Raw genomic sequence first — 542,301 nt, forward strand, 5'->3', positions numbered from 1 at the left:
CCTTCCTTCCCCTGCCATGATCCCTCAAGAGCCACCGCTACCAGAAGGCTTGAGTAAATGCTCGGGGACCCTTCCTGTTCCTGCTGCCTCCTCAGTGCCTGGCTGGAGACATGGGTGGATGGAGCATCTCCTCCCCATTACGAAACAGCAGGCTGCTGCGACAGCTTGGCTTCTCAGCAGCTGGCCAGCGGGCAGCCCCAGCATGAAGGGGAGAGGGGCCAGGGGTGTTGTGCAATGTGTCCACACCACATCAGGCTGCAGGGCCAAGGCTCAAGGGCAAGAGCTGTAAACCAGTGGAGTGGCTGATGTAACAGGGAGCTGTACAGGGGCTGGTGCCACGGGGCACCCCATTCCATACCTCATGCCCTCTCCAAAATCAGCAGCCCCTTCCCACCTCTTTTAGGTTTCATGAGACTCAGCAGCTGATGGGGAGAGACCCAGGGAACCTCCTTGCTAAGCAAAAGCAGACTAGGGCTTGGCTGCAGAGGCCAGCTGGCCAGTGGCCACTGGTCAGTGTCTACGTTTGCTGGCCAGCCAGCACTGACAGCCCCTTGGCCAGCTATGGCAAACATGACAGAAAGCGATAGGAAACATGGATTCTCTCACCATAAACTTGGTAACTGTGGTCAACATGGTACCTCTCACCATCATCTGTAACTGTGTGCTGAAGCCTCATGTGTTGCTTGGGAGCTCTTTGTGCTCCCAGGCCCCAGTCCAGCTTCTCTAGTGTCACAGCAGACACAGCTTCACCAAAGGAAAGACTTGAGAAGTCCTGTCATGTGATGGGATTTCCCTTTTATTTCCATAGGTCTCAAACTCCTGTGTCTGTCCCAGGCAGTTAAGCAAAGAGCACTCCATGTGCCCCAGTATCAAAGGAAATTCTACTCTTGGCTAAGGCTCTTGACTGTGTTTCGGGGAACTGTGCTCCAGGGCAGAGGCCCCACTGCTTTTCCTGTCCAGAAATTAAGAGTTGCTTCAATATACTGGCTGCAGGCCTGAGGTGGGGTATTTATCTTGGCATGACTCCCTTTGGAGCTCATGTGCACCCATGGTCAAACACCCCAAGGAATGTGTACTCTGCCCACTGAAGATCATGGCACGTTCCCTTCCAGCCTAACATGCACAGCGAAGATGATGTGGGGCCAGATACAAAACCTAGCCTGGTAGTGTGTGCTGGAGAGAAAGACTGGGTATTGCAAAACTGGTTCTTTATATCAAAAATGCCCAACAAGAGAGACCTTGAAAATCCTTGCAAAAAAAGGGGAATTATGGGGGAGTGAATGAATGCAAACTAGTTACAACAAATGCTTTAAGGAAAGCTGCTACTTAGAGAGAAAAAGAGGAATGGGCTTCCAGCAAAGGAAGAGCTCGAAGGGCAGCACAACAAGAGAAATGACAGTAGAGAAACCAAATGGCAGGCAGACAGGAGCAACGAAGAAGTAAGTCCTTGGCCAGGCATACAACGTACTTGCTGAAAATGCTGCATCAGTGCTAAGGTGAGGCTGGATACCAAGTTAAAAAAATCTTTTCCCCAGAGACTGGGACCCAAGACAGGGTAAGTCCCTGCAGGAATAGAATGGTACCTTCCTGGTTTCTCAACATCTTTAATGTTCTTTTCAGGGAGTAGCTCAAAGAACTTGCCTTCCTGCAGTCTACAGAATTCATTCCCATCAGTGAGTTTCTGAAAAAATCATAATAGAAAGAAGGCTAGTTGTCTGCCCCAGGACTGCATAAAGCAGGGCAATAACTGTGTACCCATCCCTACTTGCACTGTGGAGCTATCTGGCTCGACCTCCCAGAAACTTTTCTTTGTTGTGCTTCAGCTGTTGCCGACAAACATGGTGGATTTCCACCCCTTCTGCCGTTTGAAAACCAGGAATACCTGGTTGTGCAGACACTATGTGCAAAAAAAAAAAAAAAAAAAAAAAATCTGTAAACAGTAGGAGCATAAAGACGCAGCTTGGACTAGAACCCAAATCCTCCTATACCCCATGTGCTCCTGCAGGAGAGAGAGTATGAAAAGGAATTTGGGCTGTTTCAGTGGATACACTGGTGGGATTGCAAATCCAGAGGGATGCTCAGCTCCTCTCAGGCAGGCTGAATCAGCCCAGCTGCATTGACAGCTTGCCTTGTTTATACCATACAGGTATCCAACTGGCTGCACTTGAACTTGCCCTAGATGCATAAGTCATAGTGAAGCAATGTATATTTTAACTTTGGTGCCCTACAAAGTCTGCAAACCTTATTTGGTGGGGCAGGTGTCCTGGGAACTTGTGTGTATCCAGGCTTGAGGACTCAGAGGGCTTATCTTTGCGCAAGAGACTGTGCTTTGTCTGAAAGCCACTTAGATGCTGATGAAGGCTGGGAAAGAAAAAGCCAGACTGAGGAGTGCATGTGATTCTTGATGATAAATATGATCCTAAACTCCTTTCAGGAGTTCATACCCTCTGAGCCTCTCTGAGTATCCAGGCTCTCTGCTGCAGCAGAGAATTGTCTATCTCTCCATGAAGCATTTTGTCTCATCCAAAGACTAGTGTCAATAAAAGATCGGATCTGTTGCTTTCTGGACCTGCCTATCATTGTGCATTCACTATAGAGAGAATCTGAAAATCAGCAGGAACAAGATGCCTGACTTCTAAACAGTATCCTGAGCCAGTGCCAAAGGCAATGTCAGTGGGAAAACCAAAAGCTTAGGGTACTGAGCAAGGAAGTCAGCTGAAGCTACTCCAGTCATCAGCCTTTGCATTTTTTGTTGTTTTTCCAAGTATAACCTGGCCTTTTTATTTAGAAGTTTTAATTTAATACTCAGGGGGTGGAAGTTACATTCAAGGATTTTAACCCAATTAACGAGAATCTTGAAGTTTCCTTCTTGCAGAAACTAACTGCTTGCAAAAATTACCCTTCTTTGGGGATCATTTACTTCTGAAGTTACATATTAAATGCTACTAAGTAGGTCACTTGAGATTCCAGATTTGGTGCATACAAATACCTCCAATGTCTGCAGGTACCTTGGCATTGCCTTGTCTCATGAGTGCTTGGGATCCTGCAAACACAACTCTCTCCCTGCCTGATTTTTACAAGATCCAGCTAATCTCATCTCCACCTCACAGGATTATGCACAGTGTCTTTGCACCACAGCAAGGACTTCTAAACTTGGATTGGATGAAACAGAATTTAGGAAATGTGCCTGCAGACAAGAGGCGCACCCAGAGCAGGAATAACTCTAACGGGATCTGGAAAGCAGGCTAGCTATTCATAGGGAAGCTGCCTCTGTCTCTGGTTGGGGAGGAGGAAGTCAGGCCATCAAACAGTACAGTAAGCAGTGTTCCAGTGCTGACAGCTGGGAATAGCTCATGTCCCAAGCCCACGGAGCCCGTGAGCATTTTTGTCTGTCTCTTTCAGCTCTCATTCTCCTCTAGTCTTTGTTTATCTCATATTACCGATCTGCCCAGCTTCCCTTCATCAGCAGCTACTGGGACCCTGCTGTAGCTGAAAACCAGGGTAAAGAAAGTGCAACCTCCTCCCAAAAGTAAGACAAACTGCTTGGTGCCCCTCAAATTTCCCTAAATGCTACTGATTTCTGAACAGAAGTTAAAGTGCTGGAAGGCAAGGCAAGATGGTGCAGACACAGCAGGTGGTGAAAGAGGTTTTTGGCTTTGTAAGTGGGAGACCAGCTTACAGTGATTTCACTCGAGTGGCACCAGCAAAACAAAGAAACAGAAATAGCCAGGGGCTGCAGGAAAATCACTAAGCTGAAATAAATACGGTTCTGAAAGTTGCCACAAGTAGGCTGGCAATTGAATTTGCTGACTTATCGACTCCTAATAAAGGAGAGACAAATCTAAAAGAGGTGAAAAGTGCATAGCAGCTAAACACCTTGTGTTTTGATATTTTTGTCACCTCCAGAACTGCAGTGATAACTCAGGTGTTTTTTCCAAAAGCCAAATGCCAAAATGGGCCATCTTTCCTAATTTTTCAAAAATACTTTGACCTCCACTGCATTAGTCCAGTTTCGTGCAGTACTATTCCATCAAAACTCATAATGCGGTGCTGAAAAACTGCAGACAGTACCAAATACTATGCACTAATTATTTCCATTCATCCAAGGATTACTTCAGAATACAAAGTTTTCTGTGATGTTCAGTCTCTTGGTGTGGAAACAACCTGGAAAAGTCCAAACACTATTTTCTGAGGCTGGTTGCTGTAACTTTCTGAGACTCACAGCATGCTTTAGATCTCCTCATCAGAGGAGATGTCTCAGAGACAGGAAGTTGCTGTTTTATCCTGGAGATGGGCTGTATATCTAAGATGGCTGCCCCACAGAGCAATGACCCACTACAAACCCTGCCAACGTTCTCAGCTCTCTTTGATTGCTTGGTCTTGAAACTACTCAAGCAAAATCTTCTGACTTTGCCTTCCTCAAGGTCTGGTTGGTTTCTCTCCCTCTGCTGGGTGGATCCTCCTTGGGAGTCATTACAATGCCTAATGCAGCTCAGGTTGTGGCTGATGTGAGCTGGATTTGAGCTGTTTGACAGCTTTTTAAAGCCCTCGGTCCCACAACTCTTAGAGTTGTGCTTGTGGTGGGGTTTGCTCAAGTAAGGAATTTCTTAGGGCCTCCAAGAGGTAGGCAGAGTTAGCTCAATCAAGTCAATTAGCCAAATAAGCTGTTTGATTAGCAGCTTAACCCAAGGTGCTTGTGACTTCCTTGGCAGCCAGGACTGATCCAGCCTGTGCAACAGCACAGCTGGGGCTTTGCACCATTCCTGTCCCGGGAGCCACGTGCGGCATGGAGCTACCCTGGCACCCAAACTGCCTCCAAGATTTTTAAAGCCTCTGCTTAAATGTGAGCTAAAGCAGCTATAAATAGCAACCAGTGCCCCCTGGTTAACCCAAGGGCTTTGATCGTGGAACTGGCTCAGTGTGTGAGTGATTGGCTGCTCACAGCCTGAGCTCTCACATCAACTGGGGGCCAAGTTCATCAGTGCTCCTGGTTTATTGCTGACTTGTAGTCTAGGTAATGGAGGGGTGGGAATATGTTTCTTTTGACACCTGCAAATATGAAAATACATATATATTATACAGCAATAAAAATGCTTGCACTCAATTACAACATACAATTCTTAATCAAAAATATAAAGCATAAATTTCAAATTAAGACTTAAATGCAAAGCAATCTGTAATTTCTAAAATTGAATAATATAATTACAATAAATGCATAATTACAATAAATGTCTTGATAAAGGGTTGGAAGCAGCTGCCTCAGGGCATGGAGGACACTTGACACCAACATTGCAAAGCAGGCAATGTCCCCATCTGGTATGGATGCTGCAGTGCATAGTCTGTCACAGGTTTCACCACTGCCTACCACAGTGCTGCTGGCCCCCAGCATTTCTTATCTGCATGAGCACACATCCTATTTATTGAGCGGACTTCCTTTGTTTTGCAGCTCACTCTCCCTTATGGGTGTGTTATTGCCTTGTGATTGGACATGGTGGCTATAATATGCACAGCACTCCAGGTTTAATTGCTTTGTCTGTGTCATTCTGAAGTTTGAGTCTCTTAAATCATTGTCAGGGCTGTGTTCCCTGCTGCCAGGGGCTGCCAAGGCTGTATGTGGAGCACTGTGTCCAGTCTGTGTCCTCAGTGTACGAGAAATGGTGACAGGCTTCAGCCCAGTGGCTGTCACCAGACTGGAGCATGTGGAGTGTAAGGAGACACTAAGGGAGATGGGCTTCTTCATCCCAGAGGAGACACAACCAACAGTGCCCCAGATGCATCTTCCACTGTCTGAGAGATAGACAGTGAATGCAGAGCCAAACCTTCTCAGAGGTGTCCAGTGAAAGGACAAGAGCCAACAGGCACTTCTGCAACACAGAGACCTCTGATGAAACAGGTGGCAACCACTGCTTCAGAACAATGGGATGGCAGTACATGGCCCAGAGAGGTGGTGGCACCTCCATCCTGGGGGACCAATCAAGTCTTGCATTGGCCCAAACATCCTGACCTGACTGTGAGAGTGTCCCTCACACAAGGAGTGAGGATGGGACAGACACCTCCAGAAAACCATTCCACACCTCTCAATCCATTATTGTATGATTATATTTTCCCATTTGAAACTGTTGCCCTCTGAAAGCATTGATGGCTACCGAGTCCTGTGGTGCAGATTATGGGAATTCACAGACCCATCTCCATGGATCAGTGCTGTCACAGGAACAGACAAAAATCCGCAGTGCTTAAAATTAAGAGCATGTGCTACAGTGAGCAAATACAGAATGATGAGAGGCAGACAAGACATGGAGAACTCATGTATCAGTGTAGTGTGGAATCCAGCAAGATATCCTAGTCTAAGGTAAACACACGCATTCTGCACTAATACAGAGCTATCTTATTCTGCATAAAGCAATTAAGCCTCTCTGCAGGGTGTGCACAAGTGAAGTGGCTCACAGACCTTTGGCCGCAGTGCACAACGTGACTCTTGCACCTCTGAAGATTCCTACCTGCCTTAGCTCCCACTGCAGACCAGATGGGTTCCTGCTGGCTGCCACTGTTCCCCACAACATGCTCAGCTGCCATCTGCACTGCTGTCTTAAGTAAGTTTGGCTGGTTTGTTTCACCACTCGCTCTGCTCTAAGACTTTGTTCATGAATGAAGATTATATCAGGGATCCTGTCAACCCATCAGCTGCTAGCAAGAGCCCATTCTTACTTTTTCCACTTGTGTAGGAGGTGAATGTAAAATGTGCCACTCCTGTCACAGGACCTTGTGGATACCAAGGACTGATGTGAGTTCAAAAAGGGACCAGATAAATTCATGGAATCAAAATGCCACTGTTGCCTAGAAAGACACTCCCACCTCTCCAGGAAATCCTTGATTTGCAAATCGACCTGGCTGGGAAAGTAATCGGAAGAGAAATCAGTACAGGCTTGCCCAGCATTTCTCTTCCTTGGGCATCTGCCATAGCTCTCTCCCAGATAAGGTGAGGGGAGAGATGGACAACACTTGAACTTAAGGTCTCACAAAAAAGCTTACTCAGTGTCACAGGTATGTTGGAATTTCTCCCTCGAAATCTTCACAGAAGGCAATATTCTATGGGGAGACAGTGACAGCTGCAGAGCGAAGAGCAAGACAGCCCAGCTCCTTCTCCCTACCTGAGGGCTCCCATGTAGAATCACAGAATTGTTTGGGTTGGAAAAGATCTTTAAGATCATCAAGTCCAACCCTTAAGCCATCACTGCTAAGTGCACCACCATAGCATGTCCCTAAGCACCACATCTACATGTGTCTTTTAATATCCTATAGATGTTACAGTCAGCAGGTGAAAGCCATTGTCTCTGATTTTGGTGGTCAGATGACCACAAACAAGACCATTTGGTGTTAAAAGTACCAAGACTGCCAGGGAATCAGTAAATTAGCAGCACCATTCTATGGTAAGTTTGGCCATAGACTTAACTGACAGTTTTTCATTGCCCCCTTAGGGTTTTCAAATAGCTTGAAATCAGCTGTGGAGACAAGTAGTGATGGCCACCCTGACCTGATGCTTCCCCACCTACATGCTTCAGTTGGAGAACCCAGGAAGCACTGGCAACTCCAACTGCCCTGTACTGGGAGAGCTGGGACTGGCAACAAGGGCGCTGGTGAGCGTCACTGGTGTAAAACTCAAAGATGCCTGCCCTGTGGCAGGTCAAGTGAGTCTCTGCTTGATAATACATACAGCCATGAGAAGTAACAGTGTGAGAGTCTGTGATTCCTGTGATCCTCTGAGCAAAAAACCAATTCATCATCCAAAAGCTGCTCTTTTGTCAACACTGGCACCCCAACTTCTGTGCAGCTGGCTCAGTGCCTAGACAGGGAAGGGCCCAGATGTGGGCTAGTGGCATTTGAGTTTGAGGGCTCACGTGTCTAGAAAAAGGCTGATAAGAGCCAGGAATGCAAGTGGTCCTGAAATAGTGATAAAGGCAGCTGGGGAATGCCTCATATGGATACATGGGCTGGGGCAGTGGGGCTTGGTATGCAAGGAGATGACACCTGCCCCACACACTCAGTGTCACGTTTCACTCCCGAGGAGACTCACATGGGGCGAGTGACATGTGCTGTGTCTCAAAGGCACTGTGGAGACTGCCCTTGGCCTGTCCTATGCAGAGCTGGAGCAGGAGGGGGTCATTCCTCCCACCAGTTTCCAGAGCTTGAGCTTGAGGCCTCCGTGGAACTCCATGGAACTTCAATGAATAGTGGCCCTGCCTGCCAAGCCATGCACACCAGAGCGCTTCAAATGGTGTGGCATGTGCCCCATGTGTCAAATGCAAAAATATTGCTGTCAGTGTCATCTACGAGGTCCCCAAGCTTGGCCACCATGGTAGGACCCCAGAAGGTGCACAGCCCTCCCAGGCCTCCCTCTGGGATGTCCCAAGACTGTGATGAGGCACAGCTCTCCCTGCTGCCCTTCCAAGTTCCCCAGCCTCAGGCTTTGTCTCCTTGGGTGAGTTTTGGAGATACAGACAGCCATAGCATTCTCATCATGAGTTGCTATTCTGTTGGCCTAGTTTGGGGAACATCACAGGGAGATGGGAAAAGGTGGTTTTCTTAAGTTTCCATGCCTCACAGTGGTGTTTCCATGTGTGTTCCGTGACTCTGCGGTGGTGTTTATAATTGTCCTGTCCACGGATGATCTCCTGGAGTTTGGGCTAAAGCGTCTGACCCAAAGCCAGGCCAGACATTGCCATCAGAGCAAAGTGTAAATTTAGGGGCAGATCAAAGTCGGGTTTCAGCTCCAAAGAGTGGAGCAATGCCTGGAGGCTCCCTCATGGTTTGCCTTTCCTATGCTGGATGGGTTTTGCTCTTGCCAGAGGTCGTGACCCAGTTTCTATTTCAATGACCAGGTCTGACAGTGACAGAAGATCAAGCAAAAGAAGCCCCTGAGCTTTCCTGAGCTCTTTTACTGGGTCGTATGGGATATCTTGATCCCTGGGCCCCAGCACAAGGTAAGGCAAACTCCCTTCTGGGGTAAGCTAGAGACTGCAAGAGATAGGCATGAGCTGGCATCGCAGAGTAGCGTGCTAGATAAGCCCAGCACCAAACAAAGTGGCAGCCAGCTACTGTGTGCCATGTGAGTATTGGGGACTATTATTTAACCTATACGTTAACCTCATCCTTACCTTGCTCTTCCTTTCATCTTGTTTAAAAGGATGTTGAAGCTTTCTCTAATTTTTTTTAGTTGTTTAATGCCTATCAGTCTCAGCCTGGACTCGGCTTGGAGGACAAAGCAAGCGAGTGCTCATGTTAAGCAATTGTAGCCAATAAAGATGTGTGCTCCATGGGCATTGTTGCCAAGTCCCCTGTGCTGCTGGCAGGTGCTCTTTGGGGTGCACAGGACTAATGTCTGATTAGTTCAGTCTTAGCTCCTGGCTTCAAACAAACATGGTGAGCAAATGCCTTCCAGAAGATGTCTCCAGCAAGCAGCACTGTGGCTTCTCTGTCATCCCTCAGGGGACTGCAAGATTTCCTTTTCCCTGGCTGTCTTGATTTCCTGGGAGGTTGCTGCTGATCCACCTCAGGCACAAGCAGCTGTACCTTAAGCAAGTGCCTCTGTATAGCCCTTTCTTCAGGGTCTCTGTCACCACAGAGTTTAGTCTAACCCAGACTTTTCCTCTAGACATGCCTGAAGGATGGCAGTGGAAACCTGTATTTCCGTTCTTGCAAACTCAACAGGAACGTGGGAGCCCCAGCTCTGCAGAGGCTGAAAGGCTAGCAAAGAGTCCATTGAGTACAATGCCTATTTCATATCCAGTGGAGATGCAATGTAAACATGCCAAAAATTCTCTGCCAGCAATCCGATCCACAAACTCAAATTTTTGGGAAACCAACTGCAGACAGTAGCCCAGCCTCCACTTCCTTTCTGCTCCTGGCCCGCTTTGCTTCCATTCTCTTTCCCCCATGTAGTGGTGTTCAAGAGCAAAGTGAAATGAGGGCTGAATGAAGCCGTAGAAAGCTTTGCTACCGGCACAGAAGTGCAGGAAACTGAGTGTGGCCAAAAACCGGAAATGGAGCATCAAGGAATTTCAGACTAATTCAGCCTAACTGTGCCCAGTGCTGAGCTGATGGGAGAAGTCCCTCTGCTTTGCCCAATGGCAGGATTGGGGTGGTGAAACAGGGGATCTGCAGAAGGATCTTGAAGCTCCCTGGTGGTAAATGGTACAGGACCCAGTGGGGCCTTTCCCTGCTTGTTTTGGAGCATCCCCTTCCCTCATTGCATGGGGAACAGGAAGTCTTTGCTGGCTGCTAATCACATGGAGATGGTGAGCTGCGAGCATGTGTGTGGCTGTGCTCTTTAGCAGACCAGGCACCGTGTGACTGGTATTTCTTTCCAGAATTTACTATTTTCTTGTATTCTATAATGTTCAATGATAATTTTCACTTGATTTTAAAGTATTGAATTGTTAGGCAGTGCACTAAACTTTCAATAAATGCCACTAACTCCAATATCCACAGAAATATCACATATTCAAAGGTTTTAATCCAATCTCTGCTGCACTGATGAGGTAAGTTATTTGCCAATGTTTTGAAGTCAAGCAAAGTGATTGGGAAGAGCCTCAACACCTTCCAAGTTTATACCTAGGCCTCAGATGGAAACAAGTACCAGATTTATGCTGAGCAGGGCTGCTGAAGCATGTAGTGAGCTCTGTACCTGTGCCTGTGCAGCCCTGGAGCATAAAGGGAGCACAGACCCCTGCCAGACCTTCAGCTGCAGCTGGAGTCCACCAGGCTCCCATGTCTCCTTCGGGTGGCTGGGGCCAGACTGCCCTGTGAAGAAGCTTTTCTCTGGCATGCTGCTGGGATGCGGCCAAGCCTTGGCAGGTGCTTGGTCGCCTCTCGGGATGAAATGTTTGTGCCCTGCCAGGCTGGTATGGCTCAGCAACATAACACCAAACCTTGGGTGTCTGCACTGAGATTGAGCATCTTACTTCATCCCTTCCTCCAGAGGTAGGCAGGTGCACTCATGGAAACATCTGGCAGCTGGTTTCATGGTAGTCCTACAAGGCCAAAGTCTCACTCCTGCTGTTTTACTTTTTGCTGCCAGGCTGGGACTGTTTTAATAAGCCACAGTTATTTACCATGGCCTCTGGAACTCCTGTGGTGCTGTGCTCTGCCCTGGAGGCTGCCTGGGCTTGGGGCTCCCACTGAGGCTGGGAGGTGCTGGCAGGCTCAGACAGACTGAGCTACTGAGTGTGTAACCCCAGGCTTAACTCTGAAAGACCAAAGAGCCTGGCAGGTTGTATGCTAGTGCAGCTAATGTGGGGGAGGTTTCACAGCCCTTGAGCTTTTCCCAATTACTTTCTGCCTCCTTTATTGCCTTTATCATCTCCCTAAAGGGCCTGGGACTGCCTTAATGGGAGATGGGGGCCCCAATGGTGGATGCAAGGTTAATATGTGCTTTTTCTTCATGAATAAGGCAATCTGTATCCCAGCATAGAATTACAGAGTCATAGAATATCCTGAGTCAGAAGGCAATGACAAGGATTATCCAGTCCATCTCCTGGCCCACCCACAGGACACCATGTGCCTGAGAGTGTTGTCCAAATGCTTCTTGAACTCTGTCAGGCTTGGTGCTGTGACTTCTTCCCTGGGGACCCTGTTCCAATGCCCAACCACCCTCTGGGTGAAGAACTTTTTCCTGATATCCAACCTAAACCTCCCCTGACACAACTTCATGCTGTTCCCTCAGGTCCTGCCACTGGTCACCACAGAGAAGAAATCAGTGCCACCTCCTCCTCTTCCTGTGTGAGGAAGTTGTAGACTGTGGTGAGGCATTAGATATGTGGACAGCTCACACATGCTGAAATTTTGGGCTGCCCTCCCTTTACCCTGATATCTCCATACCACACAGCCTGCTCAGGAGAGATTCTCCACCCAACCATGAGGGATTCAATGAAAATCATGCCCAGTATCTCCTGTATGACAGCATCCCATGTGCCATCCCCATCTCCCTCCCAACCAGCTCAGGCAGTGCTGTTTGCTCGTGGTAGTGTCATCTGCCCCTTGGTACTTCCCAGAAAGCCACAAGGCCACAGGGAACACATTTGGCTGGATCAGCACAGCTACACTCCTATGAAGGAAGAGCCCAGTAGTCATAGTCCCAAGGCTCACACATCTTTGTTTCCCAGGAAAACAAAATGTAGCTGGGCTATATATTTGTGCTAGATGCTGCAGTCTGTGGCTGCCCAGAGCTCTAGTTTGCAGTACATATATTGCTACACCCAGCTTCAGGGCTTTCCAAAGGGACTGGCAGCATTCACTCTCTGCAGGGAAGAGGCATGCTGAAGATCTCAAGCCTACTGTTCCCTGCAAAACCCTTCCTTTGCAATGGTAAGAGCACATCCCAAGGGTGCTAAGGGCAAGAGAAAAGCAAGTGATCACTGGAAAGTGGATCCAGCAACTCATTGCCTTGATGCTCCATGTCTTTGTTTAATAGCACTTGCAGAGATGAAGTGAGGTCCTCTCAGGAGGTTTCTTGCCTCTGCTGGGCTTGATCTTCCTGGAACCAGGATATTTTGGAGACCCCATGCTTGGGTCTTATGCTGGCTTAAGGCTGCCTGTTGACCTGTGGGTTTAAAAGGTTTTGAGAAAGGGATTCAAAGACTGGCTGGCCAGTATCAAACAACCCCTGCTTGCAGGAAAAGGGGTTGAACCAGAGTGAGCTGGGCAGAAAGAAAGAGGGTGCTACCCTGAAAGAAGGCAGTTAGTGCAGTGCTTTATGTCCCAGGATTTAGTGGCACAGTCCCTCCAAGGAACAACCAAATGTTCAATGCTGACACTCCTACATTGCTCTGAAAGGAAAATGCAGAGACAGACTGCTTCCAGAAAGGTGGGCTGTGCCCTGGAGGGTGGATGTCAGCACTTCCCCATGCATTTGGGAACCTCCTGGGAGACTGCCAGTCTCTGAGAAAAGCCTTGCACACGTTAAAAATCAGGACCTTGGTAGCTTGCAGGCATCCCACTTGAACAGACAGGCCAGATTACAGGAAATTTAAAAATCTTCCCTCAGGTTTTCCAGGGAGAGCTGGTGGGGCATCTAACCAAGTCACCGGAGACAAGGTTAAGTTACAGTGAGCAGTAGTGTAGGCAAAATCTTTTGCATTTATTAAAGTTGATGAAATTAAAATTCTGGCAGTTAAATGAAAGAAAGACTGCGTCTTGGAAATGAAAACCCTGCCCTGAGATGGGGGATTAGCCTCCAAAGCAGAAAGTCCATTTGAATACTTCTTATAAGAAAATTGAGGTAGTGTCAGAGTCATGGCTACAGGGCTCTCTCCTCCACTTGTTTTCCTGTCTCATCCCAGTAAGTTTGACACAGCAGTGGCAGAGTTGTCTGAGATACTAAGCTCTGGAGACTTTATGATCGTTTTAAATAATGTGGGCTGCTTCATTAGCTGAACCAACCTCTCTGCCAACAGACTTGCTATGTATGGCAAACACACTCCATTTTTGGCTTCATGTCATCAATGCAAAAAATTAAGTGGGCACAGTATGTCATAAAGGTAAGAAGATAATTCAAACCTCCTATCTCACCAGAACACAAAAGAAGTCCCTTATTTATTTAACATTACAGGAAAGAAACAATTTAATCTACCAGCCACAAAGATAACACTAATTTAACTTGGTTGCTGTGAGCACTAGGAACTTGATACAGCAAGCTCCTCTGTGAGAAGGCAATTGTTTCTATTTTTGTAGGAACTGGTATTCCTGAGATTAAGCAAGATGCTCTGGATGCAGCCCCAGCTCCCTGGGTGCCTGTTTTTGGGCAATACTTCAGCAGCAGTGTTTTTCATGGGCTAAAAGCCCAGTCAGTGTGAGGCTGTGTGTGGTGCAGTTTGATCTGGCAGAGAGCAAAGCTGCCATGAATCATGAAATAAAGCCAAAATGCCCATTCCACATGAGACTTTAGAAATCTTGTTCAAATGATTTAGGCAGTGTTATTCCAGGGAGGAATACAAACCCTGTCTATTTTTGTCTCTTTTCCCATCAAATTTCACAAAGTAGTCCTTCCCTTTGCTTGAGCATTGGGATTTCTCTGCTGGTACCAGGCTCAAGGCAAACAGACACTAACCAGTAAAGACTAATATGCAGCATATACCAAAGCCCATCACAAAATGTGGACCCTACACTAGCAAACAGTTGCACTTGCCTGACCTGGTACCCTTCTTGTTCCAACTGCCCACCTTTCTGGCATCTGCTAGGTTAGAGGAACAGCTGCTGGTGATTGACTTTGGAGGCAGGGACTGCATGGTGATGCCAAACTGCAAGGGGCTGACCCATCTTGCTGCTTTTCATCTCTTAATCCTATAGTCTGGAGGTCTAGCGGGAGAGGGGAAGGTGACAAAAGTCTCCGAGCAAAACTGTGCTTGGGAAGTGACCAGATGTGTACCAAGCCCAGCCAGTTTGATCACAACTGCTGGGTCTCCCAGGCTGATAACCTGAAGGTGATCTGTGGCCAGCCTGATTTAACATGACATTCCTGGAGCCCCACATTCATTCTTGTCTTCTATGCTCCTGTGGTCTGAGAAGCAGACAGCAAGGCACATTTCCCATGCAACTGATATAGTTTCCAGCACTGCCAATCAAGAAGGAATACATGAATGGGCTGTGAAGAACAAAAGTACACGTGCATCTATTTTAAAGCAGTTTGGGTCTGCAGCATTTGCCATTCTCTCCCCTGGTATGCACCATATCATGTGCTCCAGTAAGTGCAAGTGCTGATGTGGAAGAGCAGCATTGTGCAAGGCAAAGGGAGGGCTTTCATGTTCAGCACTAACCTGCTCTTGTCATCCTTCTCTGTGTCTGCCAGCTTGAGGCAACTTGGTTGTTTAGAACAACAGTGCCCCAAAGAGCTTTTGGAGAAGAGTTAGTCTGGAAATATGTGGCAACTCACTGTGTGGTAAAGGCAGAGATGCAAGGAGTACTCCTATACATGAAATCCTCCTACCTCTGGGATTTGCACTGGGCTTGGGCTCAGACCCAAGCTGATGGTGCATGGAGAGAAGCACCGCTTCTGGCTGAAGAGTGAGGGTTGGCCACACATGTACCAGCAGGATGTCAACAGGGAGCTGTACAAGTATGTGCCAGCTGCAGCAGGGATGCCCTGTTTCACAGGAACCTGGCTGCTAGCTGCAGCTCTCAGGATGTCAAGGCATGGATTAACCCCTACCCTGCCTGAGACAGGCCTTTGGAATGTCTAGGAAAGGACCAAAATGGAAGTGCTGCAGTTTATTTGCAGCCAGGGTATGCCCGTGTGTCAGATGCTCTGCACAACAATGGTCTCCTCAGTGCCAGAGAAGAGCACCAATGATTTTTAAAGGACTGGGATGGCTTCTACGCTGTGAACAGGGTAGGTATATTCAACCTTGAGAGGGCAGATGTGAGTGGGCAAGGAGGAGCTGTCTTTCACCCAGTTAAGATCTTGGGTGTCCTGTTAGAAGGAAGCAAGTGGAGCTGGTTTCTTTCCACAGTGCAGAGCAGAGAGGAGGAAGTCTCCACTGTGGGATATTGAGATTTGCAGGAGTTCAAAAAGAGAAAAAGCCATCAAGGGCTATTAGAGGGAGACACCATGTCTGGCTCAAGAAATGCTGATCACTGAAACCTGGGTGAGGTTTCAGAGAGAACTGCACATTTTCTCAGTTCTCTCTTCCTTAAGCATAATTTCTTCTTCGTTGTGGCTTTTTTTTTCCCCCTTAATTTTGTTCAAAGCTCCTCAGGGAACAAGAAAGGGGATAATATGTGGAGCACAGGCTGTCCCAGGGTTATAATGCTTTACTGCTCACTGGCAGTAAGTAAGATCAGCTGTGATAGCCTGAGAGGAGGGCACATTGGCCTGTTTTATAGCCTCCTTTGTCTCTCTGCAGCTCTCAGTACTGCTCAGTCATTAAAGAAGTGACACTGAAAGTCGTTGGCAGAGGATGAGGTTTGCTGTTGCTTCCTGCACGAATGGCTTCACCATGTGCTTCACATGACAGTGGGCTGCACTGTCACCCCAGGCCTGGAGCAATCAAAGTAGGTGAGGCTATAATGCAAACACAGAGAGCAGGAATCAGTGGCTCTGGGGCAACACGATGAGACAAGAGGGACATCCTGGCTCAGGACACTAACTGTGCTTCTGGGAGTGAGGAGCAAGTGCACCTAGATGCCAACCTACACCATGATGTTCATGGAAAGAACACGCATGGGGGGGTTAGATGAGAAGCCATGATGTATGATATGCCTGCTACCTGCTCCAGCTGAGTCTCATGTCAATGGCGGAGTGCAGGTGCAGCCTTCAGTATACAGAGAATGAGGAAAAATCTGCAGGCAGTTGGAAATCAGAAAGCCAAACCCCCTTCTAAATAAAACCACAGAAATCTGGTCAAAGGTGGGTGGGGAGTAACTGTTCTGGGGGCATGTTAAAGCCAGGCTAGTTTTCCAAGCAATGATGAATCAGATGTTTCCTTTTGAAGTTATATGTATCTAGAGAGAGATGACAAAGACAATTATTCTTGGTATGCCTTCCTAAGCAGCTAAAAACAGTGATGTAATACTAATGGGTATCTGTGATGACAAAGCAATGTTGGGTTGGCTGCTTCTGGAAGAGGAGGACCTTTTCTCATTATTTGAAGTTTTTACTCTGTTAGATAATGAGGCCAGCAAGGGGATACAGGGAGAAGGCATCTTTACCAGGGCTGTTCACTGTTGTGTTGAAGGGATGTCTGCAGAACCAGAGATGGGATATGGACAAGAAGGAGCTTGAAATTATTGAAAAGAGGATGGAAAACAGAACAGAAAGGAAGACCTTTTTTTTTCTGGGTTTTTTTTTTTTTCTTTCCCCTTGTGAAGCATTTTCCTTCCCACTCCCAGTGCGGAAGGATCAGAATCCCAGAGCCAGGTCAGAGCTGCCCAGGTGAGGAGACTTGCCCTGCACCATCCTGTCCTGGGCTAAATCTGGGCTTGGCCTTCTTGCAGCAACTGTATCACCTTTTCCCACCTCCCCAGCAAGGGTGCAGGGAAGCTTTGAGCAGGGTTTGCTGACAACCTGTGAGGCTGAAAGGGGGCATGTGCGGCGGGGTTGCTGTTAGGCTGAGCATGGGCTATGGCATCTGCAGGTGGCAGTCCTGATTTCCTTCTCCGTTTTCTCCAGGACTCATGGATAACTCACAGAGCCTGGGAGAGCAGAACAAGGCAGGACTTTTCTGCAGCCTTCTGCTGCTCCCCAGTGGCAGCGTGGAGAGGCACCACAGGCGGATCCTGAAGGGTGAAGCCCAGACGGGAGATGGTGAGGGAGGTCTGGCATCTCTAAGTGTAGGACCCAATTTCTTTCTCCACGTTCTCCAGATCTTACAGTTAACTCTCAGCGGGCTAGGGAACAGTAGGGTGACAAGGATGTGGAGACATAATCACAAGCCTAGAGTTTTCTGAAAAGAAGCAAACATTTTTGGAACCTTTCAGGGTAGTAGGTAGTACCTTATGGGTTTATTTCCCCAAATCAATGAAAGCCTAAAACTGGCTCAGTTTCCTTATCCTGGTAATTAACTTGCTTCTTAAAAAGATCTTCCTCTCCTGTTGTGTTCTGAAATAAAATGCGTGAAGGCAAACACATCAAGTTTCAAACCCACCCAGGGTGTTAAAAGCAGTGTAGCACTAAGGAAACAAGAAATTGTTTCCTTAGTGCAGTCATAAAATTAGTCCTCCAAATGCCCTGAATGATGTTCCTTTCAAACCCCTTTTAGTTAATGGAAAGAATACTGTGAAAAACAACACTGTTTCTTTAAGCGTCTTGCCAGCCTGCATCAGAGCAGGTGCTAATATTTCCCAGTTCTCCCCAGCAGTAACTTAGGAATGTAAACTTAAAGTTTTCAAGGCTGTTTGGCATTTGGGATGTGGGAATATTTACCAATCTGCAGGTCTCAGTGTTGGTGCTCCTCCTGCCTATGCTGAGGCCCTTGGATGCTGGAGGTGCCACTTGTGAGACCACTTTGTTGCTCATTAAAATACCCCCCAAGGCAGGAGCCCCTGTTTGCTTTGGGCAGGTGCTGGACACTGAGCTGGCCATGAGGGTGTAGGTTGGAGGGACATTTAAGCAAAAGAAAGACAATGCTGCTAAGAGAGCAAAGTAGAAAAATGGCAAATGAAAGATAGTATCTCCAGCCATTTCCTATCCCTCTGGCAGAACATCTGTCACCCACTTTGCAAGGCTGTCCCAGGTCAAGGTTGCTGGGATTACCTGGTATGTCAGGGAGTCTGAGCACCAGGGCACCACTGTGTAAATCTCGTGGAAGTGTTGCAATCAGTGTGGCTGATGCCTAGGGTTCTGACTGTGGGCCAGACTCTGAAATAGGAACTGTAGTTCTTGAGGGCACAGGATTGAAAAAGGGGTATTTGTTACCTGGAAAAATGTTCCATTTCTGAAACTGAAATTAAAATTACCTTTGTTAAAATAGTTTGGAATGCTCTCAATGTTTTAAATTTTTTTTTGTTTGTGTGTTTAATTTAAGCATTGGATGATTTCCTAGGAAGAAATAGGTATTTCATAAAATCCAGTTTTCCTGCTGGCATGAATTTTAGTCAACAGATTGCAGGCAGTTTAATTTTGGGCATAGTCAGGCCACACAGCACAGAGGCAAGCAAAGTTGTACTTTCTTTATATAAACAAGATGGCAAAAGCTTGATAACTGATGTGAGGCAGAGTGTCCCACAGATTTTTTTTTTTTTTTTTTAACAGCATGATGTCCTTATCTTTAGGAAAAGAGTGCTTAAAAGTTAGTGGAAAGGAACAAGAATAGTTTTACACTTCTTACACCAATAACAAGAAGATAATCTGATCAATCATATAGCAGAAAGGATACATGTAATTTTCTATGAACAATATAAAATCAATCACAGTATTTAATGTCAAACTGCCTTTGGATATTTGAAAAAAAGTTTTTGCTGTACTTGGAGTAGCTAAAGGTGTTATTTGTGCTGGATTTTTTAATAGCATTTTTCATGCTGCTGTTCAAGTGAGCACAGATTTGCTCCCTCTCATCTTGGTGCCAGTCTTTTCCTATCATCAAGCTCGCCTTAGATTTTGGAGGCAGAGAAGGGAGAATCCAAATTTCCCTGAGAAAAAGAGACTTCCCTACTGACAGAAGTGTAAAGAAAAACTAGAAATTATTTTTAAAAACTCTTCAAAAGTCTGGGGAAAAATACCCAAATACCTCATACAGAAGAAGTCACTGTATGTACGTATAATTAAGTAAAGTGGGCTATTGTCTATACATACATATACACGTATGTTCTTCTATCTATACACTTATATTTAAAATACTCTGACTTTAAATTATGCTTGTAAAAAAATCTCCTGCATTTTAAGAGGCTGGCCACACCAGATGTCCTCTTCCTCACTGCTGCCCCAGCTCCCCAAGCTAATGCTCTCCTGCTAATGCAGGTGCACTGGGCATTTCTACTGCACCCACTAACTTCTCGACCCTTTTTTGCAGTCCCTCTGCTGCAACTTGCCCTTTCCTAGCTGGTGTGAGGAGTTACTGCTTTGGTGATGTGGGTACCCTGTGGAGTGGCAGAGCTGGGGTATAGGGAAGATCCCCAGGGACCTACCACAAATCTCAGCAGGTGTATGGGAGGAAGGCATGAGAGCTTTCTGCATAGTCTTGGGGTTTCCTAGATACTGCTCTGTCCCTTTTACCCACTCCCCCCCTCCCCGCACCACTTTGCCTGGTGCTCCTGCCACAGGGATGTTCATCATGCATGGGATCTGCACACTTGTGTTTCCTGGGGAGTCCAGAGCTCCCCATCCAGAGCTACTGGGATGCTGCCCAGAGAGAGGGGACAGCTTTGGTGTGGGCACCACACCTTGGGAAAAATGTCATGTCACTGGCCTATGAATTATCCCCCTTGTGCCAGTGCTCTGGGGCTCCTGACCCAGAGCTGTGCAACATCCTGGTCTTTCCATCTGCCTGAGGGTGTCTCTGCCCTGAGCTTCCATCTGACTTGGCTGTGTCAGAGCCCTCCCCGTGCCAACCCAGTGGCTGGTAACATCTTTTCCTCAGCACGCAGGAGATCATCCTGTACCTTTCCCTTTCTGAGCAAGCAAAAAACAACATGTACGTGCCAGAACATCTCACGGACAGACAGTGGTGCCAGTAAGCGTGTAGTCACTATAGCAACTTTCTCTACTCGGCTCTTACGTAGGGAGGTATGATGGGGAGGCTGGAGAGGATGAGTGCGCAGCACCCACGGGCCTTGGATGTGCCTGGAGTACAGACCAGTCTTGGGGCTGAATAGACACTTATGCCACCACCGGCAGCTAGCCCGGAGACAAGCCAAAAGGGATGGAGGGGCAGCACACCGGCACCTTTCTCCGGGTGTGTAGCGAGAGGTGTGCAAACTCCTGTGTCCCGGGTCCATCTCCGCGGCCTGGGAGATTCCCCCGCTTTGCCTGGCTGGGAGGGGGTTTCTTTCTCAGGCAGTGGCAGGTGCCTTATCCTCTCGCCGGGCTGTTTTCCTCCCTCGGCCGCTGCTCTCGCTCGCCTTGTTGTGCTCCAGCGGCCCTTTCGCAGCGCTCAAGGTCGAAGCCGGCGAGCCGGGGGGTGCGCGCAGCCCCGTGTTTTCGGGGGTGCCCCCGCGTTCAAGGCTGCCGCTGCCTTCCCACGCCCGGCGCAGGTGCTGCGGGTCCGGTTCTCACGGCCTGCTCTCACAACAACCCCCGCCTGGCGGGACTAGGCGGGGCGGGGGCCAGGGGTCCCCCCGCGCCCCTCGGCTCTTGGCGGGCGGAGGGTCCCGAGAGCGCCCGGCCCGGGACCGCAGCTGCCCCGCCCGAAGCCCGCTACCCCGTGCCCCGGCCGGGGTCTCCCCGGGGCAGCGCGACGCAGCCCCCAGGCCGGCGGGGCGGGCGAGGGTCTCCGCGGGCGGCGGGCGGTACCCGCGGTGCCCAATGGCCGCCCGCGCCCGGACATAAAGGCGGTGGCCGCGGCTCTGCGCTCCCTCCGCCGGCCGGGCCCCCCGGAGCCGCCCCTCTCCGCCGCCGCCGCCATGGGCCGCCCTCCGCCGCCGCTCCGCCGGGTCCTCGTCTACCTCAGCATCCTTCTGCCGCCGCTGCTGCCGCTGGCCGGGAGCGCCGCTGGCGCCGGGACACGCCGCGCCCGTGAGCCAGGACCGAGGGGGGCGGGCTGGTGGTGGAGGGGGAAATCCCTGCCTCGTCCCCAGGGGCTGCGGTGGGCGCCCGCCGCATCAGGGCAGCTTGCTCATCTCCCCGCGATGGGCAGTGGAGGGTCCCCTGCCACCGAGGATGTCCCCAATATACTCATTCCCGGTGATGTGTCCCTACCCCCAGTGGCGTACTTGTGACCCTGACAGCATGGGGAGTCCTGCGCCCCGAGGGGCCCTGTACCTCTGCTTAGCGGGCTGGGGGTGGTCTCTGCCTTCCCTGAGCGGGGAGCAGTTTTCCCTCTAGCCCCAGAGGAGATGCAGGGGAGCCCTTGGTGGGACCGGTCCCTCCCCGCGCTGGGCTGAGCTGGGACCGCCAGGCGGGCAGCTGCAGCCGGGCTGTGCAGGTGGATTCCCGGTGCGGCTGCCCCGCCTGATCCCGGGCTCCGCTCCCTCTTGCCCGCAGCGGCCGCCAGCCCCACGTGTGCAGCCTCCCGCCAGGCCGCCTGCGCTGCCGGCTGCATCCCCGTTCCCTGGCTCTGCGACGGGGAGCAGCAGTGTCCTGACGGCACGGACGAGCAGTGCGGTGAGTGGGGGAACACTGACACCCATCCGCTGTTGTGGGGTGGCCTAGGGGACAGTGCTGCACAGGCATCAAGGGGCCCTGGTGCTCTGGGGAGTGGTGGCGCAGGACAGGCCAGAGGCACCTCGGTCTTTGCTGGCTCTGCCTGTGTGGCATCCTGCAAGGACATGTGTGCCCCAGAGATCCTTGGGAATATCTGTGGCAAGAGACCACGTCCTGGAACCTATGCTTCTTGGGCACTGCCAGCACCTGTCCTGTGCCAGGATGAAGTGGACCCTTGTGGTTCTGCAGTAGGTCTCAGTGACTGTGTGTTGCCCCTGCAGATGTTGCCTGTGGCGGGGACCCCCATGTCTGGCAGTGTGACGATGGCCGGTGTGTTTCTAGCAGCTGGCGTTGCGATGGTGCTGCTGACTGCCTGGATGGCTCTGATGAGCAGGACTGTGGTATGTACTGTCTGCTGGAGAGGCTGAGCGGGGGTGGCTGGGGGTGCAGGGCAGGTTGGTGAGTGCTGCGCTGTTTCCTCAGTGTGCGGGACAAAGAAGGTGCAGTGTCCTGGCACCCACCACTGCATCCCGCACTGGGAGCTGTGCGATCGGCACCAAGACTGTGAGGATGGCTGGGACGAGGAGGGGTGTCCCCAGCAGCCCTGTCTGCCTGGGCAGTGGCAGTGCAGGAACAGGGTGTGCATCATGGCCGAGTGGAAGTGCAATGGGATTGATGACTGTGGTGATTCCTCAGATGAAGATGTCTGTGGTAAGCAAGAGCACTGGATGCTCCTCCATAGGGTGAGACCTGTCCGGGCCACGTGTGAATTAGGGAGTACTTTGTTTTCCTGGCTCCTAGCTTCCCAGGAAGCTGTTGATGCTTTGCAGGGCCTCCCCATGAGTCTCGGACCCATGGTTATCCCCTGTGCCCAGGGTGTTGGTCTGCCCTGCTGACATGAGCTGTGTGTGCCACAGCCCCCTGTACGCCTGGCATGGTGCGGTGTGATGAGGGCAAGTGTATCCTGGAGTCCCTGATGTGCGATGATAAGGATGACTGCCTGGATGGCACTGACGAGCCCAGCACATGTGGTGAGTTAATGAGGCTGCTGACTGCTGCCCATGTGGGTGGGGCTGGGGTGGGGGGAAGGCACAGAGCTGTCCTGCCTCATGTCACCTTTGCTGTGTCCCCACAGGTCGGAGCTGCTTTGTACGCAATGGGGGCTGTGCAGAGACGTGTGCTGACACGCACTGGGGAGTGCAGTGCTCCTGTGGCACTGGCTGGGTGCTGCAGGCAGATGGGCAAAGCTGTGCTGGTAAGGAGAGGTCAGGGTGCATGTGCTTGGGTCACGTGTGGCCTTGGCCACTGAGAGCAGAGTCTCCACGGAGCCCATGCTTCTGTGGGAACACCTGCCTCTGCCCTGCTCCTGCACGTGTGTCACGCCTGGACCCGTAAACATTGCGTCTAGCTAATGCCCCAGCAGCAGCTGGTGCATTTTGAGGCTGAGGCCCACGTTTTGCTATATAGAGAGCCTGCCTGTAGTCCCAGAGGAGCAGTGGCAATGGTGTCTGGGGCATCTCCTGTGGTAGGCTGCTGACCTCACCTATCCCTGCAGATGTGGACGAGTGCTCCCTGGAGTACAGCCCCTGCAGCCAGCTGTGCAGCAACACCCCGGGCAGTTTCAGCTGTGCCTGTCTCCAGGGCTACACCCTGCGGCATGGCACCGCCTGTGAAGTGGCAGGTAGGGAGAGGAGGGGAGCCCAGGCTGGCTGAGGGGCCGGGCAGTGCCCCCAGCTGGGTGTGTCCCTGGTCAATGAGTCACTTTCCTCTCACCCTGGCAGACAATGCGACACAGATCCTGGTGGCCGTGGGGCAGGACCTGGCCCTTCTGGATGTACGGACCCAAGCCTACCGGCCCCTGCTCTCCACTGAGACGGAACCCCGTGCCCTGGTGTATGACCTGCTCCAAGAAACCTACTACTGGCTGACAGAGGATGGAGAGCTCCGTGTTCTCCACCCAGGGAAAGGCATACAGCCTCTCTATCCAGGTGAGGAGGACCAAGGGTGCTGGGTGCTGTAGCAGGACCGAGATGGATGCTGAGAGCCGGTCTGCCACCTCAGTATTGTTTTTCCTGTACAGAGGAAGGGACAACCTGGGTTTGCCTCACAGCCTGGAGCAGGTGTGCCTTAAAACTGCTTTGTCTCTACAGATGCCAGAGAGGTGAACAGCATCTCTGTGGACTGGTTCACAGGGCAGCTGTACTGGGCCAGCAGCCATCCTCCAGCCATCTGTGCAGGGCTGGGTGATGGCCAGGGTTACGTGACAGTGCTGGGGAAGGACATTGCACCAGAGCAGTTGACAGTACATCCGGCTGCTAGGTGAGCAGTGAATGAGCCAGGGTTGGCCCAGCCTCCTGGGATCACGATGCTGGTGCTGACCATGTCATGCCTGCTGTGGGGCTATGGCAGCACTAGTATTATGCTTTGAATAATGCCTGCCCCCAGGTCCCTGTACTGGGTCAACCGTGGACTGAGGGGCCGGACAGTCATTGCTGCAGCTGGCATGGATGGCTCAAACCGGCGGGAGCTCACAGTTGTATCCATGGAGGAGCCTGTGGGGCTGAGCCTGGACCATGTGGCTGGCAGGCTGTACTGGATCAGCGAGTACAAGGAGGTAGGGATGAGGAGCAGCAGGGCTCTTTCCCAGCGAGGGAGATGATGAGGTGGGAGTTGGGAGGGTGGCTCTGGTTCCCCTGTGTCCATGGCCAAAGGATGAGAAGGGGCAGGGAGCGGTGCCTCGGTCTGGCATACATCCCTGGGCTGGGAGGAGAAGCACCAGGGTGTGAGGATGCCACATGGCCACCGTGCCTTGCCTTGTCCCCAGTCCATCGAGACACTGCGGGTGGATGGCAGCGGGCGCCACTCCTTCCATGCTGCTTTGCGGAGCCACACGGAGCCACTGGGCCTGGCCGTGTTTGAGGGCCGGTTCTTCTGGACTGATGGCACAGAGCTGGTGTCAGCCACCTGGGCCTCTCCCCAGGAGCATGCAGTGCTGCTCCGTGCCTCTGTCTCAGCTTTCACTGTACTGCACACACTGCAGCAGCCTCCCCGTGAGTACCCTGCAGGTGCTGCACCACTGCAGAGCTGGCAGCACCCCCACTGCATCCCTGGGTGCTAGGGAAGGCTCGCTGGGTCCTGGAGCTCACCAGGTCCTGCCCAATGGTTTGCCTGGTCCTGTGATGAGGGGTTGCGGGGTTGGTACAGAGGGGACCTATAAAATTTTATGAAAGCTGCCATGGCCCATGACTTTGGGTAGACCTGAGCCTTCTTAACTCATATGATATTGCTACCCTGCTTCCAGCCCTTATCCAGCCTCAGGACAGTCTGTGGGTTTTGGGGATTTGGTGAAATACTGGGGTCATGACTGCCTGAGCTTTTAACATCTTCTTGCTTGCAGGGGACACTGCTGCATGTGCTCCAGGCCTGTGCAGTCACCTTTGCCTCCTGTCCCCTGTGCACCCTCGGGGCTACAAGTGTGCATGTCCAGAGGGTCTCTTCCTTCTGCCCTCAGGGAAGTGTGCAGGTGAGCAGAGCCTGGCTCTCTGGGGCAGTATATATCTGTGTAGAAGCTGGAGGAGGGCCTTAAGGGGCTGTGGCTTTGGTGGGATGAAGTTCCCAGCACACACCAGTGCTGTTATATTTCTGTGTTGGTTCATGCTGGTGACCCCATCCAGTGTCCCTGGGGCTGTGCTCACACACTGCCCTTATGCCCTGCAGAGCTGTCCATTGCGTATGCATCAGGAAAGGCCATCTCCCTGGTGCATGTGGGCCCTGGAGCACACACCAAACTGGTGCAGGAGTGGCAGGAGCCCCTCCACCTGCAAGATGTGGACTGGCAGAGGTCAGTGCTCTATGGGACAGATGACCGTGGGACACTGCTGCGTGTCGTGGGCCACCCTGGCAGGAGAGAGGTCATTGCGACTGGGCTGCCAGGTGAGACCCTATGGGGTGATAGAGGGCACACTCCACTTCCTGATGCTCCCTGAGGCCTGAGGATCTCCTGGGTGCAGAACACAGTGGTCTGATGGTGCCCACAGTGAGGCCATGTCAAGGCAGGGAGCAGCTGTGCCCCGGGTTTAGGGTCTAAGGGAGACCCAGGTAGACGCACAGGGTAATGGGACAGCCTTGTAACTGCTTGCCTGCCTGCTCTTGTCAAGTGTGCTCTGCCCGTGTGGACATCCGCTCGGGGGACCTGTACTGGCTGGCATGTAACCGGAGGGACATCGGGGTGATCCAGACATCTGACATGTCCCCGCGCATCCTGCACCGAGCTCGCAGCAGCATCCAGCACCTCTTCTTGGACTGGCGGCACGGTGCTCTGTACTGGCTGGCCCGGGGGCAGCCCCTGCAGCAGCTGAGCCTGGCAGGGGGTGCTCCGTGGGATGCCTGGAATGAGACGTGGCCTGGAGACCTGCCTGCAGCCATGGATAGCAGAGCCTTCAGTGTGCTCTGGAGCTCAGCTCTGGGTAAGCCCTGGTGGTACCTGGAGCAGGGAGAGGAGGTGGTGGATACAGGAGTGATCAGCCATGCCCTACATGCAGCGGGTCCCCGCCTGGGCAGTGGGATGCTCATGAGGCAGACTGTCCTGTGGCTGAGTCCCTGGCCTCAGCCATGAGGTCCCTGCCTTAGCTGTGGGTTGTAGGGCACAGGATAAGCCATGAGGGGAGTGGGCAGGCTCCAGATCCTACCATGCCTCTGCCTCACAGGCCTGCAGGCGCTGAGTCTGACCAAGGGGCAAGCAGTCACCCTGGCACCCGGCTGGTCCCATGGTCTTGTGGCTGCCTTTGAGCCCTACCTGGTGTCAGCAAATGGTACAGCTCTGCTGCTGTGGGACCGGAGGACACTGGCCCTTGTGCTGTCTGTGCCGGCAGCGGATGTGCAGGGAGTGGTGGCCTTCGTGGGCTCAGAGCTGCAGGCTGGTAAGAGTGGCCACGGCTTTTTGCCTGGTGCTGCTGCTGTACCTGATGGGGCTGGGTGACTCGTGCTGCTCTGAGCTGGGGCAGGGTGCCTGGCTACTGGTGGCCATGTGGGGTGCTCCAGGACATGCCTGGAGTGTGGGGAGGGCATAACCCCAAAAAGTCCCTAATCATCTGCCAGTGCCACCAAGCAAAGGGTCTGCTGTGCCATTCCCTTCACCTGTGACCACCACTATGAGGACAACCACAAGCACCCCTGCTGCTCAGCCTAGCACTTCCACCACGAGACCATCAGCAAGCAAGACCACCACTACTCCTGCACCAACCAGCAAGGCTTCCACATCACAAACCACCACCAGCCAGTCCACATCAAAGAAGACCACCCCTGCACCAACCACTGCTCAGACCACACTGACCACAATCACCACTGTGCAGCCAGCCACCACCAGCACCATCACCAGCACCACCACCACTCGGTCTTTCACAACTAAGATCACTGCCCCACGGCCAACCACTACCAACCCACGGCCAAACACTACCAACCCACGCCCAACCAGTTCTGCACGGGTAGTGACACCTGTGCCACACCTCTGGTCCAGCCCTGCACACCCCCTGACCCCAGTTATCCATGTGTCCTGTTCTCGCACACATGTGCTCTGCCGTGATGGCACTGGATGTGTGGCCCAGGAATACCTGTGTGATGGGGAGAAGGACTGTGCAGATGGCTCTGATGAGGATGAGTGCGCCCAGCTCTGCAACACCCCAGGTAGGAGCCATTCTTCTGTTCCCTGTGCAGCTGAGCCACCCTGTGCCAGGGCTTCTGGCTACATCCTGGTGGAGTTGGTGGGACAGGGTCCTGGTAAAGTCTGTGTGCTGGGCTCTAATGCTTGTAATGTGACATACTGGTTCCTTCTGATCTTGGCACTGGGTTCAAGGTGCTGTTGGAAAAGGACAGAGTTGGTCTCACTGCTCATAGTAACCCAGATGTGGCTGAGTTGAGACTACCACAATCACCTTGCCAAGGACCTAGGCTGCTGGAGGTGCACTGGCTAGGAGTGCATGGGGCCTTTCTAGGTGGCTGGAGGGCTAGCAAAGGGTCTGGGCACCTTGTCTGCCTTCTGCAGGCAGTGCAAAGATCCTTGTCTCCTCAGGGGCCTTCCACTGTGCGAGTGGAGCCATGTGCATCGGGGCAGGAGAGCGCTGCGATGGGGTGCCACAATGCCCCGATGGCTCGGATGAGACGGGCTGCTGGACCCCCACGCAGGAGTGTGCCCTGCGCTGTGACGCTGCCACTCGCTGCATCCCCAAGAGCTGGTTGTGTGATGGCCATGCTGACTGCCTGGACCACACCGATGAGCAGGGCTGTGGTGAGACCCCGGGGCTGGATGGGATGGGCTTCTGGGGTTGCCTGCCCCACAGGTGGATGCACCAGGTTTCCTTTGGGTCCAGGAGCAGGCGCTGCCCGGGGCAATCTGCTGAGAGGATGGGGACAGTGCCCCTGCTCAACCCTGGCCTTTTCCTGCAGTGCCAAAGGAATGCAGTCCTGCTGAGTTCCCCTGTAGGACTGGGCAGTGCGTGGCCCTGGCCCTGCACTGCGATGGTGACCATGACTGCCAGGACGGCTCGGATGAGGAGGGCTGCACCGTGCCCCGCCCGCTGCTCTGCCGTGATGGTGAGATTACGTGTTCCCACAGTGGGGAGTGCCTGCCCGAGGCCTGGCGCTGTGATGGCACTGACGACTGCGGGGATGGCACAGACGAGCAGGTGAGTGGAGCAGTGGGGACACAGCCTGTCCCCACTCGTGCCCAGGAGGGCTGGTAACCTTTTTCACCTTCTGCCTTGCAGGGCTGTCCTTGGGAGGAAGAGCTGTGTGGGGACCAGGGGTGGGGCTGCTCCAGTGGCCGTGAGTGCATCCCTGATGTCTGGCGCTGCGATGGAGAGACTGACTGCACAGATGGCAGTGACGAGGCTGGCTGTAAGCAACACCCTGATTTTATCCCCTGTGTGTCTCACCCAGGGGTGGCTGGTGGGTGCCCAGCACAGACTGAGATGGGTATGTGTCTGTGCTGAGGTGAAGGGCCACATATGCTGGCTGCCTATTCCCAGCATCTGTGGTGGCTCCAGGTCCTGAGTAGCTGTTATCCCTGTAGGGGCTAGTGGCCTTTGGATTAACATAACCTGAAGCCAGGCTACTGGCACAACTAAGGATGTGGCTGCAGTGAGCTCAGGGCAGCCTCTGGGAGCAGCTAAATTTGCCCCAGATGAGCAAAAGGAGCTGATGCATGAGGCTCAGGGCAGCCTTCCCCACATGTCCCTGCAGGCCAGCCTGCTCCCTGCCAGAGTCACGAGTACCCCTGTGGGCTGGGGGCCTGTCTGAATGCATCCCTGGTGTGCAACGGCCGGCAGGACTGCGCGGATGGCTCAGATGAGGGGGGGAACTGCTCTGTGCCCTGCCAGCGGTCCTGTGCTCATCTCTGCTACCCCTCGCCCCAGGGCCCTGTGAGTGCCAGCAACCCTGGGCCAGGGGCTTGCCATGCCATGATGCCCTGGTCCAGCTGCAGAAGGGAGCCTCGTGTTCCCAGGGTGGGCAGCTGATGGTCCCTTTCCCCACAGTGGTGCTGGTGTGGCCCAGGCTATCGACTTGCCGAAGATGGTCTGTCCTGCATGGACATAGACGAGTGCACAGAGTGGGGCGAGGGAACCTGCAGCCAGACGTGCCTCAATGCCCCAGGGTCCTACAGCTGTGGCTGTCTCCCCGGCTACCTGCTGGAGCCTGATGGCCATGTCTGTAAACTCACTGGTAAGTCCTGGCATGGCCAAGCAGTGCTGAGGATCCCTAAGGTACACCAGGGGCTGGTGGATACTTGTCCCCCTGTGCTTGCTACCCATGGGGAACCTTGTAGTCCTGTGAATGGCCCTGTGCCCCCTGCTATGTTGCCTCCCAGACCCCACTCAGCTGTGAGCTGCCGTTTGCCAGCCCATGGCTGGTCAGAAAATCCATCTGCACTGAGAACATCCTATGTGGTAGGGCTGAGTCCCAGCAAGCACCAGTGCCTGCGAGTGCTGTGTTCTTTGCCTGTATGTGCCCGGACCATGGGACCACTAGTGCTGAGCAGGGTCCATGTGGCTGTGTTGCCCCAGGACCAGAGCCCAAGTTGCTGGTGGCTGTGCAGTCTGAGGTGGTGTCCTATGGCCTGCGGAGTGGGCATGAGGAGGTGCTGCTGGCCACTGACAAGGATCGCGTTATCTTCTCCCTTGACTATGACTTGGTGGAGTGGAAAGTCTTCTGGATGGACCTGGCCACAGAGAGCATCCGCTGGCAGGACGTCAACTCGGGAAAGAAAGGCACACTGGTGAAAGGTGGGCTGTGACAACGTGAGGCTAGCAGGGCTGGCCTCTGTCACTGCAGTCTCCAGATTGCAGTGGGTTGCCAGGCTGTGATCCCTCATGTGGGGAAGTGCTAATGGTGGGAGCAAGGCTGGGAGAAGCCAGACCTCCTGGGATGCAGAAGACCTGGGCTGGGAGCATTGTGCTAAAGGGCCATGCAGCTGTCACCCCACACAGGTGCTGCCTCTTGGATGCATTTCAGGTGTAAGATCAGACTGTATAGCAGTGGACTGGCTTGGGAGGAACCTGTACTGGACAGATGGGGCAGCAGGACAGGTGCTGGCCACTTGTTTGGGAGCTGCCTGGCAAGGGATACCAGAGTACACTGTGGTGATGGATGGAGACCTGGACCAGCCCCACTCTCTAGTGCTCCAGCCTCTGGCAGGGTAAGTCTGGGGCAAGCAGACATGGGGACCTCCTTGCCATCCCTGCCCTGCCCCATTTTCCTCTATGGAGGCAGGTGAGAGGCTGGGGAAGAGGTAGGATGGCTTCACCTTGGTGCTGTCGGGACTGTGTGACATGAGGAGAAAGAGCCCAGACACCTGTCCTTGCCCTGCATGGACCCCTCGATACATCCTTGATGGGATGGGAAGCTCTGTGTTGCTTTTCTGGGCTGCCTTGGTGCTGGGACAATGCTGTGTTAGGTCCATAGGCCTGCACCTCTCTTCCCACTAGGCTGATGTACTGGTCAGAGGTGGGGAGCCACTCACGGCTGATGGAGGCCAGTATGGATGGGAGTCGGCGGCACGTGCTGCTGGCCCAGGGACTGGGCTGGCCTACAGCACTGGCCCTCGACCTCCCCACCCAGAGGATCTTCTGGCTGGATGAGAAGCTGGGCAGTGTTGGTTCGGCACATCTGGATGGCAGCAGTGTGAAGGTGTGGTGGGGCACTGGTGATGGGGCCCTGATGGGGACCAAGGTGGACACTGACAGCGTCTCTGACAGGTCCTGAAGCTAAGCTGGGTCCAGAGCCCCTTTGCAGCAGCTGTGTGTGAGGGGCAGCTCTACTGGTCGGAGAGGAAGACATGGTCTGTGCAGCAGGTGGACAAGGCCAGCGGCAAGAACAGGACTGTACTGCTCAAAAAGCAGGGACAGCCCCATGGCCTCCAGGTAGCTACATGAGGAGCCCCAAACCCCACTGTGCCAGCTCTGCTGGTCTCCCGCCCTGCATGGCCCTGTTGTCATGTGAGTGCAGAGGCACTGGGAGCTGTACCCCCATCCCAGTGGTCTTTGGGCAGCAGTCTCTGTGGCCAAGTGCGTCTGGTCCTCTTGGAGCATCTCTGCCTCACCATCCTGCCCTGAGCTGGGCTGTGTGTGGGCCTTGGGAGCATGGCATGGTGTCAGTCATGCTCAGCTCTGCTGGTGGGTGCTGATGGAACTGAGGCTGAGCCTACTGTCCCACAGGTGATGCACCCAGCCCTGCGCCCCACAGCCCCCAACCCGTGTGAGACGCGTGGCTGCTCCCACCTGTGCCTGCTGAGCGCCAGGCACACTGGGCAGTGCCGCTGCCCCGCCAGGCTGACGCTGGCTGCTGATGAGACCACCTGCCTGCCTGTCCGCGATTCAGCCTTTGCCCTCCTGGTGTCACCAGCAGCTGTGGCACAGGTACCATCCTCTGGAGCCAGCCCTGGGGGCTGCTGTTCTCGCTGCTGTCAGGGAAGAGGGGTCTCCATCCTAGTGCTGCCTCCTTCCTCCAGGTCTACCTGAAGGACCTGCCTGCAACAGCTGGATCCCAAGGGCTTCCCCCGCACCGGGCTCTGCCCTTGGCCAAGGTGAGCCACCTGACAGCTGTTGACTACGCAGTAAAAGACAAGAGTTTGTACTTTGCAGAGATGGGCGGCAATTCCATCGGACTGCTGCGCCTGAAGGACTGGGGACGGCTGTCCTGGAAGAAGGCAGTAGCTGTGGAGGGCACGGTGATATCCCTGGCCTTGGACTGGCTGAGTGGGAACCTTTACTGGATTGGGGGCCAGCCACCCAGCATCCACGTGACAGCTCCCAGGGGGCAGTGGGCCCTGGCACTACTCAGCGAGGGGCTGCAGGGTGCTGCCTGGCTGGCACTGTGCCCTCATGCTTCCACCATGTGCTTTGTCACAGCAGCTGGCAGCCATGGGCGCAGTGCTGTGGTGGAGTGTGCAGCCATGGATGGCACTGGCCGCAGAGCGGTCTGGAGGAAAGCCCGGTCTCCCACTGGCCTCACTTTTGGGGGTGCTGGCACCAGGCTGTACTGGGCAGACAACGGTGAGTGAGGGCTGAGTGGGGACACTGCTGAGGGTAGCAGTGGTGCAGGTGCTCAGTCTGCAAGGCACAGCCTGGCACCAGCCCTGAGGGGCAGCCCAGAGCCCTGTCTCCACACTGAAGCCTCTCCATCTGTGTCCTGCAGAGAGAGGTACCATCAGCAGCGTTGAGTTGGATGGATCCCGCTTCCGGGTGGTGCGAGAAGGGTTACACGGTCTCTCGCTCTTTGCCGTAGGAGAAGGCTTTCTGCTCTGGAGCACAACCTCAACCAATGGTACGTCCCTTTGCTGTGTTTTGCCCAGCTCCTCCTACTGCACTACGACATGGGTTCTACCAGTCCTTGTGGGGTGCAGGCTTACCCCTCTGTGGGGTGAAGGGCAAGCTAGGAGACCACCACCTCCATCTCAGGCGCCCTTGTGGGAGGAGGTGGAGCAGTGCTGACCCCGTGTGTCTTTAGGCTCCAGCAAGGTCTGGCACAGCCGTCTGGAGAAGGCTGAGAGCTGGTGGTTCCCAGTGGAGCAGGAGCTGGTAGCCATGAAGATTTACAGCCAGTTCTCTCAGGAAGGTGGGTCTGGGACTGCCCCAGCCCAGGGCATCTGTGGGGTTCAGCTGTGCCTTGTGCTGGCCATGCTAACCAGTGCTGTTTTGGCAGGCACCAATGGCTGTGCAAAGAGCAATGGGGGCTGTGCCCAGCTCTGCCTGCCCAACCCTGCAGGGCGGCAGTGCCGCTGCTCCCCCGGATACCACCTGGTGCATGGGGCAGCGTGTGCGCTGGCACCACCTTGCCCAGATCCACTCCAGGCCTGCCCTGATCTCCAGATCTGCATCTCCAGAGAGCAGCTCTGTGACGGGCACCCCGACTGTGCCGATGGCTCTGATGAGTCTGACTGTGAGTGCCTGCCCACAGCCAGGGTGTGCTGGGGTCCTGGCTGGGCACAGGGCAGCCTGCCCAGTCTCCCCCATTTTGGGAAGGGGGTCTTACCTGAGTCTCTGCTGATCTATGCCCATCCCTCCAGGTGCCTCCATGAAGGTGGGGACGCAGGCCCCTACAGTGGCACCATCAGGAATGTCCCATGCAGGAGAACAGAAACCAGTCTCATCCACATCTGCACCCCAGCCTCGGCAGCCCAGCCCCAGCCTGTCAGCAGCCCCTGGCCTCCAGGAGCATGGAGAGCCCTTCCTGGTACCCCCCAGCACGGAGGAGGTGCTGGGAGCTGTGCCTTGCAGCAGCAAGACATGCAACCTGCGTGGGGACTGTGCCATCGAGGCTGGCCGAGTGACGTGCCACTGCGCCCTGGGCTATCGTGGCGATTACTGCGAGGAGGCTGAGGTGCAGCCCCTCGCAGGACCCATTGCCCTGGGGGTAGCCGTGCTCCTGCTGCTCGCTGCTGCTGCTGTGGGGGCTCTGGCCTACATGCGGAGGCGGGACAGGCGGAGGAGGTGAGCTCTGGGGCTGGGCTGGGCCAGGCACAACTGGGAACAGGGAGGGACAGGGTCTCCTTGCCCGGGGGCAGTGTGAACTCCTGATGCACTCCTGGGCTACATGGAAAGCTCCCATCACCCCAGGAGTTCTGGCAGGACTTTGAGATCTGCTCATCTCTAGGAGATGGCCATGCCATTCTCACTGTACATTTTTCCCTGTCCAGGGCCTCAAGCACTGCTTCTACTCGGGTTCTGACCTTGTACCACCGTGAAAGTGACCCTGAGGAAGAGGATGAGGAGGAGGAGGAAGAGCTTCCCCCCAAGAGTGATACATTCGTGAATGAAGCTTATGAAGGGAAAGAGGTGAGTAGCATCTGGAGCAGGCCCTGCTAGGGATCTCTCTGTCACCCTGAGGTTGCCCCATGGTCCAGTGCTGGCATGGTTCCCACTACTGAGGCAAGATCTGCCCTCCTGCTGAAGGAGCGGGGCAAGACCTGAGGTGCCTAGAGTCTGACAGGGCTGTCCCACTCTGCCTGTGGCTAGACCCCCTGTGCTAAGTGTGGGGTGTGCTCAGGGAGGCTGGGTCAGACTCGCCCCTGATACACCCATCTGTGATCTCTGCAGGAGCTGCCAGCACTGCTGAGGAAGGGACCATCTCACATCAACACCGTATCTTCATAAAGGAATGTTGTGCAGCATCTCTTGTGCCATTGTGGTTTATGTGTGGGCCAGGGAGGGGAGGTTGGATTGCTCTTTCTACATGTCTAAGACCCAGGGAAAAGAGTCCAGACAAATAATGCTTGGGAGGTTTATCAGGAAGTCTCCAATCCCAACACACTCTTTGAGACTGTCCCTTGAGCCACTCTCCCTTGCAGCAAGGCTTATCTTGCTGACCAGGGTTCTTTGGGCTCGCCTGGCATAAGAATCTGGTCAAATAACTCTGCAAGGAAGCTGGCCTGGCACTGACCGTGTTATGCAGGGGGCTGAGCAGGATTTTATGGTGCAGTTCTGACCTCCTGAGTGTCCCTTACAAACCAGTGAGACCAGTTTTACCGCCTCACACCAAGCTAATTTTGAAAGGGGAAATACATGCTATTTTTTTTTCTCTGTGATCTTCCTCCCCCCTGCCCCACTCCACCCTGAAGTGGCTGTGCAGAAGGAAGGGAAGTCTTCCAGAGCTGATTTGACCATGGGGGGAAAAGTCCTTCAGGAAAGTGCTATAAAAGCTAGCTGTGCCCTTTTACAGACCTTTCCTCCCTGCTTCAGGCAAAGCACAGGGAAGTAGCGTGAGCCATGCCCACTGGCTCTCAGCCCAACTTGCCTGGCAGAAAGCCCATAACCATCCCACAGCACAAACCCATTGCTTTGCATTTATTTTACTGTTCGCACAGTCCTAAGCTGAGCAGAGACATGAGGGAGGTGCCCCCCTCCCCTATTGCCAATTCTGAAGGTTATACACTTCTAACTTGTATATTGCTTACATGTGAACACCGAAGCTGCTTCTGCCCAAGCTGCTGTGCATGGTACAGGAAGGTGAGGTAAAAGCTGCATGGAGGGGCTGGAGCCACCTCTGGTCCTCAATCCAACATGGCTTTGGCACAGTTGTAGATCCTAGAGCACAGCAGGCTTTTGAGGAAGTTGCAGATATTCAAATCAGGTCCTTGGTCTTGTTTTCAGTCTGCTCTGAGGTGCCCAGGAAAAGGGTATGGCTTGTAGGAGCAGGAGCCAGCACTACTCTTGATGCCAGGGAGCTGACAGCTGTCCCAGTGCTGGGACTACAAGTCAGAGTCACAAGGTGGGCTGCTCCTCCAGTGCTGTCCATCTCGCTCGTCCTCCAGCACGTCCCAGGGATTGCTGTAAGCTCTACTGGAGCATGGCCCAGCCTCCATCACAGGGCTGGGGGACAGTTTGGGGGGCAGTTTGGGTGCCCTGCGCTCCTTGCAGCAGTGGTGGAAGCTGAGGCTGAGGGCCAGCCCCCCCAGAATCTCCAAACAGCTTCCCAGGTAGCTCAGTACCAAGCTGTAGCCTATGCTCAGCGTGCTGCCAGATGCTGCAGGCAGTGCCCACAGCTCCTGGGTGTACCAGGAGCTGGGCACCAGGCTCATCAGCCCGGAGAGGAGCAGCAGCAGCCCTGCCACGCCAGCCACCATGGGCCGTGGCTGCGGCTGCCAGCAGCGAACGCCCAGGGCCGCCACCACCAAGCCCACCAGGGTGAGCACCAGCGAGGAGGGCATCAGCCCCTGGGCCACCCGCACGGGCACCTGCTCGAAGTAGCCCAGCTCGTCAGCCTGCCCGCAGAGGCGGTCATGGGTGCTCTGCCGCTCCCTGCATATGTCCCAGATGCCCTGCTCCCACACGACGTCCATGGGCTGGCTAGGTACGAGGCTCACCTGCCTCCAGCTGGGTGCCAGCGTGCCCGTGAGCGTCAGCAGGAGCCCGCAGGGACACAGCACCAGCCCCACGATCATCGCCGCCGGCGTCCGCATGCTGGGGGGAGGCTGAAGCGGGCTCCAGAGGGCTCCCGCTTGCCCGAGGTCCGCAGGGCTCGCTGCCAGGAGCGGTGTGTGGCACCGTGCGGGTCGGGCGGCGGTCCCGCGGCGCTCCCGGAGCCCCTCAGGCGGGCAGCCCGCGGAGCTGCCCCGGCCCTGCCCGGGCTGCGGGGAGGTGCGGGCAGGAGGCGGTGCCGGCAGGAGGAGCCCGGGCCGGGCAGGGCTGGCCGGCACCTGCCGCGGGACAGCGCCTTCCCGGGGCGCGGCAGCCCGCGGGGAGTGCAGCAGCTCTGTCCTCCGCTGTCCCCTCGAGGGTGGCGGGATGGGGGCCGTGCCCGGGCTGCTGGGGCGGCACAGGACCCTGTTACAGCTCCCTTCATTAACTACAGGCGAGCTAATTTTGCTATCAAGATAATTAATTAATTAATGACAGTAATTAAGATGGTAACTGGCCCAAGAGACCTCCCCATCGCCGTCCTTCAGGGCCGGCTCCCGAGCTTGGCCCTGCTCCTCCCCTCCCAGGCTGCCCTCAGAGGCACCCGCAGAGGCAGCAGCCTGGCTCTCGGCGGGAAAGTACTTGGGATGTCCATTGAGACAGGTATGAGAAATCACCACATTTGAGAACCCCGGTGTGGGATTTTGAGCCCCCAAAAGCACTTGTTTTGGGTCTCACCGGATTTCGCTGAATTTCTGCCAGTCACACTGAGCCCAGGAGAGGGCAGCATCCCCTGCGGATCAGTTTGGAATGAGCAAGGCCAGCTGAGCTGGAGGGATGGCTGCCTGTGTGCCCCACGGCATCTTTACACTGCTGGGTCCGTGGCCTTGGCCATCTGGAGGGCTGGGTGGGTCTGTGCTGGACCAGCTGCTCCCGGCTCCCTTCCCTGCTCCTCCATCCCGCAGCTATTCCCTGGAGCCCTTCAGCTCTGTGGGTGCCAGATCGTTTTGGGGATGGATTGTGAAGCTGTTGAACACTGGATCTTAGTACAGCTAGAATGCAGGGGTGAGTTGGACTCAGCCAAAGGCTCATGTCCCCAGCCACGTCTGCAGATCAGCCAGATGAGCATAGCTCCAGAACAGGAACACCTGGCTTTGTTGTACACAGCCAGCAGTTTGCTTAAACTTGGCACTCATCTGGGAAACTAAGCTAGGGGCTGCTGATTCCTTTCCTGTCCCATTAACTTTTGTAACTTTTACCCCACTCCAGCCACTGACTCTGTGCCAAGATGCTCACTTACTGCCCTTGGAGCTGTGGGTGCAACCAACACACCAAATCCTGCCGTCCTGATGTCTGCCTTCTGCTGTGGGATCCCCTGACGGGAACAGGTGCTGAAAGCCTGAAACTGTGTAGTCCTGACTCTCTCGTGAGGCTGTATCTGGACACCAAGTGGAGGTTGGTTGTGAGATGCAGTACTCCTAGGAGAGAGGGGGAAGAAGGAAAGGGCTGTTAGTACAGCTAACAGGGCACACTGGCATGGATGAGGGTCTATCAGTGCCATTTGCTTCCTCCCAGCTCAAGAGGCTTTTACTAAGGTGACAAATCACTGCTTGGTGGCAGTGCTATCAGGTATAGCAGTGGTCGCGCATGGACCAGCCAAGCCAAGCTGTGAGCAGGTGATAGCAAGCTCTGAGCACTGCATGGCCAGCCAGGGCTTTTCTTCCCATCCCACATGTGTGGGTGGGGCATGTGCAAACCTGATGGAAAGGGAGAAATTCTGCATTTTGTTGGATTTGCCCACATTTTCCCCAGGAAGGCTGAGAAACCTAGAGGTCAATTCCTGCCCTGGGCTTTGCAATGCCTGCCCTAGGATCCCTCTCCCTGCAGCACCTTCCTTCTTCTCTCATCTGTTCCTTCAGCAGTGCTGTGCCCCTCTTGCCCTTGTAGACTTGGATCTGGGAGGTGGCAACTCCTTGGATCTGCAGCTGCTGTAGAAGCTGGGTGCCAGGAGTATCACAATTATGCACTGGGGCACGTTTAAAAACCTGGGCCTTTCCAGTCTATTAATAATGCCCAGGAGGATGCATCTGCCCTTTGGGCTGGTGCCCAGGCTTCTGACTGTGGGACAACGATAAGCAGATTAGGTGATGTGGCCCTGATGCTAGATGACCTGCCCTGAGTAGGCTTTGGGAAGGAAATGGGATTAACAGAGCTGTTTCCCGTTGCCACAAAGTTATAGATTGTTCATTTCTTCCCTTTTACTTTCTAATGAGGTGGTATGAAAAGCAATTCAGAGCAGTGCCTGGCCCTTTCCAAGCTCTGGGGAAGCATTTAAAGCCATCTGGTCTCAGAGATAAAATGGTCTGGCTGAAAATGCCTTCCTTCCCACATTGCCCTAGCTACTGAGTGGGAAAAGCCACCTTACTTGGTGTTTCCTACTTTTCCAAGGCTGTGACTTATTTTTTCCTACATTGTCATAGTCATCTCTTTAAGAATGTGATGGAAACTTTATCCAGGTCTGGTCAAGTTGGCTTGCATTTTATTACTATTTTTTAACACCCCATTGTAAATTGGAGGAGCAGCAGAAGGCCTTGAGCTAATTGGAACTGGAAAAGATCCAGGGCAGAATAGTTAGAACTTGAGACTGATTCCAAGGAAGAATTTTTTTTTTTTAATCTATTACAAGCTATTTAATGTTCACTTGCTTCTTCCAGCCTCAGATACCCTGCATCACTGAAGGCTGGAAATGAATTTGGGGCACTATTCCTGTGTTCAGCCTTTTGCCTGCCTTTCTAGCTTTCTGCTTCCAGCCACTGGTGGTGATGGCACCCTAGACTGGACAAGTACTAATGTCTCTTATGTGACAGTGTGGGTTCAGCATGGATGGGACCAGTAGCTTTTGGGTTACACCATTATCACACCAACTGAGCAGAGTTTGCCTGATGCCAGCAATGGCCACAGAACACATGCACACAACAATCTCCACAGCTTCCTTTGTGATTCATAGTCTGATTAGACTCCCAGGCTCGGCTGAGTTTTCAAAATGTAGCTCTGGAGAGAAGAGGTTCCCTGCACAAAGGTAGCTCTGCCCTTACATTGTCGGCTGAGATCATGGCACTGAGACTTGGAGCAGGGGGGTCCCTTTCAAGGAGGTTAATCTGACTCCCTTCCCTTCACAGCTGTGGGAGCAGGATCCTCAGCAGCAGCAGGATCTCTCAGCATCCTGTTTGCCGTGTGGGGAACAGTTGGGGCCAGGGCTGTTTAACAGGAGCCTGCAGCTGGTAATTCCTGTTTACATCCCACTGACCCTGGGGCTTTGCCTGTGTTGCATATGGCAAGATCCCCCCATACCACCAGAGTGCCTGCATGTCCTGCAAGTTATATTGTCCCTGATCCCTCCTCAGGTTCAAAGTGGGCTTGGTCCATGCTGGACACCAAGCCACAAGGCTGCCACTTCTGTGGACATGGCAAATGGCAGCACATGTGCTATGCCTCCCTGGGATGCCCTATGACTGGCAGGTACCCAGCAGGCACAACACTTGACTCTGGCTGTGTATCATTCATCCTCTCTCTCACCCAATGAGAATTTGCTTTGCAGTGTGTGGCAGCTCCCTATGCCTTGCCTGATGTAGGAGATGGGAACTGGCAGGGAACAGCAGCTGTGCAGGCAGCACCTGCACTTATGGGGCTGCAATTTCCTCTGGTCTAGATGCTTATGTAGCCCCACTATCTATATGTGTTTGCCTTTCAGTTGAAACCCTAAATCCCTGCAGGCTGGGAGCAAAGCACAGTGGCTCAAACAGCCCATGCTGGGCTTTTTAGCATTAGACCTGGTTGTCAAAGCCTCTCCTGAGTCTCCATCCCAAAGGAAAACTTCTTTAGCCAGGTGTCCAGGTTGAAGGATTTTGTTCTGACCATTACATTTTGCTGCTTTTTCTTCTAGCATTTGGTGTGAGGCAATGTCTAAGAGTGCAGACTGAGGGTTCCCTTTGCTCTCAAACCACAGCCCAGGCAGCATGTGAGTGCAACTGGAACACGCTCTGCATTGTGCAAACAGCTGCAGTTGCAATGGGCTTCTCCCAGCCCAGCTCCCAGCTTCCTCCCTGGACACACTGCTGTCTTTGTGCCCTCTGGGAGGCCAAGGATGAGCCCCAGGCAGGACAGGGTCTGTGAATCCCCTGGCTGGCTGAACGTGGAAGAGATATCTCTGTGTCCTCCCCAGGGCACAGACAGCAGTGGTCAGCACTCAGCAGAGAGCTCCATGCCCCAGCTATCCAGCCTTTGTGGTGGTACTTCCACAAGCAGATTTATTAGCCTTCCACTTGCCCACTGACATGCCCCCCTCCAGGCTGACCATTGTGGTAGCAAGCAGCCCTGAGGATGCACTCTAGAGTGGTTATATCAGAGAGCAGGGATGTGCTGGGAATTGAAGAGCTTGCAAGCCCCCACACTGCAGGTCTCACTCCAGGGCTGTGACCCAGCAGTGGCTTAACATACCCAGGTCTGTGACCATTGGATTTTGGCTGTTCCCCCTGCTCAAAATTCAGCATGAGGGAACTGCAGTTTGGGGTCAGCATCATGTAATGCCTGCAGGGAACAGTAAATACATCAGTGAGCACTGAGGCTGCTCCTGCTCTCTTTCTGCAGCCCAGCTGTGAGTCTGAACATTATTCAGACTGGATCCTGGGAATGAGTTGTTGAAAGCCTTATTAGATGCCCCCCAGGTATTCACTCATCCATTAAACTCCCTCACTTTCTAAACTGCTGCACTAAGACTTGCCAGATTGCCCAGTGCTGCTTTCAGTTGAGAGAATGATGCAAAAATCATTTTTGCAGCTATGTCTATTTTTGTCTGACTCAATCCTGAAATGAATGAGAGTAGTTTGGACATGAAGCTCCTATACTGGGTTTTGGAGGTGAAACCCTTTTCAGACAGGAATAAGAGAGCAGTTAAAGTTGTGTCTGGCTGTGGAAACTGCATGTTTGTCCATCTCCTGGGCCACAGATCTTGCGAGCTAGAGGGCAATGCTAATGCTCATGGGTGCACAGCATGTTGCAACTGGCAAGGCAAAAGCAGTGCTCCATGATGGAGGTTCATCTCGTTATATTGTAAATGTGACTCATCTGCATGGACTTTGATCTCCCATTGGGCTGAAACGCCTGAAACCAAAGCACAGATGGCTGATGAATGGGCCTTTACGTATTTACTGGAAATTTGGTCAGCTTTGTGGGCCAAACCACTGGATGTATGGCCAAGGCCACAGGAGAAAAGACCTGCTTAAACCTCTCCCAGAGAGACAGCTGTGCCTTGCCTTGCGCCTGTTCTGGAGGCTGAGAAATTGTGAAACTTCTAGTCTATGGGAATTTTGTTCTAATTGTTTTGGGTGGAAAGATAGCTGCATCTTGCTCCCATGTTATTTCATTGAGTTACAGAATGTTTGGGGTTGGAAAAAACCTTAAAGATCATCTACTTTCAATCTCCCCCACCATGGGCAGGGATCTTTTACACTAGACCAGGCTGCCCAAAACCTCAACCAATCTAGCCTTCATCACTTTCAGGGATGAGGCAAGTTCAAAATTCACGAATTCTCTGGGCAAACTGCTCCAGTGACTCATCACCCTCACAGTATAGAATCACAGAATATCCTGAGTTGAAAGACAACCACAAGGATTATCCAGTCTGGCTGCTACCCCTGCACAGGACAACCCCAAGAATTGCACCATGTGTCTGAGAGCATTGTTCAAACACTTCTTGAACTCTGGCAGGCTTTGTGCTGTGACCCCTTACCTGTAAAGAATTTATTCCTAATATCTAATCTAAACCTACACTCTTTCAGTGTAAAGCGATTAACCCTTGTTCTACCACTACATTCTCCTCTAAAATGTTCCTCTCCAGCTCTCTTGTAGGCCCCTTTAGATATTGGAATCTGCTATAGGGTCTCTCCAGAGCCTTCTCTTCTCCAGGCTGAGCAACCCCAGCTCTCTCAACCTGTCTTTGTAAGAGAGATGTTCCTGCCCTCTGATCATCTTTGTGGCCCTCCTCCGGATTTCCTCCGACAGGTCCATGTCCCTCTCATGCTGGAGGTCCCAGAGCTGGATGCAGCATGCCAGGTGGGGTCTCACCAAAGACAAGTAGAGGCACAGAATCCCCTCCCTCACCCTGCTGCCCATGCTGCTTTGGTGCAGCCCAGGACAAGTTGGCTTTCTGCACCACAAGGGCATAATGACACGTCATGTTCAGCTTCTTGACCACCAAAACCCCCAAGTCTTTCTCCTCAGGGCTGCTCTCAATCTATTCTCTGCCCAGACTGTATTTGTGCTTGGGATTGCCCCAACCCAATTGCAGGGTCTTGCATTTAGCCTTGTTGAACATCTCAAGCCTGTCCAGATCCCTCTGGATGGAATCCCTGCCCTCCAGCATGTTGACCACACCACACCACACCACACCACACAGCTTGTTGTCATCAGTGAACTTGCTTAGAATGTAGCTGATCCCACTGTCCCTGTCACTGACAAAGATGTTAAACAGACCCAGTAGCAACCCTTGAACACCATTCATCACTGGTCTCCACCTGGACGTTGAACTGTTGACCACAGCTCTTTTAGTGCTACCATCCAGCCAATTCCTTTTCCACTGAATTGTCCATCTGCCAAATCTATGTCTCTCTAGTTTAGAGACAATCATGTCATGTAAGACAGTCAAATGCTTTGCACTTTGTCAAATGATTGACTTTGCATTTGTCAAATGATTGGCTGTCACCAATCACCTATTATTTTCCATGTGCCTTAGCACAGTTTCCAGGAAAATGTTTTATACCTGACTGGAATTGAATTTCATCTGGATGATATCAAATCCTGTCTTTGCTGGGTCTTTAAAGTCATCTGATAGATCTACTTTCTGGCATTCCTCTGGTCTTGTTTCCTTTAACATTATCCACAGTATTTCTAAGACAGTGTATTGTGACTTCTAACCCACAGTATGGAAGCATATTTTCCTACTGTTCCTTTCTGTAAATGTCTTTCTAGTCTGACTGTAAGCCATGAATAGCTCTGGTCACCAGGTCGAGGTGCTTTATTTGTTCCAATTTTACATCCATCTTTCATCTAGATGGTATTTCCCTTTCTGACAAGAAATCTGAATGGGATAACATGAAGTCCTTTAAAAAAGTCAAAATTATCACATCTACTGCTTACACTTTATCTACCAGAGATACAAATTTTGAGAGACAAAATTTAAATGGTATAAAATAGTTCTTAAGAAATTGCAGTTGTTCACTTCTCAGTCTCCATATTAGATTTTTGGTGCCTTTGAATTAATCCTTTGTGCAGGTTGATTTTCTAGGCACTGAATTATGGATCTATAACTTGACTTCAAGCCTCTTAAACAGGATGCTTTGCTCATTCTGTGCCATTTCCTTGGTTCCACTCCAGCAGTTCTTGGAGTGCGTGGCTTGGGAACAGGAGAGAGCTCCTCCTCTGATAATGAGTGTTGCTGTAGCTCATACTCCTTTCACCTGGCTGAAAGTTCGTGAACCTCTTCTTTCACAATCCTGGCTCGTTTCCTGACCCCTTTCTGTTCATCATTAAGGCTGAATGCCGGGGCAAGAGTTTGGTTGTAGGTGCCTAAGAGAGAGACTGTAGTTTCAGCTAGTTATCTTTTTATCTTGGTGGTTTGTGGAGGGTAATGGATCTCTTCAGTGAGATATTCACCTCTAGATTCAACTTTTATGTGGAAGCTAAATGCATAACAAGCAGCAGAGCCATCAGTTTCTTCCATGTACTTTCCTCAAATGAATGAGAGTGATGTTCTTACCCACCTCTTGGTCCTTCCTCTTCAACTTCCCAGTGTGTCTTCTCATGTCCATCACTAGCTTTCCAGCATGTAGGCTGTCTCTTCGCTTTAAGCCATCACTGGCAAGGCAAACACTGGGCACACAGTTAACTGGTTCAGTCTAAGGCCACCTGCAAATGTTTGAACTTTGCTAATTCTCAGACCTTTCCTCTGCTCTGCTTTTCTCCTCTCCCTCCTTTTTGTAAAAAGCAGGTTGCAAGGAATTACTACTGTAGCACTGGGATTTTAGGAAAAAATATGTCCTAAGAAGAGAGGCAGCCCTGGGACAGATCCTCAGTGCAGAGGTGGCTTGTGGCCCTTGTGGCTTGGTAGTATTGGTCAGACAAAGCTGCCTGGCTTGCACCAGCATTGGCAATAGTCTTGCCCCAGAGGCAGGTTGGACCAGAGAATGTGCAGGGCTCTTCCAGACAATGCTGCCATGGGTCTGCAAAAGAAAATATTCAGTACATACCAAAGCCGGGTTATTCTCCCACATCAGGAGCACATCTGCACTGCACTTGGACACAGCAGCTCTCTCTTTCTGCAAGGTGGCTCCATGTTACTCACACGTGCAATAGCAATGCAGTGCATGCAGGAGAGCTGACCTTGCATTCCTCCCTCAGGCCTGTCACTGCATTTGGAATAGCCTTACTGAAATGTCTGAACTTGCAAGCTTGTTGCTGAGCTTCCTGAGCACCAGAGTTTGGGATTTAATAGTAGGGCTGGGAATGCTTCCATCTTTTCCCATGGCCTGGAGTGCCTGGATGCCCTGGGAGCTGGTTCCTGTTCCATTGTTGTACTGTCTTTGCTACTGCAGCAGTAATTAGGATAAGGTGTAATTACAAATTTTGCTCTGGGACATATGCAAGGCTACTGAGCTGCATTGCAAAGTCCTCTGTGTTTTCTACTCCTTTTATTTCTGTGACAAATGCAGACCCACTGTTTTACAGTGGGAAGCTAGTGATGATGTAGGTATGAGCTGGCACTAAGTTCCATGCTCCCTTCTTCATCCTACAGACCTTTCATCTGTCCTCTCCAAAGTAACCTGTGGGTACTCAAGATGTCAAATACTCTTTGCAATTGTAGATGCAAACAAATTATTATGGTGGAGAAATCATGGCCAAAAAATCTGGAGATGTGTCATGGAGGTCAGCAGGAGATAAAAGAAAAAGTACTCCCACCTTTTGGAGAGGCCCAGGATCATCCAGGAAGCACCAGTGACACCTGGTGCAGAGGGCTCACTGGACATGTGTTTGGAGGGTGAGTAGAAGGTATCATATACAGATGGCTCAGCTTGGCTCTTCCAGCCTTTCAACCAATGCCTGCCTTTGGAGGATGGAGTAATGGGCTTTGCTTCCAAGGCACACCCCAAATCTGGCAGCAAAGAAGACCCATTTTTTTCCAGGAAGCTCACTGCATATTGGAAAATATGGCAGTTTACAGCTTGGTCCCATGAGCATGCTTTTGCTAACTACCTCCAGTACTCTTCCCTCGGCCCTCTGATTCACCCCGACCTACCTTGTTTTCACATGCCAGCAATGCCTCAGGAGCTGGGCAGTTATCAGAAGACAATGAATCACCTAAAACATCCGCTAACTCATTCTGTAGGAGCTCGTCTTACTCATAGCACAAATTCCAACTCTCAGCTGCTCTGAAAATTTTGTACCCACAACACATGCAGCCACTCCCGGTCACATTTTTGCCATCTCAGTGAGGGATACAGGCCCACATAGCTAGAAGACAAGGTCAGCAGCTGCAAACCTTACAGAGGGACCAAGGCTTTCCCTCCCACTCAGGGAGAGACTGGTACCCATCTCTGATGCTTGTTTTTAGAAATCCTTTTTTTTTTTTTTCAGTGGTAGAGGTTCCCTTTGGTTCCGAGTTTTTCTGCTATAACACCAGACAGAGAATTCCACTTGTTGGCGGGTGCCTCTAGCCCAATTATGTGCCAGCAGGCTTGTCTTAGCAGGGCTGACCTTTCAGAGAGATGTTCAACTTGATGTCAGCTACAGCTGCAAAGCCAAACAGGATCCAGTTCTGATCCTGCCTTTTTTTCTACCTTGGCTGGAGTGGCTCCTAGACTGCTCCATAAATCATTGTCCTGTGATAACATACCAAGGGGGACTGGGTTTGTCTGATGCTACTCTTGAGAAGTCAGATTTTATCTTAGTAAAAACAGCCCCTGGGAAGCGTGACAACATGGAAACACACTGTACATCTTCCCACCCCTTCACCGCTTTTTCCTGCACTGCTCCAAGAGCCAGTTTGTATCAAAACCAAGGTACTGTGTCTGTTGTGCATTAGAGCCTGGCACAGTGCCTTGGCACTTCAGCATTCCTGGCAATGACCGGACTAGTGTCCCCTGTCCCTGCCCCGTTTCAGTGCTGGTGGGACTCTCACCATGCTCTGCACAAGCCTTCTCCATAGGTAACACCCACCCTGGTACAGACAGTACTGCTGCTTGTAAACCAGACTTACCAGAATTATTCTGACTTGCAGGGCTTTGTTTCATCCCTGGATGAGGCACAACAGTACTATAAAATGGTTGTGTCCCAAGAAATAGGAAGATTTCATCATCCTGCGCTTGTGGCATTAATATTTAAGAGTCCTATGTGGATATCAAGGGGAAGATCTGTTCAGTATTGCTGTACCTTCTTGTATCTCTATGTTCCCTTGCACTGTATCCTTAGCCATCACACTCTCTGTGCCAGAAAGCCTGTGAGATGTTACAGACCTCAGGTCTCAAGTGGCTGTTTTGTAGGTGGACTACAGCATTCAACCAGTTCACTCTGTCACCTCATTTGGGATATTGTCCCTTCCCTTTGTGGCTGTCCAGCAGCATCAGCTGGCTCAGCAGAGTCCCGTGGCCCTCCTGTGAGTGGTTATTGCTTCACTCCATCACAGAGTGGCTAGGGTTGGAGGTCATCCAGTCCAACTGCTCTTGTCAAGCACGGCCACCTTAGAGTTGGCTTCCTGGGGCAGTGTCCAGTCAGCTTTGGAATACCTTCATGGATGGAGATTTCACAGCTTCTTTGGACAATTTTGTCAGTGCTCAGTCACCCTTACAGCAAAGCTACCTTCCAGATGGTCGGCCTGCCTTGTGTATGAGAGTTTAGATATTCATCCACATAGGCCTCCCGGCAATTTTACCTGGCTATACATTTGTTGGAATGGAGGTCTCTTGAATTTGGAATATTAACCAATTTTTTGCCAGCCATTTCCCTCATCTCCCCACCTCTTCTGCCTAGGGGCTTATCTCATGGGACTCGTGCAAGCAGATCTCGGAAGAGGCCAAAGTCTGCTCTCCTGAAGCTTGCTTATCACCCTCCTCCCTCCCTTGGGATCCTCAACTCCACCATCTCATGGTCACTGAAGCGAAGGCTGCTTTTGAACTCCACATCTGAGCCCCTCCTTTCTAAAGACTATGAGGTTCAGGACACCAACTGTCCTTGTTGGCTCCTTTGTCACTTGGAAGAGGAATCTGTGATAGATGCATTCTGGGAACTTCCTGGACTGTTCATGTCCTGGTGTGTTGTCCCTCCAGCATATATCAGGGTGGTTGAAGTCCCCCATGAGGACACCAGGAGCTTTGAACATGACACTGCCATGACACCACTCTGTAGGGGGCCTTACCCAGTTGTTCCTCCTGGCCAGGTGGTCCCTAGCAGACACCCACTGTGATAACATCACCTTTGCCTGTTCTTCCTGTAGTCTTAGTCCATAAGGTCTCAGCTGGCTCCTTATCCATCCCCAAGCAGAGCTCCATGCAATCCAGCTGCTCACATGCATGAAGAGCAACTCCCCCTTCTCATCTACCCATTCTGTCCTTCCTAAAAGCCTGTTCCCCTCTGTTGCCACACTCTAATCATGGGTGTTATCCTACCACAAGACTGCAGCCCTGCAGCTGCACACAGATCTCTGGTTCCCCACACTGCATGCTTTAGTGTACAGACATGTTAGACAGTTTCTGGAGAGGCTTTGGGGAATTTCTCCACCGTGGTGCCACAGTTCCTTGCTTAAGCACAATTCTTGATTTTGCTATCCCCTCTTGTCACACCACCCTTTGCTCAGCCACCCCTGTGCCACTCCCTCACTCCCTCCCTGCTGACTACTTTCTCCCTCCTTGGCATTCCTCGTTCAGACGGTGGCTTTGAGCACACAGAAGCTCTGACGTCTCCTTGCAGCCGTGCCCATGCTCATGGGTGTGTCAGTCGACACTCAGTGTGTCCATTAGCTAATTGAGCTAATTGAGTTTCGCTGTTTTCTTAAATTGCACTGAAGACAGTTTGCATTCCATTGTCTCTGTTCTCCTGTGAGATACTACTGACTGCAACCTTTTAGGAGCAGCAGACTTTCAGAAAGCAGATAGATTTCTGTCTTGCATCTTCCTGCAGCTGTGAGAGCACAAAATGGGCATAAGATTCACCCTCAGCCCAGGCACTTTGCTGATGTGTTTTTAGGGCTGGCCCAGTCCTGCTGAAGGCTAAGTGGTTGATGACTGCATTAATCTCACCTGCTGCAGGTGAGATGGTGCCTCTGTTCGCTCTCAGAGCAAACTCTGGTCAAAGGTTGATACACATGCCTTAGTCACTTCCCAGTTGACTTGGAGAGCTCTCATTTCGAAAATGTCCTAGGAGGCATGTCTGACAAACCTCTGGCAAATATAGTTTAGCTCTGAAATACATTGATTTTCCTGTAAATAAACCCCCTTTGGGGATTGTCCAGGCTATGTACAGACTAGGGTGGGATGCTTGCTACACTTGCTCCCTGACTGCCAGGCCAAGTTCTCCAGCTGCTCTTGTCTCAGTAACCACAAACACTCAGGGAGTGTCAGCACAGATGCTAGTTCTGCTAAGTGAAGAGGTTTCTGCATAAAAACCTGGTTCTGAGAAGGGGAACAATCTCTTTTGGAGTGAGAAGCGATCTTGAGTTTAATGCAAGGTTGATCCCTCTCCAGTGGTAGCTCCAGACTCCAAACGACTTTCCAAAATTGCACCACCTTCCTGTAAAAATGCAGCTGAGGCGGTTGTGTTCTTTTCACCCCCCTGCAGGTCTGTGGCACCTCTCAGGCTTGTTTCTGCAGGCAGTAGAGATCACCTGCCCTGAGCTACCCTAGGCATTCCCCTTGCAGCCATTGCATCAATGTCAAAAGATTCCTTTCTTTCAAATCATGAGGGCTGCTGTCCCTGTTCCTCCATAGCCTTCCTGCCCATGCACTTGCAGGCCATGTGAGTGCCTACAGCAGTGCTCCCCAGACCTTGAATTTGGCTCTCTCCCTTTTTCCTCCCTCACCTGAGTCAGGCCACTGTTTTGGAGACCAGGTCTTGGGCTTTGCTCCCTGCCAGCCCTTTGTGCTGACACTGCCCACTGTGACTATATCCATGCTAAGGAGAAGCACTGTTGCTGTGATTTGCTCGTAACTTTTCAAGGAAGACATTCCTGCCTTTCTTTACAGCGGCCAAGGAGGCAAATTACTTTGGTGCATCACCTACTTGCAGAGAAAAGCCAAACAATGCAGTACCCGAGGGTTTTTACCAACTCAAACCACTCTACCCTCTTCTCCCTGGCTTTGCCTTCCCTTTCCTGATGGCACAGAATATGAAAGGTTGCAGCCTGCACCTCACCAACTTCCTTCCAGCAGCCCTGGGTGACATGTACTACTGGGGCTAGTTTGTCAGGTAAATGGGAATGGATGGTTTGGGAAGGAGCTGTGAGAGCTTTTCAGTGCTGTTTGCAGGTCTGGAGATGCCCAGGGACACAAGGGGCACTGAAAAGCAGCAAAGCTGAGGGATGTTTGCTGGCTCATGGAAGTTTCCAAAGCCTCTCCTGGGAAGTACCCTCCTCTGCCTCTGCTATTGCCTCATGTTCACTCACCTCCTATCTCCCCCACTTTCTGGCACACTGTTTTTGTTTCCCTCTTGTTTACTGGCTGTAGAGAAGTTCTTGGCTATTATCAGCATCTCTTTCCATTTGGACTAATCCAAGTGTTTTGCCTTATTTTCATACTTTTCCTATCAACACATACCCAGGGGCATGGAGAAATCTCCCCTGCTTTCCAATCCTTTGAGTCACAGTTGGGGGCAGACCATCAGTCCCATGGCTGTTAGCATGCAATATAACCAATGGTCAGGGAAATTTCTGCCACAGCAGTCTGTGGAGATGGGGACATGGTCACAGCACTCAGAGGGTATCCCATAGGTACACACAGCTCTGGTCCTCCCAGGCCTTCCCACATGGTCCAGCTGGGCCAACCCCCAGCAGGGAGGGATGGTGAGAGCCTGCATGTTCTTCTGCTGGTGCTCGTCCTTTGAGGGAACTGTGTTAGGAGGCTTCCTCCCTTCTCTGAGTCATGTCAAAATCAGTCCCAAATATTCTCTTTGAAGCTCTTCACACAGCGCTGAAGCGATCTTGCCTTCAAAGCAGTTGCTGGAAACAGGCAGGCTGCTTAAAAGGCACTTGAGCACTCTCACATCATGTTCAGGCTGTATTAAAATTTTACCGTGCTGTTTCGCACCTCAGATGAATCACAGTCGCTCCTGAAAAGCATCGGGGGCTAGAGGGGGAGGGTGGGATGTGTACAAGGAAGGGGCTTTTGAAAGGGATTATTAAGGCACAGAGATGTTTGGTGTCTGAGAAAGGCCCTGAATGGCAGCTCTGTGCTTTTTTTCTCTGTGCTCATTATCAGTGAAGGGTGTAGCTGCTGAAGAGCTGAACAGAGAGAGGGGAGGACATGGCTGCTGCTCAGGCGGGGATGAGCGGGGGAGAGGACGTGGGAACAGAGGGAGGTGGGTGCTGGCTGTCTCCCTGAGAGGCAGTTTCAGGTTACGAGTTCAATGCCTGCCTCCCTTTGGGAGCCTGCAATACGGCAAGTCGTTTCTTGATGTGCAAACAATTAAAAAGAGGGTGTGTGAGTGTGGAAGATGGAGAAAGCAAACACCTCCTCTGGGATCTGGCTGTCTCTGCAGCTGCTCACCTAAGGCACCTCTTGCAGAGGGAATTTCACACAAGAAAAATGGCTGGGGGCATCAGGTTACTTATAGGATGCAGTTTGAAAGCGTAAGAGATCTGCCTTGAACCTCAGGGTATAAAGGGTATTCCTCACTCTTTTACACAGGCAGAGAGTGGGTCTCTTGGGTCATATCAGGGTTTACAGTTGTCCTTTGATGTTCCCCAAGGTTGCCCAGTAATACTGGAGGGAGGGCTGTGTGGGGAGGCAAGAGGGAAGGGTGTCTTTATTCCTGTCCCAGCAGCATCCTTGGGGACTGGGAGCACATTTCCTGCAATGACCACTTGCTCTAGGGGAGCAATCAGGACTACCTGAGGGCTTTGTTTTCTTCAGGTTTGTCATGGTCTCATGAGATGCCTGCTGGGTCCTTCAACCTTGTTTCCTGGAGCAAGAATCTTCCAGTCCCCAAGGCAAGGAAGTCCATGTCTTTGCCTCTTCCTCTTGAAAATTCCGATTCCCTGCATCATCCCAGCCTCGTTGCAAATAGGCTGCCCAAAGCCGCTTGCCCTCCTGCAGACTCACATAGCCAGGCGTTCTGGGCAGATGGAGAGGCCAGCAGAGGAGTCAGGCATTGGCTGGTGGGGCGGCAAATGCCTCCTTCCAGCACTCGGGAGGCTGAGGTGATGGCAAGGAGTGAGCAGCACACACGGGTGTTTGTTTCTGTCCCAGCCCTCTGGAGATTTCAGCACACAGGGCTGAAAGCACTTGATGTCTGAGTGTGTCAGGTGCCGGCATAGTGCCTTCACTGGGAAGATCCATCACATGGCAACTGGATCAAGGACAGGAGAAACCCTGGTGTTGCTCCTGACAGGGGAGGATGCTTTTCTATTTCTGCTCTATTTCTATTCACTCCAGAGACAGAAAGAAGAGGAGGCAACCTCTGTTATTTTTTTCAATGCTAAATTTCCATTCTTCTTTGCCTGCCTCAGGGAGCCAAGCACCAAACCAAGGGCTCTGTGTATCCTCTGGGAGTAAAATGCCCCCCAAAATAAGCCCTTATTTCTTTCTACTGAAGCTGAAATGTGCTGTCTCCCTTATCTAAAAGCAGGGTGGGGGAGAAGATGAACACAGGCCTGTTCACCCTGCTGCCACTCCCTCTGTCCTGGTTGATTTGCCACTGCCCCTCGTCGTACTGACGCCTGTCACTCTGCTGACAGCATGACAGACAAACACCAGTTTGCCTTGGCCAGAAAGCTTGCCTTGCAAAGAAAAAAAGCCAGCTCAGGGCTTTTCACTTGGAGAGAAAGAGAGTGAGAAGAATAGACTTGAAAGCAAATTCCCATTTTTTTTTGCTTCGGGTGAGAGCTTTTCCCACGCTCCATTGGAAGGAGTGCAAGGAGCAAATGTTTCCCAGTGCCTGTAAACACCAAACACTGCTGAGGAGCAAGGAAAAAAGCCAGTCTTATTGGAGAGAGGCAGAAATCAGTGGTGTGTGCTCCCACAGCGCCTTGTGCCTGTGTGTCTGCTCCTTCTGTGCCAATGGCTTTTCCAGACCTAGCCATGTTTTCTGGTTGTGGTGGGATTGTCAGATGCTGGAGTACTCTGACACAAGGACAAGGTGGTGTTTGCTGTCCCCCACATGGCTGCTCCACTGTGCTGGAGGCTTTTGCTTCCTCTGTGAGAGCCCCAGCTACTGAACCAGGAGAAGGCTGTTTGTTTCCCAAGTTGACACCTGGGGAGATGCTTGACCATTTTTGGTGTTTGCTTGGCATTGGTCAAGGACCATTATCTTGCTCTGCAAGCCTGGTTCACTCCATCTCCTGGGCCAATTGTTTTGCCTGGCTCAAGCCCTGTCCCCCACCACCCTTCTTTGTTCTGATTCCTGACTCCTGTCATTGGAGTCAAGAACTGACTGAAAACTGATCTGAAAAATCAATTAACATCTTGCCTTTTGCCAGTCATCAGCCCAGTCTTCGGAAGCAACCTTTTCTAGAGCACCAAGTGCTCTGGGACCTCCCCCCATACTTTCCAAGTCCATGTGCTTTCCACAGAAAGCCGGTGTTTAACATCCAGTCTCCAAGAGGGCTGTGTGAAACCCATCCATGCGTGGGAGAGCTTGCCCGTGCAACTCGCACCCTGGGAACCGGTTCACCAGCTCTGCAAGCAGAGGCCTGTCTGGTGAGAGAGTCTGTGTCTCGGCTCTTGAGGAGCCATGTGTCTTTAAAACACCCTGAGAGACGAGAGATTTGAGGGCAGCTTTTGGAAATGAGGAACCAGCTGGGGATGGGGATGCTCAGCAGGCATCCATGTGGATTTGGTTCAGCTTTTCAAGGAGACTCATGTCAGGGGAAGTTTGGAAGATGGTGCTCACTGAGATGTTAGAGTTGTGGGCCCTTCTTAATCCTAAGGTGTGCTTGGGGGTTCTGGGAAATCTGTCCTGATAAATGCCCCGGCAGCTTGGTGAGCCTGCTGCTTTTTCCAGCAGGTCAAGTAAAGAACATTTGTGAGAACAAAATCCTGCCCAGGGCTCCCAGTTTTAAACATAGCACTGGCATCCAATTGCTGGTGCATCTTGGCATCTTCTCATCGATGAGAAACTGTCTCCTTTGGCTCCCTCCCCTTGCCTTTGGTCTTGCACATAGAAAGCCGTGACTGTATCCTGCAAGCGCCCGTATCTGCTCCTGCGATCTCCCTTTGTTTGGCTGCCAGCTTTCTGCACCTGCGTGCATGCCTGCTCTCCCTCCCTGCTGCGGTTAGTCCTTCCCTCTCCCAGCCCATGGGCAGGAAAGTGGGTTTTAGCCGGGTCCAAGGGGTAAGGGAGTGTTTGGCAATGGCAAGCATTCCCTCACCAACATCAGCCCAGCCGTAGGTGGGATGGTGCACACAGGCAGCTTGATTATTTGTGAATGAAGCCTGAGTTGCTCTGTGATTAACCCTCTGGAGGGATCCTGCCCACATCTGTCCCAATGGGAGCTGGAATCTCCATGTTTCCTTTGCTAGTTGAGCCTGGATTGTATTAGCTAATCCCATCCCCAAATCCCCCAGCTGTCCAAAGCTTACTAAGAGCAACCACGAACGCTGGCTGGGAGTTTGTGCTTGTCTCCTGTTGGGACAGGGATTACTGTAACAAATAGTGTGTAGTTTTGGAGTGGGGTTTTTCTGCTTTTTTTTTGCGGGGGTGGTGGGGGCACTTGTTTTTCCTTGGCAATCTGTAGCTGACTGCCATAATCACTATCTCCCACTCCACCTAGAATAGGCATCCCAAGAAAAAAGACACTGTCATCAAGTGATGACAGGTGATGTAAAATCAGGATAGATAGAGTTAATCGCAGTTAGATGCTGTGTGCTCCCATGGGCCACCCTCTGCCATGGTGCCCACCCCCAGATTTGTTCCTTTCCTTTTCTTGCATCGAAAACTGGGACAGGCTACTTTGGAGACCATGCCCTGCCCTTTCCCAAGGGGGTGCTCCAGGTTACCACCAGATTCTACATCACATCACCAAGACCCTTCGAGTGATGGCGAGAAGCAGATGAGGGCCTTGACCAGCTTGGGCTCCAAGGATTCACCAGCTACACAAGGAAAGGAAACAAACTGGATGGACTGACTTGAGGGTATTCCCTGTCCAGGAGGAACCGCAGCAGACAGACCACCAGCCCAGACCTCCAGAGACTTTGCTTGAATGGAAGAAGGATGTGCTCTGCTACAGTTTCATCTTTTAAAGAGAAGCAGGGACTGAATCATTACAATCTTATCTATGCCATGCTCATTTGCTTGAGCTTTTGTAGCCTCTTCTCCCACCCAAACCACCTCAAGGGAGAGCAGGGACTGGAGCAGCTGTGGGAGCCCCTGGCCACAGCACACAAAGCCCACTTGTTATCGGCACTGTCATATGCCTCTCTGCCCCCTCCCCCCTCCCAGCTCCACCACAACCGCTGCATCCCAACAGCACAAGTCGAGCATCCATCAAAAGGGCTATTATCCCGTGATTTCTTAACAGTCACTGTTGCTCTTGGGCATGGAGAACCGAGCTCCCCCTTTGACACAGTGCCCCGAGCAAAAGCATAGCGGTGCCTGTCGCTGGTTGGCATACTGATATGCAGATTGTCACGGCAGCCAGGGCAGGATGAGGGGCTGCTGCCTGCATGTAGGGTTAGCAATGGAGGCCTTCATTCCAGTCCTACAAGGTAGACAGGTCCTACAGAGTTCATACTTTTGGCCTCCAGATGTTAGCAGTGAGGGTAACTCCCTTGGAGGGTGGTTAAGAGACCACATCCTTCATTCTTTATGGCTGATGTTTTTAATCTGCTCTTCCTGGACTGGAGGAGCAAAGGGGCACAGAAACAAAGCCACCAACTTCTGGAGTATGCAGAGGGCCTGTAGTGCATGGAGAGGCACTCAAGCAACTCATGACTGGCATCAGGTGCTAACATGCCCAGGAGCCTGCTGGAGGTTCCCCTTTGCTCTTTCACCCCACAGGCAGGAGCTGCTGGCACTGGTTGCCCCTGGCTCCATCACAGGTGCATTTCTCTTGCTGCGTATCAGCAGGCAAACTGGTGGCAGCACAGACAATGCCACCCCACTGCCACACACAAGATCTACCAGCTGTGGCACCATGGGCAACCCTGAAGTTCTGGCAGGGATAGCAGACATGCCAGAACATCAGGGACCTTGGCCAGGAGGAGATCTGTACATCACAAGTGGAAACTAAGATTTGCTCAACCACACAGTGTAGAGCATAACTGATAAAAGGTATCACAGTTTTCCCTGTTGCTGGGTATTTTTAAGTCTCTTGGAGTAAAAGCACAGTCGGCACCATCAGTCTTGGGAACTGGGCAACCCTCCTGGCCATGAGTGATGCTGAATCCATCTCTAGAGAACTTTGCTACTTTTGTCTGCCTACGGAGAAACTCACTGTGGGTTTTTACCTGTTTGTCTACCTGTTCCCAAGGGGTTACTCTCACAGATGACACTTTGAAAACAAGACTTGGTGACGGTATCACTTCTGCCAGTGAGGGATGGAACTTGAAGCTCCAGTCAGCCTAATGTTTCCCTTTGTGCTGTCAGGGTTGCTCTGAGCCATGTGCCTTGTTGCTGTGACAGTGTTCTGGAAAACAATACATTGGGAGACATATGGCTGGCTAGGATATGTAGTCATGTCTTAGCAGGCATTGTGTACTGCTTTCCACTTGAGAGGGCTTCTTTTCTGCAAGTTTTCTTGGACATGGAGAAAATACCAAAAGTGGACAATGATGAATACTGTACTGGAGAAACCACGGGACTTTACAGACACGTAAAATCCATCACGCTTGGTCTCAGACCTTACAGAGTAATTGTTTTATAAAAACTAGAGGTTGTTCAATTTTCTACTGAAATCTCTGGGCATTAACAGGCTGACTTCATTATAAAAAGAAACTTTAATTATCCTGTAATCCCAAGGCCTCTGGCATGGGAAGAGTTTTCCTACTTGGGGTAAACGTCTCAGGACAATACACTCAGTTCAGTGTTGTTCCACAGTGAACGTAGGATGAATTTTAAATCTGATTTTTCTTCTCAAAGCTGTCCCTAACTCTTCACTAAGAAGGCTTGCTGAGAAAATTATAGTGCTCTTATTGAAAAGAGTGGAGACTCTTTTTAAAGTTTCAGGTATGAAATTCAGATACTTGAATTTGAAGAAGTTTACCACCCTCCAAGATTAGCCAGCCATGCAGCCACAACCTCATCTGGGCTGGTTAGCTCTAGGTTCTTTCATTCAAACCTTCTAAAATAGGGAAAATGTTGGAAATTTGGGCCATTCATTTCCCCAGCTCATTTTTCCCTCCCACAGATGAGCTGATCTGTGCTAGGAGAGAAGTTTCTGTCATGATGAAGGCATTTGTGAAAGATAATTTACTTGTATGACTGGGTGCCCTGGTACTGTGATCCTGCATACAAAAAGACGAAGCAAATTGATTGTGAGTGGTTTGCTTGAAAGAAGAAGCGGGAGGTTGTTAAGCATGTGTCTTCATGGCAATATGGCAAATTAAGTGGAGGAGATCTGGGGTCTCTGGACTGCTTTAATAACTGATCAAAAAAGGAGAGAGAACATGAGCAGACAGCCACAACTGCAGAAGACCAGCCAGCCAGGATGTTTGCAAACTGTGCTACTGCCAAAATTCCCTGAAGGAGAAGAATTTACTGGGATGACTGGTTCCTGAGAGGGATTTTTTTTTCTATAAGTGCTGTGCATATCACCAGCTTCTGGGTTTTTAAAAAAAATTTTATTTGGGGCTTGGATTCTCCATTATGCAAGCCTATTTGCCTTTTTAATCCACTATTATGCATGAGACTAGGAATGCTTTGTTGCACTAAAGGAGCAGTGATTTAAGCAAGGAATGGAACTAAGGCTCTGACCAGGGCAGGTAGAGAACTGTTTTGGTTTTTCCTGGTTTCAAAGAATTTAGATGCTCAAAACTACACACCACAGAACAAGTACCAGGGTAAGTGAAGACCACTCCTTTTCCAGCCTGCCCTAAAGCATAGCTCAGATATTACAGTCAACAAAATCTCATCCTGTTCCCTTTTAATGAAGCCCAGCCTCTCACACGAGCAGAGGTTTGAGATTTTCCTGAGATGCTGTCTGCAGTTTTTGCACACGGGGGTCAAATCCTGATTTCTGTTGCAGCAATCCCTTCCACAGCATCCCCTCGAGATGAACTTCCCCATGTCCTTGCACGGCAGGCTCGACGAAGATGAGTGAACCTTTTGGCTCCTCGTGCCTTCCAGCGGGATCAGGAGCGTCCTCAAGGCTGGTGTCGGGCTGCGGGGTGGGTGCGTGCGTAAGACCCTAGGGGATCTGTGCGGGGCTGCTGGGTATGCGGGTGTCTGCATGCCCCGGGGCTGATCCCCGCCGGGATGTCCCTGAGACAGTGCCTGTCTGCTGGGGCGGGGGTGGCTCTGGGGATGCGGCTGCGAGCCGAGCGTGCCCCGCAGGGCGCGGGCAGAGCGCTTTGTGCGGAGCGGAGCGGAGCGGGCGGGGGGCGCCGCTCCCTCCCGGGCCGTGCCCACGCCGTGCCCGAGGGGCGGGACGGGGGCGGGACGGGGCGGGGCGGCCGCTGCCCCCCGGCCCACGCGGGGCCCCGCTCGCCACTCGCCCCGTGGCGGTGGCGGCCGTGGCGGGCGCAGCGCGGAGCCGAGCGGAGCCTGCCGCCGCCGCGGGAGCCTGGTGAGCGGGGAGCTGCCGCCGGGGAGGGCGCCGGGCCTCCGCCTCCCGGGACAAAGCCGGGCTGGGAGGGACCCCGGCGCCGCCGCTCGGGGCCGGGGCGGGGCTGCCCGGGGGCCGGGGCGGCGGGGCCGTGCCGCTGCCCACCGAGCATGCGGGCGGACGGCCGGGGCGGGGGTCTGAAGCCGGCCCGGAGAGCGCTCCGGTCCCGATCGGCACCGCCGCCCGCCCCGGCAGGCCCTGCCCGGTAAACTTTTCCCGGTCCTGGTGGGCGCCCGGCACCCCGGAGGGACCGTCTGGCGGCCAGAGCTACTTGGGCTGGGGGTTTGGGGCTTTTCTTTGCGGCGGAGCATCCTTGTGCCGCAGGCTGGAATGTCTATCCTAGGGAACAGGTAGCCGTTACATCGGCTCCTCGCCTGTGCCCTGGGACGCTCCGGGGCTCCGGGGATGCCTGACTCCCGGGTCTTGGCTTTTCTCTTGCCCACGGGCAGCCCCAGGTCCTGGCTGTCGGTCCCTTATTCCCCGCCGATCCCGGCCTGTTTCCCCGCGCGGCGCCGGTCGGGTGGTGCGGGTGGGTCCCGGTGAGCAGCCGGCGTGCGGACACCCGGAGCGGCCCGCCCGGGAGCTGGGCAGCGAGAAATGACGGCTGGACACAGGGAAACCCTGGTTTTTAAGAGACATTTAGCAGCGCCGAATATTCAACCAGAAGTGAAGAGTTTTTTTCTGGCTCCGGTGCCTGTTTCCTCCCTTTGATTTTTCTTTTTAATTTGCCGGCTCTCATCAGGACACTTGTTCAACTTTGGGTGATGCTGGACACTACGTGCTAAATCTGAAAGGAAAGAAGGGATAGAATATTTTTAAAGCTGTTTTCCCTGCAAATGCTGTTAATTTCGGTGAAGGTATTGGAATATGCCTGGGAGTGATTCACTGCCATTAGGTTAATTCAGAATCTATGAAGTCCGTGAACAAGCCTGTCTAAAATAGTGTCTTCCCTAAAAAGAGACATGCAGCAATCTGATTTGTGAATCCCACCGATATTCCCCTTTTTTCCTGCTTTTTCAATAATCGGATTTTAATTTATTAGCCTGCCAGAGAGAAGGAGTCTGCAGATGCCAGTGGTTTAGCCGGTCAAAGACACCCCTCCCGTAGGTGGCACTTGAACTCAGATGATGCTTGTGGGTCAGTGTCTCTCTTCAGCTTCACTTTGTCCCACCCAGGCTTTTATTAGTTGTCTTTCTTTATGCCACACAGTGTGGGTGGCTGTTGAAGAGGCTGGCCAGGGCATCTCTGAGCCCAGAGGCTAGAATTTTTACTGAAGTGGCAGCTGGTTTAGGGGTGCATGTAACTGCAAAAGTGTCCATAGCTCTGGTGGTGTTCTAGTATGCCTGTGTGGAGGAAGCACTGAAGGATTAGGCTGGTAAATTTTGCTCATGTGCCTCTAGGATTGAGGTGTAAAAGTGCCTGTTGACTTGGAGACCCTCAGGGAAGTGGCCGCAGTTTTTCTGGGGATCCACTGGCCTGGGGAGGATCACTTGAAGCTGGTTAGATGAGGAAGGACTCTATGGAGCCACGTGGGGAATTGTGTATCCTGACACCCATAGCAGCTGGCTGCGATTTTTCTCATCTAGTTGCATTCTCTGATCTTCTCTTTCCTAATCCACTGAGCTGTTGGGGAGTCCTCAGAAGTATCTCTGAAGTTGTTAATTCCAGGTATCTAGCTAGTGGATGAGTGCAATCAGACCTGGCCAGGAAAGATGGTGGGGGGGAGGGCACAGGAATGCAGGAATGTCTTGTTCCTGGGGCATTTCCCTCCTGGGGAAGGAAGATGGGAAGGAATCCTTGTCTGTAAGGAATCCAAGAGCAAAACGTTTCTCCCCTTGCAGACAATGAATCGTTTCAGCGAGCTGACACTGTTATTTGTGGCTCTTGGCAAACCAGATAAGAGCATTCTGCCAGACACTTGCTCAAATCAGTGCCAGCCCCAGCCTTTCTGATTGCCTTTCACTGGGTGGGAGAGAAGCCTTTGTGTACCACGGCAGTAATCACAGTGGTGCTTCTGGGTGAAGGAAGGTTGTTGCTGGTCCCCTTGGTTACACAGTCGCTGATTCTGGTCCTTGTGTCTCCAGGTCTTTTATTTTCCAGAGAGAGGATGCCACTTTGGAGAAGAAATATTTCCTGCCTGGCTCTGTTTGTGGGGCTGTGAACAGCTATTTCCAAGACCCCCTTTTTTTACCCTTGATCTAAACCTTGCATGAGGCTGGTTATACATGCTCATTAAGCAGGGAATTAAATCACATAGGAATGCTGCTCGCTTGATGTCTTCTCTATTACAGAGCTATGCTTAGAAGTTGAAGCTTTTCAAGTGATTGTGTAGGCTTTAGCTAAGCTGTGAAAAAAGCCTCGTAAACAATATGCCTTTGTGATGAAGGCAGAGTAAGTGTAATTATCACCTGTCCTATTAAAAATCTTCCCATCTGGGGGCATAATCAAACTAATCAGAGTGTTGTGCTTTTCCAGATGACTAGGTGATCCTTACGAGTGGCTCGGGAGCAAACGCAAAATGAGCAGTGGAGGGCAGTGCCGAAGATGCAGTGGGCTCTCAGTCTGACCCACGAGGATTTGAAGATGTCTGCGTGCAGTGACTTTGTGGAACACGTTTGGAAGCCTGGCTCCTGCAAAAACTGCTTCAACCTGAAGAGTTCCCATCGGCTGCAAACACCCCCAGACGTGGGAGCTTGTGGCGTGCTCCCGGATGGAGCTAGGGCCAAGCCTGAGAGCCTCGTGTTGGAAGACGAAGGTGTAAATACTTCCCCCTTCTCCAAGCCAACAATTGCTGTGAAGCCAACAATGATAAACTCGGATGTTTCTGACGCGTGGGCGGATGTGAATATGAACGCAGATCTGTCACAGGTAATGATTAATCCAGTCAAAGCATGACTTCCCGTTACTTACCTATCCTCGGAGTGCTAGGAGCACTGTTACAACCGTTTCCTTCCCTTTGTTTTTGCTTCTGGTCTTGACTCAGATTTTTAAGCCACGTATTGGCTTCTCAATGTATCTTTGGGTGAAGCTGAATGAGCTGTTGCTCACAAGCTGTGTACAGAGGAGCTTAAAAATATATTGTTTGTTTAGGAACTTCCAGTTTTTAAATGAGGATGGGAATTATTTTCCTGGGAGATTTTACTGAAAAGATGTCTCATCTGATTGCAGTCAGTGCTGACTGGATCCATGATCTTTGTGGTTGAGGAAGAAAGTGGCCTGCCTTCCTACTTTTTCCTACCCATCTTTGCCAGAGCAGTAACGCCCTCTGGGTGTAGCTCCTCGCCCTGACCAGTTGATACCAGCAGTGCCCCAGCAGAGTGTCGCACGGGCTGCTGCCTCTCTGCCAGTGGCATATGTGAGCTCCTATTTCCCCTTGCCACAGTGGAGCGTCAGGGCTCTCTGGCTCCCTCAGCCTCCCCTTGCTGTCCCTTTCTTCTCCTCTAAGCGGTGAAGGGCACACGAGTGCAAACTGCCATCGTTGGTGGCATTTGATCTGTGCATGCAGATTTGGCACGCCTGCTCCCCAATCCCGACTGAGCACGGCTAAGCTGCTATCGCAGGATAACCTGTGATAGTCTGTGACTGTGTTCCAGAGCCACACACTCTGAAGCAGTGTGAAATGAAATGAAAATAAGCAGAGAGAGGTGCAAATATTCCTTCGCTCTCTGAATCTTTAATTGCACAGTGATTCACAGACAGGATGACAGGTTGGACATGTTTCTGGCAGCAAACCCATAGGAAGAGAAAGGAGAATGTCTTATTCCAGTGCATTGCCATTGTTGCTAATGCAAGGATTACAAATGGTTCAGGAAATGTGACAAGTGTAGTTTTAGCAGGAAAGGCTTGTGGAAGTTAGTGGTGGGGTGAGCACAGCAAAATAGATTGTGAATTCCAGAGTACTGTTCTGCAGAGCTGGGCTTTTGTTTTTTGCAGTTTGTGGGTTTGTTTAAATTTCATTTGTCTTTCATTTTGCATATGCATGTTCTGACAGGGCATTTGTCTCCTTGACCCATGCAGGTCAGCTGGGGCGTGATTTCTGGCAAGCAACATCTCCTGAAATCAGGAGATGCACAGCGCATCTACCTGGACAATTTTGACAATGGTGGTGTAAGAAAGCCCTTTCTTCACAACCAGCCCAGCGACTGCTTGTCTTGCTGTCCTCCCAGCTACTCCATGGTGGGTCTGCGCAGCCTGGAGAGTCGAGTGGAGAGAAATGTCTCCATCCACAGCCTGGTACTTGTGGGTGAGGTGGGCAAGCAGGAGGACAGAGTTAAAGACAAGTTTGCCCTACCTCATCAGGTCCCCTGCCCTAATCCATCTGCCCTGGGGGACAGAAACACCTCTAAGTCCAGCAGAAACCCTTCTCCCCAAGCCAGAGAAGGAGCAGTGCTCCCTTCGGGGGGTGACTGTGGTCACCTCTCCTCCATCTTTGAAAGCGAAGGGGGTGAGTACTGTTCAATCACCAGCTGCCACAAAGAACACCCTGTCTCGTGGGAGCCGTCCTGCACTGAGGAAAAGGCTGCACAGGGCGAGAAGGAGAGTCACACTCCCAGTGGTTGGAGGCACCGGGATGCCCCCGACATTCCCAGGCCAAGTGGCAGGGCAGTCAAGTTCAGTGAAGAGGAGCGCAGAGCTGTGAACATGGCCGTCTGCGTCACAAAAGACCGGAGTGATCCTTTCCCCTATGCCCTGTGTTCAGACAGGAAAAAGCTGGCTCTCCACACTGAGCCTGCCACCCTCCCTGAGAGCTCAGGCAGCAGCAAGGCGGCTGCCCTGGCTTTGTCCCGGGGGGATGAGGACTTGGCTCTCCCTGGGGAGCCCTCTGTCACTGGAGGCCCCCGGAGTGAGGGTTCAAGCCCCCCTCAGCAGGCTCTGGTGGAGCCGCAGCGCCCTCACCTCACCGAGCCAGCCCGTGGTGATCCCATCTATGCTGAGAGCACCAAGAGGAGGAAAGCACAGCTGAAGGCTGTTGGCAGCCAGGCAAAAGCAGAGAAGCTAGCCCACGGCACTGCCAAGGAGAAAGCTGATGGGTTGTGGAGGGATGGTGGCTGGGCTTTGGGAGGTGAGAAGGAATACCAGGACTCCACAGGCCAGGTGGCGGCAAAGATAACTATAATGACAGCACACACTGAGGATGATCACAAGACAATATTCCTCAGCAGCCCTGACTCAGCGGTGGGAGTTCAGTGGCCGTGTGTCAGCCCCACTTCCCACCCTGATTTTGGGACTTCATCACCTGTTGTTGAGTCTGGACAGATTTTTCCAGCATCTGGGAGTGAAAACAGCCCAAGATTTCATCTGCCAGCTCCTGTCAAGACCTCACTTACTGAGAGTCCAGCCATTCCCCCAAAGATGTCAAAAAACAGCCAGCTGGGCAGTGAGGGGAGCCGTGTGCCCCCAGTGAGCTCCCATGTAGGAAGGTTTGGTGATGAGAACAGCCAGGAGGGAGCTGGTGCTCAGCCGCTGCTGAGGAGCAGTACTGATACAGGTGCCTTTGGGGTGTCTCCTTCTCCGTGCACTCACGTGAATGGGGTCTCTGTGGAGTCCAGCAGGGGCCTGGCAGGCTCGTCCTATGACAGGAGGCAAAAATACTGCAACCCAACGTGGACCAAGCAGTGCCGAATAGAGGAGGAGCAGGAGGAGGAGCAGGAGCTCTTAAACCACCCATGGACAGTAGGAGCTGAGAACGGAAGAGCTGGTGCTGATTTCGTGGATGACAGCCCGATACTGGAGAGCCGGACTGGAATGACCAAATCTTCTTCTTTCTCCTTTGATTTCCCTAAAGACAAGAGCAATGGTATGGAGTTTGCACCACCACCACCACCACCGCCGAAAAAGCAGTCCAGGTACAGCCCCGTGAGTGTGTGCATGGTGGTCTGTTAGCCCTTTGCAATTGGGATGCTTGCTGGAGGGGTTCTTTGACTAGGAGGTGCTTCCCATTGCTTTTTTCCCCTCCTTTTCTGTCCAAAGGTGGGCTTTCAGGGGCATGGGAGATGACTGCACAGCTGAAAAGCTATTTCTCTTTTTACTCTGAAGAGCTGTCTGATCTTTGCAAGATGTGGTTTGAATGTCATGTGCACTTGTAAAAGCCCTTCAGGGCTGCAAGATACAGCCTTAAGTCCCAATATTCAAGTGAGAACAAGGTCCATGCCTGGGATGGCTGGTGGTTCCCAAGTAAGCTTCATTCTGTCTTGGCTGTTCCTTAATGTTGAATAGGATAGAAAACCTGGAGTTGCAATCTCCTCTTGTAGGTGGAACTGGACAACTTTTCTTGGTGCTAATAACAAAGGCCTCCAAAATCAACATTTTCAGTTTGGCTCTAATGAATTTTTGCTTTTGAGGTGAACTCTTGAAGCTGCAGTTTCCCAGGGAGGGCTCCTTGCCTGCAAGCAGGTAATTGAAGCTTGCCTGACATGGGCTTGTTATGTGTAGGAGCCACTTGGCTTCAGGCAACCTTCTGCTCAGCACTCTCCTGGAAGTCAGGTTTGCAGGCAAGGCAACAACAGGCCCCAGAAAACAAAAGTGAGTGAGGGAGAGCTGTCCATCTGGGAAGGAAATAGCTCTGCTAAGCAATTAAAAAAAAAAAATCTCAGGCTTACAATACTTTGTGTGCATTCAGTATCTGCAGCTGTGTGTATCACCGAAAGAAAAGAAAAAAAGGAAAAAAGAATAAAACTAGGTCAGATGGGGGAAGAAAATTTGAATTCCTGTCCATGAATTAGGTTGTCTGAACATATGGGAGAAGGATAGTCTCACCTTTTGCAGGTGACCTGTATTTGCTTTATTGTGTGGCAATTTCGTTACCTGAAACTCTGCATTACACAAGAGATTTGACCCCAGCTTCTCCATTTAAAAGTCAAGACAAGAAGGGATGGGTATTTGGAGGAGAACTATGCCTTGGGGTCCATTATCAAGCTTATGTGTAGGAATCACTGACCTCCAGGTTGAGACTGTAAATTTTCAATGTGTTTTGGGATTGGCTAGCCCAGGGAACTAGTGTTTTAAACTGGCCAAGAGGTGAACAAATGAGGTTTCTCAAGGAAAGGGAAGAGATGAACAAGTGGCTTTTGTTTTCCTTGATGCTGGGCTTCCTTCTGTGATGCCCCATGCCTGCTGGAGTCAGAGGAAACGAAAGGTCCACAGGCAAATGAGCACACAGATGTTGTATTTGCCACAGGAGGTATTGCTGAAGCCCAGCAGCAGAGACAATGGGATATTGTCGAGCTGTGGTCATTTAGAAAACACCAAATTGCCTCCTGAAAGTCCTCTAGAACTTGATTCCTAGCTCTGCAGAGCAGACAGAGGTCACCGTGCAGGCCAGAGGGGTGGTACTCAAATTCAGCAGCATCTTCCACTTGCAGTGCTAGGAGCTCCTGTTCATGGGTGAGCAGCTCATGGAGGAGCAGCAGAGTCCTATGTTTGTGCTGGGGGAAAGGATACTTCCCTGGTAGCACTTGAAGTCCCCTTTCTGCCTTTATGAGTGCTGAGAGGAGGCAGGTGACTTGAAGCAGTTGCACTCCTTGTTGGGCTCATGCCCTGCTCTTGTCCTCCAAGTGGTGTTACGACACCTGAGGGGCATGCAGCATTTTCTGCTCCTTGGAGGAGCTGTTTCATGCTCCTGGTGGGACTGGGCTGTGCCAGTTCTAGCAGTTGCTTTTGAGTCATCCTTAAAGCATCTGTGTGCAAGAAAGCCTATGTGAAAGCAGGCAGGGAAACTGAGGTCAGGGAACGCATAGCATCCATGGCCAGGATCTCTGGCAGAGCTGTGAACACTGCCAGGTGGTTGAGGTAGGTGTTGGTTAGCCCTGTGGCTGTCAGGCAGGTTGTGCTTTAGGTATTTGTGTCCCAAGGGCCTCGATGGCTGTAGCTGAGCCGTGGGGCACCTTTCTCCAAAGAGTATAGTCCTGCCTCCAGCTAACCGAGCCCAGCGGCTGAGGAGCAGGAGGGAGTGATCTGATCAGATGCAGGTTTTGCAAGCCCTGTTTTGTTTGTTTGCTTGCTTTGAGGGTGCTTTTGTTTTTGTCTCAAGCAAAACTGTGGCTGCTCTGAGCGTGTCAATGCAGGAACCAGGGTGCTGGGAGGGATAGCTGCATGCACAGCTGGTAAAATCACCAGAGTGGCATTGTGCTACCCTGGGCAGTCACTGCAGCTTTGGGCTGTGGCCTGGTGCTGGAGGAACACTCCCTCTGTTCCTCCAGGGCTGCAGCCAAATACCTGAAGAAGCAGAGTCACAAAGATGACTCTGAGGCACACCCATACTCTCCTGGTGCCAGGTAGTGTGTGGATGTGTCCTAATGGAAGAACCAGTGATCCTTCTGTTAGGCTTACATAGTTCCTCACACAGACAGAGCGCCTCAGCCCAGGACGTTCCCTGGTGGCATAGCTGCAAAGGCTCCTTTGGTGGATGGAAGTGAAGCCAGTGTAGACCTGGCTGTGGCACAGGCTTGGGGCTGGGGGCTTAGCAGATCAGGGTTCATCTCAGCTGCAGGAAAGGCATGTAACCATCCTTTTTCCTTCTAGATCTCAAGCTGCAGCAAGGCATTTGATTTCATGGTGGAAAATGAAGTCTGTGTGCTTGACTTTCCTAATGAAATTGAATTGCCTATTTTAAAAGAAGACTTGCATGTGTGTTTGAACTAGTTATAAAGCAGAAAAAGTGAGTCTCTAGATTTTGTTTTGTTCATCTTGGCTTGAACAATTAAAAGGAAAAAAAATTTTACAGGATATATTCCTTCCAGACACTAAGGAAGCTCTGGTTTTGGAGTAAGCTGTCTCTTAGGATGGTGGAAGGAGCAATTTAAAAGTTGTCACAAAAAAAGAAAAATGATGAATTTGTGTCTGTTTGCTCCTACATAAAGCTTCTCTGGATCTCTTACAACTGTTTCTTCATACAGTCCTCTCTTTCTGCTTGTTTGAAAGATTACAGATATTTAATGTTTGCTTGGTCTGAAACAGAATGGCAAGTAAGTATAACTACAAGGAGAGGGAGGCTGGAAAGTGAAGATGGTGGCTGGTCTTCTTCCAAAAGCTGGGAAGGTAGTTGGCTGAGGAAGGAGCTCACCAGGGAAACTAGGATCCCCAGGACATGTATGTGCAATGATGATTTAAAGGCTCTTTGGTGTGGAATGCTCTAGTATAGCCTTCAGTTTCTTGGCACAAGGAATGAATCTCTGCTGAAATTTATGTCTCTCTTATGCAGAAGATCAGGCTTAAATGATCCTTGTGACTTCTAGCCTCCGAAACCTGGATGGCTAATTTATTTCATGTGCCTCTTAAAGAAAGAAAACAATTGATGCTGTTTTGCATCTTGAGCTGTTTTCATCCCAATTAGTGCCACCTTCAAAAGGCAGTGTCATAAAAAGCTCCTGAAATTTGCTGAGTGCGCTGGCTGGGGTAGCAAAGGTGCAGCTCAGCACTTCCCCACACCTGTCATTGCTGAGCACAGCCAGGGAGAAAGAGCCAGAGGAGTGCCAAGATTGCCTGTTCTGGTGCTGCTGCCACCTCTTGCTGCCAGAGGGAACAGAGCACAGGAGTGTTACAGAAAAACTGCAATGCTGGGAATTGGATCATCAGGAGAAGAGCCAGGTGTTGGGAACTGGATCACCAGGAAAAGAGCCAGGTTTGTACCTTGCTGGGGAGGTGGTGCTGGCTGGTGGGGCTGTGCTGTGTGTTCTTTGCCAGGAATCAGTCTGTGACGGAGCAGCACTGTACCTGAGGCAGAATATTCCTCTTTTCTTACCATTCCTGAGGCATCCTGTTTCTTCTTGGAGCTCAGTGTCAGGGTTTACCCCAGTGGAAGAAGCAGACTGGCATCATGGAGCTGCTGTGGCAACTACAAATGCAACTGGAAGTCACACAGGTCCCCATATTTTGACCCTCTTCTCTGTGACTATGAATGATAGCAGGTATTTGCTGTTTGGTCTAGGACAAGCAAGATTTATTATTATTAGAATAACGAATGGTAATAATAAGAGAGTCTGGATGCCTCCTATTAAAGTACACAATTAATTATTAAGTAAGAAAATAAAGCAAAGAAGGCAGGTTATGGCTTAAGCAGGAGCAAGAATTATGCTCCAGGACTGGGAGGGAATACACCTTTTGGATTCCTCCGGTGTTTTTTGTCTGAAACTAATCAGGAATTTTTCATGCTTCTACCAGTGAATAATTTTAAAGGGTTGTGATTTATCAGCCAATCTTTTAGGAGAGATTGTTTCTTTTAAAATTAAAGTTGTTCACTCATCTGTGTTTCCTGTCTTACCACTTGAAAAAGCACAGAGTTGGAAATTGAAATGAGATTTGTTACATTCTTCACCACTTTAGAGTACGCAGTGATTTAATTTTTGACCCACTTCTGAATTCTGTACCCTATCTGAATTTTTCTGTGCATCTCTAGACCCCAAATCCTTGTTTCAACTTAACCTGTACTGCATAAAACGCCTCTGGTACAGCAGGGAGTGGTGTACCCCTCTGAACAGAGCAAGGAGTTCTTCAAAATCCTTTCTTTCCCTTACCTCAGTTTTGGTTTCTCCACATTTGCCAGCTGATAGCAGAAGGAGAAGTACAAATCTAAGCTTCAAATGTTGTAAGCTCCTGTATGCTGGATTTTAATTTCCCTCTGCAGCCAGGGGAAGATGCTGGAAGAAACAGCAAGTGGCAAGGGAAGGAAGATATCATTATTCACGTTTCATGATAGACAAGCATATGGTACAACGGTGCTTCCTCTTGTGTAATAATTATGCCTAGCCATATGTTATATTTGATGCTGTAATGCAGTCTGGCTTTTCTCTCTACTGTGCATCAGTTCCATTATTTTATTCTGGGAGGGGATGTCTTGTTGACATTATCACAAACGTCTACTGGAGTGCAGTTTGCTGTGTGGTGATTTGCATGTGTTCTCTGTTCTCCTCTCCTTGTTCCTCTATCACATGGTTTATAACTCAGCATCTCAGTTACCTGTTCAGTCCTGTCATCTCTGCTGAGAAGGAAGTGTCCCCCTCCTGCTGGCACAGCGAGGCTGGGAGACCCCCACGATGGGACTGCAGAGTGACCAGGTCCCTGTGCAGGGCAGAGATGCCTTGCACATCCTGCAGTGCTGCCAACAGGCTGCCGGGGGGATGGCTGCTGGAAAGGAGCAAGCAGGAGCCTGGCAGCTTTTTTGTCTGAGTGGCCTCTTGCTTTCAGAACCTGCCCCTTACACTTGTGGAAAGTAACCAGATCTCCGTGTTAAATCTCAGACAGGAAATTCAAGCCGAAAGTATGTCCAAAGTCCAGGGATTGCTGGGGCACTATCCCAAGGCATGTGTGTCTGCTGCAGTTACGGGAGCCAAGCTTTGATGCCCATCTCCACTGCCTCTCTGAGAAGTGCAGGGCATGCAGTTGGCAATGCTGGAGTCCTGCAGCAGCATTAGGCAGGAGCCTGCTCTGTGAAGAAATGTGAAAGCAAGCACATGGCTACTGGTCAAACTGAGACATGGGAAAGATGAAGCACACCCTGGCCAGAGGTGCAATGTGAGACGTGGGAAATGAGCTGTCTCCCTTTTCTGTGTCAGAGACCTCCAAACTGTGGAGGTTTTTTACTTTGGTGTGCATTTTTACAAGACCAGTCTTTTCAATCTTGACTTGTTTTAGGCAGGACTGTGAAAATCATGTGGAAAGTCAGCTGCATGAAATTATTTATCATGGGAAATCTTGGAAATAGGAAACTGGAAGGGTTGCCTGAATATGCCAGGCTGCTGCATAGAGGATGTTGAGTAATTGAAGTGTATTTAAAGCTACCAGAATAATTGTAGAGCTGAAAATCTGTGAAATCCTGTGAATTTAGGTTATTAGATTGGGAGAGCTGGCTCTGGTGACCTGTTCTTTGTGCATAAGTGCATGATGAAGGTTCTGGTGCTGCTCTTGAAGTTGCTGGTTATGTTTTAGGTGCTTAGCAGGCATTTTTTAAGTTGATGTAAATTAACTGCCATTACATCTTTCTGAAGAGGAGTGTAGCCCACAGATGTTTACAAGTCAGTGGTGCAGGTCACAAACCAATATTTTCTTCACATTTAAGATGGGCTGATGCTCTTTATTTCCAACATCCTTTGGTGATTTCCAATATCTTTGGTAAAAAGGGCAAGATGGAGAACAGCCACGTGTGCCTTTGCACTCAGGTGTGGTGGAATGAACACTAGCAAAGCAGGGGAAGTTCGGGTTAGCTGTAAATCAGGGTCCCACAGGCTGTCACAGTGATGAGCTGTTCAGCTCCTGGGGTGGAATATTACTGAAATGGGAGAGTTTGACCCTAGCAAGGTTTCAGTAGTAGTTATTTGGTATAATGAGTGGTATTTTGATCTGTGCAGGCTGCAGCCTGGGCTCCAAGCCGCTCATAGGAAAAGAGGGAGATGTAAGGCAGAGGTATTTCCAGGAGGTATTAGCTGGCCCGGCTGTAACATCTGAAACAAGAGCAGGATGTCGTTTAAGCGGCAAACAATTTCTATTTCGGTGCGCCCATTCAGGAACTGCACTTTACATCAGTCACGGCGGTGCGGGGAGGAAATGGGGCTCTCTCTGCATCTGACTCCAGCGACACCGAGCGCAGCAAGGGCACAGCCAGCACGGCTCTGGCCGCCGCCGCGCTGCGCCCAGGTTGCTTGGAGGGATAGGTGTGGCTGCGCGCAGCGGACCTTGGACCGCGCCGAGCAAAGTCTCATCTCTCTCTGAGTGCGGGAATGGTAAGGCAGCTCCGTGAGTTTGTGTTTAGTGATGGGGAAAGAAACAGAAATGCACCGACTTTTCGGGAGGGCTGCCGGGAGGCATGTATTGGAAAACATCTCCTCTGTGCGAATCAAGACTGGATATCTTGCTAAATATTCTTTTCTCGTGGATTCAAATGCTTCTTTGATTCTTGCCAGGTCAGACAGTGCACCAACATGGGTGTGCACCCTTGTGTTTTTTTCACCTAAATTACTAAAAGTTAAACATCTGAGAAAGTTCTAGGATAAAGTTCTATATTTTTAGTAAAAAAAAAAATTAAGTGCAGTTGGTTGCTTCCAACAGCATTAGTCATAACAGACCTAAACCCTTCAATCTTTCTCTGTCTCTCTCTCTCATTTTTTAAACTGTAACTTGTGTGGTGTATTGTGAAGTTTTATAAATCATCCTCAAGAGGCTTGCCGTGAGAAATTCATCACTGATACAAGACCAGTGTCTCTGCTGAAGTATACCTGAACTGGTTTTTAGAGCCTTATTCTCATCAGCCCTTGAGTATTTTTAGACCAAGGCTGCTCAGGCAAATGAGGAAGTCTGGCAGAAGTTTCTTCCGGGCTTCTCATACACTCTGCTCTCCATGTGGTGGTGTGGACACGAGAGTAAGTGCTTTGTCTGGACTGGTAATGAAACATTTCTCAGTCTTCAAATAAAAATCTCTTGTAGTGTCTGCTGTGCTGGGGAGTTTTGGGCGAGGAGGGGTCCCGTGCATGTGACCAGGGTGCCACAAGAAAACGGTCGTGCATGTCTTTTGTTTGTCTTTCTCAGCAGCCATTCAGCCCTCTGAGTAAGAAACGCCGGATACCTTCCAGCAAGATAACTGGTGGAAGTTCTTTTACTTCTGTGCAACTCTGCCACTAACCTTTTTACATTCTTAATCAATGTGTTGAATTTTATCAGCAGATTGGCAGTTTTACTTAAAAAATGTGGACTGATAACCTTTGTTTCCTGGCTGACAGAGTCAGAACTGTACCAGTGCTAGGAGTATTTATGCTCTGCTGTGCTGCCTCATTCCAACAGTTTCTGTTGTTTTCCAAGGCAGAAAAAAATGAAGAAAATGCAGGGGAAATTCTTTATCTTAGCAAAAAGTCCGGCTTGCCTAAACTGGTCACTTAAACCTTGACCTGACAGGTTATAAGCCCAGTTATTGGTTGGTTTATTTTTTTTTTTTTTAATGAGGAAGCTGCATGGAAAACCGTAGGTCTTACATTAAAAACTGCGTTTTGAGTTTGACAGGCTCATGTTTCCTGCAGAGTTGCTTCTTCTTCTTTTGTAAGGTGTCAGTTGTTACTGTGATTCATGGCTGGAGATGATGGACTCTTCTGCTACTTGTGCCTCTGTCAGGAAGGAATGGGGTTCAGACACCCAGCCTCGACCTGCCTTCTGTAAAAGGAGAGGAGTGATGCTACTCCCTTCCCTTGAAAACTTTGTTGAAGGCAAACACTGGTGGCTCCCCACTTCCTAGTGGCAGTGGCCAAAATGGGATGCGGGGCAGGACCTCACATGTTCCAGGCAAAGGAGATGCAGACTGGGGCTGAATGCTCTTGGCTCACTGGCTTTCCCTCTCTGCTCAAGCACAGCTAGTTTGGTATGGGGAATGCAAGCCTATAACCTGCTCAGAGTCAGTAGGATGCAATTCCCCATGTGCTGGAGAAAGAAGAAAAGTGCACAGGAACGAGGTGTTCTGGTGTGATAAAAGGCTGTGCAATGTATATGGATAGGCAGAGAGCAAGCTAAGGCTGCTCTCAGCTTGAGTCTCCATGCAAAAGTGCTTGCAGATTATCCTTTTGCCATCTGTCTCCTGACTTCTCTTTCACTCTCTCTAGGCACGCTCTGAAAATGAACCCAAGTAACACTGAGTTGGAGAGGGTCAGCAACAGCTCTGCAGAGAGCCTCAGCCCACCCTTCAGGAGTGCCCACGTCAGCTTCACGGCTGGCTCCAGTGACAGCCTCAGCTCGGACACTCAGACTGGCAGCGATGGCAGTAAGTGACCACTGGGTATGGCAGAGGTAGCATGGTAGCTGGGACCCACTGCTGGGATAGCATCCTTGGAGCAGGAGTCATGAGTGTGCAATCCCCAGCTCCCCCAGTGACCCTTCATCTTTCCATTTCTGCCTCTTGATGCACTTTAGATGAATGTGGTGGAGTCAGACCAACACCATAGACTTTTTTCTCTTTCATTCAGCAAGTGCCAGTGTCATTCACTCTGTACATCTCCTTTGGTGTGGATAAAATTTCCATATAAAAACAATCCTGCTTGTGTTTCAGGCATTTCACAGTGTCACAAGTAGTCCTGCTAGAGAAAGTCCTCCATAGATTTGAGGAGTACCAGAGGGAGTTTTGTACTAGAGGTGATCTCTCCCTCTCATTGTGTTCCCAGTTATTTCTTGAAGGGGAAAAAATCTGCCTGCACTCGTTTAACTGAGATTAAAAAATACTTTCTATGAAGTCACTTTTTTTCATCAGTGCGTAACTTAGACATGCACTAACGTGTTCAGCAGCTCAGAAAGTATTTCCTTAGCAAGAGCAACCTTCATGTAGTGGAAGTTCTGCATTTCCAAGAGTAACAATCTGCAGCAATAAAATTAAGAGCCAGCGCTCTGGAAACTCCATTTTTCCACTGCTAACTCGGAGTCTGAGAGTGAAACCTTGCCAGGAAATTGTACAGGGGTAAGAAAAACTCACATATGTTGGATCCTTACTTGCTAGGCACAGAAGCAATTTGCTGTCAAAAATGATAGGGACAAGAGGATTTCTCTGCCTTCACTAACAGAAGCAACTGTTTAAACTCATCATGGGAAAGATGAGTTTAAATGAATACTAGAATGCAATTTTTCTTGCTAATGCAAGCAAGAAGCTGTGCAGTCAGTCACTGAGTGAGGTGAGCTCAAATTAATTGGTTATGCTGTCAGATGTTAAAATATGAAGTGGAGGGGAGCTTTTAAGCCCTTGACATGCAGAAGGACTCTATGCTGAAGGTGCAGAGCACTGTTAGGAGAATCGTGAAAGAGTTTAATTCATTACCTTCTGCTTGGGGCAGAGCCCAGCAGCACATAAAAAAAAGTTAAGAGCAGTTTGGCATTTGTGGGCTAGGCGTGTGGACCAGTTGCCAAACATTCCAGTGCTGACGTTTGTTTCCTAAGACTCTCTCAAGTAAATCTTGTCTCTTGAAACAGGGATTCAGCTGCATGTCCTGGCAGAGATGCCTCTGGTGAGGTACTCTTGGACTGCACGCTGAAGAATTTCTCTTGGCTCTGCCCTCTGTCAAAGCCCCTTGGATGGAGGTGGCAAGAGGTGCTATGCTGAATGATCCCTGCCTGTGGCTTTTGACAGGGGTTTAATGGAGAGAATCTTTCCTGTGGGCCCATTAGGGTATGATGCAGATGTCTGGGTTTTCATTAAAGCTTGGGGCATGAATCTCAACTGTTAAGCTAGATGTTTCTCAGCTGAAACTGGAGAGCAGTCACTTGCTGGGTGACATGCTGGGTGTACAATGCAGGCACACACCTGGGGCAAGGGGCTTACAGGAGTCAGCTCAGCACCCAAGCAGTGGGGCCAAAGAGACCTGTGCTGATTCGTGTTTCCTACAGAGCTGTTTATGAGCATATTGTGAGAAATAGGGTGGTGAAACAGCCTTGCACGGGAGACATACCTTCTGCAGAAGCCAAAATCAGTGCTGCTTGTTCCTGATGTGTCCCTCAGTGATGTTGCTGGGGTACATTTCAGGAGGTGCATACAGACAGCCTTGGCAGTGGAGGAGACAAATGAAAATTGACCAGTGCTACCAAAATCTGGTGAGGAGGGATAGGGTCAGATGGTGCCAGCATCCACTCTGGTAGCTGAGAACCAGGGACCCGCCCTTACCTCATGTAGTCTCAGGTGGTGGAGCAGCTAACAGGGATTGCTGCTCTGGCCCAGCTGGTGCAAAGCCAGGACCAGCTGGGAGCTCAGGGACCTGAGCCCCTGCACTTGGAGGTTGTACGTGATTGCTGGTGAGTCACTTGGGCTGTGACAGAGACAAGTGCCTGTTGTGGGCTGCGGGCTGACACGAAACTGCCCCAGGGCATTGCTCTGCAGCAGGCAGAAAGCCACTGTGAGGAAGTGCCTGCTGGCAGCTGAACCCTCAGCAGCAGCTTTGTGAGGAGGAAGGATCGTTTGCTACCACTCTGCAGCTTTGGAAAATGGATTTAAAGAAAGCGATAGATCCTGCTATCTGCTAAACTGTTTGCTATTTACTTGGAGCAAACCCCCCCTTTCACCTTTCAAGGTTTGCACTTGCATGGAAGTTGTTAGCAGAGTCCAGTTTGTCATTCATTTGTCATAGATAAATTCCCTTAAATTATTGTCTCTTTTTCCCCTCCACTCCTCACTTGTTCTGTCTCTATGACCTGAAATTACTGCATCATATTTCAATGTCAGATCACCTTTTTTTCCTTTTTTTAAATGTCCCACTTATTTCATGGCATTTAACTGTATTACCCATCTCCAGTCTAGCCTGGGTGGGAAAACAGCTTCTACAGCTGCCCAAAATGAGGCAGCCATCCCAACCCAATCCATGTGCAGTTGGCATGTGGAGCTGCTTGGGGTTTAGTGGTATGTAGTGGGGCCAGCCTGCCCTCTGAGCAAAGAAGTGTGGCAATAAACTGGAAGACAGACACTGGGGGGAAAGCCAGATTTTTCAGCAAGATGGAAATTGCCAGAATCCCAGGCCTGCTCAGCGACCCTTCCCCAGTGTGAAGCAGAAAGGTTCAATATACTTGGGCTCCTCTAGTACAGCCAGAGGGCTGGAGCTGTGTTCTGTGAGTCACTCTCTCCTTATCATCCCCTGCTGCTGAAGCACTGGGTGGCAGCTCCCAGGTGAAACAGGCTGTGTTTGAAAGATTGTCCTTGTATTGAGTGCTTCATTCCTACCTCCCTTTGGATGATATCACAGCTTAAATATTTACCCTCTGCTACCTTTTTACTACTGTATATGAAGTTCATAGGGGAGTGGTTTTGAGGGTGGGGAAGTGCATTTCTCTAGATGGCTGGTTGAAGCCTGCTTTACAAACCTGCTCTATTAAACTGGATTAAATCCCTAACCCTTCTAGTGAAACTTTGCAGCTGTGAATAGCTGAAGACTGTGTGTGAGGTACATATGTAAGTTGGCTTGCTGCTTTCTTCCCAGCCAGGGCCCTGGGGGTGGCAGGGATATGGAGAAGGACCTGCACTCTCAATCTGTGAGGGCCACTCATGGCGTCTTCCTGTGTGTTGCTGTCTCCTAGGACATTCCTCTGAGCCGAACAACTTGCCCACGCCAGCTGAGAGCCAAGTGTTTCCCCCTGTCCCTTTCCTTCCTGTCTCCACTGAGGATGGTCCCTCCTCTGCCCCCAGCTGTCCACCCCCTTTGCCCCAGAAGAAGACAGTGATCAGAACTGTGTCTTCTCCAGATGGCTTTTTTGGGGGACAGGCATCTTCGGGCAAAGCAGCCGGTGCTGCCAGCCCCAGACTGAATGTCAGCCACTCCGAGAGCAATGTCTGCCTCAAAGAGGAGCCTCCCTTCATCCATCCAGCCAGCCTGGGGAGCCGCCCTGGTGCCTTCTCCTCCTCCGAGTCCCTGGAGAAAAGCTCCAAAGCAAACAGCTACTGGGGCTCAAGCACTGGTAAGAGCACAGGGGCTTGCGGCCCCAGCAGAAACCTCCAGTCCCTGTCTTCCTCGCAGCTCAGTGTGTCCAGCCAGGTGTCATCAGCCTCCAGCCTCCACAACCTCCTGAGCAACATGGACAGCAAGGAGGGGGTGTACAGCAAGCTGGGGGCTCTGTACGCCGAGTCCTTGCGCCGCCTGGTTGCCAAGTGCGAGGACTGCTTCATGAGGGAGCAGAAGAACGAGATGCACTTCAGCGAGAACAACTGGTCGCTCTTCAAGCTGACGTGCAACAAGCCCTGCTGCGACTCGGGGGACGCGATCTACTACTGTGCCACGTGCTCCAAGGACCCTTCTACTACCTATGCTGTGAAGGTAAGTCCACACCAGGAGGTATCCAGGCTGAACTCCATCTTCTAGATGGAGATGTGTGCACTGCTGGCACACAATGTCTCCCACAATGTCTTGTTTTCTTAGCTTGTGCTTCTCAGAGGCGAAGTCTGGCAAGCAAAACCCCTTCCAAAATTGCCTCTTTTTCCCTACTGCTTGCAAAGGTTAATTTGGAGAAGGAGTTTTCATTGGAACAAATGCCAGTCAGATTTAGCTTATTGCTAAAGGGGTCTGAAACCCAACCATTTTCTCTCTCTGAAAACATCTTTGTGCAAATACTCTGTTGTAAACTCAGAGGCATTCGCCTCTGATGACATGAGCTGATGAAAGGCTGTTTAAAAGACAGCATTTTTCCTCTGCCTGCCTTTTAAGTGGAAGGTCTGACCCAGATACTATGTGAGTGCTTGTATGATCTTGAAACTACTGACAATAAGATATTGCAGATCCCAATTAAACAATGAGAGGCCGACCTAGACATGCTGTGTAAGGTCAGGTCTGAAATATTTTCCTGTAACTCCACAGAATACATGTTTTGAAATGGAAACTTGAGGTGCAATAGTTCAGTTCTTTGAAACCTGGATAAGTAAGCTTATTCAACTCATTCCATGGACATCCTGTGGATTTTGGGTTCTTGATCCATGTTACTACTTGAATAAAGAGATTTTAATTTCCATTCTGACTTGACACTAGGGACATCTTGCTGCTGCTTATTCTTCAGGTTGTTTTCAAAGCCTAATGTAATTCCCAAAAAAGCACTGTCAGAGATGCATTAAGGAAGGAAAAAAAAGGAAAAAAAAATCTGATGAATTGTTTCCACCATTTTGAACTCTAATTGTTGGTTTGGGATGTTTTAAAACACCCCTAAGGAATGTTCTAGTTGAGTGATAGCTTAAAAGCCAGTTCATATCCTAAAGGAAGCACAGTCAACCGAACAGAGGGGCTGTAAATAGCCAGAATGGAATTAGATGAGATCTTGCACCAATACCCTTAGTCCATCACTCAGAGCCGCAGCTTTTCATGTGTGTTATACCTAAATCCATCACAAGTTTCTTCCTGAAGCCTAAGAACTGTGTAGTGAACTGTTGTGCTTCTTTTCATTCTGCAGTTCCCTGTGGCACACCCATAACTTTGCTTTTGCCTGCCGTGTTAGGTGGGGTTCAGTAGCTCAGCTCTATGGCTGTGTGAATTCTTGCCAAGGCAGAAACAGCACATTTCAGCCTCCTGACGGGACTGCACTTGTGTCCCTGTGTGGGAAGTGGGCTTACTCTGTGCCCTTGGTACACTGCAGAGCATCTTAACAGTGCCAAATCCACTGCAACAAGGCCATGCTCTGTGGCAGCATAGTGATGTTCTGTGTTTGTCCACGTGCATGGATACAGTTCCTGTGTGCCACCATCCCTCTGGCAGCCAAAGCAGAGAATGAATAATTGGGAAACATTGAAATTGGCTGATCCCTAACTGCCCCTCCTGGCTTCTGGTACAGATTTTTTGACATGAAAGATATCACAGATCTATAATTAAAATTAGACTTGGAGAGCTCAAAATGGGCAGAGGATCTGACTTGAGCCAAGGAGCCTGTTGAGGAGCAGGAGCCAGAATCTGAGCTGTGCACAGACAGACAAGGCTATGTATAAAACAGTTTGAAGGAGCCAGGGTTACATGAAATGGCTTTAGCGGAATTAAGCCAAGATATTCTCCATGCCTTGGCTTCTTTCTCCACTTAGAGGTACGTGACTAAGCCAGTCCCAGGCTCCTACTTGGAGCTTTCTGTGTGGAGGGTGCCTCTGGTGCAGCCAAAGTTAAGAAGAATGGCTGGACGGGGAAGATTTCCATGTATTCGTTTGGCTGTAGTTGTTCTTCCAGAGACTCCTCTCTTGCCAGGAATTCCCCCCCTTTTCCTATGCCTTACATGTCTTTTCTTTGTGAGGAGGATCAAGCAGGTTTGTTAGCCAGAGGGCTGGAAGGTCTGCTCTGCATTTGGGGACCTCCTGCGTCATCCTGGGTCCCACTGCATTCATCTGCATTCTGCCTAGCTCTCCAAAGCTTGTCTTTCCACAAATCAGCCATGGCAGGGTATTTTTGTTTAGAAAAGAGAGGACAATAGGGATTCTAAAAGCCCCATCTCCAGTCTCATCTGAGCAAATTACCTGCAAATGCCTAGATTCAAACCCTTGCTAAAGGAATACAAAAGCAGCCCTCTTCTTAAGCTCCTCTCTATTCTTGTGTATATTTTAACTCGGAGGCAAAATTGATTTCTCATTCGATTTTGCACGCATGCTGTGACTGGCAGTGGCATGCTCCAGGGTTTGAAACCTTTCATGCTGAGTTTCAGCCTGTTGCTTATTCCTGTGGATGAGATATAAACACATCACTAAATAAAGGGGGAAAAAAGTATGATAGAAATGCCAGAAGGCCCTGTGAGCTAATGGATACTCCTATAATAAACCTGGGTTTGAGTCTCTAATGCAGTATAAAGCTAAAATACAGAAGAAAAAGAAGACAGAAGTCATGTGGGTTTAAGAGAATCCAGATTATAAAATGCTTTTTTTCTCTCTAGAGTTTGCTGCACTCTCACTTCTATCTAGGCCTGTTGTAAGCTCCCCTTTTCTCTTTGGTGGTTTTTTCCCCCTGTGCTGAGGAGAACAGTTTGTTGCTGGTTTCCTTTAGCCATTAATCAGGACTTTGAGACTAGTTGCTGACACAAGGAAGTGGAATGGTTGAGGATGATGTGAAAGTGGCTCCAGGGCTTAGGATCAGAGAAGGATTAGGTGAGAAGAAAGTGCTGGAGGCCTCTGTCCTCACTATTGCTTGCAGTCACCTCACGTCACATGAGGCCTCATCCAGGAGTGTCAACCATCTCCAGAGATGGAGACAGCATGTCTTCTGCTCCAAGCTTTGCCTTTCTCCCTGCAGAATGTCTCTTGGGTTGCAGGAGTTTATCTCAATGACATCTGTGAGGTAAAAGCTATGTTGCTTCTGTTGGCAATGAAACAAAATCTTGAGAAGTTACTCACAGTGGGACTACTGTGCTCCTTTCCTCTAGTTACTGGGCATTCCTGGTGAAGGAAGCGTGCCCAGAAATGCAACCCAGACATCTGGTTGCTAAGGTTGGGGTGTTGCAGGACAAAACCAATCCTCAAGCTAGGAGATAATTTAAAGTACTTAAGGGACCACTGCACATCCTGCTTCTACTGTTGTCTTCCAGAGCATCTGCAAATCGCAGCTTAGGATACCACCTCTCAACTTCTGGTCTCTGCCCTGTATCTGTCACTAGCTGATGAGACTTTTCTTTTGGTCTCTCCTCACAGATTTGTAAAACCCAGGAGTCCAAGGTAGCTGCTTCGTACTGCAGCCCTGCAGTGCCAGTGCACTTCAACATCCAGCAGGACTGTGGTCATTTTGTGGCCTCCGTCCCCTCCAGCATGCTGCTGGCCTCAGATGTGGGGAAGAGCATGCCTGGAGATGGCTTCCATCCCTCCCGCACTGCCAGTGAGCACGACTGTGTGGTGGTCATCACCCGCGAGGTGCCGAGCCAGACCACTGCTGACTTCGTGAGGGACTCAGTGATGCTGCACCAAGCCAAGCCAGAGCTGTATGAGCGTCGTGTTTGCTTCTTGCTCCTCCAGCTCTGCAATGGCCTGGAGCATCTCAAAGAGCACGGCATCATCCATCGTGACCTGTGCCTGGAGAACCTCCTCCTTGTTCCCTGCAAGCCCCCCATGAGCTGTGTGAAAGCCAAAGATGACAGACACTTGCCCCGCCTCATCATCAGCAATTTTTTGAAAGCTAAACAGAAGACTGGAACTGGAGACTCCAAGCTGAAGAAGAATCAGGCCCGGCTGGCTCCGGAGATTGTGTCGGCTTCTCAGTACAAGAAGTTTGATGAGTTTCAGACTGGTATTCTCATCTATGAACTGCTGCACCAGCCCAACCCCTTCGAGGAGAAGGTGCACCTCAGAGAGCAGGAGTACAGCCCTGAGGACCTCCCTGCTCTACCCAGCCTGTCCATCTACTCCCGGGGACTGCAGCAGCTGGCACACCTCCTGCTGGAAGCAGATCCCATCAAGCGTGTGCGCATCACCGAGGCCAAGCGCATGCTGCAGTGTCTGCTTTGGGGACCCCGCAAAGACCTCATGGAGCAGCCCCTCAGCCATGAGGAAAGCCTGCGCCACGTGCTGCAGAACTGGGTGGACATGAAGCGTGCCCTGCTCATGATGAAGTTTGCAGAGAGGGCCGTGGACACGGAGCGGAGCGTTGAATTGGAGGACTGGCTGTGCTGCCAGTACTTAGCATCTGCTGAGCCAGCTTCTCTCTCGCACACATTAAAACTGCTGCAGCTGCTCTGACCTTGGATGTGTCTCGGAGGCAGCTGAGGGCTCCTGGTTGCCTTGTGGCTAAAGGTACACTGCCCTTTTATATGTGAGAGGTTTGAATCTCAGCTGCAAATGCACATTCAGCTCCTGCCCCGCACTCCAGTCGGAGTGCACAAGGCATGTTTATTATCCTCAGCACTGTTAAACTGCGAGCAGGCAAAAATAGGGAACCTACCCCTATTTTGGGGGATTTTTGGTTTTTGGTATGGTAAATGTGGACTAATAAACTCCTGCCTGCGTGTGTGCATGTTTCTAATTAACTCAACATACTTGAGTTGATTTCTGCACCTATGGGACAGTCCTCCCATCCCCACCTCTCCCAAAACATCAGATCCTCTTTGCCTGGGAACACCACCACGCTCCAGGGTGGGCAGCAGGGTTGAATGGGTGGCTGCTTCTCCTTGGGAGCAAGGGCAGTTCATATAACGCTCCCTTCCAAGGGAGAACCAGGGGTTTTCAAATTCACATCTTTTGTGGGTTTTGGGATCCATTTTGCTTCTCACTTTCAAAACAAAAATTTCTGCTTGTTTCTGTGTATCAGTTCCATTTTTCTCTGTGGGCAGTTCAATATGAGCTGCCTGTTACCTTTGTTAGATACTAATACAGCCTGGCTTTTCTGTCTAGTGGTGCAGTTTTACAGGCTGTTGGATGTGAAAGGGTGAGAGAGAGCTTGGGGTGGGCCTGTTCATGAGGATGATGCTGCTCTGGGAATTACCCCTTGTAAAGCTAATGAAATGGAAAATCCCCAATTCACCTCCAAGGCCTTGGGTGGGGGGGGGAATCAGTACCAGGTTGCTTTGCTTTCCTCATCCCTCTGGCTCCCTCCCTTCGCCTGGTAATTCACCTGTCCCTTGTGAGTAACATTTATTTAACTCCTTTATTGAGAGATGAGCTGGCATGTGAAAGGCTGGGGCCGCTGTGGGCTGGCAGGTTCTTTTTGCTGCTGGTGTTTGAATTAGAAATGCATAGGGCTGGGTGTGCTGCAAACATGCTTCTCCAACAGATGGGATGGAGGAGCAGCACAATGAAAGATGGAGAAACTGGCCTGGCTCCCTTCAGCCCCTTTCCTTCCATCCAGACATAGGGCAGCCACTCAGACTGCGAGAGAGGCAATGCTGCTGAGAAAAAAAAAATTCCAAAGGTTGTGGGCTTCTTTTACTCTTCACCCCAACATAGGCAGAGATGAGCTGCCCTGCTCCTGACACCACTTCTGCAGCCCTTGGGGAAGGGGTAGGTTTGGGACATTTGGAGAGAGCCCAGCATCAGCTTATCTGGGACAGGATGTCACTAGCTGAGCTACCTACCTCCCAGCTCTAACAGGGAGAAAATCATGAGTGCCTTCCTCAAGCCTTGATTCACCTCCAGACACAGCCTGCTCTTTTGGGGAATTTTAGTTCCCCAGGTTTTTTTGACACTTCGTGTACTTTCTGTGAATCTTTTCCAGGCTTCTCACCTGGATTTTTCTTATTTTTATCTGTTTGGCTATGGTTGCTGCTGATGGGAGGGGATAGTTCCTTGGCTGGGCACCCATTTGCAATGAATTTCCCCTGATCCCCTTAGGGAGGAGGCTATGCACGTCCCTGCCTGCTGGAAGAATGTGGGATGGCTCCAACTGCGACCGCTGGGAATTTTTTATACACTGCCTTTCTTGCATCTGACTTTTGGGTCCCCTTCCCTCCAGTACAGGTAGCAGGAGCTTTCTGGCTTGGGAACCATTGTCCATCCCGTGGATCATCTTGGACACATCACTCTGGAAGGTCTGGCTCTAACTGCATGTAGTCTCACATGGGCCAGCAGAGTGATGAAAGAGCTGGAGAAGCTGTCCAAAGGAGCCCAGCATGTTTTTCTGAGATAAGATGAAGAGATGACTCAGTTTCTAAGCATGGATGTAGGGAAGGGGCTGGCGGCAGCTCTGCAGGAAAGCACTGAAGGAGACAGGCACTGACCATGACAGATCCAAGTTGTGATGGCAACAGGGAGATAATTTGCAAGGCAAGTGGCTTGTCAAAGCTTTAGCTGGATACTCAGTGGGACTCAAGAAGTACCCAAACATTCAACCACCCCATATAACACAAGGTTGAATCCATTTTGCATGCTAAATTTCAATTTAGTGACAAACACTGTTACAAGTATTAGCACAGGGCCTGTATGGTGTGGGATGTTAACCTAATCAAAAATCCCTTGAGTTTGGGCACTTTAGTCTGTTTCTGGTGTGGGTCCTGGCACCTTGCAGCAGCATTCCCAGCAGACCAGAGGTCAATAGTCTTTTTCAGCTATGTGTTTTTTAGATTGGTTGTGTGGCCTCTTGGTCTCACATAAATAGAAATTCTTAGCTCCAGGCTTTTCCGGTGCTTTCCCGAATGGTAGCTCATGCTGCTTCTCCAGCCTGAGCAGTTCTAGGTTTTGAGTCTTAGGGTCAATGCTTGAACTGGAGAAGTACACTGGGATTTCTGATGTGTAGCTGTTGTGGGGAAAGTGACACCTAAGCCTCAGCTGAGTGCCACAGCTGCATTTGAGAACTTTGCTGTCTTATGCCCCCCTTGCCTGTGCTGTCCCCACCATACCTTGGGCAGCAGCTCCCCTTTTCCTAGCAGGCATTGCCCCCATGCCCAGGAACCTCTGCAAGGATAGTGGAAGGGACAGATCATTCCCTGTGTGGCAGGGGACACAGCTGACTCTGAACCCTGGGGGCCCAGCGTGTCACCCACTCGGGGAAGGGGGATTGCAGGACATGTCTGATTGGGAGCACAGTTTGAGGTCCATATGCCATAGGGACAGAGCTGAGGAGCCATGACTGGGGGAGCACCACAGACCCCAGTATCTTGGTGGTGTCTGAGAGACACTGGACCCCCAGTATCACTGCTGGATGGGGAAAGGGATGTTTGCTTGTCTCGTGCTGCCCCCAGGCAGCCTGGCAGCTCCTTTCCCAATGGTCCAAGCCCACAAGAAAGGTGGATGTGCTGCATAGAAACTGGTGTTTTGCTGTATTTGTGCAGGGTGTATTTTAAGAGCAAGCAGTAGTACTGGAAAGAAGCTTTTTCCATGTCAATTTTGGCGTGCATGGCGTGCAGCAATAGCCTGGTTTCACAGGACTCATTCTGCCAAATCCATGGAGCTTGATATTTGACTTGGCTGAGTAAATATTTCTGAAGGCCTTTGCAGTGCCTGCTTAAGCAATTCTCTGCTATGGTTCTGTAAAATGCCCTTGCTTTTCAAGGAGTAGAAACAAATTTCCACAGTAGCACTGGAAATATTGACACACTGCTCATACCTCTCATTTTATACCATCAAAGGCTAGGCGGTGGAAGCTCGTGAGCCATAATGAAGCATGTGAGTCAGCATTATTTGTTTCATTTCCCTGTGCTAAACAAACAACAGCCAGTTCCTGGCAAAGGATTTAATTGTTTGACAATACAGTGGGCAAGCAGGGCAAAATGACCACTGTCTGAGCAAACTCTGGGCATAAAAGTCAAGCAGATATGACTCAGAAACAAGCTTTAGGCAAAATAGTGCTGTTCTCGAAACATGTTTAGTTGCATCTTATGATTTTCTTCAGAAAAAGAAAGCACATAAATGGGAAGGGAGACTATTAAATAGGGCTGAGGAGGTCTGAACTGAGCTCCTGTCTCAGACTTTCTCTGTGACCTTAGGAAAGCTGCTCAACTCTCATCTACAAAGCAGAGATGATAGTTCCTGTGTTTCAGAGCAGAATCAACCACAAACCTCACAACTTTATGTTTGACTGTGTTAGACAGGACATGAAAGTATCTAAATGAGGAAGAAATTAAGAAATAAATGCAGTGATTTAAAAGAAATAATATTGCAGAGATCCTTCCTTTATTTTCAGGCACCAGTCCCTCCCAGGCTTTTTGCTACTTGCTGCCCTTAAAAATTTGCTGACCACTGCCTCTAAGTGGCCCACTGCTGCTTGTGGCAAAAGCCACAACACCCTCTGGATGATCCTGATTCCTTTGTGGCTGAGTTTTTTCCCTTTAGCCTTCATGAAGAACAGACACAAACTTATTCTGAAGAAACAGAGTGGCTTCTTAGGAGAAAACACAGCAGAGGAGTGAACCAACAGTGCAATAACAGGATGGGAGGTGCTGAAGGGGTGGAGCTGCCCTGCCATCAAAGGGGAGATGCCAGGAGTCATCCAGACTTTCCAGCAGACTCAGGTAGCCCCAGCATGCTGGGCATCCCAGAAATGCCATTGCTGCTCTGGGACTGTGGCTCAGAGCTGTCTGCCCAGGATGGGTGCCACCTCTCCCATGCACTTCAGAGCCTGTAGTGCAGAGCTTGTGGGGCCAATCACAGTGCTGATATTTTTCTCTGTCACTGCCAGGATGATCTCAGCTACCAGAGAACAGGTGCAGAGGTAGAATTCTCCTCCAAGCCCAGAAGAACCAAGGTAGCAAGAAGCAGAGATCAAACCCTTGTATTTGCAGAGACCCCAGGTATTTGCTTTGTGTGGCCCTGGCCAGGGCTCAGTCCCTTGGGGGTCCCATGGGGGTCCAGAAATAGCTTCAACCCCAGAGTGTCAGAGGCATGTAGGAGAGGGGACTGGGGGGCATCTGACAGTTTATGGGGCAGACATGGGGGAATTTGGGGGTACCCAGGGGGGTTATGAGGCATGTGGGAGGTTGGGAAGCCCTGTGGGAGTTACAGACATCCAGGAAAGCAATGTGACACCCAAAGGTTCAGGATACTGGGGAGAGAGCTGGGTGCACATCCAGCAGATCAGGGTGCCCTTGGGCTGGGAGGGTGGTGGTGGTTATGGGGCATCCGTGGGAGTTGTGGAACACACAAGAAAGGGGAGAGGGCACAGGAGAGCTCAGAGACACCCTAAGAGGATATGGGACACCCAGGAGGCTGGGACAACCCAGGGATTTATAAGGCACATGGGGGCCAAGTCCCCCTTGGACAAGGTTGGGGTCACCCAAGGGGCTCAGGGGCACCCAGAGAGGCATAAGATCGCAGAGTCCCCCCGGAAGCTGATGCTGGAGCCCAGGCCTGTGACACCTCCTTTATTGCCAGCACTTAGGGAGCCCCCGAGGGGAGGGAGAATCCGCGCCCCCGTGCCAGGCCTCACTGCGGGGCAGTATAGGTGCCAGCCAGGTGCACGGGCAGCCCGTTCTGGCAGGCCACGAGCACGTGCTGCTGCAGCTGCCGGGCGCGGTAGGCGCAGGGCGGCCGCGTGTCCCCTCCGCGCACACGGCAGGTGGTCAGGCTCACGGCGCTCGGGGTGCTGTGGAACCCCTTGTCGTCGGGCGGCTGGGAGCAGGCGGCCACCAGCTCTGCGGCCGGGGCGTGCACGAAGGTGTTGGAGGGCTTGCAGGGCCTGCCCGGGGCCGTCACGCGCCGCCGCGCCAGCATGGTCTCGCAGTAGCGATGCGCCGCCAGCGTCGTTGTCCGCGGGTTGTCCACGTGCTGCCGCAGGAACTTGTCGTAGCGGGTCTCGCCCAGCGCCCCTGCCAGTGCTGCCAGCACCAGGGTGCTGCACAGCACCCAGCCTGCCATGGACACCTGGGGAACGTGGCGTTAGGGCCATCTGGGCTTCTGGGCCACCCACTGGGTGCTTGATTATTCTGCAGATTCCCCCTCCCAAACACCTGGGCCCCATACAAATCCCCTCCCAATGCATGGGGGCCAATCCCTGGACAACTGGGCCATCTGTGGATCTCGCGTGGATGGATGGGTCCCCTACAGTTGTGCACTCCCCAGAAACCTCAGTCCCCTCTGGAACACCCCCTACATGCTCCTCAGATCCCCAGCTCCCCTACAGATCCACCCCCATGCCCCGACATCCGGATGCCCTACACAGCCTCCCTTCCCCTCTGGATGTTTGGGTTCCTCACAGACCCCTCCCAGTGACATTCTGATCCCCTATGCACCCCTCACCCCCACCTGTGTGCGCGCCTCAGTTTCCCTTATGGCCTCGGTGTCTCCAGGATCCCTCCCACTCCTCTGCACCTCTTTTATACTGGCCCCAGCCGTGCCCAATGGGCAAGGATCCAGGAGGAGGGGCAGAGTAAAGGGCAAAGTCCTGTGGATATCTGGGGCGAGTCAGGTGTCCAGGAAGCCCCACTCACCCTCATGGTCCCCAAGGTCATTAGGTAGTCATTAATGAACCATGTGACTGTCTGTGTGTGTCCCCTTGGATGGCCCCTGCCCACTCTGGCCTTGGCCACCTGTCTCATGAAAGGCAGGATACCTGGGTCCTTTAGGGTGGCAGGGCAAAATACCTGGTTCCCTGGTGAGGGGAAGGATGTCACCATCACCTCTGGGGCAGCTGACAGATGTTCCTACAACTCTTGGAAGATATGGCACATCCACAGCTACTCTGCAGTGCTAAGGGACCTATGTGTTCCTTTTCCACGTGTCCTCTTGCAGGCAAATTCATAGCCCTGGGAAAAATGCCAGGATGCATTTTTCCTCACTGCTTCCTCATACACTCCCAGTTACTTTGATACATTGACACAGAGACAAGCAAAGAGCCAAAAGCCAGCCTGAGCCCATCAAATACTCCTTTCCCCTGACCATTGTAATGGACCCCCAAGGAAAGCATGTCCCCTCCAGAGGGAGAGGCATGCAGTCCCCAGGAGAAGCTGTCACAAACAGGTGCAAGTGGCACCTCTTCCAAGGCATCAGAGAGACTCTTATGGGAAGTGGCAAATAGAGAATGAGGTAGGCTTAGTCTGGGGCAGCACCTTTCCCAAAAGAGCTTAAGAGTTTCAAGATCGGCCACAGTGAAGGTGCAGAGGGTTCTACCCTGGGCTCTGGTGGCATTTGTACAGCCTGTGAAGAAATCCTCCTCAAAGGTGCACAGCCCCTAAGGTGGGAACAGCTCAGGCACCTGGCCAAAATCTTGCAGACATGGAAGGTCAGCACAGCCCCCTTGCTGACTCTCAGATGCTGACAATACCCTGCTCTGGCTGGGCATGCAAGGAAGATGGGGACTCTCATCATGACCCCTTGGACACACTCTGCTTTCCACTGTCCTGGTGTGGGTGGAAAAGGGATGGTGTCCACAGGAAGAGCAACAAGCCTGGGTGCTTGGCAAAGGGCTGTCTCTAGCTGGCATGCTGCAGGTACCTGTGCTGGATCCCATCCTGCCTGGCAGAGCCTCAGGCATATCCTTGCCAGAGGCTGCTGTGAGGTTTGATCGGTGAACCACAACCTGTGGTCACCTCTTGTCCCAGGGGAGTCCCAGCTGCCTGTCGCTGTCCTGGCCACCATTGCTCCATGTCCCATCCCTGCCCGTGCCAGTGGGGAGAGGAGCCATGGCCGAGGCATTTGGGGCAGCCCAGACCACTGACTCCTGGCTGCCCCTCAGTGCGCCACGGCCTGGGAAAGCTGCCGATTTGAGGAGCTCTCCAAACACAGTCTAGTTTGGAAAGGAGACATTGTTTATTCTGCGCGGGACGCGAGGGGGAGGTTTGACAAACCAAACACACCATGGAGTAAAAAGTTACATCTTTTCTACAGGAAAATGTACATGAGCCCGCCTATCTAATGCATATTTCCCGCCTATCGATGCATATTTATCTGTATGACGTACTCTTCACCCGATACTCGAAATACAAAGTCCTTTTCTTTATCAAGCAACTTCCATTGTGGAAGTTATCAGACGACATCAGTCACGTTTACAACAGGTGACAACATTCAGCCTGGGGACAGATAACTCAGCTTGAAGACATCAGAAAGGGCAGGAGGGTACAGTCCGGGTACAGTCGGCTCAGCCAACGCCGTCCCTGTGGCTCTTCCCGCCCGGACAGCGGCCCCGCTCGGGCATTGCCATTCCCAGCGCTGCGCTGTGCTCCGGCCGGGAGTCCCGGGACAGGCGCTCCGCAGGGACAGGAGCTCCGCAGGGATCGGGTGTCCCGGGCCGGGCGCTCCGTAGGGGGTGGGGGGGTGGGGTGGGTGTGGGGGGGTGGGGGGGTGGGGTGGGTGTGGGGGGGTGGGGGGGTGGGGTGGGTGTGGGGGGCGCAGGGACAGGAGCTCCGCAGGGATCGGGTGTCCCGGGCCGGGCGCTCCCAGGGACAGGAGCTCCGCAGGGATCGGGTGTCCCGGGCCGGGCGCTCCCAGGGATCGGGTTTCCCGGACAGGCGCTCCGCAGGGTGCAAGGAGCGGCTGCTCCAGGCGGGGGCGCTCACGGGCAGGGCGGGCTGTGCCGAGCTCCCCCCGTCCCCCCCGCGCCGTTGGTTCCGTCCCCCCGTGGTACATCCCGGCAGGCCGTCCCGCCCCCTCCCGGCCCGTTCTCGCAGGTCTCGCGCGAGCGCCGCTCTCGTATAATCTCGCGGGAGCGCGCGCGCCCCGGCCTTTCCGCGGCCCGGGCCGGACGATGGCGGTCGGGAAGAACAAGCGCCTCACCAAGGGCGGCAAGAAGGGCGCCAAGAAGAAAGTGTGAGGACCGCCGGGCACGGGCGGGCGGTGCCCGGGGACGCCGGGCGGGGCGCCGCGGCGGCGGGATGGCGGGGATGCGGGCGGATGGCGGCGGCGGCCCGGGCGGAGCGGCGCCGATGCTGTCATGGCGGCGGGCGTGGGGCTGGCGGCGGAGCGGCGCGGGCAGCGGGAGGCCAAGGGCTTGCTGCAGCCCGCTTCGGCCTGAGAAAGGCGTTAAAAAATATCTTCCACCTTTGATTTAAGGGTCGACCCTTTCTCCAAGAAGGACTGGTACGATGTCAAAGCGCCGGCGATGTTCAATATCCGGAACATCGGGAAGACGCTTGTCACCAGGACTCAAGGCACTAGTGAGTAGCTGGGGTTGGTGCGGTGGAGAGGCTTGTGCTTGCTCCACGTGCTAGTTCCGAGGGATTAAGGAACTTCTTGGATTAAAAACTGCTGACAAGTGGGTTTTGCTTGTACTGCGATGAACCTGGAAGTTGTTAAAGTTGCGTGATTTGATTGATTTTTTTGGGTTGACCGAGTTGTTTGAATAAATTAGCTTTGCTGCAGGGAAGTTCGTACGCTAGGTCCTTGTTGGTACAAGAATGCCAGACTGCGGAAGGAAGGGCCTGAAGTCTCCAGTGAGCTCCTCTTGTGGTAATCGGGTGAGATCTGGGAAAAGTTAAAGAGTTTGGAAGAAGTTCTGAGTGTCACAGGGGGAGATGTGGGACAGTGCCACAGGAGACTTTAGCCCTAATAGGATCGTAACGACCAGCACATGAAGACAGTGAAATTTCTGAAATTTAAAGCTTTTGGGTAAAGATGAGAGCCAGAATTGCTGACTTGAGGTGAACACTGAATGGTAAAGCTGGTTTTATTTGTGTGACACACCTGAGGAAGAGGAAGCCTAGGTTAGGAATACAGGGGTGTCTGGACAGGGGTAACACTTTTTGGAAGCTTAGCTGTGCAGAATGGCTAAAGAGTTTCATGATATGCTGCTGGTTGCACTCAAAGTTATTTGATGATTGTTACTTCAAACTGTAACATGTGAAACAAATAAAATGAGGGTTGCTGCAAAACGAAGTGTGAACCAGCCAGTGTTTAAATGGTTCCTCGTTAGGAGAGGAGCTGTGAAATGACTGTGTTTGCTGCTTCATCTCTGCTGAGTATTTGTGGCTTTTTGTTTCATTTTTTCATTATTGTTCAAAATTTCCAAATACTCTGTAACCGCTTTATTTATATACTTATATATACTTATATATACTTTTTTATTTTATACTTACTGTAGCAAATTGCTGCATGTGGTGGACTCTGCAGTATGGTGCAGTTTATGTCTCACACCTAATGTTATTATCTTAAAAAGATTTCTCCCAAAAGGAAGCTTTTCCAGTTTTACTGGCTTTGTGATCACCATTAGAAAACAGGATTCCAGAGGGAATCCAGTATCTGATTTGAAGAATGTGCTTCTAATGTTAATAGAAGGTGTTTTATTCTGTTTCATCCCACAGAAATCGCCTCTGATGGGCTGAAGGGCCGTGTGTTTGAAGTGAGCCTGGCTGATCTGCAGAACGATGAGGTTGCCTTCCGCAAGTTTAAACTGATAACTGAGGACGTTCAGGGCAAAAATTGTCTGACCAACTTCCATGGGATGGACCTCACACGGGACAAAATGTGCTCCATGGTCAAAAAATGGCAGGTGAGTAAGGAGCAAGGTCTGCACTGCTCCAGTGCCTTCAGGGAGGGAGGGAACCACTGGTGCCTGGCAGAGCTGTGTTTGAAGTGGCATCAGATGTCAGCGACTCAGGTGTGTGGAGTGGGGCAGCCTGTCTGCCATGTGGGTGGTAAATGTTCATTTCTTTCTCATTCAGACAATGATTGAAGCCCACGTGGATGTCAAAACTACGGATGGGTACCTGCTGCGCCTCTTCTGCGTGGGCTTCACCAAGAAGCGCAATAACCAAATCCGCAAGACCTCCTATGCCCAGCACCAGCAGGTCCGGCAGATCCGCAAGAAAATGATGGAAATCATGACCCGGGAGGTGCAGACCAACGACCTGAAGGAAGTTGTCAACAAGCTGTAAGCTTTGGCCACGTTCTCTTTTTCTCCCTACAGTTTAAATCATTGTTTGGGGGTTGGTTGTTGCTGAGTCCTTGGGAGTGCTGGTGCATCACGAGCTGTTTGTCAGAGACTAGGCAAGGAGCCTCTCGTGTGCAAAAGCCAAGTGCCATTTTCTGCAAATGGCTTCTCTTAGTCTCTGCATCCTGTCTGACTTGAATCTGCTGTCATGTTTGCATAAATGTGAAATCACTCTCCAGGGAACTTGTGGTTCACATTTCTACAAACTAAAGTTGTAATTCTAATCAGCTGGGGCTGTGAATGTTCTAAGATCTTCTGATAGAGTTTTCCAAAGTGTGGTGATTCCTTCCAAAAGTTTGCAGATTTGCTCTCAAAATGGGCACACTTACTCTGTGTTTCTTCTGGCATTGCAAGGGAAATGGCTTGGAATCTAAATGTATCTGATAAAAATTGTCAAAGTGCTGATGTAAACTTCCATAGAATATTTAGTATTCTTAAGGATTTTTTTAAGCCTAGTTGCTGCTGAAGAAGCAGGCAGTGTTTAACATGGTGGTGCTCTCTGATTTCTCAGGATCCCAGACAGCATTGGCAAGGACATCGAGAAGGCCTGTCAGTCCATTTACCCTCTGCACGATGTCTATGTGCGCAAGGTGAAGATGCTCAAGAAGCCCAAGTTTGAATGTAAGTTACTGCAGACATTTGGGGGGTGGGGAAGGGAGTTACTTTAAATGTGTTTGTGTTGGATGAAGATGTTACAGCAGCATCAGTGAGCTGAAGTAGTTGTAGTAGGGAAACAGTGTGTCCCACTGTGTGGCTTCTTGGATTGAGAGCCAAGTAGTGAGCATTCAGTTTGGAGCTTCTTGATCTTCACGTGGAACTGCTGCTCAATGTTTAAAAGCTTTGCTTTGGGAATGAATGATGACAAAATGTTTTGGTCCCAGATGATGTGGAATGATTATTTGTCCACTTACTGACATTCCCGTGTAATGCTGTTGTAGGTTCTTGAGTGCAGATCTTCATAGAAAAAAGAGTGGTTTGCAGTTTCATAACCTAGCCCTGTTTCACTGCTTGTTTCTGACTGTCAGTCACTGCAGCAGCATCTCTGTGCAGGAGCTGTCTGCAGTGGTCCTACTTACACAGAATGTTCTGATGGTTTAATTTGTGTATGATGGATGAGTAATTGAGTAATTTAACATGGTTTAAATAGGTCCATCTCTTATTATTTCTGTCATTGCTTCTTTTTAGTGGGCAAGCTGATGGAGCTGCATGGAGAAGGTGGTGGTGCTGGAAAGCCCTCTGGAGATGAGGCAGGCACTAAGGTAGAGCGAGCTGATGGATATGAGCCGCCCGTGCAAGAGTCTGTGTGAAACTAAAAATTGGTGGAAAATAAAAGGTTTTAATATACAGAACTAATGCTTGGTTGCCTGTGTTGCTACTGGACGATATTGATAATGGATGTGTGGATGAGTTTTCAATAAGGTAAACCTACAGCCTTGGTTTAAAAAAAAGAGTTATAAAGAAGTACTTGTGTATTTCTCCACTTTTGTCGTGGAGATGGGTGGATGAAAGCGGGTTGTCCTTTTTGTGGATTCTCTATGTTGGTTGTTCCCAGTAATTTTGGTTCTCACCAAAAAAACCCTTGTGTATGTATGCAGAGATTGTATTGGTGAGAGGTGCCTCAAAGAGGAGCAGTGCAGGGAAAGCAGGAAATGCACAGGGAAACCTGTGTGAGAAGTGGTGATACAGCAAGTCTTACGGATTTACCCAGATGACTTCAGAATTTTGTGTATTAAGTTCCTGGGTGGTAATTTCATACAACCTCTTCTGATATAGGTGTGGTCTATGGTGGTCAGAAGGTGTAAAGAAGTTAAAAGTTGTAATTATGATAATGGAAGCAGCATTGATTTTGAGCAGTGCAGAAATGCATAATGTGCTCAAGCAGTGGAGTTGGATTTTAACCTGTCAGAACTGAGGGGTGACTGTAATCACAGTTAAAAACCGTGAAATTTCAGGGGGGAAAAATGCTGTAAAAAGGAAATGGTCTATGTTCTGAAAACAAAGCACACTCTAAATTATTTGCTGAATAATTTTAAGACTCTGTTGTCCATTATCTAACAGTTGCATTTTTGCTTTGTGTTCAGTTTATGCTGGCTTAAAAATGGAAGAGTGTTTTTTTCTGGCTAAAATGAGCTTTCTGCACTATCAGTGTGTTTTGTTTAGAATAGGGGAACAAATCTAAACTTAGTTCTATTAAATTGTTGGTAGTGATTTAAAACCTGAGAGCAAAATGCAGAGGTCACTTGAGAGGTGGCTCTTGCAGTTGGCTTTTAGAGAGTTTAGGACAAGAAATTAGGGAAAATAGTGAAATGTTACTGTTCCGACAAAGCTACCAGGGAAAAGGAGAGGGGCCATTCTACCCATGAGGGCTGTACTGTTCCCTGTCAGGGATTTTCACACTCTCCTAGTTGATAATTCTGTTTTTGACCAAGCAATATGCAGAATGAGAAGAGTGCTTTTGAACTTACTTTAGAATGCTGCAGGTGATGTGATTTTGTGTTGTGATTCCAAGTTACAGTTTTTACATGTTCAGCTTTCTTCAGTTTGATTAGTGGAAGGAAGTGGAGTGAGTGCTTAACACTCAGAACCTTGAAATGGGAAAGGCATCCTGTTGCTTTTTCCATCTGTACTGCTGAGGCAGGTGTTACCTGCCTCCAAGAATCCCAGACAGCTGTATTTTTTAAGTTGTAAGTTTTATTTTTTACTTGAATGTCTGAGGACTGTATGTTGCAAAAAGCTTTAGTCCAGGAGGATTTGGGGAAAGAACAAGAACTTGGGTTTTTTTCAGGCTTCTAAATGTATTGTTTGGAACAGTGCATTGCCATGTAGAGGTTCTGGGTGAATGCAGACTTTGTAATGTGGTATCAGATGGAGGGGAAAAGCAGGAAGAAAAATACTGTGCATCCTTTGTATCTGCTCAACAAATACCAGCTGACAATTCAGGGTCTCTGAGAGCAGCAAGCAGCAGAGCACACCCCAAGTATGTGCAGAATTGCCCGTGAGCCCAGGATCAGCCCATGTCTTTGTCACAGTGAGAACTACAGCATGTGTGATACCTTGGGGTGACAGCTGGTTGCTGCAGGTAGAAGAGGCCATAGATTCTGCAGGTGGTGAGTGTGAAATGTGCCCAAGACCAAAGGCTTCAATAAACTGTTAAAGTAATCCAGGTACTCTGAGGAGTTTGGACTACTGGTAAAGGGATGCAGTATTTATTTGATTATTATTTGTATTTGCGGGTGAGGTGTTACTTTGCAGCTGGCTTAAATGTATAACCAGAGTGAGATCCATAAAGCTGTCAAGTGGAAAGCTCAATTAAAATGCTCTCATGACTTAATTATAAAAAATTTATTGGTTAAATACATTCTTAATTTACAGAGGTACCATAACAAACTTACTGGACTTAACAAAGGTTTATTTAGGACACTGTTAATTGTACACAGAACAAAGACATCTTCCTGAAGATATTTTTAGAGGATGGGTCAAACAAACTATTTTGGTGAGGCTTTTATTCTAATGCATGGGGATCTCAAGGTCACAGCTGAAATTTGCTACTATATTGCAGTTAAGATTTGCACTCCACCTCATTCTCGGCTTTTTGTACACCTCGGGAATTTTATGTGTGATCTGTATGCAGTCTCATGGTGATGTTGGGCGCTGTTTTAGGGAAATCCCCTCGTGCAAAAGCCGAGGTTCTCCTGTGTTTCAGCGTTAATACCGACGCCGTTTCAGCTGCCTGCAGCCATGCGAGCAGCCCTTAGATGGCACTCAGTGCTCTGAGTAAAAGGCCTTGCTGCTACTCCCGCCCTGCCCTACAGGGAGGAGGAGATTACATACAGCAGAGTGATCTTGTCTACGGACAGGCACTGACTTTAAACATTCAGTGAAATTACAAAAACAACTGATCAATACACAGTTATAAAATTGGGGAAGAGGAAATTGAAAAAAATATTAAAAAATCAGTTCTACTTTTGAGACTTGTATCAAAACCTTAGAAAACTGCCAGACAAACAGTAAGTAAACATCATACACTTCACCTCACCTACCACCACACTGGTGCAGTATGCCTTTGAAGTATCTGGCTATTCCTTGGATTTCTCTAGGAGATGACTGGTGTTCTGGAATAAATAAGAACATTTAGAATCTCCTAATGGGAAAACTTGGGAGAGTGGGCTGGGCTGTCTGTGGCTGTGGACTTCCATGTGATTCCACAGGAGTTCTGGGTAGGTTTGCTGGGGATGCTAAAACTGAGTAACAGCTGTACAACTTGTTGCATTTCCATCCTTCTAGAACAGAACATAATTCATAATTGTTTTTTATCATGTTAATCCCCTAATGGAAGTAGAAGTCCAGTTCTCAGTTCATTAAAATTTTGTGTGGTCTTCATCTCCCAGTTGTGTTAAATACACAACAGAAAACAAAGGGGGGGGGTGTGTCTGCAAGTTCTGTGGCCTAGCAGTGACTCCACTGAGTGAACAGTGGCAAGGCCCTCACGTCTGCACTGCAGGTTCCTCAGACTTCCCTCAGGTGAGCTCCAGTCTGCCACTGGGACTGGATGCCCATTCCTTGCTGGGGGGCAGTCCTGCAGTTCCATTTTGGCTGTCAGCCTGTTTCTGCCTGCTGTGATAGTACCCATAGCACAGTGCCACCCCCAGCCTGCTCAGGCCCCAGCTGAGGTGCACCCTGATCTTTCATAGCAGCAGGTACTTGTTGCTGTGGTGCTTAGAGCTCACACCAGGGAAATTGTTGGCAGAGACATGACTCAGTCAAAGCTATCTCAAGGTTGATCACCATGATTCTGGTTTCCAGTCTCCATCCACCACTCACCTGTTGGCCCTTCTGCAGCCTGAACTGCCAAACACATGAAGGAAAGTCTTGCTGAGGGTAACTCGATACCCAGTGACCTGCAGCTCTCTGCAGTAATGACTCATCAGCCTACTGGTTCCTTTTTGTGATCTACTGCAGAAGTGGTGGAATACTGTCAGCAGTGAAAAAGCCAACTGCAGCATAATTTCTTCTATTCCAGTCTGGTGGAATTAGCAGTTAATCAGGACACTATTTAACTATTTTGTCAGAAGCCAAGTGTTACAAAAAGTAATTGACTATTACAAGTTCCTGTAAGGTGAAGCTGCCTCAGTTGTGTCCATCTCAGTTTGTCAGTCAAGCTACAGTGCTGCTTTTTACCACGTGCTTTGGTTAGAGCTGCTTGGAGTAACCTCTTGCCAGGCGTGTTTTCCTTAAGGCCTCGCCAGACCATTTATAAGGATGCTCAGTATAGTTGGTATGTGGCAACAAATTGGAAACTAATCCCATGTCTGCTGAAAGCTAAAACCAAGGCTGTATAATATCCTTCATGTAAGGATAGGAATAGTGTTACTGAAGTATGTTCCAGTGCTTGAGTGACAAATAAAATGCAGACTGAGTGAACACTGGCTTTCCACTTCTATGAGGGGAGTGGAGGGGCAAATAGTTGGAATAGTGCAGCTACTCCATGGCTGAGATCTGAGAAAGCTCAATAAACACTGTCTGTCGCTAACTTCAGCTGGGAAAGAAGAGTATGGTGGTGCTTGGAAGAACAGTGGGCAGTAGAAAAAACTAAACCTTTACTTGGAAAGTATTTTGTGGAAAGGGAGGAAGGTCTAAGATGATTCATACCAATTTAAATAGAATTTGTTAAGAGGCAAAATACTTAGAAGTTTTACCTCTGTGATCTTGCTGTATGAGCAGCTTGAGCTAAGAATAGAAGGATACTACACAAGGATTTATTTCTCCGTTTTCCCTCTTACCAGTATTAGATTTGATACCTTTCTACTATGAAATACGAGTTATTTTTCTTATCCTCTAAGTCATAAAACAAGTGGATTCTACCGCTAATGTGGAACTCAAGCAGTAATGAAACCTGAATATCAAACTTCATCTACATACTGAGTGCTGTAATTATATATTAAAACAACTCTTTAAATTTGGATCTTAAGACGTTTTCAAAGAAGGCCAAAGCAGCTTATGTTATGCAGACTTTGTGCATGGTAAATGTAATACCAGAGAGTAAACATACTAGAATGCTATATAAGTTAAAATGGTGTTGCACCACAGTATTTCCCTAGTTGGAAACTGCTAAAAATCCTGCTTGTTTTGCTCTCTGAGCATCATGAAACATGACTACATACACTGTCACAAAAGACTCCAATTTTCTTATTTGACTTCAAGATACTACTATGACTGTCTAGAAAAAGTAGTGCAAAACATTGATAGTCAACACACGTTGATGTCTTTGCTGTGCCTTTAGGGTAGAAAACATTCTCTCCCACATGCAGGGAGTACAAAGGCAACACTTCATGGTGTTTTTAAAATGTGAACAAAGTTCTTGGGAAATATCCCAGACTTTCCTAGTATCTCTCCACTCATCCAGTCCTCGTCTACAGATTCCAGCTCTGTTATCATATCACCTGCCTGTAAGAGAAGGAGTAATGTGAGTCAGTACAGCTTACTGGGCAATGTCAATGCATGCATAGCTGATCTTATTTAGAAGCAATTAATATCAATCAAAGAGCAGAGAAGTAAGATGTGGCCAGAAGTAAGAACATGTTATTATCTTCTGTTGGTTACATCTCTTGGAGATTGCCAAAACCAGCTGAAGTTTCTCTTATGGTAAATACTTGTCTATGCTGAAAAATAATTTTCTCATATTGCTTTGGTTCTCCAGGTATGTTGAGAGCTGGCTCACCTTGCTTTACTGCTTATTAGTGTGTGTTTCGAGGGCTTGTTTTCTTAAAATACTGGAAATTTTTTTTTTTTAATTTAGTCCCAGTATTTTCTTGCACTTAAAAACTTTCCCCCAAAAAGGAAAAGCAATCCAAGAGCTCAGTGTGGCCATTTAAACTGCAGCTCCTGTGTTTGGTCCTTGTTCTTTTTACTGCCCCATGATGCACCCTTCATCTGAAATACTGGCCTTTCTTCCAGTACCTCTATTCCCCTTTTCTGCTTTGAAGCATCATCTATCCTGTCAGCATTGCAAGCTGCTAATGATGAAGTTGCTACTTTGCTACTTTTAGAAGAGAAGATACTGTGTGTTTCAGCTACTGTGAAAGTCTATTGTTTCTCAGAAATTTGCTTTTGAAAACATGGTTACCTAAATCACCACTTAGAATCTCAAGGGCACTCTGTTTCTTGTTTGTGCTTAATATGATCTGGGCATCCAGCATGTATTTAATTTTTCCCCTAGTTCCCATGGCAACTCTGTATTGTGTTGCCAGTTCAAGATTTTGCGGTACCAGGTTTCTCTTAGAGGCCTGGATGATGAACAACTGGCACACTGGCACTATTACTATTACCTCCTACTCAGTGCTGTCTTTCTAGTCCAAAAAAGAGGCTCCCTTGACCATATCAACTGATCAAGAAATGAATGTACTACAAAATGAGGTTTGTTTATCTTGTCACGCTTACTAGATCAGAGAAGTCAGGAATTCTGCAACTCCTGAGCTCTTTTCCGTGTCTTCAATGAAGGTTTTTGCTAATAGGCAACAAGAATGGTAAGGGCAAAAATGTTTTTTAGAGAGACCACTTATCAAATGTGTTAATATCTATGCATATTCTATGTGCTTCATTCTTCTTGTCTAAAGCCTGTTTTCCCAGTGGCTGAATCTTACTTCTTAGCACTCTTTAGGAGTATAAGACCTCTTGGAAATTGCTTTAAGAGAAGTACTTACTTTGAAAGAAAGCTCATCTTCATTTTCTCCATGAAAATCATAAAGAGCTTTGGCTTTTCCTTTCTTCCCTCCTCCAGGCTGTGACAGCTCTACCCTTGCTGCAGAACATGGACAAGAGATGTTACTTGCATTGGTGTGAAATAAATGTCTGTTTCTGGAGAGGTTTCCTGTCATTCTTATGTTTTCTCCCCATTATTGTGCTACAGGTTGTCCCAGTGTTATTGCTACTGCTGTAACAAATTCACTGTCCTACTGGAATAAAAAACTCTACTGCAACTAGTTCATTTTACAGTACTAAACACAGTCTCACAGTTCTGCTTCGAAGAGGACTAAATTTAAAGCTCACTTAACTTGAACTTTCCAGTGGTGACATGTATAAAATCTGACTTTTCTGCTTTCTGCTTGAAGATGAAGCAGCATCAGTATCCCCGAATTATTCCTAAGGGTGGCTCAATGGCCCTGTTTCTCCTGTGCCCAAACCACACTTAAAAACATCCCAGGGTCTGTGTGACCTCGCAGATTACTTACTGACTAGAACATTATACTGCCATTATTAGAGAAGTTGGTTCAAAAGTTAAGTTTAGCTTTAGAATATTAAAGACTGTGGTGGTGTGTGCCTTGTTAATGCAGTGGCATAGTGTTGTCCCACAACTCTGTGATGACTGGCACAACCCCAGCAATAATGACTTGCCATCCAGTAGGAGCACTGTACCTGAGCAGGTCTGAACAAAAACTGCTGGGAAAATCCCTTCCTTTCCATTCAGTCTTCCTCTATACCATTCCAAATCTACTTGTTCCAGTATTTGGATGTAGTCTCCCTTTTTGAAGGATAAATCATCTTTGGTTTCTGCTGTAAAATCATGAAGAGCTTCACACCACTCTACCGAGCGTCTGTTGTTCTATTCAAGTGAACAGAAGAGATGCATTAATTTTAGAAGCGTGAATGGAGCCCAAAAACTGATGCTGAAAGCCTGCTGAAAGCAGCTGTACAGCACATGGGTGTCCTGACACTCTCCCATACAATGGTGCTGCTGCAGATGTAGGCTAGAATGGCATTTCAGCAATTACCACCACAGAATTTCATCTACGCTCAGCCACATTCCTTTTTATCTCTGGTGGCAGGGCAAAGGATTAATAAATTCAAAATTAGATCACTGCAGCAACACTTAAAATAGAGCTAACATGAATTTCCTTCAGCACAAAGGATAAAAATTTACTAATGTTAATTTATCAGAAGCTCTGAATTCAATCAGCTTAGGCCAAGAGCCAGAACTGAGGCTGTGACTGTGCAGCATTGTGTGCTGCGGGAGTTGTGTCATGTTCTGCAGTTACTGTAACATTGTAATAGAGTCTCTAAATCTATACATAAATTCTGATCCCTCACCTATGAAGTTTTATTACCTGACGAAGGGAAGACGAAACCTCCACCTTACTCTTCAGTGCTGTTTCTGTACCTACATGAGTAAAGCACAACTTAGAACAGGAGCAGTGTCTATTCAGAATGTTACTAATGATAGAGATTTTAGATATTTGAAGTCATTATTAAGAATAGCTTCTTAAGAAGTTCTACTGTTAATTTTGATTTTTTTTTTGAATGGTCTTCCCTCTCTTTCTGTCTCCTTTCTGCATTCATTGTCCTTTTGGAATTTTCTCCTATATGCTGTCTATAAGCATTAAGTACAAAACCATGCTCTTGAAGATTTCTGTAAACATATTCATACCTGTTCCAGGCAGATCTTCAATCACTTCCACAAAGTTCAAGGGGAAAATTCCAGATGTGCCTCTGAGCTCTCCTTTGGCCCACTCTTCATTTACATACTCTTTCAGGATAATAGTTTCCCCTTCTGAAAAACTGAGCTCATCTTTCTGATCTCCAATGTATTCAAATCGGGCTACACATCTTGGACCTCTGCACAAACAAAAGAGAAAATTACTTTGCTTCTTTATTATTACTGTCCAATTAATACAAGACAGCATTGTGTGCCAAATATGGATTGATATTTTAATTAAAAGGATGAAAGAATGCACTAAAGATAGAACAGGTGGAAAATTTGGGTCCAGCCCTGATTCTCATCTCTGCTTTCTGAGGAGGATGAGTATACAGTCTGGAGAAGCAAGATGCAATTTCTGCATCCAAATTCCTGGCTGTTACAGTATTTTGCAAAAGACCCTATTTCCCTTCCAAGCAATAATAAAAACTCTTGTTTCTGGGTCCCCTGTCCAATTTCATATTTTTGCCTATATCCAAGCAAGTGTCCTGACACACTTTTGTAAAGAGTTTGATTGTTTTTTGAGCTAGCATCCCATTTAGATGCAATCAAACATGGGTGGGGGATGAGTGTTGTGTTATTTGTCCCAAATACATGAAGGTTTCACAGCAAGAAGCTAGTGTTTATCTACTTTAACATACTTTATTCTGTAAAATCCATCCCTATCAGATTATATATAGGGGAAACAGCTTGTCTATCAAAGAAAGAAACATCAATGCATCTGATAAATTTTATGTACTTTGGTCAATACTGAAAAACTACCTAATTATTTTCCCCCGACTTAAATAGATTTAATTATTAAAAAAACTAATAGATTAAATTTAAGAAATTACTCTAAGAAAATTTTTGTTTATCAGAAATGCCATGCTGGAAAAAAAACAGTAATAGGCTTTAATTCTTTCTATATTATCATAGCACAACCAAAGTAAGAAGTTTGATTTGCACCCCTGTCCCTCACTCAGTATCTTTGCAAAGATGTGTCTTTCAGGACAGAGCTAGAACTTTCTGTTTCTTTGTTAACTGCAGAAGCAGCTTATTAAAATAAAATTTTGTTTCTGACAAACAAAGCTTCATCTAAAGAACAACTGAATGATCCCACTGACACTAGTTGCTCCTGCCTCTGCCTGAATTTGCTTTAATTCCTGGAATGAATGAAAATCCAAAATCCAAAATCCAATAAACATCACTGAGAAATAAAGAGCAAGAAAAATTGTTTCTTGCCCACAAATATTAGTACAAGTTGTTTGAAAATCAGAAAAGAAAGTGCTGGAAATACATTTACCTAAATATGAGTCTTATTAAACATCATAAACATTAAGGGGTTTAAAACATGTATTTTAATATTTTATAATATATTTTGGAGAATAAATTCTTAACCCTATTAATGTCACTGCAGAGAGCCCCCACTTCAAAGTTAATCTTCCTTTTTAATTCTTTGTAAATCAACACGAGAATGAAAATAAGATTTATCTGACTCACTTAATACATTGTGATGAAGAGGGTGTTCTTTTCCTGTTGGCTTCTTCTGGAACATCAATCTAATAAGACAGTAAGGTAAGTTAAATCTTCCATTTCAAGCTCATGGCAACTAACCACAATAAACTTGAATATGGTTAAAATAATCTGTTTTTCAGATGTGTGACACACTGTAATTGGTGGCATGCTCTGATATATGATCACATTAATATAAATTCATGCCTGTTTTCTCATTTTTAATCTTATGCAAACAAGGAGCAATATTTAATGTTTTCTTTCTTTTATTAAGCTGCTTTATTGTTTCTACTTGTGGCATGACTGATGGACAGAGTATGGGACTGGATGCAACTACATGTTGTTGCATTTAGTTCCCAGTTCTCTCAGCTGGTAATTGCTCTCTATTTTTTACTAGCACAGCATACCACAGCAGACAAAACTACTGTTTACACTTATCCCTTCTGTGCTCTGGTAGCCAACTGCTCTCCAAGCAAAAACACGTCTCACAAATCTCACTTAAATCGGAGAAATACAACTTAGAAAATCAATGCACATATATCAAACAGACAACATTCAAGTCCTTTATCATAGGAGGATTTAAATTGTATTTTTGGTGTGACATGGAGGATGATCTGTGAGATGTACAGGACTACAAGCCTAGAGGCCCTTGTGAGGAGCTTTTGGTTACAGCTCACTATTATATCAGCCAGTTCCCATAAAATCTGCAAGAATGTTTCATTAGCTTATGTGAAGCACTGTAGGAAATCACAAAGCCTTTTAGGACAAATAATCTTTGCATTGCTCTGAAGGAGCTGGTGTCTGTGGTGCTCCGAAGGTTCTATGGGAAGCAGTAACTATTCATTATTGTTAGGTGTCCAGATCTAAGCTGCTACCCAGCCCAATATTGTAAAACACATTGTAGCATGTTATATAGAGACCTTGTATCAAGATGAAATTTGACATAAATTAACAGGAGAATTCACTCAAGTAAATTAGCCACATGTACTGCACTCTTTTTCCTCTTCTTAAAAAAATGAAAGTCTGAAACAAAATAAGGGTAACCATCTCGAAGGGTAACCATCTTTTACAACTAAAATAGAAATCTGAAATGCATCTTCCCTAGCTTTTATGAAGCTGTATCTGTATCAGTGCTGAATTTGACCCCAAATACTCACTCCACTGCTTTAACAAAAAATCTCTTCTTCATTAGCCATCAGCAGAAGCAAGAGCTTTTCAGTGGAATTGTTGGTCTGTGTAGAAGAAGCCAATCAATTTAGCTAACAAATCTTTCATGTGAAAGTGAAACAAGCATGGTTCCATTACTACTAACTATGAGTGTAGATTTTATTCTTCAGCACTCCTCAGATCTTAAAATTTTTCTCCAATGCCACCACTACAAATTAAACAGTTGCCCTACCCTCTCTGATGTTTACTAACTTCTTGGTATTGCCCATATAGCAGCAGTGCTCATCTCTGCCAGCTGTCAGTGTTGACGCAGACCCTTTCTGTCTTTAATGCCAAGCCATGCACCTTCCCAGCATGGCTTGGCATTAAAGACATAAAGACATCACTCTGGCACTCCTCCATGTCCATATGGCTGGTGTGGACAGCCCAACACCCTTTCCACTGTCCCAAAATGGACTTCAGTCTCAGACTCAGGCTTGCAATAGGTTTGACCCAGTGTTTGACTGCAGGCAACCGTATTGTATCCCTTTTAAATGAATTATCATTGGGCTCCAAAACAGCACCTGTCTCTTGCCTTCCACTTACTGTCAAGTGTCACATTCAGTAACAGGATTGCTTTAAGCTGCTCATTTGCAACAACACAATCTCCTTGCACTTTGCCAGCACAACCATTTGTGCAGCTACTCAGAAAGCCACTTAGGCAAATTGATCCTGTTGGAAAAAAACCAATATTCTAGGAAGAAAAAAAAACCAACATGTTTTTTTGGCCAAATTGCTACCCTGACCTAGTTCACTACATGGCTAAAAAAGTGGTAATTCCAGCAAAGCTCAAGGGACAAGAAAAGGGCAGAAGATGGGGAGCTGGGGAAAGGCACAAAAATCAACCACTTTTTACTGAGTCTTGATTCTTACATGCAGCTGCCAAAAAACAACCTGACTCAGTAGACCCTGAGAAACTACCCATGTTTCCAAAGAGAATCTGATAAGGGCAATGATTTTCTCACTTGGCTTTAAATTAACAGCAAATTATTCCCCATAACAGGCTGGTTGTGCCAAATCACGCACCTTTCTAATACCACACAAACAAGTTGATATGTCTTCTGTGCTGCCAGTGGGATAAGAGATTATGTAAATACAGAATGGAGTTAAACACACAGAAGCCTTAGTAAAATAGAACCAGAAAACAAATGCAATAGGATCTTATGTAGCAATGTATACAAAGCCTACATACAACTACTTTAACAAAGTTGGCGGGAAATATCCCTGTGCGATTCCCGCATTTTCCTCTGTACCACTCGGAATCAATTTTCTCCAAAAGACAAACAGTGTCTCCAGAATGAAGGTGCAAGTCATCAGCATGCTCTGTAAGACAACGTCATTCCAGTTAACAGTACTTGTCACACTCACTGATTTTCTCTAAGTAAAACCTTAATACAAATGCCACAGACAAAACTAGAATGAGTTTTTAAAAAGTCTGAATTTTACTTGATAAATCCGTCAGCTTTAACTGAAAGACTGGCCCATCTACAGCTAAACCCATTGATTTGAACAACTCTACATGCAGACCTTGCAGCCCAAGCTTCCACACCATTTTTAAGTGCTAATTTCTAAGAAAATTCCCATTTGAAAGTCTTGGAGTAAAATAAGCTTTCAGAATATTCACATTTACTTACCTGCAGGAAAATCATGCAGGACTACAGCATGAGGTCCACTTGTGTCAGAAACTTTCGGAGGCTGGTAGGATTCCTGGCAACAACATATAAATCCAAGTAGCTTATAAATTATAGAAGATACTAATAAGAGTCTCTGTTATGTACTCCTTAGGGAATTTTCTGACTTTAGACACAGAGTTGTCCTGGTATTGGAGAAGGAAATGGTTATTGGTCACACAGCTATGGGTCTGAATTCTGTATGCCTTTTGCCAGTGTAAACCAGAATACATTTCACCAAAATCTACTTTTGAGCCAGTGAATGGAAAGGGAAGGCATGCAACTTTTCCAAGCATAGACAAAGCTTCAGCTATCTCTGTGGGTCAGAAATCTGTAGCACTGATAGCAACACTCATTTCAAGGGCTCGGGACAAATTTTGCACTGGTCCTTGATCCTATGTGCCGCCAGTCACTCTTCCTTGCTCAAGGGAACACCCAACCCAACTCTCCCCAGCACACTCAGCAGGGACAGCACATCTGCCAAGTAACCAACATTCCAAGAGGAGGAAGGAAGCCACTATGCCTTTGCTTACGTCAAGGGGCAGGGGAGATAACAGTTTTGTTGTGGGATTTTCATAAAGGAAAATTATATTCAAAATATTGAGCCTTCTTCTCTTTCCCACCCACAAGGGATTTTCAGGCTGTACTGATTACATTTAAAGTAATTAATTGTGTACAAAAAAACCCCAAACCAACCAAAAAAGCCCAATAAAAAGATAATGCCAGAGTAATACCAGTTACAACAGATAACAACACATTGTACAGAAAGCTATTTCAGCTATGTAGGCTTCTGATAACAGTCAAAAAGGCTGCTCGTAGCTATAATTTGCACTAGCTATTTCATATTAATATAGATATGCCCTAAAACCAAGTCAGGATCTGCAGAAGCCGAGAGGAAAAGACTTTCAAGTCTGTATGTCAAAGCCAATTCACTCATGTATCATGTACAGCACTTCATAAAGTACTCGCTTATCTTTTGCTCAATTCTCAGATACTCAGCCAAGGGAGTGATTATTTTCCTATGAGATGGAGGAACTTTACCAGCTTCCTCTCCCTTCTGGCACTCCAAGTAATTACTCTTGCTCTGTTCCATAAGCAGAATGTCCCTGAGCTACGAGGCAAATCACTATGACTGGGTTTTGTTTTGGCAGTTGTTTTGATTACAGAAACACAAGGATTTAATAAATCACTATTACATTTCTCAGTGTAACCCTTGAAGACTAAAACCCTTCATACTTTACTGCAACAGGAGTTTTGCTCTTTGAATATTTAAGCCAGCAGAAAAAAAGCACCTTACAGGACAGTTCTCCAGTGTTTCTGGGAAGACAATCTTCCTTGGCAACTCCATGAGGCACAGGCAACTTGAACAGAAACCGAGGCAAATGGAAAAGTTTTTTTCACTTCTAGGGACCTCAAATTTTTACCGCAAGTGAAAATGGTCAGATGATGGGACTATTTAAACCACCTACTACAGGTAAGTGATTTAGGAGTCCAGTGGAAGAGGACAGGTTCCTTTGGAAGGCATCCAGAACAGACTGCTGGTGATATGATCTGCCCCTCTGAGAAACTCAGGTGGGTTCACTCGCTTGAAAGTGTCTTAGACACCTAACTGGTACCACACCATACAGTGCAAGATATTCAGAAAGACACTCTGATGCAGAAATATATTCATTTGTCATGGAGGGCACTAGAAAAACAACCTGGGAGGAAACTTTCATTGACAGTAACACTTGGGGGCAGGGAATTACTACTGATTTTCTACAGAAAAAAAATCTCATCTACAAAACTCTAAATGCAAAAGTGAAAGGTCAAGCAGAAGGCAATAGAAAGTTTCCACTTCATGCTGATGGAATGTTGATGCTGTTCATGCTATGGCTGTCTGGCTGCTTTTTTGGACAACAGCACTAGTTCAAGCAGTCACCAGCTCTTATCACTGACCAGTTTCAAGTTTCTGGGGAAAGACCTTCTTGTTTTTATCTGTAACATTGATCCATTTGCATTTAAAATGCTGTAATAACACATACAACACCAAAAGCATTTTTATAATGAAAAGGGATGGCACCAATAGGACGAAACTGTAAGATTAGCAATGTTACATTCCTCACTCTTTGCAAACTTGATTAAGTAAGGTCAACTACTTTATAAGTTGTAACACTCCCCCAGTTTTCTTAAGTAGTTTTATATGTACAGGTAAAACCAGTATAAAAATGCAATTATTAAGCATCATTTTACGGATAGATAATTCAGGAACTGGTGACTGTAACAAAACCCCAAACCCCAAAAGCTATGCATTAAAGATATGTATAATATAATTACATATATACACAAAAATACACCACATAGATCTATACTTTGCATGTATTTATTCCTTTCTCCAGTATTGCCTTGCAGGACTTATTACTATTTATCTACTAGCATTTTCTAAGGAAGATTATGCTGATAAATGCACTTTGAAAGCCACATCATACTAACCTACTTTAGTAGGTTTAACTACCTTTTTCACTACTATTTTAACCAGCACTGTTTCATAAAAACAATATTCTCAGATAGAATATCTCAACTCTCACCATGTATTTATTGTAGAGAGGATGACCTGGTTTAGGTCTAGGAGGTAATGCTGGATCTGGACTTTTAAAGACTGCACTTTTTGTTCTCTTGGGTCCCAACCTGAACTTGCTGGTTTTTTTATCAGAAGCGATGTCAGAACTAGATCGCGAAAGAACATCCTTCTGGGAGGAGGTCTTGGCTGCAGAGAGTTTTGGTGGAGGTGGCCTTCCAGGAACACTTTTAGGTGGGGGAGGTCGAGCAGGTATAATTTTTCCATCCACAGGCCTAAAAATTGTGCAAACCATCAAAAAATATGCATATTAATAATCCTGCCACCTGATCCTAGCTGTAGAGTGTGCAGTGATGAAACAAGGTTTGTGATGACCTGAGCTGTACAGTGTGTAGCATCTGAAGATTTCCAGGAATACATGAACTCTTCAGATACTAGGAGCAGATGATCAAGTCCTTAGACAGATCCTTTGATTATGTACTTCCAACTCTGCTCACCAACAGACTACCAGCTTTCTGGGGAGCCCACTAAATAAGCAGGATTTATTTCAGCAATCCACCACCAGAAAGGGCTGTGTTTGAAGCTGCTGCAGGATGAAGTTCTGCTATTGGAGAGCTTTTGTGAAAGCTGGTCTTCAGGAATCAGCCTAGCTTAATCCTTAGCATGTCACTTACCTGAAGTGACTCTGATGAAACTCATGACATATGACACCACTTTGCACATTGCCATCAATAGCAGAATTTACCATTTTTATGCAACAGATGTCTACTGCAGAAAGAAAACACTGATAAAAATACTCGAGTTCTCTGGCAATGCTGGAGGTATGACACTCATTAGTGGGCCAGCAGTTTAGAAACCAAAATCAGAGACTAGCAAGTGACAGTAGTAATGTTTAGTAGTAATTAATATTAGTAGTAATATTCCAAAAACACAGTATTGCTTGATTCTTAATGCGGTACCTTCAACCAGTTACTGCAAGTTTCTGCTACAGCTGTTTATCTTTTTTTCATTGAATACAAATTCAGCATAATCACTTACTCGTGTGCATTCCTCATGGGTCTGCAAAAATTATCAATCCCAACAAATGTGCATAAGTGGATCTTTGAAGTATCATTCCAACACATTTTGAGAGTGTCACCCACCACTTGAGAAGATACTAGTGCTCTACTAATGCTCCTGATAAGAGTTCTCTATTACTATTTGAGTACAGAATAATTTTTAAATTTCAAAAAAAATTTCCACTTCTGTTCAATATCCGTCTCCCCCTTTTCTTGGCCTCATCTTAAATGAAGCATTTTTAATATTGACAAAAGGGGAAATTCCAAGTTAGACTGCCTGAAATCTGTAAACGGATCAACCCACACTTTTTAAAGGCAACTCAAGTAAACAAGAAGACCATAACAAGCAATTCAGTGAATTATTACTGCTTACATAAAAAAAAATAAAAATTGAAAATCCATTTTATCAGATGAGTGAAAGGACAAAATACTTACTGCAGTCCCAGGGACCCTCATAAGAATCAGGAATGTTATGCTAAATTGAATGTGGGGAAGGAACAAGCCCATAAGGAGCAATAGTGAGGTATTTCCTTGTGGTACATTCACATTCTTTCCTGATAATTAATACTTATTGGTAGACTCAGTTCAATATCAGAAAGATTCTCTTGTCCTGACAAAACAGAGCAAACTCTTGTGTTTAAACTCACAGATCTAGAATGAAATGCTGAGATACCCACAGTGGGTTGGCTAGTTAGTGCCTGATCTCCCTCCCCTGTGTCTCTGGCATTGATGGACATGAATTTAACGCTGGACAAACAGCTTTTGCCCTTGCAGATGCTCCTTCTTTTTGGTTCACAAGAATAAAAACTCCCAAGGCTATCACTGATCCTGCAGCTGCATTTTTGGTTTGAAGTGTATAAACCTGTCAGTGCTTCTGGGAAGCTGTGGGCCCAGCATCTGCCTTTTTCAGGGTGGGAGCATCTGCCACCTCTACTCCTTCACCACTCAAACTCCATCACAAGTGCAAGTGCTGTGGGTGAAAAGGTTAAAGATTCAGAAAGGAATGACTGTCAGCAGCCACTGTACTTTAGCTGAAAAGTCAAACAGCTGTTCTCCTATAATCTCCCTGCTCATACCAATAATGTACAAACAAGTATTAAACAGCTACCAGCTTAGTCCTGCCTGTTTATTAGTGAGCATAGTGCCCAGCCAAGACTACTGAGCTATCAGTAGCTGGAGTCATAAGCTTCTACATCTGAGTATCAGAAGCTACTGGCTGGAGTCAATAGCTTCTACATTGAGACTAACTATGCTAATTAATTCACAAACACCACTTTCAAGTGATTCTGAAGAACCACACTCACCTTGGGGGTAGTAGAGGTTCTGGCTGAGGCACTCCACCCTGTTCTGAGTGATCCAACTCCTACAACCATTCAAAAGAAAAAAGACATTTCTTTAAGCCTAATGACAAAAAAGATCTTGTTTAAATGATACAATTCTTACATTCAATTATATCCTATGGACATGAAAAACAAGAGTTTCTGGAGACCTGGAAGTAAAGTAATAAGTATTATGGCACGATTCTCTGATTTTAAAGTGTAGTTGGACATGGAAGGAAATATGGAGGGTAAGTAATCTGATTTACTACTTGAAACACAGCTTAAATTGTGCATTATGTATGACCCAGTACCTCTTTTCCTACTACATGGCAGTAAGCACTTAAGAGCCAGTTTCAGGAGAATCCTACAAATGTACATTTACACTGCCCACAGGATTTCACATTATCAGTTTTGATTTGACTTTGACACATGGAACACTTTGAACAGGCTTAAAGCAGAAAACATGACATTAATGCAACTTGCACAGGACTGCATCTCTTGCGAGTAACATCAGCTCCCATTAAAGAAGACATGTAAATTTGTTTTCTAGAGATCTAACAGACAAATCCCAGTCAATCTTGCTTTGGCAGATTGAGGCATCACTCCTCCCAGCTGCCCATGCTGGCCCTGCTAGAGATTACCACCATACAGCAGTGAGGAGAGGAGGACATGTGCCATGTCTGAAGGGCCTGGACCACAGTAAAGGATTAACAAGTGACCATCTTTGCTGCCTCCTGCTGTTTGTTTTCATCCCAGAAAGTTCTGCCAGGTCTGCTGAAAAAGCACAGCTGCTTCTGGAACAGCGTGGCAAACCAGAGAGCTGAATCTGGGTTCAAAAGAACCCTTTCTGAACTAGTAGTTTTAAATAGGTCTGAACAGTCTTGTTTACTTAATTGGTGCTTGAATGTGCTTGAAATTCATAAAAAATTTCTGTGATTTCTCCCACCTAGAAAATACTTAGATACATTTTGTGACAAAATTTCACCCTTAATTGAGTCCCCAAATTGATTTTCTGATTAAATGACTCTATTAGAAAGAAGACAACCTGCCACTTTCATATGAGGATGTCATTCTCATATCAAAAATTTTCCTCTTCTGTGTGAAGAGGAAGAAATCTGTGCCAACTGCTGCTTATGGTCAACAAGTTTTGCTGTTGTTGTTTAATCACTTCTACTGACAAACAACACTAGTTTTAGAAGCACAATTCTTACCTTTCCAAAGACAGGATTTAAATGTTCCAGTGGATTCACTACAATCTTTTTTTCAGAAACATCCTCTGAAGCTTATACATCCTGTCACAATAACCTGGATGACATTGTAAAAGTTTTGGAGTTCCACTGCATAAAATGTCATTTAATGTCTCATTTCGTAAATTATTTTTTCAGGATTATCCAGGCAAGGTGGGACCTCTCTGAACACCCTTTTCAATCATGACCTTTAGAAACCCTTTATCTTTATTAGCAAAGGTAGATACAAAAGCATTTGTTGGCAGCATCCATCTAGTGAGGGCTTTTAATTTGATTTGACCTTTTTACTGCCTGTGGCTTTCACAAGATTCTCTGCCACTCTTGCCATCAGAAAATTCAGTATCTGGAAATTTTACTCTCATTTTCTAGTTTATTTTAATTCCCTTTTGAAAATCTGTGTCAAATGTCATATAGCTACAATGCCTACCATTACTAGGTATGTGTTTCGGAGCGAGGAGCAGAGCCTTACTTCCCAAAATAGGTGATTCTACTCAGTAGAAACAACTAGAAGGAAAGAGCTGAAAAAAAGCAAGCTTCATTCTTCCTCAGAAAAGTTTCCTCTGCCTGGAAATTAGCACAGACACTGAGAGGTATTATCTGCAGGAGGGTAAAAAAATGTGTTTCTAAAGCTCTTTGACAACATTTCACCATGTAAATCCCAATGGACTTTGAACCACTTTGCAACGCTTTTGAAACAACGCTTTTGAGTTGTAGAATTGAGTTGTAGAAACTCAAACTGAAACTCAGGTGTAGAAACTGAGTTGTAGAATACCCTGATTTCAGATGATAAATACAGAAAATTGAAGATAGATGTGATCAAAGCTTAGTAAAATCACCAGAGTGCTTTTCAAAACTGACAGCAGTCTAAATTACCTAATTAAATTAGAGAACAGAATTAAAATAAAAAAGCCTTAAACTTTTGACTAGTCATTTTCATCTTCTGGTCCTTCAAATAACTTCACAAATGCTTGAGGATCACAAGAGATGTTTTAACCAAAACAGACAAAGCTGTAATACAGGAAAACAGTTCTAACTTACCCCTTTTTTCACTAGATCACTACTCTTGGGTTTTCCCACTGTGATACTGGATGTGTTCCCAATAGGCTTTTCAGCAGGAAGTGGTGGAGGGCTATGTGGGATGTCATTTAAAGCTGTAAAAAACCCAAAAATTCCTAAATTAAAGTCTAATTAATACCTTCCTTACATGGCCCAACAATAGGTAAAGGAATGTGCCTTTGTTTGGGGCATTTTTTTGTGTGAATGCAATTTCCTTCCTCAAAGCCAGAGCAGCCAAAAGGAAGAACCACTTAAAAGAGAGTGAAGAGACACGAAGTGAACATTTTAACTCTGAGGCTGAATTCAGGAGTACTTCCCATCCTGCATGATGGATCTTCACTTTACTCTCAGGATACCAGCAAATTATTACAGAGTTTTAGGGTTTCAGCTGCAATACTTGGTGATATAATATTAGATGTGTAGAAGAGATTCTACCCCTGGGAATGTCAGATTCATTACTGGATACCCTGAAACACCATCACCACATTTCTAAACTGACTCACTTTTTTTTTCAGCTGTCAGCTCCTGGAATATCCTTCAAGCTGGAAAACAGCTGAGGGTTATTTCAAGTAACCCTGAAAGATCAGGAGACTTGGATGGAAGAATCTCCAGAAAGGTAAAGGCAAGAAAATAAATTATTGCCTGCTATAAAATTCAGGATGACAGAAAACAGAGATGGAAGTTCCCAGGTAGTCTTTAAGGAGCTAAGCAAGTTTAGGACATGGAAGCAGAAACAGTACAGATGAAACAGTGATGACGTCCTCACGCTCAGTAAAGAATAGAAAACCCTCCTAAATATATGACATTTGCTTTCAATGTCTTTGCCATTGAAACCTGGGAAACTTGGACAGGTTTTGCCAGCATGTTTACCAAACATTTTGTCTTTATGTATTTGAACCTTGTAATTTATTTTACAATCTGATCGTATATCAAGAAAATTCATTTCATAGAAAGAACTAGAGACACTTAAGTCCTTCTGACTTCCAGCTGAACTTGGAGTTACATAAAAATGTGTGTGCACAGCCTGGACATTTATAGACTTATGAGAAAAAAAAAGAGGAGAGATGCTATCCAAAACAAAACTTTCAGTTGCTCATTTCAAGAAAAGTACTCTCAACAAAGAAACAACACATAGAAAGGAGAAGTGTTGTTTATTTTTAATAACTCTGTTGCATTACTTTTATGTAAAACACTGCTGCAATTTTAAAAAATTGATCAGTTCAATTCTTAGGAGAAGGTCACAGTTACTCTGTTGGCAGTGACCAAGCACGGGGAAAATAAGTTAGGAAGTTCATGACTTTCCTAAGGTACTGAGATGGATGAAAAGTAAAAACAATACCTGGCAGTAATTGCAAAAGAAATCTTCTCTTATCACTTCTTACTGATATATAAAAAGCATGATATATTTATTTAACACTTCAAATCTTGCTATATACACAAATGACCTAATTTCCTCTCTCTTACTCTTTTTTAGGTCTAAATTAAAGGAATGAGAGGAATAAAACAAAAAAAATCCCCCACAACTAGAAGACAGGTGTTATTTTCAGTGATTTCTAGGTGCAATAACTGAAGTGGAAGTTGATTCCTTTCTAATTGCATCTCGACAAAAATGCTAATCTTAATCGAGAACTTCACTGGAGTTCAAATACTTAAGCATCCAGTTCTGTCCTCTTTTTGGTTGTGCTGGGTGGGCTGTTTTAGGAGGGTCTTTTTGTGTGTTTGGGGCTTTTTTAATTACTGCTCTTTTGTTTTGTTTGTTTATTGGGGGTTTTCTTTTTAGTTTTTGCTGGTTCCTGACAGAATTTATCTCCCTTCATAAACAAGATGGTGACAGACTCCCTGTATTGAGATTATGTGGCCCCTTTACAATGTAAATCCTACTATACCCATTTATATCTTGGCCCAGTTGTACTTCTCTCCTCTTTTAATAGGTTATATTTCTGCAGCAGCTCCTATTGGACAAAAGGCTACTCTGCTTTCTCAGAATCTGCTTCTGTTCCTCCACATCCCATTAATCTTCCAACCACTAATTCCTGTAAGGCAGGCAGTCCTTCACAACCTCCTGATGTTTGTAGCTAAGTAAAGGACTGTCAGTCCTTTGTGGAAAGTTCAATTACCACTAGAGAGCAGCAAGGGACCAGTTATCTACCAGTTCAAAAGAAAACCCATCTCAGAAAAAAAAAAAAAAAAGGAAAAGGAAAAAAAATCAGGTGGTTGGTTGGTTTTTTGTTTCATTTTATTTTTAATTGTAATAACAATTTCTTTTATAGAGAAGAATTATATCATGGTTTCTTTACAGTAGTTCATAAACATATTCCTCCAATTGAAAAAGCCTTTTATTTATAATCAAGTATTAACAGAAGGACTTTTCCTCACAGCTTTATCTTCAGTCTTCTCTGTATTTTTAATAATTTCCACTGCATTTCTCACATATGCAGGGCAAAAGAAAATTTAGTATTTTAGCACTGGGTTGGTGACAGGGGGAGATTGGAAATAATGAGTGAAACTCTTAGGAGAAATGCCACCTGGACATACCCTTACTCAAGTTGACTCTACACCTACTATGTGTGGCAAAACATGATTTTGAAACATGAGTTTTAAGAGCTATCTTGTGACATTTTTCCCTAAGCTCTGAGGATCAAAGGTAAGGCTAAAGAGAATTCTGCAAGTATGCACTCCAGCATACAAAGACTGACATAAAGACCTTGTGGCTCCCTGATAAATTCCCACTCTTAAGACATTGTCAGGGTCATTTGTAAAGCTGCAAAGGATTAGAGGTGGAAGGCTTTAGGAATATGGTAACTCTCAGAGAACTATAGTCATGACCTTGACATAAAATTGAACACATCAGGTTTTTGCATCCCAGTTCTCATATGTCTTTTTAAATTCCCTCAAACTGCTACCTAAACATTCTTGCCTAAATGGTCACAAATCCTTGATCTAGCAAGGATCAAGGGAACTTCTTGATTTAAACTGTGAAAACTTTCCTAAACATCCCAATCAAGCTGTATTTGAAGGAAATTTTAATGCACCATTGCTGTTTCTTTGACAAGGAAGCTTGGGAGCAGCACTAAAATAACCTCAGCTGAGGTCAGCACCACAGTCAATTTGGCCAAACATGCAGCTCCATTATATGGTTTAGCAGACCCTTTCTTCTGCTGCAAGGGTCTCCTCCAAGTCTTCCTTTCCAGCCTCTAGATCTGCCCCTTACCTATAGTTTCACCTCTGCTATGCATCAGCTCCATCAAGTTTGAAAGACATCGGACTCAAGGGAGGGAGCCTGATGAAGCAGCCGGGAGGCAGGGAGAGTAGAACATGATGCTCATCTACTTCTCCCTCCCTCCACAGCCCTTAGGTTGGCTACTCTGTCTTGTCAAACAGTACCACAGGATTCCTTTGGCAGTTAATATTAGCTAGTAAACAGCAAATCAGTTAGTAAATATTAAGGCCTAATTGAAATGGTTTTCTAACACATTTTTCAGACATTTGGGAGAAGAACTTACATTTCCCGGGTTTAGCTGGGATTCGAATCACAGTGGGTTTCCGAGCTAAAGCTGCTTGAGCCGTCTGTTCCTTGGCAGGTTCATTTTTGGTTAGGAACTTAAATGGATCTAAAAGTGGAGAAAAAACCCAACATCTTTAATACATATTTGTTGAACACAAACCCTACCAAGTATTGCTTTCATTATTAAGGATATTTGTATTTCACGCCCAACACAGTAATAAAACATAGATAGATCAGGCTGATGCAACTAGTGTACTCAGCTCTTTGTAAATAACATGTCTTTTTGTACATCTGCATTCATAGTTGACTTAACATAAACATGCTCCAGATACCTTCTGGGATTATACGAGCCACTGAACAAGAGGAACTGCATTGCTTGGTAATAGGGACCTGAAATCAGAATGGCTTTAGGGAAATGTTTACAAAGCAGTTGCTCTAATGCACTGACAGAGCTGTGAACACATTCACTAAAAAGTTTTAATCAGTACAATCTTGCCAAAGCTAAACAATCAGCACTGCAGCATATAAAATGCTGAACAGGAACATATAAAACATTTAAATATTACTGAATACAAAATGTCTTTACTGTAGAACAGCTAATTCCTTTGAAGATTCTGCATAATTTTTTTGGTTATAAACAACTGGTTCAGACCAAGGTCTGAGAGTTAGGTCTGAGAGCTCTGCCCCTGCCTGAATCACCCATTCCTCTACAAGCCTGCCCAATCATTCCACTGATAAGACAGGAGCAGTGCTTCCCATGCTTCATTACCTTAAACACTGGTCTCTTATTAATAGACACGGGAACATGGGCGCATGTAGAAGGCAGCTGTAAAAATACTTGTACATACATAAAAACCAAATTAATATGTTCTTTCTCAAGTACACCATGTCAAAGAGCAATACTTCTCTCTTGTTAACAACTGCTACTTCTTTCTCTGACATTATCAAATTCTGCAGTAAAATGGCAATGCTGAACAGTACCATAAAAATGTACAGTAGAAACTGGAGAAGGACTCTGGATGATAAATTCCCCATGACACATATTCATAGCCACAACAACTGAGTCTGATCTCCTCTGCTGGCCTTTTCAGATGTGTAGCTCAATGAGATGTTATTTATGGAGTGTCACAATCTAAGAGAGGAAGTACGCTGGGCATCTCTTTGAATTCTTCATGACTTTTATAAAAGCATACCCTTTCCCAAAACTACTGCCACACTTCCTGACAAAGCTGGAAAAATCTGTATTTGACAAAATTTTACCTTTAACACTTAGAAAAAACAGTTATGTCATATGAAGTCATGATTTCTTACGGATAATTTTGGACAACAGAATCAAATGCAGTTTAGCAACGCCTGGCAATTCACATAAGATTTAAGAAAATACAGAAATGCAATATTTATTTATGAACAACCTCATGGCCTCGTGCATGCACACGACTTGGTGGCCACAGCTCCCCCTTGCTGGATGCTTCTGCCATCAGGCCTCTCTGGCAGTGTCCCCAGCTCCTGCTGCCAGCGTGCAGCTGTCACAGCAGCAGGGACAACATGCCACAGGGACCGTGCATGTTCACCCTGCTCAGATGTCCACCTCCCACTAGCTCCTTGCTTACAGCTTTCTCCACAGGCAGATCCATAATGTATGGGTGTGCTGTGTGGATTTGTGCCATGGCCTCTCTCAAAGCCAAGACATCAACCTGCCTACAGGCTCCTCAGGAATCCTCCTGGATACCTTCAGATTACATTTTAATCAGGAATCAAGCAAATCAATTCCTTCTGTCAGGCTGCTTGCGCAAGAGCTGCAAGCGTACACTTCAGGTACAAAGGATCATGGCAGGTCAACAATTTGTCTACAGATAAAGGTATACAGGCTACAGTTAAAAATAAACCTTGTTACCATCTAGACAAAAGATGGCTCCATCACTTTGTGCCCAAAGATGCTGGTGCATCTGGAAATAGGGCAAAGGCAACCCACAATGCTTTAGAAACTAACATCTTGTTCAAGTTATGGATTAGCACATAAGGGTAGAAGGTTTAGCTCTCTTCAATGAAAACTGCATCACAGCAAGAGTTGTTGTAGAGGACTTGAAAACACAGACCACAAGTGGAGTGGAAGCATTCTGGAAGTACAGTCAAGAAACCAAAATCCCACCACTGGAGCAAGCCTGAAATTTTCTTTTACTCTTCTATACCTCCATCTAGCTACAATGCTAACAGTTGAATTGCATTAAAAACATGAAGATTTATCAAACCTTAACTTTTCAGCTGGTATTCAGAGTGACTTTAAGTGCAGCTGGAAAAAGCCCCAAACCTGAAACTGGGCTTTCTACTCTCTTTCAGTTATCTGGCAACTCTGCATCAGATTTGAGGAGTGACCCTGGTGAGGCAGCGAGGCCTCAAAGCTGCATTGGCCTGTTGGGAAGCTGGAGACACAGGATGAGCAGAGGAAAGGTGAGCAGGGCTAAGTCATGGGCTCCTTGACACAGCATGACCATAAGGAACACTCTGGCACACAGAGCACCTCTCAGGGTAAGGTTCTGCACAGGTGAAGGAAGTTCTGCATGAAAAACTAGAAAACAATTTTCCAAAGCCTCCATCTTATGAAAATATAGACATTGTGAGACCAAGTGGAAATGCCCTAAACAACACCCAAAACAACCACAGTTCTGTATTCTTGTAAATTTAAAGGAGGTTTAAAATTGTACAAAATTGCTGTTTGGCAGCTGTTAATCACTGCTATGCATAGAAACAGTTTTCTTGACCATTCTGCAGTTGGCAGAGGTCTCTACATCAGTACATCTGACAATTTTTAAGTCTGAGAAAAGTAATTTCTAAGGCTGAGAAAACCATTTGATGAACGTTAGTTTTCCACTCATTATCTTATGTTCAATTACACTGTTGTCACCTCATAATTAGTTTAAAACTCATTACCTTGTTTGTGTTATTCCATTCCCTAGTGCTGGGTTTGCAGCAGAAATTGGCTGCGAAAATGACTGTGCTGCTTTGTGCAATGGGACTGACAACATATCAAATTTTTATGTTGTTTAACAACAATTGGGCATCGTTTGAGCATAATTCATGGAGGTGTGAAAACAGAATTGTTAATATACTCATTTAAAGCTTCTCAGCTCAAGGAAATTAATCTGCAAGTAATTTTTCATAACATATCAACAGACTTCTATAGATTTTTTTTATTAAACTTTTACAATTATGCTGAAAGTCTGTGTCTTCTTTAGTCTCATTTTTCTAGAGCTTCTGTTTCAAAGGTTTATGTGATAACATGTATTAGTGTGCTTGTTTCCGGGAACGACAAATGAAAGCTGTACATTCAAATAAAGCACACATAATCTCTTTTAACAGTTTTGGAGAAAAAAACTCTTCCCCTTCCCCCCCTTCTCATATACCACCCTTGTTGAAAATTAAAAATTAGGAAGTTACAGAAGAAGTAGGTTTTGCCCACGCAAGATAGACAGATAGGTGTCTTCCTGAAATATTTATTGGTAGCCTTTAAGTGAGAGGCAGTAAGATGTTAAAAGATACCTCAGCAGAAATAAAGGGAATCTCCAAACAAATATTAAGTGGAAAGCTAGAAGCCCAGACTAGTACTATCTGTTGTGAAGATGCTCAGTCCTGCAAGTACTCAGTACCCATGAGAACAATGTAGTACAAAGGTGTGGATGCTGATATTACAACACTTGTCATTACAGAAGTATGCAAATCTGTCTACTTTCAAGGTTTGATTTAAAAGCCTAAATCAGCTGTTAAAGGCAAAACTCACACATTCTCTTCACACAGACCAGTATTGCTATAAGAGACATCCAAGAACAGAGAGTAGAAACAGACCTCCTCACCAAATGGTTTTGTTAAAATCTCGCCCTGTGAAAGCACTCTGGTGTTTATGGAAGCATAACCAGCCCATGTGTGGGGGACGATTCTCAACAACAGGCCCCTCCTGGTAATACAGCCAGAGATCCTATGGAAACCTGAAAGATAACACCCCAAAGAATGGGGTTCATGCTCAAAAAACACTGAGATGTCACAATCAAAAGTCTGATGTTCACTCAGACATTTTAAATCTCAACCTATTTACAACTATAAAGAGATGCATTAAACAGGTATCCTATCTAAATTCCAGCATCAGTGATTTTACCAATCTGCTTTCCACAGTATTTTTCATCAAGCAAATTGACAGTTCACTGTTTTCAGAAATGGATTTCTGACACAGAGACAATAATATGGACTACACCACCTTTCACAAAGTATGCAATTTGCAGCTCCGTCTGCATGGCACATCGTCGTGATCTGGTCATGACCCTATCTTTTAACAGACTGGAGAAGAAAAAAAAAAAGAGAGAGAGAGACAATGGGATGCAGGTTCTTTCAGCATCTGATCCGTGCATAACCTGAAATTAAGTTCAGGTGACACTTGGGCTTCCCAGTATTGTCTTAACACAAGGAGAGTAGACCAGCTAATTCAAGTAAAACGAATGCAATAGTATTTGGGAGGAGACTTAGTACTGCTTCAGACTTAAAGTTGGAGGGGAGGCAAGCAAATTTGCTTTGCAGAAAGAGCCTAGCCATCAGTGTGACAAAAATGCATAAAGACAAAGAATTATACAGAGCTTTGTATTCTCTGGAAACTATAGAAAAAATTTGCCACAACACGCCACAGAATATTTGGCTTAAGTGTACTTGCTGAAAATGCAAGCCATCCTTAACTGAGCAATGAAATCTCATCCACATTGTCAGAAAGCTGGAGAGCAGATAAAATCTACTACTAGAATAGCAAAGCTTCTTGGACGTCTTTAACACTTAATGGCAATAAAAGCATTAATGGGATGGAAAACTACACACATACTAATACACATAGAGAGATATAGATGGACCTTTTCTGAGCTTTCAGCACTTCTCTCTCAAAGTGTGGGAATGCCCACACTTAGTACCTGTGTGTATCTGAAAGTATAACCATTTGGCTCATAGTTTATCTGTACAAGTAAAGGTGATAGAAATTACACTGCCTTTGGCACAAAAATACTGTGCCTACCAGCACAGGCTATTATGTGAGAGTTTGGAGGCCACTCCTACATCACTGATCTATTTTGCTAGTTGAAGTTAGACTAGGATAGCTCAGACTACAAGAGCCTTCAGGAGGTCTCTAATCAAACGTCCTGCCCAGAACAGGTCAGCTGTGAGGGCATGTTGCTAGAAATTGGTTGTGTAACCTGGTCTGACTTCAAAAATTGGATGCCAGAAGGTATTTGGACATACAGTGGGTGACAAAGAAAATATACCACCGAACTACCCTGAAGATTAGGAAACACTGCCTTGTCCATTCTTGCCAGGTGAATGAATGGGTTTTTACTGCCAAGAGATTCAAGCGCTCCAAAACAGGCAAGCTGGAAATTTCCAAAGCAAGTAATGGAAAGCAGTCAGACATACAAAATCTTTTTCTTAATTGAAAACGTGAAGGATGAGGTAATTTATAATGTTGTTTAAAATATCTATCTACTCCCTCGCAAAAATCTCAAATGCTTTCAGCAAAGAAAAAAAATGGTTTTCTTATAAACATTTTCTTTTAAATAAGCATTTTTTTGTTCTTAGACATACTTTCTGAACAAATGATATGTGCATTTTAAGTATTGTAAAATAAACGGATTTAATTATCAGAGAAGACAGATCTTATTAAGAACATTATTACTTGTGTGTTACTTCAAAGCATCTATAGACCTGGCACACAAAACCAAATTCATTTACATTTGACAACCCGAAGAGCTACTCATCTATTACATAGCTATGATTTAAAAAACTTATTTGTTTCCTGAACCTAGATATAAGGCCCTCTCCTGTGCCAACTTTCAAGGTCCTTATAGGCTCTAATTTGTATCTACTAAGCAAGCATCATAGTGACTGAAAAGTTAATGGATGCTTGTTACAACTTTTGCTGGAGACTGCCAACCTTGCAGCACAACCAACAGGACATAGGACAGGCCCCAAACTCCAAAACTCCACAGCAGCATGTCTTCAGGTAAAACTGTTTTTACAGGGGTTTATGCCAAAGAGCAGACTCAAATAGATGAGACAGCTCATTATTTTCTGGGGCTGATAATTTGGTAGTAAGTCAAAAAGGAGACAGGTGTCTTGAAAATAAGCACAATAAAAGTAATCGGAAACACAGCTGAACCTTAAGAAAAGCTGCATTATTTTGAAGATATGTCTGGACTAATCCACCAGTTAGAAGTATTTCACTTTTTCTTTATTTTTTTTTCTTTTTTCTTTTCTTTTCCTTCCTGAGGAAGCAATTAAAATCAAGCAGCTGGGCAATATCCCCACAGTAGACAAATTTGGAGTTACTCAAGCAGCAGTTTTTCTGAATTGTCTCTAATGTAACACAATTGCCACCATTCATGCCACAAGAAGCAACACTACATATAAATGGATAGCAGCACTGGTATGGTTGGGTTTTTTTCTCAGCAGACAGGCAGAAATAAACCTTTGTAGTATGATAAAGTAGTCAGACAGACAGACAGATAAGACAAGAAATGTGGTACTTGTACTACTGTTCAACCTGAACATAATGAAGATATCAAAATGTGAGCTGTCTCCTGCTGGTAAGGTAAGGCACTCTCTGAACTACTTTTCAAAGCATCTGGTTTAAATTGAGTTCTGCTAAGTCAGGAACAGAGCAATCAGTGAATTATATGCTGTTTCAGAGAGAAGGAAGACAGAAGGAAGAAGAGCTTCCCACATGCCAAAAGGAATAAGAACATTGTAGCAAGATCACCTCCAGGTTTTAATTTAAATGTGTGCTGTATATGCACCATTACCTTATTTTCTTTGTCTAAAACATACATTCTCATAACATTTAGCAAGCAGGCACACTACATGCTTTGACATAGCAACTAATACAAGTTGCATGTAAAATCCTCTGAAGCGGTGAAATTTACACAGTTAAACCTGCACTAGGATTTAATATTCAAGTCTTTGTAAGAATGGATAAGTGAGAATTGAGGCCACCTAACAGATTACCAAAACTTTTAACCTTCAGGAACTGCACAAGCCCCTGTTATCTGCCGCAAAAGAAATGCAAAAGTATCCCAGATTATCCAAACTGCCACAACCATCATCAAAGTGTTAGAACCTCAAGGTGCAGAGTCCCAAACAGATGTCTTCATGTTCTAAATGACTGACCTGAACAGAAGTAGTTTCATTAGGATACAAATGACTTTGAACGTTAGCCTTTGAGTCCAAAATTATGGCACTTAAAACTGGCATCAGTTTTGGCTGATGACAATGCAGGTCTACAGATTTGTCATTCCTGACTTCTTCCGGGCACTTCCCATGGGCCAGCATCAGAGACATGGGTTGGATGCAAGATTCTGTCACAATTCACCTCTGAATTTTGCAGCTGTTGAGCTTCCAAAGCTCTCACAGACTTCAATTGTCTGAGTGGATACTGAAATCTTCAAAAGAAATCTCAGTATCCATAGTCTCTGTTTGCACTAGAATGATTCCCCCTCTTCATACAGGATGGACAAGGATAAAATCATGAATGTTTGGATAACAGTAAATTGACTCAACTAACAACTGTGCTGTTGAAAATGCTGCCAAACACTGGCAAAACTCATGGGATTGCTTGAGATAAACTCAAAAGAGAATCATTCAGCTAGTTTTAGTAGTTAAACTACCAGTTAAACACTGACATTTAAACTGGTGAAAGTATAAAGTGATTTGTTGCCAACACTGTTGATCTTAGCATATATACAGAATTCATATATCTTACACTACTGTGGAGATGGTAGAAATGGAGATGATTCCTCTGTTAGAGGAAGCTGATGTTTTACATCAGTCAACTAAATTGTTGTGGAGACACTGTTTTGCCTGTTTCACCTTTTCATTCAAATGCTCACTTCAACTTCTGCCTTCTGCACCCTCCTCATCACCCACTGAACATTTTCCCTTGTTCCTTTCCCAGCAGGAGTCAGCAGCAGCAGGGATTGATCCATCCAGTTCCATTTACATTGGCCTAACACACCTGCGCTGTATCAGACAAAATGAAGCTCTGGTAACCCTGCAATACGCAATGTAACACTGCTGTGGCAAACAAGATGCTGGTGCTTGGTTTTGAATGCCACTGCATAAAAGCCTTCTTCCCTTCCTAGGGTTGCCATAACAACAAGCAGAGCGCTGTCATTTTGCTAAGTAATGACAATGACAAATATGTAAGAAATGCAAAGGTCTGGGGAACTGGGAGCAAGATTAGAGCTTCTCTTCCTGCCTTCACAAAACATTTTACCATGGATTCATCTTGCAAATCCTAAACTGTTCCTATGGGAACATGAGAAATAGCTAGTGTTAGTGCTCTGTGTTGCCTCATTTTCAGAGAGCCAGTGTTGTTCTTGTGGATACTCTGTCAAGACATTGCACAGTATTAGTTATCCAGAGTACAGGATATGATCTTGAGCTCAAAAATGCCAGCAAAAATCTGGAATTAATCCTAATTTCACAGCGTAACAATGTGCTAATGCTGCCATACCTTTTTCTCTTTAGTAAGCAAGAAGTGATTGCAGCAAAGATGACATTTTATTGAATGAATAAAATCAATGACAGGAAGACTTAAGAAGACAGGAAACTATTATCTGAATCATTCCTCTGTTAACCATGAGAATGGAAGGCATTTTCCTCTTAATTAAATGAAGAGTAACACCTAACACCTAGGACACCAACCAGAAAGAGTAAGAATGACATTCTTATCACTTCATCACAAAAGCTGTTTTTCTCTGGTAATTTTCATTTGTGAACACTCAACCTCTGATTTAATGGAAGAATTAATATTATTTAATTTTTCCAGGTTGGGGGCAAGTCTGTCTTTTAGTATACATAGCCAAAACATGATTTTTATTTTTATGCATTTTCAAAATGTACATATTCTCTTTTCTTGCCTGCTACTTGTAACAGGTCCATTTTCCTTCTGTTACATCTATCAATCAAAACAAAATGACTGAAGCTACAAAAGTTTTACCCTAAATGGTTTTTCTTCTAAAACCATTCACATGTACAGTGTCTGTTTCATGACGCCAGTCTCCAGACGCAATGATCATGCCTCTGTTCCCACCTAGACACCACCAGTCATATAGTTCCTTGACATAAGTACAAAACACCCCTCCAGTCACCCTGTACTCCTGCCTCCTTTCAGGGTGGGTAACAATTTTACTGTGTTCCTGGAATCTGTCAGCCCAAGAAAAAATGGACTTGTATCCGTCCTTTGTGAGATAATCACCTCTCTTGCAGGATCTTTTGCTACCTTATTTTCACTGCTTTCATAAGCTCCCCTGAGAACTGTATGTCTGCATGTACCAATCTCAACAATTTAGGACTTTAAGGGAACTTTCTACATCTGCCTTGGGGCTTTTATGACAATATAGAGGAGAAACAATAATAAATTGAAACTTCATCTAACAATATAATTCACTAACTGTGAAGAAATTGCATTTGTTAACAATCGTTAATATTGATTTACTGCGACAACAACACAGCATCTGACACTTCTCTTTTCCAAAAGCTGAGATGATAAATGAGGTGTGGAGGGTTAACTCTGGCTGGATGTCAGGTGCCTCCCAAAGCTCCTCTATCACTCCACTCCTCCAGTCAACAGGGAGAGAAAATGTAATGAAATGCTCATGGGTTGAGATAAGAGCAGGGAGAGATGACTCACCCACTGCCATCATGGCAAAACAGACTTGACTTGGGGAAACATTACTTGACTTTATTACCAATCAAATCAGAGAAGGGTAATGAGAAATAAATCCGAAACTTAAAAACATCTACTCCCACCCCTCCCTTCTTTTCAGTCTCAACTTCACTTGCAATTTTCCCACCTCCTTCCTGAAGCAGCACAGGGGGATGAAAATGGGGGCTGTGGTCAGCTCATCACACGTTGTCTCTGCTGCTCCTTCCTCCTCAGGGGTAGGACTTCCCACACACTTACCCTACTTCAGCATGAGATCCCTCCCACTCTGTTGGACATGGGGAAGCTTCTGGCAGTTTCTCAGAAAAGCCACCCCTGTAGCCCCCCCAGTATCAAAACCTAGCCATGCAAACCCAATAAATGAGGTTAAAAAAAAAATCATAGCTCTGCTTTAAAACAGAACTGTCCCTGGATTGCAAAGGGCTGCTGATGTAAACCAGGACACACCTGAATATTACAAGGGCAAAACCTACTGCTATAAAATGTAATGACAACCCAACACCTGTGTCTTAAACTACCTAAAACAGCACTAAAAAAAATTGACCCCAAGTGCCTAATGGTATCAAACATGGTTTATGAAAGGAATGCAGCTGTAGTAATTGATCTGTCCTTATGAAATAATTATTTTCATTTATTAAAAAACCCCCAAAGCTGAGGTTGTGTAAGAACAATGCAGTCACATGACATGACAGAAATATAGGACAGAGCAAACGAGTAGGCACTAGTGAGATGGTCCAACTACCCCACTATGTTTGATAACGAGTGTCCCTAAATGACACAAACACTGTTTCTTCTTCAGATGACTAGGTTTCTACAGGTTTCCACAGAACTTCAGGCACCCAAATAAATTAGTCACCTTAGATGGTGAGAGAGAAGCTGTCCCAACTTCCTCAGAGAGAATACTGACACATTCTAGAGGTGACATGCAGCATATAACATCAAGTCTTTTATCATTATTTTAGTAATCACTTAATAAATCCAGCAGACAAGTTCTGAGATTTATATTTGAAACCTCCTGAGTGTCAAAATGCATGTAATTTCATAGTGATCTTGACATAATAGAAAACCAAAAGTTTGTTACACACATATAAACCCTGACAAGACAGGTAGACATAACTCACACAGGATACACCCGCAAAGAATAACCATAGTGACAATTAAAAAAAAATTTTCTTCTTACCTGCTGCTGCTTCAGAACTGATGCTATCTTTAACTACACAAGCTGAACTTAGGGGCAAAACATCATCATCAAAACTGATCAGATCTCCTTCCACATCTTGTTTATTTTGCAAAGCAGGTGCTGAGGAGCTGGCTGGAGGGGACAATTCCCCCAGAGACTTTAAAACTTTTTCTTGGGCAGGTACAGAAGGCCGTGGAGGAGCAGTAACTGGTTTTAGTGAGGCCAAAGAAAGGGCAGAATTTTCTGGGTAACACGACTTTTTAGGAACAAGAGGCCTTGGAGCAGGAACAGGAAATCTCCTTTGTCCATCGCTGTTTTCTGCAACTGATCCACTCCTTGCATCAAGAAAATCACTACTGCTACTTTTAACAAGGCCAGGTTTTGGCTTCTTTGGCAGCTCAGGTTTGGTTACAGCACCGCTCCCAACTAACTCAGGCTGAGGCTGCAATTCCTTGGAAGGTGTTGATTTGCTTTCGGTCCATGCATCCCAGTCTTCTGAAATTCTGCCTACCTCTGGCTTAGGAGCAACTACTGGCTTCTTTGTAGTAACAGATCTTGGGACAAATGAACGAGGAGCAATTTCTGGCTTTTTTGATAATCCTGAGGTATCATTAGTTCCTTGGGATTCAAAAACTTTGATCCTTGAAACAATACTATTTTGGCTCCTTTCTGTACTCATGCTGTCCATAACCAAGTGATTGTCTAATAAACTGTCATCTAGAAGAGGTGACTGCTGAATTGGAGCTTGCTGCTGTTTCGTAGTAGACTGGCTCACTTCTTCTCCATCATCTATCTTACTTTCAGTACTTTTGACCACAGGTCTGAGATTGCTTCTTGATCTTGGCTTTGGCACAGGACATATCACAGCATTGTGATTTTCTTGGCACCTCTGACCTTCAGGATTTTGAAAGACTATTAAAGGATTCTCATTTTCTGCAGGAGACTTACTCAGAAGAGATGCAGGAGGCCTAGGAGGTTTAAGAGGACTCTGCCCTGCTAAGAGAAAATAAAAGGTTTTACTTGTCTATTCCAGAACATTTAATTTGTGTTATTTTTTGACAGCAATGAACATGGTAAACATGATGGCTTTCATTGAGAACTACTGATGCTTGTAAAATGCAGTTCTGTTCCTAAAAAGATGAATGGAAAAATACATGAACTTTAGGAATATGATAAACATTGCAGAAATTCATGGTATGTACAAGCTGAGTTCAAAACTTCCTGTAAACTTGCAGCATTGAGGGACATACAAACAAAATCCAAACCAAAGAAAGGTATAGTAACTTCCCCAGCTTGGTTTGCACACTTTTCAGTCTGAATTTATGAATGCTGCTGTTTTGACAAGATACCTAAGCTTCTCTGGCCACAAAGTTCTGACTGTCATTATGGCTGAATTGAACAAAACTTTCAAGATTTAATTATAGTTTGAATGCAGTGGTAGCTTTTCAGAAGAAAGGATTTTTACAGAAATCTACAGCAGCAATAATTCACAGAAATTTAACTGTTATTCATATTAAATGCTGCACAGACCAATAATAAAGTACATCTTCAGGAGACAGAGTGAGGTTTTCATCAAGGAGAAATCTAAAACAGCCTCACCTCGACAGCCTGCAGATTCCCAGTGTGTAGGCACACTAGTTTTTACATTACTTCCAGGCAAATGGCTGATTAGTTCTTCTGGAAAGTCAGTTTGTGTTGCAGAAGTAGTGGTATGTCTAGGAGCAGCAGCATTATTGTTATTTGTTGTATTGACTTGCACTTGATTGATTTCTTTTATCACCTGCTCATACGATGGTGGAAGCTACAAAACAGAGAGATAAATATTAATGTACATCCAGATATGATATATTCTAAGAAAAAGTAGCATATAAATAAAAAAAAACTAAACTAACATATACAGAGGAAAAGAACACTGTCATAGTCTTCTATTCAATGTGATGAAAGTCTAAGTAAGCAAAAACTGTTCCTCTCTAACCTAATGTGCTTTTTTACCTTTGTAAATCAAACACACCTTGTAAATTCACACTCACCTCAGCTGGAAGATGCTCATTTCTCCTCCACTGAGCATGTGATGAAGCAGAAGGGAATCCTAATCCTTGAGGAGTGACAGGGCTTGCACCTGGAAACCAGGAGGATGGCCTGAGGGGTTCAGCAGCAACTATTGTAATTTCAGGACGCCTGGAAATGAAGGCAAAGGGGAGTAATTACCTAAAACATTTTAAAATAGTTCTTCTAAGTATAACAGTCCAAGGTTTTCCTGGAATGGGGAATCAAAATAGCTCAGGTCTTTTTGATTTAGCCAAAGGTGTCTTTCCATGATTTCAAACCAACTTACCTGACCTTTCTAACAAACACTTAGGCTTCGATTGAAAGCACCTAATTAAACGCCTCAGCCAAAAAGTAGGTTTATTGGCTTCAGTGCAATAATTTACATGCCTAAAGTACTTAAACACAAGTGTAACTCAATTAGATGGCAGAAGTCTTAGTGTTCACGGGATAATGAGAACTAATCATGTGTTTGCCCTTAGCCTGCTACAATCTGAAAACAGTAGCTAGTTAAAACTCTTTCTTGGCTGGATCTAAAAACTTGTGTATCCTCAGACCTCAAGGGTGGCTAAAGTGGGGCAGAACAAGCCTCACAAGGCTTTTGGGACAGCGCCTATTTGCTTCCTGCATCCAGTACAACAGGGTCTTCTGTGACAGTGAAGGAGGCATGGATAGCACCCCTGGCTTATCACTGTCCCAGCTGTTTCAGAGCAGCAGCTGCAGGGGTGGCCTGTGCTCCCAGACCATGGTCCCCAGAGCACCACTGATCCTTCCAGAATCTCACACAACATACACTTTGAAAAGGGACTTTTGTGAGTAGATAAAGCATCTGCTTACAGAAGGTTCTGTCTGCTGACAGAAATAAACCTGCAGAAGCACAACTTGAAATAAACCTGCAGAAGCACAACTTCTAGAACTATTTTAAAAACAATTTTAGTAAAGAGGGGTACAGTTCCTTCACATCTAAAATAATGGCAGACTCAGTTCACCAGCCATCCAGGTTGGTGACCTCCTTTCTCAATACCCTTTGAGAAACTGAAAGGAGGCTTTAAAGTGTGCTTATTTTCATTGTGAAGTGATCCTGTACATAGATGTCAGGAAAATAAAACAGTTCTGCAGAGGTTTGATGGTTGGTTGCATTCTCTTTTTGAGAACACATACAAAAGTTGATGAGAGAATCCCTCAAACTCTTAACCTACCCCGTACTTAAAAATCAAAGTATTTCTATTTTTTTCCAAGTCTACTTTAAACATACTAAGGATAGAGAGAAGGGGAATAAAGTAAACTAGAGGAGAAAGCCATAAAAAGTAATACTGTGACACAATCTAACAAGTTTTACAGTTACACCTAATTGCAATATAAGTAACAGCATCATACCTTCTATCCCTCTGTTGATCGCTGTGGCTAGAGGTCCGAGAAGCTATTTAAAGAAAAGAAACAAAAGTTTTGGAGAGGTTAAAATATACTGTCACAGCAATATGAGGATAATAGCAGAGCCCTTATCAATCCACTATCAATGAAATGGAGAACATAGAGCATCTGATCTTAAATCCCAGATTTTAAGACTGGCCAAATTTAAAAAAAATTATTTGTATTAAATATGATAAGTTTTTAAGATGTTCAGAGTACAATTTCATAATCATTTTAAGTCACTCTATGTCCAAGATACCACGAAGAGAGATGGTTCTGTCCCTGTCTTCTTCCTTCCTACACTTTCCTACATTCTGCATTGTGGGGACCCTAGAGTTGAAACTTCTTTTCCTTTCATTAAAATGATATGGGAACGAAACAAAAAAAAGTGTTAAATATATCTGGCTTTTCCTTTTGATGGATTATTTCTGAGATGTGCTCCTTAATCTTTTTTAATGTCTCTTTGTGTTTGTTTTATAGAAGGGAAAGTTACTAAGGCACAGAACCTAGTAAGATATTTCACCCTCCTTCATATAGCAAGAAAATATTAAATGTTCCCAATTAGATATTTGCTGAAGTTTGAATCACCTGCGGATTAAGGGCCAGGCCTCTTCATTTTTCTGGTTTTGCCATATTTACATTCAAATAATTTTTTTCAATGGCCACATTGTATTTTCATTTAGATTTCTTTTGAGAGAAAAACAAATTATCCAAGGGAAATTTTTTTTGCATAGCAAGTGCAATTTAGGAAGTGGTAGCATCTTATTGTGCAACATGACAGCATCATTAGCCAAAATCAGCAAAGCATACTTGATTGAAGGGTCGCAGAGTGTTGTGTCAGACATACCTCTTCGACAGGGCATTTTGGATCTGCACTAGTCATGAGTGCTAGAGGAAAAAAAGAAGGGGTTACAGAAGACAAAGAGGAGGTGAAGGAGAACAAACCAAGGCTTCAGAGTGCCAGAAGCCATGCTCAAACGGGTTAGTCATGCAAGGACAGTGCATGTGCCAGTGTTGTAAGGAGACAACTGTAATGTCTATTCACAATATAGTGCCTTAAAAATGGAAATTAAAGTACATTTTATTTCTAGTTGCATGCCAACTTTAACAGTGGCTGTTTAGATGCTTTCCTTGCAATAATTTAACCATGAAGAATATAATTAGACATGGAAATATCCACTGTATGGCTTAACAAGGAACCACTTGGAACAGAGAATGAGGAAAGGGATATCAAATCTCTTTGAGTGCTTTTTTTGGTTTAAAATTCTGTTATTTGGGTCTGCCTTTTCTCCGTTCCAAAAACAATGAGCTACACTGAGGACCTGATATAGGTGCAAAGACGCTGGGATCCCATAATTTATACTTTCATCTACCAAAGAGGTATGGGCAGGCAGGTTGATCCCGGTAAGAGGCACACTTCAAAATTTTGGGCATGATTTCACATCTGAATCAGTTCTGTAAAAATTGTCTGACAAAGTACATAAATACCTTGCCTTCACTTTTTTCTTCAGAGATCGTACCACAGCACTGATCTAACATACATGTTAGAGGAGAAAAACCCCAAACTGACCCAAACCAATCAAATTCAAGATTACTTCTGCAAAGACGATGGAAGAAAGTGTCCTTTTGGTAAATGTATTCAATACAACTGCTTGGGTTATAGCTGAATTCCAATGGTAAAGGCAGGAGATATAAAAGTTAATTAATGAGGAAGGTAAAACTGAATTGATAAACCTGTCATCTTACTTCACTACTTCTCCATTTCTAGATAAAATCTATGAGCTATTTCCTCCTGTGAGACTTTAAATGTGCTTCTATTTATCAAAGTTATTAAAACAAACAGGCAAAATCTAAAAAAGGCCTGAAAGACCTTTTCCTTTCTTAACATAGGCAAAAAAAAAATCCACTGAGGTACCTTCGTAATCCATCAAGCTCCAAAATTCAAGTAAAAGAATAAACTCTCCTGAAAACAACACATTTAAAATATTTATATAAAAATAACTTTACTAATCGATATAAATACAAATATGTCTCTTTAAAAGAGCTAACATACAAGCCATCACATATATTTTCAGAATGTACTCATTTTTCTGGAAAAAGAGTATCTCTCAGGCATTTATGGAATCAAGTTACTTCCATATGTATAAACACTTAATACAAACATTTTCTTTTTAATGACACTGAGAAAGGTCTTCCCTTCTTGCCAAGATCTCCTCTACTTTTGCTGTCACTTTTTTTACAACCACACCTTTAGAACATATTTTGTTTTGGAAGCTCTTAAGAGGATTTAAACACATAGTAGAAGCAGAGATCAGAACTACTGTATCTTTTGCTCTCAGGTATTCCACAAATGCTAGGGAAAAGAAAATATAAACTTTCTAAATAATCCCTGTCCCCAGATTTGCACAGCTTTAATTCCTTCACCACTTCAAAGAAATTAATTTAAATTAAAAAATGCATGAAAGAAGACATGAATTGTTAAAATATAGTATACACCTGACTTTAAAAAAAAAAAACCCACAAGAAAAAAGCCTGCAGCGATTTTTCTGGCCTTGTGGTCTTTCAATCCTTTAAGTCCATTCTTCATTCCCTTTGTGGATTGCCTTGAAAAAGCATACTATTATTTTTTCCCCCAGATTTCAAATTATGACAGTTTTAAGATTTAAAAAACCTTTCTTCCATCAGGGAAGTCAATGGAAATGTATTTCAGTGCTCGTTTATACACTGAAAACAGCTGGTTTCTCAACTTTGACAATATGAAAAGCTCGGGGTGAGAGTCACTGACATTTCCAGAAGCTTATGCTTAGGGGTATTTAAGTAAAATGTAAGCAAAGTAGCTTCAGAAGGGGTAGGAGAGGAAAATCTCAGCGTATAAAATCCCCACTTTTTCATCTTATAACTTTATTGGTCTTAGCGGGGGAAAAGGTCAAATCAGCTTATACCATTGTCGCTATTTATTTCTGTTAGTGTTAATGAGACACTTTATTTGCTAGTGTCAAAGGGGCACCTAAATGTGTTTAACCTAGTATAGCATAAAGGATTAATGGTAATATTGTAAATAGAGGCAGATCAGTGACTTATAGATTCCTCTTTTGTACATATTTCTTTGAAGAACTATTCAGTGGACTTTTTCCAATTATTTTTCAATGTGCAGAGGCAAAGGGTACTCTATTTGTGCTGCATACTTATGTTTCAATTCTTTTCCTTCACTGTTTCTTCTCTGGGTCCTACTTTTCAAGAGTACTCCATATGTCATTTGTATTTGAAATACATACAGATTACGGTGCAAGGGGCATTTTAAGCTATGGCGTCAAAATGCCTATATAAACAACCACCATTATACCACAAACACATAAACTTTGATGCTGCAGACAAGGTGGTTGCAACAGAAGTCTGACATGCAGATTTGAGCCTCTGGAAGAGAGCTGGGCTAGAAAGTACAGTGTTTCAGGCAACTTTTTAAGGCAATACGAAAACAACTGAAGCTAATTCAAGGATCTGCTCAGAGATAAGGTTCTGTTACGAGCACTGAGTGCTTCCACAATGTACACACTGCATAACAATATTCGCATGCTTCCATTAGCAAATCTGTACGAAATATTGAAAAGTTTTGTCACTGCAGAGTGTTTTAAAAGCAAGTTTAATTTTGCATTAAAGATTGGAAAGATATCCTCAAATAACCCAAACCTTTCTACAACAAGGAGATGAGCAAATATTTAAAAACACACCTTCTTTCAATGCTTTCTAACACCAGGCTAGGCATTTCTTCCATACCTATGAAATATGGAGACTATCAGACTGAGAATTTATTTGTTTCACTATATAGAGGCCTAGGAATAAAGGTTATTCATTACAGTATCTCAAGGAAAGCCACAAGGGTGGGAAAACACTCCCTCCCTTACCTACAGTAACGCCGTTTGAAGAACTGACAGAATAGTCCCATGAAAGAGGCCACCCTTGTGGTCTTTGCAATATCAAAGGTGTTACACGACTGCAGAGGTCCTTATTCAGGGAACACTAAAAGGATCAGATAATCCTCAAGCCAACACCAGAAAAAAGAGCCTTGATTTCACCCAACATCTGATTAGACTATTTCTGGAGATGTGGAGGTTCAAACTAATTGGAATTTTTCATGCATGTCTGAAGTAAGAGAGTTTTCTCCCAAACTGTTTCTTGGCACAAGGGGGAGGTCTTGCTCCTTTTCTAGTTCTGTTTCCAGGAACCTCAAGGAAACATTAGGTTGTCTGACATTAGAGCTGGGCTGATTTAATGCTTCAATGTGGCTAAAGAGATGGTGATGCCCCCCTTCTAAACATGGACTTTTGATTCCCCTTGAATGAACCTTAGCACTCATGTGACCTCACAGTGAGTTCAGAGTGTTAAAAAAGCAAACCTGTCTATACAGTTTTTATGTCACTTTTTCTCCCTGAACCTGCTCATCTTGGGCTCAGACCACCAGCAGTACAGGGGAGGAAACATGCCACTCCCAACATCAGTCTCTTTCCTGCCTCTGTTTCCTGGCTCCAGTGCTTCTTTGTGCCACTTCAGGGAGGGAACTGATAAAAAAATAACTTAGGGGGCTAACAGGGATTCCTCTTCCTACCCCCAGGGCAGTCATATATACCCTTTTCACAACTGATCTGTTAGGCTTCATGAAGGCTGGCATTGCTGCTGAATAATATCTTCATAACTACACCCTTAGAGCAAGCCTGTAGTTTTACTCAAATTTGACAATCATGATTTATGAAGGCACTTCACTCCTTCCTACACCTTTCCTTGGGCTGCATGTTCCTGCCTCTGCACCATTCCCTGCATTATGCCAGCCCAAATGTTTGTGCAGATGGGGAAGAGAATGAGGTCACGGAATTGATCTGGTTGGGAAAAAGTGGGAGCCAAAAGAACCTAGGAAGCCCCTAAGCAAAACAAACAAAATGAAAAACAAACAAAACCCACAGCCAAAAATGGCTGCAAAACTGCCAAATGGAAAGCCACAGCCTCAGAGTACATACAAGCTGTTACACATCCTTCATTCAGCCATGTATTTGCTTAGGACAGAATGAGACTAGAATAAGCCCACAGGTTATTCTAGCATTTTAGGATAAGAGACTAGCTTCTGTAGCCCTGCTTCCTAATAACACCCTGGTCTGGAAGAGTGGAGAAGCAAGTGAAAACATTGTTCCCCTTTGTCTCTCTGATGCAGCATTTGGCTTGCCTCTTTCTATTTTCTTTGGCATTCTTGTGCACATTGCTCTGCTGGCATAAATGGAAATAGTTTCACTGCTTTTACTGGGAGCTGGATTAAGTGGTGTGTCCAGGCCTCAGACCATCATTAAAGACCCTGGGGTAACTTTTTAAGAGTTAAGATTAAAAGATTATTCCTGAGCAGTTCTCATGTTCACATGGTTGCTTCCTTGAAGTTATGATGGGCTCACTTTTCTGAACCCTATGGAGCAGTCCAAACAACCGAAAATGACACCTTTCTATCTGAAGTTGTGGTCAGGGCAACAAAAGAAAATAAACCTTCTTTCTCTTTGGCCACAAGACACAGAGAGACATATCAAAACAAACAGATATACAGCATTGTCCACAGGTGGGTAAGTTGAAACCCTGTACATACCTATCATGTTTCTCGAAAATTTGATAATAAGAGCTCAGAGAATACCATATTCCTTCCAGATTAATGGCAAATTGAGTTGGGAATTATTTAGTGTCCATTTTAATTTAGATCCATTCTAACAGCACTGGGTATTGGCATACAAAAAACTATAGTTTCATATACAATGCCTTGCTATGCACATGAATATTATTTTCCTAGCTTATTATCTGAATAATTCACATAGCACTTATATTTCATCACAGTTATTCACATGTTAATATTAATAAATAAATAATAGGAACCACAGCTTCTTGACTAGATTTTTATGTGACTATGTCTCAAAACAAAGGATCACTTGCTACTACCTTTTCAAAAACATAGATATCAAATGCTTAATGATCTCTTAGATGATGCCTCAGTTTGGCAAGGTACTGGGGATAAGGCAGTCTGAATCGATTTTTGACCAGACCACAAAAGGCCCTCTGTGATCTGGTGCTCTCTGTTTTCCAGTTTACATCTATGGCAGCAACAGCATGAATAAATTGTTGCATTTTAACTACAGCATCCTGCAGACTTGCTCTGAATAAAGCTTTCATGATGCCTTTTCACTTCTTCCAATCTAATCCACACTAATGAGCCCCTGACTAATAGATCCAGGAGAAACAAATCAGTACTACATGCACTAATTTATTTTTCCCCATAGCAGGTTCCTGAGGGTTGTTTCATTAATATGAAATTGAACATGGACAGAAAGAAAATAAAACAGAAAAGTGGAAGAAAGTAACAGCATAAAACGCTTTGAAAGATGCATCTAAAGAAATTCTCTGCCTGGAAACATCATGAGCAGGAAAGGGGAAAAGGACTTTAATGTTGAAATCAGGGAAGAAGAGTTTGGACTTTCATTCAAGATTCATAAACAATCTTTTATTTTCCAGAATAAGCCCAGTACGTGAGTCTAATTCTGTTCCCAGTACACTGAATAAGCAGTTGCTGCAGATTTCTACTAAAATAAAACAATCTTCTGTTTGGTCGAACTAAAAATTGGGCATCTCTAACATAAGCTCATCAGAGATGGATCACATCTGTGCACAGATGCATTAGTGCATAAATAAGAAAGTGTTAGTAACTGGAAATAAGGAACAAAAAGATGGTCTAAAAAGAAAGAGAGAAAGAAATTACAGCCACTCAGCTTACTGCTTACTTACTTACAGCTACTTTGTTTTCACATACCAAGTGAAACAGTTACTAAAAATAAAGATATAGCAATCCCATAGTGCTCAAATAGGAAAAGTACACTTACATCTCTTGATTGCTGCTCTTATGGATGACAAGGGTCCTTGGCTTATTGAAGAAAAAAAAATTAAAACATGGTTAATGTCTCAAAGAGAAAACTATTAAGTAACATCACGCAAAAAAAACCCCATATATTGTAAAAGGTTTTCCAAGCCCATTTTTCCCCCTACGTTGTTATCTTACAGAAATTTGTCTAAAACTCCTGGAGTATATAACCATACCCAACCCCTTTTAATGAAAACCAGGTTACAGATTGGCTTCAAGACTCTGCAAAGATAGAAAGCCAATTATTAAATCCATTATTTCTCTCAATTCTGTCTTGAAGTTCACATTCTGTCTCATGAGGGCGTGCATATTCACAGATTATAAGCATTTAATAACTTAAAATTCTTGTAAATAAATAAAACTTACACAGTGAAGTAAAAACCTACAACCCTTTTGCTAAATATTTTTAAAAGTTACTTAATAACTTGTCTTCCCTTCCAGTTGAGATAGCATTTTTCAGTAATAACTTGGTGGGTGGGGTTAGGAAGACAACATGACCAAATACTTGTTGATACACAAGGACAAAAAATGTTTCCTTTTGCCAACTCATCTATTTTCTTAGTAATACTAAGGTTTCTGATGCCTCTCTTCTGAATGTCTTATTTAACAGATACAGCTGTCCCTACTATTTTTGCAGGTAAAAATCAAATCTAATTTGGGATTATCACTTTCAGAAATGTTGCAACTTGAAGAACATGGTATTAACAATCTTCTACTTTGTGCTAAACTACAGAGGAATTAAAAATCATAAACAAACAAAACAACTAACCAGTGTAGAAAAGTAGAGCTTTTTTCTCTTTTTTTCTCTTTCAAACACAAGACGTAAAGAATACTTATTGGTGAGAAGCCTCTGTAAGTGCTGAATAGACTTTTTAAAGGCTGAAAATAAATAGACTATGTCTGGTTCAAATAAATACAGTATCTTAACAACAACAAAGCAAAGGTATACTAATCAAGCCTCTTCCAGAAATCTTCCAGCACCAAACTTCATCAGCAGTAGAACAGCAGGAATGTTAGCACAGGGAGTGTATTAGCATTTTAACTCTGCTCTCGCTCTGCCGGCATGCAGCATACAAACTCTGTCAGGGCTCAGTTTAGCTCCACATGCCCATGATGGCTGCAATCAGCCCAGTGCGATGAAGAGTAAGGGGATTTGGAGGAGAGAAGAAAGAGACAGTCAAAAAGGATGTGGATGAAAAACGTCCTCCCTCTACAGTCATTCTGGAAACTAATTAAGACCAAAAATGAATGTTGCTCAGACTGAACTGTTTTCTGAAACAGTCTGGCTAGTCTAGGATAAACAAAGCCTATTTGTCTGGTTTCAGAAACAGTTCAAATGTGGCTTGGCCCCAGTCCACACTGCTAGCAAAGCTGCGTTAGAAAACATTTCTATCAGTCATATTTCACTGTGCATTTTTAGCAGAAAAGGGTTCTAGTTTTCCTTCAAAGAGTCCCATCATAAAATAGCCTTATCTTTAGGAAACAGTTTTAGTTGTGTGTTCCTCACAGATGTACCCCAGACTCTTTTTTTAGTTCCTCGTATCTCAAATGTCTTTTTTTTGGATGTTCATTTTTGAAGCCTTATTCTTCTGCTTTCATTTCTGTAAATAACTACAAACTTTTGGGTTTTAATCATATTTATTATCAGACAGGAAGGAGACTGAAGTCTGGTAACATGAATCTGAAATCTTCTGGTGCAGCAATAACTTTCTATATTCAGAATTCAGGATTTACTTAAGTGTTACAGGCAGAAATTGGGAAATCTACAAAGTATGCATATTCAAGTATCAGTGAGAACGAAAAGGAACAAGTTCTTTCTTCCACTGGCAAAAGCCCTTTGAACCATTGCGATTTGCCTCAGCATCTGATAAGTACTTTCAAATAAAAGCAAGTATTTTTGGCTAGAAATCACAGGAGTCATCACATAGACACAAATTCAAGATTTCAGTACAGCGTGAGGACCAAAAGGATATACAGAAAATATTATTAAAATCAAAATGCAAAGAACAAGGAAGTAAAACCTCTCATGAAACCAACCTAGTGAAGTTGAAGTATGGATAAATATATCAAGGGCAAGGCAGTTAAAATATGCAACTATCTGTGTAATTTAGAACCCAGGATAACATGGTTCTGTTAGAAAATTTATGAGCTCAAAGGCAAAACAAGCAGTTAGAAGACAGTTTTTCTTTTCCACTTTCCATTAACAGGTCACTCATCAACAACCTTTTGGCAAAGCACTACATTTCCTACCCCCAGGAGAGTTTGACTCACATCTAGCTTACAATTATTTAAGCCCTTTAAAAACATAGAAATAAGAGTGGATGCGTTATTATTTTCCCCATGAAGCCTTGTAAAGGAAATGCAAATTTCATAACTTTGTTATATACTAAATCCCAGTAATTTAAATAAGATGTTGTTCTTGGGGCAGCTGGTGATTTCACCCACACCTTATGCTGAGCCTACCTCTCCCCACTCCATAGGAAGCAATTTCTGGTCTCCTATTCTGTCTTGCAAAGAGAGAAGTGATAAGGTTACTAATAACCTTCTCTGCTCCACAGTTAATGACATGTTTTCTCTCAAGCCATCCAAATAATTAACATAACCAAATAAAATTTAATTCTCCTATTTGATGAGGTAGGAGCAGCAGCAATTACTGTACTGCATGGTCCTTGCCTCTTTCCCACCTCCTCCTCCTGTTCATAAGGCACAGCAACTAGAAGGCAGAGAAAATCCTCACAAATGCACATGCCAAGGAAAAATTAATCCATCCAACATGCGACTCCCCCCCACAGTTACATCAGAACACCCAAGGGAACAATGTGACAATAACTAGCTATGGGGATGGGGGATAGGAGCTCCTATGTTGCCCTGCAATGCATACAAGCAAAGTCCAAACTCATATTGCTGGAAGAAAATAGTGCAGACAGCAGGAAGTTTCAAAGCATTAAAGAATCTTATAAACATTAGCAACAACACCATAGTCACATCTAATATGGAATAAAAAAAGACACAAACTATTTATCAGCCACTCCCCCCCAGTTTAGCACACGGGAGTGGACAACCAGAGCAACTCCTCTGACATCTGCACATTTATCCTAGACCTCGCTCACTGTAATTTAAAGCACAAACTTTGTTTCATTTCCAGCTGAGGCAGAAGCTTTGTTGAGCTTCCCTGCCAGCCCCTCAAAACCCACTTGTGTCTGGTCCTCTTTGCACCCAGAAAAACCCACTCAATAAGTTCAGAGGGGATCTGTAAGCTGCTGTGCCTGCTTTGCTGAAAGCAGTTGGGTACTTCAAGTCAGCAGCAATATGAAAAGGGTCCCATGGGTCACCATTTCTGAAAGATAAAGAACCTGGAGTGGTGTGTTTGAAGTTGTTAAACACCTACTCACTCTTTCTGGCAGGCTCTACTCTGGGTTTCAAGGACAGGTTTTCTAAATATAAACACTTGAGGAAAATGCTTCAAAAGCATATTTCAGATCTGTGCATTACGGAAATAAAATTGTCACAAAGTAGACTAGGCAAAGAGCCGTAGACTGTTCAGTGAAATAAGTGCACTTACTGTGCATAAACCACAGTCTCTCCCTCATTAGGGGCTCTGCTTCAACACCTCCTTGACTGAGCACTGTCTCTCTTCAAACACAACTTCAGTGTAGCTACCAGGTTTCTCCAAGGGCTGCTCCTGCAGGGTGACACCTGACCCAACACAGCAACTGTGTGAGCATCATTCACCAACAGTGCCCACCGAGCAGAGGAGGGGAGGTGCTGTTTAAGTGGCATGAAGCTCAAATCACACAGCCATGTCCGAGCAAGCAGGCAGGGAGTTGTGTCTGCTCAGTGCAGGACAGCTACCTAAGGCAAGAGGCCTGAAGGCTCTGGGCTACCTTTTCACCCACCCATCTTTCAGTTGGTTCAGGAGCAGCAGAGCCCCCAGCCCAGTGGAGGGCACCTCACAGACACAATGCCACAAGCTGGCTGATGGTGAGGCAGCCTGGCTGCTGAGTGCAAACAGGCAGAGGATCTCCCACTGGAGAGAACAGGCAGGACTGGCTTGTGACTGTCCCTCTCCTGCCTGTGAGCCTACCCACAGCCACTAGGGAGGGTCTCCCCAGCCTATCTACACTTTTCTGCTCTACAAGTCGTGATACTGCTTGGAATACAAAACACATCCCAAGCTATTATCCTCTCTCAGCATCTCTTCTTCATCTGCTTCCATACCCTCCTATTGGCTTGCATGGGATTCTCAGCAGGAATTGAGCAGTCCTCCACATTGTCTGCTGCCTTTATCAGAACCAGAACCCTTAGTTAATTTATCTAAACTGTCATAACAATGAACATTCTACAGGAAAACTGATTGCACTTTTTCATACATCACTCTAGACATACATAAAAGCCTAAAGGGGGGAAAGAAAAAAGCCAACATAAACTAATGAAAAAGAATGACCACCTTGTTCTAAAAATTTATTATTATGAAGCATCTATTCCAAGGTCTCAAAATTTATCCTTTATGTCAAGTTATATGAAGCTTTTCATAAAGTATCAGTCCTTAGGTTCACACACCCACATAAAAGTTCAATGTATTTCTAATTGTGATGGCTACTGACCTGCCTTATACACACACAGAATAAAAAGAATTAAAATGTTGCTATTTTTATTTTTAATGTCTTGTGACTTCTTGGAATGTGAGCCAAGAATTTAAAAACAGCTCATGCTGAAATTACTGTGAGGCAAAACACTAGTTTAATAAAAGGCAATCATATATTCCTCTCAGTTACTTTAGAAATCATGCCATCTTTGTAGCAACCAGTGTACTACAGTGCAACATTCTAAAGACTTATTAGAACACATTATTCCAAGCACAAAATGTTTTAAATGTCACTTAAATCATTTCACCACAGACTGAGTCACAGAAAGATGTTAATAATTTTACAGCTAAATTAAGGGTGGTGCAAAAGATCAGATTTACCACCCCCTGCAGGGCAGAGGCAGACTTACTAGTTCTACCAAAAAGCTCCTAAAGCTAAAACAGAACACTCACAACCATCCCAAATTCATGCTGTGAGTGCAGTAGACAGAATTATATTAATCCTGTGGATTATGTGAATTTACATTGAAAATGCACCCACAGTGGTCAGCCTCTTCAATGCTTCCATTGCTGAGGAGCCCCAGTCCTTCAGATGGTAGTGTAAATGTGCTGACGTGACATGAGGAGTCCAGGTGCAGCTTCCCCATCCATGTCAGAGAAGCAGACACTGCACAGCCTGTGCTCCCGCCTTCTCCATGCTCACCATTTCCACCAGCTCTCTTCTCAGCATGGTCACAAGTCTGCTGGATCAGCCATGTGATTTTGTTAACAAAGAATCCCATCCCAAATATCCTGATTAGTTTTCAGCCAGACAGGCCAACTGCTCCAGCTGGCTGCAGAGCCACACAAGCATCAGGGTGGCACCAGAGAAGCAATGGGAGCGGACAGACGGGGAGGCCAGCAGCAGTCCTTGGGGTAAGCAGCTCAGCTTCCACTCACAAAAACAAACCTTAAGTCCATGACTCTGCTGCTAATCTGATAGTAAATCACCACATGCTGGCTACACCTCATGTCAGCTGTTTTTCTCATCCTTCAGTATCAGCTGATCCACTCTTTGGGATTTTTTTTTTCCTGTTAGTGCTGGTCATCCATATTGGCTCACTTAGGAGATCAGAGAAGCACCAGAAAAACTCAGTTGGCAGCAGCCTGTCCCCAGAGTCTTTCTATAAAATCAACACTTGCATGTTCTCTGCTAGATCATGGGGTACTGTCATGGTCCTGCAGTACAGGAGGCTAAAACATATCTAGTCACCTAAGAAACCCCATGCTCAATAGTATAGATCAGGCTATCTAGAAATTAAGACTTATGCTGGCACAACTTTACTTCTCTCTTGGGTCCAGCCCCAAAAGCAAGAAATCCTGAATCAGTAATTAAGTCCAGTGACAATTCAATCCTCATCAATATGCTGAGGATGTCTATTTCTGCATCACTTAATGAATGCCACAACCGCGACATCCCACTGTCTGGACAAGTGAGTAGTTAAGCAGCAGCTAAAATCCAGCTGCTCCGCTAATTAAAACAGCTCACGTTGATCAGCATAGGGAAATCCTTTCAGGAATTGCTCTCTAGCTGCTTCTTCAACCACTTATTACATATTCATGTGCTTGTCACTGTCATACTTTGGGATCCTATTTTAGCAACCAAACCTTCAATTTTAAGGCAGAACACAGGCAGGAAGTCAAAGCAAATCATGGCAACAGATGATAATATTTCACACTTCGATTATCACAGCAACCCACAAGTCATGAGGTTACAACAGCTTCCAGCATTAATAATGCCCAGGTTAGACCTTGAAGCTGAAACACCTCCCAGATTTTTTGTGAATCTGAGTCACTTGGTTTGTGTGCACCCTGAACTAACTCTTTCCTGATCCAGCGCTACAGACATTCTAGCTAGATTTCCTACAGCATTTTCTTTCAGTCAACAACCTGAGCTGAACTGCCCCTTGCCCCAAGATGACTGTATAAACACACTCATTCCAGAAAGGCAAATCCTTAGAGCATGATTCAAATAATTCTCAGTCGGCATTGTATATTGACTGATATCAGCTCCCAATAAAATGTATGCTACAAGAAGACTCTGGCCCACCTGTAACAGCTAAAAAGACTCCCCACTATGCCATCTATCAACATAACACACTCACTGTTGTGATAAGCCTGGTAGTATGTTTTGATTAAAACTAGTAAACAGTATTTATGATTAATGGCAATTTAACCTTGGTAGTAAATGATTCTAGGAACAGAAAACACCTATTATTTTAATAACAGCATAATAGCAATGTAGCACTGTAAATGTAAATGAAAGTATTACTGAATTGTCACAGTGATAGGGACAGGATATTTGTGCCCAGCCAGCAGTATATTCAGACACAAAAGAAAGAGTTAAGAAACAGAGGGGAGGAACCAGCCCTTTCAAATAGAACAATTTAGCTGTAAAGTGCAGCTTCTTCTGATGGAAATACTTTACCATTAAAGTCTACAGTTTCTGCATTTGCACATAGGGAAAGATGACTGTGCCCTACTTTTACAGTTACAGAGTACAAAACAAAGCTTATTTCTGAAGAATGGTTTTTTGATTCAACTATTTGCAGTTGCATTTCAGCCAGTAAATCAAAGCCTTCTCTAGCCACGGACAGGACATTCTGCTTGCTTCATACGTCTCTGTACATCAAATATAACCTGGTGGCTAAATGAGCTCCAGAACCTTTGTAATTGACATAACAGATGAATAAAACCCAGTTTAATCATGAAGGATGTGCAGGACAAAGGCATAAAGAAAACCAGTAAATCTGGATCCACAGGATTCAAGATGTCTTTACAGGGCTTTAACTATTATAAAGTATGAATATTAGATTTTCTTAAAATAGTTTCTATATTTCATAGAAAATATAGGTATAGTGGTAAGATTATCTTTAAAGTTTTGTAAAGGGAAAAAGTGGCATGTCAATGTTCTCATCTGACTAGAAACATTAATAATGACTACAACCAAATAGGTAACACTTCTTTTATAGCGGTGAGTATCTTAAATCCCTACTAAATCAGTTATCTGCAGATCAGCAAACAGAAAACAATAGGGGGTGAGTGGGGAAATCACCCAAAGAAATAAAAAGATGGGTATATTTTGGCTGGACTTTTGAAAACAGAGGCTGAGAAGCTTCAGAATAGAAACACAAAACAGCATTGCTCCAGAGGAGAACAAGCAGGAACAAAAGGGTGTTGACTGTGAGGGCGAGAACTCAGCAGGACCCAGAGGATACATATGCTGGAGGTGAGAAATTCAGTGGAGAAAGCTCAGCTGCTTGCAAGTATACAGACTTCAAAGACATCACAGCAGTAATCAGACCAAGGGAACAAGCTAGAGGCATTTCTTATTTTGCCTAGATCTGTTTGTTTCATGCGTAAAAATAATCTGTAAAATATATGCCCATTTGCTTCAATTATGGTGTATTCCTTTGAGAGGAAATTACAGTATAAGCAAGGCGTTCCTGGGGAATTTTGAGGCATCTAAGGCCTCCGACAGGTGAATTACTGAGTCTTACTTCCCAGGAACACCAACAAGTAGGTTTTACACTCAGCAGTTGAAATAGTATCTGGATCCTGCCTAGTCAAAGAGTAGCAGAACGATTCCAGCACTGTAATACATAAGACAGACATTTGGGATCTAAAATGTAAACTTCAACCTAACCCACAGAATTGGGATAACAATGAGTGTTCAGCAGTGGTTTGACCTCAGTGCCAAAAGATCAGTTGAGCATCTTTGAGAATTTCAAAGTACGACCATTGCCAATGCTGAATTCTCCGACAAGTCCCATGCCCTAGGATTTCTGTGCTCCTTCAGCCTAATTCAACTTCTTCACAGGCCAGCTGAGTCAAATAAATAGAATGAAATGTGCTGGAGTTTAACCTTTAGCTGAGTGAGGAAACAAAAGTAATTTCCTCATTGTTTTAATTATAGATGTGTGTTGAGAGCAAAGGAATTTGTTGTGAAGGGACAGCCTACAAGACAGAAATATTAATACCTATGCACCAAACATAGTGAAACTTTAACTCAGTGCTTAAAAATGAGAAACAAAAAACCCAGAACCCCTTTTACAATGTAAATGTGAACCAAAAGCCAAAAGATATGTTTAAGAATACTACAAGATCATCCATATAAAGAAACATACTGGCTTCGAACAGGCCATTTTTACTTATAAAGAAAATAAATCATTTAACAAGCAATAGAAACACTAATTTTCAACCCTCTTACATTAAAGTCTCACAAAAGTAAAACTGTCTTCATACATGATCACATCTTGTTGCAATGTACTGCTGACTCACCCAGTTACACCCTACAGTACGTGAGATCTATGAACTTGTAACAGTTGCCCTTACAGAGTGCACAGTGCACAGACATTGTCAAATAAAATCTCATAACCACACCCTTCACTGGACCTGTCTTTCCAGAAAGTGCCCTGCATGCAGCTCAGTCAGAGAAACAGCATGTTTTCCTGAACGCTTTTCCCTTGTCCTTCCCGAAATGCTTCCTTTTCTTCTCCACCACAGATATTGACAGAGCTTTTGGTTACAAAATACAGAAAATAATTCACTAGAAATTTGCACTACAAAACTACAAGCCACACATTCCCACATCTGTAGGTCTGCAATGTTTATCTCTGAGCTTAAACATGACCTTAAACTTCAGTCCTTTTATACATTCACAGTGATCCAGCAACTCTGAGATTAAGGTCAACCATTCCTAAAAGATATGCATCAAAGATTATTTTTCAAGTATTTTAATTCTGATTCTACAAAAATGTTGGTAAGGTATAGTATGTAGGTAAAGCTAACATCTTTGCCAGCCCAAGGCAGGGAAAAGCATTTGAATTTGCACATACCCTAATTATTTTCCAAGAGTGAAATAGAACCATTGACCAACAGAGCCAAAGAGATTTAAAAAATCACTCCCATGCCTACAAAACCTGCATCTATCCCACTGCAAAATCCTGATAGGCGGGAACAGCACTGAATTTGCTGTAAGAACAAAATACCTACTTCAATAACCGAGAGAAGGCCTTTAACCTCCGGGGACATTTCTCCAGCGATCTCATCTTTGAGCAAGTCACCATGCAAACATACTACAGGACAAAAGGAACTTCCTCCACCCTCAATCATATATCCTGTCTGTCTTACAACATCATGGACCTCAAATTATATGGCAAGTCAGTAAATACTGCAGTATCTAATGGATGATTACAACTTGGAAGAAATAATCACTATCATCACTTTTTGCCACTCAACTAAATTTAGCTTCAGAAACAAATACCTTGTAGAACAGACAGAACCGGACCTTGTTGGAGCAACACCCATAAGAAATAGCTTTCCAATAGATTTCACAGCCACAAAAATCAGTGTCCTTCACTCACCTGTAAGTATGCCCCAAACACATAGCTCTATCACAGGCTCCTCCATGCACTTCAATCAATGCGCCATATGTCATCAGGTAAATTAGCCAGTGGAAATTAAAAAGCCACAAAGTATCAGCTTACTCCAGTGACTGAAAAAATGGAAAAAACAGGGACCAGTGGGGTTGCCCTTCTCTTTTAACAACCACTTAATCTCTGACCTCTAACCCTTGATCCATAATCTTTACAAGGACAGGCATAGAAAATATTACTTTTTCTTCAATCTCCAGTGCAAGTAAAAAGCCCTGGATTCAGATAACATAAGCAGGTAACTTCGCTAGTCTCCACTCTCAGTGATGTCCTTAATTCCAATAGCTGTAAATCATTCCTGTCTTTTTTCTCATATCAGTCAACAACCTTTTCTCCCCTTGCTAACATGCCTCTGAACCTCCAAAAGTAATAGTGACCTTTTCCTTAAGGCTGTCTAATTAATTGACATGATCTATTTACAAGCAGAACAACAGCATTTTAACTTTCTCAAGAAGCAGCAAAGCTATAGGGAATGACAGCTCAGTCTCTTACACTACAGAATGTAGAAAGCGTTATATAAAACTAGCAGACACCTAGCTCAAAAGAGCCAAAGAGACTTTTTAATATGCAACATGAGGTTAAGCTTTGGCACTGCTTGCCACAACACACTGTAGGTGCTAAAAGTGTCTATGAATTCAAAGAAAACCCAATGAAAACCCACTGTTGGCTAATAAATACAAAGTATCACTTCTCCAGAGAGCATTGCCAGCAAGGCAAGGAAGGTCATCCTGCCCCTCTGCTCAGCCCTGCTGAGGCCACGTCTGGAGTGCTGCGTCCAGTTCTGGGCTCCTCAGTACAGGAGAGACATGGAGCTCCTGGAGCAGGTCCAAAGGAGGACCACCAAGATGATGAGGAGACTGGAGCATCTCTCTTACAATAACAGGCTGAGAGAGTTGGGCCTGCTCAGCCTCAAGAAAATTGAGCGGGGACTTCTTCAATGTCTATAATTGTCCAAAGGGAGGGTGACAAGAGGACGGAGCCAGGCATTGCTCAGTGGTGCCAAGCAATTTGGACACCAGGACAAGAGAGAAGGGGCAGAAACTGATGTACAGGAAGTTCCACCTGAACATGAGAAAGAACTTTTTTACTGTGCAGGTGACTAAGCACTGGCACAAATTGCCCTAAGAATTTGTGGAGTCTCCCTCACTAGAGATACTCAAGAACCATCTGGACACAATCCTGTGCAATGTGCTCTAGGATGGCCCTGCTTGAGCAGGGTCCTTCACCTGGGTCACAATCCCCAGGCATTGCTCCAGGCTGAGGGAAGAGTGGCTGGAAAACTGACTGGTGGAAAAGGGCCTGGGGATGCTGGTTGATAGTGTCTGAACATCAGCCAGTATATGCCCAGGTGGCCAAGAAGGCAAATGGAATCCTGGCTTGTATCAGAAACAGTGTGATCAGCAGGACAAGGGCAGTGACTGTTCCTCTGTACTCGGCACTGGTGATGCCAACCTCAAACCCTGAGTTCAGTTCTGGCCCCCTCACTACAAGAAGGACAGTGAGGTGCTGGAGAGTGCCCAGAGAAGGGCAATAAAACTGGTGAAGCATCTGGAACACAAGTCTTGAGACAAGCAGCTGAGGCAGCTGGGGGTGTTTAGCCTGGAGAAAAAGAGGCTCATGAGAGACCTTATTGCTCTCTACAACCACATCAATATAGATTGTATCAAGGTGGGGGGCTGTCTCTTCTACCAAGTAAGAAGCAATAGGACAAGAGGAAAGGGCTTTGAATTGCACCAGAGAACTGTGGTCATTTCAGATCTGTCCTTCATGGAAAAATATGCTGTTATTAACAGAAAACACTTCTAGTCAGTTCACACTGTAACAAGTTCATTTAATAGAACTCATTTCCTTGTCAACAGCCTTAGAAGGAAGAAGATAGAATAAACAGTAAAGCAAATAATCTTTTGTCCTATACACCAGTAAGGTGTGGTGAGAAAGCCTCTCCTGCACCTGTCATTAGTGTACTTGTCCCATGATACTGCTCTCTTTCTTCTTAGCTGTCCAACCTTCACCTGTCAGGAGCACTACATGCTTTATCTATTCATGGACCTATTATTTTAGAAGGGGCTGTGGAAACCAGGCAATAAAACAACACAATGGTCTTAAAAACAGTTACCCAAAGAAACTGTGCTTTTGGGAGAGGAAAGCAACCTCCTGACCTGACCCAATCATGAAATGTTATCAGGAATGTTTGAACTCATACTGTATTCATAGAATCATAAAATCACCAAGGTCGGAAAAAACCTTTAGGATCATCAAGTTCAACTGTCAACCCAGCACTACCACTGCAACCCCTGAACCACTGAATCATGAAACTGTATCACCCAGCACCAGATTCAGATGTCTCTTGACCACCTCCAGGGATGGTGACTCCATCACCTCCCTGGGCAACCTATTCCAATGCCCAACCACCATAACAGTGAAATTTTTTTTTCTAATATCTAATCTGAATCTCCCCTGTCTCAACTTAAGGCCATTTCCTCTACTCCTCTCATTTCTATAACCTCCATTCAGGTTCTAATACTTGACACCAGATACTGGTGTGTAGGTGGATGGGGAAGCAGAAGTCCAATGACATGAAATATAAGAATTACAATAGTCAAATCAAAGCTGCTTCTTTTTACTAGGCATTTATTCCAAGCAAAAGTATTACCTAATAAAAACGTGACATCACGACAGTACTTCTTTTGCTTCAACCAGATATTACGCTATAGATCAAAAGAGAGATTTAACAAAGTAATTAGCACCTGTGGTTGGAACACCCTGATTAGATTTGGGCCTTCTCTTTCATTAGAAGTCCACCTTTGCCTCAAGCCTCAGGAGATGGCAATGTCCACCATATTCAGATGACAACCCTCTTGTAACAAGGCTCCCAAAATTAAGATGCAGCTATGCATTTTATAAAGACCATACTTCTACAAATACTTTCCACATTTAGCGTGTATGGTCTAACTTCAGTCCTCTGTAGCAAGGGACCCTCCTGTGACATGAAGAGACCTGCTGGTGAGCCACCCTGGTTGTAGCCTCCTAGGGAACAGGCAACATGACTTCTTGTATCACTGAATCTTAGTTCTCTTCTTGAAGCTGAAGCAGCTGGAACAGATGAAAAAGCAGCTCATCCTTATCTACAATAGGGGCTAATACTAGCTCAGTTGAGCCTGTGATATTTCACAGATGGCCAAAACTAGGACAAATTCAGTATGTAAACATGGCTTAAATTCAAATGGTAATGCCTGCACTGAGTAAAATACCACTTTTGAAAAGAAAAATTTTGTAGCAAAATCAGAAATGCAATCTTTTACAAATGACAGGATCAGAGTCTAAAGTACAGCTGTGCAAACTGCACATTATACTGTACATTATACTGAAATACAGTAAAGAGGAAAAAACTATCAATGTGACAGGCCTCACCAGGAACCCTTTACCCCCTTCATGTAGTAAAAATGCAGCTGTAACCTGCTTTAAAAGCATACTTGATCAATCATTTCAATGTTCGACCTGCCAAATCAGACACTACTTAAGGTAACAGATTCCCTATACTAGAATAAAGAACAAAGCCACCAAAGAATAACTTACAGTGAAATTACAAAGTAGGTGAGCAGTACAGAAAAAGAGAGCAAAAAAAAAAGAATGAAATAACAAGCTCTTCTCTTCTGTGCACATCAGAGTAAGAAACGAACATAATATAACTGCAAACGGAGCTCTCCCACTCAAATTCCAGAGGCAAAGGAAAATGTAGATACTGAGCCTAGACAGAAACCTGCATAAATCCTTAGGGAAATAAACCAGAGCTCCAACACTCTTAAAATATCAACATGAAATTCTTTCACAGAGAACCTAACAATTACAACTTCTGTGTTAGAAGTTTACAACCTGCTGAGTCTGCCTCCTCAACCCTGACACATATCCTATAGGCTTCCCTTAGCAACTCCTCCTCTTTTTCTGTTTTCTTTGAGAATATTACGAATACCTTTGGAAAGAATTCTCTCCCAGCCCTCCTTCCCAGCTACCAGATGAATTTCATCTGCTGTTCATCACTGAGATGTCTTGGGGAGAAAAAAAAAAATTATAAAGAAGCAGAATTATAACCATGACTAATTTGGCTTTAAAAATGTGATGTGCTATTGTGTCCTTCCAGAAACCACCTTTTGTAGAATGAATGTCTGTCATGATTGTTCATGACCCAGATAATTCTCCTAAAGCACAAGGAGTGCGGCTGTGTGTCTGGATGGTCCTCAGGTCCTTTCTACAGGAGTCTGTTCTGAAAGATGATGGGATGGTAAAACTTGCTCATGTACACAAGATGCCCAAAGAAGCAGTGAAATTCTTTCAGTGGAGATGGAGTGTGAGTCTTTTTTTCTTTATTCTTTCAACAACCATCTCACTGGCAGTGTTATTTTCCATTATGAATTAGAATAAGCACTGGAGAGCAGCCTAGACAACGGAAGGAGTTGTTCAGGGCACCAGAGCAAAGCGTCCTTCAGAATTCCCTTTGCAGAAAACAGGAACAGAGCACTCTTTTATTAAAACAAATCCCTTTTCTCTGTTTAGGAGTAATGGATTGAGAAGGCTGGCTAGGATGCACCCTTCACAGTAACTCTTTACTGCTATCTGTGAGATGAACTGCCAAAAATCACCAACACAACAGTGATGAATTGGCAACATTAAAAACAAACACCCCCAGGAACAGGCTCTAGATACTCCTGTGATCCCTAACTGCCAGAAACTAAGCTGAACCAATCTGCCATTTATTCCTCTGCTCTACCTGTCATTCTTTTTTTCCTCATTTACAGATGAGTATAAACTGAGCAGGGTAAAAATTAACATTGCAAATTAAAAATTAGGCACAATGATTTATTGTGGCAAAGAAGCTACCAAAGAAACATGCTGCATAAAATTGCTCTAGCTTATTCTACTCCCAGAAGCAACAGCTCCGATGTAAAAGCACGTGCTGATGAGAAACATGATAAATAAAACAGAGACACATAAGTAGATTCCAATCTCAAGTTTCAGCAGTTTAAATCTATATTTAACCTCTGGGATTGCACTGAGTGAACAATTCTAAAATTTATCTCTCAGAATGAAAAAAAATGGAGTCACATGACCCTACTTTTTAGACAACAGCAAGAAATGTCACAACCCGGAGCCCCTGCTTCCAGTTCTGCCATTGACTGACTGTGCAACTTGCAAGAAATCACTCTGCCCCTCTGTGCTGAACCTGCTTCATCTGTGGAGACACAGCTATTTCTTTCCCTGGAGATCAGCCTTCTGATCCAACTAACCACATGAGCCCTGACAGCAGCTCAAAGGAGAGAATGAGATCTTTCCTTCTTGCAGCAACACAGACTTAGCTCAGATCAGGGCAATTGTGAAACTGCACCCCAAGGATTTGGGAAGGAGAATAGATACTTTTTAGAATTACACCAACTTCTGACCTACTGGGAGTGTACAAAATATTTTGTACACTTTTTTTTGTACATATTTTGTACATTTTGTACAAAATCCTGTACAAAATGTACAGGATATTTCTATTTTCCCAACCTAAAAGCATGCTTAGACCAAGAGTAACCTGTAACGTTCTACGATTCTATGAAACTATTAAATGACTGACTGTAATGGTTACAACATAGAAAATCCTGTTACTGTCTGTTTTCTCAAGACCTCAAAAGCATGTTGATTTGCAAAAACACCTCAGTTTAATTATAAAGTGGGGACAACTCCACTACATTCTCAGGCCAGTGCCTTAAGATTCCCTTCATGCTCTGTTAAAGGCTTAAGATCTTCATTAAAAGTGTGTCTTTTCAGGCTTCACAGATGATCTGGGAAAACATGTTCTTACGATATAGTCAGACTGCTACTGTAAAATTTATTAAACGCAATTTCACAAAATCAACATTACATAGCAGAGGAAGTGGAAATGCAGAGAAGCTTTCACTAGTGTACTATCACTACATTAAAAAAAACCAAACAAAACAACTAAAACCGAAGTCAGATACAAAATGCCATTCATAGAAATGATCGCTTGATTTACCAGAGCCTCACTAAAGGGATCAGCAGCCCCTTTGATCAGCCACTTCAAGTGCTTGTTTATAAAGGAACAAAAGAAGACTTGTGTCTATTTGTATTGTTCACTTGATGCATTTTAAATACAAAAAGCTCAGTTTAGTTCAATCAAATGAAAGCAACCAGCTGTAAAAGAACTTAAGCACATTACAATCAGCAGGCAGATTATACACCAGTAAAACCCAGGATCTGTTTCTAGAAATGAACTAATTATTTTCATCCCCCTCCTCATTTTTCACAGTAGACACTGATATTCTAAAAATCAGAATCTCTTACTTGACTTCAAGTGATTGGTACCCTACTAAATCTCTCAGTAAATTGTTGCAGTTGTTAGCTACCCTCATCCTCTTATCTCCAAGGTCAAGGCAACTACAATGAATTATATCAAATTACATGACTATGTTTCAGGATTTTTTGATCCATAATTCTTAACCAAAAGAAAAAAAAGAGCACAATAAAATGTATCCAGTTCCTTCTACAAACTTTGCTTATGTTCAGGAGTTAACTGTAAACATGTAGATACCTGAAATCTTCTATTCTATTACTATAATGTAATTTTCAGTTTGAAAACATTTAGAGGAATAACGATCTACTTCTTTTGACAAAATTGACCTGTGTTACACCAGTGCATGACCTGAAGCTATCACAGACAACAATACAAGAGTGACCTAACAGTAAAATCAAAAATTATAATTATAGACCATTCTTGCCAGTAGAGACATGTCTGAAATGTAACAATGGAAGGATGGCTGTTACATCATGAAATTAAATGTCTCTAAACATGGCAATAGGTATTACTGGGATTCAGTGAACATATGTTTTGATCTTACTAATGTGCTATATTTAACAAAAACATCAGTGCAGAGCAGTACATGAGAGAGATACCCACAGGCCCTGTTCTGCTACTCCTCACTTCATCTAAGCTCTCCTGAGTGTCAGATGGTTGCTAATTACCCAAAGAGGCAAAAGATAATGTAATAATGAACATTTTGTAAACACGACCTAATATCTGTTTCCCACCCTTTAAATCATTATCTATGTTCTTTGGTTCATCCACTCCCCTGCTTTCTTCCCCATGCCATGCTAGATCCCTGTATCACCACTAAGAATGTTCCCCCTTTCTGTAGCATTTCTCCCATATTAAACATTTGAAAGGCTAATAACAAAATCAGAATATTTGTCAGAGTTCTTGATACTGCTATCAAAATTCTTCTAAATGGCATTACCCTATAATAAAGTAACTGTATTAATGACCATTTATATACTGTTCTACCTAGAACAGGTTTTTTATATGCCTTTCACTGCAAATTAATTATGCCCAAGCTAAGTTTTAAAAAACTGTTCCTGTTTCATTGTGTATCAGCTCTTCATCACTAATACTGCAAAGACTCAAGCACAAGCTTGAAATACATCTAGAAATACACAGGCAGAAAAGTATGTAAGAACAGGAAGTTGGAAAGGGCAAGCTTTACACCCTTGAAATCACAAGAAATTGTTATGTGATCTTTTTATCATGATGATCATGTTCCAGACCAAAACCTAAACTTACAATGCATGAGGAAGAGTTGATGGTGTGTATTCGGGCCTTTTTTTGGTCTCTTCTTATCCCAGTGTTCCACATTTCTACTTAGACTTGACAGACTCCTGGGCAAGATCTCACCAGAGCTCTGTATGAAACAATAAACTACTTCTCTGACTCTCTCTTGGAAATATCTACATCTTCTATTTCATCTTAAGTTATCTGCCATTCTTCGGGTTCACTGCATATTCCTTCATCTTGTCAGCTGGTCTCCTCATGTCCACCTCCAATATTTCATAGTAATTCTAGTGCAGAAATTCTTGTTTCTAGACCTTGAGTTCAAGTACCAATATCTGCAGGGTCATTTTTGTTCCACTTGAGATCATGAGAGGGATAGTATCTAGTGTTTTTAAGATATGCATCCCACAACATGCAGTTTAAGGAAAAAGCAGCCAAGATGCCTCCAAACTATTGTATTTTCTTCTTCCCTTGTCATGAACTGCTCCCAGAAAGGACAGTGTCATAAGTGCTGTAGCTCATCAGAAAATGGCATAAACCTGTCCCCAGCGGAGTTCAAAAATCTCTGAAATGCTGCCCATGTTACAAGAGAAGTGTGCTTTGCACTTCAATTTTAGCCTTCATACTTCACTATTTAGTTTTCCCTCAGGTCTTACATCAAGGGGCTCTGGCCTTAATGCAGCTGCAGCTCTTTTCCTAGGCATGATATGGCCAGACTGAGGATAAGAATCTCACCCAGCAATTTGTCACCATAGAATTATTCTTCCAATTATAATGAGAGATGAACCACTGAGTGTAGCAATATCAATTAGCAGAGCACATCATTTAAGTAAGGCAGGCTGCTCCTGTTCCAGTCTAGAAACAGCAGTGAGACATGCACAAAACCACACTACTCTTTAAATGGTGCCTTTTCTTCCTCACAGCTCATGACGCAATGGCCAGTGAGATTGAGAAGGGGGTAGAAGATACACAGATGTGGTCAGAAAGCACATGCACTACTGACAGGAATGAAAGACTACTGAAAGCTACATTTTTCTCAATATTATGAGCCTACAATCTACATTATACTGTTAATTACGCTGCACTTTCCTCTTGAGAATTTGGAGTCTGTAGCCCAGACAACTTAGGGCAGTGTTTTGTTGTCAAAGCTGGTCCACATTTGACTTTACAATTCCATGGAAAAAAATCTGAAGTTTTACTTTGCTTTTGGTTCCAAATTCAAACTTCCAAAACACACTCCAGAGCAAAAAGGTACTGGTGAGAACAACCAGACAGAAGAAAGGGGAAGAGATTGAAGCTGTTTCACCCTTAAACTAAATGTGATAAAATTAGATTTCCTTTTGATAATGATTTGGATTTATTTGACATTACTATAATATGACATGATTTAAAGAAAGTTCTATCATGTAGACTGTAACTGCATCATTTTAAGAAAAAGAAGTTTTGTATTTTTAAGTATAAAAAGAAATCAGGACATGCAATGATTGAGCTTTTAAGTAGATAAAGTATTCAAAGACAAAGGCAATACTCCCCTGCAACTTAGACACACTGCTGGAATCAGCTACAGTGCTGTGGCAGATAAGGGAGGGAAAGGAAAAACATCCTCTCTTCCATCACATTCCACAATAGAATCAACACATCAAGTGTGCTGTAAGAAAATGCTACACTGTTCTTACAGCTATAAAAGCTACCCCACTGTACTGTAAAAATGTACCAGAAAGGAAAAAATGTAGACTGTAAAAATCAAATGAAAAGGTCAGGTCATGTCAAAAGACTGGATATCAGGGGCATTTTTTGGAAAGACTTTTCACAAAGGAATGGGAGAGCCAGTGTTTGCTGGTCTGCTCTATCACTTTAGCTCATTAAAATCCCATTATCTACCATGTGATATGGACAAAATCCTATTCCCCCGTGCAGAATTCAAAGAGAGAGAGTTTGAAAATGAGGCAATAAAGAGATTTTTAAAAAATCAATAGGCAAGAACTCCAGAATATTCAGAAGCTTAAGAGAAAATATGGCCTTGCAAATCAATAGCCTAGAAGTTCATGACAACTGATGGTAGAAATTCTAAATACACAAAATGTTGGGGTGAATGTGTGTGTGTTTTGTTTAATACACTTTCATTTGCTTCTTGTGAAACCTTATGTATGATGGGATCAGAGGTAATGGAACAAATAATAAAGTGTTACTGTTCTTGACTGAAACAAGAATTATTTTCCTTGCTACAGAAGCAAACTGTTCAAAGAAGCAAAAGTCACGAAGGGCTTCTTGTTTTCAACCACAGTTTTACCAAATGACCCTGTGCATAACACATAAACAAGCCTTTGGAGTTTAAGTGCACACAATTACACTGTAGCAAGTCCCATTAATTTCTTGAAAAAAAATTTTGCATATAAGGAATATAATACAATTATTTTTAACACAAAATTATTTTGGTATTACATTACTGTTACCATAACAGAGAAGTAGAAGAATGGCATCTTTATTTTTCTGGCCAATTTCCTAGTTCACCCCATAAAAGGAAAAAATAAGGGAAAAAAAAATAAAAAGAAGAGAAGAATAAATAGAGAAATACAGTTCTTACCCTGAAGAGCGGCAGTCTGGTTTATTTCTTTCTGAGCGATCTGTGAGAAAGGAGGCATAACATCAGCACACAAGTTGGATGTTCTTTAGCAATACTTGTACAGAAGTCTTAAGAGAACTATGAAACCATATGACTTGCAAAACCAAAAGCTGATTCTATTCTAAAACTGTTTTCCCACACTGGACTAGACTGCCTAAGACCAAGTAAAATTACTTCAAGTTTAATGTTTGTTACAATTCCTCCACTCAAAATACAGTGTATTTAATGTTTTGTATTAATGCTTTGGAAGCTTCTCCTCCCTTTAGCTGAAATGAATAGGGCTTTAGTTCAGAGTAAAAATAAGGGAGAGGGAAGAGGAAAAAAGAAAAACCACAGATTACTCAGCGCAAAAAAATCATTCCATGAATCATGGCTGGCAGAGTTCCCTGACAGGATGGGAGAAAAATCAGCAGTTGGTTGCAGCAACATCTGCAAATACACTGAATCCAGTGCAGCCCCACCATTAACTCTTCTGCTTCTGGGGGTTCCAGACACTGAATCTTTTTGTGTTTTTAGAATGGGTTTTACTTATCCTGTGAGTATTTCAAGTACCTTATTTGGAGTATGAGCATGACTCACAAAAATCTACACATAAAGCTCTAGAATGCAAAGAAAGCATAAAATGCTTCTCTCAAGAGTTACAATTATCATACAAGCATTACAAAATAACCAGTGCTATGATATTAGAATTCATGTATTATCATTTATACTTTAAGTCCAGAATATCTTTTACTGCATGACTTTTGAACTACCTGAAAAATTGAGACTGTTGTGCACTTACAATGCATATATTCTAAAATGAGAGGGGGCTTTAATCCTTTAATGCAGAAATATCCACTATATAAGCACAAGGTAATTCCTATGGCTACGTATAATCTCCCCTGACCATGGTAACTTTGCTTCTAATTTGATCTGTGTGTATTTTAAACAGAAAGCTATTTTTCGTGTGTTAATATACAGTTTACTGAAAAGCTTGTCCATACAGAAGAGTCTTCCTAAAAAAATTTTGACACTCACATATTGTATTTTCAACCTTAATGCTCTGCATTTGAAATAAAATTTGTTCTGTTGACGGCACACATTTGTTTGTGCAGTTTTATCTCCTGTATAAAAGAAATATCTTCTTCTCCAAGCTTTATGTGCTCATTTGATAGTGTTTTCATTAAAGTGGTGAAAAATTATCTCATGTGAACAGTGCTTAAAAGTATGTAATGTTTTTTCCATCCATAGGTGCTTCTACTGAGCTGTCATAGTCACACAGATATAATTTATTGTCTTCCTGACTCACAGTGATCTCCATTTCATCACACTGTGTGCAACTCTGGTAGCAGAAGGAGCATGGTATAGCTCTGGGATAGCTCAAACCAGAGCTGCAGCAACAGTTGTTCAAACACGCTCTCCTTCCATCCTTATCATGTAGCCTCCTTACCTGTGAGCACTGAAAAAAATGAGACCAGACTTCCTACTGAAATCTCCTTGCCATCTGTTTCATGTTACCAGTGTTCCCTGCTCTGTATGCAGCCACAATCTAACAGTATTCAGACAAAGCCTTCCCACTGCTAAAACCATCATGTGAATAAACCAGTGAGAACAGAGTCAAGAGCACATGTCAGCCCAGCATCTGGGAGCTCTCCCACATAGTCCATGTCCAGTCAGCAGATCCACCACAGCTGGCTCACAGCTGATTCAGGAAATCAATGCAATCCCCTTTTATTTTCATTCCTGTTTCAACATTTTAATATTACATTTAGTTCTGCACATTTTATTAACTGATAAACTTAGGGAGAGCACACCATCCACACTCATACTGGTCTTCTTGAAAAGAACAAATTGTAATCCTACAAGCAAAGAGCCAGCATTTAAAAATAGAACTAAACCCTGCACCTCTTTAAGTTTACTGTGAACTTAATCTTTTAAATTTGTTTTAGTATCAAGTGTAACAAGAGGACTCAAAGAACTCAGTCTTTCGGTTACGTGCTTGCAGTCAATTAGGTGGCGAAGTCACCCTCCCTGGAGGTGTTTAAGGAAAGACTGGACATGGCACTCGGTTGACAAGGTGGCGTTTGGTCATAGGTTGGACTCAGAAGTCTTTTCCAACCTAAATGATCTGTGATTCTCTACAGTTTGCAATTCTAAATGCTGTTTTGGCATTAGGTACATGACCAATTCAAGTAATAACACACCTCTACAAACAGTAGAATATGAAACCCTAGAAAAAATAGGAAGTTTTTTTAATACACACACACATGTTACATTTAAACACACATACACATGCAGATCTTATCTCTCCATTCTGTTGGCAAATTCTTGGTTTGAAAGAGCTGAGTCTCAAAAGTGCATGCCCACAACTGCTTCTCTTTTCTCTATACATGTTACCTCAAGAGCAGAGAGACTTCCTTGTAATCTTTTCTAACAGAAATAAGCAAAAAGACTGTATAGTTGCAAAGATCTGAAAATTAAATCCTGCACTACAGATTTTCTTCTATATCAAAGACATAAATTGCTATAAAACATTACAGGACATGATGTCTTTCTAGCAGAAAACCGTGTATCCTTCAACTTTAAACTCTGAAAGACAAAACCATGCATCAGATTAGAGCAAACATTGAATGTTGCTGGACTAGCACTTACAATGAACAAACAGGCCAGTCTGCACTATGGCATGGGAAATGCACAGGAAAGAATTCCACTTCCAGAGGCAGATACTACCTTCCAGACGTGAGACACCAGTATTGTCCTCCCTAACCTGCTTTGCTGAAAGTAATAAAATTCCTTACTGTGTACATAGCTGTGGTAAAATAGGCTAGGAATTTCCAAGCAGCTAAAACTCGCAAGCTACAGAACTGAATTGTATGATTCTAAGTTTAGTTTAGTTAATGAAGTTCTTTCTGCATGTCCTCCAATCATCCACAATTTGCATAGCCAGAGACCAGGATCTCTCAATCTGTAAAAATTGACCATGCTCCAACCTCCTGCAGACCATACTTTAGGATTTTCTCCACTTCATACTCACATCTACTATTTACAGAACCTTTGTTGCCCTCCTAAAATTACAGCCATGCAGGAGAAAGGTATTATTCTTGTTCAGCAGCAGGATATAGTGCAAGAAGCCAAGCAGCTAGCAAGTGGAGCAGATGAGGTGGAAGAAGTCAAAAACTCCTGTCCGAAGTTGAGAAGACTGCTGCCCAGTTCTAAGCACAGCAGAAGAATCAAGGAAAACATCAGAGCACAAAGATCTGACCTTCATACCACAGCTGTTTAGCAAATCTAGTGTTTATTTATAAAATCGTGCTCTGTGTATTTCAGCAGTAGCATGGACACCTTATGGCTTTTTTCAGCATTCAAAGGTTGAATGGCAGACAGAAATGCCATGTTCCAGTTGCTTTCAGAAAGGGTCGAGTTCCTTTAAATGGTGATTCTCTTACACTTCAAGCACGGGAAAATTAGCTTCTTTTGCCATTTGCTTTCAATACAATAGAACAGTTTTTCTTCTCAAGGAAAATACAAACATAATCATCAGGAGAAAAATAACTGAATCAACATCATTTCAGTTGCTCCAAAAACCCAGAATAGCTTAATTTTTTGCCAAAAAGACCACCAATGCAGAAAACAGTATCTTTTAAGGAAATCACTCTTTTCTCTGGAAGACAAGCAAAGAAAAGGAAAAAGGCAACTCACACTCAGTAGAGACATTTTTTTCCTCTGTTTATTTTGCAAGCTTCTTCAAAGCATCTTGTTGCTAAGAGTGACTTCAACTGAAAAGTTAGCTCTCACCAGAAAAAAATTCAAGCATAAACATAAAATGATGTTGAAAAATTAGTAGAAAGTTAACACTCATTCTGCTGCATCAAAATTGCAAAGCTACTGGGGAACCTCTAATACCATCACCTCCCACGGCTGGTAACTTCCCACTTTTAATCCCATTCCACAGCTTGATCTCTTATAAACTGCATTGTCTGAAGGGAGGAAACAAAAAAAAGGGCACATACCATTCCCATTTCTGGGAAATATTGTATCTTCCAGCTTAACTATGCCTGTTGAATTGACCAGTCAGCAAAAGAGGCGTGACACTGTAACTCTCTTCAGGGAGACACATGGTTAGAGCAACCAGCAGTCTCCTTCCCCAGTTTTTAGCCGCTGATGGACCAGCAGTGATTTCACAAGGAAAGAGAACATGACACACTACTGTAACAACAGCAAACCTCCAGATAAACCAAGCAACGGGAACCACAGGTTTTTACGCAGCGCTGGCAATACCAAAACACAGAGATAAGTTGTATTTTCAGGATAGGTAAATTATTGAAAGAGGATGTACAACTCGCGCTAATCTGAATGCATCAGTCTCCCATGAGCTTTGAGAGCTGCCAGACCTTAACAAACCCAGACACTAAGACAAATACAGCAGCTTTACAAGTAATTGTGCAGAAACGTGACAGTTCCTGCCACTGTTTTAGTCAATGCATCTAGACCCAGGTGATCACAGCTAAATGGTGCAAGAGCCCCTGTCAGCCAACTGCATCAAGAGCCCCAAACTTCTATTTCTAATTGCCAATGTAACTGGAGCCCTCACTCAAACTAAATGCACATTTTCTGGGAAAAAGATCTGCAACTGTGCAGGATCTTCAATGCTAGTTGCTTTATTTGCACTGAGACAAGCAATAACTGCCACTGATACTGCCACATTTTTGTCTCTGTTTGTTAAGACATAATGTGGCTCAAAGCAACTCTTCCTTCTTCACAGCACTTCCCTCAGGTAAGGAGTCAGAACAATGCAAATTGATTACACTGTGTAGAATCTACTATAAATTCTGGTCAATTTTGTTAGGAACGGCTACACAGCAAAACCCATAAAACTGAACATTAAGTATTTTAGTATTTTAACAGCAGAGCCCTTATCAGTTGTTTAAAAGACAGAAGGCTCAAGGAGAGATTAATAAGAAGCTTAGAAAAAACTTTTAAAATTTACTTTATGTATAGCTTTCCCTTTACTACAAAAGGCCACAAAAACAGGACATGCTCAGAGTTTTTAATTGTAAAGGCAGCCAGTCTTTATCCTTGCTTTAAATGCTACAGTACACTGTTGAATTCCAGAGCAGTACATTGCAGGGAGAAAACCAACATTGTAACACCCCCCCACACAATGAAATTATATCACTATAATACTAAACAGTAACTGAGTCTCTAAGCACAAAGCATTCCTGCAGTTTTTTATACTTGGAGTAATGCTTTTTTCTCCCACTCTTAAAATGACTGATAGATGGCTGGGGATGGAGCCCAAAACATAGCTGAGAACACACTGAACCTCTGCAGCTGAGTATTTAACTTTGAAACCTACTGACCACCATAAAGCATGCAATTATCCAAAGACTTGAAGTGATAGTATCTTTAACTCGCTAAAGAGATTAAAAATAAACTATAATCACCTTTAAAGCCTTTAGTGCACTTCTAAGTGCAAAACATGTTGAAAGAAAAAAGGATTTTACTGGACAGCAGAGGCCATAATTGCCAGTGCAACATTTGCTGTTGATTTGTTTTTGTGACTCTGAAGTTCCACCCCCTTATTCTTGCTCCTACATTTCTCCTGCATTGCCACAGCACAAGTGTGCATGCATCAGTGTGAACATATGGGCCAGCATAAGAGGGGGCTGATGCAGAAACAAAAGAGAAAGGAAACAGACTGTGTAAGTTCTCACCATTTTTCAAAAAGGTTCATGCTGTAAGAACCTAGACCAAACTCAGCACTGGGAACTGGGCTTGTTCTCAAGCCATAAGAGATAAACAAAGTATATAAGCAATCAAATACACCCACTATATACATATGTTACCACACCTGTGCCTTCCACCACAGTTATTTAAGAAGGTAATTCAGGATACTGCTGTTTCTAAAGATATTTTTTCAAGTTACCAACTCCTGAAAGTACAAATCCCTACGTCTTCATCAGAAACGTCCCAACTGACCTGGGCAATGCAATTCTTACATTATGTATTTCAGGTACAACCAGACACAGGTATCAGTACACCACCAGGATCACAACAGAAGCTACTCTAGATGAGTACTACTATTTAATTTTTTCAATACTTTCATAAGGAAAATATCAATTGATTCAACATTTTGATGAACAAAAGACATAACCACAAAATAGATCCCTCTCTAGGCATTTCAGAAATGTTAAATTTACATTTCTGAAAAATAATTCTCTGATGTTGCTAGCATTTCCATTAAAAGGAAATTATCTTTTAAGACCACTGTACTACCCTTTTCTTCCCAAATCAGCTTTAGCATGCCTGCAGAGCCTCTGCATATCCTTCAACTAGACCACAGAGCTCATTCAGTCTTCCCTACGTCAGCCTGTCACAGGGTGCTTATACGCAATCGCAATAAATGCAACAGTATGAATAAACTTGTCCTTCTGACACTGTATAAACACACCAACTTATAAACATTCATACACCATATGCAAGATCCAAATGTATTCAATTATTTTCCTCCTCAGGGGTTTGCCCTGCTTGAGAACCAGAATATCCAGCACCAAAAGAGCCTCCAGCTTTGAACACCTGTGTGTAGCTACACCTGTCACAACATGCCCCTTACTACACAACTTCAGGTCACTTTCCATGACAGGAGGCTTAAGATACACACAGAGAAATACCACTGTGGAGTGACTAAGGTAATGATAAAAGTAATTCTAAAAATAATGAAAAGAACCATTTTCTTCGAGTTTTCCACACGGCATTTAACTTGTTTGTTTTGGATATTTTCTTGTTGAACACCCATTTCCTAAACTCATGTATTTCTGGCCACTTTGAGGCTATTACAGGGGATATCACTTTGACCATTTAAACAATTTCCCTTGATCTACACAGTACAAAACTAGGTGCTGTAGAAAGACCCTTTGTTGTATACATTTCAGATAATCATTTGGCATTTTTGAGAAGCCGCATTCTATCTTACTAGTTTCAAAAGCTGGACTCTCCATGTACTATGCTGTATAGTAAGACCATTTATTCTTGGATGTAAAAAACTGCAAATTTCACCCTTTCCATCCCTCTTACCAAACTAAGAATTCTGTCTCACTGGACAGTTAAAAGTTTTCTGAATTTGCTAATCTGAAAGAGTATGTTTTTACTGTTGAGATGGTAAATCTCAGCAACAGAAGTCCCCAGTGTAATCTTAATGGATTAAGAACTTGTAAGCTAAGTCATATTCAATGTGGGCAAGACATGGATTCACAATAACATGCTGAATAGCAATTTAGAAGATATTCCCCCTTCTGTATATTAGGAAACTAATTTGGCTTTAAAACAAACAAGAAAATTTCTTTCCTGACTACTTCATCCTGTGAAGTGACTAACAGAATAAAGCTGACAATGCTTCCAATTTAGATATCAGACATGATAGTGAGTGCAAGCAAGTGCATGGGTCTGCACTGTGGGAGGAATTTGGAAACTGGTGAGATGAAATGCCAGAGAGAGAAAGAAAATAGTGTATGAAAATAAAGGATTGTAATACACTCAACCATAAAAAACCCCAGTATCTCTAAAAATAGAAGAAATGTACCAGGCAAATGAAAGTATTTATTTCTTTTAAGATACTACTGAAATACTCAATAGCATGTTCTTGGAATATTTTGTGGTCCTTTGTCACTATTTATGATAAAAGAATTCCCAAGCTGTTTACCCAGTTCACCTAATGAGAACAGTCTTAAATCTCCATTATTTTGTTACAAGTACTAATTTTCTAGGGAAGTGCATTTGAAATTAGCCTGTTAACAAAATATTTTCCCTCCAGTGACACTGGTAATTCCGTCCAACACAAAAATAAAAAAATCTGGGAAATGAATGTAAAAATTGCTTCTCACATGCACTGGATTCTTCTGAAGTGCTATAAAATGGATTATTCCCCAAAAGGTCTCTTGCACTTTATCATCAAACAAAGACTACAGGACCTAGACCCGCCATAAAAGGGATTTATATGAAGGTGCAAAAAATGGACTTGTTTAATGATACTGGCACATACGAATGAATTGTTGCACCCTGAGATAACACTCATCCATCAGCTTTGAGCACACACTTAAAAGTTGTGCAGCTCTACCAGTATTCCACAGAACAGGAAGCCCAGCACTTTGCTGTTATTGAAGCATGTAATTTTTAATGCATATTATTTAATACTGTAGTGATCAGCATCTAATTTTTAAAAAGATGTGAGTCCCCTGGCATTCTGAAGACATGTTACTGAGGCATACCATGAGTTTATCCACATCTAGTCCAAGGTAAGTCTTAAAAGTCTACCAAATCCCCTTTAAGGTAGCTCAGAGTCCTTCATTATTGGCCTAACATGTGCATACGTGTGCCCCTTGGTCCTGGTAGACCATCCTGATCAGTAGTCCCTATGTACAGCTGGATTCCTTGCACCATGACTTCACCTTGTGCAGAAGGCCCAAGTGTGCAGTCCAACTGACCCCTCTGTAGCCACGTCTCTTGTGTCCATGGGAAAATGAAGGTGTGCACTTATCTGACCAACACCAAATTAGGGTCTTACTACAACCTGAGATAGGAATTCGAAATGGAAACTCTGTTCCAACAGTGGGAGCACATTGGAAGTCCTGACTAATTGGTAAGAGTGCCAGAGGCAAGAGGATTACTGAGGAAGCCCACAGGTTCTCAGTGTCTGTGACAAGGACAGGAAGATGCTGTCGCTGGACACCATTGCTATTTCCTTCTTAAGCCAGGCCCACTTGCCTGACCAATGGGAAATATACTCTCCCAAGCTCCAAAACAGAAGATAACAGTATTTTATAAAGTGGGAAGACAGGAGACAGGGAACAAAACAGCAACTCACAGAACCACCTGCTGTGATGAAAGGGAGGTAGACAACCGTCCCTGGGGTTTTATAAAACCTCAGGGCTTTTTTACCACTTGGTAGAAGGTTCAATCATGCTCAGCAAAAGTATGGCCCACAACTAAGAGTTTGGTTATTATTTTTTATTTAAAAATTGAAAACATGGTTAAATTTACAAAACATATACAGATCATAAAAATACTGGAGTTCTCTGTGTACAAAATGAAAGCCAACAATTCTAAGAAATGCCATCTGAACAACCATTCAGACACATACACCTTTCATTCTTCTCATGTGGTCCTTCTATGTAGACAAAGCTGACTGCTATATTTATTTCTGGGAATATTACAGTATTTCATTAAGCTTCCTCACCTGTTTTTCCAAATGTTTGACAATTGTACTTCCTCCTCCTCCTAGCCCCTCAAAAATACAAAATAGAAAAAGCAGCTACTATAAAAGGAATTCTTTACCTGCTTCTACCCTTGACATGAACCTACTGCATCTTGTTGTCAGTCTTCTAAATGCAAATTTCATCCATTCAGTTGCTACTCATGGTAACACAAAGCAGTTCCGCACAGTTCAATGAGAGGCTTCAAAAATCATATGGCAACTTAAAATGATCAAGCAAAAGAATGGCAAAGCTATTAAGCATCCAGAAACCCTCAAAACAAAGACTCCTGTGCTTATGACAGATAAATACAGATTTTCTGGTCACTCTAGTAATGCTGGCAGAAACAGTTCCAGTTGTTTGGTACCTTGGAGGAAATAACTACCCTCCCATGTGCTCCTAGACCTCTTCCCAATGCTGTGCACTCACTAAAAAAGGCCTATAGATACTGTCAGAGCCATTTAACCTCTGCAAATACACTAATAAGTACCTCTGCATTACTATGGTGCCAAAATACCATAATGACATGCTTCAAATAGTTCTTGATAATGGATCCAGAAACATCAAGCTAGTGGACAGCAATTAGAGAAATGAAATGTGCCTGATGTCACGGCAGCTGCCACCATGCCTTTCCCAGAGATGGCATTGGGAATCTGCAGCAAGCTTTGCACACTGGCACAGAACAAACACAGGTTTTTCATAAAGTTAGGCCCATGAGCACTGAATACATGAGGTCTGCAGCATTATCCCATCTCATCCTTCAGTGATACTTGTTCCATGCTAGCAGTGATGCTCTTCCAAGCACAGACTTTACCTGCTAAACAATGGACATGGTAGTCTATTGCAGATGTCCATCCTCAGGAACTCCATTCTCGGGTGAACTTCATCATGCCAGTTTGGAGTTCACTGGGTGCTGTTTCAGATGTATTTGCAAAGATTGGTGAGCTTAAGACAAATGACAAAGTGCACAGCATTTGCCATCAGTTCAACTGTGGCACCTGACAATTCTGTTCTTCAAGTACTATACAGAAAGGGAGAGACTTCTTATAAAACTTCTACTTTGATTCCAAGTCCTACATTTCTATTAGTTTTGTACCTTAAATTCATGGTGCAGTTATAAAATTAATGCAGCACACCAATGGAGTAATTTATTATGAGAAAGTGATTGAGATGCTGAGGTTGTTTCCAGACATTCATGTCCCATCTCTCCAACAGGATGAACCAACAGTATTTTAATAACAAATAACAGCACAACACACTGTACACTCAAAAATTCTTGTAGATGATTTAGCACAGATGTGCCCAACCTGAACCAATTTTCATGTATAGATCTGTGATATTGAGCACTCAGGTTTTAATGCAAGAAGGAATTCATGATGAATACAAATTTACCACCTTGAGAAAAACAAATTATATTAATTTTAGCTTATCTCTTATAAATAGAATCTAAATGCTATAACTGAAGAAAAAAAGTCAAATGGTTTCTTTTATGCATACAGTATTTTGTCTAGAAATAGAATGGATCAGAAACCCTTTTGTAGGAAACACAGTGTTTGGAAATTTACCTAAATTTTTAAGGAAGTAAGTCACCACGATAAAGACCACATTAAAAACCAGAATATAGATAAGAAAGTTTTCACCATAGTTCAAGAACTGGTGAATGCTCTGCAGAAATACCAACCAGCATGTAAAAGGTAGTAACTGATTTTATACAATGAATGATCATATTCCTTACTACCATGTAAGACTTAAGACTAAAAGTCTAAGTGGATTCAAAAAAAAGAATTGAATTTGTGAAAGATAAATCCATTGGCAACAATTTAGCAGGGCCTTTCATATGCAGCCTCCCAGAAGTTGCTAAGAAATTGACTGCAGAGGGGAAGGAATCTCTCTTGGAAGTAAAAATTGAATCCTAGAAGGTGTTTATTGCATACTTTCCTGAAGGCATTTGTAGGCAATTTTAAGAAACAGACTACCTGAGAGGATGAGCCTTTTGTCTGACCCAGTATGGCCAGTTTATGTTCCTAAATGAAAATTATAAAATTCCTGGTTTTTTCAGTTTGCACACTGGGACACATGAGCTACTAGCAGAGCTCTGAAATGCTGACAGTGTGCCCACTATTAGTCACAGGAGTGACAATGTCAATCATATGAAATCTTCAGCATGTTCTGATCCAATCACATTTTTTTCAAAAGCCTGAACAAGCTGACTGAGGTAGCAACACACAAAATAAATACCATGACCTCTTTAAGAGCTTAGGGAAAAGAAAGGCAGCAGGAAAGGAAATGAACAGAAAAATTTGTTGCATTCAGCTTCTACTCCAGTGTGAAGTAAGGCATTTTCAGCCTTGCTGCCATCCAGCCCTTCAGGCTGGACCTAAATACAGCCATAGAAAGCAGGAAAGTAGGGATAGATTTCTATTGTAACACATACAAGAACTCCTAAACCAATTAGGTTCAACTTTGAAGCATCTTGTTTAGCATTCCATTAACTTTTGTCAGAAAACTCTAAATTCTCAAGTCAGAATGCCAAACTGATATTTTTACAATAACATATGAAATCCATACAAATCTGTACAGATTTAAAACATCAGCTGAAGCAGTTAGTGTAACAGCACTACATCAAATGGTCAATTAAAAAATATTGATATACTTAAGATCCCATGTCTGTCAAAATTCATACAATGTCAAGAGGAAAAACAGGAAGTTTTCTTGGTATGTGCCATCAACCACTAAATCTATGCTTTCCCACAAAACTCATTTTTGTCCTTCACTAAAGGGAAGGATGCTTGCCAAGCATAAACCACAGATCAACAGATGATATACTGTGTTCCCAAATCTGCTGCTGGAATGCTTCAGTACCTTTTGCGCATACTGTTTTTCAAGAGTAGAGTTAAAAATCTTGGCCAGCAATGAAAACAACACATCCACTACATTTTTTGTACAGTCTGAGAACCTGAATAAGCAAGGCAGGACTGTGCAATGAGAAGGCTGAAGGGGCCAGACTCCTTTACCCCAGAAAAGAGAAGGCAAAGAAGCTATTTAACCACAGCACACAGCTACTTGTAGAGTAGCGACATAGATCACAAATGCAAATTCTTCCTGGTGTTAGTGGACAACACTACAAGGGGCAATGGTCACAAATGTGGCTTGGGAGGTTCAGGTTGTATGTGAGCAAAAGGGTCTTCCGTTAGGAGTAAGTGCAGCACTGAAACATGTTACCTGCAGAGGCTGTAAATCCCTCTCTTTTGGGAGACTTTTCAAGACACAGCTGCACAAAGCCTTGGATGGATCCAGCCTTGGCAACAGGCCTGCTTCAAGAGCAAGGCCGGACTAGGTGACCCCAGAGCTCCCTTCCCCACAACACTTCCATGGCCACAAACACAAAGTCATCAAAGCAAAGAAACCAAACCATGATAAAGCATCGTATTTAACTATAGATAATAAGTATCAATAAAAGAAGTTAATGTCAAATTATTTAAGTGCTATCAAAATAAAATTTCATATGGCACATATTGCATGAGATGCTTATTGAGACAAAACACACAGAACTACATCAACTTTTAATGGAGAGCGTCAACACCACTACTCTGTTGTTTCCAGATTTTAAATCAAGCTGATGTACGGCTTCCAAATAGATAAATTATTTCATGTCTCCATAATTGCAGTTTAACATGCCTCAGTGACACTGCAGCTATAGAAAATGGGAAAAAAGGGAGAACTTCAGAGTACAAAATTTGAGAAACAGAATCACAGTGGAATGCTGAACTGATAGACTGCAAGGACACTGGGCAGAATGTCCAAGATAAGGCGAGCAGGAACAAGATTAGGAGGAATAAACAAAGCCAACTCATCAAACTAATGTGCTAAGTAGGTAAAAGGCAATTCTGGCAGGGAAAGACCACAACCACTGACTCACAGCCACCAGCTCAAGAAACCCACATACTCAAAAGAAGACTAAATATGTGGGCTGATTATCAGAAGCAGCAAGAGAGTAATTTAACCAACAGAAATAAAATACCAGTTAACAAGAGAACTATATAAATTATAGCAAATAAACATGAATGCCTTCACTTGTCAAAAGTGAAGTTTTGATAATTGGTATACTGGCTTAGTGAGTGTGCCACCTAGGAACCCTTTCTGTGCTGGACTAAATAAAACAAATACCTTGACTCTGTGGATTGGCTTCTTGCACACCAGGTGAAAGAATCTATTTCAGGACAACAAAGGCTGTACTCTCAAAAACAAATATTGACAAATTTATTTACAAACATTACAGTTTTTTCCACCTGTAAACAACCACCACTTTGGTAAAAGCTTTTTGCAATGAGGTTATGACTCATTTTACCCTTTGCTGTCTATCCCCATTCTTTATGCCACAACCCTGAGTTATCATTTGTTGCCCTGACAGGAAATGACTGCTTACAACACAGGTAACAGCAAGGTCTTTGGGCAATCATAGCTCTCTGGGCCATTAGCTCTCTGGCTACAAACTCACATCTCCTTAAGCAATTATATACTTCTGTGCCTTGCTTTGGCTCTAACCTAAATGAAGGTCCATTTAATCACTTAATAATGATACTTATTATTATTTGTCCTTCTACAGTTTCCTTGGCTAGGAAACCACCCTGTTGATAATCAGAAGTTATTAAATTATTTTCCTTAGACCAGCCTTCATTTTTAGAAGCATTTTTTCTTCAGAGGGCTCAAATTCTTTAGGGTTCAGTCTACACTCCTGGAGAGTAGGAGTGTAGCATGTTTTTTCTTGCCACTGACACTAACTTGAATTTCAAGGTATGTTGGAGAATTTCCATGTATAGGCTGTGTTATTTAACTTCCAGAAAAGCTTTAATTAGTATTCATATCTACCTCAAGCAAGCTACAGTCAAAGACTATGAAATATAGTAGAAATGTGTGCAGTAACTTCAGTGGGCTATGAAAAATGCCTAATCGTGTAATCGTCTTAATACTTAAAAGACACAACATACCAGCACCAGGCAGAGATTATTACAGGAGAATTACATTATTTGTGCTCTTTGGATTTTAAGTGCTTTACTGAAGCAGTTATTAAAACTGAAGTTCTTAAATCTGCATTGGGACTACCAAAACAAAACAGACTGAATCCCAGGGAAAAGAGTGAAGAGATGTTCAGTTGGCCATGAACTCCACTGCTTCTTTAATTTGTGAGCTAACTGATTAAACAAAGAAATAAATAAAATAGTAGCACCCACTCCCCTATCCTCAGTGCTCCTCTTAGTCCCATTTTTAAGGGTTTCTTTTGCACACATGGATGTTAGCACATCATAGGTAGACTTTGTGAATTTATTTAAGACAGGTGATCTGCTCCATGGGGACTTTTTTTTCTTCTTCTCTGAATAAAAGAGGATAAATTGGTCACACTTGGTATGGACAAGCAGAACAATTTCCAGATCAGCAATGAAGGATGCATGCATGCAGACAAAGAAGTTTCCAGCTGAACAATGCTGACTTCTCTTCTGCAAGATGCAGATCTTTCCACTTCTTAAATATAAGATTCAGTTAAGCAACTAAGTCTTTGTATTACCCTCTTCCTAATCATGCTTTCTCCCAGCTCCAGGGTCACTGGCACTCCTTGGGAAGGACTAAGCTTGAACTGCTCTTGTTATGATCCAGTGAACCCTAAAGGACATCATCACTGAAACAGCCTCAGACCCAAGAATTCAATGAAGAATTTCAGACCATCTTACTCTTTACTTCTTAAGGCCAAACACATAGTTTTGCATTAACATGGGAACAACTGCTGAGCACTGCCGTACAAAAGTCTTCATTTATCTGTAAAAAGTCCATGATGCCTGCAAATTAATGTTCACTGAACTTCATCAGACACACTACAGAAATGTACCCCCACAACCTCTCAGCATGTTGAGCAGTGAAATATTCAACCTTAATTTGTTATACTGGATACAGCTCATTGTTCTCAGCTTTGAAAACAAGTCAGTGCCAGTTTGATGTGGGAGTTGTGGGAGTACAAAGAATTGATCCAGCTCTGAGCTAGATCTTGTTTTGCCAAAAAGACCCCAAAGCACTCAGTCAGTCAACCAACGAAAAATAGATGATTTCACCCATAATCTAAAAACTGCTCACTAGAGTTGAAAAAGTTCCAGGAACAATCTGAACAACTATGGAGAAACAGAAATAGGGGAAGGGGAAAAAAAAACCCAACAAAACTCAACCCTGAGGCATTTCAATCAGCATAGTAAAACTCATGTGCAAAATTTACAGCCATTGTATGAGAACAAACCACAGACAAGCATTTGTGATAACTAAAACACAGTAATATTAAATTAAACCAAAGCCTTTCCTTCTACTATTGACCACCTGTATTTTTAACCATACATTAAAGTACAAATCACAATAGGTCTTCATTATCAACTCAAATAAATCTCATTATTGGCTTCCATATTTGGCAATTTCATTTTATTTTTAAATAAGGAAGTATCGGCCACATCCATCATGGGCTTTCTTTCTCAAGGAACGCTGGCCAGCATTCAAAGTGAAATAATGGAGATACTGAATATGTTAAAAATTTCTTGTGTGCTTTAGATAGTATTAGAATACTGTGGTACTCAGCCCTAATGTGACAGCAAAGACAGATATTCAACCAATGCAACTCATAACTAAAATTTACCATATTCACTTTAAACATTCACGCAAGTCCACTTACTTAAGTCAGTAGTCACAGAATAAAAAGGTAGTGAAAATAGGAAAGCACACCAGATTAAGGCCCAGAGTTAGACTGAAGAAAGCCTATAAGGCTATGGAGAAATAGCAGTTTAGTGAGGTTGTTGCTCTGGTTTGTTTGGAATTTTTTAATTTCCACTTTATTATTTATTATTTTAATGAACCTATGCCGCTGCTTTCATTGTTCTCAATTTATAAGAATGTATTGTAGTTCTCCTCCCTACAACCTAAAAACCCTATAGATATATTAAAAAAAAATTCAATCCATGTTTTCTCAAAGGGAAAATAATTTCTTTAGAAGAGTTTCAAATTGCTCTATTTAATATCATCTCACAGGTTTTCCAGAACATGCCAAATAAAAAACTTTATTGAATTCAGAGAACATAATGCCATGACATGGAATCATGACAGGCAGTGTGGTAGAAACAGACAGTGAGACAAGTCACCTGAGCTATCTACAGCTACTCCATGGACAAGGATGGATCTGCTTATCTCATTTCTCCAAGTTTCTCCGCTTCAACATCTGCTCTGGCAGTCTAGTGCTTAAGCAAGCATCTTCAGCTCATTGAAGCAGCAAAAAAGCCCCCAACTCACCCAACAAAAAAACCCAAACAAATCAACCCTCCAGTGAACCAAATAAAAAAATCCCCCATGAGTAGGTCTCTGACAGCTCTCAGACTGCAGTTTCACAGCAATCTAATCCAAACTAACTTCTGGCTAGCACAGCCTCTTACCTCCCTCCGGCTGCATGTTCCTACTCTTTCCCTTGTGCCAGCTTCAACATTCACCCAAACCTGTGCAAAACCATTTCAGTGAGCTGAATCAGAAGACTCCCACCCACTAAAGAGAACTAGAAAAATATCCCTCTGCTTGGACAATGCACCAGAACAGGTTGGTGCAGGTTCTAGCAACCACAAGGGCTCCAAGTGAGGCAGCCACCCAGTACATCAGCCCAGGCTACCACCAAACCACAACTTCGGTGACTTCACTCACCAACAAGTCAGACAAGCAGCAGAGCTGACACACAAGAGAGAGCAGAAGTGCACATCCACAAAGGAAATCACACCTCTAGAGCAAGCTGTTAGTTCAGTTTAGGTGGCTTCATCCTACAGTATCTGGTGCAGCACAGCTGTGAGTGGCTTCAAGGGAAAATACTACTTCTTCATTCCAGAGCCTCCTTGCACTCTGCTTCTCCAGCGAACCACTAATAAACTATATTTGACTGTTTAGTAAGTCAGAAGCATTTGTGAACTTTCACCTTTCAGCTCCCACTCTGCATACATGCCTTGCATGAGCAGTACAAAGGTGATCAACTGCCCTTATGCACTTCCATGCGTAAGCTGAACATACCAGAAATTTAAATCGCTTGCAATTGCAATTAGCTTAATACAATGAAATGCTTAAAGTGACAGTCTGCTAAAGTGCCACTACATTTCTTAAACCCTACAAAAAATATCTTGCAGGCTTATTTAACACCTATTTGTATTATCATTTTGCCAGTGTAACCGCACATTACATGCAAGAAAAAACCCACTCATTTTCAACAGGTTTGTAAATAAAAGTATGTAAATAAAGGTCAAGTAAGGGAAGAACAGCAAACTCATGTACCTTGAATGATATTCTTCATGGATGCCTTAAGACTACTCAGCTGGGAATCTTAGTGTTGTTTTCTACTGTAGAGACGTAGAGACATGCAAACAGATGGAAAGAAGGCGAGACAGCTAAAGCAGAATGGTATTCATTCACACATACTTTACACCAGTAAGGTAAACAAACAGTGCTGGGCCCATTTCAAAGGGTGACTGTCAGGAAAAAATACTAATAAAAATTGAAAAAAGGCCTTTTATTACCAGTTAACAGCATTGTGACAAAGACAAATTCTGGGAACAAGCTTTGTTCCACAAGAAGGTGGAAAAGGTTATATACATATATAAACTGTAGAACCAAATATATGTTTTCTGCTAATAAAAACCTCCAGAAGAAACACCTTTAGAAAACAGACATCATAACCAGCAGCCCGAAAATTTCGCTGTTGAGGAAACCATGCAGGAACCAACACTGGTTTTTTGCACTCTACCCCAGACAGGGCGAAACCTTGCACGCATGCCAAACCACAGTGGTTTCAATAGGATCCTGCTAATCCTGCACCTGCCCAGGTAGGCATTAACTGAACTTGGGCCACTGAAGGCCACAGGGTCTGCCTACTGCAAGTTTTCCTCTGGGATTCCTCATGCTGCTTTGTTTTTGTAATCTACAAAGGGACACTCAATTTCTTGTTGCTCAAATGGATGCAAACTCACATGAATAGCAGAAGATGCTATATTGTTACAATTGTATCATAATTATTAAAAATCAGAGTATTTGGAATTCAACTGTGTAGCATGGCCAAGATTTTACCTGGAAACAGACCTTAGGAAATTGATTCATTCTGGAAGGGATTTTACACTGACAGAAAAAGAAATGCTGCATTCACACCTCAGCGACCACAGGACAGTGGCATGCACGTTGCCCCTCAATTAATAATGATGTCTGAATTACATACTTTCAACAGCTGCCAGGGCCCACTCGGGTTCATAATATCAAATAAAAGCTTGTTATGATGTCCAGGTCTCTCTACAAAGACGTATCAATCTATTCACTCCCAAGCTCGATTCCTTCTCATAAGCACTGGCTCTTGCCTGTTTGCCAGGGCCCGCCTCCATAGAAATGGCTAAATATGGACAACTTTGCTATCTAGATGGTCCTCCACCTTGGAACTTTGAAGAAAAATGGGCATTTAATTTCCTTATACGGCACCCTATGTACCTGGATATGTCTGTAGTGGTCAGCACATGCCCATGTTAGCATCAGGGTGGCGAAACACTGGAACATGTTATCCAGAGAAGATGTGGATGCCCCATCCCTGGAGGTGCTCATGGCCAGGTTGGACAGGACTCTGATCAGCCTGGTCTAGTTGAAGGTGCCCTTGCCCACGGCAGGGGGATTGGAACCAGATGATGTTCAAGTCTCCTCCTAACTCAAGTCATGTATGCCTATGATCAGCTCGGACAGCAGCAGGCTCTGGGGACAGCCCGCGGGCACACGCCTGCGGCTCAGATGCACCTGAGCTGAACCGAGCCGCCCTAGGGCGAGGCCGCCGGGCCGGCACACCCCGGGGCGGCACCGCCAACGCCGCCCTGCCCCCGACAGGAATTCAGACACGGGGAGCAGGCCAGGGCCAGCCCAAAGGAAGCGACGCCACGGCCCGCCGCGCCCTCGCCGCTCACCTGCCGCCGAACTCAGCGCGACCCTCCGGTACCTCCTGCCGAACTCCCGCAGCTCCTCCTCGTCCTCCTCCAGCCTCCAGGCTTCGGCCATGGGCAGCGGAGGGGCGGCTGGCAGCATTCAAGAAGCGGGGGCTGCCATGGCCGGCGCCCTCTCCTCGGCGCGGCCGCCCGGCCCTCGCGGCCGCCGGGCCCGCCCTGCACCTGCGCCCTCTCCGCCGCGCTTCTCCCGCAGACCGCTCCGCGCTCCTGCTGCCGGGGCGAGGCGGGGGGAGAGGCGGCCTTTCCTGCCCATCCGCAGCTCTCCGGCGTCAGCAGGAAACCCGGCGGCTGCCTGGCACCGCCACAAAAGGGGGCGGAGGAGGCGGCGGCGGGGGGAGGTACCTGGCGGCCGCCGCTGGGCAGCAGCTCCGCCGGGCAGCAGCTCCGCGGCCGCGGGCACCGCGCCGGGATAGGCCGGCGAGCGAGGCCCAGGACGGCCCCGCCGGCGCCGAGCGAGCTGTGCGAACCCGCGCGGCCTCCTGCTAAAGGGAGAAGGGGCTTGCGGCGAGGGGCTGCGAGGTCTGCTTCGCCACATGACGAGGTCAAGGAGATGCCGAGAAGAGGATGGTGCCAGACTCTTTTCAGTGGTACCCAGCGGCAGAACAAGGAGCAATGGCCATAAACTAAACCACAAGAAGTTCTTTACGTTGAGGGTGGCTGAGCACTGGAACAGGCTGCTCGGGGGGGTCGTAGAGTCTCCCTCTCTGGAGACACTGACAACCCACCTGGACACGTTCCTGTGTCACCTGCTCTAGGTGACCCTGCCTTGGCAGGGGGGTTGGACTAGATGGCCTCCTAACAATTTTGTAATTCTGTGAGGTGAGAAGGGCAGTTACTGTGGGTGGCCAGAAAGTCGAGAGCCCCGGGAGCTGTGGGGATTGCGGCTGCAGCAGATTGTGGCCCCAATACTGGCCAAGAGCTGGGGGCAGGCAGGCTTTTTTGACTGGCAGCAGTTGTGGTTCACGGCTAGGACGATGTGTGTCTTGGCCTGAGTTCATTACTGTGGTTTGAACTACTTAAGAAGTAATCTTAGGGCCTACTTGAAACCACTGAAGTACACACACTGCTGAGGAGATATGAAAAATATCGCTCTGTTTCAAGTCAGACAGGTGTGTAGTTTTACCTCTAATTCTTTTTCCCTGGGCCTCAGTTTGCTGTTAGAAATTATATTGCTTCTTCACTTCATATGGTAACTTTACAACCAAATCTTAAATGTTTTTACATATTATTCCATTGTAGGTACTACTATAAAAGGATATAAGGAAGGTAAATTCAGCTTCAGAAGAAGTGAACAAGGGACATTAAATCAATAAAGTATATGACCACAAATTAGAGCAGGAAGATACAGCTAAACAGTGAGTAACCCTAATGTTGAGCAATATCTGTGCTGACACACTAAGCACCGTCTATGGTCACAATGAATAAAGCATATTGTACAGGTTGAAAAAAAATGTTATCACAAAATGTAAAAATATATAATGCATGAATACAAATGATTGTCTGTGCACTTCTTAGTGTTTTAGTTCTTGACTTTGCAATCATTGTTCCTTAACAGAGGCTTTTTTCTGCTGCAGCTCTTAGTGTTCAAGTGGTATAATAGTTATGCTTTGAAGGACATAAGGCTTTATACTGTAAAAAGATGTAAGGCCAGGAATAAAATTGGATGTGCAGCAGGACTGTATAACAGACAAATGAAACCTTCCACTACAGGTATGTATTCTCAAAAGTCTCATGCTTTGGATGACCTCTGCATGGGTAGATAGCTTGCATGGTAGTTCAAGGAAATCGCCTTACAAATTTCAGTGCAAGATCAACATGCCTTGTACATGATCTAGAGCAAATACAAAATTCATCAGCAGCATAGCACTGCTATCACAGGTGCATCTGTTGGTATGTGCGTGTGTGAGAGACAAAAGAGACGCTCCTATGTAAAACAAACTATGTGATGTTTGTATTCTGGTTCTCTACTGTGGAGCCAAAATGCAGCACCTGTATTCAGCTCCTAAACTCCACTAACCACAAAGAACTACAAGGACCATCCATTTTCCACTTCCTGAATATCTTCTTTTAAAACTATGTGTTTCACTGCTGTTTGGAGGAAAGGAAGCTTGGTATCATGTAAAATTACTAAGGAATGAAAACCCAGAAATATACTGTGGAACATGACACAAAGAGCCCTAAAAAGCTGGATTAAACTTCCTTTTGTTGCTGTTGATGAAATTGACACAAAGGCTTCCAAGCATACAAAATGGAAAAATACATTTGGACAGATTTTAGGCCTAAGAAAATCATGCTAACAGAGAAGCTCCAGCTATGACTAAGAAAACATTCATAAAAATAACATATAATACAATGTAGAGTGATTATGAGTATTTAATATTGATGATCATCAAGAGTCCCTTAGCAGTCACTGGGAAAGTCCAAACTAAAAATGAAAGTGCAATAACCAAATTATAGAGAGTGATGAAGTCCCTGAAACAACCATTTGGCCATGTATCAAGCTCTGCCAGCAGGAAATGCACATTGACTGAATTTAGGGCTAGAGGAGCCATTCAAGAAATGCTGGTAACTGTTTGAAGATGGATTTCACTAGAAAGGAAAAGATGAAACTAAGATACAATTCATATGTGGATACAACATTCAGGTAGCAATAACCAACATATTACTGTAAACAGTACTGGAAACAATTTCCAATCAGTACAACTGGAAACAAGAAAATTGCACAACATTTAAACAAAATTAAAATGCACAGCAGCATTCAATGAAATGCTTGAATCATATTTCTGAAATTTTTGCTGCTAAAAATATTCCAATCATGCTCAATCCCTCCAAAAGCATGTTGCTTACTAGTAGATAGAAATCTTCAGGGTAGTTATCAGTAGACATACCCACACTGCCCATTTAGCAGTAATAGAACCAAAGAATAGTTCAGGTTGGAAGGAGCCTTAAAAATCATCCAGTTCCAACCCAGCTGCCATGGGCAGGGACACCTTCCTTCCACTGGACCAGGTTATGCAGGGACCCATCCACCCGGGCCTTGAACACTTCCAGAGATGGAGCATTCACAACCTCTCTGGACAGCCTGTTACAGTGCCTCACAACCCTCTCATTAAAAAATTTCTTTCCAGTATCTAATCCAAACCCACCCTCTTTCATCTTAAAACCATTCCCCCTTGTCCTGTCATTGTCTGTCCATGTAAAAAGTCCTTCTCCCTCCTTTTCTTAAGCCTCAAAGTACTGGAAAGCCACAGTGAGGTCTCTCCAAAGCCTCCCGTTTTTCAGGCTGAACAACCCCAGCTCTCTCAGCCTGTCTTCATTGGAGAGGTGTTTCAGCCGTCGGGTCATCTTTGTGGCCCTCCTCTGGACAATCTCTAACAGATCCACATCTTTCTTGTGCTGAGGACCCCAGAGCCAAATGCAGCACTCCAGGTGAGGTCTCACCAGAGTGGGATAGTGGGGGAGAATCACCTTCCTTGACCTGTTGGCCATTTCTCTTTTGATGCATCTCAGGATATGGTCAGGTTTCTGGGCTGCAAGCACACATTGCTGAGACCTGTCAAGCTTCTTATCCACTAACACTGCAACGTCCTTCTCCCAAGGACTGGTCTTGATCCGTTCTCTGCCCATCCTATACTTGTGCTTGGGATTATCCCAGCCCAGGTGTGAGACCTCCCACTTGGCAAGGTTTGCACAGGCCCACCTCCCAAGGCTATCCAGGTCCCTCTGCATGACATCCCTGCCCTCCAGCCTGTTGACCACATCACAGAGGTTGGTGTCATTGGTAAATTCACTGGGTGCAGTCACTGCTGCTCTCCATGTCAGTGATGTTAAAGAACACCAGTCCCAGTACAGACCCATGAGGAACACCACAAGCATTCAAGCTTAGAAGTGGTTTTTAGGTTTTAAATGCCTCCATTTCTTGAAGGTAATTCTTTCCTAGTGAGTGCTTGCCAGACGCATTCATCCATAGTCTGTCTGTGAGCTTTGACTCACTTCTGGTTTATGTTGGTATTTTCAAGAGATAAACAGCTTTTAACAGTGTTTTTTTGCCAAATGCCACACGTCACTGGGTTGATACCTGATAAAGGGCGTAAATAATGGAGGTACCTAGGAAGGAGGTAGGCTTTAACAAGTCTGCAGGAGGTGGAGCTCTGAGAGAGAGCTCCTGAGCAGCAATAGCAGATCTATCTTAGCAGTTTTGGAACAGACCCTGACACAGCCCTTTATCTGGGTAAGCATTTTCTGTGGGGAGGAGAGAGCTGTGCTTTTGCGTCTTTAGACAAGCAACAAAACCAGCTGTTGAAATAATCAAAAGAGCCACAGTTGCTGGCAAGTCTAATAATAGCCTAGGCCAGACAGAGTAATTCGCGATCATTTGGCTCAGATCAGAACACACATGCACACAAAACGACTTCTGCTGCTTGGCTGATAGGCCCAAGGGAAGAAGGAAACAAAGACGAGGGGAGAATGAATTGGACCAAATAATTTGAAGAGCAGAAGGAATTAAAGCCATTTGGGAAATTCTCCTCAGAAAGTCAAGGAACCAAGCTCCTCTTTTGCTTTTCAGCAAATAAACTGATAGAAATTATAAAAATAAACAAAACGGGAAGAAAAAGTACATATAGATGCAAGATGCAAAAGTTGAATTAAAAAAAACTGAAAAAGAACGAAAGCACTTGCTGTAGTCAAAGGTAGTTGAGAGGAAAGCATCAGCATGTGGCATATGTTGCTCTAAGGCACTTCATGAAGTACAATGTATTTGTGTCTTACAAGCAGGATGAAGTAAAAATAATTGCATTCTTGTACTTCAGTGAGAATCTCTGCTGCATACATGTGCGTAGGAATAAAAGGCTTTTGTATATTTTCATAGCTACACTTCTCCAAGAAAAAGAGTTTTACTGTCTTAAAAAAGTCTGCAATTTGGTTATTAAAATCTGGACATTTCTCACTGAAATTTTACTTTATCATATGCATTTTTGCTGAAATGTACATACTTGTAATTTCACAATGGTAGAGGAAAAGAAGGGAATAACTGGGTAAATGGGTCTTTGTACTCTCTGCTGAATGCTTACAATTAGTTGCCTTGGCAGTTAATATTTTATAAGTATTTTGTTCTGATTTGCATCTTTGGAATTGCTACTTTGTTTGGCCCTGCAAAAAGACACTGTTTTTCAACAAAAAATGTCAGTTCTATAGAACTGCTTAATTGAAGTCGCCCGTGTAGCCTCAATGTCTATTTAGGCTCTGCAAAGCAGCTGAAGCCTGCAATGAATGTATCAGTGTTTGGCATAGATACAGGAGCCTCAGACCACAAAAGAATGCAGACAAAAGATTTTTAAAAAATGCAAAGGATGAAAAAGAGTATTTTCAAAGGGGAAAATGTAGCCTTTGGACATGACAACATTATTTTTGTTCTGTGTAAAAATAGCAAGGGTCTCATTCAATAGACAAATGACGTTAGCGATACAGCCAGTATAGGAAGCTGACATTGGTGAGGGCCAAGATCTGATAATTTGATTTCCATTTGTGTTCAGCTGATCCAATGAGTTTTAGTGTAGCTGGAGAATGACATATCAGGAGCCTGCAGGCTTCCTGAAATGTCTCCAGCTAAATGCAGGTTCTCCTTGCATTTTTACAACTACTTGTGGCTCCTAGCATACCAGCATGATGACAGTCTAAAGGTAAGTGGTTTTGTGATGAATGAAGATAATTAAAATAGAAGAGTATTGGTTTCCTTGAATAAGGACCTTATTGAAACCCTGGAAAATCACCTTGATGCAAAACTAGGAATTTTGGGACTGCTTTCAAAAAATGAGAAAGATTTCTGCATGAAAGCAGCAAATCCAATAATTTCAAAAGACCAAAAATTGGCAGCCTAGGGGGGAAAACCTATTCAGAGAGAGATTCTTACAGCCTTTAGTTTTGGCAAATTACAAAAATTACTTTTGGAAATAATTTTTGTTACTTTTGCTGTTTTTCAACTTTTGTGGGCTTAAAGCACCCTTTCCTTTCCTGTCCTGTTTTCTTCTAAAGTATTATTCTCCTTTATTTTGCTTACCATTTGTGGGGTAATAAATAAATTTGTTTTTACTGCCTTCATGGTTAGAGAGAATAAGAAAACAAGTACAAAAAAGTGAGAAAATATGGAAGGGAAAAGAGTTGGTTCAGAGGTAAATACTTCTTAGAATGAGAGGCTGTGAAAGCCAAATTGATTCATAGTTTGACTCCTGAAGTATGCTCATGTTTGCTCTATAACCACAGAGTTATCAGAGAACAAAGCTGATGTTGTGCTAAGTGAGCTGGTAGCGGCATGATGTAAGAAGTATTATCACACTGGACACACTTGAGTCTAATACCTAAGAATATACAATGCTAGCCCCAGGAGAGAGTCCAGCAGCTTTTCTGCTGCAGTTTGCACTTCAGTGCAAAGAGCTGACAAGGGAAAAACTTATGGAAGAGAGCAAACAGAGGCCTAAAAAAATTTCAAAAGGTGAAATGGGGTCATAAATTTGTCGATTGCAGTGAATTTAGGAGTTTCTCATAGTACTGAAATGGGCTAAAGGTAAGAGTAGCTCTGATTTTGTTTTCTTCTGTTCTTCTGTCATTAAATGCATCTAAGCTGCCTTTCACTAGAAATATATATGAAATAACAGGTAGAGAATCTTCACAGTTCAATACATAAATTTACAGTCTCTTGGTTTTGGTTGTTTTTCCTTATTTGAAGTTGTGTGTGGTTGGTTGGTTGGGTTGGGGTTTTTTTCCCCCTCACAGTACCACCTGTGAGCACTCAGGCATTCTGTCATCTTTTTCTTGTGCTGAACACTGTCAGAGTTCACACTTAACAGAAGTGTTCACAAAGCTTTATTAATACACAGCAACAGAATAATTTTGCAATTAAATATTTGTATGATAATTACTAAGTCAGTGCTCAGAAGTTTAGTATTAATGAGCTCGTAACAGTCTAGTTTCATTAATGTGTGTTTACTAATGGAAAAACACTTTTCTAATGTGGAAATTTAAAAAAAAATTCAAAATACACTATGGAATGGAGAATATTATGGTTTTCCAATTCTAAAATAAATTACTTTCATCTGTTCTAGGCATTATGTTTCAGTCATACATTCAAAACCACACAAGTTCTTCAAATAATTTTGTTTTTATTAGAAGTTGAGTGAAGAAACCGTTTGATGGTTTTGATTGAGTACTTGGATAAATTTTGGTGACACCTGTTTTCTTTAAGCCAGACAACCAAATATGATGCAAGATGTAACAGCGTTTATTTTTCAATTTCTTTGATAAGGAGGAAAGACCTGCACACCTCAGTAGCAATTAAGGGGAAAAGAAAAATAATCCTACGAGATAGCGTCACTCCTGTCTTTTTCAATTTTACACTACAACCCTTACTGTAATCACCAAATGTCAGTAGAAGAATAGATGATGACAAGCATCCTCATCATCAAGGTCTCCATAGTGGCTTCAAAGAGGCTTAAGACTTGACATCAACTAAAGGGTTTATGTGTTTCACACTCATGCTTGCAAGAATCTATTTTGCTAGGCTTTTAGGGGTCCTGCACTCCAGTTAAAAATACTTAGCTAAACAACTGTAGTTTTGGAGCTGACAACTCCCAAGGACATAGCTATACTATTTAGATAGATGAAAAACTGAGCTCCAGAGCTATTCCTTTTTCTGACTCCCAGAAACAGTTTCATGTTATTCATACATTGCTGCTATAAACCAATCTGGTGGTTTTGGTATCAATGACCTTTTGCTAAATTCTTCGGTGTTGAGTTTTATTAGCAGTATAGCAAGAAAGGAGACCTTATCCTATATTATTTTTACCTCCTTATTATTTTACATATACATATACACATTCACTGGGTTCAGTGTTTTTTCCACATTCACTAAGTATGATCATAGAATTTCATAATTCAAAATAAAAGAGCTCATGATTAAAAAAATACAAAGCTAAAGTTTATAATGTGATAGTGGAATAGTAATCAAATTTCCTTTTTTTGTTATGGAAGTGGATGGTGCCAGACTCTTCAAGGGTATGCAGTGTCAGGACAAGGAGCAATGGCCATAAACCAAATCACAAGAAGTTCCACCTCCACATGTGGAAGAACTTCTATATGTTGAGGGTGGCCGAGCACTGGAACAGGCTGCCCAGGTAGGTTGTGGAGTCTCCCTCCCTGGAGACACTGAAAACCCTCCTGGACATATTCCTGTGTCACCTGCTTTAGGTGAGCCTGCCTTAGCAGGGGTGTTGGACTGGATGATCTCCAGAGGTAACTTCCAACCCTTTTGTGATTCAGTGAAGTGAAATCCAAATATCTGCAAAGTGTCTGGAGCTCCCAGTGAGGTCTGGACTGATGAAGCAGCATTTTTGCAAGATGCTGTTGCCAAAATCTTGACAAGGATGGAAAATTTCTCACAGCAAAGTTGCACCTTGAATCAGAGCTTCATAGTAGGTGGCTTCTGGGCGAGATCTGTATACAACAGCTCTCAATTGAAAATTGAAGCAACCTGGATTTTACCTAAACCATCATTCTGAAACCTTTTAGACTTCCCTCACATCTTCTTTTCTGGGGCATTTTATGTCTCTCCTACTCTTTCCTCTCAATGTGCATATATTTAACTCCTCTAGCCTGCCCCAAACCTCTGTCTTCCTCAGGCTACAGCTAAAGAAAATGCACTCTTTCCTCACAGAAAAAGAGCTCATACAGTCCAAATCTTACAGCTGCTTGTTGCAATTTCATTAGCTTAAAGGAAATGCCACATTCTTCAAGGGGCTGCTGAGCAGAAAGCTTTAGGAGTGTGGAAAGCTTGAAAGGCAGAGAAAAGTACAGGTAGAATTTCCTAGGGTTTTGCACCATGGAATGAGGTGTTGGCTATTCCTGTCTCCAAAAAGGCCTCACTCCTATTTACATGGGTTTTTCTTGTTGCTAAGAACAGGAAGTGGTATCCAGGAATTAGGAGGGCAAAAAGAATTCCAGACACACTCACCTGTGCTTTCTACACTCTTTTTGGTTGTTCCCTTTGACTAACAAAATTATCTTTATTGATGAAATTCCTTAAATGCTTATCTCAGGATAACTTTATAAATTCAGGAACTGCTTCAAATAAAAAAAATTATGTCTACTGTGAACTCCCCTCCTCCCAAAGCTGTCTAAATGCCAGAAGTTGTTTAAAGGATCTCTGCAGTGTTCAGTTCCTGATCAGTAAGAGTTCAATGGTTTGGAAAATAAGGAAGAGAGTATCAGGAGTTTCTGGGATGCTTTTACAAAAGCCATGTGTTCAGCACTGTGCTGGAGCCAGGAACAACCTAGCAGACCTGAAGCAGCTTTCTCAAACACAACTCTATTCCACAAAACCTTCAGGATTCTAACACAGCCTCTGTATTCTGGAAGTCTATGATGTGGTCATGCCACAAATTTGTACCTGGACAAACAACTTCAGTCTCCCCTCAAGATGAGAGAAAACAAGTGAGATGTTCTGATTTAACTGAACATATAATTAGAACACAGTTTTTGATCTAGAATTCAGCTATGAAATCTACATAGACCACCCCCTTTTTTGCCCACTTTGGAGGTGTGCATATAAAGGAGGTAGGTTTGAGTTACTCTCTTGTCTGTATTTCATCTGTGTAGCAACACACAGAATTTTCTACTGTTGATAGCTCTGGCATACACAATTACTATTGGCAAAGCAATGATTTAAGACTGAGAAAGGAATGCAAAAATTTGCAAGAGGGTTATGTAAAATATGCAGACAAAACCTTGGTCCCATCTCACACCATCACAGTAAATACAACCTTCCAAGGGGATTAATACAGATTTATCATCCAGTCCCAGGACAAAACATAGGAAATGTTCAAAGCAAAAAGAAAAAATATACTGAGAACTTCTGGAGTGAACTGTGTCTTGTTTTACTCTGGTGCTTACACTGGCTGAATGTTGATATACTGCTGCAGCACTAGGGCTCATCCATCTTTGGATTAGCACTAAAGAAAGTGCTTTAGTTTGACTGTTGTAGTGAGCCTTGCACCTTTTCTTTTTTATTCACAGCTGGTTAGGTCTACAGGTCACGTTCCAGCTTCATTAATGAATGGTAGCAACTGAAGTCTAGTTATTAATTCTCCAGCTTGCAAGTTGTTGGCAACCAAAGCCAAATAATATTGACATAATGTTGGCTGAACCAGAGATTTCTGAATCTAGTAGGAACTTTATTTTTGTTTCTTGATGAAAAATATCTTTTTGGGAAAAAAAGTGACTGCGTAGTGCTAGACAGGTTCACATATGCTAACATTACACCTGGTATGTTAAAAACTGGAAGAATTATATGCCTGAATGTTTCTACTCTGATTGTTTTTTTGGAATTTGTTCAAGGCTTCTGAAAATTTACAGGCCTGATTACACTTCCTGTTTTCCCTGGGAAGAATTTTTTTGTGAGTGCAAAGGTTCTTGTTAGCTTAAAATACAAAAATATCTTGCATTTGCAAGATGTAATCTCCATGTTAGATACTCTGAAATACTTCAACATTGTTAGTCTTCTACCAGCAGAAGTATCTTATTCATGCTGCATCATTACCAGGTCAAGACTTCCAGGGGACAACTATGAATTTCCATATTTTCCTAATGTATGGCAAAATGTATATTTGAAGAGGATGTGAGAGATGGAAAATCATCACTGTTAAGATATCTCTACTGTGCTCACAATCACCATACCCTGGCATGTTAATTAAATTAACTGAAGCCTAATTCGATTAATACACATTTTTATCCTTCTAATTACAATAGCATGACTTCTATTTGTGTTGTACATGTTCATCTGTTTGTGTACACATGATCATTCCTGTTTCTGTCAGTAACAAAAACATAATTTATAGAAATAAGCTAAGATTGACTTTTGTCCCTAGTAATGCAATTAAAGCCCAGAACTAAATGAAGTAAAACATTATGTTGCATGACAGGACAGCATCTGTTGTCTCCTGTAATTACTTCTAAAATGTAAAGGGAATTTTGTATGCCATTTTTCCAGTCTCTTCATTATCTCATGAATGTTATTCATATGTCTTTCCTTTTTTTTATCCTAAAATTTGACCTTTCTTTTTCAAAAGTCTGCCAAATTAGCATTGTGGCTTACCTTTCAATTCTTGGAAAATCCACTGAAATTAATCTCTGGCTATTCATGGGTACAACATGTTGCTTTTCTTGCTGTGACTGTACTCTGAACTGTTGAGTTGAAGGAATATTGAAATGTCAGCATGCTTCTTGCCTATAAATAAAGAACAGGCACATAGAATGAGTGGTGTCAAGAAGGGAATGACAAATCATGTTCACATATAACCCTATATTTCTTGTGTATAGCCCCCCTACAGCTCTATCCAACATTGACATATAATTTCTGCAGTGTAATCCAAATCGCATTCAAAGGATGGACAATTTTTATTACTATTCATCTTTGTCAGGATCCCTTGAACAGCAAATGTAACTGAACTCTGCAAGAGGCAATCTTTTTCTGTGCAAAGTGATATCAGTATACAAACAGTGAGCCAAGAAGAAATAGGAAAAACAGACGTTTACAGCACTCCTAAGAAAAAAAACCCAAACAGATTCCATTGAACAAAGTAAAAACCTTTAGAAATTATGCTCATTGGACTTAATTTTTGATTTGTCTAATGTCTTGTTTCCAGGGTCCTGTCAAATTAAACCTATTATACTGAAAATATTCATTAAAAGGCCTCCCAGTTGTCATAGTTCCTCTGTCTTCACTCAGCCTGGCTAATACACACATGCTACTTGAAAGCTTATTTCAAGCAGGTAATTCTGAGGCTACCAGAAATATCACTTTTATTAAAGGCTAGTGAGAAATCAGGAGAAATGGTAGAGTCTGAAATAAGGATTCAGGAGAAATGATAGAATCAGAAACCATCTAGAGGAACTGTCTTGTATAATCAGTGAAGGACTGTGACATGATCACAATGAGGTAAAGCAATTTCAGGGAACAATGAGTTGGAAGTGAGACAGAAAGGAAGGGGTGGCAGAAAAGTGAGGATCATAACCGACTGCTATACATTTTAGTTTATTTCTGGCTCCTAAAAGCCCCAAGCATCCCGTAATCATTCACATGTTAATCCAGGAAATAAAAATAATGGAGACACACTGGGATGTTACTTCACAGAAATTCTGGCCTTACATTTGATGTCATAGTTCTTCTGTTTGTGCTGTCAACTATATATTTGATTAATTCCTTACTTTTCTCCTGGTTACATTACTCTTTTTGTTGGTGACAATAAAAAGTTCTATTTATATACTTGTTCTTTCTGTAATAAATATTCTTGCACATTTATGATGAGCCCCATATGGTCCACGATAACCCAGACCCTGATCACAAGAAGTTTTGAGAAGGTTCCACCACAGCCTCCCATGTCCTGTCTTCTCCATTTCTCATGTTACTCTAGGGAGCAAATTCAGTGAGGAGCAGGCGCAGTGACAACAGAGATGTATCAACACAGTGCATCCAGGTGAGTGAGCCTCATTGAAATGCCTTAGGACATTGCAGTAGTATTGAAGTAATTCTTCTGCACTTTAAATGTTTTCTGCTGTGCTCTACTCACTTTATGCCCATTAAGATGGTTGGAGTGTTCTCCAGTGGGAGGACTCCTTACTTGGTGGTGGTATAAGGAATATAAAGGCTGTTTATCCAAAGGCCTCTTGCAGAACGTGGCAAATGAGCTGTCAGAGCCAGAATCTCAGCACGAGTCAGAAGCCAGTTCAGACTGCTGAGCAACCCAGAATCCAAGGAGTACAAAGACAGTTTAAAGCCAGTCTTGCTTATCCTCCCCTAAGGCTGTGAATTCAGTTTTCTTTCTTCTACATATGTAGTGTAAAATTTATCCTGTAGCCCGCCTGCATTGTTTACTTAATTTGACAGGCTCTTTTTACATCAGGATAGGGTTTTCTCACTTAAAAACCAATAAAAATAGGAGTGTTTTCCCCGTGTTGTAAACAGGACCCTGGCACAGGTGTGTCTATTTTAGTCTCTGTCAGCAGATGAGGACACACACTCAGAAGAGTTGCAATCAGTCTTTCTGCAAACTTCAGCTGGTTTTGGATCAGGCATATAAATCCTCGCATTATCCACAAAACATTTATAATGTTGAAGTAATTCAGTGGGAGAACTACATATTTTCCAGATCTGCAGATTGGTTTGATGTCATCACATTTGTGGGCAATAGTTCCATTCCATTTCAGTCCTTTACCTCTCTTCTAGCAAACAACAGGGCTGCCAATTTCTGACAGCAGTGGGAAATTCTGAGATATGAATATTCATCCATTGGGATGGGAAATGAGAATAATAAAGGGTGATGTTTCAAAAAACTGTATTTTAAAGGAAAAGACCACCTGCATAATTTTGTGGCAATTTGTTAAATGTAAGACTGAAGAGAAATCAAGCCAGTTCCTTGAAACTGGTACTGTGAAAGTGGCTAGATTTTTGAGCCTTATATTTAATATACTGCTCACAGAATTTATCACATCCAATTCTTTTATGACAGTCAGTATAACTTCATGTTTGTGTGTGATTGAAAGCTATATCAAAATGTGTTCCTGAAGTGTTGTGTTGTATTGAGCCATTTTTCTCTTTATACCTCAATAAATTTACTACTGTGTGTACAGTGTCCCCAAACATCTTTTATTAATAACAGTATTGGAGATTCACCACTGCCTGAAGGTCGTGCTGGATTCCATGTATATTCAGGATAAGATTTTTGCAGTCAAGCCAACAGGAAAAGAAATGGCAACCTGATAGACATAACATGAAAAGAAATAGTACAAACAGTATAGATAATTAAACAAAGCAGGAGAATCAAGACAGAAGTTTGTTTCAGTACAAAACTTGATCTGAGGTGATGAAGGGCAGAGCACTGGACAGCTCAAGGGGACACTGCCTTCAGTATTGCTTAGGGTTGGGTTCTTAATTGGATTGGACCATGACTTCCACTGTTTTACAAGGGTGGTAGCAGGTGTCCAGCATGCTCATTTTAATCTGCCCATCCACACTAAAACAAAGTATTAGTGAGGAGGAAGTGCTGTAAGGAGCTATGTCTAGTAAAATAAAGTGAGCTAGAGAAGTCAAGCTGAAGAATTTATTAGTGTGATTATACTAACCACAACGAGCTTCCAACTCATATATATTGGACAGTTTAGATGCACTGTTCCTACACTGAATAGCTTATTGTCCAAACAAATATGTAAAAAAGACCAACAAAACCCAAAGCAACAACACCAAACAAACAAACATGACAAAAAAGCAAGAGGAAGGAAATATAATGCATGAGGAAACTGAAATACAGAAAAGTGAAACAGCATTACACCAGGGATGGGAGAAGCAGGTAATTAACTCAACCTCTCTAGGGCTCTAACTTTGCTAGTTCAATGATGCTACCCAGTGTCTTTAAAGGCAAAGGTCAGGAAAAATGGGAAAACTATTTTTGGGGTCCTGTAGATACTTTCTGGTTTGGCACAACAGCATTCTGGATACAACTAAATCACATGATGATGATAAGATAAATACACTGAATCTGTTTGACTAACTTCTAGTGAACAGAGCAAGAGAAAAGAAATATAAGGTAAAAGCAGTTATTTATAGTTTCATGTCTTGACAATAAGGTTAATTTGGTTTTATAGGCCTTTTCTCCTTTTGATTAATTTAGATGCACAACAAAGAAAAGACCCCTTTCTAAGACATTTTTACATTTTCAAAATATTGAGGGCATGCTATTTTGTTTTTAAAGAAATATCAATAATGGCCACCTATGGTCTCAGAAGCAGGGCCAAACCAGACAGGTGAAGAGTATGCAATTAAATATATGTCTGTTATATGATTCCATTGTAAAACCAAAGAAACAGTGGCATTTTGAGAATTGCCATGGCTCATGGCTCATATTTGAAACTCAGCAAAATAAATAATCTTCTGTACAGTCCTGTTGGCAGCCCTTTTGCAGCTGTATCTGGAATACAGTGCACTGGCATTTCCAACCATTTAGGAATAATGCAGGAGAAAAATTTTGGTAAATGGTGACAAAGTTTTCCAAAAGTTTCAGGGGAAAAAAACCAACGCCTGTACAATATGGACATTTTTAGGAGCTCCACATGCAGGAATTAGTTCAGTTTATTACAGCAGCTCAAAACCAGTGTTGACTGTTACACCACCTGGTTTGGTTTGCAGTTCAATTCACCTTCATAAATCAATTGTTAAATTAATTCTGGCAAATGACAGCTAGCATGACTTTTGCTAGCTCTACGTCTGCACACATATTTTGATGTGCATCTACCCAACAGAGTGCCACCCAACAGAAAATGTGTTGGTATTTTTTCACTGTCTACTGCTCTAATTCTCACTCTTTAGCCTTGCTGGTAGATTTGAGTGTTTCAGCTGCATGTGTTAGGTGTCAAAGACTGCAGCACTGCAGCACTTGCTAGATTTGTATGTGGCACTGATGGCAGCTGGGGACCTTCGTGCTTCTGCTGCAACAAATAAACTACAGAGAGAGATCTTGTGTTGCCTGCATCGTGCTTCAGGCAAACTTACTTTATTTTGCATTCCAGCCTCCAGCTATTTGGTCAGCATCCCTGTTCTTTGAAAATGCTTTAATTTTCATTCAATATTGTCACCTGAAACTTCAGCATATGGTTCTAAGTCACATCACTGATGTTGCTCTTACTTGCACTGACTGCTATAGAAATACTTTGGAAAATGACACAATCATATATCTCCTTCTATACTGGTTTATTTCCTATACCCAATCTGTTTCTTGTCCACCTTCTTTCTGAGCTCCTAATTTATATTGTTTTATGATCTCCCCTTCTTTCTTAATCTCCTGTTTATAGTAAAATTTTCTTGTAATATTCCTAAGTGGAGGGGGTATAACTGTGGCATTGAGAGCCTCTTAATATATATAACAGTTTGGATTATTAGGACATAGGCACTATTACCTTCTTGGCAGAGCTAATTAGCACTTTTAGCAGCTGGCTCTGTTGAGAAACCAAAGTTGCCTTATGGCTAAGCATCCTTGAAAATACTATCTAAGAAGATTTGTCCCTTCTTATAATATTAACCTACATTAACAAAATACATTAAAATGCTAAAGAGAGTGTCTGGAACAATGTTACTAACATGGCCAAAGGTCAGCACCTGTTTTAGCTTAAATCAATTAAAACTGTGCTATGGATTTTATTTTAGTAAGAGCAAGCTGTTTAATTTTTAACAATCCTTCTTCATCTCTGCCCTCAAGCAAATCTAGGAATGCATACAGGAGAATATTCAAAGCAAAACACATATGAAAAATTCTGAGCTTGTTTTCCACCTACTGGGCTTCTCTGGCCAATAAGATCTCTTTTATTCACTCGAATGAATTTGCTTTGGACTCAATTTTTCAGATAAGTTTCAAATAATAGGTATTATTTATACAGAAAATACTATCATTTTGAAGCCCTTAAATATTTTAGGTAGTAACTGATGGTCACTGACAAGTCATAACAACATAGTGTGTTCTTTAGAAGTTAACATCTACAAGGAATTAGATCTCCATCAGCCTTGAAGTTTTCCTCTTAACTTGAATTGCTAAAATTGCTTAATTGACTTGCTAAAAATGAAGGCAGGAACACATTTCAAGTTCACTTTTGTTCCACTTTCTGAATGGAAACATGCAAAATTGCCCAAGGATGAGGAATAATAGTACACACATATAGAGTGCCACTCCTACACTCTTGAACATGACTTTTGGTTCTGAAAGGTCTTGACACTGTAGGACTCAAGCAAAAGTCTGTATAGGCAGACAAATCTACAACTTGCTCACAGTACTCCAAGAAGGCAGATCTGCTACATTTCAATCCTCTCCATTTTCAGGTGCAGATATGAAACCAGTGACTTATATAATAACTTACTAGGGAGCATATTCTGATCTTGCAGTAGTGAAAACATCCTTAATAAAAGTTTAATGCTCCTTTAACCCATTAATAAACCACTGTGTATGGCTACATATAAATATCAACTCTTAAAATACTTTATTGACTTCCACAATGTAGTTATCACACAGATTCAAAATCATCAAAACTTTATACTTATGAAGAATACCATGGATCAGTCTAAGTGTTTACTTGATTTCTTGGTTAGAGTATTTTGAAAGCATTATCCTTTTGCTTTCGTTGAAAATCATATTCAAATTAGCATTATTTTAGACAGCCAGGACAAGCAGGGTCTCTGTTACGGTACTACAGGATGCACTTTATTAATGATCAAAAAATGTCTCTGTAATGTATTTAAGATATCAGTCTGGTAGGTACCTACACATTATGTGGTAGATTTTTCCTTTGTCCTCTTTTGAGGTATTCATACTCTCACTGTAGGACATGAAGCCTAGATGTTCTCTCACTTATTCTTAGAAATTCCTCCAGTATAGCTTACTCCTTTGGAACTGAAGCTGTAGTAATTGTGCACGGCCATAGAGCGGCAGCCTAGTAACAAAAAAAAAGATGCACTTGATGTTACAAGACGTGGGTGTTTCCTAATGGTTTAACATTTCAGACGGGTTTATAAACACTAGAGGGGAAAATGCAGGAGGCATGACTAGTCCATGATGGGGGGGAGCGGGGGGGGATGGATCTGGCCTTGATAAAAGCTCAATACTAAGGGGAGGAAGGGGAAAGAGGTTGAAAATTGAATAGCAAACGGGGTCAGATTAGGTGCCTGTATAAGCAAAGATGATCAAAGAGTAAGAAACGAAGTACTTGATTTATGTCTTAAAAATCAAATGCTTTTTCTTCCCTTTGATACAGGCAGCTAAGTGCTTCCATCATCTACGGAAACTAGTGGACATTAATGCAACATTAATGCAAGCTAAGTTTTAGTTAAGCTGTTTCACAGACTTTTCATTGATAAAAATACAGCTCAAAAAGCCTCTGAATATTCACCCAGCATTGCAAATCTAAAATGTCAAAGAACAGTATTTCATTGTTCTGTTGTTTGCCATAGAGTTTTATGCGTGAAATAAGAACAATTAGATCTCTCTGCATTAAGCTTTATTTTTATGTGGAATTAAGTGGGTTTAGCAATTTCAACACTTTAAACAGAATGTAAAAAATCACTGAGGCTGAGCTTTCTTTGCATTTATGTAAATGAAAATTAGGATTAACTCCATTAATGCTGGTGGAGTTTCAACAGCATGAAATCAGTGTGAGAAAAGAATTAGCCACAGCAACTTTTAAAGAAGTTAGTTCCCAGTGCTACTAAATTATACAGCTCATTATCCTTAAAACCAAAATTATTTTATAGTAACCATTTACAATTTTACTTCAAATGGCTGCAATTATCAAATTTAGTTATTACACAATAAATATCTTCATGCTGCAATTCCTGATATTTGTATCTGTGATGTCCACATATTACTTATATCCTTTGGAAACCAGAAGTAACACAAAATTGAGAAAAGTGGAGAAATAAATGCCAACTGATTAGTGATCAAGTATGGACTGCAGTATACTTTAAAGTGAACAACTTTCACTGCAGCAAGCTGGAAAATTACCTATCAGGCTGAGATATAATTTGAAAACTGAAGGAGTACCCTCACACAAAGTTGAGAAAGCCTTTGCTGGCAAACTCATGTTCCTTCAAATTACCACATATCCCTTTTACCCTCACATATCCATCTGACTTACTTGGCTGACATTCAGTGATTAAATTTCAGAGAACTGGTAAATACAATACTTCCCAGAACTGTAACAGTTACTTGCAATAAATTGATGCTTCTAAAGAATAAAAAAGATAGTGGGAACCGCCAACCTTCTCAATATCCTCCTGGATATCAAAGCAAATTCAACATCTTCTTTTCTTTGACTTCTACATCACTACCACCTAGCCTATTGATACTTCCAGGTTTTCAATGTGAAAAAAGATGGAAGTCAAGTACTCAATAATGGCTCACAAAGTGAGGCACAGATGGGTCTGTCCAGCCTGACATCCCATCTTCTGCAATAGCAAATAGTACATACTTCCAGGAAAAGGATTAAAATAGCTTGAGTAACCTCTCCAACAGCAAGTTGTTCAGAAGCTTTCTGAGCCAAGGAAGTGTCAGAAGTACTTTTTTCTGTATCAATTATAATCAGTGAGACTTGTCCTCCATTTTATTTACTCCCCTTTGATCCTGAGACCTCTTCCTATGCTTCACTTGTTATTCCTCACACTACTACTACCTCCTACTTACTTTTAAACCTGCAACCAGATCTCTTCATCAGCAGCACTCTAGTGCTTATGTTATGAGAATAATGGTGCCATGGACTCTACTGACTGAGATGAAGGGAATAAACACCAAAAGGCCTCAGGAAGCTATCTAGGATCAATGGTACAAAATCCAACTAGCTGTCACTTACTAGCAGGGCCTTCAGATAGAGTTGGATACTAGGATCAATACTGTTTAACATGTTTAATAAAGACACAGATGATGGGATGGATTGTATGTATGTTTGTGAGTGATCCCAAACTGGAGAGCATGGCTAGAGAAGCAGGGCTGCTATTCAGAAGTACCTCTGTATCCTGGATAAATGGGCTGACTGGGACCTCATAAAGTTTAACTAGGACAAATGCAAATTCCTGTGTCAGGGATGGAATAACTTCATGCAATAGGACAGGCTAGAAGCCAGGTGGGTAAAAAGCAGCTCTGCATAAAAGGATTGGGAGATACTGTTGTAATTTGTTTGAAATTGAGTTGAATGTGAGCTGGCAGCATGCCCTTATCTTTTATTGGAGATGCAGAGCAATAGGGCAAGAGAAAATGGGCATAAGTCAGAAAAAAAATTCCCACTAGGAATCAGAAACAACTTTGTTACCATGAGGGGAGTCCAGTACTGGAACAACAGCCTGGAGAAGTTGTGGAATCTCCATCCTTAGAAACTTCTGAAGCTGGGCTGGAAAAAGCCTGAGCAACCTTATTTATTTGGTCCTGCTCTGAGCAGGGTCTCAACCAAGGTGGCCTCCAGACATCTCTTCCAACATGAATGATTCTGTGTTTCTATGAGTCTCTGGTTGCTACAATTGAACCAGAAGAAGGTGAGGAATGAGGTGGGGAGCACAAGAAGGATGTGGACCTGTTGGAGGGAGTCCAGAGGAGTGCCATGATGATGATTAGAGGGCTGGAGCACTACTTGTATGAAGAAAGGCTGAGAGAGAGTTTGGGTTCTTTGACCTGGAGAAGAGAATGTTCCAGGGAGACCTTACAGCAGCCTTCCATTACCTAAAGAAGGCTGCAAGAAAGCTGGAGAGGAAGTTTTTGTAAGGGCATGCAGGTATAGGACAAGGGGAAATGGCTTTAAGCTGAGAGAAGGTAGATTTAGATTAGATTAGATTAGATTAGATTAGATAGATTAGATATTAGGAAGAAATTTTTTACAGCGAGAGTGGTGAGGCACAGGAACAGGCTGCCCAGAGCAGCTGTGGCTGCCCCATCCTGGGAAGTGTTCAAGACTATTGGATGGAGCTTTGAGCAACCTGGTCTAGTGGAAGGTGTGTTTGCCCATGGTAGAGGGGTTGGAACTTGATTTTTAAGGGACCTTCCAACACAAACCATTCTACGGTTCTATGAGTACCAGAACAGAGCAATTTCTATCAGAAGAAAGCCGCTTGTGAGCTCCAGCTAGGAACAGATTAACTACCATAAATTATTTTCTGAAGTGCTTAGGACTCACTAGTTTCAAACAAATCTGGTTTTGCCATTTGAAACAACCATGCACTATACAACTATAGCCCTTCAGCAGCACAATCATCTTCAGAAGAAGTCTATAAACTTCAGTTCTGTTTTCATGCCAATTTTAGTATTTATTATTAGCATCTATTCCTGGATAGAGTTGTAAACATAATAAGCAACTTCCACTTGACTTTCCAGATTCCAGTAAAAAAGTGAAACATTCTAGTTCATTCTGCCACTTTTTCCTGCAGCTATATAGAACTTTCCCAGGTTATTTTCTTGAAATTGGTGTGTTACATGTGTCCAGCTGATGAACAATTTATTTTGCATCTTTTTTAAAACTGTACCAGAGCTTTGATTAATTTATCATGTAAGAATATCAGCATAGGAATCAGCAGAGGAATACCTATTTTGTCAGCTCTCTCAGGTTTATTGAGATATTCATGGAGTTGGAATCCTGGGGCATTTTTAGGTCGTTTTGTCTTGCTTTCTGCGCATTACAACTATCCAGTGTGTTTATTGCTTAGTTTATCAAAACAAGTCAAAGAGGTCCCTTGACTACAGCAAGTATGCTCTTTTGTGTGTTTTTCAGTTCTGCTCACACCCATGTGCACACAAAGAATGACATGTGCAGTCATAAATATACACACACACATTTATACTACTCATACACATATATGGAGTAAGGTATCCTGGATCCAATAAAAATGAACTAAAAGAAAAAATGTACAGGCTTGGGTTCTCAACTATGCCACAGATTTTCCTTTTAATAAGATACAGACTGAGACTGTGCTACCTCTCTGAATATAACAGGATTTCTACTCATATGAATAATGCAGAAGAGATGCTAGAGGACTTCAAACTTTAACACTAGTTAGTGTCATCATCTGGCAGGTGAGCTATTTCCCACAAGTCACACAATTCTACATATTTATTCCTACTGATTTCACTAATCTCTGCTCTGGAAAGCCAATCTCCTCTACTAGCCCGTCTCCTCCCATCTGATGCAGATAACTCCAGCAATAAGCCTCTAGTGACTGGAACAGATGTTGCTGTTTATTTAATTTATTTATTTTACTAATACACAGCTGCCAGGGCCAACAAATAAAGAACATTGAATTCCATCAGGATTGCGATTTCCAGTGACTACATCTTAAAGGACAGAGTCCCTAAAATTGATATTTTTTTAAAAACACGGGTGTCAAGCTTGAATTTAAACAAATAATTATTATGATTAAGAATCTCAAGATCCTAGTATCTGGAAGCTTACATTCTGTAAATATATGAACTTTTGCTTATGCAAACTGATTTCTCAGAGACAAGTCTATACAACTCATGCTGTACCTTTAGGACTATTTGCTGTATATTTGAACAGTCCGAGTTCAAAATTAATAACATTTTAATATATAATCCAAATTATTTAGGATAGTAACTATGCATTGTTTTCTTTTCATTTGTATTGGTAAGTGGCAACCATATGCAAGTTTTCCTTAATGCAAGTAAAATACAACAGAATCTCATTTTGGGGAGAGAAATATAAGGGAAAATAGCAAAATGAAGAAAACCCACAAATCAACAGAAATACCCAAAAATGGCAGCTGAAAGACAAATTCCCTTGGATTATAATTCTGACTATTTCTGGTTCTCTATTTTCCCTTCAGCAAAACTGTGAATGGCCAGATTTCCAACAGTGGTGGCAGTGCCTAACTTTCAGATGCTGGAGTGAGATTCACAGCTGAGTTCCAGGTCCTTCATGGAGCGCCTGGGGAGAAACAAGCCCCCTACACAGGCCATCCATCCACTGCCACTGAGCAGGGAGCTGCTCGGGGCCAGCTAAAGGGCTGGGGAATGCAGAACAGTGTTACTGCAATTCTGTACTCCCTGGAGATTAGGGTACGAATTAGGGCTGTAAATGAAGATTTTTTTTATTTAGAGAGCAGCCAGAGTCTAGAAACTGCTCTTAGAAAGAACAGAAGGGAGCTTTTTCAGAACATATCTGCTGAGGAGCTGCTGTTGGCTCTAGATATAGTACGTTAATAGAGCCTTTGCCAGCAATATAAAAGATCAGGACTTAATTTTAACTCGGCCAAAGAAATTAAAACTCACCTTCCCTTCCTTGCACCAATATTTCTTACCCATCAATTTATATGAAGTGGGAAATTAGGGAGTCTTTTGGAGCTGGAGTACTCGGCTGAAAAGGGCACAAACCTGGAAAGAGCAAGCGAGAGGAGGATGATTGTACCAGCTGGCAGCTAGGAACTCACTCTCAAACGGTGAGAAAGAGACTTGGATCTTGGTCTTTGAATTTTATCCAATGATTTTAAAATGCAAAGGGTTATCAGCACTTCTCACCTGCTAGATGCTTTTGAAAAAATCCCAACAGAATTTTATTTCAAATAATTTAGGCACTTACCAATGCAGATAGTTGACCCCAAATTTCCAACCATTGACCATTGACCTCTAACTCAGTAAATTTATGAGAATTTTAGTAAAACTTCCTACTGAATACCTTGCAGAACAATGAGGGACCTTAAAATATGAGGCTTTACATCTATTATTTGACTGGTAATCATACCGGAGGTTTTGTCTATCTACAGCTGTCTATTCTGAGAGTTTGAAGTGTTTAATCTCACACAAAGATAAGTGCTCAGCTTTTCTCTTAAACTATATATTTGGTATAAATCAAATTATTGGCAAAAAGTTAAAAACAGTTTTTCAAAATATTAAGTAAAGCCTTCTATCAATTAAATACATCATACTTAAGACTCTTAACAGTGATGCGCAAACTCTGAAGAGAAGTTAAGCTACAATGCAAAACATTAAAACCACTCCGTTTCCAGGAAATAAACTTTTATTTTCTGTACATCCTGTGCAAGAAATGCAAAGCAAAGCTTTAGCCTGGCAAGCCTTACTCCTCTCCCTTATTTTCTCTGTAGAAAATAACAGCTACTGGCTATGCAAAGTATCCAAAAATGGTGAAGAATCACTTTATTGCAGACCAAAGCAAGGAACAAAAAAGTCCTTGCAGAGAAACAAAACATTGCTAACAATTACTCTCTGATTTTTAGATTTTTTTTTGCCTAGCAGCTGAATGGTTCATCTCCTGTCTAGTATTGGCCTATTCACTGAGAAAATCAGCATTCATATACTCACACAAGAACACTACTTAATAATATTTCATTATATTTCAAGTAATATCAGAGAGACATGCCAGCTTATGTGAACTTACATTGCCTATTTGTCTCTGCATCTTCCCAGGCATGCAGCTGGACACTCATTGTGTTCCGAGAGCAGAGGGCTTGTACAGTATGACATTTTATTTGTTCTTCCCTCAGTTTCCAGCAGAGGTAAATTTAAATTAGCTCAGAAAAAAAATCCCAAAGAACAAAAACAAATGAAAAAATTCCAGTAGGTCTGATTTCACACCTGGTGGATAGGCTTTGCATAACAGACTGTGGGATTTTCCCGTATGATGGGTAACCTATTCCCCATTGTCAGTAGCCCAGTGATTAGAGTCTACCAAGAAGGTGATCTATCAGGAGGACAAAGCAGACAAAGCAGAAGAGAGCAGAGAGAGGTGTGACTTCGGAAGGGCAATATAATGGTGAAAACTAAGGGTGATGTTATGGAAACAGAGAATACTGAGTAGGTATTAATATGCAAGTGCTTCCCTACGGAATTTCCATAGATTGCATTGTAATCAGCTAGGAAGAGGCCTTGTATTTGACCCAGTGTGCAGCACTGCTATTGTGGTCTATTAAAATTTTCCCTACTGGTAAACTGTCAACATTCTTTTTTGCTTACAAATCTGAGACAATTAAATTATTAAATTCAGGTTTTCAGAGATGACTTTGAGGGCATAGCAATAGAAAACATGGATTTTTTCACTATTGACTCTAATATGACATAGATGGTTATAGAATGTCGCTGTTGAGCAGCTAGCAGAGTAATGAATGCATCAGTTCTCAGTGGCAAGAAGGAATGACCTTTATTGTTTTGATTTCATCACATATATAGAGTTCTCAAAAGTCACCCAGATTGGTCGGTCAGAAGCCTTCCCCCAGGCCTGATTGGCCAGGCCTGCACTGCCCAAGTTCTGGGACACTGTTCCAATAACATCCAAACTTTATCTTTATTTACAAAACACAAGAAAACTTCTCATGGGAAAAACCTGTGCTAGCCACAATAGAAGAGTAGTTTTGGCTCTATTTGCTCAAATACCATGTTTGCTATAATCACAGTTTTTACAACCAGAAGAGCAGAGTAATGCTGATAACCTAATTTTCACTAAGAAATGTGTTATGTAGTTCTTGGCCAAATCTCCCACTGGACCTTGGAGTACAACTTGTAATTAGAAAAGGAGGACTTGGCCTTTATATGTCTACTGCTACTCAGCCTCTAGGGATATATTTTTGTTAAATATCCTCCAGATGTATTCTTAAGGTAAGGGATTTGCTATGGTCCAAACATAAATCTTCTCTGGAAAGATGGTTTTGCAAATCTTAAGAAAAATCAATGAGACAGAAAAATTTTCTATCCTGCAAAACTAGCAGCCAGTGGAGAAGGAAGGAGGTCTTGTTTAAGCCAGAAGGAAGGATTTTTTCCTAAGTTGTCAGTTGCTTTTCTCCTCCCCAAAGACACAGCTTGAAGGATTTACAACACAAGTCCAGGGTTCAGCTCTGTGTCTTTAAAGCACAAAGAGAAAAGGCGAGCACTTCAAGAGTTCACAGGCGAGTTCTCAGATAATGCAGTGGCAATATGGTATCATGTGCTTTGAGCACATAATCTCAAACTGTGACCACATAATAAAAAAAAAACCCACCCAAAAACCAGCCCTCACAAGCAATAGAACAGAGTACAATTGTTTCTAGATGCCTATCTGTTAAAGCCATTTTTTGAATCATGCTTTCAGCTTCATGTATTCTCTATGCTAATTTATGGTGCCCCAGTTCATTCTTGCCCTCACACTGCTCCCTCTCTTCTGCCAGAGTAAGGATTTATGGTGGCAGGTGAAGCAGATCAAAAAACTGATCCATGTTAAAGTTAAGCACAAAAAAGGGGGGGTTAATTTTAATCTGGATTGTAGAACTGATCTCATTTATTAAACAGCTGCATAGATCAGGGAAGATGGAAATGTAGGGAGGAACAGAAAGGGTGGAGGAAGGCAAGATTACTTCTTTTGATAGCAATGCTGACCTGTGACATTTTACTGTGCATGAGAAATTACAGACTGTGAGTGGACTGACTTTTGGAGCACAGTGAATTAACTTATTCTCAAAATTACTGTCAGGCCCTTACAATGTATCATAGATAACCAAATCTGGTTTTAAAGAGGAAAAATAATTTTATTAAAGGGGCAGTGAACTTATTTTGGTTTGTCTCATAAATCACTAAGTTATAATAGTCATAGGTAAGTCCTTACAACTAAATCCTGTTATATAACTTTTTAAACATTTTTTTTAATTTAAAGAGTTGTCTTGAAACATGTAAATCAAGACATACAAATTAAGATAGATTACAAAATATTTTAAGTTTTTTCTGTTCATCAAAGTACCAACAGTTAAAGATAATGTAGTAATTTCCAAACTATATATATTTGTATTAGTTACCAGTCTAGCCAAATATCTAGATTCTATCCATGTAAATGTAACATTTACCTTTGCCCTTCAAATGATTTTAGAATGGTACTACATTGGAAACTGTGTGTTGCTGCAAAATATCCTCCAAACAATATATCAAAAAATGCTTGGGGACATCTTTGAACATTAAGGCATGAATGTGGCTTATACCACGCAGATGAAATATGATTTAGGTAGAAGTAACCAATGATTTTTCATAGGCATTTAGAGTGCTTTTCTTTCCTTGTATGAAGGTTTTAAGGCATGTACAGAGAAAACTCTGAAGTACCTTTCTGAAGGTTTAAAGCAAACTTTCTCTTTTGCTGTTGCTCAGAGAAGATAAGGAAGAATGGCTGTAGCAAAGCATATAACAAGACTTGGAAAATGCCTGTATTTCTCTTAGTTCTTAAACAGAAGATACTTATCTTCTAACAGCTTTCGTAGAAATCAGACCTCTTGCTAAGAAGCAAACATAGTATAGGTTTGTTTTACTGAGTGGGTATCTATATCACATCTAAGAAAAATCTGTGTTAAATGGGGCAGTTCAGGGGTCACTTAGTTTACAGTGAGCATTCTGGTTTGTTGACAGTAACTTGGGTTTCTTTAAGTGAAACTATTTCTATCTTATGGATTTTCTCTTTGTAGTACACCTGTGACTAGTAATTGGAGAATGTAATTCAATTCTTTGCATAAAGCATGTTTCTTTACGGATAAATGGATAAAATACATAACATGAGAAAATGGCATAATCTACAGTAAGAGAGGTCTTCTGAAAGCTGGCTGGTTTACCTATGGAGATACACTTGGTCATTTTTATCTGCAACAGTAAATATCTTTCTGATGCTACAGGCACCCCCCTGGGTCACAGAGAGCAGAAACTTTCTGGAATTTCATTAGAAAGCCTGAGTTTTCTGTGGAGTAACACTGGTGGCCAAAAGTATGAGTATACATGTTGTTGTGCTTTCCAACTAATGTAAATACAAAGCTAGTTGTAATTTCACAAGAGGTGAAGTTGTGACTTCACTGGAGGTACTGCACAATCGTATCAATGACACAACGTTCAAGACCAGCAAGTGCTGGTCATGAAATCTCATGTTACCTTTACTATTTGCAATTATGCTGTCAGTCAGTTGTGCTTGGGTTCAAGTGTTATGCCTCTAACTCTTACACCTGGGTGAAACATTTCTCAGTAGCTAAGAATGCCTTCAGAACAAGACGGTGAGTAGGAGGATTAGTGTGAGCTTGTGATAAGCCATCTTTACACTTCCATCTCTTCTAACTCTGTGTGATAGAACAGCTTATCAAATGATTAAGAGATAGGGATGTAAAAGGACAGCTATCTTGGATTCAACCTAATTAGCACAGCAAAAATAATTATGGAGTGCTTTTAAAATGCTTAGAGCAGCAATAGAAAGAAGCGAAATATTCTATTGGCATCCATAACAGGCACTGCTTCAGAGGCTCACTCCTTAATGATCTGCTTATGATGAGAGGTTTCACACAAAGGGCATCTTTCATCTGTGTGCTGATGGTTCCTGTGCTTCTGAGACCAAACAATTTAAACAGAAGTATACTCTCAGTTTCTCCTAAAGTCCTGTAGAAAATTTAACTGAATTCCCAAGCTGGCTTCTATTCTGCCATCCTAGACAGCAGCTGAATGCCATCCATCTCTGCACCCAGGCTCAATAGCAACACTTGGAAGCCACTTCCTGAATTCATGTAAAGAAATACCAGATCTAAAGCTGGAAAACACCTCTCCAAAGAGAGACATACTTGCTCAGACATCTAGGCAATAGATTCTGGATTCAGGCTGTGAGGGGGATGATGTTAGTAGCTCTGCTGAGCACTGAGCACCTCTGCCATAGCATTTGCAATAAAGAATTATATGGCCTTAATATGTCATCTTGCAGTTCCAAAACCAATAAACAACAGTATGTGAGGGAGGAATTATAGTCTCTGGAAATGGCAGCACTCCCTGCTCCTTAAAGTTTAGATTTAGTTTCAATGTGTGCCAAGATATAGTACAAGAACCAATGATTCTTCCAGTCTTCCCAAGTGGAGGAGAGGAGAAACCTCAGTTATGTTAGATCAGTTTGTATTTCTTTGTGGATTTTTGGATGATGGTTTTATCTCAGGTTAGGAAATCTTAACTCTGGCATACCTAGGCGTGAGTTAGTTTGTGTGAGTCTAGTTAGTAAGAAATCTCAGTAAATTATCCTTTAATTACATAGAGCTTTGGAAAGAATGCTTCCTGATCTGGTAGACAATACCACTTGGTAGATTGCACTATACATTTCTTTAAATAAGCTGTTACCCTAATAGGCCACCATCTATTCCTATTTTGAGTCTTTAGTAAAACCATACTCAGAACCCTAACAATCTAATTAATTTTTCTGAAGCAATTAAAAAAAAAAAAAAAGGAAGAAAACATAGTGGCGTATTGAGCTATGCTTAACCATTCACCACAGCAGTCTATCACAGTTACACTGAGGTATTTAAAAACAAGAACTATATAGTGTCACACAATCACAGAAAGTTTTGGGTTGGAAGAGACCTTAAAGATTATCCAGTTCCAACCCCTTGTCATGGGTAGAAATGTCACCTGCCAGAGCAGGCTGATCAAAGCCACATCCAACCTGGCCTTGAATGCTTCCAGGGATGGAGCATCCAGAGCTTCTCAGAACAACCTCTTGTAGTGCCTTATCACCCTCTGAATATGGAATTTCTCCTAACATCTAATCTAAAGATCTCTTCTTTTAGTTTAAAACCATTACTGCTTGTCCTATGACTATCTGCCCATGAAAAAAGATACCTCTCCCTATTTTTTATGAGCCTCCTTCAAGTGTCACAGAATTGTTAGGATTGGAAGGGGCCTCTGGAGATCCTCTACTCCAACCTGCTTGCAAAGGCAGGGTCACCTCCAGCAGATGACACAGGAACTCCTCCCGATGGGTTTTGGAAGTCTCCAGAGACAGAAACTCCATGACCTCTGTTCCAGTGCTCTGCTACCCTCAACATAAAAGAAGTTCGTCCTCATTCTGAGGTGAAACTTCTTGTTTTAGTTTATGGCCATTGCTCCTTGTCCCATTGCTGTGCACCCAAGAGTCTGGGACCACCCCCTTGGAACCCACCTTTGACATATGTGTATGCATAATGAGGTTCCCTCCCAGTCTTCTCTTCTATGGACTAAACCGGCCCAGCTCCTGCAGTCTCTCCTCATGAGAGATGCTCTCAAGTACTAGAAGGCTAAAATAAGGTCTCCCCAGAACCTTTTCTTCTCCAGGCTGAACAACCTCTACTCTCTCAGCCTCTCTTCAGAGGAAAGGTGCTCCAGACCACTGATCACCTTGCAGCTTGTATCATTTGGGAACTACCTTTAATTTTCATTTGTAAGATCGGGACAGATTTAACATGGTACTTTTGGTTTGCGTGTTTTCCACGCAGGGCGGCACAGATAGTAAGAAGCTTTCTTAGTTGCAGGGCCGTCGTTTCTGAGCTCCAGGTCCATCCCCACTCGGTCTCTCAGCGGGCGCGCTCCCGGCAGGGGCCGCCTGGGGCCGGGCCTGCCCGGCAGGTCGCCACTCCTCCCCGCCGCTCTGACTCACGGCCCGGCGCCGCTTACACTAACTCGGCGGCCGGTGCGGAGCTGGGGCAGCCCGCTGTGAGGGAGCGGGGGGGGCATACGGGGCAAGATGCCCGCCCGGAGGAGTCGGAGCCTTCGGGGCGGGCGGGCGTGAGGGCGCTCCCGTCCGAGGGATTAGCCCGCTGTCCCGTCGCGTACGGCGATTTACCTGGGTGGCCACCTCCCTCCCTCCTTCCCTCCCTCCTTCTTCCTTCCTTCCCGGAGCCGGTGGTTTCGGCGGAGAGGGAGTGGAGCCCACCTGGCCCCTCCCCGGAGAAACTTTCCGCCGCCGCCCGCGCCAGGTAGGGGCTGGTTCCCCGGGGCGGGAGCCGTGAGGGGGCGGCGGCGGCCGGGCCGGGCCCCGGACCGAGTTTCGGGGTGTCGCGCTGCCGCTCGGCCTGTCGGCGGGCGGGGCGGGCTTGAGGCCGGTGTCCCCCCGGCCGAGCAGCTGCCGTCTGCCGCAGGGCCGCAGCGGGCTGAGGGCAGTATATAGGTCAGTGGAAGTAATGCCCGCCTAATCCCCTTTATCTTTTTGGCTCGGCTTTTCCGCTTCTGGTTTGTAGGACGACCCTTGGGCAGCGTTGGTCGCAAACTTCTCGGAGAGAGAGGAGCCAGGTTTCGCTCGGCTGTGTGAGCGGGCGAGTGAGAGCCGAGGTGAGAGCATGGGATACGCGCTTTTCTTTTCAGCAAGGCTTTTTCTCACCAGTGTGACGCCTTACAGAGTGCCAGGTATTCATTCCTGCTTAGGGCTGTCACCCGCGTGACCCTGTGCATGGGTGCGCAGTTTGGGTTCGGACTTCTGTTTTAGCAGGTTAATAACATCGATTATTTCTTTGTCGTTGCGTCACTCACCGAATCACCGAAGGTTATTTTGGTATTTGCTTTGGGTGCCAAAGGCAAGTAGAGGTCTCTGCCACTTCGGGGCCCTGGTAACTGGAGAAGGCAGTGTGCCGTGACAAAGCGATTGGCTGTGTTGCTTTCTCTGATCTTTGAAGAACTATTAGCAAGGTCATGTGAACCTTTCTGTCGCCCAAGGGTGTTGGTAGCAACTCGGCGCGACTGAATCGCTCCATGTGGACAAATACATAGGTGCTGGCAGATGCCCACAGTCTGCTGGGACGCTGTGCAGAGTGCCAGCCTGCCAGTATAGGAGTTTGCCAGGCTGGGGCGTGTGGTTTCTTGTAACTGAGAAGTGCTAAAGCACACTGGATAGTTTTTGGAAGGTTTTATTTCAGTCTGATTTTTCTCTTCCCTGGGCAGTTTGATTTGGTTTCTGAATAGCATTAACATACCTCATACGATGATGATTAGAAGAAAAAATGCATAAAAGTGGTTGTGTTACTTTACATGCCACCTTATTACTTCTGACTGAACTGAATGCTGCTTCAGAATCTGCTAGTGTCCTCTCTGCATAAGTATTTTCTGTTGATGTGTGAAACTGATGCTATGCAAGAGTTTATGGTTGCATTTTCCTTCTATGCAACAGTGTTTTTATTCTTATGCAGTAAGAAGGATATAGGGCCTCATCATCACAGTTGGGAAGCATGAAGTTTTAATTTTGTTTTCATGTTCAGAGAAAAGAGAGTGATAGTAAACTGTCCATTCAAAGAGATCTCATACACCAGTAAGGTAGTAGTGTTAGGTTCATGCAGTATAGACCTGTTTCTGGCCTGTGCTAGAAGTAAACCTTTTAGAAAAAATGTGAATTGAAAGGGTCTGTAATACCTGAAGGGATGTCAAATTAGGGCTTGCACATCATTTGTGGTTCTTTACTTCTGCTGGACTGTGTGTGTACAAGAGTCCACCTGATTGGAAACTAATCTAAGAATTAGAACCTAATGCTGTAAGTAGTTTCTTCCTCTCTGGCTCTGCTTTAATGAACATGGAAGGTCAAAGGGAGAAGGGAAAGACAGAAAAAAGTACAATCTACGTGGTAAAATATAAATAATTCTAGTGGGCAAGATTTTACGAGTGAGATATTGATGTGAGGATGGCACTTGTGAAACTCGTGGAACATCCAGATGCCTTTTTCTCTTATCTGTCTCAGTCAAGGCAAATGTTTTCAATTGACTTTTGCTAACAGCTGTTCCAGTCTGTTTATTGACCCGTGGTGATTGACGGTATGTGCTTTGAAAAAGAAGTGAATCCTATTAGAATGATGATAAAAGTGTGTGGACAAAGTCCATGGAAAAAACTTAGCTTTATGTACATACTTTTCTTTTTTTTTTCTTTAAACTTTACTGTGTATAAACTGTGATGGTGCTGGTAAAAGTTGGATTGTCCTCTGTAAGGGTTTTGGCTTTGGGTTTTTTTATTTTTATTTTATTTTTGGGTTTTTATTCCCCTAAATGGGATTCAAACCTTCGTAGAATCTGAAGCCAAGAGAACCAAAGTTGGAGAAACTGCTGCTAATGTGGTTTTATTTGATCCTGGCATGAAACTGAGTTTTAGAAATCTATATGTATGTTTTCTCTTCAAAAAGATTATAATGATGCATTGATGCCTGTCAAGCTTAAGCCTTCAGATTTACAAACTCTCAGTACCATCTGAAGCATCAGTTTCTCTGTTAACTGTACATTGAAGGATTATCAAGATTGCTTTGATATACATCATTTTAAGACTTCTTTTAAAAAACAATTTATTCACAAGTGCTGCTGTTCCTCCTTTGCAGATCTTTATTTATTACATACAAATGCTGCTTTTTGATGCCTGCAGAAGGTTTCATTGCAAAGTATCTCCAAATTTTAATTAGTCTGATGGGAATCTTGTTTAGTTCTATAATGTTTGAGTAGCATACTTGACTTTTTAAAAACGCAATTCTCCATATCCTGAACTAATATTACTGTGAGCAGTAGTTTCCCTCAAACATGAGACATGCTCTCTGACTCTCTCTCTTTCTCCTATGGCATATGTAGTTGGTACCACTCACCAACTACCATGTAGTTGGTAAATTTGTGGTGTTGGTTATGTGCTGCTGAGAACAAGGCTTTTTTAACCTCTTGTTCCAGGCATAATTTTTGGTAACAATTTTATAACTATGTATTGGTTTACAGACCTTAAACTCTAAGACTCTTCTACTCAAACATGGTGATTGGCATTGTTACTTTACTTATGGTCTCTTCTCAGCCTAATGGGATAGGTCAGTTTTGTACTAAATAACTGCAACCCCAACAAGATAGTCATACACTCTATCCCCATAAGAATAAGCCCCAGGAAAGAGGGCATCAAGGAAGGCTGTTGGCAAAATAGTGTGTTTTGTGACTTGCTTTTGGGTGTGTTTCGGGTGGTGGACAACCCAACAGCAGATGCCTATACTTTTGGAATGTTATGGTTGCACTTTTAATGCTCTGATAGTATTGAGTAAAGACAGACAACCTTGGGGTGCTTCCAGAAGAGGCTACGAAGGTCTGCACTGGTCAAATGTTTGGGCCTGAGTGACCTGGAAATTCTGAAATTTTTTTTCAGACCTTTTTGCAATACAGCATACTGGCCAATTAAAGACTTGTAAGTAGATTCTGGTACGGCTGTTCTGTAAGAATGTCTGTATTTTTAAAAACTCATGCAAACAGCTTGCAAGAAACAATGCCTTTTCCTCATCTGATTAATTTATTTGAAAAGTAGACCAAGGACTTTACTATATCATGAGCAGCAGGTCAGTTAGACCTGGGTTGAGTTGGTGAGGCCATACCTCAAGTCCTGGGTCCAGTCCTGGACTCCTCACTACAAGTAGGAGATTGGGGTTCTGGAGCATGTCCAGAGAAGGACAGTGAAGCTGTAGAAGGGTCTAGAGGGTAAGTCCAATGAGGAGTGGCTGAGGGGTCTGGGGATGTTTAGCCTGGAGAAAAGGAGGCTCAGGGGAGACCTTATCACTCTCTACAGCTGCCCAAAAGGAGGGGGTAACCAGGTGGGTGTTGGTCTCTTCTCCCAGGCAACCAGTGACAGAGGAAATGGCCTCAAGCTGTGCCAGGGGAGGTTCAGGTTGGACATCAGGAAGAATTGTTTCACTGAAAGGGTGGTTAAGCATTGGCAGGGGTTGTTCTGGGAAGTGGTGGAGTCACTATCCCTGGGAGTGTTCAAGAAATGACTGGATGTGGCACTTGGTGCTATGGTTTAGTTGGCATGGTGGTGTTCAGTCACAGGCTGCACTCAGTGATCTTGAAGGTCTTTTCCAACCTTAATGATTCTGTGATTCTAATGAACTGAAAGAAGAATTTTGAATACACTTGTGAATCTGTGCAGCAGTAAGTGGTTCTGGCTTAGTATTGCTCCATTGTAATACATGTATACACACAGCAGTACATTTTGAAGTGCCAGTTTAACACTGAGGTGGATGCAGCTTAGCACTTAACAGTGGAGGTGCTGTGATGATAACAAAGTGTTCATCAGCTGAAATTAGGGTTATGAACACTGTGGAGCTTTCGGAATGCATCTTCCCTTACTTTCTGTTGTAGGCATTGATCATAAACCTTCATATTATTACAGGTAGGTATCTTTCAGTCAGGGTCTCACTGATGGTGTGATAAGAATGCTTTCCATGTTAAACCATATGGCCAAAAAATTCTTGTCAAAGGTGATCCTGAAGGGCCTGTCCAGGTGAGGCAATTCCGTGTGGAATTGAAACAGAGCAGGTAAGATAAGAGCTAATGAGTGTGGTGATACAGGCTCAAGGCATGTGAAGACATAATCTAAGAATGTGTTACCTCGGATATCTAGTGGGATTAGCTTTAATTAACAGAGGGAAGTTTGGAAACATGACACAAGCATAGCTATCTACATGCAGGGGGCCCAAGATGTGCTTGAGGCTTTACTCAGTTTATCTTTGAACTAAATATGGCATCTTTTCCTAGCATTTGGAAAATTTGCCTAAAATTTATTATGTTTCAAATTGTGGTGGCTTCCCATTATTGGGAAATCAATGACTTCTTTATCTTTTTTTTTTTTTCTTAAAAAACGAGAGTAAAATTTGGAAATTTTGATGCAATACTGAATTACCTTATATGTACAGCCATATTAGGCCATGGCACTTAATTCTGGTCTGATCGTAATGAGCACAGCACAGGACATACATAGCATAGCTAGATTAGTGCTGAAAGTATTAGGCAAGTTCTTATAATGCAGTTTTTGCCATTTAGTTGTAGAAGCACGGTCAAATGTCATCATCTCTCCTTGTTCCTCTACTGTGGTCTCCATATGTAGTCTACATATGACAAACAGTTTGTTTATTTAAACATTTGCACCCCTTAGAAGGACTTGTCCATTCTTTGGTTTCTTTAGAAGACAGCAAAGCTGTGTGGTAATATAAACATATGCTAGATTCTTTGCATAAATCATTGTCACTGAAAGACAGTTGTGCCCATTTTCCTTCTAATTCTAGCTCATTTTTGCAAGCTGCCTAAATTGTATATTGGTGAAGGGTAAGATTTCTTTCTGTGAAAATTTTTATATAAAAAGACCTAAGGTAGTGACTATTCTAGCAATAGCGGAGTTTGCCTGGGGAACTGATCAAATGATGCCCTTGAACAAGCTCACAATTGGAAGGATTTCCTAATACACATGAAAAAAATAAAGCCTTTAAGGTATTGGCAGTCCTTATATTCCAGTAAACCTTTGGATTGTAACTTAAATTTAGCTGTTGGTTAACAGTTAAACTGCTGGAGAAGCAATCCCACTTGCATTCACAAAATCTGTAAAACATCAGATACCCCTGAGCAGGAGGGAAGAGAACATGATACTTTTGGGTTAGTTTTATTAACAATTAACAGTTAATATAATTGTAATAACTCAATTATTTTCAGATGTTTAGGTTTTTTACACACGAGTCAAACTGAGGTTAAAAAGTTGCTGTTGTACAGCCAAGTCTAAAACTAGCATGGGTTTTTATTGAATTGTGTTGACTCATTTTGCTGTGGCAGTTGCCTGCCCTAACGCAGCAAACCTGAGAGGGAGAGATAACTTGGCTTTCTGCTTCATCACTGCATTGGCATTACATTAAGAGTAGTGCTTCTGTAAGCACGTGTACCTTAAACCTATAATGGAAGAAGGGAGACTGAGTAGGGAGGTGTGTCTTTCCTGATTAGAAGTTGAAGGTGAAACATCAGTAAGTTGTTACACTGGACCCATGGCCCTTGATAAACAGAACTGTGCTGTTTCCTCCTTGCATGTTTGTGGCATTTTTACACTTCACTTGTGCCATAAATATGTTTTAGTTCAGTGTTATAAATTCTTGTAAGAAAACCTGTGGAGGACAAAAGTTTGTCTCCCCTTTTGAGGAACTCATTGATTTCCAGTGCGGGACTTTGCAAGAAGTGCATGCTCCCAACCACAGCACGATGGGGATTTGTTTTGGAAGTGAGCGTTCTGTTCCTCTCTGTGAGTGGAATTAGATTTGTGCTGGGTTCTCTGTCGTGTGTGTCTGACTGAGGTACAGTGACAACAGATGCTAAGCAGCCAAAAATTTTACTGCAACCCATTAAGATCTTCAGAAAAATGTGTGTTGCTCTTTCTTTTTTGGCTCTGATGTTCTCAAATCACCCAAATGTCCTTGGAATGCTTTTTTATGGATTGGGAGTATCAGTCATATTGAGACTGAGTGTCAAGGAAGTATGGATTTAACTACTGTGTTACTTTGACATAGGTTTTTTTTGGTGGTTCCCCCCCCCCCTTTTTCTTTTTTTCCTTTTAATTGGCCATTTTGCCATTCAGTACAGGGAAGCATAGAACACGTAAGAGCACACAGTCAGCAGTAAGTGTAACAGGATAATTTCTTTTCTGAATTGCTGACTTGCATTAAGATTAATTATGCTTGCCTGCTTGGAGTGGTTTCAGGTAAACAATTAGAAAGATCTTTATCAGCTTCTTGAAACATATTCATAGGATGAGAAGCATGTGAAGTGAGAGTACATTTTGAATGGAGGAAAAACATGGAAGGCAGAAACCGATTTGCCTTCACAATGATTCTGTTCTTAATATTTTGGTCTCAGTAGTGTGAACAACACTGGGGGATATTTCCATAAACTGGCTGCCAGATAACACAGAGGTTTTTATGGCTGTCAGTGGTTACATCTGCTTTCAACATATTTTGCTGGCATGATTTTTACAGTGGTGATATTTAACCAGCAACAGCCCAGTGGTTATGGATTCCTGACTTGCTAGTGTTGATAAAGCAGAACACACAGTAGTATTGAGATGATTTTACAAAATTTCCTTTGGGTAGATGGTGTTTTGTTTTGCTTGGATGCCAGTGGAATCCTTGAACTTAGAGAACTTTTTTCTTCTCACAAGAACCTTTATTGTTAAAAAAATAAACATTCAGAGAGCAGCAACTAAGGCAGTTTAGCAAAGACTGCATTTATAATGCATGCTTATTTGCAAGTTGTATCTTTTGCTAGTAGTGTTTTTAGCAATTTACATGTTAGTGAAATGAGTAAATCAGAAACATTAACCCAACATTAAGGATTTAGGGATGAAGGTCAAAGGAAGTGATAATGCTCTTTGTTAGATCAGCTGCTGTATCTGAGGGAGTAGACACAGTTTGGGCACACAGCCCTTGGTTCTCCTGGTATTCAAATCAGCTCAGTTAAATCAACTGAATTATTTGACTTTTGGTGTCTGTAGAAGTTGTCTGAACACTTTCCCAGGTATTAATGTTTCTTTTAGTCTTTGCTTGTAAGGAAAAAAATTGTTAGCAGACTTTATGGCTTGTACTTGCGTGAACTTTTCCCATTAGCCTTCAGTTAAATTCAACAACATTTGAATTATTTTGTGTGCAGATACATCGTCAAAAGTTAAATGAATTAAAGATGAATGACATGTTACCTAATTTTTCCTCTTGACAATTTAAAATTCTAACATGATAGCAATGCCTCCCATTTCACGGGTGTTGTATTAGTTTAGGAAGCGATAAACTATGCATGGCTTAAATTCAGCACTTGCTGTGCATTGCATCATTACCATAGCAAGTACATGTGTCATGATTCAATAGGTGAAATGTTACTGTTTGATTTTAAAGTAGCAGCAAGTGAGGCAGATAAAATTTTGTTGTATTGGCAGCAAGGTGTATTCTGTTACTAGTGTACATTTGTTTTACAAACATTTAAAGTAGTTAAATTAAACAGTTCAGATTTAAGAGAGGCATCAAGTCAACAGCAGCATTTCAGGAGCACTTGACATTGGGCTCAGTGTCAGGAGACAGTGTGATCTAAGCAGTTATAATGTCAAAGTACATTCAAATACTCTGAGATAAAAATGTTATTTATTCAGGAACAGGAATATTGGATTCTGTGGGATGTGCTAATGGCAGAAATTGAAGCTATTCTTCCACAGAGGAAAATATGAAAAGTAGTGAGAGGCTGGCTTGGCTACTAGTGAGCTCTTCAACATCAAACACAAGGAGGGAAAGTTATTTGATGCTGGATTGCCAAGGACAAGTGTAAAAATATAGCACAGGCACATATAATTAAAGTGCAACATTCGGAATGACTAACTCAGAAAGAATAATGAGAAATTACTATAGAATATAAAGTTAGTAAAAAGAAAGAGGAGGTTTCCTCTTGTTTGACAAGTGGAGCTGTGGACAGATAGTGCAAAGCAGGCTGGGGCCTTTTTTTTGTGTGTTTGTTCACCTCAGCTCTAATAAAGGATACAGGGACTTGGAGGTGAACATGATGTCCAAGGCAAGTGCTAAAACTCTAAGCTGGTGTGAGGAAAGAGTGAGTTTTAGAGCAGTTAGGTAAGTTTAAGTTGGAAGTGTTTAAAAAAACACTGTTGAAAGGGTAAGAGCTGGCTGATGTAATCCTTGAGCTGCTGCAGTTACTTAACTCATGGAGGGTATGTGTAATACTGTGCCACTGAGGAGAGGGATTGTAGTGTCTGTCTGTACAGGTGTCAGGGCCAAGGGGCAAGTAGAAATGAGCAATTGTAGACTCAGTTGTTTTTCTTTATTTGTTCCAGTATTTTTCTTGGAAATTAAACCCTCTCAAAGCAGTCGAAAATGACAAAGAAATAAGCAGTAGCCCGTATGATTTTATTTTTAAGATTAAACCATGTTAGACTAATAGAATTTTTTTCTCCAAAGTGCTAACAGAAGAGTAGCAGTAGGTCTCTGATAGCTTGACTCTATGGTAGAAACTGTCAAAACGTCATTCTTATTAAAGAATGTATGGAGGAATTGACTGAGGGCAAGTGCTAAACTGCTTGAAAACCATCATTTTCCCTAGGAATGGACTCATTGAGATAGAGGTCTTGTTTAGGGGTGAGAGGTTTTACATATATATATTTGAAAGATTTATGTATTTTAGTAGATGACAGGAATAACAGGAGTCAACATTGCTATAGAATTGTAAAATTAGAGAATGTCCTACCAAGATACTGTCACAAAATGGTTGAATTCTGCTCTCAGAAGAGGTTTTGGATTTTTTTAAATAGAGCTGGTTCTTAGGTTGGGACTGAAGCTTGTATTGCAAAACCCTGTAGCATAGTTCCTTATTTGAAACACAGCAAGGCGTCTTTAAAGTAATTTCTGCCTCCTGATTGATGGGAGCAATTGGAGAAGACCAGAAGGACCAAATGCTTCTCCCTGAGGTTTGCTTCAGTTAACCTTGAAGACCTTTCTGGTTCTTATTGTGGGATCCTGTGTCTGTATCACATATGTGTAAATAGAATTATGTTCTGCAAGTTAAATGAAGAATCTTTCCAGCCAATATTGATGCAGTGTCATGTTTTGAAGATGGAATTAATTAAAAAATAATCAGGAAAAAAGAAGGTAATACGAAGCCGTTGGAGGGAGTCTGGAGAAGAGCAGTAAGAATACCTGGATGTCTGGAGGAATGAGTGAATGAGCTGGGAGCTGTTATTTTAACTTCAAAGATGTGAAAAAGGTGGTGAAGAAATGAGAAAATGAGGGTTTGTCTAAGTGTATGAGATAAATGTGTTTTTCACAATGATCTGTTTTCTTTCCTTGCTTGGTACGACCTTGTTGCATTGGAATATATTATCAGAAAAAGTTGTGCATGATTTTAAGCACAGGTGATGAAAGCAGCTGTGAGTTGTGACAGCAATATGATGTGTGTTACCATGGCACAGGGGGAAGGACTAGATGACTTTGAGGTGGTTTTTTTTATCCTTTGAGTGCAAAAAGGAGATGGTTACTGTAGTGCAGCATGATATGTAAAATCCAGGGAGAGCACAGTATTGAGAATTCATTTTCTTGGTGCCTCTACTCTTTTATTTGAACTGACAAGGATGAACTAGAAGATATCAAAACGTTATGCCTCTTTCTCTGTTTTTTCTTTTCTCTTTTCATCCGCATGGAGTAGATGAGGGAGACTTGTAACTTCACAGTGCTGTGGCTGTTGAAAAGTAGCTAGAACACCCTATTAGAGATAACAGCATGAAAAAATGACTGTGGGCATGCCTGTACCCACACTGGCTCTGCAGGAGCAAATCCTAGAACAAGGAGTGCTAGGAAATGTGGCGTGAAGATGCCTGGATTAGCTTTGAAAACAATTTTGTCTTATTTGTGCGGCGTTGCATCCAAGCCAGTGGGGTTTTATTGCTTCCAGACCTGTGCTAGTCTGCTCTCTGCCACGCAGACTTAATCAGCTTGTGTTAGTGAAAATTTGGAAAACTCTTTAACGTAATCCACTGTATGTTGTAAACAGCCCTCTATTGTGCTGCCCTTGTAGCCTGTGTTTATTTGAGTACACTAATTCTTTTTTAATTAATTGTCCAGTAACAGCCCAAAACAGAAAGGGCTCTTCACTGCATGAAATTTCTTGTCCGAATGATAGCGATAACAACAGTGACATTGAACAAAGGTTTTAATTTCTGTTGCATGTTATTGGGCAAAACTGTGAATAGCAGAAGGAAAACAAAGATTTGAAGAAGTCCTGCAGTGTCAACTGATCTTGAAAGCAAAAGCAAATATGTATGTTTTTGTGTAAAATTAGCAGTTAAGGAGACTTTGGTTCGTTACTCACAGAGGGGAATTTCCCAGGAGGTGTCACCTCTATGGTGTGCTTGTTCTCTTAATTCATGCATGCATGAAGCCAGGACATACTTCCCTCTTAATATTTTAAAGTCCATCTGCTGTTCATAATGGCATCTGTTGCTACTGGGAGTGTTTGTATTGATTCATATATCAATGAATATAACCATATATCTGTGGACTATGGTTTCTAGGATTATTTTCTTGGGCTTTCACATGAAGGGAAAAGATAAGGAAAGTAATTTGAATTTCCCAATCCACAAAGCTATGCATCTTTCATAATATCTAGCCTGGGTAGTGGTGTAGGTTGAAGTGTATGGGATGTGATACAGTCTCTAAGGACAACTTTCATCTCAAATAAAATGCAGTATAATCCTGAGCTCAAAATTAATTGTGTTTAAGAAAAAAAAAGGAGGGGGTTGGTGAGAGAGAGAGAGAGAACATACAAATCCCTAAAAAGGGTTTTGCCATTCTGAGAATGTCCTGGTAACCTGCCTGTTAAAATAAAGTTTGACAGTCTGCTCTGCTGTGGGCTGAAGAAATACTGAAAACTGCTGTCTGTTATGATTTGATGATCTTAAGATACAAAGTAGAGCATCTTAATTCGTGAAGGATACTACCAAGAATTGATTATGTTCTAAAGCTTTTAATATACATGCCTTACTACACCCATTTTAGGGCAGAATTTCAGGCTATCCAAGCAATGTGAGGTAAGATACATATTTTTTCTTGTATTCCTATTCATATGAATCATATGATTCATATGAATAGTATGATTGAGAAAATGTATAAAATTCACGTAAATAATATGAGACAGAAATATTAGATAAAATATAAAATTTTTATATCTGATTCAAAGTTCTTGAGCAGCTCTTCTACCATTTCACATTTTCCTCACCTGTCTCTGTTTTCAGAGATGAGCAGGCAGAACATTTTTGTATTTTCTCTCTCTCCTTCTGTTCCCCCTCCTTACCATCCAGGACACAGAATGCACACGTGTATTATTTTTTACCTGGTGCATGCTGTTGCCTGCTTTTTAAAAGCTGTGTATTTGATGCAAAAGCAAAATATTTGCTCTTCCAAGAATGTTACATAAGGCAAGATTGTGCTTCATGGTAATGATCTGTCAGTGCCTAGAAAGAGATCACAGTGTCAGTGTTCTCTGGAGATAAGGATGTATTATTTTCTATCTGGCAGTACTGAACTGGTGATACTGTGTGATTAATATGACTCTCCTGGGCCACAGCTACAGGAAGCTCTCTGTTCAATTATCACTATGCTTCTTTAATTTAATTACAGCTTTTAAAAATAATATTTAAAAAGATGATTCAAAATTGTAACTTCCTAGATTATTCAAATTTTTGTTCTTTCATATACTAGACTGAGTCTTTTGTCATCTAGACATATACTTTCATATACTAGACTCATCTTTTGTCGTCTGACCTAAGGGGTGTCTGCAAGGGTTTGGTTTTATGTGGGTTTTTTGGTTTTTTTCCAAATTATTTGGGAAGCTAAAGGCACTGAGGTTCTGGATATTTTCCATAGCTTGGTGCTAAGGTTTCAGATTCAGATTTTTTCACATATGTATAGTGGGTTGAACCTTGGCTGGGTGCTAGGTACTCACTGAGCTGCTCTATCCCTCCCCTTCCCAATGGGATGTGGGGAGGAGAATAAGATGGAAAACAACCAGCGGGTGAGATAAGTCAGTTTTATTGCAGTGAAGGAAAGAAATAAGCAAGAGTCTGTGCATGCATAAGCTAAGGAAAAAAGTCAGTCTCTACTTCCAATCAGCATGTGATGGTTGGACATCTCTGGAAAGCAGGGCTTCAGCACACATAATGGCTCCCCCGGGAGGCAGACACTGAAGAGTCATGAATGCCCCCCATTCCTCCTCTCTCCCTTAGCTTTATATATCTGAGCTGACACCATATGGTATGGAACATCCCTTTGGTTGATTTGGGTCAGCTGGCCTGGTTGTGTCCCCTCCCAGGACCTTGCCCACTCCCATCCCTTTGATGTGGGAAGGAATGTCAGAGGGACAGGGCTGCTCAGCAGTAGCCAAAACACTGCTCTGTTATCAGCACCCTTCCAGCTGCAAAGCACAGCACTGGGAGGGCTGTGAGCTTTACCTCAGTCAGACCCAATACAATATATTTGATCAGGGAATCGTTCCACGTTCTGAATGCCTTCTCTCTAAAATCTGCACATTAACTGCATATCATAGAGAAATCTCCTGTAGACTACAAAAGAACTTTTGTAGCCTACAAAAGAACAGACCTTTGTGATTTTCTTTACTGCCTTGGTGGTAGTAACAAAGATTCATTGACTCAGTTTTGCAGGAGTTTGAAGCCAAAATACTGAATAGGTTTGGACAATATGGTGCCAGTGTGTAATATTTTATTGAGCAGATATTTGAAAACATACACTAGCCATATAAGAAATGGAATTGTCCCTCATTTGACTGTTCTTCATTGGCTCTGGTTTCAGTCTCTTGTACCAATTTTCAAATTTCAAGGCTTGTGGTTCTAGATAGAAGATGATCTTTAGATGGAATCTAACATGCTGGAATCTTTAAAACAAATATGCTGAGAGTTCTTTCCCTCCTCTCATGCCCCCTTAACTCTGTTCACTTGAGGGCCCTCCATAGATGCTATTGCATACTCCTTTCCCACATACGCTGAAAAGAATGATTTCTAGACATGCTGTGGGTTACCTTTAGCGCTGGACTTTAGTTTTGATTCTGGGTAGGATCAATTTCTCTTTTAATTTTTTTTTCCCACTCCTTTTTTCTGTTCCCTGTGATGGATTATTTCATGTGTAGTAAAAGGAAATTAAAATGCCAGGTTAATCAACTGGCAAACATCAAACATGAGGATGTAATTTAGACTACACCTATTTTATGTGTATGACAATAGTTTTTTAAGCTATCAGAAGATAATTCAAGGGAGAAAATAATTGTTTAAGATAAAGGACAGTCTGGTCAAGAACATAATTATAGGCTCCACTTGAAAATTTACCCAGATAAATGATACAGCTAAACAAAATTAGAAAGACTGTATTTAACAAATTAAACTTGGAACCTTATTTTTATGACCAGATGCAATGGATGTATGAAGCAGACAGAAGAGAAGTTAGTATTAATCACAAATTATGGAGCAATCTCCTTCCTTTAGAGCCCTCACTCATAATTATTTTGAGTAATAAGAAAATATATTTAAAATAGCATGGTTTAGTGGGCTAGAATTTTGTGAACAGTATTTTACTACAGGAAACATTTTAGAGGTGATCTGGAAGATAGAGAGGTTTTGACTCTATTATAGTTTCATTTGGAAATTGGCTACATTTTGGGACTGCTTCTTGTTTTAATAGAGGGAGAAAATGATGCTATGAAATTTCTAGTTACTTCTGTGGAGGAGCCTAAAATTCAGGAGCGTGAAATGGCAAGGGATCTCTGGGTTCATCTCATCTAGCATGTACTGAAACCATGTGATGTTTGCAATCTAAAAACTTACAGTGTTGTCCATAAGCCCTTAATTTTTGTAGTTTTGTTCATGTTACCTTGATGGGAAAGCTGTTTAAGAACCTGTTTTAAATTACGAGTTTAAAAATTACACTTACGTAAAATATGATTTTCTCCCTTGATGTATATACTTTTTTAACTTTTGCGAGATTCCTTTCAGCATACTGAAAACTTTCAGAGTTTTACCTCCCTGCTTATAAGACAAAAAAAAAGACAGCCTCCTTATTTTGAATTAATTTGTGTAGTCTGGAGGAATTTCTGTCAGACAGGTTAGCAGGATGTCTGTAAAATCAATTTTGAATGCTAAGCACTGTGTAAATGAATAGACACCCTTTTCATACTTGCATTTTTCTGTATGTGTGCAGCCTTGTTACATGTCAAATATAAATTTAATTTAAATTACTTTAGTGTTGACAGAAAGGTGTGGGTTTCTCCTTCTCCTTTGCATGTATTTAGCTTGTTGAACAAGATGCTGTTATGATGCATTTCTTGTCTGAAAAGTAAGTTTTGTAATCAGCTTTTTGGCAGTGTAGCCAACTTTAGTATTCAGTGTAATACCACTTTTTTCTGCTTCTGCATTTTATTTTATTCCCCTGCAGTGGTTGCTTTTTAGCCAGAACAGTTTCCTAATTGCCCCAGACTTTTTCAGTGTGTTACACATGAGTGTTGTTGAGGTGCAGCATGGATGCAAATGTTTTTGAGTTGCAGCAGTGAACAGAAGGCAGCAAAGAAGTCAAATATGGATTGCTTCTGCAGTGATGTGAACTTTTAGCTGATGATGCCCTTGGTGTTTTCAAGGGCTTCTCACTCAGGTATTGATGAAAGACCTGGAAGCTCTGACCTTGTCAGTGTGGACGTGTCTCGTGCTGTGAAATACTCTATTACTGCTTCTTCTGTGTATTTGAGATTTAATCATCTTGTTCTCTTTAAGATGGAGGTTTTTTCCTTCTCAGTTTTTAAACTGCCAGATTTCTGTTAATAGAGAATGATAATTTTTACTTTTCTACTTTCTCTGCCTTTCCTTGTCTGCAGTGGAAAGCTGAATGCTGCTGAAAGGTGAAGAAGCTTTAGACCTAGATTTTTGACGAGATGGAAGAGGTGCCAGAGCCAATTTTTCCTTGCTGACCTGTTGACATGCTTTAATTGCAGGTAAGATAAGTGTGTGTGAGTTTGTGTGTAATAGGTAGTTCAGAACAGAAGTGTGTTTGCTGAGTCATGAGCTTTCTATTTGGAGAGCTGGGTGTCACAATCGGTTTTTGCAGTCTGGACACCCATCCTATGAAAAGTGAGCTTGAGACTTCACTCTTACTTCAAATGCCTGATAGAGTCTCCAGTAGCACTCAGCTGCATTTAGGCACCATGGGCTCTGGAGCATCCTGTCAGTGTTTCTTGTATTAACTCTGTTTGTGTTCACACCTGTACAGTATAACTATTGTGTAATATTTCTGTGGCAACCACAAAATTGCTTATATGTGAAATGAATATAGAGCAATTATCAAAGGTGCTTTAGCTGTCTTTTAGTGCCCTGTGACTTCTGGAGAACAATAAATATATTGTGACCTATATACCCTGTAAGTCAGAGGTAGGTTACCAGTGGCACGTTGATGAGAACCCAACACCTATACACCAGGATTTTCTTGACTTGGCAAGACTCTTTTTTTTTTTTTTGCTTGTTTCACAATATCTCCACAATATTTGGCTTGTGGGAAATGAAATAATTGAAATGCTTGTCCTCTGAAGAATGTATGTTTTCTTTTTTCTCCTCACTCTAACAGGGGCAATGTAGGATACAAAAAGACTTGAAGGAGGAAACATATCTGAACTTAAAAATGGAGCACAGAAATGTTAGAATACCTTTTACAATAAAAATTGAATAAGGGGTAGAAGTTGTAGACTTTGGCTTGTCATTGGATCATCTTATTTTATCTTACTCTGCGAGTAACACTAGTCAACTGACAGATGAAAATCCACATAAGTTTCCCCCGACCTGATCTACAAGCATGAATATGATTTGGTTCTTGATGCAACATTGTACATGTGTTTTGTTTTATTAGATAAGCTGTTTTACAACACGAAAAGGGCTGAACACTTATGAGTCACCTCCCCAAGAGATGCTTATTCTCAGTTTGCAAAAGGGGCTGATGAAAGAGCATGAAAGAGGGGTGTGGTTTTCATAGCCTGAATGTTTCATACAAGAGTTGGCATCATTTGGGGAGGAGATGTGGGTGTTAATTGCAAGATTGTTATAAGGAAGTTGTGTACAGAAGAGAAGCCCAAGCTAGCTAGGGAGGGAGCCTGATGTGGGGGTGTGACATGAGACTGGGATTAGTGCAGACAAGCCTGGAATCATAGGAAATCTGACAGTGTGTTTGGTTTCCTGAGTTGTGTTCCTTGTATCAGGTAGAGCATTTATACCAATCAAACAGCATTAGAAAAGGAAAGAAATATGAAATGATACTTCATAATAACTACTAGTCCCTGTTTTTTATATACTCAGGTTTTCTTTCAAATTGATTAGAAAAAATACAAATAGCTGGTAGATTATAATGAAATATTAACTATCTGGCAAGCTCTTGTGCCTTGTTAGTTGTTTTTAAACCAACAAACACTTGCTTTGTGGAAAGGAACACCATCTTTCAGCAGCCTTTCATGTAGCATGTGTCTGGTCTTATCCTCCCCTGTAATGATACATGCTCATTGTTCCACCTCTTTTTTGATGCAGTTTGTGTCAATTCTTGATCTTGATGGGACACTGTTTTGTCAAGTTGGAAGCCAAGGATATTATTCTTCTCATCCTAGTCTGCATTGCTATGTAAGGATTAGGGAGGTGTCTGATTTCCCTGTAATAGCTTGTATAAGTTCCTGAAGTATCATATAGAAGTATCTTTAGGAAACGGGGCTGTAGATAGGCTGATGCTTGACAGTTAAGTATTCACTATGTTATTGTTTCCACTCTCTGAATGAATTAATTGGCAGCCTTGACAGTGTTGCAAAACTTTTTTATTAAATGCAGATTGTTGGAATGTTTCTGAATATCAAACCTTGTTTGAATGCTCCACTAGCAGGGTGTTTGTCTGGAAGAACTACATATTCCCAAGAGTAATGGCACCATAACCAGCATTTATTGAGTGTCAGATTTTACTTGTACTGACCTACAGCTAATCCGCGATTCTGTGGCTGCATGGAAGCAGCTTTGGTTGCCAAAGTGACTATTTATTAATCAGTTGCTCTAGGCAAGAGTTCTTCAGATGGTTTGTAGCATTAGAACTTAATATCTTGCACAATAAAGACAAGTCTGTTTCTTTCTCCAGAGAAAAAACAAAAGAATGACAGTTGTTGATTTAAACTAGAGTCTAGTCTTACTCTATAACTTTATTTATAGCAGTGTAAAGCTTCCAGCTGGCTGTTTCTCCTTTCCCTGATTTAAAATCTAGTTATGCTAATGGAAAGGCAATTCAGTTGCTGATGGCAGGAAGTGACATGAACCAACAAAACAATGTGAAGTGTTTCTCTAGTTCTCATTTCTTCCTATTCTATGTTTGTGTTAACTCCTCAATTTTATGAGTATGTTTGAATTCCTGTTGGTTTAGCTAACAGCAGTAATGAAAAAAGCGCTAATTTCTTAACATAAAAGCTTTAGTATCTAGTCTAAGATTGTTAAGTATCTGTGATTATCAACTCTAGTCCCAACTGGTATTAAATCCTTATTGTTTTTTATTGGAAAAGATTAATGCATTGGGGGCAAAAACATTCACATGTATTTTTGCTTTCCATTAAATTTTTCTAAATAAGACTTTAATAGATTCAGGTTGGAATTTCAGAATGACAAAATACACCAAGTGAAAAAATTCTGTTAGTTTATATGCATATCTTAGGATCATGCTTCCTTTCAGCTGTATTCTTCCTGAGTTGTGGTGTGGGAGTTTTTTGTTTGTGTTTTTTTTCAGTTAGCTTTTTCCCCTGGTGTCAGTTTTTAGAGTTTTGAGTTTGTTCTGATTAAAATAAAAATGTAAAAATTGTGAGGACTCAGACTTGTGGGGAGGAAAATGTCTTTTTCATTCAGCAGTGAGTTGGATATTGGGAGCAAGCCGGTAAAAACTTGGTTACTGACAGTTACCTGAAATGAATATTATAGAGGAATACCCCATTTTACTGAAATAGGTAATTTTTAAACTGCCTTGAGTTTCACAAAATGTTAATATTAATAGAAAATAGCTATTACATGATTTTACCCTTTCATAAGGGCTAGTTGTAGGCTACTTCACATGGTCTTCTTGAGGAATCAGTGATGTTCTATAAATAATTTAAGTGGTTCTGATTTCTAATCTTTCATCACTATACACCAGCATACAAATTTTGCTCTCCTTGTGATGCTGAAGGAGAGGTCTGTAAAGGACACATCCATCTGGCAGTTCATAAAATATAAAGATGTATGCATTGCTTTCATAATATATAAGATGTTTTTTCTTCCTCAGCTCAAGATAAACAAGGAAAAAACTTGTTGTATGTATCACACAATGTGACCTATTCATTGTAAACTTTCAGGGTTTGTCATAAAGAATGTTTTGTCCAACCACCTTGATTTACTTGTCATTGCTTGTGTCTTGAGTTTAATTAGGTAAGTGCATATTTTGCCCTGAAGAGCTAAGCACAGTGCAAGGAAGTTAGCAGTATGTAATGGTAGGCACAGCCACTGACATGAGGAAATACAAAAGTGCAACTGGTTTTCTGGTCATAGTGACAACTGTTTCTCTTAACGTTGGAAGAGAAATAAACATGGAAATAAACATGGTAAGTACATATTGTTCCAAAATTGGCTACACATTAGAACTAAATCTATGTCAATTGTCCTTGGTAGCAGCCCTGTAAAGCCTAAGGGAATTTGTAACCATTCTGAATAAAGAAGATTCGGTTTATGTGATGTTAGAAATTTGGAGATTTCATGATAGACTTAAGGAAACCACAAAAAGCAAACCAGGAAAACAGTGATTATATTTTTCATAATAAATCTGATAATTGTCAACATAGTGGTTTTATGTTTATTTTGGAGGAAAAGCCTACCATTGTGATGACAGCTAACTTAGAAGGAAAAAGTCAGGTTAACACAAAATAAGATTGTAGAACAAAATCTTGAAGGATCAGGTTCTCAGTTGGCATGTGTTTTCCTGTGCATCATCGTTCTTTAGATCCCAATGTTTTTTAAAAACAAAGAGGGTTTTCAAGTAAAGCTAGTCTGGATTAGTTAAATTGTTTTAAAGTATGCATTATTATTTCAAAATATAAACTTGGAATAAATGAAAGAAGAAGAAGATATCCTATTAATATGTAGGCCTGCAAGAATGAATTGTATTGGAGGGCCAAATGTTCATTAGATTTTGATTTTGGTTTTGCAGTGCTAGAGTTCATTGAGTTGAACAGAAACATATCACAGAAACCTCTCTGTAGCTGTCAGACAAGCTTCTTGTTCATCAGACAAGCAATAGAGATGTTCAATGTATTTGTTGTATATAGAGCACTGGGGATCACTGCGGGTTTTGAAGTTGAGCTGTCCTCACAGTAGGAGTTGATGGCAGAGCAGGGGGCAGGAGAATATCTGCATAGTCCAAGCATATGGCAGTGTCCCTGGCCATGTGCAGTCCATGGTCTTATTTAGTAGCCTTTCCATGGTATAAATTCAGTGGGTTTTGTCTTTTTCTTTCAAAATCTATTGTCTTTTTCTTTAAAAATTATCAGTGCTTTTGGTAACTCCTATGAGCTGTAACAATGAGTTCCATAATTTGTCACAAATTAGCACTTGTGCAGGAACAGAGGGTGGAAGAAGAGTTATCCAGAGGGAGAATGAGAGATCCAAGTTCTGGGTGTCTAAATTGTGTATTAGATACTAATTTTAATTTTTTTTAAGGACTCTCTCTCTCCGTATTGTATGTTTCAGAGCTACGAAGGTATATTGTCATTCAACTTTCTGGATTCATGGGAATTGAAATGATATATTGAAACTTTGACCAAAATTGGTGTTCTTCTAGATAAAATTCCTTTAGCTCATTGACTTGATTGGCACTACTCTGGGATTTACTTTACCAATATTTTGTTTCAATGAAGAGCTATTAGTATTAGTCAGTTTAAACACTGTATCAATTAAAATCTGAGTGCTTTCTGAAGCAGTTTGGGATCCTTCAGATATAAAAAGGGATACTAGAAACTAACTTGGTCTGAGTACCACTTAATATTGATTTTCGTCAGCAGCATTTTTTTTCAATTTGTAGCAGTTGTTCACACTTAATGATTACCCAGTTATACTGAGAAGACATGTAAAAATATAATTAAAACCCCCCCTACCCCACAACTCTTTCAGGATGTTGATATTTAATCAGTTTTGCTGATTGTTTTTAAGTTCTAATGAGCTTTGCTTGAGTTGAGAGTTTGTTCTCTCTGTGTGTTGAAATTACATTGCTGATCTGTAAAATGTTGTGGATTCTCAAGTGACCTATGCAAAATACACTTTCTGCACAGCAGCAGCAGAATATGACTGTTGTAGGATGTGCTGGAGAGAGGGACCTTCATTTCAGTCTCATAATTATTCAGGTACACCCTTGAGCAACCAGTTCCAGCTGAAAAAATAAATCTTTTGAAGAGGGTCTGGTGATGAAGTTTTTACAGTGAATTCACTAACTTTAACATTTAAGTTGCAGTACAGTCATTAAAGATCTAATTACTTATCTTCTAGTTTAAAAAACAGACTCGTAAAACACTGTGACAATAATCTCATTCTATGGGTGATTCTAATGAGTAAGTAGGCTACAATATGATGCCAGGCAGAAAGTGTGTGGACTAATAGTTCACTGCTCTGGAAATGTCATAGTGTCTTCAGTGAATGTAAGAGAACATTAAAAAGCTGGAGCCTCATCAAGTTGTGAAGGATTATAAATTATGATAACAGATGAGGGGGACTTGATAACCAAAGAAATCTTTCAGTTCCAAGTCCTAATGAAGGTCATGACACAGGGAAAATCTTTCAAAAGCCAAAGTAATTGAAGTATTTCTCTTCTGAAAACCACTTAGAAACTTTAGCATAACTTTTTGCTATTTATGAATGGCAAGACACAAACTTTATTTTGCTGAGATTAAGGAAGTAATGGTAGGCATCATCTCAGGAACAAGTCAGAAGAGTATTATGCCTCAGAGGAACAACTTACTTTCCTGCTCCTCTCCTTATTTTAAGGCTGTAATGTTATCAGTCTGTTTTCCTTTTCAAAACTGTGTCAACTGTACACCAAAGTGCATTGTAAGGGGGGAACTAGTCTATTTACTGGTGCCATAGAGGATGCCTTTTAGAATTGGTTCCCTCCATGCCAAGGATCTCTGAGGCTGGGATAGAATAAATGAGAAGTTGCTATCTCCATGATTATTTTCCTTTATGGCCAAGTAGGGAGAGACACAGACCTACTTTTAGCTGCTGGCGTGGGAGATGCGAGAAGATCTGCTGGCCTCCAAGGGTCGTGTTTAGCTTGGAGTTGGCAAAATGCAGAGTTGAAGGTTTAATTTTGGAGAAATAAAACAGGAAAGCAATCTTTGAGAAACCGTAATTCTTCCAATTCCAGAGAAAAGTGTATGAAAATTTACTTTTGGAAAACCAGGAATTTTTTAAAATTTATTTGCAAAAAGAGATTAAACTCTGGGAATGTTTTCTGTAGTGATCATGTTCAGTTTCTCTAATGAATTTTAGTCCAGTAATGCAAGTGTTTCATATAATGTTTCTTTGCATCTCTTTTAGGTGTTTGTGTCCCTTACCAGAGGTACAGTGGATGCTAGGCCAGACAATGCTGCTCTTGCATTAAGTCAGTTCAGAATTAGATGAGACCTGGAATCTGGTGTTTCTGGTGACATTTTGAGCATGTTTGCTGCTAGTAAGTTTGAATTATTCTAACATTATTGTAGAGGAACTAACATAGCATTAATTACTGTCTCTAAATCTTCAGAATCTGGCTTGATGACTCTAAATATGCAGTTATGGTAATAAAAATCAGGGAATAATTTTAGGACCAGTAGAGCTGATGGAGTCTCTGTCCAAGGTGGAAGCTGCACAGCCTCCCCAGCCTCTGTTCCCAGTTTGCAGTGGCACGAGCTTACTCCCTTCTGTTTTGCTCTTACTGGAGCTGTTGCTGAACTGATTTGCTTGTGAACTGAGCAGGAAGTACAGCCTAAGTGTGCTAGGGATGTTGGAGTCGGGATAGGACCTCGTTCTCATGGGAGCAATGAACTGTTCTGCTGCTTCACCACATCTTTTGGAGCAAGACTTTTAGTAAAAAACCTGTCAGGGATTCTCTAGATAACTGTTTAATCCTAGAAGGATACAACTGAAACTAAGATGAATTACTAATCTCTGAGTATTAAAATTCATAGCCTAGAAAGCTTTGTTGCCTCTTAAAGTTTAAGACCATGCAACTGAGTTCTGTTTTCCTTTCATTGGTGTAAGTCTACCTTCATTTCACTGAAAGTCAGCCTAGCATGCAGCTGGAAAGAAAAATTCGGTCTGTTTAATGAGATGTACTTGAAGAAATCCAGTGAGACAAAGAAAGATGAATGAACATGTGGGAAGCAACTACAGTCAAAGTGAATAATATGCTGCATTTTGAGAAATACAAACAAGTAGGAGGGTAGGAATAAACTGCTTGCACACGGTAAGCCAATTGCCTAGAGCTGGGTATCCAACAATAGTTGATTTGGGAGATGAAGTTATTGTCCCATTGCATTGCTTTCTTAAAAGAAATGAGGAAAAACTGGTCTGGCACTTTCGAAAGGCGAGGCACCATCTGAATCAGTATCATGAATGACCCTGTTCTGAACTTGTGGCTTTTTCTGAAACTGGGGGGAGTGTGGAGATGGGAACAAAACAAAAAAAACCCTCAACCAAACAGTAAAAAAAACCACCTCAAACAAACGAAAAGCAAAACCAAACAAAAACCAACAAACCTGGAGCAGAGTTACTTACTCTCTTTTATGAAGGCTTTGGTTTTTTCTATTATGGAATTTTTTTTTTAGTGTTTGTATGTTTATCTGATGAATATGTAGTCCAGAAAAACATCTGAACTGGTGTAGGACAGTGTATCTTACATCTGTGTCTTCTAAAATGCAAAGTGGGTAGGTCATGTAGGTGCAGTTTTTAAAAGTGTGTGTTCTTCTTTTTGTATTGCCTGGCATTTTACTACTAATAAGACAATGTGCTCTGTCAGCATGTTTCATTTACCATGTCACAGTTGGCTTCCACAGAAGTTCTTAAGTCTTCTGAAACAATATGGGCTTTGAATCTAATTGAGACAAGCCTGGTGCTGGGTACTTCTGGAGGATGTAGATCCCATTCCCCTTCTCCTGTCAATTTATAAAATTTGTGTTGGGTGATATTTTTTTACATCTCTCTTTTTGAATCTCAATGGTATATTGTCTTAGTTGAGCCTCTTAATGTGCTGTAGTAGCATACAAAAGCAGTAAGCATCTCATGTTGTAGAATAATTGTCTTTAAATTATCTATAGGGGAGTTGGCACAACTGATACGTGCAAGTGGGATTCCCACTTACCTATGTCAGGAGTGAGCTGATGCCACAAAATTCCCTCCCCTCAGCATGCTCACAGCCTGAGCAATGAGTGCAGAGAAAGAGTGTTACTTGTGCAAGTGACCAGGTGACAGCCTTTGTGCCTTCAAATTGCTGCCCAGGTGGAGTAGCCCAGTCTGTGATCTTCCAGCTATCTCGTTTTTAAAGGAGATCAGTGTGTGTGCATTTTCCATCTCCTAGACTGCTTAAGCAAGCATCAGTTAGAGGCCTAAGCATTAAGAAGTTTTTAAAGACCTCTTTTGTGTGACTCAGGAGAGAAGTGGTCAGGTAAATGCACACCTGTGGTGGTTAAGTATTTTACTTGCCACAAGTTGACTGCGTCCTTTCCTGACCCTGACTCCTGGACAGTTATTAGCATGAGGGTGTTCACAGAAAAGGAATCTGTCCCTGGGGATGTGCTGGTTTTGTCTGTGGAATATAGGTAATTATTTTCTTGCTCATACACTTATGTTCATACTCAAAGTGTCTTTAAGCTGCGTGTACTCCTAAGTGTACTCCTATTTTTCATCTATAACCGTTCTGTTTCTATTCATCTATCTCCATTCTATTTCCATTCACTTATCACCATTTATCTTTGTGATGCATAGCATGGATAGATGACAAAAAGATTGAAAGTGTATCTTGGGTTTATAGAAAGAAGAAATTATTTTTTCATTTTGATAAAAATACCACTGACTTACTATGCTTATACTAGTATCTCTGTATATTTCAATTTTTATTTTAGTTTCTTGCTTATTAGTTTTGGTAAGAATCACTCACAGCTCATCCCATCTGTATCTGGTATTCGAGGACTCATGCACTTTTCATTAGACTGCATACATGATTTTGACTTGTGGATGATAGAAAATGAAAGGTGAAATGAAATGGCTACAGAGTTTTTAGAACTGAATAATTCCCCAACCAAGTTATGCAGTTACTTCAAGTGAAAAATTAACAACCTACTGTGCTTGGCATTTTAATAATGCATAGTAAGCTGGTCCCATGTCTGAAGGTTTTGTTTGTTTATTTGCTAGCTATTCTGTGAGGGAATTGTTGGGGTTTTTTTAATGTTTCGGCCCATGAGGGATCAAGGACACTTATGGCATAAAATTTATTTAATGTATATGTTATTGTTCAATTTTTTTTTTAATAGAAAGATGTCTGCACCTCAAACTGTAGTTGTTATATTCAAGGTGTAGATATCAAGGTGTAAGATATGCTTTAGGTATGGCACTTGTTGGGTTTGAAGATGGATTTAAAAATACCTGCTCAGTCCATCTGCCTCTGTATTAAATATGCAGCAGCTGACAGCAATTTGTGTTGGCTTGGATGTGTATTGCTGTGTATGTGCAGAGATGTGGTAGGGGTTTTAACACTGCTGTGCACTACAGAAGAGGCTGATTAGTATTTTGACCAATTTAAATCCTATAAATCTATCTTTTGGTTTCCATCTTAATTTTTCTTTGCTTCTTCCCACCACTTTTTGCCTGGGGAAAAAAAGGTTGCTTTTGTTTCTTCATTAATCCTGTTTGCTGAGTCTGGGTGGGAAGTTTGTGTCAGAGGACATGGCAATGATACTTCTTTATTGTGGAGGAAGGAGGGAAGGGGAAAAGGGCATTGTTCATTGCACTAAGGAATTGTTTGAGTTGTTGTGGTATGCAAATTGGGAAAAGACTGTATTCCTTTTAAAGTCCTGAGCTTGAGGCAGTAACACTAAGCTTTGCTCTACCTCTTCAGTCTCCCTGCTATGTATAAAAGCAGTTGCCAGGATGAGAGAGACCACTGTCTAAGCTAAAGCTGACAAAGGTTTCCTTTCCCATCCTGGCTGAGGAGAGGAGAATGTGAAAATAGTTATTTTGGATTTCTGGTAAAAATAAAAGCAGGTCTCAGTCCCCAGCTATAGCAAGAGAGTCTTTGCTGTGGTTGTTTCCTGTGGATTTTGATGAGTCATTTGAACACATAGGATGTTCTTGCAAGTTGTATTTACCCAGATACTGCAACACCTTGAAAACAAACAAAACCTTGGTATCAGCTCTTAACTCTGATTCGTATGATGTTATTTGGTTCTTTGACAAAGCGTACTGCAGATCTAGGATTTTTGTACTGTGCTGGTTTAGGCTCAGGTAGAGTTAGTTTTCTTCACAGTGATGAGTATGAGCCTGTGTTTTGGATTTGTGCAGAACACTGATGATAGTAGAGATGTTTTTGTTATTGCTGAGCAGGACTTACACAGAGCCAAGGCCTTTTCTGCTTTTTGTACTGCCACGTTGGTGAGGAGGCATAATCTAGCGACGTGCAGAAATGTCGACTTGGTTTGTGAATGGTACCACATCTGATACATGAAGGACTCCTGTGGAGCTGAGTGGTTTGTGTAGCTGCTACTTGAATTGTTCTGTACAAAACAGTTTGGATTCAGTGGTAGTGATGCTGAGCCAAACATAATGAAATTCAGCCACTCTTTCTGTGGACTGTTGTTGCTTTTTGGGTTCATCTACTCACTGTTGGCTTGAAAACAAAACACAGGGTTTGTGTTTAGAATTAATTGTGGTTTATGTAGCAGGACTGACTTTCCTAGTGCTCTTAGTTATAAGCTTGAAAGATGCAAGTTGTGAGAGAAAATTCAACCTTAGTGGATTTAAAGGTTAGTGTTTGGATACCTCTGTTAATTGCTTAGCATTTATCTAGAATTGTCAAGGCTTATCTCGGGCACTTTAGCTAGATTGCTCAATTGTCATAGAATCATTTCAAGTATTAGTGCACCTTTTAAATTACTCCAACAACCAAGCAAATATTCCCCCTGGCTCCATTATAAATGTGCTTTAAGGTGTTGAGTGCTTGAAGGTGACTTCTTATTTCCAGCTTGCACTTCATCAGCAAGGTGATTTGTAACATGTAAATGTAATTGATTGCTCTGTCTGGAATCTGGAGGCTTTGCATAATTCTGTTCCTTACTGCTAATTAGTCCGCTAGTCAGTTGCTTCTCATATTATCCTTTATATTCTGACAGTCCTAAGAGCAATATTCATCTTTCACAGAGATTTCTCTAAAACCAGCAGACATTCTGTTAAACTCACAATCTCAAGTGTGATACTGAGTGAAGACTCCAAACAGAAGTTCACAACCTAAATACTTTTGGGAGATGACCTGACCTCTGTAAGCAGTAAGCATTTTGGTTTTTGGTTCTTCACCACACGTGTGCTCTCCAGCACCAATATTTGAAGTGCCCTCACTGGTCTGGCAATTGGGTTCCATGAGGCTGCTTTCTAAAACTGCTTTCAAATGAAGGTGCTATTCTCTGTACTTTTCTGACATTCTGTGGAGGATTAAGTCAGTTATTGAACAATTCTTAATTAAAATAACTTGCTTAAGAAAAGCAGTCTCTTGTTATTTAAGCAGTATTCTCTCTGGAGAGCAGCATGTTCCAAACACTTCATTATTTTGAAAAGTCTGTCTCTGAAGATCAAATTCTACATGAGTCTCTGTTACGGTAATCTATTGGTTTGAGATTGGATTTGATTATTGCTAGTGCCATGAAAATATCTTTAGGTAGGACTTTGTGGCATTTCAGTGCAAATGAATAATAAGAGAAGGGTGTATGCCAGACTTATTTTCTTAAAAATGTAGTAGAAGAAATTATTTAAAGCTTTTGTGTTGCGTTGACATACTGTAAATTGAGCCTACGAAGAACTAAAAAATCTGAGAGAATAGGAATTGGTTAGAGCTGGGCTGGGTTCATTTTGTGCCTGGATCTTTGTGCTATGCTTCTTGGGTGGTTTCTTTGTTATTTTGTATTCAAAGAGAAATGTGAAAAAACATTATTTGTGTCCAAAAAAACCAAAAAAGAGGCTATACCTGATAAAAATTAGGAGGAAATCCATCTGGTTGCAAGAGCTGACCTGAGCTGTCCCTTTGTTTTCTCCATCTGTCATTGATTCTGCCATTTCGTGTGATGAGGGGAAAATATCCACAGTGCAGGAAGTGCTTGAGGTTTCCAAAAGCTTTAACTCAGGATGAGGATAGTGGCTTAAACAAACCACTCAGATCCCTGACATCATCTGCTGCTTGGAGGAAGTGGCAGATCATCATCCAAAGTATTGCCCCTCTTTTCTGTCAACTGTTGAAGAACAACCATGTTCTGAGGGTGTGTCATAGTTATTTCTATTTTCTGTGCACTAGCTCTTACAACCCCACAATATAGAATAATATTTAGGCAATATAAAATGCGAATAAAACAAGTTTTATGACTATCCCAAAAATGTAGTTTTTTGGAAGTAACTCACATCTCAGTTTGTTCTGGTCACGGTGGGTCAGCCTTTTGTCCCATAAGTAAGATTGCTGTTTGTGCTGCTTTGCACAGGGATGCAGATGTGACCATGTTTTTCAGGTGAAGATTTTCAAGGTGTGTTGTTCTGCTGCAGGCTGGAGCCTTCCTCTCTACCTCTCTACTTTTTTTTTCTCAATATTGATGCTGTTGTTTTTTTCCTAGCAATAAATACAGCTGTCTAACATTCAGTTTTTCAGCACATACTCTGCTCTTAATGAATGTGATCATTTACACAGTGTCACTGTAGTATTCGCATGCTAAATAATTTAGTGAGCTGTGGCAGGTAGATAGCTCTGTGGTGTCTATGTTACTATGGCAATACATTTGCTTAATGTAAATATTAGTCATTCTGACCATATGAATCTCAGCTTCTGACATTATTAGCTGTGTGTGGGAAGTGGGAGTCTGTGTATCTGAAAGAAAGGTTGTTCTGGCAATATTAATAGTTTAAAGATTACTTTCTTTTTCATAATTCCGTCTGCTTTGTGACTGATCTACATAATCTATTGGTTGTAATGAACAGAGCAGAATATTTCTCTTATTTCTTTATCATGGTTGTAATGCATCTCTTTTATAAAGAAATACATAACTGTATTCTGATTCTCTAAAAATTCAGCTGACTGAAATGATAGGAAATAGGATCTTGAGGTCCATCAACTTTGCTCTGGGTCACAGAGTCAAGGCAGTTTAGAACCACAAGAAATAAAATCAAACTTGGAAGTTCCATTAATTGAAAAGGAAGTGAAGCGTGAGAGACTTTTCAATCCCCTTTATGGGCACCAGCAGGTATTGAATTACTGAAGAAACACCTAATTTACCAGAAAATTAATGGATAAATAATATGTTAATGAAGTTTGTTTCTTAAATGTTCATTTAGATATTTTTTTAGTCCATTTTTATGAACCATTTCCAGGGAAAATGAACAAACTTCTGCAAAATCTTCTCTTTAATGCCAACTTATTCCTGATTGTACAAACTATTCTTTGTTATGATCTGCCAGCACCTTTGAGGCAACAAATAGAAGTGGAAAAAGAATTCGATCGCAGTTGATAGTCTGTGTAGAAGTTCACTCACTTCAAACCATGAGTACTGAATGTACACTGGTAGTATTTGTAACATTTTATGTACTTTTTGAAACCTTGGTGTGTTAAACTGCTAAGCTTAAGATCAACTTTGAAAAGCAAGAGTTGTCTGGAGTGTGCTGCCCTCTCCCTGTCTTTGGAATTGTTCCCATCCTTCCTGCCTTTGTGCATCTGTAATGCAGAAAAAGAAAGCATGGTAAGCAGTGAACGATGTCTTTAATTATTTGTAGGGTAGATTATACTGGAGGTTTGTCTGTGCAGCAGTCTGACATCAGTGCTCAGCATCTATCTGTGTTTGGCCCATTATCTGGGCCAAAAAAAGAAAATAATTAAAAAACAGTAGCCAAGGAAAGACTTCTGATTTCTTTGAATTTCACAGAGGAGATTTTGCTGGACTTGTATAAGTGTTCTTTACTTTTTCTGTCTCTGAGATGATAAAACTTGCTGTCAGTGCTTGCACATGAGACAAAGATCCTTACTGGACAAGAATACAAACTAGAGTTGTTAGTGCCTTTCCATGGCACTGATGCTCACAAATGCTAGTCTGGAACTCAAGTTAACCTAGGAAAATTAATTATTTACCACATATTTTTTCCTGGCAAGCCTGCCTGTGGGAATACTGTGTTGTTGGCTGTCTCCTCTTTAGAAATATAGTATGCTTTAGGTGTGTCTGTTGATTGTAGATGCATTCAGAATACCTACCAGGTATTAGCATAGTTAAAATAGTAATTGGAGGAGCTTCTCTGATTATGCTCTAGTAAACAAACCATACTCATGAAATGGCTGGGGAAAAGCCACATCCAGCACAATGTATTGGATGAAAAAGACTGCAGAGGCACTTTCTACTCTGTGGGAAGAACCTGTGTAGAGAGAGTTGCTCCTGTGGAATCAGGCTGGCAGGATTTTCCCTTAGGGAAAGAGACTTGATGGTTCTGCTTTCCCAAAGTCACAAATACCTATATTTTAAGACAGATTTCTGGGAAGGATACTTTCAGCACTTAACAAACACTCTTTTCCAGGTTTGGCTTCAGGACCTGATGTGTGCCATAAAGACTCATGTGAAGAGCATGGCAGAGCAGGAGGGAGGGGACAAGGGTGTTTGTTCCCTTGATATAACTCGTACTAAAGGGGTCTGGTGGAGGCTCAGCTGGCATGGTGAGCTTGTGACACTAGAATCTACCACTAAAGTAGACTACTCTTGGGGTTTTTTTTTTTTTTTTTTTTTGTTTGTTTTTTTCCCAGCTGCAGCACAGGCTTGGGGATGTCAGGGAGTACTCATGGCTTCCTACAAGCAGAGATGCCGTGGAATGCTATGCAGTAAGCCATATACCAGATCCTTTCTTTCTGACCTCCACTGCATTTTTTTGCTCCTACTGCTGAAATATGGCATACCTATATTTTAAAGCTGGGCTGAGGAAAGTGGAATGGATTATGTTACAAGCTGAATGTGTAAATCGGGTGATAAATTGAAAGGAACAAAAGTGTGTTCAAAAAAGCAGTTCCATTTAATGTTTCACACTTGATTTGCTCAGCTAGTTTCTTTCACTGTCACAGTGCAAGTGCCTTTTCACTTTTCCTCACAGAAGAAAAAAAATCTAATTGTTCTGCAAAGCCTTTTTTACGTGTGTAATGAATGTCTGCTTTCGAGTATTACCATACAAATAAAAAGTGGTTTTTATCTCTAGTGTTTTTATGCTTTTGGTTGTCCTTCTTTATATTCTACTTTGAAAAGGTAATGATACCTTTGTTGTGCAGTCCTGTACCTGACTCTCCTAGAGAGCTGGCACCGCTCTTGTGTTGGAATGGGGAGATCCCAGAGGAGCTAAGTATCTCAAGCTCATGCTGACTGTAAATTCTTTTTGGACTGGTTCATGTGAGTCCTCACACTGGGTACTGTTGATCCATGGATAGCTGGCACTTAATTACGCCATCTCACCATCTTTTCTTTGTGTATCTGTCACAGGACAGATACATTATGGAGATTAAAATGGAAAGAATATTATGGCCCTTATGTTATCCTTAAAAATGATTGTTTTCCATGTTGTCTAGTGCTTACCTAGATGTGGCATAAAAATAAATAGGCTAGTGTAAGGTCTAAAGTGCATTTCCAGTATCCTTTTCAGTAAATGGTGGTATTTTCATAGTTATAATTGTAGTTTTGACAGAAGATGGTGAAAAAGGTGAGAAAAAAATTACAGATATGGTTTCCAGGGTTTTGTTGTTAATTTTATTAGTATCTCAGTGCTTTCTTTTTCTGTTAGGGATTAGAAAGTATATGCCAGGTGTAATTTAATATATGGTAGATACAAAAATATTTGTCATGTAATCTTCACTGTTACTGCAGTAAGACAGACACTGTTGAAATCATAGAAACGAGTTATGTTTATCTGTCCATTGCATTGTTAGAAGATCATGGCTTTGGGTTGTCAGAAGGATCAGGAAGAAGGCACAGAAGATTCGTGCTTTCTCACAACATGAGTTCAACAGGTGTTTATTTCCAGGTGCAGAACAATTAACTTCAGAGCTACAGTAATGCTAAAGGATGTGATTCTAACATCCTGCTTGGTTATTACAGTTTAATGCCACTCAGCATTATAATTAGCTTTACTAGACATTAATAAGTGGGTTTAATATTCAAACCATGGTGTTGGAGTTAAGCATGCCAATGAACCTTATCAGTGGAGCAAAATGTAAATTTTAACTCATTTATCTCATTAGTCTTTAATAAGGCTGTGCTTCCCAAATCATGGCTGAATCATCTGCTGATTATACCCTCTGATCTGCTAAGCAAAATAGCAATCTAATAATAGCCATACATTGCATGAAATTCTCCCACTGGTGTTCTGAAACACTTCATGTATTTTTTTTTTATTTAGGGAGCCTTGATTGTGTCTTATCTCTTCTGCACAATGCCAAAATATACAAATGAAGGTAAGATGACAATTCTTTGCTCGTAGGCCCTGGTTTTAGAAGTATTTTGCCAAATAGGAGTTTGTGATGGGGGCTGTAAGTCTTAAGTGTGTAGCATGTAAGTTGAAGAGTGTGGTGCATAGGGATTCTGAGAGTTTTTGGAACAGGTAAACAGCCAGACTGTCAACTGAATGTTGACTTTCTGCTTTAATAATAATCAGAGCTCTCCAAAAGTCTGTGGCTCTTGTATTAAGGGAGATACTGAGCTGAGTGGTTTGCCTCAGGCCCATGTAAAAGGGAAGAGAATTGGAAGAGCAAGTTAAATCTCATGGCTTTAGCTCTTGTATCCAGGCAGTTACTGCTGCTGGTCATGATGATGATCTTTGTGTGTTCTGCATGCTATTCAGAGCAAGTAAGAAGAAATTGAACAGATTTGAAGTAATTCTTCTGGCAAGTCCTGTTTTGATGCTTTTCCCCAGCAAGTTGCTTATACAGTCTTGTCTGAGTCTGAAGAAATGTGTTCAGTTCTTCTAGAAACTTTCAAGCTTTGAAGGTTTCCAAATAAATGTTGGTAAAATTCACTGACTGGGAGTCAACAGGATTGATTCTGGTGTCTGAGGCAACAAAACTCAATCATTCCTCTTGTAAGTTGATTTGGTTCGGGTTTGCTTCCATGTGGTCTTTTGTTTTGAAAAATTTATACTAGCCTTCTCAGGTTGAATTTTTTAATGTTTGCATCTCTTTCTAGAGCAACGTTAAAGCAGTATTTCAGATACATATGGTCTGCATGAGAGAATCTGTTCAAATGGTTGCTAGTGGTGTAAGGTGAATCTCTTTTCTTGCCATACCATGTTAATATACTAATATTTAACCCCCTTTGTAGTGTGCTGAGGGATGTGAGATAGGACAGCTGCCAGCACTGTATTTTAATAGCAACAGCTTCTGCCCTCATAGGTGCACAGGGCCTATTGACTGCTTTTGTGTGTCGGTGGACTATGCTCATTGTCATCCTTCATGGTACTGTGTTGTATTTTCTGCATTGATCTTATTGGTGGTCAAGTTGGTAGGTTGGTGACATTGTCACAGAGAAAACTCAGTTTGTTCCCTATTTAGAGAAAACCACAGATTTGGCTCCCAGTCTTACTCAGTTAGAGGATGGAGAGGCATTGCCACAACCCCGTCTGGAGAGGCACTGCCACAATTCCCATGCATGGAATCCAGCAGTTTTGAATTTTCACATGTTGGCAACTTTGGGGACTGATTCTTTTCAGTTAGGCTGATTGTTGTGGTATCCATAACTGCAGCTGTATGTGCCTTTGCTAGTGGTACTACTGAGGAGAGGTGTTCATACGATTGTAGAATAGCTTGGGTTGGAAGAAATCTATAAGATTATCCAGTTTCAGTCCTGCCTCCATGGGCAGGAATAACTTTCACTGGACAAGGTTGCTCAGGGCCCCATCTAACTAGGCATTGAATATTTCCAGGGATTGCGCATCCACAGCTTCTCTGGGCAGCCTGTTCCACTGTCTTACCATCCTCTGAGGAAAGAAAGTTTTCCTGTTGCCTAATCTAAACCTCTCCTCTTGTAGTTTAAAAACATTCCCCCATGTCCTATCACTGTCTGCCCATGTCAAAAATTGCTCTCCCTCCTTTTTGTAAGCCCCCTTGGAAGGCTGCAGCGAGGTCCTCCTGGAGCCTTCTCCATGCTGAGCAACCCCAGCTCTCTCAGCCTGTCTTCATAGGAGAGGTGTTCCAGCCTTCAGGTCATCTTTGTGGCCCTCCTCTGGGCCTGCCCTAACAGGTCCATGTCTTGTGTTGAGGACTGCCAACCTGGATGCAGTGTCCCAGGTGAAGTCTCACCAGGGCAGGGTTTTCTTCTATCCTTCATTGTTGACTATGTCATTAGTTATATGTATTTGGTTTTTTTGTTTGGACTTACTAATAACACCATTTATTTTCAGCTAGCTTTTTCAGCACAGATGCTTGGTTGTATGCAAATGCTTCATAAAGTCACTGAAGAGCCTCCTGAGACATTCTGGGGCTCTCAGGACTGAGGGTAATGTCCCTCAGAGCAAAAGTCTGCTTGAGAACAGCAGGGATGTCTGAACTGCCTAACAGAGGGACAATGTATTCTGAAACAGCAGTTTCTTTATTATTGCAGTGGCTGTGCATGAATTACTGTGCAAGTACAATGTTATCTGTGGGGCAAGATGAAGATAAAACAGAGAATGGAGATGGCAGTGTATGTGGGGACAGTAGAAATGCTGTACATTTTGTTTCAGTACAGGGATAGCTGGTGAATGATGTAACAGTTTTGCATATTCTAAAGTACTTTCATAACTGATGCATCAAAACAAAAAATTGGTTTGACATATGCTTTCTACAATTCAGAGGTTGGAAAAATAATCATAAATTTGTAATTTGATGTCAAGAATCATGTCCTCAGGAATAAAGTTGGAGGTCTTCCAAACGTGCTGTGGTTACAGCTGACAGCTGTTCAAGGCCTGTGCATAGACAGACTTTCTCATGCCTCTTTGAACTGCTTCTGTCTTCAGCTTGTGCTTCTTGTGCATAGCTCTCTGAGGAGTGGTGTGTCAGGTCTGACTGTGGGATACTGTAGCTTCTGCAGCTCTGACAGCCTTACAGGGAAGGACAGAAGTGGAGGTGAAAAGCAGCAGGGTTCCCAAAGACATACACAGACACTCCTCACTTTCTGATCTGTGCTGGCAGGAGTGAGCAACCAGTTGATGGGTGGATCCTGTGCTTTCCCACGCCTGTGGAAGCCACCTTAGGTGTTACAAAATTAGATGGGAGAGGCTGTGGTTTGACTTTTGGTTATCTGTGCCAAGAAGCATTCCTGCTGGGGCTGACATCCAACTCTCTTATTTATTAAGCTTTCAGTATTGGTCATTCCAAGTGTTAAAAAGTTTAAATAGTAATTAAATTTTATTTTTGCTTGAATCTGATGTTTGCTCCAGCTTTTAGTAGATATATTGTGAAGCTCTGTGTTTTTCAAAGCACTCTCTTTATAAGATGAATAGTCTTCATTTGCAATTTGTTAGGTAATTTGACTTTTACTCTCCAGGGTGTGACAGTTGCTAGTTTATCTGCATTCCTTCCTAGACTAGAAAGACACCTGTATTTCTGTTCATGTTTTCTCAAAGGTTCAAAGGCAAGACTGAAAAAAAATTATACAGAATTGTTATCAAAGTGTCAGATTGCCTCGATTTTTTTTCCTTTTAATTGTTCCTCTGATTGTTTATCAGTTTATTTTGTTCTTTTTGCATGCTGGCAACATTTCTAAGACAGGTGTTGTATAGACTACATATGTTTCTTATTTTGCCAATGCGTTCATAAGTTTCATTATCCAGGGAGAGACATTCACAGGAATGGGAGATGCCTGTGATATTCAGTAATGATATTCAGTTTCCAGTTGCAAAAGACTAGGTGGTGTAAGAGTGTAAAATATTTTCAGAGTAGAGTAGCCTTACGTTATGAGATCAGCGATGAAGAATTAATTTTTATTCTGCTTAATGGACAACTTAACACTGTTTACATGGCACAAATAATTTCATTCCTAGGAAAGCTGGAGAAGCTTCAAGGGAAAAACATCTACCACCTGTTTAAAGTGCAATGTAACTAAATAGAAATGGAAATGTAAATAACATGTAGGTTTTTCTTTGATCTGGCTTATTATGCACTAAACATCATAAAAGTGCCAACACTCCATTTTGGATTTTCTTGTTTACTACTATCTGTATTAAAAGCAAAAAATTTAACCTACGTATAGAAAGCCATAGTCTGCCAAAGTCCACTCAACATGCAAATCTGTACTGTAAAAAAACATTAAAAAAATATTTTTAATTAAGAGTGTCACTGCAGATGGAGAGGTTGTTTTTTCATGGAACTGTGCTCACAGATGTTATTTTACTGAGGATCTTGACTTTGTTATAGGAATTAATATAACATGAATCTTCAGCTTCTTCTTGTCTGCTCTGAGTTGGAATAGAAAGGGAGAGGGAGAGCAGTGTTTCTGTGCAGTTTCCTATGAGACAAATACCTGGAGTTTTTTGCATTGGGACTGGGAAGCTGAAGGGGTAGGACAGGATTTTGTAAGGAGTGTTTATTTTGCCTTCCCCCCCCTTTATTCCTCCTGTCCTTTGTTCTTCAGTGTACGGTGAGCTATAATGATTTGTGTGCCTCATCTTAGACACTAATGTTTATTAAGTGGTTTTGCCAAAATTTGACAATTGAAAATCATAAAAAGAATTTTGCAAATGCTTTTCTCTTTGTCAAACTTGAACTTCTGGAGCTTTCTCCGAAAATTTGAAATGTCTGATGCAAACAATATTGGTTCACAGTGTTCTGTTGTTTCCATTCTTTTTTAATTCTTTCAAAGAAGGCAAGAAAGCCGACAAAAATACATTTACATTTAAAAGTACCAATCCACCAAATATAACATTTTGCCACAAGGCCCTACCTAATATCAGGCAATAGATGTACATAGGGTGAGATAAGAAAATAACTTTCAGATTTTAGTAGCTTATAAAGTTGACTAGGTTAGAGGAGTAATTTGTGATGGGCTTCTGTCATTCTACAGTGCAGAAGTTGTCCTGAAGCTCTGTAACAATATGCTTTTGCTCATTCCCTTTGTTCATTAGTTCATCGTGTCACTAACATGCTATCATTTCAGAGTATAGGAAATAATGTTGACTTTGTGGATAAGTAGCTTGGGGTGGTAATTCTCTCCAAAATGAGTAGTTTCAGTAACTGTGTACAGAAGATAAATGACATTCAAGTTATCTAGTCAGTTATTATGGTCCATGTACTATAATGAACATATTGAGAGGTATAAAAGGGTTTTACTGTGTGATAGCTACTTAAATTTAGATCGACTTATAAACTCATCTTTTCCAGGAAAAAGGGAATTTTGTATTGTGAATGAAGTTTTGGGAGGAGAAATAAATATGCTTGTAGATGAAGTATTATGTTAACAACTATGCAATAATTGTTCTATACATAACTATTTCTATTTTATGGAATACTGTGTCCTTTTCTGGTGCTTTTAGTTTGAAAGAGAAAGGTAAAGAGAAGTATCATGTGCATGTGAACAAGAGAGCAATTCCATCTGCAGAGTGGAAGTTCTTTTCTCAGTGAAAACTTGGCAACAATCCTTTTGGGAAGCTTGTTTGGTTTGTTTGTTTGTTTATTGATCAAATAATTAGGATAGTCTTAATGGTGTTTTACTGCTGATTCTTGTGTTTGAACTATATTTAGAACCTGCAGAATCAACTTGGAGTTTGGAAATTAAAAAAAAGTTTATGGCTTCTTTGTGGTGAAACATGGAATGTTTAGAATATATGTGTATTTGCATTTTATTGTGATTAGTGCCAAAAGCAAACACATCTTCTTTAATGTCACTTTGTAGGCTTGAGAACATTATTCTTGGACTTGTTATGCTTATTATAATGAGTAATTTGACATGTTGTACAAATCACTTGAAAAATTGTCTTACATATTATAGCTGTAGGTATAAAATATATAGCTTAATCTTGTTTTCCGTAATCTACATATGATAATTACAGGTATATTGATAACATTTTTCTAGACCATCTTTCTCTTGGGAAGGTAGTATTTCCTGTTCTGTATGCTAGTGTTCTGAAAATAGTTTTAAATCTTCAGAATATAGAGTCTTCTACTGCTTTGCTGGTCTCATTCATCTTCCTGTCAGAAAGGCTATCTAGAAGGGCAACTTAATAATTTCCTATGAATTTGTTTTATACTTTTAGCTACAAAAAATGTTTTACCTTTTTAAAAAAAAAATCTAAACTAGAAAAAATGTTTCATCATTTCAGCATCACAACTTCAGGAAGCATGTGGTTTTTCTAAATTAAGAGCATGTTTGGGCCAGGTTTGTATGTCACACAGGTGTCAGAATTTTCTTAGAAAGCACAATTGATGCTGCAGAGTGCATGGTTCATTTTGATTTCTTTTTTCCATTAGCATAATCAGAACATAAAGTAGGTTTTGTCAAATGTCTGCTTTCTGATATGTTGCTCCCTCCCACTCCTGGATAGTGTTGAGTTTTGAAATAAACTCTGTCCAGATTCTCAGTAAAGATGAGGACTTTGGCAACAACTTTTTTTTTTAAACAATAATACTTTTTTTAGCAATGATACTTTAAAATAACTGTTTTTTAACAATAATTCAATTATGACAAAAAATTACTAGTCTAGACATAGTGGCTGATTTGTAATTCACCTAAAAATGAAGTAATGGAAGGTAGCTTTCACTCAATGACATGTGCTATGCCCTTTGGGGTTGTTTTGTCTCTCTTTGAAACTTGGCTCAAAAACACACTCACAGTAGAAAGTTTTAAGCTGAGGTATGTTTTTCTTGTAATGTCTGTCTCACTCAGTACAACACCAAACGCTTTGGTCTGTGGGCCTTGGCATTTTTATGACTTGATTTTCAATGGAAGCAGTCTTTCCTGGGGTCATCAATTTTGGTGGGAATGTGGGAATGAACCAGCAAAGTTAAATCCTTTGAACTGATTTCAGTTCGATGATATCTGCATTTTTTAGTATGTAGTTAAAAAGTAACTTTTCTGAACTGCTAGTTTTATGGAGTTTTTTAAAGTTTAGTTTTAATACCCCTTTTGCAGCAGCTGTCTGCTAGTAGCAGACTAGACACCTCAGTCGTACTGTGCCAGAATGCTACTGGAAATAGAGTAGTATCTATCTTAGATTTTAAGAACCCTAGCTGCTATTTTTATCATTATGTTTTTAACCAATGTGATCTGTGTTTTGAACCTAATTGTTACTGAACTAATTGTTACTGAATTGTTGCTTTTTTGTAGTAGGCCAAATGTGAAGAGATCAAATACAACAGAGAAATAGGTTTATTATGTTCCTTATCTCACTCTTAAAAGGATCAAGTCATACTATTAGAATAACAACCATGTTTTTTCTCTCTCTAGCTTCAGAATTATGACCTAGGGATATGAATATGTAGTTCATTCCTCCTGGGACTTAGCAAGTGTAGCTTCAATGATTGTATGCTCTCAAGTTCCAGTGAAATTGCCTATATGCATGTGGTAGATGAACATAGCCTGTGGTGTAACAGGTAAATCGGGCCTTTCCTGAGCAGGTCAAGGTCTCTGTCAAGTATTCTGTGTTGTTTAATTACTGTTTTCTTGAGCAATCAGTGCCATTTCTCAACTTTCATAATGTGACTTTTGATGAACTGTCTTCGCTGGTTAGCTGTTTACCTTCCTGGATACACTGTGTGTAACTTTAGCCTAAGCCATCAATGCATTTTGGACCACAGTACCTAACTGGCATCTCTGCTCTTTCATTTTGGCTGACACATGCAGTAGGAGTCTCTGAGGGCTTGGGATGTGGCTTAGCCTGTGTCCCAGTGCATAGGCTGCCAGCAGGAAATAATCCCTTTGCTTGGCCTTGTAGCAAGCCCATTTATGCCAGCGTAGCACTGCTGGTCTGGGGCTGTCAGCTGGGCTTCAGGGTGTCACTGCTGCTTGCTTGCTGTGGGGGAATTGCCTGTTCATGGTCTGGAGAACCGTGTCGCTATTTAATGCTGTGACCTGGACCTCCTGATGTATAATGCTGTAGGATTATACAGATTGCATGAAGAGCTTAGTGGTAGCTCAGTTGAGCTAACGTGAATCTACAATAAATATGTGAGTAGTGTAGCTCCCGAGACATTTGATAAAAGATGAATTGTGGTTTCTAACTGAAGCAGGCTGACTCTAGATGGGATGGGAAGATTTTTGTCTCATTATAAAACATACTGTGCGTAGTTTCTCTCATGAGATAGATCGTTAGGCAGTCTCTGTGGGGACAAGGCACAAGACACTCTTACTTTCATGTTAGCAGGTTGGATTAAATTGTGCTTGATGAGAACAGATTGATACTTTGATTAACTACATTGCTTTACAATTTGTGGTGACTTGTTCTCTGTTAGGCTTTTAAGCAGATAGCTTTATCAGTGTAAAACATACCTTTTCCCACCTACACATAGAAGGCACAGCATCTTTGCATGTACTGGGTGGAAAAGCTGGACTGAAGAAAGCTGCCTCAGCATGAAATGCTTGCTTGACGTAGACAAAGGACAGGACAAATTGGGACTGCAGCACTGAAACATGAAAGAACAAATGAAGACGCAATATAGTTGTTCACATAGTTTAAATGCTTCCTCTAGTAATCTGCTGCAGCTTTCTTGCTAGTTGAGCTTCTGAAAGGTGAGTAGGACTTGATGAAAATGAGGATTCATTGGTGCAGTGATTTTTAACCACGGATAGTTTCTCAGTTGCCTACAATGGACCTACAGCTCTCCAGTAAACAACCTGTAATCCTTGGGCACTCTTGTAATTGTATAGGATCATTAAGAGTGGGAATATGACTGTTCTTCATAGGCTTTGCTTTTGCAGCAAAACTTTGCCACGAGCACTATGAATCCTTTTCTTTGAAAGGATTGATGTCTTCCTTTGAAACACTATTGTTAATAAGATTTAAACCCTCTCCCTGATCATAGTCTCTAAAGAAAATCAGACAAATTTGTGCAGAAGGCGTTCTTTTCAATCAAAAGTAAACAAATCCTGAACAAGGTCCCTTTTAAGTTGAAACTAAGTTGAGGCATGCTAAAATTTGCCACTCATTTTTCTCCTACCTTTCCTCATCCACTTATCAGAGACTGCAGAAATGTGATTGAATAGCTATGAGCGAGACCATATAATATCCCTCTGCTTCTTTGAAGTGGTCTAATTTCAAGGCCCTTTATGCTACACTGATCCATGAAAAAGTTTTGATATATGCTGTGTCTTTCACTACCATCAAGGTTTCTCTGTTGCCTCTTGTGTACTTGGACTGACAGGGTGGAAAGCTTTGGCCTGTAGAGAGCAAAAGTGTGCAGTATCTGGTAGCAGAGGTACACTTGTGTTTGCAAATTGTTGAGTATGGCATATTAGTGTCTCAACAGAAGACAACCTTGGTAATTAAATTGCATAGCCTTGCAGCATATTTTATGCCTTCTTTACTGTATTAGGCTGTGTATCTTTTGTCTTTTTTTATACATTGCCTGGGAAACCCCAATCCTGCAAACTTCTGTGCTGGGTTGTTTTGGTCTTTTTTTTTGTCTTTTTGTTTGTTTTTTGTTTGTTTGGGGTGTTGGTTGGTTGGTTGGTTGGTTTTTTGTTTTTTTTTTAATTCAAAACTGAAACTTTTGAGAAGAGACTCTCCATTGGGAGAAGACTTCACAAGGTATTCTCTGCTAGCCTGTTCTTTCAGTGTACTTTGCAGTAAAATAAGTACTTTTTTAGATTGGGGTGTTCAGCCCTGTAATCAGCTGTGTGAAGAGTTGATGGCTTCCAGGCTTCTGAAGGAAAATGGAATGCAGGTATCCTCACATCAGTCCAGTATCTGGGTCTCAATCTCATCTAAAGCTACCCAGTTTAGTTGTGGACTGCTGCTTTTCTTCAACTGGAAATAGGCCAAGTTGTACTAAAGCTTTCTGAAATAGCTCTAGAAGGCATATATAAGTGGGCTTGACCTTGTGATAGGGTTAAACAACTGATAGATAAGATATGAAAGATTTACCTGCTAAGGAGGTTCTGTTACTGTGTGGCAGAGTCAAAGTATTAAACCGAGCAGTGGCTTTTGGAAGTACAATTTTGAATGAACAGCATGAGAGGTATATTCACACTTGTCAGGGCTATCAAATGGTGGAGTAATAACTTGATCAGGATGTCGCAGAGACAAAAGGCTACATTATTGTAAAATTTTAATCATTAACTGATTAAAATAAATGGTTACTTTGTTCTTAGTGGTCCCTGAGTTCACCTCTACTTTTTCCAGCATTAATTGGTGTTTTATAAATTAATTTACTTCCTCACCTTTGGTCTCATTGTGGTCAGGTTATTTGTCTTGTTTAAGTGGAGTGAGATTTAATTCACAGGGAATTATGTGATGTCACAGTTAGTGTTGCATATTTGGTCTTGCAATAGATTCAAGAAAACCTACTAATCAGTAACAAAATCTACTTAAAATGAATGTAGTCTGTCTGCTGCTGCTATACCTAGAGCATGCTAACTGTTAGATTGAAATGTATCTTACAAGATAGTCTCTGTTCCAATTCAATTTTTTAAACAGGGGTGCTGTTTTTAGGATCTACTCTGTGACCACTTAAGTTGTCAAAAGCTTTTTGAAACACTATTACAGAGTTTGAAGTCTTTGAAGCCTACACAATCTATTAGTGTTTTGTATTACTCAGGAAATCCCAGTATCCCAAGACGCTTTTGAAACTGGAAATATTTGCTTCCTTAAGGGAATTGATTTGAACTTAGAAATATTATTGCACATTCCAGTCTGCAATACTGTCTTGTTACTTTTAGATTAGAGATGATAAAAAAGCCGTAATATTGGCAACTGTGAGGGTAATGTCTGTGTTCTTCAACTGCTCTCAGATTTCTGATCCAATAGCTGGGATAGAGGCAAGTGAACTAAGCCCTTATCAGCAATGTTTGCTGTGGGCAAGTTGTTTTCTAATAATTTAAATTTTCTTTTTTTTTTCTTCATTTGATGAAGATGTCTGGTGAAGTAGGAGCAAACATTCAGAGTGAAACATTAGAGATGTTATTGCTTGTCACCACAGGACAAATTATCTTTTTGGTCATTATTTTTTATTAAAGAGGTAAGTGGCTTTAACATTGAGGTTGTATGTATGTGCAGTATACTGCACGGTGCAGGTTTTAGTTATAGAACATAAATGCTGGAGATGAATTTGCTATTTTACAGTTTGTTGGTCACATATTCCCGAAGATCTTTACCAAACAATGGGGCAGTGTTTGTGTCTGTAATAACAAATACAGTCAATGGACCAGGCAGGATGCATGAAATATCAGCTTGAGGGGACCTTCCTGAAAGGTTTCTGTAGTTGGTAGCTTAGACATTTTTAGAGTTGGCATCACTAAAAGCCCTTGCTGTTCTGATCTAACTGTGATGAAGATGCAATTTGAATAAAAATGCTTGCTGTTTTTGGTAACTTGTGTATCTGAGAATTCCATGTGTTATTTGAGTGTGCCCAAACTGGGACTTGGAAGTAGCAAGAAGCTATTCAGTATCTTGGATAAACAGGACCTTAGGAGCTGTTATGGTGGAGATGAGGGAGCTTGTCTTGAAGGCTTCTTTCACTGGGCTGTATCTGTTCTTTATATGTTGTGGCTGGACTTAAAATATCCTTGTGTAGGAAAAGATGTCCATTCTCCCAGTGTAGGCTGTAAGAGTCATCTGCCTAGGCAGTAAGCTGTTAACAGGGGCAGGACTTGAGTACTCAGTGCCACAGTGATGGTTATTAATTCTTATACAAACATCAATAACTAAACAGCACTGTTGTGGACAGCGAGTTTTCCTGCTGGTCACACAAATGTAACAGTAGCTCTGCCACTGAACCTCTTGGCATCTTGGTGTATTTTGAATGGGTGGTGAAATAGGTACTATTTCTGTTCACTTGAGGTATTTTCATAGCTGCAGAGAAGCAGGCAGTGTTTCAGGAATCTGAAGCACCAGTATGGAAATTCTATCCCAAAAAAGACTGTTTAGAGAACTAAAATATAGGGTGCTTATTTAAAGGAGGGTCTGTCTGATGGTGAGGGAAAGAGTCCTGTCTTGATGTTTGTGGAGTAGCTTCTGAAGCTGGTATAGGAAAGGTGCATGAAGAAAAAAAAGAAAAAAGATGAAGACAGAAAATTGCAAAGGCTAAGGAGGACAGAGAATTAAAACAGACTAGAGAAGGGAGGTTAATGGGTTAATACATTTGGGTTGCCTGTGTGTGGTAACATCCTAGAGCTTTGCATGCATCTGGAGAGTCTTACATCATTGATTTTTATCAGAATTTGTGAAGAAAGCCTTAGTCTTCCTTATTATTGTTTATTATCTTAAATATTGGAGACTTACCTGAAATTTCTGATTCTTTGCTGCTAACAGAATTTGTCATGTGATAGGTAGATGTGTAATACCAGTTTTTTAAATTTAAATTCTTAAACAAAATGCAAAGGCTACATTGAAACAACCTCTAAGTTGTCAAGTCAAGGAACTCATAAATTCTAGAATGGACCTAGCCTCTGCTTTGTTAATTAAGTTCTCTTCCTGCACCTTCTGATACCATCTTTAATTACATGAGCATATTAGTTTTTCCAAAGCTGTTTGCTTCATGCACAGGACGGATCTGCTGAAGGGGTGAATTAGGGCTGTAAAGTGAAGGACACTTTTGCCTGGAGAAGTCTGCTGGACTTCTACCAACATGGAAGGATTTCTGTTTGAGGGAGAATGCTGGCAAAGAGGAAACTGGCAGGAAGTGGGCAAGTGATCTGAGGTATATGTCAGTTAAATATTCCTTGCATTATTAGCTATGGTGTTAGGCAAAGCACTTAGAGTAGGCTTTTTCTAAATGGTGTGTAAGCATGCATTGTGTTTTCTCAATGTTTCTTGGTAGAAATGTAGAGCTCTGAGCTGCAAGCACATTGCCAGAAGTTGTGCATTTAAGGTGTAGTGGTACGTGCTTAAGTCAGTAATGATAAAAGCACCCAGATCCTGGGTCTCTCAAGTTGTGTTCTCAAATCTACTTGCTACTTTGATCTCTGATTATTTTGGTGTGTGGGTTGTGGGTGTTTTTTGGGGGGTGTTTTGGGTTTTTTTTTTGTTTGTTTGTTTTGGTTTTTTTGTGTGTGGATTTTTTTGGTTTGTTTCTTTTTTTGTTTTTTGGGTTTTTTTGGTTGGTTTTTTCCCCCCTTCTGTGCAGGAGCATCAGTAATGTAGGAATTGTACAGGTCAGTTTTACAGGATGGTTTAAGAAGTAGCAGTGTACTGGCAGTTGCTTCAAGTAAATGAGCACATGAAACAAGCTGTTGGGAAGGAGAATCCTTGGAAGTGTAAGGCCTGTATAAGCATGGAAGAGATAGGTGGGAAGTGTGAGTGAGGCAGGGAAACTAGGAGTGTAGACTTTGATTATATTTTGTAAGTGATTTCTTCTATTTCCAGAATTTATGCTGGTTATGCTGGCTTCTCCACAAATGCAATATGTTATCTGAAAAAAGGATGGGCTAGATTGTGTTAATTGTATTGTGTGAGAATGCTTAGCAAAGGCATTGGAAATGCATTGTAAATGTGGAAAGAAGCAGTGTTAGGATGGAGGGGGGAGGCTGATCATGCAATTGAATTTTGAAGGTATGAATATATGTGTGTATATATATACACAGGGGAGTGCATAACCATTTTTTGCTCTTTGCTTGCCTCAGAAATCTTAAAAGTTGTACCCTTTATATTTTTGGGCTCTTTGAAAATGGCAAAAGTTGCTGCTACTTTTGAAACAGGCTGGATGTTTTCCTGCACTAGCAGTTCCAAGAATATAAACAGAACACGCATAGAGGGAGCAGAGATGTCCACTACAGAGAAAAGATTTTTATCTTTTAAGATATGCACAGAGAAATCCCTTCTATACTGGCAAAGAATTGCTATATGGGATTTGGCAGCTTACGGTACAAAAAAATTCTGTTTGTTGTTGGGCTCTTCTGGTTGGGCTTTTTTTGCTATGGTCCTAAACTGAAATAAGTTGAATGCCTAGTTGGTTTGCAAAAAGGAAAACAAAAATGTAAAATTTATGAAAAGGGGGGCGCAGGGGGCTATGCGACTTAGATATTGGTGCGTGAGGCAATAATATGTCCTCTTAAGCCTCTCAAATATCTGCAAGATATCAATCTTTGTTTCATTTTAACTTTCCCCTGCAGGTGAGCAACTACTTTGATACTCAGATATCTAGGATATTAAATAATGGATGAAAGGAATGTTTTGATGTTTGATCCTATTCTCATAGCCCTTTAATATGACATCTCAATTTATTTGGCTTTGGCTACATGAAGGTTTTATCTTTTATGTTGTTTGGTTTTGTTTACTTTGGTATTGATACAGATGCACCCTTCTATGTGAATATGATTCTCTACAGATGTTTTCAACTGTTTATGATATGGTTTCTGGCAGAACACTACTAAATATTTGTAATTATATCTATTATTGGAAAACACTTAAAAAAAGAGAGAAATAACCTGTACTTTTTTTTACCTGTTCAGTCTGCGCAACAAGTACTAAGGAGCTCTAAAGAGACATGGTCAGATGGCAAAAATGTCATAATGAGAAGCTAAAAATGCAATGATATGCATAAAATATTTACTGCATAAGCTTCTGTTGTGCTTGTTTATTTCAGTAGCACCTTATTTCAGTCATTGGTCTCAAAAGTTTGAGCATTATAAGCTATTATCATAGGCAAAAGCCTGAGAAGATGGTTGCATATAACATACTTTAAAAAGGTCCATTCCCAGCCTGAATTAAAAGAAGAAAAGTTTGTGTTCTCTTTAACTATGGTCTTTTCTTTATACACTATAATTGATGTGCACTGGTATATGTATGTTTCTTTTCGGTTTTTCTTTTTAACAGATTTCTGTGGGTACCAAAGCTCAGGACACAGTATCAATCTCATCATGATGCTTGAACATCTGTAGCTCACTCGAGGATTTAAATAAGAAGTTCAGCATGGCCTAGTTGGCTTGACCTTTGGAAATTTTATAATGTCCTCTGGAACAAGTATCAGCAGAAATAGGCAGGCTCCCAGCCTGCAGGGTGTTGACCCAGAAACATGCATGATAGTGTTTAGAACACACTGGGCACAGGTAATGTTAATTAGTTTTATTGATTGAAGTAAACTGCATTAATACAAATTTGCTTCATTCTTTCTTTTGGGATAATCCTGAATTGCTCAGGAGCAAATGTCTTTCATGCAGAATGTAGTAGATGATGCTGAACTGTTTTTAATGCAAAGGTAATTTACCTTTCAAGGCATGGTTAGCCTTTACTAATCACTCCTTGAACTCTGGATTTGCATCTAAATAAGAAGTGGTAGGACATGGCAATATCTTGTTGAAGGCCTAGATCTTCTTACTGACATTTCTATTGATTTGTTGTGACTTGTATGCTGTTGCAAACTTCTGTGCATCCTTTCCTTGTGCTGGGTAAGTCTTGCCTATCTTTTTTAAAGTAAATTAGATGCACATTGCAAAGCTATATGCACTCTTGTTTATTATGGATAGATGAAGATGATACAATTCAGCATATTCTAAAAATTGTTTGCATGTCATCAGGATTGTAATTGCTTTTAGGCAAAGATATTTTGCTGTGAGCACCATAGTATAAGATCTTATTTGCTGCAGTAATTTGCTGCAGTAACCTAGCAATTTAGATAGAATAAATTTCTGTGCTGCTGTTTTTGTTGTTCTTCGGCTATCCCAAGAAACCAGACAAACGGTGGTGTTTCTGAGGTGTTTCCAGAGTCAGAGGAGCCATTGTTCAAGAGTCACCTTTTCTCACCTAACCTAGTGATGCTGTTGTGTTAGGGGAGCCATTGTTCCTTTATGGTTTTGTGGCAATTATCCTCCACAAAAGGGCTAAAGACAATGGTTTTTTTTGCAGACAGCGAACTTTATTGTGTGCATGCACAAGAGAATGTAATTCAGGGTTACAAGTGCTGGGATGACTGTTACTGCTGTATTGAAAGTTGCAAGAGCATGTGGGCATCAGTGGCCATTTGGTATCATATAAAAGATGTCAAGGAAAGAGCAGCACTGTGGGCTGCTACTACTCTTACTACTGCAAATAATCCTGTGATATTGATATTCCTGAGCACAGTTACTCTGGCGGGAGAGCAGGACCTTTGATTTCAGTCCTCTGTGACAAAGAAATTTGTTTCAAACATCATTGATACTTAGTTTCTGAACACTAAGGAAACCTAGTTTATCCCTATTTCAAGACCCCCTGGTTTTCAGGCATAAGGGTAAATGGCAAATTTATGTGCTTGTTAAAAAAAAGTGAACAAAAGCATGATATTTTTGCCTTGTATATGCCAAATACGAAACTTTTAGGGTTTGTCTGTCAAGCTTTTTAAGTTTGAAAACATAAAATTACTTAATGCTTTTTGTGTTAAATGATTTTGATTAAATTTTTCGTTGTAGTGGTAAGTGCATGCTTTTTATAATGCATTCAAGTGCATTAAAACTGAGCTGCCTTTTTTTCTCCTTAGGTTCTGAAAATCTTGGAGAAGCATGATCCTTTGAAAAACACTCAGGCAAAGTATGGGACAATCTCACCTGATGAGGCCAGCACTGTCCAGAATTATGTGGAGCACATGCTTTTCTTATTAATTGAGGAGCAAGCAAAGGATGCCTCAATGGGGCCTATTCTGGAGTTTGTGGTCTCAGAAAACATCATGGAGAAGCTTTTCCTTTGGAGCCTACGGCGAGAGTTCACCGATGAGACAAAAATTGAGCAACTGAAAATGTATGAAATGCTTGTAACCCAGTCTCATCAGCCTTTGCTGCATCACAAGCCCATTTTGAAGCCTTTGATGATGTTGCTGAGTTCCTGCTCAGGAACAACCACTCCAACAGTGGAAACAGAGTTGGTTGTCCTCTTGAACCAGCTCTGCTCTATAATAGCCAAAGATCCCTCCATTTTAGAACTGTTTTTCCACACTAGTGAGGACCAAGGAGCTGCCAATTTCCTCATATTTTCCCTGCTGATCCCCTTCATCCATCGAGAAGGAACAGTAGGCCAACAGGCCCGGGATGCGCTGCTTTTCATAATGTCTCTGTCTGCAGAAAACAACCTTGTCGCAAACCACATAGCAGAAAACACCTATTTTTGCCCAGTAAGTTGTTCTTACTTTGCATGTTCTTCAGTGCTAAACGAACTGTCTTCCCTGCATTCTTTCATCCTTTTCTGTAATTTTTGATAAAGAAGTGTAGTAACACATTTGTTCCTGCTAACAGCTATTTCACAAATGGTTATGCTGTTTAAACCATCCCTAATGCCAAACACAGTCTTCCTTCTTGTGTCCATACCAGTGTCTTGTGCTTTTGGGCCAGCACAAGTGTTTTTGCAGTCACACAGTGAATTGTATCAGGAAACTGATGGAAGTTATAGCAGAACTGAGTGGGAGATCTGTCCTGTCTCACTGTGAGGCCCTGTTGAGATTCTGGGGCTGAAGGGAGTGAGAAATGGGAATGAGGTGTCCTGAGGTGGTTGTTTCTGGTGGCAGCACAAGCTTAACTTGGCTGTGCTTCCCACACTGACATTAGTTCAACAGTTCAAAAACAAGTGTGAGAATAGTGAGAGTGGTATAGAAATGTAATAATTTTTGCAAGATAAAAGGGAGATTTGCTTGTCACAAAATTGGATGTTTCTGTGGCTATCTCAGGCTAACAACCATCTTGCTATGTTGTTCTCTGTTACAAAACTTGGTAGCACTGTTGCATTTTTACACCTGGCAAATTGATCTTACTACATAAATAGAAAACCTTTACTTACCTTGCTGTTAACTGATTTAACTAACAAAGCTGTCCCACTGCAGTTTTAAAGGTAAAGCAGACTGGAATAACAACACCTGCTTCTTCATGCCTTATCGTAGTCTAAGATCTGCAAGGGTTTTGTTCAAACTCAAATATCATGCTGTACAAAAGTTGCTCTTGTGAGTCACTTTTTGGATGGATCTTTTATATTCTGCATGGCTGGCATTTTAATTTAATCAATGCCAGAAAAATGAAGTGGAGGAGAGTCTTACATAGCTACCAAAGCAGCGAGCTGTAGAAGAGAGAGCGCTAGAATCCCTGCCACTGCTCGACAGCTGCTGCAGCCTTAGGTTTGCATTTATTCTGAGATTGCTTTGAGCAGTGGGGCAGGGCCACATTTGCAGGCTAGGTGAGACATACAAATTCCACAACAAAACTTCTTTTGTCAGTTGTAAACATTACATCAATTTGAGATTCCAGCTGACCTTGTTTAATAGATACTGCCAAAGAATACGGTATTGATTCTCAAACTGTCCCCAAGACAGATACCATTATTGGATCCATGCTGCAACTTCCATAATTACATTTTCCAATTAATTAAAAAAAAAAAAAAGAACCAACCTTATTACACTGAAGATAAAAGCCAGCTTCCAACAGCAGGGAGCCATGATTGACAATCATTCCAATTAGGAAGGCTTCTTGTCAAAATGTGCTAAAATCAGACTATTCTGAACAGTAATGAGGTTGGCCTAAGTCTATAATAAGACTTTAATGTAATGCCATAGATTTAGCTTACTAGCACAGTACCTTTTTTGAATTTGAGTTGTGATGAGCTGAAAAACAGATTTTTTTCTGATGGAGGATTCTGTAGGGGTCAGTGACATTGCTGTATATCACTGAAATCAGTGCAAATGTTGCCTCAGGTACTGTGCAAAACGGTTGATGCAGTCCTGTGTTGATAGGGGAGTCATTTGGGTGGCACTGTGTTGATGTTGTCTCTGTTTCTGGGAATGGGTAAGCATGTAAGGTTTTCTTTACTATGCCTTATTGCATAGTATAGGCATCCCCTGGGATAGGGTCTGGCCATAAATCTCCACTACCTCATGTTCCCAGATCAGGGTTAGATCTGTGCCAAAGTGAACCTGAAAGTTTTCTTCATACTGGTTTTTTTGCCATAACTTCTGTTAACAGCTTTTTAAAAACTGGCTTGTCTGTAGATCCACAGTATTCAAAACTGTAGGTGAAAAAACTATAAGGAAGGAAGGAGACAGGTTGCAGTGGGATACTTCACTAACAAATGTTTTTAACACGGATTTTGTGGACAAGCTATTGGGTGAAGTTTTCTGATTTTACGCCAAATAATTTTTAGTAAGTTTTGACCTGAAAGTTTTCTGAATCTGATTGAAGATACTATGTGTTCAGCATTATAATGAGAAAAAAATGTTTCTAAAGAATTTTGAGCAGGATAACATCTCGCAGTCCCTCATAAAACTTTGCATTTGTAAATACCTCGCAGCTTAGGAAAGCAACTCTAAAAGCAGGAGGAGGGATGGCTCTGCAGTGCCCTTGAAAAGTTGAGGCTGCAGAGAGATTGAAAGACTATGGATGTAGGAGGAGAGGGAATAAAAAAGGAAGTAATTTTCTAGATGACAATTGATTATGCATTAACAACACATTATAATCACATAATGTACCTGGGATTACAAATCATATAGTCAGTGTCTTCTGTGAGTCGAGAGGAAGTAAATAAATCAGGGAAACTGGTATGTAGAGAGACTCATGATTTGATGGTGAGAAAGAAACTGCTGGAGATACTTGTAAAAGTAGATGAGCGTGTGGGGCTGATGTGACAAATGTTGGAAGAAGCTTAAAAGGACACTGCTTTGCGTAAAACAAAAAATACAACCAGTCTTGCTTTTTCAGGATTTGAACACATTCATTTCCTTCCCTTCCAAAATTTTTTTCATTGATATTTCATTATTGATTAAAACTGTTTTGTTGGTAATTTCAAATGGTAACCCTATTTATACCATTTACTTCTGTGACTATTTAAAGATATTTTTTATCTAAAGAGGTGAAATTGCTTCCAGTGGCTACTGTCTCAGTGCTTAAGAAACATAATTTCATAGAGCCATTTGTGTTGTTCTTCATAGCAAAAATAAGAGCTTCCTAAACTTTCCAGATTTTAGCAGCTACATCTGTCACTTCTTACTTCAGTAAGTCTGACAAACTAAAGAATTGAAGACATTGACTGACTGTGAGTTCACTGCTCTTTTTAGTGGAGAGTAGTGTGTTTTGTTCAAGGTCAGCTTTGTGTGCTTAAGTGCTGATACCCATATGAAGGAAAAACGTGGATGTGACACAGCTTTGAGAATCAGTTTGCATACTGAGAGGGTGTGTTTGTGTTTATGAATAGAAATTAAATTTTAAGCAGACAATGGAAAATCAAGTTTGCATTAATGAAAAGCTCACAAGACAAACGAATCTCAAATTCTCTCATTGTCTGAAGCCCTTGGTTTGTGAGAGTGTTTGTGTGGGTTATGTATAGGTAGTTCTATAAGAGCTTTTTTCTGAGCCCTTCTACTGTGAGAAAGAAAAAGCCCAAAAGAGATTCTATTTAGAGAAGAATGGGACTGGACAAATAAAGCTTTGCTCAATAGCTTTAGCTTCTTAGTTTTCTAACATACGTCTAGCTTTTCCCTATATCTGTCTGGGTATATAAAACTGTATATATGTCACTGCACTAAAAGCACTGAATTTACACAGTATTCTCCCCTCCTCTTTAATGTTTGTCTTACTTACCTATGCCAGAATAAACCCATCTTCAAAATTATATGAATTAGGAATAGGAAGTATTCAGAAAGACTGCCTTGGTCTGACTGTATGGATTAACAGTTGGAATTGCTTGTGTTTGTGTATGATCAAAACCTAAACTGCTTCTGTGAACCCTTGGTCTTTGACCTGAACATTGTCAATTGTTTGTTTTCCAGTGTTTTCTAGTAGATAAGAGCTGTGGTTCACCTGAACTCTTATAATTTGACAGTCTAGACCTGCAGATGCCAAGTAGCCATCTGTAAGAGGAAATATTCTTAGAAGAGTCTGTTGAATGAAAACTAAAAAGATTTCCATCTGGCCAAATTGTTCCCATTAAAATGAGAGTCATCTCAAAGAATTACCGTGAAGTTGAATGAAATCATGTCAGAAGGATAAGAATCCTAAGTAATATTTGGAAAATTTCCATATTCAAATAACTTTAATGATTAAAAACTGCATCTGAAAATATCGTACTCTGGATACGTACGGATTCAGCAAAATTTAAAAACCTTTTTGGAAATACATTTTTAAGTTGTAACTGAAAATGTTCTCTTGTGCTTCAGTGATACATTATACATAAATCACCTGTATGCCTTAATATTACTGGAAACATTGTTTAAACAGTAACTTTTTTCAGATTTTGTTTATTTTCGCCTTCCAAATAAGTAAGAAAGGAAAAGGCAAAATTATGAACAATGTAAATAGTTCCTTTAAAGTGGATTCAGCTGAATTTAAGTGCCTGGAAATCAAAGTCAATGTGTATCTATGGTCTAAGTGGATCTGAACTTCATTTTTGTTGACAGGGCACTTTCCCCCTCCATTTCTGATGTGTCATGTTTCCAAAAGAAATTACTTCATATAGCCATTTGTGAGGAGTAACATTTGAATCACCAATAAAAGACAAGCTGTAGATATATAGCACTGATGCCTGTTTCTAAAAGGGACTGAAAGAAAATGCAACATAATTTTAGAAAAATTTAAAAAGAAATTATAACTTTGGATTTAAAAAAAACCAACACCAACAAACAGACAAGACAGCCTGATTTTCTCTGTTACTTTCTTCCAAATACCAGGTCTTGAAAGAAATGTATTATAAGGGAGGCTCTTTAAAATATTTATGTCTTTCTGCCACAGGACTTTTTTGAAAGGAAATTAATTTAATCTTAACACTCTCTTATGTTACTAAAACTAGGAGGAGAAACCATTTGTGGTATTGCCAGTCAAGCAGAAGGACAGTTGCTAAGTTAACTTATTTCTTCTTCTGTTTCTGAAATACAGGTGCTAGCAACAGGACTAAGTGGCCTCTATTCATCTTTGCCTACGAAGCTGGAAGAAAAAGGAGAAGAATGGCACTGTCTGATGAAAGATGACTGGCTTTTGTCACCAGCCCTTGTACAATTCATGAATTCCCTTGAATTTTGCAATGCTGTGATACAGGTAACTGAACTGAGTTAGCCTGTTCTTTAGAAGTTCTGTCTCCTGCAGAAGTTTGTAAGTTACAGAGTATATTTACTTTTATTAATGGCATGAACTATTAAAGTTAGACTAAACCAAGCTGCTTATAAAATGAATGCCTAGTGCTGTCTGTCCTGGTTATAAGGATGGACTAATATGTTTGTGGTTTTCAGGTGCCAAATGTTTCAAATGAAAATTTGATATTACCTTATATAATCAGAAGGATTGTCTTTTAAAAGAAAAAACAAATATTTTTTGCATTTTAATACCACCGTTGATCCTAGAAGGAAATTGAATGCCTTTACATGTGGAAGAATGTAGGGTTTATATCTGTATTTGTTTAAGCTCTCATAATGGTGTACAAAAGAAAATAGTGCAAATAGTCTGTTTTCCTGTTGGTAAGTATAACATAAAGAAAGCATTCTAAACAGAATTATTTTGGTCTCCTCCTAGAAATATAAATTCAGTTTAGGTTGGCCTGTTTTGAATCTATTCTGTTCTTCCACTTTTTTTTTTCCGGTGCTTTACTCCCTTACTGATTTTTTTTCCCATTTAAATGTAAAATGAAATTTTTGTCTTTAGATATTGTTTTTAAAGTTTGAATACCCTACAGAACCCAAGTCCAATATTTCATTAGAGCATGATATAAATTCTAGAGAAGCTGTGGATTTGTGTTATTTGAGGGAATGTGCTAGATAGGATTGAAAATTTAGTCACATTTACTCTCAAATAAATGATATGTTTCAATGCAATATGTGCAAAGTACAGTAAAAGGAACTGATTGACTATTAAAGCATTGAACAAGCAAAAATAATAGTAGCTGTCATTATTCTAATGCACTATACAAGATTTTTAGCATGCATGTTTAAACATGAAAAGGAGACAATATTAATTTTGGTGTCTAACCAGAGTTATCCTACAGATCAACATTTGCAGGAGATCATAATTGCTACCTTTATTTTGAAAAATTGATATAAAGGGCACTGCAAAAAAATTAAAGAATGAATTCTTTTGAAATCACCGTTCAAATAGACACAAAATGGTTAAGGATTTCAGCTGACATGCTGAAAGAGCAGTATCTGACTGCTGCCTGATGTAGAGTCTTCAGCTGAAGTGAAAGCTCCATTACTGTAGGAATTTTTGCTCTGTGCATGGAATGGTCTGTGTTGACCCAAAAACTTTGGCCAGAGATTAAAACAGTTCAGCTGAGAGAGCTTGCCATTTACTACTTTTCCCCTGTACCACAGCATAGAAGGGACCACCCTTTTTCTTCCTCTTACCAAATTAACGATCACAAATTAAAGGAAGTCTGGTAAGAATTGCAAGTGGGAGAATCTGTTTGAGGCCTTATGTAGGCAGTTACACTCCAGTCTCTGTGGACTTCAAACAGAATATATTGGCTTTGAAAGCTTCTGAATGGAATTTTATTTTGCTTTTATATACATGAATTGATGTGTTTTCATTTCAAAGACAAAATAAGTGCCTCATTACAGAAGTAATTTTTTGGCTTCTAATAACAGCTTGGGGTTTTTTTAAAGCTCTTAACCATCCCATTAAGTGAATAATGCAGGTTTTGTTGTAATTTCTGTTTGTTTTACAGTGGCTGGGAAAAGGGCATGTGAACAGTATATTCTTACCCAATAGCTAGAGAGTGCTTTGGTTTACCTACTCAAACTATAGAAAAACAGCTGTTCTGCTTTCCCTTATTGTAGGAGAACAAGTTAACAATAGCGAATCCACCTTCAAGCGACCCTGACAAGGTTGCAGGGGCTAAATTTAGAATCTCAGATCTTGCTTAGATACATGGCTATACACACTTTTCTGTCCATCCATTCATCTTTGTCAGCATGCAGGAAGATTGAAAAGCCCTCTCTCTAAGTTTGGCAGACTTGCTGTAATTAAACATGGTGTGTGTGTTTCTTTGTCGAAGGAACAATTGTTAAGAACCTGAATCATATCAAATGCTGGTGAGAAGGACAAATGAATATGTCTTATTAAATGGGAAAGGGTTTTGATAGTGAATAATAACATTCTGTGCTGCCCTGTCTTGTTTTAAATCTCACTGGAACTGTTCTGTGTCTTTCTCTCCCCCACTTCTTCAGGTGGCACATCCCTTGATACGTAACCAGCTTGTGAATTACATTTACAATGGATTTTTGGTGCCAGTTTTGGCTCCTGCGCTCCATAAGGTCAGTGACGTATGCAAGCATGGCACAAAATAATAACAGGCAAAAGTTTTATGGAAGAGCTCTGTGTAAAGATACTACCAAGTGTAGTGTCAGTTGTGACTTCCATGCAATTCAGTAAGTTTCTAGACTAACTTTCCACCTTTTCATTCCATATACTTTCTTAAGCAACCTATAGGTATTTCTGAAAAGGTTTAAAATTCTAAGTATAATGAAGAACCAAAATATTTGTGCTGTTCTAGACTTAGATCTTATCAAAAAAGTAGGGACATTTCAGACACTTCATCATGGCAGACATGTTTCCATGAACATTTTTTTTTCTAAAGGAAGATGACCACAAGGAGAATGTTTTTAGTCAAGGAATATTATGCTAGTCTTAGCAAAGTTGCCATTGTTTTGTAGTTCCTTATCATATTTGGTAGAGCTGTTTTCCTAAAGCAGAGTTTGGTATCAGTTTTCTAATGTATTAGTGTGCCATTTGTGTTACTTTGAATAAAAAAATTCCATTTTTCTTTGAATTTTAGGGTTTATCCTTTGCAAAATGTGTCACCAGTGTTAGAGTATTATTTATTTACTATTTTTTTGTTAGGCTGCAAGAAGCTGCATTTCCAGCTGTTGCAGAATGTGTCAGTTACCGCAGTTCCCTATCCCTGAAGGTGTTCAAACCCAGGTTGGATGGGACTCTAAGCAGCCTGGTGTAGTGGAAGGTGTCCCTGCTGTTGGCAGGGGAGTTGGAACTAGATGATCTTCAAGGTCCCTTCCAACCCAGGTCATTCTATGGTTCTGTGATTCTAAGAATTAACAGTGTTCATTGCCCTGTGAAAGAACACCTCTTTTGAGGAGAAAACATAAGAACATGAGAGTAAAAATCCACAAAGTACTTCCAGAAGAGAACTAATACATTACTTTTGTAAAGTCTCCTAATTTTCACTAAGTCTACCAAGCAGAAAACATTGCAGCTGTTCCATTTTTTGAGATGACAGTGAAACACTGTACCCGACTTTCTTGTCCACAACTTGTTTCAGTAGCACACACAATTCTTCATGGTAAATAGTCACCAAGAAAGTTGTAACTAATGTAGAGTCTTTCTCAATGATTTGGCAGACCTCAAACACTTGGGAATTGGGTGAGGGTTGAAATAAAGTTTGGCTGTGATCCAGATAAAGGCTGTAGTCTGCCACGAGGTAGTTCACCTCCTTACCTGGCAGTAAATTTTTCTATTTCTGTATCTGGACTTAATCCCTTACCAAGACTTGTAATTAGAAGTGAAAAGCCTAACCAGTTTTAGGTCAAGGTTATGGATAACAAGGGTGATATCAGAATGGATTTTAATCTTAGTGAGTACTATTTTATCTCTGAAGTATTCAAGACTAATCTCAGATTGTTTTGAATACTACCATGCCTCTGAAAGCCATTCTAATCGGTCAGCAAATCTGCTAACCCCCTATTGGGTTGATTACTTCCCTGTTGATGTTACTTAAATAATTTAAAGATTGCTTTCTGATAAGTTCTTTCCTTTGATGAAAATTCTGTTTATATACTCTGAAATTGGGTGAAATAATATTTCTCTTGAAAATGGGGACGTTGGCTGCTACCATAGGTGACTTTCAAAGCCTAGATCTTTCTCAAACCCTGACATTCTGTTTGGTGGCTTGTTCTTCCAGTAATAAACCTTTCCTTGATTACCATTAAAATTGACTTCTTCCTCTTTAAAAATTAACTTCTTGCGTATAAACTTCAAATGCTTTTAATGGAGAAGATGGATTGCACCATCTAGTGGATCTGATACAAGGCTCTCACATCTGTGAGACCAAAACTCCATAGCAAAAGGAATCAAGTAAGTCAAGGCACATTTGACCTCTTCAGTCTTTCTGTCCTGTGCCCCATGTTAATTTAACAGAAAATAAATATTTTGCCCTCTTGCTTTTGGGACAGATGTCTGTGCACTACGATAATTATGCTGCAACAGCTTTTTCCTACATTAAAATGATTGCCATTGAAAACATTATGCTCAGTTGAGGAGTGGGCTTTGAAAATTGTGTCTTCCACTTGGGGACTTAATGTTGTAATTAACCTTGAGGTTAATAAAAATTGGAAAGAGCCAAAATGAGAGGCCAAATGTATCATGACAGTTTTTAAAACAGAAGTTCTTTCATTTAACACAATGCTAAATAGATCTTGTGGTTTTTTTCTTTTAAACTCACTGAAGTTGCTTTGGTGTCATAAAGTCTACTTGTGGTTGAAGATTTTAGTTTTAATTCAGTCATTCAGTTTGGATTGTTCTGATTCATTTTGGCTTGAGTTCAAATACAGTGTGTAATGGAGCATGGTATAAATACCTGATTAGGAAGACACATCTGTGAAAGGTTAAAGAGTGGTAAGAAGAGATGATGGTAATTACTGGTACATGTTCCTAAGGTGTTCTTATAAATCTTATTTCTAGAATTTAACTGGTATGGAACAACTGTTTCTGTTAATTCTTGGTGATAGGAAGGGAAACAAGGGAAGGAAGGAAAGAAGGAAGTCAGCCTAGACCTTGTGTGGCACACAGGTCTTAACATCCCACATCCAATGTGGCACTCATGGTTCAGTCCTGATGTAAAAATTGGAAGGGAGATGAGCTTCTGGCTCTGCTCTTGAATGTCTTGGGTAGGCAAATTACTACCAACCTGATCTTTCTTACTATATTCTAGTTTTTCTTCGAGAGGTATGATCTGAGGAAAAAAATTGCTCTGCAGCAAGACACAGACTCACAATAATTGTTTTTGCAAAGACGGTTCCAGTCAAGAATGGGATTAGACTAGGTATCTCCTGAGGTTCCTTCCAACCCTAACTGTTCTGTGATTGAATACTGTGATATTTTTAATGTATTTTGCCACCAGATCCCCATCCCCATTCAGCAGTGAGCATGCATTTTTCATAATCTTTCTTCTGCTATTGAAGCTATTCTTCAGCCCCAGCTGGGCTTTGGCTTTCCTTATCCTTTCCCTGCATACTCAGACACTTTTTCCGTATTCCTCTTGGGCCACCTTTCCATGCTCCCATCTCTTCATGTTTCAGATTTGTTAGAAGCTCCTAATTCATCCACACAGGCCTCTTGTTTCTTTTCCTTGTTTTCCTTCTCTTCTGCCAACTTAAAATATCTGACTATCAAATAAGACTTTTCATAAAAGTAGCATAAAAAATTCAGTAAGTAGAATTTAATTAAAAGAAGTTCAGAGTTTCAGTATGTGGTCCAAAACTTTGAGATATACTTATGTGTGATCTTGAAATGTTTGTAACATTTATGAAATTGTGTAGAAAGCTCTGTGTTTTTAAAATTTTTGCAGATTGTCTCCCTTTAGATACTTACTATGTACACAGTTGACTGTGTGAATGAAACGGTACGAGACTGTTGAGGATGGAGATGTGTTTCCATTAAAAAGTCAGGGGGTGGGGAGACCAATATATTTTTCTTGGTGTGATTTTTCGGGTTTTATCTTGAGAAGCTAGTATGGAGTTGAAAGGAAGAGTTCTCTAGTTCAGGTTTTTTTCCAGTTAAGGAAGTTTCAAATTGATTGGGCAAGCTAGCAAGCTTGAAATAACCTGTTTTTCACAGGGAGCTCTGTGAAGGTTATTTATGTCGCAGATTAACTGTGATGTGCTTAAATAACCCAAACATTCTCGAGCTTATGACTCCCTAACTTCATTTCTCAAAGATAAGTATCCTAAATATAGCATGTTCTTGTAGCCTAATTTATACCTTGTCTGTACTAGTCTTGTCACTTTGTGTGGGTTATCCCACCTACACATGTAATGAGCGATTGACAAGTATATTCCTATTTCCAAAGCTGCACATTGCTGAATGGGTAGTCAGTGCCCAGATTTGTATTATATAGCTGGGGATATGCATTAACTGGCTGTGCTGGAGAGCCCTGCCTTGTCCTTTGGTTGTCTGGATGTTACTGCACTTTTTACAGAAGAGTTACCTCCCTTACTTCTGACACATGAGTTGCTTGAGACATCAAAAAAAGTGATTCAATGAAATTTTTTGAGGGGGTGCAGGGGAAGGCATGTCTTTGTGCAAGATCAGAAATTCATTTGAAAACAGAGGGAATAAAATGGTTCGCCTGTAAAGATACAGAGCTAAAGAAAATGTTAATTTGGTGGTTTTTTTCCATTACTTAAATTTTTGCCCAAACCGTCTTTCTGGTGTAAATGTCTGGAATTTAGAAAAATTGAGATTATCTGACAGAAACTGTTCTTAAATTAAGACTGGTAACTTTTGATGGCATGTCAGTTACAACTTAAAATTATGCAGCTCTGCATGTTCTTCCCTATATTTTTAATTCTTAGGAAAAAGATACTTGTGAGAATGTATAATTCTGTTCAGAGAATGGTACAGAGCCATGCCATTAAATTCTGTGACATATTTCACTGGCTATTTCCTGCTGCACTTTCAAAACTAACGTCTTTGAGCTCTATCAATAAAATACGAGGTCTTCTGGGGCCAGATTATACAAGGGTCTAAGTAATCGAATAAGACTAATTTTCTCCTCAGTTGAAACCTAATTGAAATCCCAGAGTGAATCCAGAATAACCCTACTGAAGTAATTTTTACTGGTTCTGCTAGAGGCTGTATTGCCTTATTTTTGTCTTTACTTATTTGTTAGTAGACTCTCTTTATTTACCTTATTCTTTTAGGTAGTTACAGCACTTCTGTAGAAATATAAGTGAAATCCTTTTCAGAAGGTCTTGAATATGTATATATTTTGCAGTCAAAAGCACATGCTAGATAATTAGGAGCCGCACTATGGTATTTATAAATATTATGTTTTCTTTGATACAATTCAGATTGGTTATGTACATCCTTCCACTGTAAATGCATGCAATTTCATTTTAGTTTGGCATTCAGAGAATTTGGTTGACAAAGACAGCTATTCAGAACATCTTGAATGTTTATGTAATTTGTGGTACTTCAATTTATTGAAGAAAGCACTAAAATTTGACAAATTATATGATAAAAGCAAAATTTTAATGTCAGCATTTACTGCTCTACTACATGGCTTTTAATTAGTAACTATGTTATAATTATTTTTCTACTTGGAAGGCTTGTTTTAATCTGAATAGGCTTGGTTTAGTCTGAATAATGCAAAATCGTACCAGCTTTTTAGTGTAAAAAATCGCTGTTGGCCAAGTAAACAGAATTGCTCTGCAGAGGTGCTGGCATGGTCCTTTCAAATAAGCTCTGTCAAATGGACCTCAAGTCTACTGCACACTAACCCATCCAAACAAAAGTCTCTGACATGGTGTGCTACTGTGATAATTCAATAATACTTGCTTGATGATTACACAGTTCAGCTAGGGAGAAATGACCTGTAAATTATACTGTACAGATTAGAATGAGCATCTTTATAAATATCCTACTAGACTGTCAGTTCCCATTTAGGAATAATACCATCCTTCATCTTACTGAAAAGCATTTGGACAGCTGCTTAAAAACATGTAAACCAAGTGTCACTGGAAAACTTATAATAGTCTTGTGCTTTGCAGGAGCCCATTAATAGCTACAAAACTTAATTTTACCAGCAATGATGTGGATATAAGTAAAGATGCCTCTCACTTCTTACACCAAACGTGCAGTTCAATTGAATTTTAGCCTGGTATAACCTAAGCAGTTTATAAGCGTAAGCTGAAGGAAGGTGAAGCAGTTTGGGTTTTCTGGTTCCCCCAACATCCTCTGTCCCTGATCCTGCTTGTCGCTCTCCCTTTTGCCAGGACAGCTGTTCATGCTTGAAACTGATTGAGGTTAAAACTCACCTTTACTTCTGTATAGCTCTAATCTGAATCAATTTCCTGATCCAATTCATCGTGCAGCGAAGTGAAGCACGAACCCTTCTGCCTGTAGAAGCAGGGGACAAGAAGTTGAAAATTATTAGAAGAGACTGGAAATGGTTGGATTTTTTTTTATCAGTGAGGTGAACTTTTTCAGGTTAAAACTGCTTGTGGGTGGATCTAGAGGATAAGTTCAAATAAGATAATTTGTGGTCTTTTCATGGGCAATATGAAGTACTTGTAAGAAGGGATATGTGATGGAAAGGAGGAATCACATAGGCATATTCCTGTAAGTGGGCATGAAGCTGTAAATTAGAAAATATATTGTGTGGTTCCCAAGGGAAGATGGCCAGTAGTAAAGAATTAGCAATTGGTCTAAAACAGGGAGGGTAATATATTAAACTGAACTCGCAAAGACAGTAATTTCTAGCTCCTTGCTATTACTTGGCACAGTAACTTGTAAAAGCTGGATCTCTTTACAGTGTTCTGCCTCACCATCTAATCAGTCATCACAGGAGGCGAGAAAAGATTTGCTAAAAATTATTACATAATTATGGAAGGGTATTACATGGCTAAAAGTGGCTTTCTCTTTTCAAAAATCTCCAGTCGAGTATCTGTCTGGCTATGAAGACTCTCAGCCAGTCCTTTTTGTTGCAGTTTACATCTCAAAAATTATCTGTAACAGCTGATTTTTATAGAATAACATGTGGGTGAGGTTTTTTTAATCATATTTTTAGATAGACACTTCATATGTATATAAAAAAAAATCCAGCAACTTTTAATTGTTACAATTGTGGATAATCAAAATAAAAATTGTGGAGTAGTGGTCTGATTAATGCAATGGACATGATTTTTTATTAGTATTTTTTTAATACTATTATTTTAAGAACAGAAATATCCTTTAGCAGAAAGTATCTAGTACAGGGGATGCTACTGGTTGGTTTCTGTTTTTGCTGTTGAGGAAGTGGTGGATTTTAATACTGCTGAAATACCTTTATCAAAAACATGGCCTGAAATTTAATTGCTTAACAAAAGGCTTTTCTAGAAAGCTACCATGTTTTGATTTTATTAGGCTCCCTTTGTTATACTATTTTTCATGACATTTGAATTATCAAAGGTGAAGAATTTTCAAATTTAGTATCAGATTTGTGTAAGTTTTGACTTGCTTTATATCATCTTTTCAAAGATGTTCAGTTCTGAGGGCTAGTAGCTAAAAGCTTACTTGGACAAATGATACTTAATCATTGTTTACAATAACAGTTTTTGTAAAGCTGCCTCAGGATTTGACTGTAGTGGACATACTTGACATGGGTAGTACCTGTTTGGAGTTCTCTGGGAACATTTGTTCTTTTGTTGTTTATCTGAGTACTGATTTGAATTTATTAGAAATTATTTCCCTCTTCCCCCAAATCTGCCTCATGAGACATTTGTTTAAGAAGAGACAGCCAGCAGGTAGTCTGAATGAAGCTTAATAGCATGGCTTTGGTATCGTAGAAAACAGAGATCTTCAATAATAACTGCACAAATTGAGCCAGTCTCACTTTCAACACTCCATGTTTTATGTATGATGCAGTCTGTAGAGAAGGTGTGCAAAGTTAAAAGGATTTTTGCTGGGGCTGGGTTTAGCCTCGTCTAACTGATTTCTCCAACGTCCTTCTCTAGTTAATTGCAAAAAGAGTCTGTTCTCCAGAGGCTCAATCAGAGCAGACTAATGTATCCCGTAGAGTAAAGGGAAAATTAGCCTCGTGGAGTTAAAATTGGCTTTCTTGAATACTTCTCTAGGTGCGTTGAATCTTCAGAAGCTACATTCTCACCGTCAGATATGCTAAAAGGGAGAAGCAAACCCAGAATGCAAGGTGGCAAAATAACATAAAATTGGAAAAGCACAGACATCTGCTTGCCAGGTTAATCGATCTTTTTCCTAAGCTGCTTGCATTTAAGTGCCCCAACGCAATATTTTTGTTTCATTTGCTCTGGCAAGGAAGCAGAAGGTTGATCTCCTTGCTGGTTTGTAGGGACAAGTTGTACACAAAGGCACACTGAGAGAGCACTGGAACTTCTGGAACGTGAGAGCGTTAAATTTGCTCATGCAACTTCAGCTTGCCTGCTTTGAGTGTTGCACAGTGAGCTGCAAAATAGACCTTAGCTTCATTTATTGAGGAAATTTGAAGGAGTGTTGTGGATAAGGCAGTGTGTTCTCACTGAAAATTGAAGAAGATTCTGACAAATCCATTTAAATCTTGACAAAACTTAGTCATCTTCTCTCTCTCTTGGAAAATGGTTAATCAGATTCACCAACTTTTTTCCCAAGAAGAAATAAAAATTAAGTGTAGTGTGGTACCCTGCACAAAACCCCTCATTTCAAAAAATTAAGATTTAACAAGATTACAAGTAACTCCTGTGTGAACTATTAGAGCTTCATTAATCATTGGTTGTTTCTTATAGCTCTGCTTAGTGGTATCAGTGAAGTGTTGGCTATTAAACATGATTTCATTTCATTACTAGTGCCCAAGCTGTTACGAGCACTGAACATGCTCTCAGAATGTAGCATTTCTTTTCTAGTCTCCAGCTGGCTTTCTTCTTCTTCTGCTCTTTGTTTCATTCATGTTAGGCACTTTAAAAAGCATGTGGGTTTCTCTTGCTGATAGAAATGTAGGATGAGTTGTCCAAAGAGTATGGGTTTTAGAAAAAGGTCGCTGCCCTTGTGAATCTGCTGGCTTTTCTTGCTTTCACGTACAGCTTCAGTATTTGATACATATACATTCTGTCAGCAAATGTTGGTGAAACTTGTAGCCAAGAATGTGCTTCTTTTTCCCCGTAAAGGATGAAGAAGTGACGTGGAGATATAATGATGTATTACTTCTGTCTGGCCTTTCCTTGGCAGACAGTTTAAACTTGTCTATGAAGTGTATGGTGTCATAATGATGTCACATGATGGATTCCTTAGGCTTTGCTTTTTACCACTCACTGCTATAAAAAAAAGGGGGGAGGGAACCCAACAAAAAAAGGTGAGAAAAGCCATTTCTTAGGACGACACTAGCTTCCATCAGAAAGCCATTTGTTTCTATAGCACAAGTCCCCAAAACTATTGTAAGAAAAAAAAAGTTTCTGATTGGAGCTGAACTGCTTCTGTTTCCTGATGAAAAATTCAACTGTTGCTACTTCACAGGTGTTTTGTTTCTAATGCCAGAATGAACTAGTATCTCACTGTATTAATAATGAATATTAGAATAAAGCTTCAGACTGAGAGTGATTCGCTGACCTTAGCTTTAGAGGTTCTCTCTCCATAAGGTCTGCAGGCTGCGAGCCCCATTCCTATGTTCTGTGTAACCAGCCAGAAGCAGCCTGTGATCTTAAATGCTTTAAAGAGAATGTTTGCATCATGACATTACTGTGTACATGGCTAACATGCAGCATAATGGAACAGGGATTTTAATATTTACAGCATGTTACGTAAATGTTGCCCTTCTGACTATTTTCTAAATCCTCTTAGGTCTTAAGTGACAGCTTTGATTTTTTTCTTTTTTTAATAAAATCAGTCTTTTCATTTATCCAGCTAAGTTTGGTAAACAAAAGATGTTTAATACTTCCTTTCATATAGACAGATTCTTGTATTTAAGGGTTTATCTTTGTGCACTTAAGCTTATTAGGTTTCTGGGTAACTATTTAAAAAACGCTGAGTTTGCAAGAGCAGTACGTGGTGCAGAGGTGGGTTTTGGAATTTTCTGTGCTTTGCCAGTGTATACTGTGAATAGATAATCTCCAAGGGATTACAGTAAGCAGAGCAGCGTGGGTTATGGTATGCAAATGTCACATGGATCGTGAATTCTATTTTGATCTACTAATAGTCAGTAGTGAAAATTTTGGGTTGGGTTTTATGTGTGAATATATTTGTATGTATACTCCTTTTAAACATTGAGTAAAATGTCGAATAGTGCTGTGGCAAAATAAAAAGGAAAGTTATGACAAAATTCTGGAGATCTATGGGGATTTTCTCTTTAAAGCTTCATGACCATGACTTTGTACTGTACGTTGATTGTGCTCTGACGTTTATTTTTAATTAAGTGGTAGATGCAGGCATTCACAACATCTAAAAATGCTTCTGAGGGATAACAGAAGTGTGGTGCAAAGGGGATGCAAATGGGCAGGAAGGCGGTGTGGATCTTTCTAGCATGATTTGCTTCTTTGATTTTCAGTATGTGTGAGATCTGGGGTGTCAGTTTAAGGGAGGATGTTTTTTCCTGGGAATGCAAGACAGGTAAGACATGGGCTCAAAATGCCAGCGAGGCAAATGTGAGAGTGGCAGTGTCATGGATGGGGAGCTTTGTTGGATATACAATCACAGAGGATGGATGGATATTTTGTGTGTTATTGTGGAATATTTATGTTTGCATTTACATTACTTTTGCATACAGGTGACTGTGGAGGAAGTGATGACTACTACTGCATACCTGGATCTCTTCCTGCGCAGCGTTTCAGAGCCAGCCCTCCTCAAGATTTTCCTTCGTTTTATTTTGCTGCACCGACATGAGAATGTGCATATCCTGGATACACTTACCAGCAGAATCAACACACCATTCCGGGTAAGACAATACTCAGCACGGATGTAGGTTCAATATTTAAACAGGAGATTTCATATATTACAGTTGGGTACTTGTTTAGCTGGGAATTTTGTCCCCTCCACTCAATGGTGATTTCTCCACCATCTCAGTTGTTTTGTGTCTGTGTGTGTGTGTGTGTTATGACACTTAGCAACCACTATACAAAGCTGATTTACCTGTGAGGTTGTTTCACACATGTGGAAGTGGGATAGAAGTAGATGAGGGCTCTGGAAGTCTGAATTCTGTTAGAAGATAGAAGGTAAATTTGGAAGCATTTTTATTCTGAACAGTGCTGGATTAGCGCTGTCATAGATAAGTCTCCCTGGGACTTATAAATATGCTCGTGGTGAGGAGAATTTTTGATTTTTGGATTTTTGCCAAGCAACAAGCATTTTCAAATAGTCCATCTGGGGAAACAATGGGAGCCCTCCAAGGATGTCTCCAAATGGATCCCAGTTGTTAACTGTGACCTCACTGATGTATTTCTCAGGAGTCTAGTCTGTATTACTGTAGCATGTTTACCTGACTATAATGTTGCCTGCTTTATTTGATAAAAAGAATGTGCTTTCTTGCTCAAGTGATGAGGCTGCTGCTTCCTTCTGTTTGCCTTCACTTCCCTGTGCAGTAGGGTTTGTCTCAGATTTGTCAGATTTGTCAGATTTGTGCTGAGCCTCTTCTCAGCCTAGGCACAGTGCACCACAGTGGCTGGAGAGCTGCCTGCCAGAGAGAATAGTTAGCTTTGCCAGCAGTTGGGTCTTCTGGATGAGAAAATGAGCACTTGTTGCACTGGACTACCCTTCTGAGCCTTGCTTGACTGGCAGCCTTGGCTGACTCTTGGGTGATGCACAGCTTCATGGATGAAATTAAGAAGAATACTATTTTAGTGCAAGTGAATGCTTAGAATGTGCAATAATGTTTTAGAGAAGCCAGAACACCAGCATGTGCATTAAATTTGTGTATTAGGGACAGTAGCTTCATCTGAAAATTGTTTTGAAATATAAGTGCATGCAAATATCAATATATACTGCTGTTAGTGCATCTCTAAGGTGGATTAACTCTGAAAACTGAAACAGTTCTGTCAACAAAATGCAAATGCTGTTGTCTCTGCTAATCATTAATTACTGTTCCATAGGCGAACGAGGTGGGAATTGTAAAGAATTCTGCAGCCCTGAGCAACTCAGGATCTCAGCCAAAATGGTTCTGTGATGCTAAAGGAGTTTTCTGCAGTATAGCTCAGCCAAGTGCAAACATAGCACAAAAGCTGTGTACATTACTATTGATGAAAATACTGATTAATAATTCACAGAACCAAACTTATTTACAGACAGGTGCCCGAAAGGACTTGTAGAAATACTATCCTCTTCTTCTCTTGAGTGTATTTAAAATCTTGTCTTTTTACACAATACAAAAATAAACTTAGATTTATTTATTCAGAAGATTCCAGATTTGCAAATGGTTGCAAACACTAATGATTACTATTTTCCTGTAAACTGAAATTTCTTGAATACAGGATAATTTGAGGCAGCAGGAGGTGTTTTTGAACTTTCATGGCATGAAGAAAAGTTATACTTGACTCCCTGCAAATTTCACAGAGAAAAGGAGATTTCCTGTTTTTCTCCTCTGTCCCTCCCCCGGTTAAAACATACCTTTCATGCAAGAGTCTGACTTCTTCCAAAGGCTTGTTGGGAAGCTCTTCAACCAGTCAGCTTCTTGAAAAGCAGAACACTAACCATTCCCTATACCTTAAACAACAGGAACCTGAGGTGATTTATGACCTTTTTTTTGGAAAAGACCTTTAGTTGCTTCAAATTCTGTGTCAGAGGTAAAAACTAAAACACTCTATTGGAAGTTACAGGGTTCAGTTCATGCTAAGTCAGCTTAAAATAATAATAAATTTGAATAATATTTAAGACTGCTTTCTTTAATAGCTTATTTGAAGGAAAAGTCTGTATTGTATTTTGTTAAAATGTAACATATTACATGTGTAGCTCTAAACAACTTAAAAAAAATCAACTCACAGGGTGCTGATGAAATGAAATACCATTCTAAGAGTGTCTTATAAAGCATGATGTTCTGGCAGAGTCATTTTGTAATGTTGTACGCAGGGAAGATTGGAAAGATGCAATTTCCAGATCAAAGTCTGACAACGTTTATCATTTTCCAGCTCTGTGTGGTCTCCTTGGCATTGTTCAGAACGCTCATTGGCTTGCATTGTGAAGATGTGATGTTACAGCTAGTTCTAAGGTAAAGCCCAAACTCCTTTTCCCATTCTTCATCCTAACTGTGGGACATATGATCTCTGTCTGTGGATGCAGAGCTGGATGGGAGTTCTCCAAGAGAGCAGAAATTCAAGCAACTACAGAGATAAGAATATTTATGATCCTGACAAAAGTCTACCAGACCTGACGAAATGTGATTTACATCCTGAGATCTCCAGAGCAAGAGATTTTTCTTGTGATTTATTTCTGTAAAAGTGAGAGAAGCTAAGAATATATTTATCAACTCTGAACTCCTTATTCCCTGCTTCTAAATGCATAATTCTTCTCTCCTGCATGTTTTCTCTAGTGTATTATGCACTGTGATACAGACCTATGTACTTGCTTGCAGCTCCCACCCTTCTTGTTGTTTTCCGCCTCTTTGATTCCTCTCTCAATGAGAATACTTCAGGTTCCTGAACAATTGTAGGTAGATTGTGTGATGTACTAAATGCAGTGATTATTTTTGTTTTTAACTTGTGAATCTATACATTGCTTCAAAATACTTACAAATTTTTGTGTTTATTAGATGAGAACTGGTTATTTATTTGAAAATATTGGTGTAACTGACTTGGGCTTTTAGCATTGTAGATCACATGAGTGTTCCAGATACTGTCTGTCTTTCCACACACAGGCATTAAGGTGAAATTCCCTATAGATCTGTCAGTTGTGCCTGGAAATACTGCTAGGACCACTGTGAATACAAGTATGTCACCACTCTAGCATTAGAGTGCTGTGGTTGATCTTTTTGTTTCTTTAGGGAATCCTTTAGAATTTATTTGCATTTTAAATGGGAAATTGTTGGTCTAGTTAACACTGAGGCTCTTACAAAAGCACTTTTAAAAAGTAAAACAAAAGTGCTCTACAGAAGTTCAACATGAGACTGTGCTTTCTCTATTCCTTAGCTTCCTCAAGTATTTTCCCTCCTCTGCCTAAGAGCTCAGTCTTGATCTACTGTGGTAAAACACTTGGATGACCCTTCTCTCCTTTGTATCTGGTTGCTTGCCTGGCAAATTGCCTCTCTGGATTTCCCAGGGAAACAAATAAATTGAGGATTCTGAGACAGAACTCATTCATAGTCAGACCAAACCATCCTGCTGGCCTTTGACATCTGCTCGTCCCATACTCCTTCCATACTTTATTACAACAGGTTTGCTCCCACCTGCAAAGGATTCCCTGTTCAGATGCAACTGGCCTTCTATCTCTGCTCGACAGCTCCTCATCAAACCAAGCGTCACAATATGAAGAGTCATGGTTTCATGCTCTTGAGAGGTTTAGAAAATGGATCACTCTAAATGTTATTATTACTGGTTCCTTTCATTTGAGAAGGCAGGAAGGTGGGAAGGGAACTCTGTATGTGGTTGCTTTCTCTAACATGAAAGGATGAAAACTAATGCTGGGCACTGCTATTTCAGGTATCTGATCCCCTGCAACCACATGATGCTGAGCCAGCGCCGTGCTGTGAAAGAGAGAGACTGTTACTCTGTATCTGCTGCAAAACTGCTGGCCCTGACGCCGCTCTGCTGCTCCACTGGAATCACTTTGACACTTGAAAGCCAAGGAAAAGATTATATTCTATGGACAAAACCAGCACAAACTAAAGGTAGCTGGTGCTCAGGGGAAGACCAAGTCATTGATTGAGCTTGATCTGGTAGTACCTTATGGGAGGTCCTGGAAAAAAATGGGAGGGCAAGGAAGCCTGGACTAGAAAGTTTAATTCCTTCCATATGTCCAGGTCTATTTTAACAGCTATCCAGGTTGAATATGTATTCATGAAAATGGTGTACAGATACATGGCAGCAACTCTGGGCACTTCAAAGCAGTTGCTGCTTTAAAGTTTAAATGCAGGCTGCTCTCTTAGAAATCTTGAGTTACAGCTCTGTCTTTGCAATAGGAAAAAGTCGTGTGTTTATGAGTTGTTGTGTTGAACCAATTAGGCTTTGGTCTCCCTGCCTTATTGGATGGTTAAAGCCTCTACCTGCAATGTCTTAGTGGGTGCCTTGCTGGAGAAAATTTGATATACCACTCATTATATGAGTCTTTACTTCCAGATCCTGGTAGATGCTCTTCTGAATCTGCTTGCATTGTGGAATATGGAAGGGCTGTGGACATCAGCTACTTGCAGTACCTGGGGGAAGCTCAAGAAGCCATCATCCAGTGCTTGAAAGATTGTAAGGTTTGGTCTGCCTTGTATGATGGAGTAAATCCTGACCCAGACACCTTTATCCAGACACTTGCAGAGGAGAACAGTACAGATGTAGAGCACCCCATGTTTCGCCTCCAGCAAAGGACACCTAGCACATGTAGCTCTGCTCAAGCAACTCCATTCAGTGAGAAGATGCAGCTGGAGCTAGAATGGGATGATAGCTATGACACAGGAATTTCTCCTGGTTCTAATGTGAGCTCACCACAACCATATGATGATCTGGGAAGCACAGAAATGCAGCCACCTGCAGAGCCACCAAAACACATTCAAGAAATGAAAAAAAATGCTCTTATGCTCATCAAAGGCTCTTACATAGAGGAGTCAGACTTTCAGGATGATGTTATGGTTTACAGGTTATGTGCCCAGAAGGATACTCAGGATGATGACTGCTCCAAGGAGAAAGCTTTAAATGTAGCCAGAGAACACAAGGTCCAGAGCCAGACAGTAGTCAACGGGTCTCTTGCAAAGACTCAGCTGGAAATGGACTTGGATGAGCACACTAAGACAAATTCAAGCTCAACTAAAGGTGTAATGAGAGAACAAATAAACCAGAAAATGACTGAGATTGATCCACAGCCAGACTTAGAGTTGAAGATTTCTTCTCAGGAGGCAGATTGTAACTTAAGTGTAAAACTGCTGAGCACAGATGGTGAGGATTTCATTGCACAGTATGACAGAATTATTAAGGAACTGGATCCAAACAGTGCAAGCTTGGAAGAGCAGAAGTTGGATGCTCCTGACCCTGTCTCTCCAGCAGAGGAGGAGGAAGACTTTGAGAATTTCTCAGCAGATACCCCTTCTGCAGAGAGCATATCATCTCCCTTTGGACCAAAGGAGGACATCTCTCCCAAGCACTCTTCCAGGAGCCAGAGTGCTCCATTTACAGGTGGAGTGTCCTGTTAATTACATACATAAAAAATATAGGAAGGCATGCTGACTAAAGGCAGCCAAATGAGATCACACTGTGTGGCACACAACACAAGCATAGAGCAAAGAAGAGTCCTAGCACTAAACAGCGTATAGCCCAAATAGCTGAAACCACTCCAAAGAGAGTGAGAGATCCAATGTGAAAATACAGGAGAGTCATAAGTGTGGTGAAAACAAATGGTAGTTTTTTCAGGGTTTTTTTTCTGACTGCTTTTTCTTTGTAATTGTTTAAAACATTGAGCAGCGGTCATGTTGTTTGTATGTGAGAGCTCTGTCACTCCAGAGGAAGCTTTTGCAGTTGAAAGGTGTTTGGAATAGCTGTTCTAATGTACAGAGCCTAGGTAAATAATTTACTTTCATCTCTGATGGGATGGATGCGACATCGTGGTGCCATTTTTCCTCTCTCTGCTATTCCACATCGTAGCACGAGGTGTCAGCACTGGTGCCGTGTCTGTGCGTGCCTGTCTCCATGCTCTGCCCTGGCTTCCTGTTCTCCAGTGTCAGGCCTGCCCTCGCTGTTGGCATGCTGTTCTGTCTAGTGCCAGGCAGCAATTTAAGATTGGTCTCTGCTGGCTATCCAAGCTATTCAGGAATGACATTACTACTGGAGATCAGAGTGGGCTTTTGATCTGTATTTGTACAGCTCCTTGCACTGCAGGCTCTGGCCTTTAATTAGGTCTCCTAGATACTGGAGTAATGCAAATAATAAAAAATAATCATGTACTAGGTTTTCTCACTCAAAACAAAGCCTCTATAAGATGGCTTCTCATTCATTTGGAGGGGGAAAACATGTGTTCATTGACAAGCAGCCCTTTCTGGTCAGCTGTGGCCAGAATGCCTGGCACTGTTTCTTAATTGAAAGATCCAGTCTGGTTTTCAATTAATTTGCTATTTTTGCTGTGGTGGCAATTTCCTTGTATCAGAAGCTAATTGCATGCAAATCTGTTTCCCATTATCTGCTGTCAAATGTAGCTCAAAAATGTTGTCTTTGTCTCTCATTCTTCATCTAGTCCCTCCCTCCATTTGTTCTTTTTCAAAAACCCACCCCTCACCCAAACCCACAAAAACCCCAAAACTAAGGAAAATGAAGATAAAAAGCTAAGCACAATAAGCCTAGATGTGTGGTACCCCTCTGCAATATGTTTTACTCTTAGACTCCTTACCTTGCTTTAATGGAGATCTTAGTGGTTACATGTAAGGAGGTGTACTCATAACAACACCTTGGAAATGCTAAAATTGGAGGCCTTTCAAAGATACTAACCTGGTCTAGTGGAAGGTGTTTCTGGCTAGGGCAGGGAGCTTGGAACTAGATGGTCTTTAAGATCCCTTCCAACCCAAACCATTCTGTGATTCTATATCTAATTTGGAATGCTGTATTGTGTTTGTAGATGTGTTTGATAAAGTTTTACTGCTTTTACTGTTTTGGGATGGCGATATGGGATGAGGCCTCTCTCTGCAGAATCAAATAACCTGACAGAAGTTTCCCACAGCCAGTAAGTGTCAGCAGTGCAAAGATGTTCTCTTCAGGCCTATGGATCTGTGAAGAAAATATTTTCTCAGTGTCTTACATCCACTGTAAAAGTGTTAAACACTATCATCCCTATTTTCAGCTCTGATGTTCAGGAACAGGAGTTTATAATTTGCTCCCTCCCTCTCCATGTATCAGTGCTTGACTTCATGGCCATGAAAGGAGTAATTTTTTGGTTTCTCATCTAATTACCCCATTTCGTACAAGGCTTCTAAACTCTGCTTACATCCTCTGATTCTCATTTCAATAAGTTTTTGGGGGTAAAAGTCATACTATCACTGAGAAATTTTTTTATGTATTTGGTAACCTCTTGCAATGGCAAGCAGCAGTTGTTACAAGTACAGCTTTACCTACTCAGCTTTGAAGTGTGTTACCTAGAGAAGAGAAACAGTGACACATCTCAACTCCTTCTCCTGCCATCCCTTTTGATACAGCAGGGCTCCCCTCAGGAGCTCTGTGAAAATGTCACCTTGAATGCCATAGGTTATGTTGAGACAGAAGAAACTGTGTCTCAACAAAAGGGTTTCAGGCTGCTCCACTGGGCTCTGATGGCTGTCAGGTGGTTGAAAGGCAGCAGCCACATAAAACCTTGTCAACAGTGGCTCTCCCACCTTTCCTCTTACAAGTGGAGCTGTGCCAGCATTAGCATTGAGACATGAGTCTGGAAGGAGTGCTTGCTTTGTACTTACAGTTGCTGTAAAGCATGACAGATTCCAGCCTTAAGTGGAGCTCTGTTAAGTGGAATGGCAACAGGGGCACTCCTCATTTGATCCTTCCTGTTGCACTGGCCCAGAACTGCCTTAGCCTGTGCCGCAGTTTCCAGCAGCACATTGAACTGGGCTGCAGTGTGCCCAGCCAGCTTGGATGGGAGCCATGTGCAAACTGAGGGGAGCTGGAATGGGCTTGGATTATGGCCACCTGCTTGACCCTAGAAATGCCCATGGCATGCATCTTCTGCCAGGTTGGAGGGTGGGATATTCAAACTTAGCACTGTTAATCATCCAGGGATTCTTCTGTATGGTTTTCCTAGCTCTTATGCAACTAGAATAGTGTGGTGGGACTGTGGGTGGACAAGGGACATTTTTAAGGCTTGACTTGTGGTTAGGTCACTCATAGAGGCTGCCTCAAGCATCTCCCCAGCTGTGTGGTCTAACAGTATAATATTTAGTTGAAGTCATTCTCAGCCTTGCAAAGGTTTCTTAGGCTTGAGCACTAAGGGTTCATGTACTTCATAGTAAATGCTTCTGTATTTCAGTGGTTGTCCTTCAGCATGAATACACAAACTAAAGCTATTATTTATTGGTGACATTTATATAATAACGCCTATGTCTACCAGCAATTATGTTTATAAATCTATTTTATTGTCTTCCCTGCTTTGTGTGACTGTTTGCCGTACTGAAAATGCCTTTTCTTGTGATGGGGACTATCACAGCTTGATTTTTATGTTTAGAATAGCATTTTCATATTTTCTTTAGAACACCAGTTTTTTTATAAGACAAGAAAGCTATCCATAATTTACTTTGCTCAGTCCTTACATAGAAATCAGGCACAGGAAGAGTAAAAAATAACAGATTCTACTTGCATTAGAGCTAGTAGTACCATTCCAATTTATTCAAGAGGAATAGAGTAGTAGCATGTAATGTCCTAGACTAAATCCTTATTGGCACATGCAAAGTAGAATAGTCACACAAGTTAAATATGCCATTAATAAACTAATTGTCTAGGTAGCAAATGTGCTGCCAACCACAAAGCTTTTAACACCTCTGTTAAGTCTGCTTTGTCTGTTCTGCTACAGTTTGGGTTTTCTCCCTGCTGTCTTTAATTAGTGTGTGAGAGGTCTAATTTGGTTGGTTATCATGGTCAAAATTCCCTTTAAATGCCTTTTTCTGAAAATCTTACAGTTTTTCTTCTGTGAAAACAAAAGCACTGGTTCCTTCTTATTTTCTTGCAGGACCATTCATCAGCGTAGTGTTGTCAAAGCTGGAGAACATGCTGGAGAATTCCTTGCATGTGAATTTGCTGCTTATTGGGATTATTACTCAGCTGGCAAGTTATCCACAGCCTCTTCTTCGCTCCTTTCTGCTCAACACCAACATGGTGTTTCAGCCCAGCGTGCGATCTCTCTATCAGGTATTTAGCACAGGTGTTGGCCATGCCTACTGGAGCAGTGTCTTTGGTGTCTCCTTAAACCTTACATTAGCTCCTTTCAGTTTCACATGTACCTTCCCTACCTGTCTGAGAGCTTCTTATTTAATTTCCATGTTTTAATTACATTTGTGCAAAGAACTGGAAGCTCTATAAAACCATAGCTTTTGTCAGAACTCTATTTTAATGCATGTTCAGAAAGCCAGAGTATTCAGTCTGTGGCTACACTGGGAGCAAAGGAGGAAGAAGTAATTGTTACTGTTTTATTTTGCAGGTGCTGGCATCTGTGAAAAATAAGATTGAACATTTTGCTTCCATTGAAAAAGACTTTCCAGGTCTTCTCCTGGAGGCTCAGCAGTACTTGCTTTTTCGTGTGGACATGTCTGATGCTGCGGAAGAATTGCTCACCAAAGGTAAATGTTAACCATGCCCAGAGGAGGGGTGGGTGGAATGACTTACTAGTTACCTCTCTCCTTTTCTCCAGATGATTAACAGAAGGTATGGTGTGGTGTGAATATCATTAATCAGATGTGTCCTCCTGACTTTAAACTAATGATGCTCAGTAGACCACACTGTATGGGTCTACTTGGATATACTTCACTTTTTAGAAGCTTTTATTTGTTATATAAAATGTCTGTTTAAAGAAGTAACAAAATCAGTTCTTGGCTTGCTGTCAGTAAACAAACTCACTTTCAAAGCGTGAGATGAGGTGGCATATGTGCATGATTTCATTTTATTTTTAACTTGACCTTCAGCTAGTCATTGGTTCTTTTTTGATAAATGTTAGAGAGGACAGAAGTCCAGGATGAATTGGTTTCTGCAACAATTGAATAAGGCTTGGTATCGTGGTTTGGACTACCACTGAAGGAGATAAGACATGGAAAGTTTTCTGAGTAATATCTTTCTTGTACGACAAACAAAGCAAAACAAACAGAAAAAACCAAAAGGTGTGTGTCTAAGAGCAGTGGTGAGTTATACAGGTATCATCCCACCAAGACAGCTCTGGAGGGGACTCTGTAACATCTGCTGCTTCTCAAGCACAGTGCACACTGCACCTGTCTTTCCAGTTACCAGTATTTACTTATACCACCGTGGGGCAAGCTAGTGAAAAATAAACAAAATGAAGAGTCTTAGCTGCTAAGAACCTTCCAAACACAGCCAGGCAATGGGTAGAGTTGAAGCTCTGCCCTGAGGACATGCTTGTTCTCAGCTTGCTGCTGAGCAGGCAGTGTTGGATGCAGGCTTCCCTTAAAAGCCACCTTCCCACTGGACGGGAATGTGTCAAATTTGGTGAGTCATTAAGAACTGACTCTGCAAGAGGGTTCAAGAGAGGTTGCATTTACAGGAATGTGCTTACTCATCATTGGGAGTCAATAACCACCCACTCTGCCCACACTTCTGTGAAGATACCTTTCTTGGATTTCCAGAGATTTGGAAGTCAGGATTCTTCATGTGCCATTTTATTGCTCTTTTCATTTTTCAATAATAATCTTCCTAGTTTCTAGTCAGCATAATCTGTGTTTCTAAGGTTTGCAGTACTTCTAGTCTGTAAAATTATGATCTTGCTAAGGCTGCTTCTTGAAGAATTGATCTGTGGGAGGTGCCTGCTTTAAAATAGCTGTGTACTGCAAATGTCAGTAGTGTTCTAAGCTCTGCATTCTGGTGTCATAGATTAGAAAGCCTTACAATTAGATGGTATTGTAGCTAGCATGTGGGAGATGAGATTAGGAGGCAACATTGAGAGTCCCTTTTTTTCTCAGGTGCTGGCAATAAGAAATTTTACATAATGCATTCCTGATGGCATTTATCTATACTTCCTGTTTGACGTCAGTTTTCTTCTGTAGGCTTCTGAATTTGCCAGGTTGACTCATGCTGGTCATTGTTTAGGAATTTGAAACAGGGCTGCTTAGTCACCCTGTTAATACACTTTCTCTTGTATAGCAGCAACTCCTGCAAAGAAGGCTTCTCATGACAAATAAGTGGAGAGTAAATAAATGTCTGGATAACTGCAGACTTGCTTCCCTACAGGACTGGTTATGCAAGTCATCAAACTGTAATCCTGTGGGAGAGTTGGCTCAGTAACCCATCAACCAATAGTTCATTATATTGATTAAGAAGTGCAAGGTAGAAACTGCTGCAATAATGGTAAATGAAAAAAACCCAAAACCAAACAACAAATTAGGAACTCCCCTAGGACTTCTTTGCATTAGCTTGAATACCACCTCTGACTGTCATACAAATTGGTTGCTCTCTGAGGGATTTTTCCCCTGAACAGAAGTGGTGAATTACCCCAGTGTTCTCTGCAGGTCTCAGCATAGCTAGCCTCCTACAGAATTCACATATGAAAGGCCGAAGCCAAAGTTAGTGGGGAACACAAATGTAAAACTAAAACATTCTAGAGCATTTTCCTTCTCTTTGCAGGGCTGGTCTCTGAAGGTGTTTGAGCAGAAATGGTACAATTTGTTCTTTTTTGCCTGCAGTAGCATGTGGTTTTCTTGCACAGCAGCTTGGGCTCTGGTTACACACGAAAAGCGGTCACGATGTAGATCCCATATGAAAGCTGCCTCTCTTTCAGTGTGTTGGTAACAATCTCCAGAGTATTCAGTTGCTCAGTTTTCAGTTGTATAGCTCAGATTGCATCCTGACCCTAGAAAGTAGTGAGCAATCCTGATCAAAGAAAAAACCAAACCAAATCTCTAGTTCTTAGATTAGCATTCTGTGCTTTTCTGGTGTTTTGGAGTTTTTTTCCCAAACAAGCACTTAAATCTAAACTAAAATTATTTTTAGAAATGTATTGGTTTTGATGTTTTTAAAAGGAAAAGTAAAAACAAAAACAAAGCTTTGACAGTATACTAGCATTCTGGTAATATTGCCTAAACTATTTAAAAAACTTAAAATATTCATTATGAAACGTTTTGACAGTAGAAAATCTGAAAAAAAGTCTTCAGGGGAAGCTTAAAACTTTATCTTTTCATTGTAATCTATAATTTAAGTTGTTTTTCCTCCCACAGTCAGATTTTCCCACAGAATTGAAATTCCTGTACTCTGTCTCTAGTAGATAGAAATGTGTAGAATAACAACATGAATGATTGATGAGTCTGGAGTTGGAAAGGTGTTTTAAACTCGAGAAAAGTACGAGTCTGTTAAATGATTAAGATAAGATTTTTTTTTCAAGTGTTTGGAAGAGTAGAGTAATTCCACTGTGCCTTGGGTGAAGTACAGGCAAGGAACAAAAGTGCAGAGTTGTTGAACAGAGGGATTGCTGTGCAGCATCGAGTGAGGCCTTCATCTACAGCTCCCCCTGTTTGCTGCTTGGAGAGGTTTCAGAGCAAGGCTGGCATCGCTTGAGACTGTTACTTTACCATAAACTGTGTGTGCTCTAAGGGAGACTCCTGAGCACAGCAATGCAGTGTTGGGCTTGTCAGCAGTATGTGAGTTAACAACAGTCCTTTTATTTTTTTTTTTTAATTATTTACTTATACTTCTCAGGAGAACTTGTGAGTTAGGATTTTATCTGTCTCTGCTGTTGGCCTCAATGACACCTTGTAGCAGTGAGTTCTGTCTTGTAGCAGTGAGTTCCACAGGTTAATTTTTCTTTGTAGAGTATTTATTTCCATCAGCATTAAATTTTGTCACCGTTTTAGTTTCACTAAATTAATTGTCATCTAATTAAAGGGCAGTTCTGCTTCAGGTTGAAACAAGGAGCCATTGATTGAAATTTAAGTGCTGCTGTCACTGTAATTCCATGCATTCTGATACTTGAGCTCTGATCCTCTGAACTCTGGCAGCAGAGATCACACAGCAGAGCACACATCGGTTTTTACTTGCTCTGTTTTTAATGCTGCTTTACGGGGAGGTAAGTGTAGTTAGTGGGGCCTGTAGCTGCAGAAAAATACAATTTTTAAATGTTTTTTCCCCTTAGTTTCTAGCTTGCTTCAAACTCATGTGGTATTGTGATAGCTTGGCCTCAAACCCATTGACATGGTGATTCACAGGGAGAGGATTGAGAAAGAGAAGTAAAATCAAAACAACAGTTTGATCTGGGGGAGGGATGGAGCACAGTATTTTTGAAATTGAGATAACCATGCTGGCTCTAGATGAGTAGATATTTGCTGTTTCAGAAGGTAAATCCATATTATGCTTTCCCTTGACTCTTCTTCTGCCCACATATTTCTCTCATCAGAGCTGGAACTGAATAATATATAACCTGGGGAAAGATAGGTAATAATAAATGCAATAGAACCAGGCCACATAGAACTTTAAAATGTTGGATTAGTGGAGTATCCCCCTGCATGATCTGGGTACTACAAATTAGAGCTCTGAACACAATCCTTGTAAACTCGGTTTGGACACTGTACAAATACTCTGTGTGCTTAATATACAGAGTCTTTTCTCTTTCCTCTCCCTCTCCTCCTGTCTTTAGGTAATGTCCAGCACAGCAGCAACACAGGGAAAGGAAGAAATCTCTCTGAAGCCTACCCGGCTGTCCTGCAGCCTTTCCTGGGACAGAAAGGAAAGAAAGGCCTGGCTCATCCCAGCCTTCCTGCGCACGTGAGGAACGCCGTTCTAGCAGCTGCTCTTTTCCCAGAGTTCCTGAAGGAGCTGGCAGCTCTAGCCCAGGAACATTCCATTTTATGTTACAAAGTACTGGGGGATTTTGAAGATTATTATTAGTGGGTTTTTTAAATGTGTTTTTAAAAAGCTTTTGGAGTTTAAACAGATTTTTAATGCAAAGCTGCTTTCAAAAGAAGGTTGTACTTCAATATTTCCTGAAATACTTGATTTGGAGGGGGAAGAAGGAGACAAAATATTATTCCAGTTAGGCCTTAAGATTTCCTTCTGTGCTACATAACTTATTTGACATTTCTGATACTGCACTTACTGCAGCTTCCTTCTTCATCCCTTCCTCTTTACACAGCCACCCTTCTTTAGTGTCACTAATTCCTGTTGAATTTCTGCAATAGACACTTGTAGGCTGGCTAAGAGACACAAGTACATTAGCTTTTTCTGTTCCAGAAATACTCGTCTGATAATTTGTTAGGAGACAAGTTTGTTTGAAGAAACATTGCCCCATGGGGAAGGTTCACAGTATAAATACCTGCAAAATCTGCACAAAACCCCTTTATGTGAAGGGCTGTGCTTCTTGGTGTCATTGTCCTCTTTGCCTCTTCCCTTGCTTCACCCTGAAGCCAGGTTCTTACCAATCCACATCTGAAACCCCCTTTTTAGCTACTGGCTCAGGTTTTCTGAATTCAAGTGATCTTATGTGTAGTAAACCCATGAGGAGCTGAAAGCAGGTGCTGGACCCTACACATACCATATTGCCTTATGTTGCAGACAGATCTGCAGTTCTCAGCTGTTGGGCTTTGAAGTCCAATGAACTGTGTAAGTGGATGTGGATTGCAGACTGCCTGGAATTCTCCTTGTGGTTTCTCAGCATTCCTTGATAACTCCTGCATTGCTACCTAAGCCCACAAGCATGCCTTATTTAGTAAGATTTGCACAAAGTACAAAACAAAATGTTTCTATGCAAGCTGTTATTGGTGTCTAGTTTATTTGTGTGCTTATTTTAATAAGCTAAAAAAGATACTCAGTATCTTTCTGTAGTCTTAAATGGACAGCAGGCTGTTTTTGTCTTTTTTTTGTCTTGTTTTTTATTAAATGAAAAAGGTTTGCTTGCTCCTGAAAGGTGTTCTGTTTTATTGTTAATTTTCTTTGGTCAAGGGGAAGTTAAATACTGTTTGTTTACTTTTAATTTAGGTGTTGACTTTTCCTAATATTGCACTTTTGGGATGGTGAGGGGAGGACTGGACTGTTCACCAGCTGCAGAAAAGGAAGGAGTAATGGGGAAAGCTGTCTGCTGGTGACTAACTGCTTGAGAAAATTCTCTTCTGTGAGTAATGGGCTTCATTAGAAGAACCCAAACATGATGAATTGGTGCATCACCACTGAATTTTGTCTTATCTTAGCCGCATAATTGTGCTTCCAGTGTGTTGTAGTTGGCACATAAAGAGGGGCTTAGCTCAAGAAAGCCTTAAACCCTTTTGCCCGGGATACAAAGTAACAGTGGCTCCAATAAAATGTGAAGAAACAGAAATCAGAAATAACACTTGCTTACGTTAGTTCTCCTGCTCATTGTAATTCCATAATGTGGAATTCCAGTTAATCATATCCTGGTTTTGAAACACACTTTCTCAGAGATTGCAAGGAAAAAAAACACTTTAAAAACAAAAAGCAGACACTGCAGAAGAGTCTAATTAATTGCAGGTCTAATTCCTCTGGAATTTGCAGTACAGTTTAAGCTCCTAAGTCTCCTAAGATAGTTCTGAAAAGTTCTGTCTTTAATGTACAAGCTATAGATTAAAGTGTCTGCATTTGTGTCAGCCTGTTGCAGGCTATTCCTAGGGAAAAAAAATCCCAAAGTCTACCTCTAACAAATCACCTCCAGAACTTCTCTGGGTTCATCTTTACGTGTTTGCTGCACAGTCTTCACTTCCATGATGGCTGGGGGTGATGTTGCTTCCTAGCTGCCCTCTCTGTGGTTTGCTTTCATTTGTAAATGAGTTAGTTTTTTAGGTGCCATTGCATCACCGTTCTGTAAATCACCTAGTGACCTCCACATGGCGCTCTTTCACCTCAAAAGCTTTTGTGGGAGCTGAAGCCAAAGCTGTGGGTTTTTTCTTAAGTCTTAGTTATCCAGGTTGAAGAGAGCTCTTTCTTTTTCAGTTCCCTGCACCCCTGCATTGTTGTTGTAAATGGGTAATGAGATTGATTGGTTTTGGTTTTTTTTTTGACTTGTCCTGGGGTGCTGTGGGTCCTTTCCCCACTCCCCCATTCCTGCTCCCACTGGTACCAGCACTGCTGCCCTGAGGGGGTTCAGTGTGTGTGTCAGAGGTGTTCTAGCATTGTGGATGTAGGGGCAGTGCTTGCTCTCACCTCTTGGAGCAACCAGAGGTTGCTTCTCACCTCTTCTGCAAGAACTGCATGTGAGCAAAAGGAAAGCGTGATCAGCTGCCTTTATTGGTTCACTGACAAGTGCTAAAATGCAGAAGCAATCTAATCCTTTTTTGAAGGACTTTTTAAAAAGGAATTGTAAAGAATTATTTTGTTTTTTTTTTTTTTTTTAAGAACTCTGCAGACCAGTGCTCAAGGCAGTAAGGTACTACCTGAACACTCCCTTCCTTTGTTTGTATTTTAAACTAAGAATCCTTATTTGCTGGGTATAAGGGATTTCTTTTGAGATTGTTAATTTTAACTGGTGTTTTCAACAAATGTACAAAATCACTGCAGTTTCATCCCAGAAGGTTTATTAAGCTACATGGGGATTTTAAAATGTGGGCTGCTCAAAAAAGTATCTGAAAATTTGAGGAAGGAGAGGATTTTCCTCATAAGTTGTAGTAGAGCTTATGTTCTACATCCAGTAGGATAAAGTCAGCCTTTGAAATCTGGAGTTTTGTGGAAGGATCCTTGCTGAAAGGTCAGAGCTGTGTTTGTGCACAGTGTCCCCTCAAAAATGGGAAATGTCTGTTAGCTCCCCAAAAGGAAGAGGTAGATGAGTGCAGTGACCCTGGCTTAGGATGGGAAAATGGAGATTGTGTGTATATCTCTGCATTGCTTGGTTTCTGAGTGGGATCAGACTTGCAGCTGTGTCTCAGTTGTGATAGCAGCATAATGTCTGGCAGCCAGCACAAAAACTATTGGTGGGAATTGCCTCTTCCTGCCTTCAAAATGCAGAACCTGTGATTTAGCTTGAAAATGCTGATCTTTTGAGATGAATCACATCTGTGTGCATAAGTTCTTCAGCCAAATGCTTGCTTATTAAGCTACTTCCCTCCAGTTAGATAATGTGTTATCCTGTCTCTCACCAATGATACATCCTTTCCCCAAAAACCCCTGTGCCTGTGGTCCAAGCTGTGGTCCAGCCTGTAGGCCCCTGGAGGACAACAGCCTTATGCTGCTCTTTCCAAGAACAAGGAAGTGCTCTGTGATGTGGTTTTCCCCACACTCAGGTGGGTGTGTGACTGGAGCAGCCCCTCTTTGGTGCATTGGCTCAGCATCAGTCTCAAATGAAGTGTCTTGGCAGATCTATTCCAAAGACTGCAGGTGGTGGCTCAGTGATACCAAAGTGAATTTCCAGTCTCCTGCTAAATGTTTCAAGCCATGAATGCCACATTTTGAATGATGTAGCCTTGGAGTATGTTTTTAAGCTGTTCTGCCATAGCAAGGGATCTTTCCAGCAATTTCAACCTGGTTTTTTTGTGTGTGTGTTTTTGGTTTGGTATGGGTTTTGTTTATTTTGTTTTTGTAACCTACCTATAAAGTAAGCACTTTGTCTTCAAACACTTGTAGTTGTTCTCTTTTACCTTCAGCCATTTTTGGATCCTCTCTGGGTTAGTCTCAGTAAACATATACATGGTTTGCATTACTTGGACCAAAGCATTCAGCAATTTCATTCATGCTTGTGCTGATCTTTGGACATGTACAGTCAGGTGCAATTCATGTACTGTGTTGCTGGATGTCCTTACTGCATTTATTATTGTATTCTAGGCATTTTTCTTAAATTTGATCTTTTCTCTGTGTGCCCTAAGGAATATTATGATATTTCAAATGAAATCAAGTCGTTGGTGTTGCAGTTCTGGGTCTGAAAATGCATTGTCTTTTGTTGTCCTGGTAACTTCTGTTCTTGGTTTGGAAGAACAGAAATGAGAACTTCTGTTTTCAACTGTATTCTGCAGAGATGGAAAAATTCCAGTATCAAGCATGGGCTGTCCCTCCCATCAGCATGCCTAGATACATCCTTCCCATCATGCAGTTCATAAATTACTTGTTTCCTATTTCTTTGGGGTTTCTCACTTTTTACAAGGTCTGAATTCAGTGATGTCATGCTGTGGTACCCACCTGGAACATTGCCGTTTCAGGTGTGATTTGATATTTTTAGTAAGATTGGTAAATTTCTTAGAAAGGGAGAAAACAAAGGGTGATTGGGGTGGAGCTCGGACAGCAGCAGGGGCCATGCTTTGGAATGGGAGCAGCCTGTATAGACAGTAAGCCTGAGCAGCCTTCCTGCCACCAGTGCCATTCTACTTGCTCTTTGGCCCATGCACAAAGCCCAAGTGGTCTGTTCAGTCCTTCAGAGAAAAACATTTGCAAACAAACTTGCAGCATCCTGCAGAGTCCAAGGGTTTAAGTTCAAGAGGTTAAGTTCTATTTACCAAGAGAAGTTCACCATCCAGCACAGTGTGTACACATTCACTACCCTTTTGTGCACTCTGCTTAAGCCTCTCAGAAGGTTTTGTGCTTCAGGAAGGTTTTTGTAGCTCCCCTAAGATGCTCTAAAATCTCAAGGTTGTAAATAAAAGGATGGGGAGCAGTGTGATTTGTTGCAGTTAAATTATGTCATTGTATCATTTGAATTTGTAACCACAGCTCCTGTTTGAGGATAGCTTGATTTAATAAGCAATTTAACGGTGCTGTATTTACTGAAATTGCTATGTCATGCCTGCAGTTCTTATGACAGCTCCCATTACATTTGTAACATTTAAATTGCATCTGTGTTTATGAGTAGACTACTGGGATTTTCCTCTTTCTTTTCTTTTAACTCAGATAGCTCTGGCACTGTACAGTAATGATGCTGCTGTGTCCAGATCTGATTCAGATAATTACAGTATGTTCTTCCTTGTGCTTTTTGAGCATTATCAGGAGGAATGGAGGGTACATGGCACTTGGGCTGCTTACATTAATGAGAAAACCAAAGGTAAAATGCCACAGATTAGCAGGGGGCACTTCCCTCTGTGTGAAGTGCAGAACTTACGTTTGTGCTGCTCTGATTTACCAGGGACCAGAAAAAAAAGCTCAGACTTGAAAAATGAATATGACCGTGTCCTACAGTACCTGTCCAAGTGGATAGCAATGCTGTGTGATGTTTTGGGACAGAACTGTGCAAAGGAAGGCAAAAATTGCTCCTTGTGAAGCTGGTGTCAGACTTGCATAAATAGGTGCTTGGGTAGGATGATGGTGATGCCAGCTGCTGACCACAGACAGCCACACAATGCAACACTCCTTCTTTGACTTTGTTAGCAGTCAAAGCCCTGCTCTGACTAAATGCACTTTATTTTTTAGTGGCCCCCAGCTTTTCTAAACATGTTGTGGCCCAGCATCAATATACTTCATTTGTTACATGCTCAGTTGGAAGCCTCTTATTTATGAAAAGGAGCATTACTTGGACTCTCAAGTATGTAGGTGCTTAAAGTGGTGTTTTGTTGCTGACTGTGCAAATCTTCTTTTTGTTCATTGATTATAATGGCTCTTGTGTGGCAGCTGGATTAAATTAAGACTGAAGTCTCTGGGCTAAAAGCCCTGGTGGAACTTTTGTGCAAAGGCTGCATTTCTCAACTTTGGCACTTCAGCAGACTGCCCGCATACAATTACGTGGTGTGGACTAAATACCTGCAAACTTAGGTCTCTGATGAAGCCAATTCCACAGCAGCTGTGTTTTATTGCAGTCTACTTTAAAAATAGCCAGCTTGGATTTAGACCAAAAAATAACATGGATGAGTCAAATCCAAGACAACTAAACTGTGTCCAGCTCAGTGCTGCTGTGTCAGTTTGGCCAGAGCTCAGACGAAATGCCAGCTCGTCCTCAAAGGAGAGGGAGTGGCTCTGGGTCTCAGTATCCCTTGCTGCAATTTGAGCCAACAACTTGTGTCTCTTGGTGTCCAAGCACAGCTTGGTGTTTAGAAACACTAATCAGTGTCTTTTGTAAACCTCCAGGGTCAAAACACTGGTTTCTGAGCTTCAGTGTGAAAACACCCAGCAGCCTCAAAGACCAGCCTGAAAATGTGGCTGCTTGAGCAGCTAAAATACTGGTGGTTGTGCCGGCTTACGGGGTTAGATAATTACAGCTGTGCCCGATGCAACTGCATGTTGGGAGAACTTTTGCATTGTGCTTGCACAAAATGGCTGTGCATGGAGGGAGCATTCCCTACAGTGAAACTGTTGGCTCTTGTGAGGATCATGGTAGTACAGCTCTGCAGATCCAAGTACTGGACTCAGATGGAGGCCTTTCTCCAATGGCTGCAATGACAGTGAATGTTGCATGGATTACTTTGCTGCCTGCCTATGTGCTGGGATAACATGGGGTCTGGCACAGCTGTCACCAGGCTTTTTCTCAGGCACAGGCAGCAGGCAAGATGGGAATTGTTCACAGGGTCATGAATTGGACCCCCCCCACAAAAATAAAGGGGAGGAACCAAAGGTCAGGGTTTCTCACCATTTATACCTGCAGCTGGTCAGCAAATGCTGTGGACAGTTGTGAAATTCTGTATGGCTTACAGGAGATCTTAAGGGTCTGAGACTGGGATGGTCCTAGAGGGAAGGCTCAGTTCTCACTGGGACCATGCACAGTTGCATTGCTTACTAAGCCTTCCTTTTGCAGCTTTGTTCCCTCATGGTGGCACCTGAGCATTTCTGTGGTTTTCTGTATTGCAGGTGAAATTCAGGCTGTACAGCCCAATGTGGGATGTGTGCTGGAGTACAGAGAGGAGGAGGAGTATTCCTGGTGGTTTTGTGTCCCTGCTGCAGTCATCCCTAGTTACTGACGTGGCTTGGCCCAAGGGTGCTTCAAGATGGGGTCTAAATTTGCCATCACAATGGGCAGAAAAAGGTGCAACAAATTACAGGTCATGACAACTTAGAATTTTGTATTTTATTGCATTCCTCACACTGTTTAGCAGTAGAAATCTATGTATTACCTGCACGTTTGCGCCTTCTGAGGGGACAGGGGACAACTTGCACTTGAAGCCAACCCAGTGCAGGGAAGCTTCTGAGCATTTGAGTCGATACATGTAGACCTCCTGTCTGCTGTAACTTGGTTTTATGTGGACACTGCCCGATTCAGAACCCAGTGAACTTTGGAGTATTTGTAAACAGCATTGCAAGGAAGATGCCAATGAGGGCAAACCGACCTGCACCATCCTTCTATTCCATCTTCTCCCTCACACAGTTTGAGAAAAGAGCTGGCTGAAAACCCAACTTGTTTTACTTTATGTGTGAAAAAACAAATGCTCTCTGTGTTGAGCATGCACACAAGGCCATAAATCCCTGTGAAGGTGCTGCTGAGGTCAGTGGTTGTGAAAGTGTAGGTAGAGGGTGCTCAGAAGAGAAACGAGAGCATCCCAGAACACTGACGCCACACTGCAAAGTGGGGTGGAAAGAGGATACACTGAAATTGCAGCTCAATGCTCTGCTGTAAATTTTTTGGTTAAGGTTCCTATCGTATGCTTCTATTTTTAACACAGTTAAAATTAAACTCTGCAGCCGAGGCTGAGTGCTAGAAATTCTTTCTTCGCTACTTACAGCATTGCCAGCATCTTTCTAGACAACTTTCTTCTCCTCTTCTGCAGCTTCAGATACAAGATACTTCAGCTATATGGGGTAGTAAGTATCAGCTCTCCACCCTCAGGTCTGACCTCCTAAAAGACTTCCAGCAATGAGTAGATGAGATGGTCATGAAGAGTGTCTGGTGTCAGCTTTTAATTTGTGAGCATTTTCCTTGGTCCTCTGTTCGTGGATGGTTACTGCTGAAAATCTGCATGAAACTGTCCTTAATTCACCCTGCCTGATGCTGTTGCACAGATGGCATCTGCAATCATTAGATCAGAGAGCACTGGAGTAGCTAAATGAGACTTGCAAGTTGGGGTCAAAACCTCACTCTTCATTCCAGAGTTCCAGCCTTGATACCACACTTGGAACAGCCTCCTGGTCTCCAGATTGTTCTACATCCAACACTTCAAGGTCAGGCTCTGCCTTCAATCCTGCAGACCCACCTGTCCTGTGGGGTTGTTTTATTTGTCTTTACAATAGCAGACACTAAATTCCTTGAGGCTGCTGCTTCTGCCTTTTTATGTGCTAATCAACTACTACTAAGCAGATATAAACCAAAGCTGATTGTTTTGCTCAGTACAGCATTCACTTGTTGAGTATTTAGAATTTGCCTTGAGCTCCATTTAGGGGAATGGGAAGGTGGTTGTATTTAGGCTGCTGTGTCAGGCTCTTGGCAGGCAAAAAGATCCTATGTTTTGGTTGTATTAGTTCAGTCAAAAGGGTGTGAGGTGACTGATGAGCCCTTTAATGCAGGCTGGGATACTGGGAGCAATGTGAGCTGGCCCTACTGAACCTTCCCATCGCTAGGTCTGAGCACTGCCAGCCACCACTGCTTTGAAGTTGGTGGCTGATATCTCCACAAATGTTAAAAAGCTTCATTATCTTGATCTCATTTGACTCAAACCCATTTTTTTCCTGTCAAAAAGAAATTTACATTTTGTGTGTGTCTGCAAAAGCGTTCTTTAAAAATTTCAGAAGTAACTGTTTCATAATACAGTGCAAAATTTATAGACTATGGCTGCTCTTTCCCTTCCCTGGAAGGGAAGAATATTATAATTATCCCTTTTTAATCTTGTTATCCATTGTGTCTGACAGGTGGAGGTGAAAATAGATTGAGACTTACAGTAAATCACAGAATGGTTTGGGTTGGAAGGGACTGTAATCTACTTCCAACCCTCCCCCACTGTGGTCAGGGACACCTTCCACTAGACCAGGTTGCCCAAAGCTCCATCCAACCTGGCCTTTGAACACTTCTAGTGATGAGGCCTCACTGTACAGCTTTTTTTTATGGGTAACCTGTTCCAGAGCTTCACAGTAGAGACTCTTTTCCTAACACCCAATCTAAACCTGCCCTCTCTCATCTTAAAGCTATTCCTCCTCATCCTGTCACTACATGCCTGTGTCCTTCTCCAGCTCTCTTATTGGCCCCCTTTAGGTACTGGAAGGTTCTATATGGTCTCTCCAGAGCCTTCTCTTCTCCAGGCTGAACGGCCCCAGCTGTCTCAGCCTGTCCTCATAGGTGAGGTGTTCAGCCTTCCCCTCATCTTCATGGCCTCCTCTGGTCTCATTCCAACAGCTCCCTGTCCTTCCTGTGATGGGAGCAGAGTTGGATGCAGCACTGCAGGTGGGAGCCTCACAAAAGGGGAGCAGAGGGGCAGCTCCCTGGCCCTGCTGCCCATGCTGCTTTGGATGCAGCCCAGGACAAGTTGGCTTTCTGGGGTGCGAGCGCACATTGCCAGGTCACTTCAAGTTTGTCATCCACCAGCCCCCCCAAGTCCCACTTCTTTCCCCAGCCTCACTTTTCAAGCCTGTACAGATCCCTCTGGAAGGTATCCCTATCCTCTAGTGTGTCAACCACACCACACAGCTTGGTGTCATCAGAGAACTTGCTGATAAAGGAACACTCAACCCCGCTGTCCGTGTCACCAACAAAGATGTTACACTGGGCCAGTCCCACGGATGACCCCTGAGGACACCACTCATCAATGGCCTCCACTTGGACACCAAGATACTGACTGCAGCTCTTGGAGTGCAACCAGCCAGCCAATTCCTTATCCCTTGAGTTGTCCACCCATCAAATCCACGTCTCTCCAGTTTAGAAACATGGATTGCCATGCAGGACAGTGTCAGGTGCTTTGCACAGGCCCAGGTGCATGATGTGCTGACACAGACTCTACTCAGAGGGAACCTGGCTCATGATTTTTAACAGGTTTTGTACCATATTAGCAAAGTATAATTCCGTATTAAAAGAGTGGCTAAGAAGTAGCCAGTAGATAGAATTATCAGCAGTAGCCTTACTACATTAGTTGAGATCCTTCCTTCTTTTAAATCAGCCTAATGATTACTCTTCCAAATACATTGTTTTGATTTCTCTTTTTTAGAAGGCACCCACTGCAGCAGTGGGGAACTCAGCACAGCAGCATCCAGCTGAGCCACAACAAGCACTAACTTTGGAAGACCACCTTTGGGAAACAGCTGTGTTTTTATAAACTGAGGAAGGATCTCCAAACTAAGATTCAGTATTTCATGCAGAAACCATCATGCCTTCTTGTTTCTTGCTGCCATGGCAAGAATTGAACAGAATTCCAGTATTTAGTTTGTTGTATAATCTAAACCTTTATTGACTGAACAATTACCTGAAAACTCACACCACTCTAAGTAAAAATGGTACTTCTTGCTCATCAAGTGAAAAGTGATAGTAGAAATCTTAGTGTGAAGGTCAGATTACATGAAAATCCTGTGAGTGGTGTGATTTGGGGAGCTTTTGGAGGTTTAGGCTTTTAATTTGGTTGATCAGTTTTTGAAGGGTCAGAGTTTTTGATGCAACCATGTTACTGTGAGCTGTATGATGATGTTTGAATTGTAAAGGTATTTTTTTGTGAATAATGGGTATATATTTTATTCATTAAATGCATTGAAAACCAAGGGGTTTTTTCCTTCTAATTAAAGAGTTGGCACTTGAACCTCATCCAGTTTGCACAGCAATGTCCTCCTCAAGACATAACATCAGCTCTGCCCCTCAGGAGGATGAACTGCCATCAGCCCACTCTGAACTAGTGCTGCAAGCACCACATTTGCCAAAGGTGACTGAAGTCCCAGGGCCACACCTGCTGCACTCCTGTGACAATGTCTGCCCTGCAGGCACATCCTAAAGAACAATTCTGAAGAAGTAGCTATGAGGCCTGAGGTAAATGTGATCTTTAAAAAGTATGCCTTAGCAGTCTCCAGGAGGGATTTAAGAACGTCACACTTCTGGTGCTAAATGGGATTTCTCTCTCTACTACATGTAAATTTGACAGGCTCCTTCTAGTTGCATTTCCTGTTAATGGCTTGATCAGCTAAAGTTGGTTGGGATGGAGAATTTTATTCCAGGTCCCTGCATTTCAAAGAGTACCGAAAAGCAGAAGATATTAAAATACCAAAATAAAAACCACCAGCATTAAAACACCGCTTAGGATTAAGTAGTGGAACAGGGCTGGACCCCAGCTGAATGCAGCTCAGTTTTGGTAAGCCAACTTCATGTTCCATTCCTTCCCCCAAGCAGTGCAGTTCCAGGTGACAGCAGAAAACCATGTGCCACAGAAGCAGGAGCCCTGGGCATTGGGCATTTGTAACACAGGGCCAAGCTCTTGACTGCAGAGAAAAAACACCAAACTGGAGCAAGTGATCCCTTTACTGAGCTGTATTATCAGAAAAGGACACCACTTTCTCAGGAACACTGGGGCTGTTCTGTGCAGGGCCAGGAGCTGAACTCCAACAATCCTTGTGGGTCTCTTCCACCTCCAGCTATTCTATGATTCTACTTGTTCTGCTGTAGATTGTGCAGGGCTGGCAGAAGCACACCTGCTGTTCTGAACCTCTGAGGCCAAAAAGGGATGTGACCCTCAGAAGGGCTCAGGCACTCCTCAGAACTGAGAGCAGGCAAAGCAGGTATGTGGGTGCATAACTGGGAGGAGAACAAACAATCTGACACAGCAAAAAGCAGGCACTTCTATCTGTGGCACTACCCTCAGGCACACACTTAAGCAGCTCATGACTTCATCCTTTCCCCATCCCTCTGAAACCAGGAACAAGGACAGCAGCAAACTCTTTTTCCTTTCTGTTAAGCATCGAGGCACACGTGGTTTCCTCAATTATTGCTGGGTGTTTTAATCATTGTTACTGCTGTGCTCACACTAATTGACAGTGAGTTACAGTGTGCACCCCCAGACTGAGTATTTCAGATTGTGGATTTCCCTTCTCACAAACAGGCAGCCAGAAAAGCTGAGTCTGTACTCACTTTATTAGAAAACTAATCCATGCAGCTTCAGATCTCTGCATACTCACAGACACCTCTGGGAACTTGTTTCCCAGGGCTGTGTGGAAATCACATTTCCAAGTGCCACATCAAAGCGAGGGAGATTCAAATGGCAGTATCCTGCCTTTCTCTGGCCCATCTGCCTTTGGCTGAGACATCCAAGGAAGGCTGGGACTCCAAGCTACTTGAAGTATAGCCAACAACTGATGCTGCACGAGGAGACACAAAAGTTCATTTGCAGACAGAACGAAGCACGTGTTTCTGTGGTTGCTTGTGTGCTTTTTCTCTTGTAGCTACTCTGAGAGCTTCTTCTCTAATAATTGCTTCACCAGAACAGGATTGGACCGTCCTTGTGTTTTCCTTTGTACCAGACCAATTAACTTATTTAGAACTTTTCGATGTCCTGCCTTTATGGCCATAACCTTTAAAGAGAAAAAAAAATGCAACAGACACCATTGTTACAGGAAAACTGAACATCTTCACTCATTCCCAGCCAAGGTATCAATATTTTTGTCCTTTGGTCTATTGTGGAAGAAGACTGCATTTTGGGCTAAGGTGTTATTTATAAAAACTGCCTTCAGCCTTGCAATAAGCTCCTGCTCTGCTCCCATGAGAGAACAGCCAAGTCTCTAAAGCAGCAGGGCCTTACAACTAATAGAAAGAGCTCCTTTTGTTGAGAGAGTCAGAAAACACTTTTGGATTTTAACAGTGTCTGCAACTTGGACAGCAACTTCCTGGAAAAGAGACAGAGAAATGAGATGGACTTTCCTTGCTAATAGGTTCTACCATTTTATTGAATATAACATTCCATTATAACAAGTAATTTGCATTGAATCAAAATCTATTTGATAGTTTTGGTGAGGTCCTTTAAGCACAGACATAGGTGTTTTTTATATCTTTTAAGCACACAATCCTTTGCAACATGATGGTTAACTGGTCAAATATGACCTCCTATCAGACAGCCTTTGATGCACAATCACCTGCTTCATCACAAGGGCCATATTTAAAAGCTGAGAGGATCAGAAATTTCACCTCTGGGCTTTCTTAAAGGAGATGCTACTGCTGAAAGACAAGCACCTGGCCTTTCTACTGTTTGTGTGGCAGGCAAGGCATTCTCTACATTGTCAGAGTTACTGGGCAGAACATAATAGCTGCAAAGAAACAGGATGGCATATCTGCAGACATTAAGGGAGGGGCTGCAAACACAGGAACCACACACTGTGCCAATACCAAACTCAGATGCAAATATTGCTTCTCATTACAGTATCTGAATTATTGTCAGTCTAAAGTCTTCTCTGTTATGTTGCACTGTGGAAAGGGTTCATTACTCTGGATCTGCTAGAAATTACCTATGTGGGGCAGAGTGCAGTACAGTCCTGATCCTGCACTGTCATAAAGGGCTCAGTATTGGTTTGAGCAGCTGTTTAGAAGCTATTTCATGCTGAAAAAAGTTACTCTCAAAACACATTGAAATAGGAGTGTGGTTATGGACCTTCAGCTCCTGCATTTCCCAGTCAGTTCTAACATTGTCTCCCTTCACGCCTCTGCTTTCACACCAGCCTGGAAATACAGCAGCACTTTTATCAGGCTCTGCAAATGAGTCAAGTCGGATGGAGGTCATGCTGACCTACTGCAAGCTCATTTTCTTTATCAAAAGCTCTTGCAGAGCTGTTAGCATCCCCCAAAGAAATCTGGAGTGGGTGGTATTGTTCTCAAAAGATGTTAATGTTTTTTTCCAAATGGCAAATGTAGCTAGACATTGTTTATATTAGAAGCAAGCTATTCACTTCTGCTTTTACATTTTTGCTCCAGAGAACATATAAGCACTTGTTTTCATTTTGCTTTTTATATAGCAGATTATACAGACTCTGTCAAGATCCCTTCCCACTCCTCCCCTTCATGATCAACAAGGGTTTTTTCCCTTTTTTTCCAGCTCAGACCTTGTTAGACTGATGAACCACACTGGCTGCTGTGTGTCTTTCCAAGGAGATGGGGAAGAGCCAATCAACCCCCGTGGGGGAGCATTTGTGTTGCTGCCACAGCCCAGCAGAACAGCAGAGTGGGCAGGAGCTCTGGAGCCACCGCTGGCTGCTGCCACAGGGCTCTGGCTCCTCCCCACCCCACAGCCACTGTCAGGCAGGAGAGGCAGCCAGGCTCCTCTCTTTGGCAGTAGACATGGCAAAAAGTCAGATGCAAGTAAAATTTTTGCCTTGCCAGCTCTGACAGAGTTTCTAATTCCATAACTAATATATGCCTTGCTGGCAGATAACTTCAATCTCCAGTTTCAGAAGAGTTTAACAGTGTTGCCCCAATGTCACTACAGATGACATAAAAGTCCAAGTTATGTGGCTGGGTGGTGGGGTCAGGTTAATGGCAGTACAGCTGGAGAGGGACAGGGTCCTGCAGTTTTGCTTTCCTGCATTAAAGTTTTATGGGCTCTCAGAATGACTTAGCACATTAGCCAGACTGGTAATTTCTTCTGCTGATCATTTTGTGTAAGCTTCAATTTAAAAAAAACCTCACTTAGTAAAGTAAGAAAGGAGAAGAAAAGCCTGATAAGAGCAGCTTTACTGCTCTGGCTCTAGAGCTCAAATGCCATCAAAAGGGAAAAAAAGAGAGGCCATTTTAACCCCCTTTCAGTGCTACAAACTGCCACAGTGCAGAAGGTTCCTGGCACCATCATAATCACCTCATTTTCTTGTCCATCAATCACTGCCTGGCAGATCTGTTCAAGCTCTTTTTGATCCTGTAACAGTTCAAGTTTCTGTTCTTTAACAATTTCGAGAGGCGTCTTCCCTTCTCCCTTCCACAATTCTGCAAGCACCTGAAAATCACAATAAAAGCAGCAAAAGTCAGTGGCTTGACTTGCCAACAATGTTTACATGCAGTATTTAGCTTATGGATCCAAAGAAGCCCTATTTTTGCTAAGAGCAGATTGTTTAAATGTGAACAGGCCTAAGATTTAATCATGTGCCTCTCTGGAAGAACCCTGGTACCTCCCTCCTTTCCTGCACCCTGTACTGAGACAAACACTGTCACTTCCAGAGTACAGGTTCATGGTACACAGCTGGTGCTGTGCAGCCTCCTGCAGCCTGGACTCTGCCTGCTCCCCCCAGTGCCAGGGCTCCTCCAGGGAGGTTTGCCAAGCACAACCCCCTGTTCCTCATGCACAGAGCTGCTGCTCCCTGGCTAGGAGAGGGGCAACCACAGCAGGGATGGAAAGGCTACATGGCTGCTTCTCCAGCAGTACTCCTGCTCTTCCCACATCATTCACAGAACTGCCTGGGAGCAGCACAGAAATACATCTCCATGAGCAATGGCTGTGCCTGGGAACTGACGATTAGCTGACTACTGTACCAAGCCCAATCCCAGGTAACTCATCGCATTACCAGTCCTTGCCAGCAGGCTGTAATGAGGATATGTATGACAAAGCAGAAGAAAAATGGTGCCAAGAAGAATGAATGCAGCAGCTCCAGCCCACCTATGCATCATCTCCAAGTACTGGACTGCTGGGCAAACCCAGGCCTGTGGAATAATCACTTGTTAATGCCAGTGTTTTCCTACACTGCAGCAGGGCTATTGCCCTGGAATACACTTGAGAGGAGAGAACATTTATAAAAAACCAATTTCCTTGGGCAGTCATTTTCTGCATTCCCTTTGCTTTTACTTCAGGTCTGTGGGAGGAGAGCATGAAAACCCTTATTAAAACAGCTCGTTGTGCTCCATCCTGAGTGGAAGATACAATTGTATGTTTGGGCCATTGCTGTGTCCCAATATGGAAATGAATGTCATGTCAAAATTTCAGCATTAAATATTCCTTGTAGGATGAAAAAGAGGCCAGGATGGGGAGATGAGGAGGGGCATTCAAACTTCATGTTAAATAATTTGCAGGGGAGCAAGAGAACTCAGGTGAAATGAAACACATGGTATCTTAACTACCCCAGCAATTTTCTTCATCTTGACAAGTTTTCTGATACAAAAGACCTTTGGTTAAAAAGTTCTGTATCTGCAACAAGTATTTAAGAACCATGCATTGATACAATTGCTTCGAGAGGATATTTGTTTGCCAGCAGCACCCCAAAGCTTTTTATGGGATCTTATCACTTTTCTGGAGACCTTGTGAGAGGGTAATGACACAGCTGTATTGTAGCAGCTACATCTTAAGTTTTCCTTGTGAGAGGGCCAAAGGCAGATCACAATATTGAAGTTACTGATAAGCAGCCAGAGTTACAGTAGCTATAAGTAAAGTTTTCAGATCTTTATACTGAATAAATCAGTGCTGTATATGATGTCTTCTACAATATCTTCCTTCTAGTGTGATTTTTAAAAATCATCATGCCAGTGTTACCTAAAATACCCATAGAAATAAATATATCCAACTGAGATTCAGCCTGTCTGCAGCTGCTTGCCATTTTTTTGGGGGGGAGGGGGGTGGTTGCTTTTGTTGTTGTTGCACTCCACTGCTACCCCAGGCAGCCCTTCTGCTCCTTTCCCGAGGGATGAAGCAGGAAGGTTTCTGTCCTGGAGGCCTCCCAAGGCACCTGTACTATATGTCACCCCTCAGAATCAGCCCTGTCCTTGCTGCATAGCACAGCCTCTGGCAAAACACCCTGGGGAGTCTAAAGTGCTGCACAAATCAGGGTGGACAATAAATAAGGCCTTTCACTCTCCTGGAAAAGGCAGATGGGACTTTTAGGACTGGTGTGTATTCAAGCAGGATGCCATGGACTGCAGGAGGGGGAAATCTGCAACAAACAAAATCTACACAGCCAACCATTGCAGAGTTACCCAGCAGCAACTCGTGCATCAGGCTGACTTAGATCAGGGGCAGGACAGCTTGACAGTCAGAGATCCAGCTCTGATTCCCTGTTATGCCTGTGCCAAGTATTTCCTGGCACTGAGGAAAGCTTGCCCATTAGAAACCTTGAAGGCACCAGATTTTCCCTGTGACAGCTGCATCATGTGTACTTTTCCATTTGGAAACAAGCATCTCCACTTAGTTAGTAGAGCAACAATGTTATCAAGGCCCTTGCTTGTTTACAGGTATGTAGGAAAGCAGAAAGAGATGTGGCCAAGACCTGTCAAAGATGCACTTTTAAAAAAATGTGTTTCTGCACTTGGCAAGGAATACAAATCTAAAGAAAGCAGTTTAAAAATGATTTCAACTCATTTACACAAACTGCCTGCACCAGCACAGGAGGATCAAATTATGAAGTCTCCAGAGCCAAAACGTGAATCTCAGGCCTCATTTCCATTACTGAATCTCAGTAGCTTCTACAATTGATTCTTGCCTCAGTGTGATTAGATTTTAATATTGTTCCATGGTCTCCATCTATGCAGGCATAGCAACATTGGTCAAGATGAATTAATCAGGACTTACACGTCTGGCTGCCATGGGCATCATATCAAACATTTTGCAACTGGTGACCGTGCCAGCTGACTGCTGTGCCTAAGAATGCTCCAACTGGAAACCCTATCTGCAGTGATTTGCTGCCAAGGGTGGGAGGAAAGCAGCAGGCAGCACCACTCCAGCAAGTCCTGCAGGCACCTTTCCTTTCCAGTGACGGAAGCCTCCATGTCTGGCAGGTGTCCCTCAGCCTCTCAGAGAAGTGAGGGGCAGGCTAGGTCCAGCCCTCCAGATGGTGTAGTTGTAATTTTCGAAGCAGATCGTTCTGTTTAGATTTGTGTACTGTACTCATTTTCCTGCTAGCTGCTTTAAAGTCGGGCTGCCAAGCGGGTCTGTTGAAGTTACTCCCATGTGGGTGAGCTATGCAACTGCAGAAGCCAGCAAAGCCCGGGCTCTGCTCTGCTCCATGGCCTGCTGGGCATGGATCCCCCATGAATAATGACAAGGGTGTCCACACAGAGTTGCTCCAGCATGGCTCTCAGCAGCAGGGGCAAGTTCCCACTTCCCTGGCCCAGGAACCAGCCTCCTCCCACAACGCTGTAAGTCCATAAGCCACAGAAGGTCCCTTATGCCAGATGTGGATCTGCTGCCAGCTTGGCAACTGAGGAGCAAGGCCCCCTGGCAGGCACATCCCCATGGGACTGGTTTCAGCCCTGTCAGCAGCACGGACACCTCCCACTGTGGGTTCCAAAGTGGTGCCTCTGGGCTGGGCCATTGCAGCATGTGTCCATCCGAGGCAGGACACACTCACCCCACAGCCCTGCACGCCAGCAGAGCTGGAAGCTGCTCCCTGCTTTGCACAGGCACGCCAGCCTGAACTGCTTCAGAGACCTCTGGAGTGGGATGCTATGTTTGATGGCAAGTTGGGCATGAGCTCTGTAATTACCTACATGGTAATTATGTGAGCACACGGTGCCCTTTGCTTGGCACTGCATCCCACCACACGAAGCTGTGTGTGTGCAGCCGGCGCTCACAGCTTTTATCTGCCTGTTTTACTGCCTTAGACAGCAGAGCCTGAACACAGAAGCTCTTAAAAAATTTAAGTGGTTAACAGCTTCCTGCAGTGAGCACGTATGTGTACACATGTCTGTGTGCTCACCCCATCGAACCCTTCATCCCTTCCCATTGGATCTGTGTCTGCCACTGCAGATCATGCTCCCCGCCCCGAGTGCTGCCATTCATCTGCTGGTGTGTATATATAGCCCTTTCTGCCCTCGGGCCATGCAACGTCTCTGCCTACTGCTGAGAATTGTTATAAACATTTGTTACTCTTCTGACATCCAGGCAACCTAAATACTTTTCTAAATGTGGCAAGCTTTCTGCAGTTTGATAGCATCATCACTCGGTGATGGCAAACAGCACGGCCATTTCTGGGTCCAATTTCAGAATGCTGAGGACAACATGCAGATTACAAGGAGTTGGTAATTAAACAACAAATGCATTTCTGAAATCCTTGACATTTCACAACCAGTCAGAAGTGTCTGGCACACAAATATATCACAAAGCAGAAAACCTCATAGAAGAGCATTAGTACCCTCTCCCTACCTCCACAAGGAAGAGACTTGACTGGAGTTCTGAAGCTTCCCTTTCAAAGCAGATACCAAACTGATGGGTGTGCCACAACCCCGCAGGCACAGAACTGCTCTGCATTCCAGTGCTTTTCCTATTAATACTTTATCTCCTTTTTGAAGCTTTTACTTTCCAATGCAAAATTTCCAAACACACATGCCTGCAGCCAGGCACTTAAATCCCTATTTATGATGCCTGTCTTATGCAGTTGGCTATCCACAGAAACAGACCAACTTAATTAAGAACCACAAGAATCTCGAAAAAAGAAAACAAACCAGAAAGTAAATTCACAGTTCATTAACAGTTTCACTGATAAACACTGAAACAATCACCTAATGCACTTATCTAGAATATAATAATTAATTTGAAAAGACAAACCATTCCATATAAATGAGCTTGCAACAACTTAAGGTGAATGACTGGTTATTCCTCATCACAAAAACCCCTCTAAATTTTGTCTACAGACACAGCAGTACCATTCCCATCATAACCAGTTCACAATTTTAGATATAAATCATCAAGAGCTGATTTTTCAGACTGTCCTAAGCAAGATCATATTTAAAACAATACCAGCTTTACTTGAGAGCTTCATGATAGCACTTGCCCAAAGAAGCAAGGATAAAAGGCCAGACCTCTCTCACTTTTGACTCAGGTACACCAAATCAGACCTCTTTTTGTGACTACACTTGGATGAATTCTATCCTTTCCCACGAGCTAATGCTTGGGAACGCACACCTTACTGTCCCTCAGTATCCAGTAACTGATACTCTCATCTTAACCACAAGCTGTGGATTAGCTCCCACTGACCTTTCATGCAGGTCTGACTGGAATTGTGAAATTGAGATCTACTGTCTGCTCTGCTCAGAAGCAGGATTTGAGTTCAGTTCACATTGTTTAAGTCTACTGTTTAGCTTCTGCCCCCTTCTAACACTGAATATGGAGATACATCTCTAAGATTATATACACACATAAGACATTTGCATCTATGTACACAGTATAGATACAGAATTTATCCTTTATCAACACTCTAAATAAAGCAACCATTGTACTGGTACACAATGATGGCAAAATTGCTACACCACTGAAGTAAGCAGACACAGATTCAGAGTACAGCAAAATCAAAAAGGTACTTACCTGCTTTGCTGCTGTAGAAGAAATTTCCTTTTTTTCCAGAAGGTTCAAAAGGTCAGCCAGGAGAAAAGAACTGACTGGGCTAGGGAAAAAGAGGGCAGAAGTTACCTCAGCAAATAAGGCAATGTATTTATGCTACTTCTGCTTGCCTAAAGATCACACTATTTAGTATGACAAGCTATTTTTCCTCATCTTTGGTACTAATGGCCTGACTCTGCCTTTCCATCATCATACTCTAAAGACTGATTGCTACTCTTTAACTACCTGATCCTCTTCTCTGCCACGTATTTGTCTCACTCCATTCTCCAGGACAGAGCCAAGGCCTGTGCAGGACTGCCTGTTGTAACAAACTTCACAGGTAGCAACTAAAGCAGAGCGAGCAACAGAATGACACAGTACCATCCATGAGAAAAGGATCACTTTGTCTCACCACTGTAGCAATGAAGAAGACTGACCTTTCCTTTACTGTAAGGGAATATTGTTTCAAGTAACTGAGCAGGTGATTTAGAATCCAGCCGATCACCTTCGTTGGCTTCATTTGGGTCTGTTGTACCACACTTTCAAAGAATTCTGCTAATCCGTCTTCATTCTGTTTAAGAGAAATTAAATTTATCAAAGGGATACTGGAGTGCAAACATGATTACAGAATCACAGAATCGTTAGGGTTGGAAGGGACCTCTGGAGATCATCCAGTCCCACCCCTCTGCCAAGGCAGCGTCACCTGGAGCAGGTGACAAAGGTTACAGGTTACAATTAATGATACAATTACACCCAGTAGATAAATGCTCAGTCCTCAAGTAAACTTTGGTTGTGAATTCACTCTAAAGTCACAAGACTTTGAAGTAATTTTATTAATATAACAGCAAGCAATCTTATGCCTAGAACAGAAACATACAGCTGATCTGTCAGCCTGCCTGTTTCAGTGGAACTTCCAACAAGTGAGCTATCATTTTTCTCTTAATGCCTCCCTAAAATCAGCATTTGGAGAGAAGCTTTCTCATCTTTGCACTTGTTTTAAGTATGTATAATGCTAGAAAATACAATGCTGCCATGTCACAGGCCGTCATGCTACCTTTTACCAAGAAGAGACTTTTTCTGAAACTGTCTACAGATACTTCACTCTTGATCTTGCAATCAATTCTGTTTATTTTGGATTGAAAGAATAAGTTTAGCTTGCATTTACCCTTCAATGATACAGAAAGGTCATCTGTAAGAGGCAGGGTTTTATTTTTCCAGTTTTTTCAGAGAAGCTATGGTAAGCTTTCATACAGCACACTAAATGCTCAGAAGATATGACAGTAAGGGATTCAATTTATAGCCTAAGTGAAATCTGAGATTGTTTTTAGAAGAACAGATACTGCACAGTCTGTTGAATGCTGTGGTGTTTGTCATCAAGGCATTCATGAACCTTTAAATGCAGCACAGAACTCATGAGGTTTACTGAAGGCTGAAGAGGTATGAAGTGGCAGCTCCTACCTTTTCAAGGAGGAATCCAAATCCAGCATGCCACTGGACTTCTGCTGTATGTGGCATAAACACAGAGGAGAACAAGCCACCTCTCTCAGAATTCAGGAGGTAACAGTTTAGAGATAGACAAGGAGCTATTCTAAGTATACACTCATCACAGCAAAACCATTTCCCAAGCACATACTGACAGCAGTATGAACAGTTATGAGCAAAGAGTGCAGGGTAGCCAAGAAACAAAGCCTGAGCTCTCCATTCACATCCCATCAAAGCAGTCTCCTTTGCCCTTGTTTTTAAAGGCCATTTACTGCCATAGCAATACAGAATTTTACACTTTCCTCCTCCAAATTTTGACAATACAAACTTCCAAAAGCTCTGGATACCACATTTTTTATTGGTAATGATGTATAGCTTTTGAGAAGACTACTGATCTCTGTTCTGTGAAACAGAACAAAATGTCCTTCGATTGATGTCTGATGTGCTGTAACACTGGTGTGACAAAAATCAGACCCATCCCCTTCACCTTGAGACCATGACCAAAGACACCAAGTACTCAGCCTAGAAAACCTCTGAGGTTTTTTGTGAACCAAGCTAAACCTTGTAACTCCCACTAGTTATCCATCTAACACACACAGACATAATTCTCTTCTTCTCTAGCCTTCTTACTAATTTAACTAGCAGTTACTCTAATCAAATTATGCAAAACTAGGCCAAATAGACTGAAGGAACAAATTTGGCTTAAAAACTACAGTAAAGGAATGACATGATTACCAAAGTAGAGTAAACTTGATTGAAAACGCTGTGTGTCTTAAGCAGAATTCCTAGAATGATGCATTGCCAAGTACTGTACTCTTTCTAATTCACCTCAGGATTCAATAGCACAAACAAGCACTCATTATTTAAACAGTGGGTTCCTTTACACAGAAATAACCATCCAACCTAGGTAGGAAAAAGTGAGCATTCCTGAATGCTGGTTTCTTCACACATGCTGCAGAAGGTTTTACAGACACTCCAGGCAGACTAGGTCTAGCTACAACATTATGCACAGGCAAACAATGTCTGCAGATGCCACATGTCTGAATGCAGCCACACTGCTCAGACACAGCATGTCCAGCACTTCCACCACGTATAGCCTACAGAGTGTATCCCCAGCAGTGAGCACATCCAGATTTCTGGATACTTACAGCCTGGCTGGAGTTGCAGTTCTGATCCTGCTGCCAGACCTTTAAAATATCAAGGACAAACATACGCAGCCTTTGCATTTTAATCAGATGATTTCCAGGCAGCAAGTGCAGAACAGCCCAGGAAAACTCAGGGAGACAGACTTACATACGCTACCAAGTCTCTGAACCCCATACTCACTACTTGTGCACACATAACCAGACACATTCCCCAAAATTCCCTTGCAATTCATTTTGGGTTTTTTAAAGTGACTGTCATTTTCTGTAGCCAAAGAGAAGGAAAACCCAGTAATGCTAGACTTAAATGAGTAAGGCAGAATGTCAAAACATCAGAATGACTGACAGAAATGAAACATTTTCCTTATTTTCTTGTCATATTCAAAAAAATGTAGGCATAACTTGATTAGCTTCAATTTCTAGATACTGCTCTACTTGACTTTAATTTGGTTTACATTTTGGTAAACTTTCTTCCTGCCAAATTCACTCCAACTACCAACAGACTCACAGACTTGTCCCTTGCGGCAGATCTGAGCTGAAAACCACAGCATGCTCCAACATGCTGGATTACAGGAATGCTGACTGCCTGTTCTCTCTTCATTCTGAATACTCTGTTCTGAACTTCACAGAAAGAAAACCAGAAACCTGGAGTAGCAGCACCATGTTTGTGATCCAGGCCACTCAGTGCTCCCATTACACACCAAATATGCTGTAATTTGTTCATGCGAGTCTCACTGGCATGAAACCAGATATACCAATATTTCACTCAGATGCAAATTTCTTTCTTAATCCTGGTTTAAAATGATTATTTCATAGCACTGAGATGTAAAAAACCCTAGTGGTGGGGTGATTTCAACAAGTTTAAAACAATACTTTGTTTTACAGAATACCATGGGTACAATCTTTGGGGACATTGGGACTGCAATGCAAACTTATTCTTTTAAAGACCAGTAATGTTTCCCAAAGAACTAAAGAAGAAAACTACTTCAATGTTCACAAATAAAATGTCATTTGCTGCTTTGTTATTCCCATTTTCACCATCACGGTTCCTACAATAACCAACTGTGAGAAAACAACTGCTGCAAAAATGTACAAGATTGTCAGGGGAAAAAAACCCCAGAACATCTAAGAGACAAGCAGAGCAGTCAAAGAAAGTTCAAACGTTTTCCTAAAGCTTCTTATAAAATGATTTCAGTTCTAAAAATAAGCATAAGTTCACCTGCACACCAACATGTATGAGAATGGCATGGCATAAAACAAAATGGTCAAACCAACTTCTGTAACAAACCACTTTTGATAGTTTGAAGGAAGCACCAGCGTGATTGTTCCACCAAGGCAATCAGCCCAAGTGGAACAGCCACTTTTATCTGAGTAAGCAGAGGAACAGTAGATGCACAGGAAGACTTGAAATTCACAAGAGAAAGCAAGTGATCAGACCATTTTTTTTCTCAGGCTGTACTGTGACAATTGATGTATTTTCTGGTTGGGTTGGACCTCCCTGGACCTCAGTATGCATTTTGAAAACAAAGCATCATATTAATACATTAATGTCTATGCCAATGTATCTTGTTTTTTTACTCAACAGATAACAAGATGAAAATACCATAACTGGCAAAGTTGTCAGAGATCCTTCTTGACTGATATATTTGCCAGCTTACCAGTTTACAGAGCAAAGTAGAAATTCCATGCAGAAATTGAGTACCCAAATACCATGGAGTCTATGTGGCTCGAAGAATTATACCCTTATGAATAAGAATAGTTCTGTGTGAAGAAAAATCAGAAACATCATTTATTTTTGCAATTTATATAAAACTGCCACAGTTGGGAGCCGTTTACACTTCAGGCATTTCAGATACGAAGATATTAATAGGGCACTCCTTCCATTTCAGAACATGCTGTGATTAGGCAGAGGAGGAATCTCAGTTTCTCAACACCACAGTACGTACAGACAGCTACTGTGTAAGAGAACAAAGCTCTGGAAGCAAGCTCAGAAGCTAACCTGCATGCTGGAGTACCTATGTTTTATTGTAACTTTGGCACAAAATGCTTTCTCTAACAAGTTGGTGCAGAACAGACTTTGCATTTTAGAGCCATCCCTCTACCACTGCCATTTATTTAATGAGCACTCCTGGGCGCTCTAACCTGAAAGAATGCTCATTAGACGAGTGCATCTGGCCCTATCAGCAATCTTGTGCAACTTCTGATGCAAGCTGAACACGGCGACAGACACGGCGCTTCCCCATGAATTAAGGTTAACTGGTCTCCCAGTGAACAGGCAAGCAACTTTTATGGGGAGTGTGCAGCCTGACATTCTAAAGCACAATAAAAGGAGACCCACAATGGAGAACGTGCTCACTTCATGCATTCAAATGGCTGCATTAGCTTATTACAAGCTGAATCCCAAATTTCAGCTTGGAGCTCATTAATTGTCTTACACATTGCAAAACGGAAGAGAAGAGAAAAGGGGGAAAGCAAAAGGTAATAAGGAATTTCAGAGAACAGCAGAAAGAAAGGGCAGCTGATGAGGCAAATATATAGGGCTAGTTGGCAGGGATGACAGAAGCCACCCATACCAGCAGCTTGATATGCACAAAAGGTGGGCTGATGCCAAGTGAAAGGAGTGGGTGCCCTGGGTGTGGCTGCCATGGAGTTTATGTTCTAAAGAGGGAGCTGTGTTTTGGATTTGTGACCACAGCAACACTAACAACACACAGGTGTTTTGGCCACTGCTGAGCAGTACATCCTTCTTCCACTCCATCCCCCACAGCAAACAGGCTGAGGATGGGCACAAAGTTTGGCAGGGACACAGTCTAACAGCTAACACAAAGTGGTTATATTCTGTGCCCTGCTCAACAAGGAAAACTGAGGGAAGGGGATTTTGGGGGATGTAGTCCATGTCATTGGTTGCAGACTGCCAGCACATCAGTCTACTTGTGGGAGTGGTGAGTGATTGTATTTGCATCATTTTTAGGTGTTTCCCTACGCCACTCCTTCCACTTGAGTATCCTTCTCTCAAACTACAAGTCTTACTTTTGCTTTTCCTAATCTCTTCCCTGTACTACTGGCATGGAAAATGAGCAAGCAGTTGTGGTGGTTAGCAGCTGGCAGGGTCAACACACCACAGAGAGGAAGAAGGAGAAAGAAAAAAAGGATGCAGGACCTACCTACCCTTTCTACTCCTATGTTCATTGTAATATGTGGGAAATATGTTAATGAGGAAAAATGTATGCATGAACAGGAATACTGGCTGCAAAATCACATTTTGCAGCTTACACAGTGAAACAGAAAGGTAAGAACTGCTGACACCTCTCAATAATACGACTGCAGTCTTGTGACGTTGATGAGACTTATGACTCACCTGCCCACTAAACAGTCTGCAACTCACTAAAATGGCACAGCACCACAAAAGCAGTTTTCCAACAGCTTTCTTAGAACACAGAATTATTTTCTTCCCGTAGAATCAGCCTCTGTACATGGGTATTACATTACAGACAAACGAAGAAGGGGTATGAGGTAGCTATGTGCACTGCTCTCCCTTCATTTCATGGAGGAAAGGAACTCCTCCAGAGGACAATTTAAAGTACTTATGGTTCTGCTCTGAATCTCACTCAGAAAAAGTCCTTTTCCTTCTGTCTCTGCTAATCTCAGTGGTAACCAAAGCAAGATATTCTCCTAGCTTAGCTGGGTATGTGAAATGTCTAATCTAGGGTGAGCATACTAACTCTCTCCCCAGAGTTACCACTGACAAAGAGAGATGACAGTTTGCATTTAAGAAGCTCAAAGTCCTCTAGAATAATTTTGGGAGTTACGAGATTTTGCTGTCACTTCCTTATTTATAACTGTATTTGCCACATCACTTCCCTTCTCATCCCCTCTTCTGAGCCGATCCCTGGTAGGCTGCACTGTGATGTCTAAGTTGATACTGTACTGTGTAACAACTGGTAATTTCCCTAAGAATAAATCTAGGGGGGTTTCCAAGAATCTGGAAAGTAGGTCAATGAGCAGATGAAGCTAAAAGACTCAGACTTTGGATTTTGATTCATGTGCAGTAGATCCAGTCAACGTGCCCAGCCTTGCAGCAGACCCAAAGCTGAAGAGCAGGCACTTGCAGACAGGCCTGTATCCAGAAGCTGTACATTCACTGCAGTCAGTCATGGCTGCACCAATGTGCAGACAGACAAGATCAATATTAAGTAACAGTTATTTGACTGCGCTTTGCGTGAGAAACACTTCTCGGCGCACTGTGTCTGGTTCATTTTCTCCACCACTTGATGTGTATGGCTCCATGGTAAAAAGTATGCACTGGAGACACTTCCAAATAAAAATATTCATAAGGACTGACAGCTGGTTAATATGACATTTGTAAATCTTTTCAAGAACTGTGCAACTTTGAAGTTTCTAAGCTTATTTTAGTACTTGATCAATAGACCTACCAATAAGGCGAAGCTGTGTTCAGGAAGAATCCCATACTGTTCAACAAGCTTTTCTCTCTTCACACTGGGGAGGTCAGGAAGTCTCTCATGAATCCAATCAATATTTATCACTTGCTGATGGTTCATATTAGCTGGCAAAGATTTTGTATCGTACAGAATCAGTGGGGGAAGGTTTGGCTCTGGCATGAACCTAGTAAAAACGAAAAACTCCTTTGCAATTATTTTCACTCAGAAGACAAACAAGAAGGAGTAATATTTATATCACAAGTTTATTCTTCCCTGAAAGCTGTATCACCCTGTCAACTAAGCAAAATATTAAAAATTAATGACTTGGTATATCACTGATAGGTAGAAAGAGATCAGGCCCCAAACTGTTGCAAAGCCCCAGTTTTTTTTCTTCAGGTATTTTCCACCAACTGTCAGAGAGTTCATAACATAAAAGGGATAATTCAAACACTTCTGCACCAAAAATAATAATAAAAAGGCCCAGTAGCACCAGTAATAAAAGATACGGAAACAGCCCACTCTTTTTGGCATCAAGCATGAATTGCAGACCTGGACAAAAATGGGAGTGGACTGGCAGGGAAGAACTCAGATTGTCAGGCAACTGCCAGGAGTGATCTGGGCAGGCTGCAACCTTTTCCAGACAAACTTCAAAAATCTTGATGAAATCTCATGCTGTGCTAAAAGCAAAGTTACTGTGCTCAGCAGGATGCCATCACAGAACAAAAGACTCCCTTAAAGAGAAGGCCAATTTAAACTACTCAAATAACCGTGATTGAAGCAGAAACTTCACTCTTACATGATCAAATGAGGGGTTCAAACCCACCAGAATAAAGGGCATTGAGATATCATAACTTCTATTTAAAATCTGCCTAAACATAGATTTGAAGTTTAATGTATAATGTGCAGCACTAAGTTACAAAAAACCCTGAAAAACATAGTTCACAGTTTAATACAGTTCATAATTTTAGTACTAGTAATAATCTTTATTGTCTTTATTTGAAATATCTTAGACTTATTAGTTTTGTCTAGCTTTGAATGAATTTTCTTTTGCATTTACTCAAATCCATCCTTTTAGATAAGCCTCGTGCCTGCCCCTGCCATAAGAAGGAATTCACAAAATGGTCACTGCTGCATTTCTACAAAAATATAATCTAAAAAGCAGATTTAAATTCGAAGTCTGTGGGATGTTTTCAAAATTGCTGCTCTGCTGTAGCAAGATCAGTGGTAGAATATATGCAGATCTAAGAAGAATACAGAGCTGACAAAGCTAAGAGGCTCTGAAAGTTCTCCTGCAGAACTACTATTCTCCTGCTGGGAAGTGAACTCTGGGAGTAACAAGAAGACATCTCTGGGATGCAAAACTAGGGAACTACTAGGAGGATCAGCACTAAGATGGCCCTAAGCTGCTGTGCTGCTGCCTTGCAGTTCTGCCTCAGAATTTGTTCCAACAGGATTTGTGCCTTGTCCCCTCAGCTCTACAGCTAAATCCTTCTTGGGTGACTTTATGGTTCAGTGACTGTCATCTCACACCTATGGAAAGCAAAGTACTTAGCAAGGTAACACTTTCATTAGGTCTACAAAGAACTTCAAGGTAGAAACCTGCTCATGAATGCTGACACCTTTCAATAGCAGTGAGGATTTTCACAGTGTTTGTGATCTGTGATCACAAGCTAAGCATGGAGAGGCAGGGCCTGCTATCTGAAAACCATTTTCCCTCAGTATTTACTTAAAGCAGGAGCAATGCTGAACTCAGGATATCCTGATGTTTTATGTCAGGCATTCTCAAGAATACATTTAAACTGGCCACACAGTAAACCTTCAACTTTCCTACTCTGAGCTCAAGTACTCCCAACCTAGCCTTTGGGAAAGGTATAGGTGTTTCACCAGAAAGCATACACAATTCCAGATCTGAACTGCTCAGACTAGCACTGGTTTTGATAAGTCTTTGCCCCTTCCAGAGGAAGGTAAACTTCCAATACATACTCACTGTACTGACCAACTTTACATCCTTATTCCATTGACCACACTTCAGAAATTTAATCAATTCTCAGTTTGTAAAATGTTAAGTTTTTGAAAAAAAATACCGATAGTCCTGTTTTCCTTCTTTGTCTCTCATTGGTACTGTGCACCTAAAATAAAAATAAAACAAGATGTGGTAAGAGGTACACCACAGAATTAGTTTTCTGGCAAAAGCACAAACCAAAACCTCTGCCTCATGAAGATTACGAGAGCCTCTTAAAACCATTTCAGAGAATAAGTGCATGTAAGAGGGCAGTCATTTTCACACAGACACTGCTTGATGCAGCACACAATCTGTTGTGAAAGTCTCCACTTTAAATTACTTCCTGTGAGGAGACTATACTTGTGAACATTAGCTTTAGAAGACACAAGTTGAGCAATACTATATTACATCTCCTGTACATGTGGTATATGTGGGCACTCTAAAGCAGCTGTTCCTATGCTCCTCCAAAATAAAAACTCACCCAAGCTTGGAATCAAAGGCTCTTGTTTCATTCAAAATTGTCCCTCCATTTTCAAGTTCTTCAATTTGCCTCTGTATTTCATAGTCTGACAGTAATAAAAGAAAAAAGAGTAAGCTTGTTAGACTACGCTATTAGCTTTAGTGCACTCCACTATTTCATTTTTCACTGCTACACAATAATGGAGGAGTTTGTTGTTTTAGCCTTAATGAAATCAACAGCAGTAGTTATAGGCAGAATTATCAGTCACTGTCTGTCTCTCCAGCACTATTTCTTTTGTTGTGTGTTTTCCTTACCTTCTTTCATTTCCATTAAATGGAAACCATATTCTCCCAGGCACTGCAGCCAAGCCATACATTCCTGGTGACCTTGCATTCATCCAGTTCAGTTTTCGTTTGGAGATGTAACTGGCAGCTTTTTTTGCTCATACCCAAGCTGCATTTGAACTTCACACACATCACATACCCTATTCAGTGGAAAGCAATCATCTCCATTGGAGTACACAAAACCACTGCTACCATATTTCAGTACTACACAGGCTAGGCACTGAACCACCTGCTTCATTCTTCTTGCAGGCAGAGGTTTTACTGCAAAAAACCTGCAGACCAACATGCCTGGTCTTCCCAGATTATCCCACACTAAGACTTACTCTGTCAGGGAGCAGCAAGAGTGGGGCTGCTCCATAAAGAGGGATAAGCCAGGACTGAAGGGTGACCAGAGCCCAGGCCATGCCCTCAGAGTCTGATGCAGTTCCACCAGCCTGAACAGCATGAGCAGGGGCAAGTGCTACTAACAGAGTCCTCTGACAGTGTCAGTCAAGGTGAGCAGATGAGCTGAGTCCAGGGTCCATTCAGGGAGCTCAGTGAGAAGCAGAACGAGCTAAGGACTGGGAACAGGGCTACAGAACAGATCCAAGGTCCTTCAGGGGACAGAACTGAAAACTGGCACACCTGTGACACAGCCACTCAGGCAAAGTCTGAAGGCCCTGCCTGAGCCTAAATGGGACTCCTGTACCCACAGGGAAGGCACATGGAAGAGACACCCAGGTGGAGCTTGTCAGGGCTCTTAAGGCATATTACTGCACTCAGCAGACTGACATATTTCATCTCAGACCACACAAAATATCTACAATGCTCTTGTAATGAAGCAATCACCGTTTACCTACTGCTTTTGCCAGAAATCGTATGCTATTGATGTTCTTCACTTCAGTCCTCACTCCATAAGGCTCTCCAGGGCGATGCACAGAAACATTGGCATCCACTCGCAGCTGACCCTCTGTAAAAGGAAATTTTAGTAACAGAACACTCTGCCCTGTACACTACAGTTAAAAACCTTGGCATGCATTAATAAACTAACATTATGTGCAGAGCATTAAGAGCAGACTTCTCTGTGCTCAGAAAGGAGTAACAACCACTTCATCATAGCTTTCTGTTTGTGATTCCATCTCAAGGCACTACCTTGAATCATTCAAAATAGTTTTAAATCATTGCTCATAATTCCTCTCAGAAAACTGCATGGTGCAGTGCAGCACAGATCCTCTAAGCCATACAATGAAAAGAGCTTCTGATTCACAGCTCTTAAATAAAGGGCAGAATTAGACAAGAAAAGTGGTGGATTGTGAGCTTCCATTCCTGTCAAAGCAGCACAAAAAAACCTTTTGGAATTACAATTTGATGGATATATCCTACCCCAGCATAGAACACAAGAACTTAAGGTTATGCTGAACAGATTTACTAAGGTGTTCTTGGAAATTTACAGCTCAAGGACAAAATGTGAGAAGCAGTGGAATTTTTTGTGATTTTCTTCCTCTCCCTCAGGAAATTGCAATCTTCTCCCCAGAAATGTCCCTGGCTGCCAAAAACTGTACAAAGTTTTATATAAAAGCATCCTGCACTCTCAGTCCAAAATGGACCAAGGTCCTTAAAAATTTTTAATGACTCAACCACAAGGAAATTGTGATTGTATCTTTGTAAGTATTGTCCCTCTAAAGACATCTCTTCCAAGAAGAAATGGCTTTCCACAGTTATCAACTGCTGGAAATATGCAAACAGAAGAGGTTGTAGTATATTCTGGAATGTTAAGAAACATTATTTTTCCCATATTATACAGTGAATATCTGTAGCCTATCCCTGTGGGGTTTTTTGTTTTTTTTAATTCACTTTTTTATTTCAAATACAGATATAAAGAAACAAATCCTACTAACTGGATACAATAGCATTATAAATGAGAGTGCAAAATGGCTCGGAGTTAAAACTGTGAAGATGCTACAGCTTCAGAACCCATTCTGGTCAAGAGATTTAAATTGACCATTGAGGCCTTGGTACAATTTGTAAAAGCAGGCTGGATGACAGCACACTAATTTGCTCTGTCTTCACAGAGTCTTGCCAGACATGCAAATGAGACAAAGATGCTGGAATGACCCAACATCTCTTTCAAGAGAAGTGTTTTGCATGTGCTGCCTTTTTGGGGTAAAAATTGCACTTGTTCCAAAAGAGGAATAGTCTTGTCCTACCCTTGCTTCATTTGAGATGTGACCTGTTTCTACTTGGATGTAGGTGTCAATGTGACCAGACAATGAACTTAATCAGGCATAAACAAAAGGAGACCCAGACTGCAAATGTTCTTAAAAAAAACCAACTCTTTTCTTTAAGTTCAGCTTACTTTTTCTTCACTTTACAATGAAATCATCTTTTCATCTGTTTGTTGGTGATGAAATAACACCAGCTAAAACTGGGCACTTGTCTTCACTGTACATGCAAAAGCCCAAAAACCTTCACTTAGAAAGAAAAAAAAATCCCCAATACTTTTATAGCTAACTATCCTGGAAGAAAAGTATTTCCAATACCGGGATTGTCCTATAAAGTCAGAAATCTCCCTGTGATAAAGGACATCATAATTCAATTCCAATGGCAATCTTAGGGCCAAATTCAGCAGTGAAAAATGATTGTATATATGTACACCCACGAAGGTCCTTGAAGAAGCATCCAAACTGGCTGCTTAATACTGACAACTGGGCCTTATTTGACATGTGGGACACTTGTGTGAGAAAAGATTCAGAGAAATAGATCATGTCTAGCTGTTATTATTTCCCGCCACATTAAATTAAATGTGCATCAGTAGCCAATGCTTATTGGATCCCATTTATTGTGTGATGCATGAACCACTCTGACTCAGTTTTCCAGGACACATCCACTTGGATAATGGACTGAATTTGCTGCCAGACGGTGAGGCCAACTGTCAGAGGCAAAAATATTGCTTACACTGTGAACATTAATAAGTAGCTGCTAATTGTGGGTATGTGTGGAGGGGATGAATGCCTGAAATCACTTTTAAATTCTTAAGCAGGTGTCTACTATATGCTACCTGTAACTGTGGGCTGGTTGTAAATTTTGGTAACATTAGGATTGAAGAAAAGTGGCATGACCTGAATTTTCCAATTAATGAGACAGAATCACCAGTTAGGAGGCTGAATGCAGGCTATGCTTCTGCACATCACCTATTGTGAAAACTGGGACCTTAAAATTACAGAAAGAAGAGCTGGTGCCAGAAGCAAGGTTTCCTCCACAAAGAAGTGGTCTCAGAAAGATAGGTAACCTTGGCTAAAATTACCCCTACCACCCATTTCTGTTCATGCTGCTGTTTACTCCTCATCCACAACACCAGCACAAATTTACTGCCTACATGAATTTTATGACTAGCTGAGACCTGACACTTAAAAGATGATCCATGCTCCCACTGCTTTGTCCTTTTGTCCCTTCTATACTCTACTACTAATCCTTACTACAGGTCTTCTGTGCTGCAATGCTGTGGCAAGCCAAGATGGAGAGAGACAGGAGGAAGCACCACAAGAACCCTGGGCACATTTCTTCCTGTCTGGCTCTACCCTGTAAAATTACTGAGGGAGGAAATATAACATCTAACACAGCCAAGCTCTGCAGACATAGGCAGGCCTGTAAGAGACTTGAAGCACAGCAGACATTAGGACAGACTCTGAGGATTGTAAAAACAACAGCCAGAAAAGGCTGTGCATTATAAGAAACTGCAGAGCAAAATAACCAGAAGCTGCAAAGCTCCTGCAAATGCAGAGAATTACTGGTGACCAGGGAACATGCCTTTCTCCCTTCAGTACCTGCCATGACTGCCTGGCTGCTCCCAAGTGTTTGCAGAATGAGCTGAAGCTCTCTGACTGCGGCAGCTGCTTCTTCCCCACAGCACATGTCAGGCTCCATGACAACCTCCATGAGACCAACTCCTATCAGGGAAAGAGACAGGAGATTTTCAACAATAGCTTTTGATCTTGGCATATTAGAGTGCAACTGGCTAAACACATGACAGAACTTGGGCTTTTTCCTTTTCTATTTTAAATAATAAAAATACAAAACCACCCATGTATTATTTAGCAACTGTCATGATGGGCCTATCTGCAGATTTCTATAAAAACTTTTCCTCCTATTTCTTTAAAGCAATAGACAATCTGCAGACAACCCTCCACCCTTTGATGACATGCAGATCAGAAGGACCCACTCCTCTTCTGCCTTTCTCTGGAAGAACTCTTATTTAAAGCCAGTTGGGTTCCAGATGCAAATTTATTTATCTTAAACTCATCTTCGAACAGGCAGAACTGTAAACAGATACAGTCTAGTTTTTCGCTTCAGGACCTTGCTTTCAAGGAATCTAAATAGCCACAGCTCTTGGCTTCAATGGACACCAGAGCATTTTGTCCCAGTTAGGCTAGACCAACCAGGTTGCTGCCCAAGTTGTGTGCTCATTTGGATCACTCAACTTACAATTTCCAAGTTAAAAGAGAAAAATCTACATATTTTCAAAGCTAATAATTAAAAGAAATATCTGACTCATGCACCAACAAATTCCAACAGCTGCTCTTGATTCACTAGGTCTGTTATAATTTACCTTTTTTAACAACACATACAGTGCAAGAGCTTAAATAGCTGAGTGGCTCTATGACACAGTTTTGAGCAAACGGGAGCCAAGAGATTTTTAACTCGCTACTGCCAATTGCCATCAACCAACAGCAAATAGGAAAGGTCTACTGGTCGTTAAAAAAATCAAGTATTCATCTGTTTCAAGTGTAACAGTCATTTTTATGAATTATTTTTTCAAGGAGAGAGACATAAAGCTGTTATTATTTTTTGCCTGTTTCCTGTCACCAATTTACCTTTAAAGACTCATCTTACCCTGAAAGGAGGAGAAGAATTGGAAAATAATCCAAGCCTACCAGCTCTATTCAAGTCCACGAGAGTCTGGCTCCTTGTGTCATCATGGAGACTTTTTCCACTGTCTTGCTCCAACTGAATTTGTTTAATCCTCACAGTTTTGGTCACCATCTGGCTCATCTTGCTGTCTATGCAGAGATTGTATGACAGACTTCCATTCACTGCAATAGGAACTCTTTGCTGAGTGATTTGATATCCAGCCTGTCAACAAAATTAGCTTTATACTCAAATGAAACATTCACTTTTCAGAAAGCAGAACAAGTGCAAATATAATTGACTAAGAACAAAACTGAAAATGCAACATCTTTCATAGTGACCTATATAAGAGGAGAGAATACATGCACGTGTAAATTCAGAAGTTATTTTGGTTAGATGGAAAGAAAGCAAGCTAGAAGATGAGTCTAGAATTCAACATAACTGTAGGAAGTTGGAAGTCTGGAAAAAATAAGAGGACTCCTCAATACAGACAAGTGTATGATACCATACTAATGCTGAAATAATCAATAATCAACTGCACAATCTCTTGCCAAGGATGACAAATTTCTCCAATACTGCCCTAGGGCAGGAAATGGACTGGAAGAGGTTCTTCCACCCCTGTGGTTCCATGATCATGTTACATCTTATTGGAAGCCAGCCCCAAGCTGGGGCTATCACTCATTCTCCCAACAGGCTGAATATCCCTGTCTGTTCCAAACTGTACTGATTAAAAGAGAGGAGAGGAAAGGGCTGGAGGTCTGGAAATCAAGAAAATGAGAAAACTCAATTTCATTAACATATAATTTAAAAGACACTGCAACGCCACCTAAGGCACACAGCTGATAAATGCCACCTCATGCCTGGGACTCCACTCAAAGGGGAAACTGCTGGCCAAAAAAGTGGCTGCTAGTAACAAAGTATTGGAGTAACTGCAATGATGTAAAAATACAGAAGTGAATCAGTGACAGCTGAGATGGAGTCCCCTTTGATTCCTCCTGCCTCGCCTGCCTATGGCACTAGTGGGGAAAATTAAAAAAAAGTCTGCCAGACACAAATGATTTGGGAGGAGTATTTGCATATTTTGCAGGGTCAATGAGCTTACTCTAAAATGGAGAGATGGTGAATTCCAGGGCATTGGAATGGAGAACAACGGTCTGGCCTGTCAACACCCCAATTTATATATGCAGTGAAGTGCATGACCTTCTAGACATAATCATTATAAGAAAAATAAAATAACTGACTCTCTGCAGCCTATGCTAATCACATGGCTCTTCTCATCTCCTAAAACTTCTCATTAAAGTGATTTTTTTAAAGCCTGAAATATTGAGTGACAATAAATAATATGAATCCCATTTCCCACCCAAAGCCCCATTTTCAGGAGTAACAATAATCCCATTGTCAAATGACCCTAAGAGCTGGATTTATCTGTTCTATTCAGCTCATTAGCCTAAACTCTGCATCTTATTACAGGGTTCCTGACTAGGCTGTTCACTATGAAATGCAGGTCGGGCAGTTTATTGTCAGTGCTTAAACTGCAGAAGTCAGTCAGTAAAAAGCCAGAGTTACATGTTTCAAGCTAATAAAATGTCAGCATCTCCCTGACCAAATTTCCATGCTTATGTGACCACAGGATCCTGCAACTCTGTGGGTCTGCAGAGTCCCACACTTTCTTCCACCTCAGCTGTTCTCTTGGGCACACAGATGTGGATTCTTTCCCATGACAACGTTCATCCATATAGCTGCTATGCAACAGACTGATAACAGCAGACATCACAAGAATATGGGAGTGATTTCAGTTTAATAGAGCAAGCACTAAAGGTAATTTGCAAATAAGTCTATGATGTTTTTCATGTTTCTTTATGATGTGTAAAGGAATTTCGAAAGTCATGTTTATTTCCTGCTATTTCACCTTTTTCTCCTTCAGATCTTGAAATGGGTTTTAAGATAGTTCTACAAGTTTAAAAAAAAGTATTGACAATTCAAACTGCTAAGTTTGCTTTTCACATTCCCAGCAGGTCACCAGAGAGCTCCCAATAAAAGGGCCTCTTAATGGCTTACAAATATTTGCAAAGTTATCCCCAGAAACCAAATCAGAATTATAGCAACTTCACAGAAGAGCCACAAGTTCCCAACCTAGAAGAAAATAAAACAGAAATCTCTTCTGAGATCCAGATCTCCAGTGGACAACTATAATATAATTCTCTTTATGAGGTGGGAAGCGATTGTATTTGAAAATGTTTTGTGTAACTTCAAAATATTTTCAATGCCTGAACAAGAGTGGGAAAGAAAGTAATTTGCTTAACAATAGAGCACTTATACACATTTATTTGGGATCTGAGAGGTCTCCCACTCTGCTTCTGGATGTCTGAGATTCCTCACCCATAGAAAGGATAAGCTAACATGCCTGAACTTTCTCAAATAAAATAAATCCACATATTTTTATTTAAATGTCACCATATCTTCACTCCAAAACCAGAGAAATTATAAACAGTTTCCTCCCTTTGACAGATTACTGTCAAACTGAACATTCAGTACACATAAGCTGACACAAAAATAAGTTAAAAATTAGGAAGGTTTAAGTTCATTAAAAAGTAAAAGAGGCTCAAACACTGCAGCATTCTGTTGCAAGGACAGAAGTCAGGCTCTTAAATTGTTTCAATATTTCTACATCCATACCAAGTGCAGCAAAAAGCATTTGACTTCCAGCGGCATCTTCTATCCAATATGAAATCTACCAACAAACTACATTACAAAGACTCAATTTCTCAGTTGTTTTGATTTTTTCATTTATTGGAACAATCACTGAGAAATTTCTGAAGGGAAATTAAATATTTTGAGGTCCCTAAGCACACACAAAAAAGACACTGCTGTGTTTATTCCACCGGAACCTGTGTTTGTTATACATTCATTTTAAATGAAGGACTATTATCAGACTGCTTTTACCCCAACAGACAATTAGTACTAAACACCAGGAATGGACAACTTAAGGGACAAAGCAGCTCCAGCTCCCAATTCAATTACATTAAGCTACTGGAATTGTGCAGCTAAGCAAGGAGTCAGCAATCAGAGCAATCACATTCAATCAGTGAGCACCAGAGTACAGCTGCCTATTTCATCAGGGCGCAGTGCAGCATCCTGTTGGGGTGAGCAGAGCACTGACTGAAAACACAAAAAGCATCTCTTCACTCCTCCCCCACTGCCATCCGTACTCCAGACTTGTCCTTCCTACAGCCCAAGAGGGACCAGCTATACTGCATACTTACAGGCAGATCTGCATAGAAGTAGTGTTTTCTGTCAAACAAGGACTTCTTGTTTATGCTGCAGTTGAGTGCCAGGCCTGTCATCACTGCTGCTTCTACACATCTCCTGTTGAGAACCTAAGGAAACATGACACATGGTTTTGCTCAGATACTCAGTATGTTACAAATGTGTCTCCCACACACTGCCTTATAAGGAGCATATATTCAATTTCACTTGCCTTCAGTCACCATTAGATCTCTTTCTTTGTGTGGGTAGTTCTTATTCATCATTAAAGTTGTGGTAGCTATAAATCTGCAAAGCTTTAAGATGAGAAAACAAGCTATTCAGTCATTTTGTCATACCACATATGGAGGTGTGCACTGTTCTGGCTTGCTACTCTTGCAAACATTCAGTGCTTTTGAATCTTTGACGGTACAGGAGACAAATCACAGCACATGATAACTGACTTGTAACCAGCTGTCAGCTCATACTGGGAATGTGAAACACAGGGGATTTGCATTAGGGACTGCAGTGCTGTTACAGTAGAATACTTCAGAACACCTGTAACCACAGAACCACAGTGAATTGAGGAGTATCTACACATACCATAGATTTTAATGCTTTGCTTAACCAGGATGAAATTATGCACACTTACATCTTTGCTAAAACAGAACCCAAAAGACAGCAGTTGATCCCATGGCTAGAAGTACACGTTTCCAGTACCCAAAGAAACCCACGGTTAAAGTTTTTGCAGAATGCCATGTGATCTGAGCGCCCAGCAAGGCCTTCACGAAGAAATAAAGGAGTTAAATGCAGCTTTCCATCATGGACCCATCACTCTCAACTCTACCCCCTTGCATCTCCTCAGCAGGGTTAGGGTCCAGAAGAGAAAGAAAATTTCACTCCAAAAAGTACTGTCAAATGATGATTTCTTTTCAGATGTGCTCTCATTAATTTAACAGTTCGTTTAACTAACATCAAATGGATGAAACTAAAAAGGAAAAAAGACTGAATTTGTCTTAGTAAGTTCTGACATGCTCCCACTTACAGCATTTTGAAACAGGAACAGAACTTTATCCATCTTGTTCCGCACTGTATAGCTGCCAAGAAGTCTATTTCCAGCAGGACCATTAAAGGAGCACATTATGTAAAAGAATGTACATGACTTCATCTGCATTGACCAGAACATAAAGGGCTTAAATAATGTTTTCTTCCATGTTTTTCACAGTATTTATTTTTTATATTCTCCAGCCTGACTTCTGAAAACATATTAAGCAGCTGTACATTTCCCATCATCCCACATCTTCTGCCAGAAAACGAATCTCTTTGTTTTACTCATTTAGTTTTTAAAAATCAAAATAGTGAGAGAGGATATGGGCAACTCTTCATGTAACAGAAACTTAAAAATTGCTTATACAGAAAAGAAATTAAATATTTAAGACATTTAACTAGGGAACTTTCAGATCTTTAGTGTAGCTATATATGGCTAACTAGAACACATCATCTGTTCAGGCATATTTTACTTATTAAAAAATTTAAAAGATACATAAAGCAAATTCTAGACAAGAAAAAAGGCAGAACAATCTCCCTTTGAAATACCAATCCACAGCAAAATGAACACAATTAGTCCTGACTCCAATCTAAAGAAAATTGGTAACTACAAAATATTAATTTATTTTAGTAGCATAGCTGCAGTTCATTATACAGTAGATGCTCCTGTTTTCAATAATTAAATGCTTCCAGACAGTACAGACACTTTTATTTTTACTGTTTAAGGAATTCTGTAAAAGTGCTAGTCAAACTGTTCAATGTTTAAAATATCATCATATTTCTAAATACACAGGCAAATTTCCTCCTACTAAAGCCTTATGGCACAGTCCTGTTCAGCTTTACAAATTAGTGAGAACCATGCCAGTCAGTCCTTTAAAAACTGGCCACCAGAAACCCATTAAGCCTCCATAAGGACTGGTAGGCTCAAAACACCACTGCTCCAAAGCAGTGAACCAGTATCTAGCTACAATTCCTGATGGTGCAGGGGTTGTGACTGACTGCAATCAGTGAACAAGAGAAAACACAACTCCTGAGTCCCAAGAGCTTCACAGCACTTCATTGCTCTTCAATTTTTACTTCAAACAGGGTAGAGTGTGTCTTACTCACTGTCCTAAGGGATAACACTGTTTTGAGGTGAAAGAAATAATCCCCATGTACGTAGTACTTAGTACATAGTACCAGGGAGAATCTTTTGCACTACTGCTGATGAACCATTTTGGAGACTCTGGGGAAAAACTGGCATAAAAACATGAAGTATTGATTATTTTTTATGTTGTATTACTAAGCATTTAGATTACTCTGATGTGTATGTGTGCCCAGTGTAGTGGATCATAGTAGCCAAATCATTGTATATGCACCACTGCTTATTCAACTTCCCATGTTACTCCTTCCCTGATCTCAGCGGTGAGCGCAGGCCTTGCAGAGCAGATCTGTCCCTCTATGGCATACTGAGATGGCTACCATGTCAATCTGCTTCTTCTGCCCTGTGTGTCTTTAAAAAAAACAACCCAAAACCAACCAGATGGCCTCCTTCTTCAAAAATCAGAATTTATCTAATACTGCTTCATTTCTGAAGCGACTACTACTACCTACTTCCATGACCAAGGCTGTAAGCATAAAGCAGAACTGTTTAAGCAAACTGCTACCTTTCCTTCAAATAAGCTTTTCAAATAATCTGCTGTGATAAACATCAATTCAGTATGTGAAACTTCCCATACTAATGACCTAGAGTAAGTCCTCGAGCTTGTTTATGCAGTAAGCTGTTATTAAGTTGACAGCTCTGACTAGCACCAAAGATTTAAATTACTGGCTTGAACTGACAAGCTGCCTGTCTGGTATGTTAGCAAAGTGCTGGCCTTGAAAGCAAGCAGTGTAGTTCCTGCAATAGCTATGGACAAAACACAATAGTCTAGAAAGACTTCTTCAATATTTCTGGTCTTCTAAATTGGAAGCATCCTTCCTAGCATTTAAAGAAAATCCTAGAGAGCTATTACAAAAGGAAATGTAAATTGCTTGTGTTGGAAACTTACAAAAAACCTTAACAATGGCATCACAACAGCAGCACCACTTCCCTTGTAGCTATGGTCTCCTGCTACAGCACCATGGTAACTGAGCACTAAAGGAATGAAAGAACAGCCCAACCAAGATCTCTCTCTTTCTGGTACTTGTTTATTCTTTACATCTAGTCCACAAGTAGAAAGATTCCTTTAAAAAATTTATCTTTATTTGCAAGTTCAGTTTAGTCAAGACCTTGGTTTTAAATACAAGATTATCCAACAGCCATACAAAACTATACACAATACCTTCAATGGCACAAATTCCCACCAAAAGCAAAAGCTTTTGCACCACCAAAAGAAATGTTCTAACAGCTTTGTCTTTAACAACAGGTTCACTCCTTATATTAATATATTAAAGAAAGTTGGCACCCTTTTAAGTAAGGATATGTTTCTATATTTAGTAAATTACCATGTTTATATTTTAAAGAGGGTAGGTATGCAGCTTCTTGTTTTGCTAATGAGTATTATGCAGGATAATTGGGGGGGAAAAGGAAGAAACATCCAGATAACTCTCCTGGAAAAAGTTTATTTTCGCTACCTTTTACAAAAACCCAGAAATCTTTGCAGTGTTTGCACCCAGGAAGCCTATCCTCCAGAAGAAAATATTCCTTGTACTAAAAACTGTGAAATCAAAATAATTCCCCAAAATTTTTTTAAGTTTTTAATTCTAGGTCACACATTTTAATAAAGTAGGTTTAATTGCCTATCACCTTCAGTCCTACTTACAATCATGAAAAAATCAGCATTAATCAAATTAACTACAGGACTGTTTATCTAAGAAACATTCCATTTTAGCTCCTTTTCTTTCAAAGTAACATCTCAAAGAAGGAAGTAGTACAATGTACTCAGTCAGCTCTCTGTAGACCAGACACTAATCTTTAGAAACCTCAACAAATATATCTAATCACATTTTCAAGTACTCCTATTTCATATCACTCTGATTTTTATTTGCTTCTTCTAATGGATATACTCAGTCTTACTATTCTAGCTGTGTTAAAAGTACCAAATTGCTGCAATATATGGTTCTTTGAAGTGCAATCGTAAGTTAAACTTCAAAATAAAATACCCTTAATATGTACTTAGTCCCAGTGTAATTGTGGCTGTTCAGCCTGACACTGTAGATGAGTACTTACTGCTCTGCAGCATTCTGCCATGGCATCCTCCCACACACAGAGAAGGACCAACCATAGCTCTGCATGTACAGAGTGTACATACAGTAAATCAAGAGCTGACCATTTCCCAAATAAGCCATTTATTGCAACAGATTACAATCTGACTCCATCCCTTGAAGCACACAGTAAAAATTTAAAAAACAAGACAACCTAAGTCCTGTCATTTGTTAGGTGCTCAAAGAACCCACATTCCAAAACTTGAGGTCTCCAATTTTGGGGAAAAATTTAAATCTTCAGTTTACTGTCCTCTGCACTTAGTCCAGCATCTACTTCACTGCATGTTTGCTGCCCCAGTGTGAGCATTATGTTCTTATCCCTAAGGAAAGGGGCAAGACAGAAGGGGAAGGAGCACCAGACCTTTTAAACTGAGATCTTGGATTAATAGAAAAGAGATTCCAGCTTAAGAGAACAAAATGGCTACTCGGAAGCTGAAACACCAAAGGAAGATGGCGACGAGGAGCATTAAACATATTTAATGTATTTTGTAACTTTCCTTTTCCACTGTCTGGTACCAAAGCTATACACTGCTATACAGAATATATTATTGCTAACCTTGTCTAGTGGCAAAGCTGGTTTGTGGCGATGCAGCACACATTGATTCCAGCCATATCTTAAAACCAGGCAGTTCTGACATTAAGAAGTACCCAGCTCCTAAACACACTACTTCAGGTGTACTTGAAAGAATAAGAGGGCACACTTTCTCAAAGCTGAACAGCTAGCCTGAAAGCTTGTATCACAAGGCTTAGGATGGAGGAAGCATCTCCCAGTGTCAGTGATGACCAGAAAAATGCAGCAGCAGTAGGGAGAAATGCTGACCCCTGGGAATAAGAAAAACTGGAAGGTAACACCAGATAAAAATAAAATTTTAATAATGACAGATTTAAGGGTTTCTCAGCCCAACAGGAGCTGCTAAAAGAAACACAGGAGGAAAAATCCATTCAAATCACTGTGTGGGCAAAGTGCTCAATGGTCTCAATAGAATAAATCTGTTTTCTGGGGTGATAGGGAAGCAGCCAATCCAGAGATCTTCATTTCTCTGATCCCATCAGGGGCATCTAAAACCAAATAAAGGTCTACTCTACAGAAACAGTTCCAAGCAGGAGAACTCCCAGGGAAGACAGGACAATGCAATGGTAATACAGTGGTTCATGATATCCATAATCCAATGCTGTGCTTATGTGGTGTTCACATAAAGAAGTCCAGTACCACTCTAACATCCATGCTCTCCCTGTTGACATCAGTCTTCTGCATCTGCCATGTGGAGTTTTTTGACCTGTCATAAAGATGCTCCCTCTCTTATGCCACCTGAAATTTAAATCACTGCTAATGGTATCTGATCCAGACCAAGTTAAATACAGTAAGATCCAGTGAAAGTGTTTCACTGCTGCTGGATGTAGGGGACTGAGCAATGGCTAAAACTTAAGTTACAGACTGTGATCAAATCCAAAGGCAACAAGAGATTTGAGGTGAATCTTCTCAGACTTTTCTTCCTACACAGAGTCCCAGAAAAAAAAAGGCTTTTAAACATGAGTATCATCTGCCTTCTTCAACATAACATCAGTTGTTTAATTTCTTAAATAGAGACAATTCAGAGTACTTAGGATAAAATAGTTCGTAAACCAACCCCTGCCCTGTTTATCCTTGCAGATGGTCCTTTGCTTGTAGGTTTAGTGAGAGCCAGCTTTGTGGTTTTCTGAGTCATTGCAAATTCTGACCTTTGATACCCATTTACTGTCATCTTCTATTATTTCTAAGTCTTGGCTATCTGCCCTCTGCTCCTTCTTGCAATCTCCATGTGTCCTGAGAGCCCACACTAAACACACACTAAAATCTCAGCCCTTTCCTCCGACTCCCTCATTCCTTTTTTCTTCATTTGCTGTCTACCAAAACATGCTTATTTGTTCCTCAGCCATTTTTCCCTGCAGTCTGACTCAGATCTCTTAAGGGAGCACAATATACAAACTGGGAGTAAACCAGAAGTGGTCTTTTACACATAGATGAAAGATTATACTAATTCATGAAAACAACAGGTGATAAAATGCAACAAGTCTTCCAAAGAGCTATTAAGAAATTATTTGAGAGAAATTACACAATAGCAAACTGAAAATATTTGCTTTTAACGAAGTTTTTCTGGAACACCAGAACCAACAGAGACTAATTTCCTTTAAATAATATCCCTAGTTTGTTTTACCTAAGCAGTGACCCCAAAACTCTCTCCTCCATGACTCCCCCATCTTCTCATTTCATCAAACATCCCAGAAAGAGTATAAAGGGTCACAAGTATCTGAAGGGCAGCAGCCCAAATAAAGCTGAAATCAGTGGGGAGAGTAACTCAATATTTTCTTCTTCATATGCTTGCTAGTATATTCTTAAAAACTCTCTACAAGCCTAAAATTTTTTGGAGGAAAATTTGGCTGAACTTGGCAGCAAAATTGTAAAACTAGCATTTTTGTATAGAAAACAAAATGGTCATTGTGGCAAAAACTACATATGTAGCTAATAACCATCACTTGCAGAAGTTTACATAATCCTCTCAAAATCAAACACAGTCATATTTAAGGTGACAAGGTGACTGATAATCAGAGAGAACACAACGAAATTATTTTACCCCGGGAACCAATTACAGCCTAATTTCACTAAGATAAGTTTCAAACAAAATACATAAACCTGACAGTTATGCAACACTACACACCAGACAGCTAACCATGAAGAGAACGAAGACCCAGTCTACAATTACCTGTCATTACTGTCGGAAAATGCTTCCCTAAACACCTTTTCACGAAAAACGCTTCAAGGAAACAACTGTTAAGAAGAAGAATGAAGTAGCAAGATGTCCATTTGCAAAATTAAAATGCTCAGAAATTGGTAGAACCATGAAACATTCACTTAAGAGAGCACTGCTTACATACACATATATACAACATAACACCTTGGATTTTCTCAAATGGAGTCACCTGAAACCAGATTGTCTACATACTGCGAGAATACTACATCAAATCAAACACTTAAGGATGCCAGAGCACCTACAGTGACTGATAACAGATGTAATAGAAATATGCAACAATAAATCCCCTCTCAGGTCCAACTTAAAGAAATTCCAAGCCAACTGAGAAAAGCTACTGCAAAAAGCTAGTGTGTGTTTCAGCAGCAATTTCCAATGGAATTCAGAAAGGGGGGACACTGATGTCATGTAGTGGTTGTTCTGTCCAAAAGTGTCAAAGATGGCACAATAACTGCAGTAACAGGACTTTATCAAAGAAAGGAAACAAGATACTACCAACTCTTGCTCCCCCAATAAGTAGAAAAATACCTGTATAAAGCAAAAGGTAAAGCAATTAAAAATAAACAACACAAAAGGAGGTAAGAGAAAGTACATAGATAACATCATTGATGCATTGAAGGATCTACTGAAATAGGTGATAACAAGATGTTTTATCAACTCAATGCCATTCTAACTGGCAAGTTTGCATCAGCCAGAGGGACCTGTTAAGGATGAACAGTAAAGCCAACAAGAAGAACAGAGAGAGCTCAACAGTTCCTGAGGTGCTAAGAAGACAGCCCTACCTGAATTGTTAGCCTTGACAAGAAGATTAAAACACCCAGAATGAGTATCAGAAATACCCACAAATACATGAGACACAGCAAAGTGAGAGAAAATGTTACAAGGGACTCCTTCAAAGCTTGAGAGAGCAGCAACAAATGTCACCAAATACTTCAATATACAAGAGCAGAGACGTCTCCAGAAAAATCAGCCTAAGTTATGATATAAAGTTGACCTAAGCAACTGCAGTAATGGAGGAAGTATAACATTTCTCAGACCCCCATGAAGGAGTTTAGTTCCACAGGTAATCCCAGGGCTGTGAATGATGCTTTGAAATGCAAAGAAATAGAACGAGAAACAACCTGCACCATAACCCAGTCCTGAAAGTCACCTGAAGCCAGCATCACTCATCTTTCAAAGACCTCTTCTGACCAGTACAACAGCTTTGAACTGATTAATAGTGTTGGTAGGCTTTAATCCACCATGAACTCAGACATTTAAGGGTCTGTGAACCACAAAGGCATCCTCAGGGAGCAATGGTTTAAAAGCCTATTTCTCTCCTCTAGTCTCTTTCTAAATTATGTGGGATTTTCTTTATAGAAGCTTTCTGGACTACAAGCCCAGCAAGCTGGGACTGTGTGGGCAAGAAAAGACTCTTAACCACTGACCATAAAATGCATGTTGCAAACCCAAGTACTATCAGGAAAAAAAGGACTGCAACAGAAAGGTATCATCAATTTCTAAAAAAAAAAAAAAAAAAAATCTCCTCTTTTCTAAGTACAATTACCACAGTTTTACTGAAAAAAGTAATGAGGAATTTCAGTGAACCTAGAGATAAGTTTAAAACAAACATGAACTCACTTTTTCTGTCAGGCACTGCCACTAATTTATTTTTAGAGGAGAGTTCATGGATACAAAAACCTAGCCATCATATGGTTTCAAAGAAAAGAAGAAAATTTATGTAATGGAAGCTAAAAAAACATCCATACAATGATCAGAAGATCGTTCAGTTCCCCATGAAAAGTACACGCAATTAAAACTGTAGTTATCAAAAGTCAAGCTAAGAAGTAGGCTTTTTTTCAAAACAAAGTAGTATAAGAAGGGAGTAAATTCACATGCATGCCACCAGGAATGTCAAAACAAAACTGAAATCACAAGTTGGTAAAACAGCTGTTGCAATCACCAGATTTAACAGACACAGGATATATATTAAAAAAAATCTAGTTTGAAGCTGTTAAGTAGAAATTCTGGTCTCAAATGCTGTTTTCTGCTCCAGTATGAATAGTTAATAGACACATGCACCAGAATCTCACACAAACCCCTCAGAGCCTTTGAAAGCAAATGCATCAGATAAATCCTGTATATTATGATGAACTGTAGATGTTATTTAAGTCTGATAATCCGTCACCCAAAACATCTGGAAAAACACTGGGTACCTGCCACTGCCAAGAACAGATGGAAACACCCTCTATAATCCCGAACTGGGTATTAGCCCTGTCACATGCCTGGGTAGCCACTTCAGGAGCAGAGCACTGCAAGGGGTGGAGGGCAACAGCCTGATACACGTGCTCTCAGCGACTGTGCAGGGCTGCACCAGCATCTGTCAGCTTTGGACAAGCCCGAGCTTGGAGCTGAGGTTGCCAGAGGTGCAATGCCAGAAGGAACAAGGGCTAATAGCTGCTCTAGCTCTGCTCTCTTCCATGGAAAGGAGTGGTCTGGTTGCCTGACTGTCATTATATGAGTGAGAGAAGACACAGCAGGGCTAAAACATGTCCCTCTATACTGTTTACAAAGAGAAAATGAAGAAATTATATATTCAGATAAAATCACACATCTCATATGACATTCTACAGGATTGTTCAACATAGATCTTACTCTGTTTCTTCTGAGGTCAGAAGGTATTTACCTTTTCTTTATTGGAAAAAGAGCTTGATCATTACCAAGTGTTTCTGAAAACTCTGTTGTAAAAAAAAGATAAAACAGATGCTGTTCACACAAAGAGGAGAATGAAATTCAAATGCATGAGAAGATATCAAGAAATTCAAAATATTTAAGACTGTAGGGCTAATATTCATTCAAATCTTATTAATTTAAACCTTGGTTATGTAAATCCTAGATTATTTCTTTATATACTTGCCTACAAAGGATTGCCTACAATAGGATCATGGCTTCACTTCAGTCATTCAGGAGACAAATGTAAAATACGTGACAAAGACAGCACTGACAAAAAGGTTTCAGCCTTTAGCTGCTAGATCTACTATCTTATTTCTGCGGCTGAGCTATAATTAACTTTTAGTCAGCCACCTCCATCATGAAAATAGATAATCATGGATTCTTTTTCTGTGAGCCCAGTTTTACCTTTAAAAACCTTTATAAAGCCTCTCAGAATTTTCAGAGGCTAAATCAGATTGGGAGGGCAACCACCTTTATGGACCCTCAGAAGAATTTTAGTCCAGTTTGCAGGTCTAATGCACTATTTGCTACCATGTATAGAATAATACTTCCTTTATAATAGGTCTTCTGAAGATACCACGCCAAGATCATTACCATTGGCAAGGTAAAAACCACAGGCTTTTGCAAATTTCATGAGATGAAATGTAGTCTAGGTAGTCAGATGCAGTCCCAAAGAAAGGAGAGCATTGTAGTTATTTGAGTAAGACGCTATCACTTCTAATGGTGAGTCACTTCATCACCACAGGGCACAAAAAGTGTGCTGAGTAGCATGGGATGTGCCATCCAGTCCTGCTAATTCCAAACCTCCTTTTTTAGTCATAGATTTGATACATCAGTCAGCCTCAGCTGGCCAGTCTTAGTGCTTGGCAAGATTATGGAGCAGATGAAAACTATGCTCAGGCACATGGAAAATAATTAGGTGATTACTGACAGCCAATGTAACTTCACTAAGGGCAAATCACGCCTGACAAATTTTGTGGCCTTCTACGAAAGGGTTACAAAGCTGGTGGATAAGAAGAGCAACTGACACATCTACTCAGATTTGTGCAAAGCATGTGACTGTCCCACATGACATCATTGTCTCTAGAGAGACAAGGATTTGACAGATGGTCAACCCAGTGGAAAAGGAATTGGCTGAATGGTGGCACTAAAAGAGGTGCAGTCAACAAACAGTTTGATGTCCAAGTGGAGACTAGTGACAAGAGGTGTTCAGGGGTCCTATTGGGACTGGAGCTGTTAAGTATCTTTGTCAGTGACGGGGACAGTGGGATCAGGTGCATTCTCAGCAAGTTTGCTGATGACAACAAGCGGTGTGATTGGTGTGGTGTGGTGTGGTGTGGTGTGGTGTGGTGTGGTGTGGTGTGGTGTGGTGTGGTGTGAACATGCTGGAGGGCAGGGATGCCATCCAGAGGGATCTGGACAGGCTTGAGAGGTGGGCCTGTGCAAATCTCATGAAGTTCAACAAGGTCAAGTGCAAAGTCCTGCACCTGGATCGAGGCAATCCCTAGCACCAATACAGGCTGGGCAGAGCACGGATTGAGAGCAGCCCCAGGGAGAAGGCTTTGGGGATGCTGGTTAAGGAGATGCTCAGCATGAGCCAGAAAAGTGAACTTGTAGTCTGGAATGCCAACCATGTCCTGGGCTACATCCACAGCAGTGTGGGCAGCAGGCTGAGTGAGGTGCTTCTGCCTCTCTGCTCCACTCTTGTGAGTTCCCACCTGGAGTGCTGCATCCAGCTGTGGAACCCCCAACATAAGAGGGACATGGACATATTGGAGAGGGTCTGAGGAGAGCCATGAAGATGACCAGAGGGCTGGAACATCTCTCCTATGAAGACAGGTTGAGAGAGTTGGGGTTGTTCAGCATTGAGAAACTCCAGAGAAACCTTACAGTACTTAGTACCTAAAGAGGGCCAACAAGACAGCCAGAGAGACATTTTACAAGGGCCTGTAATGATAAGACATGGTTTTAAATTGACACAGGGCAGGTTTAGATCAGATGCTACAAAGAAATTTTTTACTCTGAGGGTCTTGAGGCACAGACTGCCCAGAGAAGCTGTGGCTGCCCCATCCCTGGAAGTGTTCAAAGCCAGGCTGGATGAAGCATCCAGGAGCTTTGAGCAACCTGGTCTAGTGGGAGGTGTCCCTGCCCATGGCAGAGGGGCTGGAACCAGATGATCTTTAAGGTCCCTTGCACTCAAATCATTCCATGATTCTATGATTCTGTCATAATTTTTTCCCCTCTCATGCCAAATAGGAGGGCACCTGCATAGCTCTTCTCGCCTGCAGCTGTCTCTCAGAGGTACTTTATGAGAACAACACAGTGAAATGGCCATGCCACTTACTCTGTGATGATCCTCCCAAGGCCTACTTGCAGCAGAAGCATAAAATAAGCTGTATTAACCTTACAGGAAGCAAATATAAAGAGGATAGATGGAGGAGGGCTAAACACATTCTTCTAGTTTCACCTCTCCTGTGCAGAGCACAGCAAATGCTCACACCAACACTTACTGGTGACCCAGAAATGCACAGCAACCTGAAAAGCTCCCTTTAGCACCATCATTTCTGGTCCCATTGTGAAGCAGCAAATACTAGCACAGCTCCCTATCACAACCATCTCGTTGTAAATTTAAATCCCTGTGACACTGAAAAGTGTCCTTATAGTTCTCAATTCAAAACAGCAGTCATTATCTTCCAGAGATAATGGAACTACTGTATAAAAACTTTTCAGCTATTATTTTCATTTCTCAACAAAATAGAGTCCAAAGGAAAGGCCAAATATTTCCCTTCTAAGTAGTCTTATTAGGCAATAACCTAACATTTGTTAGAATGGCTTTTGTTGGTTTGGTTTTATTCTACAAATACTTTGAATTTTCAAAAATTACCTTCCATCTTTCAAAATTTACCAAAATCCAATTCTGCCTCACATACTACTGCTGTGTACAAATTTACATGTAGGAAACCACCCCCACTGATTTCAGAAAAAATGCTGTTCTCTCACATTAATTCCTGTGCAGCAATTACAATGGGAAAATAAAGGTACAACTACTGACTGGATTTTGCATCACATTCTTTCATGCAGGAACATGCACTTTGTAACATTCACTTTCAACTCTATTTTCACCAGTAGTACAGTAAAAAAATCTTTCTTCTCTTTGTATACATAAAAGCAGCTGGTAGAATCTAACATAGCATCACTACTTTTAAATTAACCTAATCATTCTGGATTTTTTCTTCTCAGGTGCAGTTATATTCTTTATCAAAGCCCACACGGGGTCCTCGCAAAAAGGTCACACCAAGCCTCATTTTAAAGCCTCATTAAGAGAGAAAAAAAATACACACACACTACACCTTTGATAAATAGTAATGTACAGAAAAATTAATCTCTTCATAAATACTCATTTTTGTTCTCTCAAGAACAGCTTTTCTACTTGACTGAAGATAAGCATTAGACAATTTAAGAGAATTTCTGTGCATTAACAGAAGGTTAAGTAGAAGGTCTAAAACCAGAAGCTTGAACTCTTTTGGATTTTGTGACTACCCAACCTAGCCCTGCCCCCAAATGAAGGGAACTAATTTTATGTCTTTAAATCTACACAGATTCTTCTAAAACCAAATGATTGCATAAGATTTCCATTATCTCCACCAAGTTTCTAGAATTTCCATATAGTTAGATCTGAAACTCTGCTCTGAATTGCTACTGCAAGAGTGAAGTCCCAATTTTATCAGCATCTAAACTTCACTTCCTTAGTTTTCAACATCCTTGCAAATACCAAATGAATATATCAAATAATTTCTCTTTTTAAGCATCATGACATATATCTAGATCCTAGAAATTCAGCTACAAGTTAACTCTCAGTTTTAGAAGATTTTTGAGGCTGTTTTATGGTGATGAAAAGCTTCAACTAGATTTTAAAATACACTTCTGTTACCAGAATTCAAACCTGCACTTTAATGAATATACTCATTAAATAATTAGACCCCATTATAGTCTTTGCACACTTGTTGCATGTGGTAATGCTAAGTCTATTCAATATTTGTTTTCACCGTAATAGTAACAGCTTATGTTATACTTTTTAAACTTTTATTTTTATATTAAACTTTTTAGATTCTCAGATAATTATACAGCAGTACTCTCATAGTCATCACAGTCATAATTAAGCTGTGAATTCAAACACTTACTAAGTTTTCATTAATAAACCTTATTGCTAAGTGCTAGCTAGTTATTCTGACCTATTAATCCACAATGTCTCACAGATTACTTTTTTTTTAATAATTGCTTGGAATTATTTTTGCTCTGGAAAGAGGAATGGTTGACACTTTCCTAAATTGGAGACTTTCTACTCAGGAAGCAAAATAACAGCAAAGTAACTCCACAGTGAGACGCTCCAAATGGCAAATGACAGCTACATAAACAAACATATGGCAAAATAACATCAAATGGCCACTCAAAATCTAAGACGTTCTTCTCTCACTGGGCTTTAAGCATCTCTCATATTTAGGGAATTTCCTGTGTGGCATACTAACCAAACACACCCACTCTGCCCTCAAAGAAATACTGTGATCCATTCACTATGATGAAGAGACACTCCCATTTTTCTTTCCTTTGCAGGGGATATAAAGTATCTGAGGCAATAACTAGGGAATGAGGAAATTGAAAAGTAACAGTACTAGGCATCTCATGTTATGAAACAAGCAGAAATCAGGAAAGTAAAGAAAAGTAGTCACATATAAAACTGCAGTCAAATCCTGGGAAGAATAAAATATTAGAAACATACGCAAAGTTGCCCGACATTAATCCTGATATAAATGAAACTGCAGCTTAACTTACGGGTAAAGTTCCTGGTAAAGAGGCATCAAAGAAAGATACCAAAGAGTTGGGAGGTGCTGCAAACTGGACTTGGGAACCAGAGAAAAGTTTTGAGTTGGAACTGATCTGTGCATGAATTTCCAGACCCACAACTGGTACCCATGGAGCAAGGCTGAAAAGGAAACAGAAGGGAGAAACAATTTAAATATAGAGGATTTTAAATACCATGAACACCTAGAAACAGAAGAATTAAGAACTCTTAATTTATTAACAAAAATCAAATTGTAATTGTAAAAACATTGTACATAAAGTTGCAACTACATCTACACTGTAATGGAAAAACTTGTGCTGTGATACAGAACTAAGAGAACTAAGGCTACGGGGACTATATGGCAATGTTCATTATATGCAGAAAAGAATAAAATAAAAAATGTAATGGTTTGAAACTTTTAACTTTTCCTTACATGAGAAATCTCAGAGAAATTAATGAGGCACACTTGCATGCTGGATGAACCCTAATTTGGTGCCTCGTGAAAATCCCCAAATCATCATAAATATGAATTACTTCTCAGGTAGTTTGATAAATCTCCAACAGACAGGTGGCATAATAAATTATGTATTCTTTGTCAGACAGTCACTTGCATGCTGGGAAAGGTGGCTCTCCAGAGCAGCATTAGTAGCACATTAGCATAAACATTAGTAATCTGGTAATAGAGAAATCATCATTTCAGCTAGAGAGCTACTGTTCTCTGAATGTATTCTACAGAATAAAGCTTCTCCATATCATCTAAAAAGTAATTGTAATTCTCACATCCATAACCTTTATATGGACAAGAGAAAAAGGTCACCTTTACAATATGAATTGCTTGACAGATTCTGTAAGTAATTATCTGGCCTTGTACAAATGAAGTGGCACAAATAATATTTCAGTGATGAAATCACATTTCTATGGCAGAATACTTCAACAGTATGAGTACCCAGATAGCTAGAGGAGATAAGCAAGCTACGGGAAAACATCAAACAAATATATCAAGTACAGTGTTCCTTTCAAAGCTGAACATTCTTCATTGCCAAGATTTTAGTTCTTCATCTGCCCTACAACAGCTGAGGACATCCCTACAAACACCAAATAGTGATGGAGATGCCATTTATATTGATGCTTTTAGGAAGAAGAATAGTATTATAGATGATTAAGGTTCAGATGTTTAAAGGAGCTAATACATTTTCTTTTACTGAAACACAGTATTATTCTTTGGTATTTTCAACTAATCACACAGATGCCTCAGGGTTTAAGAAATAATGTGGGCTTTCTTTTACATTTTGGAGGCAAATTTATTCCAGTGTTTCCTGTATTTTTCAGAAATGCCGTTCTGTTATATCATGGCATAACAAATTACACCAGGCTTTGCTTAATCAGTGTGTTGGCTTGCACTCAGAAAATAAGGTACGAGCACCAGTCAGTCCTTCAATCCTTCTAACAACACTGATGAGGCACCTGCAGCTTCTTGCCATGTTTGTTCAAGGATTATGTTTATCTGTGTCTCTAAAGAACCAGCAGCACACTTCTGCCGGTGTCTGCACAACTTTCTGGAGATGATCAGCTGTGCAGAGAGAAACCTCGGGCTCACCAGAGAACATAACTTGGTCAGGCCGTGACTTTCAGTTGCAGCAGAAATAAAATGCTCTGTTTCAGGCACGCTGCCCAAATCTCACAACACTCCACCGGAAGAGAAAGCCCCTTTTGGGCTAGAATAATCCTTAAAAACACGCTCATGAGAGCGGGTGCAGCCCTGGCTGTTCACTCGGCACACGGGAACGCTCACGCTCCCGAGCCGCGGCTCTCATCGCAGCCCAGCGTGTCACAGGGTCACGGCCGCCCTGCCGCGGCAACTGCCGTGTGCGCCCTGGGGAGCCTGCGAGAGAAACGCGTGCTGAGCAGGCGCTGCCAGCTGCCAGCAAGCTGTGCGTGCCTCACACCGCTCAGAAGCCGCAATTCACTCGGGCCCGCTGCTGACACCGCCGCTCCGGTGCCCAAGCCCGGCGCCCCAGACCCGGCCCCGGCTGGCGGCTCCGCCCCGAGGGCGGGATGCCGCACGGCAGAACCAGCTACCCCGGCCCTTCTCCCCGCGCCGTCCCGGCACCCTACCCGCTCTTCCCCGCCGGCACCGCCCCGCCTCTCGCGTTACAGGCGACAGCCCTCTGCCCGCGGGGGGAAGGACCGGGCCCGGGCCCCACCGCGCCGCGCTGCCGCGCCCGGCGCCAGAGCCCGCCGCACCCCCGCGCCGCCATGGCCGCCACGGCCGCCATTGCCCGCTAGGGCTGGCAGGCTCCCGCAGCGCCCCCTGGGAAATGCAGTCCGGGATGCTGCGCGGCGCGGGCTGTGCGCCGAACTACAACTCCCGTCAGGCCGCGGGCTGTGGCGGGCTCAAGGTCCGCAGGTTCTCTGCGTAGCCCGAGAACGCTGGAAAGCGGCACAGGGATTACTTCTTTGCTGTTGTTTAAAACGCCTTCGGTGGCTCAGGTCCTCAAAGCGGGTAGTGTGTGGCTTTCTTCTGGGCTCACGCTGATACAAACCCAGCTGCTGTTCTACAGGCGGCCGTTTGCAAGCTTTGGGCATCAGATGCTACTGTAGCATGTGTTTGAGATCTTGGAGCTTAACTTCTCGTGTGGAGAGCAGCGAGGTTCAGTCCAGCAGGGCCGAGGGGTGTTATGTGCTGATAAAGAGCCCTGTCAGGGCATATCCAAGCACCTTTAGTATTTACACAGCCACATTGCCTAGACAGTAGAATTAACGTCCTTCCATCCCGAGCCACAGGCCTGAGGAGCTGAATGGGAGCGAACATGGGCTGTTGGTTATGTCCTCTTTGCACCATGTCAGCGAGTGCCGACAGCAGCTGATCAGTCCCAAACACACCAGTGACACTGGTTTCTTCCAGCAGAGGACAGTGGTGCACACAAGCACTTGACAGTATCTTGCAACCTTTCTGACCTCTGGTCTTCCCAAGCTCAGATATGAGATTCTGAATGGTGCTGAATCATGCAGAACATAATTTACCAAGCAAGAAAATGAATTATAATCAATATTTCTCAGCATTAATTTTCTGATGTGTTTACACTTTAAGTAAATGTAATAAATTAATTGGAAGTGCTTTATAAGAGGAACCAGTTGAGAGATTCCTTCAGGAGACACTGATCTATAGTTACTTGTATGATATATCTTGTTTCAATTAGTTTGTCATGTTCCTTTTCTTGGGAAATATTCTTCCCTTGTACAAGAACTAGTGACCAAGAAAAAATTCTTTTCCAATAGAGAAGAACTGACCACAGGTCATCTTGTACATGTTGTGGAGATGGAAAGAACATAGAAGTGACATTTTTCCTTCTCTTCTATTGGAAACTTCTTCACATATGAGGTAAACTAATATAAAATCTATTAAGTAGTGTTTCAGCCAATGAAATATTTAAGAAATTTTGATGATTCTGATTTGAGGAAAACCCCATTGTCATTTGGACTTTGCAGGGGCTTGTGGAATGCATTGTGATGAAAAATGCATTTCAGACTGAAGCTTTAGTGTACAGTGATTAATTCTGCAACAAATTTATTCTCTTTACAATTGTCCTCCATGAACTCTGGATTTAGTTATTATTTGATGTGATGTAGGGATTGGCAGGTCATTTCAACCAAACTATGAGGACAGGTTCTGAATATAGCTCTGAAGTGTTTCTACTGGTGTAAAAATGGTAAGTTTCAGATTATTTGACTTTCTTTTAAGCCTGTTATCCTGATGTAATAGAAGATTTCATAAATAGTCACTAAGAAGTTAAAACCTAATGAATATTAAAATCATGTTACCTAAAGCCTTACTCTGCCTTCATTGCACAGATTTTTGGCCTTTGTGCATATTATTTAGAAGGGAGTAGACAACACAAAAGGATTGAAATCCATCGCAAACAATTCCTCTGGAACTTTTAGCTGTATTAGGTATTCTCTTACATAGAGAGGAAGACTGGGAAATGCCATTGTTTGTGATTTAAATGGTCTCAATGTTATTTTAATTCCTTTCTCGGAAAAAAATCCCATTAGAAGAACCTTTGCAGCCTTTTGCCAGTAACCAAGTAGGTAATAAATGAAAGCTCACGCATGCATATACAGCAAGCTGGTCAATCACAGGGAATAATTGCCTTTCACAGCAGCTTACTTTGAGGTAGGAAAGGCTATATGTTTGTTCCTTATATCCCTGGGCAGCAGCTTCTGCTTTGCAGTGTGTTTATAGATCATGCTGTGGCTTGGAATAGGAAAACAGCACTGCATAAAGATTTGTGCTATGATAGTTCAGTACTGTGTAGACTCATATCTTAGAGAGGGTAGACCCAGGGGACGGTTTGCTCTGAGTCTCTTGTTACTGTAGGAATTTAACCAATGTCTGAGAGGAAACTGGAATTTTGTAGAGAACAAAAACCCAACAGTATCTCATTTAAGCCATAAACAAGCTGTCTGCCCCATTTATTTTAAAGAAGATCCCTCAGAACTTTAGTTTCTAGGGTCTGAGCTCTAAATTCTCTTTTCTTGCAAGTCATGCTTAGCACGCATACTTAGTCCTTTTGTGGACTGTGAGATCTCCTTTTGGTATAGCAAGGAATGGGATATTCAGACTGGGGTGTTTGTTAGATACTTCACAGGCTGCCTGCAGTGTCTAATTTCAGCATGTGAAATAAGGAACAGAGAGGCACCTCTTTTAGATTTTGAAACAGAGTTTGTGACTTTTGGAAGAGTAAATCACATTTTGATCACAATTTGATTGTCTATCAGAAAATTAGACATTGGCCTACAGGGAATAGTAATGAAGCAAACTGATAAGTTTGGAAGCAAACTATTGTAAAGGATGTTTCCAAACTTTTAGGCCCCTAGGATCACCTGTATACCTTGAAAGCCTTTTTTGTTTTTTTCTCTACTGGTGAAAAAAGAGAAACATTTTCTTCTTTTCCTGCAGCTTTGAACTAATAGTGGCAATGATTTTTGGTCTGGAGTATGGATTCAACTTGCCTGTCTACCAGGAATGGGACATGGCAAACACAAGAAAGTGTACTTGATCTTGCAGATTAGAAAAGGTTATTTCTATTGACCACAGAAAAGAGTATTTAGGGAGCTAATAGAGCTGCCTTGTATAGTCTGGTGACCATGTGTGCATGCAGTTTTAGATTAGGTAATATGAACAGCCTCATGATTTCAGGCATCTTGTATCAAAGTGTATTAATGTACAAAATGATGACAAAATGTCATCAATTTCCTAATTGGCACATAGTGCTATTTTATTTTACTTACCAAAATTGTTATAACTCATGAGTTGAAAATAAGGGCCAGACTTGGCTAGGGAAATAAAAACCACAAAAATATGTGTGCACAAGCAATTTCTATAAACAGTAATGAAAATGTGTAAGTTACATATAGGTCCTGATGCTACTGTAGAAGGTGGGTTCACTATTCCTCTGAGGCTGTGTTGTTGAAGAGAAGCAGTAATTTGGGTTCAGCCCTGAGGAACCTGTGTATTACCACCATTCTGTACTGGTTTTCACCAGGTGTGTCTCATCTGGGAGCACTGCAATGAGTATTGAGTACACCTGTGATTTGAATCAGGGGCTGGCAATCTTGAAAACTCTCCCTTAAGGGCACAGTACATTCCTTTGTCTCAGGACCCTGAGCTGGAAGTAAAGTAGTTACTGGGCTTGTTGTAGCTGAGGTGCATTAAAACCCATTTGGCAGAGGCAGTGTTTGAGGAAGTCCAGTGTCACTAACCTTGTCTGAGGGTGAGTACTACCCTAATCTTATTGTTTAATAAATTAAACTCTTATTTTTTTCACTGTAAAGTTCTACTGTTACAGGCATAAGTGGATTTCCTAGCATATCACTGCTGTCTTGGTATTGCATCTTGATTAAGTTGTTGGAAAAGTCACATGGTGAGCCTATGCTGCCTTTGGTATGATTCCTAGTTGCCTAGGGATTCATTTCTTTTAGTAGGAAATCAGTATGATTTACCTCCAGGGTGATCACTCCATTTGATTTGGACTTGCTATAATACACAATGTTTTTTAAATGTTTGAGTTGTAATTCAGGAACCATGTCAGGTTTATATTTAGATGTAGCTCAGTCTATAAGGAATATGTTATAGTGGTTTTCATTCACAGTATATTTTTCAAGCAATGGAAGCTGCATTTGGGAACAGCAGAGATCAGGCTAAAGCACCTATATTACAGTTGAATAAATTTATTGTATGAATCTTATGTGTGTACCGTCTATGATGATTATGCAGAAGTGATTGATACTAGTAAATTTTTGATCAGCTGAAATACTACTTTTTCTCTAATTGTATTGGCATCTGTAAGAAAGCCTTTAAAATGTCTTTCCAGCCTTGGTTTTTCACTTTAGTCCATGTAGAACAAGGAAGAATAGAGGAAAAAACATGTAGAAGCAAGACTAATTTATTCCTGTGTCTTATTACATTTGCATTGCATTTTTGTTTTTGCTGCTGCTTATAATTTTCAGCTGAAATTTTCAAAGAGTGGCATTATGTCTGAGGCCTTTTATTTCCTGAATTAAGAGGCATAACTCTTGTTGCAGGCTGTCTGTGACTTTATATATGAAAACTCATGGATCTAACATTTCAGCAGCATATAGTTTCACATAACTGATACTCAAACAAGAATTTTCATATGCTCATTTGTAAGATTCCAGCTGACAGCCCAACCTAGGAAAAAACAGACACAAAGATTTATGCTAAATTTGTTAAAGAAAAATTTTAGCTGAACAGTCAAATTGGGAATACGAATCAAACTGTTTTCCCTACGAGATGGTGTTAAGAATCAACAAAGCCTTCAATTATTATTGACTTCTCTGTCGTGAATAAAGTAAAGGAATAGTTTGAAAGAGTTGTCAAGCAACATAATGCAGGGAGTAAGCTAGTTATAATAATGTCATCAGTTTAGTCTAAAATAATTTTTTTAATCAAAGCAAGTCTAAAGATAGTCTGATGTGTTAAATCCTGTCAAGGTGCTGCTTATAAAAGAGGGATTTCTTTAAAACATGAGATTACTAGTATGTTGAAGCCAATTTGAAGAGGTTATATTTTTAAAATTTTTATTCCAGAGACTTGGCATGGTGCTTCTAAGGGCTGCCTTTATTGTTCCAAGTGCTAAAGATTGTTTTTAATTGTCTAAAGCAATAAGGATGCAAACTAAAACTGCTGTCCATATGGAACTTTGTAATTTATTGCTTCACTGAAAGCACAGCAGAAATGTAAATGAAGGAAAATACTGCAGGTGAGTGTTCAAAAGCTTTGAGTAAAGTTGCAGATCCTGAAGTGAGACAGCCCTAATTTTTCCCTATGCAGCAACACAGACTTTTGTTTTACTTGTTTAGGATTGATTTAGGAGTTAGCTAGTCATTTTCCAAACTTCTTGTATATTCCTTGCCTTCAAGTGTATATACCTATACATTGTGTTATGTATAACCCAGATGGGCTTGAAGAGCACATGTTGAAACATTTGTCTGCTGGATATAATGTTTTTGCTCTGGAACATAATTTTTTCTTTTTTACATACATAGTTGCACTGCTGTCTTCATCTTCCCACAGTGCCTGTGGCATTTGGAGCAAAATCTGGTTTATGTTCTGATTTTTACTAATAAGTGACAAGAATATTTATGATGCATGTTTGGCTTCCCCCCCCTCCCCCCCCCCCATACTGTATTTATGTCATCCCTATGTGCTTGGTAACTTTTCTTCTAATGAAATAAAACATGCAAACATTGCTTCTTCCTACGAATGAAAAAAGAATGGCAGTGCCCTTGAAATCAAACATCCATCTCTCAATTTGATGCTGGTTTGGATGTTTTTGTTGGGTGGGGGTTTTATTTTTTTTTCTTTCCTGTGAACTTAGACTCATTGCTTTTGCATCCAGATTATGATTTCTTCATGGACCTGGTAAAGATAATGTGTTAGTCGCAAGCATTAACTGAGAGCTTGTTAGTGGAGGCAGGGTGTGATAAGTTGGAGAAATGGAAGCCTTTGGGTACAAACCAGGCCAGAACACACAGAAGCAGTACAAACATATTTCCTGTTTTGTTGTTTGTGTCCCAATCTAGTGTCCCAATGGAAAGTATTGCCAACAAATTTCAATTCAGTGTTTCCTCTTGTGTCATTTAGTCTGTCCTTGGGCTTTCTGTGGTGCCATCAGTTCATGCTGACTGGTGTGAACTGTTACCCACCAGTAACCACAGCTGATGTGAAATAGGCTGCTAACTAACCAGAGGCTTTTTATTTCATTATGAACTTCACCTGGGAGTTTTACCTTTTGTTGAACTCGAGCCCAGTTATCCCTTGCTCATGGGACAACTTGGCCCATTGAAGGCTCTTGGAATGGTGTTTTGTACATATTATATCACAGAGTTTGTTTTTCCGACTTATTCTTTGAAAAAGGTATGAATAATTGTGCAGTCTTGTGGACAACAGACATTTTAAAGTCATATGCCAGTATATAAAATACATTGATAATAGAATGCCTTTTTAAATATTGTAAAAGTAAGGAAAATAATGCTGGTGTTTGATTTTGTTCTTCAGAGTTTTCTTTTGTAGGGAGAAGCTAGGGTTTGGGGTCTTTTGGTTTTTTGTGAAGTTTGTCATGTTGTTGGTTTTTGTTGTTGTTGGTTTTAGTTTGTTTTTTTAGTTTTTTGGGTTTTTTTTTTCAATTACCTCAGACTGGATAAGATTAGATTCTTCCATGGTGGAAGTGAAATTTTCTCTATAGAAACTTTTAATAACTGGCCCATCAGTAACTACTCTGGGAGTGAAGTGCTTCAGTAAATGATTACATCATCTCAGATTAGATGAAATTCTTCCATTATGGAAGTGAAATTCTCTCTGTGGAAATTTTTATTAACCAATCAGTCAGTAACTGCTTTGGGACTGAGGTTCTTCAGCTTCAGTAGCTGATTAGTAAGTTGCAGTGTGAAGCCAGAATGTAAGAGGTGTTGTGTGCTTTGCACATATTGGGGCAATGGCTCATTAAGTTTTAATGCATTGGGTAATCTTTGAAGTTTGTATTTCCTCCTTGCATTGTCCAGGATAGCAGCATGTGCAGGGAGTTCACAGCACCTCAGAATACTTATATTGTGTCAAAGGGCTGCTTCTACAGGCCTTGTTCAAACAAAACTCCAGGGGTCAAGTGAGAGTTTGGGTTTGACTCGCCAAACCATTGCTAAAGCAAACCCAAAGGAGGTAGCATGTGTTGGATAACTCCAATAACAACTTTGCCTAAGGGACTTTAGAGACCAACCTTTCCAGCTTTGCCAAATGTCCTTCTCTTTCCTCCCTAGATATTAGCATTTATAGTATGGTAGGACAGCTTTCTCTCTAGAAGTATTTTGTTTCTCCTGATGTTCACTATAGTGGCCTTAAGTAGTGGTAATGGCATAAGAATACATTGCTAGCTTTTGTTTTATCAATGTTTTCGATCTCTCTTCTGTCTTTTTCTGCTGCTGTGTAGATTAAGACAATGCATAAGTGATGGTATAGGAAGCCTTTTTCATCAGGGTAGTATCTGTGTGAGGAAAGGGATACTCTGCCAAGTCACTAGACAATTCTTTTGTTTTTGCTGCATGACCAGAAGAACATTTCTGCTAGGCCAGGCCTGCAGTTGCAACTGTGTATCCAAAGCTTAGGTGATGTACCTGGCCACAATGGCACACTTTGGATTACTGCTTCCTGTGTTATTGAGATGGAAATTCAATGGCACATTATTTTGAATAGATATGCAGCTGCCTTATGCATGGATGAAAGAAATATATCTGTGTATCAACACATTCTATTTTTCAAATTATGATCTCTTATCTCATGGTGCTAGATAGGAACTGTCTAGTTCAGGAAGCATTTTATTACTTCTATATGAGTTATGCAAGCTTGCTGTTTCTTTTAGGTCCTGAGAGGGAGAGATTTTTGCTTCCTCTTGGAGTCTTCTTTCTCAAAGCATGTCTGGTTTTGTGGGGTTTTTTTCCTTACAATCTTTTGGAAAATGGATGCTTGCTTGTGTGCCTTGTGATTATGTTTACTTGGTCTTTCACAACTCCAGCTGTTTAATTTTAAATCCATTTTTATTGTTACACACAGAAAACAAACATATACCTTTAACCTGGATGATTTTACTCTAACACAAGCAGAAGAAAGAATGAGAATTTTCATAAAAAACATAGTCAGTGTATCTGCTAACCTCTTCCGAACTGAACAAAAATGAATTTGTTGTCTCTTTTTGCCAGAATGCTTGAAAGGTTTGCAAATGCATGATAGTAGCTTAGTAAATGATCAGCATATTGTGAATGTATCTTTTAAAGGCCAAGGAATAGCATAAATACTCTTTCAAATTGTGGTTGATATAAAACATTTCCAGTTGGATCATGTATAGAGTAATTACTTTTGACAAGTTAATTTTGCAAGTGTCCAATTAAGCTATTCATTCATAGCTTATCTCTTCATAGTGTGGCTGTATTCACTTAGCTGTTCAGGCTTGAATTTCTATTATGCATTTAAATATGGATGCAAATTCATGGGGTGTGAATTCATTGAAAGGGCAGTTCCTAGTGTTGAGAGTTTGTACCCCCCCAATTCACATCACAAGACTGACTTTAAATCAGAGGGATGTGAGGCTGTATTTTTTCTCTTTTTTTTTCCTTTTCTTTAAGTAGTTGTAAATGTTACTTGGCTTCTATTTTTTTTCAAAACTGTTAAGATTCATATTCTCAGTTTTTCTTTAAGCTTGCTGTAATTCACAATATAAAGTCAAATTTAGGAGTGTGATTTCTCATGAATCTACCAGACTCCCAAAGCTGTGACTTTAAAATGAAATACCAAATATCAAAATGTAACTTATAATTACAAGATACTGAACTACTAACTCTTACAAATGCTATAAAGTAAGCATGATGAGAGTATAGAGAATTCAGTCTTTGAGATCCCAGGATGGCAGTAGGTATTTTGAGTTGATCATGGAAGATGTTGATTTACTGTTCTTGATAGAGGTGGAAATAGACCAAGTCAGGAACATACTGTTACTGTTCAAAGGCTTCAAGGGCATCTGTAACCTGCTTCAGTCGGTCAGGTGTTTGGATTTTAGGAATGAACTAATTAAGTGCATTAAAGATGGACTTGGGCCTCTGGAAGCTTTTAAAAAAAAAACTTAAAAAATTAATATCCTGTGCTTATCCTCTGAGTGAACAGAGCAGGGTTAGGGAACTGCCACATGATTAATCAAGCCAGTGTTTGTATCAAACTGTAAACTCACGGGACAGCATTTACTAGGCCATGGGCAGGTAATTTTCATGATCTGCCCTGGTATTAGTGAGGCAAATTCAATAAGATGTATAATAGTGTTTCTTCTCTGCTGTCCATCCTGTTTTTCACTTGCACAGAAATGTGCCTTTTAGTAATGGGACTGGGTTGGAACAGAGCTGAACCTTTATAGTTCTTTGCTGCTCCACAAAAGTTTGTAGGTTGCTATTCTAAATCCATCTGAGGGGAGAGAGAGAGAGAAGCATGATCATAATAGAAATGACAAAACCTGGAATAATTGCACTGGACTTCCAGCTTCTTGCATCTATTCTCACAAGTCCCCAGGCTGAGTGCATTGATTTAGCGATACACCCACACACATCCCCACAAATTCCCTTGGCTTAAAGTCACATGGATACTCACACACAGACTTGAGTCCCTCCATGACTCTTTCAAGTTAATACTCCAGTACTTCTGAGTTCTTTCAATTCCTTTGTCTGTATTGACACTTAAGCTGTAAACAGATCTTGCCAGTGGGTTTCGCACAAGGATCTAGATATCAGGCTGTATTCTCCCACACATATTTGGATTAATTATTGATCTGTTCTACACATCTCACCTGTTTGGACATGAGAAAAGTCTAGCTTGCCTTTGCAATAGCTGAAAGCCACTAACATGAGGTAGAGGGCAAGCCAACCTAGGCTGGAAAAGTATGTGTTGGGATAGATAATTGAAACCTTTTAATATTATTTGGATTTTTAGGATTGAAAGGTGAGGCCAGCAGATTTCAATCACCAAGCTTCATTACTGCCACCCAACAATGCAGTCTGTAAACAGCAGCAATTCTTTTTCCCAGACTCTGTGTAGCTTCATTTTCTCAGAAGCTCTGCCCTCTGGAGAAGACCCTCCACTGTAACTTACCAAGTGGTTCAGGATGCCAAGAAATGCTGTTTTCTCTAAGACTTCTGAGTATGTCTGATTAACACACTACTATTTAAGTACTTTGACTTATGTTTCCTAATCAAGACTTGTCTAATACTATTTATCTACCTACTCATTCAAGAAGAAAAAGACCTTTAGTATTTGTCCATTGATTTGTTTCTCAGAGATTAATTTGGTAAGAGATAGTTGAAATTCACTTTATATATAGGCTTTCATATCCCACTGTGTAATTATCTAGAGGATAATACTAATATAAATCTTCCACCCAGATTTTATGGCAATGTTTCTACCTTTTTTTTTTAGTGCAGTTACACTAGGTCCCAGGTTCAGGCTCATGTTGTTTCCTCTTGCATCATTGCCTGCATGTAAGAAAATAACTGCAAAAAGCAAGGTACACCTGTGTTTGCCTCTCTTTTGGTGCAGATAATGTGATAACTACTGACCAATAATACAAACACATACTAGTTTTAGAGTAATTTTTCTTAGCTGAGGCAAGAAGGCTTCCCTAAGCTCCATTGCAAGGATAGCAAAGCATCAAGCAAACAGAACTCCAGTGGCCTTAATTTCGGAGGCAGTAGGTTAACAATGCAAAAGAAATATACTGGGGGCCTAAAGAGGGGTCTTCAGAAGAGCAATAAATCTATGAGGATTTTATAGTTAGGAAAGCCTGTTCAGATATTGCAGTTGTAAGCAGATTGTCAGAAAGTTGGTGTGAGAAAGCTGAAGAGGTGGTATGGTTTTGCCTGAAGAAAAAAAGCATTATTGTTGTTCCTTTGAGTGTTGATAATCCTGGACTTCAGAGAAACTGGTTAAGTACTATTGTATTAAAATGTAATTTAAAACCAAACTGATGCTGCTTCTAAACAGTTCTGTGTGCTAGTGAAGTGTGAATGTGGCTGAATGTTTTCTTCCCATAATCAGTGGCAGTAAACAGAACTGTGGTGTGGTTGAAGCTAGGTAAATGTAGTCAAAGTTGGTATTCATTCCAGAACGTTTGCTCCTTGGGTAGAGGATTTTTTGAATGGACTGCATCTGCTCTGCTGCTTGGAAGTAAACATTGGTGAATGCAGTGCCTGATGTCCTATGGCTTGGGCTGCATCCTGCTTGGACTGACTTGCCTCAGCAATTGCTACTGGTGTAGTACAGTAATTGAATTATACAGTGTATTGCATGTTGCATATTTGGTTTTGATGTCAAGATTCAAAGGTGTTTTAACCTTCAGTTTCACAGTTTGTCCATACTTCATCATTAGTAAAGTTAGAACTCTCACTGTACTTCCTATCTCATGTCACTGCACTAGCACTAGTATTTAATTATCTTCATTTAATTGTTATGTATTTGTTAGCATATGCAAACACCCAGGTCTGGGTTCATTTTCCATGTAATAAGTAGTAAAATTATTTAAATACAGAAAAACTACCACTCTGGGGACTTAAAGTAAGGGGGGGAAGTCTAATTTACATATTGAGTCAGGTCAGGGTTAGCCAAACAGTGACTGACAACCCATTCTAGGTTGGAATGGGTTGGAGAGAAGATATAGTCAGCAGAGGAAATGTGGTTTATTGAAATGTGTGTACGTATACATACATACATATATATATATATATGTATATGGGCCTTTAAGGAAATTCCTGATGAGAAGGGAAGTGAGTGCCCTGTCTGTTCTTCCCTTTTTCGGCAAGAGAGAAATAAATAGCCTCTTACAGTATGACCCAATCTGCATATAGTCACCAAATGAGCCTCTACTAGGTAATACAAGTGTTGTCACCTCTGCTGTCAGCTCCTGGGGCAGGTAGCTTTTGCTATATCAGCTGTATTCTCCACCTGTGTGCCAGGCGTGAGCATCACCTTTCCTGCAGCAGGGAACATGTCTGTGCTTTGCTGTATTGGCACCAGCCATGACAGGGTGGGTTTGTGCTAATGTGCTGGAGGGCTGGCTGAGATACAGTCGTGGTTTTGCTGTCCTGTCTAAGATCCCAGTTGTGCTGCTTCTACATTTTCTCCAGCAGTAGAATTAAGCTCTTCACTTATTCTATGCCTCACACTCATCCTTTAAATAGGTGAGACTGAGGTGTAAATTACTACTCTTTATGAATATGTTATTTGACCCTGTCCTTTACAAAAGTAGTTGGAGTTTTGTATGCTGATAATAGTATTGGACCAGAATTGTTCCTCATTCTGTAATTTATCTCAAGAATGGAGGAAAAAATATTTTTGGATCAAACCTTCAGTCTTTTCTATCCTGGATAATTCCTTGACTACACAAAGAGTCCCATAAGATTTGACACTCATAGAGACTTTTTAATGAAGTGGACACGTATCTTGAAACATCAAACAAAACTGGGCTTAAAATGTAGCAAGATTTTAACATAAAATAAGCATAAATAGCAGTCCAGCTATAATAGTAATTCACTTGCTGGGTTTGTTGTGTGTAGTTGTCTGAAACTCTGTAATGTTCATCCTACTAGTGTCTGTAGGAATCCTATTGTTTTTCAGTTCTTACTGAAAGATAGATAACATACTGGAAGTAAGAGGTTAATCAGTGCAGTGGCGCAACAGCTATTTTTATAGAGATCCCCAGAGACTTCTTGCTTGTGTGCAACGCTTCAAATAATTATTATTTATTACCAAAGTATTGGCACCATCTGCCCCCATACTTACTAGTGCTACTGTGCTATCTATTGATACAGCTTTTCCTTAACTCCTGCTACTCTGCTACCTCCTCCTTCCACGAATAAATGCTAGAGCTGGTAAATCATGTGTAAGAGATGAACAAATTCTTAAACATTTTGAGAAGGGAGTCAGTTTATCTGTTTGATATAGCAATTTATTTGACAAATGAGCCCAGAAAAGGATAAGGCATTCAAATATTGCTGTGTTCTTGCTTTGTTACTTTTGCAATTTCTTTTTCTTAAAGTCCTTTATTTCAGTCCCTAAGTACAATTAGTAAGTGCATGTAAGTGTCAGGTGCCAGATGCTGTGCATGTCTTTCTGGAATTTACATAGCTTTTCAAATTTTTTGAAAGAGAAATAAAGCACGTTATACTGTATAAGTTGACAAGTCTGATGTATTGCTTCTCAGCCCCAGTAATGCATAGGTTTGTTTTAGCAAGAATATTCTCAGGCCTTTACTAGCCCTCAAGTAATATCATAGTGAGTTGTACTTCCTAAGTTATTACTTCATTCTTTATATTACTTTTTTCCCTAACAAATTCAGATACTTTCTGTAGGTTTGTTTTTTTTTTTTTAAATCCAATAGACTTTATTTCAGCTACAACTAGGCATTATTTTTTAGTCTCAAACCCAGCAGTTCTCCTTGCTACAGCTTTCAGTGAACAAATGAACACTGGTACTACCCTAGGCCAAAAAGTGGAGATGGGCTAAAATGCGTAAGAGATACATTCTGCAAAATGCTTTGAATAGGAAAAAGAGTATTCAGAAAATCAGGAGTTGCTCTTGAGCCACAAGTCATCTGTGTCTGGGGCTGTGCTCTGATGGTGCTCCTGAGAGATGTTTGTCTAACCTGTTCTCAAGGGCCACCGGCAGTAGGTATTTCTTACTGTTTTCAGTCCTTCCTATCTTCACTAATGCAAAATTTTGTTTACCACAATTTCTGTCCCCCACCATAAAGATGACTTGTTGTCCTGTCCATAGTGGATAGGCAGAACACATGAATCCTTTCCTCTTTGCAGCAGTCCTTTATAATCCAGTAAGACTCTCACTAGTACATTTCCTTTGATCTCCTAAAGTTAAATAGTCCTGCATCTGTCTTGCTTCATATCTGATATTTTTTAGGTTCCTGATCTCTGTTCTTCTCTGAACTCTCTCCATGTGGCCTTGGTTTTTCTTGAAATGTCATACCTTGATGGAAATTCTAGCTCAACTGGTGCTGAATATAGAGACTTCACTTATATTTCAGCATATATTTATGCCTATAAATGGAACATCTACTTTTTTTTTGTATGGTACTAAAACAAAGAAACTACTATTAAATTAGTGTTTACAATCAAATATAATCACCAGATTCTTCCAACAGAAGTGATACGTAGCAAGATGTTCTCCACTGTGTGCTTTGATTATTCCTGTGTGCAATTAATTATTCCTGCCTAAGTGTATAAACCTGTGGTATAAATACTTTCCAACTGCTGTTAGAAGTAGTGCATGTTTTCTGAATGGACTAATTGTTCAGCTTGAGAGAAGGCAGGTTCTATTAATTTCAATGTAAGAGAAATATTTGCAATATAGATATAATTTTAATGGTGGCAATTGAAAAAATATTAGATGGCAAGTCAGCTTCTCTGGGGCATTTTCCTGGTATTTAAGTCAAATGCACTTTTCAGTAGTGCATTAAGATTTCTTTTTTGAGTAGTGTGTTTTTTCTTTCTTTTTCCCTCCATACTCTGAAACAGTTGAAAGAGGAAAAAGAGGATTTTGTTTTGAAAATCTCTGTAAGTTTACAATGATCTCACAGGCAGTGGTGGTGACTGCAAAATTTCCTGGAGCAATCACAACATGGTTTGTCCTGTCAGGTCCAAAACTGTCTGTTAGAGTTTCAGAAGCAAATAGAATTTTAGAGATGTGATGACCTTTTCAACTCATTTTTTCTGCCATTTCATTTTCAGAATGTTCCCTTATAGGATTGAAATAGAAGTGTAGATTTGAGTGTTAGAAAATGCATGGATTTAAAGAGCTGGTTTTAGAGAGAATAAATTGTTTTATGGAAAACAAGAGAGGGATGAAAATGATTAGGAAAGATAATTGTAATGAACCCAAGTTTTTGTAGCCCACCTGGCTGGGGCACTTAAACTGCATATGATAAATAGATTGTAAGGCCTCCTGTCCCCAGATTGCTTGAGAAACCATTACAGTGCAACCTCAATTGACTAGATGGAAAGAATATTACCTCTTTTCAGATCATAGCATATATAGATTTTGTTCAGAGGCTTGATTTTAAAAAGAGCAGCAGCAAGTTTTTGAATGCTCTAAGCAGGGAATTAAAAAAAAATACATAACACCACAAGTAAACAGCAAAACTAGAGAGAAAAGACTGAAGTGGTCCCAGTTGTCACAGGAGTCTAGGAACTGTCCAAAACTTAAAGTACTTTCTCCTTTCTCAGTAACTTGGGTGATTTCATCAGCATACTTTATCACTAAAAAGATGTTATTTTGAGCCTTCCATAGGGACCAAGATGTCTGACATCTTGGCTTGCACTGTCCAGCTGATCCTCAGATCTGAGGAGGTGATGCATGTTCAAGAGACAATGATGTGGGTTATTAATCTTTCACTACTGTGATTGTGATCCTATGGATTTTGTGAAAAAGAACTATAGCTGTTGTTAAATTTGGTGACTGATTTGCATATATTATTGCATAATTGCTATGATAAAGATTGAGGTGAGATGCAACAAATTGCCCTAGTAATGATTTTTAAAGCACCATCTGTGGCCTGATACTTCTGGCTCTCCAAAAATGGTATTGCTGAGAAATCTGTTGTGTGGCATACAGGTGGCTCATTCTGTGCTTGCCTGCCATCAGCAGTAGCCTGTGTTGGTGGGAGATACCTCCACAATGAAAGACAATGGTATTTATCATATTTTTGGAGCAGAAGCACTCCCCACGGGCTATAACACAGTGTTTTGTTTTGGTTGTCAATTTCCCCCAAGACCAAGTCTCCTGAAAAGGATGAACAATAAGCCAAATGCTCATTATTTGGCTCCATGTATTTTAGCACAACACAGCATCTGATATAATTGATTCAATTCCACAAAGTAGCATATGATGATGTTGTTATTTTAGGTGCACTGTACAGGGAAAACAGCAGGAAGAAAAACACTCTAGTGTCATGTCCTTATCTAGTGACCTTCAAAGCTGACTGATCTGTGTTACTGAATCATAACTTTAAAAAAAATTAAACAAAAGAACACCCCCTCCACTAAAAACCCCCAAACAAACCCCAAACCCTCAATCCTTTAGGAGTAAATCTTGAATCCCCTGAATACATTCGTGAAACTTGATGTCAAGTAATCCATATTTAATTTGTATACCTTTCCCCTCTCAGCTCCTTCTGCTAGATTTTGCTTCTTTATTGAGCCCAAATCAGCATAAATAGTATTGCCTACTCTGTGCCTGTTTTACAAACAGAACCTTATAGGGTGCTAGCAGAGCAGAGGGGGAAATAAGTTTTATTCCAGGGAAGTTGGAAGAGTTGTTAGATTTGACCAGTTATCTTTAAAGGGCATGGTTTAGAATGAGTTTTGCAGTCAGTAGTTGTCCTTGCTGTAGTGGTAAGAAGTAAATGTTTTGCTGTCAGCTAAACCTTCCAGTACCTTAAATTATCACATGCCCTGACAGGAAGCCTATCACTGGGAAGACAGAGATAGCCACATGGGGAAAGCAAACTAAAAATGTTAATTTTACTGCACTGCTGTGCAGTGGCAGGACTTGTCAGTCAAGCTGGCATCCTGTTGTATGTACTTCAGTGCACTGTTTTACATGCAGAGTAAAATGGTCAGAGTAGAACTTGCAGTTAGTGTGTGTTACAGTGTGGCACATGACTCTGTTACCCCTGATAATCCCAGATCTCACTATTTTTCAGTTTTGGCATTTGCTGTGGCTTTCAGTTAGAAGAACAATGCCTGCTGCTATTGATGTCTCACTTATCACTGCTGGGCACTAACAAATCTGTAGTATTAGTTATAACAGTATTTCTATCATATGTTATTCAGGTGGAATTTTATAGCAATTAACAGAAGATGAGTATTGATATGAGCTTTGAAAAAATTTCTTCCAGTTTGGATGGGGTTTCTTATTCACAAGGAAAGCATTTAAAAGCCAATAAATTAAAAAATCTCGTGTAGTATTTTCCCAGAGCCTATCACTGACCAATTGAAAACCACTTTTAAGATGCTTCATTAAGACTAGTTAGAGTTCATGTTGTGTAGTGCTGGTCAGTTAGAACTTGCTTACTGAAGAACTAGGCTCTCTCCCATTCCCCCAGTAAATTCTGACACCTATAAAAAGAAGGATTTTAGTGGAAGGCATTTGTTCACCTCCATAATTTGAACCCCATTGCAACACCTTTCATTCAGCCACAAAAGCTAGCCCTGTATCACTTTTATTTTGAAAATATTTTGGATTTCACTGCTTTCTGCCCTCAAGTTACACTTTAACTTGTTTATGCTGAAGCTTGAATCAGTAGTTTCTGAAATTAGTATGCTGTTAAAAAGGATGGATGAGATTGAAGTCTATAACAAAATCTGGTGGAAAAGATTAAGGATTTGCAAAAGCAGGGTGAAATGTCTTGCAGACATCTTTATTGCTGATAACCTTAGTTCATTGCAGAATAGAAACTATAGAAAATAGCATTAAATCCTACAAAGATAAGCGGTAAGTGCTGGAGATTCTGTATTGTATCATAATTTGTCTTTAATCTTAAAAAGTGGTTTATCTTATTTCAAGTGTTTTTGCATTGCTTCACTTCATGTCTTTTGCTATGGGCTTGAGTCAAAACCCTTGAAAGTCAATGAGAAGATAATATTTCACCTTGACATCAGTCGGCTTTGTATCCAATGCTATGACTCATGAAGCTCTGAGGAGTTCTTATACTTCACTGGTAATACTGTGACCATTGAAGTAGCCAGGAATTTAAACAGATTTTAAAAAATAAAACTCTTCTCAGCTTGCACACAATAAAAAAATCTAAATTGTTTTTTAAGTGTTTTGCATTTCTTTATAAAGATGTTCTTTGTGTATGATTTGTACCATTGTGGATAATAGAAATGTACTATAGAGCAGCACTTCAGTACCTGCCTGTATTATTTTATGTGAAGATCAAATCCTTAGCTTGCTTGCCCATGCTTGTTTTTGGTTTTGGCTTTTTTTAGCTCTCTGTAAGTCAAGCAAAATAAAAAATGGTTGAAGGAGAAAGAGAAGGCTTTTTCCTGTGCCTGAGAGTGTTCTGACATCCAACACGTTCATGAGGAAAGAAAGAAATTATTTTATTGAAGGAAAGGCACTCACTATCAGATCAAGCTTCAGGACACTAACAAGCTGGTTTTACATGCAAAGTGAATGAAAGAAGACCAGCCTGTGGCAACGTTCCCACTAACTTTAAGAATTTGTTGTTCTTTTTTTCCACAGTGGGGAAGAAGCAGGTATTACTTTCCTGGATTGCTGTTTTGTTTGTTCATGTTTTCTCTTGCACTATCATTGGTGAAGAATGCTGGTGAGATACGTGACACCAGTCTACTATCTGGTGTTTTGGGTTTTTTGGTGGTTTGGTGTTTTATTGTTGGGGTGGTTTGGTTTTTTTTGGTTGGTTGATTTGTCTTTTTTTGCCACTTAGGTAATTTCATGTTCAGTAGACAGTCTAGTAGATGGGATCTCAGGCTTCTCTTCTTGAGTCAGTCCTTTTACTTCCAGGTTAGTACTTCAAGCTCCTATCAGCTGTGATTTAAGCACTAGTATAATCTTGTTCTTCAGTAGCTGATTTGAAATATGTTAAGTGATTGCAGTGATGGATACAGTGGGTCACTGACCAGTACTGCAGCTGGCATGTCAGGTAGACCTGAAGAGAATGGAAAGTGAAAGCTCCTCTACTTTCTTACCTCTGCTGGAGAGCTGATGTGATGCCTTCATACAGTATTTTGTATGCACTCTAAATCTCCACATCAATTCACCTTTCAATCTATGGCCATCAAGTTCAGTATAAATTACACCAAAAATACTACTTTTTGGAATGCAAAAGGTTTATGCTCTGTAAGGTTTTTAATGTTGGGATCTTCTGTGTGCTTGCATCTATTTCAGTAGAAACCCACAAAGCTTGAGGAACACAGAAATCCCCACACAGTACAATCCAGCACTGTGATTATGTCTATTGCATGCAGTGTGTGCCTGTCCAGACACACTGAACACCCTGCATGTCTCTACAGTCCTGGCTGTTCCCCTAAGCCACTGAATAATGCTTGTACCAAGCTTTTCCTTGGTTCTTTGAAGAAAAAATTAAGTTTACCTTGCTTGCTCGAGAGAAAGTGGTGTTTCAGTCTTATGAAGGAATTTTCCCATGTGGTGTAATGGTTTAATTTTACCAGCTCTTCAGAAATAAGCAGAAGAGGTTCTTTGGACAGGCAGATATTAGGAAGAGTTTACAATACTGATCACAGAGCTATCTCTAAACTGTATCACACCAGCTGCCTAGAGGAACAATGTTTCTTGTTTTGAATACTCTAGTAGTTTGAGGGAAACCATTGAATTTTCTTTGTTCCTTTGGCATAAAAAGGAACTTGTTGTTCTAACAGTTGCTTTGTTTAACTAGGAGGAGAGTTGAACTGGAGAGATGCTGAAGTGTCTGCCTGTGTTAGGATTTCATGACAGTATTATGTAAGCAGTTATATCTCTCCTGAGCTGTCAGTAGCTCAGAATCTTCTACTTTGATTAGACCCGTGACTAAAAAAATTACCATAATCCACTGACAGGCATGAAGAAAGCCATAATAAGGCTGATAAAAATGTGTCAGTTAAGAGGCTATTATATTTTACTGCCTTACTATGTAAGACTGAAAAACCATTCAAACTTACTATTGATATAACTAAAGCCTTTTAAAAATCTGCTGTCTGCCCTAGTCTTAATAATACTTATTATGCCTGTGGGAGAAAGAATTAAAATATGTACCTGTTTACATGAGGGTTTAGATGTTGACAGTTTGACTGCAGGCATAGTGTGTAGCTACAAATAGAGGGCCTTGGGTTTTCCTTCTTTAAGTGGGAAACTTACAGATCTGGGCTGGAAGGGAAACACAGAAAAAAGACTGTGGCTTTGAAATGTTATGCAATGACAGCTCAGACATGGAAATCCCTTTTTGTGGTAACTTCACAGGATATTATGTATGTAGAAAGGGTGACATGCTCCCTTTTTTCAATCTCTACTTCTTGTTTCTGTCATCCCCTGCACAAAAGAAACTTCAGGGTAAGTCAGTACAGGTTTTGGAGGCCTTATGCAGATTCAAATTTTCCTGTAATGTATTTCTTTTTTAGAAAGGTATTTCAGTTGGAGGTGTTTGGCCTGTTGGATCTAACAGTCAGGTAGAAGCTCCATGTTGACAGAAAGGTTGGTGGCATTAGTGTCTGCTGTTTGGGTAAAAGGTGGTTGACCAGGTAATGTGTTGATTCTCTAGCATAAATTTAGCCACTGTAGGACACAAATTTGTAATGTGCTTTTCCTCGTGTCCATTTGGACTCTCCAAAGGTGCAGATGGTGGTCAAGACAGTTTGTTACTTCATCTGCTAGTGTCAAGGAGAATTTTATTCCATTGGCATTGGATTTCTTCTAACAATCCTTAGCCTCTTCATCAAACTACAGAAGCCCAGCCCCCTGAATTGATTCTTATGAAACATGTTCTCTAGGTCATGACCATTTTGGTGATCTCCTCTGGGTGTTCTCAAATTCTCCATATCTACCTGGAGCTTGGCACAGATTCCTAATTCTTTGCCAACACCATGTCGAGGAGCAATTTCTTCTTGTTTTGCTGGTCAGGCTTCTGATACATTCGAGTGTTGAGTTTGCCTTGGTCATTACGAGTGAGCATTTGTAGCTCATTTGTAGGTGTCTGCTGTGTCTCACAGATTCTTTTCAGCTGGGCTAAAACTTATGTATCTGCTTCCCAGCATGGGTTTACTGTGCCCCGGGTGCAAAACTTTGCACTATTCTGTATGCTCACTCTTGTCGCTGTTGAGCAGCTAGCAGAGTAATGAATGCATCGGTTCTCAGTGGCAAGAAGGAATGACCTTTATTGTTTTGATTTCATCACATTTATAGAGTTCTCAAAAATCACCCAGATTGGTCAGTCAGAAGCCTTCCCCCAGGCCTGGTTGGCCAGGCCTGCACTGCCCAAGTTCTAGGACACTGTTCCAAAAACATCCAAACTTTATCTTTATTTACAAAACACAAGAAAACTTCTCATGGGAAAAACTGTGCTAGCCACACACTCTTATTGCTCAGATGTCATTAAGCAATAAAGACCTCGGGATCAATCACTGGCAAACATCTCTCACTTTTGACTGCCAACCATTGATAAGTTGGTGCCCAGCAGTCCAGCCTATTTTCAGCCTACCTAGGAGTCTGTTCTTCCAGCCCATACTTGTTCAGCTTCCAAAAGCTTTACTAAACTCTAGAGAGAATATTTTCACCACTCTATCCAAGCCGTTAGTCTGTTGGTTGGCTGAGTGTGGCTTAAGCTTAATAATTCAATGTTGATTTTCCTGTTTGCCTTCTTGGGGGATGTGTGTGTTTGGCGATGTATTCATGGAAGAGGTGCTTCATGATTTCTAGGACTTTAGGGGAGATTGTTCTTTGAATTCTACTCCTTAATTTTTTTAAGGATCAGCATAGCACACTTAAAAAAAAAAAAAAAGAATTTGTCAGTGGCCTGATCACAATAAATTTTTGTAAATTATAATAATGGTGTTATCAGATTGGCTGGCTCAGCTGCCTCAGGGCTTCAGGTTCTGTCTGACTGCATGGACTTGAAAAAATACTGCTTCTCTAAGTAATCATAACCTATTAAGGAGATACCATGTCTTCAGCAGCTCTTGCATTGTCCATGGCTACATTCTAAAAGATTTGTGATGCAAAACCCAAAAAATTGCCTGTGATTCTAAAATATGGTCAATTTAGATTAGATGAAAGGAAGCTTTTTTTTCAATGAGGGTGGTAAAACACTGATATAAGTTGCCCAGAGAGGTAATAGATGCCCCATGTCCTTTCATGCAAAGCCATACTGTGGTCCTATAAAGCTTGTATAAGACATGTAGGATGTAGGAAAGTGGCAAGTGACTCTTGAGACTTTTTCCTTTTTTAAAGAAAAATTTTTTTTCTTTTACTAATCTGTTTAGAAAATGGTTTCAATATTGACAAGCGGGTTGCATTATCTGTGGTCTGATTTAAGTTTTTTTGCTTTCCCTGTGTGGTTTACTAGATTTCTTTTGTCAGTCCAGAGGTAGCACTCAGCTGAGATTCTACTTCCTCTCTGGTTTTTAATGCATGCACAGTAATGGTGAGACTCACACCAAGAATTAATAAGGATTGACAACTCATATTTCCTTTAAGTGTATTGTCATGGCTCTTATGTAGAATGCACTGAATTCTTTTCTTGTGCTTCCTGAATCTTCATTTTGTTCTCCTCTCAAAACTATCATAATTCATATCCATAACCGCCAAAAGCTTCCCTCTTATTATTCATCTGTCTTTTAGAATCTTATGTTTTGAAGATCTGTTTTCAGAATAGAAATGCACACACTTTACTTCTGTGTCTTGTCAGCATCCAGGTTCTACAACTTCCATGATGAAACTAAAATCTTGTCCTGTCTGATCCTGGCTTGGGCCTATATGTGCACATCTTGAAGCTTGATATAGCTGAAACAGAATCCTTAGCCTTCCCAGCCATCCTCACTGCTCTCTCTTGTATACCTTGATTATACCAACATTTCTCCCAGCCTTGGCAATGCAGGTTTGATCCACTTCTGTCAGTGATAATTGCTGGTGTAAAGAAAATTTCCTTAGCTCTCGGTTTGACCTCTGTCACTTCTTTTCTTGACTTCATCAGCTAGCTCCACCTAACCTGTCACATTAAATGTAGGGTGTTTGTCTTTTGTTTTCAAGGCTCTTTGTTCTCTCCTACATATCTCATCTCCTGCATTATTACAACGTTTATTTCTGCCTTCACTTGCTAATCTCCATAAACCATTTAAGTTTTTAACTTTTTTTTTTAATGCTATCATTCTGTGATTTCATAAACAGGTGCAGAGCTGCCTGCAAACTCTCCTTCTCCAAAGCCTTTCTAAAAAGTTTCTTTATTTGTGGTGCCTACAAGAGTTACCTACCATGTAAGCAACTGGTTTGTGCCAAGACCGCTGCTATTGCACTGTTTCCTTTTGCCATCTGCTGTCTTCTATTCAACGTGTGGTAGTGGAATTATATTTCTGTCTTCATCTTTGTTCATACAGTGTTTAAGAGAAAGGCCTCAGTTGCACACGCACCATGGTAAATAGCTATAAGGGACGGTATTTATGATTATGGCTTTCTTTTCTATCCATAAGCTGCCTCTTTGTATACTGTGTTTGCAAACCTCCCAGAGAACACAGTCTATGGAAGAGAAGTTCACTTGACTGTTTTTTCTCTCTTAATATTCCAGCAGTAAATTCATGGCTGTAGCAGAGAAGCATCATGTGCACAGCTTGGGCTCCATGGTCTCATTAGGAATTTTGCTACAACACTGTCTTCAAACAGGTCAGATTGCTGGAAAAGCTTGGAGATTACTTTTGAAATGACACTCACTGGAAGAAATACAATTTACTTGTACCTATTGCATTTTGGGCTGTGTCTTTTATTTGTAAGGCAGCACTTTAAGATCTCTATTTCTGTATGACCCCAAATGAGAAACAGCTAATGATTTTGGCTGCTGTGTGTCAGTCAGCATTATCCCAGTTTGCAGCCTGTAAAAGAGTGTGCAAGGGTGTGGCAGATGTGCCACATTACGAGATGGAGCATTTCCAGAAAGCATATTCCTTAGTCATTGTCTTCTCATGCTCTTCTGAAAGCTCAGAATGTTAGATATGTGTCCATCAGATGATTTGGTTTCATATCTAACCATGAAGGGAGTGTAGACCTACTCTGTAGAGCCATATTGGAAGCATAGAAAATTTGAGGCAGTTCTCATTTCCTCCATATGCTGTTCTTTAAAGGGGGCACTTATGAATACATGATAGATTTTCAGCAAGCCTGTGATAATGTGAGTTTTGTACCAGATAGGTGTTACTCTTTTGTCTAGATAGATCGCTGGTGGAAGAAGCTGATGCTTGATATGCTTTAATATTTTCCCATTCCTCTTATGTATGCTGCTTTAGATTCTGAATCCTCTGAAGCACTGATAGAATCTCTGGAAATTATCCCCTGGACAATGGGTGCAATTGCAATTCAAATGAAATAATGGAAATAAGAAGAAGACTTGATATATTCTGACTGTATGTAATGCAGCAGACAATAGCTTGATATGTTTGTTACATTTGGATCTTTGTGCAAATTAAAGATTTCATTTTTTCTGTAGTGGGCTGCATTTTGCTTTAGCTGTGTTGGGAATTTTGCATGTATCAAAACCTAATGTGAACAAATTATAATGTTTTTATTGTAGTGCAATTTGCAATTCTCTTTATTTTTTTCTCCATGGTCTTTTCCATTGTTCCTCTGAATGAGGGTGTTTTTCTCTTTATCACTGATTAATTTTGGATCCAAGCATAAAAATAATTTCTTTCTCTTCCTTTTTAAATGAAAACTCCTGAACTTACCTGGGTCTTTTGTATGCGGTCTGTATCCTTCAGTGGACATTATTCATGTATTGAAATGAAAATAAAATTCAAAACTGAATTCTGTTTTGGCTGGAATGCACAATGGCATTATTACATTCTAGTTTTCATACTTACTAACTTGTGATTTTTAGAGGCTGTGACAAGCTGCATATTAGCTGCAAGAAATTTATACTGCCATTATCATAACTTTTCTCTGCTTTAAGCTACTACTTTATTCTTCAGATTTTTTCTTGCACCATATGTGCTTCTGGAACAGCTTTTCTTTGTCCTTCTCTCTATCACAGTGACAAAAAGCTCCCCACATCTTAACATTCTTGACTCTGCCATTAACTAGATCTTGGAAAAACGGTGCAAATATCTTAAACTGTCCCTAGCCCCACCAAAATCACAAGTCTAAACTTATTAAAGTCTTGTGTTTTAACTGAACTATGTCATTTGAGACAGATGGAGGGAAAGAAGAGATCCTACAAGCAAAAAACAACCAAAGGGAAAAATATTACTGTCAGCGTACAGATTATGTTTTGTTTTTTTGAGGTATTCATAAATCACTGCCCAGGAGGAGCATATATGTTGGCTACAGAGCATGGGTATATTTTTCAGAACAGGATGGGAAATATGAACCCTTTCTGTGCCATCATATGACCTGTGGGCTACCAGCTGGGCTTAGCAATCCCTGTGTGTGTTCTGCCACTGTTTGCACATCGTTTCTTGTTAAGTCCCATAAGTTTCCCGCCTGTTCATTTCTTTGATAGATTCCTTGAGCCAGCCCTTTAGATTCTTCCAGCTGCCCAATGGCATGCTTGCCACAGCAGATGCTCTGGCTTCGTTCTTTAACACATACTTCACATGCTTCTGTCTTTTGCTTTGGAGATTAAAGTTATCAAACACCCTACTAAGCTTCAACATTTATTGACAGTTAATTCAGTTTGATTGAATATCTATGATGAATGTTTGCAGTCTAGTCTGTAGATAATGCCCAAATTAGGAACAGCTATGAATTTAGCTGTCTGTTTCTGACTTCATTACAATATTTCCTCTGGTCATTTTCAGTGAGTGGCTTCCACTGTATGTTCACAGGGATAACTGATCTTTTGTATTCCTTTGTCTCCTACTTTCTGAGAGAAACAGTAGGACACAACAGTTTCTGGTGTTGGTTCCATGGCATTACTTGAGGAGAGTAACATGAGCTACATGAGGGAAGGGGTGTTGGTGGTGGTAGATTTGACTCTTTTTACTTACGATTTTACTTTTTTTCCCCTTATTTATTTTTGAGATATTAAGAGGTAGGTATGGTACTAACCTGGGGCATTGAGTGTGATAAATAAGCTTCTGGAATGTGTTTATGCTGCATTAAATCAGCTGCCTTCGTGGTGGTCTGCCTGTCAGTGTGCTGTTGCTTTGCCATTGCTTGTGGCTTCCCGGGCAGTTTCAAGCATACAAATCAAAACTCGCTGGCATGTTTTAGTCTTGGAGCTGTGTCTGTAGTGCCCTTCTAGAATGGCTACTTCAGTGTCTGACAGACAGTGCATGGTACTGCAAATGGGAATGACATTCCATGCATGTGTGGTAGCAGCTGGAGCATGCCACAGCTTTACAGAGGTAAGGCAGCCTGGCATGCACCCGGAGGGAAAAGTTTCAAATTCAAGTGCATTTTGGGGTCATTAACTTGTCCCTGGAAGCACTATAGTTAGGAGGGCTATTTAATTAACACTAATTGCTCATTGCTCGTTGTGTGGCTCATGAAGGATTTGCTGAAAAGCACTTCCTAAGATACACACAGCTCTGAGGGAAGCACATCTTTTCTCATGTACTCAAGCTTAATTTCTGTGCACTTTTCCATACATGAGGAGGTGGTATCGATATTATTTTTATTTGCATAATATTTATGGAATGTTTGAGGTATTTTAAGTACATGGTGTGGCAGAATAAAGAAGAGGCATGGGCAGAAGTCAGGTCTAGCATGCATTGTGTGTTAGTGTTATGGGTTTATTTATTTATTAATTTTAAATGGCAGGAGAGTAGAATGTCCTTTGCAGAGAGGCTGAGCAGTTTTATCAATCTCTTATCTCTCTCTTTCTTCACCCTCCCTTCTCCTTTGTTCAGGTGCTCCTTTCAGCTCATTTTTGTATGTGTGGTTTTATTTCCTGACAGAGACTGCATTTTTTTCCCTTCTTACAGCTTGTTGGCTACAAAGAGGAAGAGCTGACAGGTTTGAAATAAAAGTAATGATAGGTAATGGTTCATATAACTCTGCCAGTGCAATCAGAGAAAAGCACTCAAAGCGCTTTCATATGATAGTGCCAGCACAAAATAAAGTTAGCAGGTTAAGATGAAAAAGGAAATTAATGGTCTAAGGGAAGAACTTTGCCATTTTATTACAAAAACTAATGATATTTTGGGGTTAGAAATGTGGGGTTTAATATTTATTGAGATCTTAATCCCACCTCTCTGCTTTTTTATAGGCTTTCTGCTGTTTTTCTATTTTGTTTCCTGTTCTGTAACTTCTAACTTTTGACTTGAGTCCTGCTTCAGTTCTGTGGACCTCTGAATATGTCTGATGGCACAAACAGGGTTAATTTTTTTAATTACATATTTTTGCCTTTTAGTGTGAAAAAATAATAAACAAAAGGCAGTAGTTGTGACAAAATAAAGGTTTTGTTCATATATCCATGCCATCTTTTACAGTGAAAATGGGCCATGACTGCCTGTATTTGTCTGCATAAGTTTCATTGTCCTGAAGTGTCAGTGATCATATGTAATAACATCCTTGAAGTGTAGCAGAGCCTATTTGTCAGCGTTCCACAAATCTTTCTTTTTAACTTCGCCTTTTGTCTTCATATTTGTATTATATCCATTTTTAGGAGGACCAGTTTGTACCAGAACTGACAACCCTGCAATGCTTTTACGTAGCTGCATCCCAGATCTGATTACTTTCTGTTTCTATCATGGTCTGTCTTTTTAGGACAGCACAGTGCTTATAACCAAGGTTGTGTTCTTATGTGAATTATTTTTGTGCTGTTGCGATTCATGACACTTACAACTAGAGCAGCTGGTTGTAAATTTTCCAGGTTTTATCAAAAATTAAATTTACAACCTTTTAAATGAAATTGGTATTGAGAAAAGGGGCCTTTGCTTTAGAACGCAATTGGGGAACTCAGTCTGGAACAACTGATAATATGGTCGTTAGGACTGTGTTTAGAGTCTGGCTGCCTAGTTTATATGAGGACCCTGCCATTTGGTGTCATACACAAACACACTCCTAAGTTATTTCTTCATCAGGATATTGAATATTAATCAGGTAGGTTAGTGTTTCTCATTTCATCTTGGCTTGTTTTTGTTCGTGGTTTCACACTTCAAAAGGTCTTAGTTATTTCCTAGTGCACTTGATCTTCAAAGAACTTTACTGACTTTGGATGTAATACCATGTGATGCCAAATATGTCCTGTTAGGTGTTGAATGCTTCTGCTTATACTTGCACTTTTGCACTAGTTTGTTCTCTTACCTAATTAAATAATTTCCTGACTGGATCACTTGATTGTAAAAAATGGTTCATGTGCATTATACCTTGTAGTTTCTAAGAAATTCCTTTTACCAAGTCCTTTTAACTTTTTTTTTTTTAATTAGCTAATATATTGATGTCTTGGTTTAACCTGGGAAGAAATTAATTTCTTCTTGGTAGCTGAAGCAGTGCTGTGTTTTGGATTCAGTATGAGAATAATGGTCATGAAAAGCTGATGTTTGGTTGTTGCTGAGTAGTGCTTATCCTAAGACAAGGACTTTTCAGTTTCCCATGCTGTGCTAATGAGGAAATGGAGGGGTAGCATGGCTAGGACATCTGACCCAAATTTGCCAAAGGGGTATTCCATACTGTTAAATGTCATGCCTATAATCCAGGAGGAGTTGGCTGACAGGGTCCAATTGCTGCTGGGGATGAACTGGGCATCGGTCAGCAGGTGGTGAAATTGTATCGTACACCGCTTGTGGGGTTTTTTCCCTTCAGTTTTTGGGGTATGGGATATTTAGTTTTGGGGTTTTTTTGTTGGTTTTTTTTTCATTACTATTATTATTATTCATAGAACAGTTTGGGTTTGAAGTGACCTGTAAACATCACCTAGTCCAATGCCCCTGAAATGACCAGGGACATTTTCAACAATATCAGGTTATTTAGAACTCTATCCAACTTAACCTTGGATGTTTAGAGGAATGGGGCATCCAGCACCTCTCTCATGTTCCAATGTTTTACCACCCTCATTGTAAAAAAATTCCTCATATCTGATTAAATTGATTGATCTATATCATAATTGCGAGGGCCACATATCTATATTGTATCTGATCAATTCAGTTTTAGAATCATAAAATTGTTAAGATTGGAAGAAACCTCTCAGATCACCAAGTCCAATTCTTGACCTAACAGTCACTAGCATCTTGACCACTAAACAAGGTCCCCAAGTGCCACATCTGTGCATTTTCTGAACACTTCTGGGGATGGTGTTTCCACCACTTCCCTGGGCAGCCTGTTCCAATGCCTGACCACCCTCCACAGAAGAAATTTTTCCCAATCTAGACTCCCCCTGGTGGAACTTGAGGCCGTCTTCTCTTGCCCTGTTTCTTGTCACCTGGAAGAGCCTGACCCCCATTTTGCTACAACATCCTTTCACGTAGTTGTAAAGAGCAATAAGGTCCCTGCTTAAGCCTTCTTTTCTCTAGGCTAAAGCACCCCCAGATCCTTCAGCTGCTCCTCATGTGATTTACTCTCTTGACCAGCTTCCTTGCCTTTCTTTGGACATGCTCCAGCACCATTACCCCTCCTGCCAGGGCAGGGGGGATGTGGAGTGAGTAAGCATCTGCATGGTACTTAGCTCCTGGGTGGGGCTAAACCACTACCGTTGTCATAGCCTCTTTCTCTGGTTTAATACCACCCCCCCCCAAAATGATGATTTTTCTTACATGATTATTCCTCTTAGCACATATTCCCAGACCAATTATTTTACGTTTTTCTACACTCAACTGCATTTGCCATCTGCTGCCCTTATTACCAAAATGGTCCAAATCCTCTGAAATCTGATTGTATTACTCTTCATTATTCAATCTAACTCTAATTTTAGTATTATTTGAAAATCTAGAGATATTACCGTGATTGCTGTTCTGTAAACCGGTGACTTACATGATGATTTGACTAATATTAGTAAGTATATATAACACTTCCCTTCTAAGTTTTCAGGCTAACCTTTGCCTTCAAATAGATTCCATTTGGTCACTATGTATTTGATCTTCAAAGAGCTGTACAGATGTGATTCTGCAAGGCACTAGCACATATTGCGAGGTGCTGAATGTCTTCCACTTATATTGATACTCTCTAGATTATATGAGGCTTGTAAATTGATTCAGTTTCACAGTGCTTAGTTAGGTGAGTAGATATTCCCCTGTCGGGGACACTGAGGCAGAAAGATGTGGCATATCACAGGATGTGGTAGAAAGTAGTAGAAAAAACAAAGATCTCAAATCTAGGGCTTGATTTACCAGTCAATATCATCTGTCATATCATTAACCATAAAATCTTGTAACAGTGCTTTCCCTCTGACTTCTCAATATTCATAGAAAAGACACATGCCAGCTATCTGTTTAAGGAATATAAATGTCAAGTAGGTTAACTTTCATATTGATGGATGTGTAATTTTATCTAGGGTTCATTATTGATTTGAGAATTAATTTTGTGATGGACCTAACTGCAGTTGGCAGTTTTGCAAGTTAAATTAACTGAAGATACCTCACAAGTTGGAATCATAGAGTTATAGAATATCCTTAGTTGGAAGGGACCCACAAGGATCATGCCGAGTATATTGCAATTTTTTGTGTAATGACACTGTCAAGTTGAACAACAGAAAAGTTAGCTGTTCTTACCAGTGGTTAGGTTCAAATGATGGCTTTTGCAGGCTGTAAGCAGGATAGCCAAACAAGTCCCATCTTCCTCACGTAAACAGAAAGCAGTAGAAGTGCCTGGCATCCCTGTGAACACAGCATCTTAGCCATGTTGAGTTCCTTATGATTAGCAATTTGTATGCAAAATGGTTTTTGGCTTCTGTGTGGATTGGCAGCCAAAGGAGGTATTTCCAGTCCCAAATTCAAGGAGCTCACACTCCACAGTTCCACTGCATACTGAAATACAAGGGAATACTTGTCTGTGGGAGAACTAGGGATCATGGCTCATAGTCTGGATGTGCACCTCCTCTTAAAAGCTGTGTAGTATTTGATGCCCCTTCACATTTGTCTTGCTCTATAGAAGAGCAATTTCTGCTTTCTAGAGAGACCTGTAGGCACATAACTGCAGATTTATGGGACAAAGAATGAAAACAGCCTAGGTTGGTCTTTACAGGTGACTTTCTGTTCTTTAAGAGCTAAAATGGCTTAATTAAAGAAATACTTCAACTTCATTTGAAACTTGAGCATATTCAAATATGTCAATTTTAAAAAATAATGGAAGTTTGCAGAGTGAAGCACTCAACAATTTTTTTCCTCGTCATTTTCTAAAATTCAATAATGTGATATACATCAGCAAATAAGAAATGAAAAAGAGGTCGTGACGAAGAGAATTTACATTGTGTTTTCCTCATCCCTGGATATGAGTCATCAAGAAGACAAATGGCCCTTATTAGATTGAAATTTAATTTAAGGTTCTTCTGAATGAACATTTTTGTCACGTTTTATCTATTGATATATAGATAGTAGATTGAAGAACCCTTGAAATGATTTTTGTTTTTTAAAGCAATTTTGCATATAGTTAGTTGTTACAGGGCATTAAGTTGTCTTTCATTGTTTTGGGTTGTGTTCTTTTTCTAAATCTTTTCTGCTGCATGGAATAAAAATAAAGGAAAGAAGACATTAAACATGCGTAGGAGTTTGTTTTCAGAACCATTTCCCCATAAATAATAATGTTCCTGTTAAATGGTGTTTAAGAATGCTGGCTCTGATGCATTGTAGGTTTTGTTGCAATCTTAAATTTCATTTAACTGCTTGAGTATAAACCTCTACTCAACCAAATTAGCCTTATTACAGTCATTAGGAAAAAAAAATAATTATGTGCTGTAACAGTGGTGTGATGGGCAGTTTCAGGTGCTATAGGATGTTACATGCTTGAATATCTAGTGGACTAAAGAAATAAGACTTAGTTTACAAGATGCTCAGTGGCTGCCTCTGTGTGATGCAGAGGTGATGTTTTTATTGTTTCCCAGTGGGAACTGGAAACAGGAGTAATTCCCTCCCCTTTTGAAATGTACATATTTCCTTGTCTTTCAACCATAACCCTTTAAAATGTAGTTATGTCCTGTATGTATATGAAGTCCTGGCTCTAGGCAAATTGAAGCTGGCATTTTAGAAAGGGAACAAGGCATTATAAACTCCTGACACTTTGCTGCCCATAGCTATTTTAGCTGAGGTCATCAAGCCAGTCAAGCAGCAAGTGTACATCCCAATTGAGGCTAACAGTCAAACAAACTCAGCAAATAGATGAAGCTGCTGATAAGAGACACCACTGAAGGAAATAATCGCTCTCCTCAAGGCTCTGCCACAATTTCATTAAGGAAGTAAACACTGTTCTTCATTCTTTTTTATTTTCTTTAAGCATTGCTTTTACAAAGAATTTGTCCATTTCACCATTTCTTTAACAGCACTGCTGAGAGTATTTGGATTTATTCAGTGGATATTGTACCTGTAATTTTACTTTAGCAAAGGTCAAAGAATGAAATGGGCATGGCATGATTCTCTCTGAGCTTAAAGGAAAGGTCTTGATCTTTTACACAGGAATTTGTTTAATAAAGAAGTATGTTTGTCTGGATGACATGCTCGTTCCTCTCAGAAAAGAAATCAAGTACCATTTGACTGTACAGGTAGAGGGACTATGAGGGAAAAAAACCCACAGGTTTCTAGCTCTTCCAAGTCAACAAATTTCTACCTACTAGTTTGCAATAAATACAAACCTAATTGCTTCTTTCCCATCCTGATTCTATGGGTCTCTTTTTTCCCCACAAGGCACTACAATGTTCAGTTCCATTGCATGGAATGCAGAGCTGTGTCTGCATGACTTGACTTTCTAAAAATTTCTTTCTGAAAGAGCACAGTTTTTTGTCAGGACTCCTTGAACTGTGTGTGGTTACCTCATGTGCTCTCACAAGGTGGGATTGATATCCAGATACAGTATTGCCTGATCTTAGGAGTATTTTTTGTGAGGACTGATGCAAGTTTTATTATAGGAGATGAGGTTTCAGTTGTGGTGAGGAGAAATGTTTCAATTTGTCTGCCTGTCTCATTTGCATGGCAGAAATAGAGCCAATGGTCAAAGTTGCTATTGGGAAAAGATGTCTCTTAACAATGTAGCAATGTTTCCTCAGGTGCAGGGAGGGGCAGGTATCTGAGCAGTCAGTTTTCTGTCTTTGTTAATCTCACATTGGAAGCAACAGTCTGGTTGTGTTGCTGCCCTGTGCTTCACATGCTCAAGGAAACCTGAGTATCATGATCTAGAAGGGGAGAAAAATTCTGTAGTGTCTTCCCACCCTGCTCTTCCAGTATTGAAAGAACAGCAAAGACTCAGTGAAGGTTTCTCAACAATGATTGAAGAAACTAACTTGCTACAGGCTCTGAGTGTTAATAGTAGTCATCCCTTCTAGGGTTGAAAAAGAGGCAAGACAGGGATCTTCAGTAATCAGTGTCAGTAAATCAGAGGAGATAGACAATTGAAGTCTCCAAGACTGCAATCGCTAAGCTTGTTTCAGAAGTCACATGTGGTATGCTAAAGGGTGAGGATCTCGAGCAGGACCTTAGGAAGTGGTGGGGTGGAGGGAGGGGCAGTGCTGGGAGGAAGGCAGCAGATCAAGCTTCAGAACAGATAAAAGTGATCTAATGGATTTAAGTAAAAGTCACCTAAACCATTCCCACACAATGCCAGCTCAGAACAAGCAATTGCAACACAGAAGGAATATCTGTGTCAGTTGAGAGATTGCTGAAATTGTTGGCTGAATGTGCAGCAGCCAGAAGAACCAGCAAAATGGGGTCATTATAATAAGACAGAGGGCAGGATCTTGGCACTCTATGAAGCTCTGGTATTTTGCACAGCAGGCAGGGAACTACTACCAGCTCCTTTCAGCATGTTCCAGAAGCAGACAATTTCAGCAGATTTGGAAGAGATTAGATTAAATAACATACAAAAGGTCTATAAATGGATACCAAAGGATTAGGCAGGGATGTATCTTTTAGCCTCTCTTATGCAACCCTTTCTGATGTTGAAGGTATATTAGAAGAATGAGTTGCAGGTATTGTGAGGCTTTCTTGTGTTTTCTAGGTATCATTCCCTGATGTCACTCTCAGGGACAGGGTCATGGGTTAAATAGACAACTGAACAGATGTTCCACTGGGAGATGAAAAGGGCGAGTAACAGGATGCTGGGAAGCACAAATGTCATGATGGGCACAGTGGTAGGGCATGAGAGTACTGTTTTGTTAGTTTGGAGGATGGAAGTGGTGAAGGAAGAGGTAGGCCAAGGATGTGAATGTGTGCAGCTGTTAGCAAATTTACCATCCTCAATAAGATGTGAACAGTGCTGATTGTCCCTCTGACACAATGGGTCCAATAAGATCCAAAATGAGAGAAAGAATAAAGATGCAATGTAATTAATCTCTGAGCTAATATACAATTTTTGATACATGGCCATGATAATACTTTGATTTCTCTAGAAATGAAAAAAATTAATTTTTAAAGTTACATTGCTTCTGTTAAGATATTAGGACTCATAAATTATTCAGTCAGTTACTATAGCTTAAAATGTACTTTTCATAAGTGTTAGTAAGTGACAGTTGCTGTGCCATCTGATTGATGCAAAGGTGAGGAAATAGATTAGAGGCTTAAGCTTCTGTATAAGTGATATAAAAGCTACCATAACTGAAGAGTTGTGAGAAACCTAAATGCTACTAAGTGAAGAAAAAAAACAAAAACAAAATGGTAGTTTAATGAGCTTGATACAGCTGACTTTTCCATTATCTGGTCAACTGGAGGTGTGAGGGAAATGTTGCAGCATTCAGAAAACAGGTCCATGAAGCAGAAGATCAGGTTGTTCAGAAACATGATGTAATAAACAAATAGTCTCTTATCTGGGTCCCAGGCAGGCCTAATGAACATCCTAACAGCATTTGCCTGTGCTAAAGCACACCTGCAGTGGTACAACTCCAAGGTCAGCAACGTTCAGTACCACAGCACTTGGAAAGACTCACAGGTACCTGTCAATAATAGGATGGTCAGTCCCCTACATTCACAGGCACAACATTGGCTGGCTTGGTGTTTAAGCTGATATGTGTGCTAACACCACAAAATGAAACTTTCTCCAGTTTTGAACTCCTGGCTTCTCCAAAGTTAGCTAATGTTATTGGCTCTCAGATTGATGCTGGGATGTGCTTTTGAGGCTTACAGGAGCTCTCTCTGGACTTTATGACTAAGGGATAGGACACACGTTCATATGTCATGCAGCCTTGCCAAATGCATCTTGCAGTTCCACTCAGGTTCTGAGGTTGTAATTTTCTTTTCCTGCCTCTGTTTACTAACTTTATTTTCACAGTCCCCCTTTAATTTAGATCAAGTTTTCTTTGATCTTGTATGTTCCTTGCACTGTTGCAACTTGTGTAGGCAACTATGGGCCATTGCTTCTCTTGGAGGCTGGAGAGAAAGAAGCAAAAACACCAGAACATTCTATATTTTCTGTGGGACAAAGCTATTCTCAGTTCTTGTGGAAATGGTGTGAGCAGCTCCCCAGCCAGCACTGACTTGTCTGGACAGACAGAAAGGAGAACATCTTTAATAATTTTATCAGTTCTACCTTGCCCTGCTAACAGCTCTGACTGATTTCTCTGCTTCCAGACAAAAAGGAACTGTCAGAATGAGAGGTTTTTCAATACACAGTGTTTTTCACTAGGGCTTTAAACTCAAAAGAGCCTGCAGTGGATTAGTCCTCTTATGAGTCATACCAGAGCTCTATGTGGTCAACATAATATTTACTAGATGTTTCAGTCTCAGTTCTCTGCTTATCATCAGCACTGGGGGTTGTTCTGAGGTCTTGGACCAGATTCCCAATACATGTTGGAGAATTTTGAACTTTGCTGTCATAGTTTTGAGGCTACCTGGATCAGGGTCTATAAGATCTAGGATATGGTTGAGCTTTGGATGTGTCTTCAGTATCAAATGTAGTATGCCATGAGATGACTTGATAGTAGAAGTATTTTATTTTATTTTATTTATGTTATTCTTTTCCAACAGATTTTAAACTCCTATGTGTTGTAGCAACCAAGGACTGCCAATCAATGTTTGTTATTATTCTAACCACTAGTATTGTTGAGTCAAGATTTCGTTGAATTTAAGTGGTGCAGTGGCTGAAGTCCTAAAACTCTGTCTTTCACTTCTGCTAATACTTCTGTACAAGAAGATTTGTTTGGTTTATACTCAGTGGGATATTTAAAAAATGAATTGCTGAGATATTCTGTAAGTAAAACTACAGACTTAGACTGTACAGGAAGAAGAGACTATTCTCTGCTTGGGAATTGTTATATGGATTTTAATCATTGCAGAAGTATATGACATGCTGATAAATGTAAGGGGATTCTATTTTAAAATATATTAGCTAAAAATGTTTTCATGCTATCAGACAGTATTTTTGAGCTGTATTTTGAGGAAGCCTTAAAGAATTAAATGTTATCTCCCCTTTATCTAGATTCTCATGGTATGGAGATTGCATGCACTTCTCCTGTACAGTGTGGGGTCCATACTCTCCTTTTAGAGTAGTGGAGGGAACAGTGAAAAGCTCCTGCAAATACAGACAGCTAAACCTGCTAAAAGTAGAAGATTGTGTACAAGGGATCTTTTAATTTCTTGGCCTTCTTAAACTGCTAATAGTAGATTCTGTAGGTGTATGAGTACTGACAGCCACATATAAACAGTGCTGCAGAATTTCACTACCCCTGCTGCAAATTTTAGGCCTGTGCTGTAATTTCAGAGATTCTGTTTTTGTATATCCAATTATAGATCTTATTTTGGTGTTGAAATTTCAGCAGGTGGCTATAGTAAGCACATATCTAGCTAATTATTATATATGGAATCATAAACCCAAGTGACAGAGACAAAGCTTGGTTGTAAATTTACTGTGATTTAGTCTGTTTTCTTATTAAAAAGAAAAACCATACAAAACCTTATAGATTTGGACCTCTCTGAACAAAGGTTAAAATTATATGCAAACAATCTGTGCTCCACACATAGACAAACATTGAAGGTATGTAAGAAATGATAAACAAGTTAATTGTGTTGTAACTGCACATAATCTCATGAACTGTTCTCCACTGAAGTCATAATTAACTGACTGAATGCACAGAGCTGCCCAGTAGTGTTTCCTAGCAGCACTTATCATTAAGGACTTGGCATTAGGTGAGAATGGGTTACATAGAGCCAGTTAGAAATTGTAATTTTCATCAAACAGTACAATACTTTTGTCTGTTCTGATTAAGAACCACACTCATTTTCAAGCTTAAGATACGGTGACAAGTGTCAAAGCAATTTTTTCATTTAACAGCATATTGAAGTATCATTGTTACCCGGTACAAACAGGAAAATCATAATCCTAATGCAGCAAATGACAATTATATCCATTCTTTATGTCCATAACCTGAGATTTTTGGACAGTAAATTTGAAAGCTATGCAAATTGAATAGCTGAATGATCTTTTTTCTGCCTCTAATACCACTCCTATTAGAAGGGAAAATTATCTCCAGTTTTGTGTTGCATATTATTTTAGCTAACTAGTCAAGGGAAATAAATGGTAAGAAATAATATTGAATTTTCCAATGCCACATGCTAATTCAGAGACAGAACAAAGGCATTTAAACATTTTTCTAAGTAGTTCAAAGGTAATCTCTCTAGTGATCATGTAAAATTTAGACTTCAGCATGAGTATGCTTATGAAATGCCTTCAGATATCAGCCCACATTACAATCTGCTATTTTGTTTTGAATGAATGTGTCGTGACTAGAAGTTTAAGTGGTAACTACAGATAAGATTGAATTCAGTGCTTTAATGATATCCCTTTTCAAGTAAGCTGCTGGAAATATTTTCATTTAATTTGCTTAAGTCCATTGAGAATATGATTTTATTTTGCTTTACATAAAATTAACAAACTTGTGATGTGCAAAAGCCAGTGCCAAAATCTTAATTAAAACAGGCTTTTTTTTCAGTCTTAAGCATGTTGTCTGGAAAAGAAGCATCCCGTCTGAAATAATTTTATCTTTGATCTTTAAATACTAAGACAAATTCAGTTGGAGTATTTTGCATGTGTTTCAGTTGTGTAGAGTATTTGGGTTTCTTACTACTCTTCTAATATGTTGTACCATAACACCATTAATTTAGAAGAGTGCCCTTGCTGGGTTTTGTCCCAGAACATTCATTTTTATTTTCCCTAGTGGGATGAAACCAGGTTTCATTTGTTCTCAAAAATTTTAGTAAATCTGATATGGAATACTGTATTTGTCTTGCTACTACTAAGATCAGTTCAGCTTCAGTATTTTAACCTTTATGAAATGCATGTCTAGCTTCTGGTCTGTAGGAGTGCAAAAGTCTTCTGAGTGGTATTGGCATGGTTTCACCATGCAGAAATGGTATGTGTGGGAGGACAGGAACTGAAAGTTAGAATCCAAAGAGATCAAAAGAAGGATATACATATCTTTTTGTCAAATCTGGAATAGCATCTTTTTGATCCTGTACAGGACAGGAGGAAAGCAGTGAATTGAGATGGGGGGAGGCTGGCGCAGCATTTCTTCTGATCCTTTCTCTGCCATCCTCTGAGATAGATGTAAAGTACAAATGGGCTTAGGTTTGCCCTGTGCATTGTCAGAGCTGGCCACACATCAGCTTAGTTTGGTTTTAAATTAAAGTGTCCTGTCTCTCAAGTAGTTTTTGTGGAAGAGTTTACATAGATCTATATGGGGTTTTTTAACCATGAACAGAGCTACCTATACATGCTGCAGCTGCGAAGGGAAGCTGAAGCTGAGACACAAATCTTGTAGTTTTTGTTCTTAATGTAGACTTTTTTAATAGGATTTTTGTGTGTGATTTTCAGATAAAATCCTTTGAAGAAAACTGTCTTAAATCTAGGGGCTACATTGCTCCAGGCCCATGTAGCAGTGGTATTTCCCAAATGTTATTTAATTTGATACTTCATATGGTACTCCTAAGTATTTTTGAAATGAGGAATAAGGAGGCACTGATTTGCAGTCCTCACTAGGACAGTTTCTTTGGACTGTTGCCTCCAAATAATCCGAGTAGCAGTTGACACATGAACCTAGTTGGCAAGGATGCCGGTGTAGCTATTTCTTGACTGCAATGCTAAGACAGTGAAAGCATTTCCTTATTGGCAGCTTTTTATTATTTGCCCTAGAGTCACATTCAAGTAGTTTTCAAAAAACATGGGAAGTAAATCAATGAAGTTTGAAAATAGCAGATTATTTCATAAATGGATAGAATTTTATTGTATCTAATTAATATATTTAATTGCTTTGAATATTTTATATTATTACAGAAGTTTTCTGTTGGGAAAGGCAATGAAAAAATCTCAAAACCCCCAAACAAACCCACCTCAAAAAAATCTCACCTCAAATCCCTAAGTATTTTCCAAATTAAATTTAATCTGAAGATCACTAGCAGATAAAAATTTCACTCAACTCTATTGCAGTCAGATCAGAACAGTTCTAGAGACTGGACACAATTTTCTGAGTTATTCAAGAGTATGTTCCAGATATGGTTTTATAATATGAAGATGTATTGTGGCTGAATATAATCCTCCATCTGTCCTTTCATTTTTCTGCCTTTTTATACATTTTTTCAAATGTTCAAGGTATTAGACCCTGAATGCTGATCATTGCCTGGTGGTAAACTGCAGAGCCTTTGTTTGTGACCCTGTATGAGGAGTCTGAATTTGAAATAGCAAAGCCCAGACCTTCGGTGTAGGTAGAGCATCACAGGTACTGTTTGCATGCCCGTGCACATCTATTGCTGAATGAACAGCTATGTTAGATCTTTGAGGAAGTGTGTGGCCTCAGCAACAAAAAATCCTCAGGGAAAAAGGCAGCTTGAGTTAATCTGCTAGTGATTTGGGGATGAAATTGACCCTTCTTGGGATATGCCCTTGTGGCATATCATAAAAAGCTTAGATGTTCTTAAATTCATGCCTGTTAGAGCTTTACTGAGCAAGTGGGTTGATCAGTCTTTATAATTTTGGACCCTGCTTTGCTGAGTTGGCTACCTATCTTCTTGCTTCCAAAGCAAGTTTGGTGAGGTGTCCCAGTTTATTAAAGTGATTACAACTTCCATGTGCTATTTTTGTAGGGACCTGATGTTATGGGAGTCCCCATTCTCTACCTGTCTGCCCGCTGGGAAAGAGAAGTCATTCATTCAAACAACTTAAGAAAACCACTGTTTTTCAGAACAACCATTCTTTGATTCTTTTTCTTCTCTGAAATTTCCCAAACTTCTGTTGTACTACAATAGGAACCCTTGAGCAAGCAAAAAAGCTTGAATTTTTCTCTGCCTATCCTTACTGTGTAAAAAACAGGTCTGTCCCTCAGATCCTCATTTTCTTCCCTGAGTTTTTTTTCTGGATAGGTGACCTCTGGAAAAGGAAGTACGTTGATGAAGTTTTGCCCATGAAAGTCCCGTGAGAGTATAAGACCCCTTGAAATTGCCTTTTGCCACACTTAAAAAAGTAAGATGAGTGTGTGGAAACTGTATTAAAAGCCCATGTGGGACAAAATGCAAGGTGGGGGGAAGCATGACTTCATACCAGGAAAGTTGGGGAAGTGATAATGTTGGTGTTGCCTGACTGGAGACAATGGCTGTGGATACAAAAATTTATTGATGAACGCAGAAATTATATGGGTTTGGCATAAGCATGGTACTGCTGAACTGGGACAAAGACATGTATTATATTAGGCCAGAGAGGCTGCAGTTAAGATTTTGGGGAAAAAACTGTGAGGGAACATATACTCTTTGTAGAAATACATGTGCTGTCATCTCCATTGAGATTCATGTCAGGATGGCTGCAGCTGGGGTCAAAAATTGCATTACTCAGGTCATAACTGTGAGGGCTCCAGTACCATATTTGGTACATATGGTGTGTATGAGGAGGGGTCATTAAAAATAACTTCAGACAAACCACAAATAGAAGATATTACTAAAGGCCTTTTATTTTGTAGCAGTCTAGTAATTTTGAGGGACTCTAACTTATAATAAAACCAGTCTCTCCCTTTTGAGCTGTCCACTGCTAAGGTAGAAAAACCTCCTAAACTATGTGCTGTGAAGTCAGTATTAAGATGAGTGTTTTCCTCTTTGCTGCAGCCTGAGATGCTCTCACTCAGCACAGCATAGAAAGCAGTAGCTGCCAATGCTGGGATTGTGGAAATGGTGAGAAAGGCTTTGCATCACAGACTGGACGTGCCATGTGGGTGTGTTTTGTGGATTCTCTGGCACATTGCTCATTGAATCTCAAGAGCAGAATGTCATATTGATAACTAACACTAAAGAAAAAATTATCTTTTCTGAAGGTAGATTAAAATCAGTAGCTTTACACCACTGTGATTCTCTTCTATCTGACAGACGCTTTTGTACAGAAACAGTCTTTGATCCATGTAGGCCTTATATATAATGTATATACTTCTATTTCTAGCTGTACTATCTTCCAGGAATATTTCTTCAAGAACTGGTTTGTACGACACTGATTTTTGGCTTTAAATTTTTGAATATTCCTGATTTAAATTGTTGAACTACAATTCATTTTATATAAACTACAGTATCTTTGCTAACTGATACTCAATTGTGTATTCAAGTTTCTCAAGAATATCTTGTTTGCTGCAGGGAAATTAAACTCTGTCTTTCTATCAAGTACATGCAATCAAATATCTGACTGAGTTGACATTTTAGCCTGCTTGTACAGCATGTTCTCTGCTGTGACTGTAGGTGAGACATTTTCTGCTCGGGTAGGATATCTTTGTGTTAAGCTACATACATGGGGTCAGGAGTAAAAGCAGCACTTGTCTTGCAAAATACACTATTGAGCTGTATTGATTTCTCATTTAGCAGTATTGGGTGTTCACCCTGGAAGTCCAGCTACGTTTCTAGTTGCTCATGAGATGGCTGATTGGTGTTATGTTATCTAATGAGTGTATATAGACACTAAGGGCTTATGCATCTTTTATGTGCTCTGAGCAAGCCAGAAAAGACATCTATATGAAATAATAAACTGTCCAGCAAGTAAATAATGGAGGATTTTAGACCATTTCATTAAGTTATTTTTCAATTTTTGGAAGGCAGAAATAAACAATGGATTAGTAGTTTGATTCTTTGTGTTTTAAACCAGCTGTGTACTTTGAGATTCTGCAGTGTAAGATGAAACAGCAGAAAGATACGATTTGGAAACCTGATAAATCACGTTAAGTATACATGGCTAGAACCTTCAGGTCCACTTGATTTGGTCTCTGATTCAGGTTTTGGAATTATATGACCACCCAGGAGTTTCAGATATCTGCTGAAGATTTTCTGTCTTTTCACATAACCTTTCCAAATATTTCTCAAAGGCGATGTTGGCACACTTTCTTAGGGACACTTATTGCTAGCTGCCCTGGCTGTAGGGCTGGGTCTGTAGGCCAGCACCCTTGCTTGTCTCCGTTTCCCTTGATGTAGGTATCAATGATAGGTGTGCAGTGACTACCTTTAAGTGAGGTCAGACAGCTAGTGATGAGTTCAAGCTAGACAAAGTGTTTTTTGAAAACTAAACCAACAATTACTGGTTTGGATTATAGAAGGTCAAAGTGGTTTGTTCTGAGTGCCCAAATAAAGTGCTTTCAGAAATGGAGTGATGGAACACTCATATTTCTTACTGAAATCCATGAAGAATTTTTTTCATTCCATCTTCTGTTCTTTTGCTCACATAGTTCCTTTGATCCTTGCTGCAGACAGTGTTCCTGACTTTGAAAGCTGATGTCCAGTTGTGTATGTGCATGTGTGGGAAGAGGGGAGTGTTTCATTCACTGCCAAGGTATGCTTTTATGAGTGGGAGAGTTTCATTCTGTTCCTAAGGACGGGTTGCATATCACATCAAACAGGACACGCACATTTTCATATATTAATTTTAATATAGGAATTTTGACTCAGTCATTTCTCTTAGAAATGATACCAAAACAAGTAGGAAAACTGAGGCATGTGCTATAATTATAACAGCATTGTCAAATGTTTTTACATTCTTTCTTCATGAAGCATGCCCAGGACGATGTTGACAAGGAATATCAGCAGTCTAGCCTGCCATTGCAGTATTAGTCATTTAATGGCTATAAAAGTAAATACTTCAGTGGTATTCTTCTCCAGATTGGACATATTATCCATTAACATATTATCTATTAATACAGATTTGTGTTAATATCAGGGAATTTATAATTTCTAGGTCATACTATGCATCTCAGGAATGGGCTTGGACTTGAACCTATGTTAAAATGAAAAAGATTTTCCATTTATTTAATGAGAGCTTTGTTGCCTTTTATTAAAGGAGAGCTGTGCTTAAGAATGCTTCATGTGTAAGTGCTGTATTGTAAAACCTTCATCTTCAAGCAATCCAGAGAGAAGGTAAACTACTGAAGCAGAGACAGTGATTAAGGGGGACCTGAAGAGGTTATTTGCAGGGACAGGGAAGGGAAGGAGACAACAGGCATTCAGAGTCAGAGGTGTTTTTAAGACAGAGATTCTTGGGGCAAACTTGCATGTAAATAACACTGCTATTTCAGAAGGTTTATGTTTGTTTTATGGAGATTTGAAACACTGTATTTACAACTTCTTTGCACTTTGTATTGATAGACCTTCACATAATCTCACTGGCATCAGTGCATCCTCTTTATGTAGAGAAAATGGGGTAGAGTGCAAACAAGGGAATTTAAATTTTACTTTGAAATGACAGTTGCTGTTTATGACAGCAATGATTTTTACATGGAATTAAGTACAGCTAAGTCAAGGACTATATGCAACAAACTGCATACCTCTACAGCTTGTTTTATCATGCTATACAGTTCAATAGGAAAACTCTTCTATTGTTTTCATGGTACTTTGAATCCCTTGTATGAAAGTTTGTACATTATAGCTGCCCAAGGCATGATGACAGCACTGGCAGTAGATTATAGAGATAATTGCACAATGAAGCTTCATATGAGCACAGTGCCAATGTAGAACAGAGTTGGTCTTGTAAAATGGGGCCTTTATAGGTTGCTGCAATGGAAATAAAGTGACAAGAGTGAACATTCAAGCCTATCACTTATAAAGCAAATAAACTGCAGAAAGAAAACTAGTATCTTGAAGAAAAGAAGGATTTATAGGATATTATGGAGAATTTTAGACAGTCAGAATTGCTGTCATATAATAAGTCCAGCAGTCAAACCATTCCCAAGCATTAGTTGTTTTGATTTCATTTCACACAATCAAAGTGAATTTTGCTAGCCACTAATGGTGGGGCTTCAATAGCTGGACAGATGACTCTTTGTCCTGCCAAATGTGTTTTCATCTATGCTATCACCATCTGCTGCTCTAAATCGGAGAGGCATTGTTAGTGTCTTTTGCCAGATGTGGTTTAAATTTCTTGCTTACTCTGTGGTAATAAATGTGCTTTTATATGCAACCAAGGGTGTGTCAGACTTGGTTTGTATAGGTGAGATAAGGTTTGCAATGCAGCCACTGCTGAAATGGAGCTGAAAAAGGTGACAACTTGACTTAATGTATACCATATACTCATAATGGAGTTATGCCTGCCTGTCAGTATCATAAAATGTTTGCAAAAAGTTAAGCATTAATGGAGAAAATTTTTCAAATAATTGAATGGAGCTTACTGCACTTCAAAATTTAATTTTCAATTTTTTTATTGTTTAATGCGTGGAATACCCTTAAGCTAATACATATATTTCAAAGTAAAAAAAGTAAATATCACTTTATTGATAACAACTTGTAAAAAATTAAATGAAGTCTGTGTTTTTTGGTGTTATTAGATGGAGTAATTTTCAGATTGAAGAGCTCTTAGGTGTGATTGGCAGTGCATTCAATCTCTAGAACAAATTGCTCTCTTCCTGGGTTGTTATTTTTTTTCTTTCTTTCCTTTTTTCCCCTTTCATTCCACCTCTGAATTTCATATTGATACAGATTGGTATTGGTTTTGCTCATTTTCACCAGTGTGACTTGGGGTACTTGCTGAAAGCCCTAAAATGAAGAAGTAAAAGTTTTGGCCACTTAGGAATGTTATTTTAGCTATTTTTTTATGATTATATGCTCATTATGGTACACATCCAGCCTGTAGTCTCGCTCTTCAGTTCCCCATGAGGACTTCAGTGTGCTCTAGGTTGAACCAGCAGGCAGGCACAGGTTGTGGTCACAGTGGCAGTGCTCTTCCCTTTTCACCTTCTCTTAAGCACAGCCGTCAGGTGACAGGTCAGCCAACATCTCATCTCTAGGTGAAACAATGCAATTCCTCTTCGACTAAATGGAGAGCAGCCCTCCAGTTTGGCCTTTTGTACTAATGAAAATGGCCCACACTTCTACTCCCTTCTTTGGCAGCCAGAGACTGGTAGCTAATTAGAGTGACTGAAACTTTTCCAAAGCAAGTATGACTTTTTAACTTGAGGGTATACAGACTGTTACTATTTAACCCCTATTTCTGATTGTTATTAAAATATTTTAACTTCCTTTGCCTTGATCTTTCTTTTAATCCTTGGCAGTATGGGGGCAGGAGAAACCCAAATGGCTTTTCAGTCATTCCCCTTCCTTTTTCTTAGGATGTGTTTTCAATGCCTAAATTTTTTCAAGACAGTAGTGTAACTCTACCCGGCTCAGAGGAAAACATCTTCTCAACTATTGGCCTAGCTCTTGTCATCTGCCTCCTGTACATATTTCTCCTTCAAATAAATGCTGTGTTTCTGGTTTTGTTTTTTTTTTTTAATGATTATTTGTTCCACATTGTTCTAGACTAGTAACTTAATAAGGAAGTAAAACTGAAACACATAGCATGCTGTATACCTAAAATACAGGTAATACATCAGTCTTCACTTTAGTGGGTAGGGCTTTCTGTCATTGCAGGAGTCTGTTAAAATAGTAACATTTGGCAAAAGAAGAGAAAATGTGACTGTACAGCCTAAGCTCAGAATGGACACAAGTTTTGTCTTATCTACAGCAGAGCCCACAATAAATGTGATCGTTAATTAACACATTGGTTTATTTACGTATTTAATTTGTCACCTCCTTGTTCCTTTTCTAAGAAGAAAAAAAGTCTGTTCCCATAAATTCTAAACAAGTAATGTCCAGGCAAACAAAACCTATTCATAACTGCTGCTTATAAATCACACTCCACATAGTCTTTTCTTGGCATCTCTGAAATCATGGGTGTTTTTCAATTACGCTGATGGTGAAGGTAATTATGCAATAAACCAATTTCTATTTCATCTCTGTTCCATTGATCATGAGCGTAAATTATAAAATTGCTTGCTTTGGTGTATGCTGTCTGAATCCCAGCCACCCCTATATATGTTAGTTTGTGGTAGTCTTTCCTGGATGGTCTTCATCCTAGCTAGTCTAAATTGTTTATTTTAGGTACAACTAGACATGGTTTACGTAGCAGGTTTTGTGTCATGTATACACTTAACTAGTATTTCTCATCAGGAGACATTTAGTTTCAGTTTACAAATAAATATCTGACCCTTCAGGATGAAGATGGAATGTCTTATGCAAGGTGCTGAATGTCTTAAATCTTTAATTAAATGTACAGGAATAGGCTTTGATAATCCAATAAAAGCTTTCTGCAGATTTAATTTTCTTTGTACTAATAGATTTATTTCGGTTAAAGAGGAGTTTGGCCCATAGAGAACTACTATCCATGTTACAATTCTTAGTAACTTTTTTCTGTAATTCAGAGAAAAGTAATTTCTAAAATTGAAGAAATAGAATCATGGCAAACTGGAAGTGTGGCTTCAAATGCTGTTTGTTGAACTAATATGTCTTCCCATGCAATAATTACAACAGACAACAAAAAGAAGCACATAAACCCAAAAAGAACAGATTGTAGGTGTTTTGGTTCTTTTTAATACAAGCAATTATTAAAAACCCACTGTTTTGCATTAGTCAGTGCAGTGTTAATGACAGAGCATGCTTTTTCTGGGACTGTTTGATTGTCATCATTGGGATTTAGCAGGCAGAGCACTACACAATAAAGATACAGTGCTACTGATTTAAGAGATAGTAGTAGAGACCTGTCCCAGCATATCATACTAAATTTTCTGAGATGATTTATCATACAAAAAGAAGTTTATAATCTTGAAATGTACAAAAATTACTTTGTTTTGAATAGAGCTATGAGAAACATGTCCATTAAGTGGCTCAGAAAAAAAGAGGTTTATAGCCTGGGAGGAAAAAATAATCTGTAGGAAAATTAGTTTTCCATGGTATTGAAAAGCTAATAGCATATTGGAATATGCAGTCAAGTTATATATACAGAAACCCAGCATTTTTCAGCAGGTGAAGCATCAGACTTGAGGAGGTTACAGCTGTATGTGGGAAAAATGTAACAGTGTTCAGTCTTGGCAGTTACAACACGTACTACTTTCTCTAGCAAAAACCAAAAAGTGGTAGGTTTGAGAGTTTAGGATTTTGGAAATGGAGTATGGATATCTTTATCATTCTGCTTCTCAATTAAATTCTGTCTTAGTAGTGGCCTTTAAACTCCAGGTATTTTCGGTTCACAAAAGCTCGGTTAGATGTAAAAAAAAAAAAAAATTAGGGATATTCAGATTGTAGCAGTGAATCCTTTAGAATAGTGTGGCAGGGCAAGCAAAACTGTCTTCAACTGAAGCCTGTCAGCACATCCACAAGTGTTCTGTGTTTTATAATTTATAATTTTTTGTGGGGTTTTTTTTTTTGTTAGTTTTCAGCAGCAGTGGCATTTGAAAGGTTTATGTTCTGGCTGGTAAAGGAATTATTATGTCTGATGTCAAAACAGGGGAATAATGGTGTTGTGCAAAGTCTATTGCTTAGGCAATTGATGGGACCTAGCATAACCAAGAGCTGTAGTGATGGAGTTGGAAAGTATTTTGGAGACTGCCCAATCCTTTAACCATGTATTTCACTGCTGGGCATTGAAGGTAAATGTAGTTTTGAATTCTAGCCAGCTCATTTCTCCTCATGTGAGAGACTTATTCTGCTGTCTTTGCAAGGTGTGTGTTCATTCTTCTCACTATTCATAAGACATATGGAAGGGCTTAATGTGATTTAAAAAGAAATAGGATTAGCCAAACTGTGAAAACTTAAAGGATTTGAACAGCACTGGAAAAGGGCACTTTCAACAATGGAAAATACTCTTAGTTTAACTGTCTGTAGCCACAAGTATACTTGAAGAGCTCAGAGTACAAAGCATCCTGACTTTGTACAATACTGTTCTGCCTTTTAGCCCCTTTTCACACTTGATCAGTTAGAGAAGGCATTCCAATTTGTGACCTGGAGTTACTTCTTTACCATGTCATTCTGAGATTCAGGAGAGATCTTTTAGCATGTGACTGACAGAATTCTTGGGTGAATTTTGTCTATCATGGCTTTTCTTGACATAGAGAGTGAAGGAGGGGAGAGATGCTCTTTTTGCTGACACTCCTTGGGGAATATGCTGGATATTAATATCTTTAAGAATTCTCACATGCAACAGAAAAAGGGGGTCCTCATGTATATTTTGAAACATTAACTCCTTTTGTGGTGCTGAAAGTCATCCTGTTTTGCTTGTGATGTAATATTCACTTTTTGGCTCTAATAAATACATAGGAGTTGTACAGCACTGACATTGTGAATACTAAAGCTATAAATATTGGATAAGAAATGATGTTTTATGGACTACACCATATACATTAGTATACATTATATATTAGTATATACATATGCTAATACAGATATACATTAGTATATCCCCTGTGCTTACCAACATTACTAGTGATGGAGAAGCTTAAGGCTGAATACTCAGATTCAGTTATTTTACAGATGTCCTTCTTAACTCTATCCATTGGTTTGTGTATAAAATCAAAGAACTATATAAAATGGTTTGGGCTGGAAGGGACCTTAAAGATCATCTAGTTGAAACTGCCCTTACTATTGGCAGGGAGCCTTCCACTAGACTGAGTTGCTCAAAGCCCAACCCAACCTGGCCTTGAACACTTCCAAGGATGGGGCATCCACAACTTCTCTGGACAACCTCATCCAGTGCCTCACCATCCTCACAGTGAAGAATTTTTTCCCAATATTTAATCTAGACTTACCCTATTTCAGTTTAAAGCTGCTCCTCTTGTTCTAGTCCTAAGTCCCTCTGTCTTTCTCTGTCCTTCTTTAGGTACTGGAAGGCTGCTATAAGGTCTCCCTGGAACTTTCTCTTGTCCAGGCTGAACAACCCCAGTGTGTCTTCAGTGGAGAGGTGCTCCAGCCCTCTGATCATCTTCATGGCCCTCCTCTGGACTTGCTCCAACAGGTCCATGGAGCTAGCCAGCTTGCCACTTCCAAGCAGAGTTTATCCTCACAGACACCAGAGTAAGTTTAGCAGTAAATTTTGGTTTTTATAGCATGGGAATATATGTGCCTCAGATATTGCAGGCAGAGAGGATTCTTTTAGCTTCAAGACTAAAAGGCTCAGGCTCAGAAACAGATGACAAACGTGCTCATAAACTCCATTGGTTAAGGCAATATATTGTGGAGGGAGCACGGAGTTCTTATGTGGAGGATCAGATCCCAAGAATTAACCTTGTCTTCTTTGCCCATTGGAGAATGACAAATATCAGCCTCAGCATCCTCTGAACAGTAATGTCATTTGTGCTGACAAATTATTGGTCTGTAGGGAAAACTTCTGAGGATCGTTGTCTTTATTTCAGCTAACCTTGTGTTTGCATTGTGATGAAGTGCTCGGATACTCCAAGCACACCCGACATGTAGTTTATTTTTCCAAATATTCTAGTTCACTATTTTTAGAGCATTCATTTCTGTCCTGTCTGTATTTATATACATATATACGCTACTGTAAAAAAAGTTCTGCATCGAGAGCCTTTGTCACTATGTAGTTTTCAACCAAGTCAGTGAGACACTAGTCTTCTAGATTTGATTTTGTGAGCTGCTTATACTTTTTCTGTTGCTAAAAGGCTTAGCAATACAATATGAGGAATTGTTCAGGATTGCCTTTTAATGCCTGCCTTGTCAGAGAAAGTGGGGGGAAGAGCTTCTCTCTATTGCACATACACAGGAAAAAGTCCTGAGAAGGAAAACGCATCATGAAATTCAGACAGTGTTGTAGTCTTGAGGATTGGTTTTAGTTTCTGAGAAAAGCAAGAAATTATTCCCTGAGGACAAGAAACACAAGCACATTTGATAAAGCAGAATTAGCTACGTTTCTTAACTAAAGAGTAGTAGGGGCAGGATGGAAATTTCTCCTTTCCTTCTCTCTGTCCTATTGCTTTGACCTCACAATATGTGTAGTGGTCAGAGTACCATAGTTATAGCTTGTGCAGAAAATTAGCTTGGGGTACTAATTTGAGAAGAAGTTTCACATATTCCAGACTGAAAAAAGCCACAGAAGTTAGGTAGTTTCTAATAAATAGATAAAAAGACAAAATCTGACCTAAGCTTAAGCATAGATACGTAAGGAACAATTTAAAAGGATGTTTATAAGCAACGATCTTTCATAAAATATTCTTAAACAAAATTGAACACTTCAGTTCCTATTGATAGTAATGGCAATTGCTTTTGCCACAATGGGATGTGGATCTGGCCTATTACCAATTTTTATAATAAAATCTAAGACAAAGGAAGAAGTGCCTAAGATGCTGTGCAATAATAAGTCGTGTTCACTCCCCTTTATTTGCTTTTAGCTTCATAAAACTCTTGCAGAGATATCATGTACTAGTATATAATCCTCAAGATGTATATAAAAATTCTGTACATACAGTAAGGAAAGTGTGTTAATATATTCTTGAGGTACAAAGAATGCTAATGATGTTCATCTCTCCTTTTCCATTTGTGAGTGCTTGAAGGCAAGTCAATTGAAAAGAACAAGAGTTTATCTGGGTTCAAAACAAGCAAATAAAAATGTTGGAAATTTAATTAATCCCTTGCCAATTTGTCTGAAAAATACCTAAACCTGGTTACCTCTGACTCCAGAATTTTGAGAGATCATTCTACTGCTGATGCAATTGAATTTAAGCAATTGTATTTTCAATGACAATGTTTTTAAGTGTGTATAATTGGTAGAATTAGAAAACATAAACAGTAATGGGTAAAAAACGGGAACAAGGATGCACTTTATTAATGCAGTGATTCAGAAATTTGTAGAACAGCCTCTTTTGAATGCTGACATTAATTTCAGATGTTCCTCAATATAGTTCCTCGCCAAGAATTTTGCTCCCAACACAGTCTATGCAAAGGTAACAGCTGAGCGTTTATGTGGAGTTCAGTGTTGTAAAATATGTACAAATGCAGTGATTTAAAAGGAGCATTGAAATAATTATGCTCCGAGGGCACAGTACTCTTGGCACTGGAAGAAATGCTAACAAAGATTAGAGGAAGAAGAAAGTGCCTCATACTTGATAGATCATTGTTATGTTTTTGTCACTGCCAAAGTTCTGGTCTCAGGTGGGAGAACACCTGCAACCACTGTTTGGTTTATAACTTTTATTTATATTGGTCATACAAGAATTAGGTTGTATGTGAGTCCTTCTTTCCTCCTTATCCTTAATTCTGTGCAGAATGAAAGGAATTGTAGCTGAAGGGTCATCATCTTGGGAAATATGCTCTCAACAAATGAGTATACCTATAAACCTCAAATAAAAGGAAGAAAAGATATAAGGAAGATATTCTTCACTGTCAGAAGGACATTGGCATAGGTTGCCCAGAGAAGTTGTCCCATCCCTCAAAATGTTCAAGGGCAGGTTGGATGGGGCTTTGATGATGACCTAGTAGGTGGCATCCCTGCCTGTGGCAGGGGTTTGGAAATGGATGATCTTTAAGGTCCTTTCCAACCCAAACCTTTGTGTGATTCTCTGAAGTCTTCAGCTGTGTAATGGCTGAAATGGGGCAGTGCTGTAGGACTTCCATGATAGTTCCACACAGCTCTCCCACCCTGATTGTGTAGGGCTTCAGTGAGGTACATTTTTGAATACTGACACATAAGTTGATTGTGACTTTATCTGTCAGGTTGAGCAGATGTTTGATTTCAAAGCACGGGAAGATAAGATAGGAGAGAGTTATACTTTTAAAATCAAAAGGCCAGAACTATCATCTTAATACAAAGATAAATTTATTAGATTATGTAAAGTTTAAAATTCCTTGTATGACTGTTGTTTGGTTTTGGTTGTTTGTTTTGGGTTTGCTTTCTTAAAAAAAATTATTTTATTTTGGTGGTCCTAAAGTTTAGCCTTAATTATACCAGTGAAGATTTAGAGAAACTCTACTGGAGTTAATATTGTTCTGAATCTACACACCTATAACTGAGGTCAGAAGATGTGGTTACATTATTCTTGTCATTTTACTTGCCTCATGTGTATACCATGTGTTGTCCAAAAGCAAAAGAAAAAAAAAGAAAAGAAACAAACATAAAACATCCTCAAACCAAAACTCCCCAAAAAAGCCAAAAAAACCCCACATCAACCTTCTGTAAAAGACTCCAACCCATCCAAACCTGTATATACCAAAAAACCCCTACTGGAAATCTAAATACTGTGGCATTTGGATCAAAGAGAGCAAACTGCAAACCAATAAGTAATAAGATATAGAGGTGCTGTCTGTTTTAATCTAAGAAACAGCATGATGATATTCACATTCCAGTGTCTGTAGCCAAGTTAAGGAGCACAGCAATTCACTTCCATTATCAGGACAGTACAGACATGTTCTCACACTGGAACTTTGGCCTACATGAGGCAGGTCTGAGGAACTAGTCCTGCTGAACTGTCATTGAGAGAGATTTTAGCAGTAATATGTAATTTTATAAATCAAGAAAAGATAAAATTAATATTTACAAATCTCAAGGGTGGACGCTATCCAATCAAGAGTTCTACGAGATGTCTCAGTCATGAAATTACTGAGTAAAGAGGTGGAATCTGTTACATAAAGAGGCCTGAGAATATGGAAATGAAAATTTAATCAAAATTTTGAGGGTCTGTAGCAAAAAAACTCCCAGAAGGTCTGACTTCTTTTCTGGTCATATTAGTAGAAAATAAATTAATTTATTTTTTTTAAATAAGGATGGCTTAAAGATGCTTATAAAAGGGATTTGTTTTATACCATGCATACCTTGAAGAATACCTCGCTGATCAACTAGATTTTTTTCCCCCCAAGAGTTTTGAATTTGTCAATGAGCGTGAATGTGTGTGCTCTGCTTAGTGCAGTATGCTGAGATTCTTCAAAGGTCTTCTGAAAAGAGCCCTCGTAAACAACTCTTGAAGAAATTAAGCTTGATGAAGTAAGTGGAAAGGTCTTCCTGCGGATGAATAGTTACTTAAAGGCAGAAAATGAAGTTGAGGTAAAAATAGTCAGTTTTCACAGTGGAGAGAGGTAACTGAGAAGCTTCCTTCTAGCATTTTGAGTCTGAGGGTTTGCTATTTAACGTGTTTATGAATGAGCTGGAAGTAAGATGAAGTAAAAGTGTGCTTAATTACCCTTAACTCTGAAAAACATGCAGTAGAACTGGAGTAGATGAAGAGGTATATGGAATAGCTTTTACATGAACAGAGATTAAAGCTGTTCTTGCTAGGAAAGTCAGCCTTGGAGAATATGACATAGACCTGTAAAACTGTAAAAAGAAGATAAATAGTTGCCAGGGAAAGATAACTCATTATTTTCCATAACACATAAATTAGAAAATGTTTAATTTGAACACTGAAGACAAAAAAAAGGAAGTGGTTTTATTTGCTTTTTTTTTTGTTTTTTTTTACACTATGACTATTTGCATTTGTATTTTTAGATTTCATCAACTGTCAGAGGATTTTCTAACATTCAATAAGGCTATAGAATGAGTGGAAAAAAAAGGTTGCGAGAATTTTAGGAAGGACTGTCTGTTGAGTGCTATTAAACTTGATGATCTGGAGAAAATAAACTACTCAGAGAAGTCCCCTGACTAATTCCTATTTATAACAAATGTTCCATGGGAGCTGTTCTTATTCCCTGCTTCTCTTCCTTTCATACTTTGCTTCTGTGTGTCTTTCTCCCTCCAAGTTCAGAGTCTCAGCACTGCTGCAGTTGTCAAGTTGGAAGTTGTCAAGTTACCTCAGCTTTCTACTGTTTGGAACTACTACACAGTGTAAAAAGGCTTTTAAAAATTAAGTTTATGTAAGCAGTTGTTACTGTCATTATTGCTATATAATACCGTTGATACTTTCTGTCATGTAGTACTTAGGTAGTCCCTGCCTGTTACATCAATGCCAGACTCCACAGAAAGGAACTAACAAAACTCTAGATGACAGTAGTATTGCTTTCTACACATTGATGCCAATACTGTTGACTTTTCCAGACCCTGAAACATGTAACATTTTTGAGAAGGATTAAAATGGCAGCGTGAAGTACCACAGGTTAAACTCATATTGGCTGAGTCCTTTATCTTTTTTTCCCTATGTGTTTTAGATACAAGCTTAAAGACCTGAACAAAAATACTAGACTTTGAGTAAAGCCCACATGCCTATGGACTCAAACATTTTAGGGTTGAATCTAGCCTTAGTAGGAGAAGAAAATGGGAGCTACTGCATTGAACAAAATGTTTATTTGGGGTAGAGCAATTAGGAAAACTAATTTCCTTTCCTTTTGCCTTAGAGTAATCTCAATGCTAGAAAACAATATGAAGGATTACTCTTCTTAACCACCAGTGATCTATAAGAATACATTCCACTGTGCCAGTCTTTACACAGTGCAAGATATTCTCTCCTGCTCTGTGTTTTGCACATTGGCCCATAAAGGAGGTGGTGCTGGGATTGCATCTCAGAGGTGTTTGCTAAAAACAAACAAAGACTTCCAAAACATTAAGCCGTGTTGAAATTTAATCTATATCTGGTCTGGCTCAGGGACTGTAAGAGAAACGGTGTGGCAACCCAGGCTCTTTTTTTTTGCCCTTGTAGGGGTGTTATGAGCTCTTATCAAGTAAGAAAGGTTGCAAGAAGAGGAGCTTCACAAAATTTTATTTTCATGGTAAAAACTTGTGACTAGAAATCTTACAGAATGCTTGTATGTCCAAGGCTTGAGATGATTGAATACTAATCAGGATGGATAAATACTAATCTGGAAGTTAGTTTTGTTAGATTCAGATTATGTTCTGATGCATGGTAATGAACACCAGAGCAGTGCTGGGAGTCTATTCATGAGGTTCAACAAATGAAACTTGCTTGTTATATTTTATTTTCCTTGCCCAGGAAAAAGGTGAGGGCAGTCTTTCATATTGGAAAACTGCCATTTAGTTGGCCACAAAAACATTTAATCTAAAAAAAACCCCAAAAACAAAATAAACAAACAAAAGCTCAACCCACAAAAAAACATCCCCTCCAAATCAAAATCCACACAAGCACTAGCCGTAAAAAACTCCTCCCTATGTATCTTTACAAAAGTGTAATGCTCCCTAGGCTACTCATGACATTTTTGCAATCATGCCTGTAGTTTCTGGACGTGAACTTAGCTACTGCATGTGAAGAAAATATGCAGCTATGGCTTTTTCACAATAGATGCTTGGTGCTGTAATATATCCTTAGAAAGCTACTGGAATTTATGGCATGAGCTGGGCTAGTGGTAGTTCAAATGCCAAACTGTGACTATCAGGTCAGAGGCATCTTAAACACATAACCACCAGGCTGTCCCAACAGCTCTCCTGCTTCCAGAATAGTCCCCATTTCAGAATAAGTCACACTTGCAAAAATTCCCTAATGTAGAAGAGTAAACGGGATAGATGAATACTATGGAAAACATTCATTCCCTTGGTACGAAGGATACAAATGGAAGGGAAATATTGGATGTAGTTTGCTTGGTTTTTCTCCCCTCAAATATTCTGTGTTTTATTTCTGAAATAGAAATGTAAACTCAGTTTTGTGTGCCATTAGAATTAAGGATTATAAAGTTGGGGATTATCGTATGTCGCTAGTTGCAAAAATATTTGAAATTAAATCCTATGTTTTTGCTTTTCTATAGTCTCTCATTTTTCTAGGTAAATGGAAGTAAAACCAGTAAAACCTTAGTTCAGTCAAGGCTGAATAGAGAAAGGGAACAGGTTGCAGTGCACATAAGTATTAGCTTCTTATTAAATCACTTGATTTTGAGAGTGGAATCACTGTTTAAAACAAGGAATACTGTGTTCTTACTTTAACAGGATTCATCAGTTTGAAAATGATTACTGTAGTCTGAAACATCCCTAATGAATTGAAACTTAAACCTGTCATATCTTTTTTTTTTTTTTAAATATATTACTAAGTTGGCATTATATTTGCGTTAAAACATCTGTCACCTTGTGTATGAATGCTTTTCCCTAATGGTCAGCTTGTCACAGTTAATTAGTCTTTAGACATATGAACAGTCATAAAGCAATGTGACTTTGAAAATTATGTTTCTAAACACCCATAACTTTGAACCCTAAACAGACAGTGTACTCAGTAGATATTTGTGCTCCAAAGCAGACTGTAACCTACCTTCAATTCACAAGGGCTAAGGGAGCATGCAGTTTTCTGTGTGAAACACTTCTTGCATCTACTTTTAAATTTGCTTCATGCATGTGTTCAGTTTTGATTTCTTCACAGTTTTTTAATAATGATATAGAATTGCACAACTGATTTTCTGTATTTTTGAAATTAGTTCCTCAGTTTTACATGTCTTATTTGCCATCAGAAAGCCCTGACTGTGCTCTGAAAACAAAAAGTGCATTATATGAACATGAGGTTGTCCTCTCAATCACTGACCCTCTGTAACAATTTTGAATTGCCATGAATTTACTGTAGCATTTGTTTTGATTAATTGCAAAGGTATGACAATTAAAAAAATTCGAGCATGTATCCAGACTTGAGAGAAACCTGACACTGGGTTTTTCATTTAGACTTCTCTCTCATTGTTAACTTTGTGGTGTTCCACACAATTATTGGCATGATGCTAAAAATATACCTGGGATTCGTCTTGGAAGAATGCAAATGAGCACTAAGTTGTGCTGGACCAGTAATCTACGTTTGCTTTAAGCTGAAAAAAAGCGGAATCAATTTTGGAAGCCTGCAGGATTTTCCTATTGGATTGGGCTCCATGCTATTAGAGAAACTGGGAAAAAGAAAATGAAACAAATAGAATAAGTCCATTCATAAGAAACTGTAGCAGATGCTGTATCAGGTAACTTAGTTGCATGATGTTTTTGCAAGAGGCTTTTTCTACCAAAGGGAATTCGTCATGTTCTACACTCTATTCTTCTTCTTTTGGATAAGGTGATTTCCATTTCACAAGAATTAATGCTTTAGCATATAGAAACTAGTTTTTATTAAAACCCTCATTATGGTTTTCTGAAGAAGAGGTAATTGCAGGAAGATCAGAAGCTAGTGGTTAATGTATGTCTCTAATGAATTCTATTTGTTTTCCAAAAACACAGCAACATAGGTCTTAAATTATAACATGATTCTTCTTTTTTCAGTATTATAGTCTTAGTAGACTTTAAAAAATATTAATAGGGATGGAAGAATTATGCAAGGGAGGCGGCACAAATAGCTGATGTAAGAAGCTGACAAAATGGGCTATGGGTACATAGGAAGTATTTTCCTTTTTTAAGAGTATTCTAAATTCCAGTAGACAGTGATTGATCTTCCCTTAAGTTTGGAAAGAATGAGGAGCTAGTGCCTTTCATGTCCCCTACCCTCACTTCACAACCTAGTAGTTAGCTGAGTTTGAGTTTGGGATTCTGTATGGGCACCTGACAAAAAGTAGGGGTTACAGATACCATTTATTACATGCTGGTAAATACTTAGAAAAAGCAAGATACTCTTTAACATCTTCCCCTGGAGGTGAAGGGAAGACTATGATTCCAAAGTTAGTCACAAACTTCAGAAGTTACTAGGAGAATAAGTGAAATGTGTATGTATGCCACTGGGAGATGGACATTGGAAGTGGTATGGAATCAAAGTGCCTCCATGGTGACAGACCTTTGTCTAGCAGGTTTTGCAATAGGAGGACTTGGGACAGTTGTGGCATGAAGGGCTAACCTTTGAAAGGACCTCCTGTGAAAGACCAAACCTTAAAAAAATCTAGAGAAAAATCAGTTTGGGAAGATATTTAGAGGAAAAGGAGTTAATCAGAGACAATGTCTTTTAAATATATCAGGGGTGTTTTCCCAACACCATAACACTGTGTGGAGATGCAGTTTCTCAGCACCTGTCTACCATTCTACAATATTTTCATGTTTTAGAGTAATTAATTTCTTTAAATCAAACTTCTAGACTGCAGCCTGATGACTGTATGAGAGATGCATGATAAAATTACAGAACATGCCTAACTAGTTTTAGCAAATTCTGAGCTCTCTTACAGCTCCATATACATACCCCCTAAAAAGCAATAACACTAAATGTGTTGTACATGAAAACAGTTTGCTAAATGCTGTGGTAACAGAGTAAACAAACATTAGCAAAATGGAGTCCTGCTCTGATAAATATACAGTACATTACATTTTGAAAGTGAGACTCTCGGGACCAGATTCTCCTCATTTGACTTAGACCAGCTCAGCCTCGTTAACTGACATGAATTTACACAAATTCTGTAAAAATATGAATCTAAACTTATTGATTTCTTTCCTCCTTAGGGATGATTTTCAAACCATGTTTTTTTATGCCATATAGTGTTTTGAGATTATGGTGCAGAATTCAAGCTTGGCCTTGAGAAAAGCCAAGAATCTGAAATTTGCCCAGACTAGATTTTGTCCAGTCAGGGAAGCTCTACTGCAACAACATGATGAATCAGGAAAAGGTAGCTGCCTAGTAAATAGCTAGGAGAGCCTCAGGTGTCTTCTGAATGCTAATTTTGCATGATACATAAATGCAGATTTTCCTGTAGGCAGTGAAGGTCCTTCTCTGAAATCGGGGTTGAGGATAAGCATTCTAAGTTGTTCTAACTCTGCAGAGGTAAGATATAATAAATACTCATATAATCAATGTTAGATGTAGCCATAGATTATCCTGTAGCTTGTCCAAAATCACAAAAATATTCTTTGTATGTTGTGGTTTGCTGTGAGCTGTCAACCACAGAATACCTGACAAGGCTCTTTACACACAACATCATGGCAGGGAATAGAACTAGTATGTGAATGCATCTCTAGTCATCCAGTACCATTCAAGTTTGCATTTGTATTTAATGGAGGTTTATGCATTGAGAAAATATATCTTAAAAATATTCAGATTGGGAGGCACCTCTGAAGGTCAAATGGACAAACCTCCTGGTCAGTCTAGAGCCAATGCAAAGGCCAGACCAGGTTGGTAATGGGCTTTGTTCAGTAAAGTGTTGAGTATTTCCAAGAAGGGAGGCTCCTCATGTTCTTGTGCAAACATGATCTAGGGCTTAACTACTTTCCGTGAATGTGCCTTCTTGCTGCTTGTCTCTGTGCTGACATTAACTGATCTCTGGCTTCAGAGGTTTTTAAGTCTTCTCTTACAGCAATGTACTGTGAGATTCAGTAAGGAATTGCAAGACTCAAATTTTGGTGGTGGGGGGTTGTTTTTAGTTGACATGCAGAGATTGAGGGAAAAGCTAGTTATTTGGCAGAAATTTTAAACTAGATAAATCAGAGATGTCTTCAGGAAAAATATCCTTGTTCTGAATCATCTTAAACTTTAGAAAACTGAGGAAAAATCTAAAAAATTTTGCTCAAATGTACTTCTGCAGGAAGTGAGGGAGGGGTGAAGTATATCTTCTATGGTATATGCTATTTTAGCTTGTGGGCGTTTAAACACTTTTGTGCTGCAAATACCTTGTGCAATATATAGTGTACTGCAATATATTGTGAGATTTTAAAGGAAGGTGACATAGAGCTAAGAAAAAAAAATAACTGCAGTCCTCGTGTTCTCGTGTTTTTGTCTTTGCATCTCCTTTAGCAGAAACAGACCCACGAGTTAATCAGCTGCTGATCTGAACAGCAGGAAAGGATAAATCCATATAGAAGTTACAATCTCTGTTGCTAAAATGATGTTTACCTGTCATAATGTAGGCTATGGACATAACTCAATATCCTGAATATTTCTCACCAAGAAAAGTGGAGACATGCTGGTATTGCACCATTTTATTTTTTTTCTCAGGGATTTTGTGGCTGCCAGGTTGGTCTTGCAGTGTATTTTGGAGGCTCTTCTTTATTTCCTTAAGTGACCACAGTTTCCTGAGCACATTCTGCAGTTTACTCTTGCTTTTGATTATGGAAATTCCTTTGCGATATTTAAATGATTATGTGCTCTGACCTGTTCTGTTTTGGAGAGCTGTGTATACTACTGACTGGCACCATGCTTTCTTGCAGTAGCTAACAGTTGCTTTTTGTGTAAGTAAACCTTCCTTATATTGGCTGCAGTTCAGCACAAATCCAGATTCTGACAGAATTTTCCATGCTTGCTATTGAAGAACATCATTATCTCCTGTGAAGAAGTAAAAGAACTTCACCAGTTGTCTTTGGCATAAACATGCTTATGTTTATACATAGGTACATAGAGGCCTTATGCCCTTTCCTTCAGAAAGATAAAGAAATGTGCTCCCTGAAAGTGATCTCCTGAAGTCTATGTGAATCTGAGGAAATGACATGAAAGAGGATAATGTAGAAGAAGTACTACATTGGCTACAGCTCTTCTTCTGCCCTTCTCTCTAGCTGTCCAGACAGTATATCTGGACATAGACAACATACATTGTGGTATTTTTAATAGGTTCAAATAATTCAGTATTTCAGAGATTTCACTAGAGGAAATTCCCCCAAATGCAGCATTTGAGTATAGCACAAGTTGCTGATACTGCTTCTAGATTCCTGTTATGAATTCTCTGGCATTTATGAATAATTTATAGCTTTTTTTAGAATCACGTATTTCACTTTATTCAAACAAAAAACCAAAACCTAACAGACCTCCCCCCCTCCCCAAATAAAAGAACACAACAACAACAAAAAAAAAAATCAACAAACCCCAGCAACACCCAACTCCCACCCCCAAAAACCAAATCCAACAGCTTAGGTTTTAACAAAACATAGATCCTCTCAGATCTGGGTTAAAAAATTTTGACAGCCCAGACTGGGATTCAAGGTTACTGTAAAATCTGAAACTGTGCAAGTTTTGACAAGGTTTGATATTTTGAAAAGAACATTCTGAGCACTTCTGAAGATGCAAACACTTCGTATATTTGACATAAAAGACTGTATAAGCTGTATTTTCCAAGTCTCAACTGTGTGTTGAGAGCTTAATGAGAATTTTTGCTTTTGTTGCTGTTGTTTGCTAGAAGCAAATCGATTTTCCTTATTAGCTGAACATTACTGATACTCTTACTAAAGCAAAACAAACAAAAACCCACTAGGTGAAAATTCAGGAGGGTAACTGTTGGGACCAGTATGCTCTATCTGTCTTCATCCTAATTGTATGTGGAGGGAATTTTCCCTGTATGTCACCTGAAAGAGCTCTCTTTGTCTGCAGTCTTCTCCTCGTATCTGTGGGGAAATAAGAATATTGTTAATATAGTGGAAGCCATAGAACATGTAGATGTTCTGTGTAGTGGAAGTGATTTCTGGATTCCGCATGTGACCAAAAACTAAGCTTGGATTGTTTGGCAGTTGTGGCTGTAACCTTAGCCCTTGGCTAACAGTGCTGGATCAAGAGCTTCAACCTTGAGTGTCGCCCTAGCCTCGTGGAGGGTATAGCAATGGAAGATTGTCTATGGAAAATATTTTCAGTTTTCCAGTTTGGTTCTTCTGTATAAACTAGTTTGACTACTTTGGGTAATTTTTTTACTAGTCCATTCATGTTTCACTGTCAGGATCTTTCTGACTGATACCATTACAAGAAGGAAGTTATTCTGAGGAAGAATTAAGGTGGGTAGTACCCTCTGAAATTGAAAGGGAATACATTTTGACCACAAAAGTCATACAAATTAGCTGAAGGACTCTGGGTGCCATCATAATACTTCCAAGGCATGTTTTGACTAGGTAGCAAATTTGTTTGTTATTCTTCCAAACTCTGAAGGCATTAAAAATTCCCTGTAGTAAGCCCTAAGGGAAGTTTGCCTTGGAGTATATTTCTCCCCTGTAACACTTCCATGATGCAAATTATAGATACATGATTGCGATATCCAATTGTGACAGCATTTCTATGTTTTATCTTTAATGAAGCTACATGATAGTTATTTGGCAACATTAAGGCTCATTTAAAACACTGTATTGATGATTAAGTGGCAAATACCACTATATCATTGGGAAATCTGTCAGCAATAGTTACTTGTTTCCATGCCTTCAGCAGATTCATCAAAGGGATAACAAACAGATACTTTTTTGAATTTTAATGAAAAAACTGTAGTACAGACATGAAGCTTTAAAATTCAAAGGTCTATAAATAATGAATTTTTTCAGCAATGGTTACTGTTTCCTTATCTTTGGGAAAAATAACAGCTATATGTTGTACTTTGTTGCTAACAGCATACTTTAATATTTATGAACTGCCACTTTTCTATAGACAGAGAAATTTGGTAGTTGTCACTATAATGGTTTGTTATTTATATGTGTCTAAATTTTACAGAAGCAGAATACTATTAGTATATTAAATTTGCACTAACCAGAAACATCCTCTTTTACTGTTACATTCACCATAGTAACTTGAGAGCTATGGAAGTGCTGTCTTATGGTCTGTCACCAGAAAGGAGCCCGCAAGCCTTGGCTCAAGAGAGGTCACTGGCACTGTGTGTGTGTGTGCAGGACCTCAGCCTGCAGGCAGGAAGCAAATTAAAGAAGCAAGGCTTTCTGTTCAGTATAATTTCATATCTTGGGATGAATGGCATCATTGTGGCAATAAGTAGATTATCTGATTAGGAGATGGATTTTACTGCAGTTGTATAGCCCCATTTTCTAAGAGGAGTTAATGTCATTTGAGTTTTATGTATACTGCTGGTGTTTTGAGAGGCCTCTGAACATGTTACAAAAAGACTGTGATTCACTTCCTCTCGAGCTCAGTTTGGACACTGCAACCATGTTACATACAATCACTTGTGATTTTCTAAATTACTTTAAAACCTTTTAAATCTAAGAGTGTCCCAGGCATCTGCACTTATTTTGAAATATCAGTTCGCCTCTGCATCTTAGGATTTATTTGATTCACAAAAATGACATCCCAGAGGTGTAATGTGAACCTTTAATATTTATTGAGAGAATGTTTTAGCTGTCTCAAGGTGTTTTTGTTTTATTTTGTTGAACTACCAAAGGAATTGTAGAAGTTTATCATTGTGTGACTGTGGTAGCTGTGTACATGCCCTTTGTGAAACTTGATTGAGTCATTATAAATATATATGCTCTCTACGTGAAATGTTACAACACTTAAGCAGTGTCTGGATTTTTTTAATAATTTTTGCCTCTGGATAAAGAGCTAAATCATTGACTGTGTTCTTTTTGTAGATGAACAGAGATGTATTGTCACTTCTTATGTACAGAATGTTGGCATATACTGTCTGCTTTATTACTAAATAGCTTTCTTCTCTTCCTCTCCATCTTTCTAAATGGAGCTCCTCTGCTGCCACTTAGAAGGGTGTTTTTACAACATATGGATTGTTTGAATAAGAGCATCTGAGTTATGTTCTGCAGGGTCTGATTTTTAGACATCTGGCATAGGAAACAGAATTCAGAATTTAGAAGGAGGTGATAAAGTCACCTAAAAAAGGTGGAGAAATCAGGGAGGAGGACAGTACTTCTGAAAGGTGATGTAAAGAAACTTACATCCAGTTTAAGGAGCAATCCAGAGCAAATAGAAACCACTGTGGTGCCTTCTGTCTGTATTCCCACTTTATCTTAATCTCTGCTCTCCTCTAGAGTAAAGCTGCCTCAGCAGCTCCAAGGAAGGTGGTTTGCCATCTATTTTTCTACAAAATAGAATATTCTTTTATGAAAAGTTTTATGCCAGTTAGTTTTGTTTTATTTCAAAGAGTTTAGAAAAAGTAGCTTTTTTTTTTTGTTTTAAGATAGGAATTGGAAATGCATGGATTGTATTTTTGGTGGGGGTTTTGTGGGTTTTTTGTGGGTTTTTTTGTTTGTTTGTTTGTTTGATGTTTTGTTGGGGTTTTTTGTTTGTTTGGATGGTTTTTTAAAATTTCAATTGGATTATTATATCTTTAGGTACCTAAAAAGCTGTATAGTTCTGGCACAGAGTGCCACATTAAAACAAACAAAAACTCAAACAAAAGCTTGGAAAACCAACAACCCCTCCTCCAGGCATTTCTGAACATTATGCTATTGGCTTAATTAAGGTAAATTAGAGCACACAAGGTCTGAAAGTTTAATATTAACAAGAATTCATTTAAAGCTTTTCATTTTTGCTGTATTTACTTGTTTGATATGAATGTATTTACCTTAAAAATCTGTGAAGAACAGTCCACATCATGAAAACAATTTTATTCTCTTTGAGAATGAATCAAATGTCCATCTACTTCTATTTATTTCCACTGTTGCACTACTTTTTTCTGTTCTGTAAATTAGTTTACAGTAGAGTACATGTTAAAATATGAATAATTTGAATTATGATGCACATAGCCTGCTCCAATGTACTTGGTATTCTATAATTCGTGCCAAATTTAATTTCCGTGCCTATGTTCATAAAGACACTGTCACTGCAGATTTTGCAGAGCAGTGTTTTTAAAGCTAGGCTCCCATGTGTGTTCAGTGATTCCTCCTGTGAGTACTACTCAAGATGAGAGGTGAAAAGAAAACAAGGAGCAGGACAGATTGAAAAAACCCCAACCCCAAAACAATCAAAAACGGAGGAAAAAGAAATTTAAACAAATACAGAACCGCTCCATAATAATTATATTTGAGATACTAATTCAGATCATCACTAGCTGAGCAAGTGAAGATTGCATCTGTCTGAAGCAGAACCTTGCTACTTGATTTTGGCACAGTGCTGCCCTTTATTTATGTACAAATTCCTACTTGGATGCGAGTACCTCATCTACAGTTCTCACTATATTCAGTCTGAAACCGTCATTCAGTGGCTCTGCGGAAATTTTGAACAAGGTTCATTGGGTCAAATGCAAAGACAATTGTTGTTCAGATGCCCTAGTTTCTTGCAATATATGGTAATGCCTATCACAGGTTTCCAAAAATGAAGCCTTGCTGAATGACAATATTCAGTGTGCTTCAAGGGCACGGTTCCTATGAGAGATGCTAAACTAGGGGAAATATCTGAAGTGAGAGGCAATGGCAGATGTTTTGGTAACAATAGTGGTAAACACTACAATCAGTTTAAATGGAATTAATTAAAGGAATTAAATTTTCTCCTCCTCTAGTATGGAATAATCAGCACTTTGCTGTGCTGAGGAGCACTGCTGGTTATGACTTTGATAGAGACTGGTTAACTGGGTGGTTCTTCATCATTTTGTTAAGCAGCAGTGGCTATAATGCCTTCAAATGAAGGAGACCTTCCTCCACAGGAATGAAGAATTGTCCACATGTAGTTATATGGAGATGTCCTGGTTTCTGGGCTTGAGTCTGTATAAAGAAATTAGATTTGGCTGAAATTACACTCCATATTATTCAGCAGAGTAAAGGTGGTAAAGTAAGGTATTTCAGAGAAAAGGTCTGGATACTGATGGGTTTTTATTTTTTTTCTTCACTTAAAGATGTGTGTTGAAGAGTTGGAATCCTAAATCTGAGGTGGACATTTTGATGTCTTGTCAGGATTGGAAATTTTTATGCTTCCACTCTCCTCAGTGGACCACAGCTACAGCTCTTAAGAGGCAGTTAATCCTAGAATTCCCACAAGCATCCCCTATGAGATCTATCTTTTAAAAAAGACTGAAACAAAACCCTGTTCCCTGTTTGTTTTGATAGTTTTCTCTTTGAAAAAGTGTCAGTTACAACCTATTTCACTTTTCCCTAATCACATTTTCTGACAGCAAAGTGTTCAGCTGAGTAACTTCTAATCAGTCTAATTGTCATCTGTTAAAGCATCCCAGGCTAAAATGAAGGGTCCCCAAATTGCAGTCTCTAGGGACATTTGTGTAGTGTTTATCTTCTAGTGCAATCCAAGTGTTCAGTAAAAATTAAAGTTGATGGACTTTATATTTGTTTGTCTTTGATCAACTCTTGTCTTTATGATCAGCTTTTACTTACCCATATTCATGGAGCTGGGTTCATAATTTCTTAAACACCTTCCAAGTTTGAATTTGAGTTTGAATCAGGTTGCAAACGTAAGGAGGCAGGCAGAAGTGTAAATTATTTCATCCAGGGTTCTTTTTGTGGCTTTTTGCCTGGGTTTTTTTGTTTTAATAGCAAAAAATTAACATTTCAGATTAGCAATATGCTTGTTAATGTCAGCCTACTACTAATCAGCCATTACAGACACTTTAATTCAAATATTACAGAAGATCAGAGCAAAGAAAAAGCAAAAGTTATCATAGGCATGAAGAGCAGGTACTGAACTTCATGGATCTTGAAGGGAATGACTTCAGACTTCCAAAAAATTCTGGTTTGTGGTAGCAGCAAGGGCCTCTGTATCAATGCTTTTTAAAGCTGTATGGGGACATACTGCACCATCAGCTTTGTCAGAGGCCCTTAACGATCCTTGATCTTTATTTGCCAGAGGCTCTTAATCATCCTTGATCTTTATTTGACAGATAAACGGCTCATACCTTGGTTCTTAATGCTTTGTTTCAAGCTTGGACAGAAGAGAGGAAAGTACAGCATGCTCTCTACTTTGCCTAACATACATATAGAATACTTTGATCTGGTAAAAATATATTGTGTCAAACAAATCTCTGTGAGGACCTTAATACAGAGAGCTGACATGACTCTAAGCATTGTCCTAAATTTCTCCAATAAAAAAGGTCTCTGTAACAGCACCGACTAATGCTGTCAGCTGGGCTGAGCTCAGCCTCCCTGCAGTGGCAGCACTCAACCTTTGGAAAATGGTTCTTCTCTATTTATTTCTGCATCTGCAGGATGTCTGAATTTTGCTTAGATCTAATTAGCTGACTTTTATGCCATTTACATGAAGCAAGTGGTTAAGATTACTGATTGTCTTATCTCAGCTTGGGTGCTGGGATGGAACATCTTCCATCTCATCTTCTTTTCCAGGCAGGTTCTTAAAGTGCCTTTCCATGTTTAAGGTTCTGACAGGAGAGCTGTAGCTGGCACACATCTTGACACTCATTCATTTGTGCATACCTCTAACCTGTTCTTCTGTGTGCAGGTGTCTGGCTGCTGTTTAAAGGGCATATAATCACTACATTTTCATTGCCATAATTAGGTCTTTTAAAATATGGAAATTCCTTTCAACTCATCATGAGGAGTCTGGCAGTGTCTTGCTGAGAAGGCTGGAGCTGGCTAGGAGGCTCCCACAATGAACAATGACTTCTCTGAGTTTACTGGTGCTGTAACTGTTGCAGGTTGTTACTGTCCTTTGTGTAATGCAACAGTGTTTAAATATTAGTCACAGAAACAATGCTGTCTAGCTTGTGGTTTGTCTTCTGCCTGCTGTTGTTTCTTTTTCTTTTTTTCTTTCCTTATTGTGTCTTACTTGATCTCTTTTTGTAAGGCCCGGCTCTATCTGAAAGCTGCTGATGATGAGAGATTATTTTTCTACTTCAGAACACAGTGGGGGAAAGGGACTCTCTGTGTGTGTAGAAAACATATAGCTAAATGACTGCAGGGCTTCAAAAATGCCAAAACTTAAGATCTCCTCTTTGGAAGAATTGAGCTTAGTCATGGCTGACATTCTTCAGTAAAGTATCTATTAGCACTAGTAAAAAGGCTGCAGTATTTGCCTTGTGTGGGAGAGAGTTTTATTCCTGTAGGTTAGGGCCTAGGAATAAATTCTAAAGGTTCTAAAATGGAGGTTTAAGAACCATTTTTGACCAAAAGTTAGGTATTGCGCTAATGCAAAGTGCTGTTGTTGATTTAGAAGAGGAGATGCCCTTCTAAAGGGTACTGTTAAGAAAACTTTTCATTTTATATGAAATATCATCTGTTTCTGTAAAGCTGGTTTTTTGAAAAATTTGGTTGAATAAGCTTTCTTTCTCAATTGTAGTATAGTGGTAGAGAAGAGGTATTGTGTTTTAGGATTTGGTGTAGTTTTAATGTTACCTTAAGGAGTCATAAAATGTGAACTTCTGCTGACGTAGCGATGTAGGTAGAGCATGAAATGCCTGGATTTTTGTGTTTTGCACAGTGGTGAGAGAGAGAGGCTGCTTTTCTGAATGCACAGGAGTCAGCGAAAGATTGTGAGTACAGAGGTGCTGATTGACTATCCCAACTCCTCCCTTAGGATTTGATTGGGACTTTTCACCTGCCTCCTTTGACGCTGTTGAGTAATTGTCCTTTTCATGTTAAGTTTTTCTCTGTTGCCATCTCCTTTCTCTGAGCAATGCTACCATTAGTTCTGTTCAGAAGAGACAGACCTCTTTTTCTCTGAGAAAGAAGCCACAAAACCTCTGGATTTGAAGACCAAGGTTTTCCTTTTTCCATAAATGTTCCTGCAGATGATATCTAGCAACTGAAACAAGAAGGGCCAAGGATCCATGTAGTAGTGTGTTCAAACTGTAGGTAGCAGCTGTACATAGGTGAGAATGGTCACAGTTCTGCTGAGATTTATGACAAGAGCTGAGCTGCACAAAGCCTGGGTGAGTCTGGGAACTTTACCCACACATTTGGAAAGAGATTTCTGGATGTGCTTGCACAAACTGAATTAAACTTTTTTTTTTCCCTTTTTAAATTTTTTTTTTCCCCCTACTATTATGACACATTGATCAGACAAGAAAACAATTTTTCCAGCGAGAAGTTTTTTAAGAGATTCTTGTACATGCTCTCAGTATTTCCTGATGCAAACTCAATGGTAAGGCCTTCAGTTCCTCTTGTGGTAAGTCAGAACAGAATTCATCTGTGGCTTTTGGAACAAGCTTATATAAACTGAAAACTGCTATTTATGGCCTTTCCATCTGATATTCTCCACAATATGGCAGAAAATATAAAAGTATTTAAGAACTTTCAGGGTTTTATTCTGCTGTGCCAATTTTTTTTTTTTCTGTCAGTATTCAGTTTTACACACTGGTTAAGTTATAAGAGATATAGGACTAGGTTATATATGTGTTTCTTGGTCTTTGCTGAGAAGATGCTTAGCCTCTTGTTTGATTATGTAACATCTGGATTTTTAAAAAGTTGTTAAATGTAATGGTACTAAAAGGAATTCCTAAATGAGTTGAGGAATTCCTAAATTCCTCAACCTTATGCTTGAGGTGAACCTTAACTCACTAGGGGAAAAAAGACAGGTTTCCAAGAACTGGTTTTTCCTCTGAAGTCTCTTCACCTTTTGCCTGTGAAACCATAAGTGTCAAACCTTTGAAATTCAGGTCTTAAAGATTCTTAGATGTGATATAAATAGGAAGGCCTGAAAAGCCTTTGATTAGCAGAGAAAACAGATTTCAGTTGAAGTTCAGGTGTATATCTTGAACATGAGTTTACTGGGGTTTGTTATTTGGTATAGCTGTACTAATACAAAGCCATTGGTAAGACCTATACTGCTGCAAACCTTTAGGGTTTTGCAGGAAGATCATCTGTTTGTCTAAGTTATGGTTATTGCAGCCTTACAGTGGACTAAATTCAACTAATTTAATACAGAGTTGCAAATTCACTACTGCTGAGTTCTTGCTAATTCACACCCAAAAAGGCTTAAAGAATGGAGAGGTAATTGCAGACTAAGTAGTTCAAACTAGTGCAAAACTCTTTATCCTGTACAATTAGGTCTCAAATCTCTTGAGGATAATTAGTTTTTAAAGGATTTGGTTGTTGTTTGGTTTGTTTTTGTTTTTTTTCCCGAGGGGGTTGAGGATTTGGGTTTTTAGTGTTTTTGTTAGAGAAGGGTGTTTGTTCGGGGTTTTTTAGGGCAACACTTGATTCTTGGTTTCTCAGACCTTAAAAGTTGACATTAACTAGCACTGATCTTGAAGAACATGAGCCTCTTTTCTGTGCATAAACAAATATTTGTGGGGCTATGGAATGGATGATATCTGGGAGTTGCTGGGGATTTAAAAACCTAAAAAATATCCTAAGTTGTTTACATTACTTTAGGACAGCTCCCATATCCTGCTCCCTGAATGTGTGTGCCAGAAGAGAGGCAGCTGTGCACAAAAGGCTGTGCATGGTCCTTCTGCTGATAGTGTTGACTTAGGCTCATGTAAGCTTTAAAGTGCCTAAAGTGTGCATTGAACTGGAAATTACCTTCCTGGAAAAAAAATGGAAGAATTATAGTCATCTAAAATCAGAAGGGTCTAGAATCCCTGAAGATCAAATCATTCAGTCTAAAGGTTTTTTCCAGCCAAGAAAGCTGAAAAGGTCATGGGGAAGAGCAAGTTGAGATTTAAAAGCCTGCTTTTTGTGAATCTGAGATGTTTAAAATGTTATAGGTGCATTTAGATGTAGATCTTGGGTTTTTCTGAGTTCTTATCCTAGTGGAAAATGTTTCCTTTTGAGAGGGATTCAGTGTCAATATTTTGAGACAGGTGCTGTTGTCTGTGACAGGTTGGCTGCTATGTATGTAATTGGTAATCCATTTCCTCTCCATCATCATAAGCAAGTATCTTTTTATGGAATTTAATAAATAATATTCTTTAAAAGCTTATAAGAAAAGCTTTCCAAAACTTCCTGTATCACAAAACTTACACATTTTCTGCAGAAGGTTTCATGCACTGAGAATTATGACTACTGTATGTAGAGTGCTTAATTTTTTATTTTTTCTAAGCACTAAATTTGCTAAAAATCCAGTTTGAAATTGTCTAAGGTGGTGAATTTGGCCTAGATTTGTCAATTTTTACAAATATTGACTGTAACAGAGGAAAAGATGAGGTGTTTCTATGCTGATGTTAGGTAGACTGCTCCAAGAATTCCCTCACTGATACAGAGGAAAATACATGTGTTTCCTTGAGTCTGCAAGTAAATCAGAGGCAGGCATGCTGGAAGCAGTGGTTTTATATGCCTGTGCAAACTGTGGTGATCAAGCACATGACTTCAAGACAGGTACTGTGGTCAATTATGATTGGATGACTTTGCTCTCTTAGTCATCTTTCCCCTCTTCCACTTGCAAGTTCTCTCTCTACAACTTTTGTCTCCTTCAAAGTAAATATCTACTCTTTTCCCATTGGTCCTGATTGTCCTGGGTTTTACACCTTTGGTATTTCAGATATCATTCCCCAGGTAATTTCTGCAGGGTTAACAATTCCATTATGCTGGTACCCCTGTTCAGTTGTTATATCATGTTTATATCTGCCATTTCTCATGACTTTATCATGTTAGTGTATCCTCAGGGTTACCTTAGCTCGCATATTACTTTCTCTTTGATATGAGGGCACTGTGCATTGTCATGTTCTTAACTTTTTGGTACAGCTGTACATTCAGGGTGGACTATTTATTTGCATGCCTCAACAGTTTCAGTGGCTAATCTTTAGAGAAAGTGCCCAATGGCAATGCTGTCTTTTGTGAGTGTAGTGGATAAAACATGCAGCAAGATAACAGGCTTGGTGTTTTAATCTGTCTAGAGGGAGTTTGTATCTCTTAATGCATTTTCTAGAGCATTATCTCGATGCGGTAAGGTATTTAGAGTCAGTGGAGTCACATTGTTTTTCTTCTCAGACACAAGTGCTTAGTGTGATCCAGATGGAATCTAGAAGAATGAAATATGTAGATATGTACTTGGCATGGTTTTCCACGTTGGTTGTGAAAAAGAAAATCCGTTACAAGTGCAATCCTAGGTGTCACTTGCCAACAGCAATCTTCTGCTACAAAAGAGGGAATTCCAGGGGGCCAGATACCAGGACTTACAAAAAATACAAAGCAGTTGGAATGTGTCTAATAATTTGGATCCAAAGTGTTTGGCGGTTTTGTAGTAATTTAGTAATTTGTATCTACATATCATGAGAACTGAAAATGGAGAAAACAAAAAGAATTGAATCACATAGCGTGCGTTTCAGAACAGTGCAGAAGTGGCAAAAAACTGTGCGAAGAAACACGCGAAGATGAACATGCGTTTATCTTGATCTTGAATGATAGAAGAAAAGGTGTCGACAAAGCACAAGTCAATCTCTCTGTGTTTAGTTCTGGCTTATTACATGTGTTTGAAGATAATCAGTTCCAGCATAGATAGAAGGTGAATTTAGACTCTCTCATTAAATTTAAATTATTTTATTCATAGAAGCATATCTTTAATATAGAAATAGGGAAAAGGGAATGTCCATCTCAAAATGCCTATGGCTTAAGAATTACCTATGTAAGAGCAGATACACTGGATATTATTCACCTATCCCACTATTATAGGTATCCACAATCAGTGTTAAGGGAAGGAGGCTGTTCCAGAGAGCGGATGAGTGCTTTCTCAGATGTTTGGGATTACTCCCTAAACATTTAATGAGCATTTTAACTAGCCATGGTCCCTGGAAGATAAATAGTTCCCAGAAGGCTTATTTCTCTTTTTGGGTCTTTTCACTTCAAAGTGTCCTTGTTACAGTTAGTAAATGGCTCCTGATCAGGACAGCAAAACTGAATACACATTTCTTTTGTGGGTTAATAATTGCACATTTATTTAAATCTATATCTTTTAAGTTTCAATTTATTTTGGTGGGGTCATTTTGTTTAGTTGGTTTTGGTTCTTTGAGGTTTTTTTTTAGTCCTTTTTGGGGAGTTTGGAGTAAAATGAAAATAATACACCCACATAGATCCAACCATTAAGTAACTCAAGAGTTTGGAACTGCAGTAAAGAGAAGTGAAGTTTAGAATACATTGTAAAATTAAGTTAGTACTTTCCTATTTAGCAATAACGATGATCGATCAGTCATGTCTTGTCCTGCCATCTGTGCCAAAGAAATTCTGGCAAAATTCTAGGAACAGTAAGCTTCCAGATCTGCTCTCAGCTTTGAAGTAAAGCAATTTAAGTCTCCAGCATAGGTGCTTTCACATTGGTCACATTAAGGAACAGTGGAAATAAGAAACCATTAATACATAAGAAGAAGGGTACTGCTGTGGGGGCTTCCTTGAGAGCTGAAAAGCAAGAGAATATTTTGACCACTGTTCTTCACCAGGCTGGCAGTACTGAAACACTTGGTACCTCTGAATTCACTGTATATACTTGAAGGATAATTAATTCCTTGGAAATATATTTTGTTCTGAAATCTTTTGGCATTAATATAAGAATATTCTACTGATAAACAAAAAAGTGTGTGAATTACTGTTATTCCCATCTGGAGGCATTGCTGCTAGACTATTTTCTAAGGGTAGTAAAATAAGTTTTTTAAAGAAAAAGAAGACCCAAACAAAATAGATGATTTCTGATAATCCTTAGAAAGTTCTTCAACAGTTGGTGTAATTCCTGGGAGGAAACCTCAGAGGTAAACTTAGCAATGCATCTCTTTGCAGGTGTAGGGTACAGAGCACAGTGGCAGGTTTTTTGGCTTTCAAATATTCCTCAGACATTAATTTCATGGGAAATGGGCTCACACTGCCATGCCCCACGATGCAGTTGCAGATATGTTACATGCCTGCTTCCTATTAAATTGGATAAGAATTGTGTCTGCTGTTGGTACCTTGAGTCTTACATCAGTTCCACTGATCTTGGAGAAAACAAAATATAAAATCAACAATGGTAACCAATTAAAATAGTAATTTCAATTCATTAAAATTATGATAAACCCCCAACAACCAAAAAACAAACATACATACAAAACTCAAGCAAAAAACAGCAAACAAAAGACCCCAAAAATCTCTAAGACCAAAGAAACCCCAATCCCAAACTTTCCCCAAGGCATACCTAAGCTAATTGATTACTGTAGTGTAATTACTTGGTGTATTGGAAGGTTTGGTGTGTTATATACTGTCCCACTGTAGGCTTAGACTGTAACTTAGTTGGAATATGGGTAAGATATTTATAGGTAAATTATCATCTTACTGCAATTAATTTGTAAAGAGGTCTTCATGTCCTTACAACTCAACACAGTTGAGTTCTGCTATAAGATGTTGTTCTTGTTGCAATGGATGTGCTACAGGTGTGAAAGTGATGGTTAGTGGTGTTGTCTGTGCTTTCAGCCACAACAGAACTTTAGAGAATTGTCTTGCTAAGCTTTCTCACTGGGTTGTTTTTTTTTTTTTTAAACCTCCATATCTTGTCAAACCAGGTTATTGCGGAAGTGCATTTTGGAGGCTGCGGCAACTTGAACTGTTCAAAAGTCCCAACTGCTGTCATTAGAGGCAGGAGGGAATTCTTTGCTTTCTGCCTTCTTCCTTTTATCTCTCTTCTAAATCATAAAGATTTGAGTCCAATAAAGAAAGTGAGTGACTCGTGGCTATCTCCCTTTTCTAAGCCTCTTAAAGAAGAGAGATGTGTGGAAAGAAAAAGCTATGTGATACTCTTACAGAATTTTGTACAGCTGAAATAGTAATTCCCTGAAAAATAACACTTTACTTTCTTTATAGAACCAACTTAGAGAATCATTTTCCAGATTGTTCCTGAAAGCTGTTGCCTTCAAGACCTTCAGGGCTATCCACTTCCCTATCTACTGTATTTAATTTGGTTTTTGAGGCACCTGTTGTCTGGTGCTGCGGGCCTGCCTTGTCACTCATTCGTTTCTACACAAGCACCTTTCTGCTTTCTTTGAGTGTTTCTTATGATTAGATGATACTTCATATAATTATCCACAAAGCTACCTGGTAATCAGATTTCAAATCCTGTCTTAAGTTCTATGTCAGGATTCCTGTAAAAGAAAGAGGTAACATCTTCTCACAGAACTAAGAGCACTGCTTATTAAACTGGTGTCCTACTGATCTGTTAATTCCAGAATCATCTGCTTCTTGTTTTATAGATTGTAATCCTTAAAGATGAAAGCTTTTTGCAATATGTAGCATATTTGGTTCTTTGTTTATTAACAGAGTTTTATAGCAGTATGAGAGTACAACTGACTAAAAAGAGTCCAAATTTCTGCAGTGTTCCTTGCTTTGTCTTGTATGCTAAATGCACAAGTCCTTTGGAAGCTTCAGTGTATCATGATTTCAAACTCCTCCCATGCAAAGTGACAAGCCACATAGCTAGTTATTTAAGAAAGGGGCTTGGTTCATCATAGGTCTTTCAGTCTGATGCTTTTGTGAAGACCAAAGCAATTTATTACATCATCTGCTATAGCTAAGGCCTGAATTGAATAGATGTTGCATTCATAGTTACTTGTGGGCAACTGTATGACTGCTGTGTCTTTACATGTCTGACTAATTCTCATTTTCTTGCCATTTCTGATTGGGATGCATATATTGCAAATTCCTTATATTGATGAATTCTGACATGTATAAATGAATTCAGCCCTGCCTTTAGAAATTATGATTCCAAATATGACTTTGTTAGTTTTCCAAATAAGTATATGTTATATTCACAGCTAAGGCTTGGTTTCTTCTGTGTAAGACTTTGTTTTAGAATTAAGTAACTGTGTGTGCAATTATAGAATATAGAAAATTTAAATCTCATGAAAGTGCTGTTTTGCTGACGGTGTGTGTTCTGGATTGGCTTGACACACAGGGTGAAGTATGCACCCAGTTTGCATTTCTCTGTTGTTGGCCTCAATATTAATACCCACACAGCATGTGTGAAATACTTCTGAAAGATCACAGACCACAGCTGATCCATAATAAAAGCACATGAAGCAGAAAAATGCCATAGAAATTTTCTCTTCTTCCACTGCCAAGGCTAATTCTTTATTTCACTGTGTTTATGAAGGAAAATTGATGCAAACCTGTCTGAAGTGTCTCAGAACATGCTTTTTCCTCTTGCTACAGTGTGTAAGTTTCAGCAAAACACATAATGTATTTGTGTACAACTTAGTGAGAATTTGAAGAGTAACATATCTGGCAAGTGATAGAAGAGCAAGAATCTTTGATTTCAACTACATTAATTTTCTCAGGGTTGCTGAGCAATTACCCAAGTGTGAGTGTTCTGTTGTTGTATCAAGTTTCTAGTAAATTAATGTGATCACTTTCCTCAGAATTTGGCCAAACTTTGGCCATGGAGATACATTAGTTTCTTGTGTCAAAGTTGTAGACTTGGCATAGTTAAGTCCAGAGTAATGTATGGCCAACTTGATAAAGACTGTCTTTTAAACCTCTCTGTATTAGAAACAGCCATGGGAAAATTCCTGAGGACAGGAATACCAGATAACTGAAATACCATGACCTGTAATTTTGTCTTTGGGCTGTAGTAAACAGGATATATGATACATTTCTGTGTTATAGTATCCTTAGCTATTTAGCCAAAACATCCACCAGAGCAGCATTCAATGTTTGGATAATATTTCATCAGGTTACAGATGGATAGGACAGCTAAATATATGGTAAAGTGGAAGATCAGTTATAACAGATTAATTCAATTTCCATGTTACCAAATATCTTTGTAAATTAATAATGTCTGTGTTTATCTGTCACCATAAAAATGTTACTGACCCCTAGAAAAAGCTACTATCTCAAAAGTTACTATTAAAAAAATAATTGGTAAACAATTTTCTTTTGTAGATTTAAACTAAGAAAAGGAAATCTCTCTGCTTTTCCTTTTAGACCATGTCACCTGAAATAGGAGGTCTCCATATTTTTTTGCTAATTAAAGTTATTAACAGCTTTAGAAACTGTTACTTGGTATGGTCAAATAATTACTAGGATACCAATGAAATAATTATTACAATACTGGAATGTTGTGGTCTGGCATATGTTAGGTGCTGATTGACATGGTCATATGTGTGTGCAGATACCATTCCCTACAGACAGTAAATTCTTCAGGTGCAGAGTTCAATAAATGATAGGGTAACTGAGTCTCAGCAGTATTTAAGAGAGTGTGTAGAAGTTAATGTAAAATTTGCATGGCTGTTCACTAGTACTTTTCTGGGGTGTGTTCAGTGTCCTCTCTCCTGATGATCAGCTGAATATTGCTGAAGCTCACCAGGGTTCCTACTGAATGCAGACAGCTTTCCATGTGACAGCTGGCCCCTGCTTAAAGTACCTTATTATTGCAATTAACATGCTTTAAGCATGACTTTTGAATCCTAAGCTAAATGTGTAGGTCTGCCAGTAAGCAAAGACATTGAGTATATTTTGAGATATAATGCACCTAGAAACCCCTGAAAGTATAGTCAGAATGGGGTCTTGTTTTCTGTACCAGCAAAGATAATTTTGTGACATGAGCCATTTGCTCGGACTGACACTGCAGAGGCAGCAGAGTCTGTGCCTCGTGTATGATGCTGGAGTTGCTTCTTGAGAAGTGGAATATAAGATGTGTGTGATATGTGTGCAGTGGAGTCTGTGCTCAGCAACTGCAACCCTCGGGTTGCAACTCTTCATTCTCATTAGGCCTCTTCAGTATATCCTGCTCTTTCCTATTACTAGAGTTTTATCTTATCCACAGCCTTCAGGGAACAGAGGGAAGGAATAGATTTCGTGTATGTGTGAGTAAGAAAGGGACCTTTCATTTCCCTACACTTTAACACCTGTAAGTGGTAAATGCTCCAGGGTGGGAGAATACCATGAAAACCACACTTTCTGCTCAGGAGAGGAGATCACTTATCAGATCTAATATATTTGTTTGCATCCTTCTAATATTCTAGGTCTCAGATGTAAAACAGAATGCTATGCCACAGAATAGTGGGTGAACCTCAAAGATTTTTCTTAGCATAAGACTAAGGTCTCTTCTCTGTAAGTCTCTTTTTTTTTTTTTTTTTTTTTGTTTGTTAGAGTGCTTCCCAGAGATGGCTACATGTAGCATTTAAAATGTAAAAAGAATTCCTGATGTCATCCCTCTTGAGACCAGTTTGATGCAACTCAAAACATATAACTACATAAATTCCAATAAAGCAACAGTAAAACTGTCAAAGGTGCTTCATCCTCTTGAAAAGGACATGGGAGGTGGTAGTAACCTTGGACTTGGGGTTTTATGAATTTTGGTTTTGCGTGAGGATTGTTTTCATTTGGTGTGTTTTGTGTGTGTGTGTCTTGCTTTCCTTCTGACATTAAAATGGAAAAATATTCGGTAAATTTGGGACTGGCAAACTTGGAATATCTCATTCTGGAATATTCATGTAAGGGTTTCTTTCATATAATACAGCTGGCAGAGCTGCTTTCAAAAAAACCAAGGGCCTTCAATGTCTTCCATTGTGTGTCAACAAACAGTAATGAACTCTGTACTAGCAAAATAGGCTAACAAAATTTGCATAGTTAAAGTTAATGCCTGGTGACATAAAAATTATATCTCTCAATCTTATTCCATGCAGGAAGGATACAGTTGGCATTAAGTCATATGATATTGTTTGGCCATCTCTCTATATTTCTTTTTGATCTTCCCCTCCATCCCTCTTGTAGCAGTACATGCCAGGGAAACATTGCTGGTCCATTGGATTAGTTTGGCTTAAAAGCAACATAACTGAGAGCAGAAGACATATTTTTTTATGTAACAGCCAAACCTCACATGTTTTGTTTTCTTTGCACTTGCCATTGCAGCAGAAACTCTAAAATATATTCCTTTTTTTGGTTTTTTTTTTTAATATGAATTCCTTACTTAAAAGAGTTTTGTACCTCAGAGTAGGTCTTAGTCCTGTTGCTCACTTTGTAGGCTTTGGCTTCTTTGACCAGAACAGAAATGAGCCTCAAGATTTTTACAGAAATAAATTCCCATCAAATGTGAATTTTAAAAACTGATTCCCAATGAGATGGAATTCATGGTGCTATCCAAATAACTATTCCCACCAAAGAGTAAGCTCTGAATTCTGCCATGTGAAACAATACATTTGCAGTACAGTTGAACTGAAAAATATTGCATATATTCCTCAATACTTTGGAATGCATATAGTCAAGGTTAAGCTCTATGGCCAATATTTGTTTTTTTGGTGTGAATTACAAATTCTGGAATCATCATCATCATCATCCTGTTTTCCGTGTTTTCACTCTTGGTTCAGGGACAGGTTGGCCTTAGCCAGCTGCCCACCCAAGTGCTCTCTGTCCCCATTCTCAGCAGCAGGATGGAAATACTCGTGGTTTTGAGATAAAGACAGAGCACTTTGCTATGTATGTACAAGCAGTATGCCACCAGTTGCTGTCTTCATCTCAAGTTTAAAGGTGGACTCATGCTACTGCTAAAGCAGATCTGTCATGGTGAGTACTCATACTAAGTCTCGATATGCAAATCAGATGCTGAAGTTAGGTTCATTATACAGAGAATGGGCTTTTAAGGGGAATGCAGAAGTTAAATGTCCATTATCCATCATACAAAAATACTTGCTAGAAAAGTCCTTTTTTCATTTTGTCTAGCAGATGGCAAGGATGAGTTAATGTAGAAGGTTACTGCTGCTAGTGAGATTGCAGTTAGACATAATGTTCTTACCGAATTCAGAACACCTTAGTAACATTCAGTCCTGTCTGTTCAGCTTCCATGACTGAACAGGTAGATGTTCTATAGTGTTTTTCAGTCAAAATTATTTGAAATAGAAAAACTAATTTAAAGTGTATCGAAACTAGCCTAGATAATTCCAGAACAGCCTTGTTGGCAGGTGACTGAAGGTGCAACTGTTCAATTAACACATCTTGGTAGATAGTGTTAAGCATTCAGTTATTAGTAATTTCTGGTAATAGATTAGAGGCAGATGGACTTCTGTGATGGGAGACAGTGCTCCAGACTATTGGCTCGGTCAGCAATAACAGCAGTAAAACTAGGAGCTATTTTAATTTTGATTTATCAATACAAAGAAACAAATTAGTCATAATGGGTGTTAGTACACTGTAGCTGATGAAAAACTTTCAGTTGAAGACTGTATGTTGTCTGCAGTCAGGCATGGAATCCCACTTTACCAATGTCATTCCTGCTGTGAAACTCTGAGCTCGTCTCTAATTGTCAAAACAGAAAGGGAAAATGAGAAGGAATGAGGAGTATTTTGGGGGCATTTTGGTGTCTTAGCAGTACACTGCAGCTGTCATAATTGAGCTATAAAAGAAAGAGAAATAGCTGTAACAAACAGATTTTGGAAAGTAAATGAGCTGCATGACCTTAGCAGATCACAGCCACAGAAGACAGTCTATGCTGATGGTCAGTTGTCCTTGTTCCTTTCTCGTGCTGGTGACATGCCCATTCTTCCACCTTCCACTAGTTTTTTCTCATTTTTTTCCTCCTCTCATTCTCATCATAATGTTTTTCCTCAATACTTCTTTTTCATAAATACAGCTGTTGACTACCAATAAGTCAGTGTAGTATAATCTCATAATTGTTTATTTTACTCTGTATTTCCTTCCCTTCTATTGTACTGACATGCATAAAGCTTTTGCGAGGATTCAGGTAAATATTATATGGAACAAGCAGGCTCTTTTCCTTAGAATATATTCTGAGGCCTGTGAAAGGAAATAAAGTTAACCTGTGTGTCTATGTATTCTCCACAGATTGTTTCTCAATGACTTTTATGATATAGCTTTTTCAAGATATGGAAGTTTGCCATCCAGCTTCTGACAATTGTCTGTACAGCTTCTGTTTTCACAGATATGCAGGGAGTTGTATCACAGTATCCTGTCTATGGATGTTCAGGAGTATGGGAAAGTGGGTTGCAGTTCCAAGTATTCTTATTCACTGCATCAGCGAAGAAGTACAGTTCCTAAAAGAAACATTTGTCTGGATGTTGATACCCCCCACACCAGTTGGTTTCACTGTTGCAAAAAAACCTTAGTAGTGATAACTTGAGTAATACTGCAGCATTAGGCTCAAACTAAGGCTCTCTTTCATGGATTCGTGGAGCTGGTAGAATCACTTGTACTGATGTTGTCATCAGTGTGCCATGGTAATGTAGTAGAATTGTCAATTTGCTTGAGCAATATTACAATTAATGCACTGTAAAGTGTTGGTTACTCATCTCTCTTCTTAACTCCAGTGGCACAACTGGTTGTCCCTTCAGTAATTATGTCCATGAAACTACCAGACCTGCTTTTTAAAGCACCATCAAACCTTAGGAATGATGGTGGGGAAGAGATTTCTAAGCAAATAAATCAGTTGTAGAGAGTGATAAGGTCTCTCCTGAGCCTCCTTTTCTCCAGGCTAAACACCCCAGCTCTCTCAGCCACTCCTCATGTGATTTACTCTCTAGACCCTTCACCAGCTCTGTTGCTCTTCTCTTATCCTTGGTAAGGTTTTTGATTCTGTTTCCTCTAACTTGATTGTAGAAAAGTAGACAAAGTACAGGTTAGATAAATGGCAGTGAGGTGGAAAGCAGGTTGAGCAGAGGATTGCTATCAGCAACACAAAGTACCCTAGGACATATATGGGGGTCCTGGAGTACATCTGCTGTGAGGAGAGCCTGAGAAAGCCAGGACTGTTTAGCCTGGGGAGCAGAGGGCTTGGGGGCATCTCATAAACCTATATAAAGATCTTTACGGGAGGGAATACAGATGAGGGAGTCAATCTTCTCAGTGGCACCCAGTGACACAACAAGTGACAATGGGCACGAGAAAACATCTTTCATTATACATGTGGTCCAGCATTGGAATAGGCTGTCTGGAGGGACTGTGGGGTCTCTGGCCTTGTTGATATTCAGAACTTGGCTGGGCACCTCACTGAGCAACCTGCTGTAGGTAACCCTGCTTGAGCAGTGGGTTGGACTAGATGCTCTCAAGAACTCCTGTCCAACCTAAATGATTCTGTGAACACAAATAGAAGCAAAAATTAGGCTGAGCTTTGGGAGAGAATCATTGGATTTAAATGATGTAGAGATTCACGATAGAATAGGTCAGAATATATCTCTGAATAACGAGCTTAGTGTCTCTTTCACTCTGTATACAGTTAATTTAGTGTAAGTCTTATTTCTTTTATCCTTCATCCCTTATGTCTTTGCTGCATTCTGATTTTTTGTGCCAGGAGGGAAAAATCCTAGTATGAAAAAACAGTGCTAGAACTGAACTCCTGCAGTTAAAGAAGGGAAAAAATAGTGAATGGGGGAAGGGAAAGAATGTCTGGCACAGCTGCTCCCAAGAGCTTTTGCTCACCTTGAGCAGAGCTAATAAATATGACAGGAGCATTAAAGGATTATTCATCTTTTGGTTTTAATGTAAGGTTAAATGTATCTAAATGCAAATGTTTTTATCCAAAGACTTTTATGTTTCAGGATAATTCACTGAACTGTGAATTAAAGAAGGTTTTAAGACTCTGGATCTTAGGCAAAATTCAGAAAATCTTCTAATATCTGTTACAAAGTTTTTCATCTGTACGTCTTGAATTGTTTTGTCATGGGATGATTTTTTTTTTTTTTTTTTAATGGGGGTAGATGGAAGCAGACAGAAATTCAAAGAACGTGTCCATATTCCCAGGGTGCATGAAAGTAGAGCCAAAACCAGAAAACTGATTTCTGTGCTCCAGTGTGGCTCATTCTATTTGATGAAAAGGTTTTCCTTTCCTCTTTACATGCTTTGTTCTGAAGTAAACATGAATTGTCTCTGCCTTCACATGCTATGCTCTTAGGGCTAGTGTTTCTCCTAGGATTCAGCCTCTCAAATGTAAAGGACAATTTGTTTCTGTGCTTTTGGGGTTGAGGACCAAGCACCCTCTTGCTAATACAATTCAGGGATTAATGTTCCTAGCTTTTCTGTAGTAGAAAGAAAGAAAAAAGTTGTGTCAGCCTGTCAGTGCTGTAGCTGGAATGATGACAAATATTTAATCTCTTTGCAGTTTTGAAATCTATCTCGCTTATTTAGGGGGTTAAATGAGCCTTTAGTAAATTGTTGTATTTATAATTTGATTAGTTTTTAATATTTTAAGGTCTTTAATATAAAAGGAAGAAAAATTCAAAATAAGTCAATCAGAATAATAATTAAAAATACATTTAGAAAATGTTGTTCAAACAGTTGAGCTTTTATGATTTTTTAAGGTGCTTTTTCCCCCCTAAGCCATTTGATGAAATTAAATTGAAAAATGCTGCGGTGTTGCTAAATATCGCCTGCAGTGTACAATTTCATATAGTTCTGCTTAACTTACTGGCAAGATTTTTGGAGGACTGGGTACTTCAGAGAAGATAAATTCTGCTTCTTTGCCTGTTTTTGCATATGTTTTTTACTTCTGTGGAGTGAATGTGACAACAAGCACTTTCAGTTTATGTGTGAAGATGGAAAGAATTAGTGGCTTATTTTTTAATTTTTTAATTCCCTTTTGCCCTTTGGAGCAGGACATGCTTGGCTTCTCCCTTGTTCCTTCAGTGGTCTACTTCTTTCTACAACCTGCCTTTTTATCTGAAGAACAGGAATGTTGATGCTAGTTGTCAAGGTTTGACCCTGACTAAATGCCAGGCACCTTGACTCTTTCTTGCTACAAAAAAAAACTGTAAAAATACACACTAATCTCATGAGTTAAATGAGATAGGACACTGGTTGGTAGGAGGATGCACTGAAAAGAAAAAGGGCAAGGAGGCTTCACTTAAAGTTGCAAAAAGGTGATTTAAGTACCTAACAGAGTTGGAGGATAAATGCAAGGCAAAAAAACCCTTTCCATACAGTTTTTGTTCACTCCCCCCCTCCCTCTTACGAACCTATAGTATTCACTCCCTTTCCTCCTTTATAATCAACAGGCTCGGGTAGGGGGCAGGGTGTGGGGTCTTTTCTCAGTCCACAGAGCAGATTCTTAAATCTATTCATCACCACAATTCTTCTACTACAAATACTCTTTATCTCTACTTATTTTTCTCTTTCTCTTCAGACAGTTTTTCTGCTCTCACCCCCCACCCTCTTAAGAAGCAGTCTCTGTGCTCACCCCCCTTCCCTCTTCCCAAACCAGCAACACAGACAGGGGGCAGGGTAGGGGTTCTCTGGTCAGTCCAATCAGGAAAAGAGGTTCTCTACTTAGCCAGGGGTCCTTCCCACGAGAGACAGTCTTCTGGGAACTTTTTTTGCATGGGTCCAATCTCACGAGCAACATCCCACCTGAATTCTGCTGCAACCTGAGTCTTTTTGTCTATAGGGTGCTGTGCAGACTCACCCAAGCTGAGGCCAGGCTGCTTCCATGCCAGGAGCAAGGAAAAGGCCTTTCTCTCCCTTGGAAGGCCTTTGCAGTTTTAACTCTTAGATGAGACTCCTACTGGTTCAGTCTTTTCCAGGCATCCACCTGCTCCACTGGAGTGGGCTGTGGGTAGATTTCTGCACTCCTGTGGACTCCATGGGCTGCAGGGGGAACCTCCTGCTCCCCTCATGGCCTTCACCACGGCTAGCAGAGGGTTTTCAGCTCCGGCACTTGAAACACCTCCTCCCCCACCTTCTTCACTGACCTTCGTGTCTCCATGTTGTTCTCCATCACATATTTTCAATTCCACCTCCTTCTCTTCCAACTACAAAGAAGTGAAAGAAGTGTGTGCCTGCTTTGTTTTGATTTCTTCTTAAATATGTTTTCACAAAGATGTAACCAGTACCTCCAATTGGCCCAAACTTGGCCGGTAGCATGTCCATCACCTTCAGAGCCATCAGAAATTGGCTCTGCTGGACTTGATGTAAAAACTTCCAGAACTTTCACTCAAGACGCACAGGAGCCATCTTTGTGCCACTCCCCACCCCTCAGACACCTCCCTAGGCCTACTAGAACAGCTTCTGAGGGGTCCAAATTTCTCCTAGATGTCAAAAATACTGATGTTTTGGGCCAATAAAAACCACCACATTAGTCTATGGAAGTTATATACTACAAATATAGTTTCTCTGGAGAGGAGGATGTCAGTAGAAGTAGAATTTTTAATTTTTTTTTTCTGCCAGGTGAAGAAACTTGCAGGGATTATGAATCTGATGTTCAGGGCAGGCTGGCAGGTTTCCCCTTTTGCTCTGCAGATTGTGTAAGTGTCCTGTTCCTCTTGCAGAGGACAGGAACAGTACTGGTTTACTACTTCAAGTATCTGTGTGTGATTTATCACAAGAAACATGCCACATGGTGTTCAGGATGGGTTTTGATGTCCTAGGCCAAACAAAAGAGGTGGCATCCATGCAGGGGTTAAACATGCCATTGTATACTCTAGGTATTCATCCAAAATCTTATCCTAGCACTCATTCAGAACTGGAAGACTGGCAACAGATATGATAATCCAGCTTAATATCAGACTGCTGCCTTTGTGAAAATACCCCAAAGCATAGAAGTTTTATGCCCTTTTCTGCTCCACTCTTGCTCACTCTGTCTCTGGTGCAGTTTTGTGCATGTTCCTATGACAGGTTGTGATCCCTGCTTTTGCTTTCACCTTGGCTGTATGTTCCCAGATTTTTTTTCTTTAATTGATACATCTCTGACTATAAGTGGTTGAACATCCTTATCTGTCCTTAGAACTAACCTTCCTGCAAACAAACACACATATGCACCACCCCTCCCTGGCATATTTCAGCTCAGATCCTGAAAGGCTTACCAAAAGGAAGGGGTAAAGTGGAGGCTACAACAAGAAGGTGAGTCTGGAGGAGATGGAAGGAAATATCTTTTTCCTTTGCCTTCTGGAAAAAATCCCATTTTATGCAGCATAATTATGTAGAACTAAAGCCGAAGATCCCAGTTCTTTACCAGGGAAAGCTACACTGTGGAAGAGTGGTAACATATTGCTATTGTAGTTTAAGATTGAGGTGTGCAATGCCTGAATCTGGGACTCACATGTCATTATCTAATATAGAGTTGGGGAATCTAGAACTTCCTGTGTTGGATATGTATGAACCCTGTCTTTCCAGCTGACTGAAAGTTGAAATGATGGTCAAAGAATTGTCTTGCACGTTAGAGAGAACAACTCAAGTTTGAGCATGGGAAGAGGGAGAAAAAATGTTTCCAGCTGGCTTTTACCGTTCTAGATCGATCAGATAATAATACTAAAACTGCTACCTGAAATTCTTATTTCTTCTCTTTTTCTGTCCCGTATTTCCACGCTGCTGGCATTGAATTATTATTCGGAACCTTAATATTCATTAGTCTTCATGTGCAAAGATAGTAAATCAAAATTTGTGGGATAATGTTTTGTCTCATCATTTGTATTTTTAAGGCTCATGCTGACAGGATATAGGTATGGGATTAGAAAAGTGAAAAAGCAAACACAGCATGTGTATGTTCAAGAGGAAACATATGTTATGCATTATATCACATTGTCTTGGAACATGTCCAAATTCTCCCATTATTTTAAGTAGAATGAAATTACCAACTAGCCCTTCCAAAATTGTGGAGGAAGAAATTTGCATAAACCCCTCAAAACTACTTATGTATCTTTGTTGGTTGGTTTTTTTTTTCCATTTCAGCTAGCTGAAGTGTTAGAACCTATTTTTTCTCTCTAACAATTTGTGAGAAGTAGTTGAAAAGCAAAAAATTGGTGGATTTTTTTTAATGGAGTTTTCAGCTGGTGTTACTATTTACTCAGTGATTGTCTTCCCACTGATAGCCTACTGGCAACATTTTCTTTCCCTGGCTGCCTTTCCAAGTCAGGTATCTTTCCTTGATGCAACTTTTGGTCTACCTGATGCCTCAAACTAGCTCCTAAATGTACTATCCATGTTTTCTAAAGTACATGGAACTTGACCTAGAATAGTAATACTGAAATTGTATTTTATATGTGTTAGGAACCGTAAAGTGAAATGTGTTACGGTCTAATGAGAAAACTTACAAAAGTCTGTGTTGACAACTTTAATATAAAACCTGTGGTCTTATATCCTTACAGTTAATGTTCTATCTGTTTTTGTTACCAATTCAAGGTGATAGGTCTTTGGACATAGGAGAAATGAGATTCCTAAAGAAGTAGCATGTCACTGCAGCACAATAAAAATCTAATAGTAAAGAGTTTAATGAGTATGAGTATTGAGACAACATGATGTACCCCATCAGCTCATACATTACAAAAATCCCAAGATTAAAACCTTCCAGATGGCATGAGAAGTGTTTTCATAGCATGGCTATATGTTTAAGAAAACATATAGTTCATTTAACTACAGTATTGAATTACTGACACTCTAAAGTAATACTAGAAATCATGCCATGAAGGCAGAAAATAAAAAATAAAAAGGATGTCACATGGACCAAAGACAACTGTTTATTATTGATCATCAAAGAGCTATGAACAGGTTCTTCATGTGGAAGCTAAGCAAAGAGAGACAGAGAGGGAGTAGTTACGTAAGAGTATTTAACAGCACTTTTGGTTTCCAGAGATAAAATTAGAAGTGCCAGACTGTTCAAAATTTGCCTCTGCTTGTCAACTTTCTATGAGGACCACATTTCAGAGGGTCATTTTAATCAAAATGAAAGACACATCCTATTAGGACAGCTTTGCTGACAGATTATTAAGATGAATTACCAGCATACATTTGTCCCAGATGCCTTGTTGATGTCAGTTAGTAGGAGGCACTGGGAGGACTTGCAGTATATGCTTTGCTCTTTAAAAGCAATTTACAATCAAAGTTAGCAATTCTAACTAAGTGAGAAGAGCTTAATCCTAGAGCTGTCACTAGACATTATTTTCAGATTCCTGACACATCTACATTAAAACAGTTTATATGTAATAGTTAATAGGGTCTAGAATATTTCTTTATGTAAAACAATCAACAGTTTTTATTAGAACAACCACATTTTCTCTGGGTGGAGGAGGCAGTGACATAATGAAATAGAACTTCTAAGTTGGGTCCATTTATAAGGCTTTATAATATCAATCTAAATAGTTCTGAGTGATTATTTTTATCCTGGACAACAGCTGGTGAACCTTTGGTCTGCCTACATGATGTGTAGGCTTCAATGGTTAGTGGCTGTGCCTACTGTCTTGCTCCCTCTCACCTCCAAATTTAAATTTATGATGACATTTCTTTTTTCTCCGAAGGCAGTGAATATTACATTGTAATTAACTGTGGAAGGTGGGATATTTGACAGGTATTTAATGACAAGTTGCCACTTCCAAATATGATCAGTATGCTGCTATGCTTGAGAAAATATCTCATTGCATCTCTATTTAGAAACAAGGGGAAAAAAAGCTGTTGAATCTGCCTTATGAGAGTTTCAGGTGTTTTACGTGTTTTGTTTTCCCCAAACACCGACCTTCAGGCTTATTCACTAGAATAACTATGAGTCAGTATTACAAACTCCTACATTAGGGGAACACTTCTGACTGGTATGTATGTGTCTCTAAATAATACAAAACAAGAGCAGATATTTAATTCAGAACACACCAATTCTCTTCCATTTTAAAACTGGCCATGTGAAACTTCTTCTCTTAGAGAACTCGGGAAAGTGAAAGGTCTGTACAATCCAAACAGAGTTGCTAAAAGTACATCTGATGATAAGAAAGTAAGTGATTTTAAAAAAACCCCAAAAATGAAACAAATGTGTTTCTAGGAGGATGTGAAGGAAAGAGATTCCGAGTAGGAGACATTAATACAATACCATCATCTGTATCCTACATTTTCCATGTCTTTTTGCAGTGGTATTCCTATGTTTGCTTGTTAACTTGTTGGAAATACTGCTGCATCCCATAGTATTAACACTCTTTCCCTTCAAAGCAGGTCATGAAGGTAGGCTGTAAGAGTACAGCTCCCAAGGAAACTGTGGTGCTGCTTGGGCTGGAATGCGGATCTTAGGTTCTCACCATGTTTCTTATTAGTTCTGCAGAGGTCTGTCTGCAGATCAGAAACCAAGGGATGCATTTTACTGGTAGGACCCTCCCTTGGAGCATTCTGCTTGCATCTTTTATCCTTTTGCAATAAAGTTGCAGTACGTGTCTTTCTGATTTCTCTTCTAAATAAGAAAAGTGGTCTGTCAGGAACTGCTCAGTTGTCTCTGATAACTCCAACCCTATGCTAATCATAACTCTGGCACAGTGTTTCTCCATCTGTGTGGAAGAAAAGAACATGGGAGGAGGGGGTGGCGGTGGTGGTGAGGATACGCTAATGCTACAACATTCACCGTAAGCAAGATTTTGTTGGCATACCATAACACATTGTTATTGTGATTAATTATTCCCCTCAATGTGCTTAGTGTATCCTGATGCAAGAAATAAAATTAATCACAGGCAGTGTTTATCCTGCCTTTCCCTACCTGAGAATTCTCAGCTTTGTTGTGGCTGTGCTGTCTCTAGCTTCACTAGATTTGTAGAATATTTATTTCTACTGGGGGCAAACCTCTGTCTTCTCTAGAGATGTTCTGGGGATCATGCTTCTTCATACAGAACCTTTTAGCTTCTGTTTCGTTGCCTGTTTCCTTCACAGTGGAAGCTCTAATTTTTGTTGCTGCATTGATGATCATCTTTGGAGAAACATAAGTCTAATAGCACATAGTAGAAAGAAACAAAAAGGGTAATAAATTCTGCTATATTGTCTTATTTCACGGCAAACAAAACTTGACTCTTTGATGCCTTCTTCACTGAGGCTCAAGACAGGAGTTTTCTAAAGTTACAGTGAAATAAAGTGTACTTTGGACAAAGGAAATTGTGGAGAAAGCAATCAGTGTGGTAGGAGAGTGATCTTATACTGCATTTGTGATGGAATGGAACAGAGAGACCAAACATTCGATGATGTGAAAGGCTATGTATGAAGTGCTATTACTGTCATGATGATGACTGAATACATGTTGAAATTACCTTTACAGGAATAGCAACAAATGATCTCTGTATCTTCCCCTCCTACTCATCCAAAGCTCTCAAGGCTGCATTCCTAATCAACGAAAAGCAGGCATCCCACACCCGTGCCAAGAGGAATAACCTGAGCATGCAAGCTCTGCTTCGGATTAAATGTTAAAGTCATGTACCCTATATTGTCAGGTTACAAGAATTGAAAAGATAATGATAAATTCAGTTATAATTCTCTATATCTGCCCTCATGTCCTGTTACTCAAATTCCAGTGCTACAAACCAAATTCTCATTAAGTGCTAATGATTATAATCATACAACTCTTTATAGCATATCATTGTCAATAATTACATACACACATTCTTAAGTGGGAAACTTTCTTTATTAAAAATACATTTCCTTTTAGGGGCTTCAGTCACTTGAATGTGGAGTGAAAGTAAATTAGGCTGTAGCAGGCGTTGCAGCTATAGTTACTACTTCTTCCATTATTGCAAGTTATTATAAGCTTGTATGATTGAAACTGCTATAGATAAGCATGCAATAATATTTTCACTGTCACCATGATCACTGACTGAGATAAGAACTTGATGTTCTATTTTTGTTCTGGATAGAGAAAAACAAGGAGGGGTAAATGGGGGGGGAAAGGGCTTCAAGTCTTGCAATGATATGCAAGGAAAAAAAATTTCCAAGCCTAAAGGAGGCCCACACATACGTCAATGATGACACGCAGCTCTCCAAGGATTTAGTGTTAAAGGGATGTCTGCTAATTTTATTTGCAAGAGAGAAGAGAAAGCATGTACATTCAAGATACTTGTTGTATCATTTTTAAATCAAGGCCATCTTTTTCTCGGTGGTAAACGTGAAATGTTTTTAAAGGCCAGACTTAGCATAAAATCTATTGGTTGCTATGGAGACCACTTACCACACAGGACTGCACTCTGTGTTCGACTCTGTGATTTTCTCTATTCAAAGGTTCGGCATTGTCAAAAAAACAAATTAGTTTTTCAGTTGTTTATTACAAAGTTCATTATGAGAAAGGTAATAAATAATACGGTATTTTATTCATGTGTGGATAGGTGCCATGTGTGAATTAGCCAGGGCACTATTTCTTAAATTTGCCATTTAAAAATAATTATAGCAAAATTTGCTATTGTTAGGAAATAAAACAGATTTTGATCATTCTGTGTAAATGAACGTGAAGCAAAGCAGGTAGTTGGAAGTCTGATCCCAACAAAATTACATGGTAATAAGGCTTTTCACACCTACACAGCACTTAGTAACAAAGCACTAAAAGAGAAAGAAAGATTAAGCCCTGTTAGAGTAAAACTTTATACCTGAGGTGCATTACTTCTCTCTTTATGAAAGGAAAGGTGGGTTCAGGACCCCGTGCTCACTGAATTATTCATGCTGTCTTTTGCATCTCAGAACTTTAGGGTTGAAGCTAGTAGAGGTTGTTATTAGCAGAAGCACAAATCTAACTGGGTACAGCAGTTCAGTGAAAACCTGTTCAGCTGTGTCTCCTGAAGTGTTTGTCTAATTAAAGCAAATGCTTTCTGCCAAACTGCCCAGCACACCCACCCCAAAAGAACACATTCAGAGAGGATGTACAAAATGTTTCGTTTGGAATATATTTGAAACTGAGGCTAGTTGGCACCTGGGTTCTTGGGGAGAGAGACAATTCATAGAAGTATCATGGGAAGCATTTTGTATTACCTAAAGATATTTCAAAGACAAATTGATGTCAGCAAGTTCTTTCTCACTTCGTTTTTAAAATAACATTTAGATCTAATGTCTGGTTACTTGAGGAATGCATGAGTGTGTTACTTTCAGCCTTTGGGATTTGCTCCTGTCACCTCCTTGGTGCATTTTGTACCTAAGTGAGCCAAACTCAGAGCTGCTGGAAGAGGTGCAGCTTCACTGACTTCAGAGAAATGCTGGTGCTGCTTTTGGTGTGGGGTCTCACTCGCATTGGCAGGCCAGTGGTAGGACTCTCACACAGCACAGTAACAGGTCTCAATTCAGCTGGAGGTTCCTCTGTGGATTTTTTGTGTTAAACTCTTTATTTGGCTTCTATGTAATGGGTAGAGTTTTGTGCAGCTTAGGCTGCATTTAGTGATTTTGTAGGACCACAAGATAAATGAGAGGGTATCTGAGACATGGTGGTTTATGATGGTAATTTTTAAAAATTCTGAGTTGGTAGGTAATGCAGTAAAGATTGACTAATTGCAAATCTAATTTTTTACCAAGTGTTCGTGTGCATGTAAGTTATTTAGAAGATTTCACTTTCCTAGTCAAATCACTCTTCTACTAAATACCAACTGCATGGTGTCAAGTCCTGATAATTAACATGTTGCAAACATGCTATTAAGACAAATCAGATTGAAACTCAAAAGAAAAACGAAAGCATAATTTAATTCCAGCCATTGTCAGTCTCCTCAAGAATTTTTATGCAGTTGGCCTCCTCCTGTGCAGCTCTGTTTTAGCATAGCGTGTACTGTTTTGCACTGCATGCAAAGTAACTAAGAAAGAAATGAGTCTTTAAAAAGGAATGCTCCAGTTCAAACAAGCCAGTGGGGGCTACTTAGGCAAAACTAACTGGTGACACTGTGTTTATAGTAATAGACAAGGGAATCTGACTCACAAATGGTGCAGAAAAAAACATGTTTAATAAGCCTCTACTAAAAGTGTCCTATTATTATTTGTAATAGAAAACTTCTCCCCTTTAGAATAAGCTTTTCATTTTTCTTTGTAGTCAGGTTTGTGTCTGAGCTCTCCTGCTTAACATCTTGTCCATGTTTTCCCTTTGGTTGACTCAGGCTCCTTCAGAAAAACCCAGTAGGGACCTGATTTTCCTTGTGTGTTCTGCCAGAGTTCATTAGGGTACTACAGACTGTTAATAGAGCAGAATTTTTTGCCTACCACATAGAATGGAATAATATTGTCTTTAATCAAAAGTAAATGTACCAGGAAGCTATCCCTATCTGAATCAGCTCTCCTCCTCTACTTCTAAAGCAAGATGACAAGGGGCAGAGTACTAGACAAGACATTGTTTCTAGAAGTATGTTTTCAAGTGAATGAGGCATTCCTCAAAGGCACCGGATGTACAACATGAAAGAAACAATCCCAACACTCAAAAAGAGACCATTCAAGATTCCCATACAAAATTACTAACCTAAAAACATTACCTATATCAGATATAAAGCAGAAGATTTTTTTCATGTTTTTTGAATGGTATCAGAACTTTTACAGGAATATTCACAAATAGGATTCTGCTTCTTGTCACATTTTACAGTTCTCAGTCTCTCTGCTTAAACTGGTAGCTTACTGAAAAGTGAGCTTGGTTTAATATCACTGACTGCACTCTAGATTCTGCAGAGCATCTATGTTGTTGACAAAATAGTGACTGACATCTTAGAGAGAGGCAAGGTTGATATTTTCAGTCCTCATCAAAATGAGAATCAGTGCACAGTTCAATTTGGAAGTTTCATTTAGGTTATTCTGTGTTTAGGCTTGTTCATACTGAAGTTCAGCATTTTTCCTTAAGAGAGATTTAGCAAGAATTTCATGGCTTGCCATCATGTTTATAGTGCATTCTATTTATAATGAATCGTCTCTTCTTCTGACAAAGTATTAATGAAATCTCTGGTACCATTTTTAGGCTGGAACTTACCTGTTTCTAGTAGTTATTTGTTAGTTCTAGTGCAGAACTAAGTCGTATGATTTGTATTGGATTCTATTTCCAACAGACATCAAGAGCAATGTAACTCTTTATGTTATGCAATGGCTTTATTCAAGAAGATGTGGTGGTTTTTCATTTAAAAGCTGGACTGTCCCAGATCACAGTCCTCATTTTAAAGTTCAGTAATTTGAGTGAGTTGAAATCAGGGGAGATGCTGTGTGCATGAGCTACAGGTATATCTAGAAAACAGCTATCAAATGATGACCTAAAATGCAGTGATAAAGAATGAGTATGCCAGGTTTTTTCTGTTATTATGGGCTTTAATACTTTTATATATAAAAAAATAGTAACGATAGAGAGGAAAAGGTTGAGAAATGGGAGCTGGAAATTTAATGATGGGGAAAATTCCTTGAGGATTTATTTGAAGGACAAATAATATACGAACCCAAATAGTTGAATTGTCTAGCCCAGGTTCAAAATGGCAAATTACAGAAACTATTCTTTAGTCCTTTACCAACTACTGAGTAATCAACTTATTTGATCCAATTGTTGTCTTCTAGTTTTTCTAATTGTTTGATAGTTAAAAAGTAAACTGGTCTATCAGGATAAACTAGGTAATTTTCTGAGTCTGTAAGACCATAACACTTACTAAACTATTTGTTTAATAATTTTGCAATGTAGCCTCATGTGGCTAGCACAGGCCTTTCCCATGAGAATTCTTTTTGTGCTTTATAAATAAAGATAAAGTTTGGATGTTATTAAAAACAGTGTCCCAAGATCTGGACGGTGCAGGCCTGGCCAATCAGGCCTAGGGGGAGGTTTCTGACTGACCAATCTGGGTGACCTTTGAAAACTCTATATATATAGTGAAATCAAAACAATAAAGGTCTTTCCTTCTTGCCACTGAGAACTGGGTTCTTTACTCTGCTAGCAGCTCAACAGCGACAGCCTCGGACAGTTACTTTATTAACAGTGGATAACATTCTTCTATGAGAAGCCTTCCTTTATCTACTCATTGGGGTTGGTTAGTAAAGCAGAATAAACTGTAGTGTGTTTCTGTACTCAGCCTTGCATCTTTGTGCTGCCATGCGAACATTTTAGTTACATGAGATTTTCAACTAAAACTCCATGCAGGCACATTTGTTTGACCCAATACTAGGCAAACGAAGCATTGGCATTGCTTGTGTGGTGCATCATCCTCCTAGAACAGATGAATCAAAGAAAATGTGCACATAACAAAAATGTCCTAAGCTACTGCAGGGAAACTTACATTCTTTCCTGCTTGGCGTGGGTTTTTCTTAGGAGGGATTCTGTTTCCCTTTCTCAGGCCTTTGTACTATCCTTTGTCTATCAGATTTGGAAGAACAGTGTTTTTAGTCAGATTCTTAAGGACTATGAAGACTCTGGGTTTTAGAATACAAATCTACATTGCAACTTTATAACTAAAAACCAGGAAATCTTGGCCTGTTTTTCTTCTGTGTATAATGGTTATTAACATCCTTACCTTTTGGACCTTTCTGTCTGTAAAATCTCAGAGTAGTGTTAATTTTGCTGACTACACATGTGTTGTATGGAAAATACTGAATGACTGAGGAACCTGAGTTGTGTGGGACTTCAACAAAAGATGTTAGTGGTGGAGTAGTGGTAAACATAAATGTGGTTTATGTGGAGTAGTGGTAAACATAAACATAAACAAAATTTACAAGAAAAGGATAAGAGTGATGTTAGAAAGGAAAGACATTGAAATAACCAGTTATTTCTGTGAGACGTCTGCAAGATTTTTAATATTTTGGGTTGGACTTTGAATCTGAATTTATATCCAGACTGACCTTGGGAACTGTAATTCAGCTATCAAATATCACTGGCATTTAGCCTTAGTTTGGGGAGTAGATAGGAAAAGAGCCAAAGCTGCAGTGAGAGAGGATGAAAATGGAACTGAGCAAAGCAGACAAAGTGGCCAATCCTAATTTATTAAAAACACAAACCCAGCTGTATGTACTTGTGATGCTTCCAGCAAGGTTCACTGTTTTCTATTCGATTACAATTTTGCTGCCTTTTTCACTCCATCCATTGGGATTTTCTGGGGGGATTGTTTCCCCAGACTACAGCACAGTAGTGAGTTCTGGGATACAGAAGCCCCTGAGAGTGCAACGTAAGTAAAAATTGGATAACTTCCCTTTTTGGAAACCAAGTGGGATTTTGTCTTGTCCAGATTAAAAGTGGGAAATTGTTTTCTCTGCTTTTACTGCTATATACACTTCTCATCCACAATACTTTAAGGTTAAATGTACATATTTATAAAAAGCTACCTTTCATCCCAGACCTCCTGGGCAAGGAAATCTTTTGAAATGCTTTAGGTATCATGTTGCATAAGCAAAAAAGTTTCCCTCTGTCCAGTGGCCTCTATTCCTGTGGAACAAAGTGCTAATGTAATATATTGAATATCCAAATCAAAACAGAAGTAATTTTTAATTGTTCTGAAGAGCAATGGATTAATGAGGTAGGGATCCATGTTTTGTGTTTTCCCAGGTTCAAGATGCAATGATTTCTAGATAGCTACAATTCACTTAATACAGGAAAAAAACCCAAACAATTTATTTGAGAAGGAAAACAGTAGTCAAACTTTATCAAGTTCACTGAAAAGGGGCAGGGCAAATTTGCTCAATTCTGTGAGCTATAATAATTGAAATTGATTTGCTTCACATCAAGAATGATTGCTAATCATTGATTTGAATTCATACAGTCTCTGCCCTCACAATGCCAAAAAAATGAAGATGGGTTTAGTTAAATTTACTTGTACCACAAGGGGCATGGAAAGTACAGAAAAAGAAGTATTGAATGTATATTAAAATATTTACATTAAAAATTTACATAAATCTGCATTTAAACCATGACTACTTGAGAAAGAGACAATGTTGGACTGGCCAGTGTTCAGATGCATCATTCTGAACTTTGTGCACCAGACCCTCTAAGGCAGAGGGGGTGTGCATACTGTTCTGATCTGAGAATACTGTACAGTACAAGCATATTTTCTGTCTATTTAAGGTAGACAAGTTCTTCTCATTTGTATGTCTTGGATTCCTTTTTCTGTCAAATGACAGTACTTATTTTAGTTGTTATCAGATTTCTAAGTAGCTCACAGATATGAATATTTTTTCCCTAACTGAGAAATGTGTAGGTTTATAGGCTCTGTTTTGTGTCATGACACATTTAAAAATAATTTGAATTTTCTAATGAATATGAAAATTAAAAGATGGATTATTTCAGGAAGATATATCACTATTGTTGACCACATCTATTAAGTTCTTTATGCCAATGTGTTTACAAATTTAATACTGCGTGACCTTGAACCTTGCAGGCTGAAGAGTACTGCTCTTTGCAGTAGAGGAGACCTGACTCTCGCAAGCACTGTTTGGCACCAAAGTAAATGGGATCTAATTGGTTGAAATACCTGTAAGGGAATAAAAATAACTTTTATTTTCCTCCGTGGCTGACAAGACAGACATTGGACTACAGAGGTTCTCCCTTCCCTTCCTCTGTAGTCCTTTTGTTTTGGGGCAGTTCTCTGTCCACTGAAGAAAGTGCTACTTTCCAGAAATCACAACACACTGAATAATTCCTCAGTTGAGGCACAGCCTGCTGATTTGTAATGCTGTCTGTTCATACTTATTTCAAATGACTGTTAAATCAGAGCCCTGAACACCCACATCTCTGCAGTGTTCCTTCAGCAGTGTTTAACAAATTGGTTCCCCAGAATTTGCTGTTCCCTTCACTCAAGATCTGCTGCTCCAGTGAGCACAAAATCAGTCCTGTGCCACTGCAATGGTGACGTTCACCTCCACGAGGTCTGTTTATAACTGAGTATTGTAGTATCCGCAGCTCATATCACAATTAGTCACCTCTCTTTGTAAAAGTTGATATCATCTTTTTCTAGAACCGGGCAAGGCGCTGCATATGAACCTGCACGTGTCCATGGTATTGCACTTCTCTCCATTTAAAAACAAATTTGATGGTGGAGGAATATTTCCTCCCAATGGTATCATTGCTCTCTTAGAAACTGTATCTAAACTACCATGCCAAAAATCCTCAATAATTATACAAAGGAAGCCTAGCTGTACTTACTGTACCTTCCTGTAATGCGTATGCCTAAAAGAACTGGGCGATGGTGATGATGATTTAATTGTGTCAGAAGATGTAATGATACAACTAGACCTTAAAATAGCAGCAAATCTAGCTCTAGAAGGAGATTGTAACAGTAACTGTAATCAGAGTACTGCTATATAAAAATGCATATTTGAGCGCTGAGAAGTTTGCACTAATTTCTGTGTGTGTAAGTACAGATACAACTTGTAGCCCATAGTAATTTTGTTTACTGCCCAGAGCATACGTCTGGATGTAGATTCCAAAATCTTTCACGGAATAACCACTCTATCTTAAAGCTCATGGGTCTGGGGAAGGGGAAAGCAGGCTCAATATTGTGACAAGAAAAATTTAGCTTCTGCAAAAAATGCCAGATTCTACTAGGTAGTGTAATTAATGAAAAGATTTAGAAAAAAGAGCCTATGGAACTCTTTAAAGCACAAAAAAGAGACATTTATCTGCATTATGTCTCTTTCTGCAGTTCACATTTTCAGCTGCTTCCATGTCAATAGCAGCTTATGATTCTGTTAGCTTTACACATAGAGAAGTCATATCTAGATGATAGATGTCACTTGTGGATTTTTCTTTGTTGTTTTTTTCCCATGCTCTCAGTCTGCAGTGTATTAGCAGGTTATTCTCCTGTGACAGTGCGAGATGCCTGGTAAATGTAACAAAGGCAGTTGGTAAATAGGTATATATTCAATTTACAAACAGTTCTGAGTAGTTTAGTATTCTTATGGCTTCTGCTTATGGCATAAAATTGAGGTGAACAAGTAGATGGCATGAACTCTGAAAGAAAAGAATTGTCTGACTTTAATGGCTAAGGCACAGTGGGATACATAAGACTGGTAACTCCAAGAGTAGCAGATCATACTCTCCTGTCATGGGATGGTGTGAATTCAAGAAATGGTGTTTTAAAGGGAGGTGTTTGGTATTTTATGCTTCAATGAGTTGGTGTTTCACATGGATACCTGAACTAAGGAGATAAACTTCATAAACATTTGATACAGATGGACTTTCTTCTGTTCACCTTTCCACATAATGCCCTTCTGCCAGAGTGTTTTTTGGACAGAGAAACCTGAAATTAAATTATGCCATAGTACATACTTGCTGTGTCAGTCATGTTTCAGTCAGTAATGTGAATTCAGACAGATAACTTGTGAAAGATTAGATGAAGACAAGTTTGTGTACTGTAGGTGTTGCACCAAGCGACATGGTGGAGTTCACCTCATCTGGGCCTGCTTGCCCTCTTGGGATGATAGAATTATGGAGTCTTCAGTTGCTGGTAATCACAGCAAAGAGAATGTTTGTAGACTAAGGACATGAAGGGAGAGTGTGCTGGTTTGTAAAATGCTTGGAAAATACCTCCAAACTTTTAAATCTCTAGTTCTGATTGCATATTCTTGTTCAGTGTGATTTTTAACAGTCCCTGCTTTCATATGTTTCAGCACAACTGTGAGAATAGTCTAGTTGCAGGAACTTCTACAAAGGATTAAACAAAAATAAAAATCTTCACTGTGTCTTGGGGACTTGTTTCAAAGTACAAATCCCTTTTTGACCTTTTATGGGCATGTCTGTTATGTTCCTTGTCTGAATTCTGGTTTCTTGAACTTCTTCCTGTAAGTATTAATTTGTGCTGTTTTCTACTGAATCAACTTCTCATGGAGTGAGCTGACCAACTTAAAGAAGGCCTTTGTATGTCATTTTTGTATCGTCTTTATGTACACAACCTGTACAGAACACAGCTGGGCAACTATTGTGAACTTTGACAGCATGTACTGGAGCCTCTCTTCAGTTTTGATGCTGTTTCTCAGGATCTAGCTTCTTGCAGCAATGATTGGCTTTATTGCCGATTCATAAGGAATTAATAGTCTTTTTTGTGTGCTGACTTGAAATTGTAACTGTAACACAGACCACACACAGTTTCCTGTAAGAAAAATTAATAAGATATCTGTCTTTGTTTCCCGGCACTATTAAAAAAATAATAAATCAGTGTAACTCTCTGTAAAGTTATAAGATCCATTAAAGACAGCAGCTTTTTTTGAAATAGCAAAAGTGCATCTCCATTAGTTCTGCTGTATGTTGTTCTCAGGTATGACTTTGTTTTCCATCTTGGAGGAGTCCTAAACTTAGACATGTTTGTTATGGTTTGTTAGTATTTGAGGTGTTTATATTCATACTGCAGAACTCAAAACCAAATGTGAATTAACTGTAAATTTTGACATTGTCTTAAATTTAGAGCAACATACAGACTCTGAGGAAAAAGGTGTATTAATCCTCTTAAAAGTGGTTGAAGCTCAGATGACTTCCTTTTTAACTTGTTTAGGCATGGAGAATGATAAAATCTTAAAAAACTCTGGAGTTCTGGAATCAGTTCAACCAGAGTGTCAATACATACAATAGAAACTGGTTTATTTATGTATTGAACTTTCCCAGGGCTCTTTTCAACATGTGTCATAGGAGAAGAACTGGACTGTCACCTAATGTGCATGGATGCAGAATCTCAGAATCATAGAGTATGCTGAGTTGGAAGGGACCCACAAGGATCATGGAGTCCCACTCCTGGCCCTGCACAGGACACCCCTAGAATCACACGATGTGCCTGAGGGCATTGTCCAAATTCTTCTTGAACTCTGTCAGGCTTGGCGTTTGCTTTTTGAATGATAATCTTTAGTTTCTAATGTACCCACTGCAGATTTGCAGACTTACCAGATTTGCAGGTAAGTTTATGGATTTACTTTAGTTTCCATGCTGAATTAGATTGAATCTTCCTGGATTGTAGCCAAAAGACACCTGAAAACACTTTTACTATCTGAACTACTTAGTCCCTCTGTTGTTGTGACAGTTTGTCTCCTATGGTATCCAGATTTTTTCACTTGTGATGATAAAGAGCTTCAGCTCCAGCTCAGTTTCCAGCTGGTTCCTCTTGTCAGGATCATAACATAGGCAATGCACTTAACCCAGTTATTCATCTATTACATTTGAAATGACAGCAATGCTTCAAGCCTCAATTAGGCTGCTATGTTGTATTGTTTCTGCTAATCAGGCTGGTTCCTAGCAGGCTGTCTTGGGCCAGCCTCACCATGAGTTTTACCTTTTATATTAAATCTAGCACGTGGTGTGATGTCCAGGGCAGCTCATTATAACTGGACTTTATTGGGTTTAAGATGCCTCTGTCTTGATGGTTAGAGAGAAATGTGACCAGGGAGAAGCATGTGGATTTTGGTAGCAATCCCCATAGTTAAATAAGGCAGACGGCAGCTGCTGGTCTAGGGTTTTGTGAGAGGGCTGATGCATTTTTTCAGCATCTGCTATCGAGGCTGGCTTAATCATTGGACCAGGTCATGTGTTTGAAATGGTAAACTGGAGCTTCCAGTAACTTGATCCATGTAAACTATAAAGTTCATGCCTGGGTTTTGTTGTGAAACTTGCCCCTTCATTGTCTGGCTTTCTTCTTGGATATTGCTAACTGGAAAAATTGCTTCTGTCAGTTTACCTTGGCATTTATGAGATGCAGGGCCTTGGTGAAATGGGAGAAGCTATTTATTATTGTACTGAGTCTGATATTCTGCTAAGTTCTTCTTGAACAGACTAATTGTACTTACGTTCATTTTCTCAAAGGGAATGAGAATTGTATGTGGGATTAGAGGGTTTCAGGGAAATTTTCTAAAGCCAGCCATTGTCAATTGAGACTGTAGAGGGAGAAGCTCTGCATGTTCATGTAAAATGTTATACTGTTGAAGTAACTGGGGCTTGTTTAATCTCCTGGCCTCGTCAGTGTAAATGTTGTAGTATTTCATGTGTTGTGATTGCTGGCATTTGACAAGAACTTGGATCTTTTTTTGGCTATGAGCAAGAAGGAAAAGCTAAGGACTTGCTAATTCATCTTTACTCTTCTAAAATTTCTACTGGACAGTCCTAGAAGATTGATACTCTAAAAAGGTTTCCTTTTCTTCATTCTATCTGAGACCTTATCTCTGGTATCAACAAGTTTAGAATCTTGTCCCTGGTTCTGGCTTCTGGCCTGTTATGACTGAAGAGGTTTTTTTCCTCTTGTGTTTATAAGCATTTGCAGGATTATTGTCAAATGGGATCAGGGGAAAATATTGCATTGGGAGGGACCTCTGGAAGTTTCTAGTCATGGGACCACTCTGCAAATAATTATACTAAACACAGAAGCCTGAGAAGGATGTGTGGAGACGTCTTATGATAACAAGAAAGGTTAAAAGGCAAAATAAAATAACCCCTGTGTGTATACATGCACATCTGCATGTGTAATCATCTAAACTCCTCCTCTAATAAGTGAGCAATTTTGATGATCAAACAGGTTTTCCCTTACCCACATCTTTGCTACTTGCACAGCCTTGGTTATAATTAGTTCCTTATGCAAATGGCACATGAAGCCTCAGGGGGAGGAGGTCTTGAAAAGGGAAGGAGGTTCCTGGAGAAAATATCAAGAGATAAAGAGAGGTGTCCAGATTCTTGGACATAACTGATATTGGCACTGCTGACAGATCTTACAGACCTCCTCTGTTGTGTAGATCCATTTGTTTATGCTTATGCCTGTGTCTGTCACACATACACCTCTCATTCAGAGCAAAAATGTTCACAGGTTCCCCTGTCAAAATCCCCCATCTTTGCTCACCCTCTTAAAGGCAAACAAGCCAACCCAATGCAGATTGGCAGGGAGCCCTGAAAGTCTCTGCTCAGCTGCCTGCTCAAAGCAGGGCTACCTTGAAAGCTCAATCAAGTGGCACAGGACCTTTCCCCATGAAGTCTTGAGGGTCTCCAGAGATGGATTTTCTGCAGCCTCTGTTCCAACAGCCTGACTCAGGATTTATCCACCCTCTTTGGGAAACTCTTTTTTCCCAATTCCCAGACAACTCTGCCCTTGTTCCAACTTGTTGGCTCCTGTCCTTTTCCTCTACACACCTCTGAGAAGAGTCTATGGCTCCTGGCAGGTATTTGAAAGGAAAAATTCTATCCCCTCAGCCTGCTCTTTCCTATGCTGCACCAGCTTTGTAGTCCTGCTCTGGATTTACTCCAGGCTGTCAAGGTACTAACCTTGTTCCAGGAGGTCCCAAATCTGGACACATGTTATTCCAGATGAAGCCTCACAAGCTACTGAGCAGAGGGCCACAGTCTTGTCCCTGTACTTGGCAGCCACACTCATGCTCAGGATGTGATTGGCCTTCAGCATGGCAAGCATACACTCCTGACTCGTGTTCTCCTTCTCACCTGCTGGGCCCCTGTCCTGAGCCCCAGCCTGTGCCTTGAGCTTTCTGGGCATCCTGGCAGGTCACCCCTCCAGCTGGCAGAGACCTTCTGAGTGACAGGGAGGGACCAGTGCCAGGAGTCCCTCTAAAGGGATTTCTAGCAGCCATCAGCTCCCTCCAAGCTGGTGTCACCTGAGAAGCTCCGGAGGGCAGGTCCTTTTGTCCTGTTGATCAGCTTGTTGCTACAGATGTTAAGCAATGGCAGCCCCAGCAGTGACTCATGAGGAATGGAACTTCTATTGGGCAGACAGTTGGACTTTGGACTCTTGGCCAATAGCCTTTGAGCCCGATGGGCCAGACAGCTTTTCAGACACCCTGGGCACTTCCTTGGTTCTCACCAGCAAAGATAATGGCTGTCATCATCAGAATTCCTGGCAGTGTTTCCTCTAAGATCTTTAGCAGGTACCATCTTTTCCTCTTTAGTGCTTTGATTTAGTATTATGTTCACAGGGGATTTTTGGGAAGTGCTTTCTAATACACTGTATTCTGCTTAGACCAGAATCCTGATTATGGATTCACCTTGCCAGTGAGATGATTATGATCAGTTGTTGTCCTTTACTTTGCATTTCCAATAGTAGATGAAATAAAATAATAATGTTTATTTAGGAAACTCAACACAATTGTAAAGCTTGCAGAGATGACTAAACAGAGAAGAAATGAAAATTATACCTCTATTTGACTCACATTAGCACACCAATTTCCTTTTGTAGCACAGAGCTATTTATGAGAGCCACTTGGACATACTGTTTCTTAATCATAATCAAGGAGCTGTTTTTACAATTCTGCTAAGTTATGTTCCCTAGTTTTGGAAAACCATATGTCGTTTAGGCATGGCCAGATATAGCTATTACTTGTCTAAAGGTAAACAGGATCAATTTACTGTTATACTAGCTCGAGGCTAAACCCTGACCAGAGGTGAGGTGTAATGGATGAAGTGTAATACCTTGCACTGTTATAATACCTTCCACTGTGTCCCTGACCTCAGGTCCACTCATGAATGGGTGCAGGTCTCTAAGCACGAGTTCATTTTATGAGAACCTGCTTGAGCAGGATCCAGTTGTTTCTGAGGAGCAGCTACTGCTGTTTACTTTGGATAACACCTCACTCCATTCTGACTCTGCTGTCTCCTGTGTGGGAAGAGCTGCCTGGGCCAGTGCCCATGGACCTTTCATGGGACCTTTACTTTTCCTGTGCAGATTCTGGGATGTCCCCTGCCTCAGTAGTCCTGTTGGTGTTTTGCAGTTTGAGAGGCTTTCAATAATGTGTTTGCTCAGTGACATCTCCCAGTACAGTCCATTGGGAGTATACATCATTTTGTATAAAGCATTTCAGCTGAGGAAAATTGCTTAATCTCTAGAACTGTTACAGACTTCTGCTTGTTGCTGTTTGTTTGTTTGTTTGTCGGTTTTGTTGGTTGTTTTTTAGGGTTTTTTTGGTTACTGTTGTTGGTTGTTTGACCTGTTTTAACAAGACAATCTGCAGGGAGAATCTTGCTTGATGGCTAATTATTTGTTTGCTAATAATCTTTTACTTTTCTTTCATCTGTTAATTCCCTCCTGGTTAAAATTTCAAAGCCTTATCTACTAGGATCTTCTAGAAACCCCACTATCTCTTAATTACAGTTTATCTTCAAATCCCTACAAAACAGCTGTAATCAAACTTCAATTGAATGTCCTGGTGTTTTGGGGCTTTTTTTGAGTGAAGGTAAATGTATTGATAATTATTCCTAGATCTACTTATGATTTGAAAAGTTAGCTTCCAAACTTATGTGAAATTTACCCTTGCAGTTAACTGCAGAGACAAAATAACTTCCTGTAATTTAACTAAGATATAATTTAAGGTCTTTTGAGGTCAGTGTAATAATTTCACTTGGACTCTTTTTAGAGTCATCAATAAAGTAATTTATTTCTGGTAAACTTGATGTTTTATTGGGAGTGGAACCTTTCATACTGGTGTGACTTTGCTAACATTATAGTGTTCTCTCTCTGTTTTTTCCTCATTTACATCTTTATTAAATAGCATATGCATTTATTTAATTGCACTTCATGAAATCCAGTAGTTGCATATAATGCATGATCATCACTTGTAGGCAGAGCCTTTCTCTAGGGAAGTCTACAGATGCTTTCAAAGGAACCAAATCAAAACTGGGGCTTTTTTTGTGTGCTAGGTTAGTTTAGGTTGATGTTGCTGTCTCAAGCTGTCATACCCAGACACACACTCCTGTTGTGGAAAGCTTTCTTGCTACCAAACAGTTTCTTGCTGTATATGGACTTCATTTTCTGCAAACAATCACTGTCTCATCATTCCTATACGGATCTGTAAAGAGTCAAGAGTAATGCCTCTCTTTCAGGAGCTTAAGGATTAATACAGGCAATTCTATCAGAAATTGCTCTTTATTAAAGAGTGGTGTGGCTAAGTCCAAGAAAATCAGAGAAAAACAGCTTTCTTTCATAGGAAATGCTAGTTTCATATAAATGTGATTTGGTTCTATAATTTTTATTTCTGTTCTGGAATAAACCTTTCTGGAAATAAACCACAAGAAAGGTCCCTTCAAGCAAGGTTTTGTTACTACTTAGCAGTTTTTAAAAAAGGTTTATATAGGCTTTTATACCTTATTCATCACCATAGTTTCTCTGGATATTTTCCAGAGGATGCCAAGTGATGTGCAGAATATCTGACATATGTGGTTTGTTATCGTTCTGATTGTCTTCCCAGAAGGAAAACTGTAAGTGCAGTAGTGTGTTTACTTTTGAAGGACTTTGGGGATAGGAGATAGTTTGTCTAACCTTTGACTGAAATTCCTGCTACCCTTCTGACCCTTCTGCAATTCTCCCTGAACTACTGGGCAGTTGGTGGCTGCTACATTTTGCTGTTAATTCTAGCAACAGGCAGAAGGCAATAACATTTCAACATTTATTCATGTTCCTTTAAGGAGCCTTAAATGACAACTGACTTCTCTGTTAACAGAGGAGCCATGAAGGAAACAGTGAGATTACAAAAGTCCAACTTTCTGATATTAAATAATTCACCTTAAGGTACTTATAGTATATGAACTCCTAGTTTCTACTACGTTAACAATCACATTGTATGACTGATGCAAGACCTGACATGTTCCCATTGTATGTGGAGAGAATAAGGGGAGGAAAACCATGGCTCAGGTGAGCCACTGGCAGGACAAATTCCACCTGCAGACATTTTTCACTTGCACTGCTCACACTTTTTGGTAGCAAAGACAGTTTAACTTACTAGTATTGAGCCTGTGCATTCTAAACATTTTCTTGCTATTTTAAGATTAAATCACTGTTTTCAGTAATGGTGTGTCTAGATGCAGGGAACTGTATCTTTTAGCATGATTAATACTCAGTAGAATAGTAATACCTGTTCTGGAATGGCAATGGCATTTCTTGATGGTGGTAATCATCTCTCTCTTCCTTCCCACAAAAAACTGTCACCAATAGCATAGACTCCACCTTTTAGAAAAGTAGGAACAAAAGTAAGACCCAGACAGAGCAAAGGTTAGCAAGCAATTTCTTATTCTCTTTTTAGATTTTCTTTGGTGTTCATGTACATACTAGCTTTAAAACCTGTTAATATTCTTACACAGAGCTTGGATCCTTTTGTCTTTCTCAGTTTTACTTTTTTTTTAGTCAAAGCCTCTGGTATTCATTACTCTATGCTTTGATGCAGAGCCAGGCTTTGGAGTCCAAGAAGGCCATTTTGCAAACTATTAAACTAAGAATTAATCTAGTTTTTGTAAAACCACATGCATTTCCCCACTTTTCATTTTGTTTCCATAATTAGCCTTGCAAATGGAGCATTGGGACTGTAATTGCTGAGATTTCTTCCTCCGCACCTATTCCAAAGGTTGAAGATGAATCATTGTCTTCCCTGGAGTATCCTGGGGCTTGGCAAGCCTAGTGATTCAAAATGAAACCTTCATAGACATTGCCAGTATTTTTTAAGCCCTGCTATCTGACACAGCTCTGGGTTGTTTTTAAGAAGGTTGAGCTGCTTATCTGGTTTCTGAATTGTGACACCTGACCATGAGTTAAGGCCTGACTAGAAGTACTGATCATGGGGTGGAGTCTGGTAGTGAAAAGGGGAGGAAGAGAGAAGATGAGTCTGATGAACAGGAAGAGATTGCACTTTCTGTAGGTGGAGATGCTGAGAGATCCTGCTTGGGAATCACGGATTAGAGAGCACAGAGGAGACATGGAGTTCTAAAGTCAGGGGAAAGAAGGCATTTATGGAGAGTAAGGGGGTGGACATAGGATGGCAGTATTAGTCAGAAAAGGGAAGAAGAAATAGTTTGCACAATAAGGAGGAAGAAAATAGAAGTGACGGTCTCAGGTGTAGGTAGCATGTGGAAATAAGTTAAATGCCAAATCTGCCTTCCAATTATTAATTCATTAGAGAAAGAGAGTTGTGATTAATTCCTGCTATAAGCACGAAAGTGTTTTCGTAATTGCAGCAGTGTATACATGGATCTGGGTTTACTTTGTTGGTGGGTTTTTTTGTTTAATCTCATTAATATTCTAAGAAGGTCATTCTGGTGATGTGCTTCTGTATGAAACTCCCTTCAGTCTTTACAGGTGTCTCCTGTCTTGAGATTCTCAGGAAGGACCTGAGGGACTGAGTAGACAATCTATTATTTAAAGGAAACATTTACTATGTTTTCCTTTTCAAAGAACAAGAGAGTGGTTTTGGTCCCAACGCATCCTCACCGGATTTATTTCACACACATGCTATTGTGAAAGGTCCTAATTTATTCACCTCATGATTGAATTTTATGTCCTTTCTATGAAAGTAATTCTGCAAGTGATGCAGTCCACTGGATTAAGGGATTGAGAGTGCTGAATAGGATTTGTTACAACATACTGTCTGAAAGGAAGAATTTCTTGATTTAAAGCTGATAATCAGATAAGCTCCAACAAAATAGTCTGAGGTGCCTCTTTTTAGTACTGTATACTTATCACTTACCTGGCTGTGTGCATATAGAGCTCTTCTCAAAACAGGCACTTTTTTCTTTAAGGGTTTCATCTGACACTGATTTGTACCAAGAAGTACCCTACTGACAATTGATATCATACAGAAGGTTGACAGACTGGGTTTTAAATTAAGATGAGAACAAGAAGGGATCGCAGAAAATAAAGAAATATTAAAAAAAAAAAAGGCAAGAACTAGAAGTTAAGATCACACAGTCATTTGGGATTTCAGTCACCTTGAGTTACAAAATGTTCTTTTATTCATACTGTTTTAATTGGAGTGTTAAACAGTTTAACAAGAACAGTTCATGCATAAGTCTTTTTAAAGAAATTGATTTTGAAAGGACATATAATGAGAGAGCTTGTAGTGAGAATGCAAAAAAAACTTTATGAATATGGGACTATGGGAAGCATTGTGAGACCTGTAAGTTACCATCACACTGTCTAGGTGGTGGATTTTCCTTTTTTTTTTCTTTTAACCTTCTTGCATTATGTATCCTATTTGGACATCACCTTTCAGCTTTCTATGTGCAATTTGAGACTTTGGTTCCTGGATCCAACTGTGCTGGTTTCCCACCATCAAAATATGTTTTCAGATCAGTTAATTAATTTCTGGTATTTGTATCCTAATGGATATGAGTATGCAACTTGTGTATATTACTGTCACTTAGCATTGAAAGGATGTCACACATCAGTCCCGAGGCTAGGAATTCTTCTATATGCCAGGAGTTGTGGGAATCACTGCTCATTTTTTCACTGTGCTATATGCCAGCAATACTAACTTAATTCATCTGGGTAGGTTTTTTTTTAACAGGAATGTTTCTTGCATGTCAATACAATTTACAAATTAAAATCCCTATTTCAAACAAATGGAAATAAATCTTGTGCATATTATATCCACTTTTTATTACTTTATCCTTCCTTTCTGGATTCTGATTCCATGTTTATGAATTCCAGGTCTTCCTAATGCTTCCATAGACAGATCTCTACCTGAAAAGCTTTGTTCTCTGTCCGTCTCTTGTATTTTCACAGTTGTCATACTTGGATCATTGCTTGCTTCCTGTTTGCCTAATTATTTGAGGTTCTGAAGTATTTCTGATTGTTTATCTCAGGGGAGCTGATGCCAACCCATGATACAGTGTCACTGCAGAAGAGTTTTTTCAAAGGGAAGGTCTTGTGTTTCCCTTGGTGAATGAGCTCTGATTTCTGTAGCCAAGGGAGTTCTGCAGTTGAAGACTACATTGAGTGTCCTACCCCTTAACCAATTAGCTCTACCTTATGTTTACGTGTTTCCAGCCACCTGTGGATCTAAATGCATAAGCTGTCTCACCTAAAAGCACTCAAACAAAGCAACTCTACAAAAGTTTGTCTGAGCAAACCAGAGAACTCTGTTCAGAACATGGTTAGACACAGGCAAATTAATCCCTGGTGTAATTTGACTGACTCAGCTAGAGTTGCAACAGAGGTTAATTTAAGTATATTTTGCTTCTTTAAAAAAGCAATATGAGGAGACAAAAGTGCCCACAACGAGCTTCAAACAGTTAGGTTCAAAAATTGGCCAAAATCTACACAACTAAAGTAGCAGCGAGATGAGGGAATGGGAGCATTAGGTAAGAATATTAACGGCACATTTTCTTTGCACTGGGATCATTTTACAAGTGTGACCTTAAAAAATCTGTCTCTTATTAACATTTGTATAATTTTCCTTCCTTCTGGCCAAAACACAGGATCTTTGAGCATTTGTAATTTTACGCTACCATGTACAGTTAACATTTAAAAATACCTAGTTGTTTAGTGCTGACTAGTGTGTATTCTCAGCTACCATGCTTTTAGCAAGAACAAGATATGCAAGTTCAAAACATACAGAACATTTTACAAGAGCATGGATTAATGGACATGATTTCACAGAGGCCTTTTTTGTTTCCTTAGATGCTCTACTATACCAATCTTAAAATAAGACTGTAAGCTTCTACTACCCTGAGTGGTCAATGTAGCAGGTTTTTTTCTTAAGATGCTGACCCTGACACTGGGGAAGAAATGAACTTAAATAATGCAAGACCCTGCTGTTAAAACAGCTTTTTCTTTTTCCTTGTATAAGTTTCATCAAATGTGATACATATTCTTGTGCTGGATAAATTGGTGGAGGACTTGAGTTGTGAAACAGTGTTACAAATTGTCCGACTTACACCAGTAAACATTTTCATTCCACACACGAAAGTAAGCATGATTTCTATGATCTGTTTAGGGTATTCCAGGCTCACACAGGCACTAAAAGATGGTGGTCTTCTGCTCCCCTACCTGTCCTGGTAATAGCACCTAGGGTCAGGGAGCTCATCTCATCAAAAGCTAATGGATTTATTATTGTTTGGGGTTAGATTTGTTTTCCCCCCTTCAAAGCTGTTGTTTTGTTCAGTTCAGTTTTTGAATCTAGATGATGGCATGCCCAAATAAATGTACTGTTGCCAGTGATAAGGAGGCAGTGGGATCATGCAGGAGGGAAAGTGAAAACTCATCTTTTCAGCAGCCGGATTACTATGGTTAATTTTTCACCTCTTTTGATGCTGTACATTAAATTATACCAAAACAGATATTCTACATGGCTGGCTAGTGCAACATATAAAGGCAGGAGTACCATTATTTTAATATTTGTCACAAATTTTACTGCACACAGATCAGATCTTAGCTGACATTTCATTAATTTGTACCGCTGTTATATATCTTGCATGTATGTATTGTATAGTTGAAAAAAATCTATTTACTTTACATATTTCAAGACATTAAAATCAATACACCATATTCTGTGCTAAAATGACTATAAGAAGTGGCACTGATACTTTTTGTTCTGTCTACAAGTACATAACCAATTTTTAGAAACTTGGGGGTTTTTTTTACAGAGAATAATATTTGGTGTGTAGGGAGCTGTAATGACAGTTTCATCAGGAGACTTGGTAATCTCAGGCTTATTTAGCCACCAAAGCCCTAGGAAAGCATTAATTTTGTCTAACTTTCAGTAGTCCATTTTGTTGTTTCCCTGCACCTTTGTAAATGGATTTGAGACATGTTTCAAGTTCCGAGACATTGGATAAAAATTTGCTAGTACATGATAAAAAATATAATGATTCTGGACAAAATCCTTCAAACTATTGAAAAAACAAGATTTGAAGACACTTGAGACTGGCCTTCTGAATAACAGAATTCTTAAGTTTGGAAAGATCTCTAAGATCATCAAGTCCAACCATTAACCTGGCACCACTGTGTTCACCAACAAACTGTGTCCCCAAGTGCCACATCCACATGCCCCTTGTAACAGTTGCAGGGATGGTGCAATTTCCCTAGGCATCCTGTTTCAAAGTCTGACCCCCCTTTCAGTGAAGAAATTTCTTCCTAATGTCCAACATAAACGTCCCCTGGTGCAGATTGAGGTCATTTCCTCTCATCCTGTCCCTCGTAACCTGAGAGAAGAGGCTGACCCTGACCTGGCTCCAAGCTCCTTCTAGGTGGTTGTAGAGAGCAATGAGGTCACTCCTGAGCCTCCTCTTCTCCAGGCTAAACACCCCCAGATCCCTCAGCCAGTCCTCACAGGACTTGAACTCCAGACTCTTCACTAGCTCCACTTCCCATCTCTGGACACATTCCAGCACCTCAGTGTTCTCTTTAAAATGAGGTGCCCAGACCTGGACAGAGGATTTCAGGTGCAGCCTCAGCCGTGCTGAGTAAAGAGGGACAATCATTTCTCCAGTCCTTCCAGCCACACTATTCCTGATACTAACCAAGATGCTTGGGGTTATTGTGACCCAAGGGCAGGACCTAGCACTTTGCCTTATTGAACCTCATACAACTGGCCTTGGGTTCAGTTCAGATTCATTTGCAGAGCCTTCCTACCCTCCTGCGAATCAACACTTCCAGCCAGTACTGTGAAGGCAAATGTTTTAAATTACTCTTGATCATCTTATGGAAATATAAGTGTATAACCAGAAGAGAACATCTCTGACACTAGAAATTTGTTGTGGGTCCCTGTTTATCTGACTTTGTTTGTTTTCCCTTGCAAAAGAGAGGTTATCTTCCTGGATCAAAGGTTATCTTCCTTGAAAGGAATCTGAATAAGTGGAATTTTTGAGGATTTATGTGTTATTAGCCCTGTGTACCAGGGGACATGGGGTTCTTGATGTTCTTCTGTGGGTCTGGAGGGACTTCTCCTGCCCTTTTCCCAGGGAGGCACAATGTTGTTGCAGTGGGTGCCTGTCTTGAGGCTTGTTTGCCTTCTGTTGTTCCCTGAGTCGACTAGAATGATTTCAACTACAGAGGAGCTGAAATCAGGGTATATGGCTGTTCCTCAAGACACCAAATTATTGCTTGGTTGGTGTGTTTTTGTTTAGGCTGTCATTGTCTTATGTAGGCTCAGCAGGAAATTTGCTCTGAGAATGGTACGGCTGTTTATTGTTTGATTTTTGTGGATTTTTTGTTTGGTTTTTTTAGCTGTTTGGTTTGGTTTTTGCAGTGTTCTGTAATATAAGTCATGAACTTTTTCAGATTTACTCAAAGTGTTATCTAAATAATCCAGTGCCATTTCATGCACCTTAGTATCTTCTACTCTGTTCCTTTCACACATTAAATTTCTGTGGGGATTTTTTTGTGTGTGTGAAATACATGATTTATGGTGTTGTGTGGAACAGATGTTGTGAATAAGATATCTCTAGTACTCTTGCCCATGATCGTGGGAATCTAGTCTCAGTGAGCTAAGGGATCATTTCCACCCTTATGGGAGATTTGGCTGGCTAAAATTTACCTGATATTAAGCTCTACCACCTCTCCTCAGACTTGTACAAGAAAGAAAGAAAGAAAGATGAGCTCTTCTGCATGGGGTATGGAGATAAAAAGGTAGTTCCTTCACCTGCCCTCCTCCCCATCGTTTGTTAGTCCCTCCAATAGGAGTACTGTGTTTCTGGAATCTATGTGGGAGCAAAGGGTAGTAATTTAGAGGCAAATATAGGATCACGCTTAACCTGCTTCACGTCTTTGATTTGTATGTGCAGAGAATACTTGCAGAAATGAGTACAAAGTGATGCTGTATGAATTGTTGAGGGGGTCTCCTTCACAGCCATAAGAATTGGAGGTTGTGGGGGAGCCTTGGCCTGAGCTCCCTTCTGGGCTGGGAGTTACCTTGGCATCCTTCATGACATTTTGAGGAAGGCACAAGGAATGCAAGCTACATAAGGACTTTCCAAACAGCTTCCAGCAGTTTTAACTGTGATAGGGGATAATCAGTGGCTGTTAAAGTCTGAATGCAAAAAAAAACAAACCCAAAAAACCTCTGGCTGAGATTTGACATCATCTTTCTGAATGGGGGATAAACAGAGAAATACTAGCTTTGATCTTATAAAAATGTGGAGACTAGGGGCTGGTTGTTAACTGAAGGCATTCAAACTGTATAATTCCCCAAATATTGCGTAGCAGACACTTGTCACTTGATAAAAGTGGTAAATAATCCTATTATGCACTATAGTTAAATTTATAAAGGCTGAGTTATAGACCTAATTCAAACCTGTTTATTCAGAAAAGCAGAAACTGTATTTTGAAATGAAGTTTGCATAAACCGGAATCTGAATCCATAGAAACAGATACTGCATCTTGCAGTGAGCAAAGCTTCTGTTGAATCATACTGCATCATGTACTGAACATAATGCATTGGATAAGGAGGTGTGTATTCAGTGGTCACCACTCAGCTTGTAGCCCCACTAGGGGCTTCCAAGAGTAGGTGAACTTTGAGATGCTTGTCTTTTTTTTGATACAAACTACAGCAAGAATATTAGAATGAATTATGGCACAAAATACATTGAAGTTTGGAAAATATTCTAGTCACTTTTAAAATGTCTAAGCCATCCTTGCTCTGTAAACTGTTTTCCAGTGATTGATGGCAGGTGGTGTGGGGCTTTTAGCTGATGGAGTCCTTAAATAGAACACCAGACAACTTCAGATACACCTGACGCTGGAAGGCAGAGCTTATCAGCAGCTCTGTCTTCTTTTCTAAGAAAAGGGCATAAGTAGTATAGTACAGGAAGTATAGATATTTGGAAGTTTCCTTTTTTCACCTGTGTAACAATCAGATCTGAACAAACTTTGAACACAAATGGGAATCCAGTCCTAATTGGTTTAGCAGAGGCAAATGATAGTCAAAAATTTTGTGTATAGTTAAAAATGTCCTGATAATCAAAGGCATGGACTGCATACAGTATTAATATACTCACTTCATCAGTACGCAAAATTACTTCTGATTTAGGAATTTAAATATGAAATTAAACCACTTTTGTTTTGCTAGAATTTATTTTGGGCTATTCTTAGTGCCTTTTTGATCAGTCACACTTTTCTTTTTTCTTTCTCCCATTAAGTTTGCATGCTTTGGAGCTTTTTTAATTATTATTTTTTTAATTTGGATGGACCTTCCTGTCTTGTGGCTTTTTACTCTCTTGGTATGGTAACGTAGCTCTGTTCTTTTGTCTCAGTTGTCACCCACTGTCTGCCTTCACAGCCACCATCATCCGTCATCTCTCTCTGCTGTCTTGGTTCTTTGCCAAACCACAAGCAACAGTTTTGATGCAATGTGTACTAAAATGGCAACGATGGGCAAAAGATCACCTGTTTTTATATCCAGAACAAATAGCAGGCACTGAAAGTTCTCCACAGTACTTGAGATCAGCACTTAGCTGAAGAAATACTATGTGCGAAATGCTGTGCACTTCTTCTGTGATATAAACTTTAAGAAACCAAATCTGTATTAGTTTCTCTCTTAATGCCCCTTCTATTTAGTTTTAGGTTGAACTCAAGTGTTTGGCCCTGCACTTAAATAAAATTAAGTGGATTCATAAGAAATGCCATGAATAGTATCATGATGACAATGGTATTCCAGTTGAAGAATGGAACTGGTAAGTGTTGAAGTGGAAATCGTGTTTGTGGGAGATGGATGAAGTCCTCTGACGTGTGATCAGAGTATTTATAAACCTCTGTGTTGAAACCTGCATCTCTGTCTGCCTTTTTTGTGTTAAAAGACACAGATATCAGCAACAGCAGCAATGCACTTACTCCTTAGCCTTGTCCATGCCAATCCAGTATGTCACCATGATCAGTTCTTTTTAAACATTATAGCTATCCAAGGAGGGTCATTCTATTAATAAGCACATTTCCACTTGGGTTAGATTTTGAGTAAAAACTACTGTGAAGTCTTCTGCTGTGCTTTATAAAGGTGAACAGGTTTCAGTGGTGGAAAAACCCCTAAGGTAGAGCCAATTTCTGCATTGTTGTAGCAGAACAGAGCAGTTATTCCTGGGGAGGATACTTTTTGTCTGCTTTCTGCAGTTGGTTGAGCAGAGGTCAGATTTGTTGGAAGCTGCTTAATTGTACAGGCAGCGCTGCTCAGACCATGGAGCACAGCTTCATGCTGTTCTCTCAGCTGTCTGCTCCTTCTGCAATGATTGGCTCTGCTTCTTTTCAACTGTGAACATCTCACTACAGGCCTTCCTTGATCGTACTGCCTTATGGCTCGAGACCAATGTGTGGGCACTAATCACCATCTGGAGGGAGAATGAGATTCAGGGCCAGCTGAACTTGGCTGTAAGTAGCATTTGAAATGGGGCATGGGAGGCTCTACACCAGGCCACTGTTCTTCTATACTGAAAAGCTTCATTCTACCGCTGTTCCCTGGCAGGCACTGGCTCTGCAAGTACCTATAGGATCTGTGGGAGCTGCAGCTACTGGGGCAGGAGCAGATTGATCAGCCATTCCAAGCAGGGCAGCCCTTCCTGCTTCAGCCAGTTTCTGAGGGTGCTGGAAGCAAACTGGTGTGGAGTAGGAGCAGCCCCTGCACAGAGGAGCACGATACTTTAAGTTAGCAGGAAGCTTTTGTCTCAGTCGGGGGTCTGGTGGGCTATATTTTGTCTCTGCAAGAGACAGCACCCCTGCCGAGTTTGGGATTGTGTCCCCATCTAAAATACTCATCTCTGCAGACTACAGGTTTCAGGGAACATGGTAATGCATGTCTGGGTATCTCAGCGCCTTTGAGTGGAATGGGTAATTTCCCTATTGCTGTTAGTTGGGATGAGGGCTAGTATCACATTCTTGTGATTTTTTTTTTTTTTTTTAATCTTACTTTGGATGCTTCCATAACTTAGAAAGGAAAATAAAGTTGTATCAAGTATCATACCACTATTTTCCATTTGTTAAAGACATACTTCCACATTAGAAATAACTTAGTGCCCCATGGCTTGTCTTACAATTTGCCTGTTTTCCTTTGCTTATCTGGGTCCAAGAGTATTTGCAGGGGAGAGGCAGGAAAGGAATGCAATTACTAAGCTCCTTATGGCCCAAATCACTGGCTGGCAGCATCCTCCAGCTGCTAAGATGGATGTTTTATGTACGTGGAAGTAGAGGTAGATTGTTTTCTGTGTGAGATCTATGGTTTTATTAGAAAATGCGTGAGTCTCATTATGTGAAGTTCTATGCATTTCTGAACAGAAGCATTTGAGTTATGTTCTAACAATCCATCATATATCCTGTTTGTTCTGATTTCAGTTAAGTTGTGATAATCTAATATGATGTTTTTCTGAGTACCAGAGTTAAAATATGGCACCATGCATATTCTTCATTCAGTATAGAGATGTACCTGAAAAGTCATTTGTTTGCAAGAGTTAAGAATTCCTATACCCTTGATAAATCTGTCCTGAACAGCAGTGAATAAGCTGCAGAAATTGTGAATTAATTCTGATATGTTTTATCAGAAGTATGGACAAGCCTTCCTCCCTTTTGCTTTCTTTCTTTCATTTTCTCTCTCTCTCTCAAAGAAATTTTTCTACAAGGTGCTTCGTTATTGCTGTCTACATTTTCTTCCAAGATCTAAGATGTAGTGCTACCTCAGAAACAGAATTAAATCACTTGGATGAAAAGCAAAGGTACCTCATATCATCTCTGATGAAATCCCAAAGTAACTTAGTCTGGGTACACCAAAACATGCCTCTGTGCTTTCCTACAGTGGATTTCCTAATTTTTGTTGGTTAAGTAGAACGTTTGATCCTTTACAGATAGTACTGCTGGCAAAATCTGTGATTCTGTTTTCTGTAGAAAGATCTGTAATCTAATATTTTTAATTTTGTGAAAGATGCACTACTCAAGCTGCAATTAGCATAAATTTAGTCTGCCCCAATGTCCCTGAATATGTGCAGTCCCAGGATTACACTGATTGAGCACAACTCCTGCAATTGCTCCTTGCACATACCATGCATCATACCAAGTGTGAAAGAAAGACTAAAAAGTACATAAGGAAGCAATAAATTAGAGTATATTCCCCCTAAAACCTGAGACATTTGAAAAATGCTGGAGAGTTCTTAATTTTAGCATCCTTTACTACTAGTAAATGGTTGTGAAATCTACTTTTAAGGTCTGTCTTCCAAACACACTTACTACTTGGTCTCCTGAGAAATAATGGCCTGCTACCTCTGTGGCATCATTAATTCAAGCAGCAGAAGCTTGTACTAAACTATGTCTGGAGCTCTCACTATTAAGTATTGTTCTGCATAATGAAATTTATATTAATAGCCCAGGTACTTTTACTGTGATTTCATACATTAAAACAATGCTAATGTTGTAAAACTTGGGAAGTCAAAAGTTAAGAAATACTGCAGTCCATATTCTCTGCAATCTTAAATTGATATTTATGTGCATAAACACCATAATGCACTATTTTATTACATGCTTCTTTCCTCCAAAAGGCTCCAGCCTCATTAAATACATAGAATAAAAATTGTATCATTCATTGTTGCAGAAATTAGGTGTGTGGTGAAAGAATGAAGGGTCTGTTAGGAGAATGATGTCATGGATAAAGCAAATAAATGCTGCTCTTATAACTTGTAGTCTTTTTCTGCATCTGCCACAAAATAATTTGGGGAAGTTTCTTAAATTTTTATGAGTTGTCACTTATTATAAGTATTATTTTCTACAAACCTAACTCAGTGCCATAAAAGTGCTGAGCTCTCACAACCACAGCTGATGTCTAGTGGAGTTTTGCTGTGGAATACAAAGTACTTTAAAAGGCTGTATAAGCAGATAAATAAAAGTTTGTGTTATCAATTTAGGCTGTGAATTCTTGTGGTTTTCACTTCTGCTATACCTTGGTTCCCTTGTCTGAAGAATGGGGACAGTAACAAGTAGCTGAGGTGTTTCTACAGTATTCTCCCCTAAACAAGGAGGAGAAAATTAACAACTCTAGTCAGCATAGGAGAGACTGTTGTGTGATTAATAAGGCCAGCAGTGAAAATTAGGTTAAATGTAACAAGCAGGTTATAGCAACTCAGTCCCTGAGCTCTGTCTATCCTGAGTGCGAATGAGACAGGAGTCCAATTGAAAAATTCTATGCATATAATTGATAATATCAAAAGTTCTGTGTAGAGTGGAATTGAATTAAGGCTTCTGTTACTGCCTGTTACTTCTGAACCCTTGACTCTTCATCTTGATGACCTTTTCCACCTTGTATTTTTTTTTCGTGTAATGAAAACTTAGTATGTATAAAATATGAGAATGTATGAGTAGGTATGCATCTGGATATAAATTATCCTCAATTTTTATGAACACATCTTATGTGTAAAGAATATGCAGTGTAGACATGTAGATTGCCTTTCTACCAAAGGAAGTCCCCATTTGTTAGTGTTAATAACCAGCTTGCATCCATTCTGAATGAGCAGCTGCAGAGAATCAGGATATTGGAGATGATGCTTCCCTCTGGGTTGCTACAATAAACTCTTGTTTTGGTGCTTTGATTTAAAGCTCTGAAAATCTCCGAAGGAATGTGTCAGGACACTGAAGGATTCTTTTCCATTTGCAGTACAATGGAGAAAATATTCTTAGGCTCTCCAGAGAGATAAATATGAGATTGCAATATATTAATTGTATTTAAAATGAAAGTGTGTTGAAAGTGCTCTATTGAATATTAAGTGGATCCTATTATAATGTACCTCAGATCAGAGTATAGGATTTTCCCTTAATACTTTGCAAGCTACTGCTTATCTTAACCACAGAAGACATTCTATACTAAGGCTTATTTTGGCTATAGATTCAAGGGTCCTGAGTCTGATATGGCCTGTAGGATGACTGAGCTGCAGTAGTACTTGCTGAATGATTCATTGAGCAGTGTTCACATCATCTTCAAAGAAAAAGACTTTTTCTTTCTGCTCGGTGAACAGAAGGATCTGCTGTGAATATGGGTATTGACAAGAGGCTAACAGAATCAAACGAGTTATATGTAAAGGAAAAACACATCAATCATGCTCATGTAGGAGGCAATAAGTAATATTACTGTAACACTTTTCCAAATGAAAATGGTTTACATTAATATATACCTCATATCCAGCTTGAGCTCAAGGTATATTTTTAATTCACAGATAGTATAGAATCTGTATATGTAAGCAGCAAAAACATATACAGCCAAGTCAGGAACACAGGAAACCAGGAATGGACTCTGCAAATTTGTGTATCATGTAGCAATCAAATGAAGCACATTTCAAATAATTAAGTACACACTATTTCAGTAAAGCATTATGATGCATGGCATCCTATGAAGGGTTTGAATCCAAAGCTTCAGGGTGAGATTTACAACCTTTGTTATTTTGTGTTGATGCAGTTGCTATCAGATTGCAACTAGTATTGCTTTTGCTGACAGTAGCAGCAATAAATCATTACTCTATGTGAAGAGCCATAATGGAGAGCTGCAGAGCACCACAGCAGGGACACCTGTTCTGCAGGTAGTGTAGAGAAGCTTCTGCTTTTGTGAACTGGAAATCAAGCAACTGAGATTTGAACCTGTTATGTTATCATCAGTGGAGGGGGAGATGTACAGTGTAAATGGACTGTAGAAAAACCTAAATTCCTTAATTAGAGCTTCAATTGGGCCAAATTTGGGCATATTTTAATGGGACCAGAAAATACACATATTCTTTTCATGATTGCTAAAAGTTAAGGTCCTCTTCTGCCTACATTTTCAGAAAAACAAAGCCACTGACATATGAATGAGGCTGCAGGCTTGAACATCTCCAGAGCAGATTCATTAGGCCAGGTGCTCTTGCCTGCCATATAGAACAGAGCTGATGTCATTACATCAATTACAAATTCTCTTAACCAGTGTCAGTTTTCCAGTAATGTTTGTGTTGAATTTGATTCATCTCCATAGTAGTTCTTTTTCTTCTACTGAGTGGAGATGGGAAAGCTGCAACTTATGTGACCCCCAGCACTACCACCAGCACTGAGCTGTAAAAGTGCCAGGCCTTTATCCAGGAATCAGGACAGTTCAGTGTTTCAAGGCTCTGTAGCTCTTTTTTATTCTAGATTAGACTTTCACAGCATAGCTGGCTGTTATTCATTAGGCTTCTCTCAGACACACTAATTTTCACCCTTTATATCAAGCCAAGAGTGACCCACTGTATAGAAGCTCATCCCCTTTATACAGTCTTCCAGTTATTATGCCTGAAGCTAGCAAAGTCAAATGATGTATGTTTCAGACAGGCATCTAATCAGAGTGATTTGTAGGCACTCTGAGAGGAACCAAAGTCCAACCGGTGCCCCAGTGATAAAAGCCCACTGATTAATCCCAAGGCTACACTTTGCTGTGATTTGCCATTTGTGCGGAATAAATAAAACATGATCCATTTCACGGTCAACTGCTGGAAAACAGTTGCTTGTTAAATTCCCTCACTCACAGAAATGAGAGGAGAACTTGTCTGGGATTCTACCCCAGCCTTTTTTCCCCCAACTAAGATTGTTAATGGGTGGGTTTGGTGTTCCAGAAATGTTTCCTAATGAGTACATGATTTAATATAGTAGATGCTGGTGGATTGATTTAATTTTTTCTAATCGGTTTAGACAGGATTATATATCCATCCATAAATAGCTTTAAATGCATGATAAGCATATCAAAGACCTGCCTGGCAAAGAGAAAGCAATCTTTCAGAGAGGCCCCAAAACTAAGAAACTCAGAATGTGACCTGCTGCACAAGCTACTGCTTTGTGTCTATGAATGTTCTTTTTTTTTTCTTGAGAGACCTTTTGCCGAAGGAGAAGCAAAATATTTACTCAAATATAATTTAAATTCCTGGGGTTTTTTGCTAGTTTATTTATAACTGCATTGTATTATAAATAAGGCTTAAAAATTGTCTCTTAGGAATAGAGGCTCTTTCTTAGCTAGTCTCCCTTGCACTGGGTAACTGGTTGCATTCCTTTGGCTTCAGAATTAGAAGTGATTTTCTCTATCATAACCACTAAAGAAAGAAGACACTGATTAGGTAACTGGAAAAAGAGACAAGTTTGCCTTGCTTTTTCTGTTTATTTGGCCTGAACTATACATAAAACATAGATAGAAAGGAACAGGACAGTACTTACTGCATCCTAAGAGAGAAATACATTGTTGAGGAAAAGCAGGCCATTTGTTTTGGGGGGTTTTTATATGCAAAGAGTATTTTGAAGAATCAAGTTTGCTGTTAAGCTGCCTTCATGGTTCAGTGAGAGCTGACATCCTGAATCCAGGATGCTGGTGAGAGATTACAGAGCTCTCTCAGGATGCAGCCAAATGTGAGATCTTTCATTGCAAAGATATTTGGCTTTTTGTGAACAGTAGAAGACAAAGGAGTAAAAAGGACTTCTGTGCTTGACAACCACATGACTGGATGATATGAAAGGAGATGTTATATTTGGAGGAAAGAGCACAGAAATGGCATGTCATTTTACGGCTTGAAGCTAGAAGGAGAGTCTTTTGCAGAAGATAGGTGCTTATTTCCCCATCAAGCAAAGTTGCTGTCAGGTACCACTGGCAAGTGGAACTCTTTAACCAATGACTGCAAGCCATGACTGGGTGTGTCACAAAGAAAGAAATGAGAAGGAGAAAATTGTGGTTTTCCACTAAGTGATTTAGTAGATAGGTAGGTGGAAAAAGAAGTCAAAACACCATAATTCTAAGAACTGTAAGAAAATGGGCTTTACTTTTAGTGTACTCTGAATTTCCTGGTTTTTTTATCCTAAGTAGTGCTGTGTTTGAGAATTAGAGGTCTGTAACAATCAGTTTAGTTTGACACTCCAACTTACTGCCGTAGTATGAGAGAACCATTTATTTAAGTGCCCAGAGCAGGTGAGTTTTTTCCTCTAGGATTTCTGGTATGTATTTAAGCTAGTTTTATTCTGTAACTTCATTAAGGACCCCTAGGTTTTGAATCAGTCCTTTGCTCCTGGCAGTAGTGCATGCCGGAAAGACACACAGCTTGGCCTGAAAGGAGTCATTCTTAGTTCTGAAGAGACACTTAACTGATGTAACCATCTCCAGAAGACATGAGCACCTCAGCCTCTAAATCAGCCCAAGGGAGTTCCAGATGCTCTGGTTAAAACTGAAGACTAAAAGACCTGAATCAATTTTCATGTCTGAAAATTGGCATTCTGTGTACCAGGGCAGAAGGTTTGCCTTCTGTGTGCCAGGGCAGACTATAGAATCACTTCAGAACTGTAGGGAACCTTTTCTCTCTCCCATTTTTCTCTCTGTTCAGTAGCTGGAACAGTAGGTAACACATCATTCAGAGCGAGCAGCATGGATGCTAATGATGGCGTGTCATTTCAGAGGAAAAAATGCATGGTTGACAGAATAAATTTTTGCTTTATGATTTGGTTATGTTCCATGCAGCAAGATGTATTTAGTGATGTCAACTATGAAGGCATTATGAGAGCTTTACCTAGGTTTCTGACAGCTGCCAAAATTTGTTGTCAGACTTGTACCCCCATTTTATTTTTCTTAAGAGTGGTTCAGTCCAGTCTGTTAGAGGTCTTTTACATGCTTTTGTAACACTATGTTACTACTTCTCAGCTAGGAATTTTGTAAAAAAAACCCCTTTCCACTCTTCACACATCTATACATTCAGTAGTTCTTTGTTCCATACAAATGAAGAGTATTATGAAAATAGTACGTTTTTCAGGGTTTTAAATTTTGGTCAATAAAAAGACAAACCTGATTTTTCAGTTGATTCTTAGGGTTGCTTGGGCACCTGTACACCAAATTGCTGTGGTTAAAACCAATTTTATTGAAGATAAATTCTCTTCTGTGGGCAAAGCAGTTGATCTTTGCCGAATGGTACTGTTAATGCATTGTAATTCTAAATTACTAATATAACTTGCAAAAATTAGGTGTCTGTATAAGTTTAGCAACTAATTGGCAGATATTTCTGTCCAGCATCCCCAAATACATTTTAAAAAATTATTCCTACCTGCTAGTGACAGAATTTTGAATGCCTAATTTAACTTTCCTTTTCCCCTCATCTTATATGCTTCTGCACTAATAGTGAATTTGGCATTAATGCTGTTAGTGGAAAGAACCTTTGGATATGTAGAAATGTTTTTCTTTTTTGTTTGCCTGTGAAAAACTCTTTTTGGATAGGTATTAGCAGTGAAAGTGAACCTAATCGAGGCACTTATTCTCTTAAGTCTCTTAAGGACAAAATCAGACCCAGAAATAATCCTGATTTCTTACTAAATGTAATTTCTCCTACACAAAACTTCTGATTTGCCTGTGTTTTCATTTGTTTCCTGAGCTGCACATCTCCATCCATGACTGCTTTGCATGCTCGAAACATGAGATTTGCGTTGTCTGGTTCATACCAGCAGTGCAAGATGCTTTAGGAAGACTGTATTTTTGAGTTTTGAGTTTGTTACCAACTGATTAAGGAACCATCTGTCCCAATATGGAGGATTTCTCCCTGGATGACCACTTGTGTGAAAAAACATTGTGAGGTAGCTGGGAAGGAGCATCCTGCTCACTCAGCCGGAACTGAAACATCACTGATGACATCCTTGAAGAGTTCACCCATAGCTGCCATGTGAGCTCTACTCACACTTCTATTGCATGCACTGCTCTTGCTGAAACATGAAGTGATGCTGCTTCTGGGAGGTCAGATTATCAGATCTTCAGTCTTTTTTCTTCCTAGGAACTCTGCCATCTGGTAGGTAAATGCTGGGGTACTGCTTGGAATCAGACACAGTATAAATCTACATGTTAGAAAAGAACTTAGAGGTTAGTTAACGTGTTAGAAAGAAAAAAAGGAAAAGGATGTGTACTGAAGGATTTTGTCATGGTGATGTGTCTAATTATATGCTCACTTTTAAACTGCTACTACCTTTTATAGGATCACAAACTCCATGCTTAGTGAACCATGACTTCAGATAAGCTGTCAATACTGGTAGGTTAAGAAAGTCCCTGGCTTCCAGGATTTGCATTTTGTTGCATCCATAATGTGGATACACATGTAGACAGTACGCATCAAAGAAGAACAAGGGCAGGCAAACACCACATATTTTTAAAACCTAGGTTTATTCTGAAAGTCCAGAAACTGGATTTTTCATTTCATAAGAAGTTTCATGTCTTTAAAGACTATCACGTCTCAAAGCGAAAATAAGAATGAAGACTTTGTGGGGAAAGTCTGTGAAAGGCTTTTCTAAAACAGTGTTATTTTGGAGAAACTAGGGTCATTTTAACTCAAATGTAAATTAAATTTTAAATTTGATTTTATTTTTAATAACTTTTGAAAAAAGAAGGGTTTGCCACATAATCTGCAAATTTTTGCAATTTGGCTACTACTGTAAAAAGATGAAATATCTGTTAACAGGCATTATCTAGTGGGGGGAAAAAACAACAACCCCTACAAATCCTCATTTGAGAATTTTTGAAAAGTCCTAGTTTTATCCAAGACACATTCTCTCTTGTAACTTGTTCTTGGGCTCCAAAAAGGGCTGATTGCAAAATGTCAGCATGGTACATGAGAAGGTCTGGAATCCCCAGAGCAGCCACTTGTAAGAACACACAAAATCATATGGCTCCCAGGCTGGAAGGGAGCAGAACTGGTATTCTGGGAATTACAAATGAGAAATATTAGCCAGGTTAAGTAAATGGCATCCTAGTTTCTTCCTGTCAATATCATGGAGGCGTTGGGGACAAAAAGAAAGGTTACTTACAGGAACTGGCCAGCAAGGTAGAATTTTCTGAAGATTTGCATTAATTCATTGCTACATTTAAGACTTCCAGCTTGGATGTTTTTTTGAGAGATACCTTTTATCTTTTGAAGATCCTCGAGCCTGTGCAATAATTTAATTTTTCAAACGAGTTGTTGGCCTTTAACCCTTGGGAGAAATCAGATGGATTTGGTGAGCTGATTTAGAACTTCTGCTCCTGGATGCTTCATTTGCTACCCAGAATTGTAGGCAGAAGCTTTTTTTAATTTTCCCAAACTCTACCTGTATGTGTTCTAATGTCTCCTCTTATCTGCTTGAATGATTCTCTCTAGTGCTGCTTTATGCAAGCCACAGCACAGCCAAACTCTTCTCTGAGATTGCATGAGTGACAGCATGTATTTTCAAGGTACACTAAATGAGAAATGTGTAATTTAAGCAAAGCATTCACACATTTGAATGAAAGACTGAAACTGTTGAAGCTGCAGCTGCTGGCAGGAAATTGATGTACCGGTTGCTATTTACCTAGCAGAAATTAGTTCTCTGTGATCAGTTTTATTAAATGGGATGGAAAAAGTAAGCATTCCCTCAAGAGGGTTAAAAAAATGTTCTCTTCAAAGCTGAGAGTGTTAAACGTGCTTCTTCCCTATGTCATTGCTGTTTTCTTGTCATGTCCCTTGGTTTTTTTCCTGAAAAAATAGCACTATAAAATAGACTAATAAGCTTTCCTAGCTGGCATTTGACCCCATCCAGAGCTTCCCCTTGCACTTTGGAATCAGTGCATCGGTGACAGAAGCTCCACAAGAGGAGATTCTTCAGTCAGAACATTCTCCTGTGGAGCACAGGCAAATGTACCAGGGCTCCACCTTTCATTTCCTGAGCACACAAGCCAGACACCCTGTAGGACAGAATAAAGTTATGTCTGAATAAAAAGGTGGATTTCTATTTCTAACAGGTAACTTTTTCATAAATCAGACAATTCCCTTGGGAATCTTGCTGTCTTGGAGAGGTTCAGTTGGTTTCACACTCAAATGCTTCAGGTTGCTTGATCTATCAAAGTTTTCCCTATGGAAGGACTGTAAATTATTATTGGTTATTTAATATAGCACGGCAGTACACAAGATGCACCACACTTGTTAACTTTGCCAAGTTAATCTGCATCTCCAAGCACTTGAAGCCTGTTTATAGAAGGGAGAGGGTCTGCATGTGTCAGACACTTAGAGAACATGAAAGAAGCTCTTAAACCCGAGGCTGAAATAAAGTTTTTTGGAGAGAGTTTTCTAGTAGCACAGATCTGGTGTATAGTCCAAAGCAATGACAACCATTCCCCTTCCTATTAAGCAATCAAAGACAGGGGGCTGAAGCCACAATTTTGTTTAATGGGAATCCAGTGGTCATTGCTCTTTCTAATTCTGCCAGGCTCTCATGCACAGGTGAGAGTAGATGTGTGATCCTTAAATGATAAAAAGTGCTTCATTTTACTATGAGAGACCAGAGTGGTTCTATGTTATTTAAGGCCAGAATATCTGTTACTTGGGTGATGTTCCAGAGCCTGGAGGTTTTGCAGAGTGAAGGCTCTCCAGTATTTCACTAAACCAGCTTTATCATACCTGTCTTCTTTTCAAGTAAAATGTAAAGCAGATGGATTGTGGGTTTTTGTCTAGCTATAGTAAATCTATCTGGGAACTAACCCTGGAACTAATCACTTGTATTTTTCAAGTCTGGGTGCCTAAAATTAAACACCTACATCCACATCAGTCACTTCAGGCACTGGAAAGAAAAAAATAGGTCTTGTTTTTCAGATCAGTTAATTCAATAACAGGACTTGCAAGTACCAAGGTAACGGTTACTGGCAGATGAAAGTACTCAGTGCTTAGAAAATCCAGGATTCCAGGAAAATTTTCAACAGGCTTGTTTAAATGTTTGGGCCATTGGGTTTCTTTATAATAAAGATTTTCTTCGTTTTCCTCTTTTTAATTTCTCCACACACTAATTTTAGGGATTTTCCCTTCCTTTTGGTCTCTTTTTCAGTTTTCATGAATCTAGTTAGAGGAGAAGAAAATAATGGAAATATGGCTGAATGGGGTACTGAGAGATTGCTTAGTCCATCAGTTCTTCCTGCTGAAGAACAGCAACTAAAGACAAGATATGTAACACAGCAAAGTAAAAGGCTATTCCTGCCTTTTTAGCTTGCACTGTGTATCCACAACTCTACTGTCTGAGAAAGGCAGTGCTACTAAAAGGTCACAAAGGGGCACAGTCTGAAAGAAAACGAAGTTGAAGCAGCAGCGTATCTTTTCCATATCTCAGAGCTTGGAGACCTCAGCACCACCCCTAACTTTTTTTTTCCCCCCTACCTCATAGTCCTATCCCAGTTTAAGATGCTGCTGGGAGAAGGTCCCTCCAGGGCTTCAGAAGGACACAGAGAGATACGGTCTGCTGCTTGAGCATGAGGCTGAGGATGCATGAACACTAAAAGAAGGTGCACATAGTGGAGACAGGTAGAGCAGGGGATAAGGAGTGTTGAGGCAGGCAGAGTAAAGTGGCAAGGAGCTGATGTTGGTTACACTAGAAATTTCCCCTGGAAAGGTTGGAGATGGTCAGATTTTTTTTTTTCTCTGCTCCGTAACAGGTTCAGCTTTATCTAAGTATTCTTGAAAAGCATTGCCTATGGAAGTAGCATGGCAGTGTAGGCATTTGAGAACAGTTTAAGCAACTTAGTCCTTACTTTACTATCCTTATTATTCATAAAGTTTTCTCAGATATGCCTCTCCATGGCCTCTCTCCTGTTAGTGCCATTGCCTGCTGAAAGAAGTGTTTTATTTCTGTAATGGTAGTCAGAGCATACCATGCTCTCACTTTGTTTGCAATGTTTCAGCATCTTGCTCAAGTCATTCTAGTCTTTGACAGTGTCTTTGATGCGTATGGGCATGATTTTAATGGGCTAAGTTGTTTCTGGCGTTGTGACAAATGAACCTATGAACCTAATTTTTCATGCTATTACAGTCTCTAAAGCTAGATTACAGGTTTCCAAGAACATCTAGAATCTTGAAAAAATTATTATTTTATTAATTTAGAGAATTAAGCAACCAAAGAGTGGGATTTTTTATATATACTTGCCATAAAGCCTCACTAAATAGATATGTACACAACTCATTTTTATGAGATTTTCATTACTGCTTGAAACCCTATGAAATGAACATATAAATTTAAGGCCCCACTACCATCACGGTTAAAGTAGAAATTAGAAGTGCTGGTTACTTGCTAGTTGCCTCTTGGCCAACAAAAGTGGCAGCACTGCCATGAATGTTTTCATGGTTAGTAACATGCTGGTCAGATTGCTGAATTATTTATGCTTAACTGCACTGCTAAGCAATGGGTCAAGGTTGGTTGTGTGAATGAGCAAGTGCAAGCTTGTTTCTGAACAGATGTGTAAACAAGTAGTGTCTTGTCTATTTCCTAAATGGCATTTTTTATTTCCCACCCAGACCAATTGCTTCAAAAACACTTCATTCCATCACTTCACATAATGGTGAGCATATTCTTTTTAAACTAGAACACGGTCAATTCAAATGTGGGAAACCCTGTTTTGTAAAACAGCTGTGAGCTTCATTGTGTGCTCATATTACTCTTTTGGGAAGTGCAGCTCTCTTAGTTCTGTTACTGAAGAGAGAAACAGGTATTTTTTTGAAAAATAAGTGAAATATGCCAGAAAAATGTTGAGATGCGCATTTTAGGAGCATCTTGGTGTGTGATAGTCAGCTACCTGCAAGTGAAACTGAGGATAAGGCCGATTAGATTAGGGGTGATAAAAAGCACTGCAGGCTTGCTTTCATTCGTTCCAGGACACAAAGAACGTGAAACCAAGAATATATTTTAGTGCACAGCAGCAGAACAAAGGCATCTAGAGAGTATATGAAGCAGACACCCTCCCTAACAGTTTCCTCTGCTTTTTAAAGGATCAGAGATTCAGCCTGAAGAAATTCTGCTTAAAGGTAGCATTCTCACCTGTTTAATTTCTCCTGGCTTCTGTTGTGGACAGCTATCTTGATCAGGTCCATTGGCAAGGTGGGACTGTATGAGAACAGAAGAAAACACAGTAGCTTTTGAACAGCAGTTACAACCTAACAGGCTCCAGGCAAATATTGCCTTGGTGAAAAGCAACAAATATTAGAGAACAGAGTTGTGTCATCAGCATTCTTTCAGTTTTTTATATTTGTGAGGAGCTGTCAATTCAAATCGTTGATGGGCTGTGTAAGAGAACACTGAATGCAGTCTGGTACCTAGGATGCTGAGTCCTTCCTCTGTGGTTGATAAACAGACCTGAGGCTTAGTGCAGGATTGAAAGAGGAGGTGGATGATATATATATATATGCCTATCATACAAGGTTTGAAAGCAAACCAGATGAATGTGGTAATTCAAAAGGTGGTAGGGAAGGTGCCAGGGCAGACAGCTGTTGAGAAGCTCCCAAGGACCAGGCAACAGTATTGGGCAGGAAACAGTCACCTACAGGATTCTCTAAAAAGTGAAAAGGGAGTTGTCTCCCAGGTAGTAACACACTGTGTAAATTATTTCATGTGCTTGCTAACACTATGAATCAGGAGCATGGAGATCCTTTCGCAAAGGATGTTTGTAGGCTTCAGGTACATAGCTGTTACTTTTGAGGTATTTGTTCTGTTCTTTGTTTTGCTGCAGAAACTTTGGGAAGCTTAATTATTTTTGTGTTGGTTTCCCTATCCATAATCCAAAGATTAATAGTATTCTGTGCGTTAGAGAAATTTGCAAATAGTAGTGAATTAAATTGCTTAGCTATTTGTAGGTTTCATGTGATTTAGAAGTAGAACAATTTGTTCTACAAAGATTGAGAAATTTCTTTCTTAGGAGCAAGCTTCTCATCCTGCTGTAATATGTAAAGGGTATGAAAAAGGATGTTGTTTGCTTAATAGTACTTCCCTAAAAGTTGTCGGCTGGGTGAGACTGTGGAGGAATTGAATTTGATCAATTTTTTAGAAAGTGTTTCAGTGATATAAATTAGATTTGGAAAATTATTAATTCTCATCTAAATTAAATAAACTTACTAGTATTGCCAGGAGCACTAAAGCCAGAGCCAGTCATATGTGATACTCCACCATCCAATCAAAAGCAGAAAAAAATGCTTAAGTACCATTTTCATAGATAACAACAATGGAAGATCAAATTTTCTTCAGTTTTACTCTTTTGGGCCGTAAAGGATACATATATATCTGTGTTGACTGTGTGTCTGAATTGGCAGACAACACATTAGAGCCTGGTTTCCTAGCCAACCACTGCTTAATCGTAATGTTTCCTACAACAAAAGTCTTGCAAAAGTAAGACTGCATTTAAAAATAAAAACAAAAAACCACAAAAATCTCAAAAAACCAATTTGTACTGAATGATTGGAGTATCCCTTAGTATTCTTAAGTCTTTGAAAACAAATCTGAAATTAAGGGCACAGCTCTTCCCTGCACCAAGGGCTCTTGGACTGTTCCCCTAGTATTTCGCTTTGATGACTTTGCAAGACTGAAGCGGCAAAAGGTAGACTTGTAGATCATGCATGAATTCAAGTTCAGGTTGTTGAGGTTTTCAATTAAAGAGCAAGTGGGAGCATAAGAATAAATACATTCGTGTTGTAAAAGACTTCTCAAAAGCATTCAGATGACTGATGCTGTAGCATCACGTTGGAATAAGGATATTTTTTCCTGTTGTTTACAGTTTCAATAAGTACTTACTTGGTTTTCTGTCTGCATTGGTCCAGTCACAGAAGAAAGCCAAAGAAAATGTGTGCACTAACTCAGAGTCGTTGGTTCATGACTGCTGTTTGAGGTCAGGATTCTTTCCTCCTCCCCGTATTTCTGCTCTCTGGTAGAGCTCCCGGTTCCCAAACCATCATAACAGATACAGATACCTCAGTTCACTCAGCTTCCTTGTCATTTAGCATTTTCACCAAGCTGATGCACAACATTTTTGCTCCTGTGAGTAAACAAATGCTAAGGCAGTGTCTGGTTATTCCTCTGAAAGCTCAAGATGTCTCAGAGCATGACTGATAGATTTGATTAAATGGCACCCATAAGACTGTTGTTGCAGAAGAATGATTAAGCCTAAATTATCTGAAAGACTCTGACTCAAGATATAAACAATGCAAGAGCAATTGAGAGACCCTGAATCATGAACTGTGACATGATATATCCTGGAGTTCAGTAAGCTAATGGTGCTATTAATGACTAAGCTAAAGCAAGAGGAGGTATTGTTTGCTTCTGATTTTGTGTCTTCCACCCTCAGTCTTTGCAGGTGGCTAAACATACAAAAGTACTTATGAAGGGGGGGGAAGGGAAATAGAGAAGAGAATAAAGTAGGAAAAGAGAAGCCAAGGGATTTATGTTTTTGTTTACATCTGAAAAATTTCCTGATGTCCCTAGGGTAATGTTATTCATAGGGAGAGAGGGAGGGAGGAAGTCCCCCAAGCTCTTGGGGGGGAGGGGGACAAAGAATAAGGGGCAGATAAGAAAACAAAAATCAGAATGTAAAATACAGCCAAGGGAAAGAGGACATATTTTTTTAGACAGGAAAAAGCAAAAAGAGATGTGGGGTGGGGGGAGGAAAGAAGAGATGCTCAAATAGTTGTCAGGATTCTTTATTATCTCTTCTAGAAATTCTCTGAGCAGCAATGTAGTGCACAGAGGTTCCTATAGGGGAAAAATAAACCAGTCAGTAAGTTGTTTAGAAATTGTTGTCCTGAAATTTTCACATTTATTGGCACAAAAGAATTTATTGATCAAAAGTAGGTAATTGTCCCTCCCTTTTAGTATATAAGGATGACAGGAGAAGCTGAATAGCATGATCCCTTGGAAAAACAATGTTATTTCATAATAAATAAACTGAAATTTCAGTGACAGACCTGACAGGTTTTTTATCTTATTTTCATCATATCTGAAAGAGAAGGAAAGAAGTGGAGTTAAGTCTCTCTTATTGTTTTCCTTAAATTAAATAAAAGGAGTAGGAAGGGAAGGGGAGAAAGAACCCACTGCTGAACAACAAAGTTATCTTTTTAGTCATTTCTATGGTAAATGAAAGGGCTTTTCAAGGATAAGTATTGTAATGAAACCTTATGCAGTGGTCATAGGGAATTGCTGCCAGAACCAGAGAGAAGTGAGTACAAAGGACTCAATATTAATGAAAAGTGTCATTAGGTATTTCAATGTTACAAGCAGGATTTTTTGCTGTAGTGACACAGAAGTGACAAATGGTTCATCTTAACTCAGTGTCCTTTAAATCATGACAAAACTTAATACTAAGGGGAGAAGGATGCTCACTCAGCTCATAATGAAAAATGTTAGTAGCCAGGTCCTTATGTTTGCCTTCAAGTTGTCTATGAATATGGAAAAATGTTGGCTGTGTGTGGAGAACAAGGAGATATTCATAATGTGGAACTGTCTCTTTTTATTAGCATTTAAGTAAAGATAAAACTACCCTGCATGACCACATGCAGACAAAATGAATAGTGAGAGAGAGCAACTTTTCTGTTACATTAGATTTACCTGATTTGAAGCTGACCAGGTATCAAAATCATAAAGCATTCTTTAAAATTAAAATCCCTAACGGCGTCATTAATACTGTGAACTCACATGAAGCTTCAGGCACAGGACTTTAGTGTACCTTGGCATCTAAAGGGGGGCTCTCTGGAGAGCAGAGAAACAGTGAGAGCTGGCTTCAAAAGGGCAGTGCTGTTGCCACTGCTATGCTTGGTGTGGAGATATACCAGGATATTACTGTCTTTACACATCAGGAATATGGGAGTGTGTCCCCCTCAGTGGTGGAAAGCAAGGCTTTACTTTACACACCCATTTCAGAGCTGCTGCATGTAAGTGATAGCAACACCCTAAGCTTATCAACTGTTCTTAGCAGGAGCTGTTTGTCTGCCACAGAGTTTGCAGAATTGGTGCTGGAAGCCACATCTTCAATAGGGCTGTCACTCCTGCAGTGAGTGGTGATCGTTTGCTTTTTTTTGGCTAATATGTACAAAAACTGGGAATCTTTTAGTCTGTCTTTATATGCAGTGGGCTGTGCCTTAATCCAAACTAGTTTGTGAGGAGCTATAACAAAAGCCAGATAAAGTCTGAGTGCTGATAATGTTATCAGTTGCTGGTCAGAATCACAAACGTGTAGTAGTGCTACTCTGGGCATCTCTGCAGGGGAGGATCAAAAGGAACTTGAGTATTGGAGGTAGATTTGACTAAACTGTAGAATTAAAAATTTATAAAAAGACTGCCTTCAAAGTTCAGAGTGCTTCTTAGGAAATGATGTTTTTAATTATGATGTTGATGTTGTGATAGCTACTGGAAAATCGAATTAGTACACAGGATATTAGCAAATGTCTATGGTTTTTAGAGAAGAGATACAAAATAAAGGAACTCTGCCAGGATGAAGCTATGCTGGGTCAGCCAAAATCCAGCAGGCTTGAGAGCAAACCCTATCACCTGCCCTGTGGTTTTCCTTTCAAGTGCTTTCCAGTTGGGCACCCAGGAGTTGATCAGGGGTGCCAGCTGCATCAAGAGAGAAGGTGTCAACATGCTTCAAACACAGCACCCATGCAGGGTAGCAGAGTTTGGAAAATAAGGAAAAGGCACAGAATCCAAACTGAAATTTTTGCTGAAATTTTTGCAAATGTCCAAATCTGGTTTCGTTTCCCCAGCGTGAGATGCGCTGACTTTGCACAATAAATTCATTGCAAACATTCACTAACAGCGCCGCTCCCTGTGAATACCGTGTTGCATTTACTAGTAGCTAAGTGTAACATTGTTTGGTGTCAGCTGGGTTGTAGGCATTTCTCTCTGTTCTCAGGTGAGCAATGCTCCTTTAGGCCAGTGTCCTCATACTGGCAAAGTCCCCTCATGTACTGTAAGCAATTTTAATTATGTTTCTTGCTGTATTTAATTGTCTGGTTTACTACCACTGACAAGTAAGCAGGTTTATATATATGTAGTTGTCGCTTGATTGAGTGCTTTGCATGTGGTGTCTGTTTGTGAGTGTGTATTTACAGCAGCCAAGTATGTATAGACATCCTATATCTCTAGATTGTGCCTAACAACAGAGATTTTTTGAGAAGAGGGTTTCTGTCCATGATATGGAAGACCAAGCTAGGAACTATGTTCAGCTAGTTGGATGAATAAAATCCATCCGATAAGACAGTTTGCATCTAAAGATGCTGATGAAGCTGGCACATGTCATTGTAAAGCTAAGTTCTTATCTTGAGAGGTGGCAATCAGGGGAGGTTTATGTGACTGGAAAGAATGAAATGCTGCACTCATTTTCAAAAAAAGACATCAGGCAAACTAGCATCAGGCAAACTAGAGGTTGGACAGTCTTCTGTGCCCTAAGCCCTGAGAATTATGACACAGACACTATTTCCAGGCATGTAGTGGATAAGAAGGGGGCTGTGAACAATGCAGATTTTGAAGGACAAACTGTAGGTGATCAACATGAATGCCTTCTGTGTTGAAAAGACTGGCTCTGTTAAGGAGGGAAGAATACTGGATTTATTTTAGCAAAGTTTTCAGCACTGTCTTTTGTTGTATACTAATATTCAACTTTAGGAAATATTAATTACAGCATTACAAAAAGGGTGAAAAAGATGGCTAAACTATCAGGCTTAAAATTCCAGTAATGCTATCATACTTTAGCTGCAGACTCACTATAGCTGGCATTCCTCATGAGTCACTGTTGGGGCTGCCATTGCTTAACACCTGTAGCAACAAGCTGATCAACAGGACAAAAGGACCTGCCCTCAGGAGCTTCTCTGATGACACCAGCTTGGAGGGAGCTGATGGCTGCTAGAAAGCCCTTTAGAGGGACTCCTGGCACTGGTCCCTCCCTGTCACTCAGAAGGCCTCTGCCAGTTGGAGTGGTGACCTCCAACAAGACCAATCTTCACAGCCTGGAGAAAATCCAGAGCAGGACCACAAAGCTGGTGCAGCATAGGAAGGAGCAGGCTGAGGGGATGGAATTTTTCCCTTCAAATACCTGCCAGGAGCCACAGAGAAGATAGACTCTTCTCAGAGGTACATAGAGGAAAAGGACAGGAGCCAACAAGTTAGAACAAGGGCAGAGTTGTCTGGGAATTGGGAAAAAAGAGTTTCCCAAAGAGGGTGGATAAATCAGGCTGTTGCAACAAAGGCTGCAGAAAATCCATCTCTGGAGACCCTCAAGACTTCATGGGGAAAGGTCCTGTGCCACTTGATTGAGCTTTCAAGGTAGCCCTGCTTTGAGCAGGCAGCTGAGCAGAGACTTTCAGGGCTCCCTGCCAATCTGCATTGGGTTGGCTTGTTTGCCTTTAAGAGGGTGAGCAAAGATGGGGGATTTTGACAGGGGAACCTGTGAACTTTTTTGCTCTGAATGAGAGGTGTATGTGTGACAGACACAGGCATAAGCATAAACAAATGGATCCACACAACAGAGGAGGTCTGTAAGATCTGTCAGCAGTGCCAATATCAGTTATGTCCAAGAATCTGGACACCTCTCTTCATCTCTTGATATTTTCTCCAGGAACTTCCTTCCCTTTTCAAGACCTCCTCCCCCTGAGGCTTCATGTGCCATTTGCATAAGGGACTAATTATAACCAAGGCTGTGCTAGTAGTAAGGGAAAACCTATTTGATCATCAAAATTGCTCACTTTGGAGAGGAGTTTGGATGATTACACGTGCAGATGTGCATGTATACACACAGAGGTTAATTTATTTTGCTTTTTAACCCTTCTTGTTATCATAAGGTATATCCACATGTTCTTCTCAAACTCGTATATTTGATAAAGTTATTTTTAGAGTTGTGCTGTTTTCAAACATTTGTTAATTTTAAAGCCTTTATAGTGAAGAGTACTTAGACACACTGATGTTGCAGTATTTTCTATCCTTTTAATTCCTTGGGCGTGAGTCTTTCCAACCCTTCCATCATGCTCGCTCTAATTCTCCTGATTTGTTTTTGAAAACTTTGCTAAAAGCACTGTTTATTTCTGTAACTCATAATGGAGTGTGCCATTTTACTTGTGTTTTTTTGTGAATTTAAAAAAATAAAAGGAGGTTGTATGAATGTAACTCCATTTAAAAAAGAAAAGCAAATGCACCAACATGTTGTAATGAGAGCTATTAAAATAATTAGTCCCTATCCTAGGATGATTGCAAAAGGAAATAAGTAAAGAGAATTGAACATATAACAACTGGATTATAAAATGAACAACCAGCATAAAAATTAAATGAGTCAAAAGTTTAAACCAGAATGTGACTGAGTTGCAGGGTAATGTAGGAGGAGAAAATGTAATTGTGCTTATTCCATGGCAGTTTACTTCAGCTAAATGTCCCTGAAAAATGTCTGAGACGTCTGAGTAGAGGCTGTACTTTTCAAAAATGTACCACCGTATTTGATTTCAGGATAGTCAGTGGGTCAAACTTTGCCTAAGGCAATCACAGCAGCTTTAACAATCAAGTGCTTAGGGGAATGGGATAAAATGTCTGCATTCTTGCTTTGATTTGATCTCACTCCTTATTTCATTATTGCCTGCTGTATGGGTCTGTGTTCATTCATTCGTGTCCAGTGCTGCCTTACACTGAGAGAAGAGAGATGGGCAATGCAGGCTCACCGCCAGTGCCAGCAGTTCCTTCAGCCTCGTGGGTCTTGCCAACCACCATCTCTGATACTTGCAGTGAGCCTTCTTTTTGTTGCATGCTTCTCCTTGTATAATTGTCATATTGTTGCCTTAAAACAGTATCAAACAAGAAAGATATTGTTCTGCTGATGCTGATGGCTCAGTATTAGCAGTGTCAGAGATGTCAGGTTCTGGTAGTGGGTTGTCTGATAACTGTCATAAGCTTCAATATGAATATTGCAATGTGAAACTCTAATCGTGGTTTACATGTGCTCAGAAAATATCGCTTGTATTGCTGCGTGAAGTTGAAAAGCATATACTGATCAGATGGGTAAATTGCATTTTGAAACATGAGCTATTTAAATATAAATACTATTACCATGTACAATGTCCTATAAAATGATTACTTTAGAAATAACCACAAGTCTTATTTCATCTGAGGCTGCAGAAGCCTCTGTTCAGAGGCCATCTTTGCAGTGAGCCTGTAAAAGGGACTGAAGTGTGCTTGGTCTGTCATCAGTGGGTCAAAGCAAGCTAGACCAGTCATGGCCCAGAATGTCCATCTATAATCACGTCTCCCAAAAACCCCTATATTTTGGTCAGTATTGTGTTCAGTATATATAGAATTAAAACAGTCTATTAGGAAAACTCTCTATTTATATATTTCCCAGAAAAGATTCTAGGAAAAAAGGATCAGGCTAAAAGATATTTCAAGAATCACAAAAAAAATTCCTAAAGAGCTGAGACCCAAACCTAAAAGGAGATTTGTTAAGGCTCTTACTTAGCCCAGATTTTTAAAGGAAAAGAATGCTTATGCTAATTTTAAGGAAGACGTGCTATTAAGAGCAAGGTTTTCTGTGAGTTAAACAATCTAGTACCACCACATACTATAAATAATGGTTCTTATATATTTTATTCCTGAAGACAGAAAGATTGTATTAATGCAATAATACTTATAGCTGTGTAAACTTGTCCTGCTTATTCAAGGTTGTCTTTGAAGTATTAGAAAGCACCAATGAGGTGCTTCAATAAATTTTTTGTCTTGTTTAGGGAAGCAAACCAGCTGCAGCAGGTTTAATCAGAACTAAACCTTGTTTGAGGCAAATGGAGGCTACAAAACCGAAATGCTGGACAAGTTACAGCAGAGTTAAGGCCTGTTCTTTCAGCTGTTCCAGGGTGTGGTGTCAGGGGAGGGGGAAAGTGTCTATGTGCATACTTACAGACTGGATTAAGTATCCCTAGAGCGTAGGAGGCTTTCAGTCATCCTGTACCTACTTGTCTGTGCTCCCAGGGAGATCTGCTTCTGGAGATGCTCTGTTTAGCAAGGTATACCATGCACTAAAGGCACAGGCAACAAGACCTCAGCAGTGGGCTGTTGTTGAATTGGGTTGCAAACAGTGAGTTGTGAATTAGTCCAAAGATTTTCAAGTGTCACAAAAGGCAAATACTCACTGGTCTTCAGGGCTTGTTTCCCAGAAAGCCAGATAATCTTATTTGGATCATGATTTGTGAGATAAAATAAGTAGCCTTATTTCATTTAAATTGACATGTTTCTTTCAAAGTGCTGTACTTCCCCTGTTATTTACATTCAGCCTAATCCTGTGGTAAAATCAGCTCTAGGGGAGGTAGCTACAACCACACTGACATTTACATTTCATTTGTTTATACTGGATCTGAGTTTATGTCTATGCATTTTACCCGTGGCTGCAGAAGATGAGAATAGCTTTAGGAAAGAGTCTGCACGTTGATGAAAGAGTGGGTTATGTGCTTTTCATAACTGTATTCCTGACTCATTATTCACAGCACAAAGAATTCTCTTGTGGCATTCCACTTCTTATGTGGTTAGTGTACCACTCCCACCTTCCAAAAGTCTCAGCCACTCAAAGGCATAATTTTCTAAAGTATAGGCTGTAAAATTAAAGGTTGCATTTCAGCTTCACAAGTGAACCAAGTTACCTGGCAGTTTTAGGAGAATGTACATGTGTGTAATAGTTCAGAAATTAGATACAGAAAAACCCACCTTAAAACCAGCTAACAATAAAATTCACTTTTAAACCCACTTAACAATGGAGAATGCAGAAGCTGATACTCAAATCTGTAATTCCACTTATTGTCCTGCAGTGCTTGTTTTACTGTATATGAAATCAACTGGCATCCTAAATGGGCTACCCAGGCAGGTGAGTAGTAGCCTGAAGTCAATATGATTAGGCCTGTTAAATCTTTGGGTTTCTTGGCCTTGCATTTTGCATTTTTTTCCAGTGAATGTTTGATTTTTGAGTAGCCAGGGAGTGCTAAACCAAAACCTTTTATTAGTCAAAATTATTTTTTCATGCAGTCCTCTACAGAATGTTTATTATGCCTGTTACCTTGTAAGTTGAATGCTTTGCAGTTTTGATTTTCACATTCCCGTGGGTTACAGAAATAGCTTTATCCTCATTTTATGGTTGGATTTTCTCAGAGTTCAAGATGCTAAGCACAGTCACCTTCTAGGGTAGCCAGCTTTCAGCCTTCAGTAAAGTAGAAGTACATAGGATCAAAATAAATAATCTGTACCCTGCTATCGTTCATGACCACCTTTCTGTTCCCACTTTTATTACAAAATAAAAATGCCCATGATGTTTTTTTTCTCTCAGCTGTGTTGTGGGCCTTCCCCTTGTGAATACACATTGTGGTGACTGGGAGAACATGGACTCTTCTCCCTAGGAGGGGGTAGCTGAGCAAAGTGTTTGAGGAGACCAGAAGTCAGGTCCAGGTTTCAGTGGCAGCATAACAAGACAGTGGTGTCAGAACTGTTGTGCTGGCATCCCTCTGGAGTGAAGAGAGCAGATCCTGCCCAAGGACAGCCACCAGTTCCGTGTCAGACTGAAATGCTGTTAACAGGGGTCCAGACACATGTGTATTGTAGACCATGTGGGGTCCACAGGCTGTGAGCTGAAGCTCAGGAGTCTCCCTGGCTGTTTGTGTGCTCTCAGAGAATACTGATAGCTAACGTTTGCTGGGAGTCTAAAGATGCCTGGGCAAAGTAGGCTGCAGGGAATCTGTGCTAACAAGCACATTATTTAATCAAATGGAGACAGAGCCAACAGATGCTACTAGCAGTTCCTATGATTTCAGGGAGTCTGCTTCAAACATATTAGAGTTGAGCTCAATGAAGACCATGTGGCCACAATTTAGCCCATAGTCTTTCCTTGGTTACCATTGGTTCTCTGACTGTCACTGTGCTAGAGCTGACAAGACTAAATTTCAGTGGTTTCCTTTACGTTTGCTCATTTTTGGTGAGGAAAAGTTAAGTATCTTTTTGAAGGATAAAAAATGCTATATCAATGAAGAAATAATAAATATATAAACAGGTGGGAGCTATATATGCAAAAATTTTGATATATCTGTACATTTATTTTTGCCTGTAGGGCTTACTAAAATCTATTTATTTCAATATTAGGGTGAGGTAGGAAAATAAGTGATGGTAGAAGCAAAATGTGAATCCACACATTTTTTTAAGAGATTGATTTCTGGGCAGTGAATAAACATTTCCAATTTAACATGGATTAAATTAAATTATGAATTATAATTGTCTTTGAAATTATATTTAAAATAGAAGTATCCATTAATCTTGTATGCACAGAACATGATATCATGCATCTTATATATATACACACAGTGTAATAAGTGTATTGCATTTATCAAGTTGTAGGATGTTTTATCTCTGAAAACAGTTATATTTAATATTAATGGGTACTAGGACAGTTGCCCAGACTTATTTATAATATAGAAGGCAGATAAACTGTTATATAAACACAGGCCTGTATTTTAAATTAACTTTATGTTCTTGAAAGTAGGTATTGATTCTTACAATTTCATTGCCAATAACAAAAAACAGATTTAGAATGCTTATTTAACACACACTTGCACACAAAAAAAAAGGACAACACAAAACCCCTGAGCTCTTATGGTTCTGGGTCCTTGCATTTGGAAGAGCTTTATATAGACAAAGAAGGGAGTTACTGTAATGTGTATTTATGGTCTTCTCTAAGATGCTATATATGTTGCATTGTTTTATGATGATGATTGTGAGCTGGTGCATTTCTGTGGGTAGCCTTCGATATTAATCTAAGAAAAGGTATATAGTATTTTCAAGTTGCACAAGAAGAGACTTTTTTGTGAAGGCCTCTAAATGAAGCTCACTGATTCAATCACTTCCTCCCTTTGATTTCCCCTTACTATTTAGGAAAAAACCCTGTAGTTTTAGATACTCTAGCCTGGTGTTACTCAGCTGCTTTGGCTTTGACTTTGGAATTCGGTTAACAGATGTTTTAGCTAGATTTCTAATTTGGTCATTATAATTTGGTTGAAGCTGTAAATATGGAACTGCGTAGGGTCTGTATAGAGAGACTGTTGACAAACATGAATAATTGTAGCTAAAGTCAGCAGAACTACACCACCTTGCACTAGATGAAGAAATGGTCCCTGAAGTCTGTAATATTAAAAAGCATGTTACCTGGTGTTGTATTAATATAATATAAAAACCTACCAAAATGTGGAAAATGTTGCAGTTTTCTCTCTCAATTCCTTTCTATCTCTTTGTCTCTCATAGCCTTTGAGTATTAAATTGCAGAGTGAATGTCACAGTGGCCCAATTTAACTTCAGAACAAGGAAATATTTTGAATTCTGGAACTGCTCTTGGTCATGTGAGACAGTTGCAACAAGCAGTATCTAACATTTCAGTCAGTATGCTCTTCACAGCTGTTGCAAGGTACAAAATACATTGCATCTGGGCTCTGCCACCTGTTGTAGAAAATTTGGAATAGAGTAAGTTAATGGATGTATAAGAACACATTTTACCTTCTTTCAGTGGTACTATCTGCATTTCATTTAGCAGCCACTTATACCACTTAAGTCTCTCCTTCATGTCCCTGTTTTGCAAGGTAAACGTGGTTTTGTAGCAGTGGGAGTAGGTAGGTAAATTGAAAAGTGGTAGGTGTTTTTTTCTGCAGTCCTTTGTTCCTTTTTCTTTCTCAGTTGCTTTAGGCCCAGCCCCAGATGGGCCTCTTGTTTCTAAAGTAAAACTTAACTTTGGCAGCATTCAAGCACCATCCCTGGTTTCACCTCTGCAAGCACTCTCCCCTGGCAAGTGGAAGGAAAAGGGCACTGGTGATGACTGCTGTCTATTCAGCTCTGCTCAGATAGGTGCAAGACTAATAGATCTGTGTCACACAGAGCATGAGAGAATTGCTGACATATGAGTAGTAGCACTCACCTAAAAAAAATTATTTCCTTGATACTCTTCCCTTTCTACAAGGTCTTCTAAAGTTCTGGATAGTTTTCAGAGAGTCCAGAATGTTACAGAATCACAGAATATTCTGAGTTGGAAGGGACCCACAAGGATGATCAAGTCCAGCTCTTAAGTGAATGGCCCATAGAGGGATTGAACCCGCAATCTTGGCATTTTTAGCACCAGGCTCTAACTGGCTGAGCTTCTGCCTGAACTTCTCTTTGCAGAGTCTGTTGCACCTGTACGTGTCAAACCCTTTGTAATACACACTTTCTTTTAAACCAATCTACATATTTTTATTACTTTTTCTGAAATCTTGTGGGTTCTGACTCTTCAGAGTGGTGCCAGGTGGTCACTAGAAGTCTAGTGACTAAAGCTGTGGCCTGTTACAGTAAGGCTATTTCAGCTGATGGCCCACCTTTGCCCTCTTCACCATGGTCAACTTCTCCCCCACAAAGTAGTTCTAATCCATACTGGCTTGCTGAGTATCAAAGTACAAAAGATATTCAGAGCATTAAATAGAAGCTGTACATTGATGGGCAGATTAGTAGACTGTCCCAGTACCCCTAACCTTTTGTCACTGAAGCTTTTGTAGCCTGCAAATCGCCTCCAGCTCTTCCTTTTTCCTGTCCTTGCCATCTAGATTAGTTCTGAATTTTAATGTGCCTCCAGACCACTACCATGAGAATCAGGCTTTTTTCATGTTGTTCAGAGAACTGCAACTTTTGTTCAAGTCCTCCTCTTTACTCACCTTGATTAATCCTATTTTCTCTGACCTCCTTGACTTCTTTGTTATAGTTATCTGTACTGCAGAAAATACACCTGCTAAAATCTACCTTCCTTCACAGTTGGATGTGATGGTGATGGCAGTTAGAAAAGGTTGCTCTTCTCTTACCTATCTGATAGAAATCTGTCTTGCATGTTCATTACCCCATCCCTTAAGTATTGCAGGGAGGGAGGCAGGAAGGCCAAGGACACTAAATTGTTTTCCCTCCTCACCCTCTCCAGCTCCCCTTTCATTCTCATGGTATGTCACTCACCTTTGGGTCTGAGTAACAGCTGTGACACTAAGTTCCAGCCTGTAAAAGTCAATCTGGACTTAGAAATTGCTTATAACTCTTGTCAGTGGGTTACTTTTGCAGATTACAGGTGCTTGACATGTAGAGCGAGAGCCTGGGTTAACTGTGTGGTGAAGGCATGCTTACCAACTCCTGAAAAGGACGTCTTCCTTCTTACTAACAGAAGTGGTGTGGCCTTTCAGGATCCATATGTTTTTTTGTTGCCTGTGCATCTATCATTTACTGCAAATGATTAGAGTGAGTTTGAGGTGAGATTTACTGAATTAATTTAGGGAGACATCATATATCCATGAGATGACAACAATTTTAGTATCTGCCCAGGTAGTCTGGATTTGAACTTGAAACCTACAAAAGAAAAGCTCACTTGGTTGTATTTTAAGAGCTAATATAATAATTTCAGGAGTGAGAGGGTTTTTTAAATTTGAAAGATAAATTTAATTATTCAAGGTTTGACCTTTCTGCAGTTTATATCATCAAAATAATTTGCATTATGTTCTTAAATTCTAGTTGTTGGGTTTGGTGACTTTTCTCCTCAAAGTTATCATCCGCATCCTAGCTGATTCTTAAGGGAATGACCTGAATGAAGCAAAATGCTACAACTCTACATACTAAAAAGACTAAAAATCAATCATTAATTCCAAATCTAAGTCAAAGAATAAATAGCTCTACTTTTATAAAAATGCTTCCATAATCATTCATCATTTTCACACTGCTTCTGTTCCAGCTGAAGTTAAGCTACATTCAAATTTTTAATGAAAAATAACTGGTACAGAAAAAGCCATATGGACTTAAAAACCCTCTCTCTACATCCAATTGTGCACTTTCTTTTTTCTCCCCTACAAAGAGAAAAATCTGTCTGTTTTCATGCTTTTATATCTACTATACCACAGCATTACTGTTGACATGTACATAGCCTTATAATTTATGGGGTGTATGTGTGGGAAGTTTTCCTGTGGGGTCTGATGTATAAAGGTGGCTTGATATTACTTCCTGTACTTTGGACGTCTGTGGCATAACAGGGAGCTTACATGAGCACACTGCACTCGATGTGCATATGCGTAGGTGAGTAGGAATGCAGGATCAGCAGGCAGCATCTGGGCAACTGAATCCTTCCTGTCTTGCTCTGGCAGACAACCATACAGTAGATACCAGTACAGAAACATCCATAAATCATCCTGTAACACCAGACATCATAATTCTCAATGCTCAAGAGAAATTTAGAATTGTAGTAAAAATCTAAAAGCTGCACCTGTACTGTGTCACATGTAGAAAGCAGGAGTGCAGGATATTTCTAGTCTTCCAGGTCTGTGTGCTGGCAAAATATTTATAAAATTAACTTCTGTGTGATCCCAAGAAGCTGATCATGCTCTAAATTACTGTTAGGACAAATAAAACCCCTCTGATCCCTGCTAATCTGACTTGGAGAACAGATGTCCTCCTGATCCTAAATCGGATGAATAGCTTAATCCTTTGTGTGTGAGCAGGACACCATTCATCTGAGAATTTTGCATCACTAGAAGCACAGCTGTAGTCTGTTTACATCCTGGTTTTTGTGTCATCCAATTTCCAGAAGCAAATGATCAACTAAGGAAAAGAAAATTCCTTTCTGGTCCACACAAGTTAGAGTCTTGAACCATCTCTAAGTGTGGTGCACATACCCACAAATCGTCTTGGCTCTCAAAAACCCTTTGCATTTGCTTGAAGACTGGATTTCCTAAAAGCCACACTGTATAATTAATTTTCTGGGTTTAGGAGTTCTCTTAATTTAATTTACAGTACTTTCTGTAGTTTGGTCTTGCTTCCTACATTTCTTACTCCCATGATCGCATTTACAAGGCTTTTCCAGAAATTTTATTCTTGAATAAATAAAACATCCACTTTCTAGTCCAGATTTGTTTATGACCAATTTATTGCAACAGATAAATTTGCCAGAACAAATGCTGAGAACTTTAGAGCTGAGATCCTAGGAGACCAAAATGGACCTTTCTTCCATCCAAGCTAAACGATGATTAGTTCAAATATGTAAAATTTGAGAAATATTAAGGTCGCTATCGAATACCAAAATATATTTCAGGTGATATCAAAACACCTGAAATTTTGAGTGGGAAGATTTGGGCTACAAGGCAAAAGAGAGGGCTTGTGGATCTGGCATATCCATTCTTCCAGCTCTCGCCAAGTATTGAGTTTCATTAGTCCCCTTCACCTCGCTGTATTTTCCTCTGTGTCATGTCATGACTATTTTGTATGATGTCCTTAGACAATATCTGCTGGTAAATGCACTTACTTTCTCTTCAACTGTTTGAAACAATTTTTAATGTGTTTATTAGTATTTCTCACTGTTGTAATATCTCCTTTCGACCCTGAAATTGTCCACTCATTTTGATTAAGTCCATGAGCCTAGAGAATCTTGACAATTTAATTCTTTTAAATGCAGCCTTATTGCCAAACAGAGTTTCCCTGCAGCCCTCACAGCTGTTGTTTTTATAGAGGAAAGAGTTTTGGGTCTTGTACCGTAAACTGCATTCAGGTACTTTTCTTCAATGGGCAAGGCATTTAACATTAATTGAAATGAACTAGTTTAAATGACTGGCTAGTGAAAAACAAACATGAGCTAAAACAGGTCTGAATAAAAACACATTCTTTATTGTAATTGCTCTTTAAAGAAACACTGATAATTGATCAAAGCCTGCTGTATGAAAAAATATAAACTATACAGATCTATAAAATCTGTAATTGCCACACTTGAAGAGAGTCTTCTATAATTTGGAATTTTTATTTTCTTTTTTCACAGGATAAGTATTATAACTCATGATCCAATTCCTTTATGTTTTCTGTAGAATACTTGAAGTGAAACAATGCATCTTTTACCACTAAAAACAGAATAAATGGGTCCCTGAAGGATTTATTTTAAGTCAGATGCATTTGTCATTCTATATTGATAATCTTTGCACTTCATTATCATATTCAACTCACCATTTATATGCAGATGACACAATCATTTATGGTAATAGATTATACTAGAAGAAAGCTTAATATTATCTTCAAGCTGATTTAAATGAGCTTTAAGATCATCTGGCACAATCTAAATTACTATTAAATATTAATGAAACAAAGATCATATTATTTGGCTCAAAACAGAAGTTGGGTAAACTGAACAACTGGCAATCAATGCGACCTTGGAGACAGTTAGCAAATGTCAATGGTGAAGAATATGGATACAACATTTTTCATCGTATGACTAAACTATTGATTAGAAGCTGTGAAGGTTTGAAAGAAAGCCAAGAACTTTATTTGGGCTCAGAAAATTTGTTGACTTAGGGGAAAAGAAAAGATTTGTTTTCTTGCATTTTCAGTTTGTATTATGTACTTTGGGTTTTACTGATTGCTGCATAATGTTGTTAGGAAAGATAAAGCAATTTTAACTTGGTTATCTAGGCAAATTTGCTGTGAATTATACATTTCATAAAAATCACTGTCTGTCATTTTAGCAACAATTGGCAAAAAATAGAAAACTGTCAAGATTTCATTGGTATGTTATCCTTCTACTTTGTCCTCCCTCCTGTTCTCTATCTTCAGATAAGTTACAATCTTCAGTCTTCCACATTTTCTGAAATAGAAAAATTAATAAGAAAACTAGTATCTCTATTTCTTCATCTGGAACCAAACAGCTGTGAATTTGATAAAGCAAGTCAGGAGGTTCAGGTAGATGCTTTATTTGTATTTGTTTATTTTTACATAGGTCTGATCCTGTGATGACTTGAGCAGGCTCTAGCAGACACAGATGAATTCATTGGCAGTTTATGTCAATTCCCAAGATGACAGATAAGGTCTTTGTACTTTACAGGAGATGTTCTCAGTCTTAGAGATTCAATTTGATAATCTCACAGTAAAAAGTGGAAAAACATGACCCCTTTCTTGTTCAGTGTATTAAAAATGCAGAGGATCTCCTGCATTTAAGCACTGGCAATCCACCTCTTTTTATGTGTAGCAAGATGTGTCACACTAATACATCCATTGTCCCAGAAATGCCAGCTCTTTTGACATTATAATGAATCCCATGGTATGAGATATTGTTAGTTGTTAACCTCTTTCTCTGTTAGACATAATCAAGATCAATGTGGATATGTTTTTTGTTCAGGCCATTAACTATTTCCCCTTAGTATTTTGCTGGGCTGTGCTGAATCAAGCTGGGCATGGTTTCCTTTGAGCGTTTGCATTTAGGATAGGGGTCACACATTTTTTTGACCCTCTTGTGGACCTTTGGGAGACCTACTGTGACATCAATAAAATACCAAGGGAAAGAGGAGAATGCAGACATTTGGTTTATATACTTGGGAATGAGGCAGCTTTAGAGGGGCAGAGCAGCTGGGAAACTGTAGGCTAGGACATAAAGCTGAGTTAAAAACAACAGCAAGGGCTTGGATGGTTTGTTGGGTCTGGGAAAGACATTGTGGGGAAATTTGTGTAAGTAGGAGGCAGAGCAGTCTAGATGAGAGGATTGATAGGTACCCTCTGGAAGGACAGGAATAGCGGGTAAAGAGGAAAAACAGAGGAAGAGAAAGCAGTAAAGTAGATTTGTGTTGGAGAAAATCAGGCAAGGATAAAATAAAGTTTCTTAGCAAGATAACCAGAAATTCAGATCTAGAGAAAGGATTTATTCAGTGATGAGCTGGGATAGTGAATGCCAAACAGGACAGTCTGATGTCCAGTTCATTATCTTACCTGGTCTGGGCAGGAGCTGCTGAAATTACACATGAAAGGACAGGGGAGAGGGAAGAGTTTGTATCTTGCTGGCTGCAGATATTTGAGAAAAATTGCTGGAATCTGTCAGAGCAATTGCAAGGAGGAGATTTTTGTTTTATTTATCTATTTAAAGATATTTCATAATTCAAAGTTAGTACCTCACATGATTCAAGTACAGGTGTCTTCCCTAGAAGTTAATCAGGCAGACTTCTCTCAAAATAACTGGCAAATTGTTTCTAGAATTAGCCTTACAATGAATTTCAAAAACTAATTCATCAGGTTCGTTATTTGGATTTCTTGATTAGGCAACACCATTTTCCTAGTCCATCTAGGTGTGTCCTGGCAAGACACTTGAATCAATTTTCTTGTCCTCTTGTACTGCCAACTCTCTTTGAAAGAATGGGAGAATCCCGAGAAGGAGTTACGCTCTGAAAGTCACTAAAAATCTTGTTCCACGCCATAATCATATCAAGAGAAGGCTCTTGTATTATCAAATGATAATATAAGATTCCTAGTGAATATAGATGTTCTTCAGTGTTGTTAATGTCTCTGTTATCGCCTTGCTCTGTAGGTAAGAACCAGCCCCATGTTGCAGTCATGGGTGCTTGGGAGTTCTGCTCAGAGTTTGGTAAGGATGAGCTCTGGCTTTTGTTGCTTGAGTTTGCCATCACCATTGCTGCCAGATGAGTATGGCTCTTTCTGCTGGAGAATGATGACATTGCATTGCAACCCTGGGCTTGTTCTGCCTTCCCAGAGATGCCTTTTCCTTTGGCATGTGAACTAAAGGCCCTTCTGTGGGCAGGTATTTTGTCTTGCCTCTGTCTGAGGAGTGGAGAACATCTTTTTTGTTTTCACTGAGGGGACTCTTCCCCTCCTGAGTCTTTGTTTTTAAAGACATGTTCCCTCCACCTTCCAGTGAAGCTGAGGTCACTTTCAGCCTACATTTTTTTTCTAGTCTGAGAAACCTTCATCCATTATAGTCCAGTTTGAAGTCCATTGGTCTATTAGCCAGTCAGCTGCACTGTCATTGCCCATGTCTACCCCAGTTTCACCTTTCCATTTTCTGAACTTCCCTACATCCATATATTGCTATCTGTATTCCAAACTTTCCTACTTTTAATAATATATATGTTTGACTTCCCACTTTTGTAATTCTTCCCCAAATGTTCCACTTGATTTCCTCACTGGAAGTACTATGTCCAAGGCTTATTAGAGCATCGACTTGCTGTTTGCCTTCAGGACTATTGCCTTAACCAGTCCCTGGACCCAAAAAAGCCCAGCTCCTCACAGAACAGTTGGATGTCTTCCTTGCTATGTAATTGGGAAGCCTCAGCTTTGTCAGAAGGGGCGGCCCATGTCTGACTAGAGAGAGAAAAAGCAGCAGTCTGCACCTCTGGACTCAGCCTGGCTGACCATTGTCTATGAGAAGGAGACAGGCCCTCCACTGCCAGCCTCTTGACCTCTCCGCTCTGGACTTCTACAGTAAACGTTGAATGAATCTAGAAATCAAAGCAACTTTTGAGAGAGAGGGGAAGATAGAAAGAGAGTGAGTGGACATCTGGATAGAGTTTTACCGAGGCTCACTTGTCTACTCAAGCCATACATTTTGACAGCACACCAATGCTGCTTGCAGTCCTTTATTATGGAGAAAATGGAAACCTTTTCAGACTGAGATGCTTAAAATAGGCTCCTAAATCGATGCTTAGGCATATAAATAGAAGCAGTTTGATATTCAGCAATGCTGAGTGCTCTGGTGATGCCAGTAAGGAAGAAAATGCTTTGTGTACAGAAGTGCATTATTAGAAAATGTGGAGATTCAAGAATTGCTATTTACAGACAACGAGTTACAATCGGAGTAATCTTTTTTTGGGTCACTTGGGCTTGACTCATCTCTGGCTTCCATCTTTCATGTTTTTTATTGGTGATATGATTTAAAAGTAGTGCCTATTGTTATTGGATATTTTTGTCTACTAATTGAAGTTCATTTTATCATGGGATTGGAATGAGAAAGTGAAGGTCTTTGTGAATTTCTTATTATCACACTCTCTGTTGGGTGCTTTGTAGAGATGAAATATCTGCTGCCATATCACATGGATCCTGTGGCTGAATCCAGCTCTCACAGAAGTACAGGGTTCCTATTTTTAAGAACTGAAGTCCCTACAATCCTTTCTAAGGGAATGTAAGAGTGCAACAGAATGAAGGTGAAGTTATCACAACCTTAGCCTGTGCATACCAATATCTACATCCAGAAGGACCTTAGGTTTGGTTGGTTTTGCTTTCTCACATGGATTCTGAGTGAACTTCACAGTAGAGCAGTTGTCTTCCCTGATTTTCTTCTATCTCCTCCCTGTCATCTCAATGAAGACTGTCTGTAGAAATTTTATGAAGTATGCAAGCTGCTGTGACAAATTCTGAATTTTTACAGGCACACTCCATGCAACAACATGGATAGTGAATGGACCAGGATAGCAGATCTAAGCACTTATGGATGCAGTGAATACACACTCAGGTGTACCTGGTGTTATATGAGTTATTGACATATATGCTTAAGTACAGGTTTTGGCCCCAAACTTAGTCACTGAAGTGGATTTTTGAGGTGCATGGGAATGCTATAAAATGACTACTTTTTTTTTTTAAGTCAATGTGACTGAAATTGTATCTATGAAATGCAGTAGAAAAATCAAACCACTCACCGGAGGATTCTTTGTCCTGTCTGTGTGAAAGACAACAGTAAAATAGATATATTCCATTACAGCAACTAAAAATATGGTGGGGTTGTTTTTGATTGTTTCCTTTGGAAAATGGAAGCAACCTTAGGCTGGTACTGGCAAGGATGAATCCTAAGTTGTTTCCCTCTGGAATTTTTGTTTGGCTCTGATTTATTCTTCTTGTAGGATCATGAAGACTATTTCCACTTGGTTTTAATTTCTTCTTAGAACAGATAATTTCATGCTGAAGCCTTCACACACATATGCAGTTGAATCCATGAGGTTATTTGTATTAGTATGCCCTGCAGATTAGGGTCTTAAACCAGAATAGAATCAAATTAATCATAGTTTAAAAAATTACTATTTTCATATCCTTAGCATACACTTTAACAGAAAAATATTTTATACTTTTCCTATTAATGCAAAACTTCAGTTATGTATCAATCAACTGGCTCATACTCAGGACCCTAGGTTATTCTCTAGGTAAAGATTCACATCAAATACAATGTCACAAGAACTTAGTTTCTTGATCACATATTGTAAGCTGTAAATATATTCAAATCCTTGTATCATTAGAAAGGACAGATAACAGTTCTCTCATATTTCCTTCATGTGTTTAAAAATGTTCTTACATGGTAGAATTCTGGCAGTATTTTGTGTTTGGAAGGGTATGGGTTGTTTGTTTCTTAAATGTTTAAAGGTAAGTTGAAGATAACTTCAGTGTTATAAAATTTGTAAAAGTGACAGGGAAATAACCTTCAAAGTTCACAGGAGGCTATAAAGAAGATATAAAGAATGTAAAATGTTATAGTAAGAGTCACAGTAATTTGCTGAAAGCATTTAAATATATTGACCCATGTGTTAGTGTAGGCCTTTTATTATTAAGTGAACACATGCTTAATTTTAATTGCTTCTTTCCTGTAAGAGTGATTTGATAAACTTGAGCTAATAATTATTAACTTTGAAATCTTTGAAATGGGTAGTTGTGATTAAGTTAAATTTACGTGAAAGAAAGGTAAAGTATTTGTGATTCAAACAGAGATATAAAACAAGTGATACTGATTATATCAGTGGGTATAGAATTAAGCCTTTTTTGTGAGTGAAACCACACAGACTGCGGAGCACCATCACTGGGAATTCAAAACAAATATTTACATCACTGACCTCAGCAGGATTGGCCAGCAGACCAGTGGCCTCTATAAATAAATTATTTGAAAAACATAAAGGGGACCATTGCAGAGTGGTCAGATAGAGGAGTTCAGATCCCTGAACTCTGCTCTTGGCTCCTTACACATTATTGAATGTCTCAGTGCTTCTCATTTCCATTTATGAAATGAGACTAATATTTATTTACATTTCCAAACACTTTGAGACCCAAAAATTGCTTGATATTAATATATTGTTTGTAAGCCAAGCTCTGGCAAATCCCCTTTGTACTTCTGGCATAGGAGTGCCTCTGGCAAGGACATGAGTTTGGGGTGACCTGACGTGCTCTTGTAGTACTGAGGGAGCTCAGGGCTGCTGTACAGCTGAAATGTGTCCACCAGCACAGAGAATTCAGGGCAGAGCAGCCCTGAGACAGCTGTGGGCAACAGTGAGGACCTTTACCACACCAGGGGCAGAGTGCTCTCTGTGCCCCCACCGCTGCTGTGCGCACCCTGCCCTCCTGCTCTGCTCGGGAAAAGGCACCTCCCCAGGCTAAGGGCTTGGAGAAGATGAAAGGTGAGAAATGTGCCCACTAAATGAAGGTGAAATGCCAGCGCCTGCCCAGCAGACTCTTTTGGAAAAGGCCATGCTGCATGCAGACTTTGTTCATGACAGACAGGGCTGCAGCTGCACTGTGAAAATAAATGCACGCCTTCCACTGGAGCTTCCTGCTCCTTTGAGAAGCTTTGCATAGCACCAGTGGCCAGAGATGATGAATGGCTTCCTAAAGTTGGGATTTGCATTTTAAATCTCATGGCTCCTAGGTGATATGTTAAGCTTTTTCTTGTCTGATGATTTCTTAATCATTCTTGGGCCCTGTCTAGGCTTCTTCATGTGTATCACCCCTTAAAACCCAGTGAGACTCTCAGGGGCCTTTCTTTGCCTTGTACCCTGAGAAAAATTGTGCAGAGATCATGACAGCAGGTAGTATTTCTCTTCATGTGGTCCTGTCCCCATCCCCTAGTATTGCATACTTCTGTGCTGGTTGGACTATGGCTGCTGTTGAGTTTGAGTTCTCCTTTCCATTTCAGTGTTGCTCAGTGGACATAGAGCAACTCAAGGAGGTCCAAATGCAGAACTTCTTATAAAAGGCATTGTGGAAATGCAAAAGCTGGTACTGTTAATGTACTTAATACTGTTCAAAGTCTCACATGGATAAATGAGTTGATTTGAATTTTTCTTTCTCTTTTCTGCAAAAATAAGATCTCTCTGTATATTAGAAAAATTAATTAAATGGGAAGTTAAATTGCTTCTACTGGATAGCCCCATTTTTTGATTCAAAACCTTAAATAGTGACATTAGCATCATTCTACAATAACAGGCCAATATGATGTCAAAGGGAGCATTACTTTTCCTGTCTGTTTTTTAGTAGTGAAGGAAAACAGCGAGAACTTGTTTACATGCAAATGTCATCTGTATAAAAAGCAGGGAAATGCTCTAAAGAGAAGATATTATTACAAAGGCATAATTTTCCGGAGGCAGGAAAAACAGAGGAAGCATTTCATAGTCATCAGCAGTCTCTCCATAAATCTGTACCATCAGGCATGCTGTGTGGTTGGCATGTATACTGGTCTAAAAAAAGCCTGAGACCCTCAGCCTGGAGACTAAGAAGAAGGGGAAATGCAAGCAATGTGTCAAAGAATTTGCCGTCTGTGCTGAGCAGAAACCAGATGTTTTTGTTAGTAATTATTATTATGATAATTCATTTAAGTAGGAATAAAATAGGGCATGATTGTTTACTGCAGCATGTTTTCCCTAGACAGTCTGGGAAATGAGAAAAAAATCTCAGAGGTTTTACTCCTGGTTAAATGAATAATTTTTTCATTTAACCAGGAATAAATATGACAACAAAAATAGTTTTCATACATATTGCCCAGTAGCTGTGAATAGACATCAGGCACTTTTTTATTTGACAAAGTCACTAGAGGCTGTTGAAGAATGTCAGGGAAGGTCACTTTGAAATTTTCTTTTTTTTTTTTCTTACACATTTTACCTCCTGCTGAAAAGGCAGCTGAACAGTGGAATAACTGAAATACTGGCAAAAGATTAGGGAAGTCTAGGTGATTATTTTAGATGAAAATAATCTGTTGGGAAGGGATAGTGAAGTGTGAGCCAGGCTTCTGTAGGTTTCTGCAGGATATCCACTGGATTTTGCCCTAGCATCTCTTACAAAGGTTGATTTCATATGTGCACAAAAGTTTAAAATTATTAAATCCTTCTCAGTTCCTGGTGTTTGATTAGGAACTCTTAGTAAGCAGAAAGTAATTTTTTTTTCCTACTGTTCACTCCCACAGCATATGAGTAGCCATCAGTGGTTTTTTTGTATAGATTAGAGAATAGTATTAAGCAAGTGCTCAGCAAATATAAATCATGTTGATCTATTTAGTCTGAGAAGAGAGAGAATGGTTTTCAGCTGCTATCCTTTCTGCAAACATTAAGTTGGAAGCTTTGAGTGAGTTAAATAAGTCCTATAGAAAAATTAAAATCTAAACAGAGTCTGGAGGAGTTTAATTGAGCAAGTGCATTATTGAGAGTCTCTCTGACAGTGAGGGTTAATTTATCACACCAAATCCAATCACTTTATAAAAAACCAGCGTGGGTTTCATTTACTTTGATGAGGTTTATTGCAAGATTCCAGAAAATCAATTTTACTGTGAGCCATATTAAACCCAGGGGAATAGAAACACTATATGTACTACACATAACTTCTTGTTATTGCTTACTGGATCACTGGGGAAATTATATGTTTACCATGAAGAAGGGCTATGGCTACATTCATTGTCTTGGGTGACTCCCAGCCTGCCCATCACAGTGAAATAAAACAAAATGGTGGAGTTTGGAATCAGCAAGACTTAACTTGTCTTCATATAGCCTGAGGTATGGAAACACTCAGCAATGGTGACGTGATTTTCCAAAGGACTTTAAATAACGGTTACCTTATTTAATGCTCTCCTCTTTCGTAAACAGGCAGTAAATGCAGGCAGTGCAGAGGCTGCTGCTGCTGCTTGACTGACCCCAACTAATTCTTGCTCCCAGAGCTTCTTGAGCTACAAAGGCAGTGTAGATAAGCAGTTACTTGGAAATGGTCAAGTTTGATCTGCTGGTTAGGGACTATGAAGAAAATTTTAAGGCATTTCTATTGTGTGTTTACTCCTTCTGTCTTCCCTCCCTATCTGATTTACATACTTGTTGAATTTTGCATGAATTAAAAATGGTAGCAAACTAATTTCGCATGAAAAGATTATGTTCCCTCTGGCAATAGCAGATCAGAAACTCATTTGGGATTGCACTCAATAGATGGTTTCCTGTTTCACTTTTTTTTTTACACACCAGTAAAGTCAAAACATGTTTCAATTATGGGTATTTTTTCCCTCCTCATCTGACCTCACAGATTATGACATACTAGTTATGTTGAAACTGGCATAACGGACAGAAATAGTGTTCTTTATGTGAGGAAACTTAGTTTGTAAATAAATTTACAGAAGTATTTCCCATACAAAAAGGCATCAGAATTCAACAAAGTATCTTTCAAAATCGGATTCACATAGCTTGTTTAATGAGTATTTTAATCCTTTCTTTCCCCCAATGTTGGGCTCTGTTGTGCTGTGACAGGGAAGAGCAGCTCTCTGTGGCCTCAGTGGCTAATCAGTGGCTAAAGTGAAAGAGCAGAGCAATACATCTGTCAGTTTGTCTGTGTTTCTATGTGTATTTTTCCATGTGAGTTTCATAAGACCTAAGATGGAATAGCTGAGAAGGTCTAAATGGAGTTAAATATTTGATCTATTTTTTTAAAGAAATGGAGAGCATAGCTTCCTTTGAGACTTCTTCCGTAAGAGGTAATTTGTGTTATTGTTTGTAGTTTTATTTGCACATCGTATTTCGTAGTGTCCTGATCCAAAAGCTCTTGGTTAGGTCAAACTCCCTGTTTGAAATGTGTTTGGAGTAAGAGATGAAAGAAGAGAAATGTAACTGTTATTTTAAAGTATGAAGTCTGTTATGATCTATACATGGTTATAAAAGTATTGTAACAATGGAAAATCAATCTCCCAAAATATTTATCTTAAAAGTCCCTCTAATAACTTTCTATCTAGATGCATTTACATAGGTGTTTCTAAGGGTGTGCACGTGTATATGTTGAAACCACAATTAACAGACTGATTCACCACAATATTGTCAGTAATCTTTTTGACTCTGTATGGAAAAAAGTTACACTTTTTATTTAACTATTTCAAATAGTTAATTTTTGAAAGAGCAGAACACACAAATTCAGTGAAAGAAAATTTAATATGGACTCTCATTACCTAGTTGCCACTCTTTCCCTTACCCATCTGTTCTTTGTTGTATTTTTAAGTGTGATCTCTGGAAGTGTAGGTTTCATTATGCAACTGAGTAAAAGTGTGAAAACAAACAACAGTGGTTAAAAAGGAAGGAGCACCTGCTTTTATTTTGTGGTATTCTTTTGAATGAAGTCACTAGGACTTTGGTGCTGAGTCACTGTCAGAAAGGGGGTGTGGATTTGTCATGGGCACCCCTGCATTTGGGCTGGATTTCACAAATCCAGGGTGAAGTGTGTGTGGCTTTGTGTTCTGAGTTGCAGAGCTCATTTCACATTAGATTTAGCTCAAAGGGAAATCAAGCTGAAATATCAATACCTTTGAATACCCCATCCACAGCATTGCTTGGATTCTTCATAGTTGTGTTTGTTCTTTGTATACAGAGCATTTGAGCAAGTAGGAAGTAGCCTAGAGCTGGTGAATACAGGAGAGCCTTCCTGAAGATAGAGTTTGTCTACGCTCAGCTCAGATATATTTCTGAGAGTACAGCATGTGGCTGGGGGGAAGTCAGTGTCTTCAGTAAATGAACAAAACCTTGAGAATCTAACACCAAATACATTAGAGATGTTTTGGTATTGATATCTTTGCACACTTGTTTATTTGTAATATCTGAAGACTAGTTGGTGTGCATGTGGATGTTTTCACACATCACACACAAGAGAATGGTAAAAAGTCTTTAGTTTTCATCAAATATTTTGTTCTTTCCTTCATTCTTTCTTTTTGTAGCTGTGCACCAAGGAACTAAATCATGCTTCAGTAGCTAAACAAATTATGCAAAATTATACACCATGAATATTTTACACTCCAGAACCCTGAAGCAAGGACTTTCAATGGCTTTTTGTCTGCAGCAACCTGTGTCATACCCAGATGAATTCCACAACCCATAAGTCCCCTTCTTCCTAAAACTTTACTCAGGTCTTTATTTTATTATTTTTCTCTGCATTTGTCAGTGATGTCTCAAGGGTTTTATAGCATGTAAGAAAATAGAAGTTACTGCCATCAGCCTTCTTTCTACTACTGCATGAGGCTGGGAAGTTATTCCCCTTATAATTCTGAATTTATTTAAAATTTTATATAAAGCAAGTGATGTGACAAAACCAAGAGTAAGTATAAAAACTGGCTAAACCACACTTCATCTGATGCTGGACTGCACCTACTCTGATATATCTTTTTAAAAAATTTTTGTGTGTGCAAAATTATATTTTATTTAGAAATGTATTTTCTCTTTTTCAGTCAAACTTTAATTAAGAAACCATGTAGACTTTTTTGAGGGCAGGCTGTAGCTATGGTGCACTGGAAAATGAGAGCAGTTCAGAGAAAATATTTTAAATTTTTCATTATTTAACTAGTTTTAATTAGCAATCTCATCCTGCTGCCATCTAATGCTAAAGAGCTGGCATCTTGGGATCACATGCGTCTGCCCCTGAAGTGGATGGCAAAACAGAAATCTTGTAATTATAACTTAACAAGGATTCTTTGGCACTGCCTACCAGTTCCTGGGATGCAGAGCCTGTGAGTTAATGCCATAGTTTTGACTACAAGTGGCACTGAAACAGGCGGGGTAGGTACATTTCAGTGTGCTCATTAATCTTCAGTGTATTCCAGTAACTAAATATCATGAGCAAATGCTGAGTGGGTTTGTAATTCTGGGGGGTGAAATGTGCTATTTACTATTCATTTATTACCACTAACTTTTCAGGAGCAGGTCTCAAATAAAGTCTCTAGTAACTCATCCAAAGAATCTCCTCTTACCCTTGGAAATAGGTTTGGGGATAGTCTACCTGTTTTCTGTCCGTCTCCTCCATTCCATGCATTTTGTTTATGCCAACATTGTTCAAGATAAAATGAAGTTTTGCAGTTAAAATAAAAGCATTCACTGCTACAGGTAATGCTATTGACATACTAGAACATGTTTGGGTTTATGTCATGCCTACTGCTGAAATCTTTGTGTTGGTGTATTCATCCTCTTTTAGAGTAAAAATTGAATGTGTTAATACAGACAAGACAGTTGGTGAGAAAGGTGCCTGTTTGGGATGATATTTGAGAATTTATTTGACTTAGGTGTGTACCAGAACACTTTCTTGAGCTGGAGCTGTAAAGAGCAGCTGTGTGCTGTGATGTCTGTGGCTTGTACCTGTTTAGAGGGGTGTTCACTGCAGGGGTGGTGCCAGTCAATTAGAAAACACTTCATGGCTGCACTGCTCCTAAATATGCTCTCCTTATTTTGGCAGAATTTGCAAGGATTTTTGCTCAAGTGAAATGTGTATTATTGTTACTGTGTGCTGGCCATGATGGGTAGCACTATTCCAAAATTAGTTAGCCAGTGTTATTAGGTAAACAGTAAACATTGTATATAACTACATCTTGCTGCCTGACAGATTGTGTGCCTGTATCAGTGTAAATTGTAGAATGGAAGAAAATACTTTGTTTTCATCTTACAAAACTAATCTAAGTTAATAACAAAGTGTGTAGCTCAACAGTATTCTCTAAAAATGGTCTTACATGTACATCTGTCTTTGTGCATTGTAGAGATGTTCTGGCTTAGGTTTGACTATTCAGAGTTGGAATGAAACATAAAAATTAGAACTTCTATTGTTCATTACTTTTACAACTCAGTGGAAAGTGCAAATAGCATTCATAAAATACTGATGGCCAGATAAAATTGTAAAATATTATTGATGAATTAGCCTGAGATCCAGATCAGATGAATTCAATCTTTCCAGTTTACTACAGAATGTGAGTATAGGCTGAGAAAACACAATGCTAATATTATAATTTCCTGATGATTTTATAGTATCTTACCTTTTAAAGTGGTTTTTACACTGAAATATGGAACAGTCACTGATGTTGTAAATGATCCCATTTACAGGATGCAAGATTAGGGAAACCCTACCTCCAGATTCCTATAAAATAAAAATCCTGATAAAGAAAAGTGCTATTTAAACAATTCTAGAGACAGGACCTTTTTGAAGACAGAAATGAAATATAATATTTTTAAGAGAGACCCTCTGGCTTAGCCTGGATTAAAAAATGTGTAAGTATAGTGCGTGGTTTTTATTTACATGAAAAATACTGAATATTTATTTGCTTCCTTGAAAAGGAAAATTGCTGTGCTCTGTCCACACATACTTACAAATGCATTATTTCATTTTTATATTAAATAAAGCTTTTAGAGGAGGGGAAAATGTACACAAGTTTATTCAGAAGAATTTTACAACAGAAAAGTGAGGTTTCAACAGCTTTTAATAAAATTGTGTGTATATTGTTTGCTTTTTTGGTGGGCTTTTTTAGTAACATTTAAGTGTGAGCCAGTTGGAATGGCACACACAGCTGCAGGAAAGTAATGCAAATTTTGACATTTGTGCTTCAATAAATTGAAGCTTTGTTAACTTTTATACTAAAAATCTAGTATTTTCTTGTAAGCAAGCAGTGGAATTAAGATTATGCGCTGAGTCTTAAAGTGAATCATGTCAGGAGACGTTTCTTTTTGCAGAAGACTGAGTATTTAAGTTAACTGACAGTTATTTTAATCCTCTTCTGAAGAGAACCAGTGCTCCTACATTTTTCAAACCCTTTGCTTCCATCTTTCCCACACTTTATGTTTGCTATATTAGACCTGAGATATTCAGAAGCTTATGAAATGAATGGAAGCCCAACTCCCATTGGAATCCAATGGAAGTTCAGTATTTTCCTCCTTCAAAAATCCTAGCCTTACATGACCACAGTAGCTTTTTCATTTTTTTTAATGTTTGTCATTGTTATTGATTGTAACATACAAATTTTAAGAAATACACAATCAGGGAGTGTAACTTAGATGAGGAGGAGTTTGGGTATTTGAACTAGGATGATTAAATGATCTGAATTAGGCTGTGAAATGCATTTTGGCTGTGGGAGGAAAAAAATTAGCAATAACAGGTTGGCAGAACAGAGTAGTCTGAGGCTTGATTCTGACTTCTGGGATTCAACTTCATACCAGTGGGGGGAAAAAACCCTTGTGAGGATGAGGGAGGAATGAATACCTGCTCAAGGAAGAGGATTTCAGTTTATCACTCTCACTCACCTCTTTGACGTCACATGAGGAGAGGTGGGAAGGTAGAAAGATTATAACCTAGATGGATTTATTCACAGCTATAATATAGAAGAAGAGAAACTTGCTAAGATCTATTTGTGCTGCAATTCTTCTATGTATTTTACAGGAATTGAACATATAATAAAGTGCTTTTGGATGTAGACCATTGGAACTTGGGTTCACTGATAAGTTACTAAGCACAAACCAAAATCAATGCATTCACTGATACTTAGGCATTATTGATGTGTTCCAGGGTACTCAAGTGTTCAAGTAGTTATTCCAAGCCTCTTTCTTATTGTTCTTGAGATAGCAGGGTGGGTTTATTTTTAGACTGTATTCTTCATGTCAACTAAAATTTAAGTGGCTTCAGACCACTATTGAATCAAAATAAAAATTTTTGTGTATGTAGGTATGAAGTATTAGATCTTTTCTTGTCTTTTGAGGTGCTAATGTTTGGTTTTTTGAAATATATTTTCTAGCTCTGGGGACAGCACTTGTGTAAGGAATTTGTTTGAGATTTACTGCTGGTACCACAATGTTCCTACTGGTAACACTGATTCAGTGTTTAAAATTGGCCACATTCAACATCTCAAGTTTAATATTCTTTTTACATGAGGTTTTTATTTGTAGTGAGAAGTGAGAAATGAAAAATGAAAAAACATAGTACTTTGACACTTACAGATGTGGAGTACTGAGAAGGGTTTTCTCTTTTACCTTTTTCTTCAGGAGTTCTAATAAGAGATTGTTGAAGAGGGTGTGAGGAAGCATAGCAGAGCTGGAGGCTCCCCTTGGTCAGGCAGACCTCCTTTTAGGAAGTTGCTAACCCATATGGTGCTCTTGGGATAGCTACTTTCCAGGACCTAAATGCATGGAATTGTAGGAAGTATCTGATTTCCAGTCTCTAAAGATGGGGCAATTCATAGAATTCTCTGGAACTGTGGCTCCCCCGAGGTCATCCATTCCCTGTAGCAGCTTGCTATGGAAGGAAAGGTCTAAGCTAAAATTCCTAGTAAAGAACCACAGGATAAGGTGCCTTCAGATTGTTTTAGAAAGCTTTCTGACTCTCTAACATCCACAGAAATTCAGCTCTGCTACCAGGTTGAATTTGTACTGGTTTTCAGTGCAGGAGATTTGGCAGGATTGAGGATGGCTGGTAAAGGATCTTTCAGAGGGATGAAGCAGTTTTACTCTAGGAATTCTTTTAAGAATCCGGTAATAAGTTTACTATAGTGAGACTTTTCTGTCCCTTACGTGACATGTTGAAGGACAAGGTGCATCCTGAAAGGTAGAAACACTTAATTTCATTTCCTAATGTGTACATCTATTTGTAAATGGCAAAAGAATTTTGCCTTTGAGGCACAAAGCTTGCACAGAATGTAAATCAACTTCAAATTGAAATAATTCATGGTTCTGAACAAAAATAACATAATGGTTGTTACAACCATGTTTATAAATGCTAAACTTTAACACACACCAATCAGCCAAAGCGATAAGGCAGTGTAAAAGACTGCACACTTAATAATTGTAAATGTTACGAGTGCAAGTTGCTTGATTAAATTTATTAGAAATGTGTTACAAGCATTTTAAGAAATAAAGCATTTATCACAAAATGATGATTTCTTCACTTAAGCTCATTAGAAAATCACACATCAATTCATGCATAATTACAGGGGAATTTCTGCCACTCACTACAAATCATTACCACATTAACTAAAGTTGACTTAATTTATCTGTGATTTGGAAAAGGTGGTATCTAAATAGGAAAATTAGCTTATGCAGGGGATGTACCTATCAACATCACCACAAAGGACCTAGCTTTCTCTTACTTGTTAAACAAAGATGCACCTTTTAAGTCTTTTATATGTAAACCTCGTACTTTTGAATGAGCTTTAAAGCTTTTCTTTCCACGTCAGAATCCCATATTATGGATCCAGTGCCAGGTACTTAATGAATCGTTGATAGTCAAGGCACGTTTACTTGCGCCAGACGTACTCATTGTTTTTAATGATCATTGCAGTTTGAGATTGAATTGAAAGGGTTCGAGGGAGGCTGGGAGATGGGAAAGGAACAAGTTTTGCAGTGCTGGCAAGCTGGTCCCACAGCAGTAAAGCTGCATTCTGCCAACACCCACAGCATTTATGCTGCACTGTGTTTACATTCCCGCGGTGTTTACAGTGGGCACAGCTCTCCAGTGGCCTGTTGTACCTTCTTTCCTTCCTAGTCTTTGCATAACTTTGGGGGTGATTGCAATTGACAGTGTCCACACTCATCGGGTGGCTGGTCACTTGGTGATTCTTTTACACCTGGTTTGAATGCTTTCTGTTTGTTAGTTCACAAGAACACTTGTGAAGGAGTAACTTTGTCTCAGAATAATTACACTGCATGCTCGTCTGTCCAGGGGCATTGTAGACATGTAGTCTTTGAAACTCAGCCTGTACATTTAAAGAGAAATTGCTCTCTAACTTTGCAGCCTCTTGTTATGTGATGCATGACTTTAAGCATTTCCCTACTCTGTATTCAAGAATGCTTCATGCTGCATCATTCTTGCTATTTGAAGGTATTTATGTCACAGTTATTTAGTCCAGTTAGAAGGGGGTTTTGTCTGTTTTAATATGGGATGTTTCAGTCACATTGGGACCTTGCAGGGAACAATGGGCTGTGTATGGAGAGGTGAAGGAAAGCAGATGAAGAATGCATCAGGGAAGTCAGATACTTTTGATATTGGCTTTGCTGTCAGAAATAATGTACCTGGAAATACACGCTCAGTTTTGTAGTGAATTACTTATATTTTGTTTTCAGCAGCACTCCTGAGGGGTTCTTGTGTGTCCTTTGTTTGGGGTCTTTTGTATAAACTCGGGATCTGCAAGTTGGAAGTTATGCCCCTCCTCTCACATTAGCACCTCACGTTTATAGACTGAGACATTGTTTCCTGTTTCTTTCTGAATTTATCTCCCTGGCAACATATAAGCCACTTGGAATTCTTTAGCTACTAACTTTTTACTTGTTTTGTGGGGGTCAAAGAGAGTTCTAAGGGCTGCTATTTTCTGAGTAAGATGTAATGTTGAATCATGCATTTCAAGTTCCTTATTTTTAGGTGTTTTTGGTATATTTTCATGTTGTTTTTCACAGCCTTTAGTAAGGTAGGATGTGAAGGTTGCATGAGTTTGCTGTGCCAATAAAATGGCTTGCAATTGCCAAAAAGGGTGGTCCTGCTCCCTCCTCCTTTCTGGTTCCTGTCTGACCCTATTTTAAACTGACTTGGCATACTAAACTGACAGAGAAAGGTTTATTTTCTTAAAAAAAAAAAAAGAAAAGCTTTCTTACCAGTGTTGTAAGTTGGAAAGTACCTTGAGAAGTCCACCTATATCAGTGTCTTTGAATTAATGAATTGGTTCAGGTGTCTTAATAAACCTGATGTATATAGTCACAATGTCTCTTGAGTGTGGTTTTGGTTTTTTAGTGTTTTGTTTGGGTTTTTTTTTTTACTCTTGTTCCTTTTTCTATTATTATAAATAATGTTTTCATGTAAGAATTATGATTGCCATTGAAATGGATGATTGTTAGAAAAATAAATTTGACAATCTGAGATAGTTGATGCCATTTTCAGCTTTAAGAACTGTAAGGTATCCATTTATATCCTAAATTTGTAGGGAAACAATTATATCTCAGTATCTTGTCAATACACACATTGTCTATCCATTTGAATACAAAAGTTAGAGAAGGTCTTCTTAATTTGCACAGCTCTTACACTTAGAGGGAATTTTCTTTCTTCAATCTTGGAATAGTCATTTGTAACCAAATGAGTAGTTTGATATACCGAATGAATTGGACTCATAATCTTATTGCACACAAAATTCATGCTATATACAAAATTCATATTTTAAGCCTTCATTGCTTCTGAATTTCAAGTTGGTTTTGATTTGTCTTGAAGAGGGCATTGCATCCTAGGTAGGAGGCAGTGCATTCAGTAAAGAACGCCAACTTTGCCAATAGTTGAAGACATTGTAATGATGAAAAAGAAAAAAGGCGGGGAGAAGTCCCAAACAACAATCTGAGCAGCCATTCTACTGCGGTGACAGCAGCAGTTTAGTACATTGTATCAAAATGAATGGGCTTTGCATAATTGATTTCAACATACTAGTAGCCTGAGGTCTAAGCTGCTCTAACCCAGAACTTATTAGCCATGCTACAAAGAAGGGAGAAAACTGCAATCTGCTACAGGGGAGGTAGAGAATAGCATTGCTGTTAGAGTAAAAGCTTTAAAAGTAGGACAGAGCTACTAAGAGCTACCCCTTTTGTGTATTTATTGGGGTTATTCTGTTCATCTCATTCAAATATCATAAAAAGCTATTTTAGAGTCTTTGTGCAATACCGAATACTGAGACTTAGAATCTTACTACTTAGTAGGTTTTATTACCTAATTTGAATGGCATGCCTGCACAAAGTGTAATAGCTGTGCTGTGAGATCTCTTGTAACTGGGAAGCATTTTGAATAAGCTCAGCCAAACTAGAGACGCAAAATTAGGCAAGATGCTCTTTTGGGATCCACTTTACTTGCTTTTTATCGCACATTCACAAACAAATACTAGTTTTATTTAATAATGTTCTACTCTGGTGTGAATCAACAAGTGTGTTTCCTGGAGCTTCTAAAGAGAAGAGGATTATGTACATTACAGAAGCACAGATAACTATACTAGGGAATGTGAAAACACTAATAGTTGGATGTAAAATTACTGCGTTGAACAAATGGGAATATGTAATTTTAATGTCCTGTTTCCTTGCTGCATTGTACAAGTATGGTACTGCAGGTTGCCTGTTTTGCTTTGCCTCTTCTGGATAGGTATTTGTGAGTATATGAAGAGTCTGGATTCCTGCAAAAGACTCCTGAGAGTAAATGACATATATGTGTGTGTATATATATATATACATATATATATACACACACATATATATGTGATAGAGGAAAAAATATATTAACTTTTCTGACTAGAATCAAAGGTGGGTAGCTGAGGTGAAGGACTGGAAAATGAGATTTGAATGAACTAATGTGTTCAGTGTCAGGATTCCCAGGCTATTAGACTTCTTCTTTAGAAAACCATGACAAAGTTCTTCATTAGTGTTCGTTACGCTTCATCCAGCAATGCGAAATATTGACAGTGACTTCTTTAAACATGAGTATTCTGCATAGATCAGCATCAACCACCTTAGTTATGCCCTTGCTCATATAAGGAGCTAAATGGTATTAAGAAGAATATTGTACATTTATCAGTAGTGTAGTGTTTATTCTGAGAGGATCCAGAGCTGTGATTGACTGAATGAGGTTCAGTAGTCTATAATTAGGAGACTTTTTATAACCTATTTTTAAAAAGTTTGACTAAGGAAAGTTTGAGTAAAGAGAATTCCATGTTACTGGAAATGTTTTATTCATTTATTTTTTTATTTGCACTACTTCCACAGAATCTTCATAACCTTCACAGAACTGTAGAGGTTGCTGAAATATCCTATATTGTTTGAACAGAAAATGCCTCAGAAAGATAATGAGGTAAATCTTTGGTCATTTTTGTTTGGTCCCAGGCTATTTAATCCTGTGACATCCTTTACAACCAAAACTTATGAACAGGTTCTTGTGATCCATTCTAATGGATATATTTATCTATATGGCCCATTTAAAGTATCTTTTCTGTTCTGGTAAAGACATCAATTTGTTTCAGAGGTTGAATCATGATTTTTGAGATTTACGCTGACATTATTGAAGAAGAATACCGGCCAGGTTGTAACAGCTTTAAAAATATTCCAATGCTATTCTTGGGAATGTCTGGTAGAGCCCATATGCAAAAAGTTGTGTGGCAGTTCAGCTTTGCCTTGCACCACAGGTTTGACTGATAGTCAGGGGAAATCACCCTAAATAATAATAACCATGATGTTATGAAGGTCCTGGAGGACTGGTTGGGAGCAGCAGCATGCCTGCTAAGCTGTTTCTGCTTGTTTACAAAGAAACCTGATAGACCTTTTCGCATTAAAATAAACACTAATGGAAATAATCAGTTACTGTAATGTGCCTATTCCATCAAAGAAGCCTTACTGGTGAGTAACCCACAAATCTAGTAACTTGATGTGGATTCTTGCTCTGAGGAGACCTGAATGACAAAGATATGCATGTGACATACACAGATAATTCCTTAATTTTTTTTTAATGGCTTTTCTCTGAAGTGCATTCCTTGGAAAAGGAAACAGGCAAAATAATCAGTTTTGAAATGGAGAAACCATTTGTGCACTGTTTTAAGCATCGTCAAATCATACTAACATGAGTGGTGAGCCAAGAATCCTCAGAATGAATTGCCACAGGAACACTGAACAAGGAGGAAACATACCCTTGTTTAGTTCCTTACTCTTTCAAGTTGTTTGCTACATTTGGTCATATACAGATATCTTTACATGCTTTATCTTCTAAATAACCCTTCTCAATATTTTGAAGAAACCTGGGAGAAGAAATACAGAGAATTTTTGATAGGAATCACAGTCTGTGCCTTATTGAAAAGCTGGTCACTGGATATGTTTAAATACCTAGTAGGCTTGCCTAAGTTCCCCCAGCAGGACAAAAGAGTGCTGACATAAACCGATGGCTGAATTTTCAAGGGTGAGGTTTACAGCAGATGTAGCAGCAAGAGCGTGGAAAAAGAAATAAAAAAGATGAGTGTGTGTGTTCTAATTATGAGTGAAGATAGTGTAATCTGATGCTTTCTATTATAGAGACCTGTCTTGGGTTAACCCCAGCCATCAACTAAGCCCCATGCAGCTGCTTGGAGAAAATCAGGGGGGTAAAAGCTAGAAAACTTGTTGGTTGAGATAGTTGAATAGGGAAAGCAAAGGCCACTGTGCTGGTTTTCTGCTGGGGTAGAGTTAATTTTCTTCACGATGGCTAGTACAGGGTTACGTTTTGGATTTGTGCTGAAAACAGAGTTGATAATGTAGAGATGTTTATGTTACCGCTGAGCAGAGCTTACACAGAGCCTTTTCTGCTTTCTGTATGGACCCACTGGTGAGCAAGCTGGGAGGAGATTCAGCAAGGAATGGTGATCCAAACTGACCAAAGGGATATTCCAGCCCATGACATCATACTCAGTATATAAGGTGAGGGGAAGAAGGAGGAAGCTGGGGACATGTTTGGAGTGATGGCATTTGTCTGCCCAAGTCACCGTTATGTGTGATGGGGCCCTGCTCTCCTGGAGGTGGCTGAACACCTGCCTGCCCATGGGAAACAGTGAATTAATTCCTTCTTTTGATTTGCTTGTGTGCATGACCACATTTTAAATTGTATACAAATTTTCAAATTATAAACATTAGGGATTGATTTCTTCAAGCCAAGCATCTGCCTCAGTCAGGCAGTATTGAGGGAGAATTTCAAGTAAGTTTGCCCATTTCTGAGAAGAAGGTTAAGGAGTAAAGATGTTTTGCCTATCTTGAAGTTAATGCATACCTGTTTTGTTTTTGAAGCTGTAGCCAGTTTTCAAGCAGAGACTTGAAATTTGTCAGGGCATCCATCCAAGTCTAACATACAGCTATGTTAAGTTCTCCATTTTTGGTTAGTTTGTAAGCCTCTGAAAATCTAAGCTAGCCTGCACATCAAGGCAGACTTGTCAGAACCTAATGGCTGAGTGCAGGATTCACAGAGGTATTCAGTTTTCTGACCAGCTTTAGATTTGGGGCGCAAGGAAATATGTATTGAAGTAGGAGCTGTAAGCCTTGGTTAATTTGTGCACATTGCTCTGGGGCTGTAAATGTTGTGTGTCCACACAGCAAGCTCTGTCCCTTTGGGTGTTTTTGATGCCTGTTCAGCTGAACATAGTTAGGACTTTGGGGTCTGAGTTGTTTGCTCTGTGTTTTTAATCTCTTCCCATTCCATCACTGTGCAGTGCCAGGACTGATTTTCCCTTTGTCTTCTCAGAGCTTGTGCCATTGCAGCCTGAAGGAAAGTTGGCATGACTGCATGTGGAGTCGAGAGGGGGTTGGGTGCAGGAACCCTAGGAGAGGCCTGGGGAACTGGGGAGAGTGAGGAGGGAGGGGTAGGAGCTGGAAAGTGGGGTTGGAGGGGAAAGTAGTGGTGGAAGAGAAAGTAGGGGAGGGTCTTTGCAGGAGGAAGGGGCACCAATGACCGGTAGGTGGGAGAAGAGTTATCAGGCAGGATGGGGGCAAGCAGAGCTGAGATTGAAGCCTGGGTATTAGAGGGCAGGAACAAGCAAGATGGATGGAATAAAAAATGGGGCAGGAACTGACATGGGTGGGCATGAATGGAAATAGAGAGGAAGAAAAGGAATTGTGCCTTGGGGTATATTTTTTTTCTCAGCACGTAGAAATTCCAGAATCAAAGAAGACCAAAGCTTACTTCAGTGATATCTCTCATGTGCAGGTTAAATATTTGGTTTAATGATATATTTATAAATACATGGTTCTGTCAGAATGTAGGATCTTTGAGGCTCTGATTCTGCTTGATTGTGATTGCTAAAATATAATGTATTCATTTGGCACACTAATGTTTTTATTCTGTGAGAATAAATACACTATCATTAGTATTTCCTAGTTGCACCACAGTATTACTGAATTTCTCTCCAGTTCATTTTTGTTATTTAGGTGTGAGGCTCTTTGTGTAGACCTGCAACAGTGGGTTTTGATAGAAGTTTTTCTTTATACTAACAAAGACATACATACATACATATCCAGGTGAAATCTATTTCTATTCCATGATCAGCAGCAAACTGTTCCGTTAGTAATAAAGCATGGGGCAGACCTGAACTCAGAGGCAGGCTCATCCTCCACACCAGTGACAGCACTGTTAATTAGATGTCTGCCATGGAGGGTTGTTTGGGGAGAGGAGTTTGTGTGAGTTTGTGTGAGTAGGAGAGGGAAAATCTTCCTGCTTGCTGAATACAAAAGTAGACTGGGTACCCCCACCAGCTGAATCTCCAGGATTTTATATGACTTGTTTTGTCATAAATATTTTCCTCTTATCCACAGCTAACTCCCAGTAAATTCACCTTACCTCCAGCTAATAAAACAAGAAAGAAGTGTTGTGCTCTGAGAGTGATCTGATTGGGATTTGTTTAAAGGCTGTGCAACTGGCATTCCCATCTCCACTTCCTAGTTTTCCTGCACTCACTCATGATTTAATGTCATTTCCTTAGGCAGCAAGTGGTCTGGGACCTGGAATACTGAATTTACATCTAAAGAGGCAAAAGGTGATAGTGCAAATACAGCTTATATTCTGTATCCCCACTTGGGCAACTCTCCTTGGCTTTCTAATTAGTTTCTTACTGACTCATGTCAGAAGGGAAAGAACCAGGCTACTTGTGGAATACCTGTGGCCTTCTGTTGTCTTTGGCATGAAACAAATGGAATTTTTTCCCAGAAAATAAAATTACTTGTAACTGGCATAAATTAATTTTGCTAAGAGTATTGGAGCTGATGTTTCTCTGGATGTTGGATGACTTTGTTCTTCAGGATTACTATGAATTAAAGAGAAAGATTCCTCATCATGGCTTCTCCCAGCATAACAATGAGTTTGTTAGGTGCCACAGATGATTTTTGACTAGAAATTGTTTGTCTGTTTGCATACCTGCGTATATTAATATAAAATACAAAAAATTAATGCTTTCAGTATGCTTCCTTTGAGTTGTCTTGCTTTGAGCCACATCTCAGCTTAAGGCATCTCAGATGTGAAAGCAAAGTTGTTACTCTCTGCTCTGAGGATGAAGGCCAGGACAGGAATGCCGTTGCTGCTGTAGGGAAAGGAGAAGTACTGATGTAAGCAACCTTTCCTTCCCCCTCCAGGTAACTGCTGCCTACAAACTCCAGCCCATTTCTTGCTCAGTAGGGCAGGAGTAGTTGCCAGTATAGCTGTCCTTGCCAGAGGTGAGGGTGAAGTAGGAGCTGGACCCATATTGTTACTCCCAACAATACGGTAACCTCTGTAGAAGAGCTTGCTTTGCCATGGGTTGAAACAGCCAGTCACAAGCAAAACTGCAGTTACTAGGGGAAAAAGGAATTTGTTGTAATTCAATAGCAAATCAGAATAAGTGACCTGTAATTTTTAATGCAATGTTTTGGCTTACTTTTGCCCAACAACTCTAAAGAATCAATATAATGGAGTCCTTTAAGGTCCTTGAAGTAATAATTCAAAATAGCTAGTAATTGGGGAGTGGCAGATTTCTTTTTTCCATCCAAGTCTGCCTACTAAATGTCTGTTTCTGCCTGTTGTCTGTATGCTGTTTCAACAAGTAGTAATTGTGGGCTGACTAAACAATCATAGTCTGCTAGAGAAGGTGGTTTCCTTAGAAGCTGAGAAAATCTCCACATGGCTGAACTGATACTTAAGCTTTGCTTCCAAATCTGTGTGCAAGTTCCTGATTTTGCCAGGGACCTGAGCAGATGTTGGTCCCTAACAGTTCTGATTCCCAGACCAGCTGTATGCATGCCTGAGTAGGGCCTTATTGAATTTGCCTAGTTAATAGTACTACTGTTGTTTTCAGAGCATACCTTACCTGCATATGTTCAGAGATGTGTTGAGTCTGGGAACTGAAAAAGAGAGTTATTTTACAGTTGCCCCTGGATTATTCTCTTTAAGCATGGAGGCAGAAGAAGAGTATGCAGTTTTGCTTATTTTGCATTTGTTTTTGCCAATTTAAAAGAAGAAAATCTCTGAAGAAGCTGAAGTGAGGTAGGATGAGCAATTTTCTGAACTTTGCATATTCAGTTACTGGTAGGTATTTCCTCTGAGAATTTCTTGAATGTATACCTACTTGTGAATCTTTAACTCAAGATGCTAGTTGAGATGAGTACTAATTAAACAATGACTAGCCTTCCAAACTGCCCCTCTTGAGAGATTTCAAATCCAAAGCTCCACAAATAAAGCACCAAGGTGTTAATTTCCTTAACAAAAATGTTGCATGAAGCTACCCTAAATCTCCAGTTCCAACTTCATTATAAAATGTGGTTTATTTGAAAACAAACTTTGGATAGGAGATGATACTGAGGATTACATTGTAGTCTGTTACTGATGCTTCAGAATAATCTGTGTAACCTCATAGAGGCTTGTCTTTCCCAGACAATGATTTAACATCTTGAAATCAAATTTATATTATCTAGTTTCCCTATATAATGGATGTGGTTTTGGAAAGAGCACTGATAAAAACTATGCATTGATTGAAATGGAAATTCTAAACCACCTTCAACAGAAGTTTAGATATAGGACGTAAAACCATCTGCTCCCTATGGAATTCAGTAGAATGCAAGATGCAAGCCACCCATTCAGCATTTTAGTTCATCTGTTCCCTCCACAGATTTTGCAACTACTAAAAAGACCATCTTTAGAGCTAAGTGCTCAAGAGCCTCTTACTCCAAATGCTGTTCAATCCTGCATTTTGAATGAGGAGATTACAGGAGGGATGGAGACCGTTTATGAAGTACTCTTCCCCTCCCTTCACCTTAAGAAATTCTATACAAACCTTTAAGTAGAAAAAAATAATTTAAAAAGTATCATGCTAAAGTACTAAAGACAGTGATGGCTACTATATTTAAGGAAATTATTTTATAACAAGAGATGATACTACAGGGTTATAAGTCATTAGCTGCAACAACCTAGTAGTTGACTAAGCGAAAATACCTTCTGCTATGGTAGTTAACTAACTCTGAACAGTCTGTTGCTAAGCACAGTTTTGCTAGTATTTTGGAAGGGCTTCCTCCTGACCTGGGCATCCATGTTTCTGTAGTTGATGGCCTGCATTCAGCAGGAGCTGCTGCTGTCCAGAAGCAAGGTTTCCAGAGTACAGCTAAGATTTTCTTGGGGTAGTCGTGGGTAAAACTGAGAGGTTTCTGTTGGTGAAAAAAGAGTATTGTAATACCCAATTGGACCCTCTGAAAATCATTGTCCTTTGATTTTCCTGAAGACAGGTAGAAGCATGGATGAATTAATTTCCATTTCTCTTTAGGGATCCACATTTGTGATGACCAGTTTTCTTCCCCACACCTGGATAAAAGCAGGTGTGTTGGGGGGAATAGCTGTATCATTTCCTTCCCTAACAAGATGAGTAGGCCAGTACAGAGAGCCCGTGTTTTTGCCTCATTTACTGCTTTATTTTCCCTGGAGGAGAAAGGGAGCTGCCTCCTCAAGAAATACTGCTGAGGGAGTGGCATGCTCCCTCCTTTTCTTGTTCTGTCTAGTAAGGGGCGTTGGCTGGGAAGGCATGAGGCGAGCTATGAGGAAGGCACTATAGCTGGAAAGGGAAGTTTCAGTGCAGCACCACCTATTCCCCTATCAGCAGCAGCAGCAGCTTCAAAATTTCTGGGGTGGCAGCAGCAATCCTGCCATTTTGTAGTGTGCTGAGCCAAGAGAACACATTCTGCCAGGCAACAATGAACATGTCTGATCAGTCAGAAGTATTTCAGAACTATTCACAGTGAGTGTACCTGTGTTGTATCTGGTGGGATGGTCTTGTGAGCATTGGGCTTTCCTGAGTTCTCTATTTGGCACCCACATTGTCCCTTGAGAGGCAGCAGAAATTTTGGTTTTGTACAGGCAACCTACAAATCCCATCATACAACAGGAATGTCAAAGTTCCTGAGAGAACCCTGAAGACAGTAAATACCTGTCTGATAGTGTACATAGAATAAGTGGAGCAGTGCAGAGTGACAGTGCCATTTGCACAACATGTGGATGCACCTATGAAGTAGTCAAAGGACAGAATGCACCTGACACTGTTGGGGATACCAAAAGTGCTGTCCCAGATTTACCCTCCCCAGCTGCTCCCACTGGCAAATAGTGTACAGCTAGGCAACTGTTTTGGCTGGAAGGAAGCCCTCCAGGCTTTTCTACAAACCCTGCCTCCTTACCTGACTCAGCTGAATAAAAAATTAATTTTGAACCTGTGTGCTAACACTGGCTGCTGCTAAAATGGTCATAAAGGTGCTGAGCAGACAGTCTCAACACCAGCAGCACGTTGGAAAGGACTGGATATACCTTTTGGTCAAACACTTTTTTGACATTTTAGCAATGAATTTTATTAATAAGGCCCTGCAAATATTCCAGATTAGTGCAGGTATGTCCTGTGTCAATAACGTACAGAAAACTTTTTTCTGTTCAGAACAGGATGGTGAGGTATCTGCAAGGTTTTTTTCTATATTAGTTTGCTTCTGGACTGTCAAAAAATTAAAAGATTACTTTCATGATAAGGGAAAACAATTTGATTGCAGTTCTGTTTCAAGCTAGTTTAGGACTGGGCTTGTAATTGCAAGTTAGATTTTCCTTATCAATTAACAATTTCTGTGTACTGTGAACATTTTTTGATTAATTCCTATGGGAGATTTCTGTTGATAAATGTTGGTAAAGACTTTCCAACTACACATTGTAGCTATTTCAGGATTGGTTTCGATAACACATGTGCTTACTTATTGCCAGCATTGTGTCTTATTTGGAAGCTCTATCTAGCAAGGGAGCCCGTGGGTAGTCTGGTATTGTGGTAAAAGTAATGTTGGTAATGCAAAAATTGAAGATCTTTTTATGTAGTTGCTATGGACCTACTGAGTCACAATGTACAGAGATTGAACTTTTGCTGTCTTGAATGTTTTTTATACCCTGTAAAGATGGTATTCCAACTGCTACCAAATCAGAGTGGAAGCATTTCACACTTGGGTTTGTTCAGGTGTGAAGCAATGCTGGAGGGAGGAGACTCTGGAGGATATAGCCATCAAATTCAATCATTATCTCTGAGAAGAACAGACGCTGTAGTCTAGAGGCAGGCAGGAGTGTGAACTGATGTGGTGCACGTTCATCACAGTATGCTGCTGATACTACTTAAAATCCTGACTTACAGACGTGCTACTCCTCAGTGCTCCTAAACAGTGCAGTGCTGCTCAAACTGTGTGCTGGGGAAATGGCTTCAGGTGTAGGAAGGCATACTCACACACTCAGGTCTCACACCTGCAGGTTTTTGAGTGTAGCCTCCTACAGAGAAAAAATTAGCCTGTTCGCTAATTTCAGCACAAAGTACCAAACATTTCATAGCTATTAAAATCTTTGAAAAGTGTAGCTTTCTGGCTGTGTTCCAGCTTTTACTGGAAAACACTTCCTTCAAATTAGCTGTCTTTTAATGCACTACTTTTGCAAGAACCTGGTGATGCAAAATTTCTGTTTAAATGAATATATGTTGTTGGATTTTACGCTTTTCTACGTATATCAAAAATATGCTTAACAGCCTGATTTAACTGGAAAGAGTTGGGGGAGTTCTCAAACAAAATAAAATGGTTATTCTGACTTCTAAGCATTTTGGGCCAAAAATAATTGAATACTCTTACATATTTTGTACAAAGTTAGATGTTGGTGCTGTGTTACTGTGTAGGCAACCATTATGTACCATAACAGTAGCTTCTACAAACAGCCTTGGGGATTGCAGCCATCTTCATTTAGAAGGGAAGAGTTGCAATGTGTTTCATGGTTTTGTCTATAAATCTTGCAGAGATACTCTGGAAGGGTTTGAATGTCTTGTGAGCAGGGTGGCGCTCATGATAGCAATCAGAGCTTATCTATAGTGCCGCTTATTTGAAGAAATTAGGCTGAAGACATGGCACAGGCTGCTTATGATATAACTAACTGCATCTAGATGCTGTCTTTCTCACAGAGACCATTGAGTCATATGGCAAATTCAAATTGAATCATTAGAGCTGTATAAAAATCATAGAATCATAGAACATCCTGGGTGGGAATGAACTTGCAAGCATCATTGAAGTCCTACTCCTGGCCCTGCCCAGGGCAATTCCAATAATCTCACTATTTGCCTGAGAGTGTTGTCCAAATGCTTCTTGAGCAGGTGCTGTGACCACTTCCCTGGGGAGCCTGTTCCAGTGCCCAAACACCCTCTGGGTGAAAAACCTTTTTCTAATGTCTAACTTCCCTTGACGAAACATAACTTCAGGCCGTTCCCTTGGGTCCTGTCCCTGGTCACCACAGAGGAGAGATCAGTGCCTGCCCCTCTGCTTCCTCTCATGAGGAAGCTGTAGACTGCCATGAGGTCTCCCCTCAGCCTCCTCTTCTCCAGAGATTGATACACAATATGTGCAAAATAATCATCATAGCAGAATGGGAACACAAGTTCACCTTCCTGTTTTGCTGTGTTTTTCAGGGGCTTTGTTAAGTATAGGCTTATATTTTGAGATGATGCGTGTCATCCTTTCTGAAAAATCAAGACCTTGTAAATTTATCTCAGGTTAGAAACCCCAAATGAAGACGTTTAGATACCAATGTTCCTCATATTTTTCAAGGCTGGGAGAGATTGGATATAGTCTTCCTTTACTTACAACAATATCACATCAGTCTCTTTGGACCTTTGCATTGATCAGAGATTTCTCATACATTGATCTGTCCTGGACAGGTCACTTGCTTTCCCTAGTCTAATGACTCCTTGTTTCCTTCCTCTCACGAGACCCCTGCCTGCCCAGAAACTTCTTTGCAGGGTATAATTCTCAATTCTTTTGATTATAGATAAGCATAATGGGGAAAAAACCTCCTAAAGTAATATGAAATTATACAAGTTAGACAGAAGGTTTTGATTATGCTGGTCTATTTTCCTGTTTGGCAGAAGCATGTTTCTGAAGTGAAGTGTATCTCACAACATGGAGTGGTTTGGGGATTGTTATTTGTATTTGGTGTAACTAGCCACATGCAAAACTGTGCAATGCTAGAACTGTTCTCTACTTAGCTGAGACTAATGTTATTAAAAGAAATGGAGGATAAAATAGGAAAGGAACATCCTGTTGCCAGGTCAACCGCATTCCTTATTTGTAAGTATCAGTGTGTGTATGAGAAGGATAATATGCAGTGAGGACAGACAAGAGCTGAAAGCTCTTCATAGCACCGTGGGAGGGAAGGGTTGTAGAAAATAATGCCTTCAGCAACAATGACCTAAACCCTTCATTCTCTTATCTCTCTGTGTACATGTCAGTGAGAAAGAGGGAGAATTATTAGAAGGATCAAAAGGCAAAATGTGTTTCTTAATTAACTGTGTTTCAGTTTCCTGAGGGGACACACAACGTGTTTCTGTGTGTTTTCTCAGATTTCAGTGGTGATGAGAGACAGTGGATCAAAGATGTTGCCTCACTTAAATGGCCCTCAATTTCTTTGTGTTTACAGTAGATGATTTGTTGCTTTTCCAGGTTTTGACTTTAATCCTGTAAATGTTATTTTTAGGGTTTCATTACTAACCTTCTTGTGAAATCTACTTGCTATGCAAGTTGAAAAAAAAAGATAACAGAAACTTCAGGGGTTTTTTTTATATTTGTATCATCAAGCAAAACATTTTGTTGTTATGGTGAAACAATATAGTGGTCAGAATCTTTCCTCTTTCTAGGCTGATTGGATGGAAGTCTAAAGAACAGTGGTTGACCTGTGTGAGAAACAATGATGTTTTAAATAGAAAGTTTAATGTAAGTCTATTGCACCATTAAACCTTTAAAGTGCTTATTTGGGGAGTGTGCCCTGCATCATACTGGCACTGATTTCCAGAAAATTGGGTATGATTCTGACTCTGGTCTCTTGTTCTCCATGTCCACAAAGGCTAGGAATTCTATGGTGGGAAAAATGTGCTCACACTTGAAACAGACAGTGCCTGTTTCTATTCAGCAGGTATTTTTGCAACCTATTGAGAGTTGCAACCATCTCACAGATGGACTCCAAACAGGTTCCTTTTCAGTCCTTGAAGTGCAATGATACAAACCAAGATAGCTTATTTTAAATGAAAGTTTAAGAGTTAGGCTTCCTAATAAGTGTAATTTTTTTTATTCTCTCTCTTATGGTTACCCAGCAGTTCTTGCTCTAATCTGTTGAGGACTACCAGATGCTCAGCATTTAAGAAAATCAGGGCACTTAAGTACCTACATGCTGATGTAAGTCTGACAGACATGCAGTTTTAAAGTCTTATCTATTGGGTGCAGTGTGGGTGGTCAAGAAATTTTAGCTGGGTTCCTTGGAGCTGGGAGATGGAACCATTGACATAAACCACTTGTTTTCTAGCTGGAAATAATTTTATAAAAAATGGCTGTTAATTTCCTACACTAGTGTGTTTCATTTTCCTTTCCTTGTCTCATAAAACATTCTTCATTTGACTGTGGGGAAATCAAGCCTAAAATATTGTTGTATCATGTGTTACAGCTGCTTCCATACAATTTTCTCTTCTATTTGCATAAGTCAGAACAGCACTGAAGTATCCTTCTTTCCAGAGAAGATTTCTGTTTTGGTGAGGAGGAAAAGAAAACCAATGACTTGCCTCACAGGCGTAGAAACCTGTAGCTTCATCTTTACAAAAACATGTTACAAAACAAAGGAAAACGATGGCTTTTGCAGAGATTGTACAAGAGAGAGAATCTGGGGGAACCCAGGGTATTTTATTATTTCTGAAATGCAAATTGCAGAGAAGAAGGGGCATTTTTCTGCACATGAAAGCTCTTTTTTCCTTTCAGCCAGCTCTGAATGTAGCAATGCCGTATTTGTCTTCTGTTTCGGATAAGCATGTGATTGGCACTAGGTGTTTGAGTGTGCATCTTTCATTTATCTCACACAAGTACTGTTTTCCCTCTTTCTGTTAAGTCATGTTGTGTATTTCATGCAACCTAGAAGAGTCTCTATGTTCTTAATCTTGTTATCTGCTTTCTCAGCATTTATTCATTTTTTGATTGCCTATGGAAGTGAAAGGTTAAGATACAATAACTGGGCTCTGTGATAACTGGGCAGAATCTTTCTTTGTCAAACTTCTGCTTTCATTTTGTCCTCAATTTGCCTTTTGTTCTATACACTTCAGCTTTAGGATAATCTCATATTATGTTATATTCGAGTCTTCAGTTCTTCCACAGGTGCACACAGCATGTTCATGGAAACAAAATTCTGATGTATATAGGCAAGCTACAGCAGATATGCTAACCCATAAAATATATGACATAATGTTATTAGTTGGAAAATATCAGTTGGCATGAGTTATTCAACACAGAAGGTGTCATGAAATTATCCACATCCTCTTTACTGAGTTTGTTATAGGTGAGTGTGTGTGTGTGTGTGTGTGTGTGTGTGTGTATACACAACATTATGTTACTGATGCATCAAATTCTTTGTTTTGATACCCAGAAGTGTTGTTTGGGCTTTGTTTTGCTTCCCTGTGTTCTGTCACACCCTATTATAAAGCTTCGGGTAAAGAATGTTCCTGGTAAGGTAAATTAGGTCTGCAGACTGCATGCTTTTACTAATTATTTTCTATATTCTCTGTTAGATTGGTACTTTTCAGGTTGGTCTTACTCTTATGCAAAATTGTCTTGATAGATGAGTAGCTCAGAGCAACATCTGTAATTTATGGATATAGAAAATGCGTTCAGTCTCTCACTGTCTTTACAGATGTGCTTTAGGGCAAGTGAAATGTTCAGATAATGGAAAGGGGGAGTGTTAATAAATCTCAGTCAGGAAGACAATGCTTACTTCTTTAAAGTAAATTCGAAGCTGAATTCCAAATTACTTTTTTAAACATCATTGGTGCTTTTTTTCTTCATACTATTGCTATTGTTAAATTGAATGCTAGATAATATGCTTGATGTGTAATTCAGAAATACAAGTAATTAGCTTGTGATATTTGCTTACCAAAACAGAACTAGTAAATCACTAAGACTCCATAAAAATGTAGACTAGTGCTTTTGATTAGTTGTTGGAGTTTAAGTTTCTATCAGTGTTTGTTTCAGAATCAGAGGGTCTATTACCATATATTGGAAAATGAGTGCTGCAGAATTAATAACATTATTGCAATCTGTAAGGACTGTGAAGAAAACGAATGACACAGAAATTGCTGCTTTGGAACAGACCAGTGATCCGTACAGTCTCGTATCTTGTCTCTGACAGTAACCAATATGTGATGATTCAGAGGAGGAAATACACACAGCCAATTGTGTTATAGTGTACCACAGAGGGAAATTTCTTTCTGGCCCCAGATGGTGCTCAGTTTATGCCTTAAAGCTTGAGGATTGATAGCCATTGTAAATTTTACCTTAGCTAGTGTAACCAAATTGGATTGCTCCTTGTTGTCCATAACCTGCCCTTCACCTGGCCTTCGTAGAATTACAGTCCTCTTCCTTGCTGGTGGATTCATAGCTTGTACCTCTGCTGTTTTAAGCAGATGCAGTAATGCAACTCAAAGACTTGTGCCACCCTTTTACATGATGTCACACACCATTGTATTTTTCAACAATAACAGCCTGGTTCAATGGTTTTAGTTAAACAGAAAGTGTTGCTTTTCAGTGGGGCGGAGCAGATATTACACTCACCCTGTGTCAAAGCTCTGCTAGCTGTCTGCTACTCTGAACATGGGAGTCTTGGTCATGAAAATAGTTGAAGACTATGCCTAGAATGACACTCTAAGACTTTTGTGACTTTGCAGTGGCCTGAAAGGATCAAAATTAGGTTTGGAGCATTACCACACCCTCTAAATCTTGACCTCAGCAACCTCTGGAGACTGTTCGTAGTGTTCTTTTACTTCCTACATTCCTACACTGGAGTGCAGGGTGCTATTAGAGAAATTAATATAGTTCTAGTACAGTGCATATGTGACATTTAGACCAAAACTTATGAAAGTACCCTGGGTGCAGCTGTAGCAAAAGCATAGACCAAGTTCTTTGTAGTAGGCTTTGGTACATTTCATTTGTTGTGCACCCATCTAATAAAACCCTGTAGTCTAAGAGGAACTATCTGACAGTCTGGTAAAATAGTTGTTGCAGACAAACGCTGACCTCATTTTAGGCTGTCATTCATAATGCAAAGCAGCAGAGGCTTTTGAAACTGCTTGCACTGATGCTGCTGTCCTTCAAGACCTTGGGTACAAGCTAGTTTGATGGATAACAGCACTGCATGTCTTACTGGTTTGTGCATTGCCTTTTAGCAAGTCCCTTCCTGCGTCCAGAGTAAGAAAAATCTGCAGCAGTGTACTTATGCAATTATTGTCCTTCTTGTCTTTGCCTCTGCAGGTGCAGATCACTCTGTGACATCATGGATAATATTAAAAAAAGCAGGAAGCAGTTATCAAAGGAAGCAGATTTTGCTCAGTAACTTGCAAATTTGTCATTATGTTCTGTCTTTCTACCTCCCAAATCCATGCTCCACTGCCATTTTGCTCCTTCTTGAGAAGTAATTAAACAACTCATGTCTCCTTGCCAAATGACCAGTCAAAGCCAGGGCATCTGGGTATCCTGAATCACAGTGGAGCATCATAACAATCTTGGAAGAAAAAAATTCCATTTCTCACTGAATAAAGGAGGTTCAGGGTTGTTTTACACTCCTTTAGTATTACTGATGATGAATCTTCTGGGGGGATCATCTAGGTTTTAAATCAGCATGACAAAATAACCTTTTTGTTGGTTGGTAAGTGGCAGTTGTCATGTGGCCAATCTCTAAACCTCAGCTGATTGAATCCAGCAGGAATTGTCCTTGAGTTGTCAGGCTGTATGAGCTGGCACATTGCCTCCCCCTTTACAGCAGATTCTAATTCTACCAGCACTGCAGTAGTCGAATACTCACTCAAAGTTGTGACATTTTGTGTATCAGTGAGGAAGTCCTTCTTTGTCCTATGAAGGAATAAGATTGTGGTGGTGATATGCTGCTGCCCAAACTTTGGGAAAAGCTGCTGTCATCCTGGACTTCCACTGGCAGGGTTGGTCCTCATGGGCTTGCATGGTCATGTCCTCTCATTCCATCTTCCCATTCTGAGCTGAGAAACAGGACTGTAGCCACATCAGTGAAATTCCTTCTGAAGAAACCCTTAGGTTTTCTTCTCTAATACTCCTCCTTTCTTCCAGCCCATATTGGTTGCACAATGGGGCATCTCACTTGGAGCCATCTGGTTGTGCAGCTGCAAATCTGGATACAGTACTATCTGCACTCAACAACTGCAGAGGCACAGTGTTCATTTGTAGCCATGCTATCTGACAATGGGAAATTAGTGGGTTTTTTCAGAAGATAAATGAAGTTTTTTATGCCAGCAGATGAACTGGAAAATTCTGCTGGCTTAATCTCAAATCTCAGATTTCCTTCCTCTTGATCTTCCATATAGGTACATGAAATATTTTTAAATAGTGCATAGGTGTGATTCCAAGGCACTGCTGTCAGTGGACTGTGTACTTTGGGTAAAAAAAAATCAGTCTGATGTGGTTTAAAAATGAGATGCAGTGACAACATTTAAAGACAAGAAACAGGAGGAAACCAGTTTTGTAGTTATTGATGTAGTGGACTAACATAACATGCAAACAAGAAAAACACTTTGAAGACTTCAGTGTGCAAACTGTTCACTAAGTAAATCCAACATTTCTGCAAAGCTTTTGCTCTTCTCCTTGCTCTGTGATACACTTTACCTTTGTCTTAGCTACCTCACATTCCTCCCCATTTTAATTACCTTTTTCTGTATTGCTTTACACGTTGCAAAATTCAGAGATCCCCACACCATAGGTTTAAGCAGAAAGCATGTTCTTATATTGAATAATGTAGATAAGCATGATGAGGTTAATGTGAATCCAGGACTTCCTTCAAAGTCTCTCATTTCAGGTTTGCAGTAAGCCCTGGTACACTCTGGCTGGGCTTTGTGAAATGGCTGAATGACAAAAAAGGTGTGCAGGGTGGTTGAGCTCTGGGGAGAACACGTCCTGCAGTGGCACTTACACAGCTGGAGTAAGACATGCTCTCCCCTGCACCCAGTCATGCCACATTTCTTTCACTTTGAAGGAACACCACCCTGGACTGTGGGAACTTCCAGCAATGTGTTCAAGGGACTAAGGAAAGTCTGTAAAACTGAGCTCCCCTCAATAAATCCTGGCCTACTTCAGGCAAATTAAGATGAACAAAAATCTTCCTTGCTGGTCCCATGCAGTCTTTTCGACCCTCTTGGTCTCAACATGGTTGCTTTGACCCAATAGCTCCTCCTTGTCACAGAGGCAAATACTTGTCTCTGGTGTAAGGAAGTCTCCCTTTTCCTGGTGACCTCAAGGTTCAGCTGTGCTGTGGAAGTGCGATTCTGCAAGTCAGCTGTGCAATTGCATCTTTCATCCTCTTGGCCCACCTGTTCAGCAGTGCTGCAGGAATCCCAGGGCAACAGCAGCTCCCACTGCATTTCAGAAAGCTGTGACCAACACCTCACATGGCTCTGCTGATCTCAGAATAAAGTAGTGCTGTGGCCTAATCACACTATTCAGGCAGGGCTTAGAAAGGGGGCTTAGGGCAGGGGTGCTGAATGAGTTAACAATGCTCATGGAATGGTTTTTCAGAATGAGGTGGGGAAATTTTCTGCTAGGTAGAGTAAGAAAGCTGTTGTTTTGCATCATGTCCCAGCCAAAGCTGTGAGAAAGAAAAGAATATTCTTTCTCTCACTGATGCATATTAACCTCCCTTTGCAAGGATGAGACTCATGCAGTGGCAATGTCTGGATGCTGCAGATTACTCAGGAGAGCGTGCATTGTGCAAGCATCAAGTTTCAGCAGTGCTGGATTTTGTTTGGGGTTTTTTTATGCAGCATAACAGCCATGTTAAATTGATTTGTGTGAGCCATGGAAGCTGTTCAATGAGAAGAAGGCTAATTGTTCCTTCAGTCTGTTCTTCTCCTGTCCCTGTGTGCATCCAGGGAATCTCAGACTTCCCGATAATCCCAGAAACACATTCACATGGTGTGGTATGATTTGTGTTTGATGCACAAAATGGTGTGCATTGTAATCTTCCCTATACGTGTACTCAAGAGGACAAACCTTATTTTTGTTCGGCTTGTCCCTGAGTGCTGTTGAATGGACTTATTGTGCTAAATAAGCACGAGTGTCAATCTCGGTTTTTTCACCTCAGAAATTAATAGTCCTTTCTTGAGGCAGACTCCCTCAACTCTCAAGGTTGTAATACTGCTGAGTTATTAGGCCCACTGCAGTGGGTTTGGGGACCAAGCTGCTCTGCACAGGTGAGATTGTGATGTCAGGCCCAGACAAGCTGGGCTAAATACACCTTGGAATTTGCTGTCAATGTTAAACATTCTTCCTGGAAAATAGCTGACTTATTTTCTTTTCCTTCAATTTTTCTTCACTTTTTTCAGCCCTATATGGCAAATCTACATCCATGTGAGTAGTTACCACCTGACAGAAATTCCCCTGAAGGAGAAACAAAGCAAACCCACCCATCCCCAGCACAGCCACTATGTGCTTTTAGAGTCAGCCTAGATTTGATGCCAGTTGATAGTAAGAGGTGCTCCATGACTCCTGAGGGTTTCTTGTTAGCACTGAGTAGAGGAGGAACAGACATGTTACTACTAATATTTAGTATTGAAATATGGACAGCATGAAGCTATTTTCCTTAACAAAGTTAACTCGTAAAAATATTTAATGTTAATAGCCAAATATATGTTAAGAATGTGATAATTTAGGAATTTGTTTGGTGTAAAGTTTATAAGCCAGGCATCCTAGCTAGGCAGCATTGTGTATGCTGTGCTTAGTTAGCTGTACTGATAAGGGAAGATCTGTTACATCTGTTCTCATTAGTGCCTTGGGTTTTTTTAGGAATAAGTACACTTTGGGAAGAAAGCCCACTTCAGACATTATACACAAAAGTAATTTGCTTCATTACCCTGGGATTCTTCTAGAGAAGGTCTGCATGTCTTTTGATTCACTACTCTGTCTTTATTTATCAATGTCATTCCCTAAGACACACTGTCAGTATTCCTGTGAAAATGTCCCCTAATGCAGTGGAAAGCATTAGCACCCACTAATCTCTTCTAAATTGCTCTTTACTGCTTTTGATTGCTGAAATGTGATAAAGTAAATAAAATTGCAGACTTTTCTTGCTTCTCTTGTATTTCATGGATATTGTTATTATTTACTTTATTTATAAATAAATGCAGGCCAGCACATTCACCCACATACAATTGAAAGTGTCAGCTTGAGTCCCTTGCTGTTGCAAGCTATAACATGTGAAGCACCACCATTAATGTATTGACTCTGTTTTCTGATGGATAACACACTTTGAACACTTTCTTCTTTTGCTCTCTCTCACTGCACCACTGGCAGGCATCATTAGTGCATAAAATGCATTTTAATCTGAGGCCTCTTTGGGGATATGGAGAGGCAGGTAGTACTGCACGTTGTATCTAGCAGCTTGGGTTGGGTTTCTTAGCTTCAGATTCTCTGACTGGCTCTTCTGCAACCGAATTGTCCTAATACGTGAGAAACCACTGCTAGTGTTCAGCTCAGTAGCCAGTTCATGCCTTTTTTTATTCTTTTTGTTGTCTGGTTTTTTCCCCTGCGGATACCATCCCAGTTGTCTATCAGTCTAAACATCCCATCTTCTATGTCCTTCTCTTTTAAGATGTGCATTTCTGAATGGTTGTGGCAGCACTTCTCTGCCCTGTTCTGGCTTTTGAATCTTTGTCTTAAATGTTGAAGAAATTATCACATTCAGTTTTTGAAAGAAAGCCTGTGTACAATGGCATTAATACTTTTCTATCTACAAAAAATACCTTGATTGATGCTTCCTAGCATTACATTTGTCTCTTTCATAGCTGAATCTTACAGGCCATTCATCCTCCACCTTAGTAATTTCTTACTGATGAGCTCTCAGTTTCTCACGGCGGTTTTTGCAGTTAACTCCCAAGTGCAGAGTCACAATATTTTTTTGTTCACGTGGGACTCATTTCACATTCCTATTGTTCTTGTCACCAAAGAAGTCCATTTCTTCTGGTGCAGGTATTGCAGTCCTCCTCTTATGTTGGCAATGACACCCCACATCACTGACTCTCATAGCCCTGTTTTTCATGCCAAGGTTATTAAAGAAAATGCTAAACTAGATTTATCCTTGAAAAACTCCAGTAGCCAAGCTCCCTGCTGCCTGAAATTCTTCCCTTTAATACTTCTTGTTGCTGTTTTTCCTTTGCATGGCTGCCACTAGCTTTCTAAACTGACTTATGGTTTCCACAGGAAATGCTTTACTAAAATCCACCTATATAAGACTGACTGAATTTCTTTTGTCTTTGTCCAAAATATGGAGTATCTTACCATGTCAGTCTGGAGAGCTCTTTAAATTTTAGCCCATTTTGCCTTTAGATCCATGTCTCTCATTAACCATCCTTTTAAAATTTGTTCTAAATTCTCCCATACGCCTGAGGTCAAACTTAAAGGACTGTATTAACTCATTATTTTCCTATTCCTAATGCAGGCATTACATATACTGATCTCCAGTCAAATGATACGACTTCTAGTAGGATAGACTATTATAAAAATACTTGCTACAAGGCTATAGCAGGCAATTATTTCTATGACGTATCATTTTATGGAGCTGTGAAAATGAAAGGTGTAGTTCTGTCTAGCTTTTTTTTCTGAAAGAAACTTCTAATCATGGTGAAGTGAGGCAGCTCAGTCGTGTGCAATCTGTGTGAGAAATTCTCATCTGTGTATTTTTACATAGCTTTTAGTCTGTTTTAAATGTATGCATGGGTTTTAATTTCAGTGGCTGTTTACAAAACCAGATCTTTTTGGAATAAGAATGGAAACAAAATGAATAATACAGTAGTTTCTGTTAAAAAAGAAAAAAGTCATACATTGTCATTTTATACAAGAAAGGAAAATTACTTTGGTATCTCACTTCTCACCAGATGAGTTGGTAATAGCAATTCAGAAGCACTGAAAAAATGTTCTTAAAGGGCTGTTCTCATTTTGGTAGGGCTGTCTTTTCCTTGCATTTTAACAGTTTTTGAGCATTCATCAACTATTTTGAATGTGACCTGACATGGCAGTACATGTTATAATGACTTCATAGTATTTTATTAACACAGGGAGTATGATGATAAATTATGCCAGCTATGTATTCATTCACAAAGTGTGGTCAGCAGAATGTAGTTCCCATATCAATCTAATTTAATGACTTTGATGGGAATTTTTTTTTTTTTTTAAACATCTTTGTTTGATGATGAACTTAACCTTAGAAAGGCAGAATGCCAACTTCTGAATTGAGATTAGGGACAGCATTTAGACAAGACCTGTTCTCTTTTTAACAAAAAGCTGTGAATTCTCCAATAAATCAAGGTAATGTTGGGGAGCACTGTGTTTCATTAATTTTTTCATAGTGCTGGTGTACTGGTGTCCCATGGTATTAGGTAGGGAATTGCTGTTCAGGAACAAACAAGGAACAGAGGAAGTGTAGCTGAGTCTCTGGTAGTCCATCCGTGAAGGTGTCTAGTAATATGCTGACATCAGGGAAGTTACTGCCAGATGGTCCAACTATGGACCATAGAATACTCTTTGATTTCACTCCATCTTCCATTTTAGTTCTCAGTTTGCTGCATATGGATTTCTCAGATGATGGGGTCTGTTTAAGAGGGAGTCAGACTTCTTTCAGCTGAACTGTGCACATGACTATAGTAAGCAAAATTTGGCCCATTTTGTTTCTTACTGTGTCTTGTAGAAATGTCCTTGAGCCAGAAAATTTCCACATTTAAAAAATGTCCAGATCAGCATTTACATGTTTTTCATTTTTCAGGGCTTTGAAAAAGGGTAGAAAAAGAAAACCTAAGTATGGTTATCATCTGAATTGCACTGTGTGATTGACTCTGTAATAAACATTTCTAAGAGAAACACATAGACTTTGTGTAGAAGTTCAGTGAAAAACACATGATTTGTAATAACTTCTCAGACCCCAGTTTTACATTGATGGTAAATAAAAAATAGTATAAAAAAGTTTCTTGGCTTTATTGCTACCTACAAATGCAGAATTCATGCATATATTTAATACATTTTTAAACAGAAGGGACAGTTTGATAAATGTGTAGCCCAGTATTGCAATCACACACAGAATGGACAGATGCATTATCATTTCCTCATCAGTAATGCAGGGTTTACATTCATATCAGACACTAATGTAAATGTCTCTACATTTTCCCTTTGCTTAGATATAAAATGATTTAGGTAATGGATTCTTTATTGCACTATGCCTTGTGGCTGTGCAGCTCATTTAATTTGGTACCTTACCTACTGCTTCCTATAGTAGGTAAGAGGATCATATAGTATAGAAAGCTGTAATTTAATAAAATTTTTGAAGCCTTGAAAAGGTGTTTTGTCTTCCAAGGATCTTCATCTCAGTTTAAATATTTGCATGGCTTTGTGGCTAAGTGTTGACGTGGACATGTAGCTTCTACTTTGTTGAGGTATTCTACCTGAGGAAGAAGAGAATTAAACAATTATGTAAAACATTTTTTTATATTATTTTGAAAGATTTCTGATTCTCTTAAGGCAGGCCCCAAATATTCATGCTTTTACTCCCCCTCAGAGGTGACCAGCCAATACATATTTCTTGGCTGGATCTCATACTTCATTTATGGATAACCACATGTTATCTAATAATAAGCAAAATGGAGATGAATTATCTGTAGACCTTGTAGCCATTGTGTAACCTTTTGAAAAGATTTTAATGTGCAAGGAAAGGTTAGCACTGAGAACCCCAAATATGTGCTGTACTGTCACCTGTATCTGGCAAGTACCTAACAGTCCAGATAAGCTTCATAATCTGATGTTGGACTTCCCTTGCTTGTCTTGGGACCAAAAAAGCTATCAATAGGCTGCAATTCCTTTTGGTACTATAATATTTTGTTACAGAAATCTGGCAATTATAACTGAGCCTTATGGAATGCAGAGATGAAGTTACCTTCCTATGTTAATCTTTCTCTGCACATATTTTTCATACTAGTTATAGGATGGTCAGATTTTCTAAATGACCTAAGTGACATAAAATCATAGATTTGGTACAGAATCAAGTTGCAAGTCTCAAGTTTTCTTAAAAACAAACAAATAACCCCCAGCCAACCAAAAAGAAACCTCTAAACAAGTTACAGTTGTACTTTCAAAAAACTCAGGAGAGTTGGTCAGCCTTTGAAAGGCGATATGATGAGTTGTCATTTTCCTCAAATCCCAGCTTCTTTGGTTCTGCACCTGCTGGTTGGCAGCTGAAACTTTTGCTTTTCTGCCTTGTGGCACCTCATGAGCCTGAATTCCTGGAGCTGCAAAGATTGCAGCTTCTCAGTGCCGCAGTTCCCACACTTCTCAGCTATGGAGTAGTCTAGCAGCATTGATTTATTTGAAAGGAAATCCTGAAAATCCTGTTTGGTAGGAAACACAGATAATTTACATTTTTATTCCTTTAGGGAACAAATGTTCCCTAGGTATGTTGTAAAGGTTGGTATTGTTTGTGTAGTAGAAATATGAGAATTCCTGCCCAGCTATGCTCTGAAGTCCCTTAGATGACTTTTGGAAATCCCATGCTGAAAACTCAGTTTTCTATAGGTGGATTTCTCTGGCTGCTTTCAAAAAGGATCAGAAGCAGGGAGCAGTTATTGCCAAGTTTTCTGTGGCAAGGAGAAAATCATGTATTGATGAGCTAAATTTGAACTTTCCCTTCATTTTACCATTTGTGATCATTATTATTGCCTACACTAGAATAATTCTCAGTCTGGCCTATGCTGCAGCTATTACATTCCATCTGTTGGAGAGATGTGAATATAAACAGGCAGAAAAATGCCATCTCAACTCAATCCATCTATTATGACATCAAGGCAAAAATTGCCACTTTTCAGTGTAAGAAACTTTACTTGGAAAAAATGTTTTCTGTGTGTGCTTATCTTGGATGATTTCATGTCTACTCACAATACATCCATTCAGTGCTTCAGAAGAAGCAGAAGTGGTACGTGGTGCAGTGCAGAGAAGGAAGGCCCTCGTGCCTGCTGATGCATGAGTTGTATCAAGCAAGCCTCCACTGATTTTACTAATGCAGTGGTGCAAACAGTGGAAACTGCCTAAGGCTCTTTCTGTTCCTTTGGAGTAATGGTGACATTTGGTGGAGTACTGGCAACAGTGGTAATATTGATGTAATAGCAGAGCAATAGGGGAAAATTAAAGCCAGATAAGGTAGTAGCTGCTGCTTACTAAGTAAACTGGGGCAAGACAGCGAGTGTCTTGAGTTCTGTTTTTCCAGTTTGGTAACTGCAGTACTTCAGCTGTTGTGGCTGTGTGAATAAAATGGTAACATCAATCTGAAGGATGTTTTAGATGGTACACCTTCAATGTTCAGCATAAAAGCTGAAGGGACAAGTCCCACATCCCTTCACTTCTATGTGCCACTCCTTCTTTCACTGTCCTTGCTAACAATTTCTCCAATTCTCCTGCCCTCCCTCTTTGAGCAAGGTGTCACACTTTCATTGTTCCTTCTATGCGTTTCTGCAAAGGGTATTGTATTCTCTTCCTACGGCTGTTAGTGATGTGCCTTAAATCTTCTTTACAATGCTGCTCTGCCTGTTGGAAAGCAAAGCAAAGCATTGACTGTGGATATAATGCAGCCTTGTTTGAAGTGGTAATTAAATAAGAAGCAGTACATTGGAAGGCAGAGTTGCCAAGTGCCTAAGAAGGGAGTGGAAATTTTAATACTTTCATGGTCTTCTCCCACCTTTCTCTTATGAAAATAGAAGGCATGGGAAATCTACCACTGGGAAAGAAGTTCTAAACCAAGTGTTGGTTTACAGTGAAGCTCCTGTTTGCAGGCCATTACAAAAGGTAAAACCCTCAAAAGCTGCTCTGGCTTCAGTTTCCACTGAAGCTCATATTTGATTATTTCTGGTTTCCAGTTTCTTTGACAGCCCATCATCAGTCCCGCCTCCACCATACACAATTTTAAGATCCTGTTCAATAAGTAGAAGTAGAAACATGGTTCTGTACTCCAGTTATCCTGGCCCAGGGTGGGAGAGGAGGGGAGAGGAGTGAGAAAAAAACATGGAAAGGCAAACCAGCATGTTCAGTGGAGTGTTTCAACAAGACAGATCACCTTTTCCTTTAAATTTGGAGTGTTGCCATGACTTTGAAATTCTTTACTCTGGTATCTTCTGGCTAGCCCTAGGTCCTTCTCATTTTTCTCTTCCCAGCCTACGTTCCCCTCCCTCCAGAAGCACTGCTGACTCTGCTCCCTCCTGTTTCTCCCTTGCCCACGCTCTCAGAGTATCATTGGCTCCATGCCTTACTCAGCCAGGATAGTGTCATGAATACTGCATACTGTTCAAATGTGCATGTCTGATGTGCAAAGTTCTAAATTAAATGCTTCTGTAGATAGAAACTGTGGGGGGAATATCACAAATCAGAGTCAAGAAAATTGCTGTGTTTTCTAGAGAGAGAAAACACATTGAAAATAGTCATTTGTAAATGACACATATGCCTAGTGAGTGAATCATATGCAGCATTCTAAAAACTAGGATTTATCATAAAAATAATGTAAAAATGGGAACCTCAAGTTTGTGTTTAATCCCTATCTCCAGGGCAGTTCAGCTGTACCTCAAACATTGCAACTAATGTTTATCTAACCTTTTCAGAGGGATTTCTGTTATGAAAATTAAAGAAGCATACTAAATTTGCTGGTGGTTTCTTATATCCCTGAACAGAGAGAACATTTTACTTCTTCCTCTTTTCAGCAGCACTTCATATACATGTTTTACATATATATATGTATATATATATATATATTAGCTGATTTCTCAGTATCTCTCTTCCTCAGATGGAGCATCTCTCATTCTTTCAGCATTTGCTCAAAGAGTCTTCTATCCAGACATTGCTCATCCTTGTTTTCTCACCCCAAGACACCTCTAAATTCTAAGTGGTCTACAGTCAGTGGACTTTTTGAAATGTAGAATACTAAACTGAACAAACTACTTTGGGGAAGGTTTGTTAGCTCTTAATGCTATAATATTTAGGAGGTTTATTTTCTTCTCCTAACAGTGTGACAGTGTTGATTGATGTTTGATTTCTGAGCCACTCTAACCCCTCAGGTTGTCCTCTGTCTCCTGGCTGGTCAACCAGGGTCATCCAGTATTTGTGCAGTTGATTGTTGTGACCTTCAACTCTCTGACAAGTGAAGTATAGCACTTAGTGTTTGTCTTTACTGAGGTACATCCTCTTTATTTCAGACTACTTTTCCATTTTCTTAGGGGTTTTTTTGGATTCTATACCTGATCTCCATTAGTTTCTGCCCTTTTCAACTTTCTTTGTCTGCACACATAGAGAGTGTATTACATCACCAAAAGCATTAGTGAAATGACTGCTCACTATGAGTTTTAGTAAGACAACAAGCTGGTGAATATCCTTCAAATACAGTTTTTCAACTAGGAATGTGCATGCTTTTTGTTACTCATATTCCCTTTGGTTCACTATGGAAGTGTTGCATGATGTAGGTCAGGGCACTAGTGATAGGTTCCAATAGTGCCATAGGAGTTTGGATTGTCACCATTTGTGTTGACTGCTACTGATCACTTTGCTATCTTCATGAAGTAAAACAACAATTCTTTGTTGTTCTCTCTCCTTGCCAGCAACTACAGTTAGGTGCACTGAAATCTGAATCTCTGTGTTCTCCTTTTCCTTCCCTGTGTATCTGCCTTTTTCCGGTCTTTAAATATCTCTTTATCTTCCACAAGTTCTTGAAGACTTTTCTTGGAAACTTTTCTTGTCTACAAGGTTGTTGTCATTGCTTATATCATGCTGACACTTTTTACTTATGCTTTGTGGTAATTATTTGCTTGTAGGTGTCAGATATTGTACAAGAAAATGTCAGCTTTTCAGTTAATAGATTCTTTTTAATTACTATTACTGCCCCCTCACATTAAGCAAAGCCGTTCTTTGGTGGCTTTTTGAGAAGGAACTGTTGTTTCAGATGTTTGTGATGTGTCTTTTCTATTTTTCCTGGAGACTTGGGGCCAGGTTCAGACCTAACCTCAATGTTTTAGTGTCTTTGGCTGTCAGGAGATGTGATCTTCAGTCAGAATAAGGCAAGGGCATTTAAACTGTCTTAAGGTAAATCATCCTAACAGTGCCCCAGGCCACATTTAGGAGGTGAAGCTGTCTTTGCTTTTTGCCCTTCAAGGCAAGCTCAGCAGATATCTGGCTCATCTGGGAAATGAGCTCACTGAGATTACATGAAATACTTCATTCACTTAACTTTCCTCTCCTTTGAATGTAGCACTTCTTTAAAGTGCCTTTATAAAGTTGTCTTTCTCCCCTTTTACCACACATCATGGGTGAAAACCTTGCCTGACTGAACTCAGTGTAAGCTTCAGTTAGGTCAGATATTTCACCCTAGAATTTAAAGTATGATTGTGTTGTGCAAGCCTTAATTAAGTGTGCTCATTTTGCTAAGCTCCCTTGTTCTAATGACTCTTCAGTCAAAACTAAGTAGAGAATAAGGAAAGCAGTGTATATAATCTTGATTTTTGTACAGACAAAAGCAATAGTACAGGCTAATTTTTATTTTTTCAGAACAAGGCCAAGTTCTCTGCAATTATTTCATTACATGTTGAATAAATCTGGGTAAAGAATGGATCTGTGTCTCAGTGAACAATCTCAGGAAATCTGAGTTGAATTGATGACCTTGACATTGGCATTACCTTCTCATGTTTTCACTTTCCCATCTGTAAAATGAGGATAATGATACTGGTATTTCTTTAAAGCCTTTGGAGATCTTTGGCTGAGAACTTTTGACTATATTCTGTAAGTGATGCTTCTTTACTTTCCAGAAACCCTTTCAAGCTTCTATTAAAAAAATAAAAAAGTTCAGCTTTTTTGTACTGGCATTTGCAGATTTCAATGTTGCTAGACCTGTGAGATTCTTCCAAAAATGAATCATGAGAAATGGGCTCTTTCTGTTGCAACCCTTGGTCTTGCAGCTGAGCTAGAGAAGGTTGGTATTTTTGCTTTGCAGCAGAAACACCCACCAGTTTTGATGCTTGCGGGGAATGAGAGCAACAGTTCTCTTGCAGTTAGAAAGGGAAGCCTGTATAGGACTCTCCTCATGGAGAGGTTGTTTTAGAGTCCCAGCAGAGAGCTAAGTGTCTTTTAGAATATATTTAAATTAATGAAGGGATTAAAGGATGTTGGTGCTTAAAAATAGCGCAGAGCTGTTCCTAATGACAGAGAATATTGGTTCAGAAGGGAACAGCTCTGACTACACCATTACGTAAGAAACGAGAGGAAAAGAAACCAAGTTTGCTTGATGACCAAAAATCCTGCATTTGTAGGAGTGGAAGATAAAGAAAATGAGGAAATCTTATTACATTTGGCAGTTTCTGGTAGACTATCAAAGTGAAGATTTGCTAATTATACGGGGGGGTGTGGTTTTTTGTTTTGTTAAACAACTGAGTATTTCAAATGAGAGAAGTAGCTGTTACATAATATTTAGTACAGCAACATCCCAAGGTTTCTGTGCGATTCCCTTGGCATGGAGTCAAGCAGGGATAAAGTACTTATGTTTCTATGTTTCTTAAAATGACTTTTTCAACACGCTGAATGGTTCTGGTATCTCAGGGGAACAGTCTAGGCCAGACTTGACAGTGGAATTGCATCATGGGCTGCCATCCCAATGGCAATGGGAATAAGCAGACCACTTCCATTAGAGACCACCGTTGAGATTGCAGCAGCTTGTCGGAAGTACTGTTTGCATTCCAACGAGTAATTGCACATCACCAGAACGCGTCCCTCTTTGTTGCATGGTAGAAAAAGTCGATATTGGCTTGGCAAGGGAGAGGAAAGAGAATTGCTTACTGCAAGTGGGAAAAGCTTTAGGCCCATATTTCTATCCCATGGCATATTTTCTGTCCTTCCTTGCGGAAGACTTTAAGAGCATGTACACTTCTATTCTCAATGATTTACAGCCTTCTATGTTTTCCAAGTTTTGAATCTAAATTGCTATTCAGTTGTTTTTTTTTTTAATGTACTTTCAAAGCCAAGGTTCTCCAAACTTCAGCTGCTTGCTTGGGGGAAACCATTCCACTGCCTATTAAATTTTACTGTGAAGCAACTTTTCCACAACAATATGATTTTTCTTTGTTTCTTCCTGTTAATGCTTAGATATTTCTCTTTATTTTAACCCACAGATTTCCTAGTTTCACATTTTCAAACATTGGTAGATTTTGTGTAAGCTGTTTTTGTGTCCTCTTCATTTTAGGTCTGTGGGACTCTTTGGATTTCTGCCTTGTGAGTCCTTTTATTTATTTTCCCACATTAAGGTGATTGGCATAGAATGTATAGTCTGAAAATGATCCTTTCCTATGTACATCTTCTGCTTACGCCTCTGCCTGAGCAGCCTAATCTTTCATTTGGTAATTTGTTGCCAAAGCACTTGGCAAATTTGTCTTTCACAAATACCTTTTGCAGGTCATTGCTGAAAGTTTCTGCCCTACTCTGGTGCCAAAATGCAAGTTAGCTAATTTAAACTCCTGAAACACATTAGCATAGAGAAATGATTGAAAAGTTTATGGGGTAGTGGAATGCTTTCAGGTTAACAGTTTTGCCTTCAAAGGTGATTGCAATGAAAAAGAAGGTGGGAAGAGAAGAATATCCGGGTAATCTCTCTACCAGAGGAAAACCTATGGTAGCCTGTGACTGCTGTAATGAGCCTTGGGGCCACTGGCAGTTGGCATCTTTCAGCTCCTCTGCCTTGCCCTGGAAGGCTGGACCACCATGAAGCAGCTACAAGATGAGTAGTAGAGTGCAAAAGCTAATTTAAAAGTGCAGCTGCCTTTTCCTCCCTGTCATTGCCAAGTATTTTGTGGTGAGAGCTAATGATCAGCACTGCTGCCTTCCTGAGTGCCCCTCCTTAGGAGGGCACAGGCCTCAGCTTGAAGGCACAGCTCATTCTCCCTTTGTAGCTGCACAAGCACTGCTTGCCTTTATTGCAGCTGATGTTCACTTGGCTGGTTCTGTGCAAGGGTGAGCGATCCTGCACAATACAATATGTCCCTTTGCTTAATATCTGTCTGATACATTTGCTTACGGTTTTCATGCTGTATCTTCTGTATATCTGTAGCTGAGACTGCTGCCTTCCTAAGTCCTGGTGTGGGATTTGCTTTACTCTAAGGCATTTGGGTTATTTTACTAGTCTGTGTTTCTTTAGCCTATTCCTCAAAGCATTTTCCAGTAAGAAGAGTAGTGAGATAATATATAAAGGGGACTTACAAGAAAGATTGAGAGACTTTTTACCAAGGTGTGTAGTGACAAGACAAGGAACACTGGTTTTAAAGTAAAGGAGAGTAGAATTAGATTTGACATAAAGAAGAAGGTTTTTTTATTATGAGAATGGTCAGACACTGAAACAGGTTGCCTGGTAAAGTTGTGGTTGTAGCTTTGTTGGAAATGTTCAAAGTCAGGTTGGATGGAGCTTTGAGCAACCTGATCTAGTGAAAGATGTCCCTGCCTGTCACAGGGGGGTTGGACTAGATGAAATTTAAAGGTGCTCTCCAACCCAAACCATTTTATGTTTCAGTCCTGAAAATAATTTGGTCTATTTGACAGTTATCTGGATGTTGAAAGTCATGTCTGTTCTTTGTTCAGTGGTGTAATGTTTAATGTCCTGCTCAAGTTACCTGAATTCAGTTCTTTTCTTCTCAGCCCAGCAAGACCTGAGATAAAACTGTTTTCTTTCTGGGTAGTAATGCTTGATTCAGCTGTATAGGTTCTCACTGCCTCTTTTGTCAACCTAGGAGAATGCTTATGGGAAGTGCTTGTTGCACCTTGGGTTTCTGTTATATGCTTCTGGTTCAAATGAATGCTTTGTGCTGTGTTTGCTTAGCTAGAAGCAGAAAGCATTTCAATTTCAAGCCACTGGACAGAGTATGTCCTGCAAACCAAACTTCTTTTTACCTTTCTGCATTTCTCTCCTTGATGGCATATTGATTTATCTTAGTCAAGTTGGGCCAGACCCAGCTTTCTGCCCAGTTATGTGTCTCAATGTCTTGCAATTTCACATTTTAAGCAGAGCTCAGACTTGTTGCTCCATGCTGGGATCAAGCTCTGTAAGTGCAGGTTCTTGCTGGGCATTTCCTTTGGGCTCATCATGAGCAGAAACAGTGCAGCTACACCTGGAGGCAAAACAAGTGAGGTCCACCACAGATGCTGAACAACTTCTGAGCAGCATGTGGGGTTTCTGCTCCTCCAGCAGCCTCCTGCTTTCCCATGCAGCTTCCTGGAAATGAGCAGGACTGGGCACAGAGATGGATTGGAAAGTTTACTTCAAAGGTGCTTGAGTCATCTCTGCAGAAAGTGGTGTTGAAGATGCACAGCCTACGGTGTCTTGAGCATAGGTCTTTCCAGCCTTACATTTCCTCCAGGAGTGTCTCTTTCCCTACCAGCAGCATGTAGCTGGGTGTTTAGTGTGTGTGCTAATTACTTAGCCATGCACAGCTAAGCTGGGGGGAAGTGTCTGATCACTTCTCTAAGGACAGCAGTCCAGTCTGGTCCAGCATTACAGTGGGATGGTTAAGCTGGCCAGAGGATGTGGCTCCTAAGCTGACCTGAGCTGAGGGGTTTAACCATCTGAAGGGGGTTTGGGTGTCAGGTGAGCATGGGAGTAAGTGAGACAGGAGATGTAGGAATGGCAGGAGTTGAGATGAGTGCAGCACCTCTGCTTTCCCTGACACCTTTGGAGATACTCACCTAACTCAATGTCTCCTGAGGTTTTAGCATCTCGTCAGGATGCTGGGAGAGGCAGATCTGCCTTGCTCCTGGCCACTTGCTTCCCCTGTGCTGGCAGCTAACTGACCCCCTTGAGCTAGCTCAGCTCACCAAACCTCCAGAAAATGAGCTGTTTCTAAAAATGGGAGTTCTCAGGCTGTCTCAGCAGACCAAGTCACCGCTAGAGCCAGTTCCACAAGGCAGCAGGATGTGTCTGTTAGGAGCAAGGCTCAGACCCATCACTGTCCTGTGAAACAGCCACCTGTCCTAGCTCCTTCCCCTGGGCTGAGGTTTGGTGCTTGACCAATGCCTTTAGACTGCCTCTGAACCTAAGGAAACAATAATTCACTGACTTAGCTGCACCTAGTGTAGAGAAAGCTCTAGTGGAGTATTACAAAAGCTGTTTTCACATTACTGCTATGTTTTTGACAGAATAGTTACTGTATTTTTAGGAAGCATCTTAGCATGCGCATAGCTGTATAATTTACAAATTGCATATATCTAGCCCAGAACACTAAATTTTTTATTCAGACACAGTGATGCATTTTTGTACTACTTTGTTAGAGCATGAATTTTCAGTCTGAAAAATAATGTTGTTATACCAATTTCTGTTGCCAGACGTTGGTCATACAGGACTGTTCTCAGCAGGGAACAACACTGTAGTTCATACAAGCAGTGTGTGCAGTAATAATTAAAAGAAAAAGAAACTGTATTTATTTACTGTCCAATTATCCAATTTTTTAAGATTGGTCTTCACTGAAAGATAAAATGAAGAGAAATGCAAAAGGAAAATTAGGTCATTAATGTACTCTTTGCTTCTAGCTTTCACTTCATTTGATTGTAAATTGTTTGCAGTAAAATTGCAAATTAGTAGCTTGGATAAAGCACTATGAATTCCTTCAATATCAGATTTAAATGAGGAGGAATTGGGCCTCTAACCTTCATGGAGTATAACTGTAGCTGGATGCATTCCTAGGGGCTTATTATCCATTCCTCCATATTATTTGCTTGAACTCTCAATTGCTCACTGTTCAGTGCACATTGGGTGGATGCTGGAAAATGCCTAAGAAGATGTGAGATGGAAACCTAGGCAGTGGGATGCTCTTTCTCCCAAACACAGACGTCAGAAGATGTGCCACATCCCACAGCAGGCTTCCCAACGGGAATGGCTCTCAAAAAACCATATTGCTTTCCAAGAGTAGTGCAAAATTTACATCTTGAGCTGGCAGAGAGACAAGGGTTACACTGAAAATAGGTTTTGCACGTTTTGTAAGAAAAGCAGGTTGAAATCCTGGGAGCCTGAGGAGCCATCCCTCCTGGAAAGGAAAAATACTGCATGAGCTTCGCAACCAGTTGTCTTCATACCTCTTACCTAGTACAGGAGAAGTGTCTGAAAACACAGGCAAGGCAAATTTTGGTTTAGCACGAGATGTTGCTACTGTCACTTCATTTTTTTTATGATTAGGATAATTTCTTCCTGTTTATCACAAAGCAATTAATTGCCTATGAAGCAGTGTCTTTTGTTTCACCTTTATTGCTTTTGCCAAAAGCCAAAGTGATAGGAAGAAGAATCTTTATGAGCAATATCCTGAATTTTTAGAGAACAGCCAGGGAGAGAGAGACCCTTTCATAGAGGGTCTGTTGGGTGTGTGATGGCTGTGGCCAGCCTGGAGGGAAGGGCTGGAGGGATGTCTGTGTGTGCTCCTGCTGGCCAGGTGTATGGGAACAGGGTGCTTCTGTGATGTAGAAAATTTAACCTCCAGTTTGTGTGCATAAATAACTGGACTCAGGTGCCAGAGATTATTTGTATGGAAAGTCAAGGATTAAAGGAACTCTTGTCTTCCTATCAGAACAATTTTGTCTGCACTGTGCTGTCTGATAAATCAGATTGCATAAATGGGCGTGTCATGTGGGGTTTTGGATTCTGCAAGAGTGAATCAGAACATGCTGATATTAGACCCAAGTTTTTTTCCTCTCTGGTGCCCTCATTTCTATGGAAGAGCTTCTGCACCCTTTCCTGTCAGGTTTAGCTGCCTTTGTCTGCTATGTGGTGGTTCCTGTTATCTGTGCAAGGTACTCATCTGGCTGTCAGTGGGGAAAGGCTTCTTCACCTCAGGCATTCAAGATACAATGCTTGTCACATGTCCTGCTTTTTGAACTTTGAACCTCTGTCTATTTCTAACTTATTTTTTCTGATCCAGTGATCCTTCAGCCTGGAAAGGATAAGCAGGAAAACTCATCTATTGTCAGCCTTATTCAACCCATGGGGGGAAGTACAGTAGTTGCTGTTCTGCTTTTTTTTTGTAAAACAATGGACAAGAGCAAAATGCTTGGGTAGGACAAGCAAAAATTAAAAAAAAAATGTGTAGCAAATCCTATTTATCTTTCTCACTGAGTAATAGCAGCCATATATTCTGTGAGTATGGTGTACATGGTTTGGGCTGTGTACTGCATGGGAATACATTTACAAGGAGAGGAGGTTACCTGCAATTGTTAACAGTATCATTAAAACAAAATTAAACAAGGAGATAAAACCTATGGGGATTTGGTTTTGAGTTTTGTTGGTTTGGCTTGTTGTTATTATGGGGGTTTTGTCTGGTTGATTTTCTGCTTTTTGTTCTGCAAAGATGAGGATGTTTTGCCATGACTTTGTTGCTTTGGACACTGTGTCCTTCTCAGTAGCTGCTTATCCTTTTGATTTAAGTTCTGTTGGTTTAACACAATGCAGAAGCCAGGTCTCAGATAAGTGCTGGATGTTTGGGGCTTTTTCCAGTGGCATATATTGTGTCAATAGAACAGTAAAATCTCAGCAGCACCAGGACAGTGTACCTGGTCCACAGTCACATCCTACGCTGGCTCTGGAGCTTTTATTGCTTACACTGTCAGTGCATATTAAGAATTAGTGAGCAATGTGCACTAGATTGTTTTAGACGTGGTTTATATATTACTCCTAATATCCCCTGACAGACCATGCTATCCCAGCTGTGCTATGTTGGTAGTACTGGATAGGAATACTGGAAGGAATATCAGCCACTGTTGTTGAGTTTGGAATATAGGTTCATTTACAGCCTCAAATTCTCATTTATTATACAGCAGTTTATAAAATGGGCCTCTGTCAGGATGATCAGTTTCTGTCCAGAGAAATGGACAGAATCTTCTAAGGTTTTTAACAAAAGTAACTTGCAAATACTGCACAGATTTAGAAAATCATGTATTACCTATGTTTTGTAATGCAGAATGTTTTCAAAATTGTCTTTACACACCAGGTCTCCTTAGGAGCAGGAAAACAAAATTTTAAAATAAAATATTATATTTTCTCAGAAAGCAGAAGAGAGAATGCTTGATGAATATTTAATTAGGCAATGCTTGTTGCTCAGTTGTTTGTGAAATTGGTGGTAGACCAGTCTGTGCTTTAGAGGACATGATCCTATTGCTGTTGGGACCATGTGAGTTATTTGTGGACTGTGGGTAGACAAACATTAGATGCAGACAAATAAATGAATTTTTCTAAGTGCTCTATATTTGCTTCTCATCTGGCTTGTGTATCTCTTGTATGTACAGAGGGGTGTGAAAAAGACTCCAGCTCGCCAACTCAGATCTTGGAATGAGGGAAGAGAGAAGAGCTGTCTCTGACAGTTCAAAGCAGAGATGTTCACAAATAGAGAAAAATGAGAAAGATAAAAAAATCTGGAAAATAGGGACATGAATGGTAAAACATGAAAAACATAGGGAACAGGACAAAGGAAGAAGGGAAACATAAGGAAATTGAAGTGTGAGTGTCAAAGAA

At 41.1% G+C, this 542,301-nt stretch overlaps 8 protein-coding genes and 1 non-coding gene across 32 annotated transcripts; 5 read left to right on the forward strand and 4 right to left on the reverse strand.

Annotated features, from left to right (window-relative positions):
* The first annotated feature begins 20,760 nt into the window (after positions 1-20,760).
* On the forward strand, positions 20,761-34,445 carry LOC146438149 (uncharacterized). 3 transcript variants are annotated; one of them, XM_085058475.1, is made up of 33 exons: positions 20,761-21,157; positions 21,626-21,745; positions 22,066-22,185; positions 22,268-22,495; positions 22,702-22,815; positions 22,920-23,039; positions 23,340-23,465; positions 23,566-23,772; positions 23,935-24,103; positions 24,230-24,398; positions 24,609-24,834; positions 25,182-25,307; positions 25,502-25,717; positions 25,942-26,250; positions 26,491-26,709; positions 26,897-27,466; positions 27,852-28,067; positions 28,226-28,464; positions 28,546-28,675; positions 29,021-29,199; positions 29,314-29,500; positions 29,842-30,060; positions 30,290-30,473; positions 30,763-30,964; positions 31,033-31,197; positions 31,492-31,692; positions 31,785-32,328; positions 32,471-32,599; positions 32,783-32,890; positions 32,978-33,214; positions 33,342-33,765; positions 33,972-34,110; positions 34,372-34,445. In XM_085058475.1, the coding sequence occupies exons 1-33, from the start codon at positions 21,046-21,048 to the stop codon at positions 34,426-34,428; spliced, it is 6,711 nt and encodes a 2,236-aa protein (XP_084914601.1). In that variant the 5' UTR covers positions 20,761-21,045; the 3' UTR covers positions 34,429-34,445. The 3 variants fall into 3 exon arrangements, with proteins under 3 accessions (XP_084914601.1, XP_084914600.1, XP_084914602.1); XM_085058474.1 differs by having other exon boundaries at positions 20,762-21,157; positions 26,491-26,700; positions 26,888-27,466; XM_085058476.1 differs by having other exon boundaries at positions 20,847-21,157; positions 26,491-26,703; positions 26,882-27,466.
* A 658-nt stretch (positions 34,446-35,103) lies between these two features.
* Positions 35,104-36,459, reverse strand: CLDN23 (claudin 23). The gene has a single exon (XM_085058477.1). It carries the CDS (start codon positions 36,231-36,233, stop codon positions 35,523-35,525), a length of 711 nt encoding a protein of 236 aa, XP_084914603.1. The 5' UTR covers positions 36,234-36,459; the 3' UTR covers positions 35,104-35,522.
* A 21,573-nt stretch (positions 36,460-58,032) lies between these two features.
* PRAG1 (PEAK1 related, kinase-activating pseudokinase 1) lies at positions 58,033-81,588 on the forward strand. Of its 4 annotated transcripts, none has more exons than XM_085058478.1 (6): positions 58,033-58,150; positions 60,665-61,057; positions 62,207-64,035; positions 72,763-72,920; positions 76,202-76,935; positions 80,259-81,588. In XM_085058478.1, the coding sequence occupies exons 2-6, from the start codon at positions 60,734-60,736 to the stop codon at positions 81,294-81,296; spliced, it is 4,083 nt and encodes a 1,360-aa protein (XP_084914604.1). In that variant the 5' UTR covers positions 58,033-58,150; positions 60,665-60,733; the 3' UTR covers positions 81,297-81,588. The 4 variants fall into 4 exon arrangements, with proteins under 4 accessions (XP_084914604.1, XP_084914606.1, XP_084914607.1 ...); XM_085058480.1 differs by lacking the exon at positions 58,033-58,150 and adding an exon at positions 58,264-58,394; XM_085058481.1 differs by lacking the exon at positions 58,033-58,150 and adding an exon at positions 58,442-58,539.
* A 4,744-nt stretch (positions 81,589-86,332) lies between these two features.
* Positions 86,333-87,346, reverse strand: LOC146438152 (ribonuclease CL2-like). Its single transcript, XM_085058482.1, has 2 exons — positions 87,228-87,346; positions 86,333-86,846 (listed from the first exon to the last, which is right to left on the reverse strand). The coding sequence occupies exon 2, from the start codon at positions 86,838-86,840 to the stop codon at positions 86,409-86,411; it is 432 nt and encodes a 143-aa protein (XP_084914608.1). The 5' UTR covers positions 86,841-86,846; positions 87,228-87,346; the 3' UTR covers positions 86,333-86,408.
* Positions 87,347-89,565: 2,219 nt separating this feature from the next.
* On the forward strand, positions 89,566-93,194 carry RPS3A (ribosomal protein S3A). The gene is made up of 6 exons (XM_085058505.1): positions 89,566-89,726; positions 89,970-90,073; positions 91,217-91,404; positions 91,577-91,785; positions 92,357-92,466; positions 93,031-93,194. Exons 1-6 carry the CDS (start codon positions 89,665-89,667, stop codon positions 93,150-93,152), a joined length of 795 nt encoding a protein of 264 aa, XP_084914631.1. The 5' UTR covers positions 89,566-89,664; the 3' UTR covers positions 93,153-93,194.
* Positions 92,696-92,763, forward strand: LOC146438154 (small nucleolar RNA SNORD73). The gene has a single exon (XR_014852137.1). It is a non-coding gene; the product is annotated as a small nucleolar RNA SNORD73 (small nucleolar RNA).
* A 1,978-nt stretch (positions 93,195-95,172) lies between the features above and the next one.
* Positions 95,173-177,544, reverse strand: SH3D19 (SH3 domain containing 19). 7 transcript variants are annotated; one of them, XM_085058489.1, is made up of 22 exons: positions 177,231-177,251; positions 157,979-158,018; positions 137,698-137,738; positions 134,530-134,575; positions 131,649-131,689; positions 130,769-130,811; positions 129,376-129,523; positions 128,945-129,146; positions 127,346-128,341; positions 116,422-116,529; positions 112,901-113,013; positions 110,601-110,659; positions 108,249-108,513; positions 106,974-107,042; positions 105,646-105,718; positions 105,204-105,334; positions 102,794-102,852; positions 101,267-101,454; positions 100,947-100,999; positions 100,258-100,444; positions 99,546-99,643; positions 95,173-98,289 (listed from the first exon to the last, which is right to left on the reverse strand). In XM_085058489.1, exons 5-22 carry the CDS (start codon positions 131,662-131,664, stop codon positions 98,173-98,175), a joined length of 2,925 nt encoding a protein of 974 aa, XP_084914615.1. In that variant the 5' UTR covers positions 131,665-131,689; positions 134,530-134,575; positions 137,698-137,738; positions 157,979-158,018; positions 177,231-177,251; the 3' UTR covers positions 95,173-98,172. The 7 variants fall into 7 exon arrangements, 6 of the variants coding, with proteins under 6 accessions (XP_084914615.1, XP_084914613.1, XP_084914614.1 ...); XR_014851677.1 differs by lacking the exons at positions 131,649-131,689; positions 134,530-134,575 and having other exon boundaries at positions 95,173-96,690; positions 96,744-98,289; positions 177,231-177,544; XM_085058487.1 differs by lacking the exon at positions 134,530-134,575 and having other exon boundaries at positions 177,231-177,253.
* A 94-nt stretch (positions 177,545-177,638) lies between these two features.
* On the forward strand, positions 177,639-288,677 carry FHIP1A (FHF complex subunit HOOK interacting protein 1A). 13 transcript variants are annotated; one of them, XM_085058494.1, is made up of 16 exons: positions 207,247-207,549; positions 207,811-207,901; positions 222,784-222,900; positions 229,523-229,655; positions 239,621-239,675; positions 254,156-254,388; positions 255,792-256,418; positions 261,151-261,309; positions 263,430-263,516; positions 273,743-273,910; positions 276,093-276,172; positions 277,599-277,786; positions 278,235-279,275; positions 282,796-282,974; positions 283,264-283,402; positions 287,413-288,677. In XM_085058494.1, the coding sequence occupies exons 6-16, from the start codon at positions 254,287-254,289 to the stop codon at positions 287,661-287,663; spliced, it is 3,021 nt and encodes a 1,006-aa protein (XP_084914620.1). In that variant the 5' UTR covers positions 207,247-207,549; positions 207,811-207,901; positions 222,784-222,900; positions 229,523-229,655; positions 239,621-239,675; positions 254,156-254,286; the 3' UTR covers positions 287,664-288,677. The 13 variants fall into 13 exon arrangements, with proteins under 13 accessions (XP_084914626.1, XP_084914620.1, XP_084914621.1 ...); XM_085058495.1 differs by lacking the exon at positions 229,523-229,655 and adding an exon at positions 239,151-239,245; XM_085058493.1 differs by lacking the exon at positions 229,523-229,655 and adding an exon at positions 239,151-239,231.
* A 10,957-nt stretch (positions 288,678-299,634) lies between these two features.
* GATB (glutamyl-tRNA amidotransferase subunit B) lies at positions 299,635-342,695 on the reverse strand. The gene is made up of 13 exons (XM_085058504.1): positions 342,514-342,695; positions 340,389-340,539; positions 325,809-325,922; positions 322,572-322,770; positions 321,465-321,587; positions 318,497-318,610; positions 317,339-317,423; positions 316,940-316,984; positions 314,850-315,039; positions 308,230-308,363; positions 307,778-307,856; positions 302,357-302,491; positions 299,635-300,089 (listed from the first exon to the last, which is right to left on the reverse strand). The coding sequence occupies exons 1-13, from the start codon at positions 342,672-342,674 to the stop codon at positions 299,961-299,963; spliced, it is 1,659 nt and encodes a 552-aa protein (XP_084914630.1). The 5' UTR covers positions 342,675-342,695; the 3' UTR covers positions 299,635-299,960.
* Positions 342,696-542,301: the final 199,606 nt, after the last annotated feature.

The sequence above is a fragment of the Lichenostomus cassidix genome, chromosome 4 (assembly GCF_008360975.1).
Source record: "Lichenostomus cassidix isolate B80296 chromosome 4, HeHo_3.0, whole genome shotgun sequence".
Taxonomy (NCBI): domain Eukaryota; kingdom Metazoa; phylum Chordata; class Aves; order Passeriformes; family Meliphagidae; genus Lichenostomus; species Lichenostomus cassidix.

Bases quoted from the DNA above. Each gene is read 5' to 3' on its own strand.
- LOC146438149 (XM_085058476.1), top strand. From the start codon at position 21,046: ATGGGCCGCCCTCCGCCGCCGCTCCGCCGGGTCCTCGTCTACCTCAGC. The intron at 22,496-22,701 runs GTAAGCAAGAGC...TGTGTGCCACAG, and splicing joins CTCAGATGAAGATGTCTGTG to CCCCCTGTACGCCTGGCATG. The intron at 28,465-28,545 runs GTGAGTGGAGCA...TCTGCCTTGCAG, and splicing joins GGGATGGCACAGACGAGCAG to GGCTGTCCTTGGGAGGAAGA.
- CLDN23 (XM_085058477.1), bottom strand. From the start codon at position 36,233: ATGCGGACGCCGGCGGCGATGATCGTGGGGCTGGTGCTGTGTCCCTGC.
- PRAG1 (XM_085058478.1), top strand. From the start codon at position 60,734: ATGCAGTGGGCTCTCAGTCTGACCCACGAGGATTTGAAGATGTCTGCG. The intron at 72,921-76,201 runs GTAAGTGACCAC...GCTGTCTCCTAG, and splicing joins TCAGACTGGCAGCGATGGCA to GACATTCCTCTGAGCCGAAC. The intron at 76,936-80,258 runs GTAAGTCCACAC...CTCTCCTCACAG, and splicing joins CTACTACCTATGCTGTGAAG to ATTTGTAAAACCCAGGAGTC.
- LOC146438152 (XM_085058482.1), bottom strand. From the start codon at position 86,840: ATGGCAGGCTGGGTGCTGTGCAGCACCCTGGTGCTGGCAGCACTGGCA.
- RPS3A (XM_085058505.1), top strand. From the start codon at position 89,665: ATGGCGGTCGGGAAGAACAAGCGCCTCACCAAGGGCGGCAAGAAGGGC. The intron at 91,786-92,356 runs GTAAGCTTTGGC...CTGATTTCTCAG, and splicing joins AAGGAAGTTGTCAACAAGCT to GATCCCAGACAGCATTGGCA. The intron at 92,467-93,030 runs GTAAGTTACTGC...GCTTCTTTTTAG, and splicing joins CAAGAAGCCCAAGTTTGAAT to TGGGCAAGCTGATGGAGCTG.
- SH3D19 (XM_085058483.1), bottom strand. From the start codon at position 177,348: ATGCTGCCAGCCGCCCCTCCGCTGCCCATGGCCGAAGCCTGGAGGCTG. The intron at 137,739-157,978 runs GTAAGAACTGTA...TTCTTCAATAAG, and splicing joins CCAGACTGCCGCTCTTCAGG to CCAAGGACCCTTGTCATCCA. The intron at 99,644-100,257 runs GTACAGTGCTCC...CATGTTCTGCAG, and splicing joins TTTTGTTCAGACCTGCTCAG to CAAGGGTAGAGCTGTCACAG.
- FHIP1A (XM_085058500.1), top strand. From the start codon at position 254,287: ATGTCCTCTGGAACAAGTATCAGCAGAAATAGGCAGGCTCCCAGCCTG. The intron at 261,310-263,429 runs GTAACTGAACTG...CCACTTCTTCAG, and splicing joins TTTGCAATGCTGTGATACAG to GTGGCACATCCCTTGATACG. The intron at 283,403-287,412 runs GTAAATGTTAAC...TCCTGTCTTTAG, and splicing joins GGAAGAATTGCTCACCAAAG to GTAATGTCCAGCACAGCAGC.
- GATB (XM_085058504.1), bottom strand. From the start codon at position 342,674: ATGGCGGCCGTGGCGGCCATGGCGGCGCGGGGGTGCGGCGGGCTCTGG. The intron at 325,923-340,388 runs GTAAGTTAAGCT...ATGTTTCCTTAG, and splicing joins CTTTACCAGGAACTTTACCC to GTTCTCAACAGGAGATGTGT. The intron at 308,364-314,849 runs GTAGGTCTATTG...TCTCTTAAACAG, and splicing joins AACACAGCTTCGCCTTATTG to AATGAAGACGGATTAGCAGA.